Source organism: Heteronotia binoei, chromosome 9 (assembly GCF_032191835.1).
Source record: "Heteronotia binoei isolate CCM8104 ecotype False Entrance Well chromosome 9, APGP_CSIRO_Hbin_v1, whole genome shotgun sequence".
NCBI classification, from domain to species: domain Eukaryota; kingdom Metazoa; phylum Chordata; class Lepidosauria; order Squamata; family Gekkonidae; genus Heteronotia; species Heteronotia binoei.
Window position 1 is genome coordinate 84,599,999 of NC_083231.1, and position 492,043 is coordinate 85,092,041.

A 492,043-nucleotide genomic window follows, 5' to 3' on the forward strand; every position below is an offset into this window, starting at 1 on the left:
CATGGTCTGGCCACAGTGATCCATGCTCTGATCACATCTAAATTAAATTACTGTGATGCACTCTACAGGGGGCTGACTTTGAAAAATGGTTCAGAAACATCAATTGGTCTGACATGCAGTGGCCAGGTTGCTGTCTGGGGTTGGTTATGGGGATTTTATCACTCCTCTGCACAGGGCTTGTTTTGAACAGGAATGCACAGGAATGCAGTTCCAGCTAGCTTGGCATCAGTGGTGTGTGGCCAGATTTGCAAATGAGTTCCTGCTGGGCTTTTTCTACAAAAAAGCCCTGCCTCTGCTCAAAGATGTGCACTGGTTACTAATCTGTTTCTGGACGCAATTCAAAGTGCTGGTTCATATATTTAAAGCCTTAAATGGCTTGGGACCACAGTACTGGAAATAACATCTCTTCCTATATTATCCTGCCTACCAGTTAAGATCAGCCTTTCAGGCCCTGCTCTCTGTGCCCCTGCCTTCAGAGGTGAGGCTACTAGAGACAGGGCATTTTCTGTGGTGGCACTTTTGTCTTTGGAATGCCCTCCCACTTAAGGCTCACCTGAAGCCTATTTAACTTTCTTTAAGGCACCAACCTTAAACGTATCTTTTCCCCTAGGCTTTTAAGGAGGGTTTTTAAAAATCAGCTTTTTAATGATCTGCTCTGTTTTATGGACAATATTTCTGCCGCTGATGACTGATAGCATGGTTTTTAATGGCTTGTTTTGTAAAATGTTTTTTTTTTTTTAAAAAAAACAATGCTGTGGCTTGTTTTAATGGCTTGTTTTGTAAAATGTTTTTTAAAAAACAAAACAAAAAAACACAATACTGTGGCTTTTAATTGCAGCTGCTTTGAGATGCAGCACAGAAATATTCTAAACAAACAAATGAACAATAGTATATGGGTAGTCCTGGAAGTTATTTCTCAAACTTTCACATCTCTGCCTCTGCTATAAGCAAAGTGGGGAGAGAGAGAGAGAGAGATTTTTGGATGAGATAACAATTTCCCTCTCAAGCAATTGCTGGTCTGCCTGGGTATCAGAAACTAGCTGTACACCTCATGAGAGCAGCAACATGCCTATTACTAAAGAAAATGGACTTAAGATTTCTATAATTCAAATAAGCTTCTGGCATGTGAGTAATGGGTGGATTGCTACTTTTCTCTTTCCTCAAGGGAACTTTTAGTGATACAGTCATTAGGGATATCAGCCTGTGCTGTTCCTTCCTCTGCAGTGATTTGACGCAAACTGTTCTTGTCCACAACAAGAGCATTTCTATAGAGCTAGAGAATTCCATGCATCTTCTGTCTTTGACCAGGGCAAACCTGAGTCAATTCCACAAGGCAGGTCAGTATAGTCCCCTACATAGCAAATGGTGCTGAGGTATATCCTTTTGGGGGATTTAACAATCACATATTGGGATGCCATCATGAGTTTTTAGAGTTTTATTGGCATCCTAGATAGCAGCCACTGCTAAGTCCACATTTTTTCATCTTAGGCGGGCGAGGCAGCTGGCCCCTTTCCTGGAACACGGCGACCTGGCAACAATGTTCCATGCAATGGTCACCTCGAGGTTGGACTACTGTAATGCCCTCTACATGGGGCTGCCCCTGTGCCGAACCCGGAAGTTGCAGCTAGTGCAGAATGCCACTGCCCGGCTGTTATTAGGGCTTTCTAGGTGGGAGCACATTCAGCCAGGGCTCCGGGGGCTGCACTGGCTGCCAATAATATACTGGGTTTGTTACAAGGTGCTGGTTATTACCTTTACAGCCCTATATGGCCTAGGGCCTACCTACCTTAGGGACCGTCTCTCCTTACATGTTCCCCAGAGAGTACTCAGATCTGGTTCCCAAAATTTGCTAGTAATCCACGGACCAAAGGAGGACCGTCTGAAGTCAACCAGGAAGAAGCCACAAACTGAGCTGTAGTCGATGTGAAATTGCTGCTGGAGACGCTCTGCGTCCCTCTTTTTTGAAAATTGTGTAAAGAATCTATATAATTGAATCAATATGTAAGTATGATATATTTTTTCACTGGAAGAGGGTTGGTGGTGTCTGAATGTCCTTCTGATATTTTTGTATAATATTTTCTTTTGTCAGTGGTCCCAGGTCTGATGAAGACTGGAAAGAAACAAGTACTTAATCGATTGGCTTGTCACCACACTACTTTGGGACTTGAATATACATGTTTTGGACATTTGGACTGATTTCTATATACTTATTAGTAAATTGGTCACTAGCTTGCATTTTTTGTTGTGTTATACAATCATATGCATGTCAGGGACAATTCACATGCAGTTTGGGTATGTATGAACTGACCACTGGAGTTGTCAGATTCTGTGCATACCAAGTAAAACACAGTAAATAGCACATTGACGCTGTTCTCACAACGTGGCAATCCTGTATATCAGGAAGATCATAGGGCAGTGCATAGTTCTGTTAGGCCCATGGGATTATAATGATTATGCCTGGAAGGGACTATAGTGGCTTGCCTATGGGCCTCTTATGCATTAATAGAAGCAACACTGGAACTAGCTCATAGTACATGCAGCATAATCCTTTGCAGAGATTTACTTCAGCATAAACCCACTGGTTTCAACAATTTTTTTTAACTCTGTACTGAACTGAAATCCAGAGCTTTGAGACCTAGGTTTAAAGCCCCACTATACCATGGGAGCTAGCTGATGACCCTTGGACAATTGCTCTTTGTCAGCCTAACCTACCACCCTGTTGTTGCCAGGATAAATTGGAGGAGGGGAGAATGAAGTTGTAATCTGCTTTGAGTTCCCACTGGGGAGAAAGCAGAGTGTAACTAAATAAATATATCTAACCATTACAACCCTTTGGCTTCCCACTCTAGTCACCTGGAGTTGATTCCTACTTGCCATGTGTAGCTGACTGCTTACAAGCATGAAATTATGGTTTATTATGGTTTATTGGGAAATGACAATCAGAGCATGGATTCTTACATCTAGCAGCAAATTAGGAACATTCTGTTGTGCACAAGGTTGGTGTACACCCTCTCTTCAGCCAGATGGTTGGTGCTATTAACTTTGACAACACTCTTGGAAGTGAAAACAAAGCTAGGGCATCAGGTCTCATAAATGTTGTCACTTTGGTTAGGACATGCTGCAAATAATGTTGACACTGAACTTGTCCACTTGCTGAAACATATTTATGATTAAAACAGGGGAAATTTGACTGTTCTTTGTCACTTGCTTTTTCTTTTGGGTGGGGGGGCATTTTTGTGTGTGTGTATGTGTATACCTGGAAGTCATAGTTGATGACTTCTGGCTACCCCCGGTGGGACTCAGATGTTCAGAGAAGCAGTCTGCTATGATCTTCTTCTCCATCCTGGCCCTGGTATTCCTTGGAGGTCTCCCATCCAAGTACTTGCCATGGTCAGCCCTGCTTAGTGTCTGAGATCTGACAAGATTGGGCTTGCCTGGGCTATTCAGGTCAGGGCCTTTGCCACTTGCTTTGTAAGACTGAAAGGGGATGTCATATGAAAACATGCCAACATGAACAAGAATCAGTTATCCCCAATGCAAAAGCTCAACACCTTTTCCCATGGGTTTTTCTAAAGATATCTACTGCCCTCCCATGGCTTTACCAAGAAAAAGTCTTGGGCAGATAATAGCTTGTTGAATATTAGTCTCTGAATATTTGTACACAATGGTCCTTATATAATAATTTGGAAGTTGGTGGACTGCAATATATTAATTACATTCCCTAATAAAATCCATTGCATAGGTACTCAACAATAGTTTTAGTAGTTTAAGAAATATTCCTTGGCAATAGGGAATGTGACAAATTATAGAACTATTTCTTTTCTTTTTTTAAATTTAAATTTTTATATAGGACTGTTTCTAATGTCCCATTTTAAGGCAAACTTTATTTGAGTAGTGCCTGAATGCAATGTTCCCTCTAAACTTCAGAGTCTTGTGAGCAAAAATTCTACTTTGTGGGCTACTGGCATGAAAGTAGTGAGTTACTGGCACTAAAGTTGTGAGCTACTGCATAAATTAGTGTGGTATGGGTAATCCTTCCTGAGTTAAGACAAAAATGTGTGAGCTGTAGACTAAAAATCTGTGAGCCAACTCACACTAACTCAGCTTAGAGGGAAAACTGCCTGCATGCTATTAGATATTTTACTGATTCACTGTTGGGATTTTTTTGTCCAGGTGCCCTTGATCCATTATCAGGCTTCAGACCTGGTTGTGGAGCTAAAACAACTTTTGTAGCTATAGTGGATGATCTTTGTCTTTAGACTGTTTCTTTCTTCAGCAGTATTTCTTTACTGCCCTGACCTGGATGGCTCAAGCCAGTTAGATCTCAAAAGCTAAGAAGGGTTGGCCTTCTGCTTTTAAATTCACCACGCCAATGCAATGTCCAAATAGCTCTTTCAGATGCCTTTTGGCGAAAAAAAAATCTTATCTCAGGAATAGTAAGCCCCTTTGTGTCTGCAGACAGTAATACAAAGTTGGTGTGTTTGAGGTTGGCCTTCTGGATGGGAGATCATCAAGGAATTCCAGAGTCACTATGAAGCGGTAGGCAATGGCAAACCACCTCTGTTAGTCTCTGCCCTTGAAAATTCTACTTGGTCTCCATAAATTGACTATGACTTGATGGCATTTTACACACACACGAGAGTTTTACTGACTTGCGCATTTAATTAACAACTAAATATATACAATGACTCATCAAATATTTTCTTACGTGAGCAACAGACCTAGTCTTTGATGGATTTTGTCTTTACGATAGGTTTTCCAGGTCCCCTCATGATCATGCCAGGGGATCTGGGGAAAGTTCCGGAAGTAGGGAGGATGCTACACGACAGTCTTGTTTTGGGCAAAACTCTATAGTGATTTCATCATGTCAGGCATGTTGTGTAGCAATGTCCCTGTTGAAGGTGGGATTTCCCCAACTGACCAGCTGGTCTGTGGTGGATCAAAGCCCCCCAAAGTGGGGGAAACCTCAGTGGGACCTGGCAACCCTACTTTACTAATATGTTTGATAAAATGTTAAACTGTGGGATGTTAAATACTGTAGAGTGGCATGCATTTACTTGTGTATCCCCTTCAAAGGGCAAACAGCCACAGGGAAAGAGGTATTGGTGAAGAAAACATAAGAAGAAAAGGTTAAACCTCTTGCTGTCCAGCTACATATACTACAGTTGCACTGAAAGAAAATGCTGAGAAACCAGTCAAGGATCTCCTGTGTATTAATGGATGCAGCTTTTAACAGGTAAATTGTTAATCAGCCTTCATGTTTTAATGACTTTTCTAGTTCTGTTTACAGAACAGGTGGGTAAAGCTGAACTGAGAACTAAAAACAACTAACAGAGCAGGAGCTCTCTCTTTTCCTCTGTGGTTCCTTCCTAGTCTTCTTTCTTGTGCCTTCTGCTGTGGTCTGTTGGAGCAGCTGTTTTCAAGGTCTCATCCACAATGACTCTTCTTTGCCGGAGGGGTTGCAACTAATCTACAGCCCAGCCAGGTGTGTGTATTTTTCCAGGCCTGCCGCTTCTTTCCCATTACGAACATTAGCATCAGATTTTATCTGCTGCTTTTTTACTTTTTCTTCTGAATCAATTAGAATAATGTGTCTGTTTATAAAGGAATAGCTCTTGAATTTGCAGGTTTTTATCCTTAATCATATTTTCTAAGCAACAGATATCTAATATACTCCCAGTACATTTGCTATGCAGGCAGGGAGGGTGAAGTATTGTGCAAATGTTTGCCAGCAAGAAGGTGACTCATGGGAATAGAAAACTGCTTGATACTGAGCTAATCCATTATTGTCTACTGTGACTGGCAGTAGAATCATAGAGGGATAAAGGGATGATACATAAAGGGATGAAGCATAAAGGGATAATACAGGCCATCCAGTCCAACCTCTTGCTCAGTCCAGAATCAGCCTAAAGCATCCCTGACAAGTGTTCATCCAACTGCTGCTTGAAGACTGCCAGTGAGGGGGAGCTCACCACCTCCTTAGGCAGCCAATTCTACTGCTGAATTACTCTAATTGTAAAAAAAAAAAACAGAGACTCTTCTACTGAGCCGCAGTCCCTTCCCTAGTTTTGCAAGTTCTCTGAAATGAGTCTTTCCCATTCCTGAGGCATTTTTAACCAGAGATGGCCATAACTGACTCTGGGATGCTGTGCATTCAAAACTACTGAGCTATGGCCCATACTTATTCAAAAGTTGGCCAGAGGCTTCAAGTCTACAGGTATGAGCAACTGGATCTAGGCATCCAGATGTCAAGGCCAACAAATGACTATGTAGTACAGTATTCATTCAGGTCTTGGGATTGGATAGCCAATCCCCCTAAAATTTCTTAGGTGTGCTAGAACCTGGGGACCAAGCATGCCTGGACTTAACCCATGAAGTTCAGCTCACAGGAATCTGTTTTTACATGGACTGCTCTTGTTATTTTTTGGATGACTGTACTATCCATGACACAGGTATTAGAAAGTTACAACATTTATTCCATTTGGCTAATACTGACTCTCAGTCAATTGAAAGTCATATAACCAAGTGTACATTCATATTAGCTGGGGGGAAATGGGTAATCTTCAAAACGAATAGCATAATGTTGCAACATTTTTCATGGGATGGCCTGATTTCACAGAAAATAAGCTAGATGGACATTCTAAGGTACGCATTTCATGGTTAGATGAAAATTGTGACACTGGGTTAAAATGTAGAACAATGTTTTGCTTTCTCAGCTCACATCTACTTCTTTGATACTTTATAGTACTTGGACAGATCTTAGGCCCTGTTTCCCCCAGGTCTCAACCATGCCAACAAGCTGCAGTTGAATTAACTAAGCTATACAAGAGACACACACAAACAGTTTCCTATATGGAGAAGTATCCTTATGATTCTGTCTTCAGGGAGTTCTTGTGCCCTTCATCTCACTTATGAATCAAGCCTCAATCATGGAAAAGTGGGAACTTGTAATAGCCTCAAGTACTATGGTATATCTCTTGAAAACCACATATGCGTAGGGGAGAATGTCCTCAGTTGTCGTGCAAGTTGATGTCACCATACTTATATAAGGATTTGTCCCTAACCAAGGCACAAATGGAAGCATGGAGATCCCTCAGGTCTGGATATTAACACATGTAGCTCATTCCAAGAAAAGACCAACACACTGACCTGCAACATCTATTTCTTCTTGAACTGTACACAAAAAATGCCTATAATTTCTCATGCTCATTAAAGTGCTTTGATTCTTAGATATGCAGAATAATGAAAATTAATATAGATTACAATTACTTAATCACAGCATTGCTAAGATTGCAGTTTTGATCCTAACAGAATCCAAGTAAATTTTCTACGTCAAACTGGTATTTAAAAAAAAAGAACATACCATTAGTGTTACATTTAACACTTGTACATTTTTATTTAATTAAATCAGCCATTGTACACATTGCAGCTATGTATTGTTAGTGTTCTTGGTTTGTTTTTGTTTTTTTAAAATCTTTTAACTAATACATGCCCTCATAGATATATTCAGTTAGTGTTATCACCATGGGAACAAGATGCTGATTCATCAACTTAAAATCACTTCTTCTCACAGTATTCTCTGATAACACGGCAAAAAGAAAATCAAAACTGAAAAAGGAGAATAGCCATTATGCTGTTACACAGAACATCATCTGCACTGCAAATAACACAACAGAAATGCGTTTCTTTTTAGAGCCCCGTTCTTGAAGGTCAACCAGTGATGTTCTTGACAATGAGAAATGAGCTATTGTGTGTCCTGAAACGAGTCTCCTTCCCCTTTGGCAGTTGCAAGGGTTGCCTCCTGCTTGCCAGCCAAACAAAAAGAAGGAAAAATTAGCATGGCACTTTGGGCAGCTTTCTGAGTAGGAAACCAAACCGCCTAGAATGTTCCTTTTATCTGTTGGCATAAGTTATTTTAATGAGGAGGTTGCCATTTATGTTCAGTGTTCTGAGCACTGAGTGAATTTTATTTTTGCAAAAAGGAAAGACTGGCCAGGTTTTGAAAAATATCCACCCTGGAGGACTTGACTCATCTTTGTTGAATATACTTTGTCTTTATCAAATAACTGACTCAAAATGTATATTGTTTTTATATGTATATATATATAATATATATATATAATTACATATATAATGTTAAAATGCTACAGAGCTTCAACCACTATTAGAATTAGGAACAGACCACAGAATCATTCCAGAATCGCAGATACCCTTCTTGGAAAATCAAAGTGCAGACATTTACATGGTGATTCTTGAAAGTTCAGAAACATAAATAAAAAGAGCAACAAATGTCAAATGCCCAATGGATTCATATTCTTTAATGGAAAGGGCGGAAAGAACCCCACACCTCAAACCTCTCAAAATGGAAGGATAAAATCTGCTTGCTCAGTGCTAAGAGGGATGAGTAGCTGTGGACAGGGTTACAAGAGGGATGTGTATCTATTTTTCAATGCCACATGCACGTACCAGGTAAGAGGCAGTCTTGATAGAATGTGGTAAATTTAAAGTAACCTTTCTCAACAAGTGGGTGAGGGTTTTGTTCCCCTTTGAAGTTATCTACAGTGCAGTGGCCAGCAGAAAGTACCACCAGTAAGACAGTGTGGTTTGCTAAAGCAGTGATGAAGAAAGGAAACTACAGTAGTTAGAAGTGTTTAATACACCCTGCCTCATAATCCCATTCTAAAATATTTGAATACAGTATGCAAAATGTGCCACAGATATAGCTGCTAGCAAGTTATATCTAACTGGGTATTTATTTTCCTTCAGGAAATCTTAGGTGGCTTTCCAGGAATCAGAAAGGGAGTGATGGCCACAGACCAGCCATCTTTAATGGGAACAGCTAGAATTGCAGATTTCAGCCTGACTCTTAGAAACTTTTAAACTATGGTAGATCGTTGTTGGAAGTCATAGAGATACAGGAGGCCTGACATGCTTCCTTCTCGGTAGGTCCATGTCCTGTATTCAGTGGATTGTGTTAGCAATAATATATCAATTTTTCTTCAGCAGTTTCAACAGACCTTGCAATCCACGCTGCTAAAAGTAGTCATGATAGGCAGTGTTTTCTTTCAGTCTCACCAGTCCAAGCACTTTAGCTATTTACAGAGTAATGTTACTATCCCTTTTTTAAAAAAAAATCATGTACATTGTCAGTTGAAGAGGCCTGTGGAAGAAGCGTTTATGAATCTGATGCAGAAGCAAAGGACAGCAAAGATGGCAGGATGACAAGTTTCCAGTACAGCACAAAGTCGACGACTTTTAGTAGACAAACCATCCCTAACAAAGGATGCTATCTTTGGTCACAAATTAGCTTACAGATATTTTAAAAAATGAAAAAAAGAAAAAAATCTATTCAACTATATATGCCCTAAGTAGAAATGTCAGTGTCCCCTGGTGATTTCATTTTTATGACGGCTGCAGTGGAAGAAGGAAGTGGACAGTGAATATTGAATGGATATGTGTGTTGGTCTGCAGGTGAGACTTAGCAGCATCTCATTTGGCCTCTTGCTTCCACTCATCTTTGCAGAAATGTCTCAGCAGTTGCTGAAGGTCATGCTGAAGGTCATCCCGGGGTAGTGCTTCTGGTACATCCTCCAGCACTTCCACATGAACATGTTTACCAAACTGGTCCTTAACCACAGTCCTCTTCTGCGTACTGACTTTACTCATTGTTGTCCTACAGAGAAAGAAAAGGGTAAAGGGGGGGGGGGGGAGTGAAAGTATTATTTGTGAAGGAAATTAACATTTTGAATGATTTAGAATTCTAGTATAAGTTCTGAGTTACAGCAGAACCAACTCAAGTGATTGTAGCCGTATTTCACAGCAACCCAAAAGCATGCTTAATAAATTTGTGAGTAGCTAGAAAAATCTTTCTGAATTCATTAATTCCACTGGATTTTCACAGCTGTGGCCTTAATTCCAAGATTTAACAATCATAATTTACAAACTGGTAATTAAAATACACCCAAGAGGCTCTGTAACACAGTTCATTATGCACCAAAACATATTTTAGTCTTTAAGATACCAGAAGACACTTAATTAGTTTTGATGCAATAAACTTGCATGGAAGTTGTCAATTACAAAAATTGTCAATAACTATAATTAAAATACCTCTTGCAAACCATACAAGCCTTTCCAGCATGGTAAATTGTGAATCATGATAATTTTGTGAAATATTTCTGCTTTCTGTCTTCTAAGTGCTGATTAACTAACTAACTGTTCTTCCCACATAGCTTTCCAGTGTTTTCAGAAATGAGGTGAGTGATGGATACTTCTACTTGCCATTGCCATTTGTTTGTTCATTCAGTTACATCAGCAAAGAACAGTGGCATTTTGGAGCAACAGCCACCACAACCTGCTCTCATGAGCCCCTCTCTCCTGGCAGCAGCAGTGGTGGGGACAGCAGATTGGAACTCCCTTTGGTATACATGACATTGTTCTAACCTCTGCTATGCAGCAAGGGGAGGCAGAAGAGCCTACTGCTTTCATCAAAGGAAGAACAAAAGACCAATCCCATGGTCTTTGAGATCAGGAAGTGATAACTATAACCCATTGATACCCAGGGTGGTTCAGAGCTTGGCAGTGAGTATTGTTGGGACCCTGGGCAGCTGCCTAACAATACTGATCCCTGACGCTTACTCTGCCATGCAGACTCTTACACTGGCATGTGATGGCTGCCCTGAGATGCTCTGGAGTGAAGTCTATGACAGTGATAACTTGATATCAGGAGGCAGACCCTTTTGCCAGCTCCCACAAAGCCTCACTGCTTTTTCTCTCAACCTCAAAACTTCTGTAGTACCACAAGGTGCAGCTGTGTGCAGTTCTTGCACATCTCTGAATCAGGGCCTCATATCATAATCTCAGGACAGTCACCTATCTCTTAGCCTGGCCTTTAAAACATAATTTAAAACTTAATTTCCATTTTTATCAGCAAATCATTGCTCGCAGGTTTTGTTCAAAGATGATAGTATAGCAGCAGATACCTAAGGACTGGAGAACAAAATTATTGTGAGCTATATACAATTACAGGATTAGGATCCAAGGCAATCAAAAATATTCTGTATGTTACAAAACATACTTGCATGCAGACTAGTCAATTCCAAGAATTAAAAATGGAAAACTAATTGAGACTTGTTTCCACAGCTTCACAGGCCAAAGATCAGATTGTCCCTAACAATTTGCTCTATGCAGTAGAACACATGTTTTGCCTCTTCATTAACAGTGAAGCAATCAGATGCCACAATAATGATAGGAAACAAATATACATATTCAACAATATCTAGCCTTGGCATATATTTACAACTTGATTAGAAATACAATATGTGCATGCACACACACAAACTTGGCTTAGAAACATTCCCATGTGGTGTAATATGGAACCAGTCTTTGTCTACATGACAACCCCTGGAGGAATCCATATTCTGTGGGGTTTTTATAGCACAGTGAAACCAAAGAATTGTAAAATGGCGCTTTTTAATTTTGTGTGTGGTAAACATTTCAAAGTATGTATAGCAGGTACCTAGGGAACATAATGAGCAAACACGATTATCTACACTAGGTTCTCCCTAAGTCTCTATGAAATCCAGTAACCTAAGCAGTTCCCATACTTTCTTTGTTTTGTCGTTTGTGTGCTCTATACATACATTAGGGAGAAATCTCAAATTGGTTTGAATCCCAGGCATCCCTCTCCAGATTGTGACCGTCCCTCTCCAGATTGAGGAGGTACAAATAAATACAATTCACTCTGATTTGTTGTGGTGTGCCTACTGTGAGGTGGAAATGAAGACTGCATGAGAACTCATGACTTGCACTGGGGTTTGAGACTTCATTTAAAAAAATAACATGGAAATAAGTTCTCTAAATCTTTATGTATTGGTGCTATGATATGCTTTGAGGGCCTTAATTGGGTGCAAAAGTAGAACAAAAAATCTGAAATTAATAAATTTCAATGCATTTTCACAACTGTAAGGTTACTGTTTGGTTCTGTACCACAGAGCTTTTTGCTGACTTGTAGCTCAAAAACTAACCAAAAATGGGATGTGTAGTTTCTTAGGAGGAAGTGCTGGCATCCATGCCTGCTGTTGTAGAGCACAACGGCATTTCCATCCATTACTGATAGTATGGCTATAGTTCGGAGCATCTTCATTAGAATTCCATCAGTCCTATATATTTATTTGAAACCAGTGCCAGACTGGAGAATATGAGAAAGACTACAGATTGCTGCTTTCAAATTTTGGTTTCCATTATAGCGATATTTTGTCTGCATTATTATAATGAAAAGTCAGGTATAGCTGGCATATTGCTGGAGCATACAGGAATTAATGCTATAGAAGCAAAATGAAGTTTCTGGTTCAGGTTTCAAACAAAAAAAGTATCAGGAGAATCTTCCACCATTCTAAATTTGGAGACATAATTTGGTATACTTTCTCCCTCTCCTAAAAACTACCAAAGATGTACTCACCAATCTCAAGCTTGTTGAAGTACAATCCTGAGTAAAATTACATCCTTCAAGTACACTGAAGTCAAACTTTGTCTACAATATAGTCTAAACAGGCAGGCAAGTACTATTATTCTATAATACTGTATGGTAGTATGTATTGTTCCAGAGCATATTTTCTTCTTAAATTTTTCATTTGCCTTATAGTGTTAACAGGAAATTGAATCAGTTATATAAAATTTTTGTTTTTGAACAAGGAGTATTCTTATGTTTCTGTGATATGTAAGAACAATGGAAATTTTTCTACAGACCAAAATGGAACCCCAGCTATTTCAAAAGAACTTTTTGCTTTCTTCAAACAAACGTGTTAAAATATATGGTTGAGTAGACTTGCAAGTAATGTTGAAACAAGGTAGACTTTATTTCACTTGTCATTATTGTTTCTGTTAGTTTGTTAATCTTTTGCACTAAATAATCCACTTCCATGCCAACCCAAACCTTTTAATAACTGAGCCATCCTCTTTTGTGACCTCATTCTCTACTAATGGAGGAACTTCAATTTCCATTTTGTTACCTGTATAAGTCAGGGCCTGAAGTAAAAACACAAAACAAACCATAGCACAAAAAACGAGGAATGCGGCATATTTCAAGCTACTGAAATACCAAAAAAACCCCCTCTGAACCAACAACAAAAATATGCAACCATCTGCTTTCAGGAGTATCCTGATAAAAGTAGTGGCTAAGGACAGAATCTAGTTCCACAAAGTGTGTGTGTGTGGGGGGGGGGGGGGAATAACTACACTGAATATTCTGATCTTGCTACAACTTCAAGAAAAGTGTTTCTCCTGGCAGAGTAATTCTGCTAATATGATGTAGCATTTTTAACAGAGACAGACGGAACTCCCAGTTCTGCTCAGGAACACATTTAGGGAAACTGAGTTTTGCTTTTGGATGTTCTCACTCCAGAATTTCCCATCTCTGATGACAGAGACTAGATTCTGCCACTGAATGTATCAGAACCTGGAATTTTTTGGCAGCTCTTAATGACTTCAGAATAAATTTATGCATTTACTGACCTCATAGCCCACCTTTTTCACTGGGACTCAAGGCAGATTACACAGTGTAAATCAATACAATCAAATAGGATAAAACATCCAATAAGCAAAGCAATGGGACTAAGATTACAGAAATCAGAAACCATGCAAAATTATATATCATAAAGAACACAAAAATATGGGATTATAAAGGTAAAAAACAATGCAGTAAGAGAAATTAATACATACAATGAACAGTGGAATAAACTACTATCCTGTTCCCTTTATAAAAGCACCTCCTGAACCATTCAATTTTACTACTTTTAAAAAACTCTTTATCATTATATAATAGAAATAAGTAGGAATGCAATGGATACAGAACATTTAAGAATAAAACATACAATACTCTTGCCTTGTATTCATTATCAAGGAAGTTTGAGTGGGACAAGGAATCAATATCCTCCCTTGACATTGTGAAGACGCCCAAATTTCCCAAAGGTTACTTCTTAAAATTAAAATATATTTTCAGGGTATTTATGTGTAGGGAAATTCTCTTCCCAATTGCTATATTCAACAGCAACCACAGTTGGAAATATCAGACATTAATGAAATGAGGGTTATTCCTTCTAGGTGGCGTTAAGCGGAATTCTCTATTAATCCTAACATGCCTCCTGTCCCATGACCTACTCTCCTTCTTCTAGACCCAGAAGATGGCCCATATGGTAAAGCCCAAACCTCCTAGGAGGAGAGGGGCAAAGACAAAAAAGGAACTGAACTGGGGGAGCTTCCATTCCTACAAAATCCACTCCCCACTATCTTGCAGGAGTCTTAGTTCTATTTTCCCCAATAAGGAAAGGGAACATTTCCCAAATCCAATTCTGATCAAGGCTAAAACAGAAGTTATGTCTAGGGAGCACCAAGTATAATCCTATAAATGCTGTTTAGGAAAGAGAGGAGTGGGGTAGTGGGGAAAAAAGGGAGGGAAAAAGAAAACAACTAAAAGGAACTGGACTTTCATGAAGTCAGACCTTGGACTGTTCAAGGAAGGGCTAAATAACCCTCAATTTCAGCTTTGTCTCAAAATGTTCCAGAATCCCATCAATGTCAAGCCTCTTCTTCTCCATTTGCACAATTTATCTTACTAAGGTTTTAACCTCTTTATGAAAAGGAATTCTGTTTAGCATAGTTAGCAGAGTGACAGGTATGTATGAGCCATTCTGACCTCTTTATGCAGGCCATTCCACAAGAAGGGAGCCACAACAGAGAGTGTGCATGTGCAGAAATTTATGGATCTTACACATTCTCAGGGTGGCCCTTTATGAAGCTCTGCTCAAGTCCATAGCCTGAATGAAAATTTATTATACAGTCAATATCACTGGATAGCCCAGGCTAGCCTGGTCTCAGAACCTTAACAGAATTAGACCTGGTTAGTGTTTGTATGAGAGACCATAAGGAAGTCCATGGCTGCTATGTGGAGGCACACAACGGCAAAATAATAATAATAATATAATAATAATAATAATAATAATAATAATAATAATAATAATAATAATAATAATAATAATAATAAGTTTTTATTTATACCCCGCCCTCCCCGCCAAAGCATGGACACCCCTGTCCATCTCTTGCCTTGGAAACCCTACAGGGTCTCCATAAGTTGGCTGCAACTTGACAACACTTTCCATCACCAGCATCATTTATTCAGACATATTTGACACAGTGGGCCACCCATGCACAGAAGTTTTCCTGCCTTCATATCTATTCCTGCAGCCCCTCCCAATACCCGGAAAGATCATTCCTGGGGTCACAGGATGCCTGCAGAGGAATAATGTGGGCTGGTGGGCTAGAATGAGGAAGGACAAGGGGAGGAAATCATGGAAGAAGGAGGAATGATTTTACCCCCTGGTCCTTCCTCACTCCATCCCCCTTCAACCTGTGTGGTTATTCCATTTTTGAGCCAATCTTAGGGAAGGGCAGGACACAAATCTATAATAATAAACAAACAAACAAATAATATTCCTTTGGACAAGTCCCATGATCCTGGGAATGATCTTTCTGAGGTTGACTAGGGCTGTAGCAATGGAGAGGAATGCTGAAAACCTGCCCAGTGTACTCATAATCAGGGCTTTTTTTCTGGGGTTCCAGAACCTCTTTGTGGGAACAAAATTCTCAAAAAATGTTTGAAAGTTCATTAGGGGCACCCATGTGTTTTTCCTTCATTTCTCTCTTGAACATTCCAGCACCTCTTTTTCCAGAAAAAAAAAGCCTTGTTCACAACTAGAAAGGAACTGCAGTTTACTCCCATTTTGGCACAGAGAACTATTCTTTTGAATGAGAGAAGAAATCAGAGATGAATTTTGGAGTGGATGGGACCTCAGATGACAAACCAAAGGAACTACAGTATCAACATTCAGTGAATTTGCTTACTGGATATTGAGGCTGTTCTGCCATGACAATGGAGAAGCTCTCAAGGTGAAAATAAGAGTAGCAAAAAAAGCTAGGTAATGAAGGGTTTTAAAACCTTTCCTAATGAATTTTCAAAATAATGTTAATTTTTAAATTAAATTAAATTTCAATTGCTTCTGTATATGAGAAAATATATTCTTTCCATATATTAATATTTCCATGCAGGACTTTTAAGAAAGACAAAAAAGACTTTTTTACCGCTTCAAAGTCATCTTTGGCTGAGGGAAGATCAGCAGCTAAGCTAGAGTCTCCATGGTGCTTCTCCAGTCTTTCTCCGTGCACTAATGTGGTCTTCACAACTTTGCTGACTTTCCGGTCTTCCACTGGCTCAGACTGAAATTCTGAGGTGCTAGACAGAACACTTGGCTCAGAAAAAGTCACCTGATGAACAAAGGTTTCATAGAGACCTCTGACTGACTGGTTGAAGTTTGAAGTGAATAAGGAAAAGGAACTTTGCTATTTGGTTGCATGCTTAAGAATGCAATACAGTATTACACCAATCCTTTCTAAGATTATTGTCTTCAGTGGTTGCCACTGTTATTATCCTATGCAAAGGTAAATATTAAATGTAAGCATGAGCTTAATGTTGGTCCCATTTGTTCTTCTTATTAGAACGTTTTCCTCACAAAATTCACTTCAGGAAACTTCCCCCCAATTCCTTTAGGAATCATTCCGTTCACTCTAGCTTGATTCTACCTTTACCAAGCACATGACAGCTAAATTTGAGCCATGAGCACCTTAGCGACTCAACAAGGTATTTGGAGTATAGGCTCAAATCTCACTTTTCTATTGCACCAACACACCCTCTGAAACTATCAGGCATATGTCAGATTTGGTCCTTTGTATTTTCTGCCTGTACTCCACATTCCTCTTACTCTGAGTGTTGCATGCCACAGATATAGCCTTAAGGTCTCAGATAATTTGAGTATTTTCAACTGGGGAGTGAGCCAATCAGTTGCTAGGCAACACTAAGGAATGGGGAGGAAATTAGTCTGCTGACAGTTGCCAGGACACAAAGGTACTCAAAACATAACCTGTTCAATCTTTTTATACTGTCCTGTCCAGGTTGTAGTACCCATGCTATGCCTTGACAAATTTTCTTTGGTTGTACAAGTCAGCCCAAAATTTTAAGACCCAGACTCATTTTTCAGCCTTCAAAATTTTGGATTTTAATGACCATATTTTCTAATCATGGCTTCCACAAAACCTAATCTTAAACTCGTCATAAAACTTCTCACAGTTTTATTGGAGCTATGACAAAAGTGCTATAGAAAATAAATATGGGGTAACCCTGGTTACCATGGACACAACAAAAAACTAACCTTCACTTCTTCCCAGGTTCTCATAATTTCATTATTGCTTGGAAAAGCTGCTTTTTTGTTGCATATTGGAGCCAGAATAGAAAGCAACTAGTGAAGAAATCTATCATTGCTGAATGGTGTGAACATATAATGTCACACCACAGGCATTTTGATATCATGCAACAAGATATTCTGCGGAGAAATTAATAAGCTTTGTGCTTCTACCAAGGATCACTGAGAGACACAACAATAAATCCTTGCTGAAAATACCAGGCACCACAATTAGATTTCTAAACACTCTGGTGACCAAGCACCTGAGATTTGTCAAGCCCTGTCCTATGCTATGTATGGGCAGTTGTGGATTTCCCCCCAGGTGAGATGTTCCAGATATCCCAGATTCCTATTGTCTTCTTTTAAGCTTTCTTAAGGTACTTCTCACACCCATAGCAGAAAAGTCATCCAGAGAAGCTGGAGAAAAGTCTTCAAGGTTATTTCCATTCACAGGGCCCGATCAACTCTTTTTCAAATCACTTACCCACCCCTAATATTCTACCACATATATGGAATTTGTACACAGACAATGTGTGAATCAGTTTATATGAACACTGCACATGCACAATTGCCATTGAAACAACTGAGTGTTGCAGCAGAGCTATGCAAATAATTTGGAGCATGCAATGATAAGCTTTTTTTAATTCTGGCAATTTCACTTGTCAAAGAAAACTGGGAGGCAAAAAAAAGCTGACCTCAGATTGCTCACTGTCACTCTTTAGCACAACCCGTTTTATGACTTTGGAGTATTCGTCTCCCTCTTCCACTATTACAGGCTCCTGGGGTGCTCCTTGCATGACAACTTCTTCCTTTTCTGTGCCATCTGGTAAAACGAATCGTCTTATGATTTTCCTAGTGACCTAATAGGGTGACATTTTTAAGAGTCACGTTGAGTTTAAATGGTACCAAGCTCTAAATGGTCTGGCACCAAGATACCTAAAGGATAACCTTCTTCCATTTTTCTGTGTGCTGCCATACAGAGAAGTCAAGAGGGTAGCCGCAAGGGAAGGGTCTTTTCTGTGGCAGCCCCCCCTTACAGAAATCTCTTTAAAGTAGAGACTCTCCTGGCCTGTAACCAGTCTATTTTTAGGAGCCAGCTAAATTAGTTCTTTTCACCCAAGTTTTTAATTTTAAACTGAAGGGTATTCTTCAGTTTGGTTTTAAATTTATATTAGGTTTTTATTTATCTGTATGCCACCTTGTAAACCCAGAAGCACATAATTTTAAAAGGATAAATAAAACCTTCCTCTCAATATATTATTATAAAAAGATATACAGAGATTACTTCCCATGGATCTGCTCTGCTAGCAGTTGGACCTCCCTCCGGCACAAGGCACACATTTGTTCTGAAAGTGGTGTCTTCCTTTGCTATAAGGCATCTTTTGTCATTTTAAGAAGCTTTTCTGCTACTGGAAAAGCTTCTTGCATCAGTGATGTGCCTTGTGGCAAAGGATAGAAATATTAGACTGTGATTTAAAGCACATCTGCAAATTTTCAATAGATTAAAAAACTATCAATTTATATCACAATAAAGAATCAATTCAACATGTATAGTCATATTAACTGTATCATATATAACAACTTGTTTGACAATTAAGTATCATCCAACATATGCTTCATTTCAACTTCTCATTCCCAACAAACTACACAGTATTCCTTAAAGGTAAGCAATCCAATTTTTTCTTCAATGACAATGAAATATTCCTACCAAACATCAATCCCTATGGTGTTTCTAGTGTCTGAAAGAAGCAATCCACAATCTATGGGGACAGTCTCTTCTTTATAGAAATGGATATTTACATAGTTCTCAGATATGTTCCCACATTTCAAAATTCATCAAATTCTTTTCAGAGAATCTTCCACTGTCACATTACTGAAGACTGCCAATGTATCACAAAAATTTCAATTACAAAAAATGAGTTTGAAGGTTCCAGTCTCAACTTTTACAAACAGGCACAGTTCACCATCTTCAAATGTTGGAAAAGGTAAATATTCATTTCTACAAAGAAGAATGTTATTGTGGCAAAGGGCAGCACCACTGTTATCAGAACATTCAACTTGTAATTGATGACTGCTCAAGATACTTGATCAAAAGAGCTTTAATCAGATGAAAGGAAGGGAAGAAAAGGACTTATAATTGCAGCTTCCCTGTGCCTGCAGAGAAATATTGGTGCACTGGTCATCATAGTTACAGATGCTACCGTTTGTGCCACAAAGCAAGGCAGATGTATCAGTGTAATGAGAGGGCCAGATTTGAACTAGCATGTTAAGTTGCAGCCTGGGTCAAGCTGATCTGGATTGGCATGAAAAATGTCAGCGTGCCTAGTTCTCTCACTGGAGATGCTTTCTTTGTTACTGATTTTAATCTAGAATATGCAGAAGTAGATGACGGGGGGATTTTTCAGTAGCACTCCAGCTGGTTCAACACTTTTATTTTGTGAAATGGGCCAACAGCATAGTGCTCTTCAAATTTTCTCTTCAAGACAGCCACATAAGAAGTCTAGACAGTACCTTTTTCACTACAATATGACCATGTTCATCTGTATACTGCTCTTCTGTTACAGCTTCTGGTGGTATTTCAGGCATAACATCAGCCTGCCAGACAAAAAAAAAATCCATGACTGAAGGACATGGTTTTCAACAGACCTTGTTAATTTATTAAAGCAATAATAAAATGAAAAAAAGGATTAGGAAGTACTAAAGCAGAATTACACTCAGTTAGAAGTTCTGCCAATCAGTCAAGGAAAAGCATGCAAGGAAACCCTGAACCAATAGGCAAACAGGAAGGTTTTGACCTGACAGGTAAGTGATACTGAAGCAGCAAATCAAAGGGTTTGTTCTTTCAATGGCCACTAGGACATTCCTCTTCAAAATGCATATTAGATAACAACCAATCACATTTCTCTCCTCCCTTTCTTTCCCAAATCAAATGAGAAAAAGTTATTGAGGTTATTCAGTGACCATGCAGGAACATGCTAAATCTATCAATGCAATCCAAGCCAAGGGGTTGCTTCAGGAACAGTCGTTTTGGGGAAAGGGTGGGTTCCTAGAGATCTAGCCAGGATATAAATGCCACTGGCTCGTGCAGTAGTTCAACACTCCTGTACCTGAATAATCACCCGGCGGCGGACGACCCTGGTTGTTACCATTTCTTCCTCATCTGAGCTGGCCTCCAGCTCACCTAATTCCTCTGCTACCTCCTAGTGGAAGCATGGAAGCATTGCTCTTATCACAATGATGTTGCATGTGTGAATGAAAAGCGCTTGGTCCCTCTTCTATGAGCACAATGACAACCACATCAATACCCACTGAAGCACTAGTTTTAATGGATACCAGACAAAGGTTTATTGCTTGCTGTGTAGGGCATGTCATGAGATTCTGTGAGGGCATCCTGATCTATTGGAATCTTATTTTATTTGCTTCATTGGTCAATGCATTTGAATAAATCAATACAAAAACTTTTCCGTTATCCATAAGCTTTGCTTGTTAAACCCCATCTCATGAATAGCTGCTAAATTTTCAAGACACAAGTTACATTTTTGAGCCGCTGAATAATTCCTAAGAAGCATCAAGTCTCCTCTGGCCTTCCTTTACATGATGACAGAAATGTGCATATCAGAGAGAAAAAAGTATAAGGAGCTTTCCTGAGACCCTACTGTTAGTTTTTACTGGGGGCAGCTCCTCCATGACACACACAGATGTTTCTCCAAGCCCAGAAAATACCTCAACTGAAGATCCTGCAAGGAAATGGCAGCACAATCCTGAGCAGAGTTGCATCCTCCTAAGCCCATTTGCTTCAGTGGACTTAAGAGAGGGGTAACTCTGTTTAGGGGAGCTGGGCAGACACAGTGAAATGACAGCTGTGAAGGAAGAGGAGGAGGAGAGGGAAAGAGGTGCTGAGACAGAAACCAGTACACCAGTAGCAGTCACTAGGTCCAGGACTGGGGTAATTTAGAAATATTGGGGAGAAAACAACTTCCCCTCTGAGATTTGCTACATTTTGTTGTTACTGCTGGACCCAAACCAAATTCAACCTAGGAGAAATCACCAGTCACAAGTCTCATGGGATAAAGATATTTTGCTTCCTTCAGCATTATCATTTCCTTCACAAACCTCAGCTCACTCTTTGTCCTAACCTTAAAGCTGAACTACAATCTGCTACAATTACCTATTTTGTGAGAAAAAAACAAAAACAAAACCATAAAAACTTAGATAAACAAAGTCAGGAATAAATACATTTTTTGTTTTTGCTACAGAAATCTGCGAGCGCACATTAGACACCCAAGCAGTAAATTCATCGTGAAACAAACATGTAGCCCAGTTTCTCCTATGGCAGCATACTTAGTTTTTTTCTTACAAAGAGATCATTTCTATATTTGAAAAAGAATATATGTGAAGCCCTGAACTTTGATGAATTTAATGCCATGCTATTTTTAAAGGTTCTCTTTGACAAAGTTTTTCTCCCCCTCAAATCCATTTTGAAAATTTCATATTGGGTTCCTCTGTTCACACTGGGCTGAAAGTCACTTCCCGGTTAAATTTCTGTGATTTTTCTTCTTCTGTGTTGTCCCATGAATGTAGTTTCCATTTATTTCAATTATATATTTATAAGATAAATGCTCTGTGTTTGTTATTGAGTGCCATCAAGTCCCTTCTGATTTATGGTAACCCTATAAATGAATGACCCTCAAAACCGCCAATCATTAACAGCCTTAGGTCTTGCAAACTGCGCGTCATGGCTTCCTTGATTGACTCGATCCATCTCCTGTTGGTGTGATGGACAGAAGGCTGTCCCACCCATGAAGGGGAAAACACCTAATCACTAATCACTTAAGCCTATGGGAATGTTAATTGGTGAAAAGCTGTTTATGCTTGGAAGTATTAAAGAGAATTTAAACTATTCTCTAAATTAAAGTGGCTCAGCCAGGTTTCTCTTTTGTCTAGCTGGAGCCCTGTGCTGCTGTCCTGTTCCTGGAAACCAATCTATAAATAAAGAAGTAAAACTTCTTTGTGGTTAATATACAATTCCTGCCTCAGTGTCCTCCGTATTTTCTTTGTGCATCACAAAACTTGCTTCACAGCAGTAAACCTAAAACCTATAAAACACCTGATAACTGAGCGAAGGTTTATAAGTTTAAAATAAACCTGGTTCCTCTGCACTTATAGAAGGCTACGTGGGTCCCCTCACTTGAAAGAAATGGCCTGTCACAGTTGGGTTTTCTCTTCCTCTTTCCTAATACTGCTACTTTTCTAAACTGCCACATGCAATAATCACTTCTATTTATTATCCAGGTATTATGAGCAAGATTGTATCAAAGAATACTATTCCTCTCAATAGTAAATTCTCCAAAAGTTCAAGCTAATGGTACATTCTTACCTTTTCCAATAACTCCTCTTCATATCTTTCTGAGGGTTCATCAGTTGATTCCACAATCACCAGACTAGTTTTTCTAGGATATGGATCTTCTTGGTGGAAGTGATGGTCCTCCGGTTCCTGTACTATGGGTGAATCAGTCCTCTCACTAGATGTCGGGGTATGAAGGTATGGCCTTTCATGGTCCTCAGACCCTGCAGTAGAGCACTCAGACTTTTCACTGGCAACGCTTGCTGCTCTTCCATCTTTTGGTGCTTGTATATGATCCTGGCCTGACGTTGTAACACTGCAAATTAGAGATTTGAGAAAGTTCATTACTGCACACTTCATACTTTCAGCATGTCTCTCTAGCAAAACAGTCAGTTTGCTTGAAGAATATATTCCACGAGAGCACTACAATGGAAGTACCACTCACCAGAATTATTTTATATTTTGCATGGAAATATGTTGGGATTTACTTTCAAATACTTTTGCATAGCAGCAGCCAAAATCATTATTTCAGATGTCTAAAAAGCACTCAGCATGTCACAGTAGTTCTTTATTAGTTTAATTGAGACACAATATTCTCAAAGTGCTTTTATACCACAAGAACACTCACACAATCCATACAATATATGTATCCAGGGCTTTTTTGAGCAAGAACACACAGGAACTCTTTTCTGGCTGGCTTGGTGCTAGAGGGTGTGGCCTAATATGCAAATGAGGTACTGCTGAGCTTTTTGTACAAAAAGCCCTATGTGAAACAATGGTGATGTCATGGGGTGGCCTAATATGCAAATGAGTTCCTGCTGGGCTTTTTCTACAAAGAAAGCCCTGTATGTATCTACTTAATATGCTTATTTTGGTGTGTATGTGCTCTGATGGTGGAGCGAAAGCTGTACGTGTGGCATTCAATTATGGTGTTCAATAATTAGACCCAACTAGGACTAACTTACTCACATTGTGGATGGTTCTGTGGATGGTACAAAAACTCTTTGGACAGAGTTACTTGAAACACAATACAAGCAATGCCAAATGAATCTGACTAGTTATCTGGCAATGTAAAAGTATTTCAAAGATTCTCCAAAACTTGAAGCAACAGTGCCCCCTTGTGGCTTACTTCAGTTAAGCTGACCAATAAGTATTAGGCTAAAGTATATATAATTGCTTGGATCCTGGCTAAAATTTCTGACAGGAGCATTTCCAATCTGCAGACAGAAGATACTTCCCTACTTCCTACCAAAATACCCCCTGAAATGCTGCTTTTGGAAGTCAGTGTCCCCTAGAAATACCTGGGGGGACTCACAGGTCTTACACAGAAGGGGAGAATCAGCTAAAATCCTTGCTCTACATGCATGAAACTTTTAGGTAAGACCAAAGCTATTGTTTTGTAAAAGTAGTGTTAAGCTTAGCTGGAACCTAAAATATTTCTGTTCAGTTTTGCTTACTATTTTTAAAAGTAACTTAAAATTGCTCCTCAACTCTTATCCAAGTGCATATATGCAAATATTTTTTTTTCTTTTGATTTCTGGAAATGACTTGGATCATCCATTTATCTGTGCAAGGGATACCTAATCATTTAGATTGTGTACATAATCAATTTCATTTATCACTGATCACCTAAGCATGAGGGAAAACATGCAACTCTAAAAACCGCAAGTAGATCCATAAAGGATACCATTTGGTCTACTCAATAAAGACACACTTTTTTATCTCATACAGACAATGATAGGGCATATCTTAGGACCCTTACAAGTATTCCTGTGTAGTGGATGAATCTTCTGGCAGCTCATGAGGTTTCCCTGAGAATTCAGCTTCTACGCGATCTCTGTGTGCTTGTCGTAGGAGTTCTGCAACGGGTATTTCTGCCTCAGCCTTGGGTGTGCCTTCATGCAAGGATGAATAGCTGACAGAAATGTCTTCTTCAGACACAAGAGGAGGCTGATCAGACTGCTCGCTATCTTTAGAAAGAGAACGTTCCTCTTCTTTTTGATGTGTTGTGCTGTGCAGATCTTCATGGAGTGCAGAAAACCCTAGTGGCAAAATAAAACCAGTCATCATCTGATCTTCTCATATGAATCAATTAAGCTTATTCAGTTCAAATCTAGATCTAGGTTTGTGGTAGAACAGCAGGGCACATGGAATTCATGTATGAGATGCTACACATAAATGTTTCCCGTTTAGAGTAGTGGATTAGATGCTTTTATTTCTAATCAATATTTTTACTTAACATTTATATCCTGCTTTTTATTAAACAAAATTTGGTGATTAAGAAACCAAAGAACCACAAAACACAGCATCACAAAATATATGTTGAACAGCAAACAATTTAAAGAAAATGAAACAGTAGTAAAAACAGTTAAAATACAGAATCCAGCAATATATACCACCTAACTGTCTAAATAAACACCATTTAAATCAAAAAGGGTCAGAAAGAAAACAGATAGCAAGGAAACGGGGGAAGAAGAAGGGTTTGGATTTATACCCTGCCCTTCACTTGGAGTCTCAGAGTGGCTTATAATCTCCTTCCCTTCCCCTCCCCACCGCAGATACCCTATGAGAGAACTATGACTGGCCCAAGGTCACCCAGCTGCTGCATGTGGAGGAGTGGGGAATCAAACTCCATTCTCCAGATTAGAGTCCACCACTCTTAACCACTACATCAAACTGGCAGAAGGCAGCTTCAAGAGGGGATTGGATAAACATATGGAGCAGAGGTCCATCAGTGGCTATTGGCCATAGCTTATCGTTGAAACTCTCTGTCTGGGGCAAGTAATGCTCCGTATTCTTGGTGCTGGGAGGGGGGCACAGTGGGAGGGCTTCTAGTGTCCTGGCCCCACTGGTGGACCTCCTGATGGCATTTGGGTTTTTTGACACATTGTGACACAGAGTGTTGGATGGGCCATTGGTCTGATCCAACATGGCTTCTCTTATGTTCTAAGGCCAGAAGCCAGGGGCATGTGGGCATCATGATGGAGGTGTTCCACTGAGGACCACCACAAAAAAAATGTTCTGTTACATGCCTCAACCAGCCTAGTTTTCCTCATTGATGGCATGCTGAGCAAAGCACCAGATAAGTCCCAACCAAACTGAAACAGTCAGAGTAGATCCTTGAAGGATTAACTACACTGTTTCCAAAGCATTCCAAGTAGGGATAGGCATTTCACAGTTGGCAGTTCACAGTGGTTCATGGTTCACTGGATTCCACAAACCATGAACTTTCATGAACTTTTCTGTTTTCTGAACTGGTTTGTGTGGTTTAGGAGGTGGCAGAATGGCCCTCTCGTGAGTTAGATACACCAAACTCACAGGGAGTCTTCAGCAGACTCTCCTCCACCCTCTCTCCCAATTGGGAGAGATGTTTAAAAAGTTGTCCCACTGTGTAGGGAAAAAAGGAGTCCCTTAAAGCCTGCCCCTGAATCAGCTAGCAGCCAGCAATTCTTCTCCTAACTCTCTCTCACTTGACAACTAACTATTCTCTCTTCCTGCTGCAAAGAGAAAATAGCTGAGTTAAGGTATGGTGTATATACACAATCTGCTCCCACGGAACAGAATGGGAGCTGCCAATCAAGCTATGGAAAACTACTATGGGTGTTTCTAAGGCTTTTCACAAGTGTACCCCCAGTGTTGCCTAGAAATTGATTGAATCGACGCCAGGCTGTCTGGCCAACAAACCACCTGAACCTCCATGGAAGAAATGGTGGTTCATTGTTGTCTTGGGAACAGTACAACCAAATGAACCAGGTCAAAATGAACTGGCCTAGTTTGAGTAGAAATTCAGTTTGTTTTGTGGTTGGTGCCTGTCCCTCATTCCAGGCTTAAAAGGTCATGCCAGCACTTTGAGCTGGTCATGAAAACAAATCAGCAACCGGTGAAATGGACAAGCCATGGTAGCAATATAGTAATTGCTGCTCTTGCTGCTGCATTTTGAACATTTCAAAGGCAGCCCAGAACTAACAGCACTTCCATCATGTCTGGATTAAGTTTCAATATTTTTTTTCATTTGTGTTTGTGTGTGTGTGCCCATGCCTGGAAGTCATAACGACCTCTAGAGACTCCAACTAGGCCATGGAGGGTGTTCAGAAAAGTGGCTTGATAGCCTGCCCCTGCCTCCTAAGGAGGTCTCCCATCCAAATACTTGTCAGGGTGGGCCCTGCTTAGCTTCCAAGATCTGACAAGATCAGGCTTATCTGGGCTATCCAGGTCAGGGCAAGTTTCAGCTTATTAACCCACAGGCAACTCTATCACCTGCAGATACTGGTTAGGAGTTTCTATTGCCTCTCTAGAATTATATGAAGAGACAGTTGGATGTCATTTGTGTATTGATGACACCTTATTCCAAAGCTCTAGATAGCCTGCATGGTTTCATGAAAACTTAAAACAGTATGGCAGACAAATTCTAATTTTGTGGAACTCCACAGGACACCAGCCACTCAACGTCACCTTCTGATAGCAAACCAGTAGAGCAGAGACAGTTTAAAACCAAACACATATGTGCACACCATTTTATCTAAATAGCACAGACAGAAATCATGGTTAGTGGTATTAAAAACCAATGCAGAAGTCTACATATGCTCACCTAATAAGCAAACATCAGTGAGTGGAGCAACTAAAGCAGTTTCAGTCCCCAAATGAGGCTGAAGTCAAACTGAAAGGGATCTAGACAGTCTGAATTATTTAGTTACCTCTGGAATTGAGTTGGCACCACCCATTTGAACACCAAAGCAGGGAATTTGGATATGGGGTGAAAGTTGTTTTCAGTCTTATTTGTCCAAGGAGGGTTTCTTTAATAAAGGACTGTACTGATGTACTGATTTTAATGTTTTTAATGTTTTTTAATGTTTTTAATGTTTTAATTATGTAAATTGTTATTGTATTTATAATTTCGAATTTCATTGTTAGAACTTTTGTGTTGTGAGCCGCCCTGAGCCCGCTTCGGTGGGGTAGGGCGGGATATAAATCAATAAAATAAATAAATAAAAGACTTACTGTCTCCATTAAGATTTTTGGGACAAAAGCCTCTTGCAGTATTGTATCATGAATATTTGAACTGTCAGTACTGAAAAAGCATTGTGCGAAGTGGTGTGAACAGTCTTGTACAGGCTTTGTTTGTATATGGTTTTCTTTGACAATTGTCTTACACATAACCTTCTGAATGATTTGGGGCATGTATGTGTGAGCTCATCCTTACCTTCACTGTGATCCAGTCCTATGGTCTGTTCAATTTCTGCATAGGTGCGACCATGGTCCCGGGAAGTTTCCACATTACTCTCCATTAGATGAACTATATCCATACGGTTAATTTTTGTAAGACATTCTGTAAGACTTGAATCTGTGATGTGGAAAAGACTGGTTTTATTTGAGTTGTGTTTAATCACTTGAAAGCCACTGTCTTTCAGATGCACACAATTGTAAAGGAATCTTAATTAGCATTATAATCCTAATTCTAGAGATAAGAGATACATGTCTGTCTGTCTGCCTGTCTGTCTATCTATCATCTTTCCCATTTGCGAGTTGCAAAGGACAGGCTACTTACCTAAAACTGGCGAGCCATCTGTGTAGTCACAGAGAGAGCTTCAATGTCTCTGCACTGCTCAGGAACTCCAAGAACACCCTACAGCTCTTAGAGGGGTGTTTGGTGTTGAAATCCTCCCCTCTGTAGATGAGATTTTCCCTGTCTGTGCATACCATGAGTATAGAGTGAGAGCTTTTCCATTTAATTATTTCATAACTGTTATGAGAATGTGAAGCAAAGAGGGATCTCTGCAGGGGAAAGAGAGTGGAATGTGTGCCTGCACAGAGGACCACTCGACGAACAATGGTTACAGGTAAATGCAACCCTGTTTTCTTCTTTGTGGTTTCTCTGCAGTCCCACAGAGGGGTGACTGGGCTAGCTACACATTAGTCTACCTAACAAGAGTGATGCTAATTAACTATATCAGGAAATAGACAATGAAGCCCACCCAAAAGGTACATCTGTCCTAGCACACATGTCCTCAGCATAATAATTTTGAAGGGGTGAGTTGTGTGATAGCTTTGTAGTGGGAGTAAAGCAGAAGTACCATGCCTCTGGTAGAAAATATGGGGAAGAACACCTCCTGGGTCATGTGAAATTTACCTGCTTAAGGCAGGTAATGTCTGAGTACAACACTCATCCTTGTTTGTGTGAGAGAATGGGGTATCACAGCAGAGGGACATGGAGCACAAACACGAACAGTCACTGGTTCAAATGGCTTGCACATAAGAGAGCACTACTAAAAGACTCTATGCTGCAGCAGAGGACCCAATCGATGGGTTCAAAGAGAAGACAATTATCTTTAGCCAGAGGAGTAAGAAACCCCCAGGAAATTCTGCCACATGAACATATAACCAAGCAATAAATCAGCCAAAACATTAAGTCTAAAAGGTAGCTAAAATAGATACACAAAAGATTTGAAGCAATATCCACTTCTTGAGTAAGACTGTTAAGTGGAGTATTTTCTTATTTCTTCTGTATTGTCATTTTTCAGTTGTAATGTCATGAAAAAATGCTTTCTCAAAATGTTGCAAGAAGAGATCTGGACACAGTTGGAAATGTGGAAAACTAATATATGAGAAAGTCAAAGAAGCCTGGAGAACAAGAGCCAACTGAGGCGCTATGATGAGATCAGAATGCAACCCACCTAAGTGGCTGCTTCATTAACACGGCAACCCTCTGCAGAGTGTATGCCCTTCTGAACGCATTGACTTCAATGGATTTAGAGGCACGTTAAGTCTATTTAGATTGTATTGTACATCAAATTAAACTATAATCATCCCATGTAGATTCTTTTCTCCCACAGATTTTGCATGTTTTCAGGAACTGAATGGGTGATAGAAAAATAGCAAAACAACCAAGAGAATTCTCCACAGAAAAAGGTCAGTCAGAGGAGAACTGAACAGAAAAATGTTTGCCATATCACTTGGGACAAACACAAATAGTGAAAAATCCCCTCCCAGGGGGGAAAAAAAGAACAGAGATACCAATTTCCTTTTGGGATATACCGAATGTTCTCAGAATGTACAAGTACAGAACAGCTTCCCTGCCTCAACTCTACCTGATATACAGGTGTAGATAATATAATACATAGTTCTGTTTACTTGTACTACAGTATGAAGTATCATGCTAGCAGAAGTTGAGGATCTGACTAAGACCTACTACTTACCTCATCACAAAACTGTGCCTTTTGCTCCCTGCTAAACCACAGTCCTATTTTCTCTTGGAATGTATGGTGTATTCTTCAGTTAGAATATAGTTCTTCTGTATTCATTGTGAGTTCTTCATTTCAGTGAGTCTCATGAGTAATCTCTAGCCCCCTTTGACAGGAATAAAAGTAATTATCTGATGCAAATGAACATACCAGTAGCGTGTTTCCCATCCCTTTCCAACCAATATTTCAATAGTGCATGACTCTGGTCCTGCAGTGAGTTAGGGTTCTCAATTCGGATCTGATGAATTTGTTCTTCTGTGAAATCCAGTTCTCTTGCTAACTCTGTGGAGGGAAATCATTAATTGTAAAATCTTTATGTATAAAAATGCCTTATATTAATTCTTATCCATCCCAGGACTGGTACAACTTTGCTTGGAGGCAGCTCGTCAATGTTCAGATAGGAGATTTTAGCACATTGCCACCTGCTGTCTTTTAACTGGAGTAGTTGGAATTGAAGCATGTGCTCTGACACTTCTCAGTTCTTCAGTGGTTTTTTACCCAAAAATCCAAATGTTTGCATGACAGAAACAAGACCAACTTAGAGTTTTAAGTCTTACTTATATCAAAGGAGATTCCTTTCCTTCTACATTATACTTTTTAATTTGTAGATACATGTTTTAGAAGTCTATTTCTTTACCATCGTTTCTTAAAATCTATGGCTTTTCACTTGGGGCACAGAACCAGACACTAGACACAATGCATGGAAGCAGCCCCCCGCCTCCACCACCGGAGAGAGAGAGACTACACCACTTACTTACCGGGAAACAAAGACTGGTACTGACATTCAGCAACATCTCTTGGACATCTCTAACTTCAGCACCTCATAATTGCACCCCATAAATATAGCTTTTTCTGTTGACACCAGAATATTGATTGTGGGGTACTGGGAAATTTATTAGTAGCAGTTGGGAGAAATCATTACATGGTCCTCCACTAATCCCACACAACTATCTGGGGAGGAGGTATGGCTATTATCCTCTGTGAGACCTTCAACTTCTGCCGACTTCCAAGCTTCTATGCTGATCTTGTTGGATTTATCTGCAGCCTTTGATACAGTAGCTCATGCCATGTTAAGGTGCACAGAGGCAGAAGTTAATGCAGCTGCAAAAAAACACCTTCTACCAATTCAGCCTAGCTCACAAGATGGTCCTTGATACCGCTAACGTGGCCAGCTGGATCCATGCCACAGATCTTATTATGTAATTTTTTGTGCTGCTTATGTGTCATGTTAATACTTATGCTGTGTTTCAGTTCTTTCTGGTGGTTTTAGACTTTGAAAATCCGAATGTGTTTACTGAATGTCCCTTTGTGTTAATTGAACTGACTCATTATATGTAACGCACCTTGAATCCCTGTAAGAAAGATGAAGCATGAATAATGTAAAGAAATAAGTAATCAATTGAAGTGAGCTCTATTGTGTGATGTTGTTCTCCATTCCCAGGGTGTGAATGCAGTATTTAGATCAGCCTATCATTCAATATTCCCTTTTCCACAGAAAACTAGAAGGAACGTCCGTCTCTCCTTTGACATAAGTAAGGTTTAAAATCTAAGTTGGTCTTGTTTGTGTCATGCAAACAAAATATAGCTTCCCTACCTGGAATGTGTTTTTTTCATGTTATTTTTTGCTTTCCTTGGAATGAACTCCGATAGAAGCAACTGCTTTTTGTTACTGTATCAAAACAATGTCTTAGATACTAGACATTATTTCTCCTCCTGTAGAAGCCCATAATGCCACGTGAAATTCCATCCCTGGGGGAGCCTTTCACACAAGAACAGGATTTCAGGGAGCACCTTGGGCTGATGTGGGATAGGGGAGGGGAAAGACTTTGTTTCATGGAAGGAAATGTTTCCATCTGTGGAACCATCTAGTCTAGATCCAAGTCTATCCAATAAACTGTGATTTCCCCCTTCCTCCAAAAAATTCCTTTGAAACATTATGGGTTGGATCCAGCACAAGATTTTCACATGTGCTAGAGCTCTTGTGCAAGTGGAAACTCATGAACAAGACCACAGTAGCCATTTATATTGTCAAGCATATTGTATCCCCACTTGAGTATCCACTTCACAGAATTTTGTACAATCACCTTCCAACTATAATACATAGGGAGGAAAGTGTTAGGTGAGCCACAAGGCCTAGCATCAGTGAACCGCACTAAGTCCTATTTATATTGCCATTTGCACATCACTGGATGGATCCAAGCCTGCCACTCAAGTTGAATGGATGAACCAGAGAACTTCTTTCACTTCCCTGTTTACCTGTCCAGCTGAATCCAAGATGATCAGCAATATGTGCTAGTCTTTCTTCTGTTCTTTCTTGATCATCTTGTTGATCTAAAATAAGGTCAAATAAAAGAGATGTCATAAAAACCCTTCTGCTAAACTGACAGACCCTAACAAAGGAAACTCCAGAAAATAAGGTCAGTGTTTATTTTCAAAACAGTTGTCACATTAAAGGGAAACTAAGGGTCTTGCTAAGCGTCTAAACTGAAAATATTTATACACTCCACACTTTTAAGACTGGCCATTTACGCGGGTGAGCAATCAGAAGCTTTGGAAAGCACTGACCAAAATTTTATCTTGGAGTTCCTGTCAAATTCCTGCACACTTAAAATAATATAGGATAAAGGAAGAGGTGATTTTTTCCCCTGCTGAACAAGAGATGCATTTTTCCATGCCTCTTTAGTTAACGGCACATAATCATCAAACAACAATTAAGTTCAGTTTCAATTGCTTTATCACCAGCCCTAAGATACTTATTTTTAAATCCTATTTATCACATCATTCCAAAAGAACTTGAAATTATAGTATTTATGGTATGCTGGCATCCAGCAGAATTTTTATCCTTGTCAGCTGTGTTGGTTATATTTTCTAAAAAGTTTCCACACCTGAATTATTTACAAAGTAGGCATGGAAAAGGAAAAGTAGATTTCTTCTTGGGAGTATTTGCCTCAAAGCAGGAATTCATATTCTCAACAGCCAATCTGACACCTGCAGAGTTTGAGTTTTTATTTTCCCAAGAGTGCCATTTTGGATTATACATGAAGTCTGTTAGGAAGTACATCCAAAATTTAGTTATCACATTTGTCCTTAGAGAAATGTAATAGCATTACTTCCAAAAATTCAGTGCTTAATCATAGTCTTCAGTTGATTAATAGTATCAAGTCGATACAATAATTTTATCTAGTTTTTCTGTGTCAAATTCAACTAGAGCAAAGAAAAACCAAAAACTAAAATCTGCATGGTCAGTTTTGTTACAATTGAAATAATACATTTGTTAATGTTTAGCGACATTAACAAAAGTACATTCTAAAAAATAAAAATCTATTTTGCTTTGTGTTTCATATGCATTTGCAGTGTGCAATCTTGAGATTGTTTCAGAAACAGTAAAATAGATACACAGCACACAAAAAACAGAGCTTACGCACAACACATTAACAATCACAGGAAGCTTGTTAAAAAAAGAGACACAAAACCACACACAAAAAGCAACGGAAAGAAAGAGAAGAAACAACGAACAAAGAATTGCGATTCACAACATGCATAGCAAAGGGAATCTCATTAGCTGGCAAATACCTTCAACATGATCAGGGACATTTTCATCAGGAATACGCTCAATCTGAGTCTCAATGGACTCGTCCCAAATGGGCCTGGTGTCAAAGATGTCCTCGGCAACTGACTGCTGGGTCTCAATGAATGGCACATTTTCAATAACCGAAACTTCTAGGGCGCTACTACTTTCATCATCTGAAACTAATTCTTGTTCTCTCTCTGACTGTATAAGTCTATCCACTAACTTGGAAGCTTCATCACTAATCTCTTCAAAGAATTCTATGGAGTTTTTGTAAAGTTCAAAAAAATGTTCCTTACTTTCTTTTGAGGGACTAAGACCACTGCGGGAAGCTGAGGTGCTTCTGCTCTTAATAGGCAATCGCGAAGAAAATATCTTTGGTTGGGCAGTCATCAGCTCGTCTGATTCTAGCTCAAGCTTCATCTCACCCACCCTCTCTCTGGTTTCTGCTTCTGCCTCAGCATAGCTTCTAGCTTTGACTGAACACTTAGCTTTTGAGTCCATGGAGGCACTTGTATCTGATTCAGATTTGCTTCTGCTGTCTTGTTTCATAGGATGTTTGTATGTTATGTCATGAGCTTTAGGTGACTCTGGATCCCAGACTGATGTCTCTGAGTACATACATTCTTGCTCTATTCTTTGGAAAATTCCTTTGACTGGAATTTTTGACTTTGGTTTGGATTCATCACCCTGTGATTCTTCTAAGTTGCTCACAAAGTCATCTGAAGGGAGGTAATCAACTTCTGAATGGTGAGTTGTCCTTATAGGGATTTTGGATTTGCCTTCAGAAGGAGGCACACTTTCCATGACAGCCGTAGGGATTTCAATGACAGATTTCTGCTCCTCTGGGGAGGAGTCTGGAGAATCATCTTCCTGTTCAGAATATACAGACCGTGTGACTGTGGAAAAATCTAACTGTACATCAATCACAGTCTGCTCAGGAGAGACAGGAAAAGGCACCTGAGAGCTGTCAAACATTTCATCATTCTCAACTCCGGGGAAGTCAGCACGAGAGGCAGCAGTTTCTTTCTTTGGTGACTTTGAAGAGGCAGAGATACCCATTTTAATAGGAATTCTAGATTTAATATCCCCCTTTGTGCTATAAGAAACGGAGGAGTCATCTTCCACTGTAGGTATGAGTGAACTTTTTATCAGGGTATCAGCTTCTTCAAGTTCAGAAGATGCAGATGGCACTGGGGATAATTCTGACCGGAGAGATTCCAGGCCTTCAGCTTCTCTCATTTCTTCAGATAATGACACCTCTTCCTGAGACTGCTGACTCATTTGGAAAAAGTGCAAGTTTTCATCAGAATAATTCCTCTTGGTCATGTCAATAGCACCACTCCTTGTCATTTCAAATAATTTACCTTCCTGGAAAAGAAAGGGATTTTGTTCACTGGTAGGTGTCCCTTCTTCTGTAGGAGTCCTGGCAGGTGTAGTATCTGGTGTGGTGCCTTGTGATCTTCGGTCTACTATTAAGCCAAATATTTTCTGTTCTTCTTCTTTCACTCGAGCCTCAAAAGCATCATCATCTTCACGTATTTCACTCCACTTATCCGAATCCACATCTGTCCTGGTTATGATTACTTGGCTGATTATCTTCTCAGCTTCATCCCTGATATCTTGTAAAACAGCTTCATCAAGAGATGCAGGGTCTATTGTTGAAGGCATTGGAGTTGATTGTTTTTGGAAGACATCCATATGTTTAGATTCAATCTCCATATAGACATCTTCTGAAGTGTAACTCTCAGAACCTGCTGATGCTGGTCTATAAAGAGAGCTTGTTACTCTTCTTTCATCTGTGAAGGTAGTTTTTAGTTCAGCAGAACAATCATTCCCAGACAAATGGTCTCGTATCATCCTTGAATCAATTCCTGTACTTATTTCAGTGCTAGTAAAAAAATGTTGGGAGGGAACATTTTCATAAGGGCTTGTTATAGTCAGAGCACTACCTTCATCAACATCTTCAGCATAACTGCAACATTCACCCTTTTGGGTGGTCAGAGATGAATATTCCAGGAAGTGCTCTGTGCTACAAGAATCCCTTTGTGCCATATCAAAACCTATGTCAGTTCTAACCATATTTCTTTCTGAGGGGGAGTGTATTGGTGAAACATCAGTAGCCAATTCATCACTTTTGGATGTGCAGCAATGAGATGTACCAAGAACACAAGAACTCTCTGTACATCTTGTATCAGTGAGGTCTTGGTGTGGTACCCTCTCAGCTGCTGCATCGTCTTCCGAATCATGCTGATGGTATGATGCCTCTGAGATCTGATTCAGATCAGTTACTTTCTGGGCATCATCACCAACAGAGTGGTAGAAAACCTCCTCGGGGTGCATCACAGGGCCATTTGGGCTAACTGTATCACTTTCATCTGTGCTGTAGCACTTCGATTCACTAGCTTGTGCAATAATGCTAGCATCAGAGGCAAGAGAGGTATCACCAGACATTTTTGCCTCCTCTGTGGGTTTATCTGATTCTGTGTTCTCCTCCTCAGTAATGAAAGCCTGCTGTTTGGGCTCAATGGGCTGAAACTCTGTTTCTTCAGGACTGGAACTGGAATCCACATTGCAAAGATGAGGTGATGGGGGCTGTACTCGAATTACAGGGTCCATTAAAAGCCCAGAGTCAGCTTCTTTTTTTAGTTTTGTTAGTTCTGGCTCACTCTCTGAAGAGGAAGAAGTCTTTCTAGATTCAGCTGCCGAAGTCACTATGGCAGGAACATCATCATATTTGTCAGTGGTTGGAGGTGCAATTTCAGCTTCAGAAGTGATTTCCAGATCAGAAGCTGAAACAGTATCATCCTTCTTATAGTCTCTCTTCTGCTTTTCTTCCTGTTCCAGCTCATCAAACATTTTAATTTTGGTCACCATTTTGAACATCTCTTCTTCTGGTGTAAACCTTTTCTTTGGCTCCCCTTCTGAATCATCATCTGGTTCTTCATTGACTTCAGGGATCACAGCTGATTTGGATATATTTGACAGCGCCTGAGAATCTGCTAATTTGGGAGTGATTTCATAACTAATTTCCTCAGAGCTAGGAGTCTCTGGTGAAAGAGGACTTTTGCCTGAGCTCTCCATTAGCGATGTTTGTTCCAAGCTGTCATCTTCAGCACTTCCATCAGGGTCTCGTAAAAGCCTGGATCGCACAGGTGCCAGCTCAGAGAAGTTTTCTGCTTTGGCAGGGGCACTCTGAATGGGACCAGGTCCTGGAAGAATTCCAATCTTTGACTTCTGTTCTACAGGACTGCTTTCCAAAGAATCACGACAGGGAGATTCCTTGGTAGGACTAGGTTCAAGGGAATCAGGTGTTTTGCGTGATGAATTATCTTCCAACACTGGGCTTGCTTCCAATGAATCTTTATGGCTTACAGCTATGGATTCATCAGCAACTGGGCTAAGACCTTCACACTCATGGCTAGAAAGCAAAAGTTCCAGTCCTTTACTAAGAGTTTGGTGTACACTGTCTGAATCCTTCTCTTTCACTAAAGAAGTGTCATGCATTTCATTCAACTTAGTTAAATGTCCTTGCACAATGGGCATAGATACCTCATCCCTGACAGTATGCTTACTAACAGAAGTTGAGCTAGAACCTGTACATGTGTCTGTCTCTTTCTTGGAAGCTGTAATTTGTAACTCTTTTGACAAATGATGGCAATCAGACTCTACAGTCTCTGTGATATCTTTTAGGCCTTTGTCAGAAATTGTCCTTTCAACTTTTGTTGGAGAACATTCCTTTGGTGAATATGGTTCTGCTGTTTTCTGCACTGCACTGGCTAGTTCTGTTTCTTCCAACTGATCAATAGTTTTTGCTTTCTTTGGTGAGAAAGAGAGGCTCTCAGGGCTTGTTTCTGGAGTTTCTGCCAGGCCCTCATGCTTATAACTTTCCTCAGAGCTGATCTGTGGGGTTCCATCAAGCAGGCTACCAATTGGAGAATCTGCTATGCCTTCATGCTTAAGGCTCTCTGAGCTGCCATCCAAAGCACCACTTTGCAAGGAGAGGGTGGGCAAAAACCCATCTTTCACATATTCTGATGGAAATGTAACATTGAATGGACTGGTCAGTACTTGATCTAAGTGAAGCTCACCTTCCTCAGTAATTGAAATATGCCGGAACTGTTGATATTTGTCATTGTCCTCAAGTTCTTCCTTTATGACAGCAGAAAAATCTGTTGAAGTCTTTCTGTCAGGGCTGATCTGGAGTTCAGTATCCCCATGGTCATCAAATGTCAGGGTCACATCGTTAGTACTTTGATCATCACCTACGACTTCTGCAGAAAGTTTTTTGCCAGCCTTCTCACTCTGCTCTTTTGCTTGTTCTGTGGCTGAATCTTCTTTCAAAGTTATGGCAGGAATACCCTGTGCCTCCTTTTTAGATTGTAAACCTACCTCTGCCTGAGGTTCCTGGCTTTTTTTGCTCTTGGGACTCTCTTTTCTGGATGCCTCTTTTTGTGTCAATGCCTGTTTTTTTTCACTTTCTACCTGAGTGACCCCTTTCTTTGCTGGCTCTTTGTCAGAGGTCTGCTGTTTCTGCTTTATAGACTTATGCTCAAAAAGTCCAGCTTTATGCTTTGATGGATCTTGGCCTGACTGGAAGGCTTTCATCAGTTCACGAACAGACATAGTTTCTTCAAGTCTTTCTGTTTTGGAAGATGGTGACAATGGAGGCTTCTTGGCTGTGGGAGAAACAGGTGGTTTCTTAGAGGTGGGCGAAGGTGGCTTCTTAGCTGTGGGTGAAACAGCTTTCTTGGCAGCTGGGGAAGAGGAAAGTTTCGAGGCAGAGGGAGAAGATGGTGATTTTGAGGCAGAGGGAGAAGATGGTGATTTTGAGGCAGTAGAAGATGGTAGTCTTGAGGCAGCAGGAGACGCTGGTGATTTTGAGGCAGCAGGAGATGCTGGTAATTTTGAGGCAGCAGGAGAAGCTGGTGATCTTGAGGCAGCAGGAGAAGCTGGTGATTTTGAGGCAGCAGGAGATGCTGGGAGCTTTGTTTTGTAAACAGTTTTTTTAACTTGTGATGGCTTTGTAACAGGCTTTTCAGATGCCCCATCTTTTCCTGGGAGCCTGACAGGTAATTTTGAACGTCCCTTCTGCTCATCCTCTACTCGCTTCTGAAGAGCTTTTACTTTATCTTTTATCGAGCCAATGGGAGTTTCTTCTATTACAGGAGACACAGCATTTACTTTGGAAGGCTCTGCAGGGGCTAGCCCTTGATCTTCATCTAAAGACTCCTCAGAGCTAAACTTTGCTACCCCTGAAGGTGCTTCTTTTCCTTGAGCCTCCTTGTCCTTTGGCTTTTGTTTTTCTTTTAATTTCTTTCTAACTGGTTTTTTAATTTCCAAGGTAGGTTTGCACTGATCGAGTTTCTTTTGGCTCTCAACAGCTGTAGAACCTTGCCCAGCTTTGTCAGAAGCTCTGTTTACAACAACTGCTTCAAATTTCTCAGCTACTACATCTTTTTGAAAAGTCTGTGGCTGTACTTTGTTAAGTGACGCATATGCACTGAGATCCTCGCTGAGATAATCTACCATCCCTGACATATCTTTCTTTTCTTTCTCTGTTTTTCCTTCACCTATTCTGATTTCGACACAGGTAGGCTCTATGGCTTCCAAAGGAGCATTCTGTTTGGCCTCTTCAATTTCTTCATCACTTACAACAACCCATTCGTCCTCTATCAGCTGTGTTCCAGAACTGGTTCTCTTAACAGTTGGCTGTTCTTTAGGGCAGCTTCCACTTCTCAGAATTTCATTGACTTTTTCTAAGTCCTCTTTAACTCTTTCCACTATTTCAAAAGGTTCTCCTGGTTCTTCATCAGCAGCTTTCACAATATCTTTCACCTTAATGGAACCTGACTTTTCAGAAGCGTCTGTTGTCAAGATGGCAGTCATTTTGATCAAGTCTTGTTTCATCTCAGAGACTTCAGAAAGCAAATCTGGACTGGCTAGGACAGGGACTTCATTGACAAGATGACTTTTCAGGATCGATGTTTCAGTTGATTCTGTTTCATCATCATCTTTTATGCAAATGGGGGAAAAACATTGAAAATAAATGGAAATCAAAAATAGAGATTGAAAAACGTAATCAGGACTGAAATGACTGTCTTTGATTGCAGCAGTAGGAGAGTCAACAAAATGGTCTGGGTATGGTGGATCCACAAATCTGAGGGTGAAAAAAAAGCAAAGCAAAGCTAACGGGAAAAACTGAAAAGGAAAGTGGGCAGGAAATAACTTGCTTAGTTTTTGCAGTACAGCACATCCACACATACAACACTGAAGCTTTTGTAAATCAAGAACAGTATAAAAACAAGGATGGAGAAAAAAAAGGAACAGAGAATTTTTCACACAAAGGCATCTCAAGATTGTTCAGGTGTTACAGATCAATGTTCAACTAAAAATACAGAAGAACAAAGGGGGGGGGTGGACTTTGTAATTGATTGAAAGTGGATCTCCTCTAAGAGAAAGCCAGTGATAGCAAACTGTCAGAACCAACATTATACACTTTTGTGTAATAATCAAAAGTCCAAAAGTCTCTATTTACATTTAATTATGCAATTCTCTATGGTAAACATAAATACATTGATATCTGAGGCAGCTGCAAACCGGCATTTCATCTAAGGGAAATATGTGACATCCAAACGGGGATACACACAGAGAGACTTTGGTGTCAAGAGGCATGGTCCTTTCCTTGGAACATCCTCATTGTTCAAAACAAATAATGAATAGACTGAAGGAAAGAAATCAAAATAAAGGAAGAATAAGAGGGAAGGAAAACTCAAATAGTGAATAGCTCAACAGTGAATTTCAAGGTTAGAAAAAATGTAATGCACAGCAACCAAAGACATTCACACAGGGCACATACACACAAACATACACACAATATATATGTAAGCCAAGTTATTTCCATGCAAAGCAAAGCTGTTGCATACATTGCAGGGTAAGTATCCTTACACTGGAAAACAAAAACAAAGCCTAAATGGTTATAAATGAAAAAAAAAACATAAAATTATAGGCAATATACTGTGGTGAAGTGTTTATTTACTTCCTAGAATCAACATGTGAAGTTTTGTCTTTGGAAATAATTTAGAAAGGTGGCAATATAAAAGAGAGAAATGATGGAGGGGAATCTTACATCAGAAAATAAATATCTATGTTATATATATTTTTCAATGAACTGAGTGTGTTACAACTCCTACAAGGTCACAAATCTTACAAAATTTGGGGAGGGATGGTGGCTCAGTGGTAGAGCATTTGCTTGGTAAACAGAAGGTCCCAGGTTCAATCCCTAGCATCTCCAACTAAAAAAGGGTCCAGGCAAATAGGCGTAAAAAACCTCAGCTTGAGACCCTGGAAAGCTGCTGCCAGTCTGAATAGACAATACTGACTTTGATGGACCAAAGGTCTGATTCAGTATAAGGCAGCTTCATATGTTCATCCTCAGAACTGTGTAATATAAACTGCGAGATTGTGGGCAAATCAGTAAACTTTATGGATAACAGATGGACATGGGGGACTAAGGAGTCCAGTTAGGAGAGGCAAAAAAGAGAGAAGCCTAACCAGAGAGAAACCACAGTCCAGCCAACAAATAAGCAGAAGTCAGGATGTAACCAAATCACTGTAAAGTTCAAGTAAGTTCTCTACCCTGACCCATTTAGCCACCAATGTGCTTAATATGTCAATTCTGCTCTGGGAAATTTCTGTTTCCATAAGCTTTTGTCTGTAAACTAGACTTAATTCTTTAGTCCTGCTTCTCGTTAAGAGCTGCCTAGATTAGGACTATGGGTGAAAAACAAAACAAAAAACACCTTGGTTCATGTTCCACAGTGCCAAGAGCCCTCTTTTTTAAAGTATTATCACAAACTGAGATGCAGTTCATTTGGCTACAGTGGTGGACTTTCCATTTTAAAGATATAGTGTTTAGGATAATGGGGGACAAAAAAATATGGTCAACCAAAGGTTGGCTTTAACACTTTATTGAAATCAATGAACTCTAAAAGTTTTCAACTATGCCTAGATCACTGTTTTAGGTGTTCAGTAGTGATGTGGTATACAGTTCCTCAGACCCAAATTTAAGTGGGCTGCCGATAACTTGAATTTTCACTAAAAGAAGTTTTGCCATAAACATTTTTTGTCATTGAATATTTAGATATGAATGTCCCCCTTTTTTTTAGTTCAGCTTTTAGTTTTCAACTAGGAAGAGGGTTCTAAGCCATAAATATGCCAGAAAACAAACTTCACCACAGTAATAAGGAGGGGGAGGGAATGGAGTCTGGTTACTGACAACAGTATCACTTTTAAGTGCATACATCCAGTTCAATGAAGCAGTTTAAGTAGTTTGTAGAATATTTTATTTCTAAAAAGTGATACTGTAATTTATTTGAAAAATGCAACATGTCAAACATACAAAATATTTTTTTAAAAAAATCATAAAAACAAGGGAGTTAAACAATTCTAAGAGCAATAGCAGGGTTACTAAGGAATGTCAAAAGGAAAGTGAATGCTTAGATGAATTGTCTTGCTATTTTAATTTTTAACTATTAGTAACAAACTAACATTTCATCTGAAAGCTTAATATATATTATTGTTCTGCTTAGAAAATTAATACTGTCATCAGAGTAATTAGAGTCTGCAATCTCTTGCATGCTTAACTTTATTAATAGGCTATTTTTGTCCTTGACATTGGGTTTTTAATTAAAATCTTACGTTTTTCTGATGTTGTATCAATCTGAAAGAGAACACAAACAGAGTGAAATAATTTGTCTCACATGGCCTAGTGGAACAAACCTGGAACACCAGCTAAAATAAAATATATCGAAGACAAGCAAAACCCTGACCGATTTCGTATTCACCTTACACCACTCTCACGTTTGTCTTCTCAGCGCGGTTTTCTTCCGATTTCCCACTATCTGCCACGGGGCTGCAGCAAGGATCAGTGTTTTCATGCAGCAAACAGAAACTGCTAAAAATCAGTTTCTGTTTGCTGCACAAAAATGCCGATCCTTGCTGCAGCCCCGGGGCAGATAGTGGGAAAACAGAAGGAAGCTGCGCTGAGAAGACAAACGTGAGAGCGGTGTAAGGTGAGTGCGAAATCAGTCCCTGATTTTCAACACACCTCTTTGGAAGTAATCCCTCCTGAAATCAGTGCGGTTTACTTCCTCAAAAGTAAGCTTAGCATCATAGCTTCTTTGTTTATCAGACCAACTGAATTCTAAAGGAGTCTGCCATGCTATTAAGTCACTGATAAACCTGAACACTAAAAGCTGAAACATACGCAACTGAACTTGATGAACCCAGTGGAAGGGGCAAACACATTATTTTTTATCCAGCACCAGTGAGAGTATCATAACAATATCTTAAGAAAACAGTTAGCAGCAAGAGTGGGAAGACAGACATAACTCAGAAAAACAAAAACAAAAAAACAAACTATACACAATGTAAGCATGCAATAGTTGGTGTCTGATTATGACCGGAATTCCGATCACCAGTCATATAAATTAAATGAAAATATTCAGTTTTGATACAGAAACTGATAGATACTGCTAATCTATTATTATATTCCCTCTTCTGTTTCTCTAGCACATGGGCTCAAGGTGAATTCCAAATGAATGAAATAAGCTGATAAGTGAAATAAAGAAAGACTTGCTTGCACAGTCATTTTGAGATGCCCAAGACCAATGTTCCCTCTAAGCTGCAGAGCAAAAATTCTACTTTGTGAGCTACTGGCATTAAAGTTGTGAGCTACTGCATAAATTAGTGTGCTCTGGGGTCATCCTTCCTGAGCTAAGACAAAAATATGTGAGCTGGAGACTACCAATCTGTGAGCTAACTTACGCTAATTCAGTTTAGAGGGAACACTGCCCAAGACCAATATTAGGAATTAATAATACTTTTATACTGGATACTATTATGAGTGCTACAATCTGGCCTTTACACTGGTTAATAAGGATGGAAAAAGGAAAGGTCCCCTGTGCAAGCACCAGTCGTTTCCGACTCTGGGGTGATGTTGCTTTCACAACGTTTTCACGGCAGACTTTTTACGGGGTGGTTTGCCATTGCCTTCCCCAGTGATCTACACTTTCACCCCAGCAAGCTGGGTACTCATTTTACCAACCTTGGAAGGATGGAAGGCTTAGTCAACCTCGAGCCAGCTACCTGAAAACCCAGCTTCTGCTGGGGATCGAACTCAGGTCATGAGCAGAGCTTAGGACCGCAGTACTGCAGCTTTAACACTCTGCACCACGGTTTGTCCTGTCTGTGCATTCATGGCTTAGATGGACTGCCCATAGACTGTGTTTTTTTAAAGGTGGTCTATTTGTTCCATGGGAGCAGTCCATGAGCCGGACATGCTGGCACTCAGGAAATCCTTTAAAGACCTGCTGCTGCTGCACAGCACTGCAAGTGAGCGCAGGAGGTATTTAAATGCCTTCCTAGCCGACTTCTGGATTGTGCTGCTGCTGTGGCATGACACCAGTGAGCTCAGGAGGCATTTAAATGTCTTCTGAGCTCATCTGCATCACCCTATCCCAGTGCTGTGACCCAGAAGTAGGCTCAGAAGGCAAGTTTCTTAACCTACATGGGTCATGCAGCATCACGGACCTCACGAGCCACAAACTGGTTTATAAAGTGGGGAAGCCTATGAAAGTTCATGGTTTGTGAAACTCATGAACCACAAACCTCCACAGACCTCAATTTTTTCAGTTGGTGTCTGTCCCTACTCGTCAATTAGCACTAGATTGCTGTGAATTTGGTGCAAGAAATCTTATGCAAAGCAACAACAGATGTGATTTATCTGGGAACCACAGATGATTCCTAACTTAGGGCATCTCCAACAGAAAAAGACTCCAACATTATGTTCTAGATAGGGTTAGGGAAGGGCACAGAACATATTTCAATTGTTGTATAAAATGGTGGTCTAGGAGGCCAACTGTTTAGCATTTGATGGGTACAATCGTTCTCCAAAAGTGGGATTCAAGTGTTAGTATAGGTAAACTGGACACTGATGTCACTTTACATTTAAGTGGAAGAATTCTGCTTGCTGTCTTTCATCAAGAGCTACTTGGCTAAAACAGACAATATGTCATTATGATCAATAAACTGATTGCAAATTCCCAGCAAAGATTTTCTCTGGATTATTTTATGCAACAACTGAGAAACAGAGCAGCAATGAATTTCAAATCATGTCAGGCCTTTTGTATTCAAAGAGCTCCAAAATGTTTCTAATTTTCTTTTGGTAGAGTCCAACTGATTAGTTAATGCTCAAAATAATGCTCAAAGTAATCTTTATATTTGTTTCTGCAGCTAAGCAAGCTAGACCTTGTTTCCAAGATTTTGAGATACAGTTCCTCATTTAGCCATTGATTAAAAGTAAATAGAAAAGGAACATAAGAAAAGACATGTTGGATCAGGCCAATGGCCCATCCAGTCCAACACTCTGTGTCACAAAAAAACAGGTGCCATCAGGAGGTCCATCAGTGGGGGAGGACACTAGAAGTCCTCACACTGTTGCCCCTCCCAAGCACCAAGAATAGAGTATCACTTGCCCCAGACAGAGAGTTCCAACAATACGCTGTGGCAAATAGCCATTGCTGGACCTCTGCTCCATATGTTTATCCAATCCCCGCTTGAAGCTGGCTATGCTTGTAGCCACCACCACCTCCTTGTGGCAGTGAATTCTATGTGTTAATCACCCTTTGGGTGAAGAAGTACTTTCTTTTATCTGTTCCAACCCGACTGCTTAGCAATTTCATTGAGTGCCCATGACCTTGTATTGTGAGAAAGCTAGAAAAGTACTTCTTTCTCCACCTTCTTTATCCCATGCTTAATCTTGTAAACCTATATCATGTCACTCCTCAGTCGACATTTCTCCAAGCTAAACAAGCATTTTAACCTTTCTTCATAGGGAAAGTGTTCCAACCCTGGTGAGCCTGCTTCGGCAGAAAGTGAGCCTGCTTCAGCGGGGAGGGTGAGATATAAATCAAATCAAATCAAAAATAAATAAATAAAATAAATTTAATCATTCTAGTTGCCCTTTTCTGCACTTTTTCCAATGCTATAATATATTTTTTGAAGTGCGGTGCCCAGAATTGTACACAATATTCCAAATGAGGCCGCATCATTGATTTATACAAGGGCATTATGATACTGGCTTATTTGCTTTCAATTCCCTTCCTAATAATTCCCAGCATAGCGTTGGCCTTTTTTATTGCAGTTGCACACTGTCTCGACATTTTCAGTGAGTTATCTACCACGACCCCAAGATCTCTCTCTTGGTTAGTCTCCTCCAGTTCACACCCCATCAACTTGTATTTACAGTTAGAATTTTGGCCCCAATGCACTTGCACTTGGCCACGTTGAATCTCATTTGCCATGTTGATGCCCACTTGCCCAGCCTTGACAGATCCGTTTGGAGTGCCTCACAATCCTCTCTGGTTCTCACCACTCTGAACAATTTAGCGTCATCCACAAACTTAGTGACTTCACTGCTTCCTCCCAACTCCAAATCATTAATGAACAAGTTAAAAAGTATTGGACCCAGTACTGAGTCCTGAGGCACCCCATTGCTTAGCATTCCTCCACTGAGAAAACTGTCCATTTATACTCTCTGTTTCCTATTAATTAGCCAGTTTTTGATCCACAAGAGGACTTGTCCTTTTACTCCTTGACTCTTGGTGTGGGGAGCCTTTGATGAGGAACTTTATCAAAAGTTTTCTGGAAGTCAAGGTAAACAAAATCTATTGGGTCCCCTTTGTCCACATGTTTGTTCACCCCCTCAAAGAACTCTAACCAGTTTGTGAGATAAGATCTTCCCTTACAGAACCCATGCTGAGTCTTCCTCAATAATTTTTGTTCATCAATGTGCCTATTAATTCTCTCTTTACTAACAGTCTCCACTAACTTTCCTGGTATTGAAGTCAGACTGACTGGCCTGTAATTTCCCGGGTCTCCTTTGGAACATTTTTTAAAGGTGGGGGTGATATTAGCTACCTCCAGTCCTCAGGAATGGAGAAAGATTTTAATGAAAGATTATATATTTTTAGGGTTTGTAGAATCTTTCAGGCTCAAGTGCCGTGTTCTACTGGAGGAAGTTTTCCTTCCAGACGTTTCGTTCTCAGCTGCGGAGAACATCCTCAGCGACGTTGCAGCCGGAGCAGGCGCTCTGACTTTCTTGGCTGCTGTGCATTGAGTGGGGCAATGCACAGCAGCCAAGAAGGTCAGAGCGCCTGCTCCGGCTGCAACGCCACTGAGGATGTTCTCCGCAGCTGAGAACGAAACGTCTGGAAGGAAAACTTTCTCCAGTAGAACATGGCACTTGAGCCCGAAAGATTCTACAAACCCTAATGATGTTACCAGCCGTGAAAACCTGAAATCTTTGATTACATATTTTTGTCAGGAGATCCACAATTTCACCTTTGAGTTTTTTCAGAACTCTTGGATGTATGCCATTCGGGCCTGGTGACTTATCAGTTTTTAAACTGTCTATCAGTTGTAGGACCTCCTCTTTCATCACCTCAATCTGATTCAGGTCTTTCAACACCCCTGCTGAAAGTGGTTTTAAGTGGTTCTGGAGTGGGTAAATGCTTTTCATCTTCCACAGTGAAGACGGAGGCAAAAAATGCATTCAGCTTCTCAGCCATTTTCCTATCATCCTCCAGTAATCCTTTTACCCCTTGATCATCCAAGGGCCCCACAGCCTCCCTGGATGGTTTCCTGCTTCTAATGTATTTGAAGAAATTTTTATTGTTCTTTATGTTTTTTGCAATATGCTCCTCATAGTCCCTTTTTGCCTGCCTGATCACAGACTTTCATTTTATTTGCCACAGCCTGTGTTCCATTTTATTAACTTCACTTGGACTGGCTTTCCATTGCTTAAAGGAATCCTTCTGTGATGTCACTGGGCTTTCCTACTGCCTTTTGGGTCATTTGTTCCTGTTCCTCAAAAAAAAAATTATGAATGCTAGAGGACCTTGAGATCTGGTGCTGGGGGGGAGGACAGTTGCTGAACTCTCCCTATATGTGATCAGATCTCTTTAGATCCTCGCCACAGTGATATTATAGAAGATGCAGAGTGGTGGTCTATTACAAAAATTACCTCTTCTTCCTGTTCTTGATCTGATTCTGATTCCTTTCAGCCCAATATGTCATGCAGGGGGAAAAACAGAGCAGGGAAAGACAGGATTATAGTTAAAGGAAAAGAATGATTTCTGGACACATTTAACAGGCAAGACATCAAACAAGCACAATTTTATCCAGTCCCACCTACATAGGAACAGGGTCAGATACAATCAGAAAAGCTGGGAGATCAAGGAAATTAAATATAGGAAAGCTGTCTATAAATGTTTACCTTATGTTTGATTATGTATAGTACCTATCAAAAATACCTAGATAATTGCTTCTCAGTCTGGATCAGTCCTGGACCTAAACAGCTTTCTAAAGGTCCCCGAGATGAAGAAAACATATTTTGAATTTATTAATTTTTATTTCTTTATCTTTAGTATGTTAAACTTAAAGTATGCTAAACTTAAAGTAGTAATTTTTTAAATTCTAACTAAATGAAATCAATATACATGTTATATCAGACAGGTTTCCTCTGAATTTAATTATAAAGGTGACTGACCCACATGCATGAGCCCTATAACATCAGAAGAGAGAATTCACAGGACAGCACCTTTTGTTGAATAGAGGGGGGGAGGGCTTAGAAATCAGAAACCTACCTACCGACGCTACTTCATAATTGTTATGAGATCTCCCAAATTTCTGAGCTATTTACATTAAAACACAAGACTGATACAATATATGAGCAGACTGTTAGAATGTATGCTGCTCCAGTATACAAAGGTTTTGTTTTAAACTGTTTCAAATCTTGATGTATAATCAAGAGGCATTGTATGTATACAACTCCCAGAGTCACTGATCTAGAAAATATTTTAAATTTGTCTATCGTTTATCATTATGTGTTTTAAAAATAACTTAGACATTCATCAATGGCTTTGCCCAAAAGACAAAATGCTGTACATTGTGACATGCAACACTGCAGATAATTGGATTTAAGATGTTTTAAAACTTAGGGTAACAGCTCAATCAATGTGTGAAGGCCTCATAATCTTAGTACTATTGTAAATTTTACTGGGAGGTACCTTTGTGTAAACTGGTAACGTGATATTCAGATTGCAGATAGCTTGATGCACTAGGCCTCTTGAAGATTTAGGCTCTTTCATAAATGAAAGGCGTCCACAGGGTTCTTGCGTTGTGTCCCGAACCTAATGAGAAGATACAAGAACTTAGAGTCATATTTTAAAAATTATTTTTAATTTTAATGTCCACTCTCTTTCTCTCTAAGCTTCAGTATAGAAAACAAGAAATCAAAAGATATGGCATTATACACATTATTAAAAATGACTGATTATAGCAGCTTTGATAAGGGGAAGGGACGGTCTAATATGGCTGTTTCAAAGATGTGCAAAAGTTGGGAGGCCTCTTGCACAATATATAGTTTGGTGTTCAGGAAACCTTACCATTTGGGTTTGGAAAAACATTATTTATTTTCTTGATTTATAGCCTGCCTTTCTCCTGTGACTCAGGATGGGTTATGAAATATAGAAAACAATTAAATCAGACTGTATGAGACATTCAATACACGATGCAATAGTACTATTATTACAGAATTAGAAAAAATTGAGATTTTTTTTTTTAAAAACTGCCTCAGGTATGACAAAAAGTAGATTACAAAGGCAGTAAAAATAAGCTGATACACATGGCAACAGACTGTAGTCCCTATGAGGGCTGGTGCTAAGGGCTCTGCCACTAGAAGCAGACCCCTGCACCGCGCCCCCACCCTCCCAGCTCCCACATTTTTTATTTTTTTTCACGCACGCTTACCTCACGCCACATTGACATCACTATCTGACAACATTGTGCTTTCCCCCTCCACTACACTCTTTGGAGGCTTCCTTGGAAGACTCCAAATATTGTAGTTTTTTAAAGGCGCCCGCATCTGGCCCTATTTGCATGCTGGGCTCCTCTTGGGGAACCCAGCAAGCAAATGTCCAACCCTGCTCCCTGTGGTGTGGGAAGGTGAAGAGGGGCCGGATCTGGCCCCGTTTGCATACCAGGCTCCCCTGGGGAGCCTGGTGTGCAAACGCCCAACTCTGCCAACCTGTGGCACAGGGAGGTGAACCAGGGCCAGATTTGACCCTGTTTGCACGCTGGGTTCCTCTCGGGGAACCCGGCATGCAAATCCCAGGCCGCTCTGCCTCCCCGCGGTGCAGAGAAGCTGAGCGGGCCCACTGGCGTGTGGGGAGGGGCGCCTAAAGACACCCCATAGGCCATGCGGTGCCCTAGGCAGCCACCTACATGGCCTACTCCCATGCGCTGGCCCTGGTTCCTGTTATAAAAATGACTTCCTGAGCTGTTTCTTTATATTCTGCCACCTTTGGTACTTTAGAATTACACTGATATTTTAGCTGTTCTGCATTCATAAGAAATAGGTATTTCTCAGAAAGGCAATTTAATGTCCTCAGAGGACTAAGGACATATCAGGGAGAAATTTTCTCCATAACTTTTAAACAAAGCATCACCTTCAAATGGAACTCCCCTGCTTTTGTAATTTGCTATATCAATAACTGTAATACTTTTGAAACAAGTGCCTTCTTTAAACATCAAGTACTACAATATATATGCAGAACAATATTTAGGTGTTGACAACACAACCTGCAGAATCAATTCATTCAGTTTCTTAATTTTACTCTTAGGATTAGTACAGCTAAACCCAGATTATTTGAGGTTGTGTGTGTATGTGTGTTTATATATATATATATATAAAATATTCCAAAAGTTATATGGCTATATTATAACAAAATATTTCAGGAAGATGCTTTTATAAAAGGAATGAGACTGTAACCTATACCACTGTGGACACTTGATGTTTTCTGTCTTTATGTTATTCTACTAATGTAATACCATTTTCTGCAGAACAAATCTAATGCTTTATTTTTTGTTTCAGACTTCTGTAATCCTAGTATTATTGCATTGCTTAACTGATGTCTCATCCTATTGACTGCACTGATTTTCACTGCATACTCCACCTTTTTTCTCAATGAAAGAGGCAATTTATAAAGTAAACAAACAAATTGCTGCTTGCTGAATGTTCTCAATAGTCACAATAGAACAAATCCCCAAATGACTATGTAAACTTTACCTTGACAAACAACGGAAGCCTATTTTCTTTGAAGGCATAAAAACTGAATATGTGATGTTGGCCACTCTTTGTTAATGGTACTAGATTTCCAAAGCAGTCCACATAGATGGGCTTTCCTTCTAGCACCTACATACATAAGGAACAAAACAATAAGTATCATAGATTTTATTCCAATTCAGTTTTATCAAAGCAGAAGAATTTCTTTATAGTTTCAAAATGATGTTAAAGCAAAATGGCATTAACAGAAAGCAGTACAAAAAAATTCAAAAACCTACAAGCCCAGCAAACAAACAAACTAACAAAAACCACAACAGGCTGCAAATCATTAAGGAATATATTATTCATCTTAAAGTTTTTAACTTAGACTGGTCTCTCTATTGCATTGCTGTTCCAATTTTTAAATCTGTACTTTACTGTGACTGCATAAAAATGGATTGTATGGGTTTCATCATAAATGAAAATGATGTCTTCTCTGAATCCATATAGAATTTTTTTCCAATTTTTACATGTACATTTCGGTCTAATTTTATTACACATAGTACTGGATCCAGACTAAATTTTCTGCTATTGTAAGAGAAGGTGAAATTTCTGCCAATTCCCCTTTCTTCTCTAGACTCCTGATTAGTCCCTCCTCCCATTCCTGAGAGTCCTCTGTCTCCTGGAAGCAGCTGAAGAGGCTGCAGTGAGAGGCAGGAAAGTTCTGTTCCACCAACTAAGCTGCCTTTTTAGAGGAAAATTCAGTCTGTATCCAAACCATAATTGAAAAGGGCTCTAAAAATATGGTCACATCTGAAAAAAGATACATAATATGAAAAATGATAGTTGTAGTCAGCATCTAGCTCATTATCAGATGTTCTGACATAAAAGACACTAGTCCTTGAATGGAACTAGGAAAATCAAAGCTTCTACCTCATCAACCTCCACATAGGTAGCAATTACACACTGCGTACCAGACAGTTATGCAATTTCCTGCATACAGCAGGGAAAACCCATTAAACAAATATGCGATGTGAAAGTACCTCATTTTGTAAGATCTTAAAATCATACCTCTACATCTCTGCTTCGAGCAACTTCAGAAAAGTTTTCTTGTTGTTCTAGTGTTTTATCCACCTTATCATCTGTCATGCAGAAACATCTTAATCGTGCTTCTATGGGATCATGAGATTTGGCAAACACTACAAATTTGGCCATGTAAGGTACACAAATAATTTCTCTGTACACTTGGGAAGCAAATGTAACTGATTCTTGTATCTGTCTACAGTCTATCAACCAAAACCTGTAAAAAATACAGCAAATTATTGCAATGGCAATCAAGAAAAAGCAGTTCAGCACTGATTCAGAATTTGTGAAAATAGTCCAGACACCACACTACCACAGTAGCTTTCAAATACTAGATATAAAACCTTAAACTAATTATTAAATAATAAATTAATCCAACATCTGGACTGCAGCATGGAATCCAGGTATAATATGGAATGGTCAGTTCTTAACTTCTGTAGATGTATCACATATGTAGAACAGCATTCAGAGTTAAGTATACTGTGATCTTTAAGCTATGAATCCAACAATTAAGAAAACATCTTCTAAGGCCTGAGTCTTATTTCTGCCTCAAAGCTGTAGTACATTCTCAGTCTAGAAGGGGAAGAATGAGGGCAACAGAGGAGGGCAACAAAGATGGTGAGGGGGTCTGGAGACCATCATAAGGGGAAAGGTTTAAGAGGCTGGGTATGATTGGCAAGGGATCCTGGAGGTTTTTGCCATCTTGTGGGCATGGATCAGGAGTAACTGGGGATGTATGTGTGGGGGGGAGGTATTTGTGAATTTCCTGCATTGTGCAGGTGGTTGGACTAGATGACCCTGGAGGGACCTTCCAACTCTATGATTCTATGGTTCTCCAACCCCTGGTCAACACTATGTGCCAAGGCCTGGAGGACATTATGGAAGGCCCAGTCTAGATCCATTTCATATATGACATGGACCACATGTTATTTACTTAAAATCAGTGTTTCCCCCATTCTAGACTTTGCCAGAAACTTTCAGCATAAACTACCATGCTGGTATTTCATTGATATATCAACAGGTTTTTTTCTTGAGTAAGAATAATTTACTGAGTGAGCAAATCCCATTTGCTAGGTAATCCCATTAGGAAGTAGGAGGAAACTAGAATTCTTCTAAGAGGACAGAAGCAACAAGATGCTCATTACTTATTCTATAACAGCTGGTACAAAACATTATTTTAAAATAGTACTATTCTATTGCAATAATAGGAATAACACTTAGAATAGCCTTTAACAAACTTATTAGTAAAATAATAATTAATGACATTTACACACAAGGGCCTATACTTCAAATTAATTTTCTCTAACTTAAATCAAACAAAGCAGGTTAACAAAACAAAGCAGTAGACAAGTGCGCCTTTAAGACCAACTAAGTTTTATTCAGAATGTAAACTTTTGTATGCTGTGAACGTTTCAAAGAGAAGGAATATGAAGAATATTATGGTTATTAGGAACAGCAACCTCCTATTACTACAAGAGCGTAGCCAACATATCATTTAAAATGTTTTTGCTATATCCATTCATTTCTCCTAGTCTCTGTTCCAAAGTTCTGGCTAGACTATTCCAGGCTTTACAATGGAATAGCCTGGCAGTAGAATTCTGAGATACTGACTAAGATGAAGGAGAGGACCAATTAGAACAATACCAGTGCCATCCTAAGCACAATTGTATTTTTCTAAATCAACTGAATTCAAGGGGATTAGAAGAGTGCAATTCTACCTAGGACAGCACTGTACATTATTAAAAGTTTACATTGGGAGTTTAGCAGAGCTATAAATGTATGTGTGCATGAATGCATATAAGCAAAGAACTGATCAGCAAAGTAGAATATACAATGTTTACTGCAGTTTCAAATCCTAATGTAATGTTCTTGTTGTGTGTTGTGGTACCTGGCAGATACATTTGTGGTGAAGGAAACACATTCATTGACAAATGTTAATGGCGTTGTTCCTGTAATGTCTTCCCACTGAGCGGGTGTTGTTCCACCTAAAATGAAAGAGGATGACAAAGTTAAGTACACACACACATGACTGCACACACACTGGGTTGGATCCAGCCAAAGTTTTCACTAAATCTCTCCCAGTTCTTCTGTTCCACATGACTTTTGTCCATTCATGGTCCATCATAGCCTTTTTGGTGGTCAAAGAGGACCCCGTCCTCTCTTTTTCAACACAAGAAAACCCAGTTGGATCCAACCCATTCTATTAATATTACATTACATTCCCAATAATCTAACCCTACAAACATTACTAGGGCAAATTAATATGTATATGTGCCATAATAAGCTTTCAAACAGCTACTGATAAGAGTACTAACATGGACACTAGTTTTTCCAGCCACTAATCTCTACTGCTGTCTAATTTAAATGTGTTATTGGACTTTTCTGAATCTTCACATCTGCCTGATCTTGGTAATTTTGATCAAAAAGCAACACAAAGAACAAACTAAGTGATATTTTAAGATTCTTTGAGCGGCAGGATTAATCTTTTGTTCTTAGACCAATTTTCCAAACAGAATCTATTTGAATGTCTCTCTCTCAAAAACCTTTCAATGACAGTAAATAAGGATATAGGAGAACATTAAGGAAGAGAATGTATATGTTTCTTGGTTATCATATGAGATTACATATAAAATACAATATGTTTTACAATGACCAGCCAAGGTATAACAGCAGCTTCCTGCTAACTAGAATGGCAAATCAGGCAACAGGCTCAAAAAAGAGGCAGTCCATCCGCAGAAAAATTTTTGCTCCTTAAATGTGGTGAAGTAGTTTAGTCACAGGTGTTAAGGTTTCCCATCACTAAGCTGAATTCCACTTAAAACCAAGTTTCAGATTCAGTGAAACTTTGAGTAATCTTAACCATAATTATTACTGGTTCTGACAATAACTAAGGATGTGATCAGATGAGCAGGTTGTCACAGCAGGATCTTGGCTTTTAAAAAGCCACTTGATTTTGCACCGCTTCCTGTTGATCAGGCAGCGCCCCATAAGCTGGCTTCATAGCATCACAGGCCTGTGGTTGGTTGTCCACATAGCTAACATGCTGCAACCATGAACCTGTGGTTGGGTTGATTCCCGCCCCCCCTCAAAATTCCTCTGTGCAGTGTGCAGAAGCAGACAAGTGCACACTCACTCCTGGCTATGTTCTATGGGGGCACAGAAGTACACACTGGAGTGAGGTTGAGAGAGAAGGTCACATCAGAAATGGAATGGAACAATCACACTGCTCATGGGTTTCTATGGCGTGTTGGGATGATCAGACTGCCAGAAACCTTCCATGGAAGCACGTTGTCAGGGAAGCCACTGAAGTTTGCTGGTGGCTATTTAATCCATGTGGGAGTTGTTTTAGCAGAAGGTAAGGACTAATGGGGCATAGAGGCCAGATGTTCATGCGTCACCCAAAGGGGAGGAGTGGCTATGTCAGGTTGAACTGCTCACATCTGATTGTGGCCTAAGGAAGACATTGAAGGAGTAATATATATGCACATAGAAGGAACTGGTGGCATCCTTAATGACTAAGGACAAATTGCTTCACATCATTCATTATATTAATGAATTTTCACCATTTGAGTGACATGCTCACTATTTTATTTATATTTCTGAGCTACTTATTCTAGTTCTAGATATTGAACACATGGTGAGTATAAACATTCTTTCTCTTTGACACACAAACAAATTTACAGTGTTTCCTTTTCTATACATTAAATTGTTATTCCAGCTATAGACCAGGGCCAGGTTATTGCATTTCGCTGTATGATCTAAGCAAGAGTTTCAGTGAACAATGAGCACTAACAAACACCAATCTATAATGTCACCATCCTGCAGAGGGCTATCAAGGTATTTCATAAGCCTACCTGTTATACTGCACAGTAGTCTTAGTGTGGGTGTTTCACCCCCATATCCATTAATCATGACATCACTAGAAGCTTTTGGGACAGGAATAGTCATTGTTATTGGCTTATGGAATTTTCTTCTCCTGGGTTCCAATGTAACTATAGGGCTGAATGTAGCTTTGTTGCCTAAAATCTTCCTTATAAGTTCATTGTGCATAGGTTGAGCCTATACAAAGACATGAACAAAGGGAAAATATATATATAAATGATCACCTATTACCAACCAACACCACTTCATTATCCAACAGCTTCCTTTACCTTCCTTTCCTTTTTTCTGCTACCTGCCACTAATCTTCATTCCTTGGCTGCTCATCTGTTCCCTTAGGTGTTTTTCTTGACCCTTTCACATTGGGACTGGTAGCTGGGGTATTACTCGTTCTGCTGTTTCTAACTTCTGGCATTATTTTTGCACACTGTTCCTTATCCAGAAGCAGCAGCATGAGGCATCACCCCAATTGCCAGTTGCAGCTTAAAATCATAAGAAAATAGAGAAGGCACTTAGGAGCTGGTGAATGAAAGGAACTATGAAAAGGAGTGACAAGCTGTAGGGCTTTATATTGTTGTGTCATTAATTACAGCATATAACATGAAGATAGATTCAGGTGGCTAGCCATGTTAGTTTGAAGCAGAAGAGCAATGTTTGTGTCCAAGGGCACCCTTAAGACAAACAAAGTTTTATTTTGCTTGTAAGGAAATGTGCATGCACAGGAAAGCTTATACCCAGAATAATGCTTCATGAAAAATTTAACTAACCAGTCCTTTCATTGTACTTTACAAACATTTTACCAGTGCAAATTCAGATTTCCATGTGAATTATGCTGGGATTACAGAATGTGAGGGGAAAACCCCCTTACAGAACATCTTAAATCACCAGCTTGGTTGCCAGAGCACCTGGAGAAGTGACTCGCACACATCTGGCCAGAGAGTGTGAGTAAACCTATCCAGGGGCAAAAGGGACTTATGCAGTACAAGCAGCCATAATGCTACAAAGGCACTCAAGGCAGGTACAAGAGTGTCCACCAGGAGAACGGAAGACTTCCTGTCGTTCCGTATGACGTCTATCCAAGCCATGGAACGGAGGAAACTGCACTGCCAAGAGCTATCCAGGTGAATGGTTTTGAAGCGCTGACCATGGAATCCACTGTGGAGGGCTAACACCACACGCAGCCATCTTCCTACCAGGCTTGACTCCATTCCAGCGAAGCGAACGGCTCACGTACACACCAGATGTCACCCGTGCCTGCAAGCAACCTACCCACCCCAGGAGTGGTTAATCGTCCAACCGCCACTTTCTTTGTTTGACGGAACTCAAGACAAAGACTGGTGCCAAGGAGAAGACAGAAGAGGAAGACCATCTTCAGCCAGAGCCAAGTTCCTTTGTACAAACTGGGTGTTACCTAGGCCATGATTTGACTCTCTATTGTCACCCTTTTAGATAAATCTAATAGTCTTAAGTATCTCCCCACCCAGTAATCTCCTCTATTCTTCTCCCCAACTGTCATTTTGGAGCCTCCCCTTGGTCCATTTCAACCTGAAAGTTCACTCAGGTATCCAGGATCCAAGCAAGTCCATTGGTCAAGAGCAAGCACCCAATTAGGTGCCACCAATGAACTTTCTATTGGTTGTCGCAGTAGTCCAGCCCTTATGGTCACTGCAAAACCTCCCCTTTTTGGGAGGTCATGCATCAGCAGACCACCTTCCTCCTTCCTCGTACCTCTCATCCCCTAAGTGCTCAAGAGAGTCCTTATAATCTGTGGACTAGCTACCCAAAGGTGTGCTTCTAGCAGTATCCCAACTTCCGCTGCATAGATCCATCCCTGATTCCTGATCAATTTCGGGTCCCTTCTCCCACTTCCTCGCTTGTCGCCATTGGAGCCTTCCTTGAAGACTACGATCGGTAAATATCACCTTGTTCGTCTACCCACGTGTTCCCCTATCTCTCTATCTATTTTTCTTAGGACTATGTGTATGATTTTATGAGTATTTTATCTTGTATGGAAGCCTATATTTTTCTTTTAATTGTTTTACTTAATTAGAATCCCTAATATTTTTAAGCATTATTTTCTGGACGTGGAATCCTGTATACACAGGTAAAAAGATACTGACTAAGCCAGGTGCCCACCTGACAATTCTCCAACCTCATTTTGAGGGCATTTTGGCTTACAAGAGTTTACACTTTTTGAAAGAAGTTAACTGGTGCAAAAAATTAAATATAGAAAGTCATATACTAGCAAACTCAACATGGATTATTTTGGTACAAATAAGTATGTATATTTAAATGTTCACTACTTTGCTCTGGTGCTTAATTTGCTCCAGGTAGTGCTTCAAATGTTTAAGTAATTTATAGAGGAAATATTCTCCATTCCACAATTGCTTGAACTGAAATGAAGACATCCATACCTGCAGACCAACACGAATGCGCTTTGTTAGTGCTCCTTCTGGAAAGACAGCCTGGACTTGAGGCACTACTGTACTGCTTAGCACACCTCCCTCGGGTCCAATCAGGTTACTGTCTTGTTTGATACGGGATACTACAGCAAAGTATTGTGGGAAGTCCCGAGTGATGATACGGCAAATGCGTTTCTTCTCCAACTCTTCAGGAGTGTCAAGGACTGAGTAAAAAGAGAATGCAGTTAAACAATATTTATTTAATATTGTAAACAATGACATTTCCAGAATGAAAAAAATTACAAAGACATTTTACAAAATGTGAAAATAAATGAAGGGTGAATAGAAAGTTCTCCTAACTGTCTATACATTGTTTGCTTGGGTTATAATAAGTAGAGAAATTTGACAATATCCAACAATGTTATGTAATTTTGATTTCAAATAGAGAACCCAATCTTGGTGCAGGAAAAATTGGATATTAATTCATAAAAGAGGGAAAATATAGAGGGAAAGCCCACTTAAAATTCCAGTAAAATTGGGAGTACTTTCCCCATAGCCTGCAGTGATCCCTGTAATGTTTTGCTCATCTTTCCCTACTGATGCCACAAATGGTGGCAGAAGGCAGTCCTATTTATTTATTTATTTGGATTTTAAACCATCTTCACTTGTAAAAACAGAGCTCAGGGCAGTGTACAACATGCAAACTAAGCAGAAGGAACTTGTGGGTTGACGACCAATGTTACTGGACTTGAACCTGGGTATGGTCCTCTTTCTTTCCATTGAACGACAGGGCATTAAACAAGTTGGCCTGGAGGAGAGTTAGCAATATGAGAATGAGCAGAAGAAACATATAGCAAATTATTTGAGGTAGCAGAATAGCTAAAAACGAGAAAAGCTACTTTTATTTCCTTTCTGTGGCTTTCAATTTTTCCATGCTCCTTGTACCTTCATCCATCCCATTTAGGATTTCATTCAGTTCATCCTCTGTATATTCACAGAAATGTTCCTTCCAGTTGTCTCCATTCTCACTGCGCAGGATCACCAGTTCCCTTTCTTTCCCACGCAGAGCCGCAAAGTGAGGGATCTCAACGATCACAGGCCTATTGCAGCAACACAGCATATTAATAAAATGTAGCAATGAGGAAACAACTAGATACGGATTTGTTCAGTCTGTTACAAAGTGACCTGGAATTCTACCTGCTTCTTTGCCATTCCTGAATGCAATCCCAAAAAATGCACATGAGTAGCTCATTGGCATTGTGGCTTGTTGTAGTAGGACCAATGAATCCTTCCTGTTGCTTTAGAACCGGCTAAAAGGGCTGGGGTTGGTATGGGGTCTGCAGGTTTGTTCTTTCTTTACTAAGATCCTCACAATTGAACTATTGTTTTGATGCATGGAAGCCTGCGCAATCACACTGTCATGCAGAATCTACTGTTGTCTGCATATATCTATATGAACACCTTCAAGAAAAGTTATGATCTTATACTAGTGGAAAAAACAGACCTACTCAAGAAACACACAGCATAATAGTCATTAATTTGTACTGATAGTAAATCAGCGTTTTGGTTCCATTGTCGTATTTGGCACAATTGATAACTAAAGAAAAAAAAGCCCAACATACAAAGGCTCTGCATTTCTACTAGTTCAAAGATCAAAATTTTGCTCTTTAGTGAACATATGGAATATATATACATATATATATATTCATTATAGCTTATATTATCCACTTTGGTTAAAAATATGAATATATTGCATTCAATAGTCTTAACTAAACAAATCACATCGGCCATTCTGAATGCAGATGTCATCATGCTAGGTACCATGTTATATGCAACATATAACATATTGCTCCTATTTTGGTGGCAATGGAGGCAAAAAAAGAAAGAAAGAAAGGAGAAGTTTACAGTAGATTCCTTCTGTTCCAATCCAGGTTGCTTTGCTACAGACACAGAATACATAACAGCAATAACAACTGGTACAATTTACAACTAAGAAGTTTTCATGCTAAAACAAAAACAGAGGTCAAGGAACTTTAACAAAAGGTACAAACATATCACCAAAACAAAAACGACGTGTCACAGGGGCCGGAAAATGATCTACTAAAGGTTGGGTATACAAAATTTAAAATCATAGAAAGGGACAATATCATGTGCACAGTGACATAATAAATAATATTGCAGAAGGAGAAGAATGGGGAGGCCAGCATCCATCAATTTGTTTTTAAGTCTCTCCTACCCAAGAAATTTGGTCCCAGGAGGCCCCAGCTGAAGGATTCGGCTGACCAAACTTTCTCCCTCATTAAGTGGGGGAGGAGCCGTAGGCAGGTGAAGTTTACTGAGTACATCCAAAGCAGCAGTGAAAGAAAGAAAATAAATATGCTTTATGTTTTCTTTTTCCAGGACCCATTGCCACTGTCTGCTCAGAGTGGAATTAGGCTGTACACTGAACAGGTTTCTGCCTTGATTTCTTTAGAGTCAACAAAATGAGCCCCCATGACTCCAAACCTTATTATGTCCTCATTAATGTTTCTTTGCATTAATGGGAGCAAGATCCAGTCGCTATACAGGTGTACTTCAATTAAGATTTGGCTTGGCAAGAAGTGTTCAGTGGCTCTGATTTCACTGCCAGGACGCCACCCAGAAAAGTGCCCAGCAATACAAGACAAGGCCTCGAGAAACAGCATGAAAACTCCTATCACACTGAGTTTTCATTGACATTCCTTGACTGAGAATGGGGGGAAATGTGGAGCACACTGTGACTCTATTGGAAGGAGAAGAAGCAGGTAAATAGAGGCAAAGGAAGAACTGAAAAATGTAATTTCATGTAAGTGTTAGAGGGATCCCCTTCCTTATGGATGTATATCTATCTATAGATCAGTATTCCTTTAATAAAATGCAGCAACAGCAAAATGGGGTGGGTGGGGGAATGACTGATGGTTTCCCCACCCTTTCTCACACTGTAGACTGAGTTGTTAAATCACATCCAATTCTTTCTCAAATGCTATCCACTTGAGCTCATATTGATTAAGAAATAATTGGCTGATTAACTTGGGGGTGATAGGTCTTTAGCATGTTTGATTTGCTTCACAACAGATTTTAAGCTGTTCCCCTTTTGCATCTTCATCCTTTTGTCTGTTTGCAGCTGAAGCCATTCACTCTAAGCAGAAGGGTTTCCTTTGATCATCCATTCTTTGGATGCCACCATTAGTAATGAGAAATTATTCATAAAATAAAAGTACTACACTGCTAGTTTCAGCAGAAAAAAATGCTAAAACAAATCTAGGTTGATGGAAAATATTCAAGTTGTGCTACTGCCACAGACCCAGAAAAATCACAGGTTTGTGCTTCCCAGGCAGTCCCAAACTGTGACTAAAAACACCCATGAAGAGAACATAAATCCTTCTTGAAAGGAGCTTCAGGTTGTGCTGTTTCTTTCAAGAGAATTTAATTTGCTTCTCCAACAACAGATACTATTTGTTATCCAAACTTAGAAGTGAAATATCTCATTAACTATCTGCTTTAACAGCTCAACACAGATCAAGCAAGGCTTACTCCAGGAAGCACACCAAACCTTAAATTGTAGCTTTGGCACTTTAATTTAAAAGGCATACAAGCTAACCACATTAATGCTGGCCTAACAGAGTTTCACCTTGGAGAGCCATCACTCTTATCACAAATTTGCCACAATTTTTTCACATCTACTGCTGAAGTGCAGAACCATTTATTATCACAAATAATAGAAATGATTTATTTCAGGTGGTTTTCTTTTCAGCAATCAAAAAGTCTTACCCAAGGAACTGAGCGCCAGAGGGTCCCACTTCAATCAGACGGCTAGCCAAACCTTCTCCTTCCACCATGGGGGGCATAGTGGCCAGTCTGTGGCGCTTGACCAGCCTGCAGGTGACTCGTGTTGGAGCAGTGCATTTCCGCGGTGGAATAATGATTCGAAGACCATTGTGCCTGCAACCCCGCATAGCTCCACCTCGAGCATCCACCATGAAACTGACCAGGAAACTGAAAATTGGGAAGGAGTATTAGGCATGATGGGGAAGCAAATCTGAATGCAAGCTACTATACATTTTTCTTTCAGTTTAATACACTATGTCTTTACATACTGACTGTTTCTGTTGGTCAAAGATACCACTATTAAGGCATATGTATGTCTCTCTGCATGTGTGTTGCTGCCCCATGCTCCCAACTTGAGAAAACCTCTGACTAATTGCCACAATAATTATTTTTAGTAAAAGCAAAACTGTACCCCACACATACAAACACAGGGCTTTTTTTTCTGGAAAAAGAGGTGCTGGAACTCTCAAGAGGGAAATGAAGGAGAAGCATACAGGTGCCCCTCATGAACTTTTATTTTTTTTAGAATCATGCTTCCTCAAAGGTTCCAGAACTCTGTTCTGCCACGTTCCCCCAGAAAAAAGCTGTGTGTAGGCGTGGGAGCACATGTTGATATTCATACCAACAGTATTCTAGTGTCTTTAATTATAGAATTGCGCACACAATGCATTGTAGTCATCCTGAACAAAGTGATCCATGCTATTGGATATATTTCTGCTTTCAGTGTAATAAATGAAGCTGTTATTACACATTCATATTAATTTGAGTACAAAAAGCATTCAGTAAATCAGAAATAAAGTACAGGATATTGTAGATAGGAAGAAATTTAGCAGGATTTTTAGGGGGGTGGGTTGTTAGCTAAAGATTATGCCAATCATACATTATAGGATGCATCAGGGGTCATTTTATAGAAAAATAGGTAGTGGAGCTCATCCAGGAATTGTTATGCAGCTGAACCTACTATTCAATGGACAAGGTATGTAGGCGGAGAGGAGGAGGGGAACCCTTAGAAAGGTTCAGGAGCTGCTCTCCTGTGAGCTCCTGCTGAATTCAAGGCCTGGTTTGCATTCCATGATGTTCTTCTGCTTCTCCATCCATTCAATAGAGAAAGTCTTTTTCCCTTGGAGAAGGAAGTTACTGAGTCCAGTTTGCTGGAAGGGATTTCCCGTTAAGCAAATATTCTAGGCAGTTGCAATTGCAATGTCCATTAAAGCTTGTGGGCCTTTTAAAAATCTGTATCTGGATCATAGCCTTATACTGTTTCCTAATACAAATGAAGAAGATTAAGCAGCCATCTAGATTTAAATTTTTAAATTAGCAAGACACTCTGGTAAATACCAAAGTGTGTATGGATGTGTGACCATATGATGGGTTACTACTGAGTGGATGGACAAATGCTGTCCCTAGTGCTTCATCTCAGCTGATTTGGTTCCCCTTTTCTTTCCTTGCTTCCTCAGCACCAGTAAAACAAAATCTGTGCATGCTTTATATAAATATATTTTGTAAATACTTTATATCAACAAGAAATGCAATCTGTCCTTTTTGCATCACCCTTCAGCCTTTTCCCAGTTGGTTCCACACATAATTAGAAGAAGACTGCAGATTTATACCCTGCTCTTCTCTCTGGTCGTTTTTGCACTCACCTCCAGCTGGCGCGACCCCCCTCTTCACCGCGCAGGATCTGCGCGGATTTCGCACTAAATGCTGCGGAGCAGCCTTTTGCGCTGGAAACTCCCGTCGCAAAAGCCGCGCAAACGCCAAACTGCTTTTTGGCGATTTACGTTTGAGCGGCTTTTGCGACGGGAGTTTCCGGCGCAAAAGGCTGCTCCGCGGCATTTAGTGAAGAGGGGGGTCGCGCCGGCTGGAGGTGAGTGCGAAAACGACCTCTGAATCAGAGACCCAGAGCGGCTTACAATCTCCTATATCTTCTCCCCCAATAACAGACACCTTGTGAGATGGGTGGGGTTCAGAGGGCTCTCACAGCAGCTGCCCTTTCAAGGACAACTCCTACAAGAGCTATGGCTAACCCAAAGCCATTCCAGAAGCTGTAAGTGGAGGAGTGAGGGATCAAACCCGGTTCTCCCAGATAAGAGTCCGCGCACTTAACCACTACATCAAACTGGCTCTCAACCCAATAGTCCAAGCAAATCATGAGGATGACAATCGGGAGCCCACTGCTGGCCACCTTGAATCATGCCATACATCCCGGATTTTCTACTGCCCTTCTCTAGGAATTTCCCCAGTGCAACTCTTGCCTATTAATATCTACATTGGGATGTGTGTGTGTGTGTGCGGGAAACATTGAAAATATTCTTCAGAAAGTAAGGGGAATATCACACTTCAGATCATAATCATCTAGAGAAAAAACCTACATCTTTAACACAATGTGTACAATAGGAAAGACCAAACAAGATTTTCCAGAAAGGTTTCATTTCAGAGCTGCAGAGCCGCTTTTTTTCTATTGTCTGCTGCTGTTATAATAAAATAGACACCATAAAATATCAAAGTGTGTGTCTAGGGTTGCCAGGTCCAACTCAGGAAATATCTGGGGACACTGGGGGTAGAGCCAGGAGGCTTTGAGGGTGGAGCCAGGAACAAAGTGTGACAAGCACAATTGAACTCTGAATGGAGTTCTGGCCAACACATTTAAAAGGACTGTGTTTCTTTTAAATTCCTTCTCTCCATTTGAAAATAATGGAGGATGGGGGCACCTTCTTTGGGGGCTCATAGAACTGGACTCACTGGCTCAATGTTTTTTGAAATATGGGGATTTTTTTGAGGAGAGGCACCAAATGCTATGCTTAAAATTTGGTGCCTCTACCTCAACAAACAGCTCCCCCTCAAGCCCTAAGTACCCACAGATTGATTCTCCATTAGGCCCTATGGGAAGCAGTTTTCATAAGGTATAATGGAGTGCCCAGGGGATATTTCCTCCCCCCTCCCTACTTTCTGAGAATCCTAAACCTAGGGGAAGGTCTCCAAACCAGGGGATCCCCTGCCCCCAACTGCGGACTGGCAACCCTAGCTACACACACACACACACACACACACTCAAAGGAGCTGGTCTGGTAGGTCTGTAAGCAAGTAACCGAATAAGCAAAGCCATTCTGTGAGAGAAGGGTTGTTGACGGCAGCAGGCAATTCCTCTATATGAAGCGGAGCATACAGAAGGGTAAACAGAAGATTGGCATCTAGTGATAAATATAAGCTAGATGCTTCCTTAGCTCTAAGTTGTACAGCCATGCAAACGTAATCCCGACAGAGCAAAGGAAGCCTTGCTTATGCCCTTCTTACACCTCAAATGGAAGCTCAAACACAATATGCCCCACCACTCATAAATGCAATCAGTTCGGACAGGATGGTGTGTTAAGAGTTAGTTGGGCAGGCAGGCATTCTTCTTGTCACATAGCTGGAGACCACAGTTCTGTCTTCCAGTTAATCAAAATTACTGTATGATGCAGGAAACAAGGAGATAGCAGCGGTAAGAGTTAGTCACAGCAGGGAATATTAACCACAAAACAGGTTCATCAGGTTGCTTCAGCATTTACTGAGCATACAAATAGAGGGGCAAAATTTTATAGAGGCGGTAAAAACAAAGAGACCAATCAAATGCTTACTTAAGCTTCATGAGAGTAGAAACTTTGATGGTTACAGAAAGTAACATAAACTGATTTTTGTCATACTAAGCCCAAGCTACATTGTCTGCAAAGTTATGCACTAAGTGAAGCCTGAAATGAGAGTTTAATAGTTTGAAAAATTTCCAAACTGGCTACATCTTATTACTTGATGAAAGCAAGAAGTTTCTGATGAAAAGCAGAAATAGGACCAATAGTCTGCAATATACACCCTTTGAAATCATGTTCTATAGCCTATTTAATTGCAGAGTAAATGTTGTTTTTTCTAGAAATGTTACAAGTCTTTCAATAATCATAAAATCTAAACTACATTTCCAATCAGTACATTCAGATATCAGATTTCTTACAAACTGTGTTTTAGAGTGCTGTAAGAACAGAATTTCATTTGAGAACATTTTGGAGGCTTCTTATGGGTTAGTCTATACTAAACACTTTCCTACAAAGGGAGTTCTTAAATAATGGCAATAGCCATGTGTTCTAAAGACAGACATCTCCTCCTATGCTAAGCAATGAATGGTATCAGTGTACCAGAGCATCCTGAAGTGGATGGACAAAGAAGATGAGGAAGGGTGAAAGAAAATATTAAAAATGAAATTATATATAAGTTCACCTGCTGTTGTCATGGTCAAAACATGGAGAGGAGCGGCTGCAACAGAAGAGATAATTTAGCAGAACAAAAAGAAAGAAAGAATGGATAAATGAAATAAAAGGAAGAAGAAAAGATGATTTTACCTACTAATGGAATGATTTAAAGTGACTATGTTAACATAGATTACAGAGAGTATATACAGGAGCAAAGATTGCATGAAACAGATGACCCTCTGCATATCCTTGAAGTCTATGTTGAATGTGAGTACTTTAGGAACATGGGATAGATCCAAATGTTCTTCCATCCCCATCTGGATGCCACCAAAAAAAGCAATGGGTAGCTATGTTGGTCTGAAGCTGTTGAACAAAGCAGGAGACAAGTTCATCTTTAAGACCAACAGAGTTTTATTCAGAATGTAAGCATTTGTGTGCTAAAAGCACACTTCTTCAATTACACTTCTTCTGTAACCTGAAGAAGTGTGTTTTTAGCACATGGAAGTTTATGTTCCGAATAAAACTTTGTTGATCTTAAAGGTGCATTTGACTCCTGCTTTCTTCACCTAAAAAAGCAGTTCCCTCTACTGATCACTGCACCCAGCACATATGATACAGCACCACCATACAGCCTTATGTACTCCAAGTGACAGCTGCTTGGCTGGAGAACAGAATAAGAGCTTCCTCAGCTTTATTCACATTTTACAATGCCAAGCAAAGCTAAGAGCTTTTTGGTGGTCTCCATATGGTGGACCCATAGCATATAATTTTTGTCTTCATTTACCTATATTTGCAGAAGAATTATTTTGTGTCATGGTTTTTAAGAGCCCCCTACCCACCCACCCTCCAGCATGATAGCAATCATACATTAGATGGCATTAATGCTGAACTTACAGGATATCCAAACCTTTTCAGTTGTATATCTGAAATTCAGTTCCATAAAGAATTTGGTCACATTAAAAAGACTGAGGTTGAAAAGCATGGGAATTTAAAGAGCCAAACTGCATTACATCTGGACCGGATTGTTTTCCCTGTAGCCATACAGAGGATGGAGGAAAGGTGTTTCAAGAGTCTGCAGGGCTCCAATTCGGCTTAGGACCACAGTGCATGGGGAGGGGGGGCTTTCAATGGCACTGTTTTCCTGAGCTGAAACAGCCCTAGGGGAAATTTTATTTGTCCCACTTTGGAGCTGCCTGTGCATGGAATACTGTGGAGACACTGAACCCAACTGATTAAAAACATCTTGTATCGTTTGTGTCTTAATTAGGATGGAACCGATATCCCTCCTCCACTCTTACCAGTTTTCTTTCTGGAAAACCCATTAGCTGTCAACTTGTTATTGCGTGCCTGGTACAATTTCCATTCCAGATTTAAGTGTTCAAAGCTCTTACATCTTTTTATTATTTAAGTTGCTCTTATGCTGATCTTATTTGTTTTTCAATGTTTCATCTGATGCTAACATTACAGTTCTCCCTTTCATAAGCAGAGCGACTACAACTTGTGTTTTCTCACACAATCTTCCTTAAATCCCTTCTTCCCATGTTACACTGCTGTATGTGGGACTTCCCAATCCAAATATTTACTACTTCATATTAACATGTTAAAAAACAGGAGATGGCTTTTCAAATGATAAGACATGTTTTATTTAAAATTGGTGTTGATAACTTTTAGCTGGTAGCTGCTAGGTCCTGTTTTCACTGCCATTTGGAGGGAGACGGGAGACACCATATTGGAGAAAAACAAGAAATGTTGTTTACCTTGTTAGCAATGATCCAATCTCCTTTTTTGAAGACAGGCAGCTAAGAATGATAACTCTAATTATTTGTCAATTTAAATACTGGTTCTTCACTACCACTTCACTCTCCCTATTCCCTGATGCCAAATTAGGCAAACTTTAAAAATTCAAGGATTCTAAACAATAAATTGTACTAAGCCAACTTTTCACTATTGAAACACTTCAAATTAAATATTAACTGTTTGGTAGCAGCCATTACAAGATTCCAAAAGTACAACCCTATTGTAAGCACTTTCTTTCATCATAAAAAAAATTATACCCAATCTAGCCCTTGCTAACCTACCACATGAGCAGAGATCAACTCTGAACAATCCAGACTTCCAGTCTCATCCAACATTCCAGGAATGAGCTGTAATGCATACATGTAGCTCACCTGCCTAACCCTTTTAAATTCATTTCAGTGGAACAAACTGTGTCTGTATTCCTTTGCTGCGGAAGATGTTACCCTCACATTCACTGGATCAGGACAAATTGTATCTAGTGGCTTTGCATATGGCATCCCATATATCAAATACTTATTTTTATTGGGTAAAATTAACTAAAACTCTATATTTTTGGCTTAGTATGGTGTTGTAATCTTTTTTAAAAATCTGACTAATGTCAGACATGATGTCTAATACCAAACACACAGCTGTCAACTGATGAACTTTCCACATGTCAGAATACGTCAGTACTGATGTAAAACCCATCTGTTATTTCAGCCTCTTTCCTCCCACAAACTGCCACCGCCACTCCATTCAAATCAGATACATATCCAAATCCTTTATATCTGCAAGCCTGTTAGAAATTAACTTTCAGGTTTTTAAACTGTACTCCAGGGCATCAAAATGGAAAACCCCCCTATGTTATTTGTGGCATAGTATCACATTCAGTTATGAAACGATGCCAATGTAAATGAATTGTCCACCAAAATCTTTAAATAAATAAATAAATAAATAATGCAGACTGCAACAATCATATTAATAAATCATACCTCCAAAAACTACTAATCAAGTTATTTCCCTATAACTGGTCATTTAAAAATTCTGTCCGTGACCCAGGAGCACATTTTATAATACTGGGTTAAACAGTTATATGACATAAGTAAACAATAGTTTACTTTATGTTTTATTTGTGTTTTCTGCACACAGGTCCAATTATGAGTGCAGTGGGTGCTCCACTGCACATTCTGAAGCCCTATGAGAGCAGATTTCCTTATTTACATCAGTGGAAAAGCAGCTTCACCTGGGCAATGGCACAGGCTAAGAACATGCCCCTCTAACCTGCTTTGTGTGCTCAGCAGAGAGAAAGCCTTTCCTAAGCCCTGAACTGTCTTTAATTATTCACTCTATTCAGTCCTTTACCTGTAAACCACTGAAGATGTTCTCAAAGCTGCTACCAATCTGAAATGCTACTTCTATAAAATAGTACCAGGACAAAGCTAGCAAAACCGGAAGCCGTCAGCTGACACAAAAGCTTCACTTTCTGAAGGTACTGACCTTTCTTTAAAAATCTTGCAGCTTGCTAGTAAACATATAGATAGAAAGGCCAGTTTGCAACTATATTCAGGTATCTTTGATGTAGTTTAAGGCATATTCACATTAATAATTGTAGGTAGTTTCAAACATATTTAACTACTGTGGATTATACCAAAGGAACTCCGGGCAATGATCTTTTGTGAATACACTGAGAATGCTCCTCCAATAAGAAACCACAATTCCCAGGGTTCTGTGGGAAATACATAATGGTTAGATCTGTTTGAAACTGATTTAAACTTAATGTGTGGGTGAGCTCTTTAACCAGAATGGTTAGAACTTTTGCATTCAGACAGTAACTGGGTAATACTTGCATATAAACTTAGCATTAGTTCAGACTTTTGAGATCTTAGAAATTATCTACCTCTGACTTCTGCTCTCAATTACTTACCCAGAATGAATAGGGCTAGCAGAAATAGTAACATTGTCCAGATTGTCAGGACTCCAGCTTAAGCGATATGAAGTTCTCTCACCTTCTTTAGCAAGTGTGGACACCTGGAAATGCAAAACAATGTAAGATAGTTTTTATCTACAGCATCCAACTGAACCAAGCAAAAAGTGTCAAATTTCAATTCCAGGGAAAGGCTTGGTTCACTAACAGATATGAGAAACTTTGAAATATGAGGTTGGGGGGCGGGAATTCATATATTAACAATCAGCTCTTAAATCCTGCTGGAAAGGTCTATTAAAATAATACCAAGCCTTTCTATGGTATTTATGAAGAACAACAAAACTTTTAATGCCAGTTAAATAGTATATTTCTTTACACTAGCACCTACTACAAAAACCGGCAACATAAAATGGGCAATATTGTAGAACTGGTGAAATAACCGCATCTTAAAGAAGAATGGAGAAGAAAATTTAGAAGTTTTGAGTTATTATAATTACCATTCATAATTTTTTTGGGGGGATGGAACAATATTTTGCCACATTCTAACAATTTTTGTACCAATATAATATTTTTGTATATATTTTAACCTTTTAATATTTTGTATATATTTTGTATATATTTTAACCTTCTTAAGTTTCTTTACTGATTCTGTCATTTGTTACTTTGATGCATCTTGAATATCACACAAGCTTGGCTCTAGTGTGAACACCGCACAACTTGTTTAAGTGCCCCCCCCCCAAATTTCTGATGCAGCCTGTTGTGGCCCCAAAATCAGGCATTCAGTTATCATCAGACCCCACCACCACACCACCCCAAGGACTACCAAGGGCAGTAAACTGAAAATCTGCAGTTGGAGGGAAGTGTTGCAGAACTGTTGCATTTCATCAGAAAACCTAGTTAGAATGTAGGTAGGTAGGTAGGTAATTTTATTTATATCCCGCCCTCCCCGCCGGAGCAGGCTCAGGGCGGCTGACAACATCATTCAGTTATACAAAAAACAAAGTTACATTTAACATTAAAATTCTGATAAATTTAAAATTAATTAATTAATTAATAATAAAAGTGCTAATGCTGCTTGTTCTTTTTTATGATGGCGGCAATCATTAGCAACTACTTTCTTCGTCAGCGAAAGCCAGTCGAAAGAGGAAAGTTTTGCAGGCCCTGCGGAATTGATCAAGGTCCCGCAGGGCCCGCATTTCCTCTGGAAGTTGGTTCCATAGGTTCGGGGCTACAGAGGAGAAGGCCCGATTGCGGGTGCATTGCAGCTTCACCTCTCTTGGTCCGGGGGTGGTCAACAAGTTTTTTCCAGCTGACCTCAGTGCTCTCTGGGGTTCATATGGGGAAAGACGGTCCCTAAGGTAGACAGGTCCTCGACCATATAGGGCTTTAAAGGTAATGACCAGCACTTTGTAACGAACCTGGAATATAACCGGCAGCCAGTGCAGCTCGCGCAGCCCAGGCCGTATGTGCTCCCATTTAGGGAGCCCCAGCAACGTTCTGCGCCAGCTGCAGCCTCCGGGTTCGGTACAGAGGCAGCCCCATGTAGAGGGCATTACAGTAATCCAGTCTCGAGATGACCGTTGCATGAAGTACCGTTGCCAGGTCTTGGCGCTCTAGGAAGGGAGCCAACTGCCTTGCCCGCCTCAAATGGAAAAAGGCTGACTTGGCAGTGGCTGCTATCTGGGCCTCCATTGATAATGAAGGCTCCAGTAGAACTCCCAGACTCCTAACCCGGTGCGCCGCTTTCAGCGGCGCCCCGTCGAAGACTGGCAGAGGTATTTCCCCTTCCCGGGCGCCCCGACCCAGACAAAGGACTTCTGTCTTCGCTGGATTCAGTTTCAGCCCACTCTCCCTCAACCACGTTGCCATATCCTGCAAGGCCCGGTCTAAATTCTCAGGGACGCAGTCAGGCCGGCCGTCCATCAGCAGATAGAGTTGGGTGTCATCTGCATATTGATGGCACCCAAGTCCATATCTCTTGGCAATCTGGGCAAGAGGGCGCATATAGATATTGAATAATATTGGTGAGAGAACTGCCCCCTGAGGCACTCCACAATCCAGTGTGCGCCTCCGGGACCGCTCGCCACCAATTGCCACCCTTTGTCCCCGATCCTCGAGGAAGGAGGAGAGCCATTGTAAGGCAGACCCCCTCACCCCTATATCGGCGAGGCGGCATATGCACAGATTTGTTGATGTCATTAGGTGGGGTCCAACCAGCTTTTCCCTTAATTAAAAAGGGGAGAACTACCTTTGGCCACCACAAAGGCTTTTCTGGAAATCATGGGATCTCTGTGGACAAAAGCCATATCGGGCAGGGGTTGTACTATGGAAAGGATTGGCCAAGAATTAGCAAAAAGCCTAGCTGGACCCAAGAGATTAAATTCAGAAAAATAATGTATATCATTGCTATTACAAACTGTGATACGACTGCTACATAGGTAAACGTCTCTTTACATACATAGCATATTATTTCAAAGGATGTTTTGTATAAACATAGTGACATTTTGTTTTATAGCTATGTTGTTTCAAATATAGCCTCTGCCAAACAAAATGACCATAGAGATGGAAAGAAGCATACAAAATATAATGTAAAGATTTCGTCACAGAGAATATGGACATTGGTTAGTCGCAAAACCAGAATTCTGTTAATTTAATTTCTGTTTATACAACTACTGTGTTTAAAGTGGGCTTATAATGTTTTGAAAGGTATGAGAAATCGATTCAAATAGAATTATGAACCTGGACAAGCCCCAAATAAAATAATTACTTGTAGAATACACTGAGAGAGTTGCTTGCACGGTAATCCTATGCATAATTACGCCAGTCAATAGGCTTAGATTGGAGTATAGGACTGCACTGTAGGTGTAGTTTGGATTGTAAAAATGCAAAATGACAAATTACGGATAGCAAAAGTAAAATTACCATTATAGCAGGTCTGTGAAAGGACCATAAAAATCTCACCTGGTGGCTGGGGATGATGACTGTGTCATCGATCATGGTACTGTCCCTCATGTAGGAGGTGTGGCTCAGCGTATGGGACCTGTCTGAACTGAAGGATCGCAGGCTGGTAGGTTGGCAATGTTATCAGCATTTATCAGATGGTGTTGTGAAGATGGTATTGTGAACACAGCAAGGGAGTGAAAAAAGCGCGCTATTAGCAAATACAGTGTAACTTCCAGGGGGGTGATTTTAATGGTTCAGTAAAAAAAAAAATGTACAGTATTTTATGCTAGCATTCTAACTGGGTCCTCAGCCATGCCTGTCATTCTCTATTGATTCTAATGGAATCCAACAGAATCACAAATTGTTTGCTCTTCAGACTAAAAATAACTTTTTATTTTTATTTATTTTATTTATTTATTTAAGATTTGTATCCCGCCCTTCCCACAAGTGGCTCAGGGCGGCTTCCAATAGTAGATCCAACAAATTACAATAGCTAAACATATAAAGGGATCCGTATTTAAAACAGATAAAACAGATAAACCCCGCGTTTTACAAATTACAATACCCTTATACTTAAATGTAATAACAAAGAGAATACCTGCTTTACTTTGTTGAAAAAAATATTGTTTATCATTCATAATTTAAAGTAATTATCCAGGAAAACCAAAAGCAACAACAACTGATAAGAGTTTGGTGAATGCCAAAGGTAAAGGATATTTCCCCCCGTGGAAGGTACACATAGAAATGATCTATGTCAGCCATGTGCTTAATGCCATTGTACTCTTTTTTACACAAAACAGCACTGACAAATAAGCAACAAATACAAAAGCACTGTCACTTTCATATGTACACACACCACTAGAGAAAACCATTTACATTTACAGTAGCAATGTGAGGTGCAAATTAAAAATAAGCCAACAACAACACAAAATCTAATTGGTTGAAATACTGCCATCTCAAAAACACCAAACATACAAAGCGATCTGCAGTTCCTGCTACAAAGTAAGGTATTTCAAATATTTATTCTAAAACTGAAGTGTATGACTGGACTAGAGATTATGTGAAGTCTTGTCATCAATATTCCTAGAAATATACTAATGTTGGGGAAATGCCAAGCATATAGTTGGTAGCTGAATAGCATACTTTATGCAGCCAGTGTAATTTATGAATTTAGTATTAATTGTCAACGGATACATCTCAGGAACAGATATTTTATGCAAAACACATTGCATATTAAAATTTTATAGAATAAAATAATGGAAGGCCACACAAATACAATAAAAATATGCATGCAAAATTGGTCACATAATAAGAAACATTCACCACGGTTATCACTCAGCAAACGTTTCCTGCAATGTGTTGAATCCTACAGTACTGTGCACAGAGTGAGTTCATATAAGGGATTTCTGCTGCTGCTACCTTCTCACTGTGTGCCCAGAAAAACTGTTCCTGTGGATCCAAGGAGCTGCATGGGATGTAAAGTGGGGAGGACTGCAACCAGATGGAAATTGCCCCCTCCCTTCTTGCATAACGGCTATCCTCATGAGCAGTTTTAGAGAGGGGCACAAGAGGCTATAGGACTGCACTATAGGTATAGTCCAGATTGTAAAAAGCAGCAAACTTTCTTCTGTAATCTCAGTTCTATATAGGATATAGATCTAAGTGCTTCACTGCAAGTGCAAGTGAAGCACAGTATATAACACACTGCTCTTATCATTTATTATTACGTGACTCATGATTGCAGTTTTGCATGGAATGACAAGGAATACAGTACTCCTGTGGATGTTGATGTGATTATAGCATATATTTCTGAATGTTGGATCTTGTCATTACCACCACCATCTTCAAGCCAGAACATTATATAAATGTAGCTATAAGATGGACTAAATGCAGCTCTTTCCAGCTTCCTCCATTTGTTTGAGTGGGCTTCAGTCACAACTAATTTTAGATTCATTTGGGCCTATATGAATTGAAAACCTGCCATGGCAGATTAAGCAAAAATATGACAACCTTTATGAAAGCATAAAGTAGCAGAACATCAGGGATTTTTTTACTATTCAGAAACTGACAATAATAATTTTAAATTATTTGGCCCACTTAGCATCGCAAAATACAAACATTGATCACTTTAAGTGTATTAACAGTGTTCTGTAAATTATACAACAGCCACATTGAATGAGTCTTTGCAATTCAGGTTTTTAAACTTAAAAAAAAATCTTCAGTAGCAGACCACATTCTTTATAAACACTTGCAGCATCAAGAGCAATGCCATGCAAGCCTGGCATAGGATTTGACATCCAAAGTGCAGGCCCTGCTGCTCACTTAATGGTATGTCTTAATAGGTTACAATTAGTCATTCACTCAAAAGAGATTCTAGGTTGAAATCACTGCAAGATATTATCTGCTTTTCTCTCCATGACCTTATAATTCAGTTTGTGCTGATTTGATTCACAGAGCACATACATGTCCTATAAATGCAAAATATGGACTTCAAGCTACTGATGGTGACACAGGAGTCCCTAGGTGTCCAACAATTCCATTAAAGTTTTAGGCCCATACTAGAACAGCATTTTTAACAAGCTACCACTGTAAGAAATTCAATATACTAGTAGCATACTGCAGAGGAAAAGCACGCTGTAGAGTCCCAACGGACTCACTGAAACCCTATGAAGTTCCTCTTCATGGGGTTTTCAAGGGAAGAGATATCTGTCATTGTCTTCTTCTACATAACAGCTCCAGTCTTTCTTGCTGTCTCCTATCCAACTGCTAACTATGAATGATCCTGCTTATCTTTCAAGCTATAACAAGATCAGGCTAGTCTGGGTTATCAAGGCTGCTCAGAGGTTTCATAAGCAAAGTCAGTCAAATGAAAAATCAATGCTATTGCTCCAGTAATAACAAGCAACATGCATTTAAAACAACAGTGTAACTGTTTGCTGAACTGTGGAGATGTGGATGGCTGCTGGTACCCAAATGCCTTGGAGAGCAAGACAGAACAGGGCCTGGAGGTCAGTGGAGTTGTTCCACTACATGGATGTTGCCACTCCTTGATTTTTTTTATTTTCTAACACCTTTGCACTGTCCACTCTGTTTATGGCTTAGAATTAGCACTTTGCTGAACCTTAATGCAATGAACTCAGCAGCAGTGGACGACCCATCTCCTGCTCTGACATGATTCTTGGCTTCTAGTGCTGATGAGGCCTGGCTTCCACAACATAAGGAAACAAATGCTTTCTTTTGTCCCTTTATAAATTTCTGTAAACAACTAACTCAGTCAAGATAGCAGTTTCTTTCTGTGTATAGAGGCCATTATGTAATAAATGGAAATGGGATACAAGAAATCCACTTGATGACTATTTCTAAAGCCTGTTTTTAACTGGTAGATCTAAGTATGCCATATTCAAGAGGTAAATTCTTGGTTCAGATTATTAATCTTAATTATCATGGTAATATACTTGTTCCTGTAAACTGACCAACGAAAAACCTCAGTATTTCAGCAGGCCTGCAATATGGATGTCGCTATATAATGACAGATGCCATGAGGGAGCACTGAATCTTTTCATGCCATGTAATACCTACCCGGGCATAGTGCTAAGGAAAGCATACCAAGAACGGAAGGAAAAGAGAAATGATACATATGGAAACATGATTACAAATGAGAGAAAAAACAGACATTCTAATGCCAAAGCAAAACAGTTCAATAAATATAGTTTGTTAATAGAGACTTCCTGAATTGCTCTGCACTGGCTGCTTTTGTTGCAGTAAAGAAGCATTTCTTTAAGAAAAAGTTAGAAGTAGGGCTGCCAACTCTGCGTTGGAAAATTCCTGGAGATTTTTTTGTGGGGTGGAGCCTCAAGAGGGCTGGGTTTGGGGAAGGGAGGGAATCTCAGCAGGATATAATGCCATAGAGTCCACCTTCCAAAATAACCACTATCTCCAGCGGAACTGATCTCTGTAGTCTGAAGATCAGTTGTAATTCTGGAAAATCCACAGGTCCCAGCTGGCCATTGGCAATCCTAGTTAAAAGGATGATGCTTTACTGTTAAAAAGTGGAAGACTTTTTAAAAAAGCAAGAAAATCATCCTTAAAAATCAAGAAAATTGTTGACCGACATCAGTCTTACATGATCACACTTTGTCTTACTAGGGAGATCCCAGACAGAGAGGGAAGACGAATGCTCAACACTGTATAGAAGCTTTCCTGGTAGAACTCCACCTTGTCTGTCTTCCTATAATGCGTATAGGAAGCCAGTGCACGTAACATTTTGGATGTACGACATTTGGATGCTATCAGTATTCTGGATCCCTTTTATTTTCATGTAAGAAGTCCAGGAGTCCTTGTGCTCACAGTATTCCCCAATGAATAGAAATGAATAGGATTCTATGTAGACCTCCTTACAATGACTCTATTGGGGAACCAAATGCCATCAATAGCAGGTGTCCCTAACCTCTCTCATTTACCTTCAGGCAAAGGCTTGCCAGCAGCCAATCATTACTTCAGTCTTGTCAAGACTAATTTTCATTTAGCATATCTACATCCAGCTCTAAATTCAACTCTGTGAAAAAAAAAACTCCCAGGAAAGCGTTCTTAGGATAAACACTTTCCCAGAATGCATTCAGAATCCTCTGCTGCAATGTCAGTCAGGAGCAACTTTCACTAGGCTGCAGTCCTGTTATCTAATGTGAACCCAGTTGCAAACATTTTCACTCACTCCTTATCCTAAATAGAAGGTTGTTCCTTCCTAACAACTAGCACATTATGAATAGTGAATAATATCACTGTACGCTGGTTGTTGGGCACTATACTATATACTATATGTAAGTATACTATAGATGTATTCCCATCCATCCATTCAACCATCCATCCATCCAGCCAGCTATGAGTACAGGTTGAAGATTATTCTCAGCTGGGAGCCATATTTTTGTTAAGGTGCAAAATAAGGTGTTTTGGGAGATATTCCTCAGGTAATGTTTTTCATTTGAGCACAGTCTCATTCTCAGAAACCACAACTGCAGGATCAATTAATAATCTTACACAAAATGAAAAAATGGCAACTGGTTGCCATGCATTTTGTGTGCATGATACATAACCCAAATAGGAGCAAAAGTGCATGATACAAGAAATGTGGTCCTGTAAAATTCATGCAACGTCTTTCCTGTGGCATCTATTTGGAGTCTGCATTGGTGCCTGGAGCCTAGAGAATGAAGGACATCTAATCTCTGAAGTGTTGGCACTGGAAAGGACCTTGGTGTTCATCAAGTCCGACTTTCTGTTTAAAACTGGTCTCCCATTCAGGCACTAAACCAATCTATACTGGCTTAGCTTCAACAAGTTTGTTGTTGTCAAGTGCATTAATTGTGACCTCCCATGATCTATCAGCTTCTGACCAGAATATCACCCACTCAATTAGAAACTGTGATAGTGTAGATAAATTCTATAACCTCACATGTCTGAACAAGTAGGGATATAATTTGGAAGGGTGCCTGAAGAAGGTTAATAACCAGTTTTTTTCTCAAATGAACTGAATATAATCTTTTTATGGGCTGAAAGCCTGATTGCTCAAGAAATTCCCCCCACACCTGAATTTACATAATTTTCTCTGTCTGACAGTGAGTGACTTTAGAAAAAGAATATAAATCTACCAGGATAACATGCACATTCTTGGTAAAAAAGTACCTGTCAGATCGGCCTCCTTCCAGGCTGTATCTGAGATAGTTCATACCATCTAAGAACTGGCTGCTGGGCAAAGAGTCATCACCTAGTTCTTTCAGGTCTTCTGGCCTAAGGTATTCGCCCCCATCTCCTGTCATAGTGTCATCACCTGGAACCAAAACACACATACACAAAGGCAGGAGATACATTAATTTAAGTAGGCCTTCAGCCTTTGAAAAAAATAAAGGGCATATTAGGTGGATACCTCATACCTCCACTAAAAAACTTCCAGAAAGTTATTGGTCTCTCCTGAAAGACATCAAGAACATGCTGCCAACACACACAGACAAGTAACATTAAGTAAAAATCACATTTGCACAAGCTAAAACTATTCACACTGAATTAGTCTATTGTTTTACGCCATTCTGTGCATTACTGGTAGGACTAGTTTCAAATTTTGGGGGGTTCCTTTCCCCACTTGGTGATTTGGACATAATTGGTCTCTGACAGAAATCCTTCCTGAGTCATTATTCATATGAGAGTGCCTTTCAGCTTTTATGATACTGCACAACTTTGTCATAAAATATGCTTGCATTTCCAAGCACTATGATTTTGAGACTGTGACTGATAGAGAGAAATTCACATTTTTTCTTTCTAATATACTACAAATGAAGTCTAATGCCTAGTAGCATTAATGAAAAGTGAAACTATGGATACAATCTGCACAAATAAAACCAAAGCATGTTTTCCGTGCTATAAGAGTGAACCTTGTAACAATCCCTGCCCAGTCCCTCCTAGGATTCTTTCTCTCTCCCCCAATCCTCTCAACTAGCCAATGAGCAGATGAGGAAGATGCCGGGGGGGTATTTGTTTTGTCCAAGGGAAATTCAGCTTTCCTTGTGGGAATTCATCATTGCTCCACAACTCTCTTAAGAACTGGGGAGGCTCCTTCTCTAATAGCCTCCACCACCTCTGCACAGACTTGGGAAGCTGAGAGCGGGTTGGCATGTTTGCATATAGGTCTCCTCTGAACCCACCTTCCCTTGGAAGGGAAGGGAAGGTGGGCTCAGAGGAGAGCACACCCTGCCCCACTGCTCTTGGCTTCCTGGGTCTGCCTGGGATGGGGGCAGGGCCTAGGGTGCCAAGAACTCTTGCACCAGCCCTGAATGTGAGAGTAACTTATAGAGAGAAACTTATAGGACTCTCAACTTTCAACCACACTGTAAAGACAAGTTCCTTCACATTCATTTATGTAGTATGATTCTGTGTGTATGATTAACCATGTGTCACTTGACAAAGTCTGCTGACCTAACCTCCTTGCAGAGAGCTTATGTGCCAGGGATTCATCTCCCTGCAGAGAAAGAAGACAGCCTATGCGCACTTACCTAGTACATACACCACTGAACTGTGATACCTATTTCTGAGTAAGCATGTGCAGAGTTGTACTCAAAGTTACCAGAGGAGGTCTCTGTCCTGAAACTGCTGACACTGATGGGTTGTTTCAGAGTAGGAGTATCTTGTCCTCTAGTAACAGAGTCCTACTTAGTGACAACCAACCAAGAGAAACTATGCAGCCATAGCTACTGCTCTTCCCAGTACATTAGAGCATGCTGTATTGCGTCTTTGACTGGCCATGTGTTCTGGTTTATGTTCCAAATAATTGGCAGTTAAGTGATTGCAGAGGAACACAACATTGTGTCAACCACACACAGTTCTGAGCAGCATATATGGAACACTAAGAAACTGAACACTAAAATGGAAAGAATGAACATCTGTCCCCATTACATGCTGAGAAAGGAGGCTGCCAAGGTCACCAGCATAAAGAAACTGTCTCTTAGCAATTATTTGAAGAGGGAAAATTACAGGAATATATGTCCTCCAGGGAAGAAAAAGCCCTAACCTGTACAATGCATTGTATGGTGGCTATTATGGGTGTGCATTCAGCTAAGCCCAAGCCGGAAAAAAATAAAAAAATAACGTATTATGATCCCTTTAAACACTTTTTTCTCCATTGAAATCAATGGATGCGGGTACCTTATTTGGGGGCCCATAGAATTGGACCCCTGGTCTAATTTAATATTTTTGAAACCTGGTCTTGTTTTGTTTTGAGGAGAGGAACTCCTCAAAGAGCTATTCTGCAAATTTGGTGCTTCCACCCCACAGAGCCCCAGATATCCCCAGATCAATTTGCCATTACAACCTCCAGGGACCATTAACTATAATCGTCCTCATAGGGTATAATGGAGCCAGAAAAAATTAGAAATTTCTGAAAAATCTCAAATTCCGTTACCATACCGGTGCTGGGATTCAGGAATATCACAATACTGATATTTTCTGGCTTCAATATGTGACACCCTCCCCCCCACAAAACTCTAGTGACCATTGAAGAAAGCTGTTTTTTCTGGAAGTAGCAGAAAAACTACTTTCATTTAAGGCTGAATTCAAAACAATATAGAGAAATTTCTGCAGAATTTGTGCAATGAAAATATTACATGCCATAACTCTTTGAACATTAGTGAACTGCTTTAGTATAGCAGATGGAGCAACAGTTCCCACAGGACTGTAAAAATCCTTTTTTCTTTTAATTAATTTTCTTCCCCAAGGATAATATTTAATGGTGTAGAACATGCTGACTACTTAATGAATTATTGGATTTACTTCATTTATTGGTTTACCTCTCCCTAACATGAATCTGAAAAGGTTACAAATCAAACATTCTCTTCAGCACAGTGGTTATCATACAGAAATCAGAGTTTCCTTTATTTATATCCAACCTTTGTTTATATTCCAATGGATATAAATATCTCAAAGCAGCTTACATTGTTTTATCCTCACAACAAACTTGAGAGGTAGGTTAGGATGTGAAAGAGGTAATGGCTCAAAATCACCCAGCAAACTTCCATGACAGAGTCCTAGTTTGACACTGCACAATGCTGGAAATGCAGACTTTTTTGCTACGGTAAATGACATTCTGAAGAAGGGCAAGCACAGGACAGACAAAAATCAAACTATTATTTCTAATATTTAAGAATTCCCTGGACGTTGCTGCATACAAGGCACTTCACAACATAATTAACACCCACTGAAATAATAGAACAGTGATTTTGCACATCCACTATACTCTATTTACATTAGCTAGAATTTATTTTTTAGTGTGGAATATATTTTAATGAATACTGACAGGTGAAACATTACTTACACAGTCAACTACAAAATCAAGGTTCCTAGTGAAATGTACAAATGTTCAGGGGGGGGAAATGTGCAGGAAACCTGATTTGAATTATCACTGTTTACCATTTTTATTTTTTAAGGCTGTACATCATCAATGTTGCTCTTTTTTAAAAAAATGCCCATTCTTAGCCTAGAATAATCTGAGTTTAGATGGGAAAGAACTGAAAAGCAATGCCCAGCAAACAACTATGGATGAATTTCAAATGGTTCAATCACTTTATTTTATAAAACAGTTGGTTCACATAAAAAAACTAGCATCAATTTATGTGCAGCCAAATATTAACCACATGTTTGGGCTTTGCTTATAGAAGCATGAGTAAGATCATCTGCACTGAGTGATAGAAACGTGAAGGTACCAGTATATAGTGCAGTGTTATCATGGTCCACTGAGAAAGAAGGCAGATGTTGAGCAAGCACTTAAGATGTGATGGTGGTGGAAAGTGCTGCCAAGTCATAATCAAGTTACAGTGACCCCACCAGGTTTTCAAGGTAAGAGATAAACAAAGGTTGATTGCCATTGCCTGCCTCTGTGTAGCAACTCTGGACTTCCTTCCATCCAAGTACTAATCAGAGCTGACCCTACTTAGCTTCTGAGATTTGATGAGACTGCACAAGCCTGGGCCACCCATAGCAGAGATCATATTTACAGTGGCTCCCTTGTATGTGAGGAACCTTGCTCCAGTAGAAGAGGCCTTGTTCTGCTAAAGTAGAAGAGGCCTTGTTCTGCTAAAGTAGAAGAGGCCTTGTTCTGTTTATTGAAAAGGCAACTTTTCACTTAGCAGAAGAGAGTCAGTGGATCCAGCTCAAGTTATATATTGCAGAATGTAATGTAATATTAGGACTAAGAGTAGGAACTGTGAGCTGGAGAGATTCTGATTCAAATGTGACCTCAGCCACAAATTTCCTAAGAGACCTCACACAAGGTACTATTATCTCAGCTTCAGACCTTTTCCCCTACACTCATGGGGATAATTACTGCCCAGCCTTTTATGGCTGCTGTTAAGAGTTACTGAGATAAGGTGGGCAGCCGTGTTGGTTTGAAGCAGCAGAACAAAGTTTGAGTCCAGTGGCACCTCAAAGACCAACAACATTTTGTTCAAGGTATACGCTTCCGTGCACATGCACACTTCTGAGACAATTCGGATAATGAATATGAACCTTTTTTAACATTTGAAATACATTGTGAAATACTATGGCTTCTTAGACTGATAAGATGAAAAAACAAATGCTCCCTAAATGTCTGGAGATCATGCACATTCACCGACTCTGGCCTAAAATAATTAATAGCATTAGTAATGGTAATCCTAATACTTTAAAAAAAAAACTTCTGTTAGGATTGTGGGGTGTAGGGGAACTAAAAACGTGCACAGGCACATTCATAAATCAGGGTTAGACAATCCAGAACCATTTACAGATAGTTTCAGAAAAACAAGAAGGAAGAAAGTTTTATGCCTCACTCCACTGTGTTCATCAGTACCTGCATCACTAAACGTCTCCTCATCAGTGAAATGGTCATAGTCAGAATGTTTAAAAGCTGCACAACATATAAGTCAAGTTCAGAAAAACCCAGTTAACCCCACAGAGAACAGACGGAAGGCATGCCATTTGTATTGCTGCCAAGGAAGGTCAAATTTTACTTAACAGAAACACAGAAAGATTTAGGCTGAACTTTAGCCCTGCTCACATGCTACAGTGAATGTATTCACATCTTGCATGTACATAAGCAATCGGTTTGTTAGAAAGAGCCAATGTGCATTCCATTAACGAATGAAACCAGGGACCAGCACCTAGGTTTGGAATTCATCACAATAATTACCCCAGGTTTATTCTAACTCACGTATAAAAAAAAATCAGGTACAAAGATTGTAACTTCTAAACAGCGCTACCTTCCTAGTGCTACCTTCCTAACTTGACATACATTCACATGCATTTTTAACAGTTTTCTAATGATTTTGAAAACATTTTTTGTTTTCAATGGTGCCTTGAACGATTTTTGCTTTTAATTATTTTAGTTGTAAACCACATAAGCAGACATCTGGAGAGGTGGCATATATATTTTCTTAATGAATAATTACGTAAACAAAGAAGTGGCATTTTAAGTAAAAACATCATGTCCAGGATATTTAGAGGATCACTTATTCTCTTATGAATCTGTCCACACGCCAGTCTCTTCTGTGTGCCCTCACCATTAGAATTGAAGGTGCTGGCCTTCTCCAGTAGTGCAAGGTTATGGACCCTGTGTGACAGAGGGGCTAGGGTCAGGCTCTCCCTTAGAGAAGCCAATGAGAACTGATGGAATGTTGAGAGAGGGAGACTTGGAAAACAGCAGCAGAACATAACAGTTAGGGGTTAGCAGATGCTGAGATGAAAAGAGTGAAGCTGTGTATTTATTTATTTATAAATAATTTAAATTTATAAATTACCCTCCCCTGCCTACACAGGACTTAGGGTAGTACACATCAAGGGATAAGAGCTGTTTGGAAAAGCTGAAAATAGTAAGTTTGTAACTAAAGAATGCTAGTTGTAGAAATAGGGCCTCAGTTCAATGGAAGTGAAATGTTGTTTCTTAAACTACTTTTCTAGTGTGTTGGTCATATAAATAAAGCTTTCTTGTTTGATTAACCTGTGGGCTGCATAACTAAGGGGAAGAAGCATGCACACATATACATTTTCATATATTGGATATGTTAGAAAGAGCCAATGTGTGTTCCATTAGCGATATGAAAGATATATATATATATATATATATATATATATATATATATATAGGATATGAAAGAATGGTGGCAGCAAGTGATTGGAACACAGTTTGAGCCCCAACCCCAATAGCTCTGTGTGACCACTTGCCAGATGTACTTAACCAGCTGGTGGGGGGTGGGATGGAGCTTTCCTGGAGTGTGGAGAGTGGGGCAATGTTGCTGTGCACTGGAGTTGCAATGACATGATGCAGAAGTGATGTCATCGCATGAGGCACATGGTGCAGAGATGCTCTAGCATTCTGGTCAAAAACTCTATGGTTACCATAAAGTTTTTGATACTGGCTGGCTGCAGATTGGAGTCCCTGAAATTGAGGGGAACCTGCCCTGGGGTTGGGTCTGGCAACCTTAGGCTGGACTGGGCTACCTTGTCTGTGGATGTCTCTGTGAATGAGAGAGAGGGCATGAGGTACAAGATGGTCATGACTCCGTAAATTTTAAAATAATCAAGAAGGGTAGCAATGGTGACATCCTGACCTATGTATAACCCATACTCCAAATAAGAGAGGTTGCAGAGGGTGTTATGCACTCTGCATAAGTGGAAAAGAGGCAACACACCCTGCTCCAAGGAAAACTCAATTTACCTCACCTTGATGGTGTCAAAGCACCAGGCCGAAACCATTGCTTTTAAGGCATCTTCAGGAGCTTCTGGCTAGAATTAAAGGCTGTGACCATACTGCTATCTCTTTTACTTCACTGACTGCTTTTGAAGATATTTTTGCAAGGTTTGTTTTTGTGCATTTTGTGTGTATTAGAAAGTTCAGTACTTAAGAACTTTAACTTGTAACCTACAAGTACCAGTCAAAATGTAGAACATGTACCAATCAAAATGTAGGATATACATTATAAGAAAAATAATTTTAAAACATGCATATTTCTGTGATTTTAGAGTTATAGTTTGCTTGTTTGTCTTTAGCACCTCTAATCAAATCATTTACAATAAAAACAATAAAGCCGTATTTTAAAAGTACTGTTTGATTTCAGCAGCTATAACAAGTGGACTCACCTTCCTCATCAGAAACATCCAAAACTTCAGTCATAGTCTCAGGTACATTGAGCTTGTGTTTCTCAGTTACAGTCTGGGGAGGAAGACAGAGACAAATCAACAGACTGAACAGTTCAAGGAAACCAAGCCCCAAGACAGTGTATGTTAATCAGGTTATTTTCCTATGACTCTGACCAATTTTGCACTAGGCTTGTTCCAGGTGGAGAGCCATTTTGCTCCCAGTGCTTCTCTCCATTTTTGCACAAGCTGCTGTGGAGCTGTGAGTTGGCGTGCTGCTTTCCCACGGCAAGCAAGACCCTCTTACAAGCAGTTTCTGCTTGCCGTGGGAAAGCAGCGCGCCAACTCGCAGCTCCGCAGCAGCTTGTGTGAAAACAGAGAGAAGCACCAGGGGCAAAAGGGCTTTCCACCCGGAACAAGCCCTAGCGCAAAATCGGTATTTAATTTCAAGTCGGATGCAGTGTCTTAACCACGATCCTTCTTCCCTCTTTATATTTCTGTTTTTATTCCCCATCTACCCATTCAGAACAAATAACTTCTTCATATTGTGCTTAGCAGATAGTAGTTTACTTGAGCAACTGGTTAAACGTTTTAAAATATCTTTGGCACACTTTGTTAATTGATACTACGTGTCAAAATGTCACAATTTTTTGTGACAGGCTGGGCTCTAAAAAAGAATTAAGTAATGTCTACAGAAAAGCTCTAAAGTTGCAGGAAGCATATGGAGCTTATTAGTGTGGTAAAACAGCTTTAAAATGAAGTTTTGAACAATGAAAATATTTAAATAGAAAACAGCTGTTTAGTATTTTTGCAAATCATCTGATGAATCTGCACCCAAAATAAAATAATAAGAGTTCCACTTTTAGATCAGGGTAGAAACCAGACAGATCTGTCACTCAGTTCCACTCAGCTCCCTTTTTGACTGCAGCCCCTGTTCCATATGGCTTTTGGCCAGCCAGCTCCCATGACCATCAACATAGCCCTTCTGGAGGTCAAAGGGGACCCCTTCCTCCTTTTTCACTAGTGGAAAACCTGGTTGGATCCGACCCATATTTCTTTTTACCATCAACATTTTATTCTTATAGTCTTTTCTCAACAATTAAAGAAGTTTATACTTTATAGTTACTAACATTTCCAAACAATTTGAAGAAGAAGACTGTAGATTTATACCCCACCCTTCTCTGTGAATCAGTCTCAGAGCGGCTTACAATCTCCTTTATCTTCTTCCCCCACAACAGACACCCTGTGAGGTAGGTGGGGCTGAGAGAGCTCTCCCAGAAGCTGATTTTTCAAGGACAACTCTGCGAGAGCTATGGCTGACCCAAGACCATTCTAGCAGCTGCAAGTGAGGAGTGGGGAATCAAACTAGATAAGAGTCCACTTAACCACTACACCAAACTGGCTCTCTTTTTATTTGGAATGAATATAGACTGTGATTTACACATGCTGATTTTGAAACATTTTCTGCAGTATGATCCAGTCAAGAGAAGCTTTACAAGCCAAAATAAGACATAGTGAGATATAACAAATGAAAAATGTCATTATCAGAAAGTTTTGAAAGAATGGGTGGTCTTGAGTACAAAACTTTGAGGAAACTAAAAGATGGCATTATTTACAACTAAAATTAAACATGTACAGAATGGAGGGTTAATATGATAAAAATGTAACTTGTAAGGAAATAGATATTAAGTAGAAAGGAAATCCTCCATGAAAACAAATGCTGCATGCACAGTTTCTAGCCAGATATCACATCTGGAGGAGGAGATTGGCTTTAAACCCCACCCTTCACTCAGAGACAGTGGCTTATAATCTCCTTTCCCTTCCCCTCCCTACAATAGACTACCTGTAAGGTAAGGTAGGTGGGGCTAAGAGAGCTTTGAGAGAACTGCTCTTGAGAGGACAGCTCTGAGAGATCTTGTGACTGACCCAAGATCACACCAGCAGCTGCATGTGGAAAAGTGAGGAATCAAACCCAGTTCTCCCAGATTAAATTCCATGCTCGTAACCACTACACCAAACTGGCTCCACCTAACCAAACTGGAACTGTGTGGATGAAGACTTTTTTTTGACTCTGTGGATCAGCTGTTCAGGAAATAAAATAGAAAGCTAGAGTGAGTCCCTTCATCTGTCCCAAACAGCTGATTGTTGGGATTTCAGCTTTTTTTAAAAAGTACTTTGTAAATATGCAGCCACAATTGCTTTCCATATACGGTGTATGATCAGAACCAAATAGAGACATGAAAGCTGTGAATTTGCATAAGTACCCTACGCGTTTTTCTAGCTCTCTAAAAGTCTTTTCCTAAATGGCAACAGCCCACATCAGAAATTGCTCAAATGCCCCAACATTTTGAAGACATCTTTCAGAAGAATGTGAATTGTATAAAGTGATTTTTAAAAAAGAAAATACAATTATATACTTCCATGGAAAGGAGGTTAATTAATATGTACACCCCTCCACATCATTAAGCCCCTTTGGGATAGTGTCATGGAGCCGAAGTTGTTATGCTCAAACTAGACCTTGCCCTCTTTTATGGCCTACTGCTTTCTATAAATACCAACATTCTTAACACTTTCAAATGTGTGAATCATGTCAACTTCTAGTTTAAAGAAGATTTGATCTTGCTTGGGAAATCAATTGGCCGTTTTTATCAGGCTTCAGTTTGTTCTCTTTTAAAACAGCCATGTGGGAGGAAAGCACAAACTGATTACTTAATTTTAATAATATTTAATATATTAAATCTCAAATATGATTGAAGGGACTCTTTAACAGTGATTCTTAGGCTTCTCAGTTATAGGGACAATGTGTGCTTAACGTTTGCACAGTTTTTCTTTTGTATCACCAGAGAGCTTTACTTCATTAGAAAGGTCAGAGAGCAGTAGGGAATGGAGCCCACAGAGACAAATAAAAGCACACTGTTGGACATATGTTTCCAATTTCTTTCTTTTCAGTGACAACAAAATGAGTTAACTACATTCAAACAATGGGAAACAGAGATCCTGCATGAGTGTAGAAAGAAGCAAAGGCCTTTTCTTTCCAAATGTGATCCAAGAAAAGGAGAACTGGAAGGGGGTCTTGCTCTGATAGGCCCTCCATATTTAAGCATGAGCTCTTGAGGGGTGACTCCAGGTGAGGATGTGGAGTGCCTTAGCTGAAAAATTAAAGGGAAAATTTTGGATCCCTTTTGGGCAGCCCTGTAGACACTGTACCATTAATAATTTTAAGTCTGCACAGTGGTTTGATACAATAGAGTTAGATTTACTAAAAGAATTGAGGGATACTCCTAAACAGAACTACATCAATGATCATAGAACAGTTTAGCTCTGATAAGGTTTGCCTGGTATTTCTCTTTCCCCAGAGGTGCATCAGTTAGTTATGGTATCCCAGCAAAGGTTTGCAAGCAGTGCACATCTTATAATAGTACCCAGATGACTGTTAGTTATTGATGGTGAGTGAGTGCTCTAAACTGGTTTTCCTACAGTCACAAGGATTTCCCCTTGCAGACTGATTTAATTAATCAAGCAATTGCAAATATAGTCAGTCCGATTAATCAATCCGATTAATCAATCCAATCAATCTGATCAATCTAGTTAATCTAATTAATCCAGTTGATCAATCTAATTCATAACACCGTCCTCCCAAACTGCTCGCCCTAATTAATTAGCATAAAAACAAATTCAAAATATAGTAGCAATTAAATGGTTCAATTCAACTAAATCCAATATCACTAATTAATCATAGCCCTCCCCCAATTCCAAATAACTAATCAATCAATCACGTATAATCAATTAGCGCAAACCAATTTAAAAATCAACCGCATAAATAATCCAATCCCTATAAAGTGCAGACAAAGTGCCAGTGCTAAATAGGTCCACTGTTGTTGGACCTATCGGCGGCGTTCGATACGGTCGACCATCAGTTGCTGACTTGCCGCCTCGCCGACGCGGGGATCCACGGGCTAGCCTTGCAGTGGCTTTCCTCTTTCCTTGAAGGTCGGGGACAAAGGGTCGCGATTGGGGGGGAGCTATCCCAGAGGCGTTCACTTAATTGTGGGGTGCCCCAGGGAGCGGTTCTCTCCCCGATGCTGTTTAACATCTATATGCGACCTCTTGCCCAGATTGCCCGGAGGTACGGGCTGGGGTGCCACCAGTATGCTGATGACACCCAGCTCTATCTACTTATGGACGGCCGACCGGTCTGCGCCCCAGGGAACCTAGATCAGGCATTACAGGCCGTGGCTGAGTGGCTCAGACTGAGTGGACTGACACTGAATCCTGCAAAGACAGAGGTCCTTTGTTTGGGCCGTCGGGGGCCGGAGGGGGAAATCCCCCTGCCAACTTTTGACGGTGTACCGCTGAGGCCGGCGGACAGGGTCAAAAGCCTTGGGCTGCTATTGGAGCCGTCCCTAAAGATGGAGGCTCAGATAGCGGCCACTGCCAAGTCCGCGTTTTTTCATCTTAGACGGGCAAGGCAGTTGGCCCCCTTCCTGGACCCCGATGACCTAGCAACAGTGATCCACGCTACGGTCACCTCGAGGTTGGATTACTGCAATGCCCTCTACATGGGGCTGCCCCTGTGCCGGACCCGGAAATTGCAGCTGGTGCAGAATGCCGCGGCCCGGCTGTTATTGGGCCTCCCAAGATGGGGACACATTCGGCCGGGTCTTCGGGCTCTGCACTGGCTTCCAATAACATACCGGGTCCGGTACAAGGTGCTGGTCATTACCTTTAAAGCCCTATATGGCCTGGGACCTGCCTACCTGAGGGACCGTCTCTCCCCACACATTCCCCAGAGAGTACTGAGGTCTGGCACCCAAAATCTCCTTAATATCCCCGGGCCCAAGGAAGTGCGTCTCAAGACAACTCGAGACAGGGCCTTTTCTACAATGGCCCCTATGTGGTGGAACCAGCTACCGGAAGAGGTGAGGGCCCTGCGGGATCTTACTCAGTTCCGCAGGGCCTGTAAGACGACCCTCTTCCGGTTAGCTTACGCCTGACTGGACTAATGTAGCTCTCTAGATATCTGTGATTACCGTATAGTTAATACTAGTTTTAAGGTTTTTAAGGTTTTTAGGTTTTTAAATGTTTGATTTAAATGTAACTATCTTATTCTGATTTTATTGTTTTATTGTTTGTTGTAAGCCGCCCTGAGCCACTCGTGGGAAGGGCGGGATATAAATTCCGGAATGAATGAATGAATGAATGAATGAATGAATAAATAAATAAATAAATGTTAAAGTGCAGTCATATTATAGTCATAACGTAAATGGGGTTGATGATCTGTAAATGGCATCAGCAGCTGGAACTGGGCTCGTAGGGGTTTGTTTGATAGAATTGCCTTTGAGTATGGATGTCTTGTACTGTTGCCACACCCGACGCTCCCTGCCGTGCCACCGCCACACCCCGGACTCCTTGCACTCTACCTCTACCTTTGGGCCCTTGTCAGCTCCCGGCAGCATTTGTTGAATCCAACAGAGGCCAGCCCCAGTGTTCTCCCACAGGGGATCAGGTACATTTTCTATGGGGCGCCAAGGTCGTATCGTTCCTTCATAGCATGGCCAGGCCGTCTCAGGTCATGTTGCTCCTCTATAGCATGGCCAGGTCGACCCAGCAGGGTCTCACAGCTGCAGCCTCCGGTGTTGGGCTCAACCCGGCTCATCCGGCAGATCTCGTTTCCGGGGTACAGCCACCCCGTGCTGCCGCGACGTCCCCAGCCACTGCACCCCACGCCTCCAGCTCCCCTTCGGCGTCTAGCAATGGCTGGCAACACCCAGCAGAGCCAGGGGGCAGCATTGGTGTTCCACGGATGGGCGTCAGGTGAGTTTCAGCCCAGAATCGCGGCTACTTTTATCAAAGTATAACTAACAAGGATCATAAGGGAAGGGTTCCTTTAGGGTGGCCAGCATTTACCATGCCTCAGTATCACTGTGGATATATATCATACTTCATGAAGAAAGTGGTCCATGCATTTACCCATAACATATCTTTCTGATACTGTCACTTCTTGGTTATGGCTTTCCCTGCAACAGTATCCTCTGGAGGCTTGCAGATAGACTTGGTAGCTGTAGACATCTACTCCGCACACACACAAAAAATTCTTGGGGGCCCAGAACAGTAATTTACAATGCTGCTACTTCTTATTATTATATTAGCATTTAAGGTATAGTGTATTTTTTTGTGTGTGAGAAGTGATTGCATTGCTTACCTGCATTCTTCTGGACTTTTTTTTCCCCTAACACAAATTGATCTACTTCCTGCAGCTCATTAATAAAGCATAGACAATTCTATTTATAACTTCCCAACAAGTCATTTTGGGTTCCATCTTTCTCAGCACATATCATCTCACTGTCATCGTGGGATGTGAAAGCAAACTTGCTTTGATGCAATCTGTCTCAGCAGACATTGAGATTTTTCTAGTTCTATAATGCATCTTCAGCTTATTTCAGCTGCATTATTCTAGAGTTTAAAGACCACTAGGGTGCCTAATGCATCTTTATAATCAAAGTATATGTTTAAGCTGATAAACAAAAATCGCATGGATTTATGCACAAAATGTATAATACTCTGAACACATTCTGGCGATACTTTGACTAAAACAAGTTAACACACTGAAAATAAATATCTAAACATAAGTACAGTCTGGGAAAGTGAAAAAGAAATTCTATCATTGCTATGAAGCTATGAACTACATGCCACTTATTGTCTAAGGAGACAGGTAGTCTATATTAGAATGAATGATAGTGTTTGCTTTCTCTCATATTATGGTCTTCTAGTGACAATGTGTCTTTTTACAAGAAAATGGGAAGACAGAATGCATTCAGACATGCCTTTCTTTTTATATAGAATAAACTCATTTTGAACCTACATGCATACTTTCTTCTGTACTTCAGCTATTTCCCCCCTACAATTCCTCAGAATGTGATTTTTGGGGGGAGGGAATTTCACTGATTTTTCCTCAATCTATCCTACACATTAAGAAAGTATACAATGACCTATTAGATGAGCAAATGAATTTAGAATACTTTCAGCATTCAATTAGAAAGGGGCATATGTGAACTCTCCAGGACAACACTTCTAGCACTGAAAAGCTGATATGCAGAAGTGCCTTGAGAACATTACCAGATTATAAAATCATGACTAATTTGCATTCCACCTTATATTGTCCAATCCCTGTTACAAGCAACATATATAAACCTGTTGTGACTTTTCCAGTCATTTTATATCAAGGCCTGTGAAGCCCAATCCAGAAACCATTCAAGCCTGAATTTAATTTATTAACAGAACTGGATTGGTGTTACACTCTTTAAGCATTACAGCATGCCAAAGACTGCAACATAAAAAGGACGGATAATAAGAAAGGGCCAAGCTCATAGAATATGAAATAAAGAACTGGAATGAAATCTCACTAGAAATGGTTGATGTTGCAACTGTGGCATGGAATAGTTACACACTTATACCTGAACCTGTTTTTCTGTAAGTATGAACTAAGATATCATTTATAAAAGCAGCTGCCCATGGATACCATCAAGAAAAAACAGTTACACTTGAGGCAATTACAGAAACCATTTAAAACCTGACACAAAGAAAGATAAATGTGTACCTCAAAATAGAAATATCCTTTTGAATACAGAGTAAAAGAGAAGGTTGCTGGCACTCACCGTTGTGGTGGTAATGACTTCCTCAGTAACAACCTTTAGCGTATCGACCACTGAGATGTATCCCAGACGTCTAGCAATCGCTAAGGCAGTGTTACCATTCTGAAAGGAGAAAGGACAGAGGAAGAAGAGAATGAGAGGGAGGATTGTGATATGAACCAATGAGATCACACCCGGCACTGAATGAGCCAGCATTTCCACCCAAAACAAGGCATTTGCTTAGGAAAAAAATGTGGGTTTTTTTCTGTTAAAATCTGACTCTCTTTTTACAACTTTGCTCAGATTATAGCCCCAGTTGCCATGGTAACAGTACACACACAACATCTGCTTGCTACACTTAATAAAAATCCATGACATGGTTTAAGCCTCAAGTTTTCTATAACGCACTATATAAAAATGTGGCTTCAGGCGCACCTGTCTAATTTGGTACACAAACTTTTAATTGGGAGTAATTTCAGTAATTATTAGTTTAAGAGATCATGTTTACATCTGATATAAGGCCAATTTGGGGGGGGGATTATTTATAGATGATTTGTGCACATGAAGCAACATCATAAAACTCTGCCAAAATGAAACAACTAAAAAGTGTGACAGAGATGAATCTTTATATTGGCTTTAACTTCATTGGCTTGAATCCTAGGAAATTCTGAACAGAAGGGAATTCATGGAAGAGATTTTTGCCACTTCCTAATTTTGCAATGACTGGCACCTCCTACGTCCCACAGAAAGCCACTCTTGAGAGTGGGGGGGGGGTATCAGGTACAGCTTGGGATACACTGTGGGAAAGCTGGAGCTGGAAGAAGGAATTCATAGAAATTCCCTCTAATTTTGCAAAAGCTAGAACTCAAACTGTCAGCCTTAAGTAGGACTATAAAATGCTGCTCCTTACCATTGGCAAAGATGTTAAAAGCACTAACTTCTATTCTCTTTTCTACATATCATAATTTAGTTTAGGTAGAAGCATACTTATTGATATTATCTAGGTTTAGGATTGTGCAAAAAAAATGTCCTTTTTTGGTATCTATGTTAAAATCTAATTTGGAAGACTATCTGCTGTTATTTGCTGGTTTTGCTTGGCTACTTTTTTTTATCTCATCATCACATTTTCATCTTGCTTGATTAACCAGGCCAACCAAAGGTAACATACAAAAGAGGATAACAGCGCAATAGCACATAGCCAGTCTGATCTGTGTCTTGCAACTGAGAATGAGAGGAGGAGGAGAGTTGGATTTATACCTCACCTTCCACTCAGAGTCTCAGAGCGGCTTACAATCTCCTTCCCTTCCTCTCTACACACCCTGTGTGGTAGGTGGGGCTGAGAAAGCTCTGAGAACTGCTGTGACTGACCCCAGCTCACCCAGCTGGCTACATATGGAAAAGTGGGGAATCAAACCCAGTTCTCCAGATTAGAGTCCGCCATTCTTAACCACTACACCAAACTGGCTCTAGAGAGAAAGAATGGCTTAGCTACAAGGCTGATCCCAGCCTATCACACAGCGAATGTGATATTGTAATTATTGGTACACAGCTAATCAGATCTGGATCCATGCTGATGTCATTTACAGCAAACAAAACCAGTTCAGGAGCCACAACCCTCACTCTGAATAAGCAAATATATTCATGTACACACATACATTTTTGATTCAGTCACCAAAACTATCACTGAATGAGGGGAAGTACTCTTTCAATGCTGTGGAAAATGCCTACAAAAAGCAAATCCCACCCTAGTTGAACTACATATATAAAAATTAGAGACAATGATGACAAATCAATCAAGACAAACAATGATGTTTAAAGTAATTTATCTTTTTCACTTTTGTCTAGGAATATTTCAGCAACATTTGTCTGAGCCAACTAGACATCCTAAAAACACTTGTAGCATGTTTGCAGTGGTCTGCCATGCAGAGCAGTTTTGTGATCACTTCTTCTACTCCCAACAGCAAGCTGTGATGACACTCAAGTGCAGTGATTGAAGCTTCTCTAAATGTTGGAACATCGCTGGTGGACAGCATATCACCTGGAAGTTATTGCTATGATGCACCATGTAAAATGGCCATCTTAGAAAACTGTTAACTGGGAAACAGTCTTAATCACTGAATATGGTAGATCTCTGATCTATTAGCCACAAAGACCACAATTCAGAACCATTCACTGAGACCTGATTCACATATGGGCAAATAAGGTGACAAAGAGAATGTGCAGCATTATTTCAGGCATTACAAGGTAGACTCCAACTCTGTTAGTTCACATTATGTAAACAGAAAATTAGCATAGCTGGGAAAAATGGTCTACCATGTTCCTTAGCTACATAGGTTTTCTAAATCCTCCACTGACTATTAGAAATGGTGCAGTCCATTCCATTACCATAAATCTCTGCCAGCTCATTATTACTTGATTGCCCTACAAGTATGAATCAGGAATCAGTGGAGTAATTTTCTTCAAGGACTGTCAACAACTTATTCTAGCTGATGTAAGGATGTAGATTGACACTAGACAAGTTGTCATCCCTGAGTTCACCTCAAGGATGTTCTGTCATATTATAGAATGAGCTTCCAGAAGGGAATTCCTTTTCACAGTGTGATGGGGGCCAAATTGTGATCAGGACCACCATGGCATAGGAGAAGGCAGGGTACTGCCTCCCCCCCCCCCCCGCTGTGGTTTTTCTAACCCAAAACCACAGCCAGGGAGACATGGTGGTAAATTATGCCTCCACACACAGTTCCAGGTTGGAAAAATGGTGCTGGGAGAAGGCAGTAGCTCCTTTTCCTCCTTGCTGCAGTGTGCTGGGATTGTTACAAGGAATTCCCTGGAGGAACTCACTCTACATAATGGGGACACCATCTAATTTAGTTTGGTTCTGCAATACAATTGCCAAGACCAGTTCATTAGTTAACTAGAGCAGAGAAAGGAAAAAACAAGTGGCTTGCCTTCTTACTCCCTTTTTGATGTAATGTACCTTTAGTGACTATACAAAAAATTAATGAAGTGGCATTAAGTATTCATAGCATGTCAGCTACATCACAGTGCTCCAAAGAACCAAAAAATTAGTTTCAGAAGCCAAAATTGGCTTCACTCTGGATTTTCCTGAAACAGCAATACTCTATACTTCACGGCAATCAGTTTTTGAAACTGCATGGAGTGCCCTTGCATGAAACTATGCAGCTAGCTCTTTGGAACTTGGCCTATCTGCATTAATAAGAAATTCTAGTGCTAATAGACATGATGTCATGGTTTAAAAATCTGTAATACAATCTGAAACCTAGGGTGAAAGGAATTACAAGGTTTAAAGGAAGAAGTGTTAGAGCAGGGGTGTCAAATATGCAGCTCGGTGGCCAAATAAGGCCCCCATAGTGCTCCTATCAGACCTCTGAGAAACTGGCTCTCATCTGCTTCCTTCTCTCTCTTTCTTGCTTCCTTCTGTCAGGCTTGCTCAATTGCACAGAGCAAAGCCTCTATTTTCTCCACTGGCTGAAGCTTCTCCCCAGGGGGGGGGGGGACAGCTTGCTTCAAAGAAAGCTCTGGCTCTTTCCTTCCTTCCCCAGAGGACCAGGAGGGGAAGGAGCATCAGACAATAGAAGGAAGAGAGGCTTGGCTCAGTGCAATTGAGAAAGCCTAGATTGCATGAGAGAGTTACAAAGAAAGCACCTTTAAGACCAAGTTTTAAAAAATCTTTGTGTTTGCCTGTGTCCTTTATAAAGTTTATATCTCTGCTATCTGGCATTACATTTTATGACACACCTGGCATGCCAAGGTCTCATTTATGTCAGATCCAGCCATCATAATAAATGGGTTCAACACCCCTGTGTTAGAGGAATGTGGCACAGCCCATCAGTTGGCAAGCATAACCTCTGTTAAAATGATCAGTACCTGCCCAGCCTCATCTATAAAGCTTCCTTGCAAATATAATGAAGGAAGCTTTGACTCTCAAAAGTTTATATTCCAGAAATCTTGTTGGTCTCTAAGGACTTTAATCTTGTTCTCTTACTGCAGACCAACACAGCTACCCTCCTGGAACACAAATCTTACAAACATAGGCTTGGATACAAAACCATATTATGGAGTGTCCTTTTCCATTGTGCAGGCAATCCTCTGCTGTGGGGCACATTCCTCCAGCATGAGGCACTTCTGCTCATCGTAGTTAAATGTCTTTCAATAAGCTAAAAAGTACATTGTGCAAAAGAACATGGTCCACACTGGAGGACCATCTCTGCAACTGGTGAGGAGGGGTTCAAATTGAAAGAAGTCTTAGAAAGTAATACATTCTGCTAGCTGATACTTTGATTCCAAAAGGCATCTCTATCCATGTTCCTCTAAAGCATTTTGAGAGGGACTAGAAATTCTCACATTTTGCTTCAAGTTAATTATAAAATGCTCCCCAAAATGACAGAAATAAGCATGTGGCCATGATATGATTCCTCTTCCATTATTTTGGTCACAAATTGTGAAATGACATGTGTTCATCTAAATTCTTGAGGGTAGGAGCAAGAACTGGGGGAATACACAGTACAATTCTGGTTACCACTCCTCAAAAAAGATATTATAGCACTTTTGAAGATGTCAGAGGTGTGGCCTAGTATGCAAATGATGGTGATGTCAGAGTTGTGGCCTCATATACTAATGAGTTCCTGCTGGGCTTTTTCTACAAAAAAAGCCCTGAAAATATTAGTATCCTCTTTTACAAGATCATCTGCTTTTCAAGTCTCTATAGTCTTTAGCCCTATTGAGCCAGAATTATCTGCTGTCATATCCCACCTACTGTTTACCACCTCATAATGTATCCGTCTGCATCTCCTATTCCATCTCCTTCCATTCACTTACATCGTTTGTGGATCTGTGGACTTAGCAATGGACAATGTAAATAGGATTCTCCCTCAGGAGTCTTCACAAGTTTTTCTTTTTATCAGATCTTGGTTGGAATTCAGATACTATCTTCTTAGTTTTCTCTCTCCCAGATATTCAGTCCCTCACTCACCTAGAAATTCTCACATTTTGCTTCAAGCTAATTGTAAAATGCTCCCAAAAAATGACAGAAATAAGCACGTGGCCATGATATGATTCCTCTTCCATTATTTTGGTCACAAATTGTGAAATGACATGTTTTCATCTAAATTCTTGAGGGCAGGTCAGGAGCAAGCATTGGGAGAATACTGCCATCAGTGCAACTACTTATTCCCTACCCTTTAAACACCTTCTATGTGCAGAAAAACCATTACTGTGATGTAGCCAATCATCCAGTATCATAAATTAAGTTCTTTCCCTCTGCCTGGATGTCAAAATAAGATTGATAATACTTTATTGTCTAATAACAAAAAAAGCCTTGACAATACCAGATGTTAAGAGATGCCCAGCCATCATATTTGAACAGCAATTCATTCATTCATTGTATTTTACTTATAGCCCATACTTGCCTGCACAGTACAGCTCAGGGAAGGTAACACCAGTGTTAAAAATAGCATAAATTAGTTAATAAAAACAATTATCACAACAGTAGATTAAAAATCAAATCAGATGGCATATTCAGGCACAAGGTAGTATAACTTATCCAAAATAAGGTTTTGTAGCCTGTGTTTCAATGGATAATAAACTGGTGCAATCGACAGCACAGATGGCAGAGCAAGGGCTGGGGGAGACCAATTCAGATGGAAACTTCATTGCCTCAACCATGGGCCTGGTGAAACATTTATGTCTTACAGGCCCTGCAGAACTACATTAAATCTCGCAGGGCTCGGATCACATCTGGAAGAGCATTCCATCAGGGCAGGGCCAGAGCCTAAAAGGCTTTGGCTTAGGTTGAGGCTAAACAAAAGCTTTGGGGGCTGGAGATAACCAGGAGACTATTATCCATTGTGCACAATGTATGTCAGATGTGCTTAGCAGTTGTATTCATGTATCTGACACTGGTTTGGCTCTAGCTGAACCCTTCCACAGGCAGAAGGATTTTGTCTTTTCATGCTGGAATGGGAAGGGGTAGGCAAGAAATGTTCAGCTGGATCCAAGCCATCACTTACCTAAATAAGATCCATTTCCCAATAAATACTAGCTTCAAAAATGTTGGAACTAAAAAGGGAGAAGTAGAAGGGGAAAACTGCAGCAATGCCACAGGAGAGGTGACATATATATCTTCTAAACAAACAAATGAATGAATGAATAATAGCACAGCATAACTTGCATACTTACAGCAGTGATGGCATTTGGTTTGGCCCCATGTTGGAGAAGAACATTGATGATGTGGGTATGACCCTGCTGAGCAGCTTGGTGCAGAGGAGTGTACCCATTCTGTAATGTGGAAGTTATCATATTTAGGAAAGGAAGACTAGAACATAACTTTCCAGCACAGCATGATATAAATATTATATGTTTGCACAGCTCAGTGGTAGAGCATCTGCTTGGTAAGTAGAAGATTCCAGATTCCATCCAAGGCATCTCCAACTAAAAAGGGTTCTGGCAAATAGGCGCGAAAAACCTCAGCTTGAGACCCAGGAGCAACGCCGGATTAACAATTAAGCCAAGAAGGCACTGGTCTATGGGCCCCCATGCATTTAGGGGCTCCAGGCCAGTCTCCCCCCATTTCCCCCCCTGCTTGCAGCCCTCCCAGCCTGCATGTGCAGCCAGCAACTGAGCTGCTCTTTGCCTGACTTGCCTGGTGCAGCTGCTGCCGGTGTCATTGCCAAGTATGCCTCTCTCTGCCTCTCCACTGCAGTTTTGTCAAATGGGCTTTTGAGAAGGGACCTGCAGGCTGCAGGGCAGGCGCTCTGACTCAGAGATCATTTGCAAGGGGTGCCCTGAGATTTTGACTGCCTAGGGGCCTTCACAGGGTTTAATCCAGCACTGCCCTGGAGAGCTGCTGCCAGTCTGAGTAGACAATACTGACTTTGATGGATCAAGGGTCTGATTCAGTATGAGGCAGCTTCATATGTTAAAAATGATGAACAAACATTTACCTTTGTCTTAGCATTGACATTAGCTCCCTGCTTTAGGAGAAAGTTCACCATCTTGATGTTCCCATAGTGACAAGCTACTATCAGTGGAGTGTAACCTAGCTGCAAAAAAAAAAAAAGGAAAGGAAAAGGGAAAAAAAAGAAAAAGAAAAGAAACATAAGTAGTGAATGTGATTTTGGTTGGGAAATTTCTTTCATCTGTTTGGTCGTGTGGTATACCTTAGTCTGAGCATCTTTGTTTGCTCCATGCTTGATCAGAATATCTGCTACATTCACTTTATCTTCTTGGGCTGCTAAATGTAAAGATGTAAGTCCACTCTGCAAATTAAATACAAAGAGCCTTTTCGTTTATTATGTATGATTCCACAGTGTTTGCATGAGTCAAAGCTTTCACCAAAGGGAGTTGGGCATAAACTACATTCAGGATGTACATAATGCTTAGAGCATTTAAAGTGCTTCACAACACAAATTAGGACAGCATTATTATCTCTATATTGTGAAGGGACAAGGGTAAAGAATGGGTTGCCTATGTCTACAAAGTGAATCTGAACTAGGGATTTCTTTGATCATGTTCTCTTAACTACTACACTATACCACCATCTAATAGGCATTTGCTCATTACAGTAGTGCAGTCTCATAAATATGGTTAATGCGCCTGCATTAGAAAGCCACAGTCTTTAAGTGGTGCTGGTTGAAATGCCTTCTGATCAGTGTCACTATTTGGGCCTCTGGGTTGAGTCATGAACATACCATGGCTGTGAACAGAGTCACCAGGCTAACTAAAATTGCAAATCCTAATCCTAATCCCTTCCAAATTATTTTATTTTATTAAATTTATATCCCACCCTCCCCTAATGGGCTCATTAGCATTAGAGCTCTCTAGTCTGGATTTAATTTTTGTAATTTCACCAGTAATTTCCCAAACATGGCTGCACATGGGTGGGGGGGAAGTTAAATGTAGTCCCCTGTGAAAGCACCAGTCATTTCTGACTCTGGGGTGACATTGCATCACAACATTTTCAAGGTATACTTCTTTATGTGGTGGTTTGCTATTGCCTTCCACAGTCATCTACACATTCCCCCCAGCAAGCTGGGTACTCATTTTATCGACCTCAGAAGGAAGGAAGGCTGAGTCAACCTTGAGCCGGCTACCTGAACCCAGCTTTCGGCAGATCGAACAGGTCGTGAGCAGAGAGTTCGGACTGCAGTACTGCAGTTTTACCACTCTGTGCCACTGCAAACAATATACAATATGAAAGGGAGTAATATGGCTATCATTAGAATACCTGTAGAATTGGGCCCCATTTCCAGTTTGTTCATACCCAAATTGAACTGTGGGGGATGGGAATACCCTGAAGATCAATGAGACCTATTTGTCACCTATCCTTTAATCTCAATTACAAGACTAGGTAGAACTACTCAATTCCCAATAACCCACTCAGTCCCAGGTCTGATTTGCCCATTTACAGCTCCCATTACTGGATTTAACTATTTGAAGATTTGGTCCACTTGTGGGCTTACCTTTGTAGCCACATGAATGTTGGCTCCTTTTTGCAGAAGCAAGTTCACCATGTCTGCATGACCTTCCTGAGAGGCGAGGTGAAGTGGAGTCACTCCTTGTTTGGTCAGAATATTGGTCTCTGCTCTGTAATCTAGCAGGGTTGTGGCTATCTGCATCTGATTCTTCTTAGCAGCGATGTGCAGAGGAGTATATCCATTCTAAAAACCAGGTGCCTTACATCAATACCCATTTGTAACACCTATTTCTTTCATAACAAAGATTAGTTCCTTATTCTTAACCAATGGTATGCCTTAATCTGGGGGGTGGGGGGGTAGAAATTTGGCAAATAAAAAATTGACTAGCAATTCCTGTGTTTAATCACAACAGAAATGAATTTATAACATATAGTTTATGACAGCAGTGATTATCGGGATATTCAAAGGTTCACAAAGAATTACTGAACAGAACCTTTTTTCTTTTTAAAAAAATTAAGCTTCTGGTCTGACATTTAGAGATTTGTTTCAACTATGATTTTATACAAATTGAAAGCAACAAATTATTTGTAAACATGAAATACGCTTTCCCAAATTCTCTAAATGGCTGCTTTCCCAGAAAGCATTCTTGAACCACATGGGAAATCTCACCTTGGCAGTAGCATGGGGAGAAGAACCTTTCTCCAGCAACAGTAGTGCCACCTTCTGGTTGTCATAATGAGCAGCAACATGGAGAGGGGTGAGGCCATTCTGGAAAGGGTGGGTTTATGTTACAGCATTAAGTGACTGTTAGCTCTGTTTTAAGTTGCTGTTACATTGAAAAATGATATAAATTAAATAAATAGTACTGCTTCTGTTACCTTGCAAAATGATATCAATTAATAAAAGCACAGTAGAAAAGAGCAAGAGTCCAGTAGCACCGTAAAGACTAACAAAATTTGTGGCAGGGCATGAGCTTTCATGAGTCATTGCTCACTAATCACTAGTGAGTAGCAACTCTGAAAGCTCATACCTGCCACAAATTTTGCTAGTCTTTATGATGCTACTGCATTCTTGCTCTCGCTACTGCTACAGACAAATGCGGCTACTCATCTTGATCTAATAAAGGCACAAAATAACATTGAAGTTGAATTATTTCATATTAGAATGTTATTTAACATTAAACACAACATTAGATTGAAGGGTTTTACTTTTAAAAGGGGATAAGTATGTAAGAATTAATTTAAATTGTCCTAATTTCCCTCTTTAATTGCATTAACTATACAATACAGTGACCTCTGGACTAATGAGATTCAATTATGATTAAATTCACATTATGAAGGGGGGAAAATCCATTCCATCTTACTTATGGAATAATATGACAAGCCCAGAGCAACAAGAATGCAGTGCACTTTTGTTTCATCACCCTGCTGAGAACTCAGAGTCAACTGACATGCAGATGTCTCTAACATATTAATCTACTCTTTAGACACACAAGAGGCTACCAACAAAGATGGTAGCCTTGTGTCAAATTCCCCATATACTGGTGGATTATAATGCTCACTTCTGTGTCCCTGCTCCACATCAACTGAGGCTGGTAGAAATAAGGAAATATGGAATTGATATTGAAGAGAAAAAAGTGGAACTTGACACAGGAACTGATTTTTCTGGCAGCATCCCTGTGCTTCTGTTAATGTATAGTTCTGCCCTTAAAGTGGGCAACAATATTTACTAGGTGTTAACTTGATTCTCTGATATATGAATTACATCAGTGTGGGAAACTTTTTAACAAGATGCAAGCTATCAATGAGGAGGGCAGATTCCATGCACTGAATCAGTGCTCTGAATATATCTTGACAAAATGAATTATATAAATGTACAAACACCATCTATGATTCCCAGTACTAATTAAATGCCCAGCGAAAATCAATTCTTACAATGAATGTACTGTAAGGGAGAAAAGCATTTTCTATTGTCTTTATATAGATAAATACTACCTAGTGAAAATCAATTCTTATGTCCAAATTAAAATTATAAGGCTTCATCTAAGTCCTACCTTTCCAGCTGAATCAGGAGACGCACGGCGCTGCAACAGGAGTTTTGCTACATCCAGGCTTCCATATTTAGCTGCCACATGCAGTGGTGTGAATCCCTTCTGTAAAACATCCAAATGCAAAATCAACGTATTTATATAACTGTAATGTTTATTGTGCTCCATCACTTTAGAGAAATTCCATGCACTTCTCAGTTTATAACCGACTAGCTATAAAATTAAAAAGCTACCTTACCAATAAAGGAAAACAAACAAATCAACTAAAACCAAACCAATAACCAAAAAAGGTAAAGATAGTCCCCTGTGCAAGCACCAGTCATTTCCAACTGGGGTGATGATGATGATGTTGCTTCCACAACGTTTTCATGGCAGACTTTTTACAGGGTGGTTTGCCATTGCCTTCCCCAGTCATCTACACTTCCCCCCCAGCAAGCTGGGTACTCATTTTACCAACCTCAGAAGGATGGAAGGCTGAGTCAACCTGAGCTGGCTACTTGAAACCAGTTTCTGCTGGGATCGAACACACCTTTTCCCACTTGGGAAATGAAAACAAAACACCCAAATGAAAATGAAATATCCTAAAAATGAAATATCCAAAAATGATGGAATCTCAGCGTAACAACAAACATGCTGAAGTACACAACTGTGCTTTCTGTATATGCATTCAGATGTTTCTGAGAGATTGTTCTCAGCAGCTGCCTTTACAGAACCCCTTAAGGGATGATCATGAAGAATCACATGAATACAGTGTTAACAGTTTTAATTGCCCATATCTGGTACTCTTTCTTATGATTTTCTCCACATTTCTGTTTCATTATTTTCTCCACAACTGTAGAAAACTACTTGTATCTTTCTCATATAGAGATTCCAAACTATTACTACCTAATATGTTGTGATATACTGTCAGAAAATACTTAAAGGGATGATGATCATGAAGGATCACTGAATTACTGAACTACTCTCTACTCTACTGGACTATCAAAGTCACTTTTATCTACTGGCAGCAGTTCTCCAGGGTCTCTGGTATAGGCCCTTCACATCATTTACTATTCTGATCCTTTTAGATTGGGTTGAGCCTTGGACCTGCTGTATGCTGAACAGATGCTTTATTACTGAGTTGTGACCCCTCTCTGGGTGAAAGCACCATGCATGCATAAGGAATAGATTCAGTTTAAACCACTGTAATGTAAAATATTAAAGCTGTCCAAGAATTCGGAAATACTTCAGATTTTACCTTGGTAGCCAAAGAGTGTGCAGCACCGGCCTCCAAGAGAACAGATGCTACATCCACTTGACCTTCTCGAGCAGAGATGTGCAGTGCTGTATATCCATTAGTTGTGGCAGCATCTGGGTGGGCCATATGTTGCAACAGCAGCTGTACAATTTCTGTTTTACCCAGGCGGGAGGCAATATGCAGCGGAGTCTGTTCCTCCTACAACTCAAAGCAGGGAAGACATTAGAATGGATTTTTGACCCCCACCTCAAAAAGACTGCTTCATTCTCTCCCATTTCAAATAACTGTTCTATATGCGTGTTCCAAAGGAAGACACATTCTCCCTCCCTCCCAGTTCATCATCACCATCACTGTCACCAACGTTTAGCATACCCAGATACCCCACTGCTTTTATGGCATAGTGTAACTACTATGAAGGATAAACTTCAGAACATTTTAAAACCTACCCTTGCACGGGCATCAACCAAAGCACCATTTCTTAGGAGGCAGCGGACCACTTCCACTTGTCCTGCTCGAGCTGCCATGTGCAATGCAGTCTCCCCCCGCTACATAAAAAAAAGATGATATTAATTTTTCTTTAAGAACAGTTAAATGAAAACGGTACTGGATTGTTTGCACTTCTCAGAATCTGAAAGAATGTAATCATTATATCCACCCTAAATATTGATTTTTTTTGTGAGTTTGTGAAGTTGGAATGAACCACACTCATTACTCTGAGGCCATTGCTGAGCATCTTTCAGAGAGAAGTATACTGAGAAGTAATACACTAGACCAGTCAATTGCTATCACTGAGATTACCACATGAATCCACAACTTCACTATGCTGCTAATGTTGCTCACTATCATTATTATGGTGCCCAGGAGGAAAGCTATGTCTGTTTTGTTTGTTTATTAAACAAAAAATGTAACCTGAGACTAGCCCCAGGTTTAGATTTTCAGAAAAATACCCTCTGGTGAAAGCTGATTAAGCTTCAAATCAGCTACCGTTTTGACCTATAAGAAATAGCTGAAGACTCTCTGTCTATTTCTAGATGCATTATTTGGTGTATGAAACCCTGTTGTAGTCTAAATTATGTTTTTATTCAGTTATTCCAGTTACCAGAAAGAGTACTTTTTATTTTCCTGATCATTCACATGAATTTAATCCTAGAAGATAATTAGGATTCAACTGCTAGTTTTAAGTGTTACCAAAAACACCTACTTCACACTGAAAATAGCACAGTGTTAACAGTTTTAATTGTCCATATTTGGTACTCTTCCTTACTATTTTCTCCACATTTTTGCTTTATTATTTTTTCCACAACTTTAATCAAAACAAACTGTAAAAAACTACTTTCTCATACAGAGATTCCAAACTATTCCTACCCAATATGTTGTGAAATGTAATGTCAGGAAATCATTTTAGAACAATGACTTTGTAGTAGAAGAGTAATGGAGAAAAAAAAAATATTACAAATTCCATAGTGAGATTTATACTGAACCTAGAAGAGATTTTATTATGGCGCCTTTGGATAACCTACTCAATCCTGATGATATAGTAAAAATAATTTACCTTCTGTCTCACTAACAGAAACATGTTAGGTTAAAGGTTTAGGGATTTGCTGCAGCCACATATCAACTGAAGACTAAAGTTATGTAACAAGTGCTGTTCACTGTAAAAATATGTGTTTGTATCAAAATTTGCTTTAAACATAAAGATACTGTGCATGCATGTACTTTGCGTGCAGTTTCATTTAGTTCTTCTTTATACTCCCCTGTGACATTGTTGAAGTCTTATAAAAGTCTAACTAACTGAACAGTTAATTTCACTGTTATGCTTTCTCTTTGTTATTTATCCAGACATAACTTTGTTAGTTAAATTTTCAGAGTGGCAAATTATTGATGAGTAGTTGTGTCAGTCTTTAGCAGTAAAAACAAACAGATCTTATAGTGACTTAAAGACTAATATTTTATTTCTGTGTATGTTTTTCTGGACTAGCATTTAATTTGCTGAATGTTTGTTTGCTGAATTTATTTACTTCATTTTATATCCCTCCTTTTGTCCTCCATGAGGACACAAAGCAGCTGACATTGTTCTCCTCTCCTCCATTTTATCTCCACAACAACCCTGTGAGGTACGTTAGGCTGAATGTGTGTGACTGGCCCAAAGTCACCCATCACAGAGCAGGGATTTGAACCTGTGTTTTGCAGATTCTAGTCTGATACTCTAACCACTATTGATACTACTCTGCAGATATATTAAGATATGTGTATATACCGGGGTGGCCAACAGTAGCTCTCCAGATGTTTTTTGCCTACAACTCCCATCAGCCCCAGCCAGCATGGCCAATGACTGGGGATGATGAGAGTTGTAGGCAAAAAACATCTGGAGAGCTACCATTGGCCACCCCTGGCCACATACAATAAACTGTTGTATATCGTTGAAGAATGAAGTCTGAGTCCAGTGGCACCTTTAAGATCAACAAAGTTTTATTCAAGGTATGAACTCACTGAGGGACCTTGGCTCAAACACCCTCTTTCAGAAGAACCAACCTCACAGGCTGTAGCGAGCATATAATGAGGAGAGAACTGTATGCGCTACCTTCAGCTCCTTGAAGTAAGGGCACAATAAAAATACAAGTGACTGATCATTGTCCTTTTAAATGCCCACACATTTTCTTGTGTTTTCTTTGAAAACTGTTTATGGTAATTTCAGAGGGTAGCCATGCTGATGTGCGGTAGAAGTGCTAGATTTTAATGCAGTAGCAATTTGGAGACCAACAAGATTTTTGGGATATGAGCTCCCTTTGTCATGTATCTGAAGAAGGAAGCTTTGACTTTCAAAAGTTCATACCTCCAAAATTGTGTTGGTCTCTGAGGTCCCACTGGACTCAAATCTATCTCTTCTGTTTATTGCAACTATATCCCACAACACTGAGGCGCACAAGAACTTATTTCCACGGAAAATAAGGCTTGCCAGTACCTTGCAAAGGTCTCATTTTTATCAATTCAAAGAACAAGACACTACTTAGGATTTTAAAATAGTATTTAAAACATGTTTTCCTCTTTTAAAAAGAGTCGTATATATTATTTTTATTTTATACCTAATTATTTAGTCAGAAGACTGCGTTATAAGGCAAATTTATATAATAACACTATAAAATGTGACCTTTGCTTAAGCGTCATGGCAACTCATAATGATTACTCAAATTCAAGCCATACTCACAATGTTAGTGACATCTGGAGAGGCTCCATTCTGCAGCAGAAGGAGAACTATGTTCAAATGGCCCATAAATGCAGCCACATGTATTGGTGTGAGGCCCGACTGAAATAAAGCAACAGCAATTTTACTCCTCTGCAGATTGCTGGGGGGGGGGGGGAGGGCTTTCTCATTTATATATAATGAGAGTGAGGATTTAAGAGGAGGAAATAGTGTGGGGAGGGAATACTTCAGGAAATGTTTCTACCTCTGTTATAGCTTGGATTGAAGCCCCGTATTTCACAAGTAGTTCCATGACTTTAATGCGATTTTTCTTGCAAGCAATGTGCAGTGGAGTAAAACCATTCTGTGCAAAAGACAATTGTGTTAGATACAGCATGCAACCACAGTGGCTAAACAGTGTTAGATTACTAATTTCCTTTAGTAGCAGCAAGTCTTGACATAATGAAAAACAGCACGCTCTTGGCTGTTTGTCTAACGCCTTAGCCCAACACAGAACACAGGCTGCTGAAGGGCAGACAAATATTTCCAGTGAGTTTTATACATGTGCACAGGACACGCAGCATTCACATGAAAATAGCAGTATCATAAGTAACTGAGGTGCCCTTCAATCAAATGCTCAGTAGCAGCCAAAACTCTTCAGTGTGTTGAAATCCTATATCACAAGGGTGCAATTGACTAACAAAACTAGAGGCGTGTATTCAGATCTACCCAACATAAAAATATTCCCCCAAAAAACCCTATCAGTATTTTCCAGATGTATTTCAGAATCCCAAAGGTATCCAGGTTTTTTGAGAAATCAACCCTCTGGCTCTGAAAATCTTTTTCTTCTTCTTGAGTCTATTGGACACACACACACCACAGAAAAAAAAAATCAAGATTTCTGAAAAATCCCAGATCCAAATACTGTACTGGCATTGGGATCTAGAATTTTTTTGGCAATCCTGAAATTTTTCTCCAATAGATTCAAACTGAAAAATACCATTTTGAAAAAATTACACATCCCTAAATACAACTATGGTGGAGGAGCTGACCTCACAGGGCATGGGAGAAGCACTACCTGCAGCACAGGACTGTACCTCACTCAAATGGCTTCTGAGCTACTGAGCATGCGTGTTAAGGACATTTTGCAACAAGCAGTTGGATTACTTTTTTACTTATTCTTGATCGGAAATGTACATTTTCTTTATATAAAGCCCAATTTTACTTTCTACTTCTAAAAAACACAAGGTAAGTATAAATGATAATATCCCTACTAATCTAGTACTTTATCCTACTGAAGTCATCAGGCAACCTGAACAATGTGAGAGAACTAATATAACAGATCAGGGGTAGGGAATGTCAGGCCCAAGGTCCATAAACGGCCCTCGAGATCACTTGGTCTGGCCCTTGGGGATTGCTGGGCCAAACCTCTTTCTCTCTCCCTCACTCTCTCTCTTGTGGGCATTGTGAAGGATTGCTGCTGGGGTATGTTGGTGCCTTTAAAGGTCTGCTGGAAGCAGCTGAAGGGAGGGAGGGGTGGCAGGGGTGGGAGCCAGCTCCCACCAGTTCAGTTTGCGCGTGATTATCTCAGATGGTGTGGCCTAATATGCTAATGTTAGGGGATGTGGTCTAATATCCCTGGACCTAGGCATTTGCCTAGGGTGTCAGGCCAGGGTGTGTGTGTGCATGTGTGCGTACTGAATTAGGCTCTCCCCATGTAACTTCAAATAGAAAAACAATTATTTGCATTAATTTTGCCGGCCTGAATCGTTCTCCCTCAGCGGAGCACTGTTTTTTAAGTTGACAATTTTGAATGGCCTGCGAATGATTCTATAAATATCCAAAAGGCCCTTGGCAGAAAAAAAGGCTCCCCATCCCTGCAATAAATGGAATCAGAGATGGAAGCATATCATGTGAAGATACCACTGTTCAGCTAAATAGTAAGAGATTTCATTCATAAACGTAAAGACTTATAAACACCAACTTCTAGAAAAGTAAGCATAGGCATTTCAAGGTATCTGAAAATATATTACATTGACTTAATATAATATTATTTTTTAAAAACACTGCAAATGTTATCTAATAACATTCACAAAGTGTTTCAGGGATAGATGAAGATCAATGTTTCATCATATTATAAAAATAACCAACATTCAGAAAGACATACTCTATAAAACATTTAAAATATAAATGACTTTGCTATTTGAGTAAGAAAATGCATTTTCCTTAGAATTTGTGATTATCTAGAAGAATGCAGCATTTTAGCAACAGACATTCACTGAATGTTAAACTGATTTCACGGGAAAGCTCTTAGAATCAACAAAATATAACTGAAACAGATGATAACCACCCATTTAGAAACAGTTCACATCTATTTAAAGCCAATCTCACAGTGGAAAATAAAACTGCAAATTAATTAGCTCAGACCTAGGACCAATTAAATCATTTATTTTTATTTATTTATGTCTTCTCTGTCTCAGTAAATCATATATGTTAGAAAATACTAGCACGACTCGACTTGATTTCTCTAATCAATCATTTTGGCTCCTGACTGTCAGAAAAAAGGCAGGGGACACAATACCCTTTGTCTAAAAAGCTTCTGAATTTGATCTGTCCTATTGAGCTCCAAAAAACAACATTTATTTATTTATTTTATTTTATTTTATTATTTATATCCCGCCCTTCCCAACGAGTGGCTCAGGGCGGCTTACAACATAGAATCTAACATAAATAGGGTTTAAACATTTAAACCGTTAAAATAGTTAAAACATTTAAAACATTAAAGACAGCAGAAGTCTAGTAAAACCACACTTAGTTTCTTGTGCCAGTTAGTCATAGGCCAGCTGGAAGAGGGTTGTCTTACAGGCCCTGCAGAACTGAGCAAGGTCCCGCAGGGCCCTCACCTCTTCCGGCAGTTGGTTCCACCAGGAAGGGGCCATAACAGAAAAGGCCCGGTCCCTGGTAGATTTTAAACGGGCTTCTTTTGGCCCGGGGATAATCAGGAGGTTTTGAGTTCCCGATCTCAGTACTCTCTGGGGAACATGTGGGGAGAGACGGTCCTTCAGGTAGGCTGATTTGGATGAACTGAAACAAACCATTGAATTCTTTCATATAGAAATTTAATGTATAGATATTTTCGAACATACTGTACCTTATACAGAAGCTGGGCAAATTTGAGGCAAGGAAGAATAAAAGGCATTGGAAGCTGAGTTGCATAAAGGCCTTTCTACTCCTAGTTTGGGCCAGGTACTTAAGAACAGTGTGTTCTCCAACCCTGAAGTAGTGCTGCAAGCTCTAGTCTGGGAAACTCTTGGAGATGTGGGGGCAGTGACAGGGAGAAGCTCGGCAAGGAAATGATGCCATATAGTCAGGACTCCAAAGCGGCCATTTCCTCCAGGGAAACTTGAATTCCAGAAGAACAGTAGTCTCAATTGGAGGTTAGCACTGCTATCATGGAGAGCTTATAGGATGGATCACAGTGAATATCACAGACCCTACCACTTAGAGATGCTGAAGCAGAAGGGGTGCTCTGCCAGTTGCTATTGGGGGGTGACTACAGCTACTGAACAGTCAGCAGAAACCAGTATGGTTTTACCACTTGCTGGTCCCAGGTATGATGACACCACTCGCTGGTCCCAGGTTCTGATAGCCACAATATTGCAAGCTGTGACCCTGGCAGCTTTGTTGCTACCACTTGTCAGTAAGAGCTCTGCCTCCCTGACCACCAGTGGTGCTCAGGGGTATAGGCTGAGTTCTTCCCTGCAACTCACTCCATGAACAACCGCTGCTGCAACCTTCAAGTACTTACAGTGTTGGTTGCTTAACTATATAGTCAAACACAGTACCTATCACCACTAACAATATTATAATTGAACCTTCTATGTATGAGAGTTAAATCTACATGAATTATTTGCAACATCCTTATTTTTTCATTTTAGGCTTTGGAAAAAAATGGGCGGGGGCTATTATGAGGCTAAGCAGCCTAATCTCAAGGATTAACATGACTATTAGAAGGTCTTCTGCTCACAAGTGTTCATTATTTCAATGTTATGCAACTACCATCATTATCTCTTTCAAGGCTGGACACAGGAATGTAGTAATTGGGCCAAATCATGAGAACCTATGCTCAGTTGTACAACTGCATGGGAGAAGATGCCAACATTATCTGGAAAGTTTCTGAGAAGTTGATTGGATCCAAGAAATCACCTGATGCCACAGGGCAGAAAGCTATAATATAGGTATAGGCCACAGAGAGTTATACTAACACCATGTTAGTATGCTTAGATATGTTATGCTTTATCATGATGGACTGCAACATATAGAATGCCTTTATTCTATTGCTTGGATTTTATGCGGCAAGAGATTTGCCATCTAATACTTTGCTTTCTTGTTGCTAAGATATAGAGTCTGTACAGCATAGTCAATTATTTCAAAAATTTAATAAACCTTTATACATTTGTTCAAAGTCTGGTTTTCTTGTGTGCAGCCAACCTTAATGACCTACAGATCTGGGAAGTTGTTCAGGGTTTCCAAAGAGGAAACCAGGAGTTACAACCCAAGGTGATTTGACTGACAATGATGTGTTTTCCCTTTTTTTCCTGACCCTTCATATCTCTTTTAATCCCACTGTTGATTATTTAGAAAGGCATAACTCTGTTTAGGATGGCACTGTAAAAGGAGCTGAAAGGTAATACTTCACAAAAGGCAGGAAAAAGTTATTGTTCCATGTACCTATTTGAAATAATTCATGTTTGACAAAGAAGCTTAGGTGCAACACTAACCACTATCTAATCGCTAATTTGAGAGGTTCAGTTTGAAACACAGCTCACCCTCACCAGTTCAGAAGAAGAAAGAGCTGGTTTTTATACCCCGTTTTCCCCTACCCTAAGAAGTCTCAAAGTGGCTTATAACCACCTTCCTTTTTCCCTCCCCATAACAGGCACTTTCTGAAGTAGGTGGGGCTGAGAAAGTTCTGAAAGAATTGTGACCAGACCAAAGAATTATGACTGGCTTCAAAGACTGGGGAATCAACCCTGGTTGTCCAGATTGGAGTATGTCAATTACTATGCCATGCTGGCTCAATTAGAGGTTAGGTATAAGGAACCATCAAATCAAGGAGTAATTACTGCTAAAATGAAAAATCACCTAGTTATCATGAAACATAGCAGTGGACATCTTTTTTTTTTAGAGGTATTGTGTCCTCCAAGACCTTATGTGCTTACACAAACACTTTGGATTTTCACAGCAGTCACAGAGAAAATCTTGCCCACTCCATGCTGATACACAGCACTTTCAGCCTATGGTGAGAACATGTGTATTTGCTACCTCATGTATGATATATCTTTTGGTATGCCAACAGTAATAGTTGTAGTGAAATACTACAAAGTGAATGCTGTGCAGGGAAGAGAATGCACATAACCATCTTTCCATGAACTGAAGTGACTAGAAACCAATCTGATCAGATTTCTCCCCTGAAGTGGTATTGTGAACAGGCTCTGAGCTGTTAAGTTTGTATTATTACGAGACATGGTTTTGCTAACACATGTTACTGAGCCTATTATGTCTTGCCACTGGGAAGCCAATGCACTTCAGAGGAATTATCTCTAGTTCAGAGAATGGTAACTTGGGAAAGTACTAGGACTTAATGAGAGCCAAAGTATTATCTTGTTTTAATGAAATATCATTTGTTAATTGTGAAATAACTTAAAATTAGACTTTTTTTTCTGAACCAGAACCAAAACAAAATTTGGGTAATGAGATAACAACTGAAGCAACTGAAGTATTACCAGCATCTATTGATCAATATGTTGTATTATGGTATTAAAAAAACAAAAGATGCCCTTATTCTTAACACAGCTTCAAAACAAGTTGTTGGGTTTTTTTAGTCAATAAACATAGCTTGATTATTAAATAAAGAACAGAATTCAACAATTGAATAGAAATAATAAAGTATAGAAATCAAGTTTTGAGAATAGCCAGGACTGTAACAGTTTTACTACAATATAAACTACTATATCATGTCAGAGACATGAGCCTATTAACATCAACTTTGTCCATACCATGAAAATGGTGTCTCACGAACCACAAGCCACAAACCTCCATGAACATTTCCATTTAATGAACTGGTTTGAGGTTCATGATCTGGTGCAACTTGCAAAAGCCATTTAAAGGGATCCCTTTAAATTCCTCCTGAATTCACTTGTGAGTTACACTATGGTGGTGGCATGACAGTGAGTGAACTGAAAAGACATTTAAATGCCTTCTTTGTGGTGCAACTCATTGAGTTAACTCAGAAGGCACTTAAATGCTATCTCAGTTCACTTGTGAGTTGTGCTGCAGCTGCTGCAGTGGTGGTACAGCTTGGAGAAGGCATTTACAGAAGGCAGTCTCTTTAAATGCCTTCTCTAAGCCCCTGCTGTCAGTGCCAGGATGTCTGATGATACGAACCACACAAACCTCTGTGTGGATGGAATGGCATGAACTAAGGTTTGCAAACCATGAACTGGACCCAGTTTGTGATGAATTTTGATTCATAATTTGGATCATGCCTATCCCTAGTGCTAGCCCAGTAGAATGTCTGCCCTTCTTCGCTTTCTTCACTGTGAGGTTTTTGCTTTCTTTGTTTTTGCTTCACACACTGCTTCCAATACAAAACTGTTTTGTTGCAGAGCTGTCCCAGAGCCAAATGCTTACCCCTGAGTCTTCATGACTGCAGGCAGACTCCTGGGGTTGGGTGGCACAGACAGAGGAATGTTAGGGGAGGTAATGGGCACAATCATCACAACATATATGCCAGAATTCCCATTTTCACAAGGTATAGCTGAACTGGGGAGACTGTGTTCCCACAGATGTTCTAGAAATGCTTACCAAAGCACGAGCATTTGGATTTGCTCTCTTGTCCAGGAGGAGTTTGGTGACACGATAGTGGCCACAGTGTGCAGCAACATGGAGAGCAGTCAGGTAATCTAACGTGACATCATCAACAGGAGCTTTGTGCTGGAGCAGGTGTTTGACACACTCCACGTGATCACCTTGGGCAGCCATGTGAAGAGGAGAGAGTCCATTCTGCACCAACAGCAATTACAGAACTGTTAGAATCACCAAAAAAAATTACTGCTTAGAAAGAGATGCACATACTTATTGATGCAAAGGAATTCCAAAATCAATTAAAATCATACAGAGCCCTGAAAAGGAACACTGTAAGACCTGCTGAAGGAAAAAATCCATACTGGAATTTACAAGGACACTTTCAAGTAAACTGCCAATGTAGTTATTTAGGGTTGCCAACTCCAGGTTGGGAAATTCTTGCAGACTAGAGATGGATCTTGGGGAGGGTGGAGTTTATAGAGGGGGGCCTCAAGAGGCTATAACGTCATTGAGTCCACCTTCCAAAGCTGCTGTTTTCTCCAGAGGAACTGACTTCTGTCATCTGGAGATCAGGTCTAATTTCAGGAGATATTCAGGCCCCCAACTGGAAGTTGGCAATCCTACTTATATCAAATTAAATTTAACATCCTCAAACTCTGGCTGTGTTGGAGCTAAAATAGTTTGCAGAATCTCTCTTGAATCTGGAAAGGTGACAGGTTGGATCCAATCTAAATTTTCTGCTAATGTAAAAGTAATTCCTAACAATTCCCCCCTTCCTACTGTAGACCCCTGATCGGCCTCTTATACTGTTCCTGAGGTTCTCCTGGCCCCCAGGACTGGTATTTTGTGTAGGCAGGGAAGTTCCATTCTTTTACAGAAGTGCATTGCAGGACCAGAAAATTTAGTCTGAATCCCATCCAAAACATGCAAACAGGAAAGCATGTCCATGTGGCACGGTCTTCAACCCATATGATACAAAACTGCTGTGAGTATACATATACTATTATTCTCCTTAGCATTCTCTAACCACAAAAAAGGGATAGGAAGATCATCAATACCTAAGTAAAACGTGAATACGAATGTGTAATCCAATCAGATGTTCCATCATAATCATGAGGAGTTACCATTGCCTTACCACTGCCCCCAGCCAACGTAACACTTGTACATGCAGGTCCTATGATACTTAGCATAGCTTTTTGGGAGGTCGTTTTTCAGCATCTGAAAAGCTAGCTGAATCTATCTCATAGTATTCTCAACTTTCAGAATGGGACAAAGTGAGAAACAATTGAGCCAAATTATGTACTCTTTATAGAGTACATCTTGCAGGGTACTTCTGTCAATCACACACTAGGGATGGGCACAGACCTCATCATGAACCTAAATTCATCATGAAAATCACCTGGTTCATCGTTTGTCAGCTGATAATCATGCAATTTTGCCTCCAATGAACCTCCTGTGAACCTCCTTGATTTTTTATGGCAGTTCATGTGGTTCATGTTGGCAGTTCATGTGACAGACACACTTGTGCCAATCCATCAATCATTAAAGCAATGGGTGGGGGTGGACTTCTGGAGCCCAAAAACACCAGCAGCAGCTTCCCAAACACCAATCAAAAGTGGCCCTTTTGAGATCTGGGGGCATGGAGGAAAGTGTGAAAGAGCCTGGATTGGGTGGAAGAAGATGTGAAAGAGGGAGAGAAGAGGTGCAAGCCAGTGGTGGCAGCACAGGAGAGGAGATGGAGATATGAGGTTTAGGGCAGAAAGCAGAAGGCGATCTTTTTGCAGAAGCAGAGAGAACTTCAGGAAACTGGCCTATGAAGCAGTCAGAGAGAGGCCTGCAGATTAGGCCTGAGCAATAAAGGGAACCCCAGGAGGCCCTGATGTCAAGGATTACAGGGTCAGAAGGAAAAGGAGGGTGATCTCCCTTTGGTAGAAAAGGAGAGTCAAGCTGGAGACTTGCTGTGAGTTTGGTATCTCTAGCCCACAAGAGGGCCCTTCTACCGCATCATGAACCCCACAAAACAAACCAGTTCAGTAAACAGGAAGGTTTGTGGCTTGTGACACTTGATAAACCATGAACTGGAATGAACCTCCATTTTCCTGGTCTGTGCCCATCCCTATCACATATACAGAAGTGTATTTTCTCTTCAAAGCACTGCTTTTCAGACAGTAGATCTTGAACAGCATCGTCCCAAAACCATCAACAGATAAAAGACAACACATTTTTATCTGGCTATCCCAGCCATAGTATATACAAAGTGCTGGGAGATTTTTGTGCGGACTGACAACCTGCGGGGTCTTACAAGGGTTCATTTTGTACTTCATACTCTTCAACACCTACTCAAAACCTCTTGGAAAGATCATCAATGGGTTTGTGTGAACTGTCCATCAATTCTATCACTACTCCTTTCGTTCAAGATGGGAATCTGTAGATTAGTTAACTTGTCTTTAGGGGTCATAGGGGACTGTCTTTGGGAATCTGCACCTCCTGCAAATGCTTCCACTGAAAACATTTTTTCCAGAAAGCTTGTTTTAGTATTCAGTGCTTTTAAGTTTTTAATGGCTACAAACTATTTTTTAAAAAAAATATGGCAAGCCACTTTGAGTATTTCTATATGGCTAAAGGTATGGTATAAAATTTAATAAATAAATACTATATTCTATAACTCTACTTTCTGTTATTTCAAACTATTGCTTTTCCAAAATTGCAAACCACGTCAGGGATTTGTGTCACAGCTGATACTTATGGTGACTTCTGGTGGGATTTTCAAGGCAAGAGAGTAACACAGGTAGTTTGCCATTGCCTGTCTCTGTGTCACAACCCTCGATTTCACTGGAGGTCTCTGATCCAGATAATAACCAGGGCCAACCCTGTTTAGCATCAGAGATATGACAAGATCCAGCTATTCCGGGTTATCCATGTTTTCTGACAACCTGTACTGTAGCACAACACGGTGTCAATCTTGGACGTGACAAACTATAATTGGCCCACCCGCAGCTTTAATCTGGCTCCCCCTCCCTTGCCTGTCCTCACCTTATGAAGCTGGAAACTGCTGAAGTTCCCAGCTCCCTCAGTCTTGTCTTTGTCTGTTTCAGCAGGAAACTCTTCTGGGCTTGCAAAGAAAATGCAGAATGGATTTTCCATTAAGGTCTTTGTGCCTAGACAAACTACTCTGGAATGACAGCTCCCAGAGTAGAATGACAGCCCCTGGGAGTAACAGCAGCGTTCTGGGAATGGAATTCCACTCTGGGAATAGAATTCTACTATGGGGCCCTCATTCCAATCCCAGAACACTTCTGCTACTCCCAGGGACAATCATTTCACTCTGGCCCCAGATACCTTAATGGAAAATCCATTCCGCATTTTCCTTGCAACTTTGTCTGTGCTGCAATGTATTTCAATGGAGTGGGGCTCAACTAGTTTCATTTTCCAGTTTTGTATCCTACTGAAGACACTGCTTGCTGGAGTTGTCCCTTTGCAAATAAAGGATTGATGCTTTGAGCCAGCTTTTCTTTGCTGAAGACCTAATAACAGATGCTTGAGTGAGCACTCTAACCTGGGAACCCACAGCCAAAGAGGAACATTACACTGGAGACCCATGAGTAAACTGGGGGGGGGGGGAGATTGCAATGCCCAGCCATTTCATGTTTTCCTAGGATCAGAACATTTTATATTTCTCCAGTGTGATTCCTGGGTTTTTTCTTGATGTTTTATTCTAAAAATTGCATTGCCAAATCCCACTTTCATCCCACCTTTCCATTTTAGGCAGACATCTTATAAGAAGAGGAAGGTTTGGGAGATGTCAGTTATCAAACACTGTTAAATAAACAAAACATCGCAAGAGTTTAAAGCAGTTTGTATTTTAAGTTTTTGAAAAATATATCTTTAATTGTATTTGTCTGTGTCCTTTATAAAGTTTATATATCTGCTATCAAGCATTACATTTCATGACATGAATGGCCCAGCCCCATAAAGTCCCACTTATATCAGATCTGGCCCTTGTAACAAATGAGTTCAACATCCCTAAACTATAACATTCCTCTTTGCCTCCTCCAAGTATTACAAACTAAAGTTTTAGGCCATTCATCATACCAAATAACATCTGCACTTTTTCCTCCCCCATTTTTGTTTTTCTTTAATTTCCAGGTTAACATCCAAAAATATGAAAAGTTCTGATAAACTTTAAAGCTTGCTCACCTCTTTGTATTTTTGTAATAGTTGATGCTAACAAAAATATTCCAAGGCTGCTTTTGGAGTTTTCTAATAGACTGTCTCCTCCACCTGCCAATTTTATGCCTTTAACATTTATTATATTTTATTAACTTGCTCAATTTGCTTGTTTTGTGTGTACTGTTAAACTGCTTTAGAACTTTCAAAATCCAGCAAACTGAAAAGTAACTTTATTAAAACACTGGTCTGATTTTTTTTTTTTTTTGAAAAATCATTGTGACCAATTACATACCTTTGTTCTGGCAAGCAGTGGGGCACCTCGTTCCAGGAGGAGCTCTACAACCTCATCATGTCCACTTCGGGCAGCACAATGCAGTGGAGTCAGACCATCCTTAAAGCAAACAGTGGAAAAGAAGTTAAGCATGGATAGAATTCTTCCATGTATGGGACATACATCTCAAGCATGTCTACCAGTAACCATAACTGTAATCAGAACAACAGACTTTCAATCAGTAATGTACAAATGTTCAAGAAAAAAAAATACCCTTTACTAGAGCAGTGGTGATACATAGAGAAATACATGTTCCATTAACTCTCATCAAAGTCTCTGCACACATGAACACCTCCAGTCAAAAAAGACCAACACTGGCAAGCAATTCAGCGAGTCAGCAGGGTAAACTTTTGTACAAACCACACCCACTCCCTTGAAATTGCCGCTGAGCAAAATGTTCCCCAGTGGCTTCTACACAGCTGCATCAATGCACAAAAAAAAAAAGAACCATTAAGTCATTAGCAATGAAGCACAAAAACAAGCACCATCTCTCCATATCTCTTTGTAAATGATTTGGAAACTGAGTCAGCATCTGTGTTCCATCACAGCAAAACAACACACAGCAAATCCTTACAATATTTCAGATTGCTTTTGAAACAGGCTGTAGATCAACTCAATGGGCAAAGAGTTCCCATTGAGCAGTAGGGGCAACACTAAAAGGTGGGGGAGGGAGAATGAAAAAAGATAAAAAGAAATCAACAAAAAAGAAAAGCCTTAATTTCCTAAGGCTGAAAAGCTAGCAATTGTTGTGCTAACTTGCCATGACAGCACTGTCCATCTGTAATATTCTCGTCACTGCAAAAGAACATCCTGTCCCAGAGCACTTGCACAGGCTTCACAGCCACTGAACATGACAGTTAGCTAAAGTTGAACCAATGAATGATTTAGAGAGCAGAGTGCACTCCAGGTGAGTCTAGACCTCCAAGAACAAGAAACAGCGAGGGAAGGTGAGTAAAGTGATTGCAGTCTGAGGGGGCAAAGGCTGGAACAAGGGTAGGAAGGCAAAGACATCAAATAGAGAACTGGGGGGAAATAGGCCACTGCTCTTATTGAATACAGCAAAAGGAACGCTGGCGCAGCATGGGAATGGATCTAGCAGCTGGGCAACCAATACGTTGCCCGATACAACTCCAGCCCACCTGCTGGGAAGGTAAACTGAGAGTGGCAAGCCCCAGGATGCCACATGGGGAGTAGTCACTTTGTGGTTCCCTTGCCACCTGCTGGTGAGAGCACCTGGGCATGCAGCTGAATGGCTCTACCCCCAAGACACCTTACAGGAGACCCCAAACACAGCCTCCCCACCAGTGGATCTGTCCCAATGCCCAAACGGCCCACCTACCACCCACCAGGGAGAGCTGGGAAAGAACTGATGAGGAATTCTCTGTGCCAGCTGGCCAAATAGGAATAGGCAGGCTGGAATAGAAGCACTGAGCTCTGAGACTACCCCAAAAGTTCTACCCCGCCAGACAGCCTACAAGAGAGCTGGTTGGCTTGCCAGGGCTCACAGCAAAGTCCCTACCCCCTCCGGGCTCCCAAAGCAGGCTTGGAGTCGAGGATGCAATCTCCCTTGGCTCAATCCCAGCCCCACAGCCACAAATGTGGTCCCAGGTAAGTCCACGGCTGATGCTTCTGCAGTTTAAATGAGGAGGAAAAATCTGCCAAATCAAAGTGCAGAAGGAAATATCAGATAGAGAAACATATCAAAAATTATACTGGTCTTTATTCTGTGCTTCATCATTGTAACATTTTCCTTCTATACAGACAAGAAAGGTCAAAGGCAATCCAGTGCTAGATCATAGGCTCTTCTGGTGTTCAGTGAGGCTGCAGAGTTGCCTGACTTCCTTCCATTCTCTCCAAACTACTCATTGAAAAGTACAGTTTAACGATAGCATAGCTCCCTTCCCATCTTCAAAGGTTGTAAGGAAGATGACAAAGACTAGTTGGCAAGGTGACCAACCAGTTCTCACAATTCTTTCTTAGAGTGCACAGTTATGCAACAACCATAATATGAAAGATGTCAAGGTCTGGTCAGCCCTGAGTGTGATTAAGTCTTGGTGCTACCAACTCCTACATGAAGGGAACTGAAGAATATTGCTTGGATCCAATGGAGCAAATCTGTGGACAGAAAAAAATCTGCCCACTGAATGCAACTTTTTTGCTGCCCCCTCCCACTGCAGGTCAAAATAATGGCTGAAATGCTGCTCCTACAGAACAAGGAGCCCCCGAAAATAGCAAAAAGGGCATTTTCACTGAAGTGTTCTGTTGGAGCCAAGCTGCACACTGCCCTAGCCTCTCTCCATGATTTGTGGCTTGTAAGGAACTGACAGATTCTGTTCCTGCCAAGATTCCGAGCAGTTTGATGGCCAGGTTCTATTTTCTGTCTTCAACCAGGAAGCAGAGCAGTAAGAGTACAGTGACAAATCCCTGAGTCCCAGAAGGCTTTATGGAGAGCAGGCTGCTCTGTAAATCAGCTGAGCATATGCCAGCTGTTCTGAACATTTGGGGACCTAGGAATGGAGAGCTCAGAGAAGTTGGAAATCCAGAAACTGCTCCAATTTCTACTAAGGAAACATACTATCATAAGGCAACTCTGAGAGACAAAAGTTCTTTCTCTTCTGGTCTACCAATCAGTAACGTTCAGGGCTTCTACATTTAATTGTAATCATTAAGAAGTATTTTATTTGAATTCATTAAGGTGGGTTATCAATAACTGTATTTTACTGTGTTATGCAGACAACTAAACTTTTTCTTTGGCTAGACTTCCCTTCTTTGTTATTTAGCAATTGCCTTTGTTTTTAGATGTCTTCTACTTTTTCTTGAAACCAGGTTATGTGTGGCTAAGGATTACCCCACAGTAATCAAGAAGAAATGTGTTTCTATTGCACAGAAACATCAAAATGTCTTATACAAACTCTATTTCCCATCTTAAGTACAATTTCAATTCATCTGAAATTCTTACGGGATGTGGGGTGTTGACCAGTGTTCCCTCTCAGCTGAGTTAGCGGGAGCTAGCTCACAGATTTTTAGCCTCCAGCTCACACATTTTTGTCTTAGCTCAGGAAGGATGACCCCAGAGCCCAATAATTTATGCAGTAGCTCACAACCTTAATGCCAGGAGCTCACAACCTTAATGCCAGTGGCTCACAAAGTAGAATTTTTGCTCACAAGACCCTGAAGCTTAGAGGGAACATTGGTGTTGACTGAGAGGAGAAACCATGAACAGTAAAAACCTTAAGCAACTTCTCCCCGTTTTCATTTCATTGTTCCAGGAAAAACTTTCCATATTCAAAGAATGGGATCAGATTACAATTACACACATATCTGCATGCATTTAGGCCTCCAGAGTAGGAAATGTGTTTCATTCAAAAGAGCAGGAGGCAGTTTTCCTGTCAAGACAGGATCTGGGTCACCAAATCACTGGGAAATGAAGGAGTTAAGTACAGACGCTTTCTGTTCTCTTTTCCAATTGTCAAATGCTGAAACTTAGAACAATCCTGGTACTGCATACTAATGCAAATTCAGTGAGACAGCAGAATTTTCTTTGAAAACAGACTTCTTTATTACCGTTTGTAACAGAAGGCATACAGACAAAGCAAAGGCAAAAGAAAAGGACACTGAAACTAAATAAAAACCTGATATGGGTACATCACATAATTGCATGATAGTGACAAACAATACCAAAGTTCTGGAATCTCCCCCACTGTAAACTGCACATAGAAATCAGCAGAGTGTCCTTGAGAACACAAAAGGAAGGAAGAAATGATGATGTTGAACCCGCGCAAATTAGAAAGCCAGAGCTTTGGGATGCTCTGCGGATTTTGTGGGGGCGGCTGTACGCTGGCAGCTTTGAGCGATGCTACCAGCTGACTAGGATGATAAGCCAAACAATGAAAGCCTTTTAAAATTAGATTCTTTGCAAGAAACTGGAGGTGGTCCTGCACAGATCATTTTCATCCAGGACTGAACTATGTCTAGCTGGCTAAGCAACGTTGTGAGTTCAGAAGATGCAAAATATAATGTCTGATAAGTATGAGTTGTACAATGACAACAGGCATTCCAGCTTGGATGGGATGGATGCCTGAACTGAGGTTATGAAACAGTTAGGTTTTTGAACACATCTTAGAGCTGAAACTGAATGAGCCAAAGAGGGCATTTGCTTTATATTACCCACCTTCTATGTATAAATGAGAAGGTTGGGCTTTTTTTTTCCAGTATGCAACTATTTGGTGTGTTTCCCCCCCTACAATAGTATTGCCAAAATCTGCCTTGAGCAATGCTGTGTCCAGTTCTTCAAATAAGCAGCAAATTGCCTAGTACCAGTGGGTTGGATCTCATGAAGGTTTTCCGTCCATACAGTGTCACATTCTCACTTCCCCCTACCACTGTAGGCTGAAATGCTTTTCAAAATGCTGCTCCTGAGAACACCTTCCCCTGCCCCAACAACATTGGGGGGAGCTGCAGGTCTGCAGCAGGAAGGGGAAGTCAGTGAAAACTGCACCCCCCTTCCTTTCCACAGAAAACTCTATGCTATCCAAGCCACCACTATCTGTTCTGATTGGAAGTGGCTTGCTATAGCCTCAGGTGGAGATACTGTATGGCAAGCAAACATTCAATAACTGTGGGAACCATTTCCACAAGTCAGATTTGAGCATGTTCCAGGACAGAATGAGATTCAATATGCCTGAAGAGGACCATACTGAAATCAAGCATTTGTTGAACAATATTCTAAGAATCTTCTGCATACACAGAAGTTATTTAATGGCCAAATCAGAAATAAAAGAATTTTTTGGCCTATCTTGGTGCTGAATTAATGTTTGAGATGTCTTTGAAAAAAGAGTGACAATTATGAGGAATGTAATGAAGGTATGATGGTAGTCCAAGTTAGTGTGTGACTTCCTGAACAGACCTCAACGTAATAAGTCATCATGTATCTCGATGACTGAATTTCTGGGCTCTACTGAAACAAAGGAAAAGAGAAGAGGATACATGATAACTTACATTCAGGGAAAAGAAACACTCACCCTGGTTTTGGCATCGATCTGCCCTCCACGATCCAACAAGAGCTTCACCATGTTTGTGTTGCCCCTTTTGGAAGCCACATGCAGTGGGGTGATTCCATTCTACACCATGAAAAGAACAAACAAAGAGCATGATGGGCTTGAAGAGGTTCAATGGGGATGGCTTTGCGTTTGGACATGATACGGTATAAAAGATAAGCACAGATGTATTGCAGCATACAGAAAACAGTGAGCATTGCCCTATCTTGCTAAAGATTTATATGGCCATGATTTGTAAACACTACAAAGAATTTAAATAGATCTATATATACATTAGTGGAAAATCAAAAACCTGTTTTGTGTTATATTTAATATTCTGTTTGACTCCGTATTTTAAAATTATAGGTTAAAACCTTAAGTGGTGGTACATTTCACCAAGGTTAATTAAACTGCTAAGGAATTTCAGCACCTAGTTGCTGGAATTAATCATTTTCAGTGCAATAATACATGATCAAGTGTCTGTGGATGTATGCAAGTAAACCTCATGAAAGTAATGTGCATACATAATGTGAACTATGCAATCTTTTTAAGGCTCTGGGGAGGAGGATCCTCACTAGTTTGTAAAGCAACAAAAAAGAAACAATCACCAGAACACTGAACATTACAATTGTACTTATGCAAGACAGAATGCACACATTCATGGCACATTAGTTCAGACACAATGAAACCTATTAGCATAACTACAATGAGTGTTAAAATGTGCTCATTAGGTGAGAAGATCTTGTCTCATCTTTCGTTTGTCAACAAGTATTTTGGATGGAGATTAGGTCTCTCAGTAGGAAACAGGAAGATATAAAAACAGCTGAAATATATAAATGTCAGCAGGAATATGAAAACTTTTTGGAACATAGACCTTTCCAAAGCCATTTAAAAAGATGTATCCAGCTAGCTACCAATAAGATGCAGCTACTGAAACGTAATCCATGCTCAGAGACCTCAGTTCAGTTGTGCATGTATGCAGCTCAGGATTGACTACATGTGGTCCTTTCAGACAACATGTAATTGTGTTGCTCAGCTTTTTGCTGGAAAATAGGACTAAATCCAGTTCCCTGTTCCTCATCTTTAGCAGCAGACCAGTGCTATTAAGAATTTCCAAGCAGATTCTCTTAAAAGAAAAATTAATAAAGTTTGAATTTTTTTTTTTAAAAAAAAATTTCCAAGCAGGATTTTTGTCTACTACCCCAGCAACATGAAAGGAAACACTTCCCTGTTGTCCATAGAGTTGCCAACCTCTAGGTGGGGCCTGGAGATCTCCCGCTTTTACAACTGATCTCCAACTGACAGAGATGAGCTCCCTTGAAGAAAATGGCTGCTTTGAAGGGTGGACTCTATGGCATTGTACCATACTGAAGTCCCTCACCTTGGCTTCACCCCCAGAGTCTCCAGGTATTTTCCAACCCAGAGCTGGCAACCATATTCTTCATTCAGTTAGGAATGCAGAAACATGCAGAAACATGCATTTGCTCCCTGGTTGAATTGGGACATAAATGTATATTTGGTTGAAACTTTAGGGTATAGGGATATTGAAGAAAGAAAGCCTGTTAATGTGTGCATGTTATAACGTATACAAAGTATATAAAAAATTATCTGCTGAAACAGCTTTTCCAAAATGCCAAAAAAAAAGACGTTATTCAATTTATTTTTCTATCACTGTAGGAAATTGACAGGTTTTTTGTCCTATCAATGCACTTGATAAAGATCAAATAAATGTATTACTATCTGTCATTCTCTTTGTAATGTATTTGTTGCTGATCGCTAGCAAAATTAGTTTAAAGCCATTGAGTTTACACTACTTGACACTGCAAGACTATTCATAGAATTCTCTTGGCATTTCCATTCTGTTTCTTTAGTTGTACATTTAAAGGAACAAGTCAACCTGTTCACTTTGCAGTCCATTCCATCTACGAAAGAAAACTCTCCATACCCTTGCTGTGAAATCCACAACAGCTCCTCGGTTGAGTAGAAGTGTTGCCACATTAACATTTCCATAGTGTGCTGCTATGTGCAAAGGCGTGAAGCCACTCTGTAAAAATGAAAAAGTCCTAATCAGGAACATCACCTTTTGATGTTCACCTTTAAAAAGCTGTGCCACATTAATCCAAGGCATTAATTTTTCTCAAGTCAACTTACTAGTAAAGCAGAAAAATTAATTATATCGTTTTTCAACAACAGATAGACAAAAGGACTATTTCTCCAGTTTATTTAGTATGGTATTTTTCTTTTCACGAGAGCCAAAAGATTAGGATGAAGATTCCCAAATGTATTTGTTCTTGGCCTTGCCACAGAGGCAAATCATGCAGGTGTTTATGTATCTGCTGTCTTAATATTGTGGTTATGATCAATAATCACTTGCTTTTGTAAATCTTCCCTAGCACATTTTAAGTACTGCTCTGGAAAAGACAACAGCGCATTTTCCATACCTTATTCCAAGTATAACCAAACATATTAGAATAAATGGAACAGTGCAATGATCACAATATAAGATACATAATTGCATTCAAATGGTTTTCATAGTCTCCATAAACCACACATAAATGGAATTTCCATTTTCCAATGCATTTTGGCAGTCTGTTCAAAACCTTTACTTTCCCCCCTGAATAGCCCTCTTAAAATGCTTCAGAAAGATATGTAGTCCCTGAGCAAACTCACAGAAAGCCTTGGGAACAGTGTTGTGCAATCCTTAAACTCAAGCATCAGCGTCGGGGAAACTGCCTGACCTGACTGAGCAAAGACTGCCTCATTCATTACTGATTTTTAAAAATCCATTTATACCCCCCCTTTTTTCACCAAATCAGGATGATGTTGTTTACAACATTATTATATCCTCTATTTTATCTCCACAAGAACCAACCCTCTGTGAGGAAGGGTAGGCTGAGAGAGGTCCCCGTGAGCTTTCATGGCAGAGCAGGAATTTAAACCTGATTCTCCCACATCCTTGTCCATCACTCTCACCATTATACCACAATGGAATAAAACCATGTGCAAAACCTTCCCAAGCCCTTGTGACTGTGCATATTAAGTATAATTTGCATAAGACAACACCCCCCCTCTCCTTCTGTTGAATACAGAGATCTTTGGCATGAAACAGAAACCCATGAAAAACTTAAAAGCTTGCACAGTGTGCTCTGTTAAATTTAGTTGGTCTAATGAACGGTATTCCACAGATTTTATTCTGAGAAATTAGTTCAGCCCTATTGGTAAATTTATTTATTTATTTATCACATTAAACTCAGGACGGCTTACAACAGTTGTTTACACAATTTAAAACAATAAGTCAATAAAATCTATAAAACATTAATACAATTAAAATTTCAAAACTATTCCACGGTGCTGTGCCATTACTATGTTGGCGGTTCTGCTTTTCAGACGGTTGGTCACCGGAAACTCTAGCTGATATCAGGTGGCAGCTCTCTCTTAGTTTAAACATTGAAGGCTTGTCGAAACAATTCGGTCTTACAGGCCCTGCGGAATGTAGGAAGGTCCCGCAGGACACTTATGGCCTCCGAGAGAGCATTCCATAACTCTGGTGCTGCCACCGAGAAGGCCCTGGCTCATGTCAGACGCAACCTGGCCTCCTTTGGTCCAGGGGTGGGCAGCAGATTTTTTGTCCCTGAACGCAGTGCTCTCTGGGGGATATATGGGGAAAGGCGGTCCCGCAGATAAACAGGTCCCTGACCACAAAGGGCTTTAAAGGTCAATACCAACACCTTGAAACAGACTTGGAACACAATAGGTACCTAGTGCAGCTCTTTCAGCACTGGCTCATTAACAGCCTCATTAACAGCCGTACCGCAGCATTCTGCACTAGCTGTAGTTGCCGAGTCAGCGTCAAGGGTAGCCCCATGTAGAGAGCATTACAGTGATCAATTCTTGAGGAGACCGTAGCATGGATCACCACTGCTGAGTCATTGTGCTCCAGAAAAAGAGCCAGCTGCCGCACCCGCCGAAGATGAAAAACGGTGGATCTAATAGTGGCTGCTACCTGAGCCTCCATTGTAAGGGAGGACTCAAGGAGCACGCCCAAGCTCTTGACCTTAGGTGCCGGTATCAGTGGCACCCCATCTAGAGCCGGCAGCTGGACCCCTCCCCTTGGACCACCCCGGCTCAGATAGAGAACCTCCATCTTCAGCGGATTCGACTTCAACCGACTCAGCCTGAGCCAAGATGCTACGGCTTGAAGAGCCAGGTCCAGATTTTCTGGGGTACAGTCGGACTGGCCACCAATCAATAGATAGAGCATGACAGCAGTATATGATGCAGGTGGTAACTGCGGTACTGAGTGAACAACAAGTATATGAGTTGATATATGTTTTAAATATATATTGTAGCTATGAAGACAGAACTGCCATTTCTGGGCGCTGCAATATGGAACTGCCACACTTAAATTGTCTCATTGAATTAAGCAGAAAATATTGCCACAGATGTTGAAATCCCACAAATAATTTAAGGGAGTACATGAATAAGCCTCTCAAAGTACCATATCACTGCAACCTCTATACCTCCACAGCACCTGGGAGTTCTCACAGGCAGTCTTAAAGCAGTCCAGCAAACATGCCTCTTTGAAGCACTGGAAGGTCTGTAAGGCTGCATATACTTGAAAGAACATGAAGGTTTCCATAATGGATTGACAGATAAGACACATTGCCTCTCAAGCAGCTGAGATCTGGAATGCCTTTTCCTATTCTGGCCTCTGTATTTCTTACTCTATTTCAGACATGATGACAAATCATAGTTACAACTTGTTCAAACCAGTCAACTAATAAAACTGCAGCTGGAGACCAGATGCCAAAACAGAATCTCCATCAGCAGTAGATTGAAAAAGGTTTAACAAATCACAGTTCTGACAAACTGCAGTTTCTTATTACATATGAATCATCAAATCATAGCTTGAGTTGGCACTCCTCCCTTGGGCGGATAGCAACTTGGGATTGTGGTGCAAACTGGCCAAGGAGGCTAAATGATAATTTGTTTGCATAAAACACAGTTTGTTGAGTTACTTCTGAAACATGCACATGTTTTTCCTCAGCTGATACTGAAAGATGCTGATGTGAGCTTCTGCTTATCAATCAGGCGCAGGGCTTTTTATGTAGCAGGAACTCCTGTGCATATTAGGCCACACACCCCTGATGTATCCAATCCCCCAAAAGCTTACAGTATCCAATCCCCTTACATAAGCTCTTGGAGGATTGGCTATCAGTTGTGTGTGGCCTAATATTCAAAGGAGTTCCAGCTGCAAAAAAAGCCCTGCTCAGACGTATCTTAAGTTATATTCCAATGACCAGTGTTATCTAGAAAAGGGCCATGTAGAGTATTTTCCCTAACAGACTATTTGAAAATTCCCACTCTGCCAGTTGAGGTTCTCCAGGTTTCTGTTATTATTGGACATCGGTTGGAAGCCAAATGACACTCAGCAGCCAATATTCTAACTTGTTTCTTCACTCTGTTTTTTTTTTCCACCTTGGAACTCCCTCAGTTGTTCCAAGTAGGGAGAAATTCTCATTGCCATAAACTGAAGCCAGAGCTGTGACACTAATTTTCCCTGTGGAAACTGCCTGTACTCAACATTTCCTTGTGCATTTACATGGAATACAGTTTTATTCGGTTTTAGACTAAGGTTGTGCAACCCTGTTAACTTCCTTAATATGACATATACATATTAGCTGACCTACTCAGACAGAAAATATCAATCCAAACTCTGGTAGTCTCTAAACTTCTATATAATCCTTGGAATTATTACTGTTAATTCTGGATAGACTAGTTACTAGTGCCTGCACTTAACACAAAGTCATCACCATCTCAAGATGAAACATAAAATCATGGCCAGCAAACAGTTAATTTTGTTGCTGATGAACTGTATTGACCAAATTTGAGACCACTTTGATTTGCAGCTCAGTTCTAATATACAGTGAACAACATATCCACAGCCATGCTTCAGATCTGCATTAGTGAAGACAGGTTAATATTACAATAATTTGAACTGTACTTAGAAATGCCTCCATACGTTCATTCCTATTTCTAGCTCTCAGTTCCTTTTAGCTTAAATGCTCTGAGACAATGCATATTTCTTCCATCAGGACATATTTAGAAATGACATATGATTCAGTTTGAATTGTAGATGGTACTAAAGACTAAGCAATTATCCTTAAGGGTATGGGGGTGGGGGGTGGGGTGGAATAGGTTAAAAATATTGTTTGTGGTACCTCAGTTGTCCTATTCACCATCATCTGTTGCAGCATGTTTTGGAAAAAAGAGGAAAGATATTACAGATTGGCAAGAGGACAGAGAACTAAGTTGTTCACTGGAATGAATTATTTTGTTGTTATGGAAAAAAGCCTGACAAGCATGAGTTAGTTTTAAATTGAATGTATGCAACCCAGATTCCCATGGGCCACAAACCAGTATCCTACTCACTAGCAACTCTGCTTCAACTCTTGTTTTATTCTGAGAGAGGGCCCAATTCAAAAGCTTGAATTTAACATTTCAAAGATTAAAAGTGTGTTAGCTGGAGTACATTTTCAAAGGCTGAAAGTGCCCAATCCCCACGGGCTCCAAGGGAAAGGTAAACGTAAAACTACATGATTTGTGCCTCTGAAAATCTGCTTTATTTCTTCTTGCAGGTCCACCATGAAGAAAAGAGCCAGTTTGCAGGTACTGGTTGCAGCAACCATTATTGTAGGAGGAGCAAGCAAGTATTATTTGCATGAAACTTTTTTAAAGTAATGAAATGGATATGTCTCTCTTAGCGCTACTACTTCATGCATTACACTTTACAGGCATACGCAAAAGATGTTTTATATGTACACCATAAATGTAAAGCAGAAATGTGATGAAAATGATGCAAGTTCACCCTCAGGGAGCTGCAACTGGATACAGCTCCTTGCCAAGTGACAAACCTGTAAAATATTCTAAATGGCCCCCAGAGGCACTCACTTGGGCTACATACATCCCAGCACCATTAAGAAGAATGAATTTTTACCTTGGACTGAACATCAGCATTGTGATCATTCTGGAGCAGAAGTGCAGCTGATTTGGTATCATCTTTCCTGGCAGCAATGTGCAGTGCGGGCAACCGTACTTTACCCTTAGTGTCGTTCTCCAGGAGGATAGCTACTGCCTGATTGTGCCCTTGCTGCAGTGCAACTGCTAGGGGAGTGAAGCCATCCTGTTGCAGCAGAAAGATAATCATGAAGTCAGAATCAAAACAGCCCTTTCTAGCCAAGAGCTCTCACAGAAAATATATTGATGCATCTATATTCTTATTAGTCTCTGAGTGAGAAACTGAATTTTCCACCTCCATATCTAAACTCTGTTTATTTCACCACACTGAGGCCTATTTCCAAATACATATGATGCCACATTTCACATCAGAGTAACTGACATCTTCAGATATTAAACTTTGTCCTATTCAGGGCTTTTTTAAATATATATTAGGCCACACTGCCAGATGTCACCATTGTTTCACACAGGGCTTTTTTGTGGAGAAATTTCATCAGGAACACATTTGCATATTAGGTCACACCCCTGGACACCAAGTCATCCAGAACTGAGTTCCTGTGAGTTCCTGCTCAAAAAAAGCCATTGTTCTATTCATTATGAGAAGAAGCTGACAATTAGAGACACAGTTGGCATTTCAAGACTGGTATTATTCTAGGCTGAGAAAAGGCTTAGCAGACGAGTATACAGACAATATCAGAAAGATATTGCAGATGTTGAATTTCTCTACAAGAAAAAAATTGCATTTCTTTAAACTTAGGTTGTAGAAAATAACTCTAGAAGATGCAGAGCAGTTCATGGGAAGATGCAGGAAAATATCTGCTAAAGTACAAGGCCCTTTAAAGATTTTCTACAGCCACATTTCAAGGAATGATATTAGATATGTGTGCTGCCCCCAGGTAGGATTTTGGGTGGTCCTGCTTAGGACTGCTTGAGACAGGAAGCTAAGTCTAGGAGCTCAGAGAGTAGCTAGGAGAGGGTAGCTCAGAGAGAAGAGAAGTGGCTGGTAGGTTGGGAGAAGGGCCTGATGGTTGGGGGGGGGGGGGGAGCTAAATAAAACAACCTCTAATCAAGGTCCATTGTGGGCCCTCATTCCTTGCATGCTATAAAAATGTACACATGAACTTCTAGGGAAAAAGCCTTTCCCTTCGGCTTCTCAACTTGAGGTTTAACTATTTTGCATGTAGACCTTGGACTTTTTCAAACGTTATACTTGGGGATGTCCAGCCACAAGCATCAGGAATGCTTCAGTACACACTACAGTAAACCCAGAGTTTATCATAGCATGTACAGAAGCAGAAAATGCACATGTTGCCAATTTCAGACCAAATGGTGACTGTACTTATTGGAAGGATTGTGGGTAGTATATACTCCTGGTGCACATGGCTGGATACCCTCAATCTGAAAAAGTCACTTGAAATGTCAGGTCGGGCACGGAGACCTAGGAATTCTAGTGTAAGGCTCCATGCGTGCTCCAGTGTCAAATGTAGTCTCAAATGGTGAAAAATAGAAAGAAAGTCCTCCAGAGACATTATGCACTTCTTTGATTGTGATTATTGTTGGTACCTTTGCCCTGAAGAGTCATGCCACCAGTTTACAGTACAATAAAATAAACCCTCAGACTTAATATGGAAGCATCTGTGACTAGGATATTATTCTCAAATGTGACCCAATTCTGGAGTGAGATAACTTAATTAGACCACACCTTTATATTAACAAACTACAGATAAAGACAGAACTGTGGGTTTCAAAACTCTCTTGTGAAACATTTGCAAATTCTGTTTCTCCCAGGTTGCTTAGCAACCACCCAGGATTTCATATTCCAGCAATGCTGCAATGGTAACATGATCTCAATGCATCCCAGCAACAGAAAGGATTATTTTAGGAAGCATCATCAGATGCAATAGTATCCACTGAATGAAAGGGTAGTGAAACAGCTGCTAACAAAAGGCGAGCTTGGCTCAAATGCAACTAAATAAATGCCATACCATTTTGAATACCCTGTGGAGCGTTAGTTCAATACCAAGGAAGGTGTCAAATGCAAGCACTGAACAGGGACCACTTCTCATTGCACAACAGACAAAAATGGAAGAGCATTATGGACATTTGCTGTAGTCCATTTTTATTGATAGACTTTAGAATGTTTTGTAGTATGAAAATAATAACGGGGGGGGGGGCGGAACTGACATGTTATATTAGTTAGGTTCCATAGTTCATAAACTGTACCTTGAATTTAGCCTGAAAGGCAACTGGGATCCAATGCAAATTATGTAGTACTTTCAACCAGCAGTAATAACCAGGTGAAACCTCCATACAGAGCTTACTTGAAGCATCTTTCTAACCACTGTAGTGAACTAGAAGGACATCTAGCCTGATTTAGCATGGTTCTTCTTATGCATTTATACTGATGAAGCCTTTCTTAATCAGGCCATTATTCTACAACAGCTGAAGCTGAAACAGTTGTCTTCAGGATGTGTTCCAGGTATTGGAAAATGCTTTCTAGTGCCTCCCTGATAATTGGTTCCACACACCTCATCTTCAGGTAGCTTCTCTGCTGCTTACTCACTGTCCTCTGTGCCCCATTTCCTCCTTGGTGCCCTTCAGTTCACTCACCCCCACAAGTAAGTAAGAGACCACAGGCAACAAGTGATAGAACAAGTACATGGTTAGGGGACAACAGAGCAAGCACATGGTCAAGGGAAAAAAACCAGCAACCCTAGATGTCAACTAGGCTTCCCAATCCCCAGGTCCCAGCGGGGGATCCCCCATTTTTACAGGCTTCTCCCCACCCCCAGCCAGCTGGCCGGCAGGGGAAGCCCCGCCCCCCACAATCACAATGTAGCTTTAGAGATATTGCAGGTCCATTTTTAAAATATGTGCCTTTAAGGCTGAGCAGGAAGCAGGAAGGGCTTTCGAGAAGGGCCCCACCCTTTGTTTTGCTTTCGTTTTCAGGTCAAGTAAAGTTCTGCAGGAACAAGACCCAGTAAGTATTTGTGTGTGAGAGAGAGGGAAAGGGCAGGGGATTACTTGGTTTGGAGGCCCTTCCCCTGCTTTAGAAAGCGTGGAGGGGAGGGAAATGTCTACTGGGCACTCTATTATTCCCTATGGAGAACGATTCTCATAGGGAATAATGGGAAATTGATCCGCGGGTATTGGGGGCTCTGGGGGGGCTATGTTTTGAGGTAGAGGCACCAAATTTTTAGTATAGCATCTAGTGCCTCTCCCCAAAATACCCCCTCAAGTTTCAAAACGATTGGACCAGGGGGTCCACTAGCCTTCATTATCTCCTATGGAAGAAAGGCTGTCCCTTTAAATGTGATGGCCAGAACTCCCTTGGAGTTCAATTATGCTTGTCACAGCCTTGTTCCCGGCTCTGCCCCCAATGTCTCCTGGCTCCACCCCCAAAGTCTCCTGGCTCCGCCCCCAAAGTCCCCAGATATTTCTTGAATTGGACTTGGCAACCCTAATGTCAACAAAAGGAGGAGTCACTAGGTGCTCAGAAGGCAAATAAGAAGCCATAAGCAGCTGCTGCTGTTTCTCTTGTTCCCTGACAGAGCACTTTGCACACAGCTCAGGGAATAAAGTGCAGTAGTCGAACTGATACCAGCCCACCAATCATACTCTCCATTGATGGTGGCAACAAGGGAAAATACATCCCAACTAAGGAGAGGCCCTGCTTTGGGCCTTGCTGTTAATAAAGGAAACTTGTTGGGAGTCAGTGCTGGATTCTCAAATTTGTGGGTAACTATATCTCCGCCAACAGATTGAGCATCATTAAAAACTGCTCAAGGGTGCTAAAACTAACACAGGTTATTCTAGTCAAACTATTACTACAGATTTAAAAAAAATGTTTACAGCATTTTTATGCCACCTCCAGGAAACTTACCAAAAGCTGCTTACAAAATAAAATATAATTTAAAAAACCATTCTCAATTATAACTCAGCACTGAAAACCAACCAGAGCATAAAAACACAGAGCATAAAAGCAGCTTTAAAATGAACACCAGTTTTCAGCCTAAGACACACTATAAAATGGTGGTAAAAGATAAAAAGCCTGGGTAAACAGAAACATTTTGGCCAGGAGCCTGAAAGCAAGTAAAATAGTGAGCCTCAAGGGGAAGCGTATTCATCAGGGGAGGTGCCACTACTGAAAAAGCCCTGTCTTAATAAAGCTGGGAAACATCCTGGTTGGTTGCCCCTGTCTCCCTGGGCATCTCAATACAATTCTGCCTTTAATAAAACTGTGACCACTTTTATAATCCTTTCTAAGTTAACAAAATCTTAATAACATACCTCAGTAGCAGTGCTCTGGTTGGCTCCATTTTCCAGAAGATACTTCACCACTTCAATGTGGTTTTCTTGAGCTGCCATGTATAAAGGAGTGAAGCCATTCTGGAGGAAAACATAACAAAAATATTGTACTAAATGTTGTACATATATTAAAGATACATATTCAGAAGCAAATTGGAGTGGAAATGGAAAAAAAGTCATTTACCAAAACATAAAGACAGAAAGCAAGAAAAGAAGAAACTGTTGTCCTGAAAACCTTATCACTGATAAAGTTCTGCTTTTTGAAGTAACATAAGATTTAAAACTGCTGCATCAGTACCAGCCATTGGCATGGTATGGCATTGACTACTGGATTTTTCACCTCTTAAACAATTACCTTGTAAAATGTCCAATGAGCAGGACAAGAAAAAAACCCAATAAAATATCAGAGACTATGCTGTGAGTAATGCTTTAAAGATCCCATGTTATTTTTGAAAACATCACTGGTTTCTGAAGCCTGATTCACTGAATGGCAATGCTTACTTACATCTTAGGGACCTAGAAATAAACACTCACACAACATTTTTAAATACCTTACTGTATGTAAAGTATAGTATATATACTTATAGTATATATATAGTATATATGAATTCAGAGCAACCTACAGGTATTTAGATGTTCCGCCAAGCCTTTGCATGAGGATAGCAGTGGTTGCTGTGTTGGCACCTTTCCTCTCCACCCCCTCTTGGCGGGATCCCCCCACCCCTAATGTGATCCAATAACTGAATAAGAGCACTTAAAGATGCCATCAGGGTTTGCAATTTTTAATGAAATTGATTTATATATATATATATATATTTAATGTAACTGATTTTACTGTTGTACATTGCCCTGAGCCTGGCACTGGCCAGGATAGGGCGATTCATCAAAAACAATTATTAATAAATAATAATAATAATAATAATAACAACAACAACAACAGTGGTTGCTCAGCACCATTTCAGGTTTGAGAAGTGGCATAGGAAGGAGGTTTAATTCCCTTTTTCCACATACCAGTTCACCAATTTATACAAGGCCGTCCAACATCAGCTTTTAGCTACCCAAGGTTTTGTGTGATATAATTGTACTAATTGGCCAGGACAATATGCACCAGAGTATGTTTTAATTACTGAATTTTTCGGTCCATAAGGCGCTCCGGACCATAGGGCGCACCTTCCTCCTGGGGGGAGATCCGCTGCCTCCGCCTCCGATCCCAGCACTTCCCCCGCTCCTGCCTGCCTGGCTCCAGCTTCTTCCAGCAAGCGCTGGGATTGCTCCACGCTGCCCCCACCGCAAACTCAGCACTTCGCGAGCACCGGCTGCGGAGGGGGCAGCGTGCTTCCTCCGTGCCTGTCTGCCTGGCTCCAGCTCTGATGCTTACAGCAAGCGCCAGGATCGCTCCCTCCGCCCTCCGATCCCGGCGCTTGCTTTAAGCATCAGAACTGGAGCCAGGCAGACAGGCATGGAGAAAGCACGCCGCCCCCTCCACAGCCGGTGCTCGCGAAGCGCTGGGTTTGCAGAGGGGGTGGGTGCTTCCTCTGTGCCTGTCTGCCTAGCTCCAGCTCTGATGCTTAAAGCAAGTGCTGGGATCGGAGGGTGGAGGGAGCGATCCTAGCGCTTGCTGTAAGCGTCAGAGCTGGAGCCAGGCAGACAGGCACAGAGGAAGCACGCTGCCCCCTCGGTAGCTGGCGCTCGCGAAGCGCTGGGTTTGCGGTGGGGGCAGCGTGGAGCGATCCCAGCGCTTGCTGGAAGAAGCTGGAGCCAGGCAGGCAGGCGCGGAGAAAGCGCCGGGATCAGAGGCGGAGGCAGCAGATTGCCCCCCCCAGAGGAAGGTACCTTCGCTCCATAAGACGCACATACTTTCCCCCCACACACACTTTTTTGGGGGGGGAAGTGCGTCTTATGGTCCGAAAAATACGGTATGTCAAAAATCCCTTTCAATTTACAAAATGAAATCTTTTCTGAAGAAGGGTAATTTCATGTATTGAGAGAGAGAGAGATCCTGAAGAATCTGGCCTGTAATCATAGTCTTGACAGTTTTACTAGTAACAGCTGACTTTTGCATTTTTTTAAATTCTTCCATAATGCTTCTCTGCTATCAAAAAGGATGGAATTAAGGACAAAATTAAGTCTAGGAAGCAGAAATAGACATGCATGCCCTCAACTGACAGAACAAGAGCAAACGAGGGGAAATAAATAATTTTAAGGGATTAGTTTAATACATTCTTACAGGATACCCTAAAGAAATTGCTAGGAGACCTTTTGATCTGACTTTTAAATGAATTTATTTCAGCCAGTTCTCCTTGTAGGGTATGCATTGTATATAACATACAAATTAGTGAAGATGGACCATTATAAAGCTCACATAAGTGTTACTTAGTTAAATGCCAGTGATAATAACTCTCCTTATTTTTGATGATAATGAGCAGTTTCTGACTATAACCTGCTACAATCTGGAAGTTCCTGCTGTTCCTCAATAGATCTAGCCATCTACTTACAAACCTATACCAAACATGCACTGCACTAATTTGCCATTGTCGGGAGCTTTTTTTGAGCAGGAATGCACAGAAACACAGTTCTAGCTGGTTTGGCATCTGGGGGTGTGGCCTAATATGCAAATGAGTTCCTGCTAGTCTTTTTCTACAAAAAAGCCCTGTGTGAAACAATGGTGACATCAGGGGGTGTAGCCTAATATGCAAATGAGTTCCTGCTGGGCTTTTTCTTTAAAAAAAGAAGCCCTGGCCATTGTTCATTTTCAAAGTTGAAAGTTCCTCAGTTAATAAAACAAACAGAAAAAGGAGGAATGAGGAATGTATTTATTATGTCTTTATTCTAACCTCCATTTCAACAACAGCTTCCCAGACCAGGCAGGGAAGGGACAAAGAAAAAAAAACCCAACTAAAATGTTGGTTTTGCAACCAATAAAAATGTGAACTAAAAATACTCAACAGCATTAGTGGCCTAGTTTAGCAGAATTAAAACAACTAGAGTACAGGATTATAGGAGAAGGAGACAGAAAAATGCACTCTCATAATACACAATTCAATTAAAAATATGTATTTTCACTTAAAATGTAAGGTCTCTGTGAATGCTCTCCACTGCTGGGAGCAACCAATCCTTCAGGTTCTCCAATTGTGGGCTTGAAAGGTCATCACCAGCACTTTGAATGGGGCCCAGAAAGGAATTAGCAGCCAATGCAGTTATTCTAAGACTAGAGATTCCTTCCTTATAGCTACTGTCAGTCAACAATATTTCACGAACTTCAGAAGCACACTTACTTTAGAGAAGATCTACCAAGATGAATGAGAACCTACAAAATTGCATGTTCTCAGAGGAACAGTAATTAACCAGTTGACCGAACAATTTTGGCCAGTTTGGTGTAGTGGTTAAGTGTGTGGACTCTTATCTGGGAGAACCGGGTTTGATTCCCCACTCCTCCACTTGCACCTGCTGAGATGGCCTTGGGTCAGCCATAGCTCTGGCAGAGGTTGTCCTTGAAAGGGCAGCTGCTGTGAGAGCCCTCTCCAGCCCCACCCACCTCACAGGGTGTCTGTTGTGGGGGAGGAAGGTAAAGGAGATTGTGAGCCGCTCTGAGACTCTTCGGAGTGGAGGGCGGGATAGAAATCCAATATCTTCTTCTTCTTCTTCTTCTTTGACTGCCCTCCATCTTTATAGGCAACTGCATATAGAGTGAACTGCAGAAACTAGATGTGATCAAAATATGGGTAATAATGGCTAGATCAGGGCTGTCAAACTCCTGGCCCGTGGGTCACACCCGGCACGCCCAGGGCTTCAATCAGGCCTGCAGCAATTTTCTTACCCTTCATTCCCTCCTGTCCTCACCCTTTGAAGCTTCTAGGCTACCTACAATGTTCCCAGCTCCTTCTGCCTTGTCTTTGCTAGCTTCTGGGCTTGCAAAGCTGCAAGGAAAACACTGAATGGATTTTCCATTAAAGTCTCTGTGCTTTCCTTGCAACTTTGTACTGCTATGTATTTCAATGAAGTGGAGGTAAGGAAGTTTCACTTTCTGCAGTATTTATGGCCACTTGAAGCTGCTTGCAAATGAAGGGTTGATGCTTTGAGCCAGCTTGCTTATGCTGAATGGATGTGAGAACTGCACTTAGTGAGTACTCTAACCCGGAAACCCACAGCCAAAGGGGGATATTACACTGGAGAGCTGTTGTCAAACACCCAGGGCAGGCGAGAAGCTTGCAATGCCCAGCAATCTCATGTTTTCTTAGATTCAGAGCATTTTATATTTTTAGTTTTTGCTGTGATTCTTCATGTTTTATTTTTAAAACCGTATTGCCAAATCTATTCCCCCACCTTTCAATTTTAAACAAAATACCACAAGAGTTTTAAGCATGTTTGTATTTTAAGTTAAAAATAATATCTTTAATTGTGTTTATCTGTATCCTTTATAAAGTTTATATCTCTGCTACCCATCATTACATTTTATATTACACATGGCTCACCTTCACAAAGTCCCATTTGTGTCAAATCCAGCCCTCATAACAAATGACTTTGACACCCCTGGGCTAGACCCTACTGTGTCACCTGTTTAAAGCAATAAGCTTTAGTACAAGTTTTCAGTGGGGAAAAAGAGAGGAGAGGATCTATTGTGACCACCAAGAATGCTATCCTGGAGACCATGGGTCTTACATAAGACAAAAGCCTTATGGGACAGGGGCTGCAGTAGGCAGGGGAATTGGCAAAAAAGGAACAAAAAAAGCTGGCTGAAGCTAACCAATCATATCTTTGCTGAAATATGATGAAATGGCAGTCTTTACCTTCATTCATTATTATTTATTAATTCGATTTATATCCCGCCCTCCCCACCAAGGCGGGCTCAGGGCGGCTTACAACATAGAATTCAAAACAATAAAGTTAATAAATATTAAAATACATGGAATAATTTACAACAGTTAAAACAAAAAAAACAAGAAAACAATCTAACAGTTCAGTGCTATTCTCACAACCATTCCTTCGCGGTTTTTAGGTACCAGTCAGTTATATGCCAACCGGAAGACGACTGTCTTACAGGCCTTGCGGAACTGTCCAAGGTTCCGCAAGGCCCTCACCTCTTCCAGTAGCTGGTTCCACTAGCAGGGAGCTGTGATTGAAAAGGCCCTATTGCTAGTTGACTTCAGACGGGCCTCCTTTGGCCCAGGGATTACTAGCAGATTTGGGGAACCAGATCTAAGCACTCTCTGGGGAACATGTGGGGAGAGACAGTCCCTAAGGTAGGTAGGTCCTAGGCCATATAAGGCTTTAAAAGTGATAACCAGCACCTTGTACTGAACCTGGTATATTATTGGCAGCCAGTACAGTCCCCGAAGCCCCGGCTGAATGTGCTTCCACCTGGGGAGCCCTAATAACAGCCGGGCAGCAGCATTCTGCACTAGCTGCAACTTCCAGGTTCGGCACAGGGGCAGCCCCATGTAGAGGGTATTACAGTAGTCCAACCTCGAGGTGACCGTTGCATGGATCACTGTTGCCAGGTCGCCATGCTCCAGGAAAGGGGCCAACTGCCTCGCCCGCCTAAGATGAAAGAATGCGGATTTAGCAGTGGCTGCTATCTGGGCCTCCATTGTCAGGGCAGACTCCAGTAGTACCCCCAAGCTCTTGACCCTGTGCGCCATTGTCAATGGTGCACCGTCAAAGGCCGGTAGGGGAATTCCCTTCCCAGACCACGCCGACCCAAGCAAAGGACCTCTGTCTTCACTGGATTTAGTTTCAATCTACTCAGCCTAAGCCATCCAGCCATGGATTGCAATGCCAGGTCCAGATTTTTTGGGACACAGTCAGGCCGGCCATCCATTAGTAGATAGAGCTGGGTGTCATCAGCATACTGGTGACAACCCAACCCATACCTCTGGGCAATCTGGGCAAGTGGGCGCATGTTTCATAAACATTAATATATCTTAGAGCACATGAAAATATTCAGACCCAGTCTGTTCTTTTAAAGTTCTATCTCCCAATAAACATAGACACGACCATTTAAGGTACTGATTTGATTTCATTGCCAGTTTATTTAGAACCCAAAGGAACAGAAAAATTTCTTAATGGTCTCCATGAAATATGAAAACTGAGATTAGAAGAAGAATTACTTCTGCAACAGCCAAACAGGTAACAGCAGTCAAAAAGCACCAAAAGTTAGACCCCAGATTCTCCTAGCTGTGAACAACGCAAATGACCTCTTTGGTATGATATTTATTTCATGCTGTTTGAAAACGTTTGCACTTAACATCTGCCTGCAATAATGGGGGGAACCATCACAGCAGGACTGGAACAACACTATGGGTTTTGATATCATGCTGGAACAATCCTATATATTGTGCCAGAACAGTTGAAGTTGTGAAAGTAAAAAAGGACCCAAATAAGTATGGATGCAAAGATCAGACCGGTTCATTTCAACTAGTCTAATGGTCAGATCCTGTCATCCAGGATAAAATAAAAACCACTCATCTCCTCAGTCCTTTCGGGGGGGGGGGGGGATTGTCAGAAAACTGCAGCTAAATCTGTTCCTGAGAACACCAATGTTCATTTAAAAACACATTGCATTAACTAAATATTAAAACCAAAAACATTAAAACCCAAACATTAAAACTAAACATTAAACAGGGAAGGGAGGGGAAGGTATGATGGTGGGAACAGGCAGATTTATAGGCGAAGGGGGCCGAGACATAGTGGTGCTTGGCCACCTTCCAGCCTGTGTCCCATCCCGATGGTGACAGGTAGTGTGGCCAGACGAATTTACTCGCCTCCGTCACTGGTGTTATGTAATGCCAGGTCCATTAATAACAAGACTATAACCCTTCGGGATTTCCTGCTGGAGCAGGATGCGGACCTGGCATGCGTGACCGAGACCTGGGCGTGGGATGGGGAGACTGTGGCTCTCTCCCAGATGGCCCCCCCAGGATACTCGGTCTTTCACCAGTCCCGGAATAGCGGGCGGGGGGGAGGAGTGGCGTTGCTCATACGAGAGGCTTACTCCTTTAGGGCTCTCCCGGCCCCGGAGATTCCAGGCATGGAATGTGCCGGCCTGATGTGGGACGTTGGGGAGGGGTTGGCGATCTGGCTGGTGTACCGACCACATAACGCACCGGCTAGCGCCTTACCATCCCTGATGGAGGCTGCGGCAGGCCGGGCGTTGGAGTACCCTAGGCTATTGGTCTTGGGTGACTTCAACATTCATGCCGACGACGCGGCTTCCAGTCAGGCGTTGGACCTAGTGTCATCCATGGCGACACTGGGACTCTCCCAGGTTGTTACAACGCCCACTCATCAGGCGGGACACATGTTAGACCTGGTCTTCGTGGCGGGAGTTTTAGTGGACGATATTGCTACTATAGCAGTGCCATGGTCGGATCACTATGCCGTCAAGGCACATGTGGATGTGTCACCCCAAGCCTGTTTAGGCGGAGAGTGTATTTTAGCTCGCCCGCGGAGCCTGATGGACCCGGAACGGTTCCTAACGGCTCTATGGGATTCCTGGCCCACTGGCGACTCCCTGGATGACCTGGTAGAGTCCTGGAACAATGGACTCTCTAGGGCCATTGAGGTCGCACCTAGGCGCCCTCTGCGTCCCCGTTTGAAGCCGACACCTTGGTTTAACCAGGGGCTGTGGCAACAAAAACATGGACTCAAGATGACTAGAGAGACAATGGCGGCGTACTCGAGATGAAGCGATTCGAACATCCTATAGAGAGAGTTTGAAATCCTATGCGATGGCAATCAAAGCCACAAAGAAAACATACTTTGTGACTAAGATTGTGTCCGCAACTTCGCGCCCGGCACAATTGTTTGATATAACTCAGAATCTTACAACGCTGCCACAAGGCAGACCAAATTCTATTGAATTGGAGATTGGCTGTGAGGCTTTTGCAAAAATTTTTGCAGACAAGATCGCGTCACTCCGCCTCGACCCCCCGGCCATATTTGAGGCAGCTAGTGAAATCGAGGCTCCGGGCCTGTCTTCGGATCGTGTTCTGGACGGCTTCGGTCCTCTCAGCCTGGAGGAAGTTGACAGGATTCTCTTATCTGCACGCCCAACAACCTGTAATTTGGACCCTTGCCCCTCCTGGCAAAGGGTCGCGATTGGGGGTGAGCTATCCTGGAGGCGCACGCTTGATTGCGGAGTGCCTCAGGGGGCGGTTCTCTCCCCGATGTTATTTAACATCTATATGCATCCCCTTGCCCAGATCGCCCGAAGGTATGGGCTGGGTTGCCACCAGTATGCTGATGACACCCAGCTCTATCTAGATCCTCTGTTTAAGAAAGGGTTTAACCAGATTATGCTCCATATTGAGCAAAAATTGTTTAGATAGTCCATAATAGCCCAACTTGGACTCCATTTCTCTGATCCACAGAGGAACAAATGAATCTCTTACTATCAGCCCCGCCAAACTGGTGGGCTGAATCATTAGTTTGTACCAGTAGAGAATAGCAGCAATCCACAATCTTGCTTTCACTGTAACCATACCCGTTTCTACTCTGATAAGTGAGTTGGGAGCACATGGAGGGACTTGTAGTATATGCCTAAGGAATTTGGATTGCACTTTCTCCGCTAACTGCCAGAGATGCTGATATGGTGTTATACTCAAAGGTGCCCCATATAACATTTGGGCGAGGGCCTTGGCCTTAAAGACCTTGACTGCAGCCGCCACGTTCTGCCCCCCGGAGGTCCAGTAGAATTTCTCTATGGCTCCTGAGCTTTTTGCTGCACTAGTTGTAACATAGTCCACGTGTGCCTTCCTGGCTCCTATCTACTTATGGACGGCCGACCGGTCTCCGCCCCAGAAAATCTAGACCAGGCATTACAGGAAGTGGCTGGGTGGCTCAGACTGAGCGGGCTGAAGCTAAATCCAGCGAAAACAGAGGTCCTTTGCTTGGGTCGTCGGGGTCCGGGGGAGGGAAATCCCCCTACCAGCTTTTGACGGTGCGCTGCTGATAGCGGCGAACAGGGTCAAAAGCCTGGGGGTACTATTGGAGTCCTCCTTAACGATGGAGGCTCAGATAGCAGCCACTGCCAAGTCCGCATTTTTTCATCTTAGGCGGGCAAGGCAGTTGGCCCCCTTCCTGGAGCGCGACGATCTAGCAACAGTGATCCATGCCACGGTCACCTCGAGGTTGGACTACTGCAATGCTCTCTACATGGGGCTGCCTTTGTGCCGAACTCGAAAGCTGCACCTAGTGCAGAATGCCGCGGCCCGGCTGCTACTAGGACTCCCAAGAAGGGAGCACATCCGGCCGGGGCTCCGGGATCTGCACTGGCTGCCAATAGCTTACCGAGTCCGGTACAAGGTGCTGGTTATTACGTTTAAAGCCCTATATGGCCTAGGACCTGCCTACCTGAAGGACCGTCTCTCCCCGCATGTTCCCCAGAGAGTACTGAGATTGGGAACTCAAAACCTCCTAGTTATCCCTGGGCCAAAAGAAGCCCGTTTAAAATCTACCAGGGACCGGGCCTTCTCTGTTATGGCCCCTTCCTGGTGGAACCAGCTGCCGGAAGTTCCGCAGGGCCTGTAAGACAACCCTCTTCCGGCTGGCCTATAACTAGCTGGTACAAGAAACCAAGTGTGGTTGTACTAGATTTCTGCTGTCCTTGATGTTTTAAATGGTTTAAATGTCTTAAATATTTTAAATGTATTAATTATTTTAACTGTTTTTATGCTTAAATCTTATTTATGTGAGATTTTATGTTGTGAGCCGCCCTGAGCCACTTGTTGGGAAGGGTGGGATATAAATCATTAAATAAATAAATAAATAAATCCAAAAGCATTAAAACCCATATTACAAGACAAGAACAAATTTCCTTTCATAGTCATTAACTACATTATCTTTTTTTTCCTTTGGGTCATTTACTGGTCCTGTTCACACAGCGAGTCAATGTTAAACTGACCCAGTTCTGTTCCAAATATCTTTGTTCTGGATATTATCGATCAGACTGCCATACTGCAATTCGAATCACTCCACGGTGAAACCGTCTTCTGACGTCCACATGATGGCACCATGCAGTTCTTCTTTTCTTCCACTATCATGCACATGTGCGAATTATGCACACAAACATATTACGCATATGCACAATATGCACATAGGTTAAAATATTATGTGGTTATGTGCATATCGCTAAGTAGTAAAAAAAATGGTGACCATAAACTGGATGTCTGAGGCTCCTTTTGCTCTGGGACAGCCTTCAGACTTCTGGAAGTTGGTTAATATCGCAGCAGAACTATCCAGATGGAGAAAACTATGAGGTGAAACCGGAGAACTCAAAAAAACACTGCAAAGGAGCAGGTAACAAAATACTCCAGTTCCGAGAAGGATGGGGAGGGGGCTACCAATACCAGGAGGCAGATGTTGCTGTCTGATCAGCCACTTTAAATCCAGGAGGAAACAGCAGTGACATTTGATTATACTGTGTGTCTGAACAGGGCCACTGAAATACTGTTCCCGTCTGGGCAATAAGTAAACAGGAAAGAATGGGGGGGGGGGGGGGGAATGAAAAGAGCAAAACTTAGATTATATGCTTTAGATTTTTTTTCTGCAGCTGATCTGAACAGATCTAGTTGTCAAGTCACCACAAACTGAACACAAAAATAGTTCATGGTAACAATTGACAAAAGGAGGAAGGTGGCTGCTGTGGTATGGAGTTAGAGCCGCCAACTATGGGTTGCAAAAAAAAACTAGAGATTTTGAGGTTGGAACCTGGGAAGAGTGGGGTTTGGGGAGAGGGAGACCTCAGCAAGATATAATGCCACAGAGTCTGCCTTCTAAAGTACCTATTTTCTCTGGGCGAACTGGTGTCTGTAGTCTGGAGGCCAATTGTAATTTCAGGAGATCTCACAGTCCCACCTGGAAGATGGCAATCCTAAATGGAGTTGACTGCTGGTGATAAATGTTCATAGTTTTAACAACTACATCAAGAAGTAACTACTGATCTAAGGGACATCAACCAGATTGGCTTGAGAAGATATTTTTCTTGCTGTACACAGGAAGATTCCTGCCATTATACAAGATTAACATGTACTAATTTACTGCCAATTGCAGTTACCTTTGTTGCTTGTTATAGAACCTTTGTTTATTATATCATTCACAAGGCATTTCTAACATAACTGACAGGTGCCCTAGTTAAAATAAATCAGCATACACATGTGCTTCCTCTTCTGCACAAAAAAATCCATATGCACAAGATCAATTGTTTTTAATGTACAATTGAACTCAATTGTACTGACAGCAGTTTTAGCAGAAGAGAAATGCACTCCATGACAGATACTAACCAGCACACAAGGAACTTGCTCAAAAGATTCAAGTAAAACCTATAAACTTTAACATAGCAAACTATACAACTCAAGGCAGAGGCATGGGGTCCAAACTGCTACTTTTTGTTGTTGTTCAGTCGCACAGTCGAGTCCGACTTTTTGCGACCCCATGGACAAAGTCACGCCATGCTAGAGCCAAGAAATCTGACTAATTTCAAACAACTGACCACTAGCCAACATTACAACATGCTACTTTTGAAACTCTCCTGAATTTTAAAAACAGTGTTACAAGACAAAGAGGGCTGCTTCTGAAGTCTAAAGCCTCCTTAAATAAAGGGAATTAATTGTCCATTACTTATATTTGCACAGGTGTATAGTTAGTAGAAAGACAGAAGGTTCTGCCCTCTCCCCTCCTTGGTTTTCTCTCTGGCTACCTTCTCCAGTTAATAATAATAGTTAGTGGTAACGTACATGGTTGATGACAGAGAAGCAAGACAGGTCACTGCCCCAAGCTGTATGCCATCTAAATTTAAGCAGTGGAAAAAAACTCAATAAACCAGAAGGGTGCGCATAGGAGTTAATTATAATGAGGAATGAATTAAATGTGAGCAAATACATTGAGAATGTTTCAACTGAGGAACAAATGCATCACAAAACACACAGAACTGGAAGGAAGGAAGATCCTAAAGATCTCTCCTTCTCAGTTCTAGTCATAAGTATCAGCAAAAGAGAATGAGTGAAGTTGTTGAAGAGAACAAGAGACTTTTTGGTAGCTAAAGATAAGAAAGATGGAACCAAAGGTCACAGGCAAAGATCAGGATGACTTCTTATAGTCAGATCCCTACATGAGTTTTCCATCTCCTTCTACATCTTACATAAATTTAACCTTACCTTTCTACTGAGGTTCTACTTGATGTGGAAAGGGATGGGAAATCAGTATACATATTTCAGGCAAGAAAAAACATACAACCTTTTGTACATGCTGGGACCAGCTCCTCCTACAAAATTGCATGTGACAGTTTTGTTCTTCTCAACAAGGTCTACTGGAAGTACGGGATCCCATCTTCCTGGTTGTCCAGAGAGATCACAAAACAGCTATTCTTGACAGCTTCTGGGGTAGTTTGAGCCCAGAGAAAGGGGGAATACCCTGCAAGTGGGGTCATATGGTGTTTGTATCTGTTTGCTATCTGTATTTTAATTATTATTTTGTCAATTTTTTTTATATCGGTGCTTGGTCATTATATTGATGCTCTGGCGAAAGGCAGGCATATAAAAGTTTTAAATAAATAAATATTCTAAATAAATAAATGACTACATAAATTTAACTTGCTTTAATTAGAGGTCTCAAAGGAAGTAATAACTCATAAAGTGTAGTTTGAATCTGGACTGTATATCAAATTAACATTCCTTCTGTCAGGTCCTCTGCTTTCAGAGCTCAAATAAATTATGTAAGAATAAACATTATCAGAATTTTATTTTGCATTTTATGTCTATTTTTATCATTCTGCATTACAGTGCAATCCTAAGGGGGGTGGCAGCAAAAGTGCTGTAGAAGTGAACTAACCCTTACATTGGGGTAAGTCCCAGTTACACCTTCATAAGTCAAGTTACATTGGTGCAAATGGGACTTACATTGACGCAGCTGTGCCTGAGCACCTGGCTGCCCATGGCTGGCAGCTGGATCCAGGCATTGGCACAGCTGAGACATAGACGACCATGCTAGTGCAGGTGGGGGCGGTGTTAGGGGGGTGACCATAGTTAGTCGGCTTCCTAAAACCTTCAGCCTGGAAACGCCCTCTGCGAGAGGTGTAAAGTTACTACAAGGAAAAAGCTGGAGTACCCCATTGGCACCCATGGATCAAGAAAATAAAATCTTTTACCGCTGCTTCTACCAATAGCCTCGAAACTCCTCAGGGAGCCGACTACAGGCTGCATCAAACCCCTTGCATCCTAGGCTGGCTAACCCCCCTCTTCAACACCCAATCACAGTTTCCCCCTCCCCCCCATCCTACAAAAACCTCCACTTGGGCCTCGCGCGAATCTTTAGGTAAAGTGCATGGCATGGGACTCTATCTTGGAGCTCTTTGCTGTGCGGACTTAGAGAGAGAGGCGAAGCACTCTGGTGGTGGCTGATGCACAGAGAAGGCACTCAGACAGTATAGGGCGAGTTCTTTGACATGCAAGGAGGAGAACAAGGTCTCTACTCTGGGACTATCCTCTTCCATTTCAAAGTCTCAACAGGTACCCAACCTCCAGAGGGCCAGCACACAAGGGTGGTTGCACACAGACAGGTAGGTGCAAGCAAGAATCCCCAACTTTCCCTCACTCATGGCTGGGTGGAGTTAAAGTGTCTCTGGCGCTCAAGCCTGGCAATGAGCTCAGGTGTGGGATGGCACAACCCATGCTGGATTGTTTTGATAATAAAAACAATATACTTTAATCATTACTGAAGCAATTCATAAACTATCATAAAATGTGCAAGAACAAGAATGGTGCTTTAAAGGATAGAAGATTAGGTATAAAACAGCAAACCAGCTCACTCACAAGATTAGAAACATTAACATCTGATTCAAATTAGAACAGATCATCCTGGAATATTCTGATGTGAACATTTTTTGTCTTGTATAATAAGGGGAGGAAAAGCAAGCATTGGTGTCAGGATCAACTGCTGCAACTGGATCCACCATTCACAACTTAGTTGTACAGCTACAGGATGACATACTGCTTTAAAATCTTGTCTCTGAGGATTTGGTGGTGCTATATCATAAATAACCTTCAAAGTGTCATTACAGGATTTGGTGGTGCTATATCATAAATAACATTCAAAGTGTCATTACGGTATGTACCGTATATACTCGAGTATAAGCCGACCCGAATATAAGCCGAGGCTTCTAATTTTACCCCCAAAATCTGGGAAAACTTATTGACTCGAGTATAAGCCGAGGGTGGGAAGCGCAGCAGTTACTGGTAAATTACAAAATTAAAATACTGGTAGACAGGGGCGTAGCTAGGGCTTCGGGGGCCTGGGGTGCAAGATTTATGTGGGCCCCCCTATGTGTGTGGCGGAGGGGAGGGGGAGGGGAGGGGCTTCCCTGCCTTAAGATGCCGAGCGGCGCGCGGCCCTCCCCACATCCCTCCGCCCCCGCAGCCTGCCTCACGCACGGCCGAAGTTCCTCTTTCTGGCACACCGCCGCGGTGACTCGAGTATAAGCCGAGGAGGGGGTTTTTCTGCCCAAAATTTGGGCAGAAAAACTAGGCTTATACTCGAGTATATAGGGTAAGTTTTCTTACATGAGGAAGAAATGCCAAACATAAATGTACCCATGAAGAAATAACTAACACAAAACACGCAGTGTCATTGTGTATGATGATGCTGATGATGATACTGGATTTATACCCTGACTCCACTCCAAATCTCAGAGTCTCAGTGCAGTTTACAATCTCTACCTTCCTCCCCCACAACACGCACCCTGTGAAGTAGGTGGGGCCAAGAGAGTTCTCACAGAAGCTGCCCTTTCAAGGACAGCTCTGTGAGAGCTGTGGCTGACCCAAGGCCATTCCAGCAGCTGCAAGTGGAGGAGTGGGGAATCAAACCCGGTTCTCCCAGATAAGAGTCTGCACACTTAACCACTACACCAAACTGGCTCTCTGTCTGACATTGTTATGGCAAAAATGATGCAGCATTTGCAGGATAGCTGATCAGCATCTATGTTAGATAAATAAAAGTAAACAAAAACGGAGGGAAAAGGTGTCAAAAGGACACATCTGTGGGTGCATCTAATTTAATTTTTCCGTGAACTCTGTAGAGACAAACCAAGCCATGACATTATTCAGAGGTTAGAACAGGGATGGCCAGACTGTGGTTCTTTCACACATTGTGTGGCTCTCAAAGCCCCCAGCACCCATCTGCTAGCTTGGAGAAGGCATTGCTTTCTTTAAATCACTTCTCCAAGACAAGCCAGCGGCTTGAAGACTGCATTTGAAGTTGCTTTCTTTCCACCTCTTCCTCCCTCCTCCACCTTCCTTCCTTCCTTCCTTCCTTCCTTCCTTCCTTCCTTCCTTCCTTCCTTCCTTCCTTCCTTCCTTCCTTCCTTCCATCTTGTGGCTAACATCTGATGTTCATGTCTTGTGGCTCTCAAACATCTGACATTTATTTTATGTGGCTCTTATGTTAAGCAAATTTGGCCACCCCTGGCTTAGAAGATGTCACTTGGTGATACAATAAAAGATGCCTGTGGTCATCAGCGTTCCGTCTTGCTTGGAAAGAAGTCACTGATAAACTATTTTGCAAAGGTTTTCTGGGTTTTTGGGTTTTTTAACTTTTTCACCTATAACAGCTCATATTAATAAACACATCATCTGCAGTTGTTAGCATTATATAAACTAGTAAAATTACATTTTCACATAATCAAAGGATCAATAATTACTCTGTAGCAGGAATGAATAATTAATAAAATGAGCTAGATCTGTAGGACACATATAGCTGCTCAGAAACAGATCAGCTCTTATTTGTACAAAATGCAAATTAAGCCAATGGCATACAACATGCCTACATCAATATTTGAATGCTAGTGTATGGAATACCTAGGGTACAGTTGCAGAAGTTGAAATTTAAAAATATATATATATTCATAGTTATATATACATCAATCGAGATTCACTAAAATGCATTTTATTTATTTACCATATTTAAATTGTGGCCTCCTACTGAAGTAAGCAAGGCAGAGTACAAGATTTAAGTATCAAAAAGAGAAAGGACAAATTATAAAATATTTAACAGCAGTATAAAATTCTAAAATTCAAACCCTCATATATACTCAACAAAACAGAACTGAAACTAAAGAAATAAAAACAGTAAGCCCGGCATAAATCTTTTTTAAAACAACACTAATAAAGCCCCAAACCTGTAAGAACAAATCAAAAAGCATGGTAGTAAACATTAGAAAAAGAACTGCAGTCCAGTATTCAAAAAGCCAAATTGCAAGACTAAAACTCAAAAGCAGACATAAACTGGATCACTAGAGATATTTGTACTATTCCCTTATCAAGACTCTCATCATAAGAAAATATAATAAGCAAACTCCAGACAAAGCAAAGATCTCACATTTCAATCAGTCTACCTCTCATCATGAACAGCTTTGATAGTGCAGTTGTGAAGATATTATGTGCAATCTGAAAAGGAGGGGAACCGTATTTCACCTGAGAGAGAAACTTTAAGATGACCCTGTGACACTGGAAACTGCATAAGAGTAGCTGCAGTGACATCAACATTACTCAAATCCCAGCCTGCATAGAAGACCTACCTGTATGTCTAGCAAAGTAAAGCAACCAATTTGCCTCACATTAAGTAATGGCACAAAGATTTAAACCTGGAAACAAATGGTATAAAATTAATGTGGGAACATGCATGAACTAGCAAACTTGCCATTCAGAAACAAAATTCAGCAAAAATGCATCATGTGGGAAGCAAGGTCGTTGCAAATATTCCAAGGGGCTGAGAGAATCAAGAAACAGATCCAGTGGGTAGAAAGGTTTTTAAAAAGACAACTTGGAAGAGAAGCTGAGGCTTATGCACTGAGTATGCAAGATTTTATATTCAGTTTAACAATCAGACTGAACGCAAGAAACAAGAATACAATCATTTTGGTGTGACATTTACATACTATTAGCCACGTGTGGCCTTGATTGGTGGGTAGCTAAATCCACAGATGGAGGCCACATGGAAGCTAAAGAGATTTTTCTGCTAACTCAGGAGACCTCTAGGTTAGCAGAAAAATCTGACTTTTAAAGAAATATTTAAAAAAAAAATTAAAAACTGACTTTAAAAACAACAGTGGAGTATTCAAATGCTCCGGAAAATGCATTTACATCTAGTGGTGCTGCAGTTAGGAGCAGTGCTGGGCCTCGCTGCAGAGGCATAGCAGCCCTGGAGTGTTCTGAGCCCACTGGCAGAATGGCAGGGTAGGAGCTGCACTGTGCCTAGTGGCAGTGCAGCAGTTCAGGGGCCATGCTGTGCCTAGTGACACAGCAGGACAGGAGTCATGCTGGGTTAAGCTGCAGAGGCACATCTGGCTAGGAGCTGCTCTCAGCCTGATGGCAGTGCAACAGGATAGGAGCCATGCTGGGCTAGGAATCCCCAGGTCCCAGCAGGGGATCCCCAGGTTTTACATGCTCTCTCTCTCTCTCTCTCTCACACACACACACACAGTTGCTCTGAAAGGAAAGCAAAACAAGCGTTGCCGACCCTTCTCATAAAGTACTTCCTGCTCAGCTTTAAAGGCACAGAGACACACACACATTTTGAAATGGACCTGTTTGCAGGTTTCTCAACCTGCCCAAGACCTAGAGCTGCATGGTAGCTGAGGGGGCGGAGCTCAGCCACCATGCAGCTCTAGATCTTCGGCAGGTTTAGAAACCTGCAAACAGGTCCATTTCAAAATGTGTGTGTGTCTCTGTGCCTTTAAAGTTGAGCAGGAAGTACTTTATGGGAAGAGTCAGCAATGCTTGTTTTGCTTTCGTTTCAGAGCAACTGTGTGTGTGTGTGAGAGAGAGAGAGAGGGAGCAGCACCAGACCCAGTAAGTGTGTGTATGTGTGTGTGAGAGAGGGTTGCCAATCCCCAGGTTTGGAGGCCCTGCCCTCGCCTCGCTTTAGGGACATCAGAAAGCTGTGGGGGGGGGGAGGGGAAATGTCTACTGGGCAATTATTCCCTATGGGGAACGATTCCCATCGGGAATAATGGGGAATTGATCCGCGGGTAGCGGGGGCTCTGGGGGGGGCTGTTTTTTGAAGGAGAGGCACCAACTTTCAGTATAGCATCTAGTGCCTTTCCCCAAAATACCCCCCAAGTTTCAAAAGGATTGGACCAGGGGGTCCAATTCTATGAGCCCCAAAAGAAGGTGCCCCTATCTTTCATTATTTCCTATGGAAGGAAGGCATTTAAAAAGGTGTCCTGTCCCTTTAAATGTGATGGCCAGAACTCCTTTGGAGTTTAATTATGCTTGTCACACCCTTGCTCCTGGCTCCACCCCCAAAGTCCCTAGATATTTATTGCTGGGCTAAGCTGTAGAAGCATGGCAGCCCAGGAACCATTCTGCACCTGAAGGTGTAACAGGCCAGGAGTCCTGCTGTGCACAGTATCGCAGTGTGGCTTCTCTTCACTAGACTAGGTCCAGTAGCAGAGGCATGGCAGTCCAAGAGTCATGCTGGGCCTGGCAGTGGAGAAGGATGTTGGGCTCAGGAGCCACACTAGAGCTGGCGGAAGCAGCAGAGAATGCCCTGCAGCTGGGCCCAGCAGCAGCAGAGAAGGATGCCAGGCTCAGGAGCCATATCAGGAGCCATAAAATGGAAGTGTTTAAAACAGCTTTAATTTTCATCATTACAACCCACTCCACTGTCACATCTGGTGCAATTCTGCCACAGCTAATAGGAGCAGGAGGAAGAGGAGGAGGTGGTGGTGGAAGAGGAGGTGGTGGAGGTGGTTTTATCAGGCTTTTCTTGAGCAGGAATGCACAGGAACGCAGTTCCGGCTGGCTTGGTGTCAGCCTAATATGTAAATGAATTCCTGTTGGGCTTTTTCTACAAAAAGCCCAATGTGAAACAATGGTGACATCAAGGAGTGTGGCTTAATATGCAAATGAGTTCCTGCTGGGCCGTTTCTACCACCCCCCCCCCTGTGTTTTATACCCCTCCCTTCACTACCCAAAGATGTCTTGGAGCTGTTTATAATAACCTTCCCTTCCTTTCCCCACAACAGACACCATATGAGATAGGTGAGGCTGAGAGCTGTGACTGACCCAAAGTCACCCAGCTTTATGTGGAGGAGTGGGGAATCAAACCCAGTTGTCCAGATTAGAGTTTGATGCTCTTAACCACTACACTATTCTACCTCTTTATCTACCAGCAATTAAGTAGTTCTCTTTCTACTGGTTGGAACAGAAATTAATTTCGGATTTATGTATTTTGGATAGGTTGGTAGAGGGAGACAGTTTACCTAGGACTTTCTTGTTTACTTCATTTATACCCTGCCTTTCTTCCCAGCAAGACCTGGAGCTGCTTACAATATTCTTATTTCCTCCATTTTACCCTGAAAACAACCCAGTAAAATGGGTTAGGCTGAAAGTGCGTGACTGGCTCAAGGTCACCCATCACCCAGAAAGCTTCCATGACAAAGTGAGGATTCAAACATGGGTCTCTCAGATCCTACCCTGGCACTCTTGCCGCTACACTTAGCACAGGGTAACTTTCGAATCCTACAAATAGCTATATCAACATGCTTGCCAGCTCACATTATTGCACATATTCTATGATCTACATATGCGTAAGATTTTAGTGGGTAGGCTACAATAATATGATCGAATGCCTCTCATTAAAATCCGTGCCTGGGTGCCTTTATTCTCTGAGTCAGTTCTCTTTTGGATCAGAATTTAAGGACCAAACATCTGTTTGTATGACTGTAGAGAATCCATGGAACATTCAGTGCTACAACAAACGTTCTGAAAAAATGGAACAATTATATACTCTCTTTGAAGATTATATTTTATTTTTAGCATTTTTCACAGAAACAGGGCTGTGATTTTTTTTTTTAAGTATAGCAAACTCAGATAGCTTCATTTTCATATTGGAATTTTGATATTAAACTAAAACTAAACACAATTAGGTGACAAAAACTGCACAGCCACTTTTAAAACAAACTTGGAAAACTGAAAAACAATGTTATAACATCTAGGGCTAAAGAAACACAACAACAGAATTCATCAATAATTAATTAAAGGAAGAAGGAGATATAAAATGAAACTATTTGGTCACTGTTCACCTCCATTGTCTTTAGGAAGGGGTCAAACTTTCAGATTGAAAAAAATATAGCAGAGAACAAACAACACAGAGATAATTCCTTGCAAATCTTTACAGCTCAAAACCAAAGACTCTGGTTTAATTTTTCACCTAAATTATTCCTTGCACATCTAGGATTAGGGAAAAAACATCAAACACAAAACACGCAATTCTGAAACAGGCTTAAAGTCCAACACCTCCTGTTGTAAAAATAAATCCTATACACATTCCCCCTCATCATAATACACATCTGTAATACAAGCTTGGATTCAGTAACATACAAGATAAAGCATTCGGTATGGTGTTGTGCTTTGAGGACAGCAAAGGACACAGGAAGTAGCTGAACTGTCAAATTTTAGATGTTTTGAAGCAGAGGATAGGATTAGTGAGGACAAGACCTAACCCCAGTCTCTTTTCCTTCAACATATCCTTAATAATTCAGTTTTCACTAAAGACTAGCCATCAATGGAGGATCGATTCTGTATTCAAACTGTTCTATTTTATACCTTGTTTTCCATTCATTTCTCACAATTCCTTTGTCAGTTCAACAAACTGGGTTCTTATATTATGTAATATGGGATATAAATCTAAATAAACAACTTCCAAATGTATTCTTATGATAACTGGACTGAGTCCTATACGTCAATCAACTATGATTTTTATTTTTAAAATTTTCTAGTGTCCAGCTAATTTTTTTTAATACTGCCTGTTATTCACAGGGCAATCCTAAACGAACTTAATCAAAAGCAAATTCCATTGATTTCTGTGGGATTTACCCTGTAGTAAAAAGACTCAGATTTGCAGCCTTACGCTATCAGACAGCCAGGAACCCGGGACAATGAATAAGTCCAGTTACACTCTGTCATGCATTCCTTTTTTACAGTGTAACAGAAGATACATGGTGACCACTTGTATTCAATGTCAAAATTTTTACAGAATTTTCTTGGATTTAGGAAAGTTATTTGTCTTTTCAGTAGCTTACATTTACACATGTTATAATATCATGTAAATGGCAGCAGTTGCGGTTAGTTGCGTGTGTGACAAGCTTACACATGCAGCTTGAGAGCCTGTAGTGTCATGAACCCTAGGGGTGCCACACAAAAGCTAAATATTTCCATCTGACACCTCCTGACCATCCCTTTCTACCCTTTCCTTTTCTGAAGACTCTTCTGTTTGCTGGCATGAGTCAGCAACCACCAAAATAGATCAAAGAACACTGCCTGAGATACTGCAGCATTACTCCCTACATTAAAAAAGAAAAGCACCAGCCCAGATTATGCTCTGCACTCATGACTTATGAGTACCCATTAATACTGAACTCTGATCCAGACCAGTCTGGATCTATTTCACATTTGCAAAATTAAAGAGCAAGAGCAAAATCCAAAGGAAGCTCCCATGAACAGCCCCCAATGAAATGAATGGACTTTCCCTCCACAGCTGCTAATCTATTCGTTTCAGTGAGACTTGAGCAGAAAAATTTCTCAGTGGGTTGTGCCTCAAGACCATAAGCCACTGAGCGCTTTTCTATGCATAAAACGCTTCTCAAGATTCAAAATCAGCTTCCAGAGAACATGTGAAAAATTGAGTTCCTTGATGAATTGTTAAGTACTATTTGCTAGGATAAAGGTCTTAATTTCATACCCTAGAGATTAATGACAATGAATATAATTTTAAAATGTGTTTTATATAGAAAATATGGCTGCTTTGGAGGATAAACTCTATATCATTATACACAGCTGAGGTCTCTCTCCTTCTCAAACTCCCCCCCCCCCTCAGGCTTCACCCCCAAAATCTACAGGAATTTCCCAACTTGGAGTTGGGAGCCCTGGCAATATAGCTCCTGCTTTCTATTTTCTAGTTTGCTCCATAGGGCTAAATACATGCAAGGTTTTACCCTGTGCATGATAGATTAGTCTTGGCTTGAGTTGCAAAAACAATGTATGGTCCACGATGCACAACATCGTAAGAGGACAAAAATGTCAACGTACCTGAGATTGTGCATTAATATTGGCTTTTTCCTTAACCAGAACTTTGACGACTTCAGCCTGTCCAGCCAAGGATGCAATGTGTAGTGCAGTATTGCCTTTCTGTGTAGTAAAAAAAAAAATACAAAAGTCCTCATTTATTTTTAATTTTATAACTCCCTTTAAAGCAGCTGACAACAAACAGCATCCCAAAACTCAACTGATTAACATTTCTAACATTAAACAAAGTATTTAAGTGCTTCCCTGACCAGACTGATCTTGTCAGATCTCAGAAAATAAGCAGGGTCAGCCATGGTTATTATTTGGATAAGAAACCACTAAGAAAATCTAGATTCACTACACAAAGGCAGGCAATGGAAACCCACCACTGAATGCCTCTTGCCTTGAAGACCCCACCAAGGGTCACTACAACTCAGCTACTACTTGATGGAACTTTCCACCACCGCCATTTAAATGCTATCCAAAGACTGGCTAGAACAGAAATTAAGTCATTAAAACAAAAACAAATCTGTATGAAGAGGCTGAGGTAAGCCTCTCTCAGAAGTTCCATGATTTGGAAGCCACTTGTTTAGATGTTGCTCCACACTGTAACCTTTTGTTGTCCTTATAATAGCAGGATGTCCATGACACAAACTATATGCCATTTACAATTCAGACAACTCTATAATCTTCACAGAAACAGGTAAAAACAAGTAAGAATGAATTCAAAATCTGACCTGGATCCCTACATGTCATCAGCCACTGAACAACACACAGATGGCTGGTTCCCAATGCACTTTTCTTCACTAAGTCCTAAGAACATAAAAACAGTCTGCTGGAGTGGACCTGTTGTCCATCTAGTCCAGCATTCTGTTTCATACAGCCAACAAGTTCCTCTGGATGGCGAATAGAGTATTGAGGTCAGTTCCTTCCCCTGCTACTGCCTCCCACCACTGGTATTCAGAGGTTTGCAGCCCCTGGAGATAAAAGCTCCTGTCACTTCCCGTGACTAGCAACTACTGATGGAATCTCCATGAATCTGCCTAATCTCTTTTAAAGCTATTTATACTCATGGCACTAAATATTCCGGAAGTGAGTTCCACAACTTAATTACTCACTGAGCAAAAAACCTATTTCCTTTCATCAGTTCTCAACCTATTTCCAAACAATTTCAATGGGTGCCCCCAAGTTTTAGTACTACAGAAGAGGGAGAAAAAAACTCCATCAACCTACTTTGTCCACCACACACATGGCTCAGTATGAAAATCAGTGGCCATGAAAGATACAAAATATAAAACTAACTTAACCATGATTAAAAAACAAAACAACCGAACAATATTTTACCATTCTTCTACAGTCTCTTCCTACTGGTACACAAAGCCCCATCAGCATTATCCTAACATGGTTAACCATGGTTTTGTCTTATGTCTACAATGACATTAATCACGGTTGTGGAAACCAGGGTTTATTCCTGATATAGGCTTTGTAAATAAGATGATGTACTGGCTTTTTTCTCTATCTGGGATTCAGCAGCTCAGGAAAAGATTCCAACTGATGTATTCCTTACTTTTTCACTTGTGTGCAATAGAGAGTTGATGCGAATTTCCTGGGGTTTGCAGAACTCCATAAAGCATATTTTCTCTTGGAAGATGAAACGAAGGGTAGTATACTGTTCTATGACATATGGAAGGTGTGTAAGAAAGAAGAAAATATTGGATTTATATCCCGCCCTCCACTCCAAAGAGTCTCAGAGCGGCTCACAATCTCCTTTACCTTCCTCCCCCACAACAGACACCCTGTGAGGTGGGTGGGGCTGAGAGGGCTCTCACAGCAGCTGACATTTCAAGGACAACCTCTGCCAGAGCTATGGCTGACCCAAGGCCATTCCAACAGGTGCAAGTGGAGGAGCGGGGAATCAAACCCAGTTCTCCCAGATAAGAGTCTGCATACTTAACCAATACACCAAACTGGCTCACATAATAAGGAGATGCAGCACATTTCAGAAGCACTGACTTATATGGTTTAACATTTACATTATGCAGCCATAAGGGCATGTAATGCAATGTGACATCTGTTCTTGTCCTGATTCAAAGAAGGAGAATAATTTGTTCTATAAAAATGTTGACTATATTACCTTTGTAGCAGAGTCCACTGCAGAGCCTCTTTCCAGCAATTCCTGAACCAAGCCCATATGGCCTTCTTTGGCAGCCAGGTGTAGAGCATTGAGTCCATTCTGTAAGCAAAGAAACCATGTGTTAATAACCCCCATACCTTCCCATATTCTTACAACATTTCTCTATCAGTGAGTGAGCCTGTGTTCACTATAGCCAGCTAAAAAATTATGTCCTAAATTTAAAAGTACTTTCTGGATGAAAGACATCATGATAACTTAATCTGGTATCAAGAAACAGCTATTTTAAAAATCACTCTTTGATTTGACATCAGCTCACCTAAACATCTTCAGTCCAGGTGTCAGTAGCATTTGGGGGAATTCTGGGAGAGGGAGGGGCTATCCCAATGTGATGACATCACACAGAGTGACATCATTGCACTGGAGATGCAGCGCTGTCCACGCATGCCCTCTCTTCCCCCCAACAATTTAAAGGGAACATTCCCTTTAAATGGTTGAGGAGGAAAGCAAGCCACAAATTTGCTGCTTAACCTCTCAGGCACTGCATGTGCCTGCCCTGCAAGCCATGATTCTGCTGCTTGCAGGGCAGGCGCCTATGGTTCCTGCTTGACAAGAGCTCTTTTCAAGCTAGGCTGCAGATGACATTTGGGGTGGGGCTTCCCCTCCACCCGACAAGCCAGTGTCTGGGGAGACCCTGAAAAACTGGGAATCATCTGCTCCCACCTGAAGGACTGGCATCCCTAGCCAGGGGAAGGAAACACTGGGAAGATAAAGGTCTGGGCGCTCATAGAGCTGGCCAAGTCATCCAATACGTTTTCATATTATGATTGGCATAGCTTAGGTGATGTGAAGTGGTCAGAGGAAATCTTTGTCTGTGGGCCCATGATGGCTCTTGGTAGCCCTGTCTTCACTAAAATCTCTAGTAAATTAATCAACCAACTAAACTGGCATTGGATTACAGTATTTGGTCCATTTCCCAAACCAGTATAATACCCCAATCTAATTTTCCCACAGTTTTCCTAAGTAGGATCTTCTCTGCACTTTTTCTTCTAGCACCTCTTCAACAATGTTAACATGGTCCTTCCTGTTAATACTTCTTATGACAGAAAACCTTCATATTAATTAAAAGCAGTACTTTTTTTATACAGGGATATGGCCTGGGACCTGCCTACCTGAAGGACCGTCTCTCCCCACACGTTCCCCAGAGAGTACTGAGGTCTGGGACTCAAAACCTTCTCACCATCCCCGGGCCCAAGGAAGTCCGTCTCAAGACAACCAGAGACAGGGCCTTTTCTACAATGGCCCCCACATGGTGGAACCAGATGCCGGAAGAGGTGAGGGCCCTGCGGGATCTTACTCAGTTCCGCAGGGCCTGTAAGACAACCCTCTTCCGGTTAGCCTACGCCGACTAGATAAATGTAGCTTATCAGATTTTAGTGAAATATACTGGATAGTTTTAATGTTAAGATTTTAAGGTTTTTAGGTTTTTTAAATGTTTTGACTTTTAAATGTATTAACTTTGTACCTTGTTTATTGTTTTGTCGTTTGCTGTGAGCCGCCCTGAGCCACTTTGTGGGAAAGGCGGGATATAAGTTATAGAATGAATGAATGAATAAATAAATAATAATAAAAAAAAACAGTTCTGGCTGGCTTGTTGTCAGAAGGTGTGACCTAATATGGAAATGAGTCCCTGCTGGGCTTTTTCTACAAAAAAAGCCCTGAATGAAAGTATTGATCTTTTAATTTAAATTTTCCCTACTTCATTTGAAAAAAGCACTCTCAGAACTGAACACATAAGCTATGGCCATGATCCAAAGCAATAATTCTCAGTGGAATTTCTGGTATTATTTTCTTGGAACTCAACACGCAAATACATATACATGCAATATTAGAAACTACTTTAAAATCCATCCTGTCAAAAATGGTGTGCATAGTATCACAAAAAGTGGCTGTTCAACACAAGAGCTCCAGCACACACAGACCGGACATGCAGAACTAACTATGCATCCCTTTGGTTCCTGGTCTACAACACAAATTAAATCCGTTATCCTAGAATGAACACACAAAATGTTGACAGAAATTATTAAGAAAAAGGAGATGTAGATTTAAAAGTATTCATGAAAGAAATACTAACAGACCCCAGCCGCTAATCGCATTTCCATTCTGCATTATTTTTATTTCTTTTATCATATTTATATTCCGCCCTCCCTGACGGGCTCAGGGCAGGTATGTTACATACCAGTGTCGAAAGCTTTTGAAGGATGCAAACCAAAATACAGGAAGCTGCTTAGGAACTATGGTGTTGGATAGTTTTCTACATATCTACAATGTTTGTATTTCAGTTCTAGCATTTCAGCAACGGTTAGGCAGGCTTCAGAAAGTTGCATCCAGCAGCATTAAAATCACCCAAGGGCTGCTTGCTTCTGAATGCTAGATCCCAGCCTGAATGGGGGATCTGCAACTTCTGCTTCTTCAAAAGCTGAAGATGCTTCTCATCCATCGCTGCTCATGTGGCTTGATCACTTTGTACTGTGGCTACCTGCAGTTGCTGAACATGTTCATTAGCGTGGAGGGGGCAAATCATCACCATGGTGCTGGAAAGCCTGCATTTGGAGGAACTACAAAGTGTTTTCCTTCTCCAGCAGACAATTGGCATGTAAATTATCCATGCTTCCTCAGACCATTAAACTTCTAATGTATGTTTTTTCTATTAACATATCTGAAAATCTTAGACACCACAAACAACCTCCAGTTTTAATGTAATACAGAGCAGAGGTCCAGCTTCAGGAGAATATATAAAGGATATTAATGGCTTCTCTGTTAAAAAGAGTCTTTTAATCATGAACACTGTCCTCTGTTCAGAGTTCACCTAAAATTCTATGAATATAATGTGTGTTCGGATCACTAAACGGCACAGTTAATTTAGGTGCAAACAGGGTGCAGACATAAATGCCAAAATCAATTTACATATGAACAGTCACTTGGGATGAAAATGCACTTAAGTAACACTGCAATAGTTAATGCGCTTCACTAATTAAGAACCTTTTAGAGCTTTTAAGGGGAGAAAAAGTAAAGTTGTGCTCACTCTTAGATCGTAAAAATAAAAGATGTGTTAAACAGACGTTTGTTCTAAAACAACACTTAATTTCATGGGTAAAGATTGTATCATGCATTAGTAATTGTGAAAACAAGATTTAACTGAATTGTTGAAAGATAATCCTTTCATTTCCTATTACCTCATACTATAATTGAAGTGAACTGTACACTATTCCACTTGCATGTTACTGGTGCCAAGAGGAAATACTGTGATGGAACAGGTGGAACATGGAGTTAGTGGGCTCTGCTTTGCTGCAATGTATAAGGTTAAATTAGTCTTAGGGCCATTAAGAAATCTACAACTACCACTTCAGTTAAAGTCAAAGTAAACTAACTGCTTGGGCACAATTTAATATTCTTATACTATACTATACCTGGCAAACAGTGAGGGATGGGGGGCAGGGCATACCAGCAGAAAGAAGTAGCCTAGGTCACACTGCCAGCATCGCACAGAAAGTGATATCACCATGCAGTGACTTCTGGGATACCCTCTGGTATTTGGGTACTTTATGGTAAAACTGGCTTCTACCATAGAGTTTTTGCCCAAATATGAGACTATCATCTGGAAGTTGCTGGTGTGATGACACTTCCTGCGTGACACCAGCCACATGGCCTAGGCCTTCTTGTTTCTACTGGTAAGTCCCCCTGCTGGCCAGTTGATGAGTGGCTGGGAGCAGGGCCTGGTTGTAGGGGAACCCTGCCTCCATCACAGGGTTCAGTTAATTCAGTTAATAAGGACATTAACAAATGTGAACAAACCACTAGTTTTTACCTTGTTCAAACTATTGAAAATATTTAAGATTATAAGAGGACAAGAAAACACTGAGTGAGAAGAGAAACTAACCTGCACATTTCTTTTTGCTTAACAATAAATGGTGAATTGAATATATTTCAAACAAGAAAGATTATTATCTGATACAATCATAGGGTTGCCAATCCCCAGGTGGGGGCAGGGGATCCCCCAGTTTGGAGACCCTCCCCCTGCTTTAGGGTCATCAGAAAGCAGGGGGAGGGGAGGGAAATGTCTGCTGGGAACTCTATTATTCCCTATGGAGATTTATTCCCATAGAAAATCATGGAGAATTGATCTGCGGGTATCCGGGGCTCTGGGGGGGCTGTTTTTTGGGATAGAGCACCAAATTTTCAGTATAGCACCTAGTACCTCTCCTCAAAATACCCCCCAAGTTTCAAAAAGATTGGACCAGGGGATCCAATTCTATGAGCCCCCAAAGAAGGTGCCCCTATCCTTCATTATTTCCAAAGGAGGGAAGGCATTTTAAAGGTGTGCAGTTCCTTTAAACGTGATGGCCAGAACTCCCTTTGGAGTTCAATTATGCTTGTCTCACCCTTGCTCCTGGCTCTGCCCCCAATGTCTCCTGGCTCCACCCCCAAAGTCCTCAGATATTTCTTGAATTGGACTTGGCAACCCTATACAATCAGTAAGAAAGACAGTTGCAAAAAATCAGCTAAAAATTGTCACACAGCTGTGCTTTTATAAAAATTCCAATATTCGAGCAATGATACTCAAGAAAATACCAACGTATGAGTACTTAATGCTAATGCATATCAAACTACCAGGCTAAAGCTTTCTTCCCTCAAGGATAGCGGCAACCTTCAAGAGTTGCCAAGTTTTCAATTAAAGAATAAAAAAGAAGACAAAATGAATAAGTTCATGGGGATTTATTTATAAATTGGTTAGATTTCTGATGCATTATAGCTATCTGTATTCTTCAGGGGAAACTGTTCATATTTACACAGTAGTGTTTTTCTATGCATAGGCCTTCTTGTTTCACTTACTGATTTTACCTTTTATTGTTTCTTATGTGAAGTATGGTTCTCTGTTTGCAGTTTTTATTTATTATTTATTTCATTCATTAAACTCCTCCTTTCTCCCAAATGGGACCTAAAACTACTTCCCTCTCCTGAAATACTAAAACTCAGGGGCATCCTATGAAGCTGATGGGCAGTAGATTCAAGATGGACAAGAAAAAAAATACTTCTTTACACAGATAGTGATTAAAACTTGGAATTTGCTGCCAGAGGATGCAGTGATAGCCAAAGGAATAAACAACTTTAAAGGGGAATTAGATAGATTCATGGAGGATATATCTGTCAATGGCTACTAGCTATGCTGAGAAGAACCTCCACATTCAGAGACACTAAACCTCTGAACAGTGGCGTAGGGAGGGGGGGCGGGGGGAGCGGATCGCCCCAGGTCTGGGGGGGTCTGGGGGGCCCCTTGGGGGCCCCTCAGAAGCCGGCTGCACTCGCCGCCTTCCCCGCCCACGCGCTGGTCGCTGGAGGCCGCTCGTTCCGTCCGGGCTCCTGGGGACTGGTGGGCGGCGTCGATGGGGGCAGCTTCGCAACTTCAGAGCGGCCAGGGCAGCGCACCTCCGCCGCCTCTCCCCTCCCACCGCCCCGCCTCGTCCGCCAGGCGCCTTCCGGATGTCTCCACTCGCCCAACTTCCCAGCTGGAGTCCTGGGGCAGCGAGGAGGTCTCCGGAGGGCCCGCCCGGCTCTTTCCCTTTCCGGCCGCCAGGAAGGAGGAGGAGGAGGGCGAAAGGGGCCCTCGAGCGTCCCGGGCTGCCTGCCTGAGTCCCTCTCGGGGCGGCATGAAGCCCGACGGCAAGGTGGTGCTGCTGGGCGACATGAACGTGGGCAAGACGTCGCTGCTGCACCGCTACATGGAGCGCCGCTTCCAGGGCACGGTCAGCACGGTCGGCGGCGCCTTCTTCCTCAAGCAGTGGGGGCCGCACCACATCTCCCTCTGGGACACCGCAGGTCAGCTGAGGAGGGCGCAGCCGAGGGGAGGACTTGGCGGGGAGCTGGGGGGCCGAACCGCGACCCGGGGGCCACATGTGGCTTTTTTACACATCTGGTGAGGCTCGCAAAGTCCCCACTGGGTGGTTTGGAGAAGGCATTTCTCTCTTTAAATCGCTTCTCCAAGCCAAGTCAGCTGGCAGATTGGAGAATGCATTTAAAGTTAAAGTTGCTTTCTTCCCACCTCTCCTTCCCCATCTTCCTCGGGAGGTGGTGGGCTCTCCTTCCTTGGAGGTTTTTAAACAGAGTCTAGATGGCCATCTGACAGCAATGAAGATCCTGTGAATTTAGGGGGAGGTGTTTGTGAGTTTCCTGCATTGTGCAGGGGGTTGGACTAGATGACCCTAGAGGTCCCTTCCAACTCTAGGATTCTGTGATTCCTTCCTTCCTTCCCCTGATGCGCATGTCTTGCAACTCTCAAACATCGGATGTTTACTTTATGTGGCTCTTTCATTAAGTGAGTTTGGCTCTCCCCACACCCAATGGCCTCCGTGCCGCCACAGCCCCAGGGGCTGGGGGTGGAGGGGTCCCCTGCCTGCTGTGTTGATCTGCTCCTCTGTCCAGTGCACTTTGATCTCAGCTAAGGAGCTGTGTTGTGTCCTCACAGCAACCCTTTGAGGTAGGTCAGGCTGATGGAGACTGGCCCCAAATTGCTTTGGAGTAGAGGGGACTGCTCCACTGTGCCACAGCCTGTTGGGGAGTGCAGTTTGAGTTCAAGGACCTGGGGGTTACCAGTAGCACAGGGGTGGCCAAACTGCTGCTCGGGAGCCACATGTGCCTCTTTCACACATATCGTGTGGCTCTCAAAACTCTCTTGAGTTACTCCTGAAGGTTTTGGATCTAAAATTGGTTGTGAATGGACATGTCTGTCACTCGAGGTTGCAAATTCCCCATGAGAACGCAGTTTCTAACACAGAGCTTTTGTTTTTGTGGCCAGTCCAGGTTTCTTGAAATCTCCACTGCCCTGTAGCTGGCTTGGAGAAGGCATTTGTCTCTTTAAATCACTTTGCCAAGCTAGCTGGTGACTTGGAGAGTGCATTTAAAGTTAAAGTATATTTCTTTCCACTTCTCCCTCCCTCCCCATCCATTTCCTTCCTCCCTCCCATTGTAGTGGTTAAGTGTGCAGACTCTTATCTGGGAGAACCAGGTTTGATTCCTCACGCCTCCACTTGCATCTGCTGGAATGGCCTTGGGTCAGCCACAGCTCTCGTAGCAATTGTCCTTGAAAGGGCAGCTTCTGGGAGAGCTCTCTCAGTGCCACCTATCTCACAGGGTGTTTGTTGTGGGGGAGGAAGATAAAGGAGATTGTGAGCCACTCTGAGACTCAGAGTGGAGGGCAGAATATAAATCATCTGTCTGTCTGTCTTCCTTCCTTCCTTGTGGCTTTCAAACATCTGACATTTATTCTGTGTGGCTCTTACATTAAGCAAGTTCGGCCACCCCCGCAATAGCGATTGTGCGTGATCCTGGCCTTCCTTTCAAAGCGTTCCAGGTAACATCGGTACAGAACTTCTGCAGCCACGGAGAAGTCCCCAAGAAGATTTTAAAAAGTAACCTGGATCACCTGGGGAAATGATAGGTAATGTGCTGGCATGGCTGCTGTTGGCACAGTGCTGTTAAATACTTCTGGGCCCCGTTTTTTTTTGAAAAATGGCTTAACTTTACTTGGATTACTCCTAGGTCAAAGTCCACCGGCTCCTCAGAGATCAACAAAAGTTCCAGAGTATAAGTTTTCAGGAATCACTTCCCGTTTCCGGCAGGTGGCACGGGGGAAATGATGTCACAGGAAGTGATGTCACTTCCTGTTTCCGGCGGTGGCATGATGTCACCGGAAGTGACATCGCTGGAAGTGACGTCACTTCCTGTTTCCGGTGGCGTGCACACACGTAGGGGGGCCCACATAAATCTTGGGCCCCGGGCCCCCAAAGCCCTAGCTACGCCCCTGCCTCTGAATCCCAGAGCCAGGAGGCACTATCAGGGGAAGGTCTTGGCTTCTATGTCCTGTTGTTGGCCTTCTAGAGAACTGGACCACTGGTCTGAACCAGCAGGACTCTTCTTCTATTCTTACATGATTCTCTTCACCTACATTTTATCCTCACAACAACCTTGTGAAACAGGTTAGGCTGAGAGAGTATGACTGGCCCAAGGTCACCCATGTTTCCATAGTATGAGGGGGGATTCAAATCTGGGTCTTCCAGAAACTAGTCCCAACACTCTTAATCACTACACTACACTGGCACTCACTGTCTTTTTTTCAACTGGCAAGTGAAGCTGTACCCTTAAAAGCGGAGGTGTGAAACATACAGCCAGCAGGCCAAAGTAGCTCACCAAAGTCTTTAATCTGGCCTGGCGGGCAGAGCAAACCCCCCCCCCACACACATGTGATCCCCCTCCCCCCTGTTAAAAATTTCCTGCCAATTACTGTCGGGATCAGCACAGTACTATCAACATCTCCACTTGACTGGCTTTTTCTGGTAGCTGTTACTTCCTCGTTTCCCACACAAATCCCACCCCCTCATTGCTTCGATCTCTCAGCTCTCTGGAGACTCCTAGAAGAAATTGAGGAGAGAATCACGGAACAAGAGGTCACAAACATGCCAAAATATACAACTGTGAACACTTACTAAGAAATAAATAACTTCTTTATATAAATATTGTGTATAGATTTTCATAAACAGTACAAACAATTGAAAGTTACATAACCTGCATACCAATATCTCTCTTCATTATTACAAACTCTCATCAAAGAACAGGACACAACCCACTGTAAACCAGAATAATTTCAAATATGCAAGCTTAATGATGTGCTTACAAGCACATCATTTTCTAGATTTGCTCCCAATTAGTAATTCTCATTAATGAGATAAGGTGCACAATGCTTTCCACTGTCCATTTCTGCGGGGGTGGGAGGGTGGACCTTCAAGGTGGAAGCAGTTTACATCCTTTGAGAATGCAGTGATTTTTCTTTGAGTTTCAATCTTCTTTTATCAAAGACAGAATCACTTTGGACGTTTCTTTTACAAAGCTATAATAACAAAGTATATAAGTAAATAAATATACAATACTAATAGCCTGCAAAAATGAAAACCCCAAAATACCTAACTCTTACTCATGAGAATTACTTAATCCATTACTTAGCACACACTTAGTACAAAATGTTTCCATTCCATTCTTGAGAGTCTCAGCAAAAAAACTGAGTCATCAAATGCCTTTTTACCAAATCTGATTCAGCTGGAATATACTAAGAAATCACTTCTTAAAGAGAAATGGCTATTATTACTGTCAGGGTTTTTTTCGTAGAAAAAGCCCAGCAGGAACTCATTTGCATAATGGGCCACACCCCCTGATGCCAAGCCAGCCAGAACTGCGTTCCTGTGCATTCCTGCTCAAAAAAAGCTCTGATTACTGGTAAAATAGAAAGACTCCTGATAGAGGGCAAATTTTATACAACTTTCGAGTTCAATAATACCTTAAAGGCCAACAAGATTTCTGTAACGTACTCGAAGCGGAGACGAGAGTAGGGCAACATAGTTTATTAGGAGCACGTTGCAAGAGGGAGAACACGCGGGCCGGGTCCCACTTATATACAATTTCCAATACAGCCTACTGGGCCGGTCAGGCCAATCCTGACCGGTTGAACTTTCCGCCACAGCTGTTGATTGGCGGGGGATTCCGCGCCCGGCGCTGGGGCGTCTGGGACAGCCCAGTTGCCCCCGCGCCTGGTCGCATGTTGTTACTGATACACTACACCCCTCCCCCCCTGGTTAATGAACATAGTCTTGCAGATACGCGGGAGGACGGCGCTCCCGGGTGGACCGTCTAGGGAGGTCCTGTCGGGGAGGCGCGGCTACCGTGGCTGGTGCTTCTGTGGGCCCTGGTGCGGACGGAGGCGGCGGGACTGGTTCTGCGGATCCTTCGGGCTCTGTCGGTTCCGGTGCCTCCTGCGCCGGCGTTATGGGTGTTGGGGCCCCGTCCTCAGGTCGGCCCCTGGATGGCTCCTCCCCGGATCTTGCCTCTTCTGTGTCCGCCGGCTCCTCTGGTAGCGTGCGGCGCCGCAACTGGTCTATGTGCCGTCGTAGTACCTGGCCCCCCTCGGTTGATATATCGTAGTGGCGGGACCCGGTCACCCGTAGCACTCGGCCCGCCACCCAATCGGGCCCCTTTGCGTAGTTCCGGGCGTAAACCGGGTCGCCCGCAAAGAAACCCCTGACTGCGTCCCGGACCTCGGGGCTCTCGCGGATGTCTGAAGCCCGGTCGGGATGCAGTCTGTCCAGTCGGGTTATGAGCTTGCGCCGCATGAGGAGCTCTGCCGGACTAACCCCTGTGACCGGGTTGGGTGTGATCCTATTATCGAAGAGGAACGCGGCCAACCTGTGGTCCCAGTCGCCCTGTACAATTCGGCTCAGGGCTTCTTTTGTTGTGCGGACCATCCGCTCTGCCTGGCTGTTGGTGGCCGGGTGGAAGGGAGCCGACCTAATGTGCCTAATCAGATATCGCTGGAGGAACGCCTGGAAGTCGGCTGAGGTGAACACGGTCCCGTTATTGGAGACTATGGTGTCCGGGATACCGTGTGTACATAAGGCCCTGCGCAGCGCCTTGATTGCGGCGGCTGACGAGGTGGACCCTACGGGAATGACCTCCAGCCATTTGGTGTAGGCGTCCACGATTATCATGAAGATCTGCCCCTGGAATGGCCCCGCGAAGTCGAGGTGGAGCCTCGACCATGGCTTCCTGGTAGACTCCCACCGTGTCGCGGGGGCGCTGGGAGGCTCGGGCTGCGTTTCCTGGCATGTCTGGCACCTCCGAACCCAGGTCTCAATCTCCGCGTCCATCCCCGGCCACCAGACGTAGCTCCTGGCTAACGCCTTCATTCGGACTATGCCGGGATGGGTCTCGTGTAGGGATTCCAGGACCCGCTTCTGCAGCGGGGGCGGGACCACCACCCTGCTTCCCCATAATAGGCACCCTTTGTGGGCTGCTAGTTCCTCCCGCCTGGTCTTATATGGCTTGAATTCTTCCCCCATGTTCCCTTCTGGCCAGCCCCTCACCACCCAGTCGAGCACCCGTGCCAGTGTCTTGTGTTTCTGTGTGGCCTTGGCTACCTCCGCTGCGTGGAGGGGCTGCTCCGGGAGGCTCTCCATCAGCATGACCTGGTGTGCAGGGGCGTGGTCTGGACCCGTTTCCGGAAGCGGCAAGCGGCTGAGCGCATCCGCGTGACCCATAGCCTTGCCGGCCCAGTGAACCAGTGTGTACATGTATGAGTTGAGGAATTGGTTCCACCTCAACACGCGCTGTGAGAGTATTTGGGGGGTTTGTCGGTCTGGGGCCAGTAGACCTAAGAGGGGCTTGTGGTCCGTGGCAATGGTGAACCTTTTCCCGTATAGATACTCATGGAACTTGCGGATCCCCGCCACGATTGCCAGGGCCTCCTTATCTATCTGCGCGTAGTTGCGCTCGGCTGGAGTGAGTGTGCGGGAGTAGTAAGCGACCGGTACCTCCCTCCCGTCCGGAAGCTGGTGCCCCAGGACTGCTCCCACCCCATAAGGCGACGCATTGCAGGCCAGGATGATGGGGAGGGCCTCGTCAAAATGGTGGAGCACCGCATTGGACACCAGGACATCCTTGACCGCCTGAAACGTGGCGGCCTGTCGTTTGCCCCAAACCCAAGGGGCTTTTTTGTCCAGCAGCCGGTGGAGGGGCTCTGCCAGGGCTGCCTTGTGGGGGAGGAATGAATGGTAAAAGTTGAGCACCCCCAAGAAGCTTTGTAGCTCCGCTTTACACGTGGGGGCCGGGGCTTGCACGATGGCTCGGGTCTTTTCTTCCGTTGGGTGGATTCCTGCCGCGTCTACGGCGAACCCCAGGAACTCCACCCGTGGGACCCCCAGCAAGCATTTCTCCCTCTTAACCTTGAGCCCCGCTGCCTGGAACTGGCGGAGCACCTCTCGAAGGCGGTTGCCGAATTCTTCGGGGTCCGGGGCGGCGACTAAAACGTCATCGAAGAACGGCTGGACTCCTGGGATCCCTTTAAGGAGAGTGTCCATTATGCTCTGGAAAATTCCCGGAGCGACGCTAACCCCAAACTGTAGCCTCTTCACCCGGAAGGCCCCCCTGTGCGTCACGATCGTTTGGGCCTCCACCGTCTTGTTGTCTACTGGGAGCTGCTGGTAGGCCTGTGCCAGGTCTAGCTTCCCAAATATCTTAGATCCCGCTAGGGCGGCCAGGACGTGGCTCACCACCGGCACTGGATAGGGGTTGTCGTGTAGTGCCTTATTAATGGTGCATTTATAATCGGCACAGATCCGCACCTCCCCGTTTGGCTTGATGGGGGTTACGATGGGGGTTTCCCAGGTGGCGTAGTCCACTGGCTCGAGGACACCTTGGGCCGTGAGGCGGTCTAGCTCTGCCTCTATTTTAGGCTTCAAGGCGAACGGGACCCTTCTCGCCTTGAGCCTAATCGGCCTGACTGTGGGGTCTAGTGGTAGGGAAATAGCTGGCCCCTTGTAGCTCCCCGGGGACCCATCGAACACGTCCGGGAACTCTCGGCATATTTCCCCGAACCCTCTGGGCGTTAGGGTTTGCCCCACCCCCTCCAAGCGGATCCCCAAGGGTTTGAACCACGCCAGTCCTAGCAGGGTGGTAAGCTGGCGCTTTACCACCAGGATGTCCAGCGGGCCGTAGAAGGGCCCTCGCTCGACTTGCACCCGCGCCCACCCCACAATTTGCACCGGATTCTTCTGGAAGTCCCGGAGTATGAAGTCCGCCGGCCTTAGTTGCAGCCGTTGGCGGGGGCACAGTTTCCTCAGGGTTTCCTCCGCTATGATGGAGATGGAGGAACCCGAGTCCACCTCCATTTGGCAGGGGCTCCCTTCTATGAGGACCGCCATTTTAATTTTGTCGGGGGTGGTGAGGGGCAAGTTCAGTACCTGAAGGGACGCGGAGTCTGTGGAGTGGAACTCCGCCGACTCGTGATGCGTGGTCGGCTTCCGCCGGTTGGGCTTGGCCCGGCAGGCCCGTGCGATGTGGCCTGTCTTCCCGCAGCTCTGGCAGTCCCAGGTACGGTACTGGCAGTCCCTCCTGTCGTGGGGGTCGCCGCAGCTGGCGCACTTGGTGGCGGGGACCCTCTCCGTCGCTGGGGGTCGTTGGGCTGCTCGGCTGTGTGGCCCGGCTGGGCGGCGCAGCTGGTAGGCTTCTTCCTCCTCTGGGCGGTCGTGGACCAGCTCCTCGCGGTGGACGGTGTCTGCCCGAGCCTTGGGGAAGGTCCTCGCGGTCCTCTCGAACGCCACTGCTTCGTTGAAGGCGCTCTGGAGGGTGAGTTCTTCTTTGGCGAAGAGCTTCTGCTGGAGCCTCTCATCGCGGAGGCCCCACGTGAAGCGATCGGCCAGGGTGTCTTCCAGCTGGGGGAAGTTGCAGTTCCCGGCGATCCTGCGGAGGGCCGCCAAGTAGTCGGCGGCCGATTCTCCGGCCGCCTGGTCCCTTCTGTGGAACAGGAACCGGCGGGCCACCCGTGAAGGCTGAGGTAAGAAGTGGCCGGTGAGGAGTCTGCTGACCTCGGCAAAGGACTTCTCCGTGAGGCGGGCGGGGGCCGAGAGACCCTTGGCGATCTCGAACGTGGCCGCCTTGCAGACGCTCAGGAGAACGTCCCTCTTCATGCTGTCCTCCGTGACCTTGTTGGCCCTCAGGTAGCATTCGACCCGTTCCAGGTAGGATTCCCAGGCCTCTGGATTCGCGGGGTCGAACGGCTCGACGTGACCGGTGTTTCCACCCTGGCTAGCCATGGTGGCTGTGGCGGCGGTCGTGGCCGGTGGTGCCCTTGGTCTCCTTCGTAGCTGATGAGGCTAGTATCCCACCTTCGTCGCCAGTGTAACGTACTCGAAGCGGAGACGAGAGTAGGGCAACATAGTTTATTAGGAGCACGTTGCAAGAGGGAGAACACGCGGGCCGGGTCCCACTTATATACAATTTCCGGTACAGCCTACTGGGCCGGTCAGGCCAATCCTGACCGGTTGAACTTCCCGCCACAGCTGTTGATTGGCGGGGGATTCCGCGCCCGGCGCTGGGGCGTCTGGGACAGCCCAGTTGCCCCCGTGCCTGGTCGCATGTTGTTACTGATACACTACAATTTCCAAGGAGCTTTGACTCCTGAAAGCTTATACCATGGATATCTAGTTGGTCCCTAAGGCACTACTGGCATAAAATCTTAATCTTGTATTGCAGACTAACATGGTTACCCACCTGAAACTATCTTCGGATATTTTATACAGATATTTTACACGGCTGTGCTTTGAAAACAAAACAAACAAGAGGTCAAGCACCTTTCTTCTGGGATGTCTCCTCCAAAGCAGTCTGTTTGTTCACACTACACCTTATCTCTCTGCTCAGCTACACTTATGTGCTACAATATTAATCACAAGTGGCTAGGAATGGGCTTTGGCAAGCTACAGCCCTGCCACAGAGTGAAAGGGCAAATAAGGAGCAAATATGAAGATTCACTTGCCTCCTCACCATGCAATCGTCTTCTGTATGCACATCCAATACAAAACTAATAGGTGTAGAAGGCTCAGGAGAAGAAAAACAAAGTCACCCCGATAAATGGGCACTGTGCAGACTGATGGACTGTAGAAAGTTGGAAGTCACAATATTGTCTAGGAAGTATAGCATCAGCCATCCTTAGTGAACTACAGGATTAGAACAGACTGTGCTCTTCTACAAACCTCTCAACTGTGGGTGTCATTTTGTTGAAAAGGAAGCTGACACATAATAATAGAAAACTAAGATCAGTAATCCATCTAGCCCAACAGCCCATTTCCAACAGAAGTTAGACAGATGCTACAGGGAAATCTACAAGCAAGGCCCCCAAGCAACTTACTGACCCCCACCATCAGACATTTCCAAGGCATAGGGCTTCTGACCTTGGAGGCCCCATTCATTCCCCATGAGTAACAGCTAGCTATGATCCATAAAAATATTGTCCAACCCTTTTTAAATCCATCTAAGCCAACGTTCATCTCCACATCTCACAGCAATGAGTTCCACAATCAATTGCCTACATAGAACCTTTAGTCTGTCTTGAATTTATTGCCAGTAACTAGTTTCAAACAATTTTATTAGTAACATATGGTAATATATTCAATTTCTTACATCATTAATAACTACTTTTTCCTCTTTCCCATATATTACTTTCTAACCACCCCTCCCCCCGTTACTTGACCCCCGCCGGTGTACTATACTTAACATGTTAGTATTAAAGGTACCCTTAATTAATAAGAACCAAAATTAATATCCTCCTCCCTCTTATACTTAGTCATTATTGAAAATTGTCCAATGTCCTTTTTATTTTCCACTCTTTTTCTACGTATCTTAACTTTTCCCACTCCATCTTAAATACTTCTAAATCATAGTCTCTTAAGGTTCTTGTTAACTTGTCCATTTCACTTGTCCATGTCATAACTTTTACAATCCAATCCCATTTCTCTGGTATTCCTTCATACTTCCACAACTGCGCATACAGTGTCCTAGCAGATGAGAGCAAGTACCAGATTAAAGTCTTATCTCCTTTTGGAAATTTTTCCATTTGTAATCCCAACAGAAAAGTCTCTGCAACTTTGTTAAATTCATATCCCAAGATCACAGAAATCTCTTGTTGAATCATCTGCCAATACTTTTTCGCTCTTTCACAAGTCCACCACATATGGTAGAAAGAACCTTCATGTTTTTTTACATTTCCAACATCTGTCTGGCATCTTATTATTCATCTTTGCCAACTTTTTAGGAGTCATGTACCATCTATACATCATCTTAAAACAATTTTCTTTGATACTCTGACATGTTGAGAGTTTCATAGAGTTCTTCCACAAATATTCCCATGTGTCCATCTGTATATCTTTATTTACATAAATTGCCCATTTAATCATTTGAGATTTCACTACTTCATCTTCTGTAGACCATTTTAAAAGTAACTTATGAATTTTCGAAATTAATTTTTCATTATCTCCAAGCAGAACTTTTTCCATTTCCGTTTGTTCATCTTATTCCTTCAGTTTTAAGATCACTTTCCACCAAACTCTTTATTTGTTGCATTTGAAACCAATCATACTTATAATTCAGCTCCTCGGCAGTTTTCAACGCTATTTTACCGCTTTGTATTTTTAATAGTTGATTATATGACATCCATTTTCCCTCTCTTAACTCAGCTGTTATTTTTATTACTTCTGCAGGCACTATCCAAAGTGGTTTTCTCTCATCGCCATATTTCTTATACTTCATCCAGATATTTAGCAAGTTATTTCTTATGTAATGGTGAGAGAAAAAAACATCTATCTTTTTCTTCCCATAGTACATATAAGCGTGCCAGCCGAATTTATTTCCATGACCTTCCAACGTTAAAAGTTTTTTTATTCAATAACGTCATCCAATCTTTTATCCACACCAAACAAACTGCTTCATGATATAGTCTTAAATCTGGTAATTGAAATCCTCCTCTTTCTTTAGCATCTGTTAAGAATTTCATTTTAATCCTTGGTTTCTTTCCAGCCCATATAAATTCTGAAATCTTCCTTTGCCATTTATTAAATTGTTTGCTGTCTTTCACAATCGGGATAGTTTGGAATAAATACATTATTCTCGGCAAAATGTTCATCTTAATTGCAGCTATTCTGCCCAGCAATGACAAATTAAGTTTATTCCATTTTATCATATCTTCATCCATTTTATGCCATAGCTTCTCATAATTGTTTTTAAACAAATCAATATTCTTCATTGTTATCTCCACACCCAAATATTTTACTTTAGAGGTAACCTCACATCCCGTTAGCCTCTGCAGTTCCTTTTGTTTATTTACTTGCATATTTTTACATAAAAGTTTTGATTTTTCTTTATTAACCTAAAGTCCCACCAATTCTCCAAAATTTTGTGTTTTAGCTAACAACAAAGGTGTTACTTGTATAGGATTTTCATTTACAAACATTATGTCATCTGCAAATGCTCTATATTTATAGGTAAATCCTTTAATTCTCATTCCTTCTATTTCTTCATCTTCCTGTATCTGCATCAATAAAATTTCAAGAGTCATTATAAACAACTATGGCGAAAGCGGACAACCTTGTCTTGTGCTTTTGCTAATTTCCATTTCATCTGTGAGATCTGCATTTATACATAAACTTGCACGTTGTTCAGTATATATTGCCTTTATCATTCTTACAAAGTTTTCCCGCAACTTTATTTTTTCCATAACTGCAAACATAAAGTCCCAGTTCAAATTATCAAAAGCTTTCTCTGCATCCACAAAGAATAACGCAACTTCCTTCTCTGGATGTCTTTCATAATATTCTACAATATTTACAACAGTTCTAATATTGTCTCTTATTTGCCTCTTGGGGAGAAAGCCCACTTGATCTTACTTTATAAAATTTATTAAATATTGTTTAAGGCACTCTGCCAGGATTCTTGTGTATATCTTATAATCATTATTTAATAATGAAATTGGTCTATAATTCTTTACATTTGTGACATCGCTATCTTCCTTCGGAATCAACGAGATTACAGCTTCTTTCCATGTACTAGGTATTTTCCCATTTAATCTTATTCCATACATCAGTTTTTGAAGTTTTGGTACTAATTATTCTTTAAGCGTTTTAAAACATTTTGCCGTATTTCCATCTGGTCCAGGCGCTTTCCCAATTTTTATTACATTAATCGCTGCTTCAATTTCTATTTTTTCAATTGGATCATTCAAAATTTTTTCCATATATCCAGTTAAGGGTACTATTTTGATCTTCTGAAAATACGTTTCGATCCTTTATTTCTTTACTTTAACTCCCTTAAATAAATTAGCATAATACTTAAAAAAATGTTCTCTTTATTCCTTCTTGGTCCACCATCTCTTTCCCATCAACCACAATTTTGTTAATAATTTTACTTTCTCTCTTTTTCTTCAATTGCCAAGCCAAGTACTTTCCAGGTTTGTTTGCACCCTCAAAAGATTTCTGTTGTAATTTTTTCAAATTCCATTCCATTTCCTTATTTAACAAATGTCTCATTTGTGTTTGCAATATTGTAATCTCCCTTATAATTTTCTTTTTCCCCAGCCTTTTTCTTAATTCACCTTTTTTCTAAATTTCATTTTGAATGTCCAAAATTTGTTTATCTTTTGCTCTCTTATCTTTATTATCCAATGTTATTAGTATTCCTCTCATTACTGCCTTATAGGCATCCCATACCATCTGAAATTCTATATCTTCTCTTTCATTAACTTGGAAATAAGCTTTAGTTTCATTTTCTAAAGATGTCACAATTTCTTTATTTTGTAGTAAATCTTCTCGCCTTTTTGGACAATTTTGTAATCCACATTATTGGGTTGTGGTTGGCTCTTATTTTGGGTAAGACCTCTATCTGCCTTGTTATAAGTCCCAAATCTTTAGTACCCCACAAAATGTCAATTCTAGAAAAGGAATTATGCCTGGCTGAGAAAAAGGTGTAGTCCCGTACTTCAGGATTAAACTTCCTCCATATATCCTCCAAATTCTCTTGTTTAACCAATTCAAAAAAGATTTTGGCAATTTCCCTTCTTTATCAATATTTTTCTTCCCAGATTTATCTAATGTGTTCTGAATTGTTCCATTAAAGTCCCCCATCAACAAAATTTGCTCATAAGTCACTTCATCAAGATGTTGCGTAATATTTTTAAAGAAAATATCCTTTGCACCATTTGGAGCATAAAGTCCCAACAATAAAGTCTTTTTAGCATTCAATAAAATTTCCACTGCTATGTATCTTCTATCTTTATCTTTAAAAACCAATTTTGGGTCTAACTCTTTTTTAATATAAAAAATTACTCCTTCTGTTCTGCCAATGTATAAAATTCTAGTCCCAATTGCTTATTCCATAGAAATTTATAATCCTTTTGTCTAATATGCACTTCTTGCAAACAAACTATATTACAATTTTGGTTTTTTATCCAATTAAATGTTGCCCTTCTTTTTTGTGGTGAATTTAGTCCATTTACATTCCAAGATATCAATTTGTAATCCATCACAGTGCAAATTCTTTATTTTCTCCATAAAATCTACGCAGTTCCTGTGTGTTTGTAATTGTAATCCTTTTCCCTTGAAGTTCAAAGCTCACACCTTCAGGTATTATCCATCTGTATCTCATTCCATAGTCACGTAGTTTTTCTGTCAATTTTTTATATGCATTCCTGTCAGTTAACACTTGTCTTGGCAACTCTTTCATAATTCTTATTCTGCTACCTCCCACTATCAATGTCTTTTCAAAATTTTTATTCATGATTTTTCTCACCATTTCTTTTGTCATAAATCTTATAACCACATCTCTTGGCAGATTGTTCTTTTTTGCATAGAGTGAGTTCACTCTATACATATAGTCATACATACTTCTGTTCCCTTAGGGATCTTCCTCCAAAATTTCTGCAATTATTTTTATTATGTATTCTTTCAAGTCAGATTCTTCATCTTCTGGTACACCTCTCAGACAAATCTGTGTCTCCATCAACTTGCAGTCATGTATTATCACCTTTTCTTATAATTTTAACAAGGTGGAATCATGTATTTTCACTCTCTCTTCCACCTCTTGTACTTTTTTTGTTATTACTACAGTCTCATTTCTGAGATTCTCTATCTCTTTTTTAAATTCTTTTTTTGAGTCCTCAATGTCCTTTCTTATTTCTTTTTAGAGGCAGTTATCATTTCTTTCACCCCCTTCATTATCCTGGCTTCCATTGCATCTAATTGGGCTTGCATTTTCTCCATTGAAGCAGACCTGGTACGAATTTGCTTTGGGTCTGACATGTAAAAAAAGGTCGATAATTTTTATCTCACCAAATTAAATTTGGACCATCAGGTTTAATAAAGTGAAACTCGCCCTTTGCAATTAACCCAATTTCGCCGTCCTCCATGCCTCCCAGGCTCAGATATTAATGTTTAAAGTTTTTATTTTCCCCAAAATGATGATCGCGACTTTTGCTTCACTTTAAAAAAAATTCCTTCTTTTCCCTTTATCCAATTCAAATCTTCTTCACCACTGTCCAATAGTCCTTATTTTAAAATTACCAACTCATTTAACTCCACCAATTTTTATTGTCCCAGTCACTTTAAAAACATTGTTAAAACTTTGTCCTCCCAGCAATGGCCAATGTTTCTCACTGATATTATAATCCTAGAGTAGGCTGTTTACTTCTCTTATTTCCTTCTTCTTCCTCTGATATTTCCTGCTTTTCCTGCCACCAAGTCTCATTTCACTGGTAGAGAAATCTCGCGATGTCTGACGTACTTCCTGTGGTGACTATGAGTGCTGCAGATCTATGACGATGGGGCTACTTCCTCAACCGCAGATAGACTAAACAATAAATTCCTTTCTTCTTTTAGCACTGTCTTTTAGATTTACAAAGTTCAAATTTAGCCCCTTTTCTTCTCTTCCTTTCAGGCTTCCATTATATCCAACTCCCACCTTCTAATTTTGTTTTGTTTAGCTTTAGTTAATTCCAGAGTGAAAAGATAGTGATCAATACCTTTTTTTTGTAGTTTATCCAAATCGACACCAGTCTTTTGTAGACAGCGGCATCACTGGGGCGGGGCCAAGGGGGCCATTGGCCCTCCCCCAGAGCATTCTCATTGGCCCCCCTCTCCGCCTTGAGCAAGCGTCGACGGCCGCCTCTAGTTGCTGCCCGCCCGGAGCCCGCGCCAGGAGCAGTGAGTCATCCATGGAGTCGGAGGAGAGGGGGATGGTGCTGGGACGCGGCTGAGTCTCTGCTTCAGACCAACACGGCTGCCCACCTGGATCTACCAAGACATGCTTATTTATTTACGAAGCTGCTGGCCTCAAAGCCCACTACCCCCCCCCCGATATTTTTTTCTCCCGCTTTGCCGCAGAGCCCTGTATTGCTCGGCAGCTTGGCGTCCCTAGTATCGGATCCAGGTTTTTTAAAGGATCCCACCCCGCCAGGTTTTGCAGCACTCGGCCCCAAAAACAACCATTCTCTCTGCCGAGGGGCACGCCAAACGAAGCTGGAGAGAGAGACAGACAGGCAGACGCACGTCGCGGAACAGCAGCCTGTTGCAAAGGAGGGCGCGCAGAACTTGGAACCAAAAGGCGCAGCCAGGGGCTACTTACCCACCACCAGGTTGCAAGATGCACCTCTCGCGCACTTGGCCCCAGGGTGCAACCCACCCTAGTGACGCCTCTGTTTGTAGATTAGATGTTTAAAGTTGTAAAAGAAGACTCAGATCCTGTCGAGCTTAAGTCAAATAAATGACTCTGGAAACTTCTGTAGATGATGAATATGCAACTTCTCTCTGGAGATCCCTCAAAGCCTCAAAGGAGCCCCCTCTGGGACACCCTTTCAGCAAAGGTAAGTCTCCTCAAAGTATCTGTGCATATCTTGGACAATTCTCTAGCTGAGGAAAGTAGGCAGAAGGCATTAGTTTGCCTTTTACTACCCCAAACAGAAGTGCCAGCCTGCCCCTGTTAAGGAAAGCAGCTCAGCTCGCCATTTTCTGATCCCGGAAGTCCAATTTATTGCCAGTAACTAGTAACACAAGTTCTAGTAGGGTTGCCAAGAGGCCCGGAGAAAAATGTACTGTCCTTTTAAAAGTAGTTTAATGTCTGGAAATGGGAAGCTGAAGCTTTTCATGACACGGAAATAAATTATGTAAATAACATCCCATTAGGTTTCTATCAAGGGGACAGGACATCCCCACCTCAACCCCCGGCAGCTGGCAATCCTAAATATTATGGGAAAGGGAAAGAAGTTTCTCTTCTTTTCCACACTATACATTATTCGTATACCTCTATCAGGTTACCCCACAGTTCCCATTTTTCTAAAATAATCAGGGGTGTCAAAGTCATATGCTATGATGGTCAGATCTGACATAAATGGGACTTTGTTGGGCAAGGCCATGTGTGCCACAAAATATGTCAGGTAGTAAAGATATAACATTATAAAGGACACAAACAGATATAATTAAAGATATATTTTTCTTAAAATATTAACATGTATAAAACAGTAACACTCTTGAGATATTTTGTTTATTTAATAATCTTTGATAGCTGACACCTCCCAGACCTTCCCCCCACCCTTGAAGATGCCTGCCTAAAATGAATAGTGGGATTTAGCAATGCAATTTTTAAAATAAAATACCAAGAAAAAATACAAGGGTCGCAGCAGAAAATAAAAATATAAACTAAAAATATAAAATGCTTCGAGTTTAGGAAAACATGAAATGGCTGGGCATTGCAAGTTTGTCCTCTCCAAATCCAGATCTCAGGGTGGTTTGAGATAATAATTTTGGGGGATGTACTAAAAAGAATGACAGGATTGCTCACTGGAAACAGTGAGAGAGACTTAAAGGCCCAATGGAGATAATGGGAGCCAAAAGTGCCAATTGACTTGCATGGGCTCCATTGAAATACATTGCAGCAGCAAAAAAGTTGCAAAGAAAATACAGAATGTATTTCTCATTCAGATCTCTGGGCCCAGATAGACTACTCTGGGACTGTAGAGACAGCCCCCAGAGTGGCATTATAGCTCCTGGGAGTAGCAGAAGCATTATGGGAATGAAATGAGGATGTGTGGGTAGAGGTATTTATGAATATCTTGCATTGTGCAGGTAGTTGGGCAAGATGACCCTGGAGGTCCCTTCCAACTCTATTATTCTATGAGGGTCCCCAGAGTGGAATTCCATTCCCAGAGTATAATTCCATTCCCAGAACATTTCTGCTACTCCCAAGGGCTGTCATTCCACTCTGCACCCTATCATTCCAGTCCCAGAACACAGATTCTATTGCTAGGGACTGTCATTCCACACTCGGGGTGTCATTCCAGTCCCAGAGCATTGTTTTTTATTGCTAGAAACAATAGAAACTCCTGGTTTCTGCTGCTAGAAACGGTCCCAGAGTAGTCTATCTGGGCCCAGAAACCTTAACGGAAAATCCATTCTGCATTTTCTTTGCAACTTTTTTTGAGCTGCAATGTATTTTGATGGTGTCCAGAGTAGAAGCTGCCAAAGACAAGGCAGGGCTACCTGAGGAGGGGGCAGGGAGGGGGAGAAGAGATCTGTGGGACAGATTAAAGTCCTGGGTGTGCTGGTTCTGGCCCATAGGCCATAATTTTGACATCCTTGGTTGAGATCTTTGAGCCTTACCTCCTGGGGCAGGGCCAAAAATGACATCAAAGGCTGAATCAATCAAACATAAGAAGACTTGACTGAACTGACTGAATAAGAAACAACCTGACTGCAAAGGCATTTCTTTTAATGGCAGAATTAATTTCAGAACCTCCTTTCCAAGAAAGTGTAGTTAGGATCACAGCAGAAGGCTCACCTTGATAAAAAACAGCAAATCTGTACTTATAAACTGCAGACTGTGGAATTCAATATTAAATGAACTGAGACAATGCTGCACAGATAATAGTAAAGGATCTATTCAGTTTTAATTATCAGTGGAAACACCAAAAGGTCAGCTGGGCACAATCCAAGCTCTTTAGAAGAAAAGCTGGCTGGAAACCAAATGCTGTTTTATCTGATTAAATAGATCAAGGCAGTCGAAAACCACAGAAAGAAAGTCTCATGTTGATTTTCCTTGTTATCCACAGGTCAGTTTTGGAGGTCTGGATACAATAAAAAAAATGCCTTTCAGTAGCAGAACACAAGACTTTTTTTTTTTAGCTTTTAAATAAAAAGCCTACTCTAGATTCTAGAGAAATAGTACTGTGAACCCACAGAAAGGGAAGGAGGAAAGGATGGAAAGACAAGAAAAGAACTAAACTGGATTAATTGCAGACTTATTTGCATATGCCTTTATTATTGAGATAACACTCCCTTAGCTAGTATCAGCCTTTTATTTGTTTATGCAGTCCTGTATGGTTGAAAGTCTATTTTTCAAAATCAGGCCAAAGAATCACAGATTAGCAGCAACTCCTTTCTTGCCTGTACATTAGCAAATGTTATGATCATTTCTTGAGGAAAGCAGATCTGAAAGGAGTCTACCATTCATTAACAGGAACATAGTGCTCTGCAAGTGACATAGGAAAGAAAGATCAGTATGTTGCTGAAACAACTAAGGGTTCTGTTGCCCATGTAAGAAAGGTAAGATAGGACTGTCGATTCAGATCACATCAAACTTTATAGTGTTAGCATCCCAAATTTTGCAAAAAAATTAAGTCTAACAAGGGAGTTGGGACAATTTGAAATTTACAGTGCCATCCTAAGCAAAGTAACCCCCTTTTTAAGTCCATTGAGGTCTGGTTAAGATGTCTGTTATTATTCAACATGCCCAATAAAACAAAGTAAGTGTACATTAACCAAAACAAGCATTATACATTTCAGCTATGTCTTAGAGCTATTAAGTAATTTATATGGATGGTGAGGAGCTGAAGCCCTTACTATGATTTTGTTTTTGAAAAATCAAAATGCGGCATGAAATTTAAGTGGTTACTAGAGAATTCTAGGAGAAGTGATGTATAGTATTGTTCAATTAGGCTGGATTAAAATACACATAAATGAATCCAAATTAAACAAAGACAGCTGAAAATACATTAAAGATGGCAAAGAATATATTTTTAAAATCCTTTCTGAATATCAAAGGCCTTGTTTGGCAAAAAGTGGACAGCAGTTTGATCCTCCATTTCTAGTTTCAATTAATTGTAAACTTTCTCAAGATCCTGCTCAAAATTATTCCCAGGATGTACACTGACTGATGACCTTCCCTATATTTGGAAACTCTGCCATAAATTAGGCCAAGTAGATGGTTACAGATAGAATTCTGTAGATTCAGCTTCTCATCTCAAAAGATACACAGAAATTTATCTATGGTCTTAGGAGGGCCAACACTTTTCACCTGTAAGTTATTTCAGTAGAGAGTGCTTAAGGGAAAGGAGTTTCCTTCAAAACAGCGGCAGTTCCAGTAGAAAATAGGAATGGGCATGAACCTCATCAAAAACTACACTTGTCACAAAAACTGCCCAGTTCTTGAGTCGAGGGTTGTAGAATAGATTCTGCAATGAACCTCCCATGAACCGCCATGTTGGTGGAGGGAGGCTGGAGTCCTCCTTCCTCACCATGGTGTTCCAAACACAAATAGGCTGTATATTTTTAATAGCCATTCCCACCCCCCACCCCCCAGATGCTCTGTGGCTGGAGGAAATTCTGGCTCAACTCTTTAATAAGTGAATGTTTATTTTGCCCAAAGGTTTGCATTAATGTGTAGGGTTCCCATTCCCCAAGTGGGGGTTGCCCCCCTGATTTTGGGGACTTTTGCTAACCACTGGCCATCCGGCTGGCTGGCAAAAGAAACCTCACTCCCAAACAGTGATATCTCAATATGATGTCACATGGAAATGATGACATGGCATTGGGGACATCATGCTAGGGCATTGCTCTTTGGGGTGGAACCCCACCCCATTCCTAGCATGCTCCCTCCCACCCTGCCCGTGAGTCGTGGGGACCTGGCAACCTTATTAGTTTGGAAGTTACCACGAAGCATAGTTTCTTCAAACAAGGAAGGGAAACAGATAACTGGACCATGAAAAGGAAGGCAGAGGGAACATGCAAGCTTGTGGCAGTATCTTAATCCTACAAACTGAGAAAGTCTGAAACTGTGAATTAGCTGAAGGGGGTAACTTTACAGAGCAGGGAGTTCTTTATTTAAGAGTAAGATCCCTGAACTCTGTTGGACTTACTTCCAAACAATCATGCCTACCATTGCTCTGCTTGTACAGAACATTGAGGGGGAGGGGGTTCAGTTGCAAATATTTAATTATATTTACAACTTTATATAGATTTTTAATGAAGGAATTCAGGAAATCCTTTATATCCAATGATTGTTGCCGATATAAAATGAACTAACCGTGACTAGGCTAGTTCTGCAGATGACTATCTGCTCAAACACAGATTAAGCTTTCCTCTAAAAATACCCTACAGAGTGTTTACTTACTGCCTGATGTTACACATAAATAGCAAGGGAAACCTCAGACTTCCGTAGACACCAGGTGTGTTTGGGGGAGATATGCATTTGATTTGCAGAAGGCAAAAGATTGCTGGCCACACTGCCTCCCACTATGCCCAAGAGCAAAACAGCATCTTTCCCATTCACATTAAAATCAATACAATATTGCCTCCGTATCAACATAGCTGCCCTAAAATTTAAATTGGAGCAGAGTCATTTAACATCCATAAGGGAAATTAAATTCTTCAACAGAATCACTTGAAAATTTTTGTGGGTAAAAACTTTGAGAATGGTTAAAATATTACACAGTAAAACTCAGGTCTGAAACTATCTTCAATAATGACTCTCCATAAGTACAGAATTAGTGTTTATTGTAAGATAGAACTGGTGACACTGGTTCAAGCCAGTGTCAGAACTGAGATACAAATGCAGATATGTTAGATATATATTTTCAGTGTAACTGTTACAAGCAGGGCTTTTTTTAAACCAGAACGCACTGGAATGCCGTTCCGGCTGCCTTGTCTAGCACTCCGGCTGGCCTAGCCAGCGTTCTGGCTCAGCAAAAGCCCTGCTCCCTCAACAAGCCTCTAACTCGGGCACCAGGGAAACAGCAGAGCACTCGGAAATCTGCCTATCTAAGCTTTGTGCAGCCCCGCTTTAAAAAAAAACACTTTTGTTGCCACTCCTGGGTAGGTGAGTGCGGGTGGGTGATGCGGGTGGGCAGCCTGGCCCTTACTGGCACCACCAGCCAGAAGACGTCAGGACTTTGATCTTTTTGCCTGCAAGGTCCCTGGCCATGTGAGCACAGTAAGTGAGTAAACGAACGGGCCAGCAGCAGGGGCAGGGGTGGGGTCCCAATGCCCGTGCTTTGCTTTGCCAGCGGGGGAGGAAGCAGTTGGGCTCAAGCCCTTTGGCACCACTGGCTGGGATCTGCCTGCCTGCCTGCTCCCTGGCCAGGCAAGGGGAACAAGCGAGCTAGTAACTTTGCAAGTGGCGGGCGTGGGGTCGCCAGTGCCCATGCTTTGCTTTGCAGTCAGGGGAAGAAGCCTTTTGCCACCCAGCAGCTTAGCTGGGGGAACTGATCTGGGGCCACACTGTGTGTGTGGGGGGGGTAGGGTGTGTGCCAATGCCTGTGCTTCGCATCGGGTCCTCCTGTGCCAGCCTGCCTGGGAAGCTGCCTCTTAACTCTGCCTGATAGGGAGGAAAAGGTGAGAGGAGCTGGCCATGGGCAGCTTGTTCAGGTCTATCCCTGGCAACAACAACTCCAGAGAATGGCCCAGGAAGAAGCAGAGCATGGGTGGGGGTGAGAAAGAACAGCCCTGTCAGCTCAGGACTCCTATCTGTATGCATGCTCTCTCTCTCTCTCATCTCTGTTGCCCTAACTAGCCCAACAAACCAGTGGTTAGGAGAGCCGTGCAATTCCCTCCCCCCCCCCCCCGCCATGACACTTGCCCTCATCCATTTCAGCTACTGTTATCACATTTTTAAAAGTATTTATTAAGTGGCACCAGGCAACAAATCTCCCTTGCTTCCAAAGTCACAGTCTTTAATCTAGGCTGTTTGTTATTTTTCTCTCCTCCCTGAGCGAGGATGGTGGTGGAGCGAGAGGGGGAATGCAGTGTTCCTTTTCACAGAATGCAAGCTTTTATTGCTGTAATAAGAAATGTAAATGCCCCATGGGGAAAAAAATCGGTCTTTCTTAAGAGTCTGGTCTAGGGGTTATCTTGGTTTAGTTTTGCGCCCTGTAGCCAACTCCAATCAAATGTCAAGGGTGATCATCTCTGTCCTGGCTATTTGGTAGGCTTGGAGCTTTGTGAGTGGTTGCAGTTCTTTATTGTGCCTTTGTTTAAATGGTAATGGCAAGGAAAAAGGAAAGGTCCCCTGTGCAAGCACCAGTTGTTTCCAACTCTGGGGTGACGTTGCTTTCACAATGTTTTCACGGCAGACTTTTTTTACGGGGTGGTTTGCCATTGCCTTCCCCAGTCATCTACACTTTCCCTCCAGCAAGCTGGGGGAATGGCAAACCACCCCATAAAAAGTCTGCCGTGAAAACGTTGTGAAAGCAACGTCACCCCAGAGTCGAAACGACTGGTGCTTCCACAGGGGACCTGTCCTTTCCTTAAATGGTAATATTCCCCCCCCTTAAGTTAGTGTAGAACTGAAAAACACATTGATTTATTTTCAGCCTTTAAAAGAAGGAAGGTACCAAGGAAAGCCCACCCACCCCCTTCTGTGTTAGTGTAATATTGAAAAAATATTACTAACATGGATTTGTTTTTACTGTTCTTTGATGCTATGCAGATTTACTCAGGAACAAATCTTGCTATGTGTGTGTGTGTGTGTGTGTGTGTTTAATGTCTGGCTGGCTATGTGAGTGGAGAAGGAGACCTAAACTTAATTATCCCCCACCCACCCTAAATCTGTTCTTGCTTGTCTTTGTTGCTAGAAAGTAAACATACAAGAGAAATCATGTTAAGAGGTAGGGACAGAACTAGATCAGGGGCCCATTCTGTTTTTTTAGAATGCTTTCTTAAACCCAGGATCAATAGAACAAAGTTTGAATCCAGCAGCACCTTTAAGACCAACTAAGTTTAATTCTGGGTATAAGCTTTCGTGTGCATGCACACTTCTTCAGATATCTTCTTATAGTTATCGGTTGCCCTTTACCTCACTGCTGAAACGTTGTGGTTTTTGGTTTGGAGAGCTAGTGAAGAGTGAGTGGGTTTATCTTTCCTACTGAAATTAATTAAAAGGGCTTCACTTTTGGCAGGACTTTTATGCCATGCTTTAGACTGTTCCTGTTACTTTATCAAGTCATTCGTTTGCATTGCTTTCCAGTTTTGTAATTCTAGTCCTTATGCATTGTTTATTGGAATTTATAGTCCTAAACAAATTGTTTATTGGAGACCCTTGCTATTTGATTAAATTGCTTTTAATTGTTGTATTCAGCCCTGTGTTTCAGTGAGGAAGGAAGGCTATAAATGAAGCTCCTAATAATACTAACATTATTTGTTGGATGACCTCTGCCGGTGTGTTGCATCTTACTGCTAAAGCACAATGTGATGACAGTATGATTTTCAAATTAAGTGAATTTTTGTGATGGTATAATATTTAATGGCCTGTTTTAAAGCTATTAATTATGCTTGGTGTGATTGGCCTATGCAGAATCATACAAGGATAGTCAACACAATCCTCTGCTTTCCCTGGTACCTTCCTTCTTTTCTCCCAGACTTCTCTGTTAGGTTAGATGTGACACATGTAAGTGTGTGTGCATAGGAATAGACAAATTAAGTAATAAAAGCCAGTGGTTAAGTGTGGTGTAGTGGTTAAGTGTGCAGACTCTTATCTGGGAGAGCCGGGTTTAATTCCCCACTCCTCCACTTGCACCTGCTAGCATGGCCTTGGGTCAGCCATAGCTCTGGTAGGAGTTGTCCTTGAAAGGGCAGCTGCTGTGAGAGCCCTCTCCAGCCCCACCCACCTCACAGGGTGTCTTGTTGTGGGGGAGGAAGGTAAAGGAGATTGTGAGCCGCTCTGAGACTCTTCGGAGTGGAGGGCGGGATATAAATCCTTCTTCTTCTTCTTCTTCTTCTTCTTCATCTTCATCTTCTTCTTCTTCATCATCTTCTTCTTCATCATCTTCATCTTCTTCTACTACTACTACTACTACTAAAGTGCCCATGTGAAACAGCCCTGGGTAGAAAGATTACTGAGATTGAATAGCCACCCAGTTGTCTCCAAGGAGGACCTCCACCAATTAGTCTGGCCAGATTGTTCTTCAGATCCAGAGGCCTATTTCACATACACACAAACCACTCCTCTCACCCCCACCCTTTAAATAGGTGTCCTGCATGTCAGACTCAAGGTAGGCTATATTCTGCCCTGAAGACATTTTGTTTGTAAGGCCCTGAGCCCATGAATGAGAGCATTTATTTATTTATTTATTTAGTGGACTTATATCCCACCCTTCTCACCGAAGTGTCTCATATGTTATATGATTTATACTTCCAGTGACATTAGGGGGTGTAGCCCAATATGCTAATGAGTTTCTGCTGGGCTTTTTTACAAAAAAGCCCTGGTGATGTCAGATGTGTGGCCTAGTATGCAAATGATGGTGATGTCAGAGGTGTGGCCTAGCATGCAAATGATGGTGATGTCAGAGGTGTGGCCTAGCATGCAAATGATGAAGATGTCAGAGGTGTGGCCTCGCATACTAATGAGTTCCTGCTGTGCTTTTTCTACAAAAAAAGCCCTAGTTACAAGCACGCCTTTTGTTTTAGGTGTGAGATTAATTCAAAAGCAGAGTTGCTTCAAAATATTCCAATTCCATTCTCACACTGCAAGCCAGTCCGTGCAATTACCACAAGATAATAACCTTGAAGGCCAAGCTGGAAAGGAGTAAATTGGCCTCTCTCATGGGGTACTTAACTTTCAGTTTCTGCTAGACAAAACAAGGCATACATACAACAAAGAAAGAAAGAGAAATGGCAAGGGATCTTGAAAATTAGGCCACACCCTCTGATATTGCCAATGTTTTGCACAGGACATTTTTGTAGAAAAAGCCCAGCAGGAAGTAATTTGTATATTACGGCACACACCCTGACACCAAGCCAGCTGGAACTGTGTTCCTGCTCAAAAAAAGCCCTGATCATCACTGTTCACTGGTTTCCACCTTGGTCCAAGTCCAGAATGATCCAGCAAATTAATAACCCAGTTAATGGCTGATGCTATTTTTAACTAGCAACATTGATTTATTTATATTTTATTTATAATTTAGATTTATATAACACCTTCCTCTGAGTTCACAGAGATGTTTAGAACACTCATGCACCTATGTTCTCCCATCACTGATCTGCAGGGGGGAAATGCAGCTAAACAGAATTCACTTTGACCTCTGCAGAAAGACAATCCAAAGCTGCAATGAAAATAAAGATGTTTTTTGCAAAGATGAGATGCGTTTAGGACAATGGCATTTCCTGCACCAACAGCCGTTATAAATACTGTTTTGTTTTTGATACTTCATCTGTTTCTTTCAACATATAATATAGATATCCAACTCAGAGATAAGTTTGCACTCAAAACTGTACATGGTTTATATTATGCACCTCAAAAAGGATATTATAGCATTGGAGAAAGTCCAGAAAAGGGCAACTAGAATGATTAAAGGGCTGGAACACTTTCCCTATGAAGAAAGGTTGAAACGCTTGGGGCTCTTTAGCTTGGAGAAACGTCGAATGCGGGGTGACATGATAGAGGTTTACAAGATAATGCATGGGATGGAGAAAATAGAGAAAGAAGTACTTTTCTCCCTTTCTCACAATACAAGAACTCGTGGGCATTCGATGAAATTGCTGAGCAGACAGGTTAAAACAGATAAAAGGAAGTACTTCTTCACCCAAAGGGTGATTAACATATGGAATTCACAGGTGGTGGCAGCCACAAGCATAGCCACCTTCAAGAGGGGTTTAGATAAAAATATGGAGCAGAGGTCCATCAGTGGCTATTAGCCACAGTGTGTGTATATGTGTGTGTGTGTGTATATAATTTTTTTTGGCCACTGTGTGACACAGAGTGTTGGACTGGATGGGCCATTGGCCTGATCTAACATGGCTTCTCTTATGTTCTTATGCAGCACAACTTTTCTCAAGCATGGAATGTCACTTCTTCCCATGACTCTAAACACCACTGGCAGGGGGGAAAAAATGAGGAAAGCAGTTTTAAATAAGCCTTTTTTATTAATTCTACAGTCACAATGGCTTTGATCTCTATAATAACTGTAAAGCAGTGTCCTCTTCATCACTCAATAACTGATATTGCAAAAAAAATGAATGTAACACAGTGAACACTCTCCATTCCTGGGTCCCCTGCAGGGCTTTCTGGTGAAGCCAAACAGTACTAGTGGAAGTGGCGGGAGATCTTGATACTTTGCTCTGGCACTCACAAGATGCAAGAACAGAATTAAGCCTGGGATTGTTCAGCTGTGCAGAAAAAATGTCTTGTGCTTCTTTGCACCAGATTTTTGTTTTTTTCATAAGAGAACAGCTTTGGGTGCCTCAGATTTTTGTCTGAATAATTGTGTCTATTTATTGAATGCCTTTAAATAAAGGTCTGAATGTGTGTGATAGCTCCTTCTTCCATTATTGGAAGGGGAGCTTAAATTTACTTGCATTGGCTCCTTTTCCCCCAGGACTATAAAAATAATTATCCAAAACTCCCATGAGTTTTGTCCTCAAATGAGTTAAGTCCTCTGAATGGTATTTTAAACATCATAACTACAACTGTCAGATCTAAAACACTTTTGACTCATGAAAAAACCACAAAGGCATGAACAGTTCAACATAAACAGATCACATATTTATAAATGATAATATGTCATATTTCTTTGGCACACGTGGTGTTCACAACACTGTATACACATTATTTCGTAATGCTCACATCAACCCTATAAGGTAGACCAACATTATTGAAAATGAGAAAAATTGTTTCCCTAAAGCCCCCCAAGAAATCTTTGGCAAATATTAAATATAATCTCTAGACTAAACTTCTCTTAGCTGCCAAGCTCTACCAGTTCCCTATGATCCACATCATTATCTTCTGCAGTCTGAAAACGAATGAAATAAGTATGTGCCATACATCACTATACATAGGGGCAAAGATATGCTGGTACAGGACAATTCCAGTACGAAAGAGGCCAAAGCGAAACTTTCCATCTTCAATTTTAAGCCTTCTGACAGACAGTTCCATTAACAGATCTAAGATATTTTCATTCCTGACTAGAGATGGGCATGAACCTCACTATGAACTTAAATTCATCATGAAAATCACTCGATTCATGGTCTGTGAGCCAAGCATCATGTGATCACACCCACAAGGAGCCTCTCACAAACCTCTATGGTAGAACAAAACCAACTTAGGTTTATTCAGAACGTAAGCTTTCATGTGCATGCACACTTTCCTCATCTGAAGAAGTGTGCACGCACACAAAAGCTTACGTTCTGAATAAAACTAAGTTGGTCTTAAAGGTGCAATTGACTCCTATTTTGTTCTACTACTTCAGACGAACACGGCTGCCTATTTAAATGTCTATGGTGTTTATGAAGGTTCGTGTTGATGGTTCATGCGGTAGACATGCTGGCACTAATCAAAGCAACAGGGGGAGTAGACTTTTTCAGCCCTTCTGCAGCCCTGGAAACACCAATAATGGCCCTCTAAACACACACAAAAAAGGGACCCAGGAGCAATGCTCCCTCTAAGCTGTGGAGCCTTGTGAGCAAAATTCTACTTTGTGAGCTATTGGCATTAAAGTTGTGAGCTACTCTCCCCCCCCCCCCGCATCGCCGCCACTGCTGCACTTTTCCTTCCCTTCCCTCCCTTTCTGCCCTACCCCACCCCTCCCAGTCACTGCCGCTGCATCTTTCCTTCCCTCAGGGCCAGCCCTAGCCCTTCTAGCATATCCCTGCGGCTGCCACCTACTCGCAGGTAGGCAGCAGGCCCGGTGACTGGGGCGAGGGCGGAGCTCTGCTGCCTGGCTACTAAGGCCGGCTGCTAAGGCCGGCCCTGGCTACTGCATAAATTTTGTTCTGGGGCCAGTTTTCCTGAGCTAAGACAAAAAAATGTGTGAGCTAGAGGCTAAAAAATGGTGAGCTAGCTCATACTAACTCAGCTAAGAGGGAACACTGCTCAGAGGTGAAGAGGGAAGTGTGAAGGAGCCCCAGTTGGGGCTGCAAAAAATGAGGGAGAAACAGAGGAGTAGTGTGTCTCAGCAGCAGCAGCATAGGAGAGAGAGGAGGCAAAGATGCGTGAGGCATGTGAGAGAAAGGGGAAGGTGATCTCCTTTCCACAGAAATGGCAAAAACTTCAGGAAACCAGCCTAGACGGCAATCAGAGAGAGGCAAATAGATGAGACCAGGCCAAAAAGGGGGACCTCAGGAGGCCTGGAAGTTGAGGATCCCAGAATCAGAACAAAAAGGAGTGGTTTTGATAGAAACTTCTATCTTTTGATAGAAGTGGTTAACATTCTGGGAAACAGGACCATCAGATAGTCAGAATGAGGTCAGCAAATAAGGCAGGTCAAAAAGGGGAACTCCAGGAGGCTCGGAAGTTGAGGATCATAGGGTTGGAAGAGAAAGGGGGTGATATCCCTTTGGTAGAGGAGAGTGAGCTACAGATCACATCACAAACCTCACAAAATGAACCAGTTCAGTAAATGGGAACCTTTGTGGTTCATGAACTGGAACAAACCTCCACTTTCCTGGTTTGTGCCCATCCCTACTCCTGACTATAGAAATATTTATGTCAATACATATTATTAGCAAAGTGCCATTATGTTTGGGAAAGTGGGTTTCAATAATAAATATGTTTTCCCTCTGTAATGTATAGAACACAACATTCTTCAGTATGAATTCAGTGTTAAGTATTTAACTGTCTCAATTTAGAACTGGATATCTGTCGGTGGAACCTGAGTATGCCAAACTCTGGGAAAGGAAATAAACAGTTGGAACACACTCATCATCCCTCAGTCTCCCCCCTCCCTTGCCAGGGAAAGCTGCAGACAGGGCTTATGCATATATGATTCGCCCAAGCTGCTGTGCTTTGCCTTCATCTGCTGGACAAGAAGGAGATAAAAAGAAGCTTAACCCTCCACTTTCCTTGGAAGTAATAAATACACATCAAGTACTGGGCTATGTGAGAGCTTGTACTTTGTCTGAGCCCAGTTTTCTTCTTCCCCCAAAAACTATGATCACTCCAGAGACAAAGGAAAACTAAACCTCCCCTCCCCAAGGAGTAGTGGTGGGAGAGAACCTAGATCCATCCTTGAGCAATGCATGTGTTGTGTCCTAGGCTCAAATGGGAGAACTGTTACTTTTGGAGGGAACTGTTACTTTTGGAGGGAAGCTGAACAAGCCAAAGCTTGTACTCCACACCAGGGTTCCAGAGAAGGCCTAAGCGTGCCCAATCAGGGGAAGGATTGAAACATAAGTAGCCAATTAACATCTAGGCTCATACTGTACCCTGATAGGCCCTTAGGCCCCTGTAAATAGCCAATCCATGTACATAGTTAAGGACCAATCAGAAGGGGGCAAGAATTGTATAAAGGAGCGGGAGGTTTGAATAGAGTTCAGTCTGTGTTTGTGTTCCTGAAGTAAAGCTTGCTGAAATCACTCTCCGACTCTGGTCTCTTACTGCGTCGACCCCAGTACTTTACAGCATGAATTGCAGGAAAGAAGGAATGGGACAATTACATCATAACAACCTGGATCACATTCCTTCCTTCCTTCTTCCCAAACTCTATCACCATGAGCTTGCACATGATTACTTACCTGATTACATGTATTGATGTCTATTCCTCCCTTCAGGTATTCCACAACTTTGTCCAGATTGCCAGCTCGGGCAGCTCTGAGGAAGCTTGCATTGCTGTCAGACTGTGAAAAGAAAGAGTGAAAGGAAACTGTTTAATGTCTGCCTTGAAGGTAGATATGACCGAAAGAAAAACCTACATACTTCTGCTACAAAGACTTAAAACAACTGACGCTGTTTGTCAGGCACCTCTCACCTACAGGCAGTGAGAAATGCAAGAAATCCTCTACCATGTGTTCATATAACTCCTTGTGAAGGCAATCATCAAACACTCCCTCCAAGGTATGAGAAAAATTCTGCTGCACATCAACAACTATCCGTCATCCATGTAAGCAAGGGAATGTTAATAGTAAAAGAAGTAGACTCGTGCACCTTTTACGAGTGGACACATGGACTGCATAATACATTAGTTTGAGACACTTTTTAAATTAATCACCTAAAGCACAAAGGAAGCAAAACTTTTGTCATTGATATCAGAAATATGGAAGATCTGGGTTGATTATTACAGATGGATCCGATGAATTTCTAGGGGTTATTTTGCTCTGTTAATTTTAACAGTGCTGTCATACGCACAGTGACACTCCAGTCTAAACTCATTCATTCATTTCAATGGGCTGGAATAATTCTACATTGTATTGCACAGAAAAAACTGCTTGGATTGCTGTCCTCAGGTATTTTCAATACCTTACCCTAGAATGGCCCAGGCTAGCCTGATCTCATCAGACTTTGAAAGCTAAGCAGGGTTGGCTCTGGTTACTGTATGGATGGGATTCCACCAAGGAATACCAGGGTTGGTACACAGGGGCGGTCAATGGCAAACCACTCTGAATATCTCTTGTCTTGAAAACCCTATAGGGACACCATAAGTTAACTGCAACTTGACACATGAAACTCCCCAAAAGAATCCAGAAGGAGTCAACAGCACACAGCCCCTCTTTGAGATTTCAACTAGGCTTTCTTTCTTATTGACCTCTTCAAAATCCTGCTCCTATCAAGGCTGTCTTGCTCAGCTCTCTGTCTCCTCCATATCTCTCAGTTCCAAGTGCCACAGAGAGCTCCCTGCCTACGCACTCTTTCTTTTAGCCATTTTAATCACTTCTGTGCCTTTAGCATTCTTCTTTCCTCAACCTCCTTGAATTCTGTTCACATGATCCTCAGTTCCCTTACTTCTGCACCCTTTTGGCCTACAACCCCTCCCACAGTATGCAAGAGATTATTTGCAATCTGACCTTTTCTTTAACAGAGCTGCACATTGTGGACTGGTCTTCTTAATCAGCCATTACAATGTCCATCTGTTCTGTTTAGCCTCAGGTTGCTAATCCTCAATTGGAGGCAGGGGGTTCCCTGGTTTGGAGGCTCTCCTCTCACTTCAGAGTTAACAGAAAGTGGGGGTGGGGGGAGAGAAATGTCTGCTGGGTGGTCTCCAATCCATATAGTAACCAGAACCAACCCTGCTTCAAGGTCTGATGAGATCAGGGGAGCTGAGCCATTCTAGGGTAAGGTATTGAAAATACCTGAGAACAGCAATCCAAGCAATCCAGGGATTGATTCTCCATTATACCCTATGGAGACTGGGTATAGTGAAGAATTAATCCATGAATATATGGGGATCGGGGGGGGGGGGATTCTTAAGGTAACCAAAGTATCAGCATAGCATCTGGTGTCATTCCTCAAAAAAAAACTTCCCAAGTTTCAAAAAGATTGGATCAGGGGATCCAATTCTGTGAGCCTCCAAAGAAGGTGCCTCCGTCCTCCATTATTTCCAATGAAGGGATCAGGGCTTTTTTTGTAGTATGAACTCCTTTGCATATTAGGCTACATCCTCCCGATGTAGCCAATCCTCGAAGAGCTTACAGGATTCTTCTTACAGGACCTACTGTAAGCTCTTGGAGAACTGGTTACATCAGGGGGTGTAGCCTAATATGCAAAGGAGTTCCTGCTACAAAAAAAGCCCCAGAAGGGATGGAAGGAGCGTAGTCCCTTTAAATATAATGGCCAGAACACCCTCCGGAGTTCAATTATGCTTGTCACAACTTTGCTCCTGACACTACCCCAAAGTCTCCTGGCTCCACCGCCAAAGTCCCCAGATATGTCCTGAGTTGGATCTGGCAACCCCAGTTTAGTTAATAGATCACAACATTTCAAAGTGACTATTACTGAAACAAAACAAAATAGCTGTTTGATGTTTTTGAACATCCAAAAGATGTGACTGATCACATATATTGTGTTTTAGGATGATGATTCTTTTTTTCTCTCTCTCTTCAGAAAATTGATGTGGTATGTCAGCAGCCTAAGAGATATCCATTACTCCAGTACTCCACTACGGAGCTCTGCATCTTTATAATACAGCAATACACATTTATATGTAAGCAGATTTGCAAGCCCCACCTTATGTATCTTGCCAATTAATAGAGGTTACTGCAGAGAAACAGGAATGACACTCCTAATTAGGGATGGACATGAACCTAATTACAAACCAAAAATTCTCACAAACTCGGTCCAGTCTGTGGTTCATGAACCTTGGTTCATGCCATCCCACCCCCATGAGCCCCCATGAACTTCCCAGGTGGTCTGTGTGGTTCATTTTGGCAGGTATGCTGGCGCTGGGGCTCAAGAATTTAAATATATTTTAAAATGCCTTCTCCAAGCTGTGCCACTGTGGCAGCAGCATCAATGTGACTCACAGTGAATTTAGAAGGCATTTAAGTGGCTTCTCAGTTCACTTGCCAGTTGCACTGACACAGCCATGGTGCAACTTGCAAAAGCCATTTAAAGCTGAGTGAAATTGCAACTTTTGAGTAAATTCACTGCCTGGACACCCTCCCACGTGGTGCCCTTTAAATGGGTTTTGCAAATGGGCACCACACAGGAGTGGATTCACCTAGATTTGTAACCAAGTACCTCACAGGAATGGAGTTCAAGTGGCAAATTCACCCGGAAGTGATTAATTCCCTGCTTAGACTCCACTCCCTCATGGTGCCTGCTTGCAAAAACCATTTAAAGGGAACATTCCCCTTAAATGGCTTTTGGAAATTCTCTCTCCCTCTTCCCATTTCCATTCTGCTGACTTCAGGAAGCTAGTAGAAAGGAAGGAGGGAAGATCCACAAACTACATGAACCCAAACCAATTTGCAAAGCAGGGGTGGCTTATCTTGGTTTGTGGGATCTCCTGAATCACAAACTGAGATGAACCTTAATTTTCCTGGTTCGTGCCCATTCCTACAGCTAATGGAGTTCAATAGTGTGATTATATAAGAATTGTGGAAGGTACATCAGACAAGAAGATGAAGATATTGGATTTATATCCCGCCCTTCACTCCGAAGAGTCTCAGAGCAGCTCACAATCTCCTTTACCTTCCTCCCCCACAACAGACACCCTGTGAGGTGGGTGGGGCTGGAGAGGGCTCTCACAGCAGCTGCCCTTTCAAGGACAACCTCTGCCAGAGTTATGACTGATGCAAGGCCATGCTAGCAGGTGCAAGTGGAGGGAGTGGGGAATCAAATCTGGGAGTGGGGTTCTCCCAGATAAGAGTCTGCGCACTTAACCACTACACCAAACTGGCTCTCTACACCAAACAGACAAAATAACTGAGCCCCAGTAAGATGTAGCAGTTATAGTGTCCGACTAGAATGTGGGCCCCCCATTATGAAGAAAGGTGGGGGGGAAATGAAGTCAAATAAATAATATAGAAATATATGATTTATGGTGGCCTCACAGAGTTTTTAAGGGAAAAAGCGTTCAGAGGTGGTTTGTCAATTCCTACAGCCATGTCACGCCCCTGGTATTCCTTGGAGATCTCATCCAAATACTGAACAGAGCCTGCTTAGCTTCTGCGATCTGATGAGATCAATTTAACCTGGACTATCCAGATCCAGGTGCCCTCATGATAGAAGAACACAAATGGCACATGGAGAATGTTTCATGGTCCATTTTCACTAGGCTGAATGTCATAGATACCAAAGTAAAGGGTTTGTGAATCTGGCCCAACTCCACTTGAGAAGATATATGAAGCTAGGTTTTCAAATCTCCTTTATCAATTTAGGTACCCTATCCCCATCCCTTTCTCCTAACAGAACCAATACCATAAAAGCTGCACTTTCCTTAACAGTATAAATCCAGTTTTTATTAACTTCATTAGTGCATGAATCACCATTGGCTCTTTTTAATATGAGTTTCTATTTTGCCCCACTGGGCCACAATGAACCAAGCCAAATTCAGCAAACTTCTCATGGCAAGATCCATCAGGGTTAACCAGGCCTCATTAACACTGGACACACCACAACAATGCAAAATAATAACACTAATCCACATTTCACTCTGCATCAGCTGGAAGCCATTAGCTCTGTTGTCTTTGAAGTATAATGTATGCCCTGAACCCTAATATCCTTATGAATTCATTTAAAGCAAATCATGACACATATTACATCTTCTTTAAGGTCAAGAAAACAGACCATCTGACTGAGTGTGCTGCAGGGTGGAGAAAAGAAAACACAGAAAATTGCACCATCAAAGCCTTTTTTCTAACTTTCATCTCCAGCCAGTAAAGCACTGTAACGATGATGACACAGCAGCAGTGTCGCTGGAAAGAGATCTGATCTAGAGCCAAATGAGAGTTTGTGCAATGCAGCAGAATCTTTATAATAAGTGCAGGTATACTGAAGGCAAAAGTCTATGCTACTAGCCCCACAGCATTCTAATCTGTCTTCTGGGCTATGCTCCAATCTACAGCAAACCTCTTTAATGACTTCTTATAAAATAATTAACTACATTATCTCACATTTCTTTGTTGGCTGATGTCGGATGCCTTGAATTGTATACCGCACAGTTGTGATGTAGCGATATTATATTGAAAACTATATTCTCTCTGTATGTATATGTGTGTGTGTGTATGCGCGTGTATCTATGTAGACACACACACCCCTTCTCAAGCTGTTATTTCTTTGGAATTCAACCCTGAATAGTCCATGAAAATGTCTTCTGTTTCCATTTTGCCCAGGTATTTACTCAAATGTTTGATGCTCCTCAACTTCAAACGCCATTTTGGCAACAGGACTGCAAAAATCTTTAGTTACTGCAGACTATAAAACTGACCAAAAAGGGGCTGTATTTTTCAAATTGCCCTACTACCCCATTTTTTTAGTACAAACTGTACAGCATAAATTAACAAACTATTATTAATCAAACACATCAACATTTTCAAAGTAACAAAACGTGTGTAACTCTACTAGTGGAAAAGCCGCTCATTGCCAGCTTGCTAACAAATTGCTACTGGCAACATGAGGGTAGGAAAAGTTTTTTCCGAAATCTGAGAACAATTGTTCATACCTTCAATTCATACTTCCCTGTCTTGGAATTGGTAGCGGTTAGTCATTTCCTTCCCACCACTATCCCAGAAAATAAACTTCTGCTTTCAGTTTCATTGTATTCCCCCACCCCCAACACACACACCACCACAATTCCTCCCCAAGCATCCCAGCTGCACTTCACTTGTGGGAGATTCAGCACACACACCAGCACATTCACTTATATAGTTTTAATGGTATGCCCTTGCATATATCCATCTCCATGCAACATAATCTGTCTCAGGGCCGGCTTGCCCACTAGGCAAACTAGGCAGTTGCCTAGGGTGCCAGGAGAGAGGGGGTGCTGAATCGGGCTTCCCACCCACCCACCCCCGGTGCCCAAGACAACTACCTAATTTGCCTCCCCCCCTGCCACCAGTTCCCTCCCACCTGCCATGGTCCTGCCCTCCAGAAGCTCGCCCTGCCACTGCCCACCCCCGAAACTTGCCCTGCCACTCCCCACAGTCATCCCCCTCCCATCTCCCCTGAAGTTCACGCTGCTGCCAGTTCCCTCCCATCCCCAAGTTTGCCCTGCCACCGCCATCAGTTCCCTCCCTCCTGTCCCCCAAAGTTCGCACTGCCGCCAGCTCCCTCCCTCCTGTCCCCTCGAAGTTTGCCCTGCCACCACCTCAGCCAGCTCCCTCCCTCCCGTCCCCCCCAAAGTTTGTGCTGCCATCAGCTCCCTCCTGGCCCCAAGAAGCATACCAGCTCCGAGGTCTGCATGTGTTTTGAAGAGCCCTCTGGAAGAAGTTTCTTCCCCCTCCTTTCCGGAAAGGAGGGGGGAGAAACTTCCTCCAGAGGTCTCTTCAAAACACCCACAGACCTTGGGAGCTGGTATACCTCAGGGGTCCTCCAGGTGAGCGGCAGGCGCGGGGACTCAGGAGCGAGCGGAGCTGTGCTGCCTAGAGCGCCGGAAGAGCTTGGGCCGGGCCTGATCTGACTGCCACATACCTGGACTGTTAAGCACCAGTCCTAAAACATCCTCCAAAAGTCCTTGAAGAGCCTTAGCACTCTACACTAGTTTCTACTGTTTTACTATCATAAATGTCAATTGGGTGCTTCTGTAAACCATTTTTTGTCACTGAAATATAGGAGATTAAGGTAGCCAGAGCTCCACTGGCATTGTGTTCTCTCCTTAGAGATGATGCATGGAAATGAGTTACCACATTCAAGTATGTCTGAGGAGGCAGATGTGGCAGAAACCAGCTCTGAGGTGATAACAGGGAGAGGCTTAGTACTAGTGAAAGTGGCTGAAAGAAACAACAGATTTGTTTTGACCTGACAACTCTGTATGTGGGGCAGGAAACAATCCAGGAATAAATTAGAATTAAGAACCATGATACTGAGTCTGCATGTAACATAAAACCATGGTTTAGACTAACTGGTTTGAGCTTGTTTGGAGGTTCTAGCAGGGGAGCACAGATATTGTATACCCTTGGCTGAAGAACGATATGCTCCTATCTAGGATGGCCGTCCTCTTCCACTGAGCATGCAGCTTTGGGAGGGATGCACATGGAGTAGTGAGGGAGGTAGGGGACATTCGCCTAGCCAGCCAGATCAACCAAATTAACTCTGGTGGTCAATGGGGTGACAGATGTTGCAGCCAGATTGCCCTCACATGTGGTTAGTACACTATGTTCATATCCTGGAAGTGCCCTAACTAACCATAGTTAGCGTGAAGATGCAGGCTCAGATAATCAATTAATCAAAATATGGTTCTGTGTTATGCCTGAACCCACCCATAGCTTTATATTAAGTGAAAGCTTCCCAAAACACTGGCTGCTAATTATAATTTATTGTTGGCAATCCATGTATAGCCATGTACAACATACCCACAGCTTAACACAGTGACTGGGATATATGCTACTATCCGTGCTATTGGCTACCACACCAAATATGCACACTAGGGCCCAGCATTACCTTTAACACCTTAACAGGGTTCCAGGCAAAAAGAGTGACCTTATTCAGAAGGCTTCTTGCTGTCTCTACAGATACCTTCTTCATGTTTTCTCCAGAGAAAGTAAAAGTGCTGCTTTCTATGTTACTTAATTACTGCTTTCTGTATATTATTTCAGCCTTGAAACTGCATTCATAAAGCCATGTCTTGACTTTTTCAAACCTTTACATGCCCCATATGTTCAAATCAGGATTACGGCACATATATTCTCTAGTCACAAAGCAATGCCCATAGATAAAAAGCAAAAAACAGTCCTTAATCCACCTTAACTTGTTTATCTCTTGCTGTGTGTGTAATGCTAGGGTCAGCCAAGACATAAAGATCCCTGGAATGTCTTACATGAGCACTGGCTTTGGCACTGGAGATACAGCCTTATATTTAAATCATATTAATTTTCAGGTTGTATGTTAAGAACTCAGATCACATTACCCACATCACCTTCTTATTCCTACCAAGTAAATGAAAATATATCACATATAGTGAAAATGCTAACTTGATAGGTAATTTAAAATATCTCCTTTCACTTTCAGAATAAATGTAACTATTAGGTCATCATTAAATCTGTCACTGGCATGAGACAGCACAGGATATTATTTATTCACTTGCTACTTTGAAAACCGTGGGTTGGATCCTAACTGATTTTTTTGTTGGCAAAAGAGAAAGGGCTCTTTTAGTTACTGAAATAGCTATGGTGGAAACACATGAGGACAAAAGTCACGCAAGAACAGGATCTGCAATGAGGATGAAGGAAAGACCATATTGCGCCCCCCCCCCCCAAAAAAAAATGTATAGCATAGCATCTTCAAAAATATGTTACCAATACAAATGAATTCAGTTTCAGTAAATATTCAGAAAAAAAGTACAACAGCAAGGTTCAAGTGAATTAGATGCAGATCTGCATAGCCATATGGAAATCTGATTGACAAATGCATTACAGAACAAAAGATTTCTCTCAGCTGAACTCTACACATAGTCATACGAATGCAAGTTGTAAATATGTTCTACATGAAATCTGAAATCCTTTCTATGGGCCACGCTGTTACTCTTCAAAAAGGCAGAATCTCATAGGTTAGACATGCAAGTTTTGCTTGACTTGTGTTAAAATCATCATGAGAATTTTTAGAATGGGAGAAACTGAATTTGAAGAGAAGCTATTTTCAAAGAAAGAGCTAAGTGGCTAATTCTTCTGTATAAAATGTAGGCTTCCCAATCCCCAGGGCCCAGCGGGGGATCCCCCGGTTTTACAGGCTTCCCCCCTCCCCCAGCCAGCTGGCCGGCGGGGGAAGCCCCGCCCCCAAAGCCATTATGCACCTCCATGAACAAGTCCCATAGGGAATGATGGGGAATTGATCTGCGGGTATTGGGGGCTCTGGGGGGGGCTGTTTTTTGAGATAGAGGCGCCAAATTTTCAGTATAGCATCTAGTGCCTCTCCCCAAAATACCTCCCAAGTTTCAAAAGGAATGGGCCAGGGGGTCCAATTCTATGAGCCCCAAAAGAAGGTGCCCCTATTCATTATTTTCTATGGAAGGAAGGCATTTTAAAAGGTGTGCTGTTCCTTTAAATGTGATGGCCAGAACTCTCTTGGAGTTCAATTATGCTTGTCACACCCTTGCTCCTGGCTCCGCCCCCATGTCTCCTGGCCCCACCCCCAAAGTCTCCTGGCTCCACCCCCAAAGTCCCCAGATATTTCTTGAATTGGACTTGGCAACCCTAATAAAATGCCATTGAGAAAACAAAAATTGATCATCAGGACATACTATTCAAAGAATAGAATTCGTCCTATAAAAGAATATTTTGGTCACACAATATATGTATGTTATTAAGCCTTCCTATGGTGTTAATTTAATACCAGATTCCTGCAGGCAACCAAAACAGTTCTCTGCCTATTGATTATTGGCTGATTTCTGAGACTGTTCAAAAGTTGGCATCATTTCACTAAGCCTAAATCTGTAAAGTTGTTCTTGCTTTGTCATAATTATAATTTCTGTTCCATAAAGATCAAGGCTTTTGGTGAAAGGGATAGCTTGATCTACGTCACAGCGCAAGATGCTGAAAAGAAGGTATTCTGTGGAAACCATAAATATGAAAGTATTTGTTGTCAGGGCTTTTTTTTTAGCAGGAACACACAGGAACGCAGTTCCAGCTGGCCTGGTGGCAGGGGGTGTGACCTAATATGCAAATGAGTTCCTGCTGGGCCTTTTTTACAAACAAAGCCCCATGTGAAACAATGGTAACATTGAGGTGTGGCCTAATATGCAAATGGACTTTTTCTACAAAAAAAAAGCCTGCTGGGCTTTTTCTATAAAAAAAAAAGCACTGGGAGAATACTAAACTTTGTTGTGCAGGGAGGAAGTTCTGTTACAGGGAAGCAGCAACAGGGTATTTTTGGCATCTTAGAAACCCCTGCAACTTAGAGAAATGTGATTTTGTTTAAAAGGCACAAGCCAAACCTCCCAGCCTATAGATGTTGACTCAGTTTGGATCTGGCAGTAGTTCCACAATTAATATCTTGCTCTTGTAATTGCAACTACATTCTGGTTCATTTCTTTGCCTTTCAAAGAATATATGCCCTACATCAGACTCTTATACCAAAAAAGTACAATTTCATTCATTGTTTTGTTCCAAGGGGACCTGAAATAACTTCATTAAACACCGTTTGTTTTAATTGGAGCTAAGCTAACATTTCATGGGGTTCATTTTTTTCACAGTGAAAGTTTTCTCCACAACAGCAGAACTTCCCTTTTAAAAAAACGATCATTTGCTATTAAACCATCATGCATGCATGTAGCAAGGCACTTGCCGAGACACTGGGGGAAACTGTGCTGGATTTGCAGTACACCACATCCTTAACTGTAGCTGCAACAGTTACCAGAAGGAAAATATAAACAACAATCTTCCTCTCTTGCCAAGGGATGGTACAATCATGGTACACAGACATGCAGGCAGGGCTTTTTTTGAGCAGGAACACAGAAATGCACTTCCAGCTGGCTTGTTGTCAGGGAATGTAGCCTAATATGCAAATGAGTTCCTGCTGGGCTTTTTCCTATTAAAAAAGCTCTGCTTGCAGGTGATGATTTTTAGAATCCCCTACTTCGGTGGGGAGGGCGGGATATAAATAAAATAAATATTTACATCCCCCTGCTAGGTGGGGCCTGGAGTTGTTCTCCTGGAATTACAACTGATCTCCAGACTGCACAGATCAGTTCCCCTGGAGAAAATGACAGCTTTGGAGGGCTGAAACGATGGCATTACATCCCTTCTAGGCTCTCCCCAAAGTCCACCCTCCTTCATGCTTCATGACTCCACAACTCAAGTAATTTCTCAATCCAGAGATAGCATCCCAACCTCCCCACCCCCAAAGATCACTGTAATCATTCTATGCAAATATCAGCTCATTTTAGGCCACAGTTTACATTTGCTCCAATTTCGTATCTCCCATGTTATATTAGACTTTTATATCGCCCTCCCTGAAAGCAGGCTCAAGGTGGTGTACAATAGCTATCCATAAAATACATATAAAATTTGATAAGTAATTTAAAATACAGTCCTATAAATACCTAGTACCAATATGGCACCATAATACAGTATTAGCCTCCCCAATATTTTATATTAACAGTGGGGGGAGGGGTGGAACCAGCTAGCAGACCAGATAATTTTTGAAGGCTGACAAAATGTTAGACTAATTGATATTAATACCGTTGCTGTCCTCAACCATATGCTTGGTGAAACATCTCTGCCTTACATGCCCTGTGGAATTCTAACAGATCCTGCAGGGCCCTGTGGTTAATAGGTATAGAGTTCCACCAAGTTGAAGCCAGGGCCAGATGCTTTTTGGGCAGGGACTTCCAAAATATGTTGATTGCTTGAGGATAGTGTTCTCACGGTGGCATACCAGGAGAGGTGGGCCCATAGATACACTGTTAGTTCAAAACCTATTCATGAAAATAAATCTTTTTTCTTTACCCATCTGACACTCCATTTAGAGTTCAATATATCTTTCACTTGAAGAAAATGGAATAACTTCAAGACATGAAAACCTTTAACAAAGTACTGTTCGCTAGAATGCCCTAGTACATTATTTTGCTGACATGCATACTGATCACGATTTTTTAAAAAAGAAATTACTAGTAAATACTGAAGCAAAAAACATTGTAATACTTTCATATACAGATACCAGAAGCTTTACTATTACTTTTTCCCCCTCCCCCACCTTCACCTGTGTGGTAAGAGTTGGAATGTCCTCTGGGCTCATTGATTTTTTTCATCACAATACTTCTGCTTCACTTACTACATGTGTGTGAGATTTCATAGTTCTCTGAATGCAAATTAACCTCTATGAACATGGATATGAAAGTATTCCACATTCAACTAAACATGTGGGATATCTTCTATGAGGGATGAAGGAGTAAATACTTGAGCCCACAGTACAATCCTAAGAGAAGAAGGCAGAAATAATGTTCAAACATGCCTTTATATGAGAGAAATGTTAGGAAAGCTTATTGTTACCTACAGGAAACAACAAAAGCCATTTTTTGCAGGATTGGAAGTAGTCAATGGCAGTACAGAAGATAATCTTGCGCTCTGTATTTGTCTCACTCAAGGACAGTCATTGCGTAATAACCCTATGAACGCAGAGCCAAGTATCCTTCTTCTATCTCTAACCTCTCATGTAACCTATTATTCTTGTTACCTGGCCATATAAACGTTTCCTCAGATCTTAACAGTGCCTTTTATCTGTTATCTGCTCATTTATAGGAGCTCATAACATAAAGAATGATATATCCAGAACTGTGCCCCCCCCTTCCATAAATTTTTTGTAGTCTACTGGCTCTCTCGTTTTCAAGGATGCCTTGTAGAAGTTCCTGTGCTATTTAAAAAATTTGAAAATTGCCAGCTTTACTAAATGAACATAGTGCTTGTGTGAAATGAAGGTTTGGACACATTCCTTGTAAGACATATCACACACAAAAAGGCACTTTGATAAATTACCTGGCCCCCAAACAAAGCCTTTTGCATTATATCATGTGAGATTTACAACTGAACTGGAAACAGAAAAACATTACACCCTATAGTGGTCATAAAGTACGAGTCCACTACCTTGCAAAGTCTGTCTAATGATGCAGTCCTCAGGAAACTTGACTAACATGTTGCTTACTTCTGAGAAGACAGTCTAAGGATTGTTTTCTGAGACTCTGCTCTTTAGCAATAATTTCTCCTTTGCTATGTACTATATATTATCTAAATCAAAATAACTTCTAAGCTATAGTTTATTACCTCCAGGGTTTCTTCACTGAACACTGGCCTTCTTTCTTTACAAATATTTAATTACATAAGACCCTCTGTCTGCTGTTTGCAATTTATACTTCTTTAGATGCACAAATATATATATACTGCATGTACCACTTTACTCAGCACCAGATTTCTCTCTGCATCAACTCATATCCAATCAGTGCTACCCTACAGCAATTTAAAGGTAGAGATACTGCCACTGCTTAAGGTGGCCAACAGTTGATGTAACAAATTTGAAGATATAGGACTAAGAGGCATTTTCACAATTGTGTTTACAATCACATAGTTTTATTTTGTATAGCTGCTGTACTTTCTTTAAACTTACCACTGCCTCAGAATCTTTACTATCTTCACTGTTGCAGCCATAGTAATCCATGAATTTCTCCACATCTTGTATATTCCCTTGTAATCTCACACCCTTGTCCGTGTGACAAGCCTGGCAGAGGGGTGCATTGCCCATATCAGTCCTCCAGAAAACTCCTGCAAGAGGGGTTGACTTTACAGCGTCCTGAGCACACCTATTGGGCAGATGACTTTACACAATCCAGAGGGATAACTGCTACCCTTATAATCTGTTGCCTTCACTGGAGTTTTCTTTCAGTTGGCTGTCCCAAGTCAAAAAGAAACCTCAGCAACTGCACAGAGCACTCAGTGACCATTTCCAATTCAGGCGCAGCCTGTCTATTTTTACACCTACCAGGCCAGCTATGCATGTAAATTGACTGGGGAGGGGGAAGCTGTTTTCTAGCACACAGCCCATCTGACTAGCACACAGAGTTAAAGTCCCACTGTGTGAAATGCCTCCACATGCAAGGGTTATCGAATTACCCAGCTGCATGCCTCTGAATGTTTTGATTTTTCCCCCCTCTCTACTGCCATCATTATCCTTCAGTGCTTACCCAAAACACTACATGTCAGAAGGCTGCAACATAATGGCTTAGTGCTTTCCATATAAAAAGATTAAATGCCAACTATTCAGTATATATCATTCTACCAAAACATTTATATACACTTCTTATAGCTTTCAATAAAAATGTTTACACATGGTATTTAATATAAAATGCTGGCATATATGTACACATCAAATTTGTTTTAGGCTTATGAACCATATTGGGGATCCGCCTACCCCTCCCCCGGTCATTTCATCATATTACGGTATTTGAACATCACTTAAATCACACATCGAAGCTGTTGTTTTTAAAAAAATGTATCTCTTTTAGATTTCACCACCACCACTATTGTACGTTAACTTCCGGAAGTCTTGGTGGGGTAGGGGGTGGGGAACAGTCATGTTTTCATATCCAAACTGCAAAGACACCTTACATGGTATACAAACTTATACTACTACTCATGAAACAGATGCAGAAGATTCCAAACACATATGTAAAATAATTATTGATCCAGCTATCTTTTCCAGTTATTTTGACAAACATTTTGAGCACGTGCCATTTTTTGTGTGTGCAAACTTCACATACATTTCGTTTTGGAGATTTAACTGATATTCAGGACACAGCTGTCATCAAGTTTCACATCTCTGCTGTACTATTGATTTCTACCATCACTCTTCACATCAGCCAGAGTTTAGAACCAGATCGTTGTGGTTTTCACCCATTAGGATTACTGACCCATGTGGAATTCTTTTACATGTCAATTATGTCAAGTTGATTTTAAAAGTCTCTATGCTTCCCCTCCTGCCCAACTGCAAAAAATTTTGGTATGTAGATGTTTCATTATTTAAAAGTTACTAATCTTTATAGTTGATTTTTGAACAGCGGTTCTTACAGTGCTATGGAAGGTTTCTACAGTTTCCATACTCTGATTTATTTGTGGGGATTTGAGCACACAAACCATGAAGAAACCTCAACTTAGATCTGTCACATTCAAGCTGTGACTGAAAACAAGCAAGTTCCACCCCTTTCTTCACCCAAAGAAGAGTCATGCATGCCATATCCAATACAGGGGGTACACACATCTGACCCAAATCCATCTCTTCATAAATTTCCAGTATCTGCAATTTCTTTGCCTTTATGTCAAGAAACTGTGGCTCACCTGTCCACAGTGAAGGCACTAACAAGCATTCACAGAATGCCAGTAAGACACCAAAAGAAATCAGTCAAACACAGCTACTGTTCAGGGCCCTGGTGGAAACCTCATGTCAATTTGCATAATATTCAAATAAGGGTACCCAGATTTGGGGAACATGAAAATAGCAACACAAGCAGCTACCATAACATTTTGAAACTTGGGAGGTATTTTTTGGGGAGAGGTACTAGATGCTATACTGAAAATTTGGTGTCTCTACCTCAAAAAACAGCCCCCCCAGAGCCCCCAATACCTCCAGATCAATTCCCCATTATACCCTATGAGAATCAGTCTCCACATAGGGAATAATGAAGTCCCCAGCAGACATTTCCTTCCCTCTCCCCCCACCCCAGAGTTGCCAAGTCCAATTCAAGAAATATCTGGGGACTTTGGGGGTGGAGCCAGGAGACATTGGGGGCAGAGCCAGGAACAAGGTCGTGACAAGCATAATTGAACTCCAAGGGAGTTCTGGCCATCACATTTAAAGGGACAGCACACCTTTTTTAAATGTCTTCCTTCCATAGGAAATAATGGATAGGGGCACCTTCTTTTGGGGCTCATAGAATTGGACTCCCTGGTCCAATTGTTTTGAAACTTGGGGGGTACTTTGGGGAGAGGCTGAAAATTTGGTGCCTCTACCTCAAAAAACAGCTCCCCCAGAGCCCCCGAAACCTCCAGATCAATTCCCCATTATACCCTATGAGAATCGATCTCCTCATAGGGAATAATGAAGTGCTCAGCAGACGTTTCCCTCCTCCCCCCTCCCCTTTCTGGTGACTCTGAAGCAAGGGATTGGCATCTCTACTCACGAGTTACTGCCAACTTCTTCAAAGTAACACAGACACAACATCCCAAGAGGAAGCCTTTCCAATCGGAGACTGAAGCCTCCAGAGGTGGAAAGGCACATGGTCCTCTGGGGGCGGGGCTCCCCCCCCCACCAGCCAGCTGACTGGGGGCAGGAAGAAGCCTGGGAAAGCATAAGAACCCTCGCTGGGACCTGGGGATGGCAAGCCTACCCCCTCTTCCGTTTCTGGCGACTCTGAAGTGAGGGATTGGCATCTCTGCTCACGAGTTGTTGCCAACTTCTTCAAAGTAACATAGACACACCATCCCAAGAGGAAGCCTTTCCAATTGGAGATTGAAGCCTCCAGAGGTGGAAAGTCACATGGTGGCTTTGGGGGCGGGGCTTCCCCCCACCGGTCAGCTGACTGTGGGCGGGAAGGAGCCTGGGAAAATGGAAGAACCCCCGCTGGGACTTGAGGATTCTTCTTGAAGCCCAGCCAGGCAGCAATGTCACAGGTGCAGAGGGGAACACATCTCCATGATCTTCCCTCCATGTTCAGTTAACTATGGTTTACTGAGTTAAACCATGGGTTTGTGGTTATGCCTGAACTGGGCCTTACTGTCAGTAAAGTGTGACTAGGTCTCTAGCCTTTAAGTCTAATTCTAACTTACTCAGAAGTAAATCCCATCAATGCCCTTCCCTCTATCCCTGTGCTGTACAAAAGCACAGAAGCCCTTAAAGCCCCCTAGCCCCCTGCTTCGCCCAACAAACCCCATTTCCCCTTTCCCAGCTGGAATGTACTAAAAATCTACAATGAGGCTCAATTGGGCAAAGACAAAAGCCCATCGAATGTCCCAAGGAGAGATGAAATGCAGAGTTTAACTCTGCCATTTTGAAAGTGGAACCTAGCACTCTAGGCTTCCCAATCCTCAGGTCCCAGTGGGGGATCCCCTGGTTTTATAGACTTCCCCCCACTCCTAGCCAGCTGGGTGGTGGGGGGAAGCCCCATCGCCACAGTCACCATGCAGTTCTAGAGCTCTGGCAGGTTTAGAAACCTGAAAACTGGTCCTGTTTTAAAATGTGTGTGTGTGTTTCTGTTGTTTGTGTGCCTTTAAAGTTGAGCAGGAAGCACTTCATGGGGAAGGGTCAGCAGCAGCTTCCATTTGTTTCACTTTCGTTTTCAGAGCAAGTAATCAGATCCAGTGTGTGTGTGAGAGAGAGAGGGAGGGCTGCCAATCCCCAGGTGGGGGTAGAGGATTCCCCGGTTTGGAGGCCCTCCCCCCGCTTTAGAAAGCAGGGGAGGAGGGAAATGTCTACTGGGCACTTTGTTATTCCCTATGGAGAACAATTCCCATAGGGAATAATGGAAATTTGATCTGTGGATGTCTGGGGCTCTTGGGGGGGTTGTTCGTTGAGGTATAGCCACCAAATATGCAGCATAGCATCTGATACCTTTCCTCAAAACATCCTCCAAGTTTCAAAAGGATTGGACCAGGGAGGCCAATTCTATGAGCCCCCAAAGAAGGTGCCCCTATCCTTCATTATTTCTAATGAAGGGAAGGCATTGAAAAGGTGCGCAGTCCCTTTCAATGTGATGGCCAGACTCCCTTTGGAGTTCAATTGTACTTGTTCCAACCTTGCTCATGGCTCCACCCCCCAATGTCTACTGGCCCCACCTCCAAAGTCTCCTGGCTCCACCCCATCAAAGTCCCCAGATATTTCTTGAATTGGACTTGGCAACCCTATAGCACTCCCAATATCATGGCCAGTGGAGCACTGAACCAGATCAAATGAGTACAGCATTTATCAGCATGACATCTTATAGACCTCCCCATTTAAATCAGGGGCTTCCTGTATTCCATGAGGGGAAATCCCCATGTGAAAACAGCCCAGCTTAGCTTTGGTTCTAATTTTATTTCTCCTTTTCCTCTGTTTTCAGTAAAAGAAGACTGAAATTGACACTCACAGGAACTCTATGATGCTCTATAAATACAAAACACTAATCTGCTGCTGCTTGTTTGCTGTTCATGCAATTTTGCCTTCTCACATTTCATGCCTAATTAATAAGGTTGATAAAAGTTTATAGTAAGTGCTAATATGTCAAATCTCAAATAAGAGTATTCTCTCTCAATTGGCACCTTCATTCTAGCATGGTACATTTAATTAGAATCAGAAAGGGGGCAGAATTTAGAGATGAGAAGTCCTGGGGAGGAGGAAACAAGAAAAAATTGATTAGGTTTTGTCTGGACCTTCACCATACTCCATATTTACATTAGCAGGCAGACCCACCCCCCAAGACAGGAGCCTCCTGTGCCAAACCAATCAAACACAGAAAACATAACGGAACAGCTGGCTGACGTGTATGGTGCCAACAAAGCTCCAACTGACTGGCGCTATTGCCTGGCCCTTTAAGACTAATGCACCTTCTAGAAAGCCAGCCATCAAGGTCCTCTTCCTACAGGAAAACCACTGAGGCCTCTTAAGGAGCGAAGGTGCAGGCTAAGAAGGAGCACAGTGGGTTTCCCCACCCTGCTGTGAAGAAGAGCCTTTGGAGAAGAGGAACAAAGAGAACAGCCAACTCCTTTCCTCCTTCATTCTGAGGCCTTGCAGGTCCCAAGTGACTGTGACAGTGGATATGACAGCCAGACAACCTGGACCCAAACATCCTCCTGTTCCAGAAGGGGCTGGAGACAAGTCACGGCCTCACAAGTGGGAAAGGATGCCCACAGAATCAGTTAAAATGAGGGCAAATACTAACCACATGCATTCCTTTAAAAAAAGGACTTGCTGATAGCTAGGTTCTATATAGATATCTAACACAAAGAAATTGATAAGCTTTCTGCCTGTGCTCTTAGAACAGTATTAGGTTTGTTTGTCAAAATAGTTCTAAGTCATTAGGACAAATTACTCAGAAAGCAAATATTTTCATCTTCTGCCAAATCTAGTTAAGGGACACCATTCAAACTAAGCATATGTTTCAAAGGTTTCAAAAGTCTTTATGCAGGAGTGGAAAGTTCCCGATAATTAGCAATACACTTGTTATTTGGGTCTGTTTCTTAGATATCTCCTATCAGATGGCAGCTGAGGAACCAAACACAGAAGTTGTTTGTTATAGCACTCTGTTCTGTAAAGCATTCTAAAGTATAATTATAAAACAAATCAAAGGAAGATAGTCAGATACATCTGGGATAGCCTCTATTCCGGTCACTTTCTGAATGTAGTTATTCAGAGAGGTGAAAATGGTAGGGCTACCAGGTCCGTCTCAGGAAATATCTAGGGACTTTGGGAGTGGAGCCAGGAGACTTCACGGGTGGAGCCAGAAGCAAGGTTGTGACAAGCATGAATGCACTCCAAAGGGCGTTCTGACCATTACAGTTAAAGTAACCACACTCCTTTTAAATGCCTTCCTTCCACTGGAAATCATGGAGGATAGGGGTACCTTCTTTTGGGGCCCATAGAATTGGAGCCCCTAGTACAATCTTTTTGAAACTTGGAGAGGGAGTTGAGAAGAGGCACCAGATGCTATGCTCAAAATTTGGTGCCTCTACCTCAAAAAGCAGCCCACAGAGCCCCAGATACCCACTGTTTGATTCTCCATTATACCCTATGGAGACCAATCTCCATAGGGAATAATGGAATGCCCAGCAGACATTTCCCTCACTGTCCCGCTTTCTGATGAACCTGAAGCGAGTGGAGGACCTCCAAACCAGGGCATCCCCTGCCTCAAACTGGGGACTATATCAACCACACAGGATGAACACAGTAAAGGGTTGGTAATTAGGAGATACCTGTGTTCCAACAATTTTACTCACGAGGAGTTTCCAAGAAAATCTTCTTATCAAAATATACTATTTTAGAGCTTAATACTTGTTCTAATAATTTTACTTTATCAATTGCCTCATACACTTTCACAAAGTGAAGAAAATATGCTTGAAGCACTTAAACCCAATTATTATACAACATTGTGTTTTAAGTACAAAAAATATTGTAAACATAAAGAGAACACCACAAAGTCCACCAAGCCAGAACGCCTATGTCAGAGTTCTTGTTTGCTACGTAGACCTCTTCTTTCATCTGTTAAGGTTGTTATACAAACAGTTCCCTTAGCAACAGTGTTGCAGTGCAATAATTACATCTGAAACGAAGTTCCAATGTTCTCCAGAAAATACCAACAATGTTGCAGAGTAGGCAGGATTCACCGACTGTACTGAAGAATATAAGATAACACGTATCCTAGCTAGTCACGTGTTTCGATATTCACTTCTTGATCACAATACTTCAGATTTTTGGAACCAATGCTCAGAAAGCTATCCATGCACTTAGTAAATTTCTCTAGAGACATTATGCTGCCTGGTTCCAAAAATCTGAAGTATTGTGATCAAGAAGAAGTGAATATCGAAACACGTGACTACCTAGGATACGTGTTATCTTATATACTTCAGTACAGTCTGTGAGTTTTGCCTATTCTGCAACATTGTTGGTATTTTCTGGAGAATATTGGAACTTTGTTTCAGACATAATTACTGCACTGCAACACTGTTGCTGAGGGAACAGTTTGTATAACAACCTTAACAGATGAAAGAAGAGGTCTACGTAGCAAACAAGAACTCTGACATAGGCGTTCTGGCTTGGTGGACTTTGTAGTGTTCTCTTTATGTTTACAATATTTTTTGTAATTAAAACACAACATTGTATAATAATTGGGTTTAAGTGCTTCAAGCATATCTTCTTCGCTTTGTGAAAGTGTATGAGGAAACTGATAAAGTAAAATTATTAGAACAAGTATTAAGCTCTAAAATAGTATATTTTGATAAGATTTTCTTGGAAACTCCTCGTGAGTAAAATTGTTGGAACACAGGTAATTATCAAACTGGGGACTGACAACCCTAGAAAAGAGCAATGACCAAAAAATTGCTAACCACCTTGCTTTATTCTACCATTGGCTAACTGGTTGATTGTACCATGAGCACCTTGGATCATAGGCTCTCTCTACAGCCAACTAGGATAGCCTCTATTCCAAATCAGGAGGAGGTGCGGGCCCTACAGGATCTTAATCAGTTCCGTAGGGCCTGCAAAACTGCCCTCTTCCAACTAGCCTTTTAAGATGGAACCAGAACTAATATTATGCTGTCTTGGACAAACAGAGATTGTAGCACCATTGTATTGTTTTAGCTTATTTTTAATATTAATTTATATATTGTATTCATGCCGTTGTTTATTGATTTTATTATCTGTTTATTGTTATACCATGATATTACATCATGCTTTGTAAGCCGCCCTGAGCCTGCCTTGGCGGGGAGGGCGGGGTATAAATAAAAACATTATTATTATTATTAGAAAGCAATCTTGAGTTGATTGTTAGCAAATTATTCTCACAAGGGCCTCTCTAACTCCAGAACTCACTAAAGTCTTGCCTGGTCTAGAAGACACCATCTCCCTGTACAAACATGTAGTTCTTCTCAACCAAGCAAGCACTCCCATCCTCTCTGGCTATTTCTAGTAGAAAGAATGTACTGCAAACTGGATGAACACAAAGTGAATTGCGCATACTTACTTTTGGCCAAGACAATAAGCACCAAACTCTAGATGGGTAGTCATATTAGTCTATTTCAGTGAAAACAAGCAAGTGTCTTATGACCCCTTAATTTTTATTCTAGTTTTGTGAATGGACTGGAACCCACTTCCTCAGATGCAACTAGGCTGGAGAAGCTTATGCTAGTATAAAAATATTTTAAGTCTTTATCATGTCACATGAGTTCTTCCTTCATCATATAAATTATTCCAGTAGGCTGGCTACATTAAAATGTTTGTTTTCCATTGGGCTTGCCAATTCATGATCTTCTTTAGCAAGGAATTTTAAGGTTATTCAGAAAGCAATTTTATATGCAGAATGCCATTATAAATTCACAGACTCCACATTATTGTATTTATTTGATTTTGACTCATGCACACTTTTGTTTCTTTGATTTATATCGATCTATTCATATTGATTTTGTACAACACACAGGACAAATCAAAGGATCAAAATGCTGAGAAGGACACACTCCAATACAGCAGGTGCAGAACATTTCTCAGGATTTTGGAGATGAAGAGCAACTGTAAATCCATCAAAGCATTGTTTGTCATCCAAGTCATGGAATTCATAGATGCTGTAACAGGATTTAGTCTTCTTAAAAAGAATAAAATAGCGTCTGTTTCTGCTTTTATCAACTATCTTTTACAAAGTAGATTTTAATTGCAAATAAACTTGCACTGTTGGAGAAACATCAACCAAAGTTATACAATAGGGCAAATATGTGGGAGGATTTTTTTTTATTATTTTCCCTTGGCACTTAACATCCTACACTGCTAAATATATCCAACAGCAAGAAGTATAAATAGCTCTACTGCTGAGCAAATAATAATAATATGTTGCATTATTATACAGTGCATCACAAGCATCCAATTTTTTTCCACATTCATTGTCAGCAGTCTATACAACAGCCTTGTATCATCAACGCTGCTATACTGTAAAGGGGGGAGTTACGAGCAGAACTACAACTCAGTTACCCAGTTACTCCTCAGTCTTTTTAGTGATTGCACTAGGTAGGCATATTTCAAAATACAAAGCAAAGCAATGTTTTGGGAAGCAGGACAAGATACCACAGTGCAGCAATTAAGAATAAAAACACTGTCTAGGGCTGCAATCAGATAAGCAGTTTGATCCAATGTAGTTGCTGTTCCCTTCTGGATTTAAAGTGCATGATCAGACAGTAACATCTGCCTCCCATTCCCCAGTCATTGGCACCCCATTCTGACCCACATTTGAAGTGGAGTTATCAGGCACTGGGGAAAGTCCGGTCTTTACGGATATTGGTAGCTTCATCCAGCATTCCTAGATGTCTGAAATACCCTGTTGCGATTGCAAGGTGGCTGGGAAGCGTGCACCTTCCCTTCTACCACTTAAAAAAAAATCAGGTAGCAATGTGCACATATGCAGATCTTCGCATATTTGCGAAGGTTTTGAATAATCATTTGTGCATTTCTGCATCCAACATTCTGTCAGGATTAGGAGCCCATGGGGAACTTGTTTCTGAGAGACTGTTCCTCCCCCAACTCCTCCTGTTTCTTGGGGTTGGAAAGCTGTGGAAATAGTCCCCAGTTAGGCTCCCATATTGGCATGGAGCCTGGAGAGTCTGCCAACCCTACTCCCTATCCCTCTTTCTGCCATGCAAACTGTGTTAGCAGAAAAAGGGCTGCTGTTTGAGAGCATGATTGGTATGACAGTAAAGGTACTGAAGTCAATGGAGCTACTCTTATGTAAATCTGCATGATGCTTACACCCCCCCCCCCCAATTCCATGGAAGAGAGGCAATGTGAGGGTGGCTGAAAGGGGCCGCAGTACTTGGCGGAGAGACTATAGAGCTGTCAAAAAGAAGCTGCAGCTCTGAATACATGCTTATGTGCATGAGTGATTTTAAAAAAGGATGTCACAACAATCTGAATGATTGACCATGGGAGAGCATGCAGTGAAGCCAGTTCAGGGTGGGATGTCTGATCAAAACTTCCTGTTACAAAATAAAACAATGTAATTAGAGGTGCAGCCAGATTGTGCCAAGCCTGTAGTGTGATCATAGCCTAGCTTTTATCTGTTTTGAGATATAAAACTTAAACTGAAAATGGGTACTTAAAATATTAAACATTTACATGTGATTTCAAATCTTTCTATTATTATAAAGTTACTTATGATTAGGGCTAAATTTTGTATATATCGTTGCTTATTCTTTGAGCATGTGAGACTACCATTCTTTCCTAACCATAAGAAGCACAAAAGGGATAAGTAATCTTGAAGATCATACCAATACAACCTAACTACACAATGACTTAACTCTTACATTTCCCCTAGCACAGGGGTGTCAAACTCATTTGTTATGAGGGACAGATCTGACATAAATGAGACCTTGTTGGGCCAGACCATGTCAGGTAGGCTGAGCGATGTCAGGCCGGGCCAGGTGTGTACCTATTTAAGATTAGGTAGCAGAGAGATAAATTTTACAAAGAACACAAACAAACACAAATATATTTTTTTAAAAAACTTAAAACATGCTTAAAACGTTAGCACTCATTGGTCTTAAAGGTGCTTTCTTTGTATTTCTCCCATGGGATCCAGGGAACTGGGCAAAGGAAGCTCTGGCTCTTTCCTTCCTTCCCCAGGGGACTGGGGGAGGAGCCTCAGCCGATAGAAGGAAGAGAGGATTGGCTCAGTAGCTCTTCTGTGCAACTGAGAGAGCCTGGCAAAGCAACTCTCCATCCCCACCTTCTTCCCCAAGGAAGGAGCCAATGGAGAAAATAGAGGTTTTGCTTTGTAGCTCCTGTACAGTTGAGCAAGCCTGGCAAAGCAAGCTGTTATGCAGAAGGAAGCTAGAGAGAAGGAGAAAGAAGCAGATGACAGCCAGTTGCTCGGGGGGCCTGATAGGAGCCTTGAGGGGGCCTGATTTAGCCCTCAAACTGCATGTTTGACACCCTTGCCCTGGCATATCTTGAATGAAGGGGCTAGTTGTTGGAAACAGTCAAAGCTTCAATTTGCTCTCATCCTCTTAAACATGGATCAGATAGTAGGTGATGTGAAAAATCTCAACTTGTGATCCTGGAGATCAACTTCCAATCTAAGTAGATAATACTAACCATGATGGGCCAATGGTCTGACCAGTGTAAGGCAGAGTCATGTGTTCTTTGAGTTTTCAGCATAAAGCTTAATTGCTATACTTCACAAGTTTCAGGGAAATGTTTGGAGTATGGGCCTTAAACTTCAACTCCATATATACAAATGGATGTGAGCCATGTTCGATTCACTATACATACCACCTTTGTTATTCCATCTTTTCTTGCAATGCTTGATCTTTTCTCTGGTAATTTATGGTAGTTGGGCCCTGACCTGGCTAGCCCTATCTTGTCAGAGCTTGGAAGCTAAACAGGATCAACCTTGGCTAGTGTTTGGAAGGGTGACCTCCAAAGAATACCTGAGTAGGCAATGGCAAACCACCTCTGAAACATCTCTTGCCTTAAAAAAAACAAGTGCGGCTCATTACCTAGTGGTGTATAATGCTACAATAACTTCTGGCAACCAGACAATCTTAGCATCTCCTGGCTATGCTATACACAATGCCAGATGATGATGATGATATGTTATTGGGTCATAAATTAGTTCACTGCATTTTAAAGTAAGATCTGTAAATGGAGATGATGGTAAGATGTCCTAAAAATCTAAAACATAAAGCTTTGCTACCCGCTAAAAATTCAACTAATTCCAAATGCTTCCTTTTGAAAAACACCGATCTCCTAAATGCCCTTTCTATACTCTAGATTGTTCAGAACATTAATCTTTCCAATACTAGAGGAAGCGGGAATTTTTGATCCAAAAGTTACCATATGTTTCTTCACCCAACATAAAAATATTGAAATTATTCAATTAATAATTGCCTAGCAATTCTGCAGCATTACAGGAAGTAGTATTTATTTTGACAAGGAATATATTATTCACATAATGAAATTATATCACAACCAAAAGGCCCATCAATAATCTCTGTTTTATATGTATACATGAACAAATCTAGTTGGTGATCACAGGTCCAGCTGAGCTCCAAAAGAAATGGTCCATCAGAAGCAAGAGTTACATAAAGAACTCTCAAGTGTGAGCATGAAGGAACATTGGCATTTTATCAGCCTCACAGGAGAAAGCGAAAGAAAGACATAACACTTCCAAGTGGGAAGAGGCTTGCATTTGAACTTTTGTTCATTCAAAGGTACAACACATGCAATGATTCATCTTCAGAAGTACCAGTTAAGAAACAAGGATCATCAGGCTTAGATTCTAATGTTCTGAATGCATAATGATCTTATTATGCCGTTATTATTATCTCATTATCATTGTTATTATCTTGTTATCTTACCTTATTATCTCACTATCTTATCAACTTGGGAACCACTTGTCTATAATCCTTTTCTATGGTTATGGGTGTTAGCAACTGGGGAAAGGGGCAGGGAATCATGAGTCATTCCCAGCTATACAAATGATTGTCTACAATATTGAGTGGAATAAGCACTAACAGCATCTACAAGTTGAACCAGATCCCTTGAATTCTACCTCATTTCTGCTTAACACTGCTGATTATTAAAACAATTGGCATTTTATGAAACAAGGATTCAGTGATTTATGGTTAACTTTGGTCCATATATCTTAATTCAAAAGTAAGGTTTTATTCATGAGTTCCATTAACAACGGTTTTATTTTATATTAATAAATAGCACGTTGCAATTGAGCAAATATGGAAGGGGTTCCTTGAGACATGCATACACTCTCAATATCACATTCGTTCCAGAAATTAATTCTTATGCTTTTATCTGATGCTTTTTGTAATAACTACAATAGTTCTTAATGAAATATAAACACCGACATTCTTGTATCAATCTAAAACTGACTGGGGGGCATGTCTGAATTCTGCCACATGTGCCAGCTCCTTTTCCTGAAGTATTCACAAAGCCCATACTAATTTAATGAGAGAAAAACATTGAAAAGGAATTAACCATAGCCACTTCAGTTATACCCTGCCTTTCTCCCTGAAGTAGCTTTCACTGTTCTCCTCTGCTCCATTTTATCCTTACAACAACTTTGTGAGGTAGGTTAGGCCAAGAGAGTGAGGGTAGGTTAGCCCAAGGTCCCCTAGCAAACATCCATGGTAGAGTAGAGAATTGAACTTGGGTGTCACAGCTTCTAGTCTGACACAGTAACAACTACATCCCACTGGCCACCTATATGCTTGACTGAATACACAAATGTTGAATGCCAAGTTCAATTAGCATCAATTCTATTTAAAAGCTGACCTGTAGCAACAAAGTCTTATTAAGAACATCCATCCCAATGATCAAGGCAGGCAACCTTATGGTTCAGTAAACTGGATTCTCTTAAGTCATCCAAACATCTGGGCACCCCCACAGTGATATGCTTCATTCATCATTCCCTATACCTCCAATAACATGCAGAAAGGAGACCAGCAGCCATGCCCATTTGCTCAATTTTAGAAAGCTGCCAGCCCTAAGAGAATCCCCTCGTCAATTCCCCTTGGGCAAGTGAGGCTTAAGGTAAACTTTCCCTCACTACATAGATGCCTAAGGGTTTACCGGTAAACTTGCACTTTCACCCATAGCTCATGCTGTGCTTGCTAAGCATGACGCCTGGTTAGGGTCCAATCTGTCAGATTCATTACCAGGCCAACTAGATTACTCTTCCTTCAACACAGAGAAGGTGGGAGAAAAAGATCTTATTCCCCAGGCCTATTAAGGAGAAGTGTCCCAAAAATCCTGCTTGACTGCCTACTAGTTGCACACAATTTTTGAAAAGGATTGGAGGGTGGATTGCTAAAATGGCAAGAAGCATAAAGTACAAGAGTTCCAATTTACAGGGCACCACCTGCTTCAGCCCCATCAGCTTGTAGTCCAAGGCTTTACTCTCTGGCCCACCAACAGAGTATCATATTTCAGCATACTAAAGAGGCACAGCAAAGCTGCTCCCATCTGCAGATATGATACAAAATAGCCTTTGGAAGGGGTTACCAGGTTTTTGAGATAGGAACCCATCCCAAATTTTTATAGCTACTTTTAAAAAACAAAAACAGGAGACTATATTTCTTTACCTGTTTTAATGGTGCCTCATATGGGTTAAAACAAGGAGGTTTTTCTTCAAAGTTTCAAAAGCAAGAAGATGAACATTGCCACATTCTTCCTATGATTATGTATGTTAGCTATAGAAAGTCATTTTACCTCAATTCTTGCTAATGCATGCCTAGATGGGAATTGCTCCTGAAGGACAATAAATAAAATATCATGTTGCTTTATAAGCTCTTCTATTGGAAACAGGGCACGTATAAAAGTTGTTTTTAAACTGGCAATGGTCATGTAAAATCTAAACATGCATGAGTGGTACTGCTTTGTGCCAACACTCTTTCACATACAAGACAATTGCCCCAATGCAGTAACTCCTTTGTGGACACGGAGCTCTGTGAAGTAGTGGGCTTATATTAGCATAGAAGCCATGACTAGTTTGAACTTGACTGGCATTGGGGCCTGAGAAGGAAAGAAGGTAGAATGAAAGAAGGTAATGATGAGGACAAATATGGAATAGTGAGAACAAAGCAGGAGTAAAGTTGGACTTTTAAGACCAACCAAGTTTGATTGAGAATGTAAGCTTTCGTGTGGTGATCCCCTCGTCTGATGAAGTGTGCTTAGAGAGCACACGAAAGCTTACGTTCTCAATAAAACTTGGTTGGACTTAAAGGTGAAACTTTACTCCTGCTTTGTTCAACTGCTTCAGACCAACACAGCTGCACTCTTGGATCTACCCACATGGAATAGTGAGAGTTCAGAATCTGAACGTCCATAGTTTGGAAGCCTCACCCTATTATGAATTAGGGCCTAGGGTTGCAAAATCTTGGAAGGCATATATCTGGCAAGGGATGGAACCGGCCCAGGTGTGAGGCTGATCCAGTCTCCATCCACTCAGGGGATGGGCTAGTGCAGTGGTGAAACCTAGTAGGATTAAGAAGTAGAAATCATGTGTCAGAGCTTTTTTTTTTTTAAGCAGAAACACAGTTCTGGCTGGTTTGGCATCAGGGGGTGTGGCCTAATTTGCAAATAAGTTCCTGCTGTGTGAAACAATGGTGATATCAGGGGGTGTGGCCTAATTTGCAAATGAGTTCCTGCAGGGCTTTTTCTACCAAAAAAGCCCTGCATGTGCCCATCTCTCCTGGCTGACATAAAAGGAGGGAAAGGAAAACAGAAAAGGAAGCCCAGTAGCTACAGAGTTTAGAGAAACTGCTTTTGAAGCACAAAAGCATAATCAGCTGAAAATGAAAATGCAAGGGAAAACTGGCTGCTGCAAATATCTTAAAAGACATGTGCAGTGAACCAGTGCTAAAAAGTTAAAAACACACCTCTTTCCTATTATTTCCACTGTATAAACAAAAGAACATTTGGCACCCGATCAGAAACAGGGAAGTGATCATACTATGGAAAACTGACCTGTAAGGCTCAGGCCCCTCTGAATTTGTCAGGAACATTCCAATTCTTGGGAAAGACAAACAGCAGTTTAACTTACAAAACTGAGCTTATATGCACAGCCCTACCAGGTGCTTAAGTAGAAAAAAAATCAATATAACTAACAGGAAACAGAATAGTATGAGATAATGATGGTAATTATTTAAAGAACTCCATCAGATCTAGCAGGCCAGGCATTTCTCTCTTGAAATAACCTCCAGTTAAGTAGTAGCACAGAACTGCCTAAGTTCACATAGGATTGGTCTTTAGATCCCTCACCATCTCTGTTGCCCTCCTCTGGACACATTCCAGTTTATCTATATCCTTCTTAAATTGTGGTGCCCAAAACTGAACACGATACGCTAGGTGAAGTCTAACCAAAGCAGATTAAAGTGATACCATCACTTCATGTCACGGCCTGGGGCCGGGTCAGGCAAAGTCCAAGGGCAGTCCAAGGTCTGTAGCTGGTGAGCAAAGAGGGTCCAAGGCGCCAAAACCGAATCACAGTCCAGGTATCGCAGGTCAGAGGTTCAGAAGCCAACGTCAAAAGCCGAAGTGGATGCTAGCACGTCAGGTAAGTGACTAGTTGCTTCCACAAAGCCTCCTCCCAAAGCCCACAGCTATATAGCCCTCTGCTGTCTGTTGCCTATTTGGGCTAATTGCTGGCTCAGAGAGGCAGCCAGAATCCTGCTGAGACTCAAGCATCCTCACTCCTAGAAGGGCCAGAATCCTTTCAAAACTCAGGGCTCAGGGAGCGTCTTGCTCGTGAGCGTGCCGCCCTCCTCCGATCCCTGAGGTCCTGACGAAGGCAGTCACACACACGAGCCACCCGAGAGGGCGAGGCAGGGGGGCTTGGATCTTCTCCAGCAGGAGGCAGGGGCACTGGTGCAGGTGGCAGGGGCACAGTTTCTTCTGCAGGCTCAGCTTCTTCTGCAGGGTCCCCAGTACCCATGACACTTCACATGATCTGGACACTATACTTCTGTTGATACAACCCAAAATCACATTTGCCTTTTTAGCTACCACATTACATACATTTTCAGTATACAATCTACAGGAGACCCCTAGATCCTTTTCACACATACTACTGCCAAGACAAGTATCCCTCGTCCTATAATGATGCATTGGATTTTTCCTACCTAAGTGCAGAACTTTACATTTATCCCTGTTAAAATTCATTTTATTGGTTTTAGCCCAGTTTTCCATCCTGTCAAGATAACCCTGTATTCTGATTCTGTCTTCTACTATATTTGCTGCCTCTCCCAATTTAGTATCATCTGCAAATTTGATAGTGTATGTGATAAGCATTCCCTCTATTCCTTCAACCAAATCATTTATAAAGATATTAAACAAAACAGATCCCAAGACAGATAAGGTAAGATCCTCAAGTAACATTGTTCAGGATACTCAGCGGTGTCTTTACCAGTCAAGGAACATGGAATTTGTAGGTTCATCTGATTCCTAATTAAATCAGGTTTAGGATTAATTTCTCTCAAGAGGCAAAATTTTATTCATTTTTACTCTGCTTACTTCAGTATTAAACTGGTAATTGATCCAGAAATCTCAAATATCATTCTTGATTCTCTGCCCCAACACATAACTGAATAACATCAGGATCAATACCAAAAATGCAAACACAATCTAACCTTATGGAATTAAGTATTGGCGTAAAAAGAAGTTCCCTGCAGAATTAATCAGCCATTTATTATCATGAGGACTCTTATGCATTCACCAACTTCAGAAATGTCAAGCAGTGACAAGTCATTACACAATTTAGCATGGAACAAGCCAGAGAATAAATAATTAAGAGGAGATTTGCATTATTAAACCTGGAACATCATAAGATGTTCATCAGCTACAATAACAACTTAGAACATAAGATGACCAAAGCTCTGCAGTGCTTTAAAGGGGAAAAAAACCTGCAGCAATCAGGGAGGACCCCAGCTGTTTCCTCCACCTTCTCAGACAGCAGATCTGATGTAGTACTGCTTGACAACCGCACCCCCCCCCCAGTTGAGGGAGAAGGGGTGTTGGAAGATAGGCCCATCAACATGTATTAGTCATGACAGAACTGCCTCATACAGAGATAGTGTGCTTCTGAACAATAGTTTGGGGAGGGGGCTATATGAAGGATATCTAGCTGGTTCTTAAGAGGGAAAATATGTTTATTTTTGACTAAATAGCTCTTCAGTCTGATTCAGCAGGCTCTTCTTATGTTTCATATCTACTCTGGCCTAGCTCTTATAGGCTGAGGTCACACTGGAGGCTTAGCACAATCTGGAAGTGCCCCTATTTGCAGTGGTTTATATAGCTGCGGAAAGGGGTGACCAGACAGCAAACCCTGAAGCGGCTCCTCCACATGCCAGTCCCTCACTGAAGCATCCACAATACCAGCGCCTCAACCGTGGAGTGTGGTGTTTGGGCGGGGGGTGGAAAAAAATTGGCAGTGCATGCACATGTGCACAGCCCTACCAGGTGGAAAAAAACACAACTGAAACAGAAGTGAATATTTGCACTTCCCATCCAATATCCATGCATGATGAGGGGGTTCAGACAACAGGAAAAGCAGAGTGGAAGGGCTGGCATACATAAAGACTGGACTTTCCCAGTGTTGATAAACTCTGCTTCCAGGATGGGTCAGACTCTGGTGCTGATGACTGAGGCACAGAAGGCAGATGTTGTTATCTGGTCATGCTCTTTACACCCACAAAGGCACCATGACAATACCAGCACAAACTGTCCATATGACTGCTGCCACAGACAGGACTTAACCTCCTCATTGGTGGATTCTTCTCTTCAACTTGAGAGGTGTTATACAAAATGCTTCTTCCTCTGATATATCTCCATACAGACAAAAAGCTCCTTGGATTGGTAAGTGGGATCCCCCAGAATCTTCTGCCTACAGGAAGTCTCTGATTATATCTATAAGAGCTAGGTGGGGGTAGATGTGAGACACAAGAGTCCTGCTGAATCATCTCCATATTAAACTTCCCTTCTCTACTCATTTCTGGGGAAGTCTTCATGCTTTCCAAGGATATAGAGTGTTTGTGCATTAGCAATAACCACACTATCTCACATCAGCCCTGGTCATGTTCAAGAGCTAAAAGCTGCTCAGCACCAACAAAATTTTTTTTTTTTGCAAAAAGCATAAATTGTATACTTTAGTTAAAAGGGTTTCCTGGACTAGGAAAAAAATGTCCAAGGATCCCACAGTGATAGGCCTTCACTGTCAAAAGCTTGTAACCACACAGTAACAAGCTTACTGTCTCAGTAAGGAGTTTCAGGATTCCCTGTAACTATTGACCAGCATGTAAAAACACAATTTCTGCTAAGTTATCAAACAACAAACCAAATGTTCAGCAATGGACTTCTGAACTACTGTCTCTAAAAATCTAAGGTCATAAGATTTACATTGCTGCATCAGGCCAAAGACCCATCTAGTCTACCATTTTGTTTCCAATAGTGGCAGATCAAATTAATTTTCAAAGCTCATAAACAGAGTATGAGAGTGTTGCCCATTTCCTGATCCCAGGATCTGGTATTTCAAAATACACTACTTATGTACATGAAGAGTCTCTTTATTACTATGGGAAACACACATATACAGTCCAACTTTGGCTAATCTTCCCCTCCCTGCACCAGCCACCTAAAGTAGTGGCTGCTACCACATTTCATTGTATAGAACTCCATGAAATAACAGAGCATTAAAATTTTCTTTTGACTATTCTAAACCTAGTGCCACCCAGCTTCACCAAAAGACCCACTTTCATTCTGTTTATAGTCATACAAAGCTCTAATTGTATACACTTTTCCTGTTCTGCAAGCTTCTCATTCTGGAAGATAAAAGCCACTTTGATTTATTATACACCTAAACAACACATATAGGGTGTTGCTCAGTCAAAGCATTCTTCTTGGGCACCCTGCAGGAATCAAGTATTTCATTACACTTTTAGCGCTTTATGATTGACAGTTAAGTATGACCCTAGCTTCAGAGATTTACATGAAATCTTTTGATCCTTCTTATGATTTTCAGTGAAGTCTACATTTCCCATTTGGTATTTCTTATTTTTGCATACTTTTCTTTATTCCCCTTTTCCACACCACAAGTTATTGAATTATGAAGGTTGAGAAATTCTAGAGCAATACTCTTCCCAGTTGAAACAAAGATAGAACATCTAGACCTGCATTTTCCTGTACTTATATGTTTATTTTTAAACACTAATTTCATCCCTTTATATAAAATCCACAGCACCTTAAAATTAAATATATATATAATTATGTTTGCACAGTAAGCATAACCTCATCTAACAGGCACAGCCTTTATACAAAAACATTAGCCCTCAGCAAAAGGCCTTTTGAAATAAAAGCATTTTACATGTTCTTCAAAATACTGGTGAAAAGTCATACTTCCTGAGTTGCCTGTGGGAGCCCTTCCAGAGGGTGGGAGAAATGACAGAAAATGCTCTTGAGCCTTCTTGGAGGAGAGTCCAATCAGCAATGAAGATACCACTAGGAGGAGCTGATAAACTGAACAGCACTGGTGTGTGAACTTATATACGGAGAAATAGTCCTTGAAAGTCTTGAGCTGAGGCCAAAATTAACTAGATAGCCAGCATAGCTGTTTTCATAGAGACATCACACAGAACCTTCAAACACAAAACAATCTGAACTATTGCATAGCCAGTTAGCACAAATATAACTCATCAGAAAGCACACTGATAAATAATTATTAACATAAAATACAGGCATAATGTGAACACTGTAGCTGGTCCCAGACACAGTCAGGACACTGCATTTTGTAACAGCTGAGGCTTCTGGGCTAACTGCATTGGTAGTCCCATGTACAGCACACTACTACAATCCAGAGTAGAGTTACAGAGGAATAGATCAGTGAAGCCAGTGCTGAGTCAAGAAGCAAGAACCACCTATGAATAAGAAGGAGATGAAAGAAGTCCTACACCAGCCACATTCTAATTTGTTTGTCCATTGGCATGGGCACATTTACTAGCATCCCCAAACTCACCTTTTTCCATTTGTTGTCTCCTCCAAACTATTTAAATGTACATTGTAAGTTCCTCTAGCCTGAGATCTCTGTTTTGCTTCTGTTACTTTGTAAACCACCACCAGGTATATTGATAGGGCTATGCAGCAATCATCCCCAAAAGTACCACCTCTCACCCAGGGCTCTGATCCAATCCTTTTGACTTTGGCTTCATGCAAATCCAAGAATTTGTCAGCCCATCAGAGCCTATGGAACTCCACTAGATGGGAGAGCAAGTCTTGTTTTAAAAAGGGAGAAAAGAAATCCTCAGTCAGGGATTTGATATTTTGAATAAGATAATTAGTTTAGCCAGGGTTTTATTTGGCTTTTAGACAGGATTTGGGGGTTAGCTTTAGGAAGAAATCTTGGTTTATTGAGCCAAATAAGCATCCTATCAAAGGCTCAAAATACCAACTTTACTTGTACATGCTTTGAAGACAGAAGACTGTGTTTAAAAAGCAACAACATACGTTTAGAAGGATGCTGTTACCAATACTTTTAAGTTCATTTCACCCATTTGCCTGACTGTAGGTGGCTGGTGTTGTAAAAGAGACAAGAAGAGGCTAGTGTTCAGGTCTGGATGTTTCGGAGAAAAGGGCACATATACCTGCACATGTACTGAGGCACAGTAGTTCAGTAAGAATAAACAGAGAGTGATTAAAATGTGGAATCCTCTACTGCAAGAGGATGTAGTGATAGCCATAGGAATAAACAGCTTTAAAGGGGATTAGAATGATTCATGGAGGACAAGTCTATCAATGGCTATTAGCCATGATGACTGATGGGAACTTCCACACTCACAGGCACTATGCCTCTGAATTACAGAGCCAGAAGGCAACATTGGGGAAGGCCTTGGCCTCTATGCCCCGTTGTTGGACCTCCAAAGGAACTAGTTGGCCACTGTGTAAGACAGGATGCTGGACTAGATGGACCACTGGTCTGAGTCAGCAGGGCTCTTCTTATGTTCTTAAAATAAATCTTTCAGCCCAGCATGATACTGCCTCAGAGCTACATTCTCTCTCTTCTCTCCCCCACAGCCACCACAGGCTATGGAAGTAATATTAACAATAAATCATGAAAGCAAATGCTTGTATTAAAAATTTATATAAAGGAAAACAGCAGTAACCTACATACTCACAATCACTTTGGAAAAAAACAAGACTTCTGAGGAAAGAACCCACTTATAAAAGTGAATACAGAACCCCATTTGTAACATACATTAGACATTTGTTGCAGAGAAAACAAATGGTGGCAGACAACAGATCCATTTAGGGCTGCTGAGGAGAAGATGACAAAATTTGAGAGGCTGGTGGCCACCCTGTACGCCCATGGGGCTGGACAAGCCGCAGGACTGTTTTCATATGAGATTTGAGGTGTTTGTGATGTGAAGGTGAGAAAAGGAAATGCTTGCCTGATGGTGATCCCAGAAATAAGGTTATCAACCTCAAGGTGGGGCTTGGAGTTCTCCTGGAATTACAGCTGATCTCCAGAGTATGGTGATCAAAGCCCCTGGAGGAAACGGCAACTTTTGAAGGGTGGACTCTGTGATATCACATCCCCAACCAACATGGCTACCCATCTGAACAAGTGCATTCAGTTATTGCAAAACATTTGCAATCTGCTGTACAAAAACTGTGTTCACAAATTTGACTCTACAAGAAGCAGAACTATGAAGACTAGGCTCCAACGAACTACAAGCAGGGTTATTCCAACAGAGCACAACTTTCCCATCTTCCCATTCCAGCTGCAGCCCCATGTGCCATTCAAAAACCTGCTCTTGGGGTCTAGAGAAACTTCCTGAGTTGAATAAGAAACTAGGAAACCATAGGGAGGAGGGGCTACAGAAGAAAAGAAGAACTGGTGGAAATGGACCACCCATTCCACAAGCAAAGAGGCTTTTCAACAGCAAGTCATCAATTTTAAAAAATGTTTATGTCTTCCAATATCTATAGCATTGCAATTATGCTGCCGGAGATGATAAGTGCTAATGCTCCTATCTAAGCTCCCATCTGCCAACTTTGAGTATCTTCCTAAAGAGACGAAGTAATAAAACAAAAAAAGGCCATGGTAAGAGCATTAAACAAACTAAGCCATTGGCACTGAAAAGCAGATTTTAAAAAAAGATGTGGGTCATAAACATGTTTATCATGAGATTAAATGTTTAGCAGCAGACATTTTAGATGCTCTGGAAGTTGTTGTGTCCAGAAGACACAAATCTCAGGATGTAGCATAGGATTAAATAGATGGAGAGTTTTAATAAAGGGGTCGATCATCTGTAAAAGTTACAGCAACAATCAACAATTGCTTCTAGAACTTCCTTTTATTCTTATAACTATAAATTCTGGAATGGATTTGCATGTGATTTACCCGATACAGTCTAAAATGCTGGCCTGGATCAAGAAATTAGTTGTTATGAGCAACATATAAGTGAGATTCTTGGTTTTAATATGGATTTCCCCCCAAGAATTTGTTTCCACAGCAGGGAAATTATGGTAAACTGAAATCTGTTATCCATATCTGCTGCATGAAGGCACTGATACAAAAATAAATGCTATATTATATAAACAGCACTGATACTTTCTCCAAACCTTTCATTTAAGTAAACTTTTGGGATGGTCATCAGACTAGGCTTCCCAATCCCCAGGTTCCAGCGGGGGTTCTCCTGGTTTTACAAGTTTCCCCCCGCCCCCCAGCCAATTAGCCGGCAGGGGAAGCCCCACCCCCCCACAGCCCCCACAGCTCTAGATCTCCGGCAGTTTTAGGGAATAATGGGGAATTGATCCGCAGATATCAAGGGATCTAGGGGGGCTGTGTTTTGAGGTAGAGGCACCAAATTTTCAGCATAGCATCTAGTGCCTCTTCTCAAAATACCCCCCAAGTTTCAAAACGATTGGACCAGGGGGTCCAATTCTATGAGCCCCCAAAGAAGGTGCCCCTATCCTTCATTATTTCCTATGGAAGGAAGGCATCTAAAAAGGTGTGCTGACTCTTTCAATGCGATGGCCAGAACTCCCTTGGAGTTCAATTATGCTTGTCACACCCTTGCTCCTGGCTCTGCCCCCAATGTCTCCTGGCTCCACCCCCAAAGTCTCCTGGCTCCATCCCCAAAGTCCCCAGATATTTCTTGAATTGGACTTGGCAACCCTACATCAGACTATTTGGTAGTCTGTTCACTACAGAACAATCCCATGCTGTTTCTGTAAGGAATATGTACCCACTCTTTCAACTAAATGTAAAATGTCCCTCTCAAAAGGCAACAATGGCTCATGGAAAGCTGTATCCTCAGTGGCGGACAGCATGATCACAGCTGACATTTTCATGCAGGCATTTACACACATCCAAGAAGTCCCAAATACTAAGTGGTGCAATTCTACCTCACAGCTTTTTGACAGCACATCACATAGAGGTGGGGGAGTTTTTTGGGAGGTGGCAGAAGTCAACTAATGACAGAAGTCAACTAATTTGAATTCTTAGTTTTGTATTATGATTGTTGTTCAAAGTGTGTTTTGCTTTTTAAAATGTAGGGCTGTATTTAGGCCAGGCTTGGCAATTTTTAAAGACTTCCCCTTCCACCTGCAGACCCTGCGTCATCTCTTTCCCCAGGATCGCCTATCCCCCAGGAGCAGTATTTCATGGAGACCAGTGGGTTGCAGTGGAAAGGGGGGGGGGGAGGAATTATTATTTGAATCCTTTAAAATTAAGTCTCTTGTTGAGACTGACAGTTTTTAAGGCATCAGAACAGCACAATAATTAAAGGCACACTTGGTGGGGGAAGAAACTAAGATACCATATCATTATTATAACACAATTTCACAGGATATTCTTATCTGAAAAGAACTAAGAATTATAGCTAATATTTAGGAAAATGGTTGATTTTTTTTTCTTACAAATCAAAATAAATACAATGCAGGGGTATCTTTTATAGTTGAAAGGATATAGTTGAAAGGATGATGTTTCATCCTTCATAATGCTATAGGAATTTCCTCAATCTCTTTAGAAATTCCTAAGGCATCACAAAGGGTATGATGTCACATCTGGGTAGAGGTTTGAAAAATATTATGTTACTTCAAGGTGATGTTCTCCCCTATCCCTTTTTCTCCCTCACCTCAAAACATAAACAGTAAAAAATTGAAGGTGGGGGTAGGTGATTGTTCACTCTCAGTGGACAAATAGCAAGACTAATCATTACATCATACTACTTTTAAAATTCTGGTTTGAAATAGAATAAAATTAAATATAAGAAGTGCTGATGAATGTGCATGTATATTTTCCCCAAAAAAACTTGTATACAATTATTTCACAACAGAAAGTATTTAACTGCAAATGTGAGTCACAGGCACTGACTTCCAAGAAACCTAGGCTGGTATTATTTGACTACCATCTATTTATAGCAGAGGTATACAACAACAGAAAAATGTATACAGAAAACAAGGGATAGCAGATATATTATGGGGGCCACCAAAAATGGTTATGGGGTGATAACTAAGTTCACAAAGAAAACTATTCCATTTCCATCAGAAAACAGACCATTTTCTTACAAACAAAAAAAGGCTTGTAGCAATGTATTGAAAATGCATTGATCCTGAAAAAGAGAGACTTGGGTGCAGTAGAATCATATGGTAAGTAAACCACTTTATTGTTACAAAATATTGTGACAATATATGAGAATTTGCTGATTATGTTTTTATAAATATATAAACTGCATTCTTCTTGTACTTTAAAATTTTCCTAGCATGATAAAATGGTACAACAAATATACAGGAAGTTTGTAGTCAATAACTAACCTGATTATTTCAAATCAATATGTAATCATAAGAAACCAACTTTATGCCAACCACTGCAAAGGGTTTAATGTTTTACCACAAAAAAAAAAACCCCTCTTAGTGCATTTCTACAGACAGGCCAATATTTCTCAAAATGTATGGGACAGCACCCTGTCCTAAATTTACCAGATGTTCCTTGCCCCATCACATCCTAAAAATCTAGGTGATGCTACAATACCCAGCTCTTACACACCATAACAAATCCCCCAGCTTGATTTCTACACATATCTTTCCTCATAGATTCATTCCATTACTAGATTCTTCTTTCCTAAACACCCCCTTTCTCCATTCCTGCTCTAAGAAACTGGAATCATAGTACTCAAGGGATTATGACCTCATTTATACATTCAACATGGTGATTCTCTGGGAAATCAGGAGAGCCTTTTCTGTTTGGAGACTTACAAGACATGGCAAAATTGTGTGCATTTTGTCCCCCAAGAGGCTAGCATGATTTTGTCAGATCTTGGAAGCTAAGCAGGGACACCCCTGTTTAGTATTTGGATGGGAGGCCTCCAAGGAGTGCCAGGGTCATGGTGTGGAGGTAGGCAATGGCAAACCACTTCTGAATGCCTCTTGCCTTAACAACTTTATGGGGTTGACTTTGGTTTGCCATGAAATTGTGCAGTACTGAAGGAAGGGCCTTCAATATATTTCAGAAAAGATCATCACATTCGAACATACAGCATTCCATTAGTGCATGCTTTATCATGCACACAAGTTATGCATTTATGATGGACTTCCACAAGAAATAAATCCATAAAAAGCATAGACCACACCCATCCTTTAGGAAAGCAAGTCTGCTGTGCAACAGACACTGTTATTTATGTAACAGTGAAGGTGCAGCTGCAGTAAAAGGCAGACACAGCAAGGCAGGTGGCTGAATATTAAGTGGAACCAGGCAAACAGAAACATAGTAATTTCCCCTGTATATTCTGAGCACTGACCTACTACAGCTTCTTAGATAAGAACATCCTGATCCCTCCACCCTCTAGTGCCAGCATATTAGTAACATGTGGATGGCTCTAAGTCTGTCTGACTCTAATCAAGGCCATGCAGCAGTTTCTGTTAAGTGAGTTGCCCGAAGGAACTGGTTTAATTATATGCAACTTTAATTAAAGAGCTCTGGCATCTCTGCTAAAAACAGATGTATACACACTGAGAGAGGCCTCCCAAACCAGTGCATATGACCCTTCTCTTGGTCACGTGGGTGAGCAACAAGATTTATACATCATCCACCATGGTAAAATACATGATGGGTACCAGAGAATAAAATAATAGAATATATAATCAAAGATCTAGTTTATGCTGTTGTGTCCCAGTTAGGGGATTAGGGTGGTAATCTCAATCTGCCTGCAGCATTCGTATTAGAGGCATCCAAGCACTGTCTGTATTAAAAATGGCATTCATGTTCTGATAAACAGAATTCCAATGCAACATAACACAGCAAATAAAGTTTTCGAGAAGTCAAACAAATCACATCAGAGTATCCCACAGGTATCCAGTAGTTTAAGGAGTGGGAGTTATACATCAGCTTAATTTCAGAGACATACTAAGCAATAGCTTTTGGCAGTTTGCTAAGCATATCTGTAAATTAAAATGTAGCATAACTAGGCCCATGTTGCTATTTACACTCATGCACAGAGCATATGGAAGGATGTGCATGTTAGAAAAGAAGCATGTTACAGAAGACAATTTGTAGAGGAATAGAAGATAAAGCAATAAACATTTCCAGATATGCCAGCAGTTGCTTCATGAGTGATGTTTTCCATACATGAGTTTGTACCAAATATAGGGAAAAATACGTGCAAATATATACACCATTCATTGTGAAAGCTACACTCTATGACAACATTTTTGGAAAACGTTTGGCAGCAGGTTCCAAATTGGAGTACATGCAGTAAAACACTTGTGTATGACCTTCACAAATGGCACCACACTTTTTTTTATATCCATGAATGACCATGTCACCTCTAAAGAATATGACTACAAGCTACTCATTAAAGATATTTCCTTTCATTGTCAATATGTAACCCGAAGGGAGAAGTCATTCACATGACTTTTGTCATTGTGTTCTTCTGTTCTTATACAAAACCTCCTTCCACTGAAATTATAGTTTCATTAGCAAATGAGCACTCGGCCAGTATTTCTTTGAGGGGAGGAGGGTTTTGAAGGTTCTGAAATGCACTGACACTAGTTACTTAGCAATATTCTTTAAATGTTTTGAAATCAGAGAGAATTATTAGAGAACAGTAGTCAGTATTGGAGGAGAGAGAGAGAAAGACTGCAAAATTTTATTGCCAGCTCAAAATTAAAAACAAATAAACAAACCAGACACCTGCAGAGTACAGGGTGAAATACAAAGAAATTCCAGAACTGGGATTTAGGAATATGATGAAACACACATAATACTGCAGTAAAGTATCCTACCTCAGTATCAGCACTGCAAGCAGTAGAAATAATGATTTACAACATTTGGATTTGATATAAAGCTGCATGCTAATATAAAAATTCCATGCTAATGATTTCACAGCAAGGGAAAAGGAATATAGTGCTTCAAATCTTGAAACCTATCTTGTTCAAGGTACAGCAGAATTGGTATTCTCTCTACCAGTAAACAGCTTTAAAACAGCTGGAGGCATAAAACACCTGTCTCCTGAATGATCAAAACAGAGCCTATGTCCTCTGACGATAAAGAAAGGCAGTATTAGTGCCACTGATCATCTTCATAACCTTCCATTCATGTGGCTAGGGACCATTTATTTCCTCTCCTTGTAACAAGAATGATGCAAATGGAAATTATGGAAAGAGAAAAGATGGACAGAGCTGCAGAGGACATCTGAATACATGTTCTATACCAAGATGGGAAATGATGATGGGGATATGATTGCTCCTACCTTGCGTTTCCGATTTTCTCTAGAGATTCTCCTCTGCCTTTTCTTTTCCTTCTCTTTCTCCTTTTCCTTCTCCCTTTCATCAACTTCAGCCTCCCGAACTTTTTTAATGGAAGCAGCAGCGTGAGCCATTTTGGAGAGGGGGACACCTGCTCCAAAGGATCAGTTCCTACCACAGAGATACCTAGGTGATTTATCTCCAGGGGGCCTGGCTGCCGGCCAGAAATTCCACAGGGCAGTCCTCTTCTTCCTTCTCCAACACAGACTCCAACAGAGTCACAGCTTTGCTCCAGCCTCTGCAGGATGCATAATTCAAGCACAAGACTGGCAGACTGCAAATCGAGAGTCTCTTACATACAACCACACATGTAGGCACATGCACAAATAGCTCTGTGTAGAAAAAGCCTGAGAGCAGGAAACACTTCAGTGCTGCTAGGGCAGGTGGAGGGTGGAAAAATCCGCTCTACCAAACAAATCTCACCAAATTAGGGGACATAAAGGTCTACTGGAATTCCTTGAGATGGGCTGTCTCTTCTGGAGCGAGAGCCAAGACGGAGCTACCTCTGCACAGCTGTTGAAAAGGGGTGGGTGGGGGTGGACAGCTCCTTGCAGCTTCCAGCATCACCTCCTTACAGGGTGAGAAGAAAATGGTGCAGTCTGACTTAATGACTTGCTGCTGCAACTGCCTCTGCTAAAAGCACATGATACGCTCGGCTCAGCTCCGCTCGCATCCCACCATTCCTTTCCTTCCTCCCCTTGCTTTGAAAAGGTAGAGATTCCCTCCCAGTCCCCACCCCCGGCCTTGAGAACTGCACAAAACCGAGGAGATAAAAGTGCACACAGGCTCCAGCGGTGCTGTGGCCAGAGCAGACCAGCAGCAGCCAGCTCCCTCCGCAGGTAGCGAATCCCCAGCTAGAGACGTGGCCCGCCGAGCTGGGGAAGGGCGGGGGGGGGGGGAGCGCCGGGGAATGTTCAGGAGGTCCTCATTGTTTCGTTTCGAGGTCCACGTGAGGCTGCATTAGGGAAGCTGCGTTAAGCAGCGGAGCGAATGGGGGTCTGAACGACGAGGGGTGGGGGGAGAGACGCAGTATAATCTGGGCTCAGCCTGCCCTACCCGGCTGAACTCTAGGCGGGGGGTGGGTGGGGAGGAGGAATTGTTTTTTTTAAAAAAACAACAGGACAAAATACAGAATATTCTTAGTCTGCATTATATATCACTAAATGCTATCACCAGCCATTTGGGAAGTGCTTACATGGGGGATAAAAATAATCAGATGATTATGTAGTAGGAGGGATGAGAACTGAGAGGGAGAGCACCTTTTTAATTAAAACAATAATAACAATCACAATTTCTCCCTCCTCCCTTCATCTCATAGGAAATTTGATGACCTTTTCTATAAGGGACAGATTGGGATGGGTTTCCTATTTCTGGCAGCTGCTTTTACAGCTAAGAACAGTCCTTCCTCAACAGAATTTTAAAAAAACACTCCGCCTTTTAAAAAGTCCTTTCTAGACACATATAAACAGCTTGTCTGGTAGACATCTGATCACATTGCAGAGCAATAACAGGCCTGGCAAAGCCTAATTGACATGGTCCCCTTAAGTGAGAAGAAACAGATGCTATGCAGGTTCATCGTCCTTTCCATGTTTCAGTCAGGAATCATGTAGGAATCATCAAAGACATTTCTCCAGATGTTGTGGTATGCTGGGGCTGGCCTTAACACTCATGCAGCACCATTACTGCAGCAGCAGACAGAAGACATCTTTCCCAGTGACATTCTTCGATGCTCAAGATCCACAAGGGATAAAGGAAGAAAAAAAGATTTCACACTACCCTGATACAAGGAAGACTAGGCCTCAGGAAAGCTTTCCATCTAATGCTGGATTAGATGGGCAGAAAGCCTAGCAAGTCACATAAGGGAAAGAAAAAGCAGGCCTCCACCAGAATGGACTGGGCCAGATAGATACCACACCAAAAGCACAGCACACTAAATTATGATAGTAATGAAGGTGAAGGAGGCCCTTTGAGTTGTCATGTGGTTTACTGATCAGTCTGGAAGTTGCACTGTCAGAGATTATGCTGACACTTTATATGGGCTACAGTTTTTATCACTATAGTCAAACAATTCTTTCAAGTTCTCTCATAAATTGCTTTCTTCATGCATCATAAAACAAACCAGTGGTAACACAGGTTTCCCATCTCATTAGAAAACATTATCTTGCATTCTTTCATGTTCCTCTTTACTATAGAAGTAATTTGATCACATGTGTGCCTTCTAGGTGGTAAGTTGGTAGAATCACCCAACTCAACTGCAGGAATGATTACCTAACAGGGATCTAAATGGAGGACAAATCCCCCAGTGCCAACTCTGTCTTCATATCTATTCAGGTTACACCATGAGGGGGCCACACAACATTCACCATTCCATATCTGATCATCTGTGATGTACATCATCACTTGCCAACAATAAGCCAACAAGTTCAGTCCACCCTTTATACAAGAATCTCAGTGACTCACAAATCAGACCTTATTTATTTATTGTATGGCAAAACCAGACTTTTAAAATGACAATACGCTGAATGCAGTGAAAAAAACAGACCAAGTGTGGCCTCCATCTGTTGGACACCTAAATATGCGAATCAAGGTCACATTTTTTGGTAAACTTTTCAGAAAACTTGGGTGACCCCTCCCAAGTTTGCAGAAAAAAATCTGACATCTTAAACTCGCCTACCTCCAGCATTTGTCACAGGAGACTGGGAGCCATACTGGGATCAGAAATGGTGCACCCCGAGAACTGCACTGGGGACAATGCCAGCAGTAGCAGTGGAGCCTAGGAGCTGCACTGAGCTTAGTGGCAGCAGCTCTGCAGTCCAGGAGCCACATTGGGCCCAGCAGTGGCAGCAGTAGTGGCTGTGCAGCCCAGAAGCCATGCTGGGCCCAGGAATGAAGAAGGGGGAAGGAATGCTCCCCGCTCTGCAATTCTCACAGGCCCAGCCACAGCAGAGGATGCCAGCAGCTGCTGGAAGGATTTAATTTCTCAGTGTGTGTTTCTAGAAGGAAACACCCTACCTAGTCACATGCTTGGGAGTTCATTAATAACTTTCCTGTCTTAATCCTTCTTCCCCAATAAGCCAATTTAACTAAACTGCAGGTGACTGAACAAAAAAAAGAGAGAGAGACCGTTTTCAGTCAACAGACCTCATACAAGCATATGCTACCCACATTAATGCCGATTAGTATAAGAGACACTTAAATATACACAGGGAAGTTTTTTCTTTCACTGAGTTACCTGGACTGGAGAATTTTATACATAGCATGATAAGTATGAATATTGAAATTTAAAGGCAGCACTGTTGTTATGATTACAAAAAGACTGTTGTTATGATTACAAAATGATTTTGGTAGCCCCAAGGAAGGGCTACCAAAATCATGCCTTCTAAGGCATTAAGAACATGATTGTTTTTCTATGTAAGACCAAAGTTCTCTTTAGTCCAGCATAATGGGCCAGTTCACACCTAAAGCTGAAACTAGGGAAGAGGAACTGGAAGCACATATCTCCCACTCCACCCATCCCCTTTTGCATACAGCCTTTCTACTCATTTCACAATTATGTTTCATCATTTTCATTTTAACCTAGATATGCTCCTAAACAAAAGTCCAATAGTACTTTAAAGATGGATATATATTTTAATATAAGTGGACTTTCTCAGATATGTAGAAGGAAGATCTTACTAGGAGCAATTCTTATTATTCTCCATTAAAAGACTGCCCAGTATATTTTCCCTTTGCATATCTATGCACAGCATGGTGGTTAGAGAGTTGGATTAGGATCTGGGAGACCCAGATTCAAATCCCATCATTGTGTAGTGGTTAGTGGGTTGGACTAGGATTCTTCAAAACCCAAGTCCAGAGCTAGGATCTGGGAGCCCCAGGTTCAAATCCCTGCTCCAGGGTTTTTTTGTAGCAGGAACTCCTCCGCATATTAGACCATACACTCCCGATGCAGTCAATTCTCCAAGAGTTCTTAGTACAGGGATTGGAGGACTGGCTACATCAGGGGGCATGGCCTAATATTCAAAGGAGTTCTTGCTATAAAAAAAGCCCTGCCCTGCTCTGTCATGGAAGCTTGCCGGGGGAATGTAGCAGTCGATGGGCAGGATCCTTTCCCCATGCTGTGCAAAGGTTTCTTACAGCTGTAACCAATAAAAGTTGTGGCCAATTTTATTCCACTTTTCTAAAATTGCTGTGTTTTGTGCTTTATTTCAAATCAGGTATGTATATTATTTTATATATTTATTTGACTTATATCCCACCCTCCCCACAGGCTCAAGGCAGCTCATATTCAAAGTCATAAAATACAGTATTAGTATAAGCCAAGCATAAAAATAAAATACAACATAGACAAAATATATAAAACATATCATGAAACAATGTTCAGGTGCTATTTCGATCTAGTAACAGAATATATTGATATTTCAGTTGATACTGGCTGTCCTATTAAAAGAAAAATCCTAGGGTCACAATAGAGTATTAAGCTAGAATATGTAGTTATAAGGTGCTCACCTCTGCCCCTCCCCTTGGAGCTGGAGCTGCAAAACGTTTCATAAGCATGCCTACGCACTTATTTGCTGCCTGAAAATTTTGCAGTTTTGGTACATAATACAGCCTATAACTGATAAAAGGTGCATAATGTATGAATGCCATAAAATGGGGGAGTGTCCCTGGGCCTGTCACACTCTTAGCCTTAACCTGCTTCACAGAGTTGCTGTGAGAATACAGTGGAGGAGAGGAGAATGATGTGAGCTGCTTTGGATCCCCAGTGGGGAAAAGGGTGGAGTATAAGTAAAAATGATGATGACGACGACAGTAGTAGTAGTAGTAGTAGTATCTGAAGAAGTGATCTGTGACTCATGAAAGCTCAGCTACCCTTCATTCCAAGATCCCTTATTGGGATCCCCACACACAGAAAATGAGCACGCAGGTCAATTTTCTTGAGAATGGATCCAGCCCCATGCTGATACCGCCAAGTTGTGATGAGAAGGAACATATGGATCATAAACTGTATGCAACCCCTAAAACACCTACATAAAGGGCTGGGTGAGTGGGTCAAGGGACCAGGTGGCCAAAGAGGGAGGGCAGAAGTGGCACGGCACCCTAAGTAATTGCAGGCATCCTCGCCCTCTGCCATTCCCCAAGAGACCCCATAGGTCTGAGAGGGGCTGGGTGGGCTCCCAGCTTCCCATGCCAGGCCTCTAGCCTGCCTCTTCCATTCCTCCCTGAAATGAAGCAGCAGTGGCTGCCCCCACTCTCCACCCTCTCTGTGGCAGTGCAAATGGGACCCAGGTAAGTCTGGATCCTGGTTTTTCTGGAAAAAGAGGCACTGGAACTCTCAAGAGGGAAATGAAGGAGAAACACATAGGTGCTCCTCAAAATAACTTAAACGTTTTTTGAGAATTTTGCTTCCATGAAGAGGTTCCAGAACTCTATTCCGCCATGTCCCCCCAGGGAAAAAAAACCCCCTCTGAATATGGGAATACACTTCTATGTACATGCACACCTCTTCAGAATACACATGGAAGCTTAGACCTAAGAACGAAACCTTGTTGATCTTAAGGTTGCCACTGGACTCAAACTTTGTTGTTTCAGACCAACACAGCTACCTACCTGAATGAATATGGGGTAAATTAAAAAGCTTACAATGCCACAAAAACTAAAAAGGAATTATTCATATATCCATGTTCCCCAGTTTTGCAAAATAGGCAAAATACCATAAACATCTCTCTTCTAATTACACCCTATGTTACACACTACTCCTAAATAGCACACTTGAACTAAGTAAAAGCAAGAGTTAGCAAGAAAGGGCAAGCCCTTCACTGTATTGATCTTTAAACAGCCCATGGAAAATATTTTGGTAAACAATAGGATGGGTTCAATCTAAATATAGCAGGAAACAGCCAATCACTGTCCACTGTGTGCAGTATTCTATTGAACTTAAGGAGATGAAGTCCCTCTGCAGCCATCAATTTAAAAAAATTGGATGTTCAACATCCTGTCCAATAAAAACTGATTTAGCTCTATGTTGTAGGTTTTCCTTCTGCAATTATTTTTTTCACTGGACTATGCATCCTGTGGAGATGAAGCTCTGCTACAACTGGTATGTAGGAGGTGAGTGGGAGAGGAAGCAGATGTACAATAAGCCTGAAAGAACAGAACACTGGTGGGAAACATGTCTCTTCTGAAATAGGTTTGCTGCAATTGATGATGGAAACAAAATTTGAAGTCTAACAGAATTCCTCTGGGTATAAACTGACTTCAGGTTTACATTGCACAACATCCTCCATTCATATGGCTGATGAGATCTATCCTGCTCTTCAGAAAGCATACAATGTTGTGTTGTGTACTGGCTGCCTGAGTAATTGCTAATATTTCACGTTTGTCTGCTTTTCATGATGGAAAGCCACACAATTAAATTCCAGATTTCTGAGAAGTGAGCTCTTGGTGCTAGTGTTTAAATGAAGTGGCAACTAACACTTGGCTTCATTTGTACTCTCAAAAATAAGATGATTGAGAAAGTAAGATCACTGAGAAAAGCAACGATGGCTTTTTAAATCAGCAGCTACATTTGCATGAGCTAAGTATTTTCCATAGACTGTTTAAAGATCAATGCAATGAAGGGCTTGCCCTTTCTTGCTGACTCTAGCTTTTACTCAGTTCAAGCGTGCTATTTAGGAGTAGTGTGTAACATAGGTGTAATTAGAAGAGAGATGTTTATGGTATTTTGCCTATTTTGCAAACCTGGGGAACATGGATATATTACAGTGCAATTCTAGGCAGAGTTATATTCTTTTAAGCTCACTGAAGTCAGTAGGCTTAGATTGGGATAATTCTCCATAGGAATGAACTATGAGACAGTCTCCTATGGTGCCTTGACCATCTTGGGAAGTGGAAGCACCATCTTTTCCCCTGTTGCATGGCAGGATGCATTCAATCATGGATGCCTCTCCAAGACCTCTGAAGCTGGGAGATACAACTGTGATACTGCCCTTGGGCTTTTTTTCAGTTGTGTCCATGTGACTAAATACATCCTAAAAGAGAACAAGGTAACTACAAGTAAAACATTGTTTGAATGCAATAGTACTTGAGACTTAATAGATTTGAAGATGATAGGAGACTTCTTCAGTTTGGAATGCCAAAAGATGCAGACTGCAAAACTATAGCTGAAGGAAAGCAAGGAACATTTGCAACCCCTTTAGGCAAGTTGCCAGAGAAGAAGGAAAGGAAAGAACCACTGGGTGTTCAGAAGGGATACTAAATTCCTTCCCTAAATCCATTTACGCAAATACCTGACTCAACATGCCTCAAACATACTATACAACAATATAGTATGCAGCATTGGTATAGCACTTCAGAATGTTTGAAGTGCTTCCCATGCATCACAGGGATCCTTTCAACAACCTTTTAAGTAAGGCCACATAATTAGTTCCAACTTCCCATACTGCAGGTGAAAGTAGAGCTGAGGCTATGAAAAAGTGGTTTCTCAAAGGCCAGCAGGCGAGTTCATGGCATGGTCTTGAGTCTTCTGGCTTTGTTTCTTAGCCTTTTAGCCAAATATAGTTTATGAAGGGATCACATTTACATTTAAATATCACTATAAGCAGGGGTCATTTTGTAGAAAAATAGGTGGTGGAGCTCATCCAGGATTGTTATGCAGCTGCACCTACTATTCAATGGACAAGGTGGGAAGGAGGAGGTGGAACTCTCAGAAAGGTTCAGGAGCTGTGCTCCTGTCAGCTCCCGCTGAATCTGAGGCTTGACTATAAGTATTCAAACAATCCACAAACTTCTGGTTATCATTGGAAAAGACAGAAAGTTGCAGCAACTTAAGGCTCCATCCTAAGGTCTGCCAGAAGGTCAACAGAGATGGAACCTATCCAGAGGGTCAAACTCTCCATCATCCATTTAGTATCAGTGAACTTTACAATGTTAAATATATACATATGTGTGAGAGAGTACAGTCACTGTTTAAAATGACTTAGCTGTTTTACCCTAATTAGATATTCAGTTTAGATAACTGTTCTATCAGAAATGCAATACTATGGGTTTCTTTGATGACTGATTCTGCAGTGAAATAGTCTGCTTCATTCATGTCACTGGGGAGACTTCCATGGGTTACCTTTTTGCGCACGGAAAATCACTGGTTCTTCAAGATATTGTTGTCATAGTAAGTAAAAAGCTGGCTTCCATGGCTCTAAATAAAACTGCAGTCATATTGTAACATACCATAATGGTCACATTAAATGGCATGGCCAACTACTGGTATTGGTTATATTTCAATTCCATTGGTTAGAAAGGTTTACAGAATTTCAATCACTAGCTTGTACTCAATTAATATTTTGCCCTATTTTGGTCTTTGGAGACTCCAACAGGATCACTAATCTTTAGTACTAAGACAATCATTTTATCCCTCATTCCAAAAGACAGATGGTGTACACTGTAGTTTAGTTTCCTGAATGAGCTGGTCTGGAACAGTCAATATGTAATTATAAATCTTGTGCCCACCAAACTCTAATCTAGTATTATTTCCAAACAATTATCCCCTTTCTTTAGGGTTTGTAGAATCTTTCAGGATCAAGTGCCGTGTTCTACTGGAGAAAGTTTTCCTTCCAGACGTTTCGTTCTCAGCTGCAGAGAACATCCTCAGTGGCATTGCAGCCAGAGCAGGCGCTCTGACCTTCTTGGCTGCTGTGCATTGAGTGGGGCCAGGGCTGCTGGAGAGCTGCTATTTCTAGGCTGGAGGGGGTGTGATGAAAGGGCAATTAGTTTGTGGATGTGCCCATTGTTTGGTGGGGCTTCCTGGAAGGGTAGTGATAAGGAAACTGGCTGTTGAATGTGACCATTGTTCTGTGTTAATCTTTGGCCGAGCGCCGCATGTGGCGGATCTGTTGTGTGGGCTTGAAGACTGATATGAAGATATGAGAGATCCACTTTCAACCCCTGGAGTCTACAAAATACCCTGCTCCTGTGGTGCAGTCTACATTGGCACTACCCAACGCAGTATCAACACCCGTCTCACTGAACACAAGAGACACTGTCGCTTGTTTCAGCCAGAAAAATCAGCTGTAGCTGAACATGCACTTCAAGAAGGAGACCACGTCATCCACTTTGAAAGAACTGAAGTCCTTTCTACGGTCTCACATTATCATATCCGCCTGAACAGAGAAGCTATTGAGATTTACAAACACCAGCTCAATTTTAACAGAAAGGAAGAAGGCATTTTCATCCACCAATCTTGGTACCCAGCTCTGCAAAACACCCTACAGACTATAAATTGCAGAAAGTCTCAGAACAACCAGCAAATTCCACAGAACAATCAGCACAGTCAACAACCATCTTCCTTATCTTCAAACCCCTTCCAACCCTCCCAGCAATTAACACAGAACAATGGTCACATTCGAACAGCCAGTTTCCTTATCACTACCCTTCCAGGAAGCCCCACCAAACAATGGGCACATCCACAAACCAATTGCCCTTCCATCACACCCCCTCCAGCCTAGAAATAGCAGCTCTCCAGCAGCCCTGGCCCCACTCAATGCACAGCAACCAAGAAGGTCAGAGCGCCTGCTCCGGCTGCAACGCCACTGAGGATGTTCTCCGCAGCTGAGAACGAAACGTCTGGAAGCAAAACTTTCTCCAGTAGAACACGGCACTTGATCCCGAAAGATTCTACAAACCCTAATGATGTTACCAGCCGTGAAAACCTGAACTCTTTGATATCCCCTTTCTATTGTTCTTATCCCACATGGCTTTTGTCCATGTAGCCCCCATGATCCTCAGTGTAACCTTTTTGGTGGTCAGAGAGGGCCACCTCCTTTCTTTTTCACCAGAAGAAAAGCTGGTTGGACCTAGTTTGTTACTTATAATATTCTGGTCCAATTGTATTGCTCACTACCTTAAGTGGAATGAATTGGTAGTCACTATCCCAGTTTTTACTGAAACATGCTGTATAGAGGAAACAGACATACTTGTCTGCTTTTGCAATTAAAGAAAAATATACAGAGGCCTGATTGTTTTTCGCAGAGATCATCCCTCTGGTAGTTTTAGGCTTAGAATAATGTTTAATGTCAATATCTTTTCCCCACAATAAAAGTGTCAAAGAATTTTACCTCTTTAAGACTCATTTCACATAATTTGAGTGAATTTCACATAATTTATCCATATATTCAAAAATGTAAGACTACTTTCAGAAGACATGGAACAGACTGCATTTTTATAGGAGACCTTTTAATTTTTGGGAAAAGCAGACAGCTACATCAAAGATGTCAGAAAACTCCAGCTTGTAAATCGGAATGCCTCTGAAAACTGCCAGTGCTGTCAAACATTGCCATACTGGAAGTTTTAGTGAACAGAAAGGACTCTAAGGAAGCCAGCACCATGGACAGAGCTCACATGGAACTCCAGCCGGCTCTACTGCATAAGAATTAAAGTGTTATCTGTGTCCTTCAAATGGAGTTCAATGTAACTGAAGGGCAGCAAGACAGCACAATTGGTAAAGAGACACTATTGCTTTCTGCAAAAACTGCCAGTGTGCATGATGCAGCACTCAAATTATGTGAAACATAGTATTAAAGAAGCAAAATTCTCTAGCATTTTTATTGTGGGGAAAAGATATTTGACATTAAACATTATTCTAAGTCCCAAATATTAAAGAATTTGGAACTAGGATGTTAAGGTAACCATGTCAAAAAGGTTGGTTTAGACATATCAGGAAATGTGTTTCCCTTTGTCTAATCTCTGGCCAAGAACATGGTGATTTGTAGCCCCCTGCTGGGAAAATGCTGTTAAGCCAGAAATAAGAAGAGCTTACTCAGAACTAACTGGGGCAGAAATAAGTAAGAGTCCAGTAGCACCTTTTAAAAAAAATTGTAGTAGGATATGAGCTTTCATGAGTCACTGCTCACTTCTTCAGATATAGCTGAAATGACATTTTTCAGTTAGAGGTTTTTGAGTTATTTTTGCTTGCAGCCAAGCAGTAGGATCAAACTGCAACATAATATATTTTTGAATAACATTACCATAAGGATTTAAAAATTATATTCAAACTATAATGGCAGCTTTTAAGCTACTTTAAAGCTACTGAGTCATTCTACTGATATTAATGGGACTATTCCATAGTTACTTTCATCAATGTGGGTTATCAACTCAAATACTTTAATTACTTCAGATTTTAATTTGTCAGGCTTCCAAATTTATGCTAGGTATCAGAGCTCACTTAATTCATTAAAATGAACTAATAAACATGCAAAAAGGTATGCATTTTAAAAATAGTACAAAATTAAACAATAATAGGAACATAACAAGCAATGCAATCATCTCAGCAAAAACAGGCTGAAACATCCAGGCTACGGTAATTTCAATTTTTATATTGAATTATAGTGTCTCATTTTATGCATTCATTTTTAGGACTGAGGATTTGGTGTCATTTTACTCACTCTAAGATTTTGTTTGGATATACTACCAGACTGTAGGTATGACTTCAGATACTTTAAGCTTTCACAGTAGAACTGCTTACAATTCACAAAATCAGATTAATAATTTGGCCCTACATAAGTGAACCTTGAAAGAGTTTCAGGCAAAATAGGATTGTGATGTACTAGCCCCCGGAAAACTTTTACTCTGCTGTTTAAGCACCTCAGGCTCTCCAGCTTGCTCAGACCTCTTTCCTAGGATTGAGTTTATGGAATGAACTTGTCTTGAAAACCTATTATCTGAGCTTAGATTCTCTGCTGCTCCTGGCTGACCAGGTGGCAAATGTAGCCAAGAATGCTTTCATCCAGCTTCCACTGGTTTACCAACTCCTGGACAAAAGCAATCTAGTAATGGGTATTCATGACCTAATGAAATTCAGGCTAGTCTACTACAAAGCATTGTACAGGAGAGCCAGTTTGGTGTAGTGGTTAAGTGTGCAGACTGTTATCTGGGAGAAACGGGTTTGATTCCCCACTCCTCCACTTGCACCTGCTAGCATGGCCTTGGGTCAGCCATAGCTCTGGCAGAGGTTGTCCTTGAAAGGGCAGCTGCTGTGAGAGTCCACTCCAGCCCCACCCACCTCACAGGGTGTCTGTTGTGTGGGAGGAAGGTAAAGGAGATTGTGAGCCGCTCTGAGACTCTTCGGAGTGGAGGGTGGGATATAAATCCAATATCATCTTCTTCTTCTTCTTCTACATCAGGTCCCTTTTAAGACTATTTTTTAAAAATTCAAATAGTAAAAAATGTGGTTGTCACAGCAACTGTGGGAGCGATATGGATATATTGGTCCTATTTAGAGCAATATATACTGGTTGCCTTGCCAGATAGTTTCTGGCCCAAAGCACTGATAATAGACTCTAAATGGTCTGGTACAAAGTTATCTTAAGGAGTATCGCCTCCTATACAGACCTGCTTAGGCACTATGATTTCACTGGGGTCCCTTCTCCGTGCATCTCCCCCATTGTGGGTGGCTACAAGAGTATGGGCCTCCTCTGGAAGCACCACAGATTTTTAATTCCTATGTAAGGGAGGTGCACCCCTCCCTATTGGCATTCCATAGCGTATTTAATATGGCACTTTTCACAAAGCCTCCTTATCCATTAGTAACCACTAAGAGATGGATTTATGCTTTTTAATTATGCTAGTTTTAAGTGCTACTGGTTTTAATAATGTCAAGACAACAATTAGGGGCTGCTTTCTTGGCTGATGGCGTTGTTTTTAGTGTAATCTGAAAACATAAACACACCTGAAGCTGTTTTATAATGGGTCATTCCATGGGTCTATCAAGACCAATATTTTCTTGTCTGCCTGGCAGTGGATCTCAGGCAGAGTCCTTTTATACCACTTACTAACCAAACCTGTTAGCTAGAGATACCAGAGATTGAATCTGTGACCTTCCACAAACAACACAGATGCTCCACTATTGATCTTTGGTCCCTCCCTGATGTGTGTGTACTCAATGTGTTGTAACCTGCCTTGAGAATTCATTTTTTACAGAAGGACAGGCATAGATGATTTCATTTGAAATAACGCAATTAAAGCATATAGACAGATATCATATCAATATATCTATCCATCTGTCTGTCTGTCTATCCATCTGTCTATCTATTTGCAAGTACCCTGATTGACTCATCAACACCCAGCCTAAACCTCTGGACCTAGAAACCCAAAATTCAGGGAGTGCATTCCTTCCATGGCATAAGCACCCACTAAGAATGGATTTTTAGAAATTTCATCCCTAAGGGGGTGAAAAAGGGTAAAATGTGTAAAGCTGTGCAGTGCGGCCAGCAGGCTGCTGCCTGCTTGCACCCCCTCTCTCTGATTGGTCAGCTGTGGAGCTCTGAAGTAAAAATCAGTTAATAAAAACTGCAGACAGTTGAACAGGTGTCCTAACTGACTCATCAATGTCCAGCCCAAGCCCCTGGACCTGTGTAATAACTCTGCTACTACTGCTACTGCTGCTGGGAAGGACACAGGATCACCAATTCCATGTTGGGACTTCAGACAGATACAATGCCATAGACTCCACCCTCCAGGTGAGGCACTTCCTCCTGGGGAACCATTGTTGCCACTCACAGGTGAAGGCTGGAGATCACTCAGAATTATAACTGCTCTCTAGTTGGCAGAGATCAGCTCCCCTGGAGAAAATGGCTGGTTTGCAAGCTGGATTCTGTGTCATTATACCCTTCTGAGTTTGCTTCCCTCATGTTTTGGTCCACATTGTGATTTCAGACCACTCACAGTCTTTCAGCCTAACCCACCTTACAGGGTTGTTGTGTAGATCAAAAGGGAAAGTCAGCTTTAAACCAGAATAGGAATTTTTCATATGGGGACTGAGTTTATAAATCTTCCAAAAACAAAACACCCTTCCTACCTAAAACAAACAAATAATTTAAAGGTAGTTAAATGCCACAGCAAAACATGGATTTCAGGCTAGTCAATGATAAAAAACATCTCTCCTCCAAAAGTGAAATGTGGAATTGGTTCATCCACTTTTCAAGATCCTCATTAGATTATCACTATAGCATCCGGTGCCCAAGGTGCCCACATTCTGTTCCTTCTCTCAGGGTCTCAAAATGAAGAAAACTGTTAGCTGTTTTTTAGAAGGTAAATAAAACTACTTGTGTCACTTCCTTTACTAGCTTAAGGAAAGGGACAAAGCAGTAATCTTACAACATGCTGTGCATCATTAATTTCCATTTTGTTGAGTGAAAGCTCCGCCAGCTGACCCAGCTTGCCATAATATTGCCACCATTCCAGGGGAAAAAGAGAGGAATGAGGGACTTCCCAAGTCGACTCCACCTGCATTTCAGTCTATCAATTACATTTGCTGTGATTTATTTCATGTCAGTTACAGCTTTCTTCTGCTTCATTGCACACAATTATATTCTCCACAAGCACATGTAAAGTACCCAGTCAGCCACATCAAAAGTGCTAGTGAGGAAAAGGGTTGCAGCTCCACCCCTCCCACCCCAGCCTTTATATAACAAACCAGGGGATTGTAACATGAAAAGAGTATGGGAAAGAGGATAGTGCCACTGGTGCATGAATTTCCACCTTAAAATCAAAATCAGGTGAGAACTATGTGATTTATAAAATCATGGAATAACAACTCTGAAGAGAGAAAGGTCTGTTCTCTGAAAAGCATCCTAACAATCTCTCGTTGGTACGTGACAAAGATAATTTGCAAAAAGAAGTGCTGTTCTTCCAGAGGATATTGTATGTGACAAGCCTGAAGTAATTGGGAACACTCCTGTAATGCATCCAAGTGCACAGTGTTCTCTCTGAATTATTACTGTATGTTTAGAGATTTCACAGTTTAGCTGGTCATGAAAGCAAACTGAACAGGAGGGAGATGCAGAATTATACTAGCAAAGCCTTTTTTCTGTTTTATTGCATATTAGCTCCATACTGAGGTCTCATCTTAATTAGACACAAAATCCTTCATAAAATCTATATATGAACTAATCATAGACCCCTTCGAGCCAATGCAAGTTATTTTTTAAACACACACGCGCATACAAAGATTATCCTTTCTCTCAAGTATTCTTTACTCCTTTTTCAGTTAATAAATATATCTTTAAAATATTGATGGTTCTACAGCACTATACAGTAATGTCAGGTGCCAGGATAATGGAACTTCTCTTGCTTAGGCAGCAAATGTAACCTTTAATGCTACACTCCTAGCCCAAAAAAAGTATTAGCAGAAGACTAGTGAGAATGTGACTTAAGCATTTCTGTGTATCCTTGACAGGAAATTGGTAAACTGTGAACTGAAGTATATTTCTCAACAAGGAACCAAACCGCTACAAAGCTGCACTGCGGAGCCATAATTTTAGCTGTAAATTTGCAGGGGCAAAAGAAAGGGAGCGTCAAGAAGTGTAATTTTCAAAAAAAATCAGTGTTGTAGTTAAGATCTGAAACAAATTTAAGAGGCAGTTTTGAAAAGAAGAATAAGCATAGTGAGCACAGAGTTGCACATACTGCATATGCACATGTGCAAAACTAGCAAATAGGCCACACCCACCTACTGCATATGCATGCTGAAAGGTGACACAAAGCCTGATCCTATGTAGCTTTAATGTGCATTTGATGAGGTTTATATTAAAGGAAAGTTACACAGAACATACATAGAACTGCATCTATGAGCATCCACCATAGACAATGATTATTTCAGCAACAGAATAGTGGGAAACAGAAGGGAAACGATAGGTTGCCACAGAAACAGCAACATCCCTTTGGCAAATAGAGTATCACCTCTGACCTCTGGTGGTTCAACTGTGCATTGCCATGGTGCCTGATGGGACTGGTCATGTGACCTATGGCATCTGCCATGCTACCACGGTGCTTCTGTGGCAGCAAAATGGCCTCCACAACAACTGCTGATAGATTATGCAAGACTTCACAGAAGACAGAGAAGCTTATCTTTTGCACATGGCACATCAAAACAAGGGAGTGGGGGAAAACTGTATCTCAGTTGCTGGATATGGTAATATTCCTTCCCTTTCCATGACCTTTCTGTAAAATCTTCTGCACTTCTCAGGCCACCTCTAAAGAAAAGGAATGGCTTGCTATGGGCTGGATGGCTGCTCTAGTAACATGGAATATTTCTGAAAGGTGATGCTAAACTGTTTGTATATTACAGATGCATTACTAAATCTTGTCAGGTTTTTAAATTTATTTTTCACACTTAAATTTTTATTAATTTTTCTAAACAAAATATTCATAGACATTAAACATAATAAACAATAACACAGATAAATACTAAAACAACATAAAGAGTACTCTTACAGTCTTCAGTTAATACATATCTAAGCATTTACCATCCATGTTTCAATTTATTTTATTTTATTTATATCCCACCCTCCCGCCAAAGTAGGCTCAGGGCGGCTGATCAGAAAACAGTTTATGATCCGAAAACAGCTATTTCTGTATCACGTTGACTATAGCTATAACAATTCAATTGAGACAAATAAGTAGTCTTTGAGAAAACATGATACATGTCATACAACCTTTAAACTAATCTTTAAAATGCACAAGCAGTTTTTGTTCCTTGCTGTCGCTTCATGGTTTAAAAAATATTCTTCAAGACATCACTAGAGGGAACACTGACTACATAATGGATAAGAAAATAGCTATTGAGGAAACAAAATCTAATCACAAGGCCTGGCCACCTAAACATCTTTTGGGGTTTAAAAGGCCATATTATGATATAGCTAGGCAATTTTCATAAGAACGCTTTTGTTTTGTTGTTCTCATATGTGAAACCTTCATATCTGAACCGAGGGAGGCCAGAACTGACTCTCTCCTGTCTTTTTGATGGAGGCTGTCAGCTGGGATCTGTATGGGAAGGAAGAGCTTCCAAAAAAAATTCTAAGGAATACTATGGAAAGCAAAATTTTGTCCATGCTCTCCCCTCCCTAAACACCTGCAAGAAGGGGAGGCAACAAACGCCATCTGGATGCCACTGCTACCAAACTATCAAGATCCTCCTGATTTCCTTCCAAGGCAAGATGATGATCAGAGATGATCAGAGTTGGTTTGCCATTGCCTGCCTCCATGTCATGACCCAGCTATTCCTTAGAGGTTTCCCATCCAAATACTAGCCAGGGCTGATGCTGCTGTTACCAGGATCTGACAAGACCAGGTAAGCCTGGGCTATCCAAGTGAGGGCATATAATTGCTACAGCATAACAATAATGCAATATTTTAAAAGGCGTCTGTCTCGGCCTCTGTCTCAAATGCATGATTGACAAGAGAATGAGGTGGGAAGAACAAGGTAGAATGCTGAGACAGGAGACTGGATTGTACCAATTAAAATGGCAGGTGGAGGATCAAGGAGGCTTACATATTGAAATTTTCTCGAGGGGGGGATTGCATTTCCCCCTTCCCCACTATTTCTTCTTTCCCAGCAGCCACCATAGTCTCTCACCTCTTTTGGCTACCTTCCTTCATTCCTTTCCATCCACCAGCCAATCTACCTTTATCTGCCCCCTCCCATCTATAGATTTTCCTCTTTCTCTCCTCCTGGCAGCCTCTCCGCAGAAATACTCTTGCCAAGTTGTGTGGTGCCAGATGAGCCAGGACCAACTGTGCACTGGGGAACCCAGTATCCCATTTCCCACACTATTCCCTTTCCCCCTCCTCCTAACAGGCCCCATATCCCCAAATTTCCCTGCCCTCTTCTCTTCTGAATGATCTGTTTACATTCTGTCAACCATCTTCAGCAACATTATTTAATTACCTTATTTATATCCCACCTTTTTTGGCAATGAGAACACAACACTGTTAACATCACTCTCCTTTCCTCCGTTTTATCCTCAAAACCACCCTGTGAGGTAGGTTTAGGTTAAACTGAGAATGTGTGACTGGCCTGAAGCCACCCAGTGAGCTTCCACAGCAGGCTGGGGATTTGAAGTTGGGTCTCCCAGATGTTAGTTTGAAAGTCTAACAAGCACAGTAGCAAGCAGCTGGGCTCGATGAGTCATGCAAGTTGCATGGTAGCCAGTTATTTGGTGACTGCTGCCAGGCCTGGCTGCAATGAGTCATCTCTCAAAGGCCAACAACCCTGGAAAGGACCATCCTGCCCTTTTCTGTTGTGTGGTGCCAGATGAGCCAGGACCAACTGTGCACTGGGGAACCCAGAAAACAAGGCTTGAAAACCAGCAATACTGTTATGGTTTCTCAGCAACAGCCAATGGGGGGCATCCATTTCTTAAAGTCAGTGGGGTATCGTAGTTGGAGCGTACAAACAGAAAACGAGCACTGTAAGCCAAAGGTCATGTGCTTTCTCTGCTACTTTTCTTCTACTCTGCTTGTATGGAGGGTCCCCCCCTCAAGTGAACGAACATCCATGCTCTAGCACCTGCAGTTCAAAGTGGTGCATTCCATTCTACTGCCAAATTATTTGGTACACATAAACCAGAGAGTCCAAGAAATACGGAAAAATTCCAAGAAATATTGCAAAGTTTATTTTGTTGCTGCTTACATAATGACTGTATCCTAAAATTACTTTTTTGTGTTTACAAGGAGCCAGACTGAAACACTTTCTGTGTCTTGCAAGTAATAAATTTTATTCAAACCAAAGAGTCGCTTCTGATCCATTTTTGATTAAAACTTCTATGAGTTACTCATTCCTTAACAGCATTTCATTTAGATGGTGGATAGATGTGTTGGTCTGAAGTAGTAGAACAAAGTTTCAGTCCAGTGGCACTTTTCAGACCAAGAAAGTTTTGTTCTGGGTGCAAACTTTCATGTGCACAGTCACTTCTTCAAAATATTTGAAGACATGTGTCATGCGCATGAAAGCTTATACCCAGAATAAAACTTAGTTGGTCTGAATGGTGCCACTGGACCCAAACTTTGATCTCATTTATGTAACATTTAGATATTTATTCATTTTATAGCTTGCTCTTTTTCCAATGAAGCTCAGGGGAGCAAAGATGGATTCCCTCTCCCCTTCACAATAACCTGTTAAGACAGGTAATGAAAGCAATACAACTTGCAGCTGCTGGAATGGCCTTGAGTCACCCACAGCTATCTCAGCGCTTTCCTTGAAAGGGCAGTTTCTGTGAGAGCTTTCTCAGCCCCATCCACCTCACAGGGTGTCTGTTGTGGGGGGGAGGTAAGGAGATTGTAAGCTGTTCTGAGATTCAGAGTATAGGGTATAAATCTTATTCTTCTAATTCTACTTCTGCATAATTTATGTATCTTGCCATAGGCCATTTTTGTAATTCCAGTCCTTTAGCATTGTTTACTGGATGCTTTAGGATATATGACTGCATTGTTTTTTCTATTCTGTAGTCCACACTGAATTTCAGTGAGAAAGATGGATTATAAATAAACAAATACAAAGTTAGCCCAGCTTTATGGTTGATTGGCAGTTTGAACCCACATCTCTCCAGGTTTTAGTTCGGCACTTTAACCACTCTACTGTGCTGCCAATTACATTTTGCAAAGCGCAGATACATAAATATGTAATCATTTAATTTGATAGTATACATTTTGCAATAGCATTGACAGTGCAATGTTCTTATTGGGCAATTCTCAACAATCACCACTAGATGTCACTGGGTCCACAGAGATTACTTCCGACCACACCTAAATGTTCTGTACAAAAATAAAACCAAGTACTTAGTAAGGAGAGCTGCAGTAATACAATTTTCCATACTCTTTGTACAATTAACTAATTCCTAAATAATAAGCAAGAGCTTATTAACTAGGAATTAGTTTGATGACAAGCCCTCAGAAATATCAGCTCCTTCTTCCATCACACAAAGGGATGAACATTAATCTCTAAAGCGCAATTGGTAAATAATTTCTGCTCTTTGTTAAAAAAAAAAATAACAAACCTTGGGTTGCAACTTTCAACCCAGCTCTGCAAGGATATCATAGAGACCGAGACATAAGCTCCCAAATTTGCAAAGGTAGGTAGCATCTCGTCTTTTGTTTCTCAAGAACAGTGAACATGTCAAGAAAGTTCCCATGACTACAAGTACACAATCATTAAATTACCTAATTTATTATTCTAAAAGATCAAGCTTTTCAGACAACATTTAACTTAATACATATGTAGGCAGAAGTACACAATACTATTGCTAATGGATATCCTTATCCTAAGGGATATAGTTCTGCTGGATCAGACTAGTGGTCCATCTAGTCCAGCATGCTGCCTCACACAACAGTCAACTGTTGCCCGGGGGGGGGGGGCGACAAACAAGAGAAAAAGGCCTTCCTTTGATGTTGCCTCCTAGCATAGGGTTTCAGAGTCTTGCTGCCCTTGAACATGATGGTTCCCTTTACTAATCGATGGCAGTAGCCATTAATAGACTTCTACTCCAGGAATCCTACTCTGTCGGAGAAGGAGGATGAGGTTTGGATTTATACCTCACCCTTCACTCGGAGTCTCAGAGCAGCTTATAATCTCCTTCCCTTCATCTCCCCACAATAGACACCCTGTGAAGTAGGTAGGGATGAGATAGCTCTGAGAGAACTGCTCTTAAAAGAATAGCTCTGAGAGAACTGTGACTGACCCAAGGTCACACCAGCAGCTGCATAAGGAGTGGGGAATCAAACCTGGTTCTCCACCACTCTTAACCACTACACCAAACTTGGCTATCCACCAAACAAGGCTCCTGGTTATAAATTATGTCTGCTACAGCTCTAATGTGTATAGACTGGGGTCACCATGTTGTGACTCCTCTCCCTTTCACGCTTGTCAGGCTTTAATTTGACCCAGAGGTGAGCCCCAGAACTTGCTTAGAATGCTGACAGCTGGAATCCACATGTCATCCGATCTCTATGTAAGGCCTTCAGGTGACATCATTTGTGGTTTTGGAGTAGGCTGTCATCAATATGCCAATGACACTCAGTGCTATATTTTGCTATCCAAATCATCTGGTGATGCAGCAGAGGCCTTGGATCACTGCCTGATTGCTGCGGTTCAGCGGCTAAAAATGAACAAGAGGAAACCAAATCCTGACAAGACAGAAGTAATGTTGGTTGCGAAGGGTGAGATCTTGAAGGGCATGATGACAGTCAATACCTTAGAGGTTATGTTGGGCCCAGCATTCTTGCTGGAGAGGCCAGCTACAAAAAATACATTCTTCTACCTTCATATGGAAGATGGCCCCCCTACCCTGACTGAGCTGATCTGTCCGCACGGACCCATGATATAGTTATCTTGAGGCTAGACTATTGTAAAGAGCTCTACATGGATCTGCCCTTAAAGTCAGCTTGGAAACATCAGCTGACACAGAACATTGCTGTCAGTTTACTACCAGCTGCTCAATGGAACATTTGTGTCACTACAGTCACTCCATCAAGTTATTGGTCAGTTACTGGGTTCAATTCAAGGCACTGATTATCACATACAAAACCCTTACTGTCTTTGGACCCACATACCTACAGGACCACCACTCCAGCTGTGCTCCACCAGAGCAGCTCTGCTTATTGGAACAAAACACTCTTCCTCCCTCCCCCTCCCCATCTATTTGCCTGACTGCCTTCCTTCCTTCTTGTGGCTTTCAAACATCTGACAGTCCTGCCTTGCGGCTCTCAAACATCTGACATTTGTGTCTTGCGGCTCTCAAACATCTGGCATTTATTCTATGTAGCTGTTATGTTAAGCAAGTTTGGCCACCCCAGCATAAATTATTAACATAAAAGTGTAAAGATTATTTGCATATATTGCACTCATACATAGCCATTTCCCCTCCTCTAACTAGATTTTTATTAGTTTTACTTTGCCTTCCTTTGCCTTTCATCTCTTTTCATGATGGTTAGAAAAGGGGAAAGAACTGAAATGAATAAAGATGCATGGGAGTTTGGAAGCAGACTGACCTCTTTGCATAGGTCTGTCTCCTACAAAAAAGAAACTGCTTCAGGAAACTTACAAAAGATGGAAGTTTAAGTGTTACCATAAGAGGATCAGATCACAGTAGGGAAAGTAGGGCAGAAGAGGGCTGATGGTACTAAACGAAATGAAGTCATGCTGTCACAGAGAACACAGACTCAAAGAGCTAAGTCTTAAAGCTGTTATTTTAACCATTCCTAGCCAGCTTTCTGCCAGTAAAACCTAGCAGAAAACTGGATCCAGCAGAGATCAAACCATTTTGTTTGTGTTAACTGACAGCTAGATCAATGAACTTCCATGGCAAGGCATCAGCTGACTTGCTCTTCTGCATCTCTTCTGAAAAGCATTTTATACAAATATTAACAGCCAGGAGTAGAAAACAACCATGTACTGCAGATCTAAACAACATTTATGCCTCTCTTGTCTTCCTCCTGCAAAGAGCACTTGTAGCTCCTCTCAGTTATTGCTAATAAGCTATTACATTTTTATCCCTCCTTTCCTCTCAGGAACTCAAGACAGTGTATGTAGGCTTCTTCCCTCTTCATATTATCCTCCCAACAAGCCTCTCTGCACAGACCTGATTAGGATTTGAAGTAAGACTTGCTTAGGACTGCACTCCTCATAAGGTAGGCTGGCCATCAGAGACTGTGGTTGGCCCAAGGTCACACCCAGTGAGTTTCATGGCAGAGTGAGGACCATGAAAACTTCTGCTTTTTTACAAACAGAATAACTGAATTTGAAATACCATTTTTCACTGTCGAAAAGGTCTGCTGCAACAATTTTGGAGTGCAGTAAGCATGTTATTGTCAATAATTAGGGTTGCCAATTGCCTGAGGAGGGGGAATCTTGTCCCTTTAACAGAGGCTTACTGGGATGTTGCTTACCAAGTAATGTTATTTGTCTCCATGCTCCAGCTGCCCATTTCTGCATCTTAAGCCTCTATTAAAGGGACATGACATTCATCAACCTTGTTGGCAACCCTAATTGTCACTCAGTGGCTGCAGGGCTACCAGTGCCTTCACACAAGGTAATATTCCAGTTAGGTGTACATGGCATTTTCCCCATGTGCACACAACAACATTCTGTTTCTAGGGAAACGTGACTCCTCTGCCAGGTAGTTCATCTGCAGCTCTTAGTAATGCTCTTCTGGAATCAGCCTCACAGAATGCTGCTGCCTGTGACATCACTAGCGATGCTACAGTCCTGGGTCACTACCTGCCCTGCTCACATGCCCTGTTTCTGGTTTTGAACTCACTTTATTCTCAATCCATTTGCAATTTTAAAACAAGCAATACTGACTGCACTTTAATTGGGGCAGTTGGTAACATTCTTCACACAGGCAAGCAGCTACCATTTGTGCATGTTAACAGACTGGTGGGGTGGATAGGAAATGTAGTTCAGCCTTATGGTAAAAATTAGGAAACTATCTGCCATGAGCTTCCAGTGTGTTGTGGGCCTAATTCAAGGTGATGACCTTTAAAGCCCTATGCGACCTGGAACTAGCATACCACAAGGACTGCCTACTTCCATATGAGCCTGCCTGACCACTATGGTCATCTTCATGGGCCCTGCTTTGGGTGCTTCCATTATTGAGGCAAGATGAGCAGCAACCCACAAAAGGGACTTCTCAGTCATGGCATCAAAACTATGGAATCCATTCTCTGAGGAAATTAATTGATCATTGTCTTCGCAAGCAGATGAAGAGTTTCTTGATTGCTTGGTGTCTGTTTACTCTGCCTGACCTTCCTTTCAATTTATGTGTTTTGTTTAATTGTTGTTTTTAATTGTTTTACAGATACATATTTAATAGCTGCTTTGGGGGGGCTAAATAGGGGGAAAAATAAATATATTTTAAATAAACAAATAAAATGAAAAATACAGGTTGCACCAACCCAAGCAGAAAGTCATGCTAGGAAAGACAGGTTGTTTTAAAGAGCCATTTCCCATGGCAGGTTCCTTCCCCTCCCCCATCAGAAAATGCATTTTCTACTGAAAGCAAGAAAGGAAATTAAGCGAAGAATGAAGACTCTTCCTCTTTAGTACAGACACTGGCCTTCACCTTCTCCATGAGCTCTTCGTTGGTGATGGCAACTGAATTATTAAATCCAACCTCAAACTACCACCCCACCACCCCCTGCATCCAGCTCCCAAAGTGTATGGAGACACAAATTTATTCTCTAGAATACCAGTCTGGCTATCTCACCACACAAGGGTTGCTTATTCTTAGAATAACACCTCTGTACCCAGTGACTGTGCCATGCTCTCAACATAACCCTATCGCTGACTAATTAAGTGTGCCTGATAGTATCCCAGGAGACAGTCCATCAGGGCACTGTGCTTCAAAACACACAAGATTTCCAGGCAGAACCACCTGGGAGTAGTAGAAATGCAGGTGTGTCAGATCCCACAAATAAAACATACTGGCAAATGTGAGCCACAAGGAATGCATCTATTTCATATTCCTATTGATTTAGCCAGATGGGTTTGATTCAAATCAGTGACTATTTGGAGATTTGGACCCGTTTGCCAAGCCTGCTGATAAAAATGTGTTCACCAGTTGGCTCTTACTACTAATTATCCATGCAGTAGATCGCAGTTTCCATAGCAACTGGGTGTTTGATCTTCTAATCAGCAGGCTGCTCTCCAATGTTTCCACAATTGTAATCTGCATTGTACAAGCAAAACAAATACTGTGGGGTGTAAAAAGTATCTTCTTTTTTTAACTACACTGATTATTGGATCGTCTATTGTCGAAACAGGGCGCTATTAAAGCTTTGAATAGGCTCAGTTTGTGCCATTTAATAGGCAGGGCAATTAATAATAACATTTGGCACTTTCATGGCAGCCTTATAAGGTAGGCCCTTCTTTGTATCTCCCTTGGGCTTCTGAAGTAAGGAAGGTGCTACAGGAGAGACACAATTTTCTCTATAGTGGAACCTCCTCAAGGAGATTTGTTGTTTCTCCCATCAGCCTGGTGCTTGGCTAATTGTCCTTTCCCCCCCTAAAGCAGAAAAAAAATGTAAATAGCCATATTGCCACATGCAAAATACAGAACAAGAAATGAAATCCTTGTAATTCCTTTTATTATAGCAGAATGTTCTATGTCATTTTGGTGACCTAATAAAAGCTATTACATGGATTGTGTTCTTTTCCCCCTTTTAATAACAATTAGTTATTGCCCTTTTTGTGCTATGACAGATCTACTATCAGAGTTTATGCTGCTGCTTGCTCTCCTGTATTTTTTCTCATTTCTCAAATGTTATCATTTTAATAGCTCTGAAGGCTTCCTTTTAAGTGGAAAAGTGGCATATAAATATCTTAAATAGGCAAGCAAGATTTTACACACACCCCAACCTGTCGGAGGGAAGTACAGACATAGTGGCTCTCCTTCACCCCACTCAGTATGCTCAGGGCACAGATAAGCTTTGAGCTAGGAACTGTATGTCAGCATTTATACCCCACTTTTCTCCTCAACAGGATTCAAAGCAACTTGAATCATTGTCTCCCATTCGCATTTTATCCTAATAATTATGTCAGTGAGGCCAAATGTGTCCAACCGGTCCAGGGTCACCTGGAGAGTTTCCGTGGCAGAGCGGGATTTTGAACCTGGATGTCCCAGACCCCAGATCGAAGCACTGCACCATGCTGGCTCTTAGGGCAGAGATAGGTTTGGGACTAGGAACCTACACATGGCTCACATTCTTAGTCACAATGCTGCCCAAACCCACTGGCTGCAGTCTGACAGGATGATTGCTTGGTTCTAGCGTTCATCCTGCCTCTAATTTGTATGCTTAGGGAACTGACTTCAGCTTTTGTGATTCATTGTCTTCAACAATAATGGCTAGAAAATAACTGTCATTGGCTTCAGTGATTTCTAAAACCTAAAATGATGATTCATTTGGGTCATGGTAAACTCATGATCATCCCAGTTTATGATTAGGGATGCACAAATATGCCCTCTTTTCATGCCTTTATTCTGCACTTCTTCCAAGGATTTAAGAATGGAATATGTGGTTTTCCCTGCCTTATACCAACACTGTGCGGTGGCTTAAGATGAAAGAGAGTACAGGCTGGCCAAGGGTCACCCTGTAAGCTTCATGGCAGAGAAGGGATTTGAACTGAGTCTTTCTAGTCCTAGTCCAATACAATACAATATTATCACAGTGAGTCTCTTCATCTTGTTGCCAGAATTCCCAATACGTTTCTCTATTTTATGTTGCTGTTACATCATTGTACATGCAGCTGACCTTAAAATAATGTTTCAACTAAATAAAACTTAACATGAAAAAATGATCTAGCAGCAGGTAACCAAAAATGGCATGGAAATACAGTCTTGTTAATTTATACAAATATAGCAACTATCACAGATAAGATTCCTAATGTTCATTCCTACTTGATTTTGCCACTGTTCACAACAGGATTAAAACAAGTCTCTGCCTGTTAGAGGACCTTAATCCAGGTCAATCAAGGGTGATGGCAAACAACTATGGGGAATGGTTAAAAACACATGTATAAACACAATATACTCTTCCAGAAGGTTGACTGGAGTGGGTGGCAGGGAGAGATCATATCACTCCAGTTTTGTTCCATCCAGGGTTTTTTTTCTAGAAAAAGCCCAGCAGGGACTCATTTGCATATTAGGCCATGCCCCTGACATAACTATTCTTTCACACAGAGCTTTTTTTCAGAAAAAGACTGGCAGAAACTCATTTGCTTGTTAGGCCACACCCCCTGGCACCAAGCCAGCCAGAACTGCATTCCTGCTCAAAAAAAGCCCTGTTTCTATCAGTACTGGCCCTCGATTTGCCAGCCACTGGTATTAATCTTTAAAGTCATATATTGCTTGGGGCCAGCATACTTTTATAAAACCACCTTCTCTAGATGAACCTACCTGTCCACTCCAGTCATCTTCAGAGGCCCTGCTCTGGGTGTCTTCCTCTCTCTAAGGCTAGACAGGGAACAACTCAAGGAAGGGTCAAAGGAGATGTGTCTGTCTCCCTCATTTTTTCTCTTCCACCAGGAGGTACAGACTTCTTTTTGTCTTGTTTGGCATTCCTTCATAACTCTTACTATCCCTCCTCCCAAGTTTATGTATTGTGCGGCAACAAATTCACAACAGATAACTGTTACCATATAGATGCAACTGGAAGAATCAGGACTTTAAGTATACAAACTAATCATCAGAATATTTATTTATTTAATTAATTTATATCCCGCCCTCCCCACCAAAGGCAGGCTCAGGACGGCTCACAAACCAAGGGTCGACACAAACACATTAGTGTGACCGATACAATAAACAACAATAAAAACATAAAACATAAAAACAATTTAAAACATTTGCATGTGCTACTATCATAATTTCAGGCAGTGATTTAAATTCTGGTGGTTAGCTATACTCAGAGGTCTCAGAATTGCCATAGCGTAGTGAAATAGGCCATTGATGGTGTTCTTATGGGTCAGTTCCATTGTTGCATATGTCACCATTCATGTAAATGCCTGGCGGAAGAGTGCCGTTTTGTAGGCCCTGCGGAACTGAAAGACCTCTTGCAGGGCCTAACCTCCTCCGGCAACTCACTCCACCAGCTGGGGCAGCAACAGAAAAGGCCCCGGCTCTTGTTGTTTTGAGCTTTGCTTCTCTGATGCTGGAAACTGTCAACAGGTTTTGAGACCCGGACTGAAGTGCTCAGGGGCATGTGCAGGGAAAGGCGGTCCCTAAGGTATGCAGGATCCTGGCCATTTAGGGCTTTAAAGATAATGACCAGCACCTTGAAGCAAATCCAGTACCCTATCGGTAGCCAGTGCAGTGCTTTTAGCACAGGCTGGATGTGTTCCCATAAAGATATTGTTGGGAAGATGTCTGTTGTCTTTGGTAGCAGGCCATTTTATCATTTGAATAGTAAAAAAGAAAAGCAAAGGTGGTCTACAGAGAAATGGTCAGAGAAATGTGTATATTAAATATTTATTTTGAATTAAAAATTAAATACCTGCCTTTTCAGGCTAAATGAGCATTCCCTTTCCCCCTAAGCAACAAATGGAACACATCATGTATAGTCCACCTAATGTTTTGGGAAATTGTAAATCATTTCAATATTCCGCATAAAAAGCATTAAAGAAGCTCAGAAATATGCTAGCAAGATACAGGATGATATGTAGTGGTTATGTTGAAAATGTGGTGGCAAACTTTCTGTCCATTACCATCAATGCTTTTTTCCCCTGAAGGAATGCAGTGGAATGGAGTTCCAGAATCTCTTTGTGGAAACAAAATTGTCAAGAAACATTTAAAAGTTCATGAGGGGCACCCATGTGTTTCTTCTTCATTTCTCTCTCGAGTTCTGGCAAGTCTTTTTCCAGAAAAAAGGCCATCTGTTTTGAAGTCCTAATATGCTGAAGTGCACAGGTTTACAACTGAAATTTATGTTCAAAGCAAATAGAATAAGAGGTGTTCCAGCAAGTCATATGGGGCAAGCTACATGTAAGATGGATGGGGGGGGGGGGGCAGAATATCTGAAGTCTAAAGATATTGCCCAGTAATACTAATTTAGCAATCAGAACTGAAAAAAGCTGCTCACTAGGATTTTTAGGCATTTAAAATTAAAACAAAGATGTTAATCTTCCATTAGGAATATAACAGTTTGTTAAACAGTTTGTTTAAATTCAACTGGCCACTAGCAATTTATCACTGTTTTATTAGATATTATGGCACAGTTAATATTTAAACTTAAAATAAGAGTCTTTGTACATTAGAATGTTATCAGTGTTATTATGTAGACAGAGAAATATCTACAAATTAAAACAGATTAAGTTATTTATAGGGGGAAATTTAGAAGACAACATTTAGATGCTAAGAGGGCATTAATCTAAATTTTAAAAAAAATCCCAAAAAAAGGTATGCTGCTCTTTAGAACTGGAAATTGTGACGCTTGGTTTAAAAGATATTTGAATGTAGCTATTACATATGACCAATGAAAGCTGGATTTGTAATTTCCTTTCTGCAGATGATGTTACACACAGAGGAAGCCTCAGGTGTGAACCTTGTAACTATCCAAATAAACATTTTACATGCTTATGAACAATTTAATAGCCTCTTGAAATCCCTGTATCCTTGTGAATAATTTCTTAGGGGAGAATTCTACTAAAATGCAGATATTTAATCTGATATAATTTGATCCACAAATCCATTATTACCTGTCCAACTCACTAAATAATTGATAAATCCACTGATTAACCTGAATAATGCCTTCCACTGTAGTTTAGCTTAATTTCGGTAAAGATGGCTGACATCAGCCATGTCATTATTAATTTCCAGGACATTTTAAGATACTAGACACAAGTGAAAGAGCTTTTCGTAGCACTACAGTGTAAGCACATCTGTCTTGTGTAAAAAGACCCTAAATCTCTATGTAACAAAACATCAGTCTTTTTTTTTAAAGCGCTTTACTGTTATTGTTTATTCAAGGCATTATTTGATGCAATATCTTCATCATGTTCCCTGTTTCCTGCACTCCACTTACATGTCACCAGATAAGGAATGTGATTTTTACAACGGAGCCAATAGCAGTTTCACCAGGCAGTTTGGAGATGAAAAGCAGCAGATCGGAGAGGTTAAAGCTGCTTCTCCCTGCTTGCTTTGGGCATAAATAAAAAAGAGCCTGTGTATCTGGGAGGCACAAAACTCCCATTGCATATGTGATGCAAAGGACAAATACAAGGACTCTGCAATGTGTACATGGAACCTCAATTAAGAGTAGGCTGGTTCTCTGGAACAATGAGCCAGCCTCTAATCATGCATCAGTGAAAGGCAGGCTACAACTCAAACTGTGTGCACAATGTTTGCTTTCCAAATGAACGTCATTCTCCTATATCTATACTCTTCTTAAACGTTAAATAAAAGTCCCCCAAAGCTTCTTTAACTGTGAAGTTCTGTACAGTTGTCTGAGTCTTCTAAACCCATTGAAATCATACTAATTTTACATACTAATTTTACACAGGACTGCACTGTGTAATGCAACAGTTACATTCCAAGGCCACTTATGGTTGTCATCCTAAAAACACTTTGCTGGGAGTAAGCCCCGTTGAATCAAACGGGACTTCATTCTGGGTAGACTTGCTTAGGATTGTTCCCAATTTTCTTTGTCTTTCCACACCTCAGTTTGAAAGTTCAAAGTAAAATCAATGGAACTACTCTGCAATCCAGTGCACTCAGATTGCCAGTGTTTTAAAAAAACAACTCCACTGTTGTACTTCTTTGCCACCTCCTTCAGACAGACAAAGAGTAACCCATGATCATTATTAGCCAGTTAAGTACCAAGCATAGCAACATAACACCTAGAGATAATATAACCATACCTGGACCATACCAGGACAAATATAATTTGGAGTGTATTCTGAATGGGGGGGAAATCAGATGAGGCAGAGGTTAAGCACCCCTTTCCCACAGCTGCTCCTCCATCTCCACTCAAAATCACAGTCTCTTGAAACTGCTCACAGAGTCTGCTGGATATTTCCCCATTCTGTATTCAGACATCTGTTATCAGAGAATTATTCATGCATCTGACAGAGTGGGCTCTAGTCTATGAAGGATTATGTCAAAAAATAAATGTGTTAGCCTTCAGTGGGTCAGAGGAGCCTTTGTTGTTTTTGCTGCCAAAAGACTAACATGACAACCTGTCTGTTGTTGTTTCATATTTAACCAGGCCAGTTTTGCAGTCACTGCTACACACTATTTAATCAGTTGCAGCTAAAATTAATTGTATCTTTTCCTACACTAAAATGTCGCAGATGAACTCAATATTTGCACTATTTGCTGTTCTGAAACATTCAAAGACAGGGAGAGATCATGTGAAAAGATGGCATTTCTCTTTTCAGATAAATGTGTGCAAGGTTAACTTTAGAAAGGCCAGGCCAGTTTCATTTTCATCACTACCATATATGACGACCTCACAGTTATATTGCAAAGATAACATCTCCTCAGCAATGATTACCACGGGCAAAAATATTTAGGTAGGATTTTCTCTTATCATAGCAGTTTGTATCAGGAAATCATTGAGGGTGTAAGAAAGTACTTTAAACATTCTCTTTAAAATATCTGCTTTGTTTTACTAATAGGTATGTAATTTTAGAAATGTCATTTTATAAATTTCATACATCCAGCAGTTAGTTTGTGGTCAGCCTCCAACTTTGTCCCTCTTTAAGAAGAAGAAGAAGATGATATTGGATTTATATCCCGCCCTGAACTCCGAAGAGTCTCAGAGCGGCTCACAATCTCCTTTACCTTCCTCCCCCACAACGGACACCCTGTGAGGTGGGTGGGGCTGGAGAGGGCTCTCACAGCAGCTGCCCTTTCAAGGACAACCTCTGCCAGAGCTATGGCTGACCCAAGACCATGCTAGCAGGTGCAAGTGGAGGAGTGGGGAATCAAACCCGGTTCTCCCAGATAAGAGTCCGCACACTTAACCACTACACCAAACTGGCTCTCCAAGTTCTTAAGAACTTGGGCTAATAAAAAGAGTGCCATTGTGGCAATGTAAAGTTACTTTATAAATTATACTTCAAAGTAAATCAGACAACAAGGGTTTGCCCCTAAGAAATTCTGTTATAAAACATTTCATAAATACCATGACAAATAGCAATGTATGCACAGCACAGGATTAGAGATTCTATATCTGTCACCATTTGATTTTTTTCTCCAATATTCTAAATATTCTAAAAATAATAAAACAGATATCATTCATGAACGCAAGCACAGATGCCTTAAACTGCAGACACTGTGTGTCCTGATGAACTAATAAGTAAAGTAGCACATGATGAAACTGCATTCTTCTGAAGTGCACTACACAAACCTTTATGGTTACTCAGTTACAAAAGGAAACATATTTGTCTTTAAGTACCAAAAAGCTGACTGCAATTCACAATACTGAGAACTGAAAGCAAATAGCATAAAAGTGCCAGTCATCTGCTCAATGCTAGCTGCCTATTAATGGTCTGACAATCTAACCTTTTATTCCATGGTACACCTTTGCATCCCTGATTACACACCCATTTCAAAGGTGACATGAAAAATTGCTCTGCATCATCTGTACACAATATATATGATACAAATGTGTTTTCAGCTAGCAATGGTAAATCAAAAGCAGTTCCCTTTGTGAGCCAGTAATGTTTGGATGTACACCAACATCAAATACAAAACTGCTTTTAAATGATTCATCTGTGGGACTATATGAGACATTTTGTAACCTTACAGTGTAGTTGCCTATCGGCAGATTGGCCATTTAACCTAACAGAAAAATTTCCCAGTGTGCACTGATTTACAGGGCCATTGGTGGCCATGCTCTAGCAATCTCCCAGTGTCTCAGGGCCACCTGACTCAGCCTTTTCATTTAGAGTTGCATCAGCTCACCACTTTTGTCCTCTGGCACTGCTACCATTTTGTGGGATGAGCCAATGTCCATCATTGGTGCCACTGAGTTCCGTGGCCCCTGAAGTGCTGGCTCACAGGAGTTGCTCAGCAGGGCTTGTTCCAGAGCCATTTTCATTTCCCAGTCATTTCATCCCACCCCTTGTCCAGGCTTGCTATCCTCTGAACAGCTGGACAATGCTTTCAATTAAGCACAGACAGCACTAAGTTTGACAGGTAAATGGCTGGGCTCAGAGTATAGCAAAAAAAACGAGAAACATGGATGAGATGATAATGAAAAAGGCCACCACCTCCATGCAAATACATTTCAACACCACACTAAATATGATAGTAATGAGATAGTAACAGACTTTTTTTCAAATAACAATCATAAATAGGAAAAGTCCATCCAGTAGTTTCCTGGAATACACAGAACAAAGACAGTGTGGAACAGGTAATGCAAACCTTCAAAATTCAAGAGGTAAGTCTTTATAATGTGAGCAGTCACTTTATTCTTAAGTGTAGAGGTTATCTTCTGTTCCAAACACTGCCAATTAGTACTCCACCTGGAGCAATGCTTCAACTTGATCCCAAGAAGCAGTTAATGAGCATCCCTGGAATATGAAGAAGTCATTTTGCTGTATGTTTTGTCTAATGGGCCAATAAGTTTGGGGACCCTTACCTAGAATCTCCCAGATCCTAGTCCAACAGCCTAAACCAGGGGTGGCCACACTTGCTTAACGTAAGAACCACACAGAACAGACATCAGATGTTTGAGAGCCTCAAGAAGAAAGGAAGGAGACCCTGCTTAGCTTCCAAGGTCTGATGAGATTGGACAAGGTGGTGGTCTGTTGCTCTCACATGAGAACAAAATGAAGAAGATAGCCTCTTCCCCCCTCCCCCTCCCAGAAACCCAGGTTTTCGGAATTTAGTATATCTAGTGCTTTCTTCATGGTGGCCCCGCAAATGGGCAGAATTGTTCTCCTGAACAGGGAATACACAATCCAAGTTCTCCTTAAATAGTGGAGGAGTCCACCAGAGGAATATGAACTTCCACTGGTAGTTGGTATAGGAAGGGAAGACCAGAGAAATTTCATGACTTGCACTTATCCTGTGTTTTCCTCCAAATTCCAGATGAATGATAAATCACAGTAATTTTGTGGGAAATAATGTAGTGAAGAATCTGTTTTAAAAAACTTTAGCATTGTCTCTATTTGGCCTCTGAAGTCTAAAAGGCTCCTACAACTGGTTGTTAGTTTTACTAGCAATTTGCCTCAGTAAGGAAAGACTTGCTGTCATGAGAAGATAATACAGTTTTTCTTTGAAGAGGGGAGAGATACAGATCTTCTCTACTGTGTTCCACATCTTCCTGTTGAAACAGAAAGCTTGTGCATGGGTTTATGTGTAAATACATAAGATATCAGATATTGCCAATTCCAGCGTAGCCTCCTATTATAAGATTGGCTAGCTCTTCAGAGGCATGAAGAAAGAATGTGGACTTCGCTGGTCTCACAGTGATTGTTTTGCCTGAGACTCAAATGCTGTATTTTGCAGGCAAATGAAATAAAACAATGCCAACAGTAATGAGGCTTTAACACTACTGTCAGAGTAGTCACTGGAATATATATATGCTAACAAACCCGCATCAGTCCTTTATCTGCAGGTGGAAAGGCGCTGAGTAACAAAAACTCTCATGCTGTTACACACTTCAAGAATGTCGGCATTATTGGTATAATCAGTAGCATGGTTTAATGCCTGTTTCATGCAAAAGCCTCAATGTAGATTTGTCAGAGTCTCAACAGATGCCTTAATCATACAAATAAGTGGCATGGTATATTTCTGCTACTGCTATGCTGCTGTTCCTTTTTCATACTATTAAATACTGAGGCTAACATTTATTACTCCAAGATAATGAGAAAATTTTTCACTCCATACATTGTGTGAGTGATAGCTAATTATGTAGGTCACATGTTTAGAAAATGAAATAGCTCAGTATTTTTAACACAAATTGCAAATATATGTCGGAACCATTCATTCTATACCTGGGGGGGAGGGGGGAGAGAACCTTCACATGCTAAGCTTGTGTGTCAAATGGGGAAGGGGGATTCTGTCACAGAGAAGACAAAAGGCAAATGGGATGCTGTTGTCAGCTGGCTGAGCCACTGCTCATTAATCTGAGAAGGCTGGCTGTCAAAGTCCAGACGGCCATTGCCTGCTGTTCTGTGCACTCTCAGGAAGCACTGTGCTTGCTGTAGGAAAGCGTGATTGATAGCACTGCTAGAAACTCCTTCCAGAACCGAGCAAAATTCTCCTATGGTCTCCCACCCAATGAGGATTGAGAATATTGGCTCATCTCCAAAAATAAGTCAGAGACAGACATTGACCATAGGGAATGCCACTTTCAAAACACATATAAACAGGGATATTTTGTAGCAGGAACTCCTTTTCATATTAGGCTACACCTCCCCTGATGTAGCCAATCCTCCAAAGGCTTACAGGGCTCTTAGTACAGCTGCTACAAAAAAAAAAAAAAGCCCTGCATATAAATAATGATTGGCTGGTCTACCTGTATAACTCTAAAGGCACTGTGATCTCTTACCTATACCAAATGCATTCCCTTGACTATGCATCAGGTCCAGTTACACTATCAAGACTAGGGACTTGGTTTTTTTCAGTGAACTGGAAGAAGAATCATTAATGCCTTGTTTCAGCTTGCTTTTAATAGTAGCAGAAGTATTTGACTGATTTTGTTAAGAAAGAGGTTAAACAGAAAAGGGGCCAACACACAGCCTTGTTTAATCCTTTTGTTTAACGGGATTTTTGACGTAAGATTGCCTGATGAAGAGCATTTGACCTGACAAAAGTTAGAAGTATATAATTTTTTTAATAAGCATGAGAAGTCTTTTATCAATACTTGTTTGTTCAAGTTTAGTCCAAAGCAGGTCCCTGTCAATTGAATCAAATGCTCCCTTTAAGTCTAAAAAGGCTACATACAATTTCATCTTTTTCCTAATAGTGTATTTGGAAATTAGATGAGACAAGGTATTACAATGATCAAGAGTAGTTTTGCCTTTACAAAATCCCAGTTGTTCCAGACCAAGAATTTTTTCTTGTGTCATCCATTGTTCAAGTTTACTCAACAGATGTTTAGAATATAGTTTGCCAATGGTAGATAGGAGACTAATCAGCCTATAATTATTTGGGATGGCAGGATCTCCTTTTTTATAAATTGGGACCACTATTGAGTTGAGCCAGGCTTTAGGAATTATGCCTGTTCTGTCAATACTTGTAAAGAGGGATGCGAGTGGAGTAGCCCACCAATCTGAATCTAACTTTAGGATTTCAGAAGGAATAGCATCAGGGCCTGCTGCTTTACCTAATTTCAGTTGTGAAATTAATTCTTTAACTTCATCAGAAGGCACAGAGGGCCACTCCGGAAGATCTACCTGAGATAGTTCAAAAGATCCAGAAGTGTAGGTACTTTGGGAGAACATAGAAAAGAAATATTGGTACCAGACATTGGGTGAGATAGCAGACATAGAAGGGGCATCAGCTCTATGGGCACCTGATACAATAGACCAGAATTTTTTAGAGTTCTTTAAGATTACGGCCTGGAATAGCTCCTCCCATTGAAGCTTAGCATAGTCATTCTTTTTGCTTATGATAACCTGAGACAACTGATTTTGAAGATCAAAGTACTCTGATGGTAAGGACAAAGCCCCGGAGTCACGGTAGCATCTATAGGTATTGCGCAACAGAGTTTTAACAGCTCTACATTCTTTATCAAACCAGGGCTGCAGAGATTTCATGTTTCTTTCCTTTATTACGTTTTTAGGTCTAGCATTTAATGAACTAAGAATGTTAGGGAATCATAGGCTGTTATTAGCACTGAAGGATTAGTTGCATTATCAATGGAGGCACAGATAGCGGCCACTGCCAAGTCCGCGTTTTTTCATCTTCGATGGGCGAAGCAGTTGGCCCCCTTCCTTGAGCGCCGGGACCTAGCAACAGTGATCCATGCAATGGTCACCTCAAGACTGGATTACTGTAACGCCCTCTACATGGGGCTGCTCTTGTGCCGAACCCAGCGGCTGCAGCTAGTGCAGAACGCGGCGGCTAGGCTGTTGCTGGGGCTCCCAAGATGGGAGCACATACGGCCGGGGCTGCGCGGGCTGCACTGGCTGCCAGTGGTGTATCGAGTTCATTATAGAGTGCTGGTTATTACCTTTAAAGCCCCATATGGCCAAGGACCTGCCTACTTGAGAGACCGTCTCTCCCCATACGAACCCCAGAGAGCACTGAGGTCAGCTGGAAAGAACCAGCTGAATATCCCTGGGCTAAGGGAGGCCAGATTGAAAACTACTCGGGACCGGGCCTTCTCTATTGCAGCTCCACTACTGTGGAACCAACTCCTGGAAGAGGTGCGGGCCCTGCGGTGTTTGGACCAGTTCCGCAGGGTCTGCAAAACCTTCCTCTTTAAAATGGCCTTCACTTAACGCTAAGCCAAGATAGATTCGCTGGAAATGTTTTAGCCATTGAATTTTATAGAAGATCTGAGTTACAGCACCATAATGTTAATTTTAATAAGTTGATTTAATGATGGTTTTATCTAATTGTAATTATTGCATATTATGGTTTTACTGTACATTGTATTTATATGTTGTGAGCCGCCCTGAGTCTGCCTCGGCGGGTAGGGCGGGATATAAATAAAAAGTATTATTATATTATTATTAGTTAAAACACTTCTAAGATTCGAAAGGGAATGAGAGTTTAAAAGTAACTGAGCTTCTCATTTTGTCTGATTATTCCAGCAGATTTTTGGTAAGAGCGTAGAATCCACCAAGTGTAGACAGGGATTAAGGGAAAGGTAAGGGGAAAACTCTGCATGGAGGGTCAAAATAAGTGAAAGTTGATCACTGATAATGAGATCACCTATGCAGAAATCTTTTATATAAGTTTCTAGTGATGGAGGGACAGTAATGTAATCAATTGTGCTGCAAACCTTCTTAGAAATGAATGTAAAATCCCCTGAATGAGAAAACCTTTCCAGGGCCGCGGTCAGACGCACCATCAAATCCGTCAGCAAGGCGTTCCTGGTTTTGCCAAGTGCCTGTCCCGTCCTCCACCTTGCCGAGTGCCTGTCCCGTCGTTGGCTGATCAGATGGCCCGGCCTTTGCGCATGTGCATAAACAATGCCACTGATTGGCTCAGCCTACGGACTAAACAATGATCATGTCACAAAATTCAACCCCACAAAATTAAAAAGAAACATTTGCAGTTGCTCGGAATTCATCTTTTGTGGTGCTTAAAGCACCCAGGAGCCCTTCCGCCTTTTGCTGATCCTTTGTATCGCTAAGATTTAAAAAAAATGGCGCTGATCTGGGATGCAAGTTGAGACGACTCGCTAACGCTGGCATGATCAGACAGGGGAAATCCGTTTTTGACCTGTCATCAAGCATTTAGAACCGGATTTTATCTGCTATCAAAAAAGTCCGACAGTAAGTCGCAGCATGACGGGATACCCACAACTCACCGACTACTCCCAGATGTTGTCGTATGGACGTGCACTTTTAATCCGATGAGCATGCGCTGCTGTGTCAGATAAAAATGTACATCTGATGCGGCCCTGGCCATTTAGCCAGGCCCTATTGTGTTGGATACAGAATTTGGCAAAGCAAATGCCTGCCAAGTTTGAAAAGCTATCTTTAGCTTGCCTCCTATAGGGAAAAAAAGGTGGTAAAGTAGCATCTAAATTGAGGTTAAGGGCCTTAAAAAAGATTTTTTTCATCATTGCCAACTCTTGCATTAAAATCCCCTGCTATTATTATTTCAGTGGAGGGAAATTTGTTTCCAGTTCATTCATAATTATATTCAGACATTCCCAATGATGTAAAAGGGCCGATTTTTCTAGGGCAGAAGGGATATATATGTTTACCAAAATCACAGAAAAGATTCCCATAAACAAGCTTGATAGCTTGTTCCATAGCGCTTCCAGCCTGTAAGGGGATGCATACAAAATTATAAAGAAGAGACACAAATATAGACAAACCCATTTGAAAATGACCTCTTGAGCTGGTTCTAAAGGCTGGCAGTGAATAGGGCTTATAGCTTTCAAGGTAGATCAGACTTTGGGACCAAGTCTCTTGAAGTAAGATGACATCAAAGTTTTTAAGGTAACTAATGAATTTTGCGTCTTTGGTTTTATTCCACCAACCAGCCACGTTCCACGAGATGATCTTAATATCCGATAATAAAGAAGTATTTGGAATTGAAGACAATGAAGAGGATCTCAGTCAGTCATCTTGGAATAATTGGTTTGACGAACAGGAAGAAGTAAAAATCATACCTTCTTTTTCAAGGCCTCTAGAAATGTTTTTGCTAAGTTCACAAAGGCTTGACCAGATGAGTTTATCCTTAGGATTGATGGAATTATCCATAAACGTGGTGGGCGATGGATGGATCTCAGCAACAACCAGCCTTTCCGAGGGCCGCCTGGTTTCAGGTTGAGGGTAGATGGTTGATGGAGTCTCAGTTGGAAGAGTAGGTATCATATTATCAAGATTCGAGTTTATTAAAGGAGGGTGAATGGAGATTGAAAAATGAGGTGGATCTTGTTGATCAAGATCGATCAAAGGCACATCTTGGAGATCTCTCAACTCAGCAGAAGAAGTCTCAGGAGATCTCTTTTGCTGCCCACTCTGCTTTAATAAGAGACTTTATTTCAACAAGTGTAATCTTTTTAAAATGTCTTGCTGATTATAAGTCTGGAGAGATTGGAACTGATCTCTAATGTTATCTTCCAAGATGTTGGTTGCAGAAAAAACCTCCATAGGTTCATTAAGAGGATAAGATTGAGGTAACAAATTGGCTTTGGCAGGTGAGATGTTCACATTCAAGATGTCACAAGTTCTATCTGCAACTGTTAGAGAGTTATTCTGTTGGTCTAGATATTTCTTTCGATGAATCAGGGGTAGAATGATTTCATTCTTGAAGACATGAGTAGGGAAGATTCCTTTAGATGAAAGGTATTTTTTAGATCGCAACAAAAGCTGAGGAATCTGTGCTGACCTAAATGATAGTAGCACCCTCTGAGACTGGGAACTAGCATCAAAGAAATCTACCTCATGAAGATCAATCTGGGTCATTTCCCCTGGGAATAAAGTTCTTAGATGTCTTTTGGATAGTTGCATAGTGTTTCACAAAGGACACCTCCCCTTGTGGTTGCAGATGGTTAGATTTTGTTTGGGGGGAGGATCAGTTTATAAAGTTGTTCTCGCTCATCAGATAGAGACTTTAAGGCTAAAGTGATACCACAGCGCTTATATGGGGTCCCAGTTTGGATCACAGCCTTGGACAACAACACTGAAGATGTTCAATCAAAATTTCTACAGAAAATCCTGGGATTCCCGAAGTGCGTACCATATGCAGTTCTATGTTTAGAAACAGGGATGAATCTTGTGGAAACACAAGCATGGCTAATGTTATTTAAATATTGGTTACGGCTACATTTCTACTCTGAATCGGAGAGCCTTCTATATCAACTGCTCTCAGAATCCAAGATGTCAAATTGGTTAGTATTTATTGAGAGGAAAATTAAGTCTATGGGCATTGATATAGATTCACTTTTTATGCTATCCCTAAAAGATGCATTCTTGAAACTTAAGCTTAGAATCTTGGATATCAAAATGCAAACATTATATAGCCTGGCCAACAAAACTTGCTCCTCGCTGAATTTTGAACTTCCTCTTTCTGTAGGGAAATGAACGTCATATTTCTCCTCTCTGCAAGCACCACAACAACGGCGTGCTTTCTCCTTAACGAGATGCAATGCATTACCATCTGCTATTTTATTTGGCAGATTTAACAGGATTGATTACTCTGCCAGACATTGTCTTTATAATCCCAAATGTATCGAAACTATCTCCCATGTATTATTGAATTGTCCCCTTTATGATGATATTCGTCGTACATATTTGAAAGATATTTTAGCAGATATGTTGAGCTGTGCTGATTCAGGCAAAGTCTACAGACTTTTAAATGACACCTGCTCTGAGTTAACTTTAACGGTTGCCGAATTTCTTCAAAAGGCCATGGAAATCCAACAGAGACTGGCTCTGGAATGACCATATCTTATTTGTTTTATTCATTTAATTTTGTTAAACTTGAAATTACATATATTTTACTCATTTTATGTACATTAGCTCCCCTGCGTACTCTATTATCCAGGATTTTATATTACTTATATTGTTATTTGTATTGCTAAATCTGTTTTATGCCAATAAAGGCTTGTTGTTGTTGTTTGACTGATTTTGTTACTTTGCTTTGACTGCTCTCAAGCAGCAAAGCACCCCAACTATCCTTCAATTGGTACAGGATAGGAACCTAAATAAGTTATAAGGAAACTGAAATAATCAGATCCCTGTTTTGAAATGGAAATGAACAGCTTGCATCTGCTCATGGGGGAGGGAACTGTATGGGGGAGGGAACATTGCCCTAGGCAAGGCAACCTCCTGAGTCTCCTCTATTTCCACAGAGACTGTCCTTACCTCTCTTTGTCTCAACCCTTCCTCAATTCAATGCTTCGAACAGCCCCATTTGCAAACGATTTTGTGAAATACCAAGCTTCATTCAGTTCAGCAAAGTCTTGACCTTTTCTGTTTGTCAGTTACTTTTTTTTGGTGGGGGGGGGGAGAAATGTCTTGCTCACCTAACCTTGTTATAAACTTACAAGTACACTTAACATAAGAACATAAGAGAAGCCATGTTGAATCAGGCCAATGGCCCATCCAGTCCAACACTCTGTGTCACACAGTGGCCCCCCCAAAAAAACCCCACCCAAGTGCCATCAGAAGGTTCACAAGTGGAGCTAGAAGCCCTTCCACTTTGTCCCCCCCGCCCAAGCACCATGAATACAGAGCATCACTGCCCCAGACAGTTCCAATAAAATGCTGTGGCTAATAGCCGCTGATGGACCTCTGCTCCATATTTTTATCTAACCCCCTCTTGAAGCTGGTTATGCTTGTAGCCGCCACCACCTCCTGTGGCAGTGAATTCCACATGTTAATCACCCTTTGGGTGAAGAAGTACTTCTTTCTATTTCTTTTAACCTGACTGCTCAGCAATTTCATTGAATGCCCACGAGTTCTTGTATTGGAAGAGAGGGAGAAAAGGACTTCTTTCTCTACTTTCTCCATCCCATGCATAATCCTGTAAACCTCTATCATGTCACCCTGCAGTCGACGTTTCTCCAAGCTAAAGAGCCCCAAGCGTTTTAACCTTTCTTCATAGGGAAAGTGTTCCAAACCTTTAATCATTCTAGTTGCCCTTTTCTGCACTTTTTCCAATGCTATAATATTATCGCAATCAATTCACTGAAACAAATGAGGTCAGCCTGGAGTAATTCTGCATATGGTAATGCTGTTAGACATACTTATTAGCAAGTACATCACAAGGCAAGACAATGCGGGCTGGGTCCCGATTATATACATACCCTGGAACAACCCTCAGTCTGGCCAGGTCCAATCCTGGCCAGTTAAACTTCCCGTCACAGATCTTGATTGGCAGAGCGTATTTGCAGGGCTACATCCGGGGACCAGTGGACTTCCACTGGTCACCTCCGTAGCGTCCGCTGTGTTGTAATTTTGGGACTGAATTGCAAGACACAACAATTATCTACCCAGAAAAACTGTCAACAGTTATAGGATTGCCAGCTTTTACAACAGATCAGCTCCCTGGCTGCTTTGAAGGATGGACTCTATGACAGTGACCATCCTGAGGCTCCTCCCCTCCCCAAACCCTGCCCTCTTCCAGATCCATCTCCAAAGTTCAGTTATTTTCCAACACAGACCTTGCAACCCTATACCAGCCCTAACAAGAGAATACTGGATTTTGATAGGTGGCTTTCGTAGAATATTACTTAGCCAGTTCTTCTTCCACAATGTCCTAAGTCCTTGTCCACAGCTTCCTTTGCTCTATGGCCAATACAATCAAACCTGGGCTAGAGATGAGTGAAGGTGCGGTGGTGATGGTGGTAATGTCACAAAAAGGCATTTAAAGACAATGTCTTAGATTCTGTGACATTGCTGTCATTACGCTTCTCTCAGTTAAAAAAAAATGATCATGTACACGCACTAGGGCTGGCAGCAGAGAAGGCAAGTGCTGAAAGGCCAGAGAGAAGTCTGAGGAGAACTTATTGGATCCAAACCATGAGATTGAAGCAAAACATGTACTTAGGTTAGGAAAATTAAAATAAACTGCCTTGGAACGCTGTCATGAATATTACATCACAGCTGATAGTCTCCTGGATTCCACAGTAGATAGTAAAATATAATGCCTTCAAATCACTTTCATTTCTGACCCACAAACATATGCCGTTAAAAGAAATTTCTTCAATAAAATATAGGCACTGGCGAGGAAAAGTGGATGCATCTCTTAATAGTGGTGCTGCACTTAGTAAAGTTCTTTGTCTGCTATTTGAAAGACAGCCTATACTGATAAATGATCCTGTTTCAAAAGCTTTGAGCAGTTAATGTGTTGTCTAATGTCCTTGAATCAAGAGATCCTGATTTTCACACTGCAGTCAAAATATGATGAGCATCGGAACTTCTGGATAAAGGCTTAGGGCAGTAAATTTTTAAAGCTAATTGCAGCAAGATGTGGATTCAAATTATATTCATTTTAAAGTTTAATGTCTTTAAGGTCTTTTATTCTCTATTTTTTTAAGGTCCAGGCCAAGGATCCCCAACATGATGCCTGTGGGTTCCATGCTGCGTGGCATCTGTCAAGCGCGCTCATTTCTGTACTGCATTTTTCTAGACAGAGAGCAGGTCACCAGCTCTCCATTTCTCTCCCCCCCTTATTTACAGCCAGTGGGCAATTAATAAATCCATCTGGCCCTCGGATGTTTATGCTACAGCCTGGCTGACGTTACCTTCAAGTCGCCTCTTCCACAGTTTCACACAGACAACCCTTATCTCTTCCCAGAGCAGTGTGAGAATGTTTGATGTTTCCAATAGTCTAAAATTCCTTAGTAATAAAACAGATAGTTGTTTAGTATCCTTTGAACCCGTAACTCAAGTTTGCATCTGTATGATACTCCCAAGGCTTGTGTCCTTGGTACAGCTCCTGAGTTTCTAACAATAAAACAATAAACCTCCTTTTGATCTAAAACAAAGGACTGGTTATTAAGAAATATTGGCGCTTAACAGCATCACTTCCTGGCATTTATGGCTGTCTACACCTCAATTTTGTGGTTGGTCCTCCTCTTGCAACAGCCATTTTATGGCTGAACGTACCACTCTGTGTCAGAATTGCAAAGGTGCCCACAAGTTCCAAAGGTGCCCACAAGAAAGGCTAAGGAGTTTTGGTCTAGGTTACTGCAAACACCATCAAAATCTATAGAATAAGAAATTTCATGCAATAAAAAGAATACAAATACAATAAATGATTTTTTAAAAAGTTCTTATTTAGATAGTCTGGACAAAAACAGCCAACTACACTCTAAACAAGAATTAAAAGTTAACGGGCAATATTCAACATCAGTTCTTTGAGATACTGATATCCTTAAGCTGAACATACTTGGTTCCATTCACTGAAATATGATTCTAACAATTCATAGAGTACAGCTCCAGATGAATTAGCTGTATGGAGGCAGCACCACTGCCCCCAAATCTACGCAATCAGTTATCAGTGACCTGGGGGCAACTACAACAAGAAGGGTCCTGGAGGAACTGGCAACCAGGCCCAATTAATCCCAGGGCCATGGCAACAGCAGAGGAGGCATGGCAGGACTCAGACCCATATGGGGCAGGCCCACAGAAGGAGGCCAAACACAGGGGAAAGCATCTAGTGGAATCAAAAAACGGGAGAGACAATCTCAGCCTCACCACACCCAAATAGGCAGAAGGCAAGCTCTTTAAAGGAAGGTGGGCCAAGGTGTATCAAGATCAAGAATAAGCCCCATTGGCCCTGGCATCTACCAGTCTCGAGTCTAGCGCCTGGACTGGAAGGAGAGGAAAAAGCTGATGATGGCTCTCCCCAGGGGACCCTTCTAAAGGCAGATCCAGGAAGGGCCAGGGAGGAAGCCCTTGGCCACTCCCTAGTAAGGCTGCCAGGTCCTACACTCTCACTGATGGGGATGGGAGGGAGTTTTCCAGGATGGGGGCGGGGCAATGTCACCACATGCAATGTTATCATGCCAGGGAAGTCATGTAGTGATGCTCTTGTATTTTGGCATCAACATGGGGATGTCATGCCAGGTTGTGGCTGTTGGGGGCAGGGCTTCCCCCACCAACCATCTGGCTGGCAGCAAGCAGGAGCCTGCAAAATCAGGGGATCCCCTACTCTCACCTGGAGGTTGACAACCCTACTCCCTAGACTGCAAACAGGGAGGACATGAGAAGGCCAGAAAGAGAGGAAACTGGATGGAAGCAAAACCCCCCCTTCAAAGCAGCCATTTTCTCCAGGGGAGCTGATCTCTGCTAGCTGCAGATCAGTTTTAAAAGTGAGAGATCTCCACCTGGAGGCTGGCAGTAAGAAGCAATTTTAATGTTACCATTTCTGTTGTGTGTACATCACCAGCTGTAAAAGCAATTGCAAGACTTTAAATTCTATACTATGAAGAGCCAGTTTCAAGCCACCAAATAAGAGAGGTACTTGGAAACACTGAAATGGAGTAAAGTATCTACCAGGTTTATGGCAGTTGCATAAAATGAAATACCAGAGAAACGTTATGTGGTAGCTTCAGCAGCTGAAAGTGACGGAAAGTATTCTTCTAAAGAAATCAATTAGAAGAATCAACCTTGCCAAAAGAACCTGACTTAAATGGTATTTGGCATTAATTATGCATCCCCTTCACCTTCAGAAGGCGGGAGATGCAGTACTTCTGCCCTTAACACTTGGATAGTTAATTGTGGCACAAACCTTGTTCAGATGAACATGTAAATGAAGCAGTTAATTCCTAATTGCTTCTTGATGACTAATAAAGAAACTGAGGTAATTCTAAGAGGAGAGATTCACTTGCTCCTCTGTGTTAATTTATATAAGAGAACCAAAGAAACCCCTCCTCTAAAAATGGCCTCCATTTCTTTGAACACTGCATTAAACAGTAAAAATGCTGCACATTTAAGACATCCCTTATTAATAGTTACTTTTGTTAACAATCATTACACAAAAAAGAATTAACTAAGGGCAGGGCCCCATTTCTATGGCAACCACTGCCCAGAATCTGGTCTTGCCTGTGCTGGTGAATTAACCTTGGCTGAGGACAGCAAACCTTTGGGTGCTTCTGTAAACTCAGAATGTACATTCCACTGCAATACATGACATACAGTTCTAACAAATAATAGCACATTATATGAATTAATGGAGACAAATTTATATGGTCAAATGTGTATCTTGAAAGTATCACCATCATATTCCATTTGCAAGGAATCATATACATATATCCCTTCCCCAGTATTAGGACTGATAATGGTTCCTTACTTTAGCTTCAACAAATAGGCCTGAGTTTAACACATAAATTCCAGAAGAGAATGTTGCTTGGAACAGCAGGAATCCTGTGGATATATCTGCAGCTCCCAAGAACATGGCAAGATCTTGAATTGCAGAACATCATCTACCAGTTAATACCTGACTGTGGTTGTTGTTGTTGTTGATGATGATGATAGTGTGCCAACAAGTTACAACTAACTCATGGCAACACCTCATGTTTTTTTCAAGACAAGAGATGAGCAGAGGTGGTATACCATTGCCTTTCTCTGCACAGCAACCCAGATCTTCCTTGGTAGTCGCCCATCCAATTATTAACTATGGCTGACCCTGCTTAGCTTCCAAACTCAGGCTTGTCTGGGCTATTCAGTGGATGGAATTATTTGCTGCAAGAAATGGCATAGATAAAAGATTACTTCCTCCCCCCTCATCCCAGCACTAACATCCTGATCCTCTACTACTAAGGCTGCTCTTTTTTAAAGGAAGAAGAAGACTGTAGATTTATACCCCACCCTTCTCTCTGAATCAGAGTCTCAGAACAGTTTATCATCTCCTTTATCTTCTTCCCCAACAATAGACAACCTGTGAGGTAGGTGAGGCTGAGAGAGCTCTCACAGAAGCTGCCCTTTCAAGGACAACCCTGCGAGAGCTATTGCTGACCCAAGGCTATTCCAGCAGCTTCCAATGGAGGAGTGAGGAATCAAACCCAGTTCTCCCAGATAAGAATCCACACACTTAACCACTACACTAAACTGGCTCTTAAGGTTCTAAAGGAAGACACAAATGTTACCATTCAACACATTCCTAATCTCCTAGATCAACTCATTTTATACCTAAAATATAACTATAGACGCTAACTAGAATGTCAGCATTTTTAAACCATGGACCACAATGGGGCAGTGAATTCCATGCCATTCCTACATATAACTAGGAGACCAGGGGTATCAGGCATAGCAGTGTATGCGTACTCATCAACAATATACATGAACAGGTGACTATATTGCCTATTCAACAATATGCTGCTTTATCAGATGCCTTTTTTTAATATTACTTGCTGTTGCCCTCTCTCAGACAAAATGGTGAAGTAAAACTCAGTAAAGGAAGGTTCAGCATGATTTTGCAACTGACAGTTCTGCCAGTAATGTAAATATGTCCCGTACTTTACCCAGAGAAAAGTGTAGTGCCCCAAAATGGTACCAGTTTGTTTTAAGGCTAAACAACTGAGACACCAGCAACAAGTGGTTCTGCAAACCACTAAGACAGCCCTGATGAATGATTAGAACACTCACCAATTAGCAATTTGTAAGGAAGGAACCTGTCCAACTGTGGAAGTAGCCAGCAAACTGACAATAATGCTATCTATTGACCTTCTGTGAATGGGAAAGGCTCTTTCTTCCACAATGCCAGAACAGCACTCAAATTTCCTATAGCAGTTCCAAGTGCAATCCAACCCTATACTGAAGGAGTGGACATTACATTTCCCATAAAGTATCCTGATGCTCTTGCATTCATGATGTTGAATGAGAGGTCTGTCTTCTCTAAGTGGAGCATTATGCCTCCGATGAAGCAGTGACATTTAGAGTAGGAACAGAATGTGTTTCTTATCATTGCTTGTATTCTCAGTCGGTCTGGAGAAGCAGCAGTCACCACAGTGTCATCAACCAGAGTAAACAGTTTAAAACTTCATGAAAATGCCAGATCAGAAAGCATCTCCCCCCCCCCCCAATGTTTCAAACATAATTAAAATGAATAGCAACCATATTAAAGACCATTCCAATATTTCTAGTCCTCCATAAATTTCATTTAGAACATGACAGTGTATCTGCTGTTGTCATAATAGGGAGGTGCCTTATGTGGTTTTCATGCCTCACTTCCAAATATCTTTGTACTTATTTAAACATCAGGGTTTAGGCTTCCAAATTAGTTTTATAACATGCACATAAATGAACAAGTGTGCAGATATTTAAAAATCCTAAAATTACTGTATATAGATGGTTGAAGAGGGCTGTTATGCATTGTGACTGTATTAAGACATTGCAATAAGGGTGGTATTTGCAACAAATTTATAACAACCCCAAATTATGTGTAAACCTTAGTTTGTTTGGATCTTTCCTACCTCCCAGTAAGAAGGACAGGAACTGTCTTACTGAACTGCCAATTCTGGCCAAATGTCTACAAGAAAGTGTACCTCAAGTCTAATCAAAAGATCAGCCCTCACAGCAAACTATAAGTTGTTAGAAATTTTGTTCATAAATGAGCTGTAAGCTCCAGTTTGAAACATCTGTTTTATGCCAACCAACAATCCTTGGTTGGGTGGACTGTCTAAATTCAGATGTCACAACTAACTAGGGGTAATCAAACTACAGTTCATTAATTCCAGCTTATAGTAATGTCTGGCTGCAACCGATGACAAAATAAAATGCATGCAATACGTGATCCACAGCAGCATAAGGCCCCAGAAGGACCTAATTCACTCAAACAGTATTCTGTCTGCAGTCACTTTTGCACCCCAGCTCTTTTGGATTATTATTGTGCCTTCTGTCTTATGACAGGTAGGATTGCCATCCCCCAGGTCCTGGCAGGGTTTCTGCACGGTTTTTGGGGCTCCAATCTGGATTTGTGGGCTGGCACATGCAGCCCCCCCCCCTCTTTTCCCCTAAAGCATTTAAAGGGATCCTTTAGATGCTTTGGGAAAGAAGAAGGGGGTGGTGCTCAACTGCACAGGCACTGGTTCCCAAAGCAATGATGTCATCATGTTGGGGGGGTCCTTGCCCCCCAAAGTTCCCCAATGGGAACTCAGAAAGACCTGGCAACCCCATGCCTATGCTTTTTGCACTCTCCATTCTTACAAATTGTTTGAAATACATCCAAAGTTCAGTCGTACCTGTCCTGCTTTCTACATTCTGTTCTGTCATTATCATGTAATTGATTTACTGATTTATGTGTTGAAAGCTTGAGAATATGCACACCGTTCAGATGTAAACATGGATCTCGCCACGTTATTCACTGATGTTATTTTTCTGATTTTTAAGCCTTTATTGAAAACTGTAACGAAACAGAAATGCCAATTTGATTTGTGGTCTGTTTGCCAGAGGTGAACAGCTGTCAAACATCTGATGAAATGTTCACCTGTGTTTGAACAGGTCACAAACAGTACAAAAAAGACACCTCCCCCAACCATCTGCTGCTTCCCTGCAGGACCGGATCTTTTTTGAGGGGGGGCAAAATTAAAAAATGATGCCCCCTTATGGGCCATTCTGTCTTATGGTCTCATAGAATACAATGGACTTCATACCCAATTTGGCACCCCCCCTCCGTCGGCACCCGGGGCAAGCACCCCCCTCTGCCCCCCCCCCCGATCTGGCCCTGCTTTCCTGTATGTTTACCACATTGTCTAGAAGTACAAAACATACATATTTCTCGGTTAGTGATGTAGAGCTGTAAGGTGTCTATTTCTTGCTGCCTTTCTCTGTAATTAATAGCACAGCCAGGTGAACTGTCTCAAGCTGTTGCACAATTTATTTTAACCATCCTACCTGCCAGAAAGTAGGAATCATCCTTATTCTGTAAGGAAGAACTTGTATAAATTTGGAACAATCTGGAGGCCAATTCACGAGGGGGGGGGGACATTTACCAGAAGACGTTTAAAAGAAACCCCAGAAATTATTAAATGAACAGCTGACTTTACAAAAGCATACACAAATAATGTCTAAAGTGATATAAATTGTTCTGTTAAACATCTGCCTCAATTCTTTTCTCACAGAGAGTTCCTGAATTAACCTGCAGATGGAAAAGGTTACAAAAACACAATTCTGTAAGTGAGCTGTGAAATTACCAAGGTGTGTGTGACAGTTGCCAGATTTCGTTTTCTCTCTACTCTATATTAGTTGCTTTACATTATCTTCCCAGCAATGGAAGTCAAACTAACATGATTATCTATTTTTCCCTCTTTGCCAGAGATTAATCAACCAGGATTATCATTTTCTCTGTTCCATTAAAAAAAAGACAGGCTTATATGCCTTTCCACAGCCTTCAGGGACCACACCGGCTTTCCATGAGATCTTTCTTGCAAATGCTACTGAGATAACCTTTAATGATCCCAGCAATATTTTAGCCCAAGGCTGTTCAGTACACAGACGCACACAAACACACACAAAGTAGTTTGACTATTTCACTGGTCCACTTGCTGTCACAACTATATTTGCCTCCTCCAAATGCAATTCCAAATGGTCCTCAACATAGAAGACTGGACACTACACAATTGTATGTCTCTTATCTTACAGACATGCAATCATACACAGTTGTCACTTGTTAAGTATGTCGAAGTTGCTCTTCCTTTGAAACAAAAATATTTTGGCATTTGGAGGGCTCACTAATTGCAAAATACTTTGGGATAATTAGATGAAAGACTTCACTGAAGCCTAAAGTAATCATTCTTAGCACTCTGTCTCACTGTTTGATTTTCACTTAAACAGAATTCTCCTCTCAGTTGCACAAAGCAGATGATCTCAGCAGATATTCTTCTCTTCTTTCATTCAGGCGATCCCCCATAGACCAAACTGGGAGGCTGGAATCCACTGCTGAGATAATCTGCTTGTGTAAAAAGGAAAGGACATCTTGTCATGTCTCCAGTGTTACGATTTCAGTGGGGGGGAGGGGGTAAAAGCCACCACTAGAGTTAAATTGTTTTTATTCATATTTAAATGCACCACATTCATTTCAAGCAGGTATAAGAACAATACAAGGACAATGTTGTTACTTAATTAGTACACAAGCAACTTAAAACTTGGGCTACCATGGTCTCAGCATCATATTTCCATTTATGTACATATGCACACACACATTGCTTTAGATGCAGTAACCAAGGGGTGTCAAACTCAGGGCTTCTTTTGAGCAGGAACGCACTGGAATGCAGTTCTGGCAGGCTTGGCATCAAGGGGTATGGCCTAATATGTGAAACAATGGTGACACCAGGAGGTGTGGCCTAATATGCAAATGAGTTCCTGCTGAGCCTTTTCTACCAAAAAAGCCCTAGTTAAACTTATGACCCATGGGATGGAACCTACCCACCCAGGGCCTTAATCCAGCTCATGGCTCTTTTCTCTCCTCTCCTCCCCTCCTATCCTCACCCTTTGAAGTTCTAGGCTGCCAGCTCCCTCTGCCTTGTCTTTCCTGAATTCAGCAGGAAGCTCATCTAAGCTTGCAAACTAGTGAAGAAAATGCTAGATGGAATTTCCATTAAGGTCTTTGGGCTCAGATAGACTACTCTGCAACCATTTCTAGCAATAGAAACAGTGTCCTGGGACTGGAATGACAGTAGGGTTGCCAAGTCCAATTCAAGAAATAACTGGGGACTTTGGGGATGGAGCCAGGAGACTTTGGGGGTGGAGCCAGGAGACATTGAGGTAGAGCCAGCAGCAAGGGCGTGATAAGCATATTTGAACTCCAAAGGAAGTTCTTGCCATCATATTTAAAGGAACTGCACACCTTTTAAATGCCTTCCTTCCTTTGGAAATAATGAAAGATAGGGGCACCTTCTTTTGGGGTCGTAGAATTGGACCCCCTGGTCCAATCATTTTGAAACTTGGAGGGTATTTTGGGAAGAAGCACTAGATGCTATGATACAAATTTGGTGCCTCTATCGCAAAAAACAGCCCCCCAGAGCCCTGATACCCACAGATCAATTATCCATTATTCTATGGGAATCGATCTTCATAGGGAATAATGGAGTGGCCAGCAGACATTTCCCCCCCTTTCTGCTTTCTGATGACCCTGAAGTGAGGGAAGGGCCTCCAAATCAGGGGATCCCCTGTCCCTACCTGGGGATTGGCAACCCTAAGTTCAGAAGGCAAGTAACACTGCTTAGAACAGCAGCCTTAATTCAGCATGCCTACTTCAAAGAGAGCTCCCAAATCAGCGTGCACAAGGTTGGCGCAGCTCTCTTCAGCAGGAAACAGAGGCACTGCGATCTTTCTTGCGCCTAGTAGGGAGTAAACTCAGCTGAAACAGTGGGATTTGCTTCCAAATAAATGTGCAAAAAGAATAAGATTATGAAGAAGTGGGATGACGGAAGCCTGTGGAATGCAAAGCAGCTGCAAATTGATCCCAGCAGGTTCAAACGCCAGGATTGGGAAGTGAAAGAGCAGCCAGAAAGCCGGGGGGGGGGGGCGGCAATCCTACAAGGGCTAGGGAGTATGCAGTTAACTTACCACTCCCCCCCCTGCCCCGCTCCAGGAAGCCCTTTTACCTTTGTGTGCGTGACTGCAACCAAAGTTCCCTTCAGAAGATCAGACGAAGGGGGCTTTGAATCTTGAAAGCTGTTTATAACCCTAAAAATCTTGGTGGTCTCTTAAGGTGTTCCTGGACTTGGCTTGGCTCTTCTCGTGCAGAGGAACTGAGCTCTCCTCCTTAAGCAACTGCTCACAATGGAATCACTCCCAGATGCCATACCCCCCACCCCGCTTCCAGATTTTTGTAAAGCGGGGGAGAAGGGGGCTAATTCTGGGGTCCCCCACCAGGGCGGGAGGTTTGGGAAGCCTAAATGACAGCCCTCAGAATAGCATGACAGTCTCTAGCAACAGAATCTGTGTTTTGGAATTAAAATGACAGGGCACAGAACGGAATAACAGGCCCTGGGAGTAGCAGCAGCATTCTGGGAATGGAATTTCACTCTAGAGGCCCCCTTTCAATTCCCAGAACACTTCTGCTACTCACAGGGGACATCATTCCACTCTGGAGGCTGTCATTCCAGTCTCAGAGTAGTCTATCTGGGCCCAAAGACCTTAATAGAAAATGCATTTTGCATTTTCTCTGCAACTTTGTCTGTGCTGTAATGCATTTCAATAGAGTGGAGTTCAAGCAGTTTCAATTTGCAGTGTTTGTATGCTAGTTGAAGCTGTTGCTTGCTGGAATTATTTCCTTGCAAATCAATGATCGAAATTTTGAGCCAGCTTGTCTCTGCTGAATGGATCTGAGAATGAGTGGATGAGTAAGTATTCTAACCTAGAAACTCACAGAGAAGGGGAACATTACACTAGAGAGCCACTGCCACTCTGAGTAGGCCTGAGGTGGGGGGAGAGAAACTTGCAATGCCCAGTCATTTTATGCTTACCTAGGCTCAGAGCATTTTGTATTTTTAGTTTCTGCTGTGATCCTTGTGCTTTTTCTTGATGTTTTATTTTTAAAATTACATTGCAAATCCCACAATTTCCTTACCTTCCCATTTTAGGCAAGCATCTTTTAAGGGCGGGGGGAGGTTTGGAAGGTGCCAGTTATCAAAATATTAAGTAAACAAAATATCTCTTTATAAAGTTTATATCTAAACTACATGACATTACATTTTATGGCATGCATGGCCTGGCGTAACAAAGTCTCATTTATGTCAGATCTCGCCTTCGTAACAAATGCGTTTGACACCCCTGCAGTAACCATTCATATCAAAGTATGGCCGTGCAGAATTATTGTTATAGCCAAAAGGTCTGGGGACATCTAGAAGTATGAAAGAAACAAATCTGTCAGAAGTAGATGCAGGTATTCAGACTCACTAACACAGTTGCTCAATGTGAACTATTTAATGCCTCTCCTAAAGTAGCATGTAGGGTCCTATTTTAAAAAATGAAGAAATATCTACAGTTGATTTACTGCAAACATGCCAGGGAACACACTGAAAGAACTGATGCTAAAGAAAATAAATGTGTATGTTGGTGACTTTTGCAAATAATCTCATTTAATGTAAGTCCCCGGTTTCGAAGAAGAAGATGATGGTGGTGGTGGTGGTGGTGGTGATGATGATGATGCTATTGGATTTATATCCCACCCTATACTCTGAAAAGTTCAATTAATCTGATAGAAAATTCAGTCAAGACCTGGCCCACAGCAAAAGTTAACTTTTTATTTCTAGACTTCTCTTCCAGAGATCCCACACAACTTGTTTGCCACCAAAGTTTGACAAAGACTACAGGTTATTTTTATGTTCAACCTGTGCATTCAAAAGTCTGATGTGAATGGTGACTGCATACTGAGACCCTGTTTTCCCCTCCCCTCATTCTAGGGACTCCCTTTTCTTTCCCCCCTGATCTAAGACACCTCTCCCCAGTTTCCACAATGGGGAACTCAGAAGTATAAGATGCAGATAAGCCAGAAAATACATCAGCCATCACAGATTCAGCTTGAGTGTCACTCCAGTCCTGAGTGCCAGCCACAGAATTAATCTACAGTCCAAAACCATTACACTGTGCTTACTTTTCCCACTTGATATGCCTTTTACAGATCAGTGACTTCCAAGCAAGTCCAATTTATTTCATGTCATTCATGTATTTAGATTTACAGAGTCTTCCCTCCTTGGTTGCTTTTTATTATATGTCTTCTACACCTTTGCTCAGCAGGATATTATTCCACTTATAAAGATTGCACTGAGTCAAGATCCATGAAGCTGACATACTCAGCCCCCCTCAGGTCCCCCACAAATGAGCACTGTAGACCAGGCTGTCCGCATACATAAGTGTGGCCAAGGAAACCAGTCAAGTGAGGAAGAGTGTTAATAGCTACTGTCTGTTTTGAAGAAGACTAATGTTATGGAAAAGAATATCTAAGGAACATGGGTGGGACACAATTAAAACAAAACTAAGGTTTGTCTACAAAAGTGAAGTGCAGCAGATAGGCAATTGAAATTTGAAGTTTAGCACTGATTTTATAAACAAACCGATTCATTCAAAAGTCATGTGTACTATTTAAAAAATGTAAATGCAACAAACTATTCCTAGAAATATTTGTATGTAAAATAAGTCCACATAATTACTCTGCTAAATTCTTGACACTTTACTATCCTTAAAACGAAAATTTAACCAGTTACTACCCAGTCAAAACAATTCTTCAACCAGTTTTACATACTTGGGCATATAAATCTAACACAAAATCCAATATTCCAGCATTAAGCACTGACTCATATAATTATTCCATTTAAATGTATAATTTATTTCCAAGTAGACTTCAGAATTTTGAAACAACACATTTTGTGGTATTCATAATAATCTTTGCCACACCACCTGACAACATTAGAGGATTAAGGAGTGGATTGTACTGGCACAGTATATTTGGAGAAAAGTGATAAAATTACTTTTTGCAACAGTCAAAGAAAGAGCAAAACAAGATTCCACCCCCCCAGTAAAATGGAATCATTCCATTTCCTTACTTTGGCTCATTTATGCATTCTTGTATGCCAAGAGTCCTATTATGGGGATGAAAAGGTGTGAGTGTATTCCTGGAAAGTGCATGACTATTCACCCCACTCCCTGCACTGAGGAAACTATAGGCTTCCAAAACATTTTAGAGCAGTAAGATATATTTTCTAGGATCCTAACATACTCATCATTTTATGCTCTGGTAAAGATTTAAGCAAATTATTAAATGATCTGAATTTTAGAAAACAACATTTATTGTTATTTATTTTGTACCTTTCCAATAAGGTCCAGAGACCAGCAAATATACATTTAGCATTCATGCTTAACAGATTGCTTTAATTCCTTTCTATAGTGAATAGCCAGCAGCTGACTTAGACATTTGGTACATAACGGACTTTTGGGAATGCAATGGCCAACTAACCATGGTTTAGGTTTGGGAACTGGATCATGCAGTGTCCTTCCCCCACTGTGAGGAGCTCAAAGAACTATATATAGAACTCCCTCCTTCATTTTATCCTCACAACAACCACCTAAAGTAGGTTAGGCTAAGGTCACCAAGTGACTTGAAATTTGAACATCTCCTCCCCAATCCCAGTCCAACATTCTGCTACTGCACCACACTGTCTATCTGTCCCCATCTCTGTTTTTGTTTGGCATTACATGTGACTATTGCCAACCATGTCTAAGAGTATATTAAATCCTGATTAATGGCAGAAACTATGTGAACAGAACCAGATGTGATACTTGAGATGGGCTGTCACCAAATAGGGCTGCCCACTGTGAAGAATTTCCTCCTCCTCTTACCCATCTTAACTACAGTAATATCCTTCTGTGCCCATTGAAGTCAGTGGGTTTAAAAGGGCATAATGCCATTTTCAGTGTTGGCCCCAAGTCAAGCACACAATCTCCTTCCTTTCTTCCAGAGTGCTTCCAGAAGCATTATTCTTAGGCTCATGCTTTCTGAGCGTGGTAATTCAGCTGTATCATGGAAATTAATGGACCATACTTCTGGCTATGTGTTCAAATCAAGATGTCAGTCATTTTTATTCTTCTGTCCACAAAGATTCGCCCACACATTTATTCTCTGTTTCCTTATTTAAATGAGACTTTTGCACCCATGAAACTTCACAATCTCTCTTTGCTGAATCAAGGCTCTTTCCATCTAATACATGTTTGGGGTCAAGTTTATAACTGTAAAGTATCTTATGTGAAAGTGAGATGTCATTATGTCAGCCTACTCAGCTACAACTAATTACTCTTCTGGTCATTCATTTTGATAATGAAGAATAGATATATCAGCACACAGCGAAAGAGTCTGAACAGAATTATATATATTCAGCCTAAAAAATGCTCAAGAGCCAAAATGCAAAAGATCACATATTCAAAGCAGATCTCACCTTTAATTCTATTTTCAATATCTCACTTAAGATAAACAGGAAACTAGTTCCAAAATATTCAGAAATAAATTATGCAAATACATAATTACAGGCATCATACATGTATAAGTACTGTAATGTTAAGACAATCCAAAACAAAGAGCCAGTTCTTCTGTTCTCTTATTTATGCTCAGGTATGCAACTCACAGTGCTTTCCTAAACAGAGTTCCACCCTCTGAGCCCATTGAGTTCAAATGGCTTTGAACGTTTAAATCTGTTTAGGACTGCACTGTTAGTGTTCTAAATTAAACACTGCTCACTGTGTGAAATTCTAAGGAAATCTTCTGGGCACAGCAGGGTGGAGTCCGACCTTTTGTCAGTACTCTCACTATGGCTAATCAGGACACATCCTTACGTTTATTAAAACACAGGTATCCTTCTGTAATATATATATTACCTGCAAGTAATTATAAATTTCCTTTCACATTCCAAAGGTCTTCATTTAACCTCTGCTGTAAGTAATACATATTATCAAGTTTCTAAAAAATATATGGCTTATCTTTTGGAAAGCTGTGTTACAGCCGTGTGTTAATTCTACACAAGTTTACTACAGATGACTGCAAAATGCATCACTGAACACTGGCTACATTTCCCTCCCTTGGGCTACATTCTCTTCACAAAGCAGAGCATCTTTTTCACAGAGACATCCCAATGCATTTTTCATGGAAACTACTCTTGTAGTAAGGTATTAAAAAGTGATCATGGCAGCTGATTGTGTTATTTGCACTTCTGCCTACATTATATCCATTTTTTTTAAAAAAAAAAAAAGGAGGGGCAGTATACAAGATATTTAATATGTATTGGATGTCAACTAAATTATTAAGAAGAAATTATTTCAATCAGAAGATGAATTTTAGGATACTGGAGTACTACCACATAAACCTTTTCTTTGGAGAAACTGGGTGTGGTTGTACATTTTACAGTTCCTTCAGTCATTTTCACATTATCACCACCATATCACAAGCATCCTGCTATCAAAGGCATCCAAGAAATCAGGGAGACTTGCATTTTTGGCTTCTTTACCTCTTTGGTCGGACTAACATGAGAGAACTCTCAAGACAAACTAAAGATAAGCAGACTCCAATTGTTAAATCTACAAGAAATTAAGTCACTGCCATGTCAGGCACACTGTTCTTCCTGCTACCACAAAAACAAATCGTTTTGTGTTTAGAAAAGAGTAATACCATACAATGAAACTGATACTGCAAGGCATAATAGTCAATAGTAATTCAACAACACAGACAGCTGTGTGCTTTTAAAAATAGCCCTTCAGTTCACTGTCCATTCGAAATAACGTGCTGAATTAGCATAGCATCGCCTAATGCTTAAAGGTACTGTAATAAAAACACCCTAGGATTTCTTAATTACCAGATTAGCACAGTGACAACAATATCTTACTACATATACACTCATCTTCTATGCACCATAGTTTTGTAGCTACTAAGCCACTACAACCTCTCAATTTAAAAAAATCACACCATACCATTAACAAAAGGCAACATGGTGCTGTCTTCCTCTGTTATCCACAGCATGATACAGAACACAGACATAAACAAATACATGTTAAAGGGTCTCCCTGCACCTTCATTCTCGAACTCCAGACCATTCCTACTGCCTTACTGTTTCATACACACATTTTGTTTGTGTCCATTTACATTACCTTCTTGGGTCTTTTCTTCCTCTGATTACTGCCATTATACTTCTCCCCACCATCACTCTTCTGAGCTGCTTCCTCATTCATCATTTTGAATAGTTTTCAAAGCAAAGAGCTCTGCCATTAAACCCTCTCAAACATACAGACCATTAGCAAATGTGTCACTTGCCGGAGAGGAGGAGGGGTGTGTATGCAGTGAGAGAGAAGAAGGGAGGGAAGGAGACGCACACGGGAGAGGGAGAGCATGATGGCGTTGCTATGGCAGCAGCTACCACAACTGTTTATCTGGCTGCATTGTTAAATCTGATTTAACCAATTATCACAGGATCCTGGTTCTGTCATGGCTTGCAACCTCTTGATTTTAATGCCAGGAGTCCAGAACACAAATTAGGAATAAGTGCAAGGAACTCTTAATACACCTTGTAAATACAAACATATCAAATCTGCTCCATGGGTTCCGTCATATAATCTTTCACAATGTTAATGAGATAAAACTTGTTAAATCTTCCTACATGGCATACTGTACTTAAATATTTTAAATATCCTTCTTGGAGTTATTGACTGATAAAATTCCTTCCCAAAGTATTGTTCCTCCTTTACTATAATGTGTAAATAGAAAATATAATGTAGTATATAATTACATAATTAGAACAAGTGGAGTTTTTTGGGAAGGGGGGTTAGCACCTTTAAAATCTGACACTGCGTAATTACAAGGTCTCTCTTAATCACTGAAAAAGATCTTCCCTGATCATAGATGGGATCCACTGGAATATTTTGGCAATGGGATTATTTGCATTCATTGAGTGCAATTTTTCTTGCACACTATAGAAACTGGGAAGTCCAGTTAAGGCATTCTCTTCACAACAATCAGAGCAACCATCAGAAGAAATCAACTTCAAAAAACCCTGCAATCTAACCTAGTGCATAGAGAAGGGTCAACCAATCATGTATCGGCACAGATACAACAGATCTGACGTCCATGTGAAGATTTCACATGTACAAAAGCTTGCAAACTATTGTCAAGTGTTGATGTCAAGGGGTAAGCAGGTATATTGGACAGTCAGACAACAGGAAACAGAAAACAGTGAGCCACAGTGAAAGCAAATATTAGTATCTGACAGTGCAGGTGAAGACAACAGCCAGCTCTTCTTGCTGTTCAGACTGAGTAAGGGTAGTAAACCTGAGAGTTGATATCAATTAGTTCTCACCATGATTCCCAGACCAAGGGCGTTTTCACACAGACCTTAATCAGTAGCGACGCCCCTCTTCACCGCGCAGGATCGGCGCGGATTTCGCACTAATTGCCGCGGAGCACCCGGAAGAGCCGGAAAGTCCCGCGGCTTTTGCGGCGCAAACGGAAACCGCCAAAAACCAGTTTCCATTTGCACCGCAAAAGCCGCGGGACTTTCCGGCTCTTCCGGGTGCTCCGCAGCAATTAGTGCGAAATCCGCGCCGATCCTGCGCGGTGAAGAGGGGCGTCGCTACTGATTAAGGTCTGTGCGAAAATGCCCCAAGAGAATTGAGGGCTGTCATAAGTGACATGAATGAGCAGGAAATGGCAACAGACTGACTGAATAGCTAATATAGGGAATTTATATGTCACATATTCAGAGACCTGCTCAATGCAGTTTACAAAGAAAAACAACACTATGACCATAGAATAAAACACATAAACTATAAATATTAAAAACAAGCAATGGACATAAAATCAGCATAAAACAACCAATAAGCAGCTAAAAATGCCCACACAACAAGCTAGAAGGAGATGATATTATCAGCTTTAAAAAGACGAAGCCCTTCAGTTAAAAGCCTAAAAAGAACTGTTTGGGGACCTGGTGCCTAAAGACAGTATAGTAGGTGTCAGGCAGGCCTCAAGGGGGAGAGCATTCCATAGGCAAGATGTCCCCACTGAAAAAGCTCTGTCTCTAGTTGCCGCTCACCTCACCTGTGTGGAGCTTGGGATACAGATTTCTTGTAATGGACGTGGATTATATTCATCAATTTTGGAGATTTGACCATTATTGGCTTCCATTTTAAATCTCCATTGTTGCAACCAGGAAAACAATGACCAGACTGATTGTCTACAAAAAGCACCCTACACTCCCCCTCCACCACACAAATTGTTGCCTAACAATGAAAGCTGAAACCTTCACAATTCCTGAAATTACCAACTGAAATGCTAATCTCACTTGTTACCAAGAGTGTCAAGCATGGTAGAATTCCACTGGTAATTAATTGTTTTAGGGTCCCCCATAAAGCTGGTCTGTGAAATATCAGGGGGACCAAGGTATGTTGGCTCTGTTATTCTTTTCCCCTCCCCCTTCTTGCTTTATTGCATGTGAAGTAGAATAGAAAGAAATGAAACTGACTAGAGAAGAAGCAATCAGTACCTTCCCATGCATTCCTCTTTGGGAGTGTGAAACATCTGTGGAAAGCAAGGACGAGATACTGATAACATTGTGAGAATGTAGACATTCATGATAGTTTATGTGTTAGTGCATCCCGCTTGCCCCCACCCTGGGGAATTCTTTGAAGTGTGTCTTAAAAGTAATGTAGCAATGTATTTTTGGCATTACTCTCAAGAACCTGTATTGAGAGCATATCAGTCTATCAATAAACGTAGTTTTGTATCCACTTGACTCGTCATTGAAACTGCATGCTTGACAAAGAGTTTATCTTTTATATGGCATCATTCATGAAATGCCCAACTGTAACCTGCTTTTCATAACCCCTACCTTTTATATTTATATGGTAATAAATGCAAATACCGTTGTCAATCCAGAAAAGCCTTCACTAGAAAAAGTAAGGCTGATAGGTTCTTGTTAGATTCTTCTGTAACGTCTATCTTTTTTTCCTGATACCTAATTTTAAAAACAGGATTGAGATACCTAGAGATTAGGGATGTCACTTTTCTGTTTCCAGTGGGAGGACTCCTGCTGGTCCTTTCTGGTCCCACACCACTTTTCAATGAACCTCAGAGAGAAGAAATGGCACTGTGCAATGCATGATGTTACTTTCAGCTGAAAAACTGAAAGTGATGTCACTGTGCTTCAGTGACACTCTAGGAATCCAATAAGTCTCTATAATAAAACCACAGAGATTTGTTGGATTCCAAGAGTATCCCCACACTGCAATGATAGCACTTCCGGTTTTTCAGCTGGAAGTGAAACCATTGCTTGTGTGATGGCATTTCTTCCTCATCCCCCCGCCACCCAAAAAAGACTTGGTAAGTCTGGCAACAGGCCAAAGAATGTATCCAACACTGTACAACAGGGTGAGCAACTACATGATCTGACAAGGACAGCAGACTATTTGGCTTGGCACTCAGGGCCAGATCTCTATTCGAGCAAATAAGGCACTGTCAGCACTGCTGGCACAGCAGAGGACTTACGGCTTATGTCAGTTGCAGTCTCCCAGATATGCATAACTACCAGCATTAAGACATGGTATATAGATTCTATATTCCATGTTTCATATAGCCAAGACTAAGGTGAATCCCTGAGAAAGCGTTGGCTTGCTCTGAGTGTGTCTGGCCAAGGACAACCCTTTTCTCCACCCACTTTTGTTTGCTAGCACACCAACATCTTTACAGGTTAGGGTTGCCAATCCCCAGGTGGGGACAGGAGATCCTCTAGTTTGGAAGCTTTCCCCCTGCTTCAGGGTCATCAGAAAGTGGGGATGGGGGAGGCAGGAAAATATCTGCTGGGCACTTCATTATTCCCTATGGAGACCGATTCCCATAGGGTATAATGGAGAATTTATTCACAGGTATCTGGGGCTCGGGGGGGCCCTGTTTTTTGAGGTAGAGGCACCAAAGTTTCAGTATAGCATCTGGTGCCTATCCTCAAAACACGCTCCAAGTTTCAAAAAGATTGGACCATGGGTCCAATTCTATAACCCCCCAAAGAAGGTGCCCCTATCCTTCATTGTTTCCAATGGAGGGAGGGCATTTACAAGGTGTATGGCCCCTTTAAATGTGATAGCCAGAACTCCCTTTGGAATTCAGTCATGCTTGTCACAACCTTGCTCCTGGCTCCAACTCAATGTCTCCTGGCTCCACCCCCAAAGTCCCCAGATATTTCTTGAATTGGACCTGGCAACCCTATGACAGGTAGATATTTCATGGGGGGGGGGGCAGGGGTGCTTCAGACAAAATGGTTGGTTACCTTCCAAATGAGATACTTTTAAATATAAAAAGATGCTTGTTCCTTTATAGCAGCAAGGGTTTTGTTTTGTTTTATTTTAAACCTGCTTTTTCAGCAAGGTTTAGAAATTACTTCCTTTTATGTTCTGATGACAGCCAACTCAAAAGTTTATAAGTAAAGTATTTAGTACATTATGACATATTGAAGAGCACGGAACCCTGTGGTACTCCATATAAAAAGCCTCAAGAAGCTGGTTCCTCATCGTCTTTCTTTGGAACAGTTATGAAAGACTCAAAACACTTCAGGGGCATACTTCCAGCTCCCCTATCAGATATGAAATGCCCTAAAAATAGTGAGTGAGTGAGTGTATCAAATACAATTGATACGTCTAACAGGCCCAATATTTCAGCATTTATTTTATCAAGTTGTAACTGGAAATCATTCACCAGAGCTGCCAAGACCACTTCTGTCCTAAAGCCTGAAGCCACAGTGAAATGGGTAGTTGTGTCATCCAGATATGTGAGTTACCAGAAGACTGATATCTCACAGCTAATGGCCAGCACAAAATAATGCTTGTCAGTGGGGTTTATTTTTTTTTTAAATTATGAATAAATTTCCTTTTCATCATGCTTTTTAAAAACATGTATTCACTTATATAAATTAAACATAAAATCCTGGGAGGTAATAGTAAGTTATTGGCAAAAACTAGCTAAACACACATCTGGTATCAGTGAAATCCACTTATTTCCGCAATATGCATACTGCATTGCAGCAGTTCATGTAAAATCATATAGACTTTATAGACTTGTGAATGTTATCTTGTTCAGAGATACTATAAAAGCAAATGCATTAGAAACTGGAATTGCAAGGTATTGTACTCAACAAGTCTGCTCTTCATTACAAGGTGGCTTCCTGCGCTGAAAGAACACTCTGAATTTAGTTGAGTGGAGTGGTAAGATACAACCCAGTACATTTTTGTTTTGAGGTCAGTGGCAGCCCATGGGCATGTGGCTCTCCAGGCAGGTTCCCTGGCAGCTGCCCACCATGCCCCCCCCCGCGGCCACCCGCCTTCTGTTTGCGGTGCTGTAAGGTAGCACCGCGCTCCATTGCCCCCCTCACTGAGGCTGATCCTTACCCCCCTCCCTCCTTCCCATCACCCCCCAGGCTGATCCTTACCCCCTGCCACCCCCACCCTCCCGTCGTGGTGCTGCAAGCCAGTGTCGCGCTCCATCACCCCCCTGCCCCCGCTGCCGAGCCAAGGCTGCTCCTTACCAGCTTCAATGTGGCTGGTGCCACTTCTAATCCTTTGAAGGGGCCACGGGAGGAGACTTCGCTCCCTCTCCTTCCTGGAACTGGAAGTAAGGGGGAGCCAACTCTCCTCTCGCAGGCCCTTCAAATGATGAGAAGTGATGAGAAGCCACGTCAGCCACACTGAAGCTGGTAAGGACCAGCCTTGGCTGAGCTGGGGGGGGGGGGGCAGAGTGTGGTGCTGGCTTCCAGCACTGCAAAGGGAGGAGGGTGGTGGCAGGGCAGTGGCTGCAGGGGGGAAGAGGGAGGCAGGCAAACTAAGCATTTGCCATGGGCACTGGGGGAGCCCAATTCAGCGCCTCCCACTCCCAGCGCCCTAGGCAACTGCCTTGTTTGCCTAGTGGGTGAGCCAGCCCTGTTCGAGGTAGGTATATTAATATGACCCCAATTTGAATGGCCCAGGCTAGCCTGACCTTATCAGATCTCAGAAACTAAGCAGGGTCAGCCTTAATTAGCACTTGGATGGGAGACCACCAAGGAAGTCCAGAGTTGCTACTCAGAGACAGACAATGGCAAAGCACCATCTCTTGCCTTGAAAGCCCTACAGGGTCATCACAAATTGTCTATTACTTGATAGCACTTACTGCTACAAGATTAATACGATAGTATTTTACTGATAACCAACCCAGGAAACATTCTCCTTTGAGAATTTGAGATATCAGAAGAAAGAAGTTAATGAGTATCTCTGAAAGTAAAAATGATGAGCTGACATATATAGGACAGAAAAGCAGCCTGGTGATTGTTACACAACCAAAACCAATTCTAATCCAATGAACATCTGCTGAGAAGCCTCAGCAGCTTCTGAGAAAGACAATCATGACACTGAATCCAAAGGTATTTTGTTGCATCCTTTAAAGGCCAAGCAACTGCCTCCTTAATATTATGGAACAATGCTAACATGGCTGTTGCCATTAAGGTATATAGTGTGAGTATCTACTGTTTCTTGAGATTACATAGGTTATCTTCTGCAAGCACTTTTAATATATGGGGAGACAGACACAATCCAAACACTTTGCATATAACTGAGTATCTGGTAGTAAAGTCGTAAACAGTGTTGCACCTTTCCAAATCCATTGAAATCAATGGGCTTAGAAGACTGTAAATTTGTTTAGGATCAAACTGAAAATCCAATCCTTACACTTAATTTCTTACCACACATAGATAAGAGAGAAATACACCATCTCACAGTTTGATGGAAAATTTTCTAAGCAGCTTATCAAATTTCCCAAGAGAGTTTGTTGGATTTGGATCATAGGACCTTCCCTAGAAATTTTCCAGAATATGTGGTTTTGGGATGAAGCACAAAAGTTACTCTAGAAGCATAAAACTCCTCATGCAATGTTCATATGGTATAAAAAGTATCAAGTTAGCAAACAAATAAAATATTTGTTTCATTGAAAAGTCCTGACAAAATTAGCAGTCTCACATAAGCAAACTTACTGAAAGACAGTGTTTTCATTAACCTTTCCTTCTGTTTCCCAGTGTTATTGATCCAATGCATTTATCTTCACCAATAGCCATCTAATAAAGTTCTTTATTTTCAGTATCATGCAAAGCAGCAAAACTGTGACATCAAGGCAAATTGAAAAACAGGCTGTTCTTGTACCTGTAGGACAACAACAGCCAAACCATGCACTATTACTAACCTACATGACCTAAAATAAAAGTGCCTGATGAATGTCTCAATTAACTCTCATTTGCACTTAGTTACCACTTTGCTTGATATGATTACAGTTAACAGATGGCTCTGAGGCCCCAAGTGGGAAAGAGTTGGTGGTCTCGGTGTATTGTTTGTTAACAGGGAATGGATTTTAAAAGAATATTAATGCAATTAATTCACGGGTTTCAGTTTGTGGACCACTGTACGTGTCACTGAGCACAAAAGCATTGTCTGGCAAATTGCTGGGCAAGCTGTCACACTTCACCCACCAAAGGCTCACGGAAGCCACAGGGTACAGAGATCATGCTGTTAACTTGCTAATGTGACAGTTCTCAAATCCTTTTACTCTTCAGGCTCCCATCATCTTCCACTAATATGTCTGTTCACAGAAAAATGATGGTATGGTAGATCAATACATTTTCATCAAGCAAAACAGAACAAAAACTCTTGAACTTAATCCTCATAATTTTATTTTTTTACTCAATTTTCTCCAATTTTTTCTAATGTAAACATAATGTGAAGCCAAGTTTCCACCCCAAATAAATTCCATTAACTTTCTATTCTTATTGAACCTTATTTCACTAAAGTTGGGTTGACGCAGGTGCACAAAACAGCTGCCATGACAGCATGTCATCTATTTAAACAACAGTAGATTGACTGAGGGGTGGGAAGGTGGCATGAGATAGCCCAATCTCATCAGATCTCAGGACCTAAGCATGGCCAGCACTTGGAAGGGAGACCAACAAGGAAGACTCTGCAGAGGAAGGCAATGGCAAACCGCCTCTGCTTCTCTCTTGTCTTGAAAGTCCCTTGTTGGGGTGCCATAAACTGGTTGTGACTTGACAGCATTTTACATGCGCAAATTGACCAAGGTGGACCAAGCTAGCCCAAATCTTGTCAGATGTTGGAAGTAAATCAGTTCTTGGATGAATGACTCCTATAGAAGTTTCCAATTCAGTATTCCCCTTGAACCATGAGGAAAAGGCAGGATATAAATGTTTTAATAAATAAAATTTTCATTACAGGTACAATAACATAAGCAAGTGAAATGTCTTAGTTAAAGCTCACAACTCTTTAATACCCCCCAGGTATCAGAAGTAGTAAAATAAATTATAGTTCCCATTTAATTATCACTCCCCCCCCCAAAAAAAATTAACTTTATTACATATTACAATGATTCTTTGATTCATCAGTTTTTGGAATGTGTTAGGGGGAAAAATCAGCTTTGTTCCCATAAGATCAACTAAAGCGAATTACTTTTTGCCTGGCCTTCCATGGCCTGCCTTCAGGTCAAATCCTTTCCTTTAGCCACCACTGAAAATTATCTTCTGCTTTGGCCTTTGTAATTAAACAGGCTCACAGAAACATGGAACATATTTCAGGGTGTTTTATCTAGCTACTGGCACTCTGTGCAAATCTAGTTTGTTTTATATTTTATTCTTTTATTTGCTTATTCAGCCTTTGAAGGAAACCACTCTCCACATTTTGAAAGTATCAGGCTTCTGATCAATGTTCCAGTAAACTGAGACCAGAGCACCAGCAGAAATTTGTGACTGCTTATTTAAATAGATGCTATCACAAAAAAATAATGTCTTTGGAAAAATGTAAATTTCTCACATACCTATTATTTTCTCAATCACATTGCTCTTGATATTGCAAAGAATAATCATACATTAACTAATTCTCTTCCAGTTACTTTGCAGCCTGCTATGGTCATTTGGGATTTCCATGACCTTCCCTTAATACAAGGGTTCTGCTGCTCACTTTAAACCAAATCCTGCAGTTGCTTCTGTCCAACACTGATAAGAAAACAACAATTGAATAGTGCAAATCACTGAAGGTCAGAGACTAAGTGGGGGATTCCTGTTTATCAACAAATTAATGGAATTCTAAAACCAAGTTGGAAAAAGCAAGCAGGATAGAGCATTTTTAAACTGTAACTTTTTAAGTGTAAAAAAACAAATTAGCATTTTAGATTATTATTGAAAAAAGTCCAAAGTCAATCTGAAGAATCCAGGAATTGAATTCTTCTACATGTTATTATGTAAGAATTCCTGGTAGCAATGTTCACTCCCTCAAAACACACTATAGAAGGAGTAACAGACACAGATAGGTAGGAAGAAACTGGAACAAATGCACAGGCACCACACACTGATCCTGTGAAAGTTCTACAGAAAATACGACTTGGGAAAATTTGTGCCACCTGCTCTTCTTTAAAGCAGATGGCCTGCTTGCTTCTATTTCTGGGGAGGAAAGTCCTAATCTTCAACTTATATCCTGGATAATTAATAAATTTCAATCAACAGCCATTTTGAAAAAGAGATTCAGGTGACAAGCTAAAGACCCAAGCCCCTACCTAGTAACCTTCCAGATAACAACCAATGCTCCCTTCATGCCTCTTCTCTACTCTTGGGATGGCAACTGTGGGGGAGACAAAAGCTCTTGTCATAACAGCTTCTGATTCCACAACTGTCCTAAATGTCACATTAATTCTCAGTTGCACCAAATGCCAGGCCTCCAAAATCTCAAGCTGGACCTGCCTTATACCAAGATGACATTTTGGCACTGGCCTCAATGTTTCATACATTGTTCAGCATGACCCAAATGGTGCCTACCAAATAAATTTTTAATTGAGCACATATTGCTGATGCATCTAAATCCTAGATAGTCACAGGGAACAAAAGCATCAATATTGCTTTGGATCCTTTCAGACTAACACAAATGGAATGCGAAGCCAAGCTCTTTATTGGTACTTGATTAAATTCAATTTCCCTTCCATTTATTTTTTCTGTTTTAGCACATTCTACCAGCTGCAAATATGTTCCTCTCCAGCAACCCTGTAAGAATTATCCAGGAATTTTTTTTAAAGCAAAATATCCTATAGGTTTAAAATAAATTTTCAAAGAAGATAGTTATCACATCGTTACCTTCAGAACCCACACTCCCGTGGCCTACAAATTTATTTTAAACCTGGTAGAGAAGGGCTGAGACACAGTTGTGTGTGTGTGTGTGTTTGATCCTGAAGTATGAGCATTGCAAATACTCATGGTGGATGAGGACAGTCCCAGGGTCAGGCCGAACCAAAAATGGTGGGCTAAAGCAAGTATTTTTATCCCCAGAGTTCATACTCTTTACTGCCAGTGCAAGAACCAGGTTGGGCTCCCTTGAGTATTTTTTTCTTGGGGATATTGTAAGCACACTCCCAGGTAGATTCCACATGAACTATCCACAGGTCGTCTCATCTGCCTAAAACAACTTTCAGCACTAGGAATTCTTCAACTACCTTGCAGTGTACCTTCAGAATCATGTAAAGCACCTTATGATTTCTCTGCATGCCATTTTTATATTTGTCCCTTTCCTCTTCTGTCTACTGTTTACAGCTAAATAAAGATGTTTCTGTTAATTAGAAGACTTTCTGTCTCTTACTGCCTAAATCAGGGGTATTAAACATGTGGCTGGAGGCCAAATCAGGCCCCTCCAGAGGGCTCCTATCAGACCCCTGAGCAACTGGCTATCATCTGCTTCCTTCTCCCTCTTTCTTGCTTCCTTCTGCATCACAGTTTGCTTTGCCTGGCTTGCTCAATCATACAGGAGCTACAGATCAAAGCCTTTATTTTCTTTATTGGCTGAGGCTCCTCCCTTGGGGAGGAAGGGGGGGAATGAGGGCTTGCTTCACCAAGCTCTCTCATTTGCACAGCAGAGCTACTAAGTCAAGTCTCTCTTCCTTCTATTGGCTGAGGCTCCCCCTCCCAGTCCCCTGAGGAAGAAAGGAAAGAGCCAGAGCTTCCTTTGCCCAGTTTCCTGGATCCCATGGGAGAGACACAAATAAAGCACTTTTAAGGCCAACAAATACTAATGTTTTAAGTTTTTTAAAAAATCTTTAATTGTCTGTGTCCTTTATAAATTTTATATCTCTGCTACCTGGCATTACATTTTATGACACACATAGCCCAGCCCAACAAGTTCTCATTGATTTCATATTTGGCCCTCATAACAAATGAGTTCAATGCCCCTGGCCTAAATACTGACCCAAGTAAACCTTTGTGTGCAACACACTTAAGATCCCAAGCCAGGGCCACAGTGGGGCATCTAGGGGGATGCCTACTTATGCAGAATGCCCTTCTTGGGTGGCACCATTCAAGCAAAAAAAAAGAGCAGCAACTGAAAAGCTTACAAAATCACTTTCTTAGGGATTCATCCCATTCAATATGGCTGATAAATTCAAAATAAATTATTATACTGTAAACAATAATATATTTGTGTAACTTTATGTTCATATGTTTATGTTCGGCTAATTTTGTTAGCTGCCCTGAGCCTGCCTAGGCGGGGAGGGCGGGATATAAATAAAATTAATAATAATAATAATAATAATAATAATAATAATAATAATAATAATAATAATAATAATAATAATAATAATAATATGCTTGGATCCTGCACTAAATACTCAGTAACATAACTCATTTTCATCAGCAGAATTGGATTTCCTCCCTTCCCTTTTCCTGCTTTAAAAAAAATGATGTCCCCTCTTGTTAGCAGAAATCTGTCAGCAGAATATATGCTTTGCCTCCCTACAGTACATATGAGCTTATTAAAATCCCTATCATCTTTGCAGTTTTTCTCATTTACATATCAGCACTATGACACTGGACAGCACCACAAAACGTAACTCTTTTTCTGTACATTTTTCCACTAGACCTACTAATTGAAAAATAATTAGGCCAAGAAGCAGATGAGTTGATTTACAAAGCATAGCAGCAAACAAACATTGACCCCAGGGACAAATTCAACCATCTGCATAACTTGAAAAAACCTTCCATTTCAAAGCAAGGGAAAATTTGGATAGCCAAGAGTCATATGGTAGTTGCTTAAAAATATTCCGTTCCACTCAGTATTATCACCTTTCTGCATTCACATCCAGACTCTACAATTCTTTACAGATTTGCGGCATCTCTAAATATGTTTGGTTTCTCAGGAAAGGCAAATAAATAGTGAAAATTGTGTGTACGTGAATACATACGGACAAAAAATCTTTAGAAGAGACAGTAACATTTTACCAAACATGCCTTACTTGGAAAGGAAAATTGAAATCTTCAGAATTATATTTAGATTACATCTAGATTAATTTACAGCAATGCACTCTGTATGGGGCTGTCCTTGAGAAGTATTCAAAAGATTCAACGCCACAGCCAAGATGTTGACTAGAGTGGGACAGAGGGTCCTTATTACTCCAGTCATGGCCTATTTTAATTGTTTTCATGATGTGTTTTTGGTTGGTTTTAATGGTTTTTAAAATGTGATTTTATTCTGTATGCTTTAATTTGTTAGATGCTTTGGTGGCTCTTGTGAGGGAAGAAAGGAGAGGTGTACATTTTGTAAAACAATAATAAAATAAATTAGCTGTATTCAGAGTGCTTGCCAAATGGTTCAGTTGAAGAAGATTGTAAGCCACTTTGAGACTCCTTAACATAGAGAAAAGCAGGGTATAAATATCAACTCTTTGTCTTCTTTACACAGTTTAAATTTTATAAACTGACAGAAATCTATGATCTTTGTCACCTCTGTTTTGGTCCCTGGTGGCTGTAGGCAAGCCACTCTCTCAGCCTCCACATCATTTATCCTCAGATTAATTCTGTGAGGTGAAGTAGGCTGAGAGTAACTTCCTAATGCCATTTAATGAACTTTCAGACTGATTACCTTGAAAATTTGCTGAAGCAGAAACCTTGGGATTAACACATTTGTCATGGTACAAACCTTTGAAGACTACAGCCTGCTTCATCAGATAAATAATTTTATGAATGCTGAATGATGCAGGCTCAGGCATACAAAAGCCTGCATCACAGTTCATCTGCTAAATTTTAAAGGGCCTTAAGGCTCCTTTCGGATTTTAACTAACACTGTGGTATTCTATGAAGGACTGTCCACTCCTGTATTGCTCAGGTTGCCAGTTAAGATCATCTTCCCAACCTCAAAGCTCTGTGTCCTTGCCTGCAGAACTGAGGCAGGGAACATCGAGAGAATGTTTTTTGACCAGAATTGAGGAAGGGAGCATCGAGAGACGGTGCTTTTTTTAGTGTTTCTCTTTTGTAAAGCCATTCCCCTTGAGGTTCACTTGGTACCGCTCCTACTTTACTTTAAGTGCCAAGCCAAAATGCTTTTAACAAAGGCAGTTCCATCATTTTTTTAGTTGTTTTATGGACTGCGCCTAGCATGAGGACTGTTTTGTAAATATCTCTTTAGATTGCAAAACCTGGTTTATGTACTTCTGAACCTGGGTTTGTTTTTACTGGCATGTTTACCTTGACTTGTTTCATTTATTTATTTTATTGGCTTGATTTGGTTTAACCAGGTTGCTTTTATCGCATTGGTTGGTTTTGTTTTACTGTTTCAGTTGTGGAGCTGCCTCAAGCAGGTCTGGAGAGAAATTGTCTACATAAATAAATTGATAGATAAACATGCCAGCATGGGAGGCCTTTCACTTCACCAAACACCCATGTGATCTTGTCACTTTTCATATTCTTTTGCAGAGCAAAAAAAAAGCTGTGCTACAATTGTCCCAGTGTGAAGTGTACCATTCTATTATAAGCATCAAACATTAAGAGACAGGACTGCGAGAAGCATCTTTGCCAGCTATCAATTCTTGCTGCCTGTTGTTTGCCCTTCTAGTTGCAGGTATAAAGCTTGGGTGTGGTAAGAGACAAGAGCAGAAGGGCAGGAGCCTGACCCTCTTTCGTTGGCCTATTGCTGCTAGTCTCTGCCTTTAAATGAACAAGCCACTGATTCCAAGCCCTGCCCGAGATATTGTTTGTTATTTTGTTTACTTATTTGTATTATGCTTTTACAATGTAAACCATTTAATGCCTCTTCAGGGAGAAAAATGGGGCACAAACATTTAAACCAACCAATCAACCCATGAAAGAGGCCAGAAGTCATCCAAGGTTCCCTTTCTTGTCCTTTCTAACTCTGCCACAGAACATAAAAACCTCCCTTACAAGTCTGCAGCAAACAACTTGTGAACAAATGGCTCTTAACAGCCCAGGACTACAAAGAAGAATTCCAGTAGTGGCAGCTATGGTTGCCAGTTCTGGGTAGGGAAATACCTGGGGATTTGAGGATGAAACTTGGGGATGACAGGGGAGGGACTTCAGCAGGGTATAATGCCACAGAGTCCACCCTCCAAAACTCCAGTTTTCTCTAGGGAATCTGATCTCTGCAAACTGAAGAGTCTCAGAGATCTCCAATTCCTACCTGGAAACTTGCAATCCTAGTGGCAGCACAGGGGCAGAAGGGGTCCTTAATCAGTACTATTTTTATACAGAGAGAGACTGGTATAAACTGAGAAACTGATCTCTCATCATAAATTCCTCACATGCACACACATTTTACCTCTTTCTCCATACATCTCAGCAGTGTAATGTTTGGTCTTTCATTTCTGGCACAGCATCACACAATTACTTTAGTCTTTGCATTAAATACTTCTTGGCAAATTACCAGGAGCTCCTTGATCCCTAAAAGACTTTTGAAGGAGTTTGTAAAATGATGTACAGATCACATCACAACAAGCAGACCGCAACATCCCACCGTAACAAATGAACACCCAGGAAATGTATGCAAACTCAGTGAGTAGGTGTTCAGTTTGTATAAGAGAGAATCCATTCCAACACTCATAATTAGCCTGAGAGTAACCCAGTGAGGCAGAGGCAGTGAGGCAGAATGTGGTCTGGAGAAGCAAGAGCTATCCCACCACCACAACTAGGAAGGCCACCATCTGTCTGAAACCTCTGTGGAAAGAGGTAGAGATGTACTGATCGTGTACGCCATAAGGTGGGAAGAGGCCAAAACAGATAAAGTTCCAGCGTGGGCCTCAGCAGGTCTCTAACCACGCCAACTACTAATCACAGGATTATTAAAAAATCATTCCTTATAGAATTCCATACAGAAATATTTTAATAGAATAGACATCATGACAACCAATCCTAACTAGTTCCTAGTAAGCAGGCCTTTTCTTCTCTCAGAAAACATACCCCCTCCCCCCCAAAAAACCTGAGAAGAGCCAGAGCTGCAACACAACTGAGAAAAACTAAAAACCCACTATTGGTTTTGCTGTAGACAATAACAGTCAAGGGAAAGAATGATCTGTTCTCGGACACTGTGGGACATTTTGAATGCTCTCTTCTCTAACAAAAGCTTTCTTTTATTAGGAAATGTGGGGGGAAGAAGCCTTTTATTCTCTAGACTTTGATGGAATCACAGCAGGGCAAGGGCACTGAGAAAGCAAGTATTTCCTACCCCGGTCAAACGGCTGTGAACTTAAGAGTTCCTAGAACTGTTTTATCTGCATTCACTCATTACACAGTAGTATGGAGCCTTCTAATAAGGGTTCATTTGAGAAAAACAAAGAACAGCAAAGGTCCTTGTGTTAAAAGCTATGCAGGATCCCTCCTCAAGTGAGTGACTATCTGGGTGAGGAGACAGTCCAGCCCCAAAACTAGGAAACTCATTTAGAGAAGAACAGTAAAATGGATGTTTTATTTGGGCACAATTTGTGTATATAAATACATCGACACTGAGCATAAGGCTGGCTTTAATTACATTATGAAGCTTACAACCCATTTAAGTGTTGTTCCAACTGCAATCTCCTTCGTGTGAGCTATCTTGCAGTCTTTGATTAATACTCTGGAGTTCTATGTACACACTTTACCTATGAAACAGCAAAATCTCTCAGGCACAAGAGGAACTGTAGCTGTCAGCAGAATGGTTCCAGGAGTAAATGGACCACAGCCTTTCTCATGCCAAATGTTCTGAAGGCAGTGCCTGGGACATTTAAACTGACAGGTTCCATCTTCAGCAACTTAGATTCAGACCGCACACATACACAAAGTACAGAGATCTACTGCATGGATGTTTTGACACCAGGCAAGTGGTGAGATAGCAGCTCATCAGCTCCTAGAATATTTTCAAAGGTCATGAAATACTCCAGAAGAATGGCTGTGTTAGTCTGTTGTAGCAAAAATAACAGAAAGGGGGCACCTTAAAAACCTGCATTTTTACTGTAGCATAAACATCCCTAGAGCCACTTTGTCAGGGGTGACCTGAATGGGTAGGTATTTCATTATCTACATAGTAACACTTGAATGTAAGAAATCAATGAATAATTTTGTTCTCTGTGGATTTAGAGTTACCAAGTAGATCTCTGCAAGGTGACAGACTGCACTGTAGATAGTCATCTGTTACTGCTCATAAACAGCAGAAGAACTAGGAGAGAAATGGTCTGCAATTTCATCACTTTCTGTGATACATAAGGACATTTGCTGAAATGGTTCCCACACCAATAAGAAACCTACCATATACACCCAGTGGCTTCACCAGTTCATTTATTAATGTGAACCCACCCTCAGATGTTTGAGGAGGAAGAGGAGGAGTTATTTATTAATCGTGATGTACAAAATCCATTTTAAAAATACAGGAGGAAAACAATCAATAACTTACAAGCATTTTTGAAATCAAATGGCAAAATATAATTAGCCCCGGTTCAGACTGCCAGTTACTTTGCAGTCAAAGGGAGAAGGCAAAATATATATACCCAGGACTTTTTTTGTAGAAAAAGTCCAACAGGAACTCATTTGCATATTAAGCCATACCCCCTGATATCACCATTGTTTTCTGCAAAAAAGTCCAGCAGGAACTTATTTGCATATTAGGCCACACCCCTGACACCTAGCCAGCCGGAAATGCATTCCTGTGAGTTCCCGCTAAAAAAAAAAAGCCCTGCATATAGCAAGCAGAGAAGGGTGTTAGCTAAGATGGTAACTATTGCTGCCCTTAACTATCTCCAGATTACCAGAAAGAGTACAATATGCTAATTATAGTACAAGTTTTATTTAAATACAAAATTAACTGGTAATATTTTCCATTAACCTCTTATACTGGACACTTAATGTAAGTATTTCGCCATCAAATCTAAAATCTTCTTGAGGTTAAATGAAATTTTATGTAAAGCTGATGATGTTCTTTGCCTTTCAGAGATAAAGGCACAGCTTTAGGTTTAAAAATGCAGGTGTTTTATATCTGACAGAAAGCAGAATGAATCATAACCAGAAGACAGAAGTGATACAGCATTTTTAAATATATATATATATACACGCCCGTTTCACATAATTAATAATGCACATATCTTGTGCAAAGCCGACACATTCATGCCCAGAATTCCACAAGCAGCTATGTTCACATACCTTCTGGATCAAAGCCAATTTACACAGACTCAGAAGACGACCTGCACCTCTTGAATTTACAGTAGCTAACTTTTTGCTTTAGGATCTACAATTCTATATGATAAAGTCATAAGCCTGGAGAAGGCTGGGGCAGAGATAGAGTACCATCTCCACACACAATTAAATTCATTGGAGAAAACAGTATTTTCTTTCAGCCCAACCTACCTCTCAGGGCTGTTGTGAGACAAATAAGAGGACAAAACTAAGTATAAGTCTGTGAGTTTCTTGGAGGAAAGGCAGAATACAAATGAAGTAAATAAGACATCAAAAATTCTTCTGTTTAAGTGTATGCTAACAGTCAATATTATTTTGCTTGACACTAGTGAATTTCAATTGACTGCATTCTGGTCTTGGCAACATTGTTGCTATAGTAATAAAATCTGATCCAATAACTCTTAGCAACCTGACACAATTCACTAGTTCCTACATTTTGAAGCTCATTCAAAACAGAATACAATGCACTGATGCTTGTTTTAAAAATATGACGTGCTTGTGAACCATATCAGTCTGACTTGTATTTATTAAGGTTTCTGTTGATTTCAAAAGTTCATTATGCCAATAATAATGTACCATAATATAGTAAATTATGCCAATGGTAATTATTTGAACTTGCCATTATACCCTGTTCCCACTTCCTGCCAATAGATTCAGTACAGACAAAAGGAAATACTTCTTTATACATTGAGTGATTAAAATGAGGAATCCATTGTCAGAAGATGTAGTGATGGCCACAAGCATCGACAGCTTTAAAAGGAGATTAGACAGATTCATGGAAGGTAGGTCTATGAATGGTAGGGTTGCCAAGTCCTCTTCATCCCATGGCGGGGGACATTCGCGTGCATGATGCATGCATGCACAATGAAATGATGTCACCCGGAAGTGATGTCATCAAAATGGTGGTGCCCGTGCATGGCCGCTCTAGGCGTTTGCAGGAAAATTCTATGGTTTTCCCAGACGCTCTAGCCATTTGGTACCTATTGTACCATAGAGTTTTACCTCCCAAATGGCTAGAGTGTCATGGGTGCTGGGGACCCTGCAGAGGAGGTGGAGCCTGCAGAAGAAACTGTGCCCCTGCCACCTGCACCAGTGCCCCTGCCTCCTGCTGGAGAAGATCCCAGCCCCCCTGCCTCGCCCTCTCGGGTGGCGCGTGTGCGTGACCGCCTCCGTCAGGACCTCAGGGATCGGAGGAGGGCGGCACGCTCACAAGCAAGACACTCCCTGAGCCCTTAGTTTTGAGAGGATTCTGGCCCTTCTAAAAGCAAGGATGCTGGAGTTGTAACAGGATCCTGGCTGCCTCTCTGAGCCAGCAATTAGCCCAAATGGGCAACAGCCAGCAGAGGGCTATATAGCTGTAGGCTCTGTGGAAGCAACTAGTCATCTCCTTGACGTTCTAGCATCCACTCCGGCTTCACTTTGGTTTCTGGACTCCCTGACTTTGGCTTGTGACTTCTGGACTCCCTGACCTCGGCTTCTGGACCTTGGACCTGCAATACTTGTACAGTGATTCGGATTTGGCGCCTCGGACCCTCCTGCTTACTAGCTACAGACCTCGGACTGCCCCTGGACTTTGCCTGACCCGGCTACAGCCGTGACATAGAGTATCTGGGAAAACCATAGAGTTTTCTGGAAACGCCTAGAGCAGACCTGCATGGGCACTGCCATTTTGATGTCATCACTTCCGGGTGATGTCATCGTGCCAGCGACACAGGGGGAGGTTCCCCCCGCCAGCCCAATGTGGGCCAGTGGGTTAAGAACCTCCCGGGTGAGAGATTCCCCACCAGGACCAGGGGCTTGGCAGCCCTAATCAATGGCTACTAGTCACGGTGACTAAAGATACCCTCCAGGAAGCATCAGAGAAGGCCTCAGCCTTTGTACCCTGTTGTGAGCCCTCCAGAGTAATTGGCTGGCCACTGTGTGAGATAGGATGCTGGACTAGACTGACCACTGATCTGAATCCAGCAGGGCTCTTCTTATTCTTATGTAATACTTGGACTCATCTGTGCAACTGAAGTCTATGAGAACTGACAATGGTTTACATTTTCAATTAATAAGAATGTAAAGATTCTGTTACCCTTATATCTTGGTAAGGGAAGCATTCATAAGTACAAACATGACAATGGTAAAATAACTGTAATGGCAACAGATGAAATCTCACTATATGCTTAGGTATTCTAGAAGGTGGTAAATGTAATAATATGTTGTTCTCTGCTGCCTTTAAAGGCAAATGACAAAACAAAACTTCCTCAGATCAGTAGTATTTTCTAGCTCTGATCTAAGAACTTTCCTTCCAAGAAAACACAATAGAAATGATCAGCTAAGCTGTTTCATCTGGAGTGTCTCAAGACATTTGAGAATGGATCACACGTGAACATCTATCTCCATGTTGTATACATAACTGCATTGATAAAATTCCTTGCTACATAAAGAAAAGCTGACACAAACCATGTCTGTGATTTTTGAATTTTTTTTACAGCCAGCATGATCACAATGTCAGCAACTGTCTCCACACAACACCAGATTCAGGTAACCATATCGGCTATCATGTGGGAGAAAGCAGGGGATTTTTATTTGTGAATCAACTAGTCTGAGAGATTCATTTAAGAAAAAAAGACATGAAGCACTGAATTTTAATGCTTCAGGTAAGTTATCTGTTTCATTTGTTTCATATACCTTTCAACATGTTTCCCAATATAAATAGAACAAAGTTTTAGTCCAGTGGCACATTTAAGACCAACGAAGTTTAATTCTGGATATTACAACTAGAAATAGTTGTAATAGAAATATGTTTCATTTCTAATGGCAGAAATGGCAGCCTCAGGCCCTTAACATCTGATGCCTCTTTGATACTGCAGCTGTGCCAAATGGAAAACTTGGTGGGCCTCCATATTTATTTATTATGTTATTTTTATTATTTTGTTGCATTTATACTCCACATTTCACCCCAGCTGGGATCCTAATCTGGGTTACACTGTTCTCTCCTGTATTTTATCTTCACTGCAACGCTATGAAGTAGCTTAATCTGAGAACATGTGACTGGCCCAAGGTCACCCAGCACACTTCCACAAAAGAGGTACAGAGGTACAACTCAGATCTGAATCTCACAGATCCAACTCAGATGCTGTAAGTACTATGCAACACTGACTCTCTGCATATATTTTATTCTCACCAATGAGCCAGTTTGGTGTAGTGGTTAAGTGTGCAGACTCTTATCTGGGAGAACCGTGTTTGATTCCACACTCCTCCATTTACAGCTGCTGGAATGGCCTTGGGTCAGCCATAGCTCTGGCAGAGGTTGTCCTTGAAAGGGCAGCTGCTGTGAGAGCCCTCTCAGCCCCCCCCCCACCTCACAGGATGTCTGTTGTGGGGGGAGAAGATATAGGAGATGGTGAGCCGCTCTGAGTCTCTGATTCAGAGAGAAGGGCGGGGTATAAATCTGCAGTTTTCTTCTTCTTGTGAGTGTACAAAATCTGGTGGAAAATCAAAATGCTCTCATATTCATCATGTGATAGGATCTCCTTGAATGGAGATGATTTTCCCACCGGAGTAACCTCCACTATTAGATCAGATTTTAAATCTTCATCTTGTCTCCCAAGAACAGATCAACTCACGGTATTTCACCACCCTGAGCAGGGCAATGGGTTGGACAGATGTAAGTGACAGTGTACCTCTTGGAGCTCACTTTTCATCCATCCCGCCACCCCACCCACATTGCCACCGGCAAACAGAAATTAAGCCCCAGTAGTGCTACCAGTACTTTGGTAGCTTATGTTGAACTCAAGCAACAGCAAGGCCAATTGTCTCCAGAAACAAGGGAGAATTTTACCTCTTGGGTTTGGTTCCTGAATAGCACAGCAAGGCTTCATGAAAAATAACCTAGAGTTTCCTAGGATATCAAGTAAGTCAGTGGCCAGGATCCCACCTATAATTTACATGGACTTGAGGATGGGGGCATTTTCACCAATTCTTCCAGTAGCTTAAAATGCTCTCTGAAATACTGCCCCTGGGGGGGATGTAAAAATCCAAAAATATGCTGGAGAGGTAATCTGACATCTCCTGTGGGAGGGGGCAAATCAGTGTAAATCACACACACGCACACACACACACACACACCGTTGTGACCATGGATAGTCTATATGGGATCCAAGTAGGGCTGCCAAGTTCCCAGATCGGGCAGAGGTTCTCCCACTCACATTGGGCCAGTGGGGGGATCCACCCTCGATGCCACCAGCATGATGACATCACTCGAAAGCGCATCAGCAATTTGCTACCACTTACTACCTGGTACCTTTGAAGTAGCAGAACAGTGGTGGAGGACGAGGTAAGGGCGGGAATGAGGCAGGGCCCAGATGTGCACATTTGAGTGCTCCATTTAAAGCCAGACATGAGCCGTTTCTGTGTACACCCAGATCGGCCATCTGAATTCAGCCTAAGAATGCTTTTCAGAGATATAACATATCACACATGTACATTGTTACAATGCAACAGAAAGCAAAGATGATCTGTTTTAAACCACATCTACAACCTAGGTCAACAAACATTAAATAGCGCATTTAAATTGCAAGGATGGAAAATTCAAAAAACATTAATGTAACTCAGGGCTTTTTTGTAGAAAAGGCCCAGCAGGAATTCATTTGCATATTAGGCCACACCCCCTGATGCCAAGCCAGCTGGAACCGAGTTCCTGTGTGTTCCTGCTCAAAAAAAAGCCCTGGTGTAACTTATTGAAAGGTTCTGACTACTCAGAATTAAAACAAGGATTTGAGCCTACCAGAGGAAAAGGCTACAGACTTTTTATGCCCAACAAAGCCACAATGCTTCTCTTTATGCCTAGATAACCTCAGGCAACTGAACAGAGTTTGCTACCAACTTCATTCAATTTCTGATCAACAGAACAACTAAAGATAGAGGCAGGTGGATAACATCTTGGAGCTGGAAGGCACATGAGGAAACAAATCATATTCACCTAGTTGCTGACATGCAATTCCTTTGAATGTAGCAGCTTTAGATCAAGTCCTGTGCAAGCCTTGGATTCTGTCCCATTAGGGTTCTTTCCCAGATATCAAGTATCCTCCTCAGCAGAGAAAAAGAAACTTTCACCAGAGGCTTTTGCTGGCTAGGTAAGCCATTTAAATCTAATTATGTTGGCAAGGTCTGCTCTTGTGCACTCTGTTTCTCCCTAAGGATCAGGCAATGCATTATCTTATTTGCAAAGGAAGAAGCTTCCACATACTGACTTGCCAGATGAATAAGACAGATCACCCTACTGTGTGGAAAGTTTCTATGACTGGCAATGGGGTATCTCCACTCTATGGACTTTCTCTATGGACATCTATAACTGGCAAGCATTCACCTCTCTTGTTTCTTTTTCCTTTCTTTTTTTGTGAGAGGAGGGAGATCTACATGATAAATCATACCAGATTTTCCAGGATATAAAGAAATATAAAGAGTTATGAGAATTTTCTCTAACATGAGGGTAACACCCACACTGAAGCTGCAGACAGATGTATTTTTGAGGGGGGGGGATGGCCATTACAAAAACCTTTAAAGTCCTCACAGACTGCCCTTCAAATAACAGTTTGTCATGACATCCAAATCAGTTCAAACAACTAACAGGTTCTTTTTCTTAGTCACAAACCAGAAGTCCCAACTAGAATAAAACCTCGTAGGCAAAAGAACAAGCCATAGTTGGTTGCTTTGTCGGATTTGGACATTGCAATGAACTATGATTTACTGGAGCACAAATCTTCAGTACCTGAGCCACATGTAAAATGCAGAAGTGCACAAGCCAAGGAGTTTCAAGACTAATTTCCATTATGAAAAAACAAAGAACCTGGGGCTACATCCAGGTAGAAAAGAACAGGGAGAAGAGAGGTTGATTTTGAGATTAAATGTGGGTTCAAGTTCATATTTACGCATATGAAGCAGCTTTATATTGAATTGGTCCATTGAGGTCAGTATTGCCTATTCGGGCTAGCAGCAGCTCTCCGGGGTCTCAGGCGGAGGTCTTTCACATCACCTACTACCTGGTCCATTTAACAGGAGATGTCAGGACTGAACCTGGGACCTTCTGCTTACAAATCAGAGGCTCTTCCACAAAGCAACAGCCCCTTCCCCTTACAAACTCTGAAGTTTCCAAAAAAAGTTACTCTTAAATGAAAAAAAAACTTCAATCTCTCTAGGAACTCAGAAAATACAATTATATTCCATTGGTGCTGTGAGATGTAAGTACATAACCACTTAATTGCAAACCACGAATGTGACTGGAAGGTCTGGAGTGGAACAATCCAATTTCTCCTCTGATATTTGAATGAGGTGCTTCAGCCCTGTCATGTGGAGCATTTCTTGGTTGGTTCTAGGCAAAAAAATGTGTTCTTGTATGAAGAAGGTTGTGAGAGTACTCTTACCTTACAGTTAAGTGGTTATATATTTACATTCTGCCCTCAATAAAATGAAGCTAGTACCCTCCCTCTTCAGAATGTTAACCTAAGTGCAGGGCCACTGGAGCCTGAGGGAGTACTCTGCTCCGGGGAACCCACAAACCAACAGAAAACATTCCAGTCTTGTTAAACTATACCAGATGCATAATCTGACTTACAAAATAATGACATTTAGTCATAAAATGAACTTTTTTTTTCATTCTAATTGTATCTATGGGTGAGAAGAATTTGGTTCATGCTATATTTATACTACTGAAATGAGGAGGTACACTCAACATTTCACCTAATCTTTTCATATACACCACTGCAGTTAATTAACAAATCATGTTTTATCTACACAAATACAGAATAATATACAAATTCAGAAAATGTATACAAAGAACTAGTTATTTCCACACAGCCAAGTAATCTTTGGGCATGTGTTTCTTCAACTGCAGTACTCAATGCCTAATTGCAACCCTCTTTCAAAACTGACAAGATTTGCCACATTAGTTTTTGACATGGCATTGGCATCTGCTGTTCAAAGAACCCATCTAAAAAAATCCCACTGGAAATGCTCAAGATCTTGCGTGTATCTAATTCTGGTTCCTGATTACACTACTATTTGGAATTTGAATAAAAAACTATATAACTGGCTAGCAATGAGGGAATACTGCCTCCAACAACTTGTCATTTTCCTTCTTTTCTTAAATTATGCATGCCTGTCCCTCAGTTATCAGAACATCACTGCAGGCATTAATGTTTTGTAGTAACTTAAAAAACCATATCAGTAAAATGACTCCATTCCCTTCAGAATTACTGTTAGTTTTGCACTCTCAGCAATTAACATTTTATTAACATTCCACATTCAAAATACATTTCTTGGGAGAAACAATATAAACCAGAAATGACAAGGCAGGTAAATGTATTTTCATTTTTTATTTTTTTTTAAATCAGTTCCCCCATTTAGAATGAATTATTATGCTTCATACTCATAATTTCTCTTTCCTTCTTTCTTTTTTTTCCTCATTGCATGGAGAGATTTTTTTAATAGAAACCTACTGGGATATGTCCCACATTGTGACTATAAGTAGAAGAAGATAAATTTAGCTTGTTTCTAAAGCATTTCAAAGACTGCAGCAAGGCTAAAAAGGAAACTAAATATTTACTATGCTATTTAAAAAAAAAAACCCTTCCCGATACATAATGTTTGCATGTTCTTCCCCATAGCTTAGAATTCTGTCACAGTCTTTATGATGATAATAAATGAAACTCCAACCAAATAGAGTTGCCAGTTCCTGACCTGAAAGGCCTCTGTGCCTTTAGCAATAGTAATCTAGCAAAATTAGAGCAGCTTTTAAATCACATGCTGATACTGCAAACCTATGGAGAATTATTCCAATCTAAATCCATTGAAAATGGCCTAATGCTGCATGGCATTGGATTGTTCACATAAGGAGTAAATGCTATTAATCTGAACAAAAATAAATCACAGAAATGTACATAGATTTTCTCCCAAATTAATGGAGAATTTATTCTGAGTGGGAAGGGATATATATATTCATTAGGTTGTCCAAACAGCAGTATAAAAGAGCAAGTATATAACTCCTCGTCCCACTTCCACATTGTAGTCTGAAAACTACAGCCTACTTAGGGATGCTGCCATGCTTCTCGTAGAGTGCTTTCTACAAGCTTTGGCTGGTAAACCAGCTGTGGCCTTTCTTTAGGTTAAAAAAAAGATCTTGCCACTGTGGTACATAGGGTTGCCAATCCCCAGGTGGGGGGCAGGGGATCCTCTGGTTTGGAGGCCCTCCCCCCACTTCAGGGTCGCCAGAAAGTGGGGGGAGGGGAGGGAAATGGGTGCTGGGAACTCTATTATTCCCTATGCAGCCTTATTCCCATAGAAAATAATGGAGAATTGATCCATGGGTATCTGGGGCTGTGGGGAGGCTGTTTTTTTGGGGTAGAGGCACCAAATTTTCAGTACAGCATCTAGTGCCTCTCCCCAAAATACCCCCCAAGTTTCAAAAAGATTGGGTCCAATTCTATGAGCCCCCAAAAAGGTGCCCCTATCCTTCATTATTTCCTATGGAAGGAAGGAATTGAAAAGGTGTGCCGTCCCTTTAAATGTGATGGCCAGAACTCCCTTTGGAGTTCAATGATGCTTGTCACAGCCTTAATCTTGGCTCCACCCCTAATGTCTCCTGGCTCCACCCCCAAAGTCCCCAGATATCTCTTGAATTGGACTTGGCAACCCTAGTGGTACATGGGCTGGTAACATCTAGATTAGATTACTACAATGTACCGTAGAGGGGGCTGACCTTGAAGAGTGTCTGGAAGCTACAACTGGTACAGAATATTGACTGGACTGGGCCATAGAGAGGTGAAATCCCTCCATAAACTCACCCCCTCCAGACACACTGCCCCCAAATTCTTTGGAATTTTCCAGGACAGAGATGGCAGCCCTAATATCACTCTAGCCTTGCAGCACTAGCTCTCAGTTTGCATCCAGACCCAATTTAAAGTGCTAGTATTGGGCTTTAAAGCCGTTTATGACTCAGGACCAGCCTACTTAAGTACCACCACCTATTCCCACATACACTATGGTCATCTCCAGGGGCTCTGCAGATGTTCCTGTCATCTGCAGAAAAAAAAGGTGACAACCTTAGAAAGTCCTTTTCTATTTTGGCACCAAAACAGTAGAATTCCATTACTAGAGAGATTTATCTGTCCCTCTGTCGTTGCCTTCTGCAGTACTTTTTTTGTTAAAAATAAAGTGCCAGTACTCATATAGAAGACTGTGCTGATTTCTACAAATCCCCACTCAGGACTTGGGAGAGCCTTCAAAAAAGCTGCCAGTACTCAGTACCAGTGTCATGATCCTAGGCCTAGTATGACCTACAGGCTCCAGTGAAGCCTGTATCAAATGCCATACTCTCTGCCAGATAGGGTGGCCAGACCATCCCGGACTCCCGGGACTTTCCCGGTTCTGGCCACCCAATCCTGGCTCCCGGGTTGCCTATACCAGGACCATTACAAAGTCCCGGTATAGCCAGCGGGGAGCCGGCGGGCCGCGCGCGCGGGCCGGGAAGGCGGGGAGTGAGGCAGCCAGCGTCCCTGCGCGTGCGCACAGCGGTGTGCGCACGCGCAGGGACGCTGGCTGCCTCACTCCCTGCCTTCCCCGCCCGCGCGCGGGGTCCGGAGAGGCCGGCGCTGGTCCCTGGAGGCCTCCAGAGGCCAGCGCCGGCAGCGTGGAGAGGCCTCCGCTGGTCCCTGGAGGCCTCCAGAGGCCAGCGCCGGCAGCGTGGAGAGGCCTCCGCTGGTCCCTGGAGGCCTCCAGAGGCCAGTGCCGGCAGCGTGGAGAGGCCTCCGCTGGTCCCTGGAGGCCTCCAGAGGCCAGCGCCGGCATCGTGGAGAGGCCTCCGCTGGTCCCTGGAGGCCTCCAGAGGCCAGCGGAGGCTTCGTGGAGAGGCCTCCGCTGGTCCCTGGAGGCCTCCAGAGACCAGCGGAGGCTTCGTGGAGAGGCCTCCACTGGTCCCTGGAGGCCTCCAGAGGCCACCGGAGGCTTCGTGGAGAGGCCTGCGCTGGTCCCTGGAGGCCTCCAGAGACCAGCGGAGGCAGCGTGCTGAGCGTGGAGAGGCCAGCGCTGGTCCCTGGAGGCCTCCAGAGACCAGCGCCGGCCTCTCCGGCCTCCGCAGCCGCCGCCAGCCCCGCCAGCAGCCCGGAGGAGAGGCCGCCACCGCCCTGGATCCAGGTAAGCCAAAAGCGGGGGGGGGGGCGGCTGGCTTTCTTTCCTTCCCTCCCTCCTCCCTTCCTTCCTTTCTTCCTTCCCTCCTTCCCTCCCTCCTCCCTTCCTTCCCTCCCTCCCTCCCTCCCTCCTCCCTTCCTTCCTCCCTTCCTTCCTTCCTTCCTTCCTTCCCTCCCTCCCTCCTCCCTCCCTCCCTCCCTTCCTTTCTTCCCTCCCTCCAATGGGCCACTGGCCTGATCCAACAGGGCTTCTCTTATGTTCTTATGTGACACAGTGTGTTGGACTGGATGGGCCACTGGCCTGATCCAACAGGGCTTCTCTTATGTTCTTATGTGACACAGTGTGTTGGACTGGATGGGCCACTGGCCTGATCCAACAGGGCTTCTCTTATGTGACGCAGAGTGTTGGACTGGATGGGCCACTGGCCTGATCCAACAGGGCTTCTCTTATGTTCTTATGTGACAATACTGACTTTGGTGGACCCAAGCACTGATTCAGTGTAAGGGAGCTTTGTGTTTGTGACTGGAGTAGACAATACTGACTTTGGTGGACCCAAGCACTGATTCAGTGTAAGGGAGCTTTGTGTTTGTGACTGGAGTGGACAATACTGACTTTGGTGGACCCAAGCACTGATTCAGTGTAAGGGAGCTTTGTGTTTGTGACTGGAGTGGACAATACTGACTTTGGTGGACCCAAGCACTGATTCAGTGTAAGGGAGCTTTGTGTTTGTGACTGGAGTAGACAATACTGACTTTGGTGGACCCAAGCACTGATTCAGTGTAAGGGAGCTTTGTGTTTGTGTCTTCTGGTGCAATTTTGTTCTCAGATCCTGTATTTACTTCATCAGTATATGGGATAAGGCACTTTCTCAACTGTGCTGCATAATGCAGCCTATTTATTTTGTCCTGTTTGCTCTGTTGGCTCTATCTGCGCCACCTTCATCACTTTCGGGGTGTGGATCCCCCAGTGGGGTGGTCTCGCGACTCCCTCTGCCGGCTGTTTCTGATAGCCCTGCGCCCCCTCTTTCATTTGATATGTGTCCCGTGCGGATGCCACCCTCCCGCCGGGAGATGCCGCAAAATGAGCCCCCTTGAGGCTTATGGCGGCAGGGCTCGGGGGAAGCGAGCTAGACTGCTGTTCTTTTGAGGGGTCATAGAGTGTTTCGAGCCCGTCCCTGTGGCATCGGTCCCATCGTTGTGGGGCCCAGGGGGCCGGCGCAGCGGCACGCTGAAGCAGCCTGTCGGTCACTTCCGGGTTCCTGTCCTGCATCTCGACCTGTGACAGGCTGCTTCGGCGTGCTGCTGCGCCGGCCCCCTGGGTCCCACAACGATGGGACCGATGCCACAGGGACGTCACTTCCTGTTTCCGGCGGCGCGCACCCCTACCTTCCACCCCCCCCCCCCAAGGTGTCCCTGGCTGGCCTTCAGACATTATGGTCACCCTACTGCCAGAAATACCAAAAGACTCTGATCGCCTCTTTAGTTTCAACTTTGTGTGTCTGAGTTTTGTATGTCTGGCCTGCTTTGATTTCCCACTCTACTTCCTTTTTTAAGTTCTACTTGTGCTTTTTAATACAGCCCTGACCTGGATAATCCAGGCTAGTCCAGTCTCATCAGAATCTGGGAAGCTAAACAGGGTTAACTCTGGCATGCCTTTAGATGGGAGACCTCCTTGAAATACCAGCTGTCAGGAGGATAGGGGCAGGCTTTATTTAACCACCTCTCTGAATATCCTCCAATCCCCCAGAAGGGATCAGTCACCAGAGGTCGCCATGACTTCCAGCTGCGTGCACACCCACACATACAATGTTTTTTAATAAATTAGTATATTTTACTACTTTTAATAATAACAAATGGTAAATAAACATAACAGTTACAAAGTTCTATTCATCTAATTATCTGTTGGCTCTCAGTAAATATACCTCACTTTTGAACTTATCCTCATTTCTGAACTTAACCAGGTATTCTTGTAATTAGGGTTGCCAACTTGAGAAATTACTGAAGATCTGGAGAAGATGCCTGAGGAGGATGTTCTCTGGGGAGGGGCTCAGTGGAGATGTAATGTCATAAAGTCCATCCTCCAAACATGCCATTAGTTCAAGGGGAACTAACCTCTGGAAATTCTGAGAGGACTCCAGTAGGTAACCCCTACTACCCTATTTGTCAACCACAGATGTTTCTTGAACTCATTTTATACCTATTGATATGAATTAGACTATTTCTAATCTACTGAAGGCCATATTAATCAATAGCTCCTTTGTTCTTTTTCCCTCTCCAAGGTTTTTACTATTCTGGGTTTCTTGATTCCTCATTTGACGTGACTCAGTGTTTAGCTGAGGGACAGCCCAGCCCTTATTCTTCCTAGCAAAAACATCCTCCATGTTTTGTTTTGTCTTTTGGTCAACAACTGTTCTCCTGTATTCCTGATCAGGTCTGTGACAAGAGTCTACTAATTTATCATCTGAAGAATATAATTATTTATGAAGTGTGATCTAGGACTGTTGCTAAGGTATAGAAATTATATATTAAACAGCATCTAAATAGCAAGTGCCAGAGGATAAATAAAATTCCCAGTTAATCAATAAATCTAAATTTTGATTACAAATATAAGAAATTTTCAGCCCAACAGAAGCAGGCAGATGTCAAAGACACCAGGTGTATCACAAAAAAGGCATGCCTGAGTTTAAAACTGTGTACTACTCCCAGCCCTTAGGGCTAATAGCCACTGATCAACCAATCCACCATGAAGTATAGACAATGCAATGCTGTATAGAGTGACTTCAGCCTAACTCTGGATAACTCTGCATACGTTGTACACTTTAAAAGCCTTCTGCTCCAGTGGCCCTCACAGCACCCTGGAGCATTTCAGCCAAAATGCTGGTTGGCGGCATTTGTTGGTGTGAAGAAATAAAGATTTTGTCAAAAGTACAGCAGCCCCTTCTTATGGACTATGGACTTGCCTGGGAACTAAAGTGTGGCCTCCTTCTGTATGCGAAGTAACAATTACTTGCCAAGGCCAAAGGGTCTTGAGTCTTACGATAAAGCACAGAGAACTGTCAAAGGATCTAACAAGTGGGCCAAGGCAAAATGTACATGATTGTGAATCCAAAAAAAAAATTGCTTATAGGATTATAGATTCACACATGCACCACCAAGCCCCATAAGAATGACTTCGGTATAAGCCTTGTTCAGTGTTATATTCTAAACTCTGTCATTTGTTTTCTGCTATTGTAGGATTCTCTCTTCCTCTAACCTAATGTTTCAGAAAGGGAAAGGGTTCATCATGACTAAGACTGCAGAGCCAGAATGGCAGAGAGGTCAGAGGGTTTGACTGGGATCTAGGAGATACCCTCTCTGCCATGGAAGCTTGCAGGGTGATTTAGGGCCAGTCACACACTCCCAACTTAATCTACATCACTAGGTTGTTGTGAAGGTAAAATGAAAGAGAGAACAATGTAAGTCAATATGGGTTCCCATTGGGGAGAAAGGCAGGGTATACATGAAGTAAAGTAAAATAAAAACAAGACCGCAACATTTAAGTACTGCATCACACTCTCCATGAGTGCTTGAACTCACATTTGATTCTTTGCCACTCTCTATCTTGTTTCTGTTGCTAATGGCTAATTTTATTTCTAAAGGCCCAGTATTAGATCCCATATTCCAAACAAGCTGAATGGATAAATCTAAGTTATTTATATTCCTTTTTAAAAAGGTAAAGGTAGGCTCCTGTGCAAGCACCAGTTGTTTCTGACTCGGATGATGTTGGGCCACCCTAAATACAATTAAAATAAAATTGGTCTTGAAGGTTTTTTTTGTTATTGGCTCCTCATTCATCTTATGCCCTGCAGACATATCCTGCTGAGCTGCCACTGCTGTGGCCATACTGCCTACGATCAAAACCCCAAAGTAATGCAGAGTGACAAGTCTGGGGATTGACTGCCAGATTAAGAACTGTAAGCTTTACTATTTCCCAAACAAAGCCCATAAGACTCCTGCTCATCAAAATAAGCTGGAATCTTTCTTTCTTTCTTTCTTTCTTTCTTTCTTTCTTTCTTTCTTTCTTTCTTTCTTTCTTTCTTTCTTTCTTTCTTTCTTTTTTCTTTCCTCTGTTTATAAATGTTACATACAGTGGCTGAAGAATCCCAACCATGTTCAAGGGAAGGCAGCCTGGCACTCTCTAAACACCTGTGCAATGGCCCTGATAATGTGAAATTGAACAATATTAATTATCAGGTATAGCCATCTTTAGGGCTTGCCTGTTCCAGTCCCTAGAGGTCAGTTTTCACACATTCAAACTACCTCTCAGTAAGCAATCAAAATAGCCAGTGCTAAGAGCCATGAACAATAACTAAATTTTCTGCAAAAACTGACCTAAAATGAAAAGGCAAGTTGTCCAGCTACAGGCATCTTGCACAATTTTAGTGGTAGGTGTAATGTGACAGCTTAGCTCTGAAGGCTGGTTCACACTTTACAGCAAAGAGTAGGTTGCCATTATTTTCATTGTGTTTCCTACACAGTTAAAATGGGAAGGGAAGAGTTGTGTACTTGTGCATCCAAACACACAGGAATATATAATGAGCACATCTCCATCTCCAATTGGCAAGACTCACAAGAATGGATGTCACAGCCCAATCCAGCATGTCAGGGACCAACTCAGAGGAAGGATGAAGCTCTGTTCAGCAAATCTCCCAACGCTAGCATGTGCATTTTTCTATCTATGGAAAACTATTTAAACAGACATAAAGTATGCTGTTGTGTCAAGCCAGAAATTCTCTGTACTAGACACTATGCAGATTAGCACTGTCAGGAAGTATAAATTTATCCATTTTTTCCCTTTACTTTGTAAAACTCTTCCAACATCTGAAAAATGGAACCATACTGATCTTATAAATCACTTCACGGTGCCTTGGGCACAAATCCCTCCATTCAAAGAAATGCGTACTAATTGTAAAACATAGAAACATTTGAGCCTCTGGGAAACAGGAGAAAAAGACTAGCTGTCATATTCTTCTTGTAAACAGGTATTGTCCATTCCTTTCAATCCCTGGCCAACTTTTCAATCAACACATAGCAATTGAACAGTGTTGAACTCCTACGCAAACAGACACCTTGACAAACAGTACATCGAATGACACACGCTAAGAACAAGCATGAGTAACACAGACTTCATAATTACATCTCTTCTGTCCAATAAAAATGCACTGTTCATTAACAAGGGAGGAAAATATTCAAGACTGGAATTTTGTAACAATTTTGAGAGAAAATTAACAAATTAGCACATCAGAGTACTGTGAGTGGGAGCCATGTCTAGATATTGGGCTGGCCTTTTGTACAACACATCTGAACCATAGTATTATATTCACTTGAACAATTTGTACTTGTTGTTAGGGGAGCTAGCTGCTCACAAAGCTTTTCCAAGTTAATATATGCAGCCTAATGTCCCCAGAGAGTCTGTCAGGGCACAAAGGACAGTCCTGAAATGTTATTGGAAGGTCATTAAGACTAATGGATATCGTAGATGCTGGTGTGCAAAGAGGCAATCAACAACAGCATTGCTTATTGTCCAGCTCTGCTGGGGCCTGAAGGAAGGGAAGACTCTAGCTGATCCAAATTAATTTGCAAATGTTGGGAAATGTGCAGTTGGTGACTTCAGATACAAAATAAAGAAACAGCATTTGGATAACAAAGGACTCTGCTTTCCAATAAAGCAGAACACATTGTTTCCAAATGCAAAGTTGTGGTTGGGATAGAAGCATTTTGTTCCTAAAGAACCAAACAGCTCCTGATGTGGAGTGTGGGACGAAGAACCATTACCTGCTATGGAGTATGTATATACGTTTCATATTTAAATTCACTGAAATCAACCACATATTTTAGTTATGATATAAAATTTCAATTATGTTGCCTCTTCTCCAGGCAGAGTTTCATATAGGAAAAATACCATGTCAGTCAAGGACATTTACTGGGGGGCGGGGGGCAGGGTTGTTTTTGCCTACAATTCATCTGTGAGTACTACAAAAGGTCTATTAGGTAATGCAGCTCTAGTCCCTTTTCTACAGCAATGAATCCTTTATCAAAAGATTATTGTTCCTCAGCTTCTTACTATAAAGGAAGAAGGCTTTCAACTATCAACTTTTTTGACGCTTGATCCTCTAAATATTAATGTCTAATAAAGTCTATTCCTTCCTGTCCAGTCATTAAACATACAAGATGTGCATGTAAAAGATTCCAGGTTACGTTCTTCAACTCCAAAGGTTGAAATAGGCTTCTTCTCAAGGTTTTGTTGTAGGAAAAAACCCAGCAGAAACTCATTTGCATATTAAGCCACACCCCTGGTATCACCATTGTTTCACAGCAGGAACTCATTTGCATAATAGGCCACTAATTCTCAACCTGGCCACATTTGCAGATACTTAAATCTGCAGATTGGATCAGATGAAGAGAAGGGAGATTTTCCTGTAAACTTGGGGAACCCCCCCAGGCTTACAGAAAAATCTGAAAACTTACCAAAAAGGAAGGAGAATTTACCTCCCCCCCAAAAAAACTTAGGTATCTGCACATGGAGAACTGCCACTTAGTCCACCTGCCCCACCATTGCTGCCTCTCTTCAGCAATGACACTGTGTGCAGGATTTACCACCAGGTCCATCATCACTGTCTCTGTGGTAGCAATGCTGCAGATGGGGGGAGGGGGAGTAACTAGTGTAGCATCTAGTGCCTCTCCCCAAAATACCGCCCAAGTTTCAAAAAGATTGGACTAGGGGGTCCAATTCTATGAGCCCCAAAAGAAGGTGCCCCTATCCATTATTTCCTATGGAAGGAAGGAATTGAAAAGGTGTGCTGTCCCTTTAAATGTGATGGCCAGAACTCCCTTTGGAGTTCAGTTATGCATGTCACAGCCTTGATCTTGGCTCCACCCCAATGTCTCCTGGCTCCACCCCCAAAGTCCCCATATATTTCTTGAATTGGACTTGGCAACCCTAAAAAGCCTACATCTCCAAGGATCCCCCTGTCCCTCTAATTGGGTAGCAAAGGGTTTGGAGGGAAACAGGCTCGGAGAGGGGTGGGGCCTGGGAACAAAAGGCTAAGCCCAGGAAGTGGGTGTTCTTTCCCTGGAAGGCTGAGCTAGAGGCAGGTTGTGCCTGAAGAGCTTGAGCAGGGGAAAGCTCCCTCACCTAACGAAAGGGGTGAGTGCTGGTTAGTAGCTTAGGGACTGTAAATTCAGACACATTAGGACTTTTGTTTATTTCCCCTTTCCCCTTTTACTGTTTTATGCACCTTGTTAATTTATATTGCACTGACTTTAAAATAAACCTTTTTGTTGTTGTTCACTCTGCCTGGTCCTCACGCCTATTATTTGACCTAAGCTACAAGAGGCCTGGAAAGGCTTGGGAGGGTAACTCTGGGCCTTCTCAAGGGAGACCCTTAACCTAGAGTGGTGGCAGCAATTGGTAAGACCCCCCCCCCTGAGTCGTGACAGCTGGTGAGGTGTGAGGGTACTAAAGAGTAAACTGCTGGCATATTGGGTCAGACCCAACTTCCTTTTCCACAGGAGAAAGCCTACACTGGGGATCGTGGGATCTGCATAAACAAAAGCCATTTTGGACAGAGCCTGGCTGAGACTGAGTGAAAGAGCAGGCTCACTTCTACCCATTTTCTATATAGATAGTGATAGAATTTTCAACCTTGTTTAAGCCACTGCCACTCACAATATTGAACGCTTCTGCTGTAATTCAGGTTGCCTGTGAAGTAAAGTGGGAAGTGATACATTGGTTACCATAGCAAATGCACACTTTTGAAGTAATTCAGCAATTGCTGTCAGCACCTCTCATTCCTACGTCAAAAGGCTTTGAATTTGAGAGTATTTTCCATATCTACCTTTTCAATAGATTCCAACAGAAGTGATTTGATCCACATAAAAATGTCAAGGAGCAATGTGCTATTGTGTGGCACTCACACCTCAACACCAGCTACAAATAAAATAATAAATAAGGTTTCTCTGACCAGCAAACCCATCTGCTGTTTTTATCTGAGCTGCTATCTTCTCTGACTATAAGGCATCACTGTTGAAGATGGCATAGCTGGATGAAATACTGAGAGTTCCCATCAGCTCTGTTCTATCCACTTGGCATAGATGCTATCTACATAGCTATTGACAATGATTGGCTAGTTCCATAAATATACATAAACCAGGAAAAATAACTTTCCTAAGTATCATGCATTTTGGCCAAGGTCAGTGGGAACAGAGGAAAGGAGCTGGGAGAATGAAGTACAAAATGTAATGACTCAAGAAATGTAAAATAAGGCCCTGACCTAGATAGCCAAGGCAAGCCCAACCTCAAAAGCTAAGCTGTGGTTAGTACTTGGGGGGAGAGATCTCCAGCCAGATGTTTGGCAAACTAGCCTCCTCCTGTAGGAACTGTCATGCCTTAGGATCTGTTTAGAAAGCTATCCTCTGTGTTCCACTCCCTCTGAAGAAAGATGGTGTGGATGCCATCAAGTGCAATGGTTTGCAAGGCAAATGATTAAGCAGCGGTAGTTTGCCATTGTCTTCATCCTCAGAGTCTTCCCTGGTGATCTATACAAAGCTGCCTTCCCTCTCAAGCAAGAGGGTAGGCAACTAGAAACAAGCTCTTTACCTGGGTGGCGTCTCAGCTGTAGAGCACCTTTCCTGTAACAGCTTTCTAGGCACACAGCATATTAGGGCTTAATTGACAAGTGAAAATCTTTCTGTTTATCCAGGTTTTTAGTTAGTTGTGTTGTGCTTTTTTCCACATTTCCTCTAACACTGAAACAATTTTATTGCTTGCTGATTTGATTTCAGCGTTTGTCCCTTGTTTCATTTTTGCAACCTTTCTCATTAATCATCCATAATCGAGTTTGACTTCAATTTTATATTTTCTTTTGTATTTTGATTATTAACATTTTATAAACAGCTTCAAGCACTTTTTGGCAGACAATAAATAAATATGAATACATGCAATGCTTTAGCAAATATGATGCTATGGATTAGCTAACTCATTACACAAAATAATTGCCATTGTTTAGCTGCTTATTTTCCATATTTATCTTGCTATGTTTATTCACCAGTAGCAAATCACACTGTTATGTTCATTTATACACTAGCTACATAATTGTGTGACAAACCTACATGTTTCATTTGCTAATTCTGCCACAATCTGCTTTGCTAGAAAAGGTATTTTCTTTGTAGGCTGCCTAAAAGCTAACAATATGAGGGTGTAACTAGAAGTTGTGAGAAATTTGTAACTGGAACCCCCAATATCTTTCATTTTATTTAAAAGCAGCCATAAAAAGGGAGGAAAGAATTGGATCAGGGTCACTGCACTTTCCCAATATAAATTATCCCTCCACCTTTTCACTAAGCTGATTTTACAGGAACAAGAAGCAAGAAGGGGAAGAATGAAGATGAGAGTACAAGGTTTAAGGACTGGCTCCATTAACAAAAGAAGATTGTGAATGGCTGTAGGACAGCTGAGGCTCCTTTTCCATCAACTAAAAGCATCCCTGGACTGGTCAGCCTGATGTACTATTGAAGGCAAAATATTATCTGTAGTTTTGTAAGCTCATGTAACCTTTGACCCAGTAAATCTTGTTCCCTGTTGTAACCCGTTTGCTTTCCACAAAAATCAGCAATAGACGGCAACTGTGTTTTGCATTCATTTTTGTGAAATATCTCCAAAATGAATAAGATATAAGCTTTGTACAAAATGCTGGGAGAGGTGGGGGGGGAGTTGTCTGCTGTTACTCCTTTTGTACAATATTTATGAGTGCTGGGAATTAGGGATGTGGCAGTTATTCCAAATGCAGAGGTCACTAAGAATGAAGCTGATTGAGTTTCTTCACTTATATCTCTGAGAAGACAGCATTTGGACTATGCTAGACTGTGTAGAGGGGTGTTTGGAAAATATACCTATAAATACATTTGAAAGACTTTTGAATTGTTTTTAAAAAATCACACCAATATTGGGTTTCTATCACGTTAAGTCCAAAGCTATCTGAAATAGCAAGTGGTAGCCCAGGAAAGCCTGGTATCATCAAATCTTGGAAGCTAACCAGGGTCGACTGTGGTTAGTACTTGGATGAGAGACATCCTTAAAATACCCAGCCTAGAGGACAGGGGCAGACTCTATTCAGCCACCTCTCTGAATATCCTCCAGGCCTCCAGGAGAGGGCAGTCACTAGAAGTCAACATGATTTCCAAGTGCAAACACACACACATACACACACAAAAATATACAAAATACAAAAAAAAGAGAGAGAGGAAATAGCATGAGGTAGAAGTGTAATTAGAAAAGAGAAGCTAAGCTAGAAAATATTACACCAGTCTTTTCAGGGCCGGATCTAGGGGGGGCAGAGGGGGGTGCTTGCCCCAGGCACCAACAGAGGGGGGGGCGCCAAATTGGGTTTAGAGTCCATTGTATTCTATGGGACCATAAGATAGAATGGCCCATAAGGGGGTGTCATTTTTTAATTCCCCCCCCTCAAAAAAAATGTAGATCCAGTCCTGAATCTTTTGTGTGAGGGGAGGAAGGTAATAGGAGGTATTATTCAGATGGATCCAAAGGGCTTGTTGATATTACTGTGTCTGCACCAAGTGAGTAAATAACCTGCAGAAAACACTTTTTAGAAGCTCTATAACAGAATTAAATTCAGGTGGGTACTGTGTTGATCTGAAGCAACACAATAAAGTTTGAGTCCAGTGGCATCTTTAAGACCAACAAAGTTGAATTATGGGTATAAGCTGAAGTGTGCATGCACACAAAATCGTATACCCATAATTAAACTTAGTCTTAAAGGTGCCATTGGACTCAAACCTTGTTCTATATCATAATTAATTAGTCAAACATTCACTTAGAGTGAAAACAACCCAGAAATCAAGTACAAAGAGCCTTTTGCTAAAGAGACCTACTTTTTCTTTACAAAACAGAGAAGATCAGAACATTTTTAAAGGTAACTCTGGATGACATGCATGCTCACCTTTTATCCTTTCCTTTGAATTACACATGAATGGCCCAATTTAACAAAGAACTAGTAGAGTCTCTTGAGACTAGCCAAGAGTCATGAAAATATTCTGAGGGGAACGGTGTGTCATTATCCCCAGGCTGTGCTCACTAGACTGTAATTAGAAAGACCGTTCTCTCTTTCGCAGATGGGGCTTCTGGCCTCTTTCCAATCTATATGTCTTGGATTACCATTTTCAGCCATCATACTTGAATATATCAGAGAAGAGTCGAGGTTTCCTAACCTCCAGGCTTTACAGTCTCCAAGAGGAGGAGGGGCTGGAGTTCTTCCAGAAGTACTGATAATCTCCACACTATAGAGATGAATTCCCCTGAAATAAATGGCAGATTTGAAGTGCAGACTCTATGGCAAAACATCACATTCCTTTTGGTCTCTCTCCTCAAACTCTATTTTCCTTGGGCACTGCCCAAAACCTTTAGGAACTTCTAAAGCTGGAGTTGGCGACATTAATTTGGTCTCTAGTATATACTTTAACTAGAATCCACATTCTTAGATAATAAAGTTTGTTCTTTTGATAATTGCTACCTTGTACAATTATACTTTGTCTTGTATTTTTTTCCTGTTTGGTGGGACCATTCTACATACATGAATATTATTGCTGACCATCATTGATATGGATAGACAGTTAACTTTGTAACACTGGTGTTACTGGCTCCATAATTTTGCTAGGAACACTAAGAAACAGGGTTCACAACTGTCAAACTTTTTATCAGCCCAGAGATGTTTGAGGCTGGAAGTGGCAAAAGATGACAATAAAATGATGAGAACCTCATAATTGCTACATCTGATCTCTCACTGCTATGGGGATAACTAGGGCCTTCTGTCTGTATGTGTGTGTAGTGGTAACTCAACTGTATTGAGTACCAGCACCTTTGGAGGGCGGTCTCTCCCACATCTTAAGGAAGAACTGGTAGCAAGTGGTGTAACCTTATGTATGCGAACTGGGGCTCCTCACACACACAAAAAAATACTGGGGATAACCATGAAAATACAACTACAGAGTGCTTGAAACAAGATCACAAAAATAACACAAATGTTTATTTTTGTAACCACAGACATGTAAATATTTTAGATTTCTAATCCTGGGGTGCTGCTTTGGCCAATTTCAGCAGATCAAACAGCAGAGCAGACTGTTTTTTATAGTTAATCGTCATACTGGGAATGTCTTTGCCGAACTCCCTCTCCTAGGCAAGGCTTCTCCAGCAAGATCAATACAGACGCCTCATCAGCTGCAAGCACTCCTGATTTTATGGTGCAATTATACAGTTTCATCCACAGCCCATTATGGAATTGCACTTCATTTGTCAAAGGTGAAATGTTTGCATGCCTCATTAGCCTGTCCACAGTGCCTTAAGGTGAAATTGTGTTTGTGATATATTATGAGACCTCTTTCTTGAACATGGCCCGAATCAGGAAAGCACTTGAAAGAGTTTATTTAAATTCAAAAATCAAGGCTAGAACAATTTATTTATATACGTTCATTGAATGTGCTATCTTGGTGACAGATACTTGTTCCCTGATTGCCCACAGGCTCTCCCTGTTTGCACAGTGCACGCTGCAAGAAAAGATAGTTAAATTTAGCAGCAAAATATACTTGTTGTTGCATCTTCCTCTTCCCACCTCCTCCAGCAACATATTTCCAAGAAAGGAGTGGAAACTGGAAAGAAAATTGAAATTAGAAAAAAAAATGCAGCTCTTATCAAACAATATTACCCTTCCAGAGAGCTGTAAAATAGTATACCGAATAAAAGCACAGTAAATAAAATAATAATACTATTAACAATAAAAATGAAAGATTCTTGATGAATCCAGTTATGATACAATGGCTAAGGTGTGCTGTAGCACAGAAAGCCCCATGTTGAAATCTCTACCATGAAAACACAAGGTGGATCAAGCCAGCAGCTGTCTTTCATCAGTATGCCTCTCAACTGCCTTATTCAACGGAGGATTACAATGCAAACCTATCTTACAGGAATTTTAGGAATTCCAAAAAGAATGTGGAAGAAAGCTTTGATTATTTTGATGGCCACATAAATACTTATAAAATAATTGCCTAATTAGCACCCCTGATAAATATTGGTCAAATAATGTCAACTAATTGGGCAACTGATCACCTATTGTTTGCCCATAAGCAAATATTCTATGAAACACAGAATGTCAGGGTGCAGGTGGAAGCTTGCCCTTTTATTAATTATGGTGCCAGCTGTTAGCAGGGACAAGAGTCATGGCTGCTTCCCACCCCCCTGCCCCAAAGCCCTGCAGCAACTGGGGGGAAACCTAGCAACACAGCTACATTTCCCCTGTTGGCTACCTGCTATAGCAATAGATCTCCAACATATTCCTGTGTGTCTGAACAAATGCTGTTGCTTTGTTTTATTTCTGTTTGGTTCATTTAATATATATTTGACAAGGTTCCCCATGATGTTCTGATGGGTAAACTAGAGAACTGCGAACTGGACTCTAGGAGAGTTAGGTGGATAGTGAACTGGTTGGAGAATCACACTCAAAGAGTAGTTGTCAATGGCATTTCATCTGAACAGACAGAGCGATCCAGTGGGGTGCCACAGGGCTCAGTTCTGGGCCCAATACTTTTTCAATATTTTAAAAAACTATCTGGATGAGGGTGTGGAAGGGCTACTGATTAAATTTGCAGATGACACCAAATTGGGAGGAGCAGCAAACACACCAGAAGACAGAGACAGAATTCAACAAGATCTGAACATGCTGGGAAAGTGGACAGATGTGAACAAGATGCAACTTAAAAGATAAATGTGAGTTCTACATCTGGGTAACAAAAATGAGGAACATACATACTGGGTGGGAGATATACTTCTGGGTAACAGTGTATGTGAGCAAGTTCTTGGGGTAAAGGTGGACCATAAGTGCAGCCAGGGTGGTGCAGTGACAAAAAAGACTAATGCCATCTTGGGGTATATCAACAGAGGCATAACATCCAAATCACAAGACGTCACTGTACACTGCATTGGTCAGGCCACACCTGGAGTTTTGTGTTCTGGAGGCCTCACTTCAAGAAGGATATCTGAAGGGCTGTCATTTAGAGGAGGGCAGGTAACTGTTCCTGTTGGCAGCAGAGGAGAGTACTCACAATAATGAGTTTAAATTAAGGGTGGAAAGTACCAGCTGGCTATTAAGAAAAACTTTTTTACAGTACAAGTTGTTCAACAGTGGAATCTTCTACCTAGAGAAGTAGTGAGCTCCCCTTTGTTGGCAATCTTTAAGTGGCAGCTGGACAAACACCTGTCAGGGATGCTCTAGGCTGATGCTGCATTGAGCAGGGCATTGGACTACATGGCCTGTATTACCCCTTCTAACTTCTATATGTATGTAAACTGGGAGTTTCAGGATGAATATTGAAGACAAGAATATTCAATCTGCTGTGAAAGAGCAACCCCTGATTGGATATACTGCAGGAGAATACAGCTGAATTCCATACACAGAAAACCCGTTGTCTGGGAGATATCTAGATGGAACCAATATGCTAATTTCCTAAACTCAGGAAGGCTTATTTGTTTGTGGGTCAGCATTCAAAAATACAACACGTCTTCCGTTTCTGCAGCCAAAGAGAAACAATCCAGAATAAACTTGAACTCTTGAACACAGAAAGTAATCCCCTGATAAAAGAAAGCAGAAATCACTTCCATGCACTAGCTTCTGACCCAAGCAAGATGCTTTGAAGAACTGGTTTGGGATTTCAAAGTCCCCTAGCTCATGTTCCTGCAGGACAGCCTGGCTTGTCCCATAGATAACTACATCTCTAAAAGCACCTTACTAAATCTTCAGGTGAAGCACAAACTTCTATAACTCTGTCCTTTGGCAGAGCAAGATATGAGTCCAGTATCACCTTAAAGATTTCCAGGGTTTAAGCTTCCAAAAGTCAAAACTCCTTTTATCAGGTACAGCTTAGCAAGATAAGGGAAATTAATGGCATATTCAAGACCGGATTTCCGGATGTATAATAAGAATGTAAGAAGGCCCTTGCCAGATCAAACCAGTGGTCCAAGCATCCTGTTACAGCATCTTCTCTTTCCTCATAGGGAAGATGTTCACTTAATCACCTTAGTCGTCTCCTTTTGTACTGTTTCCAGCTCTGAAATACCCTTTTTGAGACAAGGCAACCAAAACGATATGCAGTTTTCTAAACGAGGCTGCACCATGGCAAGGGCAATACAATACCAATTGTTTTATTTTCAGTTCCTTTCCTAATAATCTCTAACATGGAGTTTACCCATTTTCACTGCTGTCAAACACAGTTGATGTTCATTAAACTATGCAAAGCAGACAAGAATATTTTCATCAAACTATCCACTACAATGCTCAGATCACTTTTTCTTTTGGACTCAAGTATTTCACACTCTAGCAACATATATTTAAAGTTAGGATTTTTTGTTCCAATATGCATCGCCTTACAATTACCTTTACAGAGCTTCATTTGCCATGTTGTTGCCCACTCACCTTTTTTTAAAGATAGCCTCCTGAACTCTTCACAATTTTCCATGGTTTTCACCATTCTGAATAATTTAGTATCAACTGTGCAGGGGTCCTACCAAGATGGTATAGAGTTATGATGGACCCCTTCCCTTTCCCTCCCTCAGAGGCAAAATTTCCTCTCCGTTTTTCTATTCTCCTCTGTGACTGAATGGCCCACATTCAGCCAGTGCTCCATCAACTACACTGGCTGCCAACTGAAGAAGAAGAAAAAGAAGGAGAAAAAAAGAACTGCCCTTCTCTCTGAATCAGAGAGCAGCTTACAATCTCCTATATCTTCTTCCCCCACAACAGACATCCTGTGATGTGGGTGGGGCTGAGAGGGCTCTCACAGCAGCTGCCCTTTCAAGGACAACCTCTGCCAGAGCTATGGCTGACCTAAGGCCATTCCAGCAGGTGCCAGTGGAGGAGTGAGGAATCAAACCCAGTTCTCCCAGATAAGAGTCCACGCACTTAACCACTACACCAAATTGGCTCTCAATTGGGTACCAGATCGTCCAGATCCATTTCAAGATCATTGACTTTTAAAGCCTAATGTGGCCTGGGATCAGCATACATATAGGACTTTCTCTCCTCATATGTGTCTTGAACTCTGTTGACCAACATCTACTGGTAGCCCTGTTGGCACAATGGGGCTGCTGATGGTGACTGACTACCCTTATTTGAGGCAAGCACATCTCATGATTGCTGTGGTAGCCTTGGTAGCAGTGCAGCCATCTACCACTCAGGACGTGGGTTGTCTAGGCCTCTGGTGATGGCTTTGACAGCTGCAGACCTACCCATTCCTTGGCTGTAGGGATCTGCATAATAATAATAATAATAATAATAATAAATAATACTTTTTATTTATATCCCACCCTCCCCACCAAGGCAGGCTCAGGGTGGCTCACAACATATAAATACAATGTACAGTAAAACCAGCAGTGGCCTCAGTGCCTGCAGGCTCACCCACACCATGGGCTCACCCACAACCAGTATACTATCAGCATTCAGTTCCCCATCCTCAAGGGGAGCTGATCTCTGCCATCTGGAGAGCAGTTATAATTCTGAGTGATAATCTCACCTAGAGATTGGCTACAGTGGTTCTCCAGGAGGAAAAGGCTGGTTTGGAGTGTGGCATGTATGGCATTGTACCTATCTGAGGTCCTACCCCTCCTCAAACCCCACCCTCTCCTGGCTCCACCCCTTAAATCTCCTGGAATTTCCTAACTTGGAGTTGGCAACCCTATTTCCTTCCCTTTATCTGCTCATCTAACTTCAGCTTTGCATCACCTCCCCCCTCCCTGCAGCTTCTACATAGGAAACTGCTCCACAGTTGGAGGGGGCAAAGAAGCCTACATCAGTCTCCTCTCCCCCCTTTGATCTGCACCACAACCCTACAAGGTAGATGAGGCTGGAAGAGTGTGACTGATCTGAAATCACCCAGTCAGCTTCCACAGCAAGAACCTTGGTCTAGCAGCCCCAGCTCTGATGCCCTAACTCCTATGCTCTCCTTGAACTCCACCACAGAATCTCCAGGGATTTTCACACAACCTGGAACTGGCAGCTATAGTCAGGACTGGCTCCAATGAGTTCTTCCTCAGAGGCCTTTAGCAGTACTTTTCAGAACAACACACTCTCTCTGATAACGTTGACTTCAATCTCTCTCTTCAAGCTTTCCCTCCCTATCTGGTCTAATGCAACAGGACACTATTTCCCTCCCTGCCAATCGAAAGAAAGCCTTCCCTCCTCCTTCCTTCAGCCAATCATGGGAAGGCTTTCTGTATGGCTCCTTCCATCCTCCTCCATCCCTCAGCCAGTTAAGGGAAGGCTTTCTTTCTCTCCTCTGCAAAGCAGTGTGACAGGCAGCTTAGCCAATGGGAGAGTAGGGAGAGGCAGCAACTGCCAGAACCAAGGTTGGTTGCCTTTTACTGACAAAATCAGCTTGGTTGGATAGCAACAGCCACTCAGGAAGGAGAGAGGAGTGGAGTCAACCAATGAATTCTCCCTCAAAGGCCAAAGTAGGACTTGAAAGGGCCTCCCCCACCAGCTTCTACTGAGAGAACCAAGCTTGGTTGCTTTTTACTGAGAGAGGCAAGGCTAGTTGCCTAGCAGCAGCCACTGCCCAGAGGGCCAATCCTCATCTGTCCCGTGGCCAGCAGTGGTTGCAGGAGAGCAGAGTCAGCCAATGCAATGCAAGAGCAGTTGATTGATGGTTTGATAGGCTAAAAGTTGTTGCTCCCCGATCCCACCCAGTCTCAACCAATGAGAAAGCTTGGATTTGCCAAGACAAAAGGGGAATTATATAAAAAAGATGCCAACTTAAAGATATCATTGTTCACCTACCACAAGCATCCTAAAACAATTGTATTATGCAAATAATCTTTTTTTGTTTTGGTAGTGTACTGGTTTTAAAGAGCAAAAGAAATGAATGAAGATCCAGCCTTCTAGCAAGGGCTCAGAAATCTTTTTGTAAGAACAGAATGAGACTCCATGTCAGCTGGAAAGATTTCCTCCCCCCACATACACTTTTGACCAGAAGACACAATTTCATTGGGTTTTCCTGAGACAGTCTGACTGTTGGCAGCGACAGAGAGCTAATATAATATAAAGTCAATACCCTTCCTAGAAAAGAATGTCCTTGGCTTCTGGAGCACAAGTTGTCACAGAAGAAACAATTTGGGGATTGTTAAAATTAAAGCCTGTGGAACGATGAATCATTTTTTAACACGCTTCCAGCTATAAGGAAACTTCTTGGCTTTGAAGGGAAGAGGGAAAACTGACCTCAGGGGACTTGTATCAGTTGTACAGTCTGGGACTTAAAGTGGCAACTGAAGACAGTATCTGTGCCAAAAATGAAAAGCAGCTATGTTCCTCTGTGCCAAGCTCCAAAGAGTGCTAACAATGCCTTTTATTGCACATCTTGTTGAAATGTAAAATAAAGCCCAGCTCAAGAGAAAGCGCTCTCAATATTGCCACAGTCTATCAATCAATCCTAAATTAATATTTCAGGAAACACTGATACAATCCCATATAATTAACTGTACCACCCTAAGCACAGTTACACCCTTCAAGGTACACCATAGTTAATAAGCTTGGCTCTGAAAGGTGTAACTTTTCTCAGGATTGTACTGTTAGTGTGAATTAGTTGACACCTACTAAAATGCAAAGCTTACCTAGTCCACTGAAGCCTCAAGTCACATCTACAGTACAAGACAGTACCAATCTAGTGCAAACTGTAATTGTATTTTGCCTGCCACTGCCTTGTTGTTATAATATACCAACTAGAGAAAGAAACACCATAATGGTGTGAGAGTAGGGCTCGAACCTGTGCCAGAGCCAGACTATTGTGCCCTCTGCTCCCTATTACCTATGCTACTTGTGGAATCTGGGCCATGTATGAATATTGGACTCCATACAGTCCAATACTGTAATAAGAAAAGACAAGGCATTCACCTTGTAGCTTCCCCTAGTCAACCTATGAATCCAGGCACCAGGACACCCCACAGAAGTGCCACTAGGACAAACAACTCCAGATGTCCCAAGCAAGGTAACTGATCACACTGGGACAAACAAAAACCAACAGGAAAAAATTACTTCCTAACTCCAAATTAATCAGACCCAGTCAGCCTATCGCTCAAAAGGAACTCATAGAAAATGAAATACTCATGAAAAACAGTGTACTTCCAGAACTAAAACCCACTGCAGGCAATGAAGCAGACAGCATCTAGAACGGCACTAAATAATGAGGATGAATGAAGCAGGTTGGAAACTGTATCTTAACTGGGAAGAGTCTGTGTCCTCATAGAGAACCCACCTTGCAAAGAGGTAGAAAGACCTTTTTTTTCTACCACTAACTGTTGCTGGGAATTGCTCCTAGGTTTTTTTTTCTTCTGAAGTCTGCAGAATCTATTTGCTTTGGATTTCAATTACTCTGTCTTTAAACAGCTGCACAGCAATTCATGAAAACACTCGCAACAACAAAAAAATTCTCCAACCAACTAACCCAGCTGTGGTGTTGCAAAACATCTCAGGTTTCCATACAGCACAGAATAAGCAAGAACAATGGAACTCAATGTCCTATTAATCATACTTCTGTCATGGAGAGGAAAGATTTAAATAAGTAAAATTTAAGATAGCAATTACATAAACATAAAGTTCATGTTACAAACGTCATACAGATCTGTTCATTTTTACATAGCAAGAACATGTAAATACACAACCACATCCAAAAGTCATGAATACAGGCATATTGCTCACTAATCACAATGCCAGAAAATGTATATGGCATGAGTTGGATCCAATCAGCTTTTCACTGGAGAAAAAGGGGGCCCTTGGGGGGGAGGTGTTTGACCACAAAATGGCTGTATTGGGGATCATGGGATGTGAACAAACAAATGCCAAGTGAAAGAGAAGATAATTATCCAAGACTGAGTAAAAAAGCTTGCCGGATCCAACCCTACATTCTTCATGATTATGTTGCCTAATACATCATGTGATCCTAGAACAATGTGTAATTAGTCTGTAATATTTTCAGCAAGCACCAACTGAGAAGAAACTGAAATTGCTGAACATTTTCCAATCCTTATATCAATCACCAACCAAAAGGGAGACTGCAACGAAGAAATTAGGAGATTGAATCTGAGACTGGGAAGGACAGCTATGAAGGAGCTACAACAGATAGTTAAGCATAATGATGTGTTGCTGACAACTAAGATCAAGATAATTCATACAACAGTATTCCTTGTTATATGTATTGGTGTGAAAGTTAGGCAATGAAGAAAGCTGACAGGAAGAAAGTTTATTCATTTGAAACGTGGTATTGGAGGACAGTTTTATAGATTCTGTAGACCACCAAAAGGCAAATAAGCGGATTCTAGATTAAATCAAACCTGAACTCTTCTTAGAAACTAAAATGACTCAACTGAGGCTATCGTATTTTGGTCATGTTATGAAAAGAGTCGCTGGAAAAGACTAAAGTGCTAAGAAAAGTGGAAGGCAGCAGGAAAAGAGGAAGACTCAACATGAAATGGATTGACTCAATAAAGGAACGGAAGCTACAGTCCTCAGTTTGCAAGACCTGAACAAAGCAGTTCACAATAGGACATCTTGGAGGTCATTAATTCATAGGGTTACTATTATGTCAAACATTACTTAATGGCATTTAACACACATAAATACAACTGCAGACTGGAAATACAATTTTCTTTAAACACCAAACATTATTTGATCTTTAGTCACCTCTATTCCAAACTAGTTAAATCCATTTAGAGTACACACAGAGGGGTCTGACTTACCTGTGTGGGGGGCTAGCTTGTTGTAATCTTGGTATCTCATATAACTTTTCATTTACGTTAAGTTCTAACTATTTTGGCTTTTACTTGTTTTAGGCTAAAAGAAACCAATAAAAATGTTTAGAATATTAAATTTCAATTATTTTATTTTAATCCAAAGATTATACAGAAACACACATATGTTATTAATAAAGACAACAGTGTTATTGCCTCTAGTTCTTGCTTTGTGTATGCAGCCCATGCCACTAGTCTGAATTATGGTAGCTTGGTAGCCATGTCCTCATATCATCTGCAGAGACTAGGGCTTGCAGACTTTGCCTGGCAACCAGCAAGAGACCAGGGGGGTAGAGGCTGGCCACTGCAGAAAACCCAGAAGTGATGTCACTCCTCTCTATCACTGAAATTCCATGGGAAAACTCACCAGCTTTTAAAGCAAGTAAGCAGAGCTTGTGGGATAGGGGATCCTTCACCCCCACTGAGGAACTGGCTGCCCTAGTGGAGACCTGCCTGCCTCCTGATATAAAATTCCACCCTTGTTTAGGTTTACTAAACAGATACCGTGACCTTTTATTTAATATATTACATTTGAACTCTTCTGTGTATATTTGTCCACCTTCTCCAATCAACAACATTCTAATCAGACAGAGAATGGAACATTATTTTATTAAACACATAAATCAGAGTACTGTATCTTGACAGATACAGGAGCTGTCTGCTACTTAAAATGTGCATTGGCTGCTGTTTCTTTTCCTCACTGTGTAATTGTTTAAATATGATGTTCTGAACTCTCCATTCTAGGGTTCATCGGTGCTCAAGGATTTATGCCCTCAACTGGGATACCTATTCAGAAGCAATTACAGATGGCATCCGCTTTCAGTGTTAAGCTACTTCTGGAAACATCATGTTTCTTCTTCTGGAAACATCATAGGGAAAAGCATAATAAACGCTGCCGCTTACATTGTCCTGTTCCATATTTCACCAAATCTTTTACATATTAGATGTTAATTTGTGTATATTAGTAGCACATATTGACTCATAGACTAGCTTCACACAATACTTTGAGCCAACATTTTACATACATGAATCTTTTGTTCATATCAATTAGTTGGCCAATACAGGCAACATCAGGATCCAGAAGTTGCTGAGGCTCAGATCTGTGTTTTCTATCTCACATATTTAATGGCACTTACAAATGTATGATTTATGAGAAAACACATTCTCACACTCCCAGCCATCCTGCTGTACCGTGTGAATGAACTCACAGGTACATAAATATCTGTGGGAGCGGGGAGCATTCCTTTGTTGTCAAAAGCTAAAAAGGAATTTATTTGTTTAACTATCAGAGGACCCAAACCAGCTTTTAACTTTGTTCTCCCTCCCCATTTTATTCTCACAATTACAGTCTTGTGAGGTAAGTTAGGCTGAAAGAGAGTGACTGGTCCACTATCAGCCAATGAATTTTCACAATAGTATGGGGATCTGCACTCAGTCTCCCCAGACCTTGGGAGCACTAGTTTTCCAAAGCTCCTCCATGTCTGCTTCTCTCCCTGAACACTCCATTCCATATGATCATATAGGGCTCAGCTGTTGCAGAACAAACTTTACCACTCCCAGCATCTGTTTGTCGAAATCAGCACACTGAACCAGATGTACCATTGGTCTGTGTGATGGGAGGGTCTCCGAGGGGCAGGGCAGAGGCAAGAACCCAGGGAGTGATAGCCTGGAATCTTGGGCAGCAAGCAGAGGAGACAGGGGTGAGAAGTGAGCAAGCACCAGCTGGTAGGAGAGGTGTGGCCCACAATACATATGGTTAGCTGGGGATGGATCATGGCCTTGGCTACCCTGGCTGGGGAAGAACTGCCTTTGAGCAAGCATGGGCCAGGCTAGGCTCAGGGAAGAGAGGGAATAAGCCTCTCAGGGAGACACCATTACTGGAGAAGACTTTGAAGGCTGTGATTAGGTGGCCCTGGGGGTGGCTGCCAAAGAAGAAAAGGCTAGATATTCTGTACCAGGACAAGTCAATTGTAACTACTGAGCCGGTAAATAAATAAAAACTGTTGTGAAATGGTTTGAATGGACTGGTTCTTGATTTGGGGGCATGGACAGGTGACCCCTGACCAACCTGCTATGGTCATTGGCCCCGCAGGTAAGCCAGGATATGACTAGTTCACATGACAGTTTGATCCAGAAGAATTATGTGTTTTTGAACATGACCACTACAACAGGGCTTGCAGTTTTAAACGTGACCATATGACAGCTGTAAATCCTCTGCATTCTCAGAAACATCAAAGACAGCAGAAGAAGAGCTGTAGAAACAGGAGAGAACACAACAAAACTGGCAAATAGTCCTGCAGCATCATTGGAAACCCTTCCATCACTACCAGTCACAACACTGTGCATCAGAAGTGTTCACTGGTCACTGTTACTGCTACTACAGGACTCATTTGTGGTCTGATGCCACTGAGGATGGACAGCATCTTCACCACTGAACATGAGAAACAGTTAACTGATTGCCTGTACTGAAAAATGGTCCCATGGATGATTGGCCTGCAGTTGCAATACTAAAAGCGAAGAGCTCAGAGATCACAAAAATATGACAGCCATGCATGGGGGAAATTTGGGGATGTTCACCAACTGGGCTTCCCTTTCTGTACAGAGCCAGTCTATATACTCATTTCTTGTGTGGGAAATATTGGTGCAGCTAATGAGGCAGTACGTGCCTGTTAAAGCCAACACAGTTACATCAAAGGCTCAGTTAGGGGGACTCTCTCTTTTCTTGGAGTGGGGGATAGAGCATGTGCAAAAGTCCTGGTTTGAATTTTAACCCCTCTCTTATTTCCCTGTGTGTCATGTCTGATCTTTGTAGTCTCTGATGCTGAAAAGGAGCTGAAGTTACTGAGGGGGAAGGGCTGACCGGATTCACATAGCAGAGCACCTGAGAAGATGTATATTAACAAAACAGGAAATGCTTATTGTTGTTAGCCTTAGCTGTTTGTGTGAAGAGCTCCTGACAACTTCTGTGCCCCAGGTTCTACATATGGGAGCAACATGATACTTGCAAAGCTTGACCAGGCACATTGAAACATGGGGTTAAGGTTCACGGACTCCTAAAGTTGCCATGCAGCACCTGTGGCTGTGGGAGCAGAAAAAATGTGCACAGAAATATTTTAACTACATCACTTCTTTTGTTGTCATAATGTTATGCAGTTGCAGGGAGTGAGTACAAACTCCTGAGGAATACAGGGTTCCTTCTAGGCTCCTGCCCTGTCACTTTTCCCTACTATGACTGCTTCCCCACCCCACCTTTGCTTAACAATATACAGGCTCCAGTATCAGTAACTTTTGCCAATAAAAGGGTGTTGCTACACCACATAAATTCACTATTCAGGTTACCTGTCAGCAGAGTGGGTTTAAAAGCAATCTTATCCCCACCTAGTGGTTGTAACTGAATAGCTAAGCAATTCCAGGATTATTCATGATAGAGCAGACTGTTGAGATCAATCTTCCATCATTTCTGATTAAGAAATGGCATTCAGTAAAAAAAAAAAAATCATCTTTGTAAACAACTAACAAGCTTTCCAAGAAACTGTTAATACTAGATTAAATAACTTTACAATCCTGAATAACTGTGTTCTAGAAGAAAACAAGGTTATTTATTACAAATCAGTAGCTGGAATAAGCATCCAAATCATTGCTATATTGTTTCTCCGCAACGGATTTCTCTCAGCTTGAAAGCTACGGCTTGCTATTTCTCTAGCTGCGTGAATATTTATAGCTTCAGCAGTGGCAAGAGTTTACTTACGCTTCATTGAGTGCATGCCTAGTATTGGGTGAAAAATGAAAAAATGAATCTATATAGTACTTTTAAAAAATAGGCCTTAGAAAAGGGAACATTTTAAGTGGATTCATTTTGCCTATTAATATATGGTACTTCAAATGCATTTTGTCCTCCATTACAGCACTCAAGCGAGCATTCACTTCTACAACAAAATATTAAATCTATGGTTATTTCAAAATTGCTGGCACTTTTATTGTAAGTTGTTTGAAGGACTGTCTTTATTTTCACCTAATTAAATGATGGACATCTATTGTGCAGAATAACAGCTCTCTACTGCCTTCTCCTTTGCAGAAAAATGATTTCCAGAACTTTGTCTCACTCCTTCTTGCTGCACAGATTTCTGTGAGACATTATACCATAATTCTGAATCTTGATTGGTTCCCCCCGCCCCCTGCCAGTAAAACCCTGCAGGCATTTCAAGCATCACACCATATTGGTGAATCAAAGGACAACATTTCCTAGTGTGGGTGTTTCATTAGCCCTTTAAATTGTGTATTATTTATAGTACGACACTGGTGGGAAGAAGGATGAAAACACTCATGTAATATGCCACAAATTATCTCTCTTCTTGGGTAACATCTGGCTAGCAAGATACTAAAAATATTGCTTGCTCGGAAGAAAGCCTTTAATGCATCGAATGTATATATATATACAGCCCCAAAGTAACAAATATTATAGTTTATTTAGTTCAGACATACCAAAGTAATAGTTGTATTAATTTTTAACAACAGAATACTGGTAGCTCCTCAATAAGCTTTTGTCTGATACATACAGATTTCTGTTTTGCTGAGTTTTGGGTGAACAAGCCTTAAAAATGCTTTGAGCACATTCATTCAACCAACACTCCCCAGCCCACCCCATACCTGGCATGTTAGTTCACTACTCCCACTTCTTTGCAGCAGACCACCATTTGCCATTGCATCTGAACCAAAAACCTGTGAATGCATTTGTCTTGCAAATCAAAATTCTGATTAATCCAGAGGTTTCTCCCTGTTTAGAATCCTGGTTGTAGCACAGATGCAAATCACAGCTCACCATAAAACAAAATAAAACCCACAAATAATGACATAGGTTGCTTTACACAAGGGCAGGAGGGAGCAAGAAGCTTAAAGCTCCTTAAAATCAACAAACTTTATTCAGAGAACAAATGTGGTTCCAGTGGTTAGCACTCGTGCTCAAACTGGCACTCAGCCATGAAACAAATTGGGTGACTGTGGGTCAGTCAGTCTCTCCGCTTAACCTAGTTCACAGATGAGGGAGGGAGAACCCTACACATGCTTTCCTACTATAAATGAAGGCTGGGATAAAGTCTGATCAACAGATGAACCAAGCCTTAGTTTCTGATAGAAACACTTGATAATTGGAGGCCAATTTTTTCAAATAATAGCTGAAAGAACATTGATCCCAGTTTAGCAAATCAGTGTGATTTAGTAGTTAGAGTAGGGGTATCAAACATGCAGTTCGGGGGCTGAATCAAGCCCCCCAGAGGGCTCCTATCAGGCCCCCAAACAACCGGCTCTTGTCTGCTTCCTTCTCCCTATCTCTTGCTTCCTTCTGCATAACAGCTTGTTTTGCAAGGCTTTCTCAATTGCACAGGAGCTACAGAACAAAAGCTCTGTTTTCTCCATTGGCTGAGGCTCCTCCCTTGGGGAGGAATAGCTTACTTTGCCAGGCTCTCTCAATCACACAGAAGAGCTACTGAGCCAAGCCTCTTCCTTCTATTGACTGAGGCTCCCCACCCTCAAGTCTCTGGGGAAGGAAAAAAAGAACCCAGTTCCCTGGATCCCATGGGATAAATACAAAGAAAGCACCTTTAAAACCAATGAGTGCTAATGTTTTAAACATGTTTTATTTTATTTTTTTAAAAATTACATTTGTCTGTGCTCTTTATAAAATTTATATCTCTGCTACCTAATCTTAAATAGGTACTCACATGGCCCAGCCCAACATGGCTCAGCCCAACAGGGTCTCTTTTATGTCAGATCCGGCCCTCATAACAAATGAGTTCGACACCCCTGAGTTAGCATGTCAGACTAGAATCTGGGAGACCCATATTTGAATGCACATGTGACCACATAAGCTCCTTGTGTGACCTTGGGCTAGTCTCTCAGCTTAACCTTCCTCACAGGGTGGTTGTTGTGAAGATGAAATGGAAGACAGGAGAATGATGTTGTAAGCTGTTCTGGGTCTGCAGTGCTGAACAAAGTGGGGCATAAATATCCAAACGTACATACATACATACATACTCTCTAAGGGTTTTTTTATCATCCAAGTATTAACCAACATGATCTATAGTATCTTCATTCTTCCTGTTTCTTTTAAAAGCCTTCCCCTGATTAAACAATATGGAAGACACAGAACTTCATCAGCACAGTGAAACTTGAGTCATCATACAATTTTAGCACCTAGCAATGTAAAAAATGATTACCTTAGTCCATTTGTCCACACAGTGAGCACCACATATGACGTCCCCTCTAAACTCAAGAGAATAGACTTTTATATATCCTTGTAAAACTGTGTTTTAAACAATGTTGTATAGTGCCCTGAGCCCTTTAAAGGAGGGTAGTATAGAAATACAAAAATAAATACATAAATAAATAAATTGAAAGTCCATCCAAGATCAATCCAGATCATCAAGATCAATCCAAGATTAATCCAATCCAGAGTCAAAGCCACCCTGTATCCCACAGTGGTCATCTAGATATTGCTGGGCATGATGACACCATCCCTTCATCATTCCTTACACATTTATACACACACCACATTTAACTACTATGGCTAATAGCCATTGACAGCTCTATCTTCTATTTAGCTAACCCACATTTAAAGCCATTTAATGCAATGGAGTCCCACCAAACATTACCTTCATTGCCAGATGGCAGAGGTTGTACATCATATCACTGTATACTGTCCCAGTGCTAATAAGTGACAAGCAATGAAAGTGGGAGGGTGGGCATCAGGGAGATACTTTAAGTAAATACTGTAAGTGTTAATGTTTAAACCATGTTAATGTTTGTACTTTTAGTAAAAAATAATATTGTTACTTGGGTTTGCCTGTGTCCTTTATAACATTTATATCTCCAGTGGCTGGCATAACATTTTACGGCACACATGGCCCAACCTGACAAAGTGACATTTATGTCAAATCCAGCCCTCATAATAAATGGATTTAACACCTCTGTTTTAAAGCTTATCCCACATATGAGCTAATATCCAACAGTACGGAGCGCAGCAGAAATGACACATAATAATCAAGACAAGGCCAAAACACATGTTCCACATAATCTTCTATTTTACTTCAAAGGCTACTCAAAATATCCTCATTCTAAAAAGCCTCCAACTAAAATAAGAGATTCTGACTAAAAATAACAGGGTGTTCTCTCATACGGCTTGAGGAATTTACAGTGTTAGCGTGAAGTCCACACTCCTGTGAAATGAATGGCAAGGTAGAAATGGCAATGAGCAAAGAGAAAGAAAATTAAGTAGAAATAGAAAAAGCAACACTGTGGTTGAAAATTATTCACCAGGAGAAAAATCTGAATATTCCATCAATTAATTTAACTGCCACCTCAGGAGACAATTTCAAGGGATGATTGATTCTTTTCATGGCAGAAAGGTTTATTGTGGTGAACACCAAGGAATACAAAGGGAAGTTGAGCTTCTGCAAACACAGAGCAGATACACACCAGTAACTGCTGACTATCAACCTTGTACCCTTGAGAATTTAAAGAAGTATTTGCAGTTACACTTTATATCATCATTACAACAGCCCACCCTGAATACATTGACAGCAGCATGACATGTGGGTTCTTTATTTTCAAATTGCATGTACGAAGTCACAGAAATGTAATTTTAGCAAGACCTCATGTTTTCACTAGGTTTGCAGTTGACCTTTCATGTTTTTTAAAAATCAAATACTGCATGCTTATGTTTTTAGAATTCAGTTCTAAGTTTACAATCTTTCCTGCTGTAGATATTCAGTTTTTAGGGCGTGGTTGTTTTCTTTTTCACAATACAGCACAGGAAATCTGAGTGAAACACGCTGGTATAATGAATGTTATCAAACTGAAACACTCCATTTGCATAAGAATTGCAGTTCATATTGAGAATTCTCAGATGGGAATGAAAAATTTGAATATGTGAGAGCACTGCAGCAGGGGTTCATCATCAAAGGAAGGCTGAGCAATGACCCCGGAGGCCAGTTTCTATGAGAAAACAGAGATTCTTCTTTTTATCTTATTATGAGCAAAAAAAAAAACCACACCACAACCCTACCTCTATACATTAATCAGTGAAATCAGCTCAGGCCTAGTACAGAAGATCTATGTGCTTTTGGCACAGCTATGGCTGAACTACAGGTGCAGAAAGACCTCTTGATATAAAATCAGTTTAATAAATCTTCCTGTTTTCTAAATTCACTGCTCATTTATCAGGCACTGCTTCCTGCTTGTGATTCCTCTTGTTTGATAGCAGCCTCAGACTTCGTATATGTCCCAAACATTTCTGTGAAGCCTAAAATGATTGTTGCTACATACAGGGCATTTACCTTGGGCACCGGCAGGGCAGGAGCACCAAATTCGGTCTCCCCCTGCCCCATCCTCCTCCTTCCCTTGTCCCTTCGTCAAAATTGTAATGTCCAGGAACAGCAGTGAAGCACTGTGATCCCAGGCTCTCTAAAGGCTGACCCCCCTCCGAACACTGTGGGGGCTGGGGGCCCCTATGCTGCCCCTTGGGCACGCTAAAGCTCAGTGCCCGGGCAGCAGCAGCAAGCCAGCCACTGAAAGAGTGACCATGCAGCTGCCTCCTCCCCACTTCTTTCCCAGATTGTGTGGGGGGAAAGTGGGGAGGAAGCAGTGGCGTTACAACTCTTTCAGTGGCTGGCTCATTGGCGCTTACCCGGCGCTGATCTTGAGCGCGTCCAAGGGGCAGCATAGGAGTCTCCAGCCCTGGCGTGGTTTCACCCACCAATCAGCTGATCGTCAGGGGGGTTGGCCTTTAGAGAGTCCAGGAGCGCAGCGTTTCACCGCCGTTCCCAGGCATTAAAATTGTGAAGGGACAAGGGAGGGAGGAGGTGGGGTTTGGCACTGAGGGGTGGGGTGGGGTGGTGAGGCTGCCTGGGATGCTATGTACCCTAGGGCCAGCCCTGGCTATATGAAAATATGATGGTTGAGCACTTAGACACTGCATTGGCCCAAACTCAGTTTATCTTTGTCATTAATAAGTGCCATAGAGAGCAATGAGGCTGAAATTGCCAGTGACTAATTTGTTCCATTTATTTCAATGAAATTTAGTCATGACTAATACTATAAGGGTCAGTCCTTTTTACATTTACATTCAGGTTTATATAGAACCTACAAAAACACTGATAGCAGATCAAGCTATTTCCATGGTAATTTTCCACTAACAGAAGGGGGAGGAATTTTCACTGGCTCCCTCCTCCCATAAAAGACCTCCAACTTTCCCATTGCACTATTCCTCCATCTCCCCTGCCCCTCAGGAACAACATTTTGGGGGGCATTTTGGGCTCCAGTTACAGCTGGAGGGGGGAGTTGAGGAAGTCTACTTCTGCTGATAAGACATTCCTTCTCTCAGAAGTTTACTTCCAAAATCCAAGTTATGTCGGGAAATGCCTCAAGGACACTTAAACATGACTGAAAGGCAGGGGTCATTTTGTAGAAAAATAGGTGATGGAGCTCATCCAGGGATTGTTATGCAGCTGCACCTATTATTCAATGGACAAGGTGGGAAGGAGGAGGTGAAACTCTCAGAAAGGTTCAGGAGCTGTGCTCCTGTGAGTTCCCGCTGAATCCAAGGCCTGTTGAAAGGCAATATATAGATTAATTAGCTAAACACATAAACCATAAATTTCCATGTAGTTATACCATTCAGACAAGTTATGCAACAGACAATTGCAGCGAGAGATGGACTGACCATTTAACTTTATATGGAATGTTCCTGGCAGGGCACTGGCAGCCAGGAATAAGCAGAGCCAAGCCCTAGTAGCTCTGGCAGCATCACAAGGGTCATTTGGCTCGGATCCTTCAGTAGCAATGACTGGTGCGAACTCACCAGTTTTCTCCTCCTGCGCTGTCTCTGCTTGCTGAGTGAGCCAACATTAATGTCACTCTCTGGGTTTGCTCCTGGCCCATTTTAACTTCCCAGTTCACCCCAATTCTAGTTTATAGTTTGCTCAGATCTTCATGGAATCTCCAAGTGCTTGACATAGTGGTCTTCTTATTTATATAACAGTAGTCTAATAATTTATGTATTATTTAAATTAGAACAGAGCAGTGACCAAATTTACACCTTTCGTATTCCATTTTAAAAATTTTGATTTTTCCTCTTCCAGTCCTCTAAGGTCTATGGCATCCCATAGTCCATCAGAAAAGCAAGGACCCTTGGCCTTCCCTAGTCCATTTTTAGACCTTTCTTGAGTAGCTGCATTCTCTTTGTGCAAATATATTTACAATCTTTTAGATACAAGGGAGTTCTTAGTTCCTTATTTTGTGTGATTCTGTTGCATTAATTTGGGGTGAGGGGATCACATCCTAACAGGCATGGTTACTATACTGCCTGGATTCTAGACCTGTCTTCTCTTACTCAACTATCTAAAATGGAATTGTTTAATAATAGATTCAGACATATGAGGGAAATGATATAGGCAGTATTCCGCCCAAGCAAGTCTGCTGTTGCCTTTCACATCTCTATTATGCATAGTCTGTAATTGACAAATAAATTATTACATGCTTATATTTAGCAAGAATATGAAGTGGGTTAGCACTCTTCTGCAATGGAAACACGTTGTCATTGTTTTCATAATGATTATGTAGTACTTTCTGAAATCGCTTGAACTGCTTTTCTTCACAAGCACTTTTGGCACTATCTATTTATGCCATGCTGGGATTTGAATTGTGTGACGTCATCTGCAGAACTCATTTGTGAAGAACCTTGCCTTGTAGCTAGGGAGGCACAGAGAACAGATCTATGCTTTTGTTCTGTCGATTTAAATTAATATTGATTCTAAATAATTGATTTTTCTAGCAGTTGAAATATCAGGATTAGGAAATTATATCCTGCAACTGGTAAAGTGAGGATGAATTACAACATTTTTGCATATTGTCACAATGCTCTTTAAGCAAACTAAACTTCCCAAATAGCCAGTAAAGGTCTTTCTAAATATGTGCTCCCTGTACTAAAGACAAGAAGTTACAGACATGTAGGTTTGCCATTTATCCATCCTGCTAAAAGCCCCAGTCTACCAACCTGGAGAGAATATGGAATGGGAGAAATCATGGGTACCATGAGCATGACACTCTATGAATTCCCGAAAGCCGAGCCATCCAGAGGCATAAACACTGAAGGGTAAGCCTTTCCAATCTTTCCCCTTCACTCTTGCCTAGAAAGAAAGTGAGACATAAACAAACAGAAGGTGCAATGCACTCACTGAGGTCTGGCAGCCCCTTCACCCAGCCAGCTCTTTCCTCCCTCCATCCCATTTCCTTTCAACGTACCTTGTCAACTCTTGCTCTGCTCCCCCCTCGCACTTAGTTGGGGTGAGGAAGCACATGACATGCTATGAATTCCCCTCAGCATCTTTATGATACAAGATTACAGAGACAGGAGGCAGACTAAAGCATTTCCTCCAGTCATAAAGGCTGAGTGTGATCAGGACCCCTGCTAACAGGAGCTAGAGATAAAGGGGGAAAATGTCTCCTCCTCAGATCCAGAGCTAAGCTTGCTGGGTGCCCTTCCTGGATGATTTAAATTCTGCAGGAGGGTGCCCAGGAGTAGCCACTGCCCTTCCTGCACCCTGGAGAGGTCCCACTGATCAGCTGATCAGTGGGACCTTTAAATCATCCGGGAGGCCAGCACCTGCTCCCAGGCACTCTCCAGTCACAGGTTGTGCCAACACAGGCAGCTGGGCCTGCCTCCCTTTCCATTTAAAGAGTTCACCAATCGTCAACAGGGTCTTTAAATCAGGGGTGTCGAACTCATTTGTTATGAGGGCCAGATTGAACATTAATAAGACCTTGTCGGGCCGGGTCATGTTGGGCTGGGCCATGTGTGTGCCTATTTAAGATTATGTAGCAGAGATACAAACTTTATAAAGAACATAGACAAACACAATTAGTTTTAAAAACCTTTAAAGCTGTGCAATTGAGAGAGCCTGGCACAGCAAGCTCTGCCTCCCTCACTTCCTCCCCAAGAAAGGAGCCTCAGCCAATAGAGAAAATGGAGGCTTTGTTCTGTAGCTGCTGTGCTATTGAGCAAACCTGTCAAGGCAAGCTGTGATGGAGAAGGAAGCGAGAGAGGGAGAAGGAAACAGATGACAGTGAGTTGCTTGGGGGCCTGTTAGGAGCCCTCTGGGGGCCTGATTCAGCCCTCAGGCTGCATGTTTGACACCCCTGCTTTAAATCATGCTGGAAGAGCAGCGGCTGCTCCTGCTACTCTTCCTGTGCAATCTGAATCTGCAGTGGGGGTGGCCTTCAAGCCACAGTGGAGGTGCTTGAAGGCTACCCCCACCAGTGATTCATATTGCACAGGAAGAAGAAGAAGATAGAAGATATTGGATTTATATCCTGCCCTCCACTCTGAAGAGTCTCAGAGCGGCTCACAATCTCCTTTACCTTCCTCCCCCACAACAGACACCCTGTGAGGTGGGTGGGGCTGGAGAGGGCTCTCACAACAGCTGCCCTTTCAAGGACAACCTCTGCCAGAGCTATGGCTGACCCAAGGCCATTCCAGCAGGTGCAAGTGGAGGAGTGGGGAATCAAACCCGGTTCTCCCAGATAAGAGTCCGCACACTTAACCACTACACCAAACTGGCTCTCCAGCAGGAGCAGCCACTGCCCTTCCCACTCAATTTAGAGATCCTGTCGACCAGCTGATTGTTGGGCTCTTTAAATGGAGAGGGAGGCAAGCCCGACTGGCTCGGTTGGCACTATGCTGAGGAGGTAGAGAGCGCCAAGGAGCAGGTGGTGGCCTCCTGGGTGTTTTAAAGGCCCCGCCAGTCAGCTGGCCAGTGAGACCTTTCCTGGATGTGGGAAAGGCAGCAGTTGCTCCTGGGCACCCTCATGCATAATTTAAATTCCCCAGGAGGGAGGGGGCAGCCCCTACCCACCCAGGGGGTGCCCAATTTGGTGACCCCCAGGGCCCCACCCTAGGAAACTGCCTAAGGTTGCCTAGTGGGTGTTCCAACCCTGCTCCTCCTCATCCTTTTCATGGATTTCCCAGTGGGTATCACACCTCTGGAGCAATAGTGATTAGGCTGACCTAGGCTGGCAGATGCACATTTAGGTGGCTGCCTTGGACAACTTGCAAGGTCTTGGCTGGCCCCAGCGAGGAATATGCATGCTAAATGCAAGACCATCTGGTAGGGATGAGTTTCCCAGCAGAGGCATGCCACCTGCTTGCTGAGAGGCAGTTAAGCATGGGAAAGGCTATGTGGAGGAGACATACCATGGTTTCAGGAACTGAAGCCAGGCATACCAATTGTTACTGATGGTACAGAATTTATTAAATCAACAGAACTACCACCATTTTTATTGTTCTGTTGTTTCCGTTGAAATGGTAAAGCAGCTTTTAATATAAAACACAACGAAAGAAAGAAAAAGGATGTTGTGTTTCCCAGAATTTAGAGTCTTCATAAATCCACTTCAGATCCTCTCTAACCTACCTTCATTACAAGAGGCACACATCAATGAAACACAGCCAGTACTCATTGTTTTCCTTCCATTGATTTTTGCTGTAGAAGGTTATGAGATGTCCCGTTAAAAATTACAAGTACCATTCCACATGCAGAGTCTTCCCCCCAAGAAAGGACTGTTATATTTCTCACACTTGAACACTACACAAGAAAAGTAAAACTGAGCCCAGAGGCATTCCTCCACTGTTGTAAACTCTTAAATGTTAATTCTAGCTTCATTGATCAGTGTCTTTACAGTGTTCACTGTAGCAACACCGCGGGAAGCATACCTCTGATGGGCACAAAAATTCAACTGGAACTACAAGCACTAATTTTGAAGCTTTGGTATATAAAGCTTTCACAGAAGAGATAAAAAGAAGAATTTACAAATCAATATCCTGTAAATAGTAAAAAATGATGAACATGCTGTTCCCTATAAAATGTACAAAGATAAAGAACGGTCACATAGAACCCAACTTCTGTGAGGTGATAACAAAATTTTTAAAAACTTGGATTTACGAGTTTTTTTCATGCAAGGCAGTGGCCCACTTTCAATTTTGTCTTTGGAAGCCGAATGCTACGGCCAGTAAACTACCTACTGGTTGTGGAATGTTATGATTGAAAGCGAGAGAACGAAGCCTCCAGAAGCCCGCTGCAAGCAGCGTGGCTGAGGAGGTAATTTTTGCCCCCCCTTGGAGGGAGAGCGGATCTTTCGGCGCGCTTCTGAGCGCGTTGGGGAGTGGGCGGGGCTTCAGCGTTGTTTCTGAAGCCCCGTCCGACGCCGTGGCAGTCTTCCCGGCGTTTTTGGAGGCTTCGGAGCGTGCGTGCACGCTCTGGGTGTCTGGGAGCTGCTTCTGCTGATCGCTGCTTCGTCCGATCGCTGCTGGCTTCGCCGGGATCGTCGTGGGACGTTTGCTGTTTGTTCTGTGCTGAGTTTCTTCTGTGTTTATCTTTTATCTTGGATAGCCCTTGGTGTTTGGGGTGCCTTCTTGGTGGTTGGTGGCCCCTACAATTAGGGCACCTAGCCTTTGGGGTTTTTCTACCCTCCCCTCCCCCCCCCACTCTCTCCTACAAGTGAGACATTTGGGGGTTCTTTAACTGGGCTGGTCAGCCATTCTGGGGTGCTTTTCTTGAAGGCTGTGCTGATCTTATTGGGCTTCTTTATAGCTCTGGGTCTTTGGGGTGCCTTCTGGGCGGTTGGTGTCCTCTACATTCAGGGCTCCTAGCCTTTGGGGTTTGTTCTACCCCCCCTCCCCCCCCCGCCCCGCTCGCCTCAAGTGAGACATTTGGGGCTTCTTCTTTGAGGGCTGGGAGGTATTAAAGGCTGCAGGTCCAGGGCTGGGTGTTAACTGGGCTGGTCGGCCATTCAGGGGTGCTTCTCTTGAAGGCTGGGTGGTATTGCTGGCTGCAGATCCAGGGCTGGTGGTTAGCTGGGCTGGTCGGCCATTTTGGTTGGGAGCCATTTCCTCACTAGTGGGAGGTTGTTGTTTGTCCTTCTTGCTGGTGCAGGGCGGCCATTTTGGATCCTTTCCTGGTGGGAGGCGGCGGCCATTTTAGAGGCTTGTAGTAAGGGTTGTGGAGCGGCGGCCATTTCAGGGTGTGTAGAGCGGTGGCCATTTTAGGTGCAGGTTTTGGCCTGTTCGCCCTTCACGTCCCCCCTCCCCCCCCCACTCAATTTTTATTCAGGCCGCTGCCTTGAGGTGCGCATTTCTTTCTTGCGCTTTAATTGCTCTGCACACTTTAGCACAGCATGTCGGGCCGTAAGGGTTCTGGTAAGCCTAAGGGGAAGCAGCCTGCCCCTAGGGCCCCCAAGCCGCCACCAAAGCGTCCTGCGCCTCCCTCATCTTCGGATGATGAAGGTGATGACGATGTTAATGCAGTCATTTTTCAGCGACTGCAGGCTTTGGAGCGGGCTTCGGGTCTTCCTCCTTCTCAAGTGCCCAATAAGGGGCAGGTTTCCAAAAGGATGTTTCAGGCTGATATTCTGACACGCTTGTCTCTCCTTGAGGGTAGATCAGCAGCGGCGGCTGGTGGTGCTGTGGGGCTTGGAGGCCCTGATGTTGGTGCTGGCCCTTCGTCTGGTGCTGGCGGTGCTGGGTCTGCGTTGGTGCCTGCTGTGCCTTCAGGTAAGACTGGGAATGGCTCCCTACCACACATGGGGCATGCATGGCCGTGGGGTGCCTGGGGGTATGCTGGCAATAGTGGTGTTTGCTCCTCGTTAGGGGCTGCTTCTGCTGGGGGCTTAGAGCAGCCTGTTAGTTGGATGGGGCCTCAGAGTCAGTGGGGCATGTTGGGTCAATGGCCCGGGGCCGGGCAGCAGGGGATAGGTGGTGCCTTGCCTGGTGCTTGGGGTTTTCCTTCGCCTTATGGGGCGGTGCCATTCAATGCCATGCCTTCTGGTGAGGTCGCCTTACCCTTAGGCGATCACTTGCTGCCTGCCACGAAAGAAAAAATCTTAAAGGGAGAATATGTGGATGTATTCTCCCTTTTGTATAGAGAGCTGGAAAAAAAGGACAAAGAGGAGCTTGACGACAAAGATAAGGAGAAGCTTAGGAAAAGGAAGGTCGACCGGACCTGGGCCAATTGGCTTCCTGGGTTTCTGATCTACGCGGGAGTTATTGTGCGGGCTCAGCCCTGGCGGGCGGCCGCTCTTATACAATATTTGGACATCATTTACAAAGGGTATACGATGTTCAGTGGCCCTGCCTGGAGCCAGTACGACCAGGAGTTCAGAATGAGGGCCGCATTGTACCCTTCACTCCCATGGGATCGGATCCACCAGCAGTTGTGGCTGCAGGTGATGTCACCGGCACGGCCCAATTTGGGGGATCGATCCGACAGCGGTCACCTTGTTTCCAAGGGCTCCGCTTCTCTTTCAGGTGCGTCCTCTTCCCCCCGCAGTGTTGCGGGGCAGGCGGTTCAACCCCGCCTGCTCTGTTGGGAGTTTGGGTCCCAGGGGGCTTGCAGTCGTAAAGACTGCCACTTTAAGCATGAATGCCCCTTGTGCGCCGGCCCTCACTCCTTCAACACCTGCCCCAAAGTCCGATCTCGCAAGGGTCAGAGAAAATCAGGGGGGGGTTCTTTGCCTGGAAAAGGGTCCCAGCCCGATAAGGGTGGGGCCTCTCAGTGATTGGCTTAGTAGATACCCTCATAGGGAGGAAAGTTGTTATCTTTTGAATGGTTTCACGTTAGGTTTTAGGATTCCTTTTCAGGGTCCTCGGGTACCAACTCGGTCCAGGAACCTTAGTTCAGTTGTGGGTTTGGAACATATAGTTAGGGAAAAAATTGCTAAGGAGTTGGCTGCTGGCAGGATTTTGGGCCCATTTGCTAGCCCTCCTGTTGTTAATTTTAGGGTTTCCCCGTTAGGGGTTGTGCCAAAGAAAGCACCTGGTGAATTTCGTTTGATTCACCACCTTTCTTATCCTAGGGGTTCATCCGTTAATGATGGCATACCGGAGGAGCTTTGCTCCGTTCGGTATACCTCATTCGATCAGGCTGTGGGCGTCGTGCGACGCTGTGGGCAGGGGGCTGAGATGGCAAAATGCGATATTAAGTCGGCATTTCGCCTTCTCCCTGTCCACCCCGATGATTTTGAGTTGTTGGGCTTTTCGTTTGCAGGGCAATTTTACATGGACAGGGCGTTGCCTATGGGCTGCTCTGTTCCATGTTCTGCTTTTGAGTGCTTCAGCACCTTTCTGGAATGGGCTGTGCGCGAAAAAGTGGGTTTGCAGGAGGTTGTTCATTACCTGGACGACTACCTGTTTGTGGGCCCTGCCGGCTCGGGTCGTTGCGCTCAGTTGTTAGCCGGCTTTGTTGAGTTGGCTGCTGAGTTGGGCGTGCCATTGGCCGAGGAGAAAACTGAAGGCCCGGCCCAACGCCTTGTTTTTCTAGGGATTGAGCTAGATACCTTGGCTCAGTCATCCAGGATTCCCGAGCAGAAGCTGTTGGATTTGAAGGGAAGGATTCATTCCTTTCTGGGTAGGAGGAAGGTTACGCTGCTGGAGCTGCAGCAGCTGGTGGGGCACCTTAACTTTGCTTGCAAAGTGGTCGCCCCAGGTAGGCCTTTCCTGCGTAGGTTTTGTGATGCTATGGCGGGCCTTCGCCTGCCACAGCACAGGACTAGGGTTACTAGCAGCATGAGGGAGGACCTGCGGATGTGGCAGGAATTTTTGGAATCCTTTAATGGGATTTCTTTTTGGAGGGAGGACATGAGGCTTGAAGCTGAGCTTCAGGTTATGTCAGATGCTGCTGGGTCACTAGGGTTCGGTGTCTACTTCCGTGGACATTGGTGCATGGAAGAGTGGCCTGAGTCATGGGTGCAGGCCGGTTTGATCAGGGATCTTACCTTTTTGGAGTTTTTTCCGATTTTGGTTGCGGTTTGGCTGTGGGGGAAGGATATGGCCAATTACACCGTTCATTTCTGGTGTGATAACATGGCGGTGGTCCATGTTATTAATTCCCTTACATCCAAATCGCAGCGGGTTATGAGGTTGGTTAGGGCCTTCACTCTGCGCTGCCTGCGGCTCAACATTTTGTTTTTGGCCAAGCATGTCCCTGGGGTGAATAACGGAGTGGCTGACGCTCTCTCTCGTAAACAGATGGAGAGGTTTCGTCAGCTGGCTCCAGACGCCGATATGGATGCGGTGCCAATGCCCCGGGAGCTATGGCTGATTGGAGAGCCGAGGCCTGCAGAGCGATAGGCTTAGCCATTGCACCCAGCACCAGGAGGTCCTATGAGCGCGCCGTGCGGCAGTTTGAGGACTTTAGGGCTGAGGTAGGGTATCGGATTGTTTGGCCCATCCCAGTGGAGCAGTTGCTCCATTACTGTGTTGCTTTGAGAGGTAAGGGTTTGGCCGTGCGTTCAATTCGGGGGCGCATGTCGGCGTTGGCCTTCGCTAGTAAGGCTTTGGGGTTCAAGGAGGAGACAGCAGATTTTCGTCTTCGGAAGATGCTGGAGGGGTGGTCCAGGGAGGCTGGGCCCAGGCCTGATACTAGGGCCCCTTTGTCTCCTGAGATCCTTAAGGGTCTCAAAGGGGTGTGGAGCGCAGTGTGTGCGTCTCAATTTGAAGTAGTGTTGTTTCACGCAGCCTCCTTGGTGGCCTTTTTTGGTGCTCTGAGGATTAGTGAACTGGTGGCAAGCTCCAAGAGTGATGTGTCAGGTAGGGCATTGTTGTTGAGGGACGTTATGTTGCTGGGAGGTAAGGCGGTCCTCACTGTCCGGCGGTCTAAAACTGACCAAGAAGGCGCGGGGACGGTGCTGGAGTTGGGTCCGTGTTCAGATGGGGAGCTTTGCCCAGTTGCCGCATTGGCCGCTTATTTGGCTGTGCGGGGAGGCTGCGATGGATTGCTGTTTTGTCATGCAGGGGGCAGTCCCCTGACAAAGCATCAATTTTGGGCTGTGACATCAAAGGCTTTAGCCATGCTGGGTTTGACTGGAATGAGGTTTGGTACCCATTCCTTTCGAATTGGGGCAGCTTCTACTGCTGCTGCCTTGGGTTATTCAGCTACGGCCATACGACGCCTTGGCCGTTGGCGCTCTCAGGCTTACAAAAGCTATATTCGCCCTTTGCTCCGCTAATAGGAGCTGGGGGTACCTTGATGTTCTGGTGGTATAACTTGTGTGTTTCTTCTTTTTAGATGCTGTGGTTCCTGGCCGGAGGAGCAGAGTTCTCATCTGCGGGCACAGTTATGTGTTTTGGGCAGCACATCAAGCTCGGAGAACTGCTGTTGGCTCTCAGCTGGGGCTCAGCAAACATGTCACTGTCGAGTGGAGGGGGCGCCGTGGTCTTCAGTGGCCTGGCTTGCTCCCCCTTTTGTTTCACGGGGCGGGGGCCCCTCCTCCGCAGGTATTAATCATTCACCTGGGAGGGAATGATCTCGGGCTAATTAAAGGCAAGGCGTTGATCTTGCAGGCCCGGGATGATTTCAGGTACATAAGGAACAGATGGCCTGGTACCATTATAGTTTGGTCGGCCATGATTCCACGCCTGGAGTGGCGTTGTGCCTGGAATCCAGCTGGGTTGGAAAGGGCTCGTTACCGAGCGAATAAGGAAATTCGCAAGGTTTTGGAGGGTGGCTTGGGTCACTATTTGCCCCATCCGGACATTTCTAAGGATTGTCCCGACCTCTACAGAGGGGATGGAGTGCATCTCTCGGAAAAGGGTAATTTGCTTTTCCTGAGAGATTTGCGGCAAGGGCTTTTGTCAGTTTTGGGTCTTTCTGTGGGTGCTAAGCCCTAAGTAGAGACTTGGCCTTAGTTGTGGCAGGTTCTACGGGGTTTATGGCACCAGGCGGCCTGGGGAGGACCGGATAGCCTCCCCCTTTTGGGGAGTTAGGGGTCTGTCAGGATCTACCTTTGGTGTGGCCCGAGGTATGTGAATGCAGACTGTCCTGGAGACTCGATTGGATGGGTGCCTTTCGCTGAGACTCGCGTCTGGTGTTGGGGCCCTCCGGTTTGAGCCTCCCTGCTGGGCCTGCCTGACGGGAGCTGTGGCTCACAGCTCCGGCCAGGGGGCCGGGTCTCTCGCCCGCTGAAAAAGGCAGGGGAGCGGTCTGAGGAGACCCCTGGCCCTGACTTGGCCGCAGCTCGGTTGCCCTTGCCGTTCTTGGTTAATTTTAATAAAAGTGGCCCATAGTTTCACCAAATCATTTGTGTCCGTCTCTTTATTCCGCCTTGGGGGGGCAACGAAGCCTCCAGAAGCCCGCTGCAAGCAGCGTGGCTGAGGAGGTAATTTTTGCCCCCCCTTGGAGGGAGAGCGGATCTTTCGGCGCGCTTCTGAGCGCGTTGGGGAGTGGGCGGGGCTTCAGCGTTGTTTCTGAAGCCCCGTCCGACGCCGTGGCAGTCTTCCCGGCGTTTTTGGCCCACCCGCCCGCCCTGTTGGTTATGCAGGCAATTTGCTGGTCGCTTCAGTTTGGAAGGGCCGGGTAGGAATTTTTTCACTCCACGGCTATTTGGCTTTGGTCTGGGGGTGTTTTTTGCCTACCCTGCATAGCACTTCAGTGGATTGTGGAATTGGCTCTGGGTTGGTGCCTTGGTAGTGTCGGTCACTTTTTAAGGCAGGTTCTACGGGGTTTATGGCACCAGGCGGCCTGGGGAGGACCGGATAGCCTCCCCCTTTTGGGGAGTTAGGGGTCTGTCAGGATCTACCTTTGGTGTGGCCCGAGGTATGTGAATGCAGACTGTCCTGGAGACTCGATTGGATGGGTGCCTTTCGCTGAGACTCGCGTCTGGTGTTGGGGCCCTCCGGTTTGAGCCTCCCTGCTGGGCCTGCCTGACGGGAGCTGTGGCTCACAGCTCCGGCCAGGGGGCCGGGTCTCTCGCCCGCTGAAAAAGGCAGGGGAGCGGTCTGAGGAGACCCCTGGCCCTGACTTGGCCGCAGCTCGGTTGCCCTTGCCGTTCTTGGTTAATTTTAATAAAAGTGGCCCATAGTTTCACCAAATCATTTGTGTCCGTCTCTTTATTCCGCCTTGGGGGGGCAAAGAGAGAGAGAGACAGACACACTTGCCAGTGCAATCCTATGCTAAGTCATGCTAGGCTAAACAAAAGCTGCTGGTCACAGAGAGGGAGACTGTGTGCAGACACTTCCTCTACACATTCATACTGTGCAGATGACATGAAAATCTCATGGAGGTGGGGTGCTCGGGCCCATTCTCCCTTCCTACACATTCAATCACTGGGGGGGCGGGGGCGGGGAGAGGTTACATGTGTAACAAGCTTGTAACACCATCTAATGCAAACACTGCCTTCTAACTTTTTGTGTGGGGAGCGTTTTGCAGAGTATTGCTAGGACATAGCTGCAAATTAATGTATCCTATCAGAAAGTCTCTCCACTGTAGGGTCTATTAATCTTGAGGCACAGATTTTCTCGTTTAACATTTGGACTAAAAACGTTGCCTACAGCCCAGTGGGTCAATTTGGTACTTGTTTTGTGCACACCTAGAGAGCAGTCATTTATAGCAGACAGTAGTATGTGTGTGTACACATGCACACGTGTGTGCAGTTTCAGAATACTTTTAAAAAGGAAGAGAGGAGACTCACTGAACACCAGAACAAGAAATGATACAGGTTCTTTATCCTTCCACAAGGTGGCAGTCTTTGCTTTTAAATATGCAACCAACACTATTAACTAGAAAAAACAGTCAAGTTTGTGGGTTGGTTATTTGTTGTTTGTGGGTTGGTTATTTAAATATGCAACAAACACTATTAACTAGAAAAAACAGTCAAGTTTGTGGATTGGTTATTGTTGGTTACAATCAAGGATTGTAAAGAAATAAATAAGCATATAAAAAAATGTTATACTGACATTTTTTAAAAAAATGTTTTACTGACAAATATAATAGCATGAAAGAGGGGGAAAATGCTATTTGTGTGAAAAGTAAATGCAAGCTCTTGAACCAACATTTAAATTATTAAAACAATCTAAAGAACAGAACATACAATGGAGTGATACATAATATGTGAACTCCCCACACCATGGAAATCTTCAAGTTAATAATATTCTCCAAATCTGTTCTCAGCAGCTAGGGAAAGTACCACCCAGGGTGGGTTTGGTTTTGTTTTGTTAGCAGCAATGCACAGGAAGACAGTTCCTGGCTTGGTGTCAGGGGTGTGGCCTAATATTCAAATGAGTTCCTGCTGGGCTTTTTCTACCAAAAAAAAGCTCTGGCACCACTTATTTTTGCATCTCTAAAATCACCCAATAAAACTTCTCTGGGTCCAAGAAAATTTTGACATCTTTGTTACTGAGCACAAGTTGTTCACTGAAGACAAGAGAGCAGCATACCAGCATCATACAAAGGTTTCCACTCAAGAGCTCCAATTTTGCCAGTGAGGCCAAGGGAGCTGGTAAAATACATTCCAAGGAAACCACAACATTTCACTAAGGCCAAAGAGAAACTCAAACAGAGGATGATATTGGGGGAATAAAACACATGGAATAACACAGCCAATGACACTGTATATGCTTCATGGCAGTTTACAAGTATTCAATACTTGCCAAATTTTGATTTATTTGTTGGCACTGAAGATCTTTTTTCACAAGATTCCACCCCCCAAAGAAAGATTGATATATATATATTTTTGTACGTATGATATTTTATTGGGATGGAAGCTAACATTGCCCAGTTTTCATTTTATGTGCCAGAAACTATTTTATGAAAGTGAAAAATGTAAGCCACAATCATATTCCTTTAATGAGTCTTACACTGGAAGTAATATGATACAGAATTGAAACTTTAACTTGTTGAGATTGAGAAAAAGTCATCACCACATGTTTCTATTCATCAAGAAATGACTAATTTCTTTATTCCAAATAAAGATGGAATTAATCTGAAAAGTAGTCTATGCCTAAAATTCTTTCTTGCTTGATGATGGAGACAGATATTCCTTTTCCACTGTCTTTGATATAATTAAAACAATATCTTACTAAAACATTAGTGAAAACAAAAGACAAGCGCACAAGCTAATAGGAAAATCCAATTACCCATTCCTTTTATGAAAAAACATAACCTGATTCATGTCCATTGCCAGTAATCTCTTATGTTGTCTGGCAAAAAGACAACAAAGATGAGAAGATTCCATTGTATGTGGAGAGACTAATCACTAAAGAAAGGCATATTTTAATAGTCCAACTGAAGGTCAAACAACATCAAGAGATTTCCTTTCAACTGTCAACAGCTGCCAATCTCATAATTAAGACAGATTTTTAAACAACTTTTGCTCAATGACATCAATAGGATTATGGGCGAAAGGAGGCCCAATTTCCTGCTTTAGTTGTTTACAAGATTAATGACAGGCTGCCAAAGTTCTTGTTTACCTGATGGAATAACTGTAATCATGATTAATCCGTATCTCAGGTCACGGGGCCACTAACAAAAATATGCTTATCTCAAATCAAATTAACCCTGAGGGAGAACTTTAGGAAACAACAACAAAACAAAACAAAACCCTACACACAGGCCTCCTTCAGAGTTTCAGTATTCATGGATTACCTTTATAAATGTATATCGCCAATAGACCCTTAGAAGGTGCTGCCTCTATTTTTTAAATTGACTCAGGTGCTGGATGCTTTCCCCATGACAAAACAGGAAGACTCTTTTATTTATGTTATCTAAAACATTTATTAGTCACCTTTCCACTTTACAGAACTCAAGACAGCTTAGAATATAAATAAGATAACAATATAAATATACCCCCCCACCACCACAGCAGAAACTACTGTAGCTTGGAACAAGAATGGCTGCCAACTCTAGTTCAGAAATTCCTAGGGATTTGGGAGCAGTGCCTGGGAAGAGGGGAAGCATGAGAGGAAGGAATGATTTCCCCAAATATTTATCCTTTAAATTTTCATAAATGCAGAAAACATTACAACTCATTATGCATAAAGTATTTTATGTTTTAAAGGAAGTAAGTAAGTTGAGAGCTAATAAATAAAAATGACATATTTTGATTTTTCTGAACATCTTCTATCACCAGCACTTACTATTAAGAAATTCAGAGGTGAGGCTTTATATTTAGTACATTACATTTTTGTCTTCTTCTTTTTTAGGTGCCTAACTGCTGCATCTTTATACTGGGAAAAGCTGTGTTTTGGCTTTAGTTTCTATCCAGCCTTGTATCACCAACATTAACAGTATGGTATTTCTAGGCATACTTTTCTGTTATGCTGATTAAGCCTTCTCTCTGTCTTGTAAGATCTTGGAAATATTTATTTAGTCATAGCTAGTCACTGATTTTGTGAGACTTACAATTCAATTAAGCTGTGCAACTATATTCAGTGCTGTGGAACTATTTTTTTCTTAATGCACTATATTTTTATTTTATTAATTTAGATATAAATATATACCTCAAACAATGTTTGGTCCTCTAACTATGCTTTGGATTTGCCTGATCTCATTATTCACTTTCTTGAGCATTCCACTTTTGTATGCTACTTAACTGCCTATTTATATTCACTAATGATAGAGAGAGGGATTCCATAATCCCAAAATGATGGCTGAAAGTCTAGAAAGAGTGAAAAAGTGGCTTAGAAAAAGCATGTGCTCAGTAATTCATAAAGCTCTTTCCCAATTCCTGTTCTCTAACATGTTTAAAGCTCCACCAATAAAATGTAAATATTTGTGAATGTCTGTACTAATAATATTTAAATTCAAAATGCACAGTTTTAAAAGTAATTCAGAGCAATTAATTTATCAATTAACTGTTAAATTGCATTAACCTTGTTAGATAGTAAGTGGACTAAAAGTTCTTTGGAAGTATTATCAATCATTACAATCTATGCAAACGCCTTCATTTAAACTGCTGAGAAGACTCTTTAATTCATGTGGTAGTCACAAATTAATTTGTTGCATGAATGTACGTATTTTATGAAAATCAGAGAAGAATGGCCCAGGTTTGAGAATTTCTTAATAGCCCTTCAACATATTTTTGGCTTTTAATTACAATCAGAATAGGAATGATCTAAATATCTGCAGAGTTCCATCATCTGTCTGTCTGTCTGTCTGTCCATCATCTATCTGTTTTATAAAGCTTACTTCCACCCTGAGATCATTCTAACCTTGTAATACCCTTTATGCTTTGTGCCAAATACAAACTGAATATTATAAATATCTGTAGAATGATAATGAACCTCCTGATCAGCATTAGACACATCTTCATCCTGACGTAAAATATGGATATGGAGGGCTTCTAAAGGGCACAGCTTTAATAGATTTATATTTTATTAAAGACAGACTGAAACTGAGATGCGCATAAATAAGCACTGCTCTTGGAACTATCAAAGTATTTTAAATGAATTGGAAGGTTTTCATATTATAAATATTTTCCTGGCCTTGTATCCACAAGAAGACTCGCACAGAATGTCATTCTCTTCCCACAAGCAACCTTCTACATTGTATTATGGCTTAATTTAGAGTTTACTGTTAATATATTGGCCTCAGAAGCACAACATATGTATGATAATATAATTTACAAGTGGGAGACAATATATCACGCTGACTTTCACAAGAGGCTGCTGCTGAACAGTAGTGTGCAGCTGGGCCTGGATGAGTCATGCAAGTCAAATGGCAACAAGTCATGTGGTGGTTGCTGCCAGACCTGACTCTAAGAATCCTCCCCCCAACAGTCAAAACAGCTCTTCAAATGCCCCCAATCTTTTACAGACACAATACAGTCTGGTTTTCTTGTAATAACCCCCCAATCTGTATCTTTTTTCCTGAGCTTTGTGAAAAGATCTGTCTTATCTTCCCATGGCTCCAATCTTAGGATTTAAGTATCCACAGATGGAGCCATATTGAAAATCAAATATATTGACTATCTCCTTTTTCCATTTTCCAAAAACCCATAGTCTCCCCCTTTTCCTGCTTCCTTCTTTCTTCTTGCACCAGCAAACCTATCTTTATATGCCCCCATTTTCAGTTTTCCATCCTTCCGTCCTCGGCATCATTTCCCAGAACAGCTATGGCCCAGTTGTGTTGTGCTAGTTGAGCTGGGCCCATTTGCTGGGGGGAACCTGCAAGCACCTGCAGAGAGTACATTACTTTACCCTGTGTCCCATCCATGCGTTATTTCCTCTTTTCATCCTTCTAATAACTCCTATATTCTCACCTTTCCTTGCTTCACACCATCCATTCTTCACACCCACCCATCAACTTACCTTATATCTGTCACCCTTCAGCTATATTTATTATTTATGTGTCTTCCCAATGGAGACCCAACCAGGGGTGTCAAAGATATGACCTGTGGGCCAGAACTGGCCCACCAAGGTCTTTAATCCAGCCCATGGGAAGAGTAGGGTTGCCAATCCCCAGGTGGGGGCAAGGGATCCCCCGGTTTGGAGGCTCTCCCCCCGCTTCAGGGTCATTAGAAAGCGGGGGGAGGGGAGGAAATGTCTTCTGGAAACTCTATTATTCCCTATGGAGATTTATTCCCATAGAAAATAATGGAGAATTGATCCATGGGTATCTGGGGCTCTGGGGGAGCTGTTTTTTGGGGTAGAGGCACCAAATTTTCAGTATAGCATCTAGTGTCTCTCCCCAAAATAACCCCCAAGGTTCAAAAAGATTGGACCAGGGGGTCCAATTCTATGAGCCACAAAAGAAGGTGCCCCTATCCTTCATTATTTCCTATGGAAGGAAGGAATTGAAAAGGTGTGCCATCCCTTTAAATGTGATGGCCAGAACTCCCTTTGGAGTTCAATTATGCTTGTCACAGCCTTGCTCCACCCCTAATGTCTTGGCTCCACCCCTAATGTCTCCTGGCTCCACCCCCAAAGTCTCCTGGTTCAACCCCCGAAGTCCCCAGATATTTCTTGAATTGGACTTGGCAACCCTAGGGAAGAGTGCCCCCCCCCAATCCCCCCGTTAAAGCTTTACGGCCAATTAGTTGGGGTTGGAAGTGTGACCAGCAGCTCCATGTGACTGGCCTTCCTTGGTGGTGTGCTCAACTACTTCCTCTTTTTCCCACCCACCCCTCATTGCTTGGATCTGCCTCCCTCTTACTTCTTTCCCCCTCTCTGTGTGTGAAACAATGTTTGAGTCCAGTAGCATCTAAAGACCAACAAAATTCTCTCTAAGGTATCAGCTTTCCATTGCCACACTTCCCTCCTTCCATTTCCTAAATTAGTTTTTTATATTTCTCAAGTTTTTAGAGAGCTGTTTATGGAGCCACCTTGGCTTCTTTAGGCTTCTCCCATTTTTTCTTCTCATAGGAATTGTCTGCAATTGTATTTCACTTTAAAGAAATTCCCACCCCTCTTGAACTCCCCTCTCCTTAATTTAGGGTTGCCAAGTCCGATTCAAAAAATATCTGGGGACTTTGGGGGTGGAGCCAGGAGACTTTGAGGGTGGAGCCAGGAGACATCGGGGCGGGGCCAGGAACAAGGGTGTGACAAGCATAATTGAACTCCAAGGGAGTTCTGGCCATCACATTTAAAGGGACCGCACACCTTTTTAAATGTCTTCCTTCCATAGGAAATAATGAAGGATAGGGGCACCTTCTTTTGGGGCTCATAGAATTGGACCCCATGGTCCAATCCTTTTGAAACTTGGGGAATACTTTGGAGAGAGTCACTAGATACTATACTGAAAATCTGGTGCCTCTACCTCAAAAAACAGCGCCCCCAGAGCCCCCGAAACCTCCAGATCAATTGCCCATTATACCCTATGAGAATCAATCTCCACATAGAGAATAATGAAGTACTCAGCAGACTCCCCCCCCCCCCCATTTCTGGCAACACTGAAGGGGGACTCACGAGTTGCTGCCAACTTTTTCAAAGTAACACAGACACCCCATCCCAAGAGGAAGCCTTTCAATCAGCGACTAAAGCCTCCAGAGGTAGAAACGCACATGGTCCTCTGGGGGCGGAGCTCCCCCCCTCCGCTGGCCAGAATCCCCGAGGAGACGCCTGTGGCAACTGGAGAGGACGCAAGGGCTACAAGTCCCAGCATGCACCTTGCGAAGGGAGGCCGGACTGGAGCGAATAGCAGGCCGGCGGTGGGCAGGTCTTTGTTTCCCGGAGGAAGGGAGAAGGGAGGAAGGCAGGCAAGGAAAGAGACACCACCCCCATTTCCCCACCCCCCATCCTCCCCCCGCTTCCACATTTTTGGCTAGCGGGAAATTAGGCTGCTATTCCAGGGGTCCCCGGGCAGGGCGGGGGGGATGGGAAGCCTACCTTAAGTATTTCTGACCATGGTATTTTACCCAGGATTGCTCAGGAAAATTTGCTTTCCTGAAGTCCAACCTATATGTCTCACCATGTACAGCTTTTCCCTTCCCCAAGACTGTAAAATTCCAAAATCACATGGTCATTACTCCTACCTCATCAACCAGTTCTTCCCTTTTGGAAAGAGTCAAGTCCAAGATAGCAGATCCCCTTGTTTCCTTCTCCACTTTATGGAAAATGAAGTTGTCAGCAAGACAAGTCAGGAATTTATTTGACCTTTCATTTTTAGTAGAATTGGACTTCCAACAGATGTCCAGGTAACTGAAATCTCCCATGACCACTATGTCCCTTCTCTTTAAGAACTTTGCAATCTGTTGTAGGAGTATCTCCTACATCTAAGTCCTCTGCCTAACTTGGTGGCCTATAGCAGACGCCCACCTTTATATCATTATTATTTCTTATACCTTTTATTTTTACCCAGAGACTCTCAACTAAACTGCCAAAGTCATGTATTTCCTCACATAGTTAATGTTATCTAGCATACACGTCACTCCCAAAATTTTAGCATTATCATCTCCAGCTATTGGCATCATACTTTCCATTACCACTGCCTCAGGATGCAATCCTAAGAACACTTTCCTGGAAGTAAGCCCCTTTTGATAACAGAGGTGCTTAAGATTGTTCCCTTATTAGTAGATTATTTCTCTCTTCATATAAAATAGATACAGTTAAATGGATAAAAATGAATTGTGATAAAATATAGCATAAGGGTAGAGAAATATCCACCAGGAGCTGGTGGCAGCAACAAGAATAGACAGCTTCAAGAGGGGGTTAGATAAAAATATGGAGCAGAGGTCCATCAGTGGCTATTAGTCACAGTGTGTGTGTGTGTGTATTTGGCCACTGTGTGACACAGAGTGTTGGACTGGATGGGCCATTGGCCTGATCCAACATGGCTTCTCTTATGTTCTTATGACCTATTTAAATCCTTATAATTAGTAAATCATGTAAAGTTTGCAATGTTCAACTTCTACTCTGGTGAGCCTTTAACATTTCCTTTGTCAAAGTCAGCTGGCTTCAGATAGATCTGGGTAGCAGAATATAAATCATTTCTCTCTTCTCTGAAGCACAATGCAAATCACCATCTACTTGTGCCAAACCAAATACCCGTATTTTTCGGTCCATTGGACGCTCTGGACCATTAGACGCAGGTGCCTGGCTGGAAGACAAGCAGCGAGATCGCTCACTCCGCGGGGGAAGCACGCCGGTGCCTGCGTGCCTGGCTGGGAGACAAGCGGCGAGATCACTCCCTGCGAAGTGCTGGGTTTGCGGTGGGGGCGGAGGGAGCGATCTCGCCGCTTGTCTCCCAGCCAGGCACGCAGGCACCGGCGTGCTTCCCCCGCGCCTGCATGCCTGGCTGGGAGATAAGCGGCGAGATCGCTCCCTGCGAAGTGCTGGGTTTGCGATGGCGTCGGAGGGAGTGATCTCGCTGCTTGTCTCCCAGCCAGGCACGCAAGCACAGCGTGCTTCCCCCGCACCTGCGTGCCTGGCTGGGAGACAAGTGGCGAGATCGCTCACTCTGCCCCCATCGCAAACCCAGCACTTCGCAGGGAGCGATCTTGCTGCTTGTCTCCCAGCCAGGCACACAAGCGCGGCGTGCTTCCCCCACGCCTGCGTGCCTGGCTGGGAGACAAGCAGCGAGATCGCTTCCTGCAAAGTGCTGGGTTTGCGATGAGGGCGGAGGGAGCGATCTCGCCGCTTGTCTCCCAGCCAGGCACGCAGGCACGGAAAAAGCATGCCGCCCCTTCCACAGCCAGCGCTCGCGAAGCGCTGGGTTTGCGGAGGGGGCGAGTGCTTTCCCCGTGCCTGTCTGCCTGGCTTCAGCTGCTGCTTACAGCAAGCACCAGGATCGCTCCCTCCGCCCTCCGATCCCAGCGCTTGCTATAAGCAGCAGCTGAAGCCAGGCAGACAGGCACAGAGGAAGCACCCGCCCCCTCCACAAACCCAGCGCTTCGCGAGCGCCGGCTATGGAGGGGGCGGCATGCTTTCTCCCTGCCTGTTTGCATGGCTTCAGCGCTGATGCTTAAAGCAAGCGCTGGGATCGGAGGGCGGAGGGAGCGATCCTGGCGCTTGCTATAAGCGTCAGAGCTGGAACCAGGCTGGCAGGCGCGGGGAAGCGCCGGGACGGAGGCAGCGGATTGCGCCCCCCCCCGGAGGAAGGTACGTAGAGTACCTTCGCTCCATAAGACGCACACACTTTCCCCCCCACACTTTTGGGGGGGGGAGTGCGTCTTATGGTGCGAAAAATACGGTATGTGTTTGAATTTATTACTTGAAATGTGGTTGATAAAACCACAACATTTTAGTGTTAGAGACAGAGAAAGGATTCATCATATAAAATACCCAGGATTAAGTAGCATATAATCATTAGAAGGCAAATCTATGTAGCAGTCAGTGTCTTATTAGGATCTGGAAGACTCAGGTTCAAATCCTTATTCTGCCATGGGAGATCACTGGGTAACCTTGGGCTGGTCACACAGCCTAGCTCACAGGATTGTTGTGAGGATAAAATGAATGAGATGAGAATAGTGTTAGTTGCTTTGGGTCCCCGTGGGGAAAAAGGTAGAATACAAAATGAAGGAAATAAATGACTAAAATGAATTTTCTGATGGCACCACAGTTGAGATACATATCCCCATTTTGTAACATAAATGTATAGAAAACCTGAGTTAAAATCATAGTAACCATGTATTCAATCTTTGTAAGTTTCTATGCCAGCCTGTGACAAAAAAGCCATATATTGCAATTTATTTTCTTGGTATCTGTTTTCAAATTTTCCATATTGGGATGGATGTTCAGTTAACGGTTCTTAATTAATGTATTAATTGGTTTTAAGGTTAATTTAATGTTTTATTAATGTATTGTTATTTTCTGTTGTTGTTAGTCGCCCTGAGCCTGCTTGGCGGGGGAGGGCGGGATACAAATAAAATTTTACTTACTTACTTACTTAGTACAAAAAGAAAAAAGCAGAGAAAAAGTGTGTTTCAGGCTATAATAAAAACAGCTTTGAACTGCAGCCTGTACAATGGAATATAAAATATAAATCTGATCACAACTGAAAGTCTAAGTGTAACAAAACTGGAAATAAAGGTATTGTATGACATTTTCTCTTTCATTTTTTTCTGTAGACCAACACAACTACCTGCAATCTCTGCTCTGGGAAATGTTTAATTTAACCATCAAACAAAGGAATTCTTCAACAGGAAGGTTATCCGGGATCAGGGGGATTCTGACCTCCAGACATACTACTGCATCATCTACGTTCTGTCCAACTTTGTTAATATAAAGACTACCAGGTTTTTCTTCCACTGTTAGCCTATTAATAGATCTGTGTGCTCTGTCTGACTCTGGAGACACTTGGCCAACTACTATTTCCTCCTCCTTTATCCCTGAAGGATTCAATGCAATCTTAAATGAATTAGATCTACTATTGTAATGTACTGAGTGATGAGACGTGTTGAAGGCAACATACTTTATTGGCGAGTACATCACAAGAGAGGAGAATCGCGGGCCGGGTCCCAATTATATATAAGCCCCGGAACAACCCTCCGTCTGGACAGGTCCAATCCTGGTTAGTTAAACTTCCTGCCACAGATCTTGATTGGTGGAGCGTATTAGTGAGCTACATCCGGGGATCAGTGGGTTTCCACTGGTCGCCTCTGTAGCGTGCGCTGTGCTATACATAGAGACTTGAATGTAGGACATAACACTCCTCCCCCCGCCCCTAGTTCAGGACACAAAGTCTTTCAAGTAGGCCGGTGCCCGGCGTTCCCTGGTCGACCTCCTTGGGGTTACTTGGGAAGTTGGTGCGGCCGCCAAGGCTGGCGAGGCGACGGTTTCCCCGTGTTGGGGTGACACCGGACTGTAATTGTCCGTCGCTAGTTGCTCATCCAGAGTCCCTTCTCTGGTGGGGTCACTTCCGCCGCTGTGGTGCTCTTCTGCCCTTGCAGTCGGTGCGGCCAGCATGGGCAGGGTATCTTCCGGGGGTGTTGCTGTCAGTTCTTCCCCGCTCCCCCCTTCCCCCATGGCTGTCGGTTCCTCTGGCAAAGTGTGGCGGAGCAGCTGATCGATATGTCTCCTCAGGATCTGGCCCCCTCCGTCGAGACCTTGTAGGAGCAGGACTCGGTCACCCACAGCACCCAGGCGGCCAACCACTCTGGGCCACTCGCAAAGTTTTTAGCGTACACCGGATCCCCTGGAAAGAACCCCCTAGTGGCTTCCCTGGTTTCGGGGGAACTGCGGAGGTCTGTGGCCCAGTCTGGGTGCAACCGGTCTAGCCTCGTGATCAGCTTCCTCCCCATTAGCAACTCTGCAGGGCTCGACCCGGTGACGAGGTTGGGGGTGATTCGGTTATCGAATAGGAAGGCTGCCAAGCGGTGGTCCCAATCCCCCTGTACAATGCGCCCCAGGACCTCTTTCGTGGTGCGCACCATGCGCTCTGCTTGGCCATTGGTGGCCGGATGGAAGGGGGCGGACCGGATGTGTTGTATTAGGTATCTGTTCAAGAACTCCCAGAATTCCCGGGAGGTGAAAGCGGTCCCATTGTCTGTGACGAGGGTATCAGAAATCCCATGCGTGCAAAAGACCCTACGCAAGGCTCTGACCGCTGCCGCCGTGGAGGCTGAAGCTACTGGAATTCCAACCACTTAGTGTATGCATCCGCCAGAATAAAGAATATTTGGCCCTGGTATGGCCTCTCAAAGTCTAGGTGTAACTGGGACCATGGCCACGTATTGGACTCCCAGCGGTGGACAGGGGCACTGGGAGGATCAGGCCGGGATTCTTGGCAGGTTTGACACCTTTGAACCCATCCCTCAATCTCTTCGTCCATTCCCGGCCACCACACATAGCTGCGTGCTAGGGCCTTCATCTGCACTATTCCCGGATGTGTTTTGTGTAGGGCTTCCAGCACTTGTTTCCGCAATGGGGGGGAACCACCACCCTACTTCCCCAGAGAAGGCACCCCTTGTGCATGGACAGTTCTTCCCTGCACACTGCGAAGGCCCTGAATTCTGTGGCCTGTTTACCCTCGGCCCATCCCCTCCCCACCCAGTCTAAAACATGGGCGAGGATGCGGTCGCGCACGTGGCTTTAGCTACCTTGGCGGCGTGGAGGGGCCTCTCCGGTAGCGTCTCAATCAGCATCACATGGTGGGCCAGGGCTGGGTCCAGGTCCATAGAGGGCAGCAGCAGGTGGCTGAAGGCGTCCGCGTGTCCCATAGCTTTGCCCGGGCGGTGGACCAGGGCATATGTGTATGAATTGAGGAACTGATTCCACTGCAGGACGCGCTGCGACAGAATCTGCAGCGTCTGGCGGTGTGGGGTGAGGAGGCCAAGAAGCGGCTTATGGTCTGTAGCAATTGTGAAACGCCTACTGTACAGGTAGTCATTAAATTTATGCACCCCGCCATGATTGCAAAAGCCTCTTTGTCAATTTGGGCGTAGTTGCGCTCAGCAAGGGTCAGGGTCCTGGAATAATAGGCCACTGGAACCTCCCTCCTGTCCGTGAGTTGGTGCCCCAGGACGGCACCCACCTCATATGGGGAGGAATTGCATGCCAGAATCACCGGGAGGGATTCGTCAAAATGGTGGAGCACATCGTTGGAAACTAGGAGGCCCTTGACTGTCTGAAAAGCGATGGCCTGCTGCTTTCCCCAGACCCACGGGGCATTTTTATCCAGGAGCCTATGAAGGGGTTCCACAATGGCTGCTATGTGTGGCAAAAATGAATGGTAAAAATTCAATAATCCTAAGAAACTTTGTAGCTCCACCTTGCATGTGGGAGCTGGGGCGTGGACAATTGCCTTGGTCTTGTCGGCTGTCGGGTGGATCCCCGCGGTATCTAATGCGAACCCCAAGAATTCTACCCTTGACACCCTGAGGGAACACTTATCCCGCTTAACTTTGAGTCCCGCTGCCTGGAAACGGCAGAGTACCTCATGCAGCCGGTTGCTGAACTCCTCAGCGTCCGGGGTGGCGATCAGAACATCATCAAAAAACGGTTGCACTTTAAGGAGATAATCCATTATGCTCTGAAAAATCCCCGGAGCCACGCTTACCCCAAATTGTAACCGCCGCACCTGAAAAGCTCCCCTGTGAGTCACAATGGTTTGGGCTTCTGCCATCTCGGCGTCTACCGGCAGTTGCTGGTATGCCTGTGCCAAGTCCAGTTTCCCAAAAACCTTAGAGCCTGCTAGGGCTGCCAGTACATGGCTGACTACGGGAACGGGATACGAGTTGTCTTGCAGTGCCTTGTTTATGGTGCACTTTTAATCGGCGCATATGCACACATCCCCATTTGGCTTCACTGGGGTGACTATCGGTGTTTCCCAGGCAGCGTAGGACACCGGTTCTAGCACCCCCTGTGCCGTGAGGCAGTCCAGCTCTGCTTCTATTTTTGGTTTAAGAGCGAACGGGACCCGCCTAGCCTTCAGCCTTATCGGTCTCACGTGGGGATCGAGGGGTAAGGTGATGGGAGGTCCCTTGTAACACCCCAGGGACCCTTCAAACACTTCCGGGAATTCCTGGCACACATGCTCAAAATTCTGCATTTACATATGCTGCACCCCCACTATTTGAATGCCCAACAGTCGAAACCAGGCCAGCCCCAGTAAAGTGGTGAGCTGCCGTTAGACTACTAGTATTTCCAGTTTGCCCTTGAAGCTCTTATACTCCACCCGTACCATGGCCCAACCCAAAACCTGTACGGTTTTTTTTTTTTTTAAGACCCAGAGTATGAAATCAGCTGGCCGCAGCCTGAAATGGCCCCTGGGGCAAAGTTTTCTAAGCGACTCCTCCGAGATTATGGAGATGGAGGAGCCCAAGTCCAGCTCCATTAGGCATGGAGCGCCCTCAATAGAGACCGACACCCTGACCTTGTCGGGGGTGGTGAGGGGCAAGTTCATTACCTGCAGGCTTGTTGAAGCGGTCTAGTATGCCTCCGTCGAGTCGTGGTTGGTGGTCTGGCACCTGCGGGTCACCTTGGCCCAGCAAGCCCACGCTATGTGACCCACTTTCCCACAGTTCCTGCAGTCCACGTTCCGATAGGGGCAGTCCCGTCGCTCATGTGAATCCCCACAGCTGGCGCACTTCATGTTGGCTGATCTCTCCATTGCTCGTGGTCTCATGGGTGCCGTTGGGCCCATTCCTAGTTGGCAACAGAGCTGGTTTGCCTCCTCCTCCTCTGGGTTGCCCGGTGCCGTTTCTTCCTGGTGGACGGCTTCTGCTTGTGGGTTGTTGTAGCTTTTGTTTTTTCTCTCGAATGCGATGGCTTTGTTGAAGGCGCTCTGTAGGGTGAGCTCCTCTTTCGCGAAAAGCTTTTGCTGTAGCCTTTCATCTCAGAGGCCCCAAACAAATCAATCCCTCAGGGCTTCGTCCAGCTTGTCGAAGCTGCAGTTCCCCGCAATTTGGCAAAGGGCAGCCAGGTAGACTGCGGCCGTCTCTCCCGCCCCTTGATCTCTCCTGCGGAAGAGAAATCGGCGGGTGATGAGGGCTGGTTGGGGCAAGAAGTGCCCGGTCAGGAGTCTGACTATCTCCTCATACGTTTTCCCCATGATCTTTGTGGGGGCCGAGAGACCCTTGGCGATCTCGAATGTGGCCTCCCCGCAGACACTCAGAAGCATGTCTCTCTTATGGGTGTCGTCCGTGATCAGGTTCGCTCTTAGGTAGCAGTTGACTCGCTCCGTGTAGGTCTCCCACCTATCGGGGTTGGCCAGGTTGAACTCTGCAAGGTGGCCCGTCATCGCGCTCGGGTTCGCCATGGTGGCGGTGGCGGCAGCGGGCGCTTCAGTCTCCCTGGACTGCGTGCCTTCCTCGTCTCCGGCCAGGTCAGCGAAGTTCGCTGTGGGAGTTACCTGGCTAGGATCCCATCCTCGTCACCACTGTAATGTACTGAGTGACAAGACGTGTTGAAGGCAACATACTTTATTGACGAGTACATCACAAGAGAGGAGAATCGCGGGCTGGGTCCCGATTATATACATGCCTCGGAACAACCCTCTGTCTGGCCAGGTTCAATCTTGGCTAGTTAAACTTCCCGCCACAGATCTTGATTGGCAGAGCATATTACCGAGCTACATCCGGGGACCAGTGGGTTTCCACTGGTCGCCTCTGTAGCATGCGCTGTGCTGTACATAGAGACTTGAATGTAGGACATAACAACTATTCAGTCAGCAACACATCCTGTATTCCATTTCATAGGCTGCAGTACAGAAGACTTTCCATTGCAGCCTTTTTTTTTCTCCTACCCACCCTTTTTTTTGTATGAACACCCAGCATGATGAGTTATGGAATACTCAAAAACTCACACATTATTCAGTGCTAGTAGTTCCATTTCACTTTTTTCTATGGACTAACAGGGCTCCTTTCAACCTCAGCTTTGGTTTCCATCTCATAAAATAGAAAGAGTGAAGACTTCTCTTAAGACTGTAATAAGAATGAATGAAAATGTTCAGTAATGCTAATATAAAATGGTTTTCATGCAGGGCCAGTCTAAGGGATTTGGTGCCCCAAGCAAACTATTACTTTAGCACTCCCCCAACATTCAACATAGAGAAAAATGAGAAGTCTAGAGATAACATTAATTTTATAATTTGGTACCCTTAAAGTTTGGCACCCTCGATAACCGCCCAGTTCGCCTGTAATATTGTTGGGCTGGCTCTGTTTCCATGCCTCCTGGCAAGATGGGAAAATACAGAGCATAGAACAAGAAAAAATGTACTGTCTCTAACCCTTTGAAAATTACTCATAAATGTGACCTTGATGGCAAGAATTATCTCAAAAGAATAAACTTAGTAATATTTCAGTTGCTATTTATCACAGGAAGATACTTTGTATGTGGTAGAAAAATAATTTGCAAGTAAACATGTAACACCAACACGAAAATGTTATATTTAGACTATTACTTCGGGACTTGGAAGGACTGCCATGAACAATTTTACAATCTGTCTGTTACACAGAAGAGATAATGGATGGATGTAAATTAATTCCAGTAATTTAGGAGCTGGCTCCACTGACTTCAAGTGAAAAATGATGCAAGTACTTTTCAGTATGAAGATGATGCATGAAGCACCAGCCTCATTTAATAAAATGAAAGGAGCTCTAATAAACTTGATCCATTTTTATTATCTATTTTAAGAAATATATGTCCACAACCTTACACACAGAATTCTGAAAGAATTCTGCAGCAACAGATTAACAAAGTTGACAACTCTCTGGTGAAGCATTTTATTCCTGTTCACAGAAGATAAAGGTAAATTTTATAATATTTAGAAGGACCAACACAAACAAATTAAGGGATGAAACATGGACATGTTGTGATGATACATGGATACTAGGTTTAGGACTCCCACCTGGTGCTCCCAACTGCTGCTTGGTGGAGTAGTGAGAAGAAAATGCCAGAAAAATCACCATTATGGTTTGGAAAGGAATACTTAATGACCTCAGATATAACACTGATGAATGAACTACCTCCATCATCCATGCATCAAACTGGAATTTCACTATGGTTAAGCATGATTTTATTTATTTATTTTAACGTATTTAAATGTGGTCACTGATCTATTAGAAGAGAACAGAAACAGCACAAGCTAAACAAATCAGTTCAGAGATTAGATGACTTTAAGCGCTCTGCAAAACCATGACTATTTAATGGTACCATGCAAAAATTATCCTTCTGCTCTCGGTAAACAAATCAGATAATGCATTTGCCATGAGCAGGTAAATGCCTCAACCTGAGAACAACAAAACAGCCAACTGCTACAAGCAACACTGTTTATATGTGGATTTAAGCCAGGTGAATAAAGCAGCTGTTGACTCTTTCAGGTCAACAGGGAATACAAGTCATCTACCATGTACTAATGTTTAGTCTTAATACTTTCAACTCCTTACCCTGAATTTGTACCACTACCCCATAGTGTTAAAAAACCAAAATACACCTTAGCAATCAACAGGAAGAAAACAGAGTTCCCACTTTAAAATTATCTTGAAAACTGTTATATTCCATACTAACATTTTTAGTATGACAATATTGGTCTGCTTCATGGTTGCCAACTTCCAGATGGGACCTGGAAATATGTTGGAACTATAATCAGAAAAAATGTCTGCTTTGGGAAGTAGGACATCATAGCATTACATCCTGCTGAGGTCCCTCCCCTCCTCAACTCCACACTCCTCAATCTCACCCTCCTAACTCTCTCCTCCAACCCACCCAAAATCTCCAGGAAATTCACAAGTCAATATTGGTGACCCTAGACTGCTTTCACGTGTGATCCAGGTCCATCTAAATTGGGACTGCAATGGTTGGATCTAACCAGCTTTGCCACTTGTGAAAAAAGAAGGAAGGGATCCACTTTAACTACCAGGCAATCAACATGGACAAAAACCATATGGGACAAGGTGATAAATGAGGAGGGGATCTGGCCAAGGCAGAGCAAAATAGCTGGCTGGATCCATCCTCTAGCATAATACAAAACATAGTCACTGTTCATCTGTGGCTACACTCTACATTCTGTCAACATAGGAGCGCAAAAACAAATGGAAAAGAAAATCATGCGAGAAATACATTAATTCTCTCCCTGATCCAGCATCTGTTACTTGCACAGCATGAAGGGGTTTGCAGGTAAGAACCAGCACCTTAAATTGAGCCCAGAAACAAACAAACAAAGCCACGGAAGTTATTTTAGTACAAGTGCTGCATATTCATACAGGCTCACCCCAACCAACAGAATGGGCAATCGCATTTTGCACTATTTAATTGAACATTTTAAGTGGTCTTCAAAAGTCACCATACATAAAGTCACATTACAGCAGTCTAACCTCAAATTTACAGTAGCATGGAGCAATTTTGCCAGATGCTGAATGCAGAAGGAAAGATTGGGAATGAACAAGGAACAATGGATGAGACACTTCTAGCAAAAATGATAACCTACTTCTTCTAAGTCCAACAGCAGCAGTCAAAACATCTAAGGTTTAGTGTCAGAAGTCAGATTGGCAGTACAAGTATGTATACTCTTGCATCTCCCATGTGATACTACTACATTCCTATATGTCCAGGGCAGACATTCCTTCTGAAGTGACACAATCTGGCTTCATTCACTGGAAGAGTCATGGCAATCTTGAGCAACTGCAGCATATGAAATTACTGATTCTCTATAGTCTCTGGATGACCTACAAAAAGAATCTCCTACTGAGTGGATGATCTGTGATATATTTATTTGATTTATTGGAAATATTCCTGTGCTGTCTTTCCACCCAAGTACAGTCCCCAAGGCAACTTCCTACTTCCTGCTGAGCTGGCTGGGCTTGCTCTTAAAGAGATAATTGTAACACAATATATATGTTAATTAGACTGAAGCTATACTACTGAATATACAAATTAGTAGCTTAGTCCTCTGGTTTATTTTAAGAGTTCAGATGTGACTCTCCATGTTGAACCAGTTGTTCTCTCCTGCTCTTTGCTTCCAAGTACAAAGATATCACAGGTTATATGAAACGCGTGCTGACCCAATGAGTTAGGGTTGCCAAGCCCCAGTTGGAGGACAGGGAATCCCCTGGTTTGTAGGCCCTCCCCCTGCTTCAGGGTTATCAGAAATCCAGTGCAGAAGGGGTTAAATGTCCTCTAGACACTCCATTATACCAATGGAGACTGTTTCCCATAGAGTATAGTGAAGAATTGATTTGTAGTCTTCTGGGACTATGGAGGGCTTTTTTTATGCAGAAGCACCAAATTTTCAGCATAGCATCTGGTGCTTATTCTCAAACAAATCCCCAAGTTTCAAAAATATTGGAGCAGGGTGTCCAATTCTATGGGCCCCCAAAGAAGGTGCCCCATCCTCCATTATTTCCAATAAAGGGAAGACATTTTAAAGGAGTGTGGTCCCTTTAATTGTGGTGGCCAGAACTCCCTTCAGAGTTCAATCATGCTTGTCACAACCTTGCTCCTGGCTCCACCCCAAAAGCCCCCAGATACTTCCTGAGTCAGACCTGGCAACCCTAATATAAGCCCACCATTTTGATTCCTAAAGCAGTAGTCATACTGAACAGAAGCATCCATTTACAGTCTTGTCTATTTTCATGCATCAGTATTTTTTTTTATAAGCAGGCAGTATGGCTTAGATTTTGAAAGTCATATGCACAGCTGCAGCAAGGCAGTAAAATGGGCTTCCAATTATCACTGAAAAGCAATTGGAAAGAGAATACAAGATGCACTTCCAACAGGAAGCTTTTTAGATTTCAGAGGACTAACAGTCAGATGCAATAAACTAAATTGCCTGAAACAGATCACTTTAATTTCATCTTTTTATCATTAGAGCTATTTCTCTGCAGCCCTTCCCAACAAGCTGAGAGCATAAATTCAAGATAAATGCTACGCCCCATGGCACAGAGTGGTAAAGCTGCAGTACTACAGTCAAAGCCCTCTGCTCACGACCTGAGTTCTATCCCAGCGGAAGCTGGTTCAGGTAGCCGGCTCCAGTTCGACTCAGCCTTCCATCCCTCCAAGGTCCATAAAATGAGTACCCAGCTTGCTGGGCAGGGGGGGGGAGTGTAGATGACTGGGGAAGGCAGTTTATGGGGCAAACCACCCCATAAAAAGGTTTATGGGGCAAACCACCCCATAAAAAGCCTGCCGTGAAAACGTTGTGAAAGCAACGTCACCCCAGAGTCGAAAATGACTGGTGCTTGCACGAGGGACTACCTTTACCTTTATGTGGATCATAGGAAAAATGTTTTTCATAGGAAAAATGTTTTTCATGAAAGGACTGTTCCAGTTGTTTTTATATTTACGAAGGGAAACTTGGAAACCATATGAAAATAAGAATTAGAATAACTGACAACACTGTCGATGCGTTCCACAAGATACGGTTCACAGACATATGATGCAGCAAACTTGTAGGAGCTAAGGAAGTCTAGGTCTAGTCAGTATGGAGAAGTTATAACTGGCTTCCTGTGGCCATATATATTAAAGATATCATATAGTTTGGGCCTCTGACAGAGATGGAATATGGGTTTATGCCTTCAGAGGATGGGAGTATTAAATCAAAACTTGAACTTATCCCAATGCCATGTAGTTCCAGATAGAGCTGTCCAGCCATGCCCTTCACAAGGCAAGGGAGTTAACTAACCCACTTCTTTATTTCAGAATTCTCTCAGATATTAAGTACCACAGATTGGTACAGATATAATTTTTTTTCTGAATACTCCAATTCTCTGGAGTGATTTCTGTCTTTACAATATACACAATGTCTTAATAGGATCATGTGCTACTATAACAAGGCAAAACTATAGGGAAAACCACTAGAAACAGTTGTAACTCATTCATTATTTTGCTTCTTTTCTGTAAATTGCTCTTTTTTTTTAATAGATATTTACAGAGTCAACAAGAAAGACTAACGACTGGCCCTAACTTGAAAATCTGAGTTGTATCCTATTGCTGTTCTGCTGGCAAAAGTGAATGTTGTTCTCCTTCCATAGCAGGCTTTTGTAACACCAAAACGACACTTCCAGAGGATGGGTGATGGAAACAGAAAAGATGGTATGTGTTTGGGAGCTACAATGAGGAGATCAATGAAAGAAGGTTGTCTTTCCTCCTTCCACCAGGGGAACAGCAATAGGGCACAATCAACTGTAACATAATACTTTAAAGCTTACATAGAATGGTGAATGCACATATTGAGATCACATGTAGTGTCTGTGCTAGCATGAAAGTCATAACAACTGAAAATGATATTTTGAACTATTACATCCATCTAAACAGTAATTCAGAATTACGGCTGAATTAACACAAGACATGTAGGCATTGTTTTTAATAGGTATCTTTCCACTGGCTTATAAGTGGATTTAATTATTGTTCTTCATTTTGTGAGCTACATAATAATTGCTAACACAATCATCCTGAAAAAGCGTTCTTGATATATAAAAATTATTTCAAAAGATGGCAAATGTATGACTTTGATAACAAAAAATTAGTGGAGATGGATTTTTGAGCTGCAGGCTCAGATATTATATTAACTGCTTCTCTGTCATTGCCTCCCTCAATCACATAGCAAGCACTTACACACTTAAGTAAACATCCGGCTGACAAGGACTATAATTTAGAGAACAGCCAATGAACCATTTGGCTTATCCAAGGTTACTCACTGATGTAATTTCTTAATCAGACAAGATGGTTAATCTGCCAATTTTATGGTTAACAGACAGATTGTTAAACATGTTAACAGTACAGAGGCAGAACAAAGTTTGAGTCCAGTGACACCTTTAGGACCAACAGAGTTTTATTCAAGGTATAAGCCTTTGTGTGCAAGCATACTTCTTCATTTGCAGTACAAAAGCAGATCCCATTCAACCCAGTTCTGGAGGCAAATAATCTTCAAACTAAACAAAAGTACAACTGTTTAGTCGTCCCCCACCCTCGTCAATTTAATATTCTTTCTGGAGACTGAGAGTTGGATCCAGCCAGCTTTCCACTTGGTATTGCCCAATTCCTGACCCTACCATTACTCCTGTCTTAAATGGTTTTGTACATGCAAGTCCCATGATCCCCAGAATAGCATATTTTGGTGGTCCTTCCTTTTCAAGAGACAGAAAAGCAAGCTGGATCCAACCCTTAGACAGCAACTATCCTAACATAGTCATAAGAATATAAGAACATAATGTTGGAATCGGCCAATGGCCCATCCAGTCCAACACTCTGTGTCATACTGTGGCCGAGATCTATCAGAGGTGCCATAACTCCAGAAGCCCTTTCACTATGGCCCCCAAGCACCAAGAATACAGGGCATAGTCTTTTGGCTATAATTTGTGGCTAATAGCCATTGATGGACCTCTGTTCTCTGTGTTTACATAACCCCCTTTTGAAGCTCTCTATACTTGTAACTGCCACCATTTCCTGTGGCAGAGAATTCCATGGGTTAATTACTCTTTGGGTGAAGAAGTACTTCTTTTTATCTGTTCTAAGCCTACTGCTCATTAATTTAATTGGTTGTCCCCGAGTTCTTGTATGATGAGAAAGGAAAAGTAATTATTTCTCTGTCTTCTATATCCATGCATAATTTTGTAAACCTCTAACAAGTCAACCCTCAGTCATCATTTCTCCAAGCTAAGAGCTCTAACCTCTTTAACCTTTCTTCATAGGGAAAGTGTTCCATCCCTTAATAATTTTAGTTACCCCTTTTCTGCACGTTTTCCAATGATATAGAATCTTCTTTGAGGGGCAGTGACCAGAACCGTACACAGTATTCCAAATGAGACTGCTCCATACAGGAGCATTATGATATTGGCTGATTTATTTTTAATTCCTTTCCTAATAAACCCCAGCAAAGCATTTGCCTTTTTTATTGTCATCACACACTGAGTCAATATTTTCAGTGAGTTATCTACCATGACTCCAAGATCTCTCTCCTGGTCCATCTCCTGTTCCAGACTGCATCAAAGAACTCTTAACAGGTTAGTGAGAAGATCTTCCCTTGCAGAATTCATGTTGATGCTTCATCAATAGCTTTTGTTCATCAATGTACCTACTTATCCTATCTTTAATAACACTGACTTAGCTGGTATTGATGCTAGACTGACAGGCCTGTAATTTCCAAAATCTCCTCTGGACCCTCTTTTAAATATGGGGATGATATTAGCTACCTTCCAGTTACCCCTTCTATAGTTAAAAGTGGTTGTATTGGTCTTTGGGGGCTACTTCCTATTGACATAAATTATGAACTTAATAATGTTATGGTCACTGTTCCCTAACTGGTGCTATCACACTGACATCTCTCACCAAGTCTTGGTCATTACTTAGGACCAAGTCAAGGATCACCTCTTCCCTGGTATAATCTGTGACCATCTGTTCCATGGCACAGACATTGAGAGTATCTAGAAACACAATCTGTTTATGCTTACCTGAACACATACTAACCCAATCAGTGGGTGCAATCTCACAAGGAATCTGACCTGGCAGTATCCAGGCTTTGAAAAAGCCAGTATTCTTTGATTTGTGCCTGGGCTGCCAGGAGAGGCACAAGCTGCACACATACATAAAGAGCATTCAAACTGCTCATATGCATGTGGGGCACCTGCAGTGCGCACCCAGCTGTTCAGACAGCCAGGAAATGCACCCTACATATAGTTTAGAGATTTGCTATCAGAAAGTACCTGGTAGCTATTTAATCTGATCCCAGCGCATCCTAAAATGAGGTAAGGCCAGGCAGGACTCAAAAAGCAAATGTGTGCATATGGTTGTGTGCATTAAATCCAGATGGGAGGTGTAGCATTGTTGTTGTTGTTGTCCAGTTGCACAGTCAAGTCCGACTCTTTGCGACCCCATGGACAAAGTCACGCCAGGACCTCCCGTCTTCCACCATCCTCCAAAGTCTGCTCAAATTCGTGTTTGTTACATCAGTAATGCTGTCCATCCATCTTATCTTTTGCCATCCCCTTCTTCTTTTGCCTTCTGTCTTTCCCAGCATCAGGATCTTCTCCAGGGAGTGCTCCCTTCTAATTTGGTGGCCAAAGTATTTGAGCTTTAGCTTCAGCATCTGACCTTTCAGGGAACAGTCTGGGTTCTGATTTAATCTTCTTGAAGTCCAAGGGACTCACAAGATTCTTCTCCAGCACCACAGCTCAAAACCCATCTATTCTTCTGCGCTCAGCCTTCCTTATGGTCCAGCTCTCACAGCCATACATTACTACTGGGAATACCATCACTTTGACTATACGGACTTTTGTTGGCAGGGTGATGTCTCTACTTTTTATTATACTGCCCAAGTTTGCCATAGCTGTCCTCCCGAGGAGCAAATCTCTTGTGTGATCGCACCTAATGTATGGATAATTAAAATCGCCTATTATGACACAGTTATTTCCTTAATTCTTTTGTTGTTTTTAAATCATCCTCTAACCTTTGATCTGGTGGGCAATAAAAAACTTTCTTTTGGGCATGCTATTTCCACTGATAGCATTTCTGTAGGTGAATCTGTTTCTCTTACCTTTTCAATCTTACTGGACTGTATATGCTCTCTGACATCCAGAGCCACTCGACCTCCAACCCTTCCCTCCTGATTCTACTGATATAATTCATATGCAGGAATTACTGTATCTCCCTGATTTTCCTCATCCCACCAAGTTTCTGAAATGCCCATAATGTCTATGTTCTTTTCTGACACTAAACATTCCAGCTCCCTCATTTTATGTAGTATTTGTATATAATTTCTCTACAATTTATAATTTCCCTTCAAAATCGTTTGTTAATACCATCTACTTTTGAGTAGACATTTGTCATTCCTAGTAGCACATCACTTCCATTTAAAAGGACCAGATTTTGTTTCATGAGATCATTTGCATTTTTTGAAAGGCCTGCAAGATGATATTATTTCAGCTAGCTTTTAACTGAAATTGCTAATGGCATTAAAGTTGTGAGCTACTGCATAAATTAGGGGTCATCTTTCCTGAGCTAAGACAAAACTGTGTGACTTGGAGGGTAAAAATCTGTGAGCTAGCTCACACTAACTCAGCTTAGAGGGAACACTGCCTGTGAGGTGGGTGGGGCTGAGAGAACTCTCCCAGAAGCTGCCCTTTCAACAACAACTCTTGCGAGAGCTATGGCTGACCCAAGACCATCCAGCAGCTGCAAGTGGAGGATTGGGGAATCAAACCTGGTTCTCCCAGATAAGAGTCCGCACACTTAACCACTACACCAAACCTTGTTTGTTTTTCTTTGCATTATATGAAGTTTGCTGAGAGAACAGAGTAATATAAGCAGCTGTTAGCAACATTTTCAGTTTTCTATGAACTCTGTTGAATTCCTCATGCTCCTTTGTGCTTTGGTTAAACAAATACCAGGGTACCTTTTGTAACATGGTGGTCATTTGCAAAGTCAATTCTTCATATCCCCATTCCAGTACTTACCTAGAAAGAAAGAAAAAATTCACATCAGATGTTTATAACAGCCCCAAATGCATTCTATTTCAATACATTTTTATTAGCGCTGAAGTTTATAACAGTCCTAAATGCATTCTATTTCAATGCATTTTTATGAACTCATCTTCAACAGAAGTTTTACTGCATATCTAGACAGGATTTTTTTTGCTGTCCTCCTACACAATTATTATAATCTCGTAGGACTGGGAGGCACCACCTTGTGGGGGTTTCAGTCCTACCTAGAAGGTAGGTTTCAGATGGTGGGGGGACTCCTTCTTGGCCTCTATGGGCTCCATAAGGTTCCATTTTGTCCCTCATGGTTTGTTTGTTTTTAACATCTACATGAAACAGCTGGGGGAAGTCATGAGGAGATTTCAACTGGGTTGCCACCAGTATGTGGATGATGCTCCTATCTCATTCTTTCAGCAGTTCCCAGTAAAACTGAGGACACTGGGAACTGGTGCCTGGAGGCAGTTGTGGGATGAATGGGAGCTAATAAACTGAAACTTAATTCTGACAAAATGGAAATGCTACTGATGGGAGGAAGGATTGACCCAGGAATTGACATGTTCTGGATGTTGTTGCACTCTCCTTAAAGGAGCATATTTATAGCCTGGAGAGTGCTGCTGGGCCCAAGTCTGCTGTTAGATAAGCAGATGGAAATGGTGGCCAGAGGTGCTTTTTACCACCTTTGGCCACTTAGCCTGCTGCAGCCTTTCCTGGGCAAAAGAAAGTTCTTGCCACCATGATACATGCTGCCATAACATCTAGATTAGACTGTTGCAATGTATTATTCATGAGGCTGCCCTTGTTTGGAAGCCACACTTGGTACACAATACTGACTGGAATGGGTTGTAGGAACCATAATTCTCCAGTCTTGTTCCGCATACACTGGCTCCCAATTAGCTTCTGGGTTCAAATCACAATAAAGTTCTTTATGGCTTAGGACCAACACACCTTAAGGACCACCAGCTCCCATACACCTACCTAGCCAGTATGGTCACCTCTAGGAGCCCTTTATTTGGTTGCCCCTGCCATCTGAGGCTAGATGAGCAGTAATCTAAGAAAGGGCTTTCTCAGCTGTGGCATCAAAATTAACGAACTCCCTCCCTAGGAAGATCCATCTATCCCACCCATCATGGTTTTCCTCCAAATGATAAAGACTTATTCATTTCACACAGAGTTCCATCACTAACCCTCCTTTCTGTGCTTGTATTTTTACTGTATCTATGGTCTTTTAATATGTATTTTATATCTTAAAAGCTTGTTTTAATGTGTTTTATTGTTCACCATACCTTGAGGACCCTAAGCTGAGCAGAAAGGTGGCATATAAATGTTTTAAATAAATTATAAACAAATAATATACTGCTCTGTGTGCTCAAACCTCACTCAGGCCAATATGTTATGAGTTGGTTCCCCAATCAATCTAATGGATAAAGTAGCCTTCATCTGTTTGAATGGGGCTTGCATAACTTTCCTATGCAAGCCACTTCACAATGCCAGTCTTCTAATGCAATGCTTCTAAAAATGTGGTGTGAACTCACCAGAGGAACTGTGCTGCAACTGAAACAAGATGCAAAGGTCCATGAAGAAACAGGGCTTTTTAACAGTGCTAACAATCCAAAGAACTCTTTCCTGGGAGAAAGCACCATTGAATAGACCTGATTAGGATTCTGAGAAGATTGCTTAGGATTGATCTCTTAAAGGAAGTTGTTCTTCCTCCAAAATCAGTCAGAAAATCAGAATACAGACGAATTAAAAAGAGAAACAACCTTCAACAAACTATATAGGATTGGTGTAATATAAGAGCATAATCTCTGCCTCATCATCCCAGAATGAGCAGTTGCATTGTTTATGATACTTTCCTCTCTCTCTGGCTTGGGAGGCAGCAAAAAATGTCCCACTCTAGTCTTCTTCTAATGGAATTAGGACCTCAAGCAGCATTAAGTACAACTGTGTAAGGATTGCTGTATATATGTATCAAATGATTTGATGCTGGAATAAGAATGGGGTTCCAGAAGGCAGAGTAAGGTGAGCATGCATACAAAACAGTTTAAGGAACACTGTCTTAATGTAACCAGGGCTTTTTTCTGAGCAGGAACGCAGTTCCGGCTGGCTTGGTGTCAGCAGGTGTAGTCTAATATGCAAATGATGCCCTGGTGGGCTTTTCCTACAAAAAGCCCTATGTGAAACAATGGTGATGTCAGGAGGTGTGGCCTAATATGCAAATGACTTCCTGCTGGGCTTTTTCTACCAAAACTATCTGTCCAGCTTCTCTGACAAAACTGTGATATCCAGTTCTTGTCCAGGTGGCACAAAGATTGTTTAATAGTAGTATCTGAAAGAGGAGTATTATTATTTGCAAGAGGTTTTGTAAAGAAACTATTCTTTAACTGTCATCCTTGCTTCAGATATGCAACTTCTATAAGCCTGCAAAGTGACACAACTAGGAATCATGCAAATGGAAAAGGAAATGAGAAACATCTTTCCCAGTCTGTGAAGTAAACTTTATAGAATGAAATATAAAGCTGCTATCATTCCAAGACATCTTATTGTACAACAGGTTTCAAACTGATGTCAACATTTCACAGACACTGTACCAGTACAGTTCTGCCTCTGGACAACTCCATTACTTGCTCCTAGAATGAACCAAACTTGTAATGTTTTTCTTGCAGGTAAGGGGTAAAACATCAGTCACTGGGACCCTATGTACGTGGTTAGGGTTTTTCAAACAAGCTGAGACCGCCCAGCATAGTTCACAAACTTCTCTAATGCTTAAGCTCACTTTAAACTTTTTAGAGGGGTTTCTGGTTTGGTTTGGTTTTTTTGGTGTGTGTGCATTAGCCATGCAACAGCACTTAGAATAAATTAAAATGTAATGTTTTGTGTTTCCTCTTCTAACTAACCACTCAATGCTCTCTTGGTATTTGGCTTATGCCATCTAATGACAAAAAGCATTCTCATTTCATTTTAAGGCTGTTGTATTTTCCATGTTAGACAGCCACCATTTTTTTAAATAACATACAAATGAATACAGTTAATTTCTCATAATACAAAAAACTATTTATTGCAACTGTTAGCAGATATTTTGCAGAAATGGTGAACCCAAAACAACTATTTCTGAAGAACACGAATAGTAGCCTTTCTTGCAACTTTACCCCTAAAAGACACCAGAAGTTTCTTCTAACCCAGCAGCTGGCAAAGAAGCTACTGGCACCTGTAGCCAGAAGCTCCAGGACTCATGCCAGGCCAGTATTCAAATCCTTCAGTAGCCCAAATACAGCAGCAGCTGCTAAACTCCTCCTCTTTGGAAAAGAATCAAAGTTCAGCAGTACAACATAATTGACACATCTGGAGACTCTCGGTTCAGTCTCTGGCACCTAGGACTGCTTGTCTGTCTAAAAACAATTGTGCTTGAAATGATGGAGGCAGCAATTTCTAAAAGATTACCCCTTCTCACACAAATGTAATTCCTGTAGCAATTTCTGAAGCACTTCCATATCCAGTGAGATGGAGGAAGGCTGGAATTGTTTCCAGGTAGAGATGTTCTTTGTTTCCAGGTAGAGATGCTTTGGGGAAGAAGCAAGTGAACATCAGAAAAAACTGACAAGGGCCATGACACACACAAACACTACACTGGAGATCACTGTGATAACTGATGTCACACATACACTATTTAATAAGACACTATGACAGATTAAAAACATCTACCACAGCAATGTTGGGAATGTTGCTGGGAGCCAGCTATGGCTTCTCCAAGTATATCTGCTTTAAACACATACCTGACAAGTAAAAAAAAATTGAATGTATATAGCATTGGTAACACCTCAACAGTTTTTTTAAAAAAATCCTCTCTACACATTTCTAAGCAGCAGCTCCATGACTCTAAAGTATGCCCTATTGAATATGTAACATAGGGTTACCAATCTCCAGGTGGTCGCTGGAGATCTCCCATGATTACAAGTGCTCTCCAGGTGAGAGAGATCAGTTTACCGGGAGAAAATGACCACTTTGGAAGGTGGTCTCTATTCCAATATGCCCCACTAAAGTCTCAACCTTTCAAACCCCACTCTTTTCAGGCTCCATCCCAAAATCTCCAGGTATTTCCCAACCCAGAGCTGGTAACCCTAGTGTAACAATAAATGTTGATCTAATTTAGCACTGTCCACAGACCTGGAGGGAAATGGCTTGCCCATTTAACAAAGGTGTAATATGTGGAAATGAGCAGCTAAGGTATGGAGATAATATCACCTGATAAATAATAACCAATTAAGCCACTGTTAAAGGGACAGAATATCTTTCTCCAGGCAGTCAGTATCTCTAATCTCACTGGTAACCCTCAGTTTTTATTGGATACTTCACTGAAAAAGACATATAAAATGCACACATTTTCAACAGGGACATAAGTAAAAAGTATCACTATGGTGTACTTGCTCATTCACATGAAGTAAATATCCAGTGCCCTCTCTAAAGTACTTGAGAGTTGCTTTGGAAGTGATATTTAAATTACACTTTTACAACTGTAAAAGTTTTAGCACAATCAAACATTACAAACAAAGTGACACAAGCAGCAAATTGGTAATGGAGAGGAGGTAGGCAGTTACCTCCTGGGCAAATGAAGACACATGCTAACATCAGAGGGTAATGAAGATTATCTTGCAGGAGCAGTGAGAACAAGGCCTTCAGGAGCTGTCTCCATGGAAACAGTTCAGAAAGAGGCCTCAGAGTTGCCAATGCAGACAAACCAGTCCAGTTCAACATGAAAAAATGATCTCTGCTTTGAGTGAGATTGCACTGGTGATCAGGTACAAGCCGGCCAGTGACAACCTGGGTGTGGGTAACTTTGTGTGATGTACCTGTGTCCATACATATGTATATGCAAATTCACATATGATGTATATCAGCATATGTTAAGGCTGCCAATTCTGGGTTGGTGAATTCCTGAAGATTTGTAGGTGGAGCCTGGGGAGAAGGGCAGAGGGGAGGGTAAAATATCAACAGGGTAAAATATCATAGAATCTACTCTACAGTACAGCCATTTTCTCCAGGGGCCTCCAGGTTGTTGATCAGTTGTAATTATGGGAGATCACCAAGCCCCAACTGGAGGGTTACCCATGTGTGTTGGCTAGTATGTACATGAGCAAAATAGAACGCACATAATTGACATGGTGAATACTTTAAGGGAGGAGCTTGCAATCTAAACACAGAGAACGGGAAGGTATTGGTGCTCGTTCAGTGGCAATGCCTGCACTTGTACCTGGACCATCTTCCCAAGGATTCTGGTAGGGGGCCATCACCTCCTCATCTCAGCAGCTACCATATCCGCATAACCATGATTGATATGGCAGGATTACAAAGCTGGGCCAGAAATGTCATGTGAGGAGGGCAGGAAGCGATGCAGAGTCATTTTAATTTCCCCAGTCTGCCCCAGACAGGAAGGAAGAATCAGAAAGAAAATTATGAGAGTTTTCGTTGTTCTTTACTTGAATCAGCACACAGTTGTGAAAATATGGAGTAAGGACACAAGGTCAACTGAGTAGCTGCTATTTATTAAATGTCTTTGTGGGTATATTACAATAATGCCTACCTTACCATTACCAGATGTTCGATACTCAATGGACATCTTTTACTTCTAAACACTCCATAAACAGAAATGTCTCATAATGCCACAGTATTCCTCATTTTTTATTATTTTATTCTTTAGGGTTCAGTCCATTAGGCTATGTAAGAAAAGAAAGGGCATGCCAATCTTGTTTTTCTAGACTTATAGCAATGTTGCTTCTCTATATAGCCTCCAGCAGAGTTCACAGAGAAGTGAAAGGTTTATATTTTATTGATGCTGAAAGATGTAATCATAGACACATGTTTGCCAGTTCTGAATTTAAGGATTCCTGCCCAATGTAAAGTTCTAAGCATATCATTTCCTGTCTTTTGTATCTATAAGGCTATGGGTTGGTATGGAAAGAGTCATAAAAATTGTTATAAAAATTCTATAACAAAAAGACCATTTTCCCCCTATTGAATTATACAGCAACCATCTTATCTGTTACCAGGGAAAAGGTAAGCCAGCTTTTAAGTAACCAACATGTTTAGAGTTAATGGTAATTAAAAATGGCAAAATCAATGTCGTTTCTGGCAATCTTGTGTTTAGCAATCTGGACCTGTCTCTTTGACCAAAGAAGACAAACTTTCCTGAAGAACAGAGTTCCAACATCGGGTTGAAAGCAACAAGAAGGTGCCGTTTCTTACAGTGACTCATCATATCTTTGATAATAGGGGCAGCTGAAAAAGAGGATAGTCTAAAGATGACTTCAGTGATTGAGCTGCAGGTTTGAATAAGATAAGGCAATCCTTGAATTAACCTGGTTCCAGGCTGTTTACAACATACTCAAGAGCTCTGTACAAAAAATTATTTCATTTTCAATAGCTCTCTGGAATGGGCTTTATTTACACTGGAGGGCAAGAAAATATGAGGCCAACCACGCTTCTGTGGGCTTGATCATGAATACCTATCAATCTTACATCTGATAATGAAGGATCATACAAGAGAATGTCACTGGCAGATCTCAGATCCTGGGCAGGTTCGTATGGGTGGTGAACAGTTGTTGCCCACCTTCTGGACAAGTTTTAATTTCTGGACATTTTTCAAAGGCATTTCCATATAAAAATAGTGCAGTAGTCTCCTCTGGAAATTGCCACACATGAGTCATGATGGCCAGACCTTTCCTATTCAAGAAAGACATGGTTAGCATTCCAGCCCAAGGTGACAGTGTTCTTTCCTAGAGCACTAACTAGACATACAATAAGAGGAACACATTTCAAAGCACAGCCAGGATGCACAATTGGATCCTTAAGGGAGAACAAAACCACATCCAGAACAGGTCAACAAAACCATACAATCTATTAACATATGTCTTGTCCCAATTAAGTTTCAGTATATTCACCCTCATTCAGTCTATTTCTAATCTCAAATATCTGTCTAAAACATCCATCAGCACATTATCATCAGATGAAAGAAAGAAACAAAACTAGAGACCATAAACATACTGATGAAACAGATTCCAGATGACTTCACCCAGCAACATTATGTTTGAAAACCATGGTAGACAAGGCTGAACTTTGTTGTATCCTATAAGCCAATAGAAAGAGAACCACTTTCTGAAATCTGATCAAAATCACTACAATATGGTAGCTTTCTGTACATATTCAAGCAAGGCAATTCAAAACAATACCATGGTTGGTGGTATGAAAACCACAAATGATTCTAGAGAATGAATAGGGTGACAATTCACCAGGGAAATCCAAGACAATTTCGGTCTCAAAATGTGGCAGGGGAAAAAAAGGCTGATGAAGTTCTACCTCACCAATGTCATCCAGGAATGGTGCCCACAGGAATGGTGCCAGTGCCTGCTAAACCTCTTTCCCCCCCCTAAAAAAATGGCACACTGGAGACTTACTGACAGCCAAATCCGTTGTGTCTCTGACTTTTCCAGAATTAATCTTCCCATCATCTCTTTCACTGAATGAAGGACCCCATTTCTTAATGAGTCTTTCATAATCTCTTTTACCTACAACTTTCTGACACCCTGCTTGCATGGTTAGCCAGAAAGGGTTACCATTGAAGGTTAAGGGTCATTGAAGGTTGATATGTGCAGCCAAAGTGGCATCCGAATCAGAGCAGATATAAGCATTTTTATTGCCAGAGGATGTAGCGATGGCCATAGGCACAGACAGCTTAATGAGGAGATTAGACAGATTCTTGGTGAATAGGTCTATCAGTGGCTACTAGCCATGGTGACTAAAGGAAATGTCCATATTCAGAGGCAATAAGCCTCTGGATTCCCGTGCCAGGAGTCAACATCAGGGAAAAGCCTCAGCCTCTATAACCTATTGTTGGATCTCCAGAGGAACTGGTTGACCACTTTGTCAGTCAGGGTGCTGGACCAGATAGACCACGTCTCTGATCCAGCAAAATTCTTATGTTCTGTTGCTCTTAAGTATATCGGCACTTTCAATTCAGTGGCTTTCAGTTCTCTTCTGATTGTATAGCAAAATCTGTAAAACAATCTCACGAGGAACTGCAGCAGTTTTCTCTAAATTTAAAACACTTTTCAAGAAACAAATGAAATACTGAGAAGACATGGTACCTGCTGATAGGTTTCCTGGTGCCCACTGGTTCACCTACTGCCCCAATTCCTGTCCCCTTCCACACTCCTCATGGTACTTAAATTATGGAATTCTCTCCCCAGGGAGATTCATCTATCCTGGTCTTTACCAGCAGGTGAAGACTTCTCTGTTTTGTCTGGCATTCCTTCACTGATTCTCATTTACCCTTTTGCCAATTCAAGTGTTTTACCTGGTTTTATACAATGTATAAAAACAGTTAAAACACATGAACTGGCAAAACAGTTTTTATATATGTTGATTTTACTGTTTGCTGCCTCAGGAAAACTAAGTTGAGTAGAAAGGCAGGTTAAAATATTTTAGATATTCCTTTTCAAGCTCTCGTCTACAATTTCTCTTGCTTCATTCAATTCACACTGCCTCATTTTCTATTCCTTTGTCACCTTTCACATCCCTTCCTATTTCTCTCCTGCCTCTCCTGTTCTTCAAGATGTGTTCATGGCAATACCCCCTTTCAAACACTGAAACCTTCCATTTTCCCCTATGAACTTTTATTTGAACTGGAACTTTAAACATGTTTTTACAGAAAATCTTGCAAGCCAGAAGATCTGGCTATTGCCCATTAAACATCTCTTTAAAAACTAACTAGCCCCTCTTTTTCCTTGTCAGATAGCTTAAGTGAAGTTGCCTGGAACTGCATGAGTTGGACACTCATTCAAAGAAGAACAAATACTGTCTTTGTGCAGATTTCCTGGAACACAGTGAAAGTTTGACTCACAAACCACAATACAGTTCTAGACAGGGTAAATTACACAATCTGCTCAGCATTAAAATATTGATGGCCTAAATGTTTTCATGTTGACAAATGCTTTCAAAATCTAAAACCTTTCTAAAGGGAGGGCTTTGATTTCAAATACAACACTGTCAGATATGAAAAGCTTTATTTTACTTTGAATTTAGAGCAACAAGTCTATCTGGTTGTTCATTTACTGAAAACCACCTACTAACCCATGGGATTGTCCAAGAAGCAGCATATAATAACATGATGCAGCCAAAATAATATAAACCAATGCGTTGTAAAGGACATATTATGTAAAACAACAAACAGATACAAAACAATAGTCAAAATCAATAAGTGGTTAAAGAAAAATTTTAAAACCAGCCAAGGCCTGGATAAGTAAAAATCTTTCTCTTGTTACTTAAACCTCAGCATCATACAGAGATAGTTCAATGCCCAAGGGATCCAAACAATTGCTTTAGAGTTTAGAGCACCAAATTGGTAGGAGCAACACAAGAAAAGTTGTGTGTGGCCCAGGGTGGCCAAGTCTATCTGGTTGTTCATTTACTGAAAACCACCTACTAACCCATGGGATTGTCCAAGAAGCAGCATATAATAACATGATGCAGCCAAAATAATATAAACCAATGCGTTGTAAAGGACATATTATGTAAAACAACAAACAGATACAAAACAATAGTCAAAATCAATAAGTGGTTAAAGAAAAATTTTAAAACCAGCCAAGGCCTGGATAAGTAAAAATCTTTCTCTTGTTACTTAAACCTCAGCATCATACAGAGATAGTTCAATGCCCAAGGGATCCAAACAATTGCTTTAGAGTTTAGAGCACCAAATTGGTAGGAGCAACACAAGAAAAGTTGTGTGTGGCCCAGGGTGGCCAGGTCCCTCTGGGCCACTGACAGAGAATGGAAAACAGGGTTGCCAGATCAAGACTGGGACAGGGACCTCAGCTGAGTACAATGCTGTAGAGTCCATTCTACAAGGCAGTAATTTTCTCCAGGGAAAAACTGATCTCTGTAGTCTGGAGATGAGCTGATTTCAGGGGATTGCAGGGCCCACCTGGAGGCTGGCATCCCTGGCCCTACAGACTTCTACCATCCCACTGGATGCACGGTAGATGTTTCTGTAGCCAGTTTAAAACCGACTGAGTGGCCAGGATAGGAGGCAGTCATACCTCTTCTTGTACCATGCTACTCGGTGGAAGGCAACTGCCTTTACAGCCTGCCTTAGACCCAACCTGGGTGACTGGAGGAGGGATACCTCCTTCTGTGCTGTCCTACTAGGCACAGAGAATCTGCTTTGACCTGAGCCAGGCAGCATAGTGGCCATCTCTAGTGCCACACCACACTTCCTCCCATTTCTCCTTCATTGATTCAGCTTCCATAACACAGTTGAACTATGCTGTAGCATTAGCACTAACCATGGTTAACATTAACCCAGACTGACTCGTAAGAACAGCATGAACCCAAGTCTTTAAGTGGTATGCAAATTCAGTTTACAAGGACAATCTCGTCAGTGTTGTGATCACCACCAATGCAAATGTTAACTCTTCTCTTTGGTTAGAGCAAAACATGGAAGGAAAGGGGAATTTATGCAGAATAGGAGGAATTATATTCCTTCTGTATGCCTCACCACATAAAATAGGTAGGCTGTTCTACCATACCTATTCTGAATCAATATTTTTAATATTTCCTCATTTATACTTTACATCATTTTATCAGTAAATATTTTAAATTCAGCTGAAATGCCAGTGTATGTCTGTAACATCTACTGCCAAATTAATCCCAGACTTTAACAGAGGAGTAATCTACTTAGTTCTTTGAAAATTTCTGCCTTTTTGAAAGAGAAAAAACTCTTCCATCCCTTGAAGCAGCTCCCACAAACCATGTCCATATAATCCTCTCATTTTTCACACGTATGAAATACTCCTATTTAGAGTTTTATTACTACTAATTCATTTAACACCGAAAGAAGGCATGACTGCAGGGGAAACATTTTTTGTGATGCATATCTGCTTCCTCTTCCTCCAGAATTGCTTGATGTAATGCTCTCAGTTGGCTCCTCTTAAAGTGCAGTTACAATAAAGGGGGAAATGGTAGCAGTGATACTAACACTGCAGTCCTAAACAGAGTTTCATTACTCTATTTTGTACTGCACGGTAAGTGGAACATTTGGCTATAAACAGTACTATTCGGCACAATGATGCCAAATTTGGGACCTTAAAGTATATCCAGTACTTCTCCCTGCCTGTTAATATCCTACTTGCACAGGGCCAGCTTGCCCACTAGGCAAACTAGGCATTTGCCTAGGGCCCCGGGAGAGGAGCACCGAATTGGGCTTTCCCCCCCCCCTGCACCCAGGACAAATGCCTAGTTTGCCTTCCCCCCATGCCACCATCACCGCCCCACTGCCTCCCCCCTTCCCTTCTATGGCACCGTGCTCCACCTCCAGCCCCCCAGCGTGCTCAGAGGAGCACCGCTAGAATCACCCATACCCTTTAGACGTGGCCAGGGCATCTCTGCACTCTCTCTTGAGAGAGTGCTCAATGAGGTTTCGCTCCCCCCCCTCACTTCTGGAACCACTGGAAGTAAAGGGGTGCGAAGCTTCATCGAGTGCTCCCTCAAGAGAGAGCACAGAGATGCCCAGGCCACATCTAAAAGGGTAGGGGTGGTTCTAGAGGTTCTCCTTTGAGCGCGCAGGGGTGGGGGCAGGTGGCCGTCGGAGCGTGATGCCACAGAAGAGAAGGGAGGGGTGGCGTCCCAGTCAGGGGTGTGCATGCACATGCACCTAGGGTCCCTGGGGCAGGGGGCAACAGACAATGAATCTGCCTGGGCACCACGCACCCTTGGGCTGTCCCTGCCTACTTGTCCGCTTACTTTAAGAAAAGGTAGATACAAATTATCTTACTACAAGCCATCATTTGCTAAGATTCCATATGGAGGATACTACACCACTTCTGTGCAACTGCGGCATCAGCACTTGAGCTGCTTTTAGCACCAATATTAGAAAATTACCTCAAGCTACAGCATTTATACTAGCCATGGAAACTGGGCATTCAATTATATACATTACTTAATCAGTGCAACGAAATATATAATCAAGCTATTGGATCTTAATTCTAAATAAATTACTTTTGGAGCATCATTAAAATGAATGGATTTTGTTTCCAAGTACATATGTTTAGGACTAGGGTAGAAAAAAAAGACCTGGAGAGCCCAAACTAGTCCAGTCTTGTCAGATCTGAGAAAAGCCCTACTAAGCACATCAGGGACCTTGTGCATCAATGCTCTGCTTTTTGAGCAAAACTCTATGGTTTGCGAGCAATTTTACCATAGAGTTTTGCCCAAAGTGAAGCAGAATTGCTCCTGGCAAGTTTTTCAGTGGGAGAATAGCAGACCACCTCTGAACATCTCTTGACTTGAAAACCCTACAGGGTCCCCATAACTCAACTGTGACTTGATGGGGAAAAAACAACATTAAAGAAAAATGGTTTAGCAGAATTGATTTGATTCTTTTCTGTTCATGCTACTATATACTGCTCATGTCCATTAATGCTCTGCTTTTGGGGCAAAACTCTATGATTAACATAGAGTTATGCCTAAAATGTAAAGCATAGCCACATGATGTCCCCAATGTGATGATGTCATTTCCATGTGACATAATTGCATCAGGGATGTTGCACAATGCCCCCATCCCCTCCAGGAACACCTCCCAAATCCTGCTACCAACACAAAAGTAGGACTTGGCAACCATACTTGCAAACGGTTGCTGAAGTGGATTGAAACAGCATTATTTAGCATGTGGAAAAGCACCCAGTTTAAGATTACATTTTCAAAATCTAACCCTTCTCTGGAAATTTACATAGCAAGAAATCTAGTTTAATTTTTGCTTCTTACTACTCCCAGTTTGAATTTGAAGCCACTTTTTAAGCATATAGTGATCCTGAACCAAAACAAAATCCCAAAACAAAGGCCATACAATCAGGGCCAGCCAGACGCCCCGGGGCGCCCTAGGCAGATTTGCTGCCTGGCGTCCCCCCAAAGTGGCCCCCACGGCTCCTCCCTGTGGCTCTGCGGAGAGGGCTAGCGGTGGCAGTGGCAGAGAGGGGGGAGGGAGGCAAGCTAAGCACCTAGGCAAGCTAAACTGCCTAGTTCGCCTAGTGGGAAGGCCAGCCCTGCATACAATATATTTTTGTAATAACCAACTAAAATAACACAAAATAGTGTACAAACTTTCAAGTTACCCAGAACTCTTCATCAAACTGGATATTCAGAAACAAAGGCTGGGGAGGGAGGAGCTATCTCAAGCCATGAAACCCTAAAGGCTTTCTTTTGTAAGCATCTTGTATAAAATGCTGAGCTGTAAACAGATCTAAAATATTGCTGGAGTTCCTGGGTTGGATCCCATCAACCTGTTCTACTAACAGTGGTACGTTCCCTGATACAACAGTCTCTTCTGTGGAACAGCCTCTGGCATCAATAGGTGGCCCCTTGCAGCAGCGAAAATGCCGCTAATGATGCCAACCAGTGGAATCCAAACCCATGTCTGAAAACAGAAAATATCAAAATCCTACTAGATTCTGCAATGTCAAATTAACTATTTACAAGTTTAGATATTGGATCAAAAACTGCCACTGTAATTGTGTGATTTTATATTGTTATTGATTTGTTCCATATCAATATCATTCTTCAGTTTTCCTCAGTATCATTCTTCAGTTTTCAAGGAATAAGCATGAATAGCAGTTCCGAGATATTCCAAGGAATGGGGTGGACAGGAAGGAAAAAAGAAGGGAAGAGAGAAGGCACCATGACTATAGAGAGCAAAAGAGAAGGAGAAGGAGAAAGGGGATGGGGATGGGGAAGAGCAGTGGGGTCACAACAGCCAGAATTATTATGAAAAGGTCAGGCCTCTTCCTGCAGACTGCAGTATCTTAACACTGGGCAGGGTACTGCCTATTATGTAACTGTCAAGCACTGAAGCACAGGGCAGATCAAACATGACAGAACAGACTAAAGCCAAGCTAGGGGTCAGGCAGCCATAGGGTCAGAGATAAGTAATAAATTCCTAGGGGGCAACAGAAACATCGCAGTCTGGCCAAAAGTCAAGACCTATGGATAAGAAGACTACAGCAAAAAAAGAAATATGGTCAAAGTCAGGCAAGAGGCACAAAGTAGTCCAGGGCAGATTAGGACATAAGGTCAAAACAGACAGAGGGCCAGTGTGACATAAAGACTAAAATATTAGACTAGAAACTGAGAGATCCAGGTTCAAATCTTCTGACTGCTTGCTGGGTGACCTTGGACCAATCATTCTTTCTCAGCCTCATCTAACCTAGTTCAGAAGATTGTTGTGTGGATAAAAAAAGGAGGAAGGACCATATATACTACTTTGAGATCCTTGGAGGAAGGCAGGTTTTAAATTAAGTCAATCATGAAGTAAACACAGTGCAGCAAATATCCTGAATTCTCACAAAATGTCTTGGAAACAGTTCAGGAAACCCTACTGGGCACATATAACATGCGGTGTTGTATTTAAGGATGCCTTGGGGGATGAGGAGGCCACAAGCAATGGCTTCTGGGTACAGATGGGGCAGGGAACTGAGGCAGAATTGTTGAGGGAGGTAAGGAAGAATCAGAGACTGACAGCCCCTCAGATTCTAAGATTTCACCTCACTGCATCATAACTGTTTTATATGTTCTACCTTAAGCCCTGATCATGAAAGCAAGTTTAAATTATGTTAGTGGAAGTTACTGAAAGGGAGTATCTACAGAATCAAGATCCTAACCACATTAGCTATCTGTGGAAGGTTCCATCATGGCAGCATAAATGTGTAACAGTGCAACACCAAGTTAGACCATTGACTTCAATGTACTTAGTATGTCATTGCCAATGCATTACATTTATTATAAGATGCGTCCTGCTTCTTTGCTTCATTCAAAGTAGCTTAAAGTACAAACATTGTATGCAGAATAAAAACAATAGCCATAAAATTTCAATACAACCTCCCATTATCATTGGAATCCCTAACAAAACCAGGATTACCCTGGAACTCGCCTCCAAAGCAGACCAGCTCTGACTTCCAGTTTTGGTGACGCACGACTGGAAGCGGCTCGGACCAACACATCCAGAGCTGCTTTCAAATCGGTCCGAAGAGGAGTTGCCCCCAAAGGACGACTCGACTCTGGGGCCCAGGAAGGGTCCTAGAAAGCAGGGGGCTTGAGTGGTAGATCAGGGGTGTCAGTGGAGGCGGCTGCCCACTTGCCTCTAGCCTCATCGTTCCAATTGCCATTTTTAAATGGCAAGAGGGTCAGCCACCGGCTTCTTTTCTTCTTTCACACTATACATTTTGGACCTTAAAAGCCTTTAACATCAAGATTCTACTACTGTAAGTGTTGTTTTTTCCCTTACTATTTTCTTGAATGGCAACTTCTCTGACAAGCAGGAAGAAGGCAAATCAGGAGTGAAGCAGATTTCAAGTGGGGCTAAAGACTAAGAAGGGGGGGAACTCTCCCTCATTCTTTCTTAAGGCTTATAAAAGTTTCTGCCTAACCTGATAACACTGAAAATACCTGCATGAGAAGACCACACCAACTTTTAGTTTTATAAGAGACTGGATGGCTGAATTTAACTGATCTGCTTTAAACCTTCTTTGGGGGAGAAAAATGTTTTGGATTTTGGGAAAGATGCTTGCTTGCAAATGTATATGGATGTGAAAGACAGCTGGCTTAAAAACACTTTGAAGCTTAAATTGAAGTGCTCTGAATGAACTTATGAGTTGTAATTAACTTCCAAAGGCTGGTGGGTACCTGATATTGACATAAGATATAGAAGGATCTTTGGCTGTAAGAAGAATAACTTTATAAATTTCCACAGTGGTTTTTTATCTATTTTTGTTGGATGATATGGATATAACATTTTAAACTTGTTTTTATTTTTATTTTTTTCCTTCTTTTTATCTGTGGCTGGAATATTTTTTGACATGGTTTAAATGTTTTTTTGTTTGGGATTCCTTTTTTTTAATGCACCCTTTATTCTTCATTTTTTTTATCACCAAATAGGGGAACTTTTTTCTATTTTCTATTAATTTTTGCCTTTTATTTTGGGAGTGCCTGATTTCCTTTTCTTTTGTTTGGATTATTGGCTTAATTTCTAATTCTGGATCTCACTCTTGGATTACAAATAAGGCATTCAGCCCTGGATTACAAATGTACATCTTGAAGTTTCTGATATTTTAAGTTATTTGAAAGACGTTGTGGGGATTTGGATTTCAACTGAAGCTGCATTGCTAGAGGACTTGTAATAGTGAATTGTTGTTGTTGCAGTGAACTGAATTGTTTTGCCTATTGACTATTTAGTAGGGTTGGCTAAAAAGTTTTGTTTATTATTATTCTTATCATTGTTTTGGCTACTACAAATTGTTGATAGAAGCTAGAAGGTAGTTTTCTTTTAAAACTATTTTATAATAAGGTAACTGCTTGGTGGAGATTAGCTTATCTGTTATAAACAGGAACATAGAGTTTCAAAACAAATGTTGAAGAGGCACTATTGAACTTGTGGCTGTGAGTGTACTCACTTTAATAAGAATGGAAAATAAAGCTGGGATTGGTTTCAAATAAACAATAAAAAAAAAGAAAACAGAGCAGGAAAGCAACCATTTCCTTTGCCTAATGCTCCATCTGGCCCAGGGAAATTTACAACCATGCAGGGAGATATGAAAGAAATGCAAAACACTTTGACTGCTATAACGCAGCTTACCAGTAAAGTAGACAATATTGGTGAACAGATGGCAGAGATTAAACAAGAGCTTTTGGAGAATAGCAGACAGACAGCTGAGACCAACAAAGCCTTAAAAGTACTAGATGGTCATTTGACAGAGAATATACAAAAGGTGGAACATCTGGAAAAAGAACAGAATATACATGATTCTAGACTCTTGCAGCTGGAAGTATATAGAGCTGCCTACATGTTGAGGTTTCAAAATATACCAGAAGAGAAAACTGAAGATTTACAGAAAATTTTAAGTGAAGGCTTGGCTGAAATTTTACAGGTGACTCCTCAGAGGATGGAAGAAGAGTTTGATCAAGTTAGACGGGTGCCATCGAGTTATACAAGACAAAACAAATTACCTAGTGAAGTTCATTTGAGACTCACAGGAAAGAGGACTAAAGATGACATTCTGAAGCAAGTAAGAGATAGACCTATGATGATAGCTGGAAACATGGTGAAAGTTCTCAGAGAGGTACCTTGGCCAGTGAGACAAAAGAGGAGAGAATATCAAGCGTTAACAGACTTTTTGAGAGGAAGAGAAATATCCTACATGTGGATAATGCCAGAAAGCCTTCTTTTTACCTACCAGGAGAACAGATACAGAATCAACTCCATTTTTAAAGCTCAGAATTTTCTGGATAGAGTGAAGAAAAAAGAAGGCAGGGAAAAGAAGGAGGAGGAAGAAAGTTCTGGTGAAGAGAATCCAAATGAACCATGGAGATACCATACAAGACAGCATTCCAAAAAAGATAAGAAAGATAATGATAAGCAAAACCCATAATGGCTTCAATAGTTTCAATTAATGTTAACGGACTCAACTCTTCTGACAAAAGGAGGAAGACTTTTAGATATTTGACAAAAATGGAAATAGATATAATTTGTTTACAAGAAACTCATAATTTAACTAAAGATCAACATCTTCTGAAAAATAAAAAGCTTGGTAATTTATTTACAGCAACAGACATGAACAAGAAGAAAAGGGGAGTGGCAATATATATAAAAGATAAATTTAACCCACAATTGCAGTACACTTCTGAAGATGGAATAATTCTATTAGTGGAAATTACAGTGGATAATAAAAAAAAAATTATTGGCAAATATCTATGCCCCAAATGATCATCAAGAGAAATTTTTTCAAGATTTGCATCTTAAATTATCAATTTTGGCGTATGTAGAATATTGACTAATAGGAGACTTCAGTGCACTTTCTGACAGACAACTGGACAAAAAATGCATAAACAGATAAATGGTAAAGGTCTTCAGTTGCCAACAAGTTTTTGGAAATTAGCAGAAGAAATGGATTTGGTGGATGTATGGAGAACAAGATATCCTAACTCCAAAGACTTTACTTATTATTCTTCTAGCCACCAAACTTGGTCAAGAATCGATATGTGCTGGCTCTCTGCAAGTATGATTAAAGACTTAGTTGACACAAATCCAAACAAGAGTTATTTCAGACCATAGTCCTGTAATGATAAAGTTCAAAGGTCCACGGATGAGAAGATCATGAAGGCTAAATATTTCAGTTTTGAAAGATAATGACTTTCTTAAAGAATCTAAGGTGGAAATGGAATCTTTTTTCAAACAGAACATAACACAAGAGGTAAAGATACAAGTAGTCTGGGACACTGCTAAAGCTTATTATAGAGGTCTTGCAATTAGATATAGTATCAAGAAAAAGAAAGAAAGAACTGAAAATTTTCAAAACTTAATGTCACAAGCTGGAGAAGCTGAAATAAATGCAACACAAATTGAATTTAATTCTTATGGAGGAGATGGAGATTAAATTGAGGTATGCTATACAAAAAATTTTGAACATGCTAACAAGCCTGGAAGGTGGCTGGTGTATAGGATGAGAAAAGGAAAGGTCAAAAGAATAATTACGACCCTGAAAGATAAGAACATCAAAGAGAAAATGCAAAAGCAAGAAATATGTCAAATTGTGGAACAGTTCTATAAAAATTAATATGAAGATAAGGAAGTTCATAAAATAGATTTAGAAGAATATATCAACCAAAATAATCTCAATAAATTTACAGAAGAGCAACAAAAAAATTTAAATGAGCCAATAATAAGGGAACTTGGAGATGCAATGGAATCTCAAAAGAATGGTAAAACTCCGGGTCTAGATGGATTACCTGCAGAATTCTACAAAGTTTATGAAGAGTCTTTACTATCACTATTTAAACGTCTTATTGAAAAGATTCAAGAGGAAGGCCGAATACCAGTTTCATAGCAAGAAGCTACAATATCTCTGATTCCAAAAGAAAATAATGATCTGAAAGATATTAAAAACTATTGTCCAATTTCTTTTTAAAATGTGAATTATAAAATTTTTGCTGCAATACTGGCACAACGTTTGAAGAAAGTTCTACAGTCTATAATACATCATGATCAAGCAGGATTCCTTCCTAGAAGATATTTGAAAGATAATGTCAGAACCGTTTGTAATATCTTGGAATATTATGAAACTCATCCAGAGAAGCAACTGGCTTTAATTTGTTTAGATGCTGAGAAGGACTTCGATAATGTCCGTTGGCATTTTATGCTACAGCAACTGAAAGGCATGGAATGTAGTGAAAACTTCTTGAGAGTAGTAGAAGCAATATATTCTTCACAAAATGCAAGGGTGACAGTGAACGGCGAACTAACAGATGTAATCAACATTCAAAAAGGTACAAGACAAGGCTGTCCATTGTCACCTCTACTTTTTATCTTATCTCTAGAGGTACTGAATAATCAAATAAGGGAAGATACAAGTGTAAAGGGAGCTGTGATATAAGATGAACAATATATAAGATGAATAATATAAACTCAGAGCCTTTGCAGCTAGTTTAGTTTTTATACTAGAGCAACCGATAGACTATCTCATAAATAAGATTAAACAATTTGGTTACTGGGCAGGATTAAAGATTAATTATCATAAAACAAATTTTTTGATAAAGAATATGATGATGGAACAAATTCAATCCTTTCAGCAAAAATCAGGGTTTTTGTATGAAAAAAGAATTAAATATCTAGGTGTTGTTATTTCAAATAAGTGTAGCAACTTAAAAACATATAATTATGACAAACTACTTAAAGAAATTAAAAAAGATTTGGAAAAATGGCACGACTTGAACTTATCTTTAATGGGAAGAATAGTCTTAATAAAGATGAATATCTTACCAAGGTTATTATTCCTGTTTCAAACCATTCAAGAACTAAACAAGATGGTTGCCAAATATGTTTGGCAAGGCAAAAACCCTAGAATCAAATTAAAGACACTGAAAGACTCTAAGTTAAGAGCAGGTATGGGCCTTCCAGACTGGCAATTGTATTATAAAGCTTCTGCGCTTTTATGGGTAAGACACTGGATACTATTAAATGACAAGAGACAATTTTTGTTAGAAGGACATGATCTTACTATGGGATGGCATGCATATTTATGGTATCAAAGACTTGAAGGCCATTCCTATTTTAAGAATCACTGGTTTCGAAAATCCTTGTACCATACATGGTCATGGCTAAAGACTAAAATATATCAAAAAATTCCAAGATGGGTTTCTCCAGTACAAGCAATTATAGGTATGATGACCTGTTGGGAAAAGATAATCAATTGAAAACCAGAGAAGAGCTGGAAAATATGGATATCAAAATGAACTGGTGGTTGAGAATGCAAGTTGAATCTGCCAAAGACAAGGTTTCAGGTTTTAATACGGAACAATACTTATTTGACAAAATTCTTTTGGGTCCACAGGAAAAGCTAATCTCCAAATTATACACATATCTACTTCAAATGAAGACACAAGATGAAGTTGTAAAAGATTGTATGGTCCAATGGGCAAAAAACTTTGGACATAATATTACATTAGAAGAATGGGCGAGACTGTGGAAGCTCAACGTTAAATTAACTAGGTCAGCAACTTTTAAAGAAAAGTTGTATAAGATGTTTTATAGATGGTACTTGACCCCACAGAAATTGTGTAAGATTTATACTAATATGTCTAACAAATGTTGGAAATGTACTAAACAGGTTGGTTCTTTTTACCATATGTGGTAGACATGTGAGACGGTGAAGGGCTAATGGAAAATGGTGCATGAAGATTATGAAGACACAGATTCATTTCAAACCAGAACTATTTTTATTGAACATATTCCCTGAGGACTATTCCAAAGAAATGAGCCATTTGTTGGCACACTTTAACACAGCAGCTAGGATTCTCTTAGCACAGAGATGGAAATCTCAGGAAATTCCCATGAAAATGGACTTGGTGGGAAAAATTTTGGAAACAGCAGAGCTGGACTTTCTATCCCAGTGGTTGGCTGGGAAATCTAAAGAAGAAGCAAGGAAATACTGGATGAAATTTTATGCCTGGTTAGACATTCAAGACTCTTAAGATTCTCTGATGTGAACTAATTTCTCCTCTCTTTCCTGTATTTCATATTATAAAATTGCCTTTACTGGAATTGTCAAAACTAACAGAGAATTTTAACAAAAGATTTATTCTATAAAATTTTTAAATGTGGATGATGTTTATTATAGACATAATAACATGGGACAATTTATGTAAAGGAAGTATAGTAGAAGTAAGCTTTTATTTTTTGAAAGTATTCTCATGCAGAATAAGGTCAAAACATATTGTGCTTTCTATTCCCCCTATCCCCTACCCTCACTCTTTCTGAAATTAATAAAACTTTTGAAAACTGGCAAAACAGGCCAGACCTACATAGCTTAAGCATGATACCTTTTCTGCACTTTCTCCAATGCTATAATATCCTTTTTGAGGTGCGGTGACCAGAATTGTGCACAGTATTCCAAATGAGACCGCACTGTGCGACTGAACAACAACAGAAGAGTGAAACTAGGATCTGTATTAATAATCCTCATTCTGCCTACCACATGGGATTACTACTACTTCCTCCTCCTTTTTGACTCACACAGACCCCCTTATTTTAATAATTACGAATTGTCTCTTCCATAAAAGGTTAAACAGCTCATTTTTGTTGACAAGTAAGCTTAGTAAAACTGTAACTTTTTCAGAGTTGTGCTGTCACAATTAAGTTGCGATAAAGATACTGTGGCCTCAGACTGGGAACTGAACCTTTAAATGTGGACTCCACTCCCCTAGGTGTCCTTCCTCGACATCCCACTGTGCTCCCCTCCCAGGTCTTTTCATTCATGCCATCTTTCAGATCCCAGTCCTCAGAGCTACCTGTGCATTACCTTCTCTGAGTGAACTCCGTCACCCTCTGTGACCCGCAATCTTTTCCTGCCCTTTAAAAAGGTTCTCCTGCTGTGGCTACTTTCTGTTGGACAGTCAGTAGCTGAGAGGTGCCTCTGTTCTCTCCTGAGCATCTGCTCCTATCATCTCCACACACACACACTCACACCCACAAATCTGCTCCAGTCCTTACCCTTCAGATGGTGACTCCTCACTTGACAATTTGTCTTCATTGGGCTGTCTGAAGTTTCCTGAGGCTGCACAGGACTCAAGGTCTGCTCCGACAGTCACAAAGTTATTATTGCAATGTCACACAGGGGAGGGACGGTGGCTCAGTGGTAGAGCATCTGCTTGGTAAGCAGAAGGTCCCAGGTTCAATCCCCGGCATCTCCAAAAAAGGGTCCAGGCAAATAGGTGTGAAAAACCTCAGCTTGAGGCCCTGGAGAGCCGCTGCCAGTCTGAGAAGACAATACTGACTTTGATGGACCAAGGGTCTGATTCAGTATAAGGCAGCTTCATATGTTCTTCATATGTTCATATGTACCTTACAGACCTCCTCTGCAACAGACTGCAACAGCATAGGGGTCATCTCTGAGAACAAGCAAGCTCAGGGGTTACAGAACTACTTAGCATGCCACAATCTCTCTTCACAGCTTTTTCTTTTGCCCTGCCATGTGCCATCTATGTTAACCCACAAGTCTAAATAAAAATGGTGCAAGAACTTCCATGGGGAAATATAATGGAAAGCAGCTCTCAGGAAGTATGTTTATTTTATTGTCTCTAAATTAAATTTATGATGGTCCCTTATATTAACTTCCTTTATTCTACAGGCTACAAAACATTCACATCCTACATTTAAATTTGCTGTATATGCATATACCTGGCACTTCTGAATAATAATCTGTAGAGCATAAAGCCAAAGGTGTTCATCTCTTTGGAAATCAGCAAGTTAAATTTCATAAGGTTATAAACATGTTGCCTTGCATGGATAATTTTCAGTGCATTAATTTGGTTATAAAGACTGATTAATATTCTCCCAGTGGAAACAAGGAGACGAACATGGATCATAACAACTGGCAGAAGTATAATGAAGTATTTGACACAAAGCAACAGATATCCTGCTACGCTGCATAAAGGGTTTCCTACAGTATATTAATGAATTAGATTTCAGCACTGCGTGAAATTTACAGCATTCTTTCCATCCTACTTTGGCCAAGCAATTTCCAATCACAATTCTTCTAATTAGAAACATTGCAGGAAAATGTACTTACAGGATGTTGCTTATGAAAGTTACATGCCCACTAGAAAGAGTGTCCAGTTCAATTTCTATGTACTTGTTACCTAGTGCATCATCTCAAATTATTCTCCAACTTTGTTAATATAAGGACTGTCACATTTTTCTACAAGGAACCAGTGTGATTCAATGGAATGAGGAGAAAAACTCAACAAACTCCAAGTGTTTGTATTTTTGAAGCATGCTTTTCCTTTGTTTCTTCATCCTAATAGCCTCTGGTGCAATCTGATCAGCATCTATCACCATGCAATCCAATTAAGCCTGCACCACTTTCCAGCCTCCATCATCAGAACATTAAAAACTGCAGACAGACATTGGGAGCAAGCGTAAATATATTTCTCCCTCCCCCGCCCCCTGCCAATTTGTGCACTTAATATCCAGACTGATGAAGAATTCTGGAGAACATATTAGTTGATATAACAGTTTGTCCTAAGCAGGGGTCATTTTGTAGAAAAATAGGTGCTGGAGTTCATCCAGGGATTGTTATGCAGCTGCACATACTATTCCATGGACAAGGAGGTGGAACTCTCAGAAGGAGGATGTGGAACTCTAAGAAAGGTTCAGGAGCTGTGCTCCTGTGAGCTCCCACTGAATCTGAGGCCTGGTCCTAAGAAAAAAGTATTTTATTTGGTTTGTTCTAACATTTTGTTGGTCCTAAGAAAAAGGTATTTCAGTAGTGTTGGTGGATTTTTTTCCCTTCAGGTACCAACACAACTACCTTATTTAAAGAACCCCTTGTCTAGACAGGAATATATTTTCTTCTGGTGAAGGAATTAGAATCTGACAGGATTAGAGAGAAAGAAAACGTAGAGAACAGCAGTGGCGGGGAGGGCAGTTACAGTACAGGAACGTGTTTTTTTTAAATAGCAGGCACCTCTTTCTCATTACTCAGAAATATGTACAAATGCACACATTTGACAGGGAAATGCAACCTTGTAACTGGACTGTTTCAAAACCAGACCTGAAAGAGGACTTATACCATTCAGGGGCAGACAAAATACAGAAACATTTTTCACTGTATTGTTTCTGTTAAGTACTAAAGCAAACTGGTTTACTCGTGATTAGAAAGCATATAGCTGCTGCTCTTCCGAATGCAGCGTGTGGCATTAATCTACCTAGTACAATGACAGAACAACAGGGAATTAAAAGGAAGGGATTAGGGAGCCTGATCTGATAATGAAACCATCAAGGTACTTTTCCATTAATGGTAACTGGATGAAGCCCTTAATCTTTGGTCAGCTTACTATTTGTGCCATTCCAATTTACTACTTTTCATAAAAATATACCAAATATTCATCTGCCCTCATGCTTATATGGGGCTTTTAAAAAGCCTGTCACCAATATCACTTTCCAATAAACTGCCAGAAGTTACTAATTTTGAAATAACACCTATGTCCACATATACGTTTTCTTAGTTGCTTTAGGCTTACATTGTTGTATGCAGGGGGGGGGGGGGGGGTTTAAGCAGGAACGCAGTTCCAGATGGCTTGGTGCCAGGGGGTGTGGCCTAATATGCAAATGATTTCATGCTGGACTCTTTCTACCAAAAAAAAAAAGCCCTGGTGCATATATTATATTACATTGGCTGGGGATTGGAGGAGACAATTGTGGTACACTGCTCAGAGAAGACAGAGCTTTGCATTACAATGATAGAAACAGCAGAAGACTGAGGCAACCTAGGTCTGCTTTGATGGTCAGGGAAGCATAATGATAGAATTGCCATCTCTGGGCTGGGGAATTCCTGGAGATGTGGGGGCAGCACCCTAGGAGCCCCATCTGGATATATGTGATTAGACATTTTTTTCCAGATGTACTTGTTAATCAATAGTGTCATAATCTTCTCAGTCTTTGAAAAACGAGTAACAAAAGCACAGTTTCATATACTAAGAAGAAGAAGACTGTAGATTTATACCCTGCCTTTCTCTCTGAATCACATCAACTGTTGCCACGTCACTTAAAATTAGTTGATGATTTATATATTTGATATGAATTTTAAATTATTAATCAGATTGGATATGCTAAAAACTAGCAACATAATTGTTCATTGTTTTCTGAATGAATTATAGAATGTTTTAAAACATAAGGCACATTCTAGCTTTTTCTTTTAAAAAATGAACAGAATTCACAATTTTGCCATTTTCAGAGACATGCTACGTTGATCTTACTGTTTTTCAGTCTCATCCACCATGTGCAAGCTTTTTACCATTCTTGTCATTTTCAGCTAAATGGCTGCAAAACATTTGTCTCCAAGGTTTTTTAAGGGCCAATTAATACAATTACCATGTGAGTGATGATGACCAGTTTCAGGAACTCTGTTTGCTTTACCAAACAAATGATACCAGACAGGTGGAAGATGGGAGAGAAGAGGAAAATTGCAGCTGCAGTTGTGTGCTCTTTCTTTGTTGCAGAGCCTATGCACATACATCTTGCAGGCACGCAATCTCTCTTTCAATCTCTCATTATTAAGAACCTTCCAGGCCCCAAGCACAAGGAGAGAACCTTCACATGTAAAACTAGAAAATGCACAGGCTCTCAGCAGTATCATAAATGTATGGAGCTCAGGGTGAGAGATCTGGCAGCATAATCCATCCCTCATTCTGTATCCCCATCTAGCCATCTTGTAGGTTGAATGGTGAGGATTATGATGAATTTGTAATTTGTGGTCAGTAGTTTCATTAATGCTCCAGTATCCAAGCAAGTGGTTCACCCCTGCTCTCGTACATTGCTGATTACTCATGGCTTGGGGAAACAGATGTGCTTTAAGCAGTTAAGTGGGTACTTCACAACCACGAGCTGAAAGGTCTTGGTGCCCAAAGACTCTGACCAGTAACAGTGAGTATCAGTCCTCAAGTGCTTAGTAGTTAAAATGACAGAAGCTCTGAAACAACTGATCCTGCTACATCGGAGAACGTAACTTGCAAAACTTAATGTTCTTTGCAAAACAAGCCATACTGGGAATCAATCCAAAAAGTAGAATTTACCAAAATAAAGCAAATCAAAGACTGATTCCACATTTAGCACTCTGCCTCCTTATGTGCAGGGCTCCTCACAGTGGCTTTTTTCCCTGGATTCTGCATTGGCATTCCTGGAGCAGGGCTGTGTGTTCCCTGCTTGCTCCCTGCCCTGAACAAACTCAAGAACCAAGAATGAGACCGGGACAAAGGCTAATGCAGAATCAGTCAAAGACTTGTTTACTGCATGTTCCAGAAAATGACAATATGAAGTATAGTATAATGACCTAGGATGGAATGGCTATAAACAAAGTAGGGGAAAACTTAGTGAGTCCTGTCTCTGCATCCAACATTTTAATCAAGATAGTGAATTCAACATTGATGTTTCAACCACTAATAGTAAACACGCTTTGCATGGCACAATAATCTCTTTGTTTTAGTGAAATTTTAACATGCAAGACAACCACTTTATATCTTTAAAATGCTATGATTCGAAATGCTGTTTAATTTAAGGAAATCTTATGGACCTTCAATAGCAACGTGCCCAGTCTAGTCATTGTTTACTCTAAAACAAATTTTGTGTGTGTGGCAAGCTTCTCTTCTCAAAGTGTTCTCTAAAATGCATCCACAACATCTCATACATTTTTAAAATGTATTAAAAACAGCTGGGACTTTGGAGGACAGCTACTTATCTTAGCGGTTCAAAAGACACAGGCTAAATTTCATTTTAAAGCATTTTTCATGGAGGTGATGGTGGAAAAGAAATAATACTTTTCTGCCATCATTGCATCTTCACTGCAGACATGTTCCAGGTGGTCAGAGGTCTATAAAGATCTGCCCCACAGGAGAAGATGGACTGCTCATTGACTCACTGTGACCATTCTGCTCAACACTTTGTTTACACAATCTCTTGCTCTGCATTCTGCTCAACACTTTGTATACACAATCTCTTGCTCTACACTAGCAGTGATAAGATCGGATGGTGTCAGGGAACCTACTTGTCTACATGTTTGGGCTATTTTTCAGCTTACTCAGCCTGAGGATGTGGACTGAATCAATGAAAGTGTGAAGCCTACCACCTGCCTCTATGACCTGCATCCATGGTTGCTTAAATCTGCTGGGGGTGGCTGGCTTATTGAGCCCAAGAGGAGTTAAGGACTCCTTAAGAGAGTGGGTGGTCATCCCAGCCTTGAAGCAGGCTGTAGGTGCCCACTATTAAAGAAAACCACTCTGGACCCAGGAGATTTGAATAATTATTGACTACCCTCAAATGTTCCATTCCTTAGCCAGGTGACTGAATGGGTGGTTGCTGGATTCCTAGATGAAAGCAATTGTTTTGATCTTTTCCAATCTAGTTTCAGGCCTAATTATGGGATTGAAACAGCCTTGGTTGCCCCGGTGGATGCAGAAAAAATTAAAAAATGAGCTTATTAAAAATTATTCACAAGCCAACAGTCCTTCCTTTAAGGTCTGGTGTAAAAAACAGAGGTTAAAAAAATAATTTTTTTCCCTTGGAAATGGTGAACATCTCCCTAGTCAATGGAGCATTATATTATTAACATGTAATGAAAGTTCTTCCTCCTTGCTTGGGTGGGGTGCTTTTCCAGGGCTGTTTTTTCATCCCAATACACCCCTGCCCTCCTTTCTCTCCTATGCACTGAACACAACTGAAGGCAATTGGGAAACCAGCCACCTAACTCCAATTTTGCCATGGCATCCAAATGGAAGTACTTATTCTATACATCATGGTTTGTGGGACAGAAACGACCTACTGTCACGGCTGGGGCCGGGTCAGGCAAAGTCCAGAGGCAGTCCGAGGTCTGTAGCCAGTAAGCAGGAGGGTCCGAGGCGCCAAATCCGAATCACTGTAGAAGTATCGCAGGTCTGAGGTCCAGAAGCCGGGGTCAGGGAGTCCAGAAGTCCAAAGCCAAAGTCAGGGAGTCAGGAACCAAAGTCAAGCCGGAGTGGATGCTAGAATGTCAGGGAGATGACTAGTTGCTTCCACAAAGCTTCCTCCCAAAGCCCACAGCTATATAGCCCTCTGCTGGCTGTTGCCCGTTTGGGCTAATTGCTGGCTCAGGGAGGCAGCCAGGATCCTGTTACCACTCAAGCATCCTTGCTCTTAGAAGGGCCAGAATCCTCTCAGAACTCAGGGCTCAGGGAGCGTCTTGCTTGTGAGCGTGCCGCCCTCCTCCGATCCCTGAGGTCCTGCCGGAGGCGGTCACGCACACGAGCCACCCGAGAGGGCGAGGCAGGGGGGCTGGGATCTTCTCCAGCAGGAGGCAGGGGCACTGGTGCAGGTGGCAGGGGCACAGTTTCCTCATCAGACTCAACTTCCTCTGAAGGGTCCCCAGCACCCATGACACTATCCCCCCCCCCCAGGGCCCCCCTCCGTCGAGGGACCTGGAAGGTCGGGGTGGTCGTTGTGGAACTGGTGCACCAAGTCCGGGGCATGAAGATTGTCCTCGGGCTCCCAAGACCGGTCTTCTGGGCCGTATCCCTCCCAGTCCACCAGGTACTGGAGGCCTCCACGATGGTACCGGGAGTCCAGGATCTGGCGCACCTCATATTCTTCCTCGTCATCCACCAACACTGGTGGTGGCGGCGGTGGGGAAGGAGTCCGAGCTGGGTCAGGGGGTGCAGCCGGAACAAGGAGGGAGCGATGAAACACGGGGTGAATGCGGAGGTGGGGTGGCAACTGGAGCCTGAAGGCGACGGGGTTTATTTGTTCAACGACGGGGTAGGGTCCAATGAACCGTGCATCCAGCTTGTGAGACCGACCAGGCCGGCGCAGGTAGCGAGTTGAGAGCCACACCTGATCCCCCGGCTGCACTGGAGGGCCTTCTTGCCTCTTTCGGTCCGCAGCCCGTTTATATGCCTCCTTGGCTTGCTGTAGCTGCTCTCGGAGCAAGTCTTGGCTGGCACGGAGTTCTTGCAGGTAGGCATCGACGGCGGGGACATTCGTGGGTGGTAGGATCGCTGGGAAGAACCGAGGGTGGTACCCGTAGGTTGCAGCAAACGGGGTCATTTGGGTGGATGAATGGACCGCGTTGTTGTATGCAAACTCCGCTAGGGGCAATAGAGTGGTCCAGTCATCCTGCTGGTAACAGGTGTAACAGCGGAGATATTGCTCTAGCGTGGCATTGGTGCGCTCTGTCTGGCCATCTGTCTGTGGGTGGTAGGCCGAGGACAGGTGCACTCGAGTACCCAGGCTGGAATGGAGGGCTTGCCAGAACCGAGAGGAGAACTGAGGGCCCCGATCGGAGATCAGATGGGCTGGGAGTCCATGCAGACGAAAGATGTGTTGCAGGTAAAGCTGGGCCGTCTCCTGAGCTGTGGGGAGTTTCGGGCACGGAACAAAGTGGGCCATCTTGGTAAATAAGTCAACGACCACCCAGATACAAGTCTGACCCTTGGAGCGTGGAAGTTCCGTGATGAAGTCCATCGAGATGGTATTCCAGGGTCCTGAAGATGTGGGCAAGGGCTGCAGCAACCCTGAGGGTTTGGCTGGGATGTCTTTGGCCCGTCGGCAGACATCACAGGAGCTGACATAGCGGGCAACATCAGCGCGAACTCGTGGCCACCAGAATTCCCTTGTCAGCAAGTGGGTGGTCTTATGCTGTCCAAAGTGCCCGGCGGGTAACGAGTCGTGGGTCAGGCGTAGCACTTCTGCCCGCAAGGGCCCGGGCGGCACATAGAGGCGTTCGCGGTGTAGCAAGAGGCCGCCTCGAGTCGTGAACTCCCCTGTTGGGTCATCTTTGAGAGCCTGGAGGTGTTGCTGGACCCAGGGATCATTGGCCTGGCTAGCCCGAATGTCCTCCACGAGTGCTGGTGAAGTGGAGGTGGCTGCAAATACTGAGGGCGGCAGGATTGGAGCAGCGGGCGCGGTCTCAGTTGAGGCAGGGGCGTATTCCGGTTTCCGGGAGAGCGCGTCTGCTTTCCGGTTCTGGGTATGGGGGATGTAGGAGATCCGGAAGTCGAAGCGAGAGAAGAATAGGGACCACCGGATCTGGCGCTGGTTGAGACGGCGGGTGGTCTGGAGGTGTTCCAAGTTCCGGTGATCGGTGAGCACTTGAACAGGGTGGCGAGCCCCTTCGAGGTAATGTCGCCAAACCTCAAACGCCGCCTTGATCGCGAGCAACTCCCTCTCCCAGATGGTATAATTCCTCTCTGCAGCAGTGAGCTGCCGCGAGTAATAGGCGCAGGGCTGTAGTGGCTGGGACGGCTCCTCGCGCTGGGACAGCACTGCTCCCAGGGCCACGTTGGAGGCATCAGCTTCCACCGTAAAGGGAAGCTGGGGGTCGGGGTATCTCAGGAGTGGCCCGGTGGCAAAACGAGTCTTCAGGGTGGAGAAGGCGTTATCGGCCTCTGGGGACCAGTGGAAGGGTTCTTTGGGGCGGAGTAGTTGAGTCAGGGGTGTGGTCAGGGATGCGTAGGCCGGGATGAATTGCCGATAGTAGTTGGCAAAACCGAGGAACCGCTGCAGGTCTTTGCGATTCTGAGGAGCCTGCCAGGTCAGGACCGCTTCTACTTTTTTCGGGTCCATGAGGATCCCCTGCGGTGACACGATGTGCCCAAGGAACTCGACGGAGCGCAGGTCGAAGTCGCACTTCTCCAGCTTGGCGTAGAGACCATGGGCTCGTAGGCGCTGCAGGACCTGGCGGACGTGCTCGGCGTGCTGGGCAGGATTGCGGGAGTAAATTAGGATGTCATCCAGGTATATGATCGCGAAGCGGTCGAGCAGGTCCCGGAATATGTCATTCATGAACCTCTGGAAGACAGCGGGGGCATTGGTCAGTCCGAAGGGCATTACCAGGTGCTCGTACTGCCCGTATCGGGTCCCAAACGCGGTCTTCCATTCGTCTCCGGGCCGTATGCGCACCAAATTGTACGCTCCACGGAGGTCCAGCTTGGTGTAGATTTGGGCCCCCTTTAGGCGATCCAAGAGTTCAGGGATCAGTGGTAGAGGGTACCGGTCGCGGATGGTGATCTTGTTCAGGGCCCGGTAGTCATTGCACAGCCGGAGCTCCCCACTTTTCTTCTTCACGAAGAGCACTGGAGCAGATAGGGGAGAGGTTGAGGGTCGGATGAATCCGCGTTTCAGGTTCTTGTCCAGGAAGTCTCGCAGAGCTGCCAACTCCGGCTCCGACATTGGGTACAGACGCCCCACCGGGAGTGGTGCCCCAGGTACCAAATCAATGGCACAGTCGTAGGGCCGGTGAGGGGGAAGCTGATCAGCTCCTGTCTCTTCGAAGACATCAGCAAAGTCCACATACTTCTGAGGGAGCTGAGGACCACCACTCGGGATGCCAGCTGCTAGAGTGGTGGGAGGAGTCAGATGGGGGCATGGGTCTCGGAAGCGTAGTTCCTGCTGGGCCCAGTCCACGATGGGGTTGTGCAGCTTCAGCCAGGAAAGGCCTAGAATCAGCGGGAAGCGAGGCATGCGGGCGACATCAAACCGCAGCTGTTCTTGGTGCTGCTGGACGTGGAAGGTGATGGGACAGGTCTCCTGGGTGACGGGGCCAGAACGGAGGAGGCGCCCGTCAATAGCCTCCACCAGCGACGGAATCCCTTTTGTCTGCACAGGGATCTGGTGCTGCTTCACAAAGGCGGCATCTATAAAACAGTGGGCTGCTCCCGAGTCCAGCATGGCATACACGAACAGCCAGCGTTCGTCAGGCAGACGGAGTTTGACTGGTAGCAGGAATGGCCCTGGGGTATCAGCCCGCTGTTCGGAGGACCCAGCTAGTCGCCCCAGGCTGGGGGGTCCACTTACGCCTGGGGCTGCCCTTTTGGCGGCGGTGGCAGCGAAGGTCTAGGTATCCGATGCTTAGCAGGGCAGCCAGAGGCATAGTGGCCTGCCGTGCCGCAGTAGAGGCACAGATTCTGCGTGCGGCGTCTGGTCTTTTCCTCTGGGGTCAGGCGGGGTCGAGCAGCTCCAAGCTGCATAGGCTCATCCTTGGTGCTGGTACTAGCTGGGGACGGGCGAGGAGCCAGGTAGCACGGCGCAGGGAGCTGGCGCCCTCTGGTCTTGGCTTGGCGGCGACTTTCCAGGTGGCCATCGATGCGGAGGCAGAGGGTGATAAGTTCTTGGAGCGTGGGTGGCTGCTCCACCCTGGCCAGTTCATCCAGGACCTCCTCTGCCAACCCCTCAGTAAACTGGTCCATCTGGGCAGCCTCATTCCACGCCAAGTCCTGGGTCAGGAGCTTGAATTCAGTGGCATATTGAGCCACCGAGGAGTTGCCTTGTTTCAGTGCCCTGATCTTCCGGTTGGCTGTGGCTGCTTGGACTGGGTTTGAGAAAGCAGCAGACAGGTGGGCCTCAAACCCCTGGTAATCAGTCAGTAGGGGAGAGGACGCGACCAGTAAGGGTGTGGCCCATTTGGCCGCCTGCCCCTTTAACAGACTGATGACGAAACACACCTTGGTTTTGTCATTGAGGAAGTCCCGTGCTCTCAGTTCAAAGTACAGCCGACACTGTGCTAGGAAGGCAGGAAATTCTTCCACGGCACCCCCAAATCTGTCAGGTGGGGGAACTGGGCACTTGGCTGGAGCACTGGCCGCAGGTTGTTGCTGCAAGTGCACTACTGCCTGTGTTAGCTGCTGTACCTGGGCTTGGAGCGCAGCCAGTAGTTCTGTGGTTTCACTTGCTTCAGCATCCATCCTGTGGAGTGGGTGTTTGTTGGTGGAAGCAATCTGTCACGGCTGGGGCCGGGTCAGGCAAAGTCCAGAGGCAGTCCGAGGTCTGTAGCCAGTAAGCAGGAGGGTCCGAGGCGCCAAATCCGAATCACTGTAGAAGTATCGCAGGTCTGAGGTCCAGAAGCCGGGGTCAGGGAGTCCAGAAGTCCAAAGCCAAAGTCAGGGAGTCAGGAACCAAAGTCAAGCCGGAGTGGATGCTAGAATGTCAGGGAGATGACTAGTTGCTTCCACAAAGCTTCCTCCCAAAGCCCACAGCTATATAGCCCTCTGCTGGCTGTTGCCCGTTTGGGCTAATTGCTGGCTCAGGGAGGCAGCCAGGATCCTGTTACCACTCAAGCATCCTTGCTCTTAGAAGGGCCAGAATCCTCTCAGAACTCAGGGCTCAGGGAGCGTCTTGCTTGTGAGCGTGCCGCCCTCCTCCGATCCCTGAGGTCCTGCCGGAGGCGGTCACGCACACGAGCCACCCGAGAGGGCGAGGCAGGGGGGCTGGGATCTTCTCCAGCAGGAGGCAGGGGCACTGGTGCAGGTGGCAGGGGCACAGTTTCCTCATCAGACTCAACTTCCTCTGAAGGGTCCCCAGCACCCATGACACCTACAACTGGTGCTTACATTTGGACCTCACGGTAAATTGGAGTTCAATTTAAGGCTTCTGAAACCAGGGTGCAATCATTCATAGGGTTATCAACCTCAAGATGACACGTAAAGCTCTCCCAGAACTGCAACTGATCTCCAGATTACAGAGATCAGTTCCCTTGAAGGAAATGGCAGCTTTGGAAATCACAGCCTCTGGTACCACATCTCTGCTGAGCTCCCTCTCTAAATTCCACCATCTCCAGTCATCATCCCAGATAACCAGAAATTTCCCAAGCTGGAGTTGGTAAACTAACAGTGCAATCCTAAAGAGAGTTACTCCAGTCTAAGCCCATTCATTTCAATGGGTTTAGATTGGAGTAACTGTTCTTGCATATAAGGGGACAAAGGAAGAAGTGCTCGTACATGACAGCAAGCCAAGTTTGTGGCCATCCCAAACAATTCTCCATTTAAATCTAATGTCTGAAAGCAGCCTCAATACTTTTAAAAACCTTTTACCTTCTCAATAAGTTAGGGAGTCATGGCTCTTTAACCATTTTCACCCTGTTGAGCTGATCACCTTTTCAGTATGCGGATTTCTCTTCAGTATATTCTTAAACCAGCAAGATTTATTATGTGTACTGCATGTTTCATTAACTTAGTCCATGAGTTGCATGGTGAATACAACTAGACTGATGTATCTGTGGCACAAGAGACATGAACAGGAATGCTAAACAAAAAAAGTCATTCATTCTACACCAGACAGTGCACACAAAAAACACAAACCCCTGAGTTACCCAACACCCAAAGCAAGGCACAACAGCATCATCAGTATTCATATAAATGAAGGAGGCTATTATCCTTTTCAACTACACTATGTCATAAGAAAAGTCATAATAATTTCAGTGATCTGAGGTTCTGCCCTGGTAAGGAGCACTTCAAAGAGCATATATAGTAACCTTTTAAGTGTGTGACTGGCAGCACCTGAATTATAATGAAACTAAAAGTATTAAGAACAACCTTTTTTCCTTTTTAGGGGTCACTCTCAATTTTAAAAGCAAAGAACAACACAATTGCTTTATAATACAGCTCTTTAACATTGGCTGCTTATCAACTACTTAATATTTTATTTTATGAAGAAAATATCTGAAAAGGAAATTTCTGTAGTTATTTTAAAGGGAAGAAAATGCAGATGGGAAATCTAATAGAAAGTAATATAAGAAAAGGTCAGAAACCACATGTTTTTTGCAACTTTGCTTATAGATAAAAGCGATGAAGGCAAGTTGTATTAAGTTAGTCTTTTTAAAGAAAGACATTGTGTGATTAATATCTAGTGTAGCAGCAGTATCCAATACCATCAGTGGGAGAGTTTAGAATACAATGCCAAGACCATGGCCATACAGCCGTAAAATCTACAACAACTAAAGAGTTTAGTATCTAGTGCTTTTCCCCAAAGTACCCCCCAAGTTTCAAAACGATTGGACCAGGAGGTCCAATTCTATGAGCCCCAAAAGAAGATGCTCCTATCCTTCATTATTTCCTATGAAAGGAAGACATTCAAAAAGGTGTGCTGTCCCTTTAAATGTGATGGCCAGAACGCCCTTGGAGTTCAATTATGCTTGTCACACCCTTGTTCCTGGCTCCGCCCCAAAGTCTCCTGGTTCCACCCCCAAAGTCTCCTGGCTCCACCCCCAAAGTCCCCAGATATTTCTTGAATTAGACTTGGCAACCCTAGTTGGTGGGAAATTCCTGGAGATTTTGTGGTGGATTTACAGATGTCAGAGTTTGGGGAGAGGAGAGGCCTCATCTGAATATAATGTCATACAGTCCACCCTCCAAAGCAGTTATTTTCTCCAAGAGGGAGAGAGATTTGTTGTCTGGAGTTCAGTTGTGATACCAGAAGATCTTTACACTCCACCTGGAGGCTGGCTACCCTAGGTCTGGCAGCACCCTCTGGGTGACTTGATACCATCTGACTGACATGACTTATCTAGGCCTGGCTGTTTGCTCCTGTTCAGCAGGAGTCCTCTTATGACAGCCAGTGTGCCATAGCAGTTAGCACTTTAGAACAGGGTCTACCAAATCCAGGTTTTTGCTGTGGAAGCTGACTGGGTGATATCAAACCAGACTTTCAGCCTAATCTACATCATAGGGTTGTTGTGCAGCTCAAAAGGGGTTGAGGAGAATGATGGAAGCTGCTTTGGTCCCCAGTGCAGAGAAAGACTGTCCTTTTCCTAGAAGAAGAAGAAGAAGATATTGGATTTATATCCCACCCTCCACTCCGAAGAGTCTCAGAGCGGCTCACAATCTCCTTTACCTTCCTCCCCCACAACAGACACCCTGTGAGGTGGGTGGGGCTGGAGAGGGCTCTCACAGCAGCTGCCCTTTCAAGGACAACCTCTGCCAGAGCTATGGCTGACCCAAGGCCATCTCAGCAGGTGCAAGTGGAGGAGTGGGGAATCAAACCCGGTTCTCCCAGATAAGAGTCCGCACACATAACCACTACACCAAACTGGCTCTCCCAGGCAGTCTATACCTGGCAGTCTATACCTAGGAGAACCAAACTGGCTCTCCTAGGTATAGACTGCAAGGAGGGGAGAGGAAGATTGTCCTTTTCCAAAGTATAGGCTGCAGTCAAAGGGGCAGATAAAGGTAGGTTGATGATTGGCTGGGAAGGAGATAGGGTTGCCAACTCCTGGGAACTTCCTGGATATTTGAGGGGTGGAGCCTAGAGAGGGTGGGGTTGGAGGAGGTGTAGGACCTCAGAAAGGTATAATGCCATAGACTCCACCCTCCAAACCAGCCATTTCCTCCTGGGGAACCATTGTTGCCAGTCTCTCAGTGAGGGCTGGATATCATTCAGAATTACAACTGCTCTTCAGATGGCAGAGATCACTTCCCCTGGAGAAAATAGTTGCTTTGCAGGGCGGACTCTGTGTCATTATACCTTGCTAAGGTTGCTTCTCTCCTGCTTTGGTCGACACTATGGAGAAAGACTGTACCTTTCCTAGGAAGAGGCTGCAGGGAGGGGACAGGAGATGGAAAGCTGATGTCAGATCAATTCCTCTACAGTAAACAGCCAGTTTGAGGTGCATACTCTATGGCAGGGGTTCCCAACCCCTGGTCCATGGACCGGTCCTGGTCAGTGGCTTGTCAGCAACTGGGCCATGGAACAAGACAGAGCTACCCTGCCATCCCTTCTGCCCACCTGGAACTCGATAGGCGAAGGTCACAGCCTCACTCCAAAGCACTACCTCTTTCATCTGCCTGAGTCCAAGGCAGGCAGAAGGGACAGTGCAGCAGTGACCTTTGCCTAAGCTTCATTTAAAGACCCCCATGGGACAGGGCATGGGGGCAGCAGACACCCCAGCAACCCCCCCCCCCACTGGTCTGTGGAAGAATTGTCTTCCACGAAACCAGTCCCTGGTGCCAAAAAGGTTGGGAGCCACTGCTCTATGATATACCATATCACAACCATGCCAGGTCAAAAAAGACAGATCACACCACAAGCACGTGCTGATGCTGAAAGCTGCAAGGTCTAATCTGACAAGAAAAGGTGGCAACAACACACTGCATACAAAAGGAATGTCAAGTTTCAGCATCTGCATGATTGTTGTCACGCTGTGATGCCACAGCAAATGAAGACTGTGTGCTCAAGGCTGGGACACGTATCCAGAGCCTCTTTCTAAAGCCCTTTGTATTTATTTCCACGCCTTATTCCTAGTTCTATAATAACTAAAGTTTCTAAGATAACTTTATTGATGTTAGGGACAGACCCAGAAAGTGCAGCCTGGGTCTGCCCCTAACATTACAACAGCCTAGCCCTGAAGTTACAGTGTCATGACTTCACATGGCCAGATCAGCTAAGGTAGGAAACCATCATCCAGACTAAATGAAGAATGGAGCAAAGCATTTTTTGTAGATGCACTTGCTCCTCCAGTAACAATGATGGAGCCAGCGTAACCTGTAGGTTCTCAAATGAGAGTCAGCAAGTATCATCTGAATCCTATCAAATGTGGAAAACACACTGTCCTTCAAGACATTAACTCTCCCAACCAGCACCATCTCTGGTCAGGATGCAGTTTCAGCTTGTTTATCCTAAGCCAGTTCAAGTCAGGCAGTGGTGCAGGACTTCTACAGCTTCACCACATGATTTGGATAACCAAATAAAGATCTGAATGTCATCAGTATACTGATGATAACCTGCTCTAAAACTATGAATGATTATGCCTGAGGGCTTGGCATAGAGATTAAGCAGCAGGAGAGATAAGAGTGAACCACAGGGCAAGCCCCAGACTCATGACAACCAATCTCCAACAGCAACCCTGATCTGTAATACATGATTTAAATCAATCCAAAGCACATCCCTTAATTCCTAAAACAAAAAAGTATACTACCCAATGCAGTTCAGTCACTATAATGTCACTTCAGCAAATACTCCTGGCAAAATCTCCTGGGCTTGGTCATTTGCAACTGTCAAAAATATCCTGTTTATTACAAGTTGCAAGACATATTTTTCCTGGTCTGTCACAAAGACCTCGCTATGACAGTAGAAAATTGCTACTCCCCATATTTTTGTCCAATGACCCTAGGTAGCTCATAACAATTATACATCCTATAGTATATGACACTCAAATCTGCTACATATTCTACAGTTCCTTCTATTTTATGCTTCCGTTGCAATCTAAAAATATCAGTTTGATGTGAGATTAGTGAGAAATTGATTGCACACCTGATACATTTGTGTACATTTTCTCCTTTTGCTTAATCAAACCTGGTTAAATAAAGCACACACACTGAAACGTGAGAGGGGCTTGATCAGCCACATTTTTGTAGCCCATTTGGGAGCAGGAGAGTTATCAAAAACCAGATGGATCATATGATACAGACAGCTTAAGGGCTGCAAGTAGAACAGACCTGGAAGAGGATGCACTCGTATCAGTTCCAACTGCAGAGGAAATGAGTCCATGTGTTGCAAGTGAAAATTAGCTTTCAGTTCAACAGAACAGGTGTTTTAGCTTATGCAATACAAATAGCTGCTTTATCATGTTTTGCAAGAAAACCATGATCATATCTATTATTCTGTTAATGCAAACAAATTCATATTTATAAAATAACAAAACTGCTAAAATAACAAAGTGGTTTAAAATACAAATCACCTTTAAATGAGGTATTTTAGAACACGCTTATAGTAGTTCAAAAGTTTCATTTCAAGTGACTAGTTTTTGTTTCATTGTAGTTGTTTTTCTGGGAACAGATAACTATTTACATGCATCTTATTAACAAGCAAATATGTTCCAGGGCCTGCACATGTAGCCAAATACCACCTGGTATCTTATTATGTTCTTAAAATCTAATCGGCAGCATAATTACCATAGCTATTTTCATCTAGAGCCAGTTTGACCACACTGGCAAGCTTGTCAGCCACTTGGAGACCACAGTTGACTAAAGAGAGGTCTGCATGCTGAATGCATAATGATTGTCCAAATTCTGCTTCCAGCGTGGCCAACTCCCCAGCATCCTCTGTAACCCTGCAAGGTGTATATAAGTGCATGCAGACAGACAGCTGTGCTAGACGGAACACACAACATATGCTACTTTCAGCATGACATGGGCTGTTCAGTGCAAATGAAGAGTATGTCCAGCTATTAAAATGACCAGGCAAAGATTGCTAAGATCTTGTGGTGGTCTTCCTTTCGTTTCCCACAAGCTAACATTATTTATTTTATTCAACTTTTAAGCCACCTTCCTCCGAAAAACATGGCTCAGGGTGGAGTACAACCGTAATAAATTTACAAATCTTGCAAAGAAAATAAAAATTTCCAAAATTAAATACTACATAGAAATACAATTTACAGCAGCCTACTGTGCACTAGGGTTGCCAACTCCAGGTGAGACCTGAAGATCCCTCAGAATTTCAGTTCCTTTCATCCTGCAGAGATCAGTTCCCCTGGAGAAAATGGATGCTTTGGAGGGTGGGCTCTATGTATTGCACCCCACTGAGGTTTCCCCCCTCTCCTGCCATCCAATCCCCCACCAGTGGCCAGGGTAGACCTTGCAATCCTATGTGCAGGTAAGGTAATTAATGAATAATACTAATGGTAATTAAGCAAAACTTTAAAAAGACTCTCACAGATAAGCGCTTGCAGGACTGTGTAAGAAAAAGTTATACCTGTCTGAAGGAAAGTCAATGTATGACTGGCCTGTTTCTTTGGAAAAAACAAGCATGGCTAATTTAATACATTGAAACAATTCTCTCAAGAAGTCTTAGGGCAGTGCATGAGATGTAGGGGGAAAGTAGGAAATCCTTAATTAAATCCACAAGCTCCATCCTCTGGGTCTCACCTTTCAATTACAGTAAACAATTCTGGGTTGGAAGACTGAGATTTGGAGGCGGAGCCTAGGAAGGGTGGGAGCTGGGGACTGAAGCAGCAGGGTACAATGCCATAGAGTCTACCCTCGAAAGCAACCATTTTCTCCAGGGGATCTGATCTCTGTTGTTCAGGAGATTGACTGTACTCCTGGAAGAACTCTAGGCCCCTCCTGGAGGATGGCAACCCTATAATTGAGCCAAACAGGCCCAACTTCCCTTCATGTTTTCTAAAAACAATAACCAAAGGGTGGCTCATAAAAAGTAGTAAAAGTGAGTCCTGCAGTTCAAGTGCTCATTTAAAGCCAAGGTGATCAGACTAGAAGCAGAAGCCCCATTATACAAATTTGATTAAGAAACATATATTTATTTGAATTAGCTACATGGTAGCATATAAACGTTCTGCTTATGCAAATATTTGTGGTGTTTCCCAGACCTTCCAGACAAATAAGATTGTGCCAAATTTATTTCTTAAAAGCAAGACTCTCTGTACCAAGGGATGGTTATTGCCATTTGTTCAAAAATAAATACCTAATTATACCTGAAATATTGCTCTGCTGTTGTATTATTCCCATCCCCACCTCATTCAAAAAGTAAAATTCCAAATTTAATCTGTTCTAATTTAGGGAGGGGGGGAGCTGGGGAGCCAGTAGCATCAGAACATTGAGTCTGCTGAATATTACAAAGAGACAATCCATAACTTAAGTGTCATTGAGACACTGGAGTGGATGGGCTGTTTGCCCAGGATGTTGTAATGACCCTGAAAAGTTTTTGGCTCGAACAGTGGACATATTCGCATTAACTTAAATCCCTTGTCTTGTTTGTGCTACGTGAGAGAACTGCTTGCATTTTCTCTCCTCTCAGATACTTGATGTTATCACAGGGAGGCTAAAATTTTGGACACAGAATTGAAACCCAAGGAAAAGCAGCACTGACTATCTCCCCCCCCCCCCCGCCACCACACACACACATAAACACAACTTTGTTTGTATTTAACTCTTATAAATTACACAGCATACAGAATGCTCAACCTTTAATCCCCCTAAACCACAGGTGGCTTGTTTGGAGGGCCCAGCTTGCTTTCATATATATATATATATATATATATATAATTGAGCCAAACAGGCCAAATTATATATATATATGAAAGGAATATATCTATTCCTTGTAAAAGTGCCACAATAATACTATTTATAATGTGTGTGTGTGTATAATAACGTATATTCAAAATGTGATGGACAAATTGTGAAAGGAAGTAAGTAAATTTGTTTTGTTTTTAAAGTCTGTTGTTGAACTCTTCTGTGACATTAAAGTCCACAGATCAATACTGATTAAAGACAGTTTTTCACATTTATCCCCCATGGTTTTAGATGAACACATATCTACAACTATATTGTTGATGTCTTTCAGTTTTGTGGAAACTACATGTAAATTTAATTCATTGTGTACAGCTGAAAACATTCGTTATGTATTTTCCAGTAAATCTTTTTAAACCAAATTTCTATCATTCATTACAAGTGTTTGTGGCAAATGCCACCTGTGAAAGGACACTATCCAAAAAAAATTGTTATATAACAGAAAATAGTGCATTCTTCACAGACAATGCAGCCATTTCCTGTTACTACACTAAGATTAGTGATTTAGAAATTAATTCAAATTATTTTGGAATCAGATGCAACATTATTCTTCCATTACTACAAAAAGACACAAGCAGCAGAAAAATAATACCTAAAGTTCCATATACAGAAGAGATTAGCAATGTGGTCCTAAACAGAATTCCTTCCTCCAAGGTATGTGAAACCAAGGAGCTTTAGAATCTGTTTGCAGTATTAGTTGCTTGCACTCAGAAACTATAAAACCACAAGTAGTGCCAGGGAAAAAAATATAAAAATTGTATGGAAGTCTAGCATAATATTTGTAAGAATTATGGAAAGCAGAGGGGGAACTCAAAAGGTTTCACTGGATCCACATGTCTATCTGTTAATCCAAATGAACTATTTTTAAACCAGAAACAAGCAGCAGTCACCAAAATCAAGGAAAGCAACAATGTTTTCTGCATTCTTCAAACAGATAGAGATAGGCCTAGAATAGCTCTGTAATTATACTGCACTTTGCAGATGAGCATTACCTAGAAGTAGTAATTTATTGTACAACATAAATGACACTTTATATGTACACTTAAAAAGGTGGTTCAGGAATTGCATACTGTCTGCATAACTACATACAGCTCTTAGGAAGAGACTGGTTACAGTTGATCAAACTGTGAAATAACCATGAAATACCATAACAATGATTAACTATGTCCCCCCCCCACACACACACACAAACCCTTAAAATCTTACCTACCAAAATGTATTAAATAACTATTTCAGAGCTTCATCTTGCTTCAGGTACATGTTACAGCTTTTCATATTCCAAAATATGCGTTGAGAAAGGAAAATATTATACGATCTGCCTCAAGTAGCACCATTGCAATTTATTTTATTGTTTTATTGTTTTAATATTACTTATTGTTTATTGTGTATTTTGTGTTGTTAGCCACCTTGAGTCTGCATAAAATGGGTGGGATATAAATATAATGTAAATAAATAAATAAATATGCTGTTAAGCAACCTTGCCAAATTTTAAAATTAATACCAGATTGGTAATGATGGTCTAGATCATAATATAACAAAAGTTCTGCTGGATCAGTCACACAGTGGCCAACCAGTTCCTCAGCACAGATGCTAAGGCCTTCCTCTGATGCTGCCTCCTGGCTCTGAGATTTAGAAGCCTAGTGCTCTAAATGTGGAGGTTTCCCAAAGTCACCATGACTAGTAGCCTAAATTTATCATCCATGAATCTATCTAATCCCCTATTAAAACTGCCTATTCCTATGGCCATCATTACATTCTCTGGCAGTAAATTCCACATCTTAATCACTTGGTCTAAAGAAGTATGTCCTTTTGTCCATCCTGAACCTACTATCCATCAGCTTTATTGAAATGTTCTCAAGTTCTAGTATTTTGGGAGCAGGAGAAAAAATTATTTGTCAGTTTTCTATACCCCATATATAATTTAATAAACCTCTATTATGCCCCTCCCCAATTATCACTTTTCTAAACTGAAAAGTCTGAAAGTATTCCTCTTAGAGAAGGTGCTTCACCCTCCCTGCCTCCCAACATTTTGGTTACCCAAGACAATGATTAGCTGTCTGCAGAGGCTGCTCATGATGGTGTGAGAAAACTCACATCTCTAGAAGGAAGTTTCTGAACAATTTCTGGACAGGAAGTATGAGTGAAGGAAGCTGAGACGCATAGCACCCCCCCCCCCCCCGACAAGTAGAATGTGAGTAGAACTCACTGTACTCATGAATACAGAAAACAAGTGGGGGACCCACAAAGACTGGCACCACACAATTTCCTCTTTCCCTTCCCCAGTATCCCTTACAGTCTCTTCCCCTTTCCTGCTTCTTTCTCTCCTACCCACCCAAGAGTCAGAGTTCAAAGGTAGTACTGGAGACTTATGATGCCTTTTGCAATAAGCCATTTGTTTTAAAATATACAAGTTCAGTAGATAGAGGAGTCACTACAATGGCATCTGTCCCCAAAAGCAACATGTCAACCAGCTGCAAAATCTTAAGCATCTTTTTTTTTCTTTACCACTAATCAAATTGATTCCTTCCCTTCCTTTCTTGGCCCATCCCCTCTGAGAAGGAAAACTGTCAGCCCTATCTCATCAGGTAGGAGTGAGTATAGGGCCAGATCTAGGGGGGGCAGAGGGGGGTGCTTGCCCCGGGTGCCGACGGAGGGGGGGCACCAAATTGGGTATGGAGTCCATTGTATTCTATGGGACCATAAGATAGAATGGCCCATAAGGGGGGTGCCATTTTTTAATTTTGCCCCTCCCCCTCAAAAAACATGTAGATCCGGTCGTGAGTGAGTGGCATTCATTTGCCTGTAAATCAGTATTTGTTTTTATTGGACAAAATAATGAGCATGATAACCTATAGCTTGTAATGCTCTAATTCTGTTAACGTGTGCTCTTCTATCTGAAAACAAAGAATTTCATGAGATGCAATTATTTAGTTGATGCCCACTAGTAAGTAATACAGTGCAAGATGTTCCTAAATCCAGAGCAGTGTGTTACAGTGCTCTCCATCTAAAAGTACTGCCTATTTCAACAAGTACTATATTTGTATTACTGCTACCCTCTATGAGAAAGACTTAGCTACTGTAATTAATTCAAATTTGTTCACTCCTCCTTTTCATCACTTCATTCCATAAAAAAAGAAACTATGGCAATGCTGTTTTCAGTTATTCAGTGGTCAAGTTCCCATCATACACCTCACCCCACCTGCTCTGCAGCATACACCCAAAGCAAATCCCTTAACTCCCAAAAAAGAAGCCTTTAGAAGACAAATTCAGAAATCATCCTCAGCACTATCAGCTAAGGACCTGTGCTACATCAGCTCAAGGTGAGCCACCTGGAGACTGCAAACTCACAAAGGAAAGGACAAAATGCCATTCCCCACTATAAGACATGAGGCACACCTAATGAGCCTCCCAGCCATCAAGTCTGTGCCTCTTCCTGAAAAACAAAATAGTCACTCACTGCCAGTTCCAGCCGTTCTCCCTCCGCTCCCTGACACTTCCCGTGGAGAAAAGTCTTCAGGCTCTCTTGCGAACCGGGATCAGTGATAGTAGTCTCTTCTGTTACAGCTCTTTTACTGTAATCCATGTGTTCGCTATCAGCCAGTCCCTGCTGGCCACATAGCTCTGTATGATTTCCTCTTGAACGAAACACCAGCTTCTGGCAAGTCAGTGGCTCTGGCTCCGATCAAATGCATTTACACTTGGCAGCTGGGAATTAGCAGCCAGTCGGAACGAGAATGCAGATCAGATTGCTTCCTCTACCCAATGATTGCAGTTTTGGGAAGGGCACATTATACAGCATACACTGATTGTGATTTTATTTACTCACAGAGAGAGAGAGAGAGATGGAATTTTGGGGGTACATTCATCATTTCTACAGAACATTTAACTGTAAATTGTACTTTACTATTTTGCCTGATCTATGCTATCGCCCTTATCCTGAAATAGGAGACTGCCCACACATACAACCTCAGTGACCCTAAGGGAACTGTCTGGCTGATCTGGAACATGAAGCCTTCCTAAAATGAAGCAACAAGCTGACCAAGGCTCCACACTCACCCCAGATGTATGATTTGACCCAAAAAAGCAGTCAAAGCAATTTAAATTTGAACACAAATGTTAGAGAAGGGGGGCCCTCTTTCCCTCTGCACCACTTTTCCAATTTAAGCCCTCACAAGGTTTTTTTAAAAAAACCAAAAATTACAATATAGATACCTTCCCCCAACTCATTTTCCCAAGTTACAGCAACCCACAGGGTTTAAAGGCAAATGACATTCAGAGGTAGTTTGCCATTGCCTGCCTCTGTGTAGCAACCCTGATCGTCCTTGGTGGCCTCCCATCCAAGGACTAAGCAGAGGCATCTTTTTCCCCTAGTGGTGCTTAAAATTAGTTGACAGCAGTTTTGATCCAGGAAACTGTGTAGAGTGGAAGAGGTAAGCCTTCTTTCCCACCCACCTTAGCCCAACTCAAGAGGCTCTCTCTCATGGGCCATCAATCCAGTGATGGAACTCTAGGATCAAACTGTTTGTTACAAAGGAGGCAGTTACTCCAAGGGACTGTGAGAAGCATACACAGTATACCTGTGGATTTATTTGGCACTGTACACATCTAATTTATAACTCTGTTTAAAGATAACAGCATCATATTATATCTTGGTATATTTTTGTGACTTCTTTCATTTATTATATTCTCAAACTCAACAGCAGTCTTTTGAGAGCCAGTTTGGTGTAGCAGTTAAGTGCGTGGACTCTTATCTGGGAGAACCGGGTTTGATTCCCCACTCCTCCACTTCCACCTGCTGGAATGGCCTTGGGTCAGCCAGAGCTCTGGCAGAGGTTGTCCTTGAAAGGGCAGCTGCTGTGAGAACCCTCTCAGCCCCACCCACCTCACAGGGTGTCTGTTGTGGGAGAGAAGACATAGGAGATTGTAAACTGCTCTGAGTCTCTGATTCAGGGAGAAGGGCAGGTTATAAATCTGCAATTCTTCTTCTTCTCCCCTGCACAATGCAGGAACTTCACAAATACCTTCCCCCCACACACATACAACCTCAGTGACCCATGCTCCATGCCTCCAGGATTCCTTGCTAAACTAGCCTGGAGAAAAATTGTTACCTGACCCCAAAGTGTCAATCAGCACCCTTGTGGATATACAGGTGAATACTAGTGTTCTGAACATACCTTTGTGAGGGGGAAGGATCTCAATTTCCATGTTCGCTTTTCAAATAGGAATTTTAGATAATCCTTTTATCTCACTTACAAATACAAGTTAGTCATTATTGTAGTGTGCATTTCAGTCACATGTTACTATTACCCAACCACAACCCTATTAAGTATGCTACCTGGAAGAATAATACCCCAAGGTCAGCCAGGTAGCTGCACTACTGAGCAGAGATTCTGAGCACAAGCCACTCTGGTCACAGTCTGACCCTCTAACCACTATACTGCACTGGCTCCATATGTCAGGTTTCCCAGCAAGTAAAATTCCACCAACGTTTATAAAAACACTTTTGAATAATAGGGCTTAGTCACGATGTCATCTCTATTCATATTAAAAGTATATCCATTTTTAATAACAGCAGGATTGGAAGATTTTCTGGAAAAATTCATTGTACATAGCCAAGTGCCCTGGAGGACATCCAAAACAACATTTGGATAATCAGGAATGTATGAGCAAACAAGACTGATGTTTATGTAGCACTGCAATGAACTGGGGATATGGAAGAACAACACAGTGGGAATGTATCATCTAGAGAGTCAGATAATGAAGGGTTCTAACAACTCCCAAATTGTGTTATATGGAATTCTAGATATCCTCAGAAGCTTATTAAATATTTCCCAAGCCCAATGTACCAATGGCAGAGAAACTTATTTGGAAAATAGCTTTCAGACTACTATCACCATTCATCCCAATGCACTGTGCAGCTATGAAGAAGTTTAGAATTACTTGTAGGTGCCCGCTCAGTTCAAGTAAGGGATGATATAGGCCACAAGGGCCAGACCTGTTTCCTCATTGAACTGACACTGAGCCCCAGCTCTTGATACAAAATCTTCTGGAACAGGGGTGGCCAACGGTAGCTCTCCATATGTTTTTTGCCTACAACTCCCATCAGCCCCAGCCATTGGCCATGATGGGAGTTGTAGGCAAAAAACATCTGGAGAGCTACTGTTGGCCACCCCTGTTCTGGAAGGTCCAGATGCTTCAAGATGCTAAGGATGTGTTTGGCTGACAACCTGGTGTTGGCAGGTTGCCCTGAAAATGGAAAGCTTGGGAGATTACACTGTTCAGGTGTGTTATATCATTGAGAAGACCTGACTTGCTTTTACATACATTATAACAGTGATCCTGAATGTGGTGCCTGAGAGTGCTATGATACCCCTTGTGTGTTTTCTGGCACCTACTTTCTTCTTCCACTAACCATCTTTTCCTCAAAGCAAAAAACTAATCTGAGTTTGCTTCCACCTCACTGGATCAAAAGATGTACATAAGAACATAAGAGAAGCTATGTTGGATCAGGCCAATGGCCCATTCGATCTAACACTCCAGTCTAACACAGTAGCCAAAAAAACCAGGCGCCATCAGGAGGTCCATTGGTGGGGCCAGGACACTAGAAGCCTTCTCACTGTGCCCCCCATGCACCAAGAATACAGAGTATCACTGCCCCAGACAGAGAGTTCCAACAATACACTGTGGCTAATAACAACTGATGAACCTCTGCTCCAAATGCTTATCCAACCCCCTCTTGAAGCTGTCTATGCTGGCAGCCATCACCACCTCCTGTGGCAGTGAATTCCATGTGTTAATCACCCTTTGGGTGAAAAAGTACTTCATGTCACCTCTCAGTCAACGTTTCTCCAAGCTAAAGAGTCCCAAGCATTTTAACCTTTCTTCATAGGGATGCTACCAAAGAGCCCAGAAGGTATCACCTTTGCATCCGTAAGACCACATCTTTGAATGCAGTTGCCTTCATCAGAATAAGATGCATGGAACAGAACCTTCTAACATTCTGAGGAACTCACTAATGTTTTGTGATTAGCCCCACCCCCACCCCCCACTGAAGCCATTCTCACTGTGGTGCTCCAAACTCATTCTCAAAATTCTGAAAATGTCCAAAGGCTCATGAAGCTGGGGACCCTTGCATTATACTTTAGAAGTTCAACAGAAAGTATGAATAAATAGAGGCCTTTAAAGGAAGTCTGGAATCTGTTCAAGCTTTAATGAGCACTGAAAGCTCTAGGTTGAAACCTTGTCCATTATTACACTGCATAAAAGCAACCGCATTTATTTATTATTTATTTAGATCATTTATGCCCCAGCTCTCCAGAATCTACTCAAGGTGGCTATTTGTATGTAACACGCCAACTTCAGGGCCAAACTAGACATGACAACAGGGATTCAAACAAATTTACTGGCAGGACCATCCATTCTACATTGAAATACTGCTCTCTTTCACCCCATATGTGGTGCTCCATTGCCTGAAGAATTTTTCTCCCAGTCCAGTTCTATCAGAAGATATGATCTGGGAAAACAAGCTATAGAGAGCCACGAGGTAAAACAGAAATATGAAAAAGTACACATCTCCAGCTTGAGACCCTGGAGAGCCGCTGCTAGTCTGAGAAGACAATACTGACTTTGATAGACCAAGGGTCTGATTCAGTATAAGGCAGCTTCATATGTTCAATCAGTCACATCTTATTCAATCACATCTTATTCAAACCTTGTCATAAGCCAGAGACTGCTCAGATTTTTTACTTGTTTTAAATTGTCCTATGAATGAAAATAAAAATTACTGAGGATTACTATGGTTTACACATAAGGGTTGCATTATTTTTATTGACTGACTACCTGATGAATGAAGTCAATAGTGCAAGATGGTTGTTAATCAAATCTGGAGTCTACTCCTACCCACGTCCGTAGCTACAATGGGACCCCTGAGGTCCCAATACCGCAACTTCCTCCCAAGGCCCCCTGATTTCCCACCTAGCCCAGGTCCCCTAGGTATTGCCAGGGGTGTCAGGACAGTGCTCTGAGGCTTCCCAACGGTCGCACATGCAAGCTCTGGCAGCCTGGAATGGAACTGGGAAATAGAGCAGCCAGGCGAGGAAGGGACGGGGTTAAGATGCACTTCTCCCAGCAGTGGGCCTAAACAGTTGAATGCTCCTGAGTGAAGCACCCAGGTGGTGCTTTCCTCCCATTGTCAGTCCTGCCAGCCCACTGGGGATGGAAGCACCCCAACCACGAAAGGGCTGTCATGCCTGAGACTGAGGCTGTTTCACTCGTGTAATGTTCTGGATCAATGCCCTGCCACCTCTCAGAGGAAGAGAAGGATAAGGAAATTGATAGCCCTCTTCTCCTATGGGCAAAAGGAGGGGATTGGGCCCATCTCCCACTCACCCCACCTCCTTTGTGGCTATCAGTGGGTTCTGAGGGGCATTTCCTTTGCTGGTCCCAAGCCAGGGGGAAAGTGGCTCTGAATGAGATCTCCCATCCAGGGAAACTTGCAGCCGGGGTGTCAGGGCTGAGAGAGAGAATCCACTCTGGCAGACACAGGGCTTGGGGGGAGCCCAGAGAGGGGCCTGGGGCCCATGGGGCCTGGAGGGGGGGGGGCTGCAGCTGGCAGCAGCCCAGCAGCCCCAGAACAGAGAATTCCAGTTTACATGTATCTTCTAGCTTCCAATCTGCCTTCCCATTAATTCTTCCCTCTCCTGTCCCCTACCAGTTTTCCCTCATATCAGCACTTTGCAGGTACCTCAGGGGAGTGTCACGTCCGGGGCTTTTTGGGGGCCCCACCACTTTCCCAAGCGCCTTCCACTACAGGCCTGCACCTACCTCTATATAACTTTTTTTACTGACATGTGATCTACAAGTACATAGGACAGATTATTTGCAGCGACAGAACTATCTGAATATATAAGCAAAAGAGACCAACCCCAATAAAAGTTTGGTGGAGAGTAAAGACTTATTTTAAAGGCTCATTTTACTAGCAAACCTACAAATTATTTTCATTTATGCTTCCTGGACTTTTTTTTTTTTTTTGCTATATTGAATTACTGGTAATACTTTGACAATTTTATAATTCGATAAGGCATCTGATAACATTTAAACAAAAATGTGTCTTTAAAAAAAAGAGGTACAACTAAACTTTGAGAATTCAAAGTGTGCTCTTGGACGCCAACAGTTAAAAGCACTAGAAAACACAGTTAATCAGGTGGTAACACCAATTCACTTCGCAGTCTCTTTGTTTTACATCAGCAACTAAAAATCAAGACTATACTTGCAGCAGTAATAGCTATTAGGACAAAAATATTCCAGAGTCCTCAGAAGTAGGACCTTGGCTGCCTGTTATGGCACTGTAGACTCAGACAGCGACAGGAGACAGGAATGTGATTGTATGCCAAGTTTTTTATGCCAACATTCCCACTCTTCCAAGTTTAATTAACAGCTCTTGGGACTACAGAGGCCAAACTGTCGCACCTGCACACAGACTGCAGTTGAGTGAGGTTTTTGTGCTCTGAATTCTAGACGGTCTGAGGCTGATCTATAACCAACCATTTCCTTTCTTCTGATAAAATCCCTCCATCACATGAACCAAGGGGCGGGGAGAGCCTTTCTGTAAAGAAGAAAACATTTCAGCATTTGCCACTTGGGTTCATTTTCCATACTTGCCACTTTTAAAGCTTGTGAAAAACTAGACTGTATCTCATGAGGTCTTTTTATTCCTGTACCAGTAATAAAACACAGAAAGACACACACACAAAACCCACAAAACTTCATCCAACAATCTTGCAAATCTTGGAGCCTTTAATGGGACTGTCCTTGATGGGAGATATGAAGGCAAATTCATTTCCTGTTAGCCTGACTCACACTAATGGACTTTCAAAGTACAGCTTTCCACTCACTCTTAATGACTTGTTGCAATGGAGATGAGGAATCGGCACACAGCAATGCCATCTTCTGGCATAGTTCCGGTGAGAAAGGGAGTTTGCTGAATACAGCTAAAAGAAAGCCCCTTTTCTTTGGAAGCAGAAACTCAAGCAGCCACACAATAAATCTTGAGAGCTGCTTTTTTTTTTCCACCCCACAAACATAATGTTGGATTGTGATTGTTCAAAGAACTGAAATAAAACAGGGAAGGGGAACACACAGTACTGAACAGGAACAGCAAACTCACTTGAGTAGATGAATTCACCCTGAATGTGCTTGCAAGTGCACAAGGTGCTGCCAATTTATATAGAAATGTTCACAATATTAAGTATGAGGGATAGCATCTTGTAAGGACAATCCTCCCTCTCGTTACATGGTCAACAAGAGGATGCATACAGGGTAGCTGAAGATGGATGATTGTCTAAGTCTATTCATACAAGGCAGTCCTTGTGACGGTGATTGTCCTCCAAGGTTAGCCTGAGCTTCGTGTTGCCAAAAATGCAACACAGAGAGACAGAGAAAGAGAGAGAGAGCTGGGAAACTGTGGGACAGAATAGAAACAATCAGGTAGCATATGATTAAAGTACAGTCATAAAGTACAATCTTAATTGATAGAATTCCCAAACATGTGTTATCCAGCACTGCTACACAATCAACAGATTCTATATTTATAGCCTCACACTTTGAACAAGCATCAGTCTTTGAAATTATTACAGTGATGACCAGCTGGTGGCCTATGGCCTGCACTACAATTTTCTTCTGAGAATACACTTTTTTCAGTTTGGCTTAACATTTATATTTAATCTTGATTTATTAGTTTCACTTGCTTAATTATTGATTGCTTTCAAGGAACAACACATTTTCAACCTTTAACTCCTCCCATCTTCAAATGTAAATAAAATTCCCATAGATTGCACCATAAGAACATAAGAGAAGCCATGTTGGATCAGGCCAAAGGCCCATCAAGTCCAACACTCTGTGTCACACAGTGGCAAAAAATTTTATATACACACATACACTGTGGCTAATAGCCACTGATGGACCTGTGCGCCATATTTTTATCTAAACCCTTCTTGAAGGTGGCTATACTTGTGGCCGCCACCACCTCCTGTGGCAGTGAATTCCACATGTTAATCACCCTTTGGGTGAAGAAGTACTTCCTTTTATCCGTTTTAACCTGTCTGCTCAGCAATTTCATCGAATGCCCACGAGTTCTTGTATTGTGAGAAAGGGAGAAAAGTACTTCTTTCTCTACTTTCTCCATCCCATGCATTATCTTGTAAACCTCTATCATGTCACCCCACAGTCGACGTTTCTCCAAGCTAAAGAGTCCCAAGCGTTTCAACCTTTCTTCATAGGGAAAGTGCTCCAGCCCTTTAATCATTCTAGTTGCCCTTTTCTGGACTTTCTCCAATGCTATAATATCCTTTTTGAGGTGCGGCGACCAGAACCGCACACAGTACTCCAAATGAGACCGCACCATTGATTTATACAGGGGCATTATGATACTGGCTGATTTGTTTTCAATTCCCTTCCTAATAATTCCCAGCATGGTGTTGGCCTTTTTTATTGCAAACGCACACTGTCTTGACATTTTCAGTGAGTTATCTACCACGACCCCAAGATCTCTCTCTTGGTCAGTCTCTGCCAGTTCACACCCCATCAACTTGTATTTGTAGCTGGGATTCTTGGCCCCAATGTGCATTACTTTGCACTTGGCCACATTGAACCGCATCTGCCACGTTGACGCCCACTCACCCAGCCTCAACAGATCCCTTTGGAGTTCCTCACAATCCTCTCTGGTTCTCACCACCCTGAACAATTTAGTGTCATCCGCAAACTTGGCCACTTCACTGCTCACTCCCAACTCTAAATCATTTATGAACAAGTTAAAGAGCATGGGACCCAGTACCGAGCCCTGCAGCACCCCACTGCTTACCGTCCTCCACTGCGAAGACTGCCCATTTATACTCACTCTCTGCTTCCTATTACTCAGCCAGTTTTTGATCCACAAGAGGACCTGTCCTTTTACTCCATGACTCTCAAGCTTTCTAAGGAGCCTTTGATGAGGAACTTTATCAAAAGCTTTCTGGAAGTCAAGGTAAACAACATCTATCAGGTCTCCTTTGTCCACATGTTTGTTCACCCCCTCAAAGAAATGTAACAGGTTAGTGAGGCAAGATCTTCCCTTGCAGAACCCATGCTGAGTCTTCCTCAATAACCCGTGTTCATCAATGTGCCTACTCATTCTGTCCTTGATAATGGTTTCTACCAACTTCCCGGTATTGAAGTCAGACTGACTGGCCTGTAATTTCCCGGGTCTCCTCTGGAACCTTTTTTAAAGATGGGGGTGACATTTGCTACCTTCCAGTCCTCAGGAACGGAGGCAGATTTCAATGAAAGATTACAGATTTTTGTTAGAAGATCCACAAGTTCAACTTTGAGTTCTTTCAGAACTCTCGGATGTATGCCATCCGGACCCGGTGACTTATTAGTTTTTAATTTGTCTATCACTTGTAGGACCTCCTCTTTTGTCACCTCAATCTGACTCAGGTCTTTCAATACCCCTTCCAAAATTAGTGGTTCTGGGGTGGGCAAAAAGTTCTCATCTTCCACAGTGAAGACGGAGGCAAAAAATTCATTTAGCTTCTCAGCCACTCATCTGAGGAATCCTCCCAAACGATTTCAGACAGACAGCATTCCCATTTTATACAGACAGCAAGAAGTGCCATCCTAGAAAGTTACTGTTTCCTCTCTAGGGTTGCCAAGTCCAATCAAAGAAAAATCTGGGGACTTTGGGGGTGGAGCCAGGAAACTTTGGGGGTGGAGCCAGGAGACTTTGGGGGTGGAGCCAGGAGCAAGGGTGTGACAAGCATAATTGAACTCCAAGGGAGTTCTGGCCATCACATTTAAAGGGACAGCACAACTTTTTAAATGCCTTTCTTCCATAGGAAATAATTAAGGATAGGGGCACCATCTTTTGGGGCTCATAGAATTGGACCCTCTGGTCCAATCGTTTTGAAACTTGGGGGGTATTTTGGGGAGAAGCAATAGATGCTATACTAAAAAATTAGTGCCTCTACCTCAAAAAATAGCCCCCCCAGAGCCCCCAATACCCACAGATCAATTCCCTATTATTCCCTATGGGAATCGTTCTCCATAGGGAATAATAGAGTGCCCAGTAGACATTTCCCTCCCCCCCACACGCTTTCTAAAGGGGAGGAGGGCCTCCAAACCAGGGAATCCCCCGCCCCCTCCCTCTCTCTCACACACAAATACTTACTAGATCTTCTTCCTGCAGAACTTTACTTGCTGTGAAAACGAAAGCAAAAGAAAGGGGGGGGAACTATTACTGACCCTTCCTAATGAAGCCCTTCTTGTTCCCTGTTTCCTACGCAGCCTTAAAGGCACACATTTTACAAACAGATCAGTTTGCATGTTCTTTTCTCTCACTGGCCCAGAGCGAGTGGCACCAAAATTTGCACCGTTTCTCCCCCCCACCCCCCACCGCTTCCGGATTTTTGGAGAGCGGGGGAGGAGGCTGCAAATTCAGGGCTCCCCCGCCAGGGCGGGGGGATTGGGAAGCCTATTCCTTTCAAGGGCCTACTCCAGCAATGCAGGTTTCTGTAATTAGGCCATCTTATCTACACGCTTTCATCTTTGTCAAGGCTGGAGCCAAGAATATGGTAATTAGTTTGTCCTGTCCATAAAATGGGAGGGGAAGCAGAAGGAGGATGCAATCTTCTAGAGAATTCCTGTATGAGTCCTAATTGGATTTTGAGTTATCACTTGACATCAGAAGGCCAAAGTGTATAAAGGAGCTAGAGATTAAGGAAATAAGACTGCTGATTTGTATGGACAATGCTGAATTGTAGAAACATGCTCAATCCTCTGTTCCTCTGGATTCTGAAATCCTGTGACTGTGTCATCATATACCAGGTATCAATGTGCTAGACAGAAAAGATCAGCTCTTACTGTTTTATGCTATTTAATCAAGCAGACTGTATTGCCTAATGGTGTTCCTTTTTTGTTATTAAATAAACTTTTCCCCATTCTTTTAAAAAAAAAAGTCTGGTAGCTTGTGTGCTTATCGTTTCAGGGATCTACAGCTCAGAGCACTGCTGGCCTGCTAGAGAAGCGGTGGCTCAGGGGGACCCAGGTCTAGACAGTCCATTAAATTGGAAGGCTTTAAAAGAGAAGTGGACACCTTCATGGGCTATCAATGGCTACTAGCCATGATGGACACAATCCCTCCAGTACCAGAAGCAGTATGCCTTTTGATATCAGTTCCTGAGGAGCACAGGCAGGAGGATATTGTTGCAGTCAATCTGCTTGTGTGCTTCCCAGGGAAGCAGCTGATTGACCATTGTGTGAACAGAATGCTGTCCAGCATGAGTGGTCTTATGTTCTTAATTCAAGGGTATTAGAAAGTTGTAGCTCTGCATAGTATGGCAGTATTAAACTATCACTTTCAGGGAAGCACATGTAGGCTTTCAGCAACCAAGTGTCAAGAGACTGGCTTGCCTAGCAGTCTCTTAGCTTTTTTGAAACACTACTTCAGGCTTCTGGCTAAGCAAAAAAAATATGGAAGCCTCTCTCTCTCTCTGGGAACTGAAGTTCATGCTGACTGCAGTTTTAGAGCAGAGATATATGGGTGTCTGACACAGGTGTAGATGAAATCATGGGGCCTAGAGGTTTCAAGGCTGGGAGAGCTGGGAGGAAGTTTTGCTTACATATTCCATCTCATTAGTGCAAGTACCCTTGGATCGGGGAAGGTGGCTTGCTTAACTGGGCCCTCCATACAGCAGCAGAGTACGTGGTCTTGTGCTAGCAACATACCAGATGGGTTGAGGTCATTCACTTAGCAACACATTCGATTGGTCAACTAGAATCAGGCCAATATGGGTCATTAGGCATAAAGGAAGATCTTTCATCCTAGTCTATGCCTTTTGTCTGGATTACATCTGTCTTTGAATCACCTCCTGGTTCTGGACCAGGTGAACCTTGCTGGATGGAATACCTGTCTTGGACTCTGAAATTTTGTTTGGACTCAGTCTGGTTAGGTAATATCTGGATTAGATAATCAATGTGTGTACAGTGCCTTAGGTTAGATATTTAGCTTTATTATTTTGTCTGTTCACTGCTCTTATATTGTATATCACTTCATATTGCTTTAATAAATCATATTAATTATATTTTGTGGTATTCTTGGGTTTGGGGTCTTCAATCTGAATCCAGTACTTTAGCCCTACTGGCAACAGCTACCAGAATAATTGTCTTTGCAAGCATCCCACCTTGCAGGGCTGAATTCTTGATTTAGACCTGGGAGGGCTGGAGACTCAGTCTCTTGGTCTCTGGGTGGTAGGTTAGTTGAGGGACTGGTGGTAGCACATTCCCCCAGGGCTGTATAGAGTAATACTCTAGCATTTTGTGGTTTTGTTCTTGGCCAGCCTTCCATGCTTAAGGAAAGAACTTTTGACACCAAGGAACACAGGTGAAAGCATAAATAATACAATACGAAGAAAAACTTTTGCATAGGTTAAGAAATATTTTTAACAAAAATTGAGCATATGGGCAAAGGGAGTTACAACTTGTGTTGTTAATTGCACCTCACCCAGGAGATGCTGAGGGGCATGGAGATTTGTGCCAGTGCCTGGCACAAAACCATAAGTGGTATCATCATGTTGGGATGACTTCCTAATTCTGGACAAATTCTCAAGTATCATCTCAACATGATGATATCACTTCTGGTCTTGCACCAGAAGTTATGTTGTGTGTCAGCCCAATGATGGCAACCCCCTCCCCCATTTTTCAGCCAGTGGCCTGTGAACTGATGGTGGAGAATAGGGGTCATGCAGACTTTACTATACTCCATCTTCTTCTATGCTTTACCTCAATGTAGTCAACAGCATGAAGAACTTTTCTCCCAGTCAGGTCCCAACACTAAATGGCCCTAGCTGGGAAAACGGTGAAAGAAACAGCAGACAGTAAAATAAAACATAGGAAGGGTCTTGGTTTATTTTGTTTCCTCCATATGTTTCATTTTTATTGAAAAAATGTATAGAGCTTCCAGACACACTTTCTTTACACATGAATGGGAAGGCTCATGTACAGTCCTGGGTGAGGTGCAGGGGCTATTAATGCTAATAGCAGTAGGAGGGGGAGATCTTTATTAAGAAGTATATTTATCGTAAATGTTATGAGACTTCTATGGAACCAGAATAAGGCCCCTCACAACCAAAACAATACCAATAAGTAAATGAAAACAAGGCAAGCAAAACATGTTGGGACATCAAAGATGCATGAAACTACCAGAGTAGTCTAAAATGATACACATAAAACAGTGCCCAGCCTAGGAGCAGGCCTTTTTTTAACATAAACTTGCAGTTGACTTACAGCAACCCTGAAGAGTTTTCAAGACAAGAGACTAACAGAGATGGTTTACAGTGTCTGCCTCTCAGTAGCGATCCTGGTCTTCCTTAGTGGTACCCATCCAAGTACTAACCAGGGCCAACTCTGCTTAGCTTCCAAGATCACGCTACCCTGGGCTATCCATGTCAGGGTCAGAGCAGACCATAAAGCTGCTTTAAAAGATGGATCCCCTTGGGCAAAGAGAAATGTTTGGGCCTGAAGCCTAAAGGAAAGGAAAATAGGCAGCCATGCAAGCCTCAGTGGGCAGGGCGTTTCATAGCTGAGGAACCCCCACTGAAAAAGCCCCATCTAAGTTATCACCTGCCTCACCTCTGCAAATGGAGGCACAGATAGGGTCTGGAAAAAGGAGGTCTGAAAAATTCCAGAGAAGATGGTTCTTCAAGTGAAACGACAATGCCCTGCCCTTCAGCTCCTTTTAAGAAAAATTAAAGAAACTTAGGATTTTGGAGGTGAGCCTTTGTCACTTATGTCATCTGGTTTGGCAGGATGTCTACTTTTATCCTTCTGCAAGTTACTGACAGTAACTCATACATATACGATTGAATATTGGTTTTTAATTTTGTACCACTTGGCATTCCAAACCCCACCAGCTATATGTGGCTCTGCTTACTGTACCTCATTCCTCGTCTGAAGAAGTGTGCATGCACATGAAAGTTTACGTTCTGAATAAAACTAAGTTGGCCTTAAAGGTGCAATTGACTCCTAGTTTGTTCTACAGACACTGCCTGACATTTGAGAGGGAGACACTGTTGCATTTGCCCCTGTCTCCCCCTCTCCAACCCATAGTGCTGCATACCTGTATGCCAGCATATGCAAGTCAAAAGTTTGCCTCTGTTATTCATCCCAGTGTCAGCAGCGCCTATCACCAGAGAGGGGGGCAAAGTATAGCACTATTATATTCCTCTCCCAGTCTGTAGCACGGTTTGCCTGTATGCCAGGGTAGTTTCCAGCAGGGAAAGTCTTCTTAAATCCCAGGCAATTTATGGCAATCCCTTGGAGGTTTCAAGGCAAAAAATTAACAAGCGTGGTTTGCCATTTTCGGCCTCTGCATCCTGACCCTGGACTTCCTTGGTGGTCTCCCATCCAAATAAGAAGCAGGGCCAACCCTGCATAGCTTCTGAGATATGATATTAGGCTGGCCTGGACATTCAGGGCATGTCAGTGTGCTTAAACAAAGATCTTCCATATGAAGAAGAAGAAGAAGAAGATATTGGATTTCTATCCCGCCCTCCACTCCAAAGAGTCTCAGAGCGGCTCACAATCTCCTTTACCTTCCTCCCCCACAACAGACACCCTGTGAGGTGGGTGGGGCTGGAGAGGGCTCTCACAGCAGCTGCCCTTTCAAGGACAACCTCTGCCAGAGCTATGGCGGACCCAAGGCCATGCTAGCAGGTGCAAGTGGAGGAGTGGGGAATCAAACCCGGTTCTCCCAGATAAGAGTCCGCACACTTAACCATTACACCAAACTGGCTCTCCAGTTTGGTAATAGTCTAGTCTAGTAATAGCATTAGAAAGAACAGATTATAAAGCAAAGAGATGCCACTGCTGCTTGTTCAGAAGCAAATTCAAAGGCCAGTAATGTGAACACTTTGAACAACACATTAGAAAGACCAATCTGTCAGTACAGTTCTTTTCAGTGACAAGCTAGTATGGTGTAGTAGTTTAAACTAGGAACTCAGAGACCCAAGTTCAAATTCCTGCTCTGCAATGGAAGCTTCCTTGGTGGCTTTGGGCTAGTCACACACTCAGCTTAACCAACCTCATAGGTTCACCGGGAGGATAAAATGAAAAAAAGAAAAATGTAAACTGTCTTGGATCCCCACTTGGAAGAAAGGCAGGGTATAAATCAACTAAATAAATAAATATTAAAACAGGTCTGAAATGAACTTTAGGCCGCACAGATGCCATTCACAGTGTGAAAACTCTGAGATCCTTGTTTTATGCTCTCTATCAACACGGGCAGGGCTTTTTTGTAGAAAAAGCCAGCAGAAATTCATTTGCATATTAGGCCACACCCCTTGATGTCACCATTGTTTCACAAAGGACTTTTTAAAAGAAAAAGCCCTGCATGAACTAATTTGCATATTAGGCCGCACCCCCTGATGCCAAGCCAGCCGGGACTGCGTTCCTGCTCAAAAATAGCCCTGAACACTGGTGATATGACAGACCAGCTTAAGGACATTTCTGCACTGGAGCTTCTCCCATGTTTGTCCAGTGATTTAGCACTACATTCCCCAAAGAAGACCCCACACCACAGAAAGAAACCCATTCCAAGCCACAAATACAGTCAAAAAGTCAGCAGGGGTCGTGGGGTATTGTATCCTGAGTTCATCATGCCAGTAAGTCTTCCAAGATGTGCTGAATGAATTTATCCAAATATTTTATGAAGAATGTTCTGGGAGTGGTATTCTTCTGCACATTGTTTTTCCTTCTGTTTTAGTTTTTACTGGACATGCATTTTTCTGCATAAAAATCACCTTCTCTCCTACCCAGGAAGGACTCTGCACATCCATACACATGTGGATCTAGATGCCCTCTGCTGGCTCTTCTAGAGATTGAAAGGAAAAGCAAACAGCTACCATGTCAACAAAGCCTCAACCACAAAGTAAACAAAATTACACTATTATACAAATTATAATTATTCACAAAATATATCCACATATGCATTACATATACCAAAATTGTGAAAACAAGACAGCAAATCAGACTTGCGAAGAATAGAACAGAGATCCAACAGTCTCCACATAGCTGAGTCTTTCACAGCTTTCTGTAAGATGGATATCTTTTGTTCTACCTCTCATTTCACCAGAGCTTTTTCCAAGATATATCCAAGATGAAACTTTTCAATGAACAAGAATTATTCCTTAATAGAATGCTCAAGACCCCATATATTTCCCAGTGGTTATAGTTTTTAACGGTGGAAGTTTATAACTGATGTATACAGTGTCCTGAGCATTCTATTAAGTTTCAACTTGGATATAGCCTGGAAAAAACTCTGGCAAAATAAGGTGTGGAATACCAGTTTGCCCGTTAGATGAGGCTGAAATAGAGTTGCCAAGTCCAAGTCAAGAAATATCTGCGGACTTTGGGGGTGCAGCCAGGAGACTTTGGGGGTGGGGCCAGAAGACACTGGGGGTGGAGCCAAGACCAAGGTTGTGACAAGCATAATTGAACTCCAAAGAGAGTTCTGGCCATCACATTTAAAGGGACTGCACACCTTTTTAAATGCCTTCCTTCCATAGGAAATCATGAAAAACAGGTTGCTTACCTGTAACTGATGATCTTCGAGTGGTCATCTGTGCAGTCACACTGATGGGATTAGGCGCCAGCGCCGATCACGATTGGTAAACTTAAAAGCTGCGGATTTCCATGCCAACGTCCCAGTGCCCATGCCCAGAAGCCCCACTGCGCGTGCTCACTGAGACGGGAGCAGACATCCCACCAGTTCCTTCTGACCACTGCATGATCCCAATGATGGACTGGCAGCAGAAGGGAAGGAGGGCGGGTAGTGTGACTGCACAGATGAACACTTGAAGATCATCAGTTACAGGTAAGCAACCTGTTTATCTTCTTCGTGGTCTCTGTGCATCACACTGATGGGAGATTAGCAAGCCTTAATCCTACCTGGAAGAGGGTGCAACGGTCCATCAGCAGGTAAGAAACTGAAGAACAGCAAGGCCCACCGACGTATGCTGGTGCAGATGTAAGTCCAGCGCATAGTGTTTTATGAAGGTATGCGGGGAGGACCAGGTGGCAGCCTTGAAAATGTCCCAGAGCGGAACGCCCTTCATGAAAGCCTCTGAAGTGGCCATAGCTCAAGTGGAGTGGGCTCTTATGGGCCCTGGAAGGGGTTTCTTGCTCAATAAATAGCAAAGTTTTATGGTTTCAGTTATCCATTTAGAGAGTCTTTGGGCCGAGATCCGTTGTCCTAAGGATGTGGGAGCATAGGAAATAAAAAGTCTAGAGAGGGACTTACACGATGGAGATAGAAAGATAGTGCTCGTTTCACATCCAAGGCATGTAATCTCTGTTCAGACTTCGTAGCTGGATTAGGGAAGTACACCGGCAGGTCAATTTCAGTGTTCAAGTGAAAGGAGAAAATCACCTTAGGAAGGAAGGTGATGTCCAGACGAAGCAATACCCCTTCATTAGTGAAACACAAGTAAGGGACGTCACATCTAAGTGCTGCTAGCTCACCCACTCTCCTTGCGGACGTAATCGCCACCGAGAAGGCCATTTTCCACACCAACAATTGAAGAGAGCAAGTAGCCATCGGCTCGAAAGGCTTCCCAGAGAGTGTGTGAAGGACCAGAGAGAGGTCCCAAGCCGGGGTCGGCTGTCTCGTAGAAGGATACAATCCAGAGAGGCTCCTGAGAAATCTTTTTGTATCCGAATGGGTGAAGACAGAATGTCCATCAATCTGAAAATGGTTGGCAGAGATGGCCGCCAGGTACACTTGTAGCAATGAGACTGATAATCCCTTGTCCAAAAGGGAAAGAGGAAAATCAAATATTGTGGGTAAACCCGCTGCAGGCGGGTCTAGGGAAAGAGCAGAAGAAAACTGAACAAATCTTGACCACTTACAAGCATACGACTTGCGCATGGAGGGCTTCCTGCTGTTCAGGATGATATATTGAGCTCTGTCTGATAATTGAGTCACTGCAGGCGCCATGCTGTTAATTTCAGATGAGGCACATCGTGATGCACCACTTGACCTTGGTGAGTGAGAAGAAGGTTTGAGACCTGAGGAAATTGGTGGAAAATTCCCTTGGACAGATGAAGGACCGGGGAGAACCAGTGTTGCCTGGGCCACCAAGGGGTGACGAGGATTCCCACAGGCCGCTCTTCAATATCTTCTGCACTACTTTGGTAATCAAGGGAATGGGAGGAAACAGGTAAACATGATGCTCATGCCACGGAATGAGAAGACCGTCCCCCAAGGACAGGGGGTCTGCCCCTCCCCTGCAGCAAAAGAGTTCACATTTCCTGTTGCTGCGAGTGGCAAACACGTCTATCTCTGGAGTTCCCCAATCTAGGAAGATGGGTTGTAGGAATTCCCAGTTTAGTTCCCATTTGTGGAGAGAAGCTCCCCCTTGACTGAGGAAATCTGCACAAGCTTTCTGGTCCCCTGGAAGATGCGTTGCCATCAGCGATGAACCCATTGTTCTGCAAATCTCCCATATGCTCAGATCTAGTAGACATAGTTTACGCGAAACTGTGCCCCCTTGCCTGTTTATGTAGGACATTGCGGTCATGTCGTCTGTCATAATGGCTACCATTTTGTCCATGAGGAGTGGCCAAAAGGAATGGATGGCATGGTGAATCACCAACAGTTCTAAAAAGTTTATGTGATGATGCGCGTGGTGTTCGGGCCATTTGTCCCTCACACAGAGGCCGTTCATGTGTGCTCCCCAACCCCACAGGGACGCATCGGATGTTATCGTGACTGATGGGGATGGTTTGTGAAAGGGTGTTCCCTCTAACAGATGATGACGTTGTTTCCACCAGATGAGGGAGGATAGTACTTTCGGAGGGATGGTCATCCAACGCTACGGAGAGTCGAGGTTGCATTTGAAGTGTCTGAGGAACCACAATTGCAGGATCCTCATATGAAGTCTGGCAAAGACCAGAACTGAAGTGGTGGCGGCCATGAGGCCAAGGAGACGCTGGATCTGATGAGCTGTGACAGTGGGACTGTGTAGAAAGATCTGAACAAGAGCCACGATGTCGTCCACTCGCTTTGGTAGTAGGAAGGCTTTGCAAGCAAGGGTGTCTATTATGGCTCCTATAAACTGTACCCTCTGGGAGGGTCATAGATGAGACTTCTTTAGGTTGACTCGCAGCCCTAGCTCCTGAAGAAGAGAGAGCATGATGGTGATGTGATGCAAGAGTCGAGGCTTGGATTCTGCAGCGAGAAGCCAACCGTCTATGTACGGGAATAGCGTAATACCCTGTAGTCTCAAATGGGCTGCGATGACCACCATCGTTTTCGTGAAAACCCTGGGGGCTGTAGAGAGACCGAAGGGCAATGATCAGTATTGGTAGTGGGCTGTTTCAATGGTGAATCTTAAGTACTTCATGTGAGAAGGGTGAATGGTGATGTGGAAGTAAGCGTCTTGTAAATCCAGAGTGGCCATCCAATCTCCTCGATTGAAAAGAGGAAGGATGTTGGGTAGAGAGGTCATTCTGAATTTGTGGTAGGTGATTAACAGATTTAGGGCTCGGAGGTCCATGATCGGCTGAAGACCTCCGTCTCGTTTTGGGACCATGAAGTAGCGTGAGTAAAAGCCTGTTCTATGGCTTGTTTGAGGAGAAGTGATTGAACCTCCTCCTGTAGTGTGTTTGAAGGATTGGTGGAGACAAAGGTCGGAGTAGGAGGGTTTTGATGGAATCTGATCACATAACCCAGCCAGATTATGGATAGAACCCATTGGTCTGAAGTTATTTTGGCCATGCCTGTAGAAAAGGGAAAAGGTGGGTGTGGTCCGAAAAAGAAAGGTGGGAAGGGAGGGAAAGAAAATGTAGTCAAAGTCCCTGTTTGGGCTATCTAGGGCCCTTCTGACGTGATGATTGGGAAGGTGTGGGAGAATATTTGGATATGGAGGTATAAGGTGGCTTGGAAAAAGATGTTGTAGCTTTTGAACGCCAAGGCTGATCCAAAGGTGGTTTAGAGTATGGTTTCTTGTTCCATGGTTTGGGCAACGGACGTTTATTTTGGGAACATGATAAGGTGGGAACTCCCAGGTTCCTGGAGGTTCGAATACTTTTATCCATTTCTTGCAAAACGGAATTGGTATTGGAACTAAAGAGGCCACTGCCGTGGAAGAGTAAGTCCTCTATATAGGCCTGTGTGTCCGGTTGTAAGGCAGTAGAACGCAACCAAGAGTGTCATCTCAGAGTAATGGCCGTAGTCAGGGTCTTAGCACAGATGTCGCCCGAATGTTTAGCCGAATTGAGCTGTTGCTTGGCTAGGGTCATCCCTTCTTTTTGTATCTTCTTGATTGCATTCCTGCTTTGTTCCGGAAGGCTAGGCAAGATGTTGGAAATTTGCTCCCAGAGGGCGTACTGATAACATCCCATGCATGCGGAGTAATTAGCAATTTTAACACCCAGAGAACCAGCAGAATAAAAACGCCTTCCCAGGTTGTCTAGTTTCTTTCCTTCCTTATCTGGCGGGAAAGAGTGTGTCTTCTTTGCCTTAGATGATGAGGACACCACCACAGAGTTGGGTTTGGGGTGGGTGAAGAGGAAGTCTGCACTGGATTCTTGGATTCAATACGTATGATCTAGTCTACGTGATGAAATGGGTGTGGACACTGGTTTTTCCCAAGAGTATTTGGTGGTGTGAAGCATAACAGTAGTCAATGGTGAGGCTACTGCTGTGGAAGTGTCCATTTGAACTATGTCGAAGACTGTGTCCATAACTATTGGTTGTAGTTGGACTATAGGTAGGGACAGGGTCTGAGATGGAGAAGGTTCTTCAGGTGATGAAGACGCTTCTTGGTCTTCTGGGGTCGATCCTTCAATGGATCTAGGGGGAGCCTTGGGAGAGTCAGAGTGCTCCGAAAGGTGTGGTGTCGGTGATGACATGGGGTCTGCTGTTGTAACCTTCGTCCGTTCCATAGCACCTTGTTGTGCAGAATCCCAGTGATATCGGATGGGTTTGGCGTAAGGTGGTTTAGATAAGGACGCAGACGGACCTCACCTGGGCGGTCTGTACGAGGTTCGGGATCGGCAAGAGGCTTCCGAGTACTGGTCCCAATCCATTTGGAGTGGAGGAAACCAAAGAAAGGATGATTGCATCAGGTATGCCCCATATAAGTATTGCCATTGACGCTGATCCCATGGGATCTGTGGAGGCATGTGGCGAGATGGAGAGCAATCACCTGCTCTATATCTGGGGGAGCGACTTCGTCAAGATCGATCCCCTCGCGATTCCTGCAGTTGACCTCGAGGAAGCGGGCTTAGGGATCGAGGAGTCTCAGATACCGTGCGAATCTGATCAGACAGGTTCCCCTCGGTACTGGAGCGCTATGCTAGATTTATATCGCGATCGGAGTCGGAAGAGATCACGAGCTGGGTGGACATTGAGGCGAGAATCGGAGGGCATAGCCGATGACCCGGTGAAGCGAAGAGCTTCAGAGGAGGAATGATCGGTGCCGTCGGGTCCGATGGTGAAGTCGGAGAGGCTGGAGAAACGGGTTTGCTATGTTTCGGCTTATCCATTTTCTTCGTCTTCTCCGAGTGAGATCCTTTATCCTCCTTATGCCTTTTGGCAGGCATAGAAGACTCCGACCTAGCAGCCGAGCCCATTCATTTACCAGGGCGATTGGCGTCGGAAAGGGGGCGATCGGTATCAACCGTCTTCAAGGCCGATGGTTCGGTGGATGAGATCAGTTGATCGACCTGGTCTGTCGAAGTAGACGAAGACATCTTACACGGAGAGAGTGCCTGTTCCATTAGGGCCGCAGCGAGGCGGGCAGCTCTATTTTTCTTAGTGTGCACACGAGTCAGTTCTGTGGAGCTCCCCAAGGCACAGTAGGCACAATGTGTGGCCGTCTGGTGGGGTGATCTTACTCCCACACTTGGAACACCTTTTTAAAAAGCCCCAGCGTCTTTCCATACGAATTGTCTGGGGAGAAGGTGGGAGGGGGAGGGGGGGAAAGGGGCGGGAAAGTTCCCTCGTACCCCGCAATCCCATAAAGAGTGAAGATAGTCCCGGAAAACAAAATATAACTAAATGATAAACTAACAGATTTTTTTAAAGGTAGAAGAAGTTCACCGACCGTAGCAAAGAAATGATTGACTGATCTGAGCGGCGGTCAGAAGAGAACTGGCGGGATGTCCGCTCCCATCTCAGTGAGCATGCGCAGTGAAGCTTCTGGGCATGCGCACTGGGGCACTGGCGCGGAAATCCACAGCTTTTAAGTTTACCAATCGTGATCGGCGCTGGCGCCTAATCCCATCAGTGTGATGAGGACGAAATTTGGCCACAGAATATACGACTAACTAAATCAACTATATATAAAGAAAACCTCTACAAGATGGCGTACCGATGGTACCTAACCCCAGCCCGATTGGCCAAGATCTATATGAAATACTCCAACAAATGCTGGAAATGTGGCAGAATTAACGGCACCCTTTACCACATATGGTGGCAGTGTAGCTACGCAAAAAAATTTTGGGCCCAAATATATGATTGGTGTCAGAAAATTTTCAAATCTAGCCTCCCTCATACCCCCCGAATTATATCTACTGAGCATTGTTAAAGGGAAAATGTCTAAGACATCCAAGCAATTGCTGTTACATATAATCACAGCAGCTAGATTATTATATGCTCAATATTGGAAGGTCCCCAAAATACCTGACAAAAATGAATTTCTACTTAAGGTTTTAGAAGCTGCAGAGTTAGACATGTTAACCATGAGATTAAGGGGGGGGGAACCTTCAGGATCGTCAAAAGATCTGGGATCCACTGTATTCATGGATTAATAGTTTGGGAATTGACACGAGCAATCTGAAATGGAGTTGTAAATTTACCCCTCCAGCTCAGGGGGATGGGTGAAAGATCTTGATTGTAACGATTGTTGACAGTTTATATTTTCTTTTTGTTTGTATATATGTGTTACACAATAAAAGCATATTTTAAGTGAAAAAAAAATCCCATCAGTGTGATGCACAGAGACCACGAAGAAGATGGATAGGGGCACCTTCTTTTGGGGCTCATAGAATTGGACCCCCTGGTCCAATCTTTTTGAAACTTGGGGAGTACTTTGAGGAGAGGCACTGGATGCTATGCTGAAAATTTGGTGCCTCTATCTCAAATAACAGCCCCCCCAGAGCTCCAGATACTGGTGGATCAATTCCCCATTATTTCCTATGGGAATAGAGTTCCCAGCAGACATTTCCCTCCCCCTCCCCCTGCCTTCTGATGACCCTGAAGTGGGGAGAGGGCCTCCAAACTGGGGGATCCCCTGCCCCCACCTGGGGATTGGCAACCCTAGGCTGAAACCAAGTTGAACTGCAGTCAAGTCTGGTGGACTTTTTCTACTTTGGATTCATCTACATTAAATTTTTGAGAACAGAAAATATCCATCTTAAAGAAAACTGATTTGGCGCAACCATGAAAGACTTACCTATCTCTGTTCTGTTTGCAAGTGTGATTTCTTTCCCTGTTTGCACAATTTTGGTATATGTGATGCATATTATTTGGTGATGCATATTATTGATATATTTTGTGAATAATTCTGAATAATTTCTATAATTGAGTGTGTAATTTTGTTTACTTTATGGCTGAGGCTTTGTCGACACAGTAGCTGTTTGCTTTTCCTTTCAACCTTATCAGTGTTTTCTCACTTAGTTGTTCTTCTGGAGATAGTAGAGTAACTGTTTCTAACTCCCAGTAACTTGCAACAAAGAAAGCCAAAATCTACATCTACTACTTCAGAGACCACATTTTATCTAATGGTTTGAATATGATGTTATGATTACATATGATTTTTAAAAATAAATACCTTTCTAGACATGCTCAAGAAATAACTTCCCAGTGGTGTCAACTTTGTGCAGGGGCCATGCTAATCTTCTCTGTATTGTTCCAGTTTTAGTATATGTGCTGCCAAAGTGATCATGTATCTCAGTAGTGCTAACAGCTCTATGCTCTCCATTTACACAAACAACTCTATGTAGTATAATATCTGTGTAGGACTGGGGAGACCCACTGTTCAAGTCCCTACTCTGCCACGGAAGCTTACAGGGTGACATTGGGATAATCACACACTCTCAAGCTAACCTACCTCACATTGCTGCTGTGAAGATAAAATGGCAACAAAAGAACCATATGTGCTATTCTGGCTCCTTGAAGGCAGGGCAAGACGAAAATACAATGCACAAACTGACGCATTTTTGTTCAACTTTAATCTGTGGCAAACAGTCTACATATACCATTAACATAAAATGTGACAGACGAGTGCAGAATATCCCCAGTGACCTGAAAGTGCATGACATAGTTCTGATGGACCCCATCTGCATAATTAAACCCCAGCTTCTTCCAGGACAAGCAGAGTTCCAGTTCAGTAATTCAGTAGGAAGGACAACATAAATTCTCCACCTTTGGTTTCTACTCAGTATCCTTCCATTGTCTTAGTTCTCTCAATATAAGACTGGAACTGAGAGTCACCAGTACAGAACCTGCAGCAAGGAAGGTCAATATATCCTTGTTTCACTCAAGCCACACTGGTGGTGGCAGAAAGTGCCATTAAGTCACAACTGACTTATAGTGACCCTGTAGGTTTTTCAAGGTGAGAGATGATCAGAGGTGGTTTGCCATTGCCTGCCCCTCCACATCACGACCCTGGTAGTCCTTGGAGGTCTCCCATCCAGGGATTTTTTTCTGGGAGAATGCGGCAGAACACCATTCTAGAACATTTTTGTGGAAACAACATTCTCAAAAAAATGTTTAAAAGTTCATGAGGGTCATCTATGTGTTTCTCCTTCATTTCTCTCTTTAGAAGTCTGGCACTTCTTTTTTCAGAAAAAAAAAGCCCTGCTCCCATCCATTTACTAACCAGGACTGACCCTCCTTAGCTTCTGGGATCTGACAAGATCAGACTAACCTGGGCTATCCAGGTCAGGGCCATATTATAATAACTTTTTTTTTAAAATGGCGCACAGTCCAGCAATTTTTATCTTAAGGCCTACCTCAGCATATTAGCCATAACCAATTCCAAAAGGCATAGAAAGACCCAGACAGAACCACTTCCCACAACCATTCTAGACAAGCAGCAAAGGGAGGAAGGTGAAGCAAAGGAGTATGGAAAGGGGTACAGGAAGAAGAGAGAGTTTGGCTCATGCCACTCACAAATACTATCTGATGCTGCACTGCCTGAGAAATGAAAGGATGAACTTCCACTGACCAATGAATTCCTAAACAGAGCTACATCTTCCTAAACCCCATCAAATTCAATAGACTTTGCGCCCACTTGGCATTGTTAAAATCTTCAGCACTGAGGATTGTTGGGTCAATTCTCCACTTTTTTCATACAAAGGGTGGACCACTTGATAGATCCGGCACTAAAATTATTTAAAAGCAAGGTTCTATCACATCTTTTGTACGGGGTTGAAATATGGGGGTGGAATGAGAATGCTTTATCTAGTATGGAGGTAATCCAGAATCAATTCCTAAAACAAATTCTTGCTCTCCCTAGGGCTCTCCTGCTACCCTGATGAGGGCTGAAACAAGACTCCCTTCCATAAGAGCACAGGTACATCTACCTGTAATAAAACATTGGGGAAAAGGTAAATCATACTTCCCTTAATTAGCATTCATTTAATCTTCTACTATCAAAAGATCACAGGTGTTCTAGATACCTCAACAACATTATCCAGAGTTATTCTATTCCTGATGATCTCCTAGGGGCCCAAAATGACAATTCTCAGTTTAGGGATTGGATATATTTTTTTCCAGATGCGTTGCTAGATTGCTCTCTAATCCTAAAATCTAAAGTAGCCCCCTGGTTCAGACTAATCAAATCTTATCATCTGAGATCCCCATACCTGGTTAATATCTCCAGATTTAACATCAGAACATCCTTCACAGCTCTTTACTTTCAGACTGTGCAAACAACTCTGTTAACTGGTCGATATTCCCACATCCCAACAGAACAATGTTTTTGCATTTGTGGTTCACCTATGATAGAAAACCTTCCCCATTATATTCTATCTTGTCCACTCTACAACACCCCCAGAATTAAATTTCTGCCTGGAGTAATAATAATAATAATAATAATAATAATAATAATAATAATAATAATAATAATAATAAATTTTATTTGTACCCCGCCCTCCCCCGCCGAAGCAGGCTCAGGGCGGCTAACAATACGGTGACCAATGGTGCACCAACAATAAAACAGTTACACTAGAAACATTAAATTAACATTAAACTAACCTTAAAAGCCTGAATTAAAACAATTAACTAAAACATTTTATGACGCTATCCTTAACACTCTTCTAGTTGATGCTGATGGCGGATTTTCAGTTATTCATAAGCTAATTTAAAAAGGGTGGTCTTGCAGGCCCTGCGGAACTGATCAAGGTTCCGCAGGGCCCGCACCTCCTCTGGGAGTTGGTTCCAGAGATGTGGGGCTGCGGCCGAAAAGGCCCGAGAGCGAGTATTCTGTAGTTTAATTTGTCTTGGCCCAGGGGTAGTCAGTCTGTTCTTTCCTACTGACCTCAGTGCTCTCTGGGGTTCATACGGGGAGAGTACTAACATCCTTAAAAGGACATTCAGAAACTGAAAATATTATATTTCTGTTATCTGACAACGATGCTCATGTGTCCTACAGAGTCTCTTTGTTTGCCCTTGCAGCTAAGAAGATAAGAGCAAGAGTAATATCAAATGCTGTAACTTCTTGAGGTTGGCCTTTCTGGGGAACTTTTAAGGTGTTAATTGGGAATTTTGTTGTTCGTGTTCTGTTTTGTAATGGCCAATGGTTATACATAATGAATTTTTGACTGACTGACTGACAACAGACTTTGAGAATAATCCTAAACAGGTCTACTTGCAGTCCTACTCTGGTCTGTTCAATGAAGCTGACTCACAGAAAAGTGTATTTAAGGCTGTACTATCAGAACATTCGATGGATTATGGAGAAAGCACAGGAGTATCAGAAAAACCTCTATTTCTGCTTCATTGACTATGCTAAAGCCTTTGATGGTGTGAATCACAACAAACTGTGGCAAGTCCTTAAAGAGATGGGAGTACCAGACCACCTCACATGTCTCCTGAGAAACCTGTATAAGGGTCAAGAAACAACTGTCAGAACGGGATAGGGAACAACTGATTGGTTTAGAATAGGAAAATGAGTTTGACAAGGATGTATATTGTCACCCTGCTTATTTAATTTATATGCAGAGTACATCATGCGGAATGTTGGCCGGGATGAAGCACAAGCCGGAATTAAGATTGCCGGGAAAAACATCAACAACCTCAGATATGCAGATGACACTACTCTAATGGCAGAAAGTGAGGAGGACCTAAAGAACCTCTTGTTGAGGGTGAAAGAGGAGAGCACAAAAGTAGGCTTGAAACAACATTTAAAAAAAAACTAAAATCATGGCATCTGACCCCATCACACCTTGGCAAATAGAAGGGGAAGACATGGAAGTAGTGACAGACTTCACATTTCTGGGATCCAAGATCACTGCAGATGGTGACTGTAGTCATGAAATTAAAAGACGTTTGCTCTTTGGGAGGACAGCTATGGGCAGTATAATAAAAAGTTGAGACATCACCCTGCTAACAAAAGTCTGTATAGTCAAAGCGATGGTATTCCGAGTAGTAATGTATGGCTGTGAGAGCTGGACCATAAGGAAGGCTGAGCACAGAAGAATAGATGCTTTTGAGCTGTAGTGCTGGAGAAGACTCTTGAGTGTCCCTTGGACTGCAAGAAGACCCAATCAGTCAGTCCTAAGGGAAATCAACCCAGACTGTTCCCTTGCAGGTCAGATGCTGAAGCTGAAGCTCAAATACTTTGGCCACCAAATAAGAAGGGAGCACTCCCTGGAAAAGATCCTGTTGCTAGGAAAAACAGAAGGCAAAAGAAGGGACGGCAAAAGATGAGATGGCTGGACAGCATTACTGATGTAACAAACACAAATTTGAGCAGACTTCAGAGGATGGTGGAAGACAGGAGGGCCTGGTGTGACTTTGTCCATGGGGTTGCAAAGAGTCGGACTCGGCTATATGACTGAACAACAACAAGATCAGATGCTGAAGCTGAAGCTCAAATACTTTGGCCACCAAATAAGAAGAGAGCACTCCCTGGAAAAGATCCTGTTGCTAGGAAAAACAGAAGGCAAAAGAAGGGGACGGCAAAAGATGAGATGGCTGGACAGCATTACTGATGTAACAAACATGAATTTGAACAGACTTCGGAGGATGGTGGAAGACAGGAGGGCCTGGTGTGACTTTGTCCATGGGGTTGCAAAGAGTCGGACTCGGCTATGCGACTGAACAACAACAACAACAAAATCAGAAGAATGCAACTGTGCTTAGGATTCCACTGTTAGTAAACCCATGAGCTGTGTAACACACCCTGGCAGAGTCAAATAAGTACAGCATATGAAGCTTGAATGAACATACCATTAGCTCCCCTACAAAACATTTCCTCTAACAAATGTCAGGTAAATGAGATTAAAAAGCACTTAGAAGCAAGATAGAATGGCTCCATTGCCCGACAGCAGTATAAAATTTTTCTGACTGCATCATCGCTTCTTAGGTACATAACAAATGAGATAACCTGTGTGGATGAGAACTAACACTAAACATATGTCCCAAATATTCCATATGAGGTAGGGTTTGAAGCAAACATACCTGTTTGATTTTGCTTGAATATGCTTTGAAAGCAAATAATATATAACACTATATGTCGAGTACATAAGAAGGCTTCACACATTTTTACTTGTACGAGCAAAGGACTACATTTTTACATTGAGCCACTCCTGTTTTGCTCACCATCAATTCAAAACAGCGAGGAGCAGAACTGGAGGGTTTAAATTGCTTGGAGCCATTTAAACCTCTGCTTTCTGTTCCCGGCCACTTTCACAGGAAACAGAAAGCTGGGGCTTAAACTTTAAATGGCTCATGCACCTATACAAACCAGTTCTCTTCATGAACTGGCATATCAGTTTGTGTAGGTTCGTGATTCAATTCATGGTTCATGGCTGTACCATGAATTGAATCACAAACCCCAATCCACAGAAATCCACTCCACGTCCATCCCTGGTCAAGGCAATATCAATATGATCCATTTTCACATGCTAAATTAGTGTTATGGGACAATCAGGATCTAAAAATTGAGAAGAAATGTTTTGTATGGATGGCTTGGACCGATAGGGCAATTTTTACATTGGATCAACTGACTGACAATGATGATGAGTTTCTGGCATTTTTTTAGTTGAGGACTTCTCAACTCCTGTTGATTGGCAATATTTACAACTGCAACATCTGTTGGTATCTAAATATGGCCCTGCAGCAATAAGTATTTCAGACTCCCCTTTGCTCCTGAAAATTCTGTCAAGACAGAAAACAAAAACAATACTCGTCTATAAATGTTTTATATCAATTAATAAATATGACATGAAGAGTCTCAGGAATGAATGGAATAAGGAGTTAAGATTTTTGTATTTTGCCAAAGCAACATGCTATATAAGAACATAAGAACATAAGAGAAGCCATGTTGGATCAGGCCAACGGCCCATCAAGTCCAACACTCTGTGTCACACAGTGGCAAAAAATTTTATATACACACATACACTGTGGCTAATAGCCACTGATGGACCTGTGCTCCATATTTTTATCTAAACCCCTCTTGAAGGTGGCTATACTTGTGGCCGCCACCACCTCCTGTGGCAGTGAATTCCACATGTTAATCACCCTTTGGGTGAAGAAGTACTCCCTTTTATCCGTTTTAACCTTTTTGCTCAGCAATTTCATCGAATGCCCACGAGTTCTTGTATTGTGAGAAAGGGAGAAAAGTACTTCTTTCTCTACTTTCTTCATCCCATGCATTATCTTGTAAACCTCTATCATGTCACCCCGCAGTCGACGTTTCTCCAAGCTAAAGAGCCCCAAGCGTTTCAACCTTTCTTCATAGGGAAAGAAAGCCTTATATAGCCTTAATGTTTATACCTGTTCTTTCTATGGATCTTAAGTAGCAACTTACTCAGGAAAAAAATATGTTTAGGATATACTGGACATCACAGCTACTCTGTAGCAAAGGATTGAGTAAAGTGTCTAACTACAGGCATAATCCACAGGATGCATCCCTTAAACATATGCTTTGGGTATGTCCAGTCATTCAGCTTTTCTAGAAGAAGTTACTCGTATCTATTTTGTATTAGAATGTTCACTGATTTTTGAGGATGCTTAGTACTTTTAAACTATCTGCCTTTCTCTTGGAGGCTAACCAATGGTCAACGAAAATGGACCATCTGCAGCTAAAAGACTCATATTACAGGACTGGAAGGATAATTGTCCACGTCCAGTGAATCAGTGGACTGAGGACTTTAGAACTCTATTAATATTTGAACCCATGGCATATATACAACAACTGCATATGGACTTCAGATATTTGGAAATCTTTCATTGAAAGATATGTGTACATCTGCCACTACTGTTGTTATATTTTTGTCTCTACTTTACGTATACTTTTTTCCTTTTTTAAAATTTATATTTAGTTGCTAAAAGATCATTAAAGGGTTAGTATAGTATAACGGTTTAGGACTGCATATATATCTTTAAAATGCACTGCACTGTAGAATCTAGGCAATATTATCATTCTGAATATCTGTTGATTAATATTGGCATCAAATCAGAACTAGTTATGACTCATATAGGAAAATAATATGTGCCTGCTCAAATAATACATCCTGTAATACAAAAAGAAAGAAATCAACCCACTCATCAATGTCTCTCCTAACATTTTATTACCAACTGCTTCTGAGTAATGTTTGTCCTTCATTTTCCTGTAATTCAACAATCACTTGATAGTTCTGCTATTCCCTCCTCCATTTATTTTTTGTAAAGTTTCCCATTTTCCAGTGTAAAATTCCATAAATATACTAATACTGAAACTGCACTTTCAGCCAAACATTTGTTGTTTGCCTTTGCTAAGACAACTACAGGTTTTTTTCTAGATTTTTTTCTTGTCTTGACTCAGAGCTCCCATTTATTTATTTCTAGGCCACCTCACCACAGAACTTTTTCTTGCTTAAACAATGGGCCAGTTCACCCATATGCCTTCATACCTTGATGACCACATCATCCAATGGAGGTTTCCACATGTGAGCAAGCAACTGCAAATAAAAAGTCATAGCAGAACTTTCATATCATACTACCTCTGACAACATCTGTTTCCATGCAAAACTGCAAGCCAACAAATGCTGAAGAATCAGTTCTACATATGACCTAACTGTATACAAGGGAGAGTAAGGATCATTTTTGCTCCCCCTGCCCTGAGTTCAGCCTAATGCTGACACATAGAGAGAGAGGAGACTGGAGTCTTCACTTGGAATCTCAGAGCAGTTTACAATCTCCTTTTCCTTCCTCTCCTAACAACAGACATGCTTGAGAGAGCAGTTCTTTCAAGAACTGTGATTGATCCAAGGTCCTCAGCAGGTGCATGTCAAGGAGTAGAGAACTTGGTTCTCCCAGATTAGAGTCTGTGCACTTAACCACTTCACCAAACTTGCTATCAAACTTGCACAATCCACCAACCAAAATGACACAAAATGGTGTACAAGTATTTGAGTTCTCCAGAACTTTTCTCCCATTTGGATGTTACAAACTAAAAAGATGTATGTGGGGGTAAGGATTCTAAAGGCCTTTCCCCACCAGCATCCCTGTGCTCAAACCAGACAGACAAGCTGATAGTCACTGGAGTCTTTGGTGTCTGGTCACACCCTAGTTTTTGTAAGCAAGAAAAAACAAATGACATCTCTCCATTGGAATTACAAAAGCCAGCAATCTTACTTGTATCTCTGTGACACCAAGTGAGATTCACAGATCTCTTATGGGGTTAACAGTGAAGAAATTATTTGCTATTCATTTTGAAGATACATTTAGATACTAGGAGTAAGGCCCATTGTGAAGGAAAATACAATGGGCTCTAGAAGGAGGCTCTAGGTGAGTGCCCCCCCCAGCCTTGCTGTCTTCCCATCCACCCAAGTGAAGGAATTCACTCCCCCCCCCCACACACTTCAAGGAGAGCTGATCTCCGTCATCTGGACTGCAGGCAACAAATCTCTCTCCCTCCATTCTGGAGAAAATAACTGATTTGGAGGGTGGATGGTATGGCATTCCATTCCCCTGAGGCCACTCCCTTTCCTGAAAAAGCAGCCTGGGTTGCCTAGGAACAGCTAGCATTTTCCAGGGAACAGCCATGGGCTCTAAGAAAACACACCCAGCATGGCCTGGTCCCCCTGGCTATTTATGTGGCTTTTGGAGGGTGCGTGTGCTGGTACTTTTTTTATGAAGCTGCAGTAGCTCTGCAACCCTTTGACAGAGAAAACACAGAGAAGAGTGGAGATGTGGCTGTCTCTGAGGTAAAACTGCTTTTGCAAGTGTGTTCAACATTCCTGGGCCTGCAGTAGGCGGGGGCAGAGGAGTCAGCAGTGGGATGCCAGAGACAGTGACCATTGTATGATGGGCCAATAGTGTGTTCCCACAGTTAACTGCCAGAACTAAAGTTGGTGGCATTTTACTGGCAAAACCAACTTTGCTGGATAGCAACAGCCACTCAGGCAGGAGACAGGAGCAGACTCAACCAATGGCATGCAAGTACTCTTGATTGACAGTTTGACGGGCCAAAGGCTGATACTCCACAGTCCCACCGAGCCCCAACCAATCAGGATGGTCAGATTTGCCACCATGACAGGAGAATTATTACTAAAAGATGAGGCGACATAAAACCAAATGGAGTGGTTTTACCTCATGTTGTGGATAAACACCCATATTCTTTTGCTAGTTCATTCTCTTCCAGTTGACACATTCGTCTCAGCTGAATTCAGGTATTTCCACTGAGGGGAGGTGTTTACAGACTCCTTTCCTCCAAGGACTTCAGGGTGGTGTAATTGTTTCTTTCTCATTCACATTTTTATCCTCAAATAAACCTGTGAATCAGGTTAGGCTGACAAAGAACGTCTGGCCTAAGAACATCCAGCAAGTTTAATGGCAAATGGGGATTTGAACCTCAGCATCTAAAGGATCATGGATCCTTCACAAGGAGTTCCTGCTTGCATAGGCATCTGGGTTGTATATATGTGCCATTAAACTGAATGCACATTGGCAGGCAGCTAATTGGCAGGCTGCTCTAATGGACATGATTCCCCTGTCTCCCACAAACACAAACTCTGCCTGTACATGGCCATATCAAGTGTAGAGGGCTGTTATAAGAACTGAAGAATTTAATGTGTGTCTTTTAAATCATGAAAAAGTAACAGTGGAAGGAAATATTCACTTTTTTGCTGGAAAAAAGAGCCCTACAGTGTCTTGTTTTGCTTATGTTCATATGCATATATGTACACCAAATTTCTCCCACATTTGTTTTCATCTGCTTTTCAAAAGAGAAGGTTCTGCTCCCCATTAATTCTCACATCTCCATTTCTTTGCCTGCTGTGTACTCTTTCAGGGCAGATACACATACACAAATGGATGCCTTCTTACTTGGTGCTTAATCCTGGAACTAAGCAGGAATTTCAGAGCAATGCAGCATGAAGGGGTCACTCAGATTCCACTATGGCTTTCTTTTGCTTTGCAGAACAAACAACTTTCATATTAAATACTGAAGAAGCAAACCAAAAAATGTAGGAAACCTGCAAGGACATCTAATTTTACTCTTCCATACTATGTCATTTTTTTCCTTCCTTGAAAGTCCCCATAGTCTCTACCCTCTTTTCCTGCCTCCTTTTCTTTCTATCCTCCAGCCAACCTATCTTTATCTGCCCCCCTTCCCAGTTCAGCTTTTACTCCTTCCCTCCACCTGGTAGGAAAGTGGCACCAGATGGAAACCACTGTGATGTTTTAAAGTGGTTTTAATTAGTTGTCTCTATCTGATATTTTAACTTGATTGTAATCCACCCTAAATCCATTCTGGGGATGGCAGAATATAAATTTAAATAATAAATAAATAGTCTGGTAGCCTTTACCCATCAAATCTGTGGTCCAATTACAAAGTAGAGAACCTGAAAAGGCTTGTATTCCCCGGTACCCCTTCCCCACAATATTTCCTTTTTTCTTCCTCCTTGCAACTCCAACATCCTCACTTTTACTATTTCCTTCTTACCTTCACATCCACCAGCCAACCTACCTTTAATTCACCCACCTCATCTTCAGCTATATTTATTACTTATTTCATTTATATCCTGCCTTTCTTCACAATGGGGACCCAAAGCAGCCTACAACATTCTCCTCTCCTTTATCCTCTGAATTATCCATGAGATAGGTTAGGTTAAGAATGTGTGACTGGCCCAGGGTCACCTAGTAAACTTCTACAGCACAGTGGAAATTCAAGCTTTGCTCGCCCAGATTCTAGTTTAGCTAACTCTAGCCACTACACTACAGAGGCTTTTGTGGAGTGGCTGCCGGTGAACAGTAGCAAACAGCTGGGCCTGGGTAAGTCATGCAAGTTGCATAGTATCAATTTACCCTGTGGTTGTTGCCAGGCCTGGCCCCAATTACACCTCCCTCAAAGACCAAAACAGACTTGGAAAGGTCTCTGTCCCCTCCCCCTACCCATTTTCAAAAAGAAACCAAAGCTGTAAATATAGTTAGTGTGGTTGCCTAGCAATGGTCACTGAGAGTACACATTTCTTAAAGCTGCAAGTGCTGCTTCTATTATTTGGGGTGATTAGCTTCCAACCCCCACCATAGTTCTGAGTTTTCTTCTTTTTTTAAATGTCAGATATTTCTGCAAACCTGGGGCTATTCTCTGGTCTGCAGAAAGATCTGATGGTCTGTTCATGGCTTTAGTCTTTGGGTTTAAGTATTCACAGATTTGGGCATGCTGAGATTCAAGATATATATAAGTGGAGGCACTCAAGGAACTTGCAGTAAAGGGACATCCCATTTCTCTGCCTTTCCTTCCTTCTCTCCCACTCTTCTTCCCTGTCACTCAGGCCCCCTCACTTCCCGTCTCCTCCAAGCCCTTCTTTCCTGTCAATGATGCCATCTTCACTTTCTGTCTCCCCCCACCTGCCCCCCTACCTCCCCTCCTCCTTCTTCTAATCTAGTGCTCTGTCCCACTGTTCAGTCCAACAATTTGTCCTCCACTGTTCTGAGGGGACTGATGACAGTGGCGGTGGCTTCTGCCCTTTCCTCCCTTTCCCCTGCTTGCCTCCAGCCAGCAGAGAAGTGATGTTTGCTAGGAACTAATGGGGTTGGGTTTGTTGCATCAGTGGAAGAGGGTGGTTGAGAACAGTAGTGGCTCCCCCTCCTCTATCTCCTCTACTTGCCTGAGTGTGGGGGTAGGAGAGTGCACATGTGGTGGGTTCTGCCATGGCTACGTCACCATCGTTGCCTGAGCTGAGACAAGCCACAACTCCAACTCATCTCCCTGCCTCAAAAGGTAGGAATGAGCCAAGATTCTGCCTCCTCACCTGCTTTAAGCTTAGCCAAGGGGAGCTGGAGCAACTATAGCTGCTAACAGCCTCGCTGTCCCCAGCAGCAATGGCCTAGCAGCATGAGATCACCTCCCTTCTCCTCACCATCCTCCTGAGCCTGCTTACATTCAGAAAACAGTTCTCTGTGCTTGTATAGACAACTGTTCTCTGTTTGCTGTTCTCTGACTAGCTTTAGGATTTTTCTGCAAACCTAGAGGTTTTCCCCAAGTCTGGAGAAAAGCCTCTGTCTTGTCAATGTAGTCTTAATTCATCGATTTACATATGTGGCTACAGATCTGTAAATAACTTCCTAAGCAGTGCTGATTCTGAGAGAAGGTGTGTTCACTTTTATTTGTTTTGATTTATATCCCGCACTTCCACCCAGAGGAGTGATATGACTGAATGATGAACAATGAGGTCCCATCTTTGAATCAATTCTAAACACAAGCACCAATTACAAGACTGAAAAGATCCTTAAGGTCACCTAGACTGGCTCTGTACTTTATATCTTCCACATAGTAGCCTTCCTATAAATAAATTCACTTCCTCCAGAATTATACAATGACAGAAACAGACACACGAGCTAACAGAGTGTATCACAGGAGGGGAAAAAAAACAGTAAATCTATTGAGATGGCTAGGGCAAGGGAGCCAAGCTGCATGGCATCAAGAAAGAAAAATATATTAAGATGAGCAGACTGTTCTTCAAAGCACCCAGTTTGGCTATTTGCATTGCTACTTAATGATACTTAATAGGAAGAAATAAGAGCTAAGAGGCCAGATGCCTTTCCACAGGTCACAAGTAAATGCTCTGTTTATCAGCACTGGCCAAGGAAATCCCACACAAAACACACAAATTTAACAGCACAAAAGACAAGAGGCCAGTCTATTATATGCTGAGTCCTAGATCTAGCCAGCATAGCTGGATTCAAAGAGTTAACACAGCACACACTCATCTCAAATGTTTTGCAGGCTTTTTTTATGAATGAATCTTTTGTTGCAAAAACAAAGATTCCTTTAGTATCCAAGTCTCAAGTCATTCCCCCATTGTACTCTTTAGACTCTTATAGGAGCAATTAAGACATGCAGATAAACCAAAATACTTTACAACCACACAGACTAATTTAAAAGAAAAAAATGTACAAGTGGATTCAATGAGAGATACTTTATGAAAAGTTCAGAGACTGCACAGGGCCACCGTGGTCAGGGGTTTTTTTTTCTGCCATAGTGGGAATCTCAGCTGCAATGTATGACTCAACCAAAACTTTGATTTCATTACCAACAACAACAAAATGTGGAACAGTCACACATATTCAGTCCCAGCAGCTGGAAGGAAAAATAAACACAACTATTATTTCAAAGTGTTACCAGACAATTTACTGCAAATCCTTCTTCAAACAAGACTGGCTCTTCCAAAATAGTTCATACCTCAAGAGACAGTTCTTGTGATCCAAAGCTGCTGAATGCGGCCCTGTTGTCCAAAATTATATCAGTGGTTGTAACAGAGCTACTGAAAAAGCCACTAGGATTTGGTAGCAATGGATCCCATGTGAAGTTCAGGAAGCCTAGTGATCAATCCACAATTTTCTGTTTTATTTTGCCAACTCTAAGTTTTGTTTTGCCAATAGATGGTGAACACAAAACAGCAAAATCCATATTGTTAAAGTTTTAGGGAAGACTGTAAGCCTCTGCATGCTTATTGGGGAGTACACCACATTACACACAGCAGGACTGGTTTTCAAATAAATATATTTGGAACTGAGCTATAAACAGGAATAGAGAAACAGGGAATAAAATAGGAATGGCAATAAAAAAAAAACTAAAGCATGCTATGAACAGAAACTCCAGAGAAAGTTTTCCAGGCTACTGCTGTCTCCTGTATGTGGGACTGCAAAGATAACAACTTGAAGAATATTACAGGTAAGCATCCTACTTAGTTATTTTCATCAGGAATCGATTATTTTATCACCAAAAGCAAAACTACAAGCCAGACCACTGCAAATGTATACCTCTTGATTGTTCCCTCATCTCCCTCCAAGTTCCCTTCCACAGCATATTGGCCAGAGGCCTTCATCTCAGGTAATGCTGACCACTTAGAATCATAGAATTGTAGAATCATAGCATTTGAAGAGACCTCAAGGGTCATCTGAGTTTCCTAAACAATTCAGGAAAATCATAAGTACCTCCTCCTGCCCTTCCTTCTCATGATCTGCCTAAGTTCATAGAATCAGCATTGCTGTCAAATGACCATCCAGCCTCTGTTTAAAAACCTCCAAAGAAGAAGAGCCCATCATCTCCCAAGGAAGCCTGTTCCACTGAGGAACCTCTCTGTCAGGAAGTCCTGATATTTAGCCGAAAACGTTTTTAATTTTTTAAATTTATTTTCTCCTCCCTCCTGTGTTAGTTATGCTAACTCTAGTTTTATCTCTAGTCACCAAAGCATTTTTCCCTCTCTGTATTATCTGCTGCTCTTAGTTAACATCTAATGAATGTCCCACTCCTGCATCACAGCTGGTGCCCAGAAAGTCAAGAGACTTCTGTTTTTAAAACAAGGAATCACTGAAGACTACTCAATAACAAAGACCTGCAGAACTCTGAATATGCCCAAGATTAATACAGGGGTAGGAGTAAGATGGAAGAAGGAATGACAGAGCCCAGGCTTTGCATGTCTAAGATCCCAGGTTCAATTCTCAGCATCTCTCATTAGAAATTATTAGGTTGTAGGAAGTAAAAAGCCATCCTCTACCTTGGAGAGCTACTGCCAGTTAGAACTGATGACAATACTGAGCCAGAGGCTCAGTTATGGCCAGACATTGGAGCAGAAGCCAGAGCCCACCTTTCCTCACAGTGCACATGGTTCTCTTCTCTGCTATTTTACTGTCTCAACAACAATGTGAGGTAGATGAGGATGAGACACTGACCCCAAACCACCTCGTATTTTCCACAGTTGAATTGGTGTTTGAACCAAAGTTCCCAGTCCTAGTCCAACACAATGGCTTAAATGTGACACATGCATCTTCTCTCATAATGGAAGAGGTCATATTTGATTTGATAAGTATACATTACACGTATGCAATTGCAGTCCAGTATGTTATCGAATAACTTCTGAAGAAGAAAAATGTTGAAGTGCATCAGGCATTCTTGTAAAGATCAAGCCAACTTTATTTTAGATGGTTTCATAGTTATTGTTTCACATTTCTAAACAGATCAAATAGAAGTTAACTAATTTCAAGCTATTTGCCTTTCTAGCAATGCATTAGTGAACTTCATTCAATTATATTGCATATTCAAAAATAGTTTAAGTTGCTTGATATTTATTGTCTCTTCTAGAACAATCTCTGTGTGTTTTTCTTAAATAACTTTTAGTAATCTTGTCCGCTAGTTTTAATAGGTCTCAGTGCATGTACATATGGATACTGCACTAAAGTGAAAGGATTAGACTTAATGAGCATATATTATTAGATCAACCCTATTTGTATTTAGTCTCAGGTCTGCTCTAAGGTCAACGTTGAGCAGGAATCTGAAGACAGATCTTCCACATCCAAATTTACCACTCAGTCCAAATGCCCACACATGCTTTCAAAATGTTAACAATTGACAATTGGGCATCCAGTCACCATGACATTAGAATAGAAGCATATACTGTTTCTAGAAGAACTTTTAAAAAGAAACTAAAAGTAATTTTTAAAAAAATGAGTAGGAAGTGATTTTATTCAGGTTAAGAAAATTGGTTTATATATATATTGAATAGACAGCAATCACATTAATATTACTGCTCATGTTATTTCTGAATCACCCACAATGCTGTATTTGTGGCAAATTCTGACACCATTACTTCATTCTTCACAGTTTTTATTTTCACCTCCACCTCCGGAAAAGAACAAAGTCACCCATTAAATGCGGTGTTCCAGGGACTCTTCTGTTTTGGTAAGAGGGTGTTCAGCCTGCTGTATCAGAGCCAAATGAGACATGACACAGAGTTCTGTGTTGCTTCCCTCCGTTATATTTTTTTTCTTCTGAAAGGAGAAAGGGAGAGGCTTGTTTAACCCTTTTTATACCAATAACTGCCACACATATGTGGAGCTGCTGATATAGCCACACAAAAAGAAACACCTGTTATCTTTTCTCCTACAGGTAGGAAAGCAGCTTAGGGACTTAATTTTTTGAAAACAAATAGCAGGAGGGAAAAAGTAAGTAAGGTCTCTCCCTGCCACCTCTTATTCCCAACTACGCCCTTCTAAGGCTGCTTTTCATTTAAAAAAAAACACATCAGGAAACAGAGATATAGAACTACATGTCACATTTAGGTTGGCCCTAATATCTAATAACTAATCCAAAGGCACCATTACTTAACAGGCTGAGTGACTATTTTTATCTGTGTATTTGCTAGCCAGTGTCTCTCTTGAACTGCAAAGTCAGCTCAAATCCTAGCATTGCCTTGCTCTTCCTTAACTTTCAATTGCCCTATGAATGACAGCTCTTGTACTACTAATGAATTAGGCAGCTTGCAAGGACATGATTTAGAGAAGTTTTGGTCCCATCTAATCCAGGATTGCTGTTTTTCATATTTCAAGATTCCATTCAGCAACTGGGATGCCCCAATTCTCAATCTGGAATGTCCTAGGCCAGGGGTGGCCAACGGTAGCTCTCCATGCTGGCTGGGGCTGATGGGAGTTGTAGGCAAAAAACATCTGGAGAGCTACCGTTGGCCACCCCTGTCCTAGGCCATTTACACATAGGCTATCTGCTCTGGGTTCAATGCTGTTGGGAAATGGGGTTTTTCCTGCTTCCACTACAGGACCATGGAGTATTTCTTCACCTCCCAGAGTTTCCCCCAGTTTTCTTTGATTTTTCTCTAACCTGCTTAGCTGTGATGTATTAGGAAAGATCATAGTAAAGCCTGGATGGCTGCCATTTGGATGGGAAACTTCAGATTTTCCTTCTCACATTTTTCCTGACTATCCCCCAAAGCAGCCATTTCCTCCTTTCACCATCAGGACTTTTGGGTTTTGGGGTTTTTTTTAAATCACTAATTTCACATTGTAATAAAGATGTACCATTAAAGTAGTAACTCTAACAAGTTCTGTAAATTCACCACTTTCATTTTTTTTTAAAGTAAATCTCTGTCCTAGGGAAAAGTAAATCTCTTCAACGGAAAAGGATAGAGACTTACTTTTTGAAAAATGAAAGCTGGAAATCCACAGAATCTGTTCCACTTATTGTTATAATAATATATCAGTATAACAACTTGAAATTGCTGTTAGTTCCTTTTTTAAAAAGTTGGAAAAACACATATGGCCTGGGGGAACTTGGGCAGGAAAACTTGCCATGTGGAAGCTCCATTACTGCTATGCTGTGACAGTGGGGAAACTGTACAATCCTGTTCCCGTGTGAAGGCCACTCTAATTACTTTTCTCCTTTTCTACCATTTTTTTCTTCTCTGGCTTTGAAAAGGAAAAAAAAAGGGAATTTTGGGTCACTCCCTACCAACTGAGTCACTAGCAAAGTACCAAGCTCATCGCATGGAGCCATCACAGCTATGCACTCCAATCTTAGCCATAAGCACAGGCTTTCTTGCATCCCTGGGCTTGGAAACATTTTCTTGCACACAATCCAAACTCCCACCTTTTGCTGGCAGTTGAAATCAAACAGCATGTCCTCTCCAAAACAAAATCTCATCCTGGCCTTCCTTCACCCCCCCCCTTCAGTGTAGCAGTGGTTTTGGAAAAGCTCAGAAGACTTTTATTTGACTCTTCAGGGAGTGCTTATCCAGCAGCTGCTGCCTGTAATATAGGGCAGGGGTGGCCAATGGTAGCTCTCCAGAAGTTTTTTGCCTACAACTCCCATCAGTCCCAGCCATTGGCCATGCTGGCTGGGGTTGATGGGAGTTGTAGGCAAAAAAACATCTGGAGAGCTACCATTGGCCACCCCTGATATAGAAGAACACATGGAATCTCCTAATATTTTGCAGGATCTCCCAGACCAGAGATTTGTGATTGGCCCTGCTCATGTGGCAGCCATTTTGTGAACAGCACCTTCCAAACTTTCTGAAAAATCCGAAAGTTGAGGACTTAATAAGGTAGGGGACCCTGAGTTAGAGGCTAAGCAGCCCACCACTACCATCACAGCTGGGCTTCAAAGACAGCCTGGGGCAAGCTGGTCTGCACTGGGGGTGGTTTTGTAGGAAAGTTAAGGCGGAGGAAAAAATCAATTCCTGCAGATGGTATGCCATAACCCCTGCAGATGGTATTGCCAATTCCTGCAGATGGTATTGCCAAGAGGCCTCTGTCCTAGTGCCATTGGAGCACTGCATATCATGCACACACATACTTCAAGAATTTCTTTCTCACAGTCATGTATTTCCTTCCACTTCTCAGGGCTCTACAGAATGAACTAAATTCAGGAACCTTCCCTGTTAAGGAAAGGTAGCATAGTGCATATTGATGTGAGTTTTATGTGTTTTTATGTATTTTATTGTATAATTATTAATGTATTTTTAAATTGATTCTTGTTAGCTTTTGTGTTGTGAGCCGCCCTGAGCCCGCCTCGGTGGGGTAGGGCGGGATATAAATCGAATAAAAAATAAAAATAAAATTAAAAATAAATAGTTATTACAGGACAAATTTGTAGGAAGCAATAAGATCATTTTCTTTTTTCATCCACCCTGCAAATCATCAGCAACTGTTGCTTCAGGGTTCAGCTCCTGAAGAATCACATACCAACTCCTCCATGAAACAAGCATATCCCAAAGTCAAAATGGGCCCCCTATTTTCCTCACAGACTTTTTAATGTCATTAAACAATTTGTCCTCATGATTTAGATGCACATGTATTTATTTATTTGTTGTGTATGTGTCTACACCCAGAAGTCATGACGACCTCTGGTGACTGACCCCTACTTGGGGCATTGAAGATATTCAAAGTGGTGGTTGAATGAAGCCTACCTATCCTCCTGACTGCTGGCATTTCAAGGAGGTCTCCCATTCTAGGACTAACCACAGTCAACCCTACTTAGCTTCCAAGATCTGACAAGATTGGGCTTGCCTGGGCTATCCAGATCTGGGTGTTTGTTTTTAAATGCTAAAGCCCTAAAGTACATTTTTAATGAGTCAGTTTTTATTCCTTTTGATGGTATGACCATGACTTGCAGGTGGCATTAAACATTCAAAAATGGATGGTTGGTCTCCAGCCAGTTATTCACACAGGGTACAAAGGTGACTTTGGCAGTTGGTTAAGTTTGTGATGTTCATCAGTTCATAGAGCAAAACAATTGATGAGTCACTGTGGGCTAGATTCAGCATCTGCATAAATAGTCTATAGCAGGGGTGGCCAACGGTAGCTCTCCAGATGTTTTTTGCCTACAACTCCCATCAGCCCCAGCCATTGGCTATGCTGGCAAAAAACATCTGGAGAGCTACCGTTGGCCACTCCTGGTCTATAGCAGAGCAGAATCAGACATAGAAAACTGTCCAAAGAGAAATGCAGTACCATTAAAATGAGCCTGAGTTGAAAGACTTGCCTGTCGCCAGAACATTATCTAGGACTGGGGGGTAGGATCAGAAAAATGTTTAGGGAGGACTCCCAGACCACTGAAGCTCTGAGCTACCTCAATACCCAGTCCAATATGCTTCTGATTTACATCCTTGAAGATGTACTGCTGTTTTAAGCACACAACATCTAACACTGTAACCCCAAACAATTATATTTTACCTTAATTTGGAGAATAAAGGGGGGGGGCTGTGTGTGTCACAAGCTAGCTGAAACAAAATAAACACATTTTCCAAAGAGGTTGGGGGTTTTTTGCTGGGGGGGGGGGGGTTACTTTAAATTTGCAATAATAAGATACAGTCAGTCATCATTTTGAAAGCCATTTGTGTGTGTGTGTGTGTGTGTGTGGTCATAAATCTGCATTTATTCATAAACGATACATTGTTAGACACAATACCTATAGGCATAGGTTCCAAATTAACATTATTTCCTAGTACCAAGTGGGTCTGTAAAATCCTACTCCATTTTTATACAGGGCAGAACTGTATGGTTAAAAGAAGTAGCATAATTCAAGTTAACAAAAATTCCCAGGCTCTTGCTCCTCCCTCCCTGCTGTCTTTGCATGCTACTCAGATATGAATCATTTCCACTTTTGGTACAAAATACTTCTAATATGTTTTGTTTTCTTCTCTCTACAAACCAGAATTCCAAACCACTGCAGCACAACGTAATGGTTAGAGTATTTATTTATTTCTTATTTAAATTTCTATTCCCGTCCTCTCCACAAGCTGACTTAGGGTGGCTAACAGTCGGTTCAGACATTTAAATTACAGTTTGAAACCAATAAAATACAATTACAACTAAAAACATTCCATGGTGCTGTACAAACTTCGATATAGGCGGACTCTTTCTTTCCTGGTAGTGATCCTATAGTAATCGCAGCTCTTTAGTGATGTGGGGTGGCAGTCCTCTTCTGGTTTAAATGTTAAAGGCCTGTCGAAACAATTCAGTTTTGCAAGCCCTGAGGAAAGTAGAGATCTCGCAGGGCCCTTATGGCCTCTGAGAGGTCATTCCACATTTCTGGTGTTGCCACCGAGAAGGTCCTAGCTCCTGTGAAGCATAGCTTGGCCTCCTTTGGCCCAGGAATGGACAGTAGGTTTTGTGTCCCTGCATGCAGTGCTCTATGGGGAACATGTGGAGATAGGTGGTCCTATAGATAAGCAGGCCCCTGACCATAAATGGCTTTAAAGGTCATGGTTAGAGTCAAATCCAACCCTGACCCAGATAGCCCAGGCAAGCCTTATCTTGTCAGATTTTGGAAGCTAATCAGGGTTGACTCTGGCAAGTACTTGGATGGGAGACCTTGGAAAACCAGAGCTGGAAGGCAAGGACAGGCTTTATTCAGCCACCTCTCTGAATATCCTCCATGGCCCCAGTAGGAGTCAGTCACCAGAGGTCACCATGATTCCCAGGTGTACACACACACACCAAAATAAAAATACAAAAAAACACCAAGCGGCAAATCCCCACTCTGCCGTGGAAACTTGCTTGGTGATCTTGAGCCAATGACACACTCTCAGTGTTGTTCTGAGGATAAAATGGAGAAAAGGAGAACAATATAAGCCACTGTGATTGCCCCCCTTGCGCAGAAAATAAAGTAATGAAGTAAATGAATGTAGGGAAGAGAAGAAGCCATATTTTGTGATTCAAAAGTCACTATTAAATTCTGTGCTCTGTGTAACAGATGGAGGAAACATTGAAACATAGGATCACCCAGGTTCATTCCTACAATGACAAACCATTATGTGTTTTATACAATCAGCAAAATCAAGAGGAAAAAATATTTCTCACAGACTCTAGGGCAGGGGTGGCCATACTGAAGCTCAGGAGCCACGTTACTCTTTCACACATATTGTATAGCTCTTGAAGGCCCCATCACCTCATCATGGAAAAGGTATTTGTCTCTTTAAATCACTTCACCAAGCCAGCTGGTGGCTTGGAGAATTCATTTAAAGTTAAAGTTGATCTCTTTTCACCTTTCCTCCCCCAACTATTATCCTCCCTCCCTCCCAGCTCTCAAACATCTTATGTTTATTCTATGTGGCTCTTATGTTAAGCAAGTTGGACACCCCAGCTCTAGGGGAAGTTTCCCTGTGTGTTTATATGTGTTAAAAAACTACAGCATATCAGAAAAAAAAGGTCCCCCCCCCCCCCCCGCCCACAATACACAGGTGGCTCAGGTTCAGGTTCCCTAAGGGAAATAATAAACATACAGTCTCTAGTATCCCACAGTTCAGGATAAACCTTTCCTCTTGAGTCTCCCTTATGATAGTAGAACTTAGGAACCACTTGATGAAATGAATAGGCAATGAATTCAAGACTACCAGAACAATGTACTTCATATATTTATAGTGATGACTACTAACACAGACTGCTTTTTAAAAGGCTTAGACAGGTTCAGAGAAGACAGACCTATCAAATGCTATCAGCCATGATAACTAAAATGAAACCTCCACATTCAGGGATGGTATACCACTTAATACTGGTTCCAGGGATAAAAACAGGAAAGGGCCATTATATTCTTGTTCTCCTTTTCAGTTTCTGGAAGGGGAGGGGCATCTAGTTGACCACTGTAGGGAACAGAGTCCTGGATTAGGTGGGACCATCTAGACAGGACCAGCAGAATTCTTCTTACATGCTTAATGCCTGTATATTTATTTTAATCAATTTATATCACACCCTCCCAACAAGCGGGCTCAGGGAGGGTTGCAAGTCACACAGGCCATGACATAAAACAATAGAATATCATAGATATTATTTAAGTTTAAACTAAGTGTTAAAACAGCATTAATAAAACCAGTATAGGACATTGCCTTGCTGGTGGCACTATAATATACTCTTCTAAGTGGTGCCATGATGTTGGCCACTGGCACTTATCCTCATGAGATGGAAACAGATTGAACAGCAGTCTTCTTTGACTTTTGAGTTAATATTCTCTTTGTAGCCTTGGTAATACATTCAGAAAACACTCTCATGAATTTTCCTCAGTTTTAGAATTATGCTCAGGATGAACTGTTTGAGGTTTGTTTTTTCTTCCATCATTCAGTGCCCAGCTAATAGTCAGGCAAGGAGTGCCAAAATGCCTCAAAAGGAGATGTTCTTGAAATGTTTCTGATCAGAGCCAAGGAAAAAAGCCTAGAAATCCCTTCTGATGTACAGTTAATTTGATTAGTTCATCTAATCACCTGGACTAGATAATGGAATATTACCTAAAAACCCTCTGTAATATGTTCATGAGCAGTAAAAGGTCACATATTTAGAGATAATACACAATTCTGTGCTAATGCTTTCAAAAATTCTTAACATTAAAACCCAACCGTGACAACCTCTGAACTGAATAGAAATAGTAGCACTTGGAGAGTGTAACAGGACATGACCCTTCCTCTGTTATTTTCCTAGGCTTCCAAAGTATTCAAAATATGTGTACATACACAGGCATATACTTCTTAACAGCCTGAAGTTGGCAGTATATCTATTTTGCTAGACTGGATAAAGATCAGGCCATGTGGCCAAACAATTCTGGAGAACATTTAAATATATATGTATGTAAATTAATGCACCAAACACTGCAAGCTATGCCTTTTGTGGAAAGGAAATATATGTAGAAGAATGCCAGAAACAAAGGTATTTGGGAAAGTGTAGATTTATTGCATGGTTGCAAACCATTCATAAAAACAGCTGTCTATTGATGTTTTTCTATATTTTAATATGTTATCAGTTTGAAATCCTGACCTGGACGAAGAAAATTGTTATGCGATTGATTTCAAAAGGCAGACTGGTATCACTTCCAATATCTGCATTTTTATTACATATACACTACTGACAAAATCTGTGTTTACTGTCAGAATTTTGCAACATTCTGCTTTCTGCAGCAGATAAATTCATTTTAGATAATGTAATGAACATCACTGGAAACCACACTCATCAGATCACAAATCACATACTGGATGTTGTCTTTATCCACAACACAGAACAAGAAAAAAAAAAAACTCCAAAAGAAGTAAGGCAACGTAAAGGCAGAGTACCAGATTTCATTATGGAACAGGATAAAATCCAACAACAATATGAATCTGGATATAATTCACCCTACATAATGTATCATCAGCATGAAATAGGACAGTATATATATAAGAAGTCCAGGTTTGCTTTCAGATGGCTCAAAATGGCAATATAGCACCATTTCTTTGCATCATCAGCACAACCTTTTTCAATCTCTCAGTTAAATCTCCCTTTGATGACACTGCAGCTCAGACTACTTGCAGAGAATAAAAATGACATTTCCCTTCCATTCTCAGTTCCCACTTTGTTTACCAAAGTCCAAATGCAGGCTGAGCTGGTAACCAAGGAAAGTGCACTCTAATTTGTTTTCTATACCAGAGTCACCCCTCACTATCTTCATGCCAGAGAAGTGCATGGAAATAGCACAGCCAATGAACAGTAAGGCTTCTACCTCTGCACTGCCCAGACAACTATCAGTAATATACTGTTTCTGTGACACTCTTCCATTTTCACATGCACACACAACAAAATACAACCCCTGTATGCCCAAACTGCAGCAGGTGGCATCATCCTCCATGGTCCATAGCAGAAATCACAACCTGTATTCCTCAGTAGCACAATGACCATGAAGCATGTCTATGCATACCAGGTGGTGTTTATGTCTGTCAAACTGTAACTAAATTTATGCCTGCAGCCTGCCGTCTATAGGGACCATGTAGTCATTTCCAAATGTTTCAGATCTCCAAGAGATGTATTTTATGCCTCAATTACCCTTGTGGCCTTTTCATCTATGAGATATGTTAATATGGTGCTAGATACATGGATCTATTTGGTAGAAACAAGGTAACTATACATGATGTCAGATCAAACTATGAGTTTTACAGAAAGAGGGAGCTTAGTTCTTCATGCGGAAAACAAACTGTTCACAGCAGCATTTGAAGTGTGGCCAGACAGTGTCAAAGTGTATGAGGGTGAATGTGGACCTCGTGTTGCATTTTGTGTGTTCCTTGGATCATGCAGTATATGCATATGTCTTATATGGAATAAGGAGTTACATGTAGCAATGGAGTTGTGGCGTTTAGTGTGTGTGATGCTGCATGCAGTTGTGTGTCTGTGCAGAAATCTGCAAAGTGCTGGCAAGTCAAGGGCTGTTTCTGCAGGGCTTGGCTCTTGTTCTGCATTGTGGTGGTGGCTAGACGGTCACTTTCGTGATAGTCATTCCATTGCTAACGGAGAACATGACATGCGAGTACAGACAGACTTTTTAGCTGTGTCTGCGCAGCCCATGGGGGTTGTGCCAAACCCAATAACAAGACGGATTGGTCCCTCAGTTAAGGCTAGGTTATTATTCAGCCGGCAACACGTTTGTTAAAGATGCCTAGTTGATCAGGTGTCAGTGTTTGGCGAGCATGTCTGCCAAGCCTCAGCAGCTGCCTGCAGAAGATTGTCTAGCCCTTCCTAGCACCGAATCTATGGGAAGTGAAGCAGCCACATTGATTTCTCTCCGTCCCAGACACACTGGGGCAATCTAAAACCCTGGAGGCCCTGCATAGTTCCTCGCCGGGTGGTCTGAGAAAACTAACCAAGCATGAGCGCCGAAGCCCAACCCGAGCGGGTTTGCCACCGAGCCCCACCGATTGCCGAGCAGGTGTAAGGCAGCTTCGGGGTGGGTGGGCGACTGCGTATGTGTGTGTGCGCGCGCGCCTGCCTAGCGGTCGCTCGCTCGCTGCAGCCAGAGGGGGAAGGTGCCCCGCAAAGGGCGTTCCCGGCCCGCCGGACCCTCGCCCGGGTCGTCAGAGCGCGCACCCACCTGCCGAAGGCGTGCCTGGCTGGCTTGGGGCGAGGTCCCGCCTCCGGGGGTCCCCGGGGTGGTGGGGGAGGCCATCTTCCGCCCCTCGGCGGTCGCTTGGCTGTCAGTCGGAGTCTCTCCAGCCCCGCTGCGTCGTGCCTGGAAGCTGTCTCAAGCGGGGGCTCCCCGCCCGACGCCCCCCGTCCTGCTCAGTCCCGCCTGCAGCCGCTCTGCCCAGAGCTCGCTCGCAGCAAGCCTTCCCGCCCCCCTCCCTCCCTCCGGCAACCTGCAGTGGGCTGGGCGCTGCGCTGGGGGCGGGCAGGGCACGCGGCCGGCCAAGGAGTGACCTTCCCCGGCAAAGTCGCTGGCGGCGGCGGCGCTGCTCTCCCGCCTGCTTCAGTCAGCGGCGGCGCTTCTTCTGCGCTGCTTGCTTCAGCCCTGCTTGGTGCTGGTGCGGCGGCAGTTTCTAGGCGGCGTGTCTATGCGCGCGCTTGGGGGGGGGGGTCGCGCGCAACAATGCTGGGATTATTATAGCAGCTCGGTCTGTCTGTCGAAGGGAGTGAGGCAAGCAGCGGGGAGGGGGGAGTGGAACAGGCCGCCGGAGCCCTTGATGAGGTCATGGAGAGCTCCTTGAAATACCACTGGCTGCTTCCCCGCAGGCGAAAAGAAGAGGGCATGGAAATGAATAATTAAAGCGGGGGGGGGGGGGGGAGAGAAAGCACGCCTTCTGTTTTCCCTGCTTTTCCCGGCACGTTGCCGGTTTGCGGCCAACGCCCATCAGGGACGTCAGGAACTAGCCCTCTCTTCCGACCCCACCCCCTTTCGGATTTCACTTTCCTTTTGAAGGGTTGTGATCGTGCCGGTGAGGCGTTTTCCGAAGTGTGAAGCCGAGGCAGGGAAGCTCTTTCGCTCTGTAATAAGGCCACAGCACACTAAGGGAAGTGCCGAAGCCCCTCGCGCATGCTAACTCTAACCACTGGCTGCTATAAAAGGATATTGCGAATTCGTTAAGGGACTTCCCTGTTCAGGAGCAGTTTATCTCTTAAGTAGCCAGTACAACTAGAGATGCCCATTACCTTCATGTAGGCCACCTGAGCTTAAAGGTATCCAACTGATGAGAATGAACTACAGAGACCTTGGGCTGACCGAATAAGTCAGTTCTTATGTTCCTTCTTAAAAGCCAACACAGTAAAGCCAAATCTAGACCACACCGACTCTAAAACGATAAGCAGTGCTGCAGTTCTTAAGGATTCCTTCCTGGAAGCAATCCCCACTGAATATCTGGGGATTTGGATTTCAATAGGGCTGCTGAGGCTTGCTCAGTCTTTATTAAATCAAGGGTGTTTTTTTTTAATGAGAACAACTTTTTAATGTGTTCCCCCAGCCTTTCTCTCACAAGCATCTAAGGGTGGCTTTGTTCACTAGCTCACACCACCCACGGAAAGCAGCAGGATGTGTCTGGATAGGCTGCGCCTCTCTGAGCTGGCGATCAGAAAACAACAGAAGGTGTTGAAGCAGGTGTATTTTCCTTAAGGAGAAATATGCCATTAAACTTAATTAGAAGATCAGGAGAGGAATCCTTCCTTTCTAAACCAGTAATGTAAGAGAGGAGCTGCAGGTTTGGGATGTGAAGCCTGGAAAGCTGCTGCCAGTCTGAGCAGACGATACTGATAGTGACAGACTGATGGCCTGGTTCACTACAAGGCAGCTTGATGTGTTCATGATGAGAGCATAAGAAGAACCCTGCTGAATCAAGTCAGTAGGCCATCTAGCCCAACATCCTGTCCACACAGTGGCCAACCACTTTCTCTGGAGTTAAACAGGGAGCAGCAGCCCAAACCGTTTTCTGCCCTACATTCCTTTATGGGCAGAATGAAACGAATAGCTGGGATGAGAAATGTGTTGTAAGGCTATTTACTGTATTTATGTGGGAAATGCAGATGCCACCTTTCCAGAATCCTGCTCAAGGTTGCATGATACAAAAGCAAGAGCCAAGGGCCTAAAAACAGCACAAAATCACCTTTAAACAATATCCACAAACCTGACTTCAGATCATGAAACAGCTAAAAGGATTTCAGCTGAAAGCCTGAGTGAAAATAAATCCCTAAAAGATAGAATAGTAGGTGCTAGGCGAGTCTCAAGGATTAAGAGCATTCTAAAGACATGGTGCCAGCACGAATCAGGACCTGTCTGTTGTTGCCACCTGCCTCATCTCTGCAAGCAGGGGCACAAAGCAAGGGCAGGGGAGGCAGAGCTTAACTGGTGGGATAGACTGAACAGGAGACATGCTTTTATCTGTTCACAGTTAACCTTGAGTTCCAGTCCACCTTGCCTGTGCGCACATGCTGTTTGATGATGTGATTGAATGAACTGTTCTACATCAGATTGCAAGTGGAAGTCACATTTTTAATTATATATATTTAAAACTCTCTTATTGCACATAAGAAATGGGCACAGCAGATAGTAGGAAGCTCTAGTCTAGAATGTTTTTTCCTAATGTGCTTGATTTTTTTCACTTGCTGAAGAGTTTTTTCTTCCTATTCCTATATCACATTTCCTCCTTCCCTCATGTAGCTCATGGTAGTGTCCTTGGTTCTCCCTTTCCAATTTTTTTTTTAACCGACCTTGTAAAGTGAGTTAGGCTGAGGGAAACTGACTGGCCCAAGGTCACCCAGTGGGAATTAGAATCCAGGTCTCCCTGGTCTTTTGCTGTTCTGCCCCCTTCATTCCTTCCTATAGTGGCTGCAGCTCCAGCATCTGCCCATAGCCTCCTGGCAGGTCCTTCTTTGAACCAGATCAAAGGCATTTCAAAAGGGGGCCCATAAATCATGCTAAGAATGAGTATGACATTCTGTGAACATTTCCATTTATATAATGAGCCACATCAGGGAGCAGCCCGAGTCTGATATTCCTGCAGCCCAATCCAAACGTGACAGCTGGCTGCTCAGGTGTGGGCGGAACTCCGGTGCCGCTCATCGGCTCCCAAAGGGGTTTGGGGCACCAGAGCACCGCATAGCCAAGCCCTGGCCACCGCCTTTAGATGTGAATATGCTGGAGCGTGGGCTCCCAGAGTAGCACAAGGGCGGGGACGGGAGGGGGCGCTGCCATAGGGATGCCAGGGATTGGCGGGCAGCGGCCGGGGTACCAGCCCACATGACCCTCGGTGGCGGAGAGAGTGATCACTGTCAATAGGCTGCCTGCATGCCCCACCCCCCTAACGCACACACCCAGCCCCATGGTATGGCTGTGTAATCCTTGGGGAAGCATCCGAGGAACACTTACCACTAGCTCCATGAAGCAGCCTACCTGGCAAAAGGGTGGAGCCGAGCCCCTGGCAGTGTCCCTCCCCCTATGCCACAGGGGCCCCCTGCCAGGACACAGTAGGCCACTCGCTGAAGGCACCCATGCAGCACAGGTGTCGGCGACAGTTGCCGCGGTGGCTGCCACTTGTTACCGCCCGCTGAGAATAGGACACCAATGAGGGGCACGAGCTAGCTTCAAAGTATCCATGTGCATGACCCAACTCCTCCCACCCCCAGATCCATGGCCCACCTTGAATAAGGACTCACCGCACTGTGCAGGGATAAGATTTATTAAAGTGCCAGGCCGCGGAGGGGCTGCCAGCTGCCCCCCTCTCAAGAAGCTGCCTCGAGCCGCAGTGGGCAGAGGCGGTCGCCCGAGGGACGCATCCGTGGGGCGGGCGGTCCCATCATGGGTGGGCGCGCTGTCACAGATGTCATCCCCAACTGCATCCCCCTGCTTGCCTCACCAGGGGGGGCTACCTTGGGACCAACAAGAGCAGCCGCTTGGCTGGCCAGCAGGGACTGGTTGATATTGGTGAGCAGACACTCCACCCTCGTGCCCCACTCTTGTGACTGCCTCGCCATGGCCAGGAGACTGGACAGGCGGCCAGTGGCTGTGGAGACAGTCCCCTCCATCCCCGCCATCCAGCGTTGGCCTGTAGCCGTGGCCTCTTGCCATTCCCAGTGCCCCTCCAGATGGTCCCGCTCAACGGCTGCCCACATGGAGGACAGGGTGGCAGGGATTATTTGCGCTGGCATGGTCCCCGAGCCCTGGGTCCCAGTTCCCAGCCACCTGCACACCCTTCTGCATTGCTTCCAGCTTCTGGATCCCCCAGCTACTCCTCCTGGTTAGGGCTTGGGTCCAGGGGGGAGGCTGGGGGTTGCTCCGCACACATGGCTACCGTGCCCCCCCCCCGCATTCCTGGGCACGGAGATGTGGGCAGAGCCAGTGTCTGCAGCATGAGGGAGGCAGCTAGGGCTGATCGTCTGTGTGGGGACGCTCTCCACAGGTTCTCCACCATGTCAGCTGCCACTGTCATGGTGTGGCTACCTGCAGAACGGGACAGGGGTCAGATGCTGGCACAAATGGCCAGTCACAGACGCAACATGTCCCACACTCACTGTTGCACATTGAAGGGATTCTGGCCGCTCATCATCTGTGGACAGAGGTCAGCCACAGCAGCATCCATGACCTCCTCACTCATTGTGTCCTCCCCCGGATTTGGCATCTACTGACGGTGGTCTGGATTAGCATCAAAACTGTTGTTTTAAAACTGTATTAATAATTTTAAATTGTAAATTGTTTAATTTTAACTGATATTATTGTAATTGTAATTTTATTGTTTTATTGTTGATATTCAGAGTTGTAGCCGCTCTGAGCCTGCTCCAGCGGGGAGGGCGGGATATAAATATGAAAAATAAATAAATAAATAAATAAATAAATAAATAAATGGCCTGGGGGTGGTGGGGGTGCTGGACCTGGTGACCTCCCGTTCTGCAGGTGCTGGGTGGCCAGTTCCAGTCCTCGGCTGCCTCGCTAGAGTGCCCTCCCCCCTCCAAGTCTACTGTGGAGCTCGTGGCATGAGGATTCCTGGGAGTCACCACCTCCTCATAGGTTGAGCCCTCAGTGATGAGATGCCAGACCTGCTTCTTGCAGGGCCAAAGGAGTCGTTCCAATGCTTCAGGGTGGACTGTTCTGTGCAGGGGACCTGGCTCACAGCTGACACTCGCTAGGCCACCATGCGCCAGAAACCCCACAAACGGGAGTTCGCCCTACCAGCTATTGTGGCAGCAAGTGCCACTGTGGCGTTCTCAACCACCAAGCCAAACAGGAGTGCCTTCTCTGCTTCAGTCCAGTTCGGTTGGCGGCTACTCTTGGCTGAGGCCAATCTGCCTGCTGCCATCCCTCCCACGGGCAGTGGAATGTGGGGGCTGCTGACCGCGTCTGGCTGATAGTGGCCGCTCTCATGCCACCCCACCCAGCTTTCCCACGGGACACCAGCAGGGCATCTGTTGGCCTCGCTGACCCCCAGTTGCTGCTCAAGCAAGGCCACTCACAATTCCAGTTACGTCTGGAAGCCATGATGGCACGCCTTGGGGAGGCAGCACGGCCACCTCAGGCCACACCACAGCACACAAACCATGCGGGACTGTGGTGGGTGGTGCCCCCTCATCCCTCTGCCAGAGCCCCCCCAGGTGTGGCCACTGCACATCCTCCCCGCTCTCTATGTGTGGGTTGTGCGATGGTGGCAGAGACACTTTGTGTCTCGAGGATACCACCTGTCTGGACCACTTTCGCCTGGACCACGCCACCATCTAGGATCTGTGTGAGCAGCTCAGGTCGAACTTCTGCAGCCAGGTGACCAGCCCGCGCCCTATCCCCGTTCTGCAGAGGGTCCTCATCTCCCTGCAGTTCCTGGTGACCGACTCCTTCCAGGATGTGGTGGCCAAGGTCCTGGAGATCTCCCAGTCATCAGCCAGCCACTGCCTCCACTCCTTCCTAGACGCCATGCTTCAGCACCTCCAGCAGCATGTGCAGTTTCCAACAGGCGAGGAGGAGTTGCGGGCTGCCAGAGCTGGCTTCGCAGCAGTTATGGGTTTCCCCAATGTTGTGAGGGCCATGGGCTGCACTCATGTTACCCTGGTGGCCCCGTGGGAGGATCCCATGGTGTATCGGAACAGGCACCACTTCTACAGCCTCAATGTGTAGGCATCCTGCGACCACCAGGAACTCTTCACAGATCTGGTGGCGAAGTTCCCAGGGAGTGTACACGACGCCCAGATCTTCACATCCTCAGGCCTCAATTGCCTCCCAACAGCCGGATGTGCAGGAGTGGTTGCTAGGTTAGGCCACCAAGTGGCGGCGTGTGGCGTCCCTTCCATCCCGTGTCCTCACCTTCCCGTCTTCCACAGATGACTGCAGGTATCTGTTGCTGTCCTACCTGCTGACGCCATACCAGGAGGACGCGCCCGAGGACTGGGCAGCATATAACATCACCACCCGTCAATGCTTGCTGGCCTCCCAGGACCTTCCCTTCCCAGACCCTGGGTCGCCGATGGGGGAGGATGAGGAAGTGGGGGAATGGGTCACCGCCCAGCAGGACCTTGGGGGGCACTCGCATAGGGAGCATGTGCGAGCTCAAATCTGGGCCAGCCAGCGCAGGGGCAGAGCTTCCAGGGACGAGAGCATGCCGTGAGTGAGCCCGTGCACACACCCTGGGCCACTGGTGGGATATCGCACGCTCCTATGTATGCTGATGCCTCTGGGGCACCTCAGTCTATTATTAAACCAGTACTGTCGGGACCACTTTCGGAATCCCTTCAAAAATGCATGCGCTTGTTGGAAAAGACATGGGGGAAGATGACGAAATGGCAGGCAGAGCTGAAGTCCTAGGAGGGGTAACAAAAAAAGAGAAACAATGGAGAAAAAGGGAGAGGGGGGTGGGAACCCCAGTGCAATGCCGGGTGCACCTCAGCAGGGTTCCCACATTCCGTGGCCATGGGACTGTCAGCCAGGTCACCATGGCAGACATTCTGTGCGGTGTGAGTGGCCACAGACTCAACTCCCAGCAGAAGCCGTACCGCAGGAGACAGCAGCCAACGGGGACAGGAGCTGCCAATCACACCTCCCCATGTGCTCCATGGGCTGAGCAGGCACGCCTTCAAGTCCACAGGTTTATCTCATTTGCATATCCAGCAGCCCCCACGGCGGTCCTTGCGGCCTCCTGCTTCTGGCCCCTGCGTGACCCCACCGAGTCTGATCTGAAGGGAGTTGGGTGGAGCTGATCATGCTGACACTCTCATCCAGGACCAACCTCGCCACCAGCATGTAGCAGCTGTAAGCCACCTCAGAACACAGCGGAGGCAGCTTGGCTTAGCGACCTATTCCTCTGCCTCATTATGCTGGGCCTGTGGGTTCGAAGATGGCCTGCGGCAGAACTACTCACACGCCCCACTTCCCTCTTTATTGAGCCTGCCATCCAGCTACTTTTATTTTTGGATGGGCAAGTCTACTCCCAGGGCCACCCTCCCCTTCCCTATGAGCACCCACCCCTATCTAACCCCCCTGTCAGTGGTATCACAGGCCCAGGCAGCGTGGGCTCATAGTGCTGGTCTGGTCAAGTGTCTGCCTCGCAGCCCATCAGCCCGCACCCTCCCCCACTATCACCCACACAGTTGCACCAACTGGGGCCCCCGAGATTACCCCGACCACAGAGCCATGCCCTTGGGATGGCCATGAGCAGAGTGCGCGGGGGATACAGCGGGGCGCGTCGAGATGGGAAAAGTAACAGACATGGGAGACAGGGTGGCTGCACTTGACAAAGTTTATTGGTCTGCAAGCAGGGAGCGCATGAGCACATGTGGTGGTTCATGGTTCCCGCGGCATGAGATGCCATTGATGGAGGATGCACCAACAACTGTGAGGCTGAAGGGACCAGCCGGCTGTGCTCCGCCAAACAGCAAGGCTGCAGTGCTCCACACACACCTGAAAGACAGAGAGATGGGGGGGAAGCCTTGTCGGCTGCAGGCATAGAGATCCCCACCTAGGTGAGCCTACGGGGATCAGGGCGAGCTCTCCGGCTGCCCCCGGTGGGGCCATCCCACTCAATTCCAGGTGTTCTACATGATGGCCCAGCTGGCTCGCATGCTAGCTCACAAGCACAGCAGCCGCAGCGGGGGCTGGCGCAAGTGGCAAAACCTCCCCAGATGATGAGTTGCTGGCTGGGCTGTGGAAAGCCGGGACACGTGTTGGACCCCCTTCGCCTCAGCATGGGGATGTCCGAGCCACGGGGTAGGGGGGGCCGCCAGCTGCATGGACGGGCAGGGTGCACCCCCACATGCACTGGTCTGGTGGCCAGAACCTCAGCTGAATCCACAACCACACTGGCCGGTCTTGGGGGCTGGGGGCCACGGGACTCCCAGTCGGACTTACCCATGCACGTGGGAGGCTCTGGAAGCAAGACCTGTTAGGACTGGAAAGCAAAAGTGGTTAAACAGGCAGTCCAAACTTTGCTCATCTCCCCCCAAGTCCAGCTGCTCAAACTTTACTAACATCCTTCTCTGTGCCATTCCCTCCACCAAGTGCATCCCTCCTCACGCTAAGTCCACATGGCATGGTTCTCCGGAGCAGAGTGTCGTGCCATGCGCCCTGACTTCCCTAGGTAGTTCTGCAGGGCAGAAGTCTGAACCTTTGTAGGAAGGGGGGGCACCAATTGGTGTGGGAGGCGGGCCTTGGCCAGCCTGGAGTGGCAGGGGATTGGTGGAACGATAACATGACTCCCAGAGGAGTTTGTGTGCTGCTGCGCCCGCATTGTCAGTGTTTGCTTTGTGCTTCCACTAGTGCCTATGGGGCATGCCAGCATTTTCCATGGCGCAGATTTGTGCCTGGCGGGGGGGCATTCCCACACTGAAAGGTCTCTGGGACCTGACCAGCAGCAGCCACACCCCTTAGGTAGCCCCCTCCTGCGCCAACGTGCTGCCCTGCGCCTCTGCTACGCCCCAAGCTCGGCAGGGTGGTGCTCCACCATCACAGTGGCGGCGCCTGGAAAGTAGCACATGTCCCATTTCTGCCAGTGCAGAGGAGAATACACCGGTGTAAGTCTTCCTACCACTGGCGTAGCGGAAGTCCACCTCCAGAGCACTTTCAGCCCCCCTCCTTTAGGACTGTGCTTTAAACTACCTTAACATGTCTTTTTAGAAGAGGACATTGGATTTATACCCTGCCCTTCACTACCTGAAGGAGTCTCAGAGAGAGACTTACTATCTCTTTTCCCTTCCCCTCCCCACAATAGACACCCAGTGAGGTAGGTGAAGCTGAGAGAGCTCTAACAGAAACTGCTGTTGAGAGGAACAGCGCTGCAAGAACTTGTGACTGACTCAAGGTCACATCAGCAGGTGCATGTGGAGAAGTAGGGAATCAAACCTGGTTCTCCCAGATAAGAGTCTGCACACTTAACCACTACACCAAACTGGCTTTTACATTGAAGTAGTACAGTCTCCTCTACCACCTCAGAGCTCTATCATGTAATTCTACTTAATTTGTATACCCTGCCATTATCTGTATTTGGAAAATGACTCAGAATGATGTTTGTATACAAGATGTAAACTGGGATTCATATTTTATGTATATGATCCTTCATTCATCAGTAACCTTGAGTTTTCTCTTTACTTGATCCCAGTTCTTTTCAAGAGTATCCTTTCTCAGATATTCTCATACCTGCTTCTTTCTCTCCACCCAATTTCTGGAAAGAAGAAAATGTGAGACTTTGAAAGCATTCCTGATCTTGTTTTGAGAAAAGATGCTAAAATGTTGTGTGCCTAGATACCTGCAGTCTTGATGTCAGATCCTCCCTGCAATATTGTCAACTGTTATGAATAAAGTTATATTTTACTCACTATACCTATTGACCTAGTGGATAGGGAGTGAGACGATCATTTTTCCTAAAGACATATTAGTAACTGAAATTTAAAGAGAACAAAAACCACCTTAAGAATGAAGAGAGGAAAAAAATCACTCTGCTACTGTTTATTAAATATGTCACATCTTGGAGAAGAAATCTAATGGACATAATCTGTAAAGATTGCTCAATTGATTGTGCAAAGGAAACCTGACATACATAAATTGGTGATAGCAATATGAAATATAGCTGTGTCATTTGCAGTGCCCAGTGAGTGTTTCTGTGTAACCCAAGGGAAGTAATAGGAATGACTAAAGCTGTGCTTTTCAGAACTGAATATATATTAATGAAAATAGGTATACAGCATGGAATATAGAAAGACCTTCCCCCCCCACCTATGAAAATATCACATTGGAGGTCTGATTACATAAGAGACTAATGCATGTCATGCCTCCCCCCGTCACTCATGTTCCTAATGCACAAAAAGAGGTATTTGTTAGGCACTCAAGCTCCAAGGCTGTTCATTGGCTCTGCCTCCAGAATAAAGACTGTGCCAGTGGAAGAATGGAGCACAGATTTGAAAAGATACAGCAGGAAATAGATGGGAAAGAGCTGAAAAGATATGAATTGGCGACAAATGCAAGAGGACTGCAGAATAAAGCAGGTTACCTCTGCACTCTTAAATGTATGTAGCAGGAGTGGAGCTTCAGTGATTTCAGCAGAATGTAAGAAACTGTAAAGCAACAGGGATCTGTTGGCAGCCTCTGCTTTGCTCAGCAAAGAGGG

General features: G+C 42.4%; 1 protein-coding gene and 1 non-coding gene across 21 annotated transcripts; both read right to left on the reverse strand.

The window, feature by feature from the left end:
• Positions 1-7,371: 7,371 nt before the first annotated feature.
• ANK2 (ankyrin 2) lies at positions 7,372-481,720 on the reverse strand. 20 transcript variants are annotated; one of them, XM_060246892.1, is made up of 52 exons: positions 207,899-208,201; positions 194,947-195,048; positions 159,764-159,862; positions 157,654-157,752; positions 135,557-135,655; positions 131,247-131,432; positions 130,471-130,494; positions 126,195-126,293; positions 124,235-124,333; positions 119,175-119,273; positions 114,713-114,910; positions 108,111-108,209; positions 107,870-107,968; positions 105,111-105,209; positions 104,665-104,862; positions 103,434-103,532; positions 102,050-102,148; positions 101,426-101,623; positions 100,124-100,222; positions 99,908-100,006; positions 99,144-99,242; positions 92,970-93,068; positions 85,318-85,390; positions 78,349-78,493; positions 76,252-76,263; positions 72,691-72,778; positions 69,730-69,833; positions 67,787-67,828; positions 66,058-66,093; positions 61,756-61,980; positions 60,203-60,301; positions 58,912-59,066; positions 57,979-58,190; positions 55,540-55,744; positions 53,574-53,670; positions 51,674-51,902; positions 50,627-50,752; positions 48,567-48,689; positions 47,522-47,554; positions 42,136-42,157; positions 33,441-39,449; positions 32,124-32,198; positions 30,018-30,149; positions 27,830-27,970; positions 24,392-24,671; positions 22,663-22,945; positions 20,393-20,485; positions 19,797-19,880; positions 17,981-18,145; positions 16,132-16,314; positions 12,932-13,023; positions 7,372-9,673 (listed from the first exon to the last, which is right to left on the reverse strand). In XM_060246892.1, exons 1-52 carry the CDS (start codon positions 208,031-208,033, stop codon positions 9,490-9,492), a joined length of 12,273 nt encoding a protein of 4,090 aa, XP_060102875.1. In that variant the 5' UTR covers positions 208,034-208,201; the 3' UTR covers positions 7,372-9,489. The 20 variants fall into 20 exon arrangements, with proteins under 20 accessions (XP_060102875.1, XP_060102878.1, XP_060102877.1 ...); XM_060246895.1 differs by lacking the exons at positions 76,252-76,263; positions 207,899-208,201 and adding an exon at positions 481,579-481,720 and having other exon boundaries at positions 72,691-72,793; XM_060246894.1 differs by lacking the exons at positions 76,252-76,263; positions 207,899-208,201 and adding an exon at positions 294,300-294,492 and having other exon boundaries at positions 72,691-72,793.
• On the reverse strand, positions 456,589-456,696 carry LOC132577686 (U6 spliceosomal RNA). Its single transcript, XR_009555842.1, has one exon. It is a non-coding gene; the product is annotated as a U6 spliceosomal RNA (small nuclear RNA).
• Positions 481,721-492,043: the final 10,323 nt, after the last annotated feature.

Bases quoted from the DNA above. Each gene is read 5' to 3' on its own strand.
- ANK2 (XM_060246892.1), bottom strand. From the start codon at position 208,033: ATGGGCAATGCACCCCTCTGCCAGGCTTGTCACACGGACAAGGGTGTG. The intron at 67,829-69,729 runs GTAAGTAATTGA...TATCATTCTTAG, and splicing joins GCTAGCCCTATTCATTCTGG to CTGCCTGTCTTCAAAAAAGG. The intron at 50,753-51,673 runs GTATGATTTTAA...TTATGTATGTAG, and splicing joins CTCGAAGCAGAGATGTAGAG to GTGCTAGAAGGAAAGCCCAT.